Source organism: Homalodisca vitripennis, chromosome 2, assembly GCF_021130785.1.
Source record: "Homalodisca vitripennis isolate AUS2020 chromosome 2, UT_GWSS_2.1, whole genome shotgun sequence".
Taxonomy (NCBI): domain Eukaryota; kingdom Metazoa; phylum Arthropoda; class Insecta; order Hemiptera; family Cicadellidae; genus Homalodisca; species Homalodisca vitripennis.
The window spans coordinates 100,465,750-101,039,431 of record NC_060208.1 but is presented as its reverse complement, the minus strand read 5'-3'; the positions used below and the strand labels follow the sequence as shown (position 1 = coordinate 101,039,431).

Genomic DNA, 573,682 nt, shown 5'->3' with positions numbered 1-573,682 from the left:
AGGTGTTCCCTCATCTGCGTGTTTTCACCATATCCGATTTGAAACATGGCATGTTGCAAAGCAGGTATACATCATCATCTCTGCTGAGTATGTACAGCAGTTTCTTGTTCCAATCAATTCACAAGTGAATAATTTAGACTCAGGACGTCCTACATGAGAAGGAGGAAAGTAACTGTACTCAGAACTGCGATAAATAATTATTAAGTGCCATTACTCAGTTACTTGGAACAGTAGAAAATAACTCTTATTGCTTATCTTAGGAAGAAGTGAAGAATCGTAGCACTTCATACAAGAGTTTTGAATATGGACAGAGCCTGAATATCACATCATCAACTGAGTGGATAGTTTTCCTTGGAATCACAGGCCAGGTTTATGTTCAATTTTACATTTGTATCATCAGCCTTCCAGTAAAAGGTGACATTAGATGCCCAATGCTGAGTCGATTGCAATGTGTCAGAGACATCATCCTACTGTATGTAACGCAATGGCTGCACCTTTATCTAATAGGACTGTTGCACAAGGGCAGTTGTTTAAAGGTTGTAGTTCCTTTATTGGATAGTTTGCATGCTATGAAAAAGCCAAGTTTAGAAACAACAAGTCATTGAGGATAACAAGTCTCAAATATACAATTTGTCCACCAATAACATCCTTTTTTATTTGTGAACTCAAAAATCTGTGTTTACAGTATAACATTTTCTTTTAATAAGGAAATTCATAGGCATGACAAAAAGACTACTAAATGTGGGATTTAAATACAGCAATAAAAAGGAAAAGTCTAAAACTGCTGAACATTGCTGGTCTGAAAATCGCATGACATGGGAAGAACATAACACATTGTAAAGAGCATTTTTAAAATGATGACTTAGCAGATCAACTACTAAATCAACTTTGTGTTGAAGTCAGATCACTTAAAAGTTAATGAAACCTAATCTAATAATCTGGTCAGACATGAGAACCTTGACATAAAAAGGGAAAGGAATAAACTGTCATGGTCACAAGGTATGACCCGTTCAGTTTCTGTGCTTCAATTATGTCATTTTTCGCTTGTGCTTCTGGCTTGGAGCTGGAAATCAACTATATGTTGTGGTTTTACATACAATGATTTTGTTGTTAACGTCAACTTTAGTGTATTCATTACCACGTGTTTGAAATGTTTACTTTATGTATTCTCAGCCTTATTTCATGTTCGACAACTGAAGAAGAGAGCAGATACCAGTTCTCGAAAAGTTATGTTTCTTTTGCTGTACCACATAACGATGGTAAATGTCCATAATCCTATTATCCTTTCAAATCACCATTGAACAATGAACTCCAAATAAGCAAATTACTTTGCTATTGGCTTATCTTCATAAAATAAACTGTAGAAAAGGGATGTACTCTTATTTTAATGCACTATAATTGGTCACAATGCGAGATTCTCAGTGTTCAATTCAATTGCAAAGAATCTGTGAATAGAAGAACTTGTTACTATTGGAACAACATAGACAAGTCTGAGGCAGAGCCAGAGGTTCGTATTTAGGCCGCATTTGTTAAGATGCTTATTTTCCCACGATTGGTGATGCTATTACACATGTTATTACATCATCAACCAATACTACATATTTCAATGTAAATGTCTCTTTTTAGAGTGGAATATTGCCAGCCTCAATTAGCTTAACACATCATAACCCTACTGTACTTATCAACCCCTGTTTTTTTACATTTATTCACACAAGATTATAATCAATCCAGAAATTTCTTTAGATATTCTGCAAATCATGAAGGTAAAAAAAGTTAACTGGTCATACAAATAATTTTAACTGCAAATTTAATTTTCTTGAACAGACAATAAATAATACAATAACATAACTAACAACAGATTTTTGGAAAACAAATTCAGATAATAAAAGGAACATATATAATCTTTTCACCATTTTATGAAATTATACAAAAGAAAAGATAACATGGCAAAACTTAAATATTATATATCTAGTGTATAGTAGATCTATTGTTTACATAAAACTGAGTGCCAAAATTGATAATAACATTTTGTTGTACAAACTAACTTATTATCCAACTCAATGAAGTGGTAGAATGAATGATAAGGTCTTGCAGACTAAGAACCACATATGGAGTAACTCGATTGACAACATGAAAGATAAAGCTTTGTTGATCAAGAATCACGTAAGGAGTAGCTACAATTGACAACATGAAAGATAAAGCTTTGTTGATCAAGAATCACGTAAGGAGTAGCAACAATTAACAACATGAAAGATAAAGCCTTCCAGACCAAGAACTACAAATGCACGGCCCCCACAAGGGTGGGGCTGGGTGAACCTCTGGCCCCAGGTCCCAGGCCTAAATCCAAGCATGAGACACTTTTTTTCATTTATTGAAAAATATAATTAAATTTAAATTACAAATTTGGCCTCTTTCAAATAAAATACCTTTAAGATTAAACTACCCTAGATTCTACTCTAATATAGTTATTTAAAGCTTAAAACAACCCAAATATTAACATAGGTTGGTTTTGGCTAGTAAAAAAACTGTTGTTAGTGGTATTTGTTTACGTGTGTCATGCTTATAAAGGCAAGGCGCAATACTGAGACTGTTACCACCTCCCCTGCAGTCTGCACTCGCATCACTCGTAACTCACCAGACCTGACCGCTACTACTGTGTTGTACCATCTGTTCCTTGTTTTAAAAATAAACGCATCGATTGCTCAAATCACTTTCTTTCTGTACTACCACAACCACTTGTAGGTCCACCTGTCAACTTCATTAGACACAGATTCAGTTATTTTATTTATGGATTTGAAAAATGAGGTACTTAAAGTAAAAACAAACAATCTTGTATCCAAGTATCCTTCAGACTTAGATTCATGATTTATGGAAATCTGAGTACTACTTATGACTTTTTGTACAATTTCAGTAACTGTGTATACGGCTGAAAGGTCTTTTAGTAGATTGGCCAACTACTTAAAATAACCAAGCAGAGAAGTACATCAGGCCAAAGTCAAATAAATCATGTAGCACTTATGTCGATTGAGAATGAGTTGACCAAGACGATTGACTTTTCTGATGAGATTGAACTTTTTAGTCAGAAGAAAAACTTTAAAAAAAAACATTATTCAAGAGTTATTGCAATTTAACATATGTTTAATGACAGATGAACAGCAGTGACCAAATGACCTATTGTAACTGAACAAAATATTTTTTTTAGTTTACGAGTGAGTTATATAAACATAATCAGTTAATATATAAATTAACTGTTAATATAAGTCAGTTAATATAAATTATATAAACAGTTAATAAACACATCATTATCATTTAAATAAAAATTATGTGTTATGATGGAACTTGCTAGATTTACTACCTGCTAGACTTACAAAAACAAATAACAACATATTTTGCATGAAAAATAGATTGTTTAACAAATTGCCACAATCCGCTCACACCGTCACTGTTAATAAATTCAAATACTGCTTGAAAAAATGGTTGAAGGAACAAGTTTTCTACAAGGTTGATGACTATCTAGCTACTGATTATGGTAAATTTAAGGACATCTTTTACTAATCTTGAATTGGAAGCTGAATTCAGATTAGATAATTAAATGTATGTATTTTTATAAATGTTGATGTAATGTATATAGGCTATTCATTGTTGATCATTGTTTTAAATTTTATTAGTTTATTTTTTTTATGTTGTTAACTGTTGTCTAATTATTTATTTGTAAATATATGTCTTTTAGTCTATTAATAATTTACGTTTTTAATGTTAAAGAATTAATATGTAGTTTATATAGTGTTATAACTATTTATAATGTTAAATGTTTGTTTTAGTTTTCACTTAAATATAGTGGTTATATAGTATGTCTCTAAATCTATTAATAATTTATGTTTTTAATGCTAAAACTATTACAGTGTAGTGTATATAGTGTTGTAACTATTTATTATGTTATTCTATATTTATTTTAATTTTCACTGAAATATAGTAGTTACAAACAGAATTCAACAAACAATGATAAAGTAAATTGTGTCATATTACTATTGACGAAATCTATTGCATCACTGTATGTTTAATGATGAATAAAATCTTGAATCTTGTAAAATATTTATCATTATACCCTATATTTTCAGTTTGAATTACATTATAATAATTTTATTAGTAAAAAATACTTATGCAATTATACTTTAACATGCGATTGAAAATAGGGGAGGGGGATGCCGTCACTGATATCTGGGACCAGGGCCCGTAATCGTAATGTGGGGGCCATGCACGTATGGAGTACCTACGATTGACAACATGAAAGATAAAATCTGTCAATCAAGTATACCATATCTGAAGTGATTACTGTTGACTGCATGATAAAAAGCCTCATAGACCAAGAAAAACATCATGGGTAACTGCTGTTGGCAGAAAGCTTTCCAGATCAAGAACCATGACCTATATGATTAAAACTACGAGTTAAAAACATGAATGAATTAGACAAAGCCCATTAGATAAAACATAAGTACATGACTACTAGTTATCTGTCTGAAGATAAAGATTTCTAAAAAATGAAGTCCAGTAAGTAGTTTGAATACTACACCTTTAGTCAACAACATAAACAATAATGATTTTAAGTACCTTTTATTTAATAATATTACATTGTCTAATCAAAAGTTAATAGTATTTTAAATTCTACTTAGGATTAAATATTATACTGTTTATTAAATATAAAAAACAAAGACAAAATTTTACAGTTTTCTAAGTTACACAGGAGAGTGAACTTCTACTAAGATGTTTGAGTTATCAAAGTTTTCGAGACAAACAATCCAAAGAGATCTGCATAACTTATGTTTAAAACTTAATAATGTGGACAGGGATTGCTTAGTAGACTTGTTAAGGCTTACTTTTTGTTTTAGGATATGTATCTTAATCACTGAACTTGTGCAAAATCCTATACCAAAAAAATTTCATTCACACGTTACAGTTCTACAATAATGCTTAATCAGATACAAAATAGACAGTACTTGGATAGTTGGATTCATTATTAAAATATCATTCCATAACCATTTTTTCATAAAGAGTATGGACTTTCACTAGTTCAGACAAAGAAGTACCTGTCCTCAATTTTACAAGATTTCTTACTACCTCAAAATGTCCATTTGCAACAGCGGCAGCTATCAAAGTTTTGCCCTCACTGTTGGTGCAATTGAGAAATACATTGAGCAGATGATAGTTTTCTTTGTCAACTACCTGCATAAAAAGTTTCAAAATTTCAATATATCCCTTGGAGGCAAAGAAGAAGGCCTGTTCTATATTCTCCAGCAGATTATTGACACCTTCTGAGCCAGGTATTGTTTCTACTGAATTGTAACTAGCCCCATTCTCCAGCAGGATCTGACAGCACTTCAGATCTCCTGCTTCCACCGCTATCTGGATAGGTCTCATTCCTTGATCATCAACCGAGTCCACCTCCGTTGTCCAGTTGACCAGAACATGCAGAACGTTGTAAAAGCCACTTCGGGTAGCAAAATGAATCGGAAATCGGACACTGTCGGAATGCCCTTTTATTTCAGCTCCATGTGTCAGAGCACTAAAAACTTGGATATAATTGTTAGTTTCGATCCCTTTGAGAAAATTTAACTGTTGTTTGATAGCTTTCTTTGTCTCCTCAGTGTGCTGAAGAACAGAACTATCTCCTGGCACTATGAGCTCGCTCAACAAATGAATATCGTCATCAGAAACTAAACACCCTAAGCGCCAAAAACACCTTACAACAAATATGTTTCTATAAATGACAGCCAGTTGATAACAGGACAATCCATCCTTGTGTTTTTGAAAATATTCAGATCCATTGTCAGTGAACAGATTGAAGGAATGAAATTTATCTTGAGGTAGTAAAACATGAATATTTGCTCCGTTTTTTATCAGAAGTTTGGTGATGTCTGAACGCTGCAGCTTGATGGCTAGCATGAGAGGATGAAGTTCTCTTGGGAATACCTCATTAATTGGTGTCACTCCTGCGTCAAGCAGCCCCTTGCATGAACTGATGGAGCCCTCCTCAATTGCCTTGTTAAGGGCACTAGTGAACGTTAATGAAGCGGAGCATTTCTTCTCCAATCTGTAACACTATTTTCTGTGAGGATGCATCATAAATTTTATTGTCATCCATTAAAATTTATACATATTTAAGGAACTGACAAATTTTTATACAGAATCACTGTTCATGAAAAGTGATAACTAAAAATATTATCCTCAGTAGATTCCTAATGGTTGTTGCAGCATGATATGGTAAGAACAGATGTGACTTGGCATTAACAGTAAAGACCGACGTTGCACAATGCAACTCAGATGCAGGTTAACAGCACTGACACAATAATTCATACCAAATCAATGCACACACTACTTCACGAATCATGAACAAGTGCAACACAAGCGAATACATAACTTAACGTATGACATATCACAGACAGACAAAAGGACATTATTTGAAATATGAATGATCTTAATATAACTGAACATGTCATATTATTCCATTGAATTTAACCGTTTGTTATTTGATCTGCAGCAATTAACTTTCAGCCTAAACACTGGTCGCTTGACACTAGATTAATGTTTGGTTTACAACTAGTAGTTGTTTTTTTTTTTTTATCAAACTAAACACATAGTTTACCGGTTCTATTATTATTAATATTAATTTTTTTTTTATTTATTTTATTCTTATTATAATAGTGATAGATTATTCCATGGTAAAATAGATAAATATACCATCAATTTGTCAAAAATTGCAAAAGTGCTGAAGGCTTTGCCTACAAATTTTTGTTCATAATTATATATTATTTAAAGTGGAAGCTTGTAAAAAAACCTTTCCTTACAAGTTATCCCAATTGATGTTGTACAAAATAATGTCTAATCTTTTTAGAATGGTTTTCTTATGAAATACATTGTATAAAAGTAATAAAAGTGTAGAAATTACATAAGTTTGTATGTAAAAACAGACACAACAAAAAGCACTCAGACAAAAATTTCTCATTCTTAATTCAGTATGAAACAGTGTCCAGTGTTTATTTTAAACACTTCTTTAAATAAATAAATAAATATTTTATCAAACATTTATATTTTCTTACGTTTTATAAGAAATAAGCAAAAGATTACCATTATTCTATAAACAAGTAAAGCATGCAGTTTTATTTCAAAACCAAATTGATTTAGGGAAAACAGGTTCCAGATAATGAGAATCCAAAGTGTTAAGGAAATAGTTTTAAGCACAAAAAGGTGGTAAAATATTCAATTTATATTTAATTAACCTGAATGACATCAATCCTGTCCACTCCTAATAATATACTCTGAAAAGGCGAAGCAGGGATGGGGAGCATTATCTGACCATTAAAGATTACTAATTGTTTGTTGTGTGGACAATTTACAACAATTGTACGCAATGCTTACAATTGCATTCTGCTTATGGATACAGAATATTTAAATTAAGAAAATTATACCTTATTATTTTATAACACATTGTTTGCACAATTGCCCATCATTTCTTATTATATACTTCAGACATAATTCATGTAGTAAAAGATTATCCTTGCTGCAAAAAGTTTAGGGCTAAAAGTTTTACAATGAGCTAAATGGTTCTGGCAATAAAATTATGAATTTTTCATGGAGCCTGGAAAATTGTTGACACCCAATTGCAAAGATAGGCGTCATAAACTAGTATCCTGTTCTGCTTGTATTATCTATGAATCTATTTTCTTAATTATGAATCTCTTTAACTCTGATGATGTTTTGAAAAAAAGATTGTGGATTAATTATTGTGAATTTGTAGTATCCAAGCATTCATGCTTTATAATAGGTTAACCCAGTGAAGTAAACATCCTTACTGGCACCTTCTACTGACTGAATGCTGAGTCACACATTGGTTATGGGTGTACATTTGACATTGCAATAGTTCTACCTCATATTGTTGAAATGTCTTCATTAGTTCTAAGTAGTTTATTTTCTAAGAGTGGCTAACCTTGTTTTGCTATTTGTAGTAATCTGGTAATGTTTATTTATTACGAGACAAATTGTATACATTGCATCATAAAATGGATTGTGAAAACCAGCATAATTCTGCAATTCTGAAGTTGATAACCTTTTGCCCTGTGAGTGATTGATATTCAAATGGAAGGACTTCTTTTTTTTAGTTGTAGAGTTATAGAAATTATCTTATTTTAAAGATATGATTAATACACATCCAAAAATGCTCTTAACTATAGATATGGCAAAAGACCCTTAACAGGTCTTTCCTAGAAACGTCGATCAACTCATTTGGTGTAGATCAAGTAGCTGTGAAAGTGCGATGGAAACAAAGTTTGTATTTTACCGATAAAAGCATTATTATTATTGTTGCCTAATCCTTTAAAGTATACAGCAATTGAAAGCCTATGAGTTGTTTTTGATGTTTAGATGTCTTTGATTTTCATAAATCCTGTTTCTAGTTACCAATGTATAGGATTTTCCCAGTCTGTGAATTTATTAACTTCTGTGCAATGGAGATTGTTATTTGTAAGCAAATCATTGAATTTTTTGTTCATGAGTTTTCAATCATACTGCGCAAAGTGTGATCATACACAAGTTAATAATAATACTTCAGAATGGGAAATCCTTGTAGATCAAGTGATATTCTAATAGAATCTAATGTGACTAACTTTGATGAGTCTGAAATTGTCGTATGTTGGTTTTCTTTGTTTCTATGTTAATTCTGAAGTAAGAAAATCTTCCTTCCTGCCAAAAAAAGCATATTATCTAAAATTAAGAACTATTAAGCATGAAAAACATTGCCAAACACATCACCAAGTCGGATAATAAGTCAAAGGCAATATGGGAAATTATAAACTCAGAAAAGCTCAAGACTCAAGAAAACGAACAGATGGATAATTGCCTAATGCGCATAGAAATACACAATAAAATCGAAGAAGACCCTTTAAAAATTGCACCTGAATCAATTCTTTTCTAAAATCGCAGAAACGCTAGAAGAAAACCGTTAACAGCTCCAAAACCTAACCTTTCCCTCTGAGCACAGAATACAAAATTTTAACCACCCTCATATGGAATTCACACCAACAAACAAAGAGGAAGTTCTAAAAATCATACAGTCCCTAAAGTCAAAATTATCCTACGGAGTAGATGAAATCCCATCAAAGGCTGTCAAACACTGTGCAAAACAATTAGCAGGAACACTTGTAAGCATAATTAACAAATCGTTTAGCCTTGGTTAATTTCCTTCTGCACTGAAACTTTCAAAAATCTACTCTAAACACAAAAAAGGAGCCACAACGAAACCAGTAAATTTTTTTTGACCGATCACACTTATCTCCACTTTTTCAAAGATAATTGAAAAAATAGCCCTTTCAAGAATGCTTAAGCATCTGGAACAACACAATCTTATAGCCAAGTTGAATTTGTCACTGACCAACTTGAGAATCACAAACATGTCTCAGCAATTCTGTTTGACTATAGTAAGGCTTTCGATTGACCCAGCAGGGATCACTTCTGGCTGGTTTATACCTACCAGTTGAACCCACCACTGGGTACAGCAAAAACCGATGTACCACTTCAATCTGGGCAACCTTATGGATGTCCTGTAGCGGCACATCACTAACCGCAAATGTTGAGATTCTGGGGTTCATGGGCAATTCGATAGGTCTAGTCTACTGTGGGAGATGACTGTTGGAGTTGGTGGGGTTTGTTCCCTAACCTCAGAGGTTCTTGTTAACATCAACTAGGGTGTGCCACCCCCTGCCTACTTTGACTGGAGAGGCTGGTTCAGAGCTGGATTCCTCCCCTTCTTCCGGGGAGACATGACTTTGAGATGTAGTGCCCTAATTCTTCCTCATGGATCTCAATAGGAGGCGGCCCTTACTCCCTAACCTTGCCTATCCTGAATATCCTGTCACTCCGGAAGCAGTGCAAAGGTTCTTACAGGACTAAGTAGAATTTATAAGCTTCTTGTCCTAAGAGAACAAAAAAAAAAAAAAAAAAAAAAACCTATCTTGGACAAAGCACACTGACATCTTAACAAAAAAACTCAGTACTGGAAGGAATATTTGCAGTACATCGGATAAAATGGATAGGTGGCCTAGACGTAGCACAGACAGCCTACTATGCATTGGTTGAATCGCACATAAGGTATGGCCTGACAGCATGGGGTGGGACATCTGAGGCAAATCTCACCAAAGTTCTTGTTCTGCAGAAAAGATGATTAGGGCGCTTGCAAACCTAACCCAAAAGACAGTTGCAGAGAGGCTTAAAAGTCACTTGGAATTTTAACTGTTGTCACTCTTTACATCCATGCAGTAATCATTTACACAGAAGAAGCAGACTTTCCAAGAGGCAGGGATTTTCACTTGTACAGAACCCGAAGAGTTAATGACTATCATCTACCTACTCATCATACGACTCAATAAACCAAGAAACCCTCCTACATGGGATGTAAACTGTTCAACATGCTGCCACCAACACTGAAAGACCTAGAAGGGACAGAACTCAAGATTCTAAAAAACTAAAAAAATGGAGAGACCTGTCTACACCATTAAAGAATACCTGGACATGGTCAAGACTAACACATTGTAAAGCAAGAAACTATTTAGTTATGTATGTTATTAATTTATTTATTTATTTTGTTGACGCCAATACAGATCTTGATGATACATAAATAAAGATGATTGACTATTGACTTTAAACTGTTCTATATCAGCTAGAGTCATAAAAATGTAAAAAATAACATTATATTCATAGAAGTCAATTTTATTATTGGTTATTTCGTTGTTTTGAAAATGGGTAAAGATTTAACACCTTGCGCTTTTCTCTATAAATATAGAAATTGCTACCATTTCTTTTCTGAACCCCATATATATTTTTGTGCTCACAACTAAATTTCCTATACTTTTGCTACTTTGGTTTTTTGAACAACCTTACTGACATTACTTCTATGTAATGTATTTTTTCACAAGTCAAATAATAGATGCAGTATATGCTGTAAAAATATGTTTATATCTGCTTCAAACTTATGTTGTTTTAATCTCTTTCTTAACAAAAAACTAACACTTTATACATACACTAAATACAAGGATTTATATAATTTATAAAGGACTCTACTTATATAATTATATATAATTTACTTATTTACTTATATAATTTGTAAAATCTACAAAAAATGAGTCCATCATCTGACTAGAGCTTATCAGAAATATCTGTAAAAAAGACAGTGTCTAAGTACAAGTTCCGTGACTAGGCAACAGACTAGAAAATCATCTCAAATCAAATTTTGTAAATAAAAACTCATTTTACCAGGTTCATATACAAGATTTGGGCAGGTAGTGTGAAAAGTCACACAAAAATTAGCTGTTTTTTTCGTTTGGAGAAACAATAATATGTTAATTATTTGCTAACGAAAATTACTTTTGTTTTGTTTGTACTGTAGAACCTTGATACATCAAACCTCAAGAGAAATATAAAACTGTGATAAATCCAGAATTTCAATATAATGATGTTGGATGTAGCAAGGATGTTTGGGATAGACTTCAGTATAAAGAGGTCTATAACAACTACAGGAATGATGTAGGCTTGATTATGAATACTTTATAGGGAAATGTATATAAATAAATTATAACAAGTATTGTATATAAATTTAAATTTATTAGTTTTAATGAAACATACAGTAATACAGTGTAAATTCAGAACACAGTAACATACAAACAAATCGAGGTTTGAGTGGTAAACCACCATAAACCAGTGATAAACCACTAGGAACAACAGAAAACGAAGGAGTCTCAGTGTGTTCAAGTCTCAACATGAACATACGGTATTTTACTTCAGTCCGTTGCACTAATAAACTGAAACATGGACAAACAGACAGACAGACACACACACACAGTGAAAATTTGAAATTGATATTAAGGAGAACAGGCATTAAAGCCAAACCTACAACCACTGAGCAGCGATATGACATCATTAATAAGCAACTTGCTGACATTGTGTAGTGCAAGGTTTGCACTTGGGGAGTTAGGGAGAACAGGCATTAAAGCCAAACCTACAACCACTGAGCAGCGAGATGACATCATTAATAAGCAGCTTGCTGACATTGTGTAGTGCAAGGTTTGCACTTGGGGAGTTAAGGAGAACAGGCATTAAAGCCAACCCCAGTGTGGATAAGTTGTGTTAAAGACAATGACATTTAATTTTTGCTTTTTTTATACAACCTAATATGAACCAAGATTATCTGCAACAATGATTGTCTTGTCTTTTAATAAATTGTGCAAGTTTTTGGCTGCTGCCTACCTTGATCTTAGGCCTGGCAAGCAAATAAGAAATGTAACTAATAACACAGATCAGCGATACTATAAAGTATTATTGTAGTTAGAAAATCAGACTTATTAAAAAGAATAAGATCTTTAACCCTAAAACTCTGAAACTGATAGTTGATTTTTCTCTAACTTGCAGGCTGTTTTGGGGAGATTTACAGATTTATTTTTACAAAATGTGTAAAAAATTTGTGTAAAGAAAATAATGTAAACCTATGTATATTTGGATTCATTTTGTTCACAATGAACAAAAGAATACTGTGATGTATAATGAACATCATTAAATATATAACATTTCCTTTACAAGGCTTAAAAATTGGTTGTAAAAAATTGGTGATGAATACCTAAGAAAAGACAATATTTTGAATATATCAAAAATTTCTAGATAGCCAAAATATTCCAAAGATACATTTTGTCATGTAACTTAGCTAATATGATCTGATATTATCTAAATCACTGGGTGAAACAGTTAATGTAAGAAACTTAACCCACCTTACACCATGTTCTTGGCTAGGGGACGATGGCTGTTCGTTTACTGGTCTAGTGGTCACTTTGACTTCTATGTGCTGACCTTTAAACTTTGTCCCATTTAACTCGCTGAGCACGAGTTCTACATCAGGGCAGATGAGACACTGGTAAACAATTTTACTACATGATGATTACAATCACACCAATATACTGAATGTAAATAACTTAAATAATAAGTAGTATTAAAAAGTAAACTGGTAAACATAAAATTATGCGCTATAACTCAAGTCCTAACATCCCAATTTTCCATGTTATTAATATTATTCAATCCCTCATAGGCCTGAATAAAATGAGGCCAATCATATTGTACAAAATTAAACTTGATTGGTCTTAAAAGAAAATAGTTTTAATTTCAAAATAAAGTGTCCTTAGTGAGTAATAACAATTTGTATCATATTTGCTTAGTTTCAAAATACTAATTCAAAAATAAAATATTTGTTGAATATAAAATGTTTGTCTTGCTAAATAAGAGATATAACACAAAAACTAATTATTAAATGGAATACTTCTTGTGAGGAATAAATACTTAAATACTTTTCATGAAAGCCAGCTCTATGATAGTAATTATAAGCAAGTGTTGTCTATCCAAAATTTATTTTAGACATTTTGATGTCAGGTAAACTGTCAAGATAAGATTAAAATGGATAGTTTAACATTAAATATTAATAAAATTTTAAATAGTTAAATTCTACCCCAGGGTTGTAAATTTTTTTTCATTTACGAAGTTTAACCCTCCGACTCCCATTCAACAGATATGCGTTGTTCATTTTTGTTCCTTAAACCCTAATCAACAGATATCCGTTGATTTGGCACACAACCCACCCGCCCACTTAATTTAATTTGTTAAAATACATAACAATCTAGTATCAACTTGATTCATATACCATTGGAAAGGTAAAGAGTTGCCAAACACAAACCTGATTTTTTAATTTTTCTATGACAGCTGTGTATTGTGTAATTTTAGAATGATGTTGCTATTTTCGTTTTTGCAGAAAAAATAGTTTTACTCACTTTTTTGTTTTTTTAAGACGTGTCATAACAAAATATTACTATATATGCATAATGTGTGTGTCTGTGTTTAGTGTAGTATATATAAACTAATGTATACAAAATTTATAACCCTCAGGTTATTATAAAATTTAACAAACCCCAAAACATTATTAGAATAACTGTTTTTATCCCTTTTTTGAAAAATGTTATAACAATTTTGGTTTCTACTAACCATAATAAGTAAAAACAGGTTTTCTCAAAATATTTATTATTAAAGTGTTATATCGTTTATTGTAAAAAAATGATACCAAATATAGTTATGTTACAGTTTATAACAATGTGTAAACATTTGTACAAATTTATGTGTTTTTGATCTCAAAACCTACAACTAAATTCGATACGTTTAGGCTATCTTGGAATTTGAAATTTATACACAACTAGGCATATTCCTCCCCCTTTTACATGAAAAAAATTCCCCCACTCACCATAAAAAATTCAAACCTAGTAGTTATCATCATTGTATTATACTATTTATTGTGAAAAATATGATACCAAATACAGTTAGGTTTGCAGTAAAAAACAATTTTTTACAGATTTTGGAAAGAACTGTGCAAAACTGGGAAAAACAGCTTGGCGTTTAAGGAAAAGGTACTTTTGTGTTAAATGGAGGCCACCTATTTATGTCTTTTAACATTGCTTTGTTATCAAATTTAAAAATTTACATCTTCTTACAATTATTTATCTGCCGCCACTGACTGCCAGAACTGGGAGATATCGGAGAGGAGCGCGTCTGTGGCAGTGTTTCAGTCATTCAAAGTCAATGGCCAGCGCTCCAGGTAAATTATCTTACATTCCTAGATAAGATTACTCAGATAGCTAGTCACTCACAACCTGTCTGTCTTACTCGCTGTGTCGCTTGCTTGTACTCGGCCTAGTTATTTATATTTTAGTGATTTGAGTTGAAAATTATTTTTCTTGCCGCAAAATGTCTGATTTTGTTTCGATTTGGAGCCTTCCAAGAAGTGAAGAGGAAGCAGTGTCGTTTCTGCAAAGTAAAGGATGTTTACCATCGTCAAAAGTTTGTGTGAATGAACATGATATGAAATTGTATTTTACGAATAAAAACCCATTTTGGCAATGCAACACTAGACCGTGCCGGAAAAAAGTTGGACTTCGTGTTGACACATGGTTTTCAAATAGCAGACTTCCATTTGTGACAATTGTTCGGTTCTTGTATTGCTGGTGCGAAGAACTTCAGTTTCTTGGTATGATAGACAATTAAACATGGGTGGGAACGCAACAATGGACTGGAACAATTATATGAGGGAAGTGTGTTCTTTTTCAGTTAAACAGAAAAATGAAGGGAAGATTGGTGTTGATAGATGTACTGTTGAGATAGACGAGAGTATGTTTACAAAATGTAAAAGCAACGCTGGCCGGATATTGCCTCTACAATGGGTATTCGGTTGTTTGTGCCGTGAAACTGGAGGGTGTTTTTGTTGTCAGTTCCGAACAGGAGCACTAAGACATTGTTTGAACAAATACAATTGCACGTCGAACCAGGTTCAACTATTATATCTGATTGCTGGAAAGGTTATGACACAAAGGAACTTGATCACGTGGGATATACCCATTTGAAGGTGAATCACAGATACAATTTTGTGGATCCAGAGACAGGGGCAAACACTAAGCGAGTTGAGAGGATGTGAGGGTCGGCGAAGTCGCAGAATAAAAAAACATCGTGGAACAGCTCGTCACCATCTGAAATCGTACTTGGCGGAGTACATGTGGCGATGAACGGCAGGTAACAATCAGTTCGATGCGCTTCTCTCCGACATTGCCCAGTTCTGGCGGTCACAGGTGCCAGATAAATAACTGTAAGTGGCTATAACTTTTTGTATTTGTTAATAAAGCATTCTACTTTGTGTTTATATTGTAATTTTACTTTCTTCACCAATGTCAAAAGACATAAATCCGTTTAACACAAAAGTACCAAGGATAATACTAAGGGCAGTCGGAGGGTTATTTTAATACAATGTGACTTCCATTAACAGTTTGACATAAAAAAAGAACTCCTGATAAATATTGCATGGTACTGAAAAGATGCTTTGTAACAAAAGTTATGAAGCACCTGCCTACTAATCAATTTTATACATAGTTTTAACTTGGGATAATTGAAACATTGGACATATTTTCCATTGTAAAGGCACTTGAAAAGAGACCAAATACAGTCCTACATGAATCTTATGCAAACACTGTTAGTCCTTTGATCTTATGAACTCAGAAACATACTTAAACCATAAATTCCCCAACCCTTCATTTTAATGTTTGAGGCTCAAAACAAAAATTGTGGAAATATAAGCCAAGTATAATTTATTTACCATACTCTGTATTATTTTCTTGAATCCAATACAATTGTAGACTTTTAAAAATTAAAAATTATTGTTGACTATAACCCAAAAGTTGAGTAATTTTTAAACATGAAATATTTAAAAATATACTGATGTAGAATGCCTCATTAAACTTATTCTCTTCATATATTCCAATATAACCTCAATTTTTAAAAAATTAATAATATTTACATGCTTGTTAAATGTAAAACATTTACAAAATACTTGTGATGTCAAGTTAGAAACAGGTTATGTAGAACACCAAGCTAAGGCTGCCCTGTGAAGCAGACAGGGTTTCCCCTAGACTCATGAATAAGATACTTTATGACCAAGATGCTTATTAGCAAAACCATTTAATATATGAATGTAAATCATAGAACCTGGTTTCTTTGTTCATTTAAACTATTAAATCCATTAACTTTCTTCACTAAACGAGTAGGTGAAAATTTAACTACAGTACAAACATAACATTAAGTATGTGATGATAACTTACCACAAACACATGTTCATAATCAAAAGAACATTTCTTAACCTTCCCATACTTCTGAAATAGTTCTTCAATTTCCCTTATACTTATTTTTGGTGGTACGTTTCTAACAAGAAAATTCGTTGAAGATGGTCCATCTGCATCTTGGCTGACACCCTTGATTGACCTTCTCGAGTTTGTTGCGTTTATCTCTGGTTTGCTGTGAACAGAACAAAGATCACAAATTATGTATAAATATTTTAATAGTGCTACATAAAAATCATGTGTATACTACCCCTAACCTCAGTGACGTAGCTAGGCAGAGTGGCACCCCCCCTCTCACCGCATTGGTTGATTTCATTAGTATCATTACCAAAATAATAATTTTGATCAATATCTACGATACATGTCTAGACTAACGTCTGGTTTGTTATTTGTTAGTACAGGTGAGATCAGTGTGGATTTTCAGTTTCAGTTTCGATGGTAGGTAGGTTGAAACTTATTTCATTAAACTCACTAACAAAACTGAAAGTTTATTTTTTTCCCTACACTTTCATTGTTTTTATTTATAGATACATAAAATTAAAAAATTAAATTATTTTTATTTTCTGACGTTTTTGCTTTTTTTTATCCTGCTCCTTCCTTGCTTTCTGTACTCTGCATCACTAGGTTTTTCAGACATTGCTTAATTATTTTAATTTTTTAGAAACTCGGATCAATAATTTTAACTCGTCTGTTAGGAATAGTACAGTTAAAACTTATCTTTGCTGCAACAATTGTATTATTAAATCACAACTTTCGAGAAGAGCAGCAAACATAACGAGTGACCAATATGTACTGAGAAGGAACTAAGAAGGGAACAATGAATAGAAAGGGGTGGGGAGGGGTGGGAAGTAGTAAAGTTACAACATGAAACAATGCCACACACACACACTGCAGTCTGTGAATAAACTTGATAGGCACCGGTGTGTGGTGCGGTGGTAGTTCGGTAAACAATTTGCCTGTTTTAGTTGTGAAGGCTACCTTATAATTGTTACCTTTTTATTGTTGTAACAAGTAAGATCTTGGATTTTTTTGGGTTTAGTTACATGAAACAGTTTTATAGAACATTATAATGAAAATAGTATTATATATAAAAGAGTAACATAATGAAATCGGACTTCATTTTTACTAATTTTATTAACATTTCCTCATTTTTCATCACTCTGGGTCATGCCCCTTGGCCTGTTGCATGTAATTTACGCCATTGCCTCACCTAATTGACCCATGTTTAATTAATGCTATTGGCCAGAGTAAGGTGTAAGTTTTAGAATGCACTGTATAAAAGACATTTTTGCTATACAACACAATATCTTGTATACTGTTCCAGCTGAGATATTGGACATTGGTCAACATGTCGGGCTAATAAACGAAGGGTCACACTGGACCTTTACTGGAGTACTTACCTCATCTAATAAGACCATTATTAATTGATGCTGTTTGGTAGAAAAAGGTGAAAGTTTTTGAATGTACTGTGTAAAAGGAGTTTTGTACACACACCAAGTATTGCATAACAGTCTTCACTAAGGCTGCATGGAAAATCTCAAACCTATAGCTCATTCTCGAAATGTCCTGAGGTCGATAGACAGACAGACATCATACAGAAAATAAATATTTAAATCTCCCCACAAAAAAGAAATATTGTAAGCCTATTAAAATATAGGCTTCAACGACGCTCAGCCAAATACCATGGTTAGACATCCACCAACATAGAACTTATTGATGACTATACAGAAATGAATTTCATGAAAAATGTAGTCTAAAGATGGAATTTTTCTCAATACATCTTGCCAAATGATATATTCACAAATTTGTTCATTGAGTTAGGTTTCATAACAGTGAATAAATAAAAAAGTTCTGGTGTGGTAGAGAGGGTAGTACAATGCAGAAGTGTTCTAAAATCAGATCTTGTCAATAACTTCTAACATTGACTTTTGGATCCTTCTGAGAAGACAAACTTTCCAATGCAGTAGTTGTGCCTGTTTAAATCCCTCAACATATTTGCCACCTAGCGGCTAACACTGAAAACACACGCTATTAGTGACCAACGAGCAGCGTCAAGCGGAGTGTCGTAGAACCACACATGTTATCACACCTATGCACATGCATGCGTACTTGCTCATAGCTTTTGTAGTAACTGGCCTTGTTACAATAAAAATGTAACCCAAATTTGGAAGGATATAACTTATTATTATTGATGCTATAAATTTTTTATGCAAAAAACAACATACTGGCATGTTATTATTGTATATTATTATACTACATATATTGGAAACTAGGCGTCGGAGACTCATGTTCATAAGGTTAAATTTGTTTGCCTTTATCTAAGCAATATTGTGATATATCTTTGTCGTAAGAGTTTTGGGACATTCTGTATACACAAAACAATGCTACAAATCTTCAGTCAGTGTGGGTAAACTACTTTTCATTATGTGACATTAGATTATCCCATGGTATTAATTGGCGGTAAAAGTTTATTTATATTCCTGGTGTTACTCTAGATGTCTCATTTCAAAGTTACAATTATGCACATTCAAACATTTTTAGATATTGTATGAACAATACAGCAGAGTCATTACGATACATCCTTTTCCAAAACGCAAATAATTAAAAATTGTATATGAATACTGTAACTCTGTTGAAAATTACACAGTACAATATAAATATGGGCTGATAACAGTTGAAAGGCTTAAAGATTTATTTCTGACACTCGTTTATTCATTTTTAGCCTATTTTGACAGAATAATAATACTTAGCTTTAAAAGAATAGTATATTTCATACCTATTTTTCCCCAAAAAGTACATGATTTAAAATAGGATTTTTAAAATATTTCAAGAATTGATAATTACTAAATATAAATAAGGCATGGTAATAGGTTCATTTTCAAAGGAATACAAAATAAGGTTATATAATGCTTTTTCTGCAATAAATCTTATTATTTTGTATTTATGTCCATTCAGGTAATGCTTTGAGTAATGTAATATACCAGACTGAATTAAATATACAAATGTGACTTAATATTGAAATTGTTCTGATTTTATTTTTTATTTTTTTGTAGTTGAATAAAACTCTATAAAATTAACAAATTTAATGTTTAAAATGTGAAGTCATCGTAATTGTATTTATTTGCATTCAATTATGTTTTCTTAATGTATTAATAGTTTAGAACATTTTGACTAATTCCATAAGATTTTCATACCTTAATCTAATTATAATGTAATAAAAATATATATGTTAACACATTGAGTACTGTCTGAAAATTATTAATATTTAAAAATATAGGTAAATCTATTAATTTGGATTAAGTGATTAGTTACTTTCCCTACAATAAACATATTTTATATGTTTATCCAAATCCATAATAGTTCAAATCAATGTACTTAATCCATCAGCAGTCACAGTGTAAAAACTGTGGTATTCTTTGTTTGAAGGTTATTTTTGACGATGGGATTGTGAAGGAAACAGGATCTTTCCGGACATTTGCCATCGTTCAGTGAAACAAGAAATCAGTAACACTACGTTTCAAGATCTGCAACTTCGACTTCCACTGACAAACTCCGAACATCTGCTGGCCTTTCTTACAGGGTCATGAATTTTGCAGGTAGGTAAGGGGTTAGGGGAGGGAGGGGCTGATGGGCGAAGTGATTGTTACGACCTGGCGGTGGGTACCAAGTAAAACTGGGTATATGACTATTCACACCCATCTCGTAGGGATGATATATCTAGAAGGATCTATAATCATGGCTTTCATCCTATTGTTTTTTTTTTTTACCACCTGAATAATGTACACTTCTTACATGTTAAGATCTCATATGGTTGAACACAGCTTGTTAACAAATAAGTTTATTTTACAATTTTCTTGTTGCAATCATAGTTACTCCTAAAGACCAATGTCTTAATAGAGAAATACTTGCTAATGCTCAGTCAAACCTAATGGAGTGACATGCACCTCATCAAATTCAGTGTTGCTATGTGAAAATGAAGCTTTATGCAAAATTTACAGTCAATAAGTCAGTTAGTTTAAAAAAAAATGTTGTATAGACGGACAGACAAAAATTAAATTTTTCCATCCCCACGGTAATAGGCTTCTACTAACACTCAGGCAATAAGTATTTACCATGTACTAGAGCGTAATGTATACCTCATAAGGTATTGAACTTCAAGGATCCATGAGACCGAATCAGCGCTTTTCTCGCATTTGATGTAGTACCAATAAGAAACTTCGTGAGAACTCCTCTAACCCCCCCCCCCCCCGCGACATCCTTGTGTTTAGGTAGATCAACTGACACTAAAATTTAGTGATTTAGAGATGAACAGACACACAATCAAACAGAAAAGAAATTTTTACATTCTGCAGAACAAAAAAAATCATGTGAGCTTACTGAGTGATAGGCTTAATTGATGGTCAGTGAAATTCAATGGTTGGACACACACCATCAGAGAACACATTCTTGTCTATGTACAAATGAGATTTGCAATCTTCAAAGTGGACAGATGAAATCTTTCTCAAGATATCTTGCCAAATGATATATTCACATTTTCATTCAAGTTAGGTTTAATAGCAGTATTTCAATAAAAGTTCCTGTTAGTTAGTGAGGATACTACAACATAAGAGTCTGTGAAAGTCAAATGTTGTCACCAACTTTTGACACTGACTCCAGTTTATGATATTTTTTTTACACTGTGAATATGTCACTTGTTAAAATCTCATATGATTGTGCACATTTCGTTTACATATTTATTCATTCAGCTATTTGCTTTTTCTATCTAGGTAACCTATAAAATCAAAGTGGAAATATTCACTAATACTCGGTAAAATCCCATGAAGTGATTTGGAACTCAGTGTTCTTCATATATAAATAAAGCTTATTGAATAATTTCAAGTCTATAGGTCACAGTTTGTTTATGAGATATTGTGCAGGCAGTATGTTTCTTTGAAGAATGTTACACATAGATTGGTATAGCACTAAAGTAAGAATATGACAAACATATACTTAATTCTGCTTAAAGAGTGTGGAAATGTACTTTTGCCACGTAGATAGCTATTTAAAAAAATACATTTCCATATCCTTTTCCAAAGTAGAACTAACCGACACAAGAAAGATGTACTCACTGTTCCGGACTTGGTCTACTTGGTTTAAATATACGCTGGCCAGCTTTGTGTATAGACTCCTTTCTATCAACCATGTTGGCATTCACATCCTATAAAAACCCATGTTATCACCACAACTGACAAATATTAGTGATTAAATAGGATATATGGCAAGAGTGTAGTAAAAGCATTATAAAATATTCAAGAGGAGTTGGAAATGAAACAAGTATAAAATAAATTCAAGAATTACTTGTGCTATTTGTTCCACATGCTATAGCACATAGTTCCATTAATTTAGGATCAACTAGACTAACCGTAACTTTGGTATAAATATTCCAGAAAAAATAATAAATGAATACAATGTTTAAAATCCTCTTAATAGAATATTTGTAAACATTTATAATTTTAAAGCAATAAGATTATTCTTTGTTTGAAGGTTATTTTTGACGGTGGAAGGATTGTGAAGGAAACAGGATTTTTCTGGACATTTGCCATCGTTCAGTGAAACAAGAAATCAGTAACACTACGTTTCGAGATCTGCAATCTGATCTCTTCTTCAGGTAAAGAACTAACTTAATACAAAATTACAAACTAGGTTACAATAAACAAATCTTACCAAAGCGTTGTGGCACGCCGAGGTCAGGAATCACAATCACCATGTTATTTGTCAATTTCACTAACTCTATAACCATGCACTTAATAAAAAACTATACAAAACACTAATCATTATGACTGAACTACGGAATACAGGTCACAATACATCTTCATTCATCTACTAACCACCTATGACTGGCCAGAGGGCACTAGCCAATGGTAATCTTCACGGCAGACAAAAACAAGATGGCGGAAATAAAAAGGAAGGGGGATAGGAATGGGACCTTTCGTTATTATTGGTTCATGCGAGATGAACTTCTTAAAACCATATTGTGACTCCGCATTGGTTTATTACAAATATCTGATCCGTTTGATACTTTTGGTTTTCTTAAAAAGATATTATTGATGTACTTGTGGTAGCACTTACTTATTTAATTTTAACCCAAGGACTGTTGACTGAAACCCCTGTTGTCTTCAGGTTTCTAAAATTACACTCATTCATAAAAAAAGGAGACATACAAAAATCCAGAAAGCTATCGTCCCATTAAAATTGTACCTATTTTAAGTTAAATTATTGAATCTTGCCTAGTACCACAATGTCAATCATAATTTTTTTTAACTGTCCAGAGTTACTTATCTTTTTAGGAAGTTGAAGTATTGTGTGAATCTGGAGGTTCTTGTCATGATATACTTTGGTCTTTTTCATACTCATTTAAACTACGGTATACACCTATGTAGTAATTCAAGCTCAGCTAAAAGAGTCTTTGTTTGGCAAAAGAAGGTTCTTAGAATAATAAGTGAATTATCCAAGTTAAACTCTTACAGAACAACTTTTCATACAGTGTGTAGTTTGGAACCGAAACTTTGCATGTGGTCTATAGATATGTGTGGCACAAACGAGTGCCACTTGGTTTCTGGCTATGCAGATGTACCGGCTAATTTATTGTTTGGAGTTGGTAGCACTGCTTTCAGTCTTGTCACCTTTCCAGTCAGATGTAGGCTACAAGTCCATGAGTAGAATTGACAGAAGCGACCAGATGATCAGCTATTACTCAACGCCCAGAAAATCTTTACGATGGAAAATAAAGTATTCTTCCATCTTATGGATAGCCTGTACCTGTACCAGAAGCTTTGCTCTGAAGACAGTAAAATTACTTACTTGCTCTTCAGAGACTCAATAATAGAGAGTTATCTCAAAATGCAGCCAATTCCTTGAGCAATTGCTGTGAAACAACCTAAAGAGCAACCCTCAACTGAGCAACCCCTTTTTTCAAGTATCTTCCTTGACACTTGAAAAAAGACTCTGATACCTGCATTGCAGAATGACCAAAAAAGAGGAGAAAATTACCTTCTACGTTCGTAGTGTAAGTAAAGACAGCAAAGAGAAAAAATATGGACTATGAATTCCAAATTGCTTTAGAGAGTGGTATGAACGCTAAATGAAAAAGGACTGAAAAAGGACATAATTTGTGTTTATAACATGTTGTTATATTTTATCAGTAATTTCTTTTATACATTTTTTAATGTTAAAAAAATACTGTTTCACTCTAAAAAGCTGAAAAATCAAGGTTTTAAATTTTCTGAGTGCTGAGGGTACATTTTTTAAAGAAATCGGAAAATGACATGAAAATAAGGATAACTGCTATTGGTGACTTGAAGAAACTGGGACTAGGCATTAGGGAACTTCGTGAGGTGTGAAAGTGTGAAGCATACAAGTGTTAAATCAATGTACTTTTGCTAGCGCTTTGGTGGTTAACCAAAATGGAACATTTACACATTTCATTATATTTTTTTCTAAAAACTAGGAGTGTCAGAAAACATTATAATGAATTTATTGCTTATTTAAATAGCCATACTAAAAACTACAGAATTGTAGTATTGACTGTCAAGCATTCTTATCTATATGAATTCTGATATTCAATGTAACCACAGACTTATCTTGTTGTCTATCTTGGAGCTTATTAATATCCTTTCAGATAACTCAGAATAATCTTACTTTTAATCTGCCATTATTTTGAATGTATAGGCAATGTAAACTTTCTTAAAACTTTAAACAACATACTATAAATAAGTACAAACAATAAAAAGAGTAAAAGCAATATATGTATGTACACTTAATTAGATGTGTTCTTCATTTAGCTATCAAGTATTGTATGTAATTGACTATCTTCAGTTAATAGGAAATCATCAACCTTGTAAAAAAACTTCTTTTAGACAATTACTCAAGCATTTTGTAAATTTAATGACTAACAATATGAGCTGATTGCGGCAGTTTGTTAAATAGTATTTTTTCCCCATAATGTAATACTGTATACAAATTGAAAATAAAAGAAGGCATAGTAGGCACTAATCATCATTACTACTTACATTGAGTTTAAGTTTCCTTAAATAATCCTAGATAGTTTTGTACAAAGAGTTTGTATATTTACATTCCATTTCAGTGTGTTACCTAAGTATATCTCAAGGAGTTTAATAGACTGTTTTTGAAATGGTTTATTTAACAAGAAAATTATTGATTAAAAAAATTGTATTAGTAAATAAATTGTTTGTTTTGAACAATTCCACTGCCTTATTCATTCCTAAACTTTTTCCCCTGACTGCACTAAGATATAGTATCATCTGTGTATAATATTGATTTAAATGGTATACTACTTGGGAAATCATTTATTGTTATGAAAAATATAAAAGAGCCCAAAACAGATCCTTAATGAACACCTGATTTAATTAATTGAAAGTTGAAAATATTATTTTTCTGATAAACCATCTGTTTTCTGTTACAAGTAAGTCATTAAACTGAGTTCTTTGTCTCTCGGGCCATAACACTGAAGTTTTTCAGTAAAATTTTGTGTAAAATACAGTCAAAAGCTTTGGTTAAATCAATCAGTGTAGCACAAGTCATCATTTTGCCTTCAAAGACATTTAAAATAAAACTAACTACACTTTCCACTGCTTTAATTGTATTCAAACCTGTTATGAACCCAAACTGTTTGACACAAAGTGACTTATTATGTACAAAGAAATTATACAGTTAATCTTTTATACAAGCTTCACAAATCTTGCTTATTATAGGGACTAGTGATATAGGCTTGCAACTTGATAGACCTTCAGTGCATCTGGAAAAACTACTACAAATAATGCCCTATTGAACATAAATACTATAGGTTTGATTATTAACTGAAAGATTTCTTTGATTCTTCTATTTGACAACCCATATTAATCCTCACTGTGGTAAAGTTACAATCTTTTTTACCTGCAATTCTGTTATAGTTTGCCAAATAAACAAATTTCTTTGTATGATATTACTTAAACTCATGTATATATTTACATATTGCAACTAAATTAGCAGATCCTTGGTGTTTGATTTTAAATAATGCAAAAGTTGATGTTGCTCAGTCTGTTTCTGAATTTTATGAAATTTACAGCACATGTTATAATGTCTCTTGTGTATTGAAAAAAAAAAAACTGAGCAGTAAGAATAGAAAGCCCAATATGGGTGAGCTTAATTTAATATGATTAATTAATCTTAAAAATATTTGAGGAATAAGAATGACACTATTTTAAAATATTATTACAAGTCATGGTTAGCAAAGCAAGTAAAAAAGACAAATTAAACATGAAAAAGTGAATTATTATTCTAATTTAATTGAACAATGTGAAGGTGACTCACAACAGTACTGGAATGTGGTTAGAAAGATGGTAAGAAAAAAAATTGCTTGGAAAAGATTAAAATTGAAGGTAAAGAAATGGATGTAAAGAGTAATAAATATATATTTATATTTGCAAATGGTTTTAACCCTAGAACTGGCATGCAATCCAGTTGAATTGAAGAGCAACAGCAATGTGTCCTAGGTGAGCTATCTTAGTGCATGAAAGGCATCGGCAGGATGGCTGTGTGGAGTCATGGGTTCAATTCCCGCACCAGACTTCATTGAAGAATTAGTTTAAAATTACGACTTTGCAAGTTCTAGGGCTAATAAATATTATATCTCAGTTAAGATTTAATAAATTTGGTTGAGGATTTGTTTTACAAAGAGCACCATCAATATGTAGTTTTTTTTAGTTATTTGAGATAAAGTTAACTGATGTCATAAATACAATTGATAAAATGAAAAACAAATGAATTTGTGGTATTGATGGAATTAGTATTATAACTGTTGAGAAAAATTTAGATGTGCTTCCACCAATTTTTTGCAGTAGCCTATTTATAAAAGGTCATTTAACTCAGTGCACAATGCTAGAGAAATTTGAGATAGCCACTGTAGTACCAGTGTATAAGACGGAATGATAAGGTACTAGTGTCATATAGGCCAGTGTCATTGATAAGTACCAGTGCCAAGATTCTTGAAACTATAGTCAAAGATAAATTAATGCAATATTTGGATGAGTGGTTGATATTTTCTCCTGATCAAATTGGTTTTCTCCCGGGTAAGGGTACCGACCCATTGATTGAGAAACTTTTCAGCACTATTGTGAATGCTTCAGATGGATATAACTATGCATTATCTGTATGCCTCGATATGAGGAAAGCATTTGATGTTTTGGATATTGATATTCTTGAGAAGAAAATTAAAAAATATGGAATAGGAGGTTCAGCTTTGTCGTCGTTGAAGTCTTATTGTAGGGGCAGAAAACAAACTGTAAAGATAAATGAGGCGTTTAGTGACATGGTTGAACTACAATAAAGGACAACACAGGGAGGTGTCCTAGGGCCAATCATGTTCTGACATTCATAAGTATTCAACTGAATTCAAGAGTATTCACATATGCTGATGACATGCCCTTGTGTGTTCAGCGTACAGTAAGGAATCGCTAAAATGAAAGATTAGCAGTGCACTTGAAAAAATTTCCACATGGTTAATTAACAGATTGTTAATAAACACAATGAAATTAAAATGTTTAGTGTTTTTTGACACTAATCTGCCTAGGAAACAGATGCAAAATAGTTTTCAACATGTTTATTTTTTTAGTATGTCATAGATATAGCTGTAAATATCAATGCAAATGCTCCAATATAGAAGTTGTAGAACATGTGAAATATTAGGGATTTTTCATTGATTACAAGCTATGATTATATTGATTATAAATGGAACCATCATGGTGATTATTTAGGAATGAAACTGAGAAAAATCAATTATGTTCTATATCACATGAGAAGTTCTATTAAGGCCCACTTGATACAGCTTTACAGATCTGGGTTTGAAAGCTTGCTGAGGTATGGCATATTACATTTTGGAAGTATGTATTCAGCAGTAAAAACACTTGTAATTATGTGTCAGAGGCAGGCTCTACATATAATTTTTCAAGTTAAGAGGGGAGATAGATTAACCTATAGTTTACAGAAAATGGGCTGCTTACTATTAAACAAATAACACAAATTATTTTGTCTGACGTATGTGCATAACAGATTTGAACAGTTTCTAATGCTTCTTTAGTAGAGTTACGAGATTTGCACTTGATCTTCCACCTACAAGAATCACCAAGATCTCCAGAACATCAATTGACATTGTGGGCACTAATCTCAACAACCGTATGGTTCATGTTGACGTGATAAACAATGGGATCTCCGATCACACTGCGCAACTAACAAGTATTGATGTCCTGTCCAAAATAACAAAGAACTCCTCATCTTACAGACGTCACTTCCGCACACAGAACCTAACAGCACTTAAGAATCTTCTAGCTAAGCAAGACTGGCTTGAGGTTTACGACACTGAAAGTGCTGATTTAGCATACAACAGCTTCATTAACACGTTACTCATGGCACTGAACACAACTTGTCCCTACAAGCTCACCCGAAGAAAGCAAAACAAACGAGGTATTACTGACCTAGAGTCCGAAGAACTAAGGGAAACATTTATTAGATCCCAAGAAAGGTTTATCATCAGTGGCACTCAAGAAGACAAAATAGATGCTTCCCTGAAGAAAAAGGAGTACGACCTGAAGCTGAAATTGATCAGACAAGAAGCCAGTGAAGACCTTATATCAAATGCCACAGATAAGAGTAAAGCAATATGGAGCATCATTAATAGTGAAAGAGCACCACGCCGAGAGGACAGGAACATGGATTGGGAGTTAGAGATCATGGGGAAAACTACACAGGACATCAATAAAGTAGCAGACCATTTTAATGACTTCTTTGTTAATGTTGCGGATGCCACAATCAGAAATGCTAGGCCTATTGACGGTACAATGTCTGTTGTAAGTACCCCATAACTGATCATAGGCCCAACATAATATTCTTCATTTTTCAGCCGACAAATACTGAAGAGGCAATTAAGACCATTAAAGCACTGAAACCAAAGCTTTCTACAGGGTTCGATGATATCCCGTCTAAGTTGTTAAAGATCTGGAAAGAAGAAGTCTGCTTGCCACTAACAAACATAATAAATAAATCCCTAGCCCAAGGTGTTTTTCCATCAAAATTAAAAACTTCAAAAGTGCACCCTCTTCACAAAAAGGGAAGTAAAAAGGAATTACAAAACTATACGCCAATATCACTTGTCCCGGTGGTATCCAAAATTATCGAGAAAGTCGTGTTATCCAGACTACTAAACCACCTACAGCAAAATTCTCTTGTTCCCAAAAACCAACATGGTTTCATTTCTGGAAGGTTAACAACGACTGCCCTGGTGGATCTGGTTGAGTGCATTATTGACAGTTTGGAAGCTGGAAATACTGTGGCCAATGTATTCCTAGATCTTAGCAAGGCCTTTGACTGCCTCGACCATGGCCTACAGTAGAAAAACTGAGATCACTGGGAATAACAGACACAGCCTTGAACTGGTTTGGAGATTACCTTCACGACCGCAAGCAAATAGTAGAGCTGAAGCAACTCAAAAATGGACAAACAAAAACAGCTAGATCATCTCCCCTGAGAGTAAATAGGGGTGTTCCTCAAGGTTCGGTACTGGGTCCAGTGCTGTTTGTGCTCTATACTGAAGACCTTACTAGATACTTAGAGGCCTTCTGCCTCACTATCATGTATGCTGATGACACCGTCCTGATCACTAACAACAGATCAGTTGAAGCATTGGAGATATCAACCTACATTGCGATGAATATGGCACATGAATATTATATTAATAACGACCTTATACTTAATGAAGACAAAACAAAACAACTGTCAATAGGGCGACATAAGAATGACGTATCTGACCTACCCAACTTACAATCTGTAACATCCATTAAACACCTGGGTTTAATCTTGGATGACCGGCTCTCATGGCGTAGCCAAATCGACTCCTTATGCCAGAAGCTGAGTTCCTCTCTATTTGCTCTGAAAAGAGTCAAAGCAACCTGCACCAGTCCAGCGATTAAAACTGCCTATTTTGCTTTATTCGAGACCCACATCAGGTATGGAATCATTCTTTGGGATGCCTCCTCTGCCAGTAACCTCCAGCGGGTGCTAGTACTCCAGAAGAAGGCAAGTTAGGTGCATGGCCAGTCTTCAATATCGTGAGAGCTGCAGGATTGCTTTTAAGCAATTGGGAATTTTAACTGTGACATCTTTATACATAATGGAAGTCATCCTGTATGCCAGTAGCCTTGGGTTGCCCAGGAATGCCAATGCTCTCATACAACACCAGATTTACGGATGATTTTGCCCTTCCAGCACACAGAATGAGCCTTTTCGCCATGAAACCATCCTACGCTGGTGCAAAGCTATACAACTTACTACCACCTGAAGTCAAGAAGGGGAATCACATTTCCTTAAAGCAGATACTATGTAGCTGGCTCATCTCCGAAACCATCTACAGCCTGGATGAATTTATTGAGAGAGCAAGGAGTGCACATCTCAGATGAACTTTTCCAAAATTTTTATACTTATCTCTTCTAAAGTTTATTTCTGAGTTATGACTGTTTTAAATATTTGACGCTATACTGTTCTTTACGATTATGTAAATAAAGAGATTTGTCTATTATCTATTGTCTTGAATTGCCAAACTTGAATAAGGAACCCAGCAGAATGCAACTTTGTTACATGGGTCCAAAATTGTGCAATGAAATAATTCAAAATTTTGGCAATAACATCATATTTGGAAAGAAACTGAAATTTAAAATTCAAACTATAATTTTGTATTAAGTTAACAAAGATTGCAATGATGTATGTTAGTTATGTATTATAGTTAGTATTTATTCATTTAAAACCTTTCTTTTTTTACTATGGTTGTTATATAAATAATCAATTTATATATAATATATATATATATATATATATATATATATATATAGTCTATTGCCTTCTTGAAACAAAATAGAGCTATTTGTTATTACTATGAAATTATTTGTTATTATACTTAAAATTTGCTACTATCATCCAGTAATTTCATAGTTTACGTTTTTAATATAGTTTTTAAATAGTTATGTTCTATAATAATTATACGTATTTTGTACGTTTTCATAGTTAATTTATAGTTATTATATTTATTCCTTACTTATTTATTGAATTTCATTTTTAGTAGAGATTTGCCAAAAATATTTTTGCTTTCAAACCAAAAGTAAAGTAAAGTAATCTTGGGGAAAGTGATGCATAGTCTTGATGGTGTCATAAGCATGAGAGTTGTTATATGCTTTAGTGTATTCGATTAATTTCTTTGATATTTGTTCCATAAATGATTTTATTGTAAATTATAAAATTTTTCGCATGATAAGTTCACTAAGCACTGTTACTTTTTCTGTTTTGTTTATTATTATTGTTAAGAGATTTAATATTCTATTTATTGTTATTGCTGTTTATTGTTGTATACTCTATTTATATACTGTTTCTCTTTATATTTATGTGTCAAATGTAATGTAGGTTAGGGAGAATGTATTTAAAAATATTGCTTGTTGTATTCGGAGTTGTATGGAAAATAGTATGTAATATGGATGCTACAATATAAAATTAAGGGACTAAAGGATTACACTTTGAAAGTTAGCACACAAAGATTTAAAATAGTACAGTTATAGAATAACTTTAACCCTCCGACTGCCATCCAACAGATATCCAACTTATTCTACCAGACCACCACTTATTCTCATTTGTTATAGTACGTAAACAATCAAGTATCAATGTGATTTATATACCATTGAAAAGATAAGGAAGTTGCCGAACACAGCACTGGTTTTTTATTGTTCTATGAGACAATGGAGTAATTTTAGAATGACGTAGCTGTTTTCGTCTTTGCAAAAAAATTAATTCCATCCACTTTTTGGTTTTTGTGTTTAATAATTTTATAACAAAATATTACTATATCTATATATAAAGGGGTGCTAAAAATTCTTGAAATGATATAATATCTTCTGTACTCCTAAACAAACATAAAACTTTGTACAGTGATATAGAGTATAAAATTAAACTTTTTGAAGAAATCAGTAGTCTTCACCAACTCAGGAGGATGGTCCGTAAGAAAGTGATGGAAAATCTTAAATGTAGGCATAGATCATTGTGCATACCATTTTAAAGGTCTTAATTAGTAGAGCATCATGCCGCAAATTAGACCTCAAAAGGTTACTCCTAAACAAAATGGCGGCGCTCGAAAGTTTCAATACTGATCTTATGTGTAAGTTCAAGAAACCCAACAAACAATGGCTGACTGACTACAGTCCCTAGTGAAGTGTCTCCTAAGAAAGTAGTGTTTTAAGTGGTAATACCCCAACAATTTATTATTACTCTGCACATCAATCTTACCTTGGAACACTTGTAAGTAATTAACATAACATTTCTACCAAGAAACTTCAAACTTACAAAAGAATCACACAAATAACTGACACTGTCAAGCTAGTGGTCAGTAATCACTTCAAGAACTAATACTTTGTTAAAGATATTTCTGCTACTATAAAAGTAATACAAAAGTAAAATCAAACAAGACTTAATACACTGCTCTTTAATTAAATACAACTTTATTATCAACTGGCCACATAAACATTCATAAATGACGTCAGAGGCCATCTCATCAACCAAGACGTCTAAACCTCCAACTCATCATCAACAACTGCAATACAGCTGGCAGTGAGGCTTAATCATTTAAACAGTAGCAATCACACCAGCACTGTGGAAAGAGCAACTCAACACCTGTGCTGACTCTGCAGTGGCACGCATTCCTGCAGAGCCTACCTCAACTCTGTAGTACAGCACTACTACAGCAGTATACACGGCTGGCCGACCATACTGTATGCATTGCTGACAAGACTTAATTGCCTTATTACTGTACCTTATATTGACATTTATTGTAGATTGATATTCATTGTGCAAATTTAAGCAAATATGGCACAGGGCGGAAGCACTTGTTTCACAAAAGGTGATTTTGTGTTTGCCAAACTTAAAGGCTACAACCCCTGGCCAGCAGTAATTGATGAAGTCCTCAATAACAATGATAAAAAGGCTCCATCATATACTGTAACATTTTTTGGGGACAAAACTACTGCCAAAATTAAGGAAAACGACCTCTACTCATACTACGAAAACTTACAACTTTATGGTAAAGAAAAATTAGACAACTTTAAAAATAAACGGCTTAATAATGCTCTAAAAGAGGCAGATACTGCCTACCGAGCTACCTGTCACCAAGCCCTACTAGCTGAAAACATGGACACAGCACAAATCCAAAATGACCAATCCCCTGTGAGAATGTGCAATCTGGAATACATGGAAGCTAAGGTACAGAACCAGGGGAACCCTGATGAAGCCGACCTTGAAACCTCATTGACCTTAGCTGCTGAAATCGGAAATGCCTTACTCCAAGAAAACGACAATCTAAAAAAACAAATCTGTGATCTTAAAAAACAAAATGTCATCCTAGAAACCAACCTAGCCAGCATGGAGGCAAAAACAGAGGCACTGCTGAAGGAAGAAGAAAAATACCTAAACAAAATTGAAAGACTTCATGAGGAACTTGAACAGACCTCTCAGCAGCTTGTAAAAAGTAAACAAACTCAACTTGACCTCCAACAGATCTTTGAGGAGCATGACATCAACCAAAACCAAATGTTTACAAAGCAGTTAAATAAAATAAATGAACTAGAAAAAATAAATGTAACCTTGACAAAAAAATTAAAACATACCCAAGAAATAAACAACCTTTCAAGAAAGCCACTGCCATCTAAAAATTCCGAGACCCAGACATGCAATGAACCCTCATTATCGACCACATCAATCTCACCAACACTTCTTCTAGAACTGGACCGCATAAAAAAGAATCAAAATGATTTTGAACACACTCTTAAAATTATTGTAGAGCAACTGAAATCTAAAATTCCGGAACATGAGCCAAAAACTTTGGATATCAAGACCGGCTACCTAAAAACAAACAAACCAAATATGCACTCAAACAAGGGTCCAAAAAATCACTCAAAAAATCATCAAAAACGGAACTTATTCAGTGTCTCACTGCAAGTAGCAAAGAGTAAGCCAAAGAGTGATGAAACAAAACTCTTGACTGAATGTCAAACAGAACTTGCAGGGATAGTCAACAAAACCCTTCCAGAAAAACTGTCTGAACCTAATTTAACAAGAGAAACCACACATATCATGCCTATAACACTGATTAATATCCCACCCACACTGACACAGACCGGGAAAATCAGCCAGATTCCTCCACAAAAACTTCACACACCTTCACAGACTGGGGGAGTCAGCCAAACCCCAACAGAAAAACTGCCCACACCTTCACAGACTGGGGGAAACACCCAAACCCTGACAGAAAAATTACCCACACCTTTTCAGACTGGGAGAAACAGCCAAACTCCGACAGAAAAACTGCCCACACTTTCACAGACTGGGGGAAACAGCCAAACCCCGACAGAAAAACTGCCCACACCTTTTCTGACTGGGAGAAACAATCAAACTCCGACAGAAAAACCGCCCACACCTTCACAGACCGGGGGAAACAGCCAAACCCCGACAGAAAAACTGCCCAACCATACACAGACAGCGATGCAGCAAAGTGACGATGAAGACATGGAAGTCACTGAAACTAGAGCACCAGCCAACAAGATCATACAGAATATGTCCATAAACAGTAACAGTGGCCGCATCTCCTATCTTATTCAAGAGGATAAGAAGAATTTGGAAAACATCAAAATCTTTTCCTTTCCTCCAGAAGAAACCCCCCTCCTCACCACTCAGTATCAAAATGACAAAGACCTTCCTCAGACATGCAGCCTCCTCTTCTACGACATAGATAGTATAAGCCCCAAAAAGCCCTCTAACTTTCCCCTTCAAATATCGACAGACACATCCCACAGGCTTCTAAACAAGAAACTTTCCTACAACAACTTTGTTACCTCACAGGACAGAAATGGCAACACGCATATCATCATCTGCTACTCAAATTCTCAAAATAATTGGAAGAAAAAGTTTTTTAGATTCCTGGAAGTAGCCAATGACTGCATTAAGTTTCCTGTACTTTTCTCCCTAAAGATAGAAGAAATCCAAAAAACACTACAAATCAACCAAGTAAACATCAGAGAGTTCCTCCATGTAATTCTGCAATACTCCTGCAATGCTTACCTGCACCGGCTCCGTATATATACAGGAGACAAGAAAATGAAAACCATCGTAGATGATATACTTGACAATATAATCGACAAGACCCAAAGGAAAGTTGCAGGAGTATCACCAAACAGGGACACTCCAATCTACAACGCCTGGAGAACCACACGAGGCTCCCTCTCACAACCCAATCTTTTCTCTCCACTTCGAGCAAGTAATATGAACAAAGCAAGCTATATGCAAGGAGCTTTGCAAGAGCAAAAACAGCTATGGAGGGCTAAAGAAAATTTCATATTGCAAGACCTCAGCACAATATATAAGGAATTTGACATAAGCCATATCCAGGATGACAATCACAAACTACAGATCTTCTACAGAACAACCAAAGAAAAGTATGCCATAATTAATCTTAAAACGGGAGAGTTTTTAATAAAACATGACACCCAGAAAAACTACAGTTTTGGTTATGATGGGGCACGACTCATAGAATTGACAAAGGAAAACGGCCAAAAATATGCACCTGCACCAAATAATATCTACATTAATGACAATGTCCTGGTCTCAGACGAAACGCAACTCTTAAATGACCTGAAACTTTACAACAGTGTCAAAAATGTTGATATAACCGCCACACCTGATCTCAAAATACATCTTGTTCAGGGTGTACCAGACTGCGGCAAAACGACATTCATACTTAATAATTATCAATACGGTGACCTCATTTTATTCCCTACCAGAGAATCAGCTCAAGACTTTCAAAGACGCTTTCACAAACTACACCCAGAGGAAGACAAAAGCATTAGCAAAGACACTTTCAGAACACTACACTCATTCTTGATCAATTCCACCCACCACATACAGAAAGGTAACAGCTATAGGAGGGTTATCATTGACGAGGCACTTATGCTGCACGCCGGGGAAATCCTCTTTGCCGCTATCCTTGCAAAAACCCAAGAGATAATGCTTATTGGAGACATCAATCAGATTCCCTACATAAACAGAATAGGAAATTTTGAAGTCAAGTTTCACAAAATTTCTGAAATTGCAGTTATCACAAAAGAATTGAATATAACCTACAGATGCACAAGAAGTGCCACAGCTATCCTATCTGGACACTATCCTCAAGGAATGATGACAACAAGCGGTATTGAAGGTGAAATGAAACAACAACTATTTGACACTCTTGAAAGTCTTCAGCATACCATTGACAAAAGCAAACACACCTGCCTCGTCTTCAAACAATCTGAGAAACGTGAGCTAATTAAACTAGGGTTTAGAACATCAACAATCCACGAATTCCAAGGAAGGCAAGCCGAGGACATAGTCATAGTACGCACATCCACAAAACCTGAAGACATCTACAACTCTACCCCCCACTGCCTTGTGGGTGTAACAAGACACACAAGATCCTTTCTGTATATTTCACCAAACACAGACGATACACTTAGTAACTGGATACGAAAAGCAAACTCTCTCAACTCTCAACAGCTCTTAAATTGCACTATAGACAAGGAAGCTGAAAACTCACCCCCACCTAAGGAAGATAGAGTCCAAAATAATTTTTTAGCCAAAATCAAAATTCCCAAAGAAAAACACAAATTACAGCTGAAGAAAAAACCACTGACGTTCTGGAACTCCCTCTACAAGAAAATAAAAAAAACTCGAAACCCAGAAAAACTAAACCAACCGACAAGGGACTCAAACTCACCCTCGCCCACCAAAACATAAACTGGCTGTCAAAAAAGACTGATCGACTATCACACTTTCTCAGTGACACTCAACCGGATCTTATAATTATCACAGAACATGGCCTCTCACAAGAAAACCTGGAGAACACAAGGCTGGATGGCTACACACTAATAGGTGGCTTTACACGGAAAACTCACATTAAAGGAGGAGTGGCAGGGTATGCAAAAAATGGCATGGAAAAGCATATAAAATTCCTTGGCGCAAGCAACGAAGAGTCTGAGCTAATATGCGAAACTGCTCTTTTTGAAGTAAAGCTAAAGAAAGAGACCATCCGCGTACTAGGAGTGTATAGGCCCCCAAGAGCCAATCTAGAACAAGAAATTGAAATTTTATCAGATCAACTTGAACATGCTCTTCGCACAAAGAAGCCCACTGTCATCATGGGTGACATAAATATTAACAACCTCGACAAACACGCAAATGACTCTGACAACAATAAGCTTGAAGAATTCTTAACCTCCTTTGACCTTACTAGGCTAAACCTACCACCCACTAGAATCACACATGAATCAAAAAGCTCAATAGACTGGATCTGCACAAACGTCGACCCCCAGCTCATTCAAACCTCCATACTATTATCTGGACTCTCAGATCACACGGCTCAAATCGCCACATTTCAGCTACCATCACTAGACAAACCAAAGACAACCATAGAAAGAAAAAGAATAATTAACAAAAACACATTACAGCTCTTTAAAACCAGACTAATGGACCAAAACTGGGATACTGTCTGCCTAACACAAGATGCCAATCAAGCCTATGACATTTTTCATAACACAATACAGACAATAATGAACGAAGTCTGCCCTATTAAAACAACCAGAAACAAGGGACACAAACAAAGAAAATACTGGGATGACGAATGTACCAGACTAAAAAGCCTATATATTGAAGCTCTGGAAAAAGAACTCTGCACAGGCCGACCTGAGGACAAAGCTGAAACTGCAGCAAGGAAAAAAGACTATGACCAAAGGCTTAAAACACTAAAGAAAACACATACATCTGACTACATTACAAATGCCGACAACAAATCCAGAGCTTTATGGCAAGTAATAAACAATGAAAGGAAGGTAAAACCCAACCAGGTGAGCAAATGGAAACTCATTGCAGACGGCAAGACACTACAGGACCCTGCTAAAATAGCAAACTGCCTCAATAGTTACTTTGCAACAGCTGCTGAAAGGATACTCCAGACAAACAACATTAACATAAAATATAGCAGCCAGGAGACACCCCCAATCACTAACTTCAAACTTCAACTCCAGCCTGCAACCCAGACAGATATACAAACAGCCATAGACTCTCTAAAACCTAAAACTTCATCAGGAATTGACGAAATATCAGCCAAACTTGTAAAAACCTGCAAAGAAGAACTCACTATTCCACTAACAGCTGTTATAAACAAGTCTCTTTTACAAGGTGCCTTCCCAGCACAACTAAAAATTTCCAAAGTCTATCCAAAATATAAAAATGGGCCAACCACCGACACAAAAAGTTACAGACCAATATCACTCATCCCCACATTCTCAAAAATTTTTGAAAAAATTGTTCTCAACAGACTTCTTTCTCATCTAGAACAAAATTCACTTCTAACAAACCAGCAACACGGTTTTCTCAAAGGCAGGTCTACTACTACGGCCTTAGTACAACTCACTGAGTACATAATTGACCAACTAGAAGATGGCTGTGCAGTAACTGGCTTGTTCCTGGACTTCAGTAAGGCGTTCGACTGCCTCAATCACAAACAACTCCTCAAAAAACTAGAAGCCCTGGGCATTGAGGGGATGGCGGGAAAATGGTTCCAGAGCTATCTGACTGACAGACAACAACTAGTTGAAATTCAGCATGTAGAGAACAACACTCTTCATAAAATACATTCTGAAATGACTGCCGTGCAAAGAGGAGTGCCACAGGGATCAGTTCTGGGACCGGTCCTGTTCCTCCTCCTCACAAATGATCTCCCAGACTATCTCCAGGAACACTGCCAAATCACAATGTACGCAGACGACACGGTCCTCACACTAAAAAATAAATCGGTAGAAACTCTAAACAGAAACGCCAACACTACTTTCAATAAGACTAAACAGTACTGCACCCACAACGAACTTGCGCTCAACGAAAAAAAAACTGTCCAAATCAATTTCACTACCAAAAATAAAAACACAAACATAACACTTCCTGGGCTAGAAGCACAACAGAATACAAAGTACCTTGGAGTCATTATGGATTCACATCTTACATGGAAGCAGCACATCGACCATCTCTGCAAGAAACTTAGTTGCGGCATTTATGTCATAAGGCGAATAATGCAAATAAGCGACCAGGAAACTGCAAGAACAGCCTACCATGCCTTATTCGAGTCACACCTCAGATATGGCATGGTGGTATGGGGAGGAACTTCCAACAACAACCTCGAAAGAGTACTGATCCAACAAAAAAGAGCTGTAAGATGTCTTGCAGGCCTTAGATACCGAGAAAGCTGCAGAAATGCCTTCAAAGAGCTGAAGATTCTTACAGTAACTGCACTCTACATCCGTGATGCTATTCTCCATGCCATTTCAACAAGCCAAACCAGACATAGAGACATACATCATCACAACACACGAAATGCTGCAAGTTTTACTCTGCCACCACATCACCTAAGTCTGTACGAGAAAAAACCATCCTACAAAGGAGCACTTCTCTACAACCATCTGCCCGAAGATCTCAAAAAAGAACCAGCACAACGCCTCAAGATCCAGCTCACAACATGGCTACAAGACCGACCTTTCTACACTGAAAAAGAATTTTTTGACAACCAGCTCTTCTTTTAACAAACTGACTGTAAAATAAAAAAATTTTTGACGCATGTACTATTCTCAATGAATACGTAAATAAAGATTATTGTCTATTGTCTATTGTCTATTGTCTATTTTATTGTAACCATATCAGATGAAGCTACAAAACTTCACACATGGTTATTCAACACAACACCTAGTTTAAGATGTATTCAGTATCCCGCTATTCTTCTATGGGAACGGTCAACGAGGTCAATAGAACATTTTTTAAGTAACCATATGTTGATATGCACATTATTTTAAAGAGCTAGTCAAGCAAAGAAGTTTGCAGCAAAATACACTTCAAAAGTTTTATCCGTTACAAAACAGTGGCAGTTCGAAGATAGTAAATTCAGTAGAACATTTATGAAGTTGCTTTAATTAGTTTAATTTCAAATTACTAATTTTTAGTGGTTAGTAACAACAGCAATACAAAATCACCTGTCAAGATTGTTATTGGAGGTATTCAAATTGATTCCCCTCGGCTTCTTGTCAATATTCTAGCCAATGATAAAACACTGACAACACATTGTTTATTACATTTATTAGAATACGCACAGCTTCTTCTACAATCCTCCAGAAAAAAAATCTTTTGGAAATTTATAAATTTTTTAATACGAGTGAAGTACATAATAGTTTTAAGCAATGTATTGTTTTTCCTTAAGGGGTTAACAACAAAACAAGTAATAACAAGAAGAGTAACAAGTAAATAATGGTAACAGATCAAGAAAAGTAAAGGATATTTAACTAAGTTGCCTTGTAATCTTTAGAGGAATTTTTTAATATAAAAATAATTAATTAATTTAAAGAAGTACCAAAGAAAAATTGTTACTATTTTTAAAAGATTTATATATTTAAATTCTTATTATTATTTAGTTTTATTGAAGTGACATTATTTGTACCTTGTACATATTATGGAATAAAGTGGTTTGGCTATGAGTATATTAATTAATTAATATGTTAATATTAATTAATTATTAAGAAAAACATTCAACAGTTTTGATTTGTAAATGAACTGCATTTATTGTAAAAGGTTATATATACAAAGCATCTTATCAAAACACTCAAGATTATCTTTGGTTATGATTGATAAAGAAACAACAACAGTTTGAAGATCAACAACTCTAGTATATTGCCCAACAGAAAGGAAATCTGAACTACAATAACCCATCCATACGCTGCAATATTAAAAAAATGTCCCAGCTTTACACTTTCTAACCAGCAGTTCAGATTAATTAAAATCACAAAATACCTTACAAACATTAACAAATAAATTGAATGTTAATTATGCCACTCCTTCTGCAGTATTAATAACTTTAAATTTACTTTAGACATTAGTTACTGTTCTGGATGTATAAATTAGTTACTGTTTTTAACACTTTTACCATATCATCGGTCTGTGAGACCGGAGGGGAATTTCATGTTTCTGAAATTGGCACTACTGGTGTTCGGTTGCCCCCTCCACGCTCAGTAGCTGTCAACCGGTCTCTCCTGAGCCGTTTTTGATTGGTTTTAGTTTGTCTAGGGCGTTTGACCTTGAATCAGTCCAGTTATTTTGTGAGCGCTACGGTCTACTGTACCGGACGATACGGTTACTGTAACTATTCTACCGGTCTGTCATACCGGGTGATACGGTTAAAGTGTGAATAGTTATTACGTGTTTGTATATTTTAGTTTTTATGTTTTATTATAACTGTTATAATCATGAGTGACTCGGAAATTTTAAGAGTGAACGATGGAAGATTTAGCGAGGGACTTTTATAACTCCTACATAACGTTGAAGGGGATGATAGTGACGATGAACCTGTTGACGATTTGGATGAAGATCCAAACTATGTAGTGTCTGATAACGAACTAAATCAAAGTGAAAGTGATGATAGTTTTGCTGTTGATGAACTCCAACTGGAAGATGAAGATGACATCCACTATAGTGTCGAAAATTATTTGGTTCAGGAATCTGAAGATGACTTTTTTTGGGGGAAAGATGATAGCGTATGGTGCAGAAAGAAGCCACCCAAGCAGCGCAGAACACCTCAACATAACATTTTGTGGGGACCATTACCCGGGCCTACTGCAAGAGCAAGAGCCTTAGGTAACAATCCACTCATTACAAGATTTGAATTCATAAAACCTCTGACCTTAAAACTTATTAAGCCTAACATGACAAGATGCCTAGAAATTCAAAATTTGCCAAGAGACGTTAGACGCGTCATCACGGAGTACGTTGGAGAAACAGAAGCTGCAAATCCTAATGAATGTATTACTAGTGGCAAACTGGAAAAACGGAAGACATGTTTCAAGTGCCCAGCCGCTAAGGAAAGAAAAACCAATTACAAATGTATCAAATGAGGATAACCTATTTGTTTGGAGTGCAGCAGAAAGTTGTGCATTTCATGTGTTCAGAATATCTAAAATCTGTGGATACTTTTTTTGTATGTACTTATGCCTTTTTTAAGTTTTAATAGCTTTTGTAAAAATGTACGTGTATTTCTGATACTTGTAAATACAGCTTTATACTATAACAGTATTCTAGAATATTATTTTCCATCCTAAATTCCCCAAATAATTAAGTTTTATAATTTTTTGCAATTATAAAAACTAAAAAAATATTAATTGTAGTTTTGTTATCAACAGGGAATAATTGTAAATATATTTTGTGTTTAAATCTGAACTAAAAAAATAGAATAGCCCAAAACCAGCAAAAAACCTCCCTCAGGTCTGTGAGACCGGTATCATGAGACCGTAATTTCATGATACGGTAAAAGTGTTAACAATGTATAAATTTGTCTTCTTATTTACACATCCTGTAACATTAAAAATGAACATAATGTTAGTTGAATTGCTGAAACAAAGAAAAGGTAACAGAAAATAATGTATTATGAGGCAATGTTTCAATAGCAAACACATTTTGATTTCTATTAATCCTATTTTTAGAAATAGAATAGAATGGGTCATGTGTATTTGCTTTTGGAAATCAAGCCAATACTAGAGGCAGGTGTTCATTGATCATGTGTACTTGTTTGTGGACTCTATTTTTTCAATCCATTTTTATTTGACAAAAGAATAGGAAATGCTACAACCTCGGAGTAATTATACTATACTCACTTTAAAGGGAGAGTGGGTCAATCATTACATGATTTAGTAAAGTTAAAATATGAATAGGTACTTTACATTCTCAAACATGACTTCAACAGAAAATTTCCAGGTGTGGAAAAAAGACTAAATGGTTTAAAAAAAAATAAATAACCAACAATGAAACTGATTCAAGATGTCTCATTGCTTATTACAGAAGGGTGTTCATGGAAATTAATGAATATAACATTAAACCAATCAAATTGATGTTTAAGATATAAACAGCATGTTCTTTAATTGATGTCCTTCTTTGACCACACACTCATCCAGTCTTGCACTGAAGCTGTCAAACAGATTCACTAACATTGCAGGATAAATTTTTGTGACTTCTTGGCTTATGGCCACTATCAATTTCTCAAGTGTGTGGGCTATATTTGTGCAAGCCCTTGCTTTAAGGAACCTGTACAAGAAAAAAATCACAAATGCTAAGTTCTGGGGAGCAAGCTGGCCATGCAATTTCCCCAAAACACGAAATGATTCAGCCATTAAACTTGCCCCTCCAAAATTGCTCATCATCTCATTGACAGTTGTAGCAATTGCTCCATCATGCTGGAACCACATCTTCCTGCATACTAAATGATTTCCCTGGAGTTCAGAGACCAGAAAGTTTTTGTTACACTCCACCACACAGTAACCATGGGACTATGCAGAGGACATCCAAGTTGAAAAAAATGAAATGAAATGAAAAATGTCTTTATTGAATACAACGTAAAACATATTCAATTGGCGAGGTTAGGACTATTAAGTCCTCTCTTACACCTAACCATAAATTAATAAACTCAACTTAATTAATTAATTAAGTTGTTCATGATTTGTAGGAGACTAATAAGGAAAGTTGTTTATTAACATAACTGTCTAGATGAAAATGTACTTCATCAATGATCATTAAAAGATTTTCATCAGACATTAAAAGATCAATCATTTGTTCTGCAAATTCTTTCCACATTGCATAAATCATTAGGCTTTAGCTGTTGGACAATAGCCCATTTTATATGGGTGGAAATGATAAAATCAAAACACAGTATTCGTCTTTTCGAGTGGTCAGACATGCACAAAGCAGCAGCTTGTTTATGGGCCGGCCACCTAGGACTGGCTTCCACAGCTCCTCTTAATCATTCAATATTCTCTGGTATCTGGGCTGACCTTCGATGGCCTTTCAACTTAACATTGAACCAGTAGATCTGAAGTTACTCACAGCAACGCAGAAATCCCCGCTTTTAAAATATGCCTCAACAACAAACCTGCGGTGCTCAGCCTCCTCCATGGCTACTAAAAAAAGTCTGCATGTAGGCTCTAGAACACGCCTATCCACACCAATCACCTGCCACACATTACGATGGCGAAACCATCATTTTACATCATTCATTTTATAGCTCCCTGTAAAAGACTTTTTGTGTAAGAAGATTAAAAAGAAAAAAATCTCTTGGGAAATCCGGTGATATGGCAACTCAAACAGGTAGTAGGTATGTTCTTATATTAAGACTCCCCGGAGGGTTCACTTCTGGCTGGTTTATACCTGCCAGTGGACCCAAACACTGGATGTAGCCAAAAAACGATGTGTCATTTTCAGTGGATGTCTAGATGTCCATGAGTGACAAATTATAACTTATGGTACATGAAATTCTCAACAACGTCTGGATATTGGGAAACAAGTCCTTGTTACATAAATTCAAGACATCAATTGCAATTTAGTATGTTAGAGCGGGTCTTGAAGCTGTTGTGCCACAATTGAAACTCAGCCTTGAGTAGGCCCCCATTTTCAGATACATATTTTTAATAAAATTACACAGTTTTAGAAAATTGAGTTGTGTTTTGTCTTGGAAGTCGCTCCATGCAACTTTTTTTTATTTCCACACATGAAAAGAGGCTTGAAAGGTCAACGATTTGACAGCGTTGAAGAGGTTAAGAAAAAAAACGAAGCTTGAGTTTGCAGCCATTTCTAAAGATGACTACAAAAAATGTTTTGATCAATGGACATACCGTTGGGACAAGTGTATTAGTTGAAATGGAGATTATTTTGAAGGAGATAAGGTCGTATTGTAAAAAATTTGATAATATATAATTTTTATAAAATAATTCCGGTTTTTTTTGGGTACCCCCTCGTACAGTTAAAGCGCTAGCGGCGAATCGTAAACTCAAATTCAACAAATGAGTGTTGTAGCAACTAAGCTTATTTCCCATGGCAACGGCATGTAGGCATGGTGAAAACACAACACACTAAACGGACATCAGCACTAGCAGTCTGTTCTGCTGTTTGCATATGTGAACGCTTACGCTCATTGACTTGAGTAGTACCATAAATTCAGTGTTATAAATTGGTCTAACAAGTAACGATTATTCTATTTTGAAGAAATGGGAAACGTACCCATACTATTTAATTTAGAACCCATTTTGTGCAGTCAATTTCTTAAAAAATATCAATAATTTTGATAGGGCTGACACCAAGCCCTTGGAGAAGTGGGATTAAGCCCCCAAAGTCCACTTTGATTTAAACTACTTAGCAATACTTTGAAGGGCAGTGCTTGTTCAAATTTTTTAGTCAATGGGTTAGTACGGTACATAAACATGTTAGTAAAAACTCAAAATCAAGAAAAACACTAAAATAAGAGAATTTACTCTCAGCAAACTGTATGTTAAATAAAGGTTAAAATTTATTTAATTGAATATTATGAAAACAAAAATGAAGTAAAGAATTTTTTTTTAAATTACCTTTTTTAACTGTGTCCTGGGACCATCTTTATTGGTAGCGATATGAAGTCTAATACGATGTCCACGAACCAGATGACCATTCAAGTTTTTCAAAACAGCTGCTCCAGATTCTTCATCTTTCATATGCAGGAATCCAAAATAATCTTTAATAATAAATTCAATTACTTCCCCATATTTTCTAAACAAGGGTAGCAGATCCTCTTCTCTAGTGTCACTAGATAAATTACCCACATGGATTTTGAAGGTTTTTGTCATTGTTTTTCTGAAAACAAAAAAATTGTATTAGAGTAGATTAACACCTTTACCGTATCATGAAATTACAATCACTTACAGTATCATCCGGTCTCACAGACCTGAGGGAGGTTTTTTGTTGTTTTTGGGCTATTCTTGTTTTTTAGTTCAGGTTTAAACACAAAATATATTTACAATTATTCCCTGTTGATAACAAAACTACAATTAATATTTATTAAATTTTTATAATTGCAAAAAATTATAAAATTTAATAATTTGGGGAATTTAGGATGGAAAATAATATTCTAGAATACTGCTGTAGAATAAAGCTATATTTAAAAGTATCAGAAATACACATACATTTTTACCAAAGCTATTAAAACTTAAAAAAGGCATAAGTACATACAAAAAAAGTATCCACAGATTTTAGATATTCTGAACACATGAAATGCACAACTTTCTGCTGCACTCCAAACAAATAGGTTATCCTCATTTGATACATTTGTAATTGGCTTTTCTTTCCTTAGCAGCTGGGCACTTGGAACATGTCTTCCGTTTTTCCAGTTTGTCACTAGGAACTCATTCATTGATTTGCAGCTTCTGTTTCTCCAACGTACTCCGTGATGACGCGTCTAACGTCTCTTGGCAAATTTTGAATTTCTAGGCGTCTTGTCATGTGAGGCTTTACAAGTTTTAAGGTCAGACGTTTTATGAATTCAAATCTTGTAATGAGTGGATTGTTACCTAAGGCTCTTCCTCTTGCAGTAGGCCCAGGTAATGGTCCCCTCAAAATGTTATGTTGAGGTGTTCTGCGCTGCTTGGGTGGCTCCTTTCTGTACCACACGCTACCATCTTTCCCCCAAAAAAAGTCATCTTCAGATTCCTGAACCAAATAATTTTTGACACTATAGTGGATGTCATCTCTTCATCTTCCAGTTGGGGTTCATCAACAGCAAAACTATCATCACTTTCACTTTGATTTAGTTCGTTATCAGACACTACATAGTTTGGATCTTCTTCCGAATCGTCAACACTATCATCCCCTTCAACGTTATGTAGGAGTTGTAAAAGTGCTCATTAAATCTTCCAACGTTCACTCTTAAAATTTCCGAGTCACTCTTGATTATAACAAGTTATAATAAAACAAAAAAACTAATATATACAAACACGTAATAACTATTCACACTTTAACCGTATCACCCGGTATGACAGACCGGTAGAATAGTTACAGTAACCGTATCGTCCGGTACAGTAGACGGTAGCGCTCACAGAATAACTGCACTGATTCAAGGTTAAACGCCCTAGACAAACTAAAACCAATCAAAAACGGCTCAGGAGAGGCCAGTTGACAGCTACTGAGCGTGGAGGGGTCAACCGAACACCAGTAGTGCCAATTTCAGAAACATGAAATTCCCCTCCGGTCTCACAGACCTGTGATACGGTAAAAGTGTTAATATACCATCAAATTTAAAATGTTTACAGCAAGTTTTCTTTAGAAGTAAAAATCTAAAAAAAAATTTTTATCAGAAAAATCCCCACTCAGCCAAAAATAAACCGAAACTGACTAAAGGAAAACTCTAGACTCTGATTAATCATTGAAAAAATATAGTTTTTTTCACAGATAGGGCTGGTTTCCTATTTAGCTTTAGCCTGACACATGAAGCAAGGATATTACCAAATATAATGACAGCTAGAAACAATACAATACAAACAAGGTAATCAATACCTATAGAAAGTGCTCCAGCGATAGACAAGATATGAACCTGATATAAGATATCTCTCACCTAGGGTGTATGTCTTCAGGCCCTTGAGAGGAGAATGTAATGAAGCCTTCAGAGCACCAGACACCACACCGAAGTAGTAACCAAGTCTTACTATGACATGCAGGGCTATGCATGGATAGACCATTTATATCCCTAGCTACCCATGGAAATCAAACAACTGCCCTCAACACCTGATATTGAGGAGAATAGATAATTAACAGAACCAGTAATATTAACACAGTATTAAAGTGAACTGAGTGTCACTGGAACACTGGAGGTTACGGCATGCTCCCGTAAACCTTACATGAGAACTATGAAAAGTGATGCTGAGAATCGTACTGTGCTGTGGCTACAGCACATTTTCTCCTGCTAGAATAAACTCTGCCGTATAACTTTTAAGTCTTTGGTCAAGCTGTTTCTCTACTGCAGCTTGCTCCTGTTGAGATTAACTGAGCTGATGTGTTTTCCAACTGTTATTTTTAAATCATTGTTATAGCTGGTATTTTGATATTATATCTGTAATATTGTTGGCCATTGAATTATTAAGTGTTAATGTATATTAGATATGGCACAAGATATAGATCATACACTATGGAAAAGAATTTGTATTTAGTAGTCTAAGCTCTTTGTTGTAACCATCTGATCCCAAGAAAACTGGAGAAGAAAGGAGGGAATAAAGCTATATAAATGTGACCAAGTCTGGTACACAGATGGCTCCTTGATGGAGGGGAAATCTGGCTATGGGGTGTGCAGTTCATCTCCAACAAGTAGTTAAATAATAAAAGTGAAGACAGTAAGGAAGTAATTTACAATAATTAAATAGTAATTTAATGATTTCTGCAGTCTTCCTCTAGCAGGTTATTGCAAACTGTGTGCTTAGCTGATTTGATCATGGTTTTCTGAACCTGGATTTGTATGAGCTATAGTTGATTGTTCACCGACAGAAAACCTGCCTTATCACTGTTTGTTAACCAACAGCAAACCTGCCTTATCACTGTTTGTTTAAATTGCATTTGACTCAATTCTGCCAGTGTTACTAACTGTTATCAATTTATCCACATACTATTACCTGACTATTGAAAACAAATAACAAACATTATTTCAAGTGAAACAATTTTGATCAAGCAACAAAATCAGCTGATAAACTGTGTTTCTTGTAATGAACTGTAAAATTGTAAAGGGTGATTTTTTTATTGGTGCGGTTTTTAAAACTAAATGAAAAAATGAAAAACAACCTGCATTGACATAAAAATGCATTTATTTGAACTACAGTGTCATGACATTAACGTTTAAAAATGATTTCTGGCATATGGGCTCCATTTCGTTCACGTAGAAAGCCCAATCGAGAAGTCCAATTTTCGAATACTCTTTCCAGCAGCTGTGGTTGAATTCCGCCAATAACTCGACGAATGTTAGCTTCCAAGTCATTTAAAGTTTGTGGCTTGTCAGCGTATACTTGAGACTTAACATATCCCCACAGAAAGTAGTCTGTTAGCGTGATATCACACGACCGTGGGGGCCAGTTGACACTACCTCTAAATGAGATGATACGTTCACCAAATGTTTCTGCCAAAAGGCCAATTGTGTTGTTTGCCGTGTGGCACGTCGCGCCGTCTTGTTGGAACCAGACATTTTCTAAATCCACTTCAAGTTCGTTTAGCTGAGGAAAGAAAAAGTCCCGTAACATTGCCCTATAGCGTTGACCATTTACCGTAACAGTCTGGCCAGCATTGTCTTTAAAAAAATAAGGGCCAATAACACCACCTGCCCAAATGGCGCACCAAACGGTAAGTTTTTGTGGATGAAGGGGCATACCAACCAATTCTTTTGGGTTTTCATCACTCCAAATCCGACAATTCTGTTTGTTGACAAAGCCGCATAACCAAAAATGAGCTTCATCACTGAAAAGAATCTTGCCTGCGAAAGCTGGGTCACGTGTTATCTTATGTTGAGCCCATTCAACGAAATCAAGACGCTTGTGATAGTCTAATCGTTTCAGTTCTTGCACCAACTGAATCTTGTATGGATATAGGCGTAGATCCTTCCGTAAAATATTCCAAAGAGTTGAGTAGCAGATCGCTAATTGCTGCGCACAGCATCAACAGCCTCTTCGGTCCTTACTGTGCGGCGTCTCTTGTCAACAAGAGTGTGGGTATTACGAAAACGATAACCAAAGCTCGAATACCTGACTCTGATGGACGATTATGAGGTCCGTAAATCGGACGAAGAGCTCGGTAAGTTGCCTGAACTGAACTGCGGTTTTAAAAATAAATTTGCACTATTCGCAAACGCTCTTCTTTTGTAAGTCTGTTCATGGTTACTATAATACAATAATACGCACTAGACAATACAAATATCGAAATGACTTAATATAATAAACAAAGATCAGCTGTTTTATTCAAATTTATTTGTTGTGTTTAATAATGGTGCCAACTTAAAAACCACACCAATAAAAAAATCACCCTTTACCATGACAACTGCAATAATAATTTTTGGGTCTGCCTTGTAAGCTAAGTAGCTTTTTATCAAGTGATTTCACAGTATTAGTAATGGTATTAAAAATTCTGAATTTTATGCCAGAATAAGAATAAGAATAAATTGTGATATACATCTACATAAGATTAGTTACCAAAAGGAAATTTTTAAAATCTTAAATTTCCTTCTATTAGTTGTAACTGAGGTGACTAGAATAACAATTTTAAAACACTGGTTTTCTGTTTGTATTCATCTTTGAAGACATCTCAAATTGGGAATCAGAGCTATATTAATTAACATGGAAAAAGTGCCATCCTTAGAAAACTTAAGTAAGGATATTTTAATGTTAAAATGTCTCTTCTGGCTTAGTCGGAAGGATGATAAAGTTCACATGTGGTTGTCCTCTCAAAATGTCTAACTAAAGATACATCATTAGTTGAGATGTTTTATTTGCACAACACAACTCTCAAGGTTGCCATGTTTCTGCTCGTAGCATTCCGAAACATTGCAAAACAAAAATCGTTATAAGCATAAAAATTTGTTTGTAAAACGTGGACTTCATGTAGTTACAATCAATAAGAAATTATATTTGTAACATATTTACTTAGAATGGTTCATTTTATATATTTCTAAACTTGTTGAACTGCCGCTACCTTGAAACTTTAAGAGTCATCAAAAAATTTGTGAGAATAAACGTAGCAGTTTTTAAAAATTTGTCACTTTTTATTATGTGGATATATACCAAAGATTAAAATATATTGTACAAATGAAAATGGCTGCCATCTTGAAATCTTTTACTGTTTGAGATTAGCTAACGAACTTGTTCAAGTAATGTCTTTGTACCAAAATTAGTTTTAATCGGCAAGAAAATGGGAGAATTATAGTGTTCACCATTATTTTCACAATGTTACTGTATATTTGATTACTCAAAACTTTGTACAATCAATACCTGAAAACTTTAAGAAGTACCAAAATCAACATAAGAACAAACATTGTTATAGTCATTTACAAATACTTTTTGGTTTTGTTCCTATAGTACACGATATCAAAGATATATAGTTCTGAGTTATTTATGAATGAGTTATGTACAGACAGGATGGATTGCTCAGGAGTAATGTTTGGCAATTTGAGCGTCTATCTTATATCACTGCTGCTGACAGTGTATCCATGTTTGTAAACTATTCAATTCTACTAGTTTTACTTTCTATTTGTGTACAGCTTACATTCCACAATCAATTAAAGAAGTTTTATAAATCGGTTTTAGAAGTTCTTCTACATTATTAGCATATCAGTAATTACAATAGACAATAGACAACACTCTTTATTTCATGAACTTTGAGTACAGAAATGTCGTCAAAAGTTTGCAAGAGTTGGAACTTGATGAATACAAACTAGGCTTGCATTACTAGGTAATAAATCCATGTACGAAATTAGTTTTGATCTTGAAAAGTCGGGTCTTCCCTCCACCGAATGTACTCGTCGATTGAGTAAAGGGGTCGAACTAGGAGCCAGTTGATAAGCCGCTGTCTCATATTCTTGATTAGCCCTGGAATTTTCAGCTCATCAGGCAGGTAGTTGGCAAGTTTGGCACCGATGTATGAGGGCTTCTTCTCATAGAGTGCTAGTCTGTGATTGGGAAGAACATAGTCGCTACCGTTCCTTGTGAAGTGGTTATGTAGGTTGTTTCTTCTGGGGAGATCTTGACGTGCAGCATGGAGGATTACCTCAAGAATGTAGAGAGCTACCACTGTAAGGATTTTTAAGTTTATAAAAGCTCCTCGGCAGGACTCCTGAGGACCTAGACCCAGCATGACTCTGATGATTTTCTTCTGGTGTATCAGTACTCTTTGGAGGTTTGTTTTGGAAGAGTTTCCCCATAGTACAAGGCCATATCGAAGATGTGACTCAGAAAGAGCAAAGTATGCTGTTCGGAGTATGCTCTGATCTTCCGTGATCGATTTGAGTCTTTTTATAACGAATACACCAGAACTGAGTTTAGAGCATACCATATCCACATGGAGGCTCCATGACAGGTCTGAGTCAATGGTGAGGCCTAGGTGTTTAGCATATTCAGTTTGGTTTAGTCCAGGTATTTCAGTTACTTGGCGTTTTTTTGTTCCAAAGAAGAGTTGTGTGCTTTTACTCTCATTAACAGCCAAACATTGCTATGGCAGTACTCAAGTGCCATGTTAAATGCTATATATGCTTTAATTTCCAGTTCTTCAGGGTTTTTTGTACTATTTATAAGAACTGTGTCATCTGCATACATAAGCAATGAGCAGTGCCGCTCAAGGAAATTTGGCTTGTCGCTGGTGAAAATTATGTACAGGACAGGGCCCAGGACTGATCCTTGCGGGACACCTCTATCTAGCTTTTGGCTTTCCGATCAAATTGTTTGCATTGTCCCTTTGTGATCTGTATGTCTTATTTCAACCACTTGGGTTCTGCCTTCCAAGTAACTCTTAAACCACCTTGCGGCAACACCGGTCACTCCGATTCCCTCTAATTTCTTTAAAAGCAATTCATGGTTAAGGCAATCAAATGCCTTGCTGTAATCTAGAAGTATGGTTGTCACAGTGTTTACTGCCTCTATATTGTCTATAAGTCCTTCTATTAGGCTGATTAATGCTGTTACTGTTGACCTTCCCGCAGTGAAGCCATGTTGATGAACTGTAAGCATATTAAAGGTTTTGATATGTTGTAGGAGTCTGTTCAGTACTATTTTTTCTATAATTTTAGAGAAAGCTGACAGAAGTGAAATCGGCCGATAGTTTGATGATTGTTTTTTATCACCTTTCTTATGTTTTGGTAGCACTTTAGCGATTTTTAGCTGAGAAGGAAATGTGCCCTGTGAGAGAGACTTGTTGACAATATTTACTAGTGGCTGTGCAAGTTCGTTTTTACATCGCTTTTTTTTGGCGACAGTTCATCTATTCCTGAGGAGGTTTTTGATTTCATTGCCTGGATGACTTGTTTTACCTCTGTTGAAGTGGTTGGGTGAAGTACCAAGCAGGGACAGTTAGTAATCCTGCTCGTCATTGTGTTCTGTCTGGGCTTAGATTGTTGTAGCAGCACTAGTTAGGTAGATATTCAGTTGGTTTGCTATATCCATAGGGTTATCGATTATCTTTCCGTTCACTTCCAGCTCGGACAGTGTGTTATGGTCTTGCTTACTTTTCCTTTCACTATTAATAATTTTCCAGATAGCCTGACTTTTGTTTTCAGCTTCATCGAAGATCTTTGCAGTTGCTTCTTTCCTTCTCCTTTAAAGTAGTTGATCATATTCTTTCTTTTTTCTCACCGCTTGTTGTTTGTCCTCTAGCTTTCCATACAGAATGTATTGCTCTTGTGCTAGGAGGAATTCATTTCTTAATTTTTTAGTGTCAGAGTCCTGAGGTGTGGGTTTCTTTATTTTCTTAGGTCGAGTAATTTTGACAGGACAAGTTTTGTTGATTGTGCTTATAATTATCTTGTGCAGGGTCATGTATGCTTCTTCAGCATTTTCCTTTGAGTAGACTTCTTCCCAGGATTGTTGGCTCAAGAGTTCTTTTAATTCCTGTATGTTTCTCCTGGTAAAGCTCCTTTTTTGTATTGCCATGTTGTCCTTTCCAGGTTTTTGGACATTTATTGTGCACATTTGTCCGGTATGATCAGAGATGAAGGAATTTATTACTTCGGATTCAATTTCAGATGAGGCTAAATTTGTACATATAAAATCTATGGAGGTCTGGCTATGTGGTGTGATCCTGGTTGGAGGGAGATACAGTCTTATGATGTTGTAGATGTACAGGAAAGCTTAAAGTGTTTTGTTACTCGTTGAACTCTCGTCCAAGCAGTTTACATTTATGTCCCCCATTAGGATTACTGTACTCTTCCATGTTGGAATTGTGTCCAGGAAGGTTCCTAGGATTTCTAAGGCATTTTTAAGATTATAATTTGGCCTGTACATTCCAATAATGAAAGTGTCTCTGGGTTTAGTTTGTAGCTTTACTGCCGCTATCTCACAGAGCAGTTCTTCGCTGTATTGGGACGCATTCAAGCTTGTTGAATGATTCCTGAAGTTCTCCCTAACATATACTGCAACCCCCCCTTTAATATGTTGTGTTCTGCTAAAAGAATCTATTAGATTGTATCCATTGAGTCTAACATTACTGATAGAATTTTCTTGGTAGCCATGTTCCGTGATGATAATGATGTCAGGGGTCTCTTGGGCTAGCTGGTCGTTTAGGATATCTATTTTATTGGGGAGGCGGTCTACATTTTGATGGAAAAGCTTTATTTTTTTTTTTTTTTTTGTGTACTTTGCTGGGGATACTGTTTTAAGGTGTACCTTCTCTTTTGCTGGAGTGGTTTTTCACCACAGTTGTATGGAGTTGAGCCAATTTCAAGTATTTTGTGTTGAGTATATGTTTGTTCGCAGGGTGGAGAGAATTCACAAATGTTCTGGTATTGTAATTTTGTTTGAATTTGATTTTTCTGAATGGACTTTCGGCTAAAAAATGTGTTTGATTAGGTATTTTGATATTGGTTGTAGGTTTCGGCTGTGGGCAATTATCCTGTCTATTTATTTGTGTATTGTATACCACGGATACCATTGTGTGTCCGGCCTGGATTGGCGAATCTAGGACCTTGTTTGTCGTCAGCCCTGTTAGCCTTGATCCTTGTGTATCCATAGCGTATTGTGTCTGAAATTCCTTGCATTTTGCCATTTGTAATGCGACACTGAAACAGTTCTTCTTCTTTCCATTAGATGGTGTATTACTCAGTTTAGTTGGTGTATGTTTTCTTACTGTTTTTTGTTTTGGTACTTTGGTTATGCTTTGAATTTCTGAGTTAGGAGGTTCCTTAGATTGGTTATTTTGGATCCGTACCGCCAAGTCTTTAACTGTACATTCCAAACTATCTTGCCTTACTTTCAGCTGTACAAGTTCTATCTGCATGTTTGAGGAGCAATTTATAGGTTGAGAGATGCAGTGAGAGCCTGTTTCAGTTTGAGTTTCATTATTTGTAAACGTAAGCAACTCTAATACTTTAGTATCTTGAGAACTTACTTTCTTTTCAAGCTTATTAATTATATTCTGTAGATGATTTATCATTTTAGCATAATCATCTACCAGTTGTCCTTGTTTCTAGTCGTGCTCTTCAAAAATAATTTTAGTATCTAAACGAAGTTTCTTTTCTTTTCCCAGTTGGACTTGTGTTTCAGATAAATTCTGTAGAAGGTCTTCAATTTTGCTGAGATACTTGTTTTCTTCAATTTTCATTCTATCCAACTGTTCTTCCAAAATTTCTAATTTAGCTTCTAATTCAATATTTTTTCCTCTCAAGAGGTTATTTTCCTCAAGGAGTGCTGCCCCTATTTTTAATTTTTCGTAATTATTTTCTAAGTTATCTAGAAAATTATTTTCATTCAGACTGTTTTCCAATTCTTTTATTGAGGTGTACAGACAATCTGGACTCTTGGAGAAGCTAACTTCAGTGTTTTCGGGGTTAGGTTCTATTATACTTAGTTCAGGTTCTTGAAAAGACGAGTTGGGGGTATTTATTTCTAACTGTGCCAGAGTTCTAGGTTCACATAGCTGTGTATTAGTGCATCTTCTATATATCCAGTTTGTAGAGTCCTTTTTAGATAGATCTTTTAGTTCCTTACTATAAAAGGTATTGTTAATTTTAATAAAAAGCTATTTACTACTACACTTGGTGAACATTGTCTTGCAGACCATGTACCCCTTTTTTTTTAAATGTTTTCCACAAAGCACTTACAGAACAATCAAAACATGTTGCAAGCTAGTAATGGTTTTATATTAGAAGGCACAGTGATGAAAGTCTGGATCAGTTTATTTATTATTTAAAGAAAGAAAATTGGGACATGATAGATGATTTTAAACAAAATAAAATTGACATTAAAACACTTTTTTAATAGTTTTTTTTTTTTAAAAAATTTGTTGACTTATGGCACTATTGCTCACCCTTAGTAAAAAAACCTCAAATAAATCACGGTCTAATAACACTAAACTTGTCAAGTGGTATACACCGGAACTAGCCAAAACAAGAAATGAAATGCTTGCATTATTCACAATTTACAAAAAGTTTGAATTTAAGGGGTCAGAGCAAACTCAGGCAGCTTATAATGTATATATTCAGCATAAAAAAAAGGTATAGGAAATGAATTAACACTAGCAAAAAAAGTTGCAGTTGAGCAGTATATTAGTAAAGCTCCTAACCAATGCAGGGCTGCTTGGAAGGTGATTAGTACATGAACACTCACCTACACACAGTCAAGATGTAAATTTTGGATCCTGAGGAATTCAACCAGTATTTCATAAACTCAATTAAAGAGCTTAGTGAAGGCATTCCCCCCAGTCACCATAGTCCTGATTACTTTTCTGGGAGAACGAATGATTGATCAAAATTCATTTGTTTGGCTAACAGTTACAAGCCGAGGATGTTATAAAGGCTGTGTCAAAATTCTCAAATTCAAAAGCTATGGACTATTATTGGTTGTCGAATTTCATTATTAAAAGTACTAATTGAATTTATAAGTGAACCCCTAGCGATAATTTTAAATAACTGCATGAATGAGGGTTTTTTTTTCACCTTTACTAAAGGTGTCAAAAGTTACTCCAGTGTTTAAGAAAGGTGGCAAAAAATTGTGTACATAACTATCGTCCAATCTCAATTGTCCCTATATTTTCTAAAATTTTTGAATCAATTATGTACAACCAGCTGAATGGCTATTTGAGTTTCATAATTTAATTTCAAATAGTCAATATGGCTTCCGCCAGGGAAGATCTACAACTTCGGCTGTATTAAAACATAATTGATCATACCCTAGAGGCTTTTGAAAAAAAGGATTCCTCTTCATTAGTTTTATGTGACCTCAGTAAAGCATTTGACAGTGTCCTTGTTGATGTTCTTCTTGATAAGCTTGCATTTTACGGTGTTAGTGATTGTGCTTTAAGACTTATTAAGTCATATCTTTCCAATAGATTGCAATATGTATGTGTCAGGAATAAATGCTCTCAAATGAAAACCCGTGGAAACTGGTGTTCCACAGGGTTCTATTCTTGGGCCTTTTTTCTTTATTGTTTTATATTAATGATCTTCCTAAAAACCTCAATACTTCATTCAGTGATTTACGCTGATGATACCACCTTACTTTCTAGTCATCATAATTTAGACTGTTTGGCACAAATTACCCAACAATCTGAGAAAAGGGCTTATGAATGGTTTGCAGCAAATAAGCTAGCATGCAATTTGGATAAAACACAGTGTATTTACTTTAAGCCTCAAACAGGAAATCAATTTGGTATCGGTCAAGCTCCTAGGAATTAATGTAGACTCAAAATTAAACTGGTCAACTCATATAGACACTGTCTGTAACAAAATCTCTAGAGTAAATTACTTACTTTTGGAAACTCAAAAGTTTTGTTAGTCCAGAGTATTTAAGATTGGCATATTTTGGGCTTTTTCAGTCGCACATATTGTATGGTCTACTTGTATGGGGTCATTCTTCACATGTCATTGACATTCTTGTGCTACAGAAAAAGGCTGTTCGTAATATTGGAGGAGCCAACCCACTTGAACACTGCAAACCTCTTTTTGTACAATTTCAAATTCCCACAATAGTAAATCTTTATATTTTTCAAGTTTTATTGTATACAAAATCTAATTTGAATCTTTTTCATACAAGACAGGAGATCCATCAATACAACACTAGGGGAAGGAATAAGATTGATATATTGCCTCACAGACTAGCTAAAACTAAAAGCTCGTTTAAATTAAATTTTATAAATTTTTTTAATAAGCTGGCCTGATGATGCGAGACTTGTTTCCTTTAAAATATTTAAAAAAAAGTTATATGATTGGCTAGTGAAAAATCCTTTTTACAGCATTGAGGAATTCATGAATTGCCATATTAATGTTAGGTTTTAGTTTATAACTAACTATAATTTACTTTTATTTATTGCTACTTTACTTAAAATTTCATGTGAACTTTTTACAACACTTTTGTGTTAATGTAATTTTTAGCTCTAACAATGTATGTAATTTTAAAATGACTTGTCCTATTTCTGTAAAACAGATCAATGGAATAAATGATTCTTATTCTTATTCTTATTCTTACTCGCTATGTTTACAGTCTGCATGGTACATTTTTTGCAAGTCCCATTGCAAAATATTCCCTTATATCTAACACCCACTGTACAAACTCCGCATGGATAACTAGGCATGTTTAATACTTAATTTTATTTCTTAATTTCTCAGGGCAAGTTAAATTTTTTTTTGTCAGGCTCTTCTGAGTTAATAGGCTCCTCTTGTATGTTGAAAATTTTAATTACAGCTTTGTCTGTGTACTTTAACACATAATTAATTCATTAGAGTTGTCCTCTAGCAGTGGTCAAACTGCCAGTGCAAATGGACCGACAGTTTCAATAATTTATGTCCAAGTTCAATAATTTATGTGACAATGGAAATAAAAATATTTACAGATATCCAGGTAGTCCCATATATATAAAAATATGTACATAAATCCAGTTTGTCCTACAAATAAAAATGTAAAAATTTTATTGTCAAATAAATAATATTTATTTTGTCAGTTCAATAAAATAAAAGTCACTAGGTAATATTAGCTCAATTAGATTTATCAAGCAAAAAGATTAGCTTGAAGTCAGATTTGAACCCAGTACCTCCAGGTTGCCAAGCGGAGACTCTTTCCACTAAGCTATTACACTTGATGGTTAAGATAGCTTATCAGTGCTAGATAAGGTCTTCAATTAATAGGCAAACTTGGTTATACCATGTCACAGCAAACAGGCCATATGACTCAGCTTCACTTTCCAACCATACATAACAATCCATTCAAAATTAAAAACTATTAGTCTGGAAGGTTGTTTCTTATTATCCTGTTATTATAGAGCCTGTTACTTTAAAAAGATATTAATTTTGTGGAATACATTTAAACTGTTTGCATAATAAACATGTATATAGGTTATAATATCCATGCAATTTTCTTGATCAAAGCTTAATGTAATACTTAAAAATCAACGGATACCTATTATTCCAGTACTTTCAGAATAGAGAACACTCACTTATCCAACATCCAAACAACACTTTTGAAAAACTTTACATTAAAACTTATTTAAAATAGCTCCTATTAACCAACTTGCCACACAAGCAAACCAGCAGACGACCATTGGATAGCCATTGGATATTATCATTATTGGAGATTTTAATCTCCCATTAATATCTGACTAATTTTAATGTTGGTGTTAAGTATACCAAGATTTTTTACAATATTAAAAACTTAAATGCCATTAGACCTGGTAATCAGTAATATTATAGGTCTGAGTGTTATTCGAGAATCTGAAGTTCTAGTTCCTGCTGATTACCACCATCCAGAATTGCCCGTCTGTCTTGTGTAGTAAAGGGACAGTTGACTAGTGGTTCCTCTTAATGAAGTTACATATAATTTTTCAAGTACTGATTTTAATACATTTTATGTATCAATGGCGGTATGAACTGGAACACAGTATGCTTTATAATAATGTTAATCATGCTGTCAACTTTTTATTTGCTTTTTTATACGTGTTAGGATGAATATGTAAAGAGAAGTACAAAAAGAAAGACTAAATATTCCTGTTGGTATGATATTTAAATAATTAATCAAATTAAAGGGCCATACTTAGAAGATTATACCTATTTTGTAGGTTATAGAAACTATAACACTTGCAAAAATGTTTGAGACTTATTTTCATAAAAATTCTAACAGTACTTTATCTAACAAAATCCATCAACACATAAACAAGCACGACCAGTTTAAAGATACACTTGTACAAGCCAGGAGCAACAAACAACTGATATCTGTTAACTGTCTCCCAGCTTTTTTATGTGTTGACGGATTTTGATAGAAAAAGTACAGTTGGAATTGTTATTAAAATTGCAAAATAGTTGGTATCTTGTAAAAATGTTCTAATCTATGTAAAACAGCTGATGTTTATCAAAAGACAAAAGTTTGTTGCTCCTGGCTTGTGCAAGCGTACCTTTAAAGTGGTTGTGTTTGCTTATGTATTTACACATTTAGTTAAAACAAGTACCCTTGGAATTGTAATAAAATTGCTCAAATGTGTTTCAAAGGTGTATAGTACATTTTTTTATAACTATATGGGATTTTTGTAATTTAACTTTAAATATTTTCAACAGACACCATTTTGTTAACATTAAAGGATATAACACATTTATAATTTTTGTTATTTTCTCTTATTTATATAAACCTATGTGCCAAATTTGGTTTCCTTAGCTTAGTAATAGTTCTAGAGATATTAATTGTTTTATACAAAATGGCAACTAGCAGCAAAACAACACATTTCTCAACCTACATTTATAGATCATTTTTTAGTTAAAATGATGATGACTACTTTGGTCAGTGATGATAAAGTAACTGTTTTACACCAAAATGCCCAAGCCACCACAAATAAAATTGATATTCTGAACATGATGTGCCAAAAAGGTAAACCATAATATGTAATGATAGTTTCCAAACATCACTTCAGATAAGAGAATTAAATATTTCAAACGTAAAAATTACATTTTTTCCAGTTCATATTCTAAGAAAACTAATGGAGGTGGTGTCCAATTTGTAAAAAAACATTACATTTTGAAATGAACTTCATATTGTTTCAAATGAAAACAATTTTAAAGTGACATCTGTTTTAGGGCCCTCCCTATAAATCAACACACTAAAATGAAACATTTAAATGTTCACCTCAGAATTTTATGAAATTTTGTATGAAGGTAGACCTTATATACACTAGAAAAATTTTCAATTTTCCCCAAATATTTTAAACGGTTTCAAAATTAGGGCTATATAAAGTTTTTCAAAATCAACAGAAATACCGGAATCAACGAATATTTTTAAATCACGATAACTTTTCTCCTAGTCGAGCTAGAAAGAGAAGTGTCATTCTACTCAGATCTTGGATTGTGCCAAGGCAAAGATGTCATTAGATTAACTGTGAACACTGATTCAATCATTCGAGATAAGTAACACATCAGTCTTTTGTTGTTGTATTGGTAGGTAACTTAAATCAACTATTTCATACCAAACTTAACTTCATGATGATTAGGGTGAATGAACGAAATGAAGAATAACAGTGGTATCAACATTAATTTAGGTGACATTATTGAACAAGAGGTATGCAATCCCAAATATACATGTTCGTTAATTAGTCATCATGGTCATTAGTTAATTTTAGCCTTCGGCATTTGTTGTCAGGTAAGTATAGAAAGGCGAGAGCCTTGGAATAAGTTATGGTAGTGTAACAAATAATCACAGTTAAGAGATTATGCTCACTGTATCAATGCTAGCAAACCATGGAGGTAAGTTGGAACTGTCAAATGTCAATACTTAAATTTATTTAAAGCAATTTCATAAAAACCAACATACACATGTTGTAAGACAACATACTATACATGGTTTGTTTATCGATAACCTAATTCTGAGAAATTATTGAGTCAACTTCAATTTCTTTAATATTTTGATCCTTAGTGTGTAAAATAATTATTATAGGATGACTAAAAAGAAACAAATTGCTACAGTTACTCCACTTATCGTATAACAAGGGTTGAATGACTATAGTTAATTAGCTAAAAATTCAATACTAATGACAATCAGGCTTAGAAAGTGAGAAACATAAAAATTAGGGTAAGTTTTGGAAAGCCGTTGTTGATGTTAGTGTGCAATGTTTATTGTCTATATACCACACCGCTTCCTATCTTATTCAATCCATCTATAACATATATATATATATATATATATATATATATATATATATATATATATATTATAGACTCCCAATAACACACAGGAATGAGTGAATGTGTCCCACATTCCAGTGATAACGCATGGGGCTGAATTTTCTTATCACTTGACAACATCAACAATGGCTTTACAACACTTAACTTTTATGTTTCTTACTTTCTAAGGACGACCTGATTGTCCTAATAAATATGAAAGAAATTTATGTTAATCCAACAGTTGCTCGGAATGACCGTAAATTCAAGTCTTTCTCAGGTAAAGAATAACTTTTATACAGAACTTGAATGTTTCAGATAATTCGATTTTGTAATTACAGAATTCACCTGTTCAACCATTCCAACTTACTTTAAAATTTGAATGTACAAGAAGAGTTTCACTAATATTTAGACAATAATATGGCTAGTATTACAATTTCACTTTTAAAAAGAGTTTGTTATTAATTTATTTGAAACTGGAAAAGAAGTTCTTGAAAAATTGAAAGAAAATCTAGCCTATTCAGTACTGTTATCCACTGACACTAAATTTTTAAATGTAGTATATTAATAGGCCTAGTCTACAACTGTCATTTGATACATGATTTGATTGTTCAATATTTAATTGATAGGATAACAAAATTTCGTTTAGCATTCATAAGCCTATTATTACCGTACATTGTATATTTACACTTAATTAATTTACTGAAATGTCACTTTTAAGATATACCTCATTTATCAAGATTGCAGAGTACAACTGATAAATTATTTGATCACCCATAGCCTAACAAAACATTTAATGGGTACCATTGAATATATGTTTCTATTTTCTGAAATTAACTGTTTAATAAATAACCTAATTCTTTAGCTGGAATATAGATTAGTTGTAATAAATTATTAGGCTATAATGAAAAGTTTACATTGGGATAGAAATAAAGTAAATTGTTATGTTCATTACACGGACCGACCGTCTCATATCAATGAGTAATCTAATTCTAACGTAACTCTTATCATTCAAACTTTTTATCATCTCCCCTATTTTTATGTGGCTAATTCTCTTATACTGTGGACTACTACTTACAGTAAACTGTGATAGGCTATATCTACCAACTTTCAGAACTATACAGACACACTACCGTATACAACCAGGACGTCTAGAACCAGACCTACTTTTCCTACGACTCAGCGCAACAGCTCAATTCAAGCGGAATGACACTATCCAAGTAACCAATGCTGTTTCCCGCCAACACGTACTCATCAAACGTAAACAAATGCCTTTTGAATTTCACCTTGTATAAATTACAATAGAATGTTCAACCATAATATTTTAGTCTAGAATTTATATTACTTAAAAATATTTCACTAAAAAGAAATTTCGTTCCTATGGACTATTTATTGTGTAGATAAGTACCAATTTATGGCTGGTAGGTTTTGTCGAATAGCACTTCTCTAATCTCGATGACGCGAGTCTACGGTCTACGCTACGACTCACTGATTTATGTGTTCTCCACCACGAGCTCCTCACGCAGCAGCAGAATGGGAAGATCGCAAGTGGTGGAGGGGAAGAGTGGGGATGGAGGGACCCCTCCTGCCAAGTGCCAACTACAGATAGCCCGTGTATTGGAATAGTGGAATGAGCAGTCCGCGCGTTCTCGCTCCGTACTGCTATGAATTTAATTTAGTTCAGTAACCTGGCAAACCTATTAAAATGTATTTTCAAACCTCTTTCAGTTTGTCCCCGTCAAACCCTTCCGTAGTCACTCAAATACTACGGAACAACAACTCTCAAACATTTCATTGTAAGCGTTGATGCAAGCAAACATTTAAACTTTTCAAAATATTCGAGACTTGTGTTCTTAGCATAGTAGTTAAATAATCATCTTCAATAAATTGTATACATTAGTGTAATAGTAATTGTATCATAAATCTGTATATTCGTAGCATTAGAGATCAGTAGGACTAAATTATTTTCATCATATTTATTACATAAATATTTCTGTAATATAAGCGTAACATTTCTTACATAAATATAAGTGTTTAAAATTGTAAACCAAACATATACTCATATATGATCTTAAACTGAATTTGTCAGTTACATTACTATATTATAATTAGGAACATTTTGTATTTATTAATGATGTCATGTGCTATGTTAGGTATTTAAGTCGGGTAGTTGTCATTGATTTTGTCATATGTATTTATATAATTATGTTTTTGGTTGAATATTTACACACAAGTTTCTTTTTTAATCCCCTTAGTTTATTACAGCTATTGCATAACTCTTATTACAGCTTTTGTAGCGTAATTATTAATTTACTTACTACCAATTAAGGACTCCACATTATAATATGTTGCTTTTGCGCTATTAATTTGAATAGCTTTCCAATAAAAAAATATATTTACCGTTGTTTCACGCCTATATGCAAAATATGATGAAATTATGACACTTTATTCGTTGTGTGCCATCTCACAAATTTTCAAGTGTCTTTGGAGTTATAAAGAAAGTTCAATATTAATGTTATTAATTCTATAAACATTAATGTAGTATACGTTCTATATAATTTCTATGTTTTGCAGATATGTTCGGATATAAAACAACACTAATTCGTAATAGAACTGCTTGGCTCTGACTAGTCGACGAATTTTCGGGATTTATCGGTACTGCTCGGCCCTGCCCCCACTCTTTCTCACCGCCACTTGCGATCACCCCATTCTGCTGCTGCGTGAGGAGCTCGTTTCTCCACCCAATGTTCTGATGGCAGAGTGGGTGTGGCATTGCTATCTCAATTTCATTAACGCGACATTTCAACCAGCTAGTGCATCATTTCAAGATAGGAGCATAATTTCAAAATAGGAATCTGATAAGATACGGATATTTCAGTAAATATTGAATTACACACAGTACTTGCTCCATTTGGACTCGAATCCAGATCACTCACTTGCCAGTCAAGCTAGTTACCACTACACTTTAGAGCATTTCATTTTTTACGATTCACTTATTTTATATTTTCTCCGTTTCTATCACATATGTGTTTAAATAACTAAACTAACATGTGATCAGAAAACAAAACACTAATCAAACGACTATAAACATTAATCACACTTGTATAAACACAATGGCAATAGCCTAATTTAATTTAAGTGGAGATGGAATAACGAAAAGTACTGGCTCCACCGGATCTCGAATACAGCTATCGCACTTGCCGGGCGATTATGCTACTACTACACCTCAGAGCCCTTACTTTTTACGATGTAGTTATTTTTTAATTGGCCGTATCTGTCATATATGTGTTTAAATATAAAAAGATGGGTCTTTTTACATGAGGTCTGAATACACTTTTAACTAGTAAGTTTATAAAGAAGGTTTTTGTAAAAGAGCTTTATCATATGATGTCTGAGTGGTTTAAGAGTAAGGGGCCCTATTAGTCCTCTTGTAAATCTTAGTAATACTCATACTGCAAATAAGCCAATATGTGATGTGTTTACTTGTATTGGCAATGCTAATGGGTTGTTGATTGACTCTGTGAATTCAAATAGAAATAGTAACAGTAATAAGGTCATGCACTCCATCCTCTACATAAATCAAGCGGGCCAGAATTAAGTCAATATCTGATGGAAAACATTAGAATTTTACTCTCATAGGAACAAACACTTTGTTAAAAACGACAATATCAAGCAAACTGAGGCTTTTAAAGAATGATTTATTCATTCTAAATCGTCTGTCACTGGGGAATTTGCTCGATATATGCAAGCTACTATGAAGAAATGCAAACAAGTCAAAGAAAACAATTAGGCTAATTGTTTGGTTTTGCCAATCACAACTTAGGGTACCTCATTTTAGAATAATGGCGAATTCTTTAGCGTATAGATACAGGTCGGGGATCTTGCGTCTTTCATTGGCCAAATGTTCCTTGTGTGCAATAATTTTGGGGTTGGTTTTGTTGAGGTGAATCATACAGTTAAGTGGCATCACCTGGGCGGAGACGGGAGACACCTAAAGAGGACATGGATTGCTTGTCTTGGAAATTTAATTCTTTACTCTATTTGTGAGGTCTTTAAGACTTTCTGAGCTGTCTACTGATACAATTCAGACAGGTGCGGTACAGAATGGTGTCAAACCTCATAATTATTCTACTGCTTGTCATTTACCTAATAATACTTCCCCTCTATCTCATTCGGGAAACTTAAAAAGCAGTAGTGAAAATTTGTAGAATAGCCCGTCAACATAATATGTTCACTGAAAACAGGATTTGAAGAGCTTTGTTCAGTTATTGATGACTTTAAATTTGATCTGTTGGGCATTACATAAACTTGGCTAACTCCTTCTGTTTCCTTCAACATCAACGTGGCTGGCTACAATCTATGAAGTAATATAACGACTCAGCTGGGGACTACGCTAAGAGTGTTGGCGTCTAACACAAAGTACCGTACTTCCCCTTTTCTGTAAATGAAGTTAACTCATACTTTTGAGCCAAACGAGCTAGGACAATAGTTACAGATTACAGTTAGTAGAGATATATTATTATAATTACGGTTCTAAAATAATAATTAGCGCGAATACATAAGAATAGAGTTTTATTTTACAATTGTTAAGGGGGTTCGGTATGCCCTATCCTTCCCATGTTAATTTGGCCAATTTTATGTACCTTTTTCTCAGAAACCTTTAAAGCTATCATCATCAATCTTTAGGACACTACTATTTAGACCTTTGTTAACATTTAGAGCGGAACAAAGTTTAAAAAAAAGAAGTTTTTATTTAATTTGTTGTAAATAAAAAATTTATTAATTTTTTGTAAAATAATTTATAATTATAATTTTTTTAATAAAATTTTAAAATAGATTTTTAAAATGTCTTCCGCTCTAAATGTTAACAAAGGTCTAAATAGTAGTGTCCTAAAGTTTGATGATGATAGCTTTAAAGGTTTCTGAGAAAAAGGTACATAAAATTGGCCAAATTAACATGGGAAGGATAGGGCATACCGAACCCCCATTGAAAGGAAGATTATGCAGCTGGTGAATGGTACATCTAACACAGATATTGATTTGGCGTGAACAGTTTGTCTATTGAGATGATGAAATATCACTAGGTTCCTACTGTGTAGATACAATCTCCCTAGTTGTCATTACATAATTTTATTTCATTCATTTAAACAAAACGCAAGCAATGATAATCGGTACTGTAACTCTAGAATGATAAATCGAATTAATTTTGACACCACGCCGAAACTTACACTTAACAGTTGTAAACTAAATAACCGAAAGAAACAGAAAAATCTCGGACTCATCATGAACAAAAATCTCAAATGGACCGACCAAGTTACGATAATGTACAGAAGCCTTTCTGGCATCCACTGTTTGGAACTGTTTGCCTTGTACCTGCAATTCAATTTTAATGTGATGCTCATGAAGACTGATATACAACTGTACTTTGACTAATGTGAAGTCGTAATGAATGACATGATCGTTGAGCAATCGGACAGAATCAAGCGTACTCAGAAATAATGTATTAGATTCATGTTTAACCACAGACGTAAAGAGAATGTTACACAACATTTTCAGTAATTTCCACTCATGAAACTCCAACCACTACGAAAATTCCAAGTACTTTCTATTCTACATTTAATTATCAAAACCAAATATCCTGTTTATCTATCCGATAATTTAAACTTTATGTCTAGAATTAGTGATAGAACGACCTACAAGAAGGAAACCACATTACTATCAATTCCAATTCATCGATCATACATTTTTAATAGGTCCTTTACTCTTGAAGCTTGTCATCTTTAGAGCGCTATCCCCGATTATATTAGATGTATTGACGACCGTGCATGCTTCAGAGCGATGATTAGGGCTTTGCTGTTGGTGGTCCTGTAGAAATGATGGGTGGTATTGCTCGTTTGCTTGTTGCGGTCAGTAGGTGTGTTGTATTTATTACACAGCTAGTAGTAAATTGGCCTAAGTTGTCTTGTAAACCAAAGTTTATACTTTGAAGAACGCTTGGGAATAAAAGCATTATTATTATAATTATGAAATAACCAAACTATCATATGATATCATATATAAATAAATAATATATATATATATATATATTATATATATATATATATATATATATATATATATATATATATATATATACTTTACATATATATACTTTACACACACACACACACACACACACACACACACACACACACACACACACACACACATATATATATAAAGTATGACAAAACTAAAGAACAACTATATCATATACTACGCTACGCGCGCGAGTGTGGGGGGCGTGTTTGATTCAATCTTTATTAAAATGATATATAACATAATATTTAGTACGCTTGTTACATAAAACTAGTGGTTTGGTTGGTAGAACCATAATATTCATACAGTTCACGAGTCATGTGGCTGCTGCAAAGCAGAGCCTTCAGTCAATGGAATTGGCTTTCCTAGAGGTTTTATAACGAATTGCCTGATCCAACGTGTTGCACAGTTTCAATATCAGAGACACCTAGCTTACAACAGAGTTCTTCCAGTATCTAGTTGATACCCAGAAGTCATGCAGTGTAAAACCAGATGATATGGGGCTCATCAAGTGCACAACTGAGTGCACTGTGATGTTTAGACATAATCTCAATTCTTTGGCGCACACCAGTGTTATTGAAGATTATGGTTCTGCACATGTAGTTCAGTGCAATATGTGTACCTCCATGTGGCAGATCCCGAAGCAGAGCCGCAACAACATATTTTACAGGGAGGGGGGCAAATCCTAAAATTTCCGCCCTTTCCACCAATCAACTACGTCAATTTAAAATTTACCGTTATGCTAAAGTAAATAGTAAATTATTTATTACGGAGACAAAATAAATTTGTATAGCAAACATCAAAACATGCTAAAATTTGGACGTACATATTACATCGAACTTTCATTTAGACATACCTTTGATCACTTATTCAAAATTCATTTATCGCAAATATTTTCCACTTTGTTCGAGAGCCAGTATTGTTATTGTTTAGTCTCCCAGTCATACGCCAGAAGCTCGTTTAAATTATAAAATGCATTTGGCGCTAAACAGCGTTTGAAACGGATTTTGAACGCCTTGAGCGTAGAGGCATTTCTTAAATCATTAAGCAACCTGTTAATAAAATGAACCCTTGCCTGTGAAGGCAAGCGTTCATAAACCACCGTTCTCTGTCTCCCAGTTGGGTGGTCGTCTCTGCCTCTAGTCTCGTACGAATAAATGTCTCGGCCGGCCCGTATTCATTAATGCACATTTAGACATACAGTATAACAATGTTTCCAATTTGTAGAGACTAGGCAGAGTTAACAGTTGCAACCTTTTAAAAGTTGGCCTGCACGACTCTCTAAACTTAAATTTTGCAATGATGCGGATCGCTTGTTTCTGTAATATTAACACTCTTGAAAATTGATTATTTGGACCGGCACCCCACAACACCAATCCTAAGTGAGGTGGAGATAAATTAAGCCACAATACACCGTTATCAGAAATTGACTTGGACATTATTTGGCTAGAGACCTCGAACCTAGATGCTCCATGTTTGACATTTATGTTTCACGATGGTTCTTAAATGATTTGAAATTAATTTCAGCGTGCTCTCCACCTGAATATTTGGAGTTACGTTGTAATTTTTTGGTAATCTTCTTTGAAGTGTTTCTCATAAAAAATCGTTTTAAAAGTCGAACGAGCTGTTACATTTCTTAAATTGTTATCTATTTTAAAGGTTTTAATGGCATATTAAAACCTTCTGTATCTTTGCCCAGTTCACCTTTATCTTCTAGATAACTGTCAGTCAATGTCTTTGCTCTGATTTTTAAGTCCAACAATCAATTTCTTTACACGAGAACAGGGACGTAGCCAAACTAAATTCCAAGCGGGGCGCGGTCACGAGCAAAAGGAAGATGAATGGGGCTCCCTTAAGCTGGGCGCAAATTGGAGGAGCAAACCGTCAGAAACGAGTGTCCCTAGTCATATTGACTAAAGCATTTTGGCAGTTTGATCCTCCAGTGTCAGATAACTTGCGACAGAGACACGTTTTGAATAGAGTTCTCAAAATAACTAATTGTCTACAAAAACTGTCAGCGTAAACAAGAAGAGTGCTTATGACAGTTTGGCCACATGTTAGATATGTTTAATCCTGCATGTGGTTAACGTTTCTAGTGATGTCCTATAGCACTAGCTATAACTCTACCACTACCAAAAATTTGTCCTCATGTTAATTTGTCAATAGCTTCTCCTGATATTTTTAAAGGAACGCTTGAAAAAAAACATAAGCAAACATACGATGCACGCAACTAAGGTAAGATTAGATTAATTCACCGGTGTATGAGCAGACATTTTGATTCTTACGGTTGTAAGACATAAAATTTGACCTAGGCATCTGACACTGTTTCTGGTGGCTCACGACATCCAGACTCACGTGGTATCTACCCAGGCACTCCCTCCGATGCAGCTGCCCATTCAAGTACATACATACAATCCTACAAAATAGTAGGATCAAGTTGACTCGCAACACTTGCTTCCATTCCTAATCTTAAAGACAGTCTAGCTTGAACATAAGGACGTGGTACCCCTAACTGCTTTGACAGGAGAGGCTAGTGCTAAGCTAGCATCCCCTTAATTCAAGGTAGCATACCAGATATTGTGCCTGCTATCCCTCCTCGTCGTTCTCGACAGGAGGCGGTCTCTATCTCCAAACGTACCCATCCTGAAAATACTGTCATTTCAGAAGCAAGGTTAAACATTTCAAGAAACATAAAGAATTATATCTAAACTATATTTTCTTAACTTTGCTATTTTACTGTAAATGTTTAAAATAAATTTTTAGTTTGTTGAAACATTAAGATGTTGTTATTTTACAATTCCAATTAATAGCAAAAGGTTTTCGTTATGAATTTAATGACGGAAACACGTTTTCAATTCATGTTACCTTGATAAGATAAAGACACCATGTTGAGCTTCAAAAATTGTTTTGTTGCCTTGTTTTTAATTCTCAGGGTGGTGTTGCCTCGGTATTCTGGTGGTTTTTGCGTTTAAATGAGCAGGCACTCCCGCGGTAAATTAACAAAACGTATTCAACTAAATTTGTGTTAAAAATTAAATCTTTTTAAATTTTGGTTTTTAAAATTACACCCCTAATATAATGACTTTAAGAACTCCATTTAACGACCTCCTGTCCCCTTTAGTTACGGCTGTCACGAAGTGTGCTCGTTGTGTTGCGGAAGTATTTTGAGCGTTTTATTAGTAGTACTCCGTGTTTCGATCTTACTGGATCTTCTAGGTAGGTGTTGATCTCAGATTTCAATGGTTGAATATACGACACGGCTTCCAGACACCAGAAAGCTTGTGGATAGCGTGAAGTCACAAGAAATTGTAACATTGAAGAACATCCGCTACAAGAAACAGAACCATATTTTAAATACACTAATTTTCAAATCGACTTTAAAACACCAATAAAACATGGGAATTCGAAAGCTTTTACTAAAACCGCCAAATGAAATCTGTAATTTGAAACTTTATTGTGTCTTTTTCCAGACGTTTGGCATTATTGTCTGTTTGGCTCTTGCGAGTATTGAATTTTGGGTACCTACGAGTGTTTAGCAAACTTTTTTGGATGAAAAACTATGGTATATATTGGGTGCAAGACAAACTAAATAATTTTACATTTTCATCAACTGAACATGAGTACGTATGTGGAATTAATTACATATGTTTTAGAAAAGTTTGGAAAAGCAAAATTAGGAAACATATTACTGGGCTAAATTTTTTTAAGTGCAGGTGTTCAATGGTATGCTTAGGTATAATAATACGTTTTAGGTTTAGAAATCTAATTACTGATTTTTAACCTCTTCGTATAGCTTGATCATATTAATTAGTATTATTTATTCCAACTGTTAATTCAAATTATTTCCACTTTGTGTAATATATTCCTTTTTTGTCAAAGCCGATACCCTTCCAGTACTTACTATAAAAATGAAGTATAAGTAACTACTTATCATATTATTTTTAATATTTTTTAAATCAATTTAATAGGATGAATTAAAAACACTTTTTACTAAGATGCCGAACGTCAGAAGCACACATGGTCGCAGTCTGTGAGTGAACAGGATTATTGGCAATATCCTCTTTGGCAACTGAACTGACTGAGTTTTGTTAATCTATGGACCGAAAACAGAGGTGGCGCTGTCTACAGAACAAGTAAGACCACATTAATTAATGTCGTATACTCGTATGTCGCAGTTGGGATTGTGTTAGGTGAAGTTTTGTTTATTTTCAATGTGTAAAAATAATGTCAAATCCCACTGGTAGCAGGAGGAATGGAATGATGAAAATTAGATTAACAAGTAAGTTTTATTTATTTCCGTATTCTTTATTACGCTATGTTGATGAACATGTTATCAATGATAACTGTTTACGTTTTCATTCACAAAAGCTGATTCAACATGGCCTCTTGGTAATTTTGTAGTTTAAAGCAATGTACATATTATATTATAGCCGTTCCTTTCGTCAATTTTGTCTATAATAATTTATAATTGATGTATTCAAGGCTGAAATTAGGTAGGCTAATATGAATTGAGAAGCTTTATGGGGATTCACATTAAAAGCTGGTAGTGAAATTAGGCTAGGGTTAATCTCAGTCTGGATCCCTTTTGAATTTTGTAGCCTAGTCATGTATATATTGCATTCTGTATCTTTATTGTAATTTTTTGTAACATCTTTAGTCCACTTATGTACGGTTTGATTTAAAATATGCTGTAAATAAGTTTACTTTAAATTGGAAAAGCTGGTTGACAAAGATACAGTATGTGATGTCATTTATGTTAGCCTCACAAAATAAAGGATAATATTTACTAGCCATGTACCAAAAACTGTGTAAAACCACTTTTAGTAATTTGAAAACATAATATATTTTCTGTTTCAGGCATAATTTGTATGCAGATACAAACCTATTGCGTAAAAATTTATAGGGGCTGAAGTATAAGGGTAGGGTACGATAAGCGGACCCGGATTTTTATATCGAAGAATGTAACCACCGATACCTAATATTCGCATCTCAAATCCTAGACTATCTATTGATATAAAAGTATCTATAGTCCTCAATAACAATCATATGTTTTAAATTAAAATATGAATTTAATATTTACAGTGATCAAACAAATTATTATAACCAAAATTAGGAAAACTGAAGACGAGATATTTGCTCAGTTACAGTTGTTTCTTTCTCACAAATTTCACATAATTGGTTTTTCGGTACGAGTCCAACATGTTGAAGACACGAAAACACGTCTTATCATCTGTCAAAGCAATGTCGTGTAGTTTTCTAAAATTGACTGCCATTTTTAATAATCAGATGTTACTTGTGTAAAATTGAAATATTACGTTACGTGTATTATTTGAAAGTGTTTACAGCTGTTGATATAGATTATTTAAGTTAATTGTTCAAAATAATTAATTAATATTGATTAATTATATTGATGTTTATGATTAAGTAATATCAATTGCCAATTTCAATATAAAAAACCAGGTCCGCTTATCGTACCCTACCCAAGTATAATAAACGGCCATCAACCCAATCGGATGATGATTATAGAATGATATGGAATCCATCAGCGATATTCATGACCATCCAAAGGACTGAAAGCAAAATGTCAGACCTAATAACATAGGCTACTAGATATTTCAAAGAACAATATGGTGTTGCTAGGTTTCAATCTTGGACATTAATGTATAAATATTAATATAATTCACAAATTAAAATATTTTTAATTAACATAATTACAACAAAACAATAATATTTACTTACCTTATTTATTTTAAAGGATAAATGTAACTGCTTGTGAAACAAAGAAGACACGTTCCTCTCTATTCTTGCTGCTATTAGTCAATAACGAAACACATTAGCCTATTTTAATTTTGAATTTATTTTCAAATATAGTTTTGCTTTCAATACATTTTGAAAGATGATGTCGAATTGAATTAAGTTTTAGGCTTTAAAAATCTTAATATAGAGAAGCTTATTTTGTTATATGCAAAAAAATGAATTTTTTTAAAATTATATTTAAAGTACTCTTGAGCCACGTAGTACTATTACTTCATAGGGTAGATATGTTTTTTAGCATTTAAAAAATCCTTGAATGTATAACCACCAATAATCATAATCTCTTGTCTATGTATATATTCTGCAAGATGGTCGGCAATGCACTCATTTCTGAAATCAGTTATTAAAGATTTATTTGTTTATAAAATTATTTTGAGCCAATATTTGCATATTCATTATCATTATTCTTGTCGTTGTCACTAACCTTCTCCTATATAAATCAAATACAACAGCTTTTAATGATGTTTCTAGCCTGAAGAAAGGTGGCAATGATTAATTATAAATATCTATAGGTCAAATTTCGTATTTGATAGTATCAATATTTAAAATCTATAATCATCATCCGATTTTGTTAGTGGCTGCTTATTATACTGTAGCCTTAATAGGCACTAATATGTATGAAGGATAACAAACTAAGGAGAAATTGGTATATGAGGAGGGCATAATAGGTTTGCTAATATTTATGTGGAAAAGCAGAGAATTTGAGCGGGGGGAACAGGTCTATCAACTATGTTTCGAGGTAATTTAAGATCGAGTGCAATGTTATTGTTTCTTTGTTGCTATCTTTTTTCATTTGTGATAAGTTTCTTCCCCTGTGTTTGTTTGATTGTATTTTTTCCTCTGTTATCTTGGTCTTGTTTTGCTATGCTCATCTTGTTATGGAAATATTTTTCCTGTTTGTTTTTGTTACATTCAATAAATACACATTAGAAAGTTTTTAATTAATCATTAAGTTATCGCTTAATTTTTTTAGGTTTAAAACACTATTTTATAGCTTAATAATTTAAAATATGTATAACGTATTTGGGATCAAGTTTTGGTCCGTAGTTTAGTAGCCAGAAATATCGATGATTCGATTGTCATAGTTGCTGTTTATTATACTATATATTTAAATCTGTTTTAATGCTGCTTCATTAGGTACGTGTAAGGATGGGCTAGCCTTCCCAATAGGCACATAAAGGAGAATGATCCACTATATGCTGCATTTTCTGTGTTTCGGCTCTACAGCCGGAGGATTAAACTGAAGTTTGACCCCATTTTTGGAAGACCCACTCCTACCCATATTAGTACAGAATTTAACATAGTCCACTCCCTCCGAAGAGTTGTACACAACCACTCACCATTTCTGTTGGATTGGGAATCATAAACTAGTCTGCCATTAAATTCATCTCAGTACGTTATCCAAAATGTTTGGACTAAAATTCGTTACTTTTTTTGTACTGGCAATCTCAAAGAGTGAATGTCTGGACTTCAGCTGACCTTTGTTGTGTGATCCTGTAGGTAATTTGTGGTTTAACCCTTCAACTGATGACCGACAGCACAGACATTCGTTAATATCGCTTGTGAACTGATAAAGACGGCTCAGTCGTCTGTCAACTCTCCGCTATTATTGCGCAAAAAAAACCGTTATAAAGTTATATAGACGTAACTTGCACAAGTTGAATATTCTGCTCATAAATACCAATTCATTTTATATAGTTTATACTTGTAATATTACTTGTTGTCAGCTGATATCGATCCAAATGCTGCACGGCATACAGCTGACGGACTATGCAGCTGGTGATGCGCTGTACAGCCTCTTGATGTTCTTTGTTACTAGGTTATGTAGGCTAGTTGTTTATGACTGATTGCTATAATGTGTGTAATGGATGATCCTCGTTGGTTCATATTATATACGTGAACTATTGGATGATGAAAATATTAGTTCTGATGATGAACATCACATATCGGCTGATAAAGTGCACGATGATATTTCTTTGTCAGGTTTGTTGTCAGGTAGTCTGGATGATTATAAACCAGAGGAATGTGAGTTGGGTTGTGAAAATTGATAGTGACAGTGAAAACATCATCATTATCTGTTTATCTCTCTTGCCCAAAGAATTTATCAAACACCAATATGGATGCCTACTGCCAAAAAAGTAGTACATACTTTACATTTTTATCAAAAAACATTTTTTGTAAATAAATGTATATATGTTAGAATCTTTTTTCACCTACAAAACTGTGTATATTTTTTACATTTACAGTATCTTACTATCACAAGTCATGCAAATGTTACATGGAGTGAAACTTAAAAAACAAAAAATCTACAATACATTTTTTCAATTTTTGTACAAATTAAAAAATAATACTCTAGTAAGTGCATATACCAGTTATTTTAAATTTTTCTCTGGTTTCTAACAAAAAAAAAAATTATATATAACACTTATTACTTAGCAAAAAGTGGTTTCAACAAGCTATGTGTAACACTTGGAAGTGCACTATATATACTACATAACAACATACAATACTCCTGGTTTTATGCGCTGAGAGTTTTTTTAATCAAGGCTACCAATGAGGTTGTAATCAAATATTTACATCTAGGGGGTAAAACCTTTTTTTCTCGAAAGTACAAAACAACTCCAACGAGGCAAATATCTATTATTTATAACAAGGGAAGTGCAGAACACTATAAATTAACATATAATACTTTTATATATGCAGATTATTTTCTGAAGAAAGTATGAAAATAATAGGCATTTTAAAAACAATCAAAATTTATTATAATAAGGATTATTAACACTGTGATAGTGTGTTATCTGTGGAATAAATTTGATTGTGGACTGCACTATTTAAAAGTGTTATATTACGTTTTATTTGAGTCATCATCGTTAATTGAAAAAGTACATCAATACCAACCACCTCAAAAAAGGAATCTAATTTTGATAATTAAAAAGATACATTACAAAAATTGCTTTCCCACATTTTGTTTAAATACTATTGCAATGCCATTTTACAATAATAATATAAAGCAACATGACAGAATACAACAATACAAAGAAAGTACCACCCTGCACAGAAAGAGAAATTACCATAACAAATAACAAAAATAAACTATAAAACAACAATAGTGTTTTATTGTTTTTCTTCAGTACTAGACAGTGATTACAAGTGCAATTCTGGTATCAGTGAGTGATGAAAGTATGGAAGACATAATTATTAACTGTGCTCAAAAAACCATTTGCTGATTTACTTTTTATGCAAGGATGAAGAATATGATCATCAAGATGAAGGATTTTTTTATTATTTTTCAATTGTACAATATGTTTAATTAGATATAAAGTAATTTTGTCTACAAACAATAAAAAAGTCAATTTGAATTTACTAGGAAACAAGAAGCTTGTGTAAATAAATGCCAAGCAAAATCGTAAAATCCATTGCTGAGTAATATTTGTCTTTATTTTATTTTTGAGCTAATTATTTTAAATATATGCATGAAGATTTCTATTTGTATAAAAAAATCATTGTCATATTTTATGTAAAGGATGTTAAAGTTAGGCATAAAGTAACTACAAAATAATAAAATTTATTTACAAAACCTAAAAAAGTAGAGAAAATATTTTTTTAGATATTAATAATTTCACTATAAATATGGCATTTAGTATATTCCAAAAAGACTTTACTGTAAAGAATGGTAAAAAATAATGCCCTATTTTTTATGGATTTTGTTGTAGAAAACTTTAACTTTGCATTCTTTCCCTATTTAATTGACGCTACCAGTAATGCAGAGGCCTCAATCAATTCTTCTTCAATGGGTTATTAAAATCACTAATATCTAATTTTTTTGTTACTTCAGTTTCTCCTGGACTGTTAATATAATTTTAAAATTAAATGAAATGTAATGAAAAATGCCTTAATTAAACATGTGGAGTTAGGGCTCTGTGCGTGTGTTCGCACATGTGTTTGTTTCAATGTTTTTTCTTCCATACTCATGGATTTAACTCTGAAGTATGTGTACAACACACCCATACAGCGAAATCCGTTTTCACAGTGAAGTCTGATTCCCCAGAGCTCACTCTGATTAGACTGTTTTTTTTCGGGTGTATGAACTTCCGAAGCTAAGCTTAAGTTGCGACTGTCACGCTGTACACATTTTGATCTCACGTTGTCATTGTGCATTATCCCCAGTTAGCCGACTTATCTTTCCTCCCCTCCCCTCCTTATTCACTGATTTGTCACTTTTTTTATCAATATACGACCCCATGACCCACAGAAAAGTAGTTTGATTAAAACTAAAATATTAAGACTTCCTTGTGTTGTGAACGCATTTTTGACAGCCATTCAAATGCTTATTTCACGGTATTATTGAAATTAGATAATCTATTAAAAATTTGGATTAACTATTTATATTGATTTTAACAGGATGACTATAAAATTACATATTATTAATAGGCTTTTAATTATATGCAATTCATATGTTTTAGACGCAAGTATGTTTTTGAGATTTATCCAGAAACATAACAGTTTAATGGATTGAAATAAAGAAGCTACTAAGTTTGGAAAGCAATATCACTGTAAACCTCTTATACATGACACGCTTATGACAACTACAATAAAGTCTTTTGTGGTTTTAACAATATTGTATTACATGTATTATGGCCATAAATACATTTCTTTATGTAAAATATCAGTTGTCACTTGCATGTTATGAAAAAATTAACTTCCTGTTGGTATTTATCCAAAAATACTATAATATACATACCTACATGTAATTTACTATTACTGTTATTTTTGTTAAATTTCAGTATAAGTGTACATAATAGATCAGAAATAAGTCACAGCACGTATCAAGGGCATACAGTAAATTGTTAGGTCTCCTTCAGTATGAGTATCATGAAAAAAGGTCCCCTTTTTCCTCTTTGACATCAAGCTGCTTGTTGAAGTTGCATCCCTCCATGATTGCCTTGCAGGGTGCTCTTGACGTATTCGACTGGTGTCTCACGAATGACATGGCTGTGAATCCTGCCAAAACCAAGTTGATAACGTTTAACAGGAAATTACATTCAGTGGTAGCCGACGACTTTCTTGATGGTAACCGGGTGGAGAGATGCAATACCACCAAGGACCTTGATGTTCTTATCGACTCTTCATTTGAGTTTGTTACCCACATCAGCCACATCTGTGACAGAGCCTCCTGAATGCTTGGATTAATCTCCCATTCTGCAAGACATGGCTTGAAGATCAATGCCTGTGCGATTCTGTACAGGTCACTAGTGCGCTAGTTACTCGAGTATGCCTCTGTAGTTTGGCCACCATATCAGCTCTGTCATATTCACCATCTCCAGTCGGTGCAAAGACGTTTCATCAGGTTCCTGGGATGTCGTGCTGGACATGACTTTTGTGAGGTCCCAGTCGATGCTGTCTGCTGTCTATGGTCTTCTAAGTCTTGAATGTAGGAGGCAGCTGGCTGATTATATCTTTCTATTCAAATTCTAAAATCACCAAATCAACTACCCCTTATTTCTGGATACAATTAACATGTATGTTCCTGCCAGATACACTAGGCATCAGCACCTCTTGGAGCCTGACCATGCTGGGACCAATTACCTTCGCTTTAGTCCCATTCCTCGACTTCATGCTGTTCTGTGATGTCTCATATTTCAATGCGTGACTGTTATAATTTAGCTTTACTATTTATTTTGTCATTATTCATACATATTTATTCTTCGTTATACTTGTTTTATTGTTTATATCGTTTAGATTGTTATTCTTAATAAATATTTATTTGTTTTGTTAATACTTACACATTTTATTTTTTTAATTGCTTGTTTCTTTGCTTGGTTTTTTGTATTGTTAATTGTTACTTTGTCAAATTTTGTGTTTTTATTTTCTTGTTATTTGCTCGCATATTAAGTATTGTAATTATTGCTTGCTTTCTTTCTTTATTATAGGATTGTTAGCCACTCATTAATGTATTAAGTATATATTAATTAACAATATTTATAACTCTTTATACACTATGTTGCCATCTTGTTTTTTTGTAATAATGTAAAATGGCGTATGCCGTTGGTGAATAAATAAGTAAGACATAAAAATATGCTTAACGTATAATTTTGACAGAAAATATAAATAAAAATGGTTACGAAGAATTGTGTTTTCTAATGCAATATGTTCTTTATTATCTATAGTATATTACTGGCAGTATGGAACGTATAATCAAAAAGGTGTATTAGCTTGCTTCATTTCTCTATGCTAGTCAGCTGTGAGCGATCATTTACTGCGCAGTTCCCAAGTTGTTGCACTGTTCTTTGGCTGTGTTACTACAATTGTTGTTATGATACATTTATAGTCCTAGTGTCTTTACAAGTTTAGTGACTTTTCTTAGAAAAATTAAGTGTGCAAGGTTGCCTTGCAATATTCTTTGAGAATCCTCTTTGTTTATCGTGCCAAATACTTTTGAAAAATATCTGGGATTGAAAGTGTTAAGAAATACAGTCTAAAACGCTGTATTATAGAACTGTTCAGTAATTATACTTTTAAGTTCGTAATCTGACAGTAATATTCATATAATATTATTAATGTACTGAAATTAAACAAAATAATAATATTGTCAATTTTTATTTAATAATATATGTTTATTCCATCTCAATAGGTGGTCTAAAAGTTTGTCAAGTAATAAATAATATTTCAATTTTTGTGTAAAAATTAAATATGCCGCACCCACATCACGTGTTATGTAACAGGCTTCCTTGAGGATGTATTTAAAATTTCAAGTCTATTGCTGATTTCATTAGGCTACATGTGTTACTATGTCATGTTAAAATGTCGTATGATTTTCTGTTTGTTTAAAAATTTGTTTATTATGCAATTTACTCGTTGCCACCATGGTTACCCATAAAACCAATGAAAAAAAATGTTTGCTAGTGCTCAACCAAATCCCATGGAGTGACATGAACTATCATTGAACTCGATGTTGCTTAGAACTATAGAAAGCTTCATAGAAAATGTCAAGCTTCAGTTTGTTCTCAAACCAATTTTTGTACCCCATAATTACGACATGAACATTTGAAATCTAATCCTAATAGGAATATGATATAATAAAAGATGTGGAAAAAGTTACTAAACAGAACAATAGTTCAATATGTACCTGCATTTTTTCCAACAGTGCAAATATTGTTGTTATTGTATAGATTATAAATAAGTATGTATTATTGTTCTCCATATGTAAGTTAACAAAATTTATTGTTACAGCTGTGTTACATAGCAGTTTCCAAGTGTTTCCAACTTATTCAAATCAAAATATTCTTCATTCATACTGTACTACATGAATACAATTGAATGGTGTCAAAAACTTACAAACTAAGACATGTATTTATGATCTTAAACTAAATTTAAATAGAGTAAGGTACAATATTCTTATAGTTCATTCAATGGTTTTATTTATTGAATACATTTTTAGATTTTTTTTTTAAAGTTTCTATTATATATTTTTGGGTTTTTTCTTGTAAAAGTTAATTCTAGCATATTGTGTATTGTGTGTGTGTGTTTTTGTTTTTCCAAAAAGAGCCAATCGATGAGAAGGAGTAGCCAATCCATCTCTCTGGTCTTGTGTTGTACTGGTAATAAGTACCATTAAGCATTTGCTCTCCGATTCTTGACCTGACTGATAATATTACTTCATAGACATACAGTTCGAGGACTTTAGCTGAGCGCGTGACCTTCAGTGTGTGGTTATAGGCGGGAGGGGTGGCGGGGTAGCATTATGCGCTGCGTCCCGAAAACATTTCCTGTGACTCATGGGTAAAACCCGCCTTTCAGGAATCTTAATGACCCAAATAACTCATCACATTTGCTAAAATCAGTCTGTTTTGTGACAGTAATAATTGTGGTGGAATTAAATAATAAGAGAATACCAAATAATAGCAATAATAGGACTTATCCTTGTTTTTCAGTTGCTATAGTGTTGTTTAACGTGTTTTTGAAAATAACGTATTTGTCAATACTAATCTGCAAATCTAAATCGTGAGCTTAAAGTCGTTAAAGAGATTGTTGAGCCTTCATCTCAGCGGCTAACACGTAAACGCAACCCGCCATACAGATAGCGTGTATTTGTTGAAGGGTAGTATTAGGGCCCTATGAGCACAGCTAAATTCCTCCAACTGTACAGGGTCTGTATAATAAGTAACCGGACTGACTTCAGGAAATTTTTTATTGGCAAAATATGTACAATTTTTCTTTAGAAATCTTCAAAGTAGTCCCCATTGGAGTCGATAACACGCTGATACCGTATTTTCCAATCCCTGAACGCTCCCTGGAAGTCGGCAACCTCGATGTTGTCTAGAGCCCTCGTCGTAGCACGTTGAACGTTTTCCAGAGTCCCGAACCGCATCCCCTTAAGGTGTCTCTTGATCTTGGGGAACAGAAAGAAGTCCGGTGGTGCCATATCCGGGCTGTAAGGAGGCTGTGGCAACATTGCCCTCGACTGTTTTGCCAACTGTTCGGTGACGAGCAGGCAGGTGTGCGATGGTGCATTGTCGTGATGGAGAATCCACGAATCGGCAATCTCCGGACGGACTCGGTGAACCCGGGCGGTTAGTCGACGGAGCACCTCTCTGTAGTACTGGCCGTTTACAGTTTGACCGGGTGGCACAAACTCTTTGTGAACAATGCCTCTCATGTTAAAGAAAGCAATGAGCATCGACTTCACCTTCGATTTGCTCATGCACGCTTTTTTCGGTCGTGGTGACGCTGGTGTGTGCCACTCCGAACTCTGTCGCTTCGTCTCAGGATTGTATTCAAAAACCCGCGTCTCGTCTCCTGTTATAACGTGGTTGAAAAACTCTGGTTAGGTTTGCAGTCGATCAAGGATTTCCGAAGCGACAGCAACACGACGCTTCTTTTGCTCATCAGTCAGGTGTTTGTGTACCAGCTTCGCGCAGATCTTCCTCATGCCCAGATCGTTCTTAATAATGTTTTGAACGGTCATCTTATCAATTCCGACCTCATCTGCGATAGCCCGAATGCTCAGACGACGATCACTGTTCAACATATCATGCACTTTTTGCACATTTGTGTCCGTGTGACTCGTTGTTGGAGGACCGACGCGCTGTTTGTCATGGACGTCATCCCGGCCCTCCCGGAAATTTTTGTGCCACTGAAACACCTGAGTTCTGGACAGAGCATCCTCACCGTAAGCCTCTTGAATCATTTGAAGAGTTTCCGTGGCCGTTTTCTTGAGTTTGACACAAAATTTAATGCTAAAATGTTGCTCGATCATACTCTCCATTTTCACTCCGACGGGGTAACTGAACATGCACTCCGCTCTCGCTCGATACTAACTCTCCAAGCGCTTGGAGGCAACTGCTGCAGCCCGGATCCCTGTCACTAGACCCCCCACCACCACTACAGCACCAGATACCGGTTAGCAGATGCTTTGACGGAGCGGGGCAGGCTCAGTCCGGTTACTTATTATACAGAGCGTGTATAGTCCATAAACAGTAAGAATCTTAGTTCCGCAGATTTTTCCTTTACTGAGGTTTGTGGCTTTAGGTTCAATATAATTCTTATTGCCTTTTTTTGTACTTTTAGAATTAAATCAAGATTTTTGGAAGTTGTTGCTCCATATAAAGATATGTCAAAACTAATTATGGAATGTATGTAAGAGAAATAAATCATTTTTTTAAAGTTTTATAGTCACATAGATATTTTAATTTTCTCATTGTATATAAACTGGAGGATAATTTTGAAAAAACTTGATCAACATGATTGTCCCAGTTAAGATTTTTGTCCACAATTAATTCCAAAAAACTTACCTTTTCTACTTGGGATATTTTGAACTCACCTATGCTAATTGGTGGCTCATTAATTTTACAGGTTTTTGTTTGGAACATCATACAATTATTTTTTTCTAAATTAAGGAGCAGATTGTTTTCAGTGAAGTAATGAGCAAGATTTATTAGATTACTATTTTTTTTTTATTTCAACGTTATCCCATGAAGGATGCATTAATATTTAGACTTGTGTCATCTTCGTACAAGCATGATTTACTAAAGCAGCATAATTTTGGAAAATCATTTATATAACAAATAAATAAAATTGGACTTAGAATAGAGCCTTGCGGGACCCCCATATTTAATTGTTTTTACTGAAGATCCGTAATCATTCCTGATGTTTTTACCATCAAGGTGTGTTATTTGAACAAATTGTTTTTAATTTTCGATTATATATTATTTATTATATATTAATAACCTGTATTAAACCCAATCATATGCCTTGCCCCTTATGCCTAAATTTTGTAACTTTTTAAGCAGGGATGGGTGAGATATAGAATCAAACACTTTGCTTAGGTCCATAAAAACCCCCATTACTTTCTTTTTTCCATCTAATAAATTGATTACTGACTCAATAAATTCTGTTGCTGCGGTGGTTATTGATTTTCCATTTAAAAAATTATGGTGGCAATCTTGGATCTTTGTTTTTAAGAAATCAACTAATTGGTTACATAAAGCTAAATATTTTTGAATGTGCAACGACAATGGTCTGTTTTTTCTCCCTTTTTAAAGAACAGAAAGACTAGAGATTTTAAGTTTGTTTGGGAATACTCCTGTTATGAAGGATTAGTTTATTAAATATGTTATAGGTTTTACTAACGGAATTTTACGTTTTTTATTAAATTTATTGGTATTTCATCAAAGCCTGAACTTGTTTTGTTTTTTAGACTACTAATTATTTTTAAAGTTTCCTTCTCATGGATTAGCTTACTTCTAAACATTTTACAACTTATGGTAGATGTTACAATTTACATAATTATTGCTATTTGTCCTACTATCATCTACATAAGGTAAAATATTGCCCTCAACAGAATTTATAAAATGATTATGGATCATGAAAAAGTTTATTGTGCAGCTTAATAATTATACTATTCTCTTTTATAGTGTTCTTCCCTACCTCATTATTTATTATTTTCCATTTAGTTTTATTAATATTGGAAGATAACTTAAAAGGGTTTTGGAAAAATGTTCTTTTTTTTCTCGTAAACTTTTTTCTATATAATTTATTCATTTCTTTAACTTTCAGAAACATAGAACTGTTTTGTGTATCTCTAGTTTCTTTACTGAGTTCTATTATTTCTTTTTTATCTGACTTAAGATCCTCAGAGTTCCAAGGCTTTTTATTTTTATAATATCGGTTTAATTGTTTTGGAAAGCACAAATTAAAGTAAAACATTAATATATCATGGAATTTATCATATTTACGATATGGGTATGCCATATATATATATATATATCTTGATAATATGGAAAATTTGCTAATATTTGCATCAGAAAATTTTCTTAAAGACTCAATGTTACTAAAGGTTGTTTGTTTTTATTTTTTTCAGCCAAAGAATTAATACTCAATAATTGGGTATCATGGTTGGAAAGTTGTATGTTTATTCCTATTATATTGATACTCTTTTTGTCAATATTTGTGAATATGTTGTCAATTGTGCTTTCTGATGTTTCTGTAACCCTGGTTGGAAAATTAACGAGGTATCTTAGACCATTAGCTACTAAAAGGTTATTTTTAAATGCACGCTTTGTTCCATCAAGTTGATATTTATATCTCCCAGGAGTGTTATATTTGCAAATTTATTATTACATATCAGTTTCCACCTGAAAAGTTTGAAAATGTTGAAGAACGTTTGAAATGTTTAAAAATACAATTTGTAAATTTGTTGCAAACTTCTCCAGTTACTAACAACATTTTTAAGCTAACCGAATTTCATGTTTCCACTAGTAGTTGGTAAAATACTTAAACTTTCTTTTATCTTTGTTTGAAACTTTGAATATGCACTTTGAATAAGTTGAAAGTCTCTTCCTCCCTTAGACTGTGCGCACAGCATTTCAGCTAATCGACTGGTTTGTACTACTGAAATCTTGTTTAGACATCTTTCTCCATTCTTGTTTGTTGGTTTATGGAGTGTATTACAGTATTAAATACCCATCAATGTATATATATATATATATATATATATATATATATATATATATTACGTATATATATATATACACTATTTATTTTCAAATATATAAGCAAAGAATGTGAACAATATCATAAAAACTTATGTTTACAGTTGTACTTTATGAACTATATGTCATCTAACCGCTCAGATGAGCTATTATCAATAGAAATTCTATTCCTTAGTTTGTGTGTGTGTGTGTTTTTTTAATGTATGTTGGTTTGCCTCAATTTGCATAGTATTTCTCTCTAATCTTCTAGAGGCATGTGTTACATTCACAAGATTTGAGAAATATATTATTTTTAGCGATGTGAAAAGATAAATTTTTAATGGCTGGTCAGCTACCTGAATTAAACCTTACATTAAAATCTTTGCATTAAAAAAAGAAAAACAAGTAACCTAATATAAATGTTGTATCATGTAGGGAGTAAGAACTGTCATTCCAGAGAAACTTTAAAATTAAATATTGAATGATCTTCACGATACCCTTCAGGAAATAATAATAATGAAATCTCTAGCTCGTGAGAGAATGTGTCACAGTCTTGCTCTCTATGCAACACTTTGTGTATCTGCAACCACAGAGAAAAGTTCCTTGTTACTTGGTCACACTGCAAATCACCATCAACATGTGCACCAAACAATATACAACTCAAACTGATTCGGGGGTCTTTGCAATGATTGAAAAGGTAGTAAAATGGTATTATAGGCCTTAGACTTTCTTTTGATATGAATGAGGTTACTAAAAAAAGTGTGGTATCGATTGTACAATTAAATTAAGATTCCGACCGCTGAAACTTATGTTTTGTTGTTTTTTAAATAAAGATATAATTTCTAAAATCTGTTATATAAACACTAACCTGTACATAAAAATACTCAATTGACCATAGTTAAAGAAATTGAACTTATCATTGTTCCTACTCTGAGTTTCTACAATAAGTAATTATCCATATGACATTTTACGAAGTTACTAAATTTTGATTATCCAACTGGCCAACTGCAGTAAATCTTGACCTTTACAAATTATTATAGTTTTTTTTAACTGTGAAGGAAACAGGATTTTTTTAACTACAGTAGAACCTCGGTTAACCGAGGTAATTGGGGACCGAGGGTACTCGGATACGGCGAACCTCGGATAACACGGAACGTAAACCTAAAAATCGTTACCGGGGCTAAAAATAGCTCAAGATATACTAAAACATGAACAAAAGTTATTAACTGAACTGTTGTTTAGTTTATTAGTACAAGAAATGTTATTAGTACGCAATAAAAACGTGAGAGGAAACGGTAACACTCACAATTACTAAACACTGTTTTAATATAACACTCAATTTATTGCACAACTGAATACGTATGATATAGGCTACACAATGTACAGAAGTTTAGTTACAGTACAGTTTTTCCTGTTTACAAATTTAAATCAAAGAAATGAAAATTAATTTACTGTACATTGTACAAAAATAAACAAAGTAAGCTAATCTTTTTTCCCAAAGAAATCAGTTATTGTTTTTTGACTTAGATTAGAGGATCTTAGGCTAGCCGCCCTGTTGCGCCAGCGTCGCAGCCAAACTAAATCGTTTGTTGTTGCGGTTTCTTGTTGTTCAATGTATGCCAGTGCTCCCTCGATCGTTCTTAGACCTTCTGTATGTGATATTTTTCTCAGGTCGCCCCATCAGGTTCATCGCTGTAAAAAAAACTTTTGTTTTACGTAACCGTAACGCAATCAAAAGGCAGCAGTTGGAATTGGTATGAAATTAGTTTTGGATTGATGAATGGGCAACATTTAACTAAAGTGTAACAAATATACTGTAGTTGTGTTAAAAAATTGATGTTGGATTATGTTTTTATGTTAAAATTTTGCATAAATAAAAAATCAAAAACTTACTTGTCATCATCTTCTGGTTGGTTGAGCATCTGGATAATCACGTCATCAGTTAGGGCCTGATCCTCATCTCCATTGATCCATTCACTGATGTCCTCTGCACTGATGGGCTCAGCCACTGGAAGGTGGTTTACAAAGATTCACAAGCTCTTCATTTTCAGGAGGACATGCTCTTGGCTGGTTTTCAGGAGCAGCTGTCTCTTGGCGGCTTGCCTTTTCAATTCCGAAAAAGTTTGCGCCATGACCTTCTTATAGTGTCCTCCCTAACGTTATCCCAAGCTTCTGACACCCAGTAGACAACATCTTTCATTGTGATTAACTTGAGAGCATCAGTGACACCCAGCCCGTCCTCTAGCTTCTCCAGTAGATTTCTAAGCAGCCTCTTTTTGTAGTTTCGCTTAAAAGTTTCTAGAACTCCCTGGTCTAGAGGCTGGATGAGGGCAGTAAACGTTTGGAGGCAAAAAATAAGGCTCTAATGCCATCGCTGACTAGCTCATCAGCATCTGGATGGGACGAAGCGTTGTCAAGAATAAGAAGGGCCTTGCGAGGGAGTTTTTTGTTCTCCAAGAAAGCTTCAACGACTGGAACGTATTCCTCAAAAAACCATTGTTTGAAAATCCGCGAGTCCATCCATGCGTTTTTCTGGTTTGGTGTATGTGCTGGGAAATGTGTCCACATTAGTATTTTTAAAAGCACGTGGCTTTTTTTTATACTTGCCTATTACAACTGGTTTGAGTTTCAAACTTCCTGCAGCATTGGCACATCCTAAAAACTGTAACTCGATCTTTAGATTTCTTATACCCAGGAGCTGATGTTTCCTGCTGACTGGCTAAAGTTTTTTGAGGGCAACATTCTGAAGTTAAGGCCTGTTCTCATCACAGTTGAATATTTGATCGGATGTAAGACCCTCACTCAAAATCAATTTTCTTATTTTTTCTTCAAAAACTGTCACATCAGTTTCATTACCTGAAAGTTTTTCCCCAGATATTATTAAGTTGCCGCACTCCATAACGGTTCTTCCATCGCATTAACCACCCGGAACTAGCGGTAAAAGGTTCATCGCCATCGCCAAAAGATTTATGGAAATCTAGCGCTTTTGCCTGCAAAATAGGCCCACTTATTGGACTTCCCCTTGCTCTCATTTCGAAAACCATAAGAATAAAGCCTCGGAAGTTTTTTCATACTCACACTTTTTAAACGTTTTTCTCTCTGAATTGCAATTGGAATTTAAGCTCTGAGCACCCCATTTTTCTAACTCAGCCCTCTTTCCTCCTCCAATCTCCGACGGTAACCTCACCAACACCCAAGTCTTTAGCGACTGTTCTTATTGACTCACCATTGTCCCAGACGACGAATCGCATTTAGTTTAGTCTCTAAGGACACAACGACACGTTTGCGTTTAGCACACTCATTTACACCTACTGTAACTGCACTTAAACACACAATAAAAAAACAGTGATAGACACTTGACTTGTAAAAGTAAACAAAGGACTGCCACTGAGACGAAATGGCGTCTTCGGGCAGACCGTTGATGCACGAACACATCCGAGCTGAAGCTGTACACCAGGACAGCCCACTAGATGCGCAATAAGCTACGGAGTCGAATCGGGGTGGGTGGGGGAGAGAGCGAGTGGGCTCAAGTGCGTCTCGGGCATTGAAACAGTTCGCATTGGTCCGGCGGCGAGCGGTGTTCGGGTTACAACACCTGCAGCTGCTCTGGCGAGCGGTGTGTCGGGTGACAGTGCCGTATGCATTCGGCAAAGATAAGCGCTAAGCTACGCAAAATATTTGGCCGAGGAAACACAACAGTTGCCAACAATTTACTGTACAGTAGTTTTAACGCATTGCAGGCTAGCGTGCGTATTGCGAATAAAAGGAGCACCCAAACGCTCATTACTGTACGTAGTTTGTGCGTGTTTCTTTTGCTTTTTAAATAAAAAAAATCGTCGCCGAGGACGGCCTCGGTTAACCCGGAGTCTCGGTTAAGCGAGGCTCGGTTAACCGAGGTTCTACTGTATTATGTTTTATAATAGTTAATGAATCTCGTCATTTCATTGATATATGCTATGTTAGGGTGCAATGTAGTCCTACAAATTAAAGCATGAGTTAAAGTAAAATGGTACTGGATCATCAGAATTCCGATGGCTGCTCCCTCACAAACAAGAAAAATCATTGCAAATGTTAACTTTTAGAGTTAAACATCATATTTTTAGCTTAAACCTCTACAGATTTTTAGCTTAAACTTCTGTAGATTTTTAGATGAAACCTTAAAAGTTCAGGTAGCGTGAAAGAGATGTAGTGATCACTTGGAGGATAATTTATTGTTTTATTTTTAAGTAAAGTAATCAATAAATTTTGAGTAAAACTCGGTAGTCAAATGATTTTTTCAATTTAAATACTAACATATTGCTAAATTTAAAAACAAAATTGTTCACAGTCATTTGTAATAGTGTGACCTTCTATAAATTAAATATCAATCATCATTATATTTCCTTTTTATGACTTAAAAAGAAATTGACATGCAGGTGGAATCTGTATCCATAATAAATTGAGCTTAATTAGATATTGACTATAAAATAAAGGCCGAAAGGATACAGCCAGTGAACCAGATTGAGCAGACTACTCAGCAAGTGGGGCAACTCCCTAATTGAGTTATGAGCGCAACAGTCTCAATGACACACACACACACACACAGATAGACCGACAAAGACAGGCACAGAGATAGACAGAGACAGATATACAGAGAGGGTTGGAGAAGGGTGAGAGAGGGAGGATTTTTGGGGAGGGTGAGAGAGAGATGTAGAAAACATTTTTATTATCTGCAGGATCTGTTATCTATGATTTTTCTAATTTATTTGGGTTATGGTGTCCTATGATTCATTACTCTTTTTACGGCACAGACTGTTGAATGCATGTAATACATTTATAACCTGTTATTTGCAATCCAGTATAAAATAAAATACCATTGTTGTAATAGAAATAAAATCATAAGATGCCAAATTTATTTTCTACAAAAAGTTTCATATTATTCAACCCTTTTAGTGCCAAACAAAATTTTCGAAATTTGTACCAGGAATGCCAGGCGTACACATGCATGTTTGTACCAAGATTGCCAGCCACGTTTAGCCAAAATGTACCGTAATTCTTTAAACAATTGTAACTACACTATTTTTTAAGATAAATTCATGGGTTTTTTGTTTGTTTTTAACTTAAATAGTTGTATTTTGTGTCCTGCACTTTATTTGACAAAAAATTGTGTACATTACTTTAAAAAAATTTAATTATTAGTATTTAAAATTTTTTATTTTTTACTTTTTTGAGTTTAACTTGTGATACACAACAGTAAAATGAACATTGAAAAAACATTGACTACATCACTGAATTCCTACTTTTATTCTATTGAAATTTACAAACTTTCAAACTGATAAATTAAAAATTGTGAAAGAACAAAAAGAACATCCAAAAGTGTGCTAACCTGGAAAAACACTCCATTTTGCCTAATCTGTTAAATGTCTTCTTGTTTTCTTGAAGGTCTTAACACAAGAGTCAAAATATTTCACAGATCAATAGGCTAGTAACTCTCTTGAAATAAATAAATATTGTTCTCTAGGGATCACTTAAAATAACAAGTAACTATTTACATAAAAATGTACAAAATAGAAAATTTGAAGAGAACATTCAGCAGAAGTGTAGAGGGTAACTCTTGGTGTGCACTCCTCTCTTACATTTAACACACATATAGGATGATTTTTTTTCCTCCTGATTTAGTGCTTGCTACGCTACACACACAACAGTTTTATTCCTTTTTTTCTCCAATTTTTTCAAAAAATTTTCTGACGTCAGCATTATCACCACCACCACCACGGATGCTTGCCATAGGTCTAGGACTGGTGGCACTTTCCTGCAACTGAAGGCACTGATCACCTAGCTCATCAACAATGGATACCAGAAATTCTAGATGTGATATAGGCTTTGTAGTGTTTTGCTTGTATAATATATAGGCATTCAAAAGCATTCTGGATAAGAGATTGAAGGTAATTTTTTTCCAAAATTTAAAACTTCTCCTATCGTCCAGGTATTGGTATAGCATTTGGTCTGATCCATCAACCCCACCCATATTAGCATTGTAATTATGTATCATTTTTGGTTTGTTAGATATGTAAAATCAGCGACATCATTTGTAGACAACAGCAAAACCTGCTTTTTTTGTGCCTGCTTTTGTCTGTAGCCAAGAATAATCATTTCACTTTTCCTCATGTATTTTGTTTCTCCAATTTTAAATTTTGGTATCATTTGAGCAGGGATACCTTTACGGTTGTGCCTTAGAGTGCCAGTTATAAAGGATTCCTTAGAATATAGATGTGTTGCCAATGTCAGGGAGGTGAAAAAATTGTCCACAAACACGTGGTATCCCTTATTGTACAAATTAGACATACTCATTAGTTTATCCACTACTATAAAGCCTAAACCTTTTTCTTTTACCGTTGTCTTCTCATTGCCTTTGGCTCCTTTGTATACAAAAAAACTTACACAATAATGAGTGGTAGCATCAACCAACATCCATAACTTCACACCCCACTGGTGATGCTTTTTAGGCATGTACTGGAGAAGCTGTGAATGTGTTTTGGTTGCAATCATGCTTTCGTCAATAGATAAATTTTTATCTGGTGTAAAATGTAATTTAGAAATCCGGTTCATGTGATCAATCAGTGGTTCAAACCTAGCACAAGGATCGTAGTTTGGTTGGCCTGATTTGTAGTATCCACCAAGTGAAAAAAGTTCAGTATTGCCTGAAAACGGTTCCTCGTCATCATTCTAGGGAACCAAGGAATCAATTGACTTGGAAGGAATCAGTAGACCAAAAGGAAGCGATAGTGTTTTGTCTTTTGATAGCCATATTTATCAACACCAGAAGGAAAGCTTGCATTTCGTTTACAGTCACAGGTCTCCAAGATTTTAGCCTACTGTGTTCTTTCATTCTATCGCGATTTTTATCAATAAAGTTCCTGGCGTACTTGTTTGTAAACCGAACCATTATTTCAATCAAAGGAATGGTAAAGAAAATTTTGAAATAAGCACTTGGAGGAGAGTTCATTGGAGGACAGTGCTTGACTCCTGGCTGTTCCTGAAAGTGTATGGAATGGTTAGGCCTGTATTCAATATCATTGGTTTCATTCACTTCCACCCAGTCAGGTTCATTCTCAGAGTCTTCTGCAGAGCTACTACTGCTATCCCTATCGTTAAGCCTAGATCTTTGAGGTATCACTCTATGGCCTTGTTGGCTAGGCCTAGCCCTATGACGACGTGATGGTTCACTATCAGATGAATCACTGTTAGATTCATCTGAATTTGTATCAATTACCAAGTTTAGTCGATTCAGTCCTAAACCTTGATTACCTGAGGAAGTTGTCGGTCCAACGGGATCGTAGGTCGGGTCATTATCTGTATCGTCAACAACCAAACTTGAACTCGACACTTTTTCATTTTCTGAAATTTCACTCACGAAACCGTCTGAAAGATATTCACTTTTTACTAATCTAGCGATAGTATTATCACTAACAGGTGAATGAGAACGTTTCATTTTGATGTACTCACGAACAACTAAAGTACAACTGTAAACAACAACGACAATGCTGTCTAATGTTGACAGCTGAGAAACAAAATGCACAGAATAGCCAACTTTAAAATCAAAATATGGCTACCTAGTATGACTTATAAACTGGGTAATGTAATTATCAGAAAGATCGTTCTATTGCGATTCTAAAACATTACAAGTATGTTTATTTTGACTAATTAAAGCAATTTTTATTTTTTTTTTACAAAACGTCCGAAAATACGGACGCCGGCAATCTTTACCTAAACTGCCAACGTCCGAAAATACGGACGCTGGCAAACTACGCACAATAATCCAACGTCCGAAAATTCGGACGTTGGCACTAAAAGAGTTAAACAACATTCACTAAGATATGTCTCTAACCTCACATTTTGTTTACCTGTCATAAGTATGTAAATGTTCACTGGCTGTTAAAAACTAGTCCATCTCATTTAACCCGTTGACTGGTGGGTTTTTTTCTCAGTAAGAGTGACCTAAAAAGTGAGTTATTTTTATTTTCGAGCTTTTTTGTGCTTTTGGTTTACTGCAGATGTGTTATAAAAAACACTCAATTTAACTTGTTTTAAGTTTCTTTTCGTATTTATACAGAAAATACTCTAATTATACACAAATTATTCTCAATTTTACAAAATATGAGAATAAGATAAAATATTCAGTATTTTCTCATAAAAATTCTAAGGTACAAGAAGGTAACAGTACACAAGCCTCTTCAGAAATGTTTGATGTTATGAAAGGCGCGAAAACAGTCTGACACATAAAGCGGAGTGTCGCAATCTCGGCACATTGTGTCCTGGTGCCTCTGCTTGCCGATGCTGGTCTATTTGCACACGTAGCATGCTCTCTTAAGCTTGGCTTTCTTGTCTGTAGCAGGGATGGTGGCGGGGAAATGCCGACTAGTAAGTCTCAGGTGGGCTTCTTAGCAAAAAAATTCATCTGTAAGTCTTTCTCATGCCATTTTAAATGTAATTAGTGTGATATATAATACTGTGGTTTCGTGTGCTGGGAAATTTGGTATTAGGCTATTAATGAATTCGAAATGTTGAGATTTGCACATAGATGGTTCGAAATTTATGTTATATTCCGAAATACAAACAGTACTCAATATACACTACATTATGACATATAATACATATGGTTTATCCACTTTCATTAGTTATAATTTTTGTATGAGGAGATCATAATAATAAGAATTTTCACAGAATAGAAGGTTAAGGTAAAACTATATATAAAAGTAAAAAGAAAATATATGAGAAAAATTATAATAGTAAAACTATATACAAGCAATATAAAACAACATGAAAAAAAACAATACTAAATAAAATAATCATATAAATCATAATACCAAATAAAGATACAAAAAATTAATACTACATAAAATACTTTATTAAGGAGACAAGTTCCTGTTTCATTCCCTCCCAGAAAAAGGGATGATTGGTGTTGTGGTAGTTCTGGCGGGGAGGAATGGCAAATGGGGTAAAGATATAGTTTTGAAAGGGGTATGGGGTGGTGGTATGGGTATGGGTATTCTTCAGGAATTCTTGGAATAATTGGGCAGGCTGGAGAATAGGGAAAACGAGGAAGATTGAAGGCGCTGGAGAACTCGGAAGTGCATTAGAAGTGCGAGGGGCAGGAGACGCAGGATAATTGCGAGGGGCAGGAGAATCAGGATGAGTGCAAGGAGCAGGAGAATCAGGATGAGTGCATGGAGCAGGAGAATCAGGGTGAGTGCATGGAGCAGGAGAATCAGGCTTAGGAGGGACAGGAGATAAAGGAGAATTATTCCTGTTGGAGGAGCGTGTTTGTGCTCCTCCTCTTCTTCTCTTTCTTTGTCTTTGAAGACCTCGATGAGCTGGTCAAAATTTCTCAGCACATAAACCATGTGTATATGTCACATTGTATGTTTAATGTTTACTTTCACACTATATATGTTTCATCCTATAGCCGGTTTGTATTTTGGAGTATAACATAAATTTCGCACCATGCACATGCAAATCTAAGACTTCGAAGCCTAATAACAAAAATCTCAGTGCATAAAACCAGATGTATTATATGTTATAATGTAGTGTATATTGTGTACTTTCATGTGGTATATGTTTGATCCTGGAGTCATTTTGTATGTTTGAGAACAACAGAACTTTATCTGAGCGCCTACCTGCAAACCTTGAAGAATTCAAACTCATTGGTATCCTAGTAAAAAAAATCTCGGCGCATAAAACCAGATGTATTTGATGTTATTTTGTATTGTATATTAGACACTTTTATGCGATATATGTATCGCAATATATGTATATTGCTCGAGCCCTTTTGTATTTTTGAGGAAAGAGTCAAGTTCGGACCGTCTACACGTGCAAACCTGTGAATCTTTGTTACGATTTTCAAATCTGCTACCAAAAATACCCAGCTATAATGTTGTGACTTCTATGGTTTATTTTTGTTCCAGCTGCTGACAGTGTAATTATAAACAATTGATTTTTATTTAGTTATACAATGTTCCATCCTTTAGATTGTTTTTATTTAGCAAACAGATTTTATTTGTAAGTTTATAGGTTAGGTTTCAATGACTGTCGTTCGCCATTTTCTTCTCCCACTTTGGTAAGTGTTGGGAGAACTGGCTATGAAGTATTGTGAGGGAAAACTCCTTGGTGGAGCCCATTGGCAGTTTCACACTGGTGGTCAAGGCCAGTTTCACACTGGCCTGTATTTGTACTTAGACTTAATTTTTATATCTGGATATTTTCTTACTTTGTGCTCAATAGGGGACGCAGAAAAGGTTGAAATTAGAGGTGATGTTACTATCAAGTTTACTTTATCCTTTCAAGACTATAAATGTAACAAATTTATAATAATAGTTAAGTTAATTAAACCTATGGGGTTATATTGGCATAAAACATGTTTATATAGAACAGTTAATTACATTTAACCCTTTATTTTGGTATATTTATAGTGAATAACAGCTGTCCAGCAAACAGTTATACGTATAGGCCTACATACACTTTTTTAATTATTTAAAATTCTTAACACCTATTTATTGTTCCAAGATATAAAAGAAGATACTCTCACTAAAATATTTAATATTTCACCAATATTTCTAAAAAAATCTCGCTCTTGAAAATACATTTAAAAAAAATTGTTGGTGAAATATCCATTCAGACGAAAAATGATCTTTTATAAAAATGGCTTTAGATTCAATGCCATGTTTAGGATAACACCTAAGAAAGCCTTTATTTCCTCTAAGGAAACATTTTTTTAAGTGGATCAGGTAATCTAGGTCTAAGTGGTCAATGATTGTTTATTTTTTCCTCTGCATAACGATTAGTTTCAGCAACAATTTCATTTAGTATATTAACAGTACAAAACATGTGGAAAAATTTTGAAATACTCTCAGGTTTATTTCGATTAAGTTTCTTATATGTTCACTTTCTTCATTACTCGATTCGTCATCGTTCTCTGCAATAACCTGGGAATAAGAAAGAAACTAGTTGCCCAGTAATGACATATTTAGTTGATGAGAACACCAAATGAGGTTAACACATCAACTAATAAACCAAAAACAATAGCAGATGACGATTGTTTTTGTTCAGTTATTAGTATTAGTTCCTAGGATTGCAGTGCTATCGCACCCCCAAGTGAAGACATCGCAATCCTGCAAATGAAAGAAACTTGACGTTATAGTGATGTTGGATGAAGTCCAACATACAAGTAGTAAGGATTAACAGGCTCTTTCAATTAATAACATATTTTTGCTGTAATGCAACTTTACAGAACAACATGGAAATTTTTGCAACTTTAGAGACCAGTGGGGCATAGCCCAGAAGGAATTTTGAAATAACAATAGGCCTATATGTTAACCAGGGATCCTAAGAATGTTTATGTAACATTTTATGATGATTGATTGAATAGCTTACACGTGAAAGGGTAACAAACTCACTTTCCCATTTACAATGTTAGCATTTATAAAATTATTTACAGTAAAATTAATATTTTTTATCTCTCTAAAAAACCGTTCTAATATAATACTTACAGATTAATCCTTTTACATATTTATAATTTCAATAAACATTGAACCACACAAAGTACTTGCTCTGCCGGGACTCAAACCAGAATCTCTCATTTGCTGCGTGATTGTCCTACCACTACACCACAGAACCGAAGGTGTGTGTGCGTGCGGGTGTGTGTGGGTGTGTGTATGTAAAATTAAATACATCCTTATTCTCTTTAATACATTTTTGTGTAGACTATCACACTGTAATCTTGAATGCCCAACTTACATTGACGTTTTTAGATGGATGGGGATTATAGGGTCTTCCTTCACATTTTGTTTACAACAGAATTAGTCCCCATGAAATTTATTACCCACTCACAAGGGCAGTTTGAATTCATGTGTGAAACGCACACTGAGCTGTGGCAATTGACTGACTCATTGCTGTGATTATGTGACGTAGTGTCTACAGGGCCCGATTAACCAGTAGGCTAAGTAGGCTGCAGCCTAGGGCGCGAGACCGGTGACGATTTTAGGGGGGCGCTTCGGAGTTCAAGATGAAGTGCTTTTTATATGTAGTAAATAAAATGGTATGGTCTAAAACTTCACTATACATTTTTGTACATTATTTACACATCCACCTAGACCTTAGATTTACTCCATTTACTTAAAAATAACTATTAAGTAGAAAAAGAATTAATTAATAGCGATTAGTGACAACGCATTAGTAATTATCGTAACGGTAGGGAAACTAAAAGGGAAATTTTGCTTCGCGCGCGAGGGGCACCGCCGGCCGCCGCCCTTCGCCGTTTGCAACACTGACGCTCTCTGACAGATAGAGACAGAGTGTAGCTGCAGCTGCAGTCAGTCGTCTCCTCGTTTGCACTGTTTGTTTTAGGCCTATGGCCTATGAATTATTTGGACTTTCGTTGTGATTAATTGGTGTCATTGCTCGTTATTATAAAACACTGACATTTATTCGTAAGTCGAGTAGAGTCTTTGATACTGAAAATATTAGAAGAAGCAGTGGTTTGCTTGTTTTACATATGTAGGCTACATTATGAGTAAAAAACCAAGTGGTTCCGAATACCGTAAACGGGCTCGGGAGCGTAACGAACGGGAAAGTGCTCTTCTAAATAAAAATTCATAGACTAGACGATTTTTTTCAATAAACCCGAAACTCCCAGTTGTTCTGCTGAGACATTGCCGGGTCGTCACGGGAAACTGAACGAAACGTTGTGAGTGAGGACAGCGGTGTTATAGTGGAAGTGGAAGTGATTCAGCAGCCTGCCAGTGCCACTGCTACCGATGTCTCAGACAACCACAACGGAAATTGCACCTGTACACGTCCCTTCACCACCATCAACCGAGCAAATAGCAGATTTGGGACATCAGTTGCAAGATTTGTGTACCAGCAAATAAAGAGGTAACCGATTCAAAAAAATCTTGATGATCCCGCTTTATGGCTGGTAAATGAGGCATTGCGTGAATACTTTGCAGTGCACAGCATCAATCAAAATGACAGTGGGGATTTTTCCCAATCAAAAGCGGCAGTATTCTGACCAAAACCGTTATTTGAACAAAGCTTGTTTTTTCAAAAAACTTGTAAATGGAGAGATTGTAAAAAAGAACTCATTTAGTTTATTCCAAATCAACTGGCTATGTATACTGTGCTCCTTGTAAGCTCTATGGGGGTGGACGACTGCCTTAGCTACATGCGGCTTTAATGATTGGAAAAAATTCACACAAAATTCAAGAACATGATAATAGTCTAGAGCACAGAGATTGTGTGAACAAATATTTGACCCCGGATGAATGCACCTCAGAGAATTGATGCAAAACTACTTGAGCAGCATCAAGTAGAAGTGAAGTATTGGAGAGATGTATTGTCAAGAGTTGTTGAAGTAGTTAAGTATTTAACTTCTCGAGGGCTTCCGTTTTATGGTGAAAATGAAATTTTGGGGTCAAACCAGTAATGGTAATTTCCTTGGCTGTATCGAGCTTTTGTGCAAGTTTGATCCTTTCATGGCTGACCATGTTGCTCGTTTCGGAAATAAAGGTAAAGGAGTGCCCTCATACTTATCTTCCACGATCGTTAACGAGTTTATTTACTCTGTTAGCTGACAATGTTAAATCCAAAATCGCGTCAGATATCAAGAATTCTAAGTATTTTTCGATTATTGTCGACTCTACTCCAGATGTTTCCAATGTGGATCAATTGACTTTTGTCATTCGTTTTGTAGCACCTGACGGGTCACCTAATGAGCGGTTCATAACGTTTCATCCCAAATTGTGGCCATAAAGGGGAAGATATGGAGAAGGCTGTGATAAAATACTCTTGAAAGTTTGAACTTAAATATCAGTGACTGTAGAGGTCAGAGTTACGACAATGCAAGTAACATGTCTGGGTGTTACAAGGGGCTTCAAAAATCGAATCAAAGAGCAAAATCCTCTTGCTCACTACGTTCCTTGCGCAGCTCATTCGTTACAGCTAGTAGGTTCGACCGCTGCAGAAAGTAAGTAGTAGTTCTGTCGAATATTTTGCCCTGGCACAGCAAATGTACAACTTTTTCCATTCATATACACACAGATGGGAAATTCTCTTTGTCGCAATATGACAAAGAATGTTTGACAGTCAAGGACCCTTTCGAAAACTCGCTGGAGTGCAAGAGCAGATGCCAGTAAAGCCATGCACAAGTCATATAAACAAATAATCGCAGCGTTACAAGACATCACTTCAAAACGAAGAAAATAAAAAAGACGTACGACTTGAAGCCAAAACAACTGATAGAGAAGCTCCAGTCTTTGGAAATGACCCATGATGATTGTTTTTTTTTGGAATAAAGTACTCATGAAGTTTCCATGGACATCAGTGTACGACTTCAATCTGAAGATGGAGACTTAGATCAGACAGCACTTTCGTACGAGCTCCTAGAGTCTTTTCTAAGTTCATTAAGAAATGAGGAACAATTTTCTAACTTTGAAAGTGAGGCAAAGCTTATGTGCAATTCTCAAGAGTACAAACAAGACAATACAAGGAAAAAGAAACCAAAAATCCCTTTTGGAGAAAGCAAAGAGGGGCACACTGAGTTTGATGGGCGGAAATCATTCCTGATAAATTGTTACTACAAAGCAATTGATACACTCCTAGGGCAACTAACAAGGAGGAAAATCAATTTATGTCACACTACGAGACTCCTTCAACTTTTTATGGAATTTGAATAAAAATTGAGAGTTCAATCTTGAAGGAAAAGGCAACAAAGCTAATGAATGAATATTCAACAGACCTAGATGATTTCATTTCCAGATGAGTGTTTGTATCTTCAAAAATTTTTAAAAGATGATAATACATTCTATGAAGAGGAAAATGTACTGTCAGACAGAATGGAGGAAAAGAAGAAAGTCAAACCGACCGGGACTAAAGCCTACAGGCTATTGAAACATGTAAAAACCCTAAAACTTGAATCTCTTTTTCCGAACGTGGAAGTGGCATTGCGGATATTCTTGAGCATGGCGGTGTCTAATTGCAGCGGAGAAAGATCCTTTTCTGCTCTTACTCGAGTCAAGAATTATTTGAGGTCGACTCTACGGCAAGAAAAACTCCAGGCACTCGCTCTCTTATTTATAGAAAGTGACTATGTAACAGCTCGTTCCGTTTGATGACTTGATCGATGTGTTTGCCTCATAAAAAGCACGGAAGAAAGACTTTGTTTAATCAGGGAATATATCGTCATGAGAAAATAAAAAAGTTCTTTTGTTAACAGTAGGCCCTAATAATTTTATAGTTCTAGCTCATTGTTTGTTATTGTGATTAAATGTTCAAGTCACCTTGTTGTATACCAAAGTCTAATGTCATTTCTATGTAACATAATGTACTTGAATAAACCAGAGAAAGTTGATGACCAATTTGACCATGTTCATTGATTTATTATAAATCCTTTTCAGTGATTTACAGTTAAAACGCTAATTAAACTGGCTATACGTAGCTACTAAGCTTTCTTATTTAAAATGGACAACAATAAAATCTCCATTATTATGGCAGCATTTATACTGAAGTAAGAGATAAAATTCACATAATTTTAACAGCCTTAAAATTACAGTATGCATTTTAATTTATTTTGAAAAAAATAAGCCTACAGATTTTTTTGAAAGTAACATTACAAAGTGCTGAACTTTGAATTTTGTGACTATTTAATGATAGTAATCTACAAAAAATGTATAAGAATTAAAAACTCATGTAAGGTTTTTGGCTGTAGCTAGGACACTTTTTTGTATGTCCTACAAAAACCAGTGGTAAATAAGAACCCTTGATTCTCTTTAAAGAATGTTACCTACAAGTCTACAACAATAGACCATATTCCATTTTAAAGATACAAATAAATGCTCAGCAGTAAGCATCCTTTCCCTTTGCAAGTTTGCACTTTCTATAATTTTGCTGTTTTTGTTCGTTTGTTTGTGTGTTTTTAGGAAATGACAGCAAACAGCATAGTTCTTTTTAACCGTTGAATTTGAACATATTACATAGCAGTTTATACATACATGTATCATTAGACCTTTGAACAATAATTAAAGTTTTATAGTTAGTTGCTGAATGTTGTTCTTTTCCTAAAGTTTAATACTCTAAATGGTCTCTCTCTGTAATGGTCTTTAAATTTAAGTAAGTTGAAATTTTATTACAAAAATATAATATGGCCGCTATACAGCAGAACACTTTTTATTATTGAAAATTGACAGAGGGAAGCCGGCCGGAAACCGTTGGGGGGGGGGGGCCGCGAAGTACAAGATAGCCTACGGGCGCCAAAAACCTTAATCGGGCCCTGAGTGTCTCCTATTAAAAATAACAAATAATAAAATGTCATCATCCTATTTACAAAATTTACACCTTTTTGCTTTCTATTTTTATAGACATGATGTACAAAGCAAGCTGAATGGAAAATTTTCATGTCTTTCAAATACATGGTTCTTGCTCTCATTCTTCTTTCTTACTTTTATTCACAATTTTTCTTACTATATGCCCAGTAAGTTTGTTCTCCTTAATATCCTAATGGCAATGTTCCTGGTGGATGCCTTGCTACTTGCCATTCATTAGTCCTACCATTCAATTATGAAAACACAAAAATGTTAGTACCTACTCTACAAAAATACTCATCACTACCAAGATTTTATAGAAAAATATAAAAATAATTATATCTCAAAACATATACTGTTAAATTTTTCTTTTTGTTTTATTTATTTATTTATACCGTACTTTGCCCTTACTTAACTAGCTATTGATATAAATAAATAAACGTTTGATTTACAATATTGCTATTGAGTTTATTTGTCACATACAGGGTTTCTTGGATTATACTGCCATGGGCACATAAAACAAATTATATCCAACATAGGAAAAATTGAGATACATGTTAAATTTGAATTTATACAAAAATAGGTTTAAATTTTGAAAAATTTGGAATCATTAATTGGGTAGATCTTACTTGAGTTCAAATCCAGTTTTACTTTGTATGTTCCATTGACACTTATTCATCTTCCAATCATCCTTGTCGGCTTAATGTAGATTTAATACTGGTAGTAGTAATTTTTGCAGATCTGAGAGTTCTGGTTGTCATCCAATATTCAAGTGTTCATCATCTAGTAAATGTCTTTTCTGTTCTTGGATTCAAAAATTGAGATTCACCAATTTAATACAAATAATAAAAGTATTACTGTATTTAATAACTCAAATGTTTATTAACTTTGATAAGAAATGCTTCTTCTCAGTCTCCTATTCATCCATCATTCAAAAGAATAAATTCCATTATTGTAAAGTCACCAGCTGATCTAAATTCACTTTATAACTCCAGGTGTTGTAAACTTACTTTGCATAACAATCTCCTTGATATTAAGATTTAATATATTCTGTGGTATTTGGTCTAAAGAAATTATTTTTTTTTATCTGATGATTCAATTTTACAATAGTTTATGTATATCTATCTTATATGTATGATAATTTGTTTTATGCTAATTTTAACTCTAAAATAGGTTGCTAGTTTTTCTTAATTTTAAAATCTATTGATTTATATATGTTTATTGTAAGTTATCAAAATTGCATGGGTGTATGATCTTCTTCTTGTATGGATTCCTGTGTGTGTGTGTGTGTGTGTGTGCGTGCGTGCGTGCGTGCGTGCGTGCGTGTGTACTTATGTGGTATAAACTCCTAAGTTATTTATTAATCTTTTGTGAACAAGCATAAAATAATATAAACTATTAACTTTTCAAAACAAAACTGTAACAATACCACGGCTATGATCTAATAGAATAGAATAGAATAATTTATTGGCCACAAGATATTTCACACAAATACATAGGCAGGTCAGTATAATTTATAATTGTACTTCACTAGTTAAAGAAGTCATTGTCAGTCCATTGACTCAATAAAAACTCACTTATTGAATAAAATGCATTATTTAACAAGAAATTATATAATTTTGATTTAAAAGAACAGTCTTTTAATTTTTTTCATTTCAATAGGCAATTTATTCATGAATTTAGATGCAATGTGCAGAGGGTTTTTTTCACTTTTGCTAAGTCTATGTGGAGGTAAATTTATTAAATGGCTATTTCTTGTATTGTACGAGTGGATTTCATTTCTGAGCATAATTCTGTCTTCATTTTTTCTAAGATACAACAAGCATTGCATTATATACAGACAAGGTAGAGTGAGAATCCTGAGCTGTACAAAAATATCCCTACAGTGATCAAGCCTACCAGCTCCAGCAATGATACGGATAGCCTTTTTCTGTAGTATAAATACCTCTTCGGCATGGGAGGCTCCACCCCATACAACAAGACCATAGGTAATATGTGATTGGAAAATACCAAAATAGGCAGTGCGGATCCCGTTCTGGTCCAATTCACCACATAAGCGTTTTAAGGCATAAATGCTTCTGCTAAGTTTAATTTTGAGACCAATTATGTGTTGATGCCAACATAATGTTGGATCAAGGGTTAAGCCCAAAAAAGTTGGATTTTCTGTGTGTTGTTCTGGTTTTTCTTTAAGGCCAAAAAAGTTTGTCACTGTTTTATTTGTATTTAATACCAATTCATTAGCAGTCAACCAATTTTGAATGAGATTTTGATTTGATTTAGCATGTGCCAATGCTAGACTGCTACTAGGTTGTTTATTTATGATTGTAGTGTCATCAGCATAGAGGACGACATCCGCAGGTACACATTCACTTAAATCATTGATCATAATAATGAAAAGTATGGGGCCAAGCACTGACCCTTGCGGGACACCACAATTTACATCTAGGCTGCTTGATTCCTTGTTGTTGCTTACTACATATTGTTTGCGATTTTTCAGGTAACTTTGGAAAATTTTTAAGGCAGAGCCTTCAATTTTATAGTGCTGAAGTTTATTTACTAAAAGCTCGTGAGACACACAGTCAAAGGCCTTGCTGAGGTCACAAAAGGTGACCGCAGCAAGTTCCTTTTCTTCAAAGCAGCCTAGAATTTGTTCCACCAATTTTATTAAGGCATTGGCTGTAGAAAGACCTTTTCTAAAACCAAATTGTGAACTACAGATTAACTTGTTAAACTCCATGTAATGCATAAGCTGTTTGCTGATTATAATTTCTATTACCTTAGATAAGACAGGAACAATTGCAATAGGTCTAAAGTTGTTAAGTTGATCTTTTTTAAATAAAACATGTACCACAGCTATGATCTAATAAAACATATACCACAGCTATGATCTAATAAAACATACACCACAGCTATGATCTAATTTTGTTTGGGGTTTATTGCACCATCGTTTTTGGCAATAAACAGAGTCAGTACATTTTATTGCTTTGTAGGAGAAGTAACACCTTCATTTTTTAATTAACTTATTTTTAATTATGTAGTATAATTTAGATCCTATATTTTACTTTTGTTAAAAATAACATAAGAGTACATAGGTTTATCTGTCCTAGTAAAAGAATGATTGAAGAATGATTAACTGTCATTAAAACAAATTAACTTAGCATCAGTTAATTATTCCCAATCTGAGATTGGTTACTCAGTATCCTTACATGACTGTGATGTAGCAGCAGAGTAGTTCTGTAGACAGTGTTATAGAGAGTCACAAATCGTTGATTGGCTCATAGAAGTGTGGTTGTTTGCTCAGCACCCTTACATGATTGTACTTTGTCAGCAGAGCAGTTCTGTTGACAGTGTTACCGGGCGTGACAAATCAGGGATTGACTCGTTGGAAGTTAAAGTTGGTTGATTTAGCATCATTGGATAATTGTGCTGTCATTAGGGCAGTTCTGTAGACAGTGTTATTGATTATCACAGATCGTTGATTGGCTGTTAGAATATAAGAGCTCGTTTTTCCGCACCCCTTCACAGTTGTGCTGTGTGTTCATTTTTTTCTATACAACATTCCAATGAGTAAATCATTTTGAATGAATATTTGGACTAAACATGGTATGCTCTTTTATTGTAATATAATAACAAAGTAATAAACTACTAAACATATAGATGTTTAGCTATTCTTTAGATCATTTGTTAATTTTTTATATAATAACTCTATATAATTTTGGTTTATTGTGTGGTTTTACAATAAAAACGGTTTTCTGTCCATAATTAATATTCCTAAAAATAGAGTAAACTAATTAATTGAAAGTACACAAGAATGAAAATCTCAACGTTTTAACATATTTTATGTAAAATTCATTTGCATTGGAGTCACATTTGAATTAAACCCAAAAATAAATAATATTTGATCCTCTATTGAAATTTTTTAAAATTCAAATTGATTTTAGTTAGATATACAAAATTATTTAATTTGACTTTAAAAATTGAAATGAATCGTATTGCAGTGAATATTCTGCATCATTTGTATAGATTTTAAAATAAATTATAAGACAAAATTAAAAATTTTGTTAATGTACGTGAGTTTTGGTGATGCTTTGTTATTTGTTACCATATGTCTATGGTCAGACAGTTAGTTGGATTCAATGATGGTTGGTGGGTAAAATAAAACCAACAGACTGGAATAACATTTCAGGAAGTTGGGTAAACAGAGAAGATTATAGTGGCAGAGGCGGGACAAAAAATGGCTGAGAGGTGAATGTAGGACATCTGGCCCCTTGTTACCTGCCCTGGTGTCCTATGAGCCTCTCCTCCCTCTAGGTCTTCTTCAATATCCCGCTCATATTCTTTTTAAATTATTTTAACAATACAAAATAGATTTTAGATTTTTGTTATAAAAGATCTATCTAGTTATTTCTTTCAAATATTATTTATATCTCACAACTTTTTATTCTTTAATTTCATTAATCAAGTTTTCATATTTATATTCTCTTTGCTGTGTACCTATCATCCTTTTATCTCTTTATATCTTGACTGCAGATAATTTATGTTTCTTTTTGCCAATTTTGAAATTGTGTGAATTATGGCTTTTTCGTATGGTCTATTTTGTATATAAACACATACTATTTTCCATGTTGTCACAAAATACCATGTACAGTAAGTAATTAATTACCTCATAGTATATGACATGTCAATTTGTTAAGAAGAGAACCTAAATTAAGAAGTAAATAAATAAAATATATAAATAAGACATATAGAATAAAATGTAAACACAAAACAATAAACTTTAAGCATTAATATGAATAAAATATAACTTGTATAGATAACATATTGTAATAAGATTTAAAAATAAAAAGACAGCAAATATAAACAGGATGAAGAAAGATACACAATTTAAATAATTATTAAAAACTTATTGCTTTTCAGACAAGAATTTATTTACACTGTAGAAACACTTTTCCAGCAAAAAGCCCTTCGCTTTATTCTTACAACTCTCCAAACAGTTCTCTAACTTGACATCATTGGGTAAATTGTAATACAAACAAATTACTCCATACTCAGGCAATTTCTCAAAGGCTCGTGTTTTGTGTAAAGTATAAGTAAGAGTACTACTGTGTCTAGTGGAATAATTATGTATATTTGAGAATGAATTGAAATTTGCTATGTTTTACTTGATCATAATCAGTGTCTGGTTATATATAAATTGATGAAAGTGTAAGCAGTTTTAAGTCTCTAAAACTGGGCTTGTGAGATTTATCATTCTTAAGGCAGTTTATTTTACAGATTTTTTTAAATTATGAAAAGCTTGTTTACTTCAACTGAATCACCTCAGAATTCGATGCCATATGTTAGGTACGAATATACATATGCACAGTAAACTGTTAGCAGTGTTTTTGTATCTTGTATCTACTATTGAAGACAGAAAAGAAATCAGATAATATGCCTTACTAAGCTTATTCAATAACAAAAGAACATGCTGTCTCTAAGTAAGACTCCCATCAATGTGAACTCCTAAACAAGTTATAGTTTTTGTTACATTAAATATTACTAAAGGAAGATGTCAGATTTAGAACTATTGTAGTTTCATATTTCTTAGAACAAATGTTTTCAAGAGTCGCATATTGTCTGAGGTCATTAATTTATGATTCTAACCATCCTGATCCACAATCTCAGATACCATGAAAATGCAATTTTTCAAAGAACATTTTATGTTGGACACACTTGAACGCCTTCGGAAGATCACAAAACACAGCAGCAGTAACTGTAAACAATCAAAAGCACTCTCCACTCTAGGGACCATCTCATTAATAGCTGTAAGTATTCCTCTTTCCTTTCGAAACCCAAATGGCAAAGTATGAAAACATTCATTCTCCTCAAGATTACTAGAGAGTTTGTTGAGAACTATTGATACTGGAGGAAGAATAGCAATTGGACAAACGTTATGAAGTTGGGTTGGATCATCTTTTTTTTAAAATTGGTTTTACATAACTGTATTTAAGAGCACTAGGAAAAATCCCAGTTTTGAGAGGAATAAATTAAATAGCTGGCACATTCCATGAGAAGAAATACAAATATTTCATCCCAGCCTGAAGATTTTGTATGTTTTTGCTGCATTAGTGTCTCAAAAACATGTTGTTCAGTCACAGGTTCAATAGTTGTCAGTAGGTTACTAGACCTATTCTGTTTTTGAAGAAAAAAAAGAAGATTGTATAAAATTATGGGACAGCTTAAGTTTACTGGGTACATCCAAGAAAAATAAGTTAAATGCATCAGCAATTTCACTTTGATTACTGTGTAATTTATTATTTATTTGCATTTCAGTAATAGGAGTTTTTTTAAAAGCCTTATTTCTTGTTTTACAATATTCCAAACAGTCTTACTTTTATTTGGTAAGTTTCTGATTTTTGAACTATTGTAGTTAATTTTTGGGGTACTAAACACATTTTTTATAAACGCTTTTATAATTTTCAACATAAGCTTTAAAAATAGGATCGCTAGAGTTTTTACATTGCATGTGCAGTTCCCTCTTCCTAGCTGCTGACACTCGCAAACCAGCTGTGACTCACCCTTTGTCAACTAATTGCTCAAATTTCTTTTTGGAGGAAAAGTTAAAAGCGTGATCAAAATGATGTTTAAAAATTTGCAAGAATATCGTATTTATCTTTTTGGAATCATTATTATGAATATCAGAGACGGGGTACCAGTCGTCATTTGAAAGATGTGATTTAAATGATATAATATTTTCTTTGGAATAATCCTTTTTTTTTATATAAAGTTATATGTTGTGTTGCATGTTCGGGTTGTTTTATAATTTATAAGAACTAGAAGCAGAGCAGAGTGATAAGAAAAACCTTATCAGTAGTGAATGCATTATATGGATGCGGATCAAAGCTGGTTAGAATGTTGTCAATACAGGTACTAGAATATTTCATTACTCTAGTTGGTTTATTAAAATTTAAAAATAAATGACATGAATTTTGTTTGTTAAACCAATCAGCTTTACAATTTCTTTGTTCAGGCGTATTAAAATTAGAGTCACCTGCAACAAGAAATTTTGCTTTATGATCCTTTTTTCTACAAAATTCCATTAAAATACAAAACCGATTGATAAAGAGCATAATACTATTCTTGTTATTGGAATGTTTATTTAACTAAACTATTTAACTTTTAAATAAACAAAACAATAGTTTTAACTTTAGAAATTAGTTCGACAACCACAGCATTCAAATAATAACTCCAGCATTCAAATAATAACTCTCTACTGAACTTGGATGTATCAGATCTTGGCTTAACTTGTAAATTTTTATGAGCAAGCACACAGACTCCCCCCTTGACACATCTCTAAAAAATCCAGTGATTAAGGTAAAATTTTTTGTAAGTAAAAATTATGACGTTCTGAGTTCCAGTCTTCAGAGAGGTAAATAATATCTGGAATTTGAATTAAATTGTCAAGAAAATCAATAAAATCATCTTCTTTTTTATAATTTATAAGTCCATGAATATTGCAATGGAAAATGTTTATATAACAGGGTTTGTGGATTTAGCCTGCTTGCATTACATGACTGCCTACTATTTCTAAAAAAGTTTCACAAGGGTTTTGCTCTAACACCTCACTGGATGGGATATGACCAGGACTATCGGAGCCGAGAGGCTTGGGCAGGACCGCTGCAAAGTTCAGGCGAGACAATCGAGATGTCGCTATTAAGATGTTTGGGGAAGACCATCTTTGGTTTTAGATTTGCATGAATTTGTGCACATGAATGTTTCTATGTTCAATCTTATTTACAAGGTTTAATTAAAGTTATTAATTAATGTAATTATAATGTATTTTCTAGATTGGTATACAGATATTCCGTTATTTTGTTAATTTTTCATATACAAAGTGAGCTATTTTATTTCAGAAGCAATTGTTCTGGGAATAACTAGTTTTATTACTCTTAAGCAGTATTTTGTTCTGTTTCAGTTCTCTGCGCAAGAAATTTAGCCAGAAAAGACCTATTTCGTAAGTTATTTTAAAACTTTTTATTACTTACATATAAGGCTTTTTTATTTAGCATTGTTGTTGTCAATCAGTTTGATTATGACTCAATCCTAGAACTGGCAAAAACTTGCTGTGATTTTTTGAGAATGGATTTTTCTGAATAAACATATCATGCAGTTGTTATTGTATCAAAACATTTACCTCATTAATCGTAGTTTTCCAGAATTATATATACAGATTGTATAACTGATTTCTTTATATAAAACCCCAAGCAAAATATCTATGAAAACATTCTACCAGGCTTTTGAATTAACAATAAAATAGTAGACAATCCAATAGAAGTTTCAAACTACCTGAATGACTTTTTCTCAACAATAGCTGAAAGGACACTTCAAAATAGTAATAACACAAGAATTAATATGTTACCAGAGTCATCAACAACAAATCATATCTTCCAGCTCAGACCAGTTACACAAGACGAAGTCCAAAGAGCCATTGACTCCCTAAAACCGAAAAACTCAGCCGGAGTTGATGAAATATCAGCCAAAGTGATAAAATCTTGTAAATATGAAATGTTATTACCCTTGGCAGACTTAATAAACAAGTCATTCTCACAAGGAGTTTTCCCAGACAAACTGAAAATTGCAAAAGTTTACCCAAACTACAAAACTGGACCAACCACTGAAAGAAATAGCTACAGGCCAATCTCGTTGATCTCAACATTCTCGAAAATCATTGAAAAGGTAGTACTTAACAAACTCCTACTCTACCTTGAACAACACAACATCCTCAATAAACAGCAACAAGGATTCCTGAAAGGCAGATCTACCACCACAGCCATAATTCAGTTAACAGAACACATTTTAGATCAACTAGAAGAAGGTTGCACTGCTACTAGCCTGTTTCTCGACTTTAGTAAGGCTTTCGACTGCCTGAACCATGATCTCCTACTCTTCAAGCTAAGGAACCTGGGTGTGAAAGGGAGAGCAGAACAATGGTTTGCCAGTTACCTTAGTAAAAGAAAACAACTTGTGGAAATAAATTATATAAAAAACAACACAAAATACAAGGCCCATTCCAGAACTGCTTTTTATAGCATTTATATAATATAATAGTAATATAATAATTAAGGTATGTTTAATTGAAATAAATTATGAATAGAACTGTTGCCATCCCAATTAGTTAACAATGATTTCATTGCCACAGGAGAGCAGTGTTCTAAGAAAAACAATCAACTATTTAAAAATGCATAATTAGAAAATTCATCCATAAGTATAGAAGGTATTCTCTTCAAAAATTGTTTAATTTCTTCTCTGATCCTTGGAGAGTGTATAAGTAATGATTGTAATGGATATTATACAAGTGAGCTAGTTAAGGTAGTTAGAGTTAAAGTATATATAGGTACATTTTTTACATTCTTCAAAACTGTTACAGGATTTATTATTTGTTTTAATTTAATTCATTCATCAAACACAAAACGCAGTTTAAAAAACCAATATTTTTTGTGTCTTTCTTTATTGTTGGTAAATTATGTGTTTTTTAAGGTTTTTTTTTAACAAGTTCTCTTTTTATGCTATTGCTCATTGTCATTCCTTCTCAGTAGTGCTTGGAGAGAATGCAGGCAAAAGTCACAGTGCATCTGTAAGAATGGTTTAACTGCTGTGGGGTATCTGTTGTTTTGGTTTTATCATGAAATTGTGTTGTGAAGCTTGCAATTCTATTGATGGAGAGTATTGGGTTCAAATTTTATAAATACAGTGTTGTATAGTAACATTATTTTGTAATCATATTAGTATGTAAGAACATGTAGCCATGATTGTATGTATTATTTAATGTGTACCAATAACTAGAATAGTGTTAGCGTAAGAAGAGTAGATGTTAGATAAGTAATAGATATACAACATTATCATTAACAAATTGTCACTGCTCACACAGCAATCTATAGATCATTAGCACTTTGGACAATGATATGTACAGAGCGATAATCGCTCTTAATGGGTTGTGTTATTTAAGCCCTGCGAGGCGCAGCAGTAATCATCAGTCTCCGCAGACTGCACAGCGAGGAACCGGTTGCGGTAGTAGGCAGAATAGTTAGATGTTGGAATTGTGAAACATAAGTACCACAAAGTATGGTGTTAATAGTTTATTCTCAGTAGTAATTTTATACAGGTGTTTTCATTTTACATGTTGTGAACAGAGTTGTGCCAAGTGACTATTTTCAATAAACTTATTTTAACCCGATGTACCGAGTCATCTCTTGAGTTCCTACTCTTCAAGGTGAACATTGTTACGGGTTATCTTGCCACTCGGGTAGCCCACTAACCGTCCCCGCAACAACAGTGCAACCTCGTTAAGTTCGACTAGCAGGGACTGTGGCCGATCTGACATTACGAAGATTCAGGTTAAACGGAGAATGTTGAAAAAATTAAGAACACCATGTTTAAACAATAAAATATGTGTTTATTGCAGAAAAACTCTTAAAATACACATCTTGATAGAGTATAATTCAGTATTTAATTTGTCTTAAACAAATTTTTTCATTTGAGTTGCGTCAGCTTTGAATGCTGTTTTTGTGCTGTGCTGTCACGCATCCTTTGCAACATGAGAAGTTCAGCTGGTTTAGTTTCTTCTTGTTGTTCGAAATAAACTATTAACTCGCCCAAACGTGATGCTACCTCTGCAGGGCTTATAATTAATTTGACATTAATTCAATTAAGTCAATTAATTAAATTGACAAGCGGCCAAAGTCATTAAAACTGATTTCTATTTTAACAAGCACTGACCACTAAGTTTATTAATTGACTGCTGTAAAAGTAATAACCTTCATTTGCTGCTTCATATTGGGAACCCAACTAAAGGTGTTTTACCACCTGGCAAAAACCACAAATAATATTTTTAACTAAAGAACCGAATCAAACATAAATAAACTTAGGATAGAAAATAAACTTTTTTATTTCCTATCTGAAGTGACCAGGAAATCTGGAATTGATGAGCCCCCGATTATTAAGTCCCCAACACTACTAATGGAGCTTGCTCAACTGAAATCCCAGCAAATAAAAAATGATGGACATTATTAAAGAGCTGGCTGATAAGCTTCAATATTGTCCTAAACATGACCATTAACAACAAAACGAGACTACACCAATAATTCTGAGAAGAGAAACTCAAGCAAAGGTGAACTACAAAGAAGGTAACCGATCCTCTCTTCCCCATCTCACCTGTGCAAATAAGACACTTCACAGACACAAGCAAAACAAAAATTGAGTGTTTCCCTACAAGTCCGTAAAGCTAAAAGAGAACACCATACAATTCTTGAACCAGTTAAGACAACCATGGGAATCGCCGAATCCCAAAACTTCCAAATTCACAATCTTAATCCCTTGTCCGACATTCCACCATTGCAGTTAAATCAGTCAACATTGTCAAACCTGAGAGCAATGAGACGACCACCCATGAACGCAAGAATAAGAGACAAGAATGAAAATCTTTAATCCTTTTTTATAAAAAATATAAACTATTACAAGGGACTGATGACCCTGAATCCCTCCTCTACTTCACAGGAAACTCCAGTAGCTCCCCTTACACTCCCAGACAACCAACTCATTCAGCCCAACTCTTTTTTAGACCATGTGGACTCAGTAAATCATTGTCTATAACAAGACTCAACAATAGATCAGGAAAGCTAATTTTCTTCCACCAATAGACAATGGACAATATGCTTTATTCATAATCTTTGAGATTAGAATGGTATCATTACATAGGTATACAAAAAATAAAATTTGTATTAATTCAGGTCGGTTGAAAAGGTGTTGATTCATCATTTCTCCTCCAGTCCAGGAATTCCTCAATGGAGTAGTAAGGGCGGTGAAGAAGCCAGGTAATCAGTTTTCTCCTGAGCTGCTGTTGTCTTGTGGTGTTTTTGACCTCTTGTGGTAGGATGTTTAGAAATTTTGTTCCGGCATATGTGGGTTGTTTTTCAAAGAGGGTTAGTCGATGGGTGGGAAGTGTATAATTTTGTGCTGTTCTTGTGTTGTAGGAATGTACATCAGCTCCTCTTATCAGGTTTTGTTGACTGGCATAAATAACTGCTTCTAGGATGTACAGAGCTACTGCAGTCAGTAATTTTTGCTGTTTAAAGGCATCTCTACAGGATTCCTGGGGTCCTAATCCTGATAGTATACGGACTGCTTTTTTCTGTAGCACGAGTACCCTTTGCGTGTTAATTTTGGAGGAGCTTCCCCATACATTTATCCCGTATTTGAGGTGGCTTTGAAACAGAGCAAAATAAGCACATCTTACAACTTCCGCACTGGCAATCTGTTTTAGTCTTCTTAGTACATATAATGCCGAGCTAAGTTTTCCACATAATTGGTCAACCTGGTCGTTCCAGGAGAGAGTTTCATCTATGACTTCTCCAAGGTAATTCACACTATCCACCCTTTCGGCCTCCAGCAGTTCCAGTACTTCATCTTTTCTTCTTCCTAATACCAGTGCTGGGTCTTAGTATTGTTAGTACTAGGTCATTTGCTTGACAATACTCTATTGCCAGATTTATTGCTATATAGAACTCTATTTCCTCTTATCCATACTCCATTAAGTTTGAAATTAAGAGTTGCAAATAAAAAGTGCATATGCTGATGGGGGTGTACCGACCACCAGGTTCAAATCTTGACACTACTTCAAGTATTGTCTGAAACTTTTGACAAAGTACTTACTCCAGGTGCTGACAAACTCATTATGGGAGACATAAACATTGACAATCTAGACGAGACTTCAAGAGAATGGACAGCACTAAATGAATTACTTAAGCTGTGTAACATCCACAGATTAGACCTTCCACCCACCAGAATAACATCAACATCTGTATCCTCGTTAGACATGGTATGCACAAACCTAGACCAAGATAGAACAACAGTTGAAGTAACTAATACAAGATTATCAGATCATACAGGACAATTTTGCACACTGATATGCAAAAACAGCCAGGGGGAAATATGTACACTATGAGAAGACATATTACCCATAACAATCTTTTGAGCTTAAAATGTCTACTGTCTAAGGAAAATTGGGACCCTGTCATTAACTCAACAGGGATGGATGAAGCTTACTCTCACTTTGACACTTCACTCTAATTTGCACTTGACTGGACATGCCCTAAGATAAAAACTCAAGAGAAACAAAAAAAAGGGCAAACTAATCAGCTACAGCAGGGAAACTGCAACTCTTAAAGAAGAATTTTAAAAGCACAAGACAAATACCTTCTAACAGGGAGTGAAATTGACAAAGAGACTGCATCAGCCTTGAAGAAAACATATGACCAAAAACTTAAGCAGTCAAGACAAGAAGCCAACGCAAGATATATATACACCAAGCAGACAATAAATCAAAAGCTATATAGAATACCATAAACAATGAAAGACAAAGAAAAACTGAGCCTGAAACCACTAAATTAGAAATACACCTTGACACAGTATTGCTTACAGATACTGAAAAAATTGGTAATTGTTTCAATAAACACTTCTCAGACATAGCAGAAGAAACACTTAAAGCAAATAATATAAACAGTAACCCAGTATCTACCACTTCGTTAGTCCAATCAGCCCCAAGAGAAAACCTAACAACACTACATCCAACTGCTGATGAGATGAGTAGGGTTTTGAGATCTTTAAGATGCTCAACTTCCTCTGGAACTGATGGGATATCAACTAAGATCCTTCAATATTGTGGAACAGAACTAATAGAGCCCCTGGTAGAAATCACAAATATGTCATTGGAAAAAGGCATCTTCCTCTTCTCCCATCAGTTTCAAAACTCATTGAAAAAATCGTACTTATCAAACTAATGGAGTATATAAAAGACAACAAACTATTGACTGACAAGCAGCACGGTTTCATTGCTGGAAAATCTACCACCACTGCTATTGTTGACTTTTTTGAATATATAATTGACAACTTAGAAATCGGTAACACAATCACTAGTTTATACCTTGACCTTAGTAAGGCATTCGATTGCCTTGGGCATGACCTCATACTAACAAAACTTAAAAATCTAGGTATTCAACAAACAGCACTCAAGTGGTTTGCAAGCTACTTCAGGGGACGAACACAAATAGTTGAACTGAAGGAATAACCTGCAGAATCACAAGATCAGTACAGTCCAAGCCTCTACCAGTAAGAAGAGGAGTTCCACAAGGCTCAGTCCCCTCGGACCAGTTTTGTTCATCTTATTTGTAAATGGTTTTCCTCAACATCTAAGAGAATACTGTAACATGATAATGTATGCAGATGACACTGTGCTGCTTTCAGCCAATAGGAATACTGAACAACTAGAAATTGACACTTATATAGCTTTCAGCATGGCCCAGCAATATACAGTTAAAAATGATCTTGTTTTAAATGAGAACAAAACAAAACAAATGTCACTAGGTAATAAAAAGGCACTCATATCTGACCTACCAGGCCTCCAAACAGTCGAAAAATTTAAACACTTGGGTATTACAATTGATAATATGCACTGGAAAGATCACATAAATAGTCTTTGCCTAAAGCTTAGCTCAGCACTGTTTGCATTAAAGAGAATAAAGGCAACCAGTACTCACGAGGCCACTAGAATTGCATACCAAGCACTATTTGAAAGCCACCTACGCTACGGAATAACTGTTTAGGAAAGTTCTTCTGAAATTAATCTTCATAGAGCTCTTATTTTGCAGAAAAAAGCATTTAGAATAATGGCAAACATTTACAAAGACTGGAAACTACTTACAGTAGCTTCAATTTACATCCTGGAAACCATTCTGTACTCCATAACAAAAGACCCTCTGAAACAAAGCCACCTCCACAACCATTACACCAGGCAAGCAGAAGATTATTCAATACCAGTTCACAGAACAGTCTTATTTAAAAAAAAAAAAACCATCATATGCCAGATTGAAACTGTTCAGCAAACTACTATTACATATGAAAGAATATCTGAAGGACCACAATCCAAGAGCCATGAAGAAGACCCCTCAGAGTTGGCTACAAGACATGGCTTTCTACACGCTGGACGAGTTCTTCTCATGGAATGATGAACCTGACTGACTAAAGAATTTTGTTACCGACACTGTAACATATCTTAATGATATTGTTAATAAAGAATATCGTCTATTGTCTATATCTGCGATATTTTCAGTGTTTTCTCAGAATCCTCCCTGTTATCTACATCTTTATCACAAGTCGCAATACATGTAATTATTGAGATCTACTGATAAACAAACATCCGTGTCACACTCGGCAGTCTGGGCGGATGACAAAAAGCTAAAATATTTAAATTTTCCTGAATTGATTCGGGTTACGTAGACATCCGACATAAAAGGGTCCGATTTAACAAGGTTGCACTGTGTATATAATTTTTCACATTTTCATGGCCATGTGAAACGCCATAAGGTATAAGGAAAACATCTTTAAAAATACAATAAAATTAGGCTCAACTTAACTGTTTATAAAAAAGTAAAAAATTAGTTAAAACTGAAATTATTATAAAGCAAATTTTGTTTGCAATGATATGTCTCATATTCTTCATTTAATTAAAAAAAGTCAAAATTATTAAAATCTGTTGGATAGTTATGTTACAACAGCTATTTTTCTAAAAGCTTGCAAATATGAAAATAAATGCCTAGCACATTTGTAGGGGAAGTTCTTTTTTATAATTGTATTAGGTACTATGATGGACTTTGGAACTTGTTTTAGTCACATTTATTATGTAATAAAGATAGCCCATAGCATTATCAGGTGATTAGGAAGAGTTAAAAAAAATACCTGCAATCTCCTGATGAGCTACAATTTTTGGAACTCACTGTGTTTGATAGGCTCATAATTTTTGGAAATTCATAAAACATTTTAATTTTCAACATTTTACTTTCAGCATTGGAAATGTCAGTTTTTTTAATATCAATGTCAATACAAAACACACAACACAATTTGTGCGAATGAGGCACTCAAGTTTCTCCATGTCATTTTTACAGAGTTAATATTTGTTTTTTCAACTATTAAGTTCTTCAGTTTCAGACTACAACTTGTCATACTCAATCTCAAATTTGTAAATATTGTTGTATAATAATTGAATTGTTTTCTTACTTTCTGTCAATTTAATTTGTAATGGTTCAAATTGCATTGAAAGGCTGTGAACATTCTGCAATAATTCTTCATTATATAGTGGATATGAGGAATTGTTTTCATAAGACAGTTGCCTGTGACCAGACTTTCATTTTTGTTTTAAACTTACAAACTCTTTCACATATACAAACATTTCTTCTCAACATCATGTTTATATTATAACGCATTATTCAAGGAAAGTATTTTTTTATTTAATTCCTTTAATTTAGAATTTTGAGAGTTTATTTATCTTTTATGTAACAACAGTTCAGTGCCATTGTCATCGTTAGTTATTTTAGAAATTAAAATTTCAGGAAGGCTGGTGTTGTGAAGCGATTCATTTTATGAATCTAAATCCTTTATTGCTCTTGTACTGATTTTATAAATCTCTTTTTTTATTTATCTGAACTGAAGTCTCCCATCATTTCAGCTTTAGACTTAAGCTTATTTTCCAAAAAATCCATTTTCTAAAGTATGACATTTAAAAAATTCTTCAATACTATGTAAGAGATTCTATTCAGCTATTTGCAGATTTTTGCTTGTTTTCAGATTCCATCAGAAGTTTATTGTACTTCTTTTTAAATTTAAAAAATGTCTTGTTTCAAGTTATTATTTTCATTAAGCAAAATATTTCCTGCTTCAGCAACTGTATGGATAGAAGTGACCAAATCCTGTTTATTATTTTTAGATAAGTTGAGTTGATTTTAACTCTCAAGCTTTTTTCATTTGTCTGGCATTTTTTATTTTTTGGGGTGTTTGGATAAAACAGACTGATTTGGTGAGACAGATTCTTGTACTTCAGTCAAAGCTTTCTGTAGGTCAGGGTTAGAGGCTCCGTTTTCATAAATCTCATTTTCCAGGTCAAATAGTAGTTTGATTTATGCCGTAACATGATAACTTACTGTAGTTTTTAACTTTTCAGTTGTATCAATGTAGGCAAGTTTAAATTACCTTCTTTTGCCTTGACTGCTATACTCTTGACATGTTCCTCCTCAACTGCAAAAAATATGTTATTGAAGCATCTATTGACTTTGCTTTTACATGTTGTAGAGAGTCCAATTCATTTCCTTTTTGTAAGCCATTTGTAAGTTTTTTTTCTTCATGTCTTTATAATCAAACAAGCCTTTCCTGCACAAAAATTATTTGTTCGTGAATTAAAAATTATTCTTTTGCATACCAGTTCTTATGATAATGTTTTCGTTTTAATAGAGCTTGAAATTGTATGAACTTTTAAACAAAACAAATAGTTTTGGTGGTGATTAATGGTAACAGGGCCACCTTGATTTAGGAAAATCCATATGTTCTAGTAGTTTGATGTATATTAGGCTAAAATTAGCTAACTTTTTGGAAAGTATTTTTATCACATATTTGTTACAATAGCTCTCAGAAAATGCATTTCTGGATTTGTTCAAACAATAAAATATCTTATGTTGATTTCAAGAAAATAACCTGAATTCACTGAAATCAATTTTGGAATACTTTTTAGATGAAAATTAATTTAATATTTTGTATCGATACTTCCATTTGATTACAGGTTTGCCTGACCCATTTGCCAAGATCAGTGTGGATGGTTCGGGACAATGCCACAGCACAGATACTTGTAAGGCTACACTGGATCCAAAATGGAACCAATACTATGACTTGTAAGTTATGATAAAAATACCAGCTTGAGGTTTTTTAACTTACAGAAGAATAACTATCTTGAGTTTGGAAGGTATTCATATTATTGGTGAATTCAAAGGATCAGATTTGTATGTAGAGAATCTACAAATAAGTGTTAATCTCTTCACTGGATGAAAATTTCCTTTTGCATGAACCTGTTGTGGAAACGGCTTAAAGATTGAATGTGCAGTATTAATATTTAGTATTTTTCAACATTTCTTTTAAGAATATAAATATGTTACTTATTATTTAGGTTTTAATAAATTTATGTTACGTATGGCAGGGAAATCCTGCCTCGTTTATACCTATGTTGTTGACAACAGTAAGAGAGAAAAAAAACAAAAAGCAATAATTTAATCTCATCTTCATAAGCTGATTTGTATAACATAGATTGTTATGTTAACAGGTTAATTGTGTTTTATTCCATTGATTTAGGATTTCACAAAATACACTTATATGGCTTTTTAGACAAAACAACTTATTTTGTAAATTTTATTTTAGTTTTTATTTTATTTTATTCAAAAAATATATAATTTATAGTTATTGAGCTTAAAATTGTGTAAAATATGTTTTCTCTTCAAAAATAAAAGTTGGATTACAACTAATTACATAAGGTATAGTATAGGATTAAGACAATGGACAGCCTATAGTAAAAAAAAGATTCAATGAATAGTTTTTTAAAGTACAATTCTTTATAGATCCAATTTGAAACTTGAAATGCTCAATGTAAAAATAATAACATTTGTTTAATATGAAATGGAAATACGAAGAATCCTTTCAAAACAATTCTGTTGTAGGTTATAGTATCTTTAAAGAGCAGTAGAAATGTGCTGTATGAGTTTTGATATCTGAAATGTTTAACTGAAAATGTAATTTAAAATACATTGCAAATTCCTTTAATTCAATTGTTTACTTCTTTCATGGTTGTTACCTAAACCCAATACCTAAATTTGGAAGAACTACTTTAATACATTTCTATTGGTTAAAGTAATTTGCATTAATACAAACTTAGCAATAAAATATGATTGTTTTTAGTTCACAAAGTATGAAACGAGATTTTCCCGATCGATTCACAGGATTATATTGTGAATTAATGAATCACTCAGGCAGGGACAGGAGTGTATACTGTACAAGGCAGCAAGACTACTGAACACTGAGCAGGGGTTGAAGTAAGTGTATCAGTGGAAGGCAGTAGATCTCCAACCTGTACTGCTCTCAGTTGTTTTATTGGCAGCAGCTCTGTGAGTGAGGCCTAGCGACACTGGTGCCAACTCAGTCTGTATCAATTCATTGTGTGTGGTTTTTGGTAATGACAGAGAGTGTAACAATGTTGCAGATACATTGGGAAGGGGGATGGCATAACAATCAGTGTATGGAACCACAAGAAGATACACAAGAAACAAGGAGGAGGATTCCTGGGCTGTGTACGGATCATGTCCAATACCATTCAGAGGCTGAAGGACACAGGGTGTAAGTTGATACTCACATCTGTTACAGCTTTGTTTAGCACCATGTTTAACCTTTTCACAGTGTGATGTCTGCAACGCAGTGTTTTAATGATTATTCGCTTTAAGTTATAGGTAAAATATCTTCAAAGGATTTTTGTTTGTGTCAATAAATTTAACTAAAAACTAAAATTTATTTAGCATATTAGGTCTGTTAGAAAAGTATCTGACCTCTCTCTGCTGGCTGAGTATTACACAACTGACTTCAGATCAGTTAATTTAGATGGAAGTGGACCTTCTCCAGATACGTCAGAAATTCGTTGTGGTCTTAGTGAATTATAATGGTCTTTTTCTTAAGTTGAGTTAGCAGAAACTTATCCATTTTGCTTCATAGATATTATTATTTCTATGATACACTAAGTTTGTAGTGACTAGTTTATGAGTGAATCTCGGATGAGAGATTGGATTAGGTGATTCGAAGATTGAGTTGAAAGTGACTCACGACTTGCAGGCTTTCAATGATCAGCAATTTTTATGAACATTGTACAAGTTTGTTTGGTAATCAACAAAAACTATTGACTTTATGAGAGTTAGAAGATCTTGGTATCTTAAAATCTGCAGTTTGTGAAATAAATATACATGAAGGTTGGAAAATAATTTGAAATTTGATAAGTGTTTGTTTTTATGACAATTGCACACCTAACAGATCGCAGATCATTCTCTACTGAAATGTGATCATTTTGAATAAGTAGCTTAACCACTATTTTATCTGAGTATCACCAATAGACTCGATTTCAAAAGCTGTGTGTATTATAGGGATTATCTCTGTAGCAGAATGGCCAAGTTTCTGCAAACTCTGTGCCCAAGACTTAAGCTATTGTGAAAGCTGTGTTTCAAGACACAAGCATGAAAAAAACATTAATGTGTCAAAAGATTCAAAATTATTCCCTAATAGGCTATACATCACTATTTTTGTTTCAGTATATGAAGACAACTAATTTTACAATATTTTAAAACAAAGGTAAACAAAATCATTAACTAAATGCAAAAGTGAAGAACATTTATCGTTAAATTCACTATTCACTTATTAACTATCAACAAATTAAAATTTAACCCTCTTTGAAAAAAACACCCAATTTTATAGTATCTAAGTTCAATATTTTAACAAATTTTCTATACTTAAAAATGAAAAACAGCTTAGGACCCAAAAATAGAAACTCTTTGCAAAATAGGCATTTTCCGGTCTGGGCATAAATACATTATCTAACATACTATATTAATAATAAACAAAAATAATAATATTAATATACAATTATAATTATGAATGCAAAGTCCAAAAGGAAGTGGAAGTAGTACTTATTACTAATAGTCATCAGCCTCACTTTCCAATTTCATCAATTCTCGTGCTCGCTGAACACTTGTCTCTGGTGAGAATGGTTGCCACTTAATTTTTTTTAACATTCTGCTGCTGCAACTGAGGTAGACGTTCGAGGTGAGAAGGAGGCGATTCATCACATTTTGGATGCAGTCCTTTCACAAAAACTTTCTAGTGAAGGTTTGTCTGTATAAGCGGAAATGTTTGTTGCGTGATTCGGCCGCCTCCTCTGATAATTGGTCGATTGGTAGGAGAGCATGTTCAATAAGATTAAATTTTATGAAGAGAAGGGGTCATAGAGTGCCATTTATATAACTCAACATACAGTTCAGCTGTGGATCAAAGATACACAGAAAACTTTTCTGTGTCAGTAGGGAACCCAATTGCCAGAACTTCTAATATCACTTTCAGCTTCTTGAGGAACTCTATGTTTTTGCCTGTGATTCTTGAAGTAGTTACTGGATTGGCAAAAAACCTTCTTGATGTGTTACCATCATTGGTAGTACCAAATCCATTTTTCGACATGTCCTATAAGCAAGCCCATTTGATCACGAAATGCGTCCTGAATCTTCTTTTTCTTCTCAGCTGACATTTTTTGTGTGGATGTTCAATCTCCATTTTTGAAGGATAGTTTAATGCTATATGGAGGCGTGTTTCTAAAAAACGAATTCGATCGAATGCAAAACAGATAGTCCAAATTTAACTGAGTTTAGATGTATGGAACTTTCTTCAATAGTTTTTAACTCATTAAATTCTTTGCTTGTCTGTTTAGATATGTAATTTCATCATTGATTTTGTCTTAGTAGCAGCACTGCACACTTTGCCATATACCATAGTGAGCACAAAGGTGTGTAATACTTTTACGGGGTTGTTGTTCGTCTCAAATTCCATAGGATTAACGTTTTGAGTTTGGTTTTCAATGTGCTTTATTTCGGATTGAGTCACTTCATTGCTTTCATGCACAAACTGGATTCTTATCGGGTGGCAGAATCGTGAAGATGGAGCCGGTTTCTGCCACTAAACCTTTTGTGTGCCATTCACATTGCTCAGCACTAGATCCTGCCGACAAACAGAAAACTAGAGTTTTGATTACAGAATTTAAAATCTTTCAATTATTTGTTATTAAAACCTCTTTTAATTGAATTGTAATAAAACAAGGGGCGGAAAGTGACGGAAAACTTTTTCTCTTCATAATTCAAGTAAAAGGTTCACAGAATACGCCTTAACTCTATTTAACTGATACTTAAAATGCATTCGAAAAATTAATTTATAAGATTTTTTCTGGCCCAACAACATTTATGACTGTCTGCTACATTTATGAATGAAACAGTTATTCTTATAGTTCAATAATACATTTTATAAACAAAGTACACACCGGTGCCTGAAGAATCCACGGAAGTTTTTGGGTTTGCACTAAACACAACAGTGTAAAATTTCACAGAAAAGAGATGAAAAATAGTGTGCGTTGAGAAAACCATTGTGTAATTAGCACAATAGATGAGTTCCGACTGACTTGGAAGGTGTAGGAGGCACGTTAGCAATGGGGATGAACCGGTTTAATAATTTGACAGATTCTTGAATCAAGAACTGATTAATCACTAAACATTGTATTTTACGTGACGTGGCTCGTGAAATTGTGAATATCGACATCTGTCCGTGAGCTACATCTGACGGTTACCATCACTAGTGTAGTGAGTTTATCTTGGTTAGCTCTACTCCTGTGCCATGGCAAGCCTCCTCCCCCCCCCCCCCCAAAAAACCGTAACAATGCATTGGACAATTAAAATCATACGACCGATCGTTTCTGACTTCGGCACTAAACGAGTGATGCGCTTTAAGCGGCAACACGATAGTAACCGCGATACATATGGGTTTTTTTTACTGAACCCTCTGAGTGCCACATACCTACTCCCTTAATGCCATAGCTTTTTGGAGTTTTTAAAGTTCTCTTTTTAAAAAACGTATAAAATACAATTTTGAAATTAGATTGTTCATGTTATATATCAATGTATTCACAAAACAATAAGGAATAAAAGAAGTATAAAAATATTGTATTTACCCTCTGTCTGTTCAGGTATGTAGCCCTCTGAAGTAAAAAAAGGTTTCAAAATTTTGTCATGACCTAACATCCACTATTCAAAATTTCACTGTGTATACAAAAACATAGTTTCAAAATAGCCATATTATTTCAAATTTAATAAGTTTTACAAATATATTATACACTTTGTTTATATTTAAACTAAAATCAAACTATAAAATTGAAAAAATAACAAGTATATACAGTAAAAGCCCGCTAATCCGGCATCCAATGGTTCGGCACTTTCATTCATCCGGCACCTTCATATTTTAAAAGCACTGTGAAACGTACAGTTCGCAAGAGCGCTCGGAAAGGTTCGTGCTCAGTCGGAAGGGATCGTATGTGACGCAGAAGCTGTGTGTGAGGGGGTTCAGGGCCACTTTCCGAGTGTTCACTGTTACGTGTTTGTCTAGCATCTAGCATCTGCCTCAGTCTCAGTCACTGTCAGTTCGTACTCGAATGCAGTCGTGAGTGTTGTGCTCGTTCATATTGTGTTTTAACTTTCTCAAAGTTGTGCCCTATCTTTTCCAAGCCCGGCTCATCCACCAGCAAAGTTGGAAATAAACGTAAGCATGTCACACTTACCATTCAACAAAAGCTAGAAATGATAAGACGTGTAGAAAAAGGTGAGAGTAGAATGAAGCTAATGGAAGAATTCACCATTGGTTCATCAACAATGTATGACATCAAGAAGAATAAAGAAAAGTTACTTAAATTTAAGTCTCAAACTACAAATGTCAAAGACATGCAGTCTCGACAAACATTAAAAAAAACCTAAACTTGACGACCTTGACAAAATTTTATTCAAATGGTTTAGCGCTAAGCGGTCTGAAGGGAAGCCTGTGACTGGGCCCATGATCATGGAAAAAGCTAAACAGTTCCGTGAGGAATTAAAAATAGATGAGAAAGAATGTGCCTTTTCTGATGGTTGGCTGCACCGATTTAAAAATCGACACGGAATACAGAAGCTTGATGTAGCTGGGGAGCTCCGATCAGCCGACCAAAATGCGGCTGAAGAATATGAAGCTGAATTTGAAAATCTAGTTGAAGACTACGATTTGTCAGCATGCCGGATTTACAACGCTGATGAAACTGGCCTACTTTGGCGTTGTTTGCCTAATTCGACTTTGGCAGCAGGGGATGAGAAATGTGCCAAAGGCTTTAAAAAAAACAAAGACCGTTTGACAATTTTGCTCTGTGGCAATGCCTCAGGGGACCACATGTTGACGCCTTTCGTCATCGGAAAAGCAAAAAAGCCAAGACCTCTGAAAGGCATTACCTACCTACCCGTAATATACGATGCTCAATCCAATGCGTGGATGAACTCTGATTTATTTAGAAATTGGTTTTTCCACCACTTCGTCCCATCTGTAAAAGACAATCTGAAAAACCGTGGCTTACCTGAAGACAGCAAGGTTGTGCTCATCCTAGACAATTGCAGAGCTCACCCTGCAGCGTCTGAGTTGATATCGGGAAACATTTTTACTGCATACCTCCCGGCAAATGTCACGTCCTTGATTCAGCCAATGGATCAAGGAGTGATTCAGAACTTTAAATGTTTTTACAGAGTGTCCTTTCTTCAAGGCCTGATAAACTCAGAGTGTATGGTGGTTGAATTTCAGAAAAAATCTACATAAAAAATGTAATTTTCGGAATCGCCTTGGCATGGAAAAAGGTCAAGCCCACCGCTCTACAGAAATCTTGGCGAAAACTATGGCCAGCTGCCTACCAAGAAGAGGGCATTGCTGTTTCAGTCGACAATGAAGCAATACAATGGACTTGGTGACCCACAGTTCCCAAGACGAAATAAGGAAAGTGCCACAAGAAGAAATCTTGGAGTGGATACACATTGATTGCGACGAGCCAGTTGAAGAAGAAATTACGGATGAACTGCTCATCAAAAGTGTACTTGGAACTCAGTCAGAGCCTCATCCTGTGGAGTCCGAATCAGATGATGAAGAGGGAGCAGATGATGATCCAACACCCGTGCCTACGTGGAGTGAAGCAAGTGCCACTATCGACACGTTTATACGATTTGCCGAACGCAGCAGCTCCTACAATGCTTCAGAGCTTGTAAATTTATATGTTCTGAGAAATGACTTTTTAAAGAAAAAACATGATCCAAAAACCAAACAGACATTAGGTCTTTTTCCAAATAAAATACTGTACACAAAAATTATGTTTACCATAATATTTATTACATAATGTACGCACTAGTTAGCCTACATCTAAGTTAACCTAAGTTTAGAAATGTTTTTCTAGGCATTAAATGTTCATTTTGTGTTCAAACTAATGTTTGTTTAATTTTATTTATCTCCTTAGTAATTCTTTAATTGTTTACACGTAAAGAGTGATTTTTTTTTTAAAAGCCACACTCTGAAACTTAGACGACGATTTTTAGCCCGCTATCATCGCTAAAGTAGAAAAAGTAAAATTAAGCTACTGTACATTATCTCTTTGGGACTGAAAACCTAGCCACTATTTTTAAAGAGTGATAGTATTTGGGCTGGGTTTTCAGCTTTTCTGAGTTAATATCACTTGATTTCACTCCTTTTACTTTAGTGTGATACGATTTTAGCGGCTAAAAACCGAATTTTCCGGCATTTTCATATGACGCTCGGTAATCCGGAATTTTCAATAATCCAGAACTCTTCGATCCCCGAAAGTGCCGAATTAGCGGGCTTTTACTGTACACAAATTTTACTCCGCCTCTTAAATAAAGGCATATTTCATTTCATTTCAAATTTTCCCTGTGTTTACTCGGAGTCACTGCTTTGTGATGCCTTTCTTTTTCTTTCAGGCCTAAGGGGTCTCCAGAAATGTTGTTTATATAGACTTATTCTTACCTGAAATATGTGTCTCATCTTCTTCCATGAAATCAGGATCGATGTCAGAATCGTCAAAAATACTATCAACACCAATAAAACTATCTTCATCTAATACATCACTAATCGCAACCGTCGTTCAAGCTGCGATAAGCCATGATTGCGGCATCGACTGCCGGCTGCAACGAACGTCACGTCAGCGGGACGTAAACAATGCGACCGAAGTCGCTTTGTCATTAAGCTCATTCAATACATCTGACGCTTTCTAGCGGTTAATTGTGTTACTAAAAACCCAAATAACATTGTAGAGTAGGCAAAACCCGTTTAAATACGGACAATGTAATATAATACCAATTGAAATGACAACCACGTAAAACTACGGGATTAGCATTCTTCGGAAGTTTCGCTGTTCCGTAAAATTACGGGATTAGCACTCTAAGTGTTAATCCACAAACACAACAAACACAAGTTGGACACTATAAAAATATTTTTATTTGTAATAAAGATTGTTGCTTGACAGGAAAAGATACACTACATTTGACATTGGTGGTATCCAGATGATTCTTGTTGTCTAACACTAACAACCTGTCTAACACTTGACTGAGCTGTTTGAACATCTGAGCATAGTTCAAGGTCAACCCTATACTATACCCATTATTAATGATGCTATCATTTCATACCATATAGGCTTTTGCTATAACTAACTACACTGCTTACACAAGTTAATAGTGAACTTGTAAGTTCACAATGTTATAATTATTGACTTTTATCTATTAACTTATTTGTGAAAAAAGAAAAATGCCTATTAACATTTCAGATTTGTTAACATAAGATTTGTTAAACCTGAATGCAAGATGGCTGCCGGCGGGAGGAAGGACGATGTATGTGGAGTGTGTGTAAATAAAGTGACTAAAAGAACTGGGGGTGTTTAAATGTAATGGCTTTTGCAATAAATGGTACCATATTAAGTGTACTACATTGTCAAGCGAAGATTTTAAGAAATTTCTTGATCTAAGCGGCAAAGTAATGTGGTACTGCGAACCATGCAAGGTGAAGGTTAATGAGCTCGTGTTGAGTGGTGATTCGTCAACGGAAAATGTACAGGCAGAAAGTGAGAATGGCTGTTTAAATCCGCATTTAAAAACTTATTTTAGACCAGTTGGACATTGTGAGTGAGAATTATTCAAAACTTGAGGAAAAGAATGACTCTTGTTGAAAAGGTTAGCAATCGAAATGTTAACTCTCAACACAAGGTTCAATTTGTGATGAAGCTGGTGAATGTACCGATATGTCGGGGTGGAAGGCATATCCAATGCTGTTTGGCTTTGGACAATAATGTTGGTGTGGACATTGAATCAAACGATAATAGCGATAATTCACTCACTGACAAAGCTGATGTGACTTCGGAAGCAGCTGGATCCCGTAGGCCTAGTGGTGGGGCTATCAGAGTTGTGAAGGACAACGAGTTATTAATAACTCTGAATGGAAGGTGGTTAATCACAAAAAGAAACCAGTGACAGCTAGGTATATGCCTAGTTACAACCAGTATGAAATGCGTAAACCTAGACCTAATGGAGGTTATGTTGAACAAAGGTAAGCCTAGGCTTAGGAACAACTCAACTAATGTGCCTCTGACTAAAGGCAGACCTATGCATGAAAATAGTGTTAGTATTGCGGCACCATACAGCTTTTAGGGATGCTTTAAAGAGGAATGTGAAAAATAAAGTAATTTTTGGGAACTAAAGTGTCAAGTGAAGGCAATATGTTAAAAACTGCACCGAGGCTGTATTGGATTTTTCTATCAGGGGCTTGACGCAACTGAAAGCTCTGACAATATTAAAAGTTACCTTAAGGATCTGAAGGACTCAGATTTATATGTGTGTGAAAAGCTGACTACAAGGTTTAATGGTTATAGCTCATTTAAGATTGGCGTGCCATTTAATTTAAGTGAAGAACTGATGCATCCAAACTTGGTGGCCTGAGGGATGTATAATTGGAAAGTATAAGCCCCACAGGAATAAAACCGAGGCTATGGGAACACCTGGTGATTTTTTAGCACAAAAACACGTATGTAACCAAAGGGTCCTAGGTGCAGATATGAGTAGGCATCAAAGCCTATAGACTTGGACTATAAATCTAAGGACAGTGTAAATATTGTACATTGGAATGTGCAGGGTTTTCTTGGAAAGAGAGATGAAGCTAATTTGTTGGCAATGAAATTTAATACAGACATGTTGTGTGTTTGTGAACATTGGTTGAGCAGCGATGAACTGATGGAGGTGAGTCTTACCAGATTTTAAATTGATCAGCGCATTTTGTAGATCTTCGGGCCAAAGAGGGGGCACTGCAATATTTTTAAGATCCAGATGGCTGGGCGAGGAGGTGACTTTTTTAACAGAACTGTCTAGTCAATATATCTGTGAAGTAGCTGCTGTATTTATAAAGGAGATTAACCTAGTTTGTATCGAAATATATAGAGTACCTGACGGTCAGAACTTTGAAAATTTTATTGAGCACATGTATGAATTGTTGAGTAATTTTATGAATAGTAATAAGAATAAGGCATCAATTATGCTGTGTGGCGATTTTTAAATATTGTTATTTTAGTCAATGACTCTAGGAAAGCTAAGTTTTTAGATTTACTTTTAGGTTTTTAACCTTTGGACAACCATTTCTGATGTAACTAGGCCTAGTACGAATTTTGTGGATGGCGGATCATGTATTGACAACATTGCCACCACTGTACATTTTGACAGAATTGAGAATGCTGCAGTGGAGCCTATGGTTATGTCAGACCATCATGCGATTGTTCTAAAATGCAAATTGTTACCAAGGAAAGATAACGTTACCAGTCATGTAAATAGTAGGCTAACCAATGTAAAATAGTTCTAAGCAAAAAGATTTTAAAATTGTCAGAACAATTGATTATTATCAATTCATTGTATTTTGTCACTCTAATTAGTAAAATTAAATGGTTGCTTCTGTATGAGTTAAATAGCATAGATGATAAATTTGACTATTTTTTAAATAAATTTATGAACATTGTGAATATTGCTTTTCCTATTTAAGTATGTACCCAGCTGTTAGGGATTATTGTAAACTTCCCTCTTGGTATAATACAGACCTCAAAGAACTTAAGGAAAGTTGTTTATATATGTATGCTCAGTATAAGTCTACAGGCATAACCTACTTTAAAGAATGTTATATGAAATTAAAGAAGAAATATAAAAGCGATGTTAGAAGTTGTAAGCTACGTTTTAATTGTGAGGAGGGTGTCATCTGCTAAAAATAAACCTAAAATTATGTGGTCTATTATTAATGAAAATATAAGTAATAGTGATAGGTCTAAAAGTACAGAAGTTGGAAGTAGTCTAACAGCTTGTGATTTCAATAACTTTTTTGTGAATAGTGTAAATGATCTCATTGCTAATGTGCCTTTTTCTAGTCAGTCTTATGTCATACTATTTAAGTAAGTTAAGTTGTAATGTGTCTAACTGTGAATTTAGTATTACTGAAGTAAAGGTTGAACAGATGTATGATGCTATTAATTTGTTAAGTAATAGTTCATGTCTGGATGTGTATGGTTTTAATTCTGAGCTGTTGAAACTTGCTGCACCTTTTATTGCCGAAGCTCTAGCCTATCTCTTGAATCTTTGTATTAATAATGGTACATTTCCAAGGTGCCTTAAGCTGGCAAAGGTTATACCACTGTATAAAAAAGGTTCACGGAAAGAACATAAGAGTTTAGACCTGTCTCGATAATTCCAATTGTTTCAAAAGTGTTTGAGGTAATAATAAATAGGCAAGTAATTCAGTATTTTGAAAGTAACCTATTGTTATCAGATAGTCAGTTTGGTTTTAGGCCTAAGAGAGGAACACTAAATGCTATTGTAAAATTTATGAAGAACTGTATTTATGGTGTAGATGATAAAAAAGTGGTCATAGGCAAGTTCTTCGACATGTCTAAAGCCTTCGACACGGTTAAATCATGAAATTTTGTTAGATAAAACTTAAGTATTATGGTTTTGATGATCTGTCTTTACAATTTTTTAAATCATATCTCAAAGAGAGATATCAAATGGTTGCTTTTAATGGAAGCTCTTCTCAATACAATGCAGTTACAGCAGGGGTTCCACAAGGATCCATTTTGGGACCTGTATTATTTATAATTTATGTAAATGGACTGCCAGCCTCCATAAATAACAATGTGACAAGATCATACATGTTTGCAGACGACCTAGCAATCTTACTGAATGGTAAAAATCTTAATGTAGTAAATGATTCTCTATTAGTCGCTAACTCAATTGTGAATGATTGGTGTGCGGCGAACGTCCTCTGTGTAAAACCATGAGAAAACTCAGGAGATTAATTTTAGTTTGCAACATAAACCTAACCATGATAATGTAAAGTTTCTAGGTGTTCACCTCCAAGAGAATCTGAAATGGAACAGACATATAGAAGTTTTATGTAAAAAATTAGCAAAAGGCATTTTTATGTTGTTAAGATTGAGATTAATTGTAAATATTGAAACATTAACTGCAGTATACTATGCACACATCCAGAGTCATTTGTCCTATGGAGTTATTGTATGGGGGCAATGATCCTAACACCAAAAGACTTTTGATATTGCAGAAGAGAGCTATTAGGATAATGTGTAATGTAAACAATAGAACCCATTGCAAACCTTTGTTTAGGACAATTAGAGGTGTTGACTGTGCCTTCTATATTTGTTCTGGATGTATTACTGTATGTTAAAAATAACTTGCAGACAATAACAGTAAATAGCTCTATACATAATTACTTTACTAGAAATTGTTCTAATCTTAGAGTAAAACTACTGTACCTACCAATGTACCAAAATAGTTTTGTAGAGATAGGTATTAAAATTTATAACATGTTACCAAATCATATTAAATGTCTAGATTTTATTAGGTTTAAGAAATGCTTAAAAAAATATCTTAGTAAAATCTAGCAGCATACAGTTTAGATGAAGTTATAGATCATATTGAAGCTAACATAGTCTAGTTATGAATATTTTACTTTTATAATACAATTTGTTTTGTATGAGATGACGATGCCATGCATACCACATTTGTAACGGCAATAAAAATTCTGATTCTGATTCTGATTCATTTGTTGTTAATGACTTGGTTTTTGGCAAAGTTAAAGGTTTTCCTCACTGGCCTGCGAAGGTTATTGAAATTGATACAGAATCATACAAAACTGTTGTTAAATATAAAGTAAAATTTTTTCCCACTAATGAAGTTGCACACCTCAATAAGGGTGATCTTTGTCATTTCCAAGAATACAAAATGAAGTTTACTCTTGAAGCAGTGACAGATAAACACCAAAAAGACTATAAGCAAGCCTTGATAGACATTGATAAAGCTTGGGAAACCAAACTTAAAAAAACAAATAAAGCTGGAATAGTATATAATATTACTCCTACCACGAAAAATAAAACAAACTCAACTTCCAATCCAATAACACCTGCATCACACAAAAACAGCAAATCCATACCAATAAAAACTATTTCAAAAAACCTTAATACGGGAAATGGTAAAACTGATGCAGCAGTGAATACTCCTTATTTGGACCTAAAGTACCAGATCGATGCCCTGACTGATAAATGTATCTCACTTGAACAATCCCTAATTGAAAAAAACAATCTTTTAGCGCAATTTGATGAACCCCATAGTAGAGTACAATATCCGATAAACAATGAAGATTTTCACACAAAAATTTTGAAAGAAGAGCTGTGCAAATTTAAAGCAGAAAATATAAAGAGCTTCAATATATCATTGAACTTCTTCAACAAGACCTAAAAAACACAGAAATAGAAATAAATAAGCAGAGAGATCTCAATAAAAATGCTTCAATTGTTTTCCGCCCTTAAGGCTAACCAATTGTGAAGCATCACCAACCAGGACAACATTACATTTGACTTTAACTCCTAATATTATTAATTCAGACTTTTTCTCAGAAAACCGCTAGTCAGCTTGCAACCATTGACCCCCAAGATAAGGATGAACCTTTTATTAAACAGAAAAATTTTTCCCATAAGCAAAACAAAAACAAAGTAAATAATCACTCACCTGAGACTTTGCCCAAACATAACAGTAAATCCAACAGACCAAATGTAATCATTCTATCGGACAGCCATGGCCGTGACTTAGGACATCTTATTGAACAAAGAACAACTTACGTTTGTTCGTTTGTGAGGCCAGGGGCTGGCTTTAAGAAAGTAACGGAAGATGTGCAAGAGTTAGGAGAATACCTGGGAGGTGACGACTACATTCTGGTTCTGGCAGGGACCAATAGTGTGGAAAATACAGAAGTAAACAGCCTCGTTAAAGATATGATTAGTCTCATGAATAAAACCCAGCACACTAATATTAGGCACTACTCCTATGAGGCATGATGTTTCTCATCTGGACGTAAAGATATCTACAATTAACTCAGAATTAGAAAGGAATGCAATGAAAAATTCAGGATTAAACCTACTTCCTCTTCATCTGTTGCCTAGACATCTGTTCACGACCCATGGGCTCCATCTAAATAGACGAGGGAAAGCAGAAGTTGCCAGGAACATTGCAAGTATGTTATTTAAAAGAAGCAGCTCAGCTCCCACAGATGAACAAAACACTCTTCCTATAAAGATCATACAGGCAAATATGAAAGAATCGATACACCAATTCAAGAGTGACAAAGAAGTGGGTTTTGCACATCAATATCTGCTGATCTCGAAAGTGAAAGAAACCTGAGTGCGGGTGTTGCAGTGGTTTTCGGGGATGTCTTTGGGAAACCATTATCCTTCAATTGTATCAGAAGCCATCTTGTATCCGGTGCAGCATCTGATGTAGGGCCTACCTCTGATATCGACACCATACACCCAGAGACTCTACCTTCTATGTCTTTCCCTACGGAGACCACAATCCAGGATGTCAGTCCTCAGTAACAGCAATCAGATTTTTTGGACAATTCATGCTAACTCTTGCCTCAAACTTAAAAACTCACCTCCATGTAAATAACTCCTCCTCTCCCTCTAAAATAAAAACTAAAGTTCAAAATAAATCTAAAATATCAATCCTCCACCAAAATATTCAACATTTCAGCTCCCGTAAACTTGCTTTGGAAATAATACTTGAAGAAATTAATCCAGATATTGTTATTCTCTCGGAACATAAATTGCAAGATTTTGAAGTAATAAATGCAACAGTAAACAACTACGCAATAAAGTCATTTTTCTGTCGCAAAACTTTTGGAGGAGGAGGAGTTATGATACTTACTAATAGCAAAAGTAGTACACAATTAAAAAATGTTAATATTCCAAAAATTACAGAATTAATAAGTGAAAAAGAATTTGAGTGTTGTGCAGTAGATGGTAAACTAAGCAATTTGTCAATAATTATAGTTGGATTGTACAGAACTCCTGGCATAATGTATGATAATGTGTTCTTGAATAAGCTTGACATTGCTCTAGGTATGTTACTAAATATGAAAATATAATTCTGGCAGGGGACATAAATATAGATGTTTTAAAGGAGAATTCAGCTCATAATGGATTAAAGAATACTTTAATTCAGCACAACGTACAATATCTTGTTAATTTTCCTACAAGGGTTACCATTGGTTCTGAAAGTGGTATAGATAATATTATTACTAATATTGATAAGTCAACTTTCGGTTTCTGGTCTGGTCACGGAGCTATCTGATCATGATGCTCAGCTGTTAGAAATAGCTTATCCTAATAAAAAAGAAAACCAGTCAATTTCACAACTAAAACGAAAATTTACAAAAGAAAATAATGATTTATTTGTTAAAAAATTAGCTTCAGAAACATGGCTAGATCTGTACAATGCTCCAGTAGAACATAAATATGACACTTTTTACGGCATATTTATGTATTGTTTCAATTTGTGCTTTCCATTAGTAAAATCCAGGGTTGATAACATTAATAAGGCCAATTGGATAAACTATGAACTTAAAAAAGAAAAGGAAGAATTAATTGCATTAAGTCAGACTGTTAGGTTAACTAAAGATAGGGCTACAAAAGAATTACTTAATGAAAGAAAAAAAAAGATATCATTTAAATGCCATTGATGCAAAAAAGGAATTTATAAATAATAAAATCATGAATTCTGATAATGTCTGCAAATCTACTTGGAAAATAATAAATAAAGAAATAAAACCTAAAATAGAAAGAAACAATGACATTAGATTGATTGCAGATGGCCAAATGAGCTCCGATCCATACAAAGTTTGTGAAATATTTAATAGTCACTTCATAAATGTTGTAAATGACAGTATAGTTCAAAATTTCCCTATCTGTGTTAACCATAATAGTAATAATTTAAATACTCAAAATCCACCCAACAATCAGCTTCGTATAAAGCCTTTAAGCGAAATCGAACTTTATCAAGTGATATCATCTTTTAAAAATAAATTCTCTGCGGGGTATGACAATGTCCCTATGCCTATTATAAAAAATGCAAAATATCTATTGATTAAACCATTAATGCATGTTATTAACTCTTCTTTTGTGAGTGGAATATTTCCAAAAAAACTGAAAATTTCTAAAATAAGAACATTTTCTAAGAAAGGTAGTACAACTGATCCTACTAATTATCGTCCATTGTCAATACTGCCAACCTTCTCCAAAATATTTGAGCGTGTAATGCATATTAGGTTAGTGGAATTCTTAGAAACTAATGGGTTGTTTGAGGAGGAGCAGCATGGGTTTAGGTCGGGTAGATCTGTCATCACTGCTGGAATTGAGTTTGTGGAGTCAGTTCTGGATTCTGTGGACTCGGGTAATCGTGCTTTTGGTATATTTATGGACCTCAGTAAAGCATTTGACAGAGTCTGCCATAACACTCTTATTAGAATATTAGAACATTTAGGGATTGTGGGTGTGCCGTTGAACTGGTTTATTTCCTATCTTAAAGAGAGAAAACAATACGTTGAACTTCCTCATATTCAGAATGGGCAACTAACCTCTGTTAAATCAAAAATGAAAATAATTAAATGTGGAGTCCCTCAAGGTTCTATAATTGGCCCCTTATTATTTCTGGGCTATATTAAAGGCTTGCCGAATACTGTATTAAATTGAAATAGTAAAATGTGTTTGTATGCAGATGACTGTAACCTAGTTATATCTCATAAATCTCTAAATGAAATAGAAAATACAGCAAACCAAAATGACATCAATATATAATTATTTTTGTGAAAAAAATTTTTCACTTAATGCAGATAAAACTAAATATATTTCATTTTGTACACACAAAAATAAACTCAGTCCACAGCCAAAAATTGAGGTTCAAAACACACAAATACGTAGAAAGAGTAGATCAAATTAAATTTTTAGGATTGACATTGGATGAATGCTTAACTTGGGATGGTCACATACAGGTAATTCAAAGGAAAATATCTTCTGGTCTTTACGCATTGAAATCAATTTCAAAATATTGTAATCTGGAAACTTTAAAAATGGTTTATTACTCACATATTTCTTTTGGTGTTGCTTTGTATGGAGCAACCAGTAATGCTAATTTGCAAAGTACTGGGTGGCGCAAAAAGGATGGTCGGATTTTAAATAACTATAACTCCATTAGTTTTACAAATTAATTTTATTCAATTACGTAACTAAATGCTCCCAGGCACCCAATTACAAGAAATAACCTCCAAAATTCATGTACGGAAAATAACTTCCGGAAGATGGTGTCCTTCCTCGGTGATGCATTCCACAAGTCTTTCCTTGAAATTTTCCATCACTTTCACTACAGTTTCTTCTTGAATTGCCATAATTTCCGCACTGATTGCCTCCTTCAGATCAATTAAGTTTCGGGGCTTGTTTACGTAGACTTTTGACTTTAGGTATCCCCAAAGAAAAAAATCACAGGCTGAGAGGTCAGGTGATCTAGCAGGCCAGTGGACATCTCCAAAACGCGAGATGATGTGGTGGGGGAACATCCGCATTAAGACACACATGACTGTGTGGGCCGTGGCCCCGTCCTGTTGAAACCAAATTCGATCTCGATTTACACGTAACTCTCGCAGTTTCGGCCCCAAAAAGCTACGTAGCATGTTAACGTAACGTTCCGAGTTCACAGTGACTGTAGCGTTGTTCTCCTGAAAAAAATAAGGACCAACAATCCCCAATTTTGACATTCCACACCAGACTGTTACTTTAGCACTATGAAGAGGCTTTTGGTGCAATTTTCTGGGATTAGTTGCTGCCCAATACCTACAGTTTTGTTTGTTGACATAGCCGTCTAAATGGAAATGGGCTTCATCTGACATTAAAAGCACAACATCATTATTAGAGTACAAAATGTCCAACATTGTTTCACAAAATCGTCTTCGGTGCTCAAAATCACGATCATAGAGCTTTTGCGTGATCATAATTTTGTATGGGTGAAACTGTAACTCACGGCTTAAAATGCGCTGCAACGAACGACGGCTGAGGCCTAAAGTTTGAGCACGACGCCTGGTGGAACAACGCGGACTGTGAAGCACTGACGCTCTAACATTCTCAATGTTCTGTGGAGTAACTGCCGTTGTGGACGCCCAGTAGATTTACCACTCATGACAGACCCTGTTGTCCGGAATGCAGTCACCCAACGTGATATGGATCTGCGATCTGGAATGGGTTCATCACGCGCTACACCAAAACGTTGTCGAAACAATCGTTGCACAGTAATAAAAGATTCATTATTTCTGAAAAACTGTTCCACAGCAAAAACACGATGCTCGACCGTCCACTGCGCCATCTCGTGGCAAACTGGGTGTAATGGCCGACTTGCAGATGGCCGGCAGTGATCCCCCCTCCTCACCTTCCACTGGTACTACGCAGTTCAAATCCGACCATCCTTTTTGCGCCACCCAGTATTTTGCTGTTACAAAAAAAGGCTATGAGGATTATGTTAAATTTACAGAGACAGGAGTCAGTGAAACAAATATTTTCGGATTTAGGTATTTTAAATGTTTATGGGCTTTACATTATGGACACGATATTAGAAGTAAGGAAAGCTAATTACAGCTTACCTAGATTAGGCACCTTCCATAACTATTCAACTAGACACCGTAATCAATTGGCAGCTCCACAGATTAATTTACAGTTCACAAGGAAAAAACCAATATTTGCAGGCATTCGATTTTACAATAATTTACCTAAAGATATCTTAGCAATTGACAATTTTCAAAACTTTAAAAATAAGCTAAAGCAGTATTTGATCAGTAGACCACTTTATTCATTTGATGAGTTTTTTGTTTTTAGTTAGTAGCCTTAAGGACTGAAATGTAAAATACACAAAATAATCTTGTATATAATGATAACCGTTATAACGACCGATTTGTCATGGGCCTAGAATATAAATTTTGTAGATTGAGTAGGCATTATGCACCTTGTATTATCTTATGATACCATAATTATTGTAATGTATGGTATATTGTAAACTGACGCCATTTTATGTTTGTTACATGTTATGTACAAATTATGAATAAAGTGAATTTGTATTGTATTGTATAATGTTTGACGAATTAGTAAGAGGTGCAGTCCAGGTTTTTGAGTACACCAGAATGTCAGTTGGATTTATACAAAGCTTAGTGAGATACCTTTAGGAGAAGAAAGTAGTGGCTTAGTTGCAACAAGTACCATCGAAAAGGGGGCGTTTGTGTCCTGTTGCACAGCAATGACACTGAGCTGAGGGTTGGGCAGCAGGAGAACATTTAATGTTTAGAAATGGCGGCGAATAAGCACCATTGTGTGTACTGCCTTGCTGCTCATGTATGCCATGGCTAGTGTCGGGTGTTTTTAAGTCTCCACCCAATCTAGCGCTCAGCGATGGCAGCTGAGGCCTCGGTTGGTCTATGGACGATTGCTACTCACACACGCTCCGATTGTCATCAAATTACATAGGTTTAAACAAAGGGAGTGATGTTATGTTTTGATATCACGGTCACATCCAAATCTCGACTGAACTGCGTTTACACCGGCAAAAAATTGTAATTGCAGAGTTCTGTGTCCAACTAAACATCACTAGTCTAAACGGGTGCAAGAGCTCTCGCGAGCGCTACCGCAACCAGTGCAGGACAGTTGTTTACAAGAACAGTGTCGGCTGTTAAAATTTCAATTATAAACATTGCTGAGACATCACTCTTGTGTGTGAACAGACTTCGTCTTGACTCCCGGAACAACCAGCGATACAACTGTAGCAAGTACTTGTGAGTTCTCGTGAGTAAAATTGCTTATATTGTTCACATTATACCACAGTTGTTGTGCAAATTCTCTTGCAACTTTACTTGCCAGTGTAAAAAGAAATGTTGCCATTCTACAAACGGCAAACGGCCAGCCGATCGAATCAGCCACGCTCATCAGTTTTCACTGTCAGATCGGCATTGGTTGGACGATGACTGGAAATCCCGTCATTTCTCCGGTCAACTATTTACCAGAACGATACGACGATCTTGACGCACATGTGACGATCGTTCAGGCGATTCGAACTGTTCAAACCAAATAGTCTAACATGCATGAGGATCTTTATGTCTTGTTGTTTCATATTTCTTGGCTGTAATTAACTAACTGAGTTTGCAGTACTGAACCGACCTTGTGTACCGGCGAAATCATTGTCTCGTACCGAAATCTCGTCCACCGCTAGACCCCTGATCCGCAATATTGGGCTGCAGTCTGCCTCATGGTAGGGCTGTGTTAGTATTTATTTGTTATCTTTGTATTTACGAATTGGACATATGTATTTTCTAAACATCACAGAAAGGAAAGTTATTAGGTACAAACAATGTTATGTCGACACAGAGATAAAAACTAAGGAGCTTAAAACAGTCATAGTGATAAGACGTCACTAAATTTCTCGCATATCGCTAGCGACGAAATGCTAGAGCACCGCAGCTTTGTGACATTTCTTACAAATAGTTCTAGTGCAAATATTCTGCTAGTGACGATAAAACGTCATCGTTGCACTTGCCGTAAGCGTTAAATACAGCACTACAGTTGTCTATTTGGTTTGAAAATAGACTAGATAATCGGAAATTTTCGATTGAGAAAACCGGGAAAAAACGGGGAACTTGGAAAGAGGTTTTAAGTGGCCACTCTGATATGTTTTATTTTTTTTAATCAGAAATGATGTACTTATCTACACCTTCATTACAAAGTAGGCTTTTGTAGTAAATAAATATTTTCCCCTGTTAATGCTTTAAAATTATTAAAAAATAAACTACTGTGTATAAAAAATTATTTATATATTTTAAGTTTGATGTATTATAAAAAAATATTAAGTGGTGCATTATAGCTATTTTACACACATCGTCATAAACCCTACCTTTTATAAAAGTGATGTTATGATAGAGTATATGAAAACTATAGTATTTGTAGGTTATTAGAGTAGCTCACACAAAAATAGTTCCAACAATAGTGCGTCTGAATCACCCTCAACGCCCCACTCCCAACACGATTGCCAGTTTTATGTCTATTAAAAACCGTCTGTCTCAACATCTAGTTGCGATGAACAAACATCATCAGCTGTTACTATAAACATATATTAGACAATCTGATTGATTTTTTTTCAGACAAATTAATGCATACAGTATGTTGCTACAGATACATCAGAGCAGGAACAGCAAAAGGTTAGCAGTGATATGGCAACGCAGCCTTAAATAGCAGTGGACCATTTTTGTGTCACAATAGCAGTTATGTTATTAGCTAATTTGCAATTACATAGAGATTTAAAATTTCTCAAGCTACAAAACGTCAGTATTTTTCATGATTGATGAACTTAGTTAGCTTTGAGTTTAATGGCATTTTGGTTAATAATAACACTCATAACTAAAAGTTGACAGACGTCTGTTAGGGCCATTGGATACGCATGTTACTTTTACTGTGGGGCTAAGTAAGGGTAAAGTAGTATATGGTTAAAAAGTAATAAACTTTTGTTAATAGATAATAATACTGTACTATTATAATTAATTGTTAAATTTTATAGCTATCAATTGCTGAGATGAAAATTTTTTAACTCTAAGGCAAATCTACTTTAAGTTTGTTATTGATGATGGATGAATAAGACTACATTGACAGAGGCAATCTGGCTCTGGTGAGCCAATAGATGTTGGCTACAAGAATTACATTTTCATAACAACCTGTCTAGAGAGGACAACATCAAGTTAGTTATGCAAAGAATTCAATGTCAATGAAGAAACAATGATCGTGTTCACAATTCTAACATAAGTTGATATAAGGGGATGAGGTAAGGAACTGTCATTCAAGAACATAGATGAAAAATAAATACCAAGAATGAAATTGAACGGTGTGCAGTCATTCACCAATGTGTGGTTTAAATATTTTATTACAACAATATATCTAATAAATGTCTAAATTTCAGATCAAAGGCTAGACCTGTGTAAAGCTAGTGCCGAGGATCAAGAGGTGGTGCGGGGACAGATTGTGGTGTCACTACTGTCTCGGGATGGTGGAGGTGGAGCGGCAGGACTTAACGCAGTGGTAGACCCCCACGGCGGACTGAGCTGCCCTGCTGACTTGCCTGAAGGTTGGGAAGAGCGACGAACCTCAGCCGGCAGATTGTTCTATGTCAACCATCACACCAAGACCACACAGTGGGTTAGGCCTCAGAGGTACGTGTAGAGTCAAAACATTAGACAAGCAGTAACAAAAATTTATAATATACTCAAACATGTATATATATATATATATATATATATATATATATATATATATATATATATATATATATGAATAACGTTAATTTTTTAACTTATGATCTGTAAAGTTCTTAATAGTCATTATTTCTTCTGGAGGTGATTCCTCAAGACTAACATGATTCCCTTTCATTGTTGGGATGGTTGGATCCTTCGGTGCATTCAGTCTTGATAGAGACCCTCTTACCTAGGTGTCTTCTTGGAGAGTTTGAACGGGTTTTCTTCTATATCCTCATCAATATTATCCTTTATTATCTTGCTGGAAAGAGTGGCTTGGTTGCATACCACATCCTTTTCACAAGTTTCTTCTCCCTGCCTCAGAATCCATGGGGTGGCCTGAAACCAGCAGGAGCAGGATATAACAAAAAAAACTAGTTCCAGGGAGGGATTGTTCGAACTGGTAGGTACCCTCCTGGGTTTGATTTTTTTTTGTTATATCCTGCTCCATTTCTGGTTTTATGTGAAAAAAACCAATAAACCTCGTTGTTTGTGGTAGCGCCCACCTAAGTAAGTACCTTGTGACTTACCAGCTGTTGTCGGATAATACATGAACATGAAGTGATGCCTTCACAACTTCCTGGTAGACCACCCAATATATACCATCGAAGAATTCACAGAAATAAATAAGGAAGATTGGAAGCTCTGACATGACTCCTGACATCTCTTATTTATTACTGACATTACTCTGTAATTTGTTAACATTGTGACACTTTTACTGTTCTTGAAGAATATGTTAATAAAGAAATATGATTATGATAATAGACCCTACCAAACAACTTATTTTTGGTTTCAGGCCTGCACTAAGAGTCCCACGCACTTTCATCCCCTTAGTTGCTTCTTACAACAAGCAGGAATTACTCCAAGCCTGTTTTATAGATCCTCCCATGCCTGGGTTTGGGGAGGGAGGATTTTCACAGCCTAATGAAACCAAAATAGCACTAATTGAATATAAGTAGGAATTTTGCTGCATATTGAGTACATCATTGGCCCATTTTTCCGCAGTAAACATATTAATGTAAACTTTGGAAAATAATCCTGTTAGTGGAAAATCCATAGCTAAACCTTTTTTGATAGAATTATTCATCACTGGATATGAATGAAATTTGATATCATATTTTATTTATCAGTAAAATCACTTGCTTCATAGTTTCTATTGGTGGGTTGGAATTTTCATTCGGATTGTGATTTAAAATTGTTAAGTTTTATTTATGGGGGCATTTGTATAATGGTTGATTATATCAAATTATGGTTATGGTGATGAATCTGTGTTTTAACCAAATACAAAAAAGTAGTAAAACATACTTCTGAATTGAGATTGTTGCCACCTGACGGCTAGGGGTGAGCTCCCTAGTGGCTAACGGCCGGGGCATCCACTGAAAACAGATGTTCTGCTTGCATTACAACTGCAACATATGATATGGCGATTTGAATTGTAATAATCAAAAGTTTTAACTGTTTTAACCAGTCGTTAGGAAACTTTTTGACAATGCTTATTTCACAATCATATGTTGCTCAAGGTGTCACGTATTACATGTTGTAGGCCCCAGATCCTGTTGACACCAACTCCAGAGAGCCCTGGCACTGTTGCCCCGGATGTGGAGAATATCCCACAGAACAACAATAGTCACCTGGCCAATCCCAATCAGAGGTGAGAAGTTTCACCAACAGACTATCCTACTGGAATGCAAACATTTATTTTTTGTGCAGGATTTTATAAAAAAAATAATAAAACAGCAGATCCAAAGCTCCCATTGGCTATACATTAAGGTACTGACTGTATTTTATAAGGGACTTAAAGAACAAACCTAGGGTATTATGGTAAGTTAAAAAAATGTTTAGTTCATTTTGATTTTATCATTTTCTTTTCTATTCTGTGAATGTCAAAACCTAGTTTCTGGTTAAACTGTGCAAGACAGAGAGGAGTTGTAAAAATATACAAAAGAGAGTGGTTTCAAAAATTCTAAAGTGAAAAATAAAAAAAATGCTCAGCTGAAGCTCAACTTAAATTATTAATATAATATTAATGTGGGGATTAATAACTTTATAATAATATTTATGTTAATGTCTTTGTTAAGTTTGTTTCAAAATGGCAATCGTACTAAGTAGATAGCAGTTGTTGATCTGATGACATTTACCATATACTGTTATTATGGTTATCCCATAGTATAGGAGCAAGAAATTTTGTTATATATTTTTCATCATTGATATTTTTATTCCTTATTTTTACATGGATCTCATGGTTAAATTTGTTGTTAGGAAACCAGGTCTGTATCTTAATGCTAAATCTATGCCTAAAATATTTACTCAAAAATATTCTCAAATGTAACCAAGGTTTCGTAATAAAAAAATTATACAATAATTAAAACGTATTTTCTGTACTAAAAAAGTGTTTGTTTTTTTATAAGAGATACCACTTTTTCAATCAGTAATTTAAAAATGCATATTTATTTAGCTATTCATCCAATGTTTATGGAGATAGGTATATTTCTCATCTTCAAATTTATGTAAGAAACATAACTAACTACCTACTGTTCTAGGACGATGACTTATAAAATTTATTTCCTGAAACTCAACAAAATCACAATATTTGTATGTGACATTTTATGCAAACAATTTAATAAATTTAATTTATTCTAAATATATAATAAAAATTATTTATTCAGATCTGAATATATTTCATGTTGTATAAAGATTTGTAAATTTACAAATCTAAAACCTTTACAAGTTGTGTCTTTATCAACCATTATCCAGAGACTAATCCATAGGAACACCACCGATCAAACTTATTACAAGTACATTATTTTTTAACTTAATTTCAATCATTTTTAAAGTATCTTTCTTGTATAAATAATAATTTATAATCCTTATTTAAAACCAAATGCATTTCAAGACTGTTGTTTCTTTCTTGTTTTTCTTACTAATACACATTCCAGGCTGACAGACTTCCTATTGTATTAGGGCTTTGGTTGGTGGGCTTAATGGCTGAAAGTGTGATTATTTTCATCCTTTACAAGATACTGATAGAAATTGCTCAGATGCATTGTAAAATATAATTTGTTAGAGCTATGTTTTGTAAGTATACTTTTCTTATTTCTAATCTATGATGAATTATAAAATAGTGTAAATAGCCAACAGCCAGTATGGCACAGTTTGCTTTACAGTACAAAAATATGATTTGAAGTTGAGTAACACAATACAATATATCAAATTTAATAATGATTACCTAAAGTATAATGTATAGCCTAATTATGTCCAAATAGAGATAAAAATTCAATCTACTCCAACAAAACAAATTACAGTGCAATCTCGCTAATTCTGTAGTATATCGGGATTGGTAGTGTCGGATTACCGAAATTGCCGGATTAATGGATGTATGGGTAAAAACTTACGAAAAACATACAAATTTACATTGAAATTTATTAGAAACCAGTTAAAGTATAGTTTAACAAGTAGAACGCAAAGGTACAATTGTTAATGTCACATGTTTACATTTTTCCAACATCGCACTCAACTATTATAAAATATTGTAATAACACACACGAGCACACACGTCAACGAAACACAAACACAAGCAAACACATCAACGGAACGAAGCTGTATACAGTAGTACTGTAGCCAGAGCGCAAATAGGCAAGCAACTGACGAGTGCCTAGTGGCGGCGCGGCGGGCCGGTGAGTCATCCATGCTTGAACCGAAGGGCATTGACCCGACCCGTCATCGTTCGCACAGTACCGGATCACTGGACGTGCTGTATTAGAGAGCCGGATTATAGATTATAGATTACCGGATTATAGAGACCACTGTATTGTCAATATACCATTTTATGCAAGTCTGGGCAGCAAGCTACCTGGTCATGAGCCTAGGATCTGTATTAATGAGCCCAACCAGTAATGTATAAACAAATTCAGTAACTCTTCAAACCAAATCATTAACCATGTGAAAATGATTGTAAAAATCATCCTTAGAATTCATTCTTAGATCTATTATCGTAAAGAAATTTCTGTTGTACCAGTCTTAGCAACTTATTGTCAACATTCATTTTTCTACATAAATGTAGTGGACAGATAATACATCTCAACAACGGTTGTTTTAGCAATCTACCTCAAAGACAAGATTGCTCAACATCCAGAAGCCCTCATATTGCACAGTACTTATTGAGTGTTTTGGCTTGATTATATTGTGTTCTAATCGTACTTAACAACACATTTTACAAAGAAATTTCTACAATATACTAGAGTGTGTAGAAGGGCCTTTATAAATTTGGAATGTGCTATCAAAAGCCATAGAATAGGAATCTTACTAGGCTGTAGTCTAGTAACTACGAGGGTTGTTCAGAAAGAAAGTTGCTTTAATAAATAATAATGAACTCTTACAGATGTTTTATTATAGACATTTGAAATAATAACCCTTTGAATATTTTAGCACTTATTGTATCTAGGTACAGTATTTTCAATACCTATTGAATAAAATTTTGGCCCCTGTATAGGTAACCATGCTGAAAATGCCTTGAATGATTGTAAACCTTGGATTATCCCTAGCCTTACGATAGATTTGTTTGACAAGGTAATCGGTAACCACAGGTGATACGGCTACTTCACTTTGCATCATGAACCTTATTTCATTCTTTACAAAACAATCTCTTAGTTGCAGTATAGCTCATAATGTCTTCCCTATAAACAGAACACATTTCCACTGGTTGCATTTTCTTTATCAAAAGAAATCTAATAATGTTATGTACTTCACAGCCGTCAGGAGAGCTGATTGTGGCGGCCACTTTGAACACTAGTTTAGAACATTTATAATAGCATTATCGTCACTATGACACTGCTAGATGCACCCTGAAAGTAGCTACACATCGCCACTCAGATCATGCCACTAATATCAACTATTTGGCTATTTCGTGCCTCAGTGATTTACTTTCCGAATGACCCTCGTAAGTACCTAAATACCAAATTGTCTGATAAAATTACGAGACAATTTTTCAACTGCTCAAAATCCAATCAGTTTTAAATAGTACAAAGAGAAACTTGAAAACTTTAGTTACGGTAAACCACTGTTTTTGTATAAAGCAGATTAGAACAAAAAAGTAAAACAGTTAATCTGTGATAATGACATAAAAAAATAGGACTAACACATACCAAAGATGGTTAAAGACACTCATTAATAACAGCTAACTTTTGTTTAATGGTAATAAGATCATTTATCTAAAAAATGGTCAATCCAGTAGCATCATAGCTGAGTGGGTCATTAGTAAACTTCGTAACCTTCTATATTATTTTATTATAAAAAGAGAAAAATTAACATTTTTTGAATAAACTGTAGAAATGTATTAGTAAATAGTGGAAATTAATATAACAAAAGGTGAGATGAATATTCAATTCAATTCAAATTGATAAATATTTGTTTATAACAATTTAAAAAGGTTATATAAATTCTTAGAAATCACTAAATATTAATATTAGTAAAGGAACGAGCTTTCAGATATTGATGATGTGGTAGAGATGCTCGTAGTATGACGATTTGGTCCCTCAGATGGTGAATCATCTGATCAATACTTAACAATGGTTTTTGCCAGATGGGTAATTCTTAATCAGTCAATTAAATTAATTATAAATATATTGAAAGATGTATAATTCTGAGATTAAATGGGTAAGTAAGTAAGGGTACAATCAAGCTGTTGGGAATATATTTGTGCTGGTTGTACCGAACAGTCCCGGACTTAATGCTGGAGCAGGCGTATGTTACATGGTCTATGTTTAGTCACTCTTTATTGTTATAAGCCATTCTAGTTCTGAAACATCCAATAGATATTGTTGCTATGGTCTTTTCTGGTTCTTTTACTAAGAAGATATACATTTCTAATAATCAAATTCAAATCAAATCTGCTTTCTGGCTAAAATGCTGTGGTTTCTCTGTTTCTTATAGTGCTAAAATATACACCCAAGTGTCAAGTAAGATTTTTTCTTCAGTAACCGGGTAAACAATTTATAACATTTATAAAATTGAAAGAAAAAAAGTGTAATTGTTCTATTTTTCATCTATGCATGGACTTGAGTGAGTTATCTGTTGTTATCACATGTGTAGATGACTTGATCAGACAATTAGTGCTGGACTGTGGTTGCAGTTTGATTCCTCTGGGCTGTTCATCTCTGCTGTTCTTATCTGTACTGACCTTAGCTTTCAATCACCTACTCAATCCTTCTGAAGGTTACTACACAACACACCAAACTACATTGTGAGTGAGCGGCACGCACTGCAGGTGTCCTCCACAGTGGAGTGTCATTAATGATACAATTCAGAAAGTGTGTTCCCGTCATGACTTTTATAACTCCCTCCAGTTTAGTAATATGTATACGTTGATTGTCTCTGAGACCACCAAGCGGCAAGATGTGATTTTTTGCTAATAGCTTCTGAAGCCTTGTACCACCCTGCACACTGTCAATGTCAGTGCAGAGTTTCTTCCTAGCTAATCTCTTAGTCGTAAGGATCTTGCTGTTGTAGTGCAAGAGGCTCGTGGTAGGTCTCCCAAATATTCCAAGTTTTTGCTCTCATGTATAGACCCCTGACTTTTCCTCAAAGAGTCCAGTTCAGAGCTCCACTTGACTACTTTGGATCGTCTCCTGTTAATAATAGGACAGCTGAGATCAAATGAATCCACAATTGCAGATGTCAGATTGTTGGCAGATTTGTCCAGCTGCACTGTATTGTGAATCCGTTTCCGGTTACTACCGTCAGATTCTAGTTTTACCCTTAGGTACTTCTTGTATGAAACTCAGTCTGTGTTTCTCAGATTCCTATACTGAACATTTACAAGTTCCAGGTCTCCGATTTTAAAGCAGATGTGAGCATAATCAGAGAGGAGGGCTCGTCAGGCACATGCCATCCGTGTGTCCGATTAACCATATCCCCGTCATCATGGTCAAATATATCACCTCCCTACATGTCTGCGTACGAAACGTAAGAACCATTACCCTCAATTGCAATCACCAGACTGCAGGACATTATATACTTCAGAAGCGACTTGCCTCTGCTGTTTGTGTTGGTGCTGCTCCACGCCTCATTGTATGAATTAGCGTCATAGCCAATCATCAACTCCCAACATGATCTTCCAAGGTAAGCCATCTCTCTGGTGGTTGTGGAATCCACATCATCATAAGGGAGAATGATGATGTAATCAACAGGGTTCGTCCAGCACCAGCCCCAATCAGCCTGACTGTGGAGAGATCCTTGCAACAAAATTCCAGAAGAGGAATGCACTTCATCATGTTGCTCACAACAATACAAGCTCTGGCATTATTAACATGGGCACTAACAGTTTTGACCCCTGCAATGGAGTACTGATATTTTACCCTTGCATATCCAGGATTCCTGTATCAAAGCCACATAAAATTCTTTTGCCAACAAGGGTCTGCAGAACACAGCTGAAGCAGTTTTACTGTGCTGCAGATTGACCTGAAGGACCTTGTTCCCATTATCAGTTACAACATCTCATGTCTGGTCTGCTTGTCCTCTACATCAACACCACTAACTGCTGAATTTTCTTCGATAGTAGTTGACCATGATGAACAGACAGAGACACCCAAACCAAAACTGCTAGATGCAACTGCCTGCTGTAACCTTTCCAGATCAAGATCTGTTGGGTTCTTGATTTCAAGATTTATAAAAGGTCCCACAAGTACCGTGGAAATGAAAGATCTGCCCAGTCAGAGTGCTGTGTGACCAGGTAAGACTATTTACACTTGGGAGGGTGCCCAACCCTTAGTTTGTGAAGCACTGCCCCTGCGCCATGCATCCCTTAGGCACGGGTCGCCTTAGACAATGGGATTGGGGGGCCCTCAGTCATGCAAAAGAAGTGTGTGGTACGATTCCAGACAAACCAGTCGAGACTAGTCATGGCCAACCTGGCACCACTACTTTGCGGTGCCGAGGGCAACCGCTGCATAGAGTGCACAATCTGGACACTAGCCTAGATTCTAGAGTTCCGTCAAAACCAGGGCCACCTCTTGCCATACCCTTAACTAGCATTTATCTGAGCCCAGTCATTGGTTGGATTCGGATCCCCATTGGTCTTATGTGGCAACTGAATGTCACCCCCTGGGGATCCTTTCCCAGTTCATTGGGGATCACCTGAACTAAACTCAGCCCATCCCCTAGACTCCTATGCGAGGTTATGTGTGTCTTTGTTTTTGTTTAGTTGTGAAATTAATTGTAATTGGTGTAAAAAAGCTGTGGGATTCTGTTGTTGCTTTGTTATTAGTCAGTGATTACGAGAGCAATCTAATGCAATTATAGTGCTGGATGTGTGGAAGATATAATTATTTCCTTTGTTCAAAAGAGTTTTCTGATTATCAATTTGTGTGAGAAGAATTTGTGAATAAAGAACTTGAACATCAAGGCAAAGGTTATTTGGATTATTTTCCGATTATACGCTATGTTTAAATAATTGTTAAGTAATTTTTTGTACAGTGAATTTTAAAAAATCTGAATTTCCTAGAAAACTAGAAGTTTAGTAAATGTCTAGCAAAATTATATAAAAACATTACTTGTAAATTTTCCTTTATTTTATTTTTAAGCTTATTATTTGAGATATATGCATAAAAATTTTATTTATGTAAAAAACATTGTTTTATATTATATTACTAGGTAAAGTTAAGTTTTATGAATTTAAAAATTAAAATGAAACATAATGTAGGGATTGGAGGTGAATTATATTTTATTTAACCATCTTATTGATTTAAACCAATTTAACAGGTATTCAACATAGTTTTGGCGATCATAGTCTAGTGGATAAAATTGTTCCTCTGAATATAGTGAAATCTTATGTGGAGTTGTGACTTCTGAATCAAGAGTTTTGTTCAAGAAATCTACAAATTAATCTTCTAATATGTCATATGAAGTGTAACATTTCAGAAACAATGATATATAATTAGTTTTGTTACAATTTATAACCACCTTTTATCGAGTAAGTAGGAAATAAATTTAAACTTCTTTGAACAAATATTTGAAATGTACTAACAATTTAATCCAAATTTGATCAAATCTGTAAATTTTATAAAGTAATTGAAAGGAGTGAATTCAATCAAAGTTATACATAAATTATTATAGAATAACAGCAGTAAATATAGGAATTATTTATGGTTTAATCACTTAATCATGGGTCTCACGCACTTGGTCAGAAGAACCTTTATTTAATTTATTGGTTGGAATAAGTAAAAAATTGGTAAATTTTGAAAAACAATACATTAAGAGTATTACAATATTAAGAATACACTGCCAACATTTTCTCTCAACTGGACAGCAGTAGGATGATTTGAATTATCCAAGTGAATAATGTAGTGGAGATTAGATCGGATTCCAAATACTATCCTGACTTGTAGTAAATTGTGAGGTTTTGTGGATGTTCCCATAAAATGTGTATTCAACTCAAAGTAACATTACAATTCATGTAGTATCAGTTTCAAATAAAAGGGATAAAATAGGATGTGAAATGAAATTAAAATGTTATAAAAAAATCACACTATAAAAAGGGTCTCTGGTTGTTATTGCGTACAATAAGTTCTTGAGATTACACTTAATAGATTGGGATCCAAATTATTTGAGATGTTCTTCCAATATACTCTATACTAAGGGTAATTTTTGTCAGGTGGGTCATTGTAAATCAGTCAATTAAAGTAATTATAAGTTAAATTGTTTGATTCTGAGATTACATGGTTAAGTAGATGATACAAATAATTATGAAATGAGTACATTTACATTATAAATTGTGTATCCTTAAGGGTAGTAGTAGTACACTTTATCAGATATTAATAATTTGGTATTACAAATCAATAGATAAAATAAGTTAATAGAGTAAATAAAATAGTTTGACAATAATTTTAAATATATTTCGTACTAGCATTTACTCACAGCTTCATGTGCAATTTTCAAAATCGAAGGGTGTAACTTCTTAGTGAAAGCATTTATCATGCAGTATAATGGAACCCTATGATATTTCAATGTCCATGGTTAGAGACTCAAAATATAAATACAATTTTGACTGGTTTTTATTTCAGGTTTTGCGTGTGTATGAGCATGCATTTTTGGTTCGAAACAATTACATTTCTGACTGCCCTGACCAAGAAAATATATCTTGTACATGTAAAGGTGTCAGAAACGTCAAACTCCGGCATTTTAAATTTCCTTTTGTTACAAGTTAAAATGTTCTGACAGATTGCTGTTTATCTGTTCATTACAATGGGAATGTCACTGACTGATACATGGAATGTTTAGGCACAACCGTGAGGAGGCTCCCTGTATCAGACATATCCCCGGACAGAGACGAAGCAACCGGCGACAACAAGCTAGAACATCTCAGGGTACCCACCAGCTGACACAGCCACCAGACCTGCCCCATGGCTATGGTCAGTGTTGCCAACCGTAGAAAATACAACTACATTACAATACAATCACACTTACTTCAAATGTCTTAGAAGATCACGATTGTTCAAAACACTGAAATATATTTTCTTAGGATACTTATTTGAACAATTTTGTTTTAAATAAAATTACTGAAATATTCTTAAACACACCATTACTCTTTGAGGACAAGTGGACAACATATCGTCCTACTACGTTCTGTTGAAAAAGGCCACTGAAAGATATATATCGTCCATTTGAAGGTTTTTATTTTTGTTGTAAACCAGTAGATTTGAGGTTGTTCTTTAAATGTACTTCAAAAATATATATCTTCCCAACATAAAAACATATTTTGTTTTCTTGCTGTAAACAGTATAAACTTATAAATTAAATAGAAAAAATTTTGTTTTTATACTTAATTGTTAATGAGAAAAACACAATATTTATCCAATTATTATAACATGTCAATGGACAATTCAGTTAAAATCTTTTTCTACAAATCTAAAAAGTTTTGAATTATTTCTAGATATCTGTAATTGCTCATTTTGAGCACAGTCTTTTCATTTACACCTAATTAATAACAACCTTGATTCTAGTGACAATGAAAAATTTTCACAACCCTCAAAGCTTAAATTTACTTTTACCAGCCTTATCTATCTCAACCCTGTCTCAACTGAACTGTCTTTGTTTAAGTTTCCTGAAGTTTGTTTATTTAACAATTTCTAATTATGCTTACGTTCTTTCTTTACCTTTGTATATATATATATATATATAACCTAATTTTACTAATAAAAAAATATCTAACCTAACTCCTCAAGCTAAATTTTAGTCCGTTTTAACTAACTATTGTGGACACAGAGCTGCGCACGACACAGCAAGGCCAGGTGTACTTCTACCACATACCGACAGGCAGCAGCACCTGGCATGACCCCCGGATCCCAAGAGAATGCACAGCAGAGTTAACAGCTGAGGTGCTGGGACCACTACCGTCTGGCTGGGAGGTGCGGCAGACAGCCAGCGGACGGTTATACTATGTTGACCACAACAACCGCACCACACAGTTCACCGACCCTCGTCTCTCCACCACTATTATCTCCAATATCATCAAGTCAGTATACGCAGCTCACTATATTTGGTTTTCTTACGTAAGTTGGATCAGCTCACTTTTACAAATTACGCCAACAAATTAAAATCTGTAGTAATCCTATTAGAATTGGTACACAGTAACAGTGTTTTTGTTATACCTAGATACTTGTGATTGGTAATGGATGGTTAGTCACAACAAGATTCAAAACAATAATGTTCTTTTGTTCAAAGTTTATTATTGATAACGGTAAATTTGAAGCAATAACAGGATTACAAAACTCTTTTAGCGTTAGTAAATTATATAAAAGTTGTTAATAGGTACTTATAAATAAAAATAGTATTTGACTTTTCAATTTAATTTATTATTATTTTTGTAATATTTTTATCCTATCAAATCATCAGTCGTTAACCCTTTGAGTGCCACAGCGTCGCTAATTTTGACGGTACGAAAAGTGCATAAAGTGCCAGCGTCGCCAATTTTGACGTTTCATATTTCGATAATATTTTATATAGTACAAGATTATTTTGGCCAAATAATCAGACGGCTGTATTCAATAGGATCCAAACTATCAATAAATACGAGTTTTATTTTGTTTCTCTACTATTTTATCTGTGAAACGTATGTTGTTTGGGTACTTATCAAGAAGCCAGTATTTATGGACGAGTTTTCCTTATCGGGGACAAAATAAATTACAGTATTAAAAACAACTGACTTTATTTAACCTATTTTGGAATTTACAAGTTATTACGACAATCAATTAAATCAAAAACTGTAAGAACAACGTTTCATTATTCGAAAATGTCTGGTCATTCGTGTGTCTATTTGGAGACGATTGGAGATAGGAAGTATGACTCATCGAGTATTTTTAGATTCATTATGGAAGAAGGAACGTATAATGAAGTTTATTTTGATCTCTGATAAGGAAAACTCATCCAAAAATAGTGGGCTGTGATAAGTACCTGTACGATGATTCTGTCTTCTAGTCACGCGACGGACGAGTACCGTATTGCGTAACGGCATTTCTTGTTGTTTATGTGCCGATAACCAAGCATTTGAGTAAATACAAAATAAAATATTAACTTATACAGTATTTTACTGTATTTCTTTACAAAAGTAATGTATGATTTGAGTTGTGTTCAAGCGAAAAACGTGAATTTTCAGTGTAAATATTATTAGGGTTATTGTTTAGTAAATGTAAAGTTTTATGTAAATATGTTAGCAAGTATTTGTTTCTAAATTTACTAATCATATTTATTTGTGTTATATTAATGTTTTATTAGATTTATTGGGAAAACTACATCATTACTAAGTAATTTCTAAACTCTGACAAATGAAGTACAGTTTATAAAATGTCGGTACCGGGCAGCATTTTGTTAATACATATAATGCCATGTTTTTAAAATTCTAGAATAAGATATTACACATGGGTTTTATTTAGAATCATATGGCCTTTATCATGGTATAAAGAAAAAAAATCTTAAAAATACCGTATACACACAAATTAGGTCGAAACTTAACTTTTTATACAAAAGTAAAAAACTTTTTTATAAATTCTGAAATTTTTATATTTTTATAAATCAAATTTTATTTGTAACGATATGTATCACATTCTGCATTTAATAAGAAAAAAAACAGCAACAAAATTATAGAAATCTGTTTGGTAGTTATTTTACAACAGCTTTTTTCCCAAAAGCTTACAAATATGCGAAAAACAGCGTGGCACTTTATGCATATGCCTTCGGAAAATACCCGTGGCACTCAAAGGGTTAATAACAAACTTTACACAAAGGAAGTTGTTAGTCACCAAATAAAATAAAATAAGTAACATAAATTAAAAGCAAGTGTTTTTATAGCAGACACTATTTTAATAAACTGTTTATAGATTTGTATGATAGTAATTAATGTATGTTTGCAAAGGGAAACATTTTACTATATCTATATCTATAAGTGCTAATTTAGAAATAAAGCAAACGTATAACAGTTTTGTATTTTACTAAAATATTCACAATATAATTTTATAGGTGACATGTTTAATGTTTACTTGAATTAATAAACAATAATTATTATAAACTTAATTTAAAGTGGTACTGGCCAGATATCTGTGGAGAAAGGTTGTCATGTAATTGCATGCACTAGATATTGGAATCATATGTACTTGCTTAATTACATCACTTGTGATAAAATAAATAATCTGCAATCACTTAATCCTTTACAAACTATTTTTTTCTACCTGCCTGCTGCTCCCTCAGCTCTTATTTATTTTTGTATATTTATAGTGAATAACATCTGTCTAGTAAACAATTAGTTACATGTACATATACACTTATATTACATTTAATATTTAATACACTCAATAGTTTATTTTGATTAGGTTCCTTAAACCCACCTACTAAAGTATAAGGAAAATCAGTTCCATCATAACATTCCTACAGTTGTTAAACCCATCTCCATAACACCATTATTAGTTTAAATAAATAAACCTTTATTGTCACAAATTTTTCACAATATAGCACAGTTATAAACCAGATGACATTGTCAGATATAAGCTGCACTACTCTTGTATGAGTAAATAACATTTCCAAAAAAACAATACAATGAAACAAGTTACTAATTGACATTGTAGGAAAGCAATCATGTCAACTTGTAGACCTACTTAAACACACACTAAAGTGCTACAAATTATTTATTTCTTAAACAAAATCTATACTTTGGATTTGTTGTTTAGCTTGAGTGTACTTATGTGATTAAATTCACATAAATATATTTTTTATTATTTATTAAATTTCTTGAACAAATAAATTTAGAAAATTACAGGTTTGTGCTTTATTATAACTTAATATTCTGATAAAAATTAAAACTTGTTACGTTTAGAGAAGTGATTAAGGTTTAAATTATTACTAAAAAAATTACTACCAGTAGACTTAAAATGATGTACCACTGCCGACAGTTAAACATGCCACCTCAATATAACACCTTATCAGTGTTATAACACCTCACCTAAAGAAAAGTATTCATGTTTCATCTATATAAGCAATGTAAACAAACTTTTAAACAATTAAAATAATTGCTAAAAACATATGATGACAAAACAAAAAATAAGAATGATACTTTAGGGTTAACCATTTTTAATAAATGAAATCATTTGGTTAGGTGTTATATTCTGAGATGATTATTTTAATGATACCTAGCAGAAATTTGGCATAAATAATATGTCAAGCGCTAACTAGTATATCTCAGAAATCAGTTGTGAACGTGCATCATATGACCAGCATGTTTATCTACCTCAATGAGTTGTTTTGTGCAAATTATCAAATATTTTTTATAAAAAAGTTTTTAAGTTGATTTGCAGCAAATAGTTTTAAACGAGTTTTCACTTAGTTACAGGCAGGTTGTTCTCATAATTTATTTTTAATAATATGTTCCAAATTTATTTTAATTTAAATTTTTTTTCAGAAAAAACAACCCTCCTAGTACACAGACCCCTGCAGTGCCTAGTAGTGCCAACCCTACCACACCGTCCAGTGGCGGGGAACCGAGCAGTGCTACCACGACAGCCGTCATCCCAACCACCCCCGCCGCTCCTCCTGAAGGTGAGGCGCTGCCCAAGTATCGACGAGACCTCGTAGCCAAACAGAAGATACTTAGGGCAGAACTTACGGCTTTGCAGCCCCAGAGTGGCCATTGTCGGCTAGAAGTCTCGCGTACAGAAATATTTGAGGTCAGTACAGTGGTTGGTTGTTGTTCCATGTCTCTAAATATGATATATAAGCTGTTTTTTGATTTCTTAAGTTAGAGATTTGAAACTTGGTTAATAGGTTCCTCTTCAAGAAAGAACTTTGTTGATTCTGGGTTAAATAAAACCAGTTTCTTACAAACCATGCTTTTTAGTCTTTGGACGAATATTTAAGACAAATGTATAACTTTTTATAATGGATATTACGGAAGAAATATATAAATTTTAGTGTCTATTCTTAGTTTATTTCTTTTATTTTTTTATTAGGTAATAATGCTATTTAAATATTAATAAAAACACTACTTTTCCAAATTGTTTATTTTTTCGGGCGAGGCCTTTCAAAACCAAAATTTGTGGAATTGCCTGAAGATGAAACCTTTGGTTTTGAAAGGCCTCGCCCGAAAAAATAAACAATTTGGAAAAGTAGTGTTTTTATTAATATTTAAAGAATTTTCCAATTGCTCCAAGAGTCTACAATAATGCTATTGTTTTAAAATTTTATCACATTTAATGTCACTCCTTTGTACAAATTATATAAATTTAAAAATACATAAAAACCTTGTTTTATGAGAAATAAATGTCATATATCTTGTGGATAACTATAATGGCCCAAGACAATCATAGAATAAACAAAATTTTAACAAACTGAGTAGAATCTTATGACATTTTGTCATGTGACGTAGTAAGATGTGATGAAGTTACTTTGTTGGATTCGTTAGTAAGACTTTTGTTGCCTTCTGTCGGGCCCTTAATTTTCTGTTATATAGGTTCATTTATTAATTCTTTAGTAGCCATGGCTAATTGCAATAAGCATGCTTATGGAAACTAATTTATTCGAATTTTGTTTTAAAAGTGTTATTTTGAACTCTGCCGAGCGGTGGGACTTAAAAATATCAGTGTGACGACTTAAAAAAAGTATTTTTAGCCATATAATATTGTACATACTTATTTTTCAGTATTCAGTGTGTTAAAGGAGTTTGCAGAGGTTCAGAGAAATAGCTTTATTTTTAGAACTAAAGCATCTCCACTACTCTTTACTATAATTTGATAGTTCATTACATGATCTTCCAAAATATATGCCTTTAATCTGCAAATGATATGGGCATAATATATTTGTATACTCGCAAAAAAGTATTTTAAACTTAAAATGTGTTGAAAATGTTCAAACCACCCTTCGTAATGATGAAAAATATTTAAATATAATTTTGTGATTGAAAATTTGCATACTGCATGTGACCTTTAGTCCACAAATAGACATGCAGCAGACTTGCAGCAATGCATGAACATAAATTTAGAAAATACTAACTGGAAACATAACATTATTTACAAAAGTAGGATAATTTGTTAATCAGATATTCTACAGGGTGGGCCATGTCACTTGACACTACCAGTCACTCAGTATCAATTTAACTCTAGTTGTAACCTGTCAGCTGTTACAACAAAACAACAGTATTAGGATATTTTTGAGTTATGTTGAAGTTAGCATCTTGCTAGAAGTGGTTTTGGTACATTAAGTTTTCTAAATAATTGAGTTAATCATGAGTAATATGTTCCCAATAAGAGAAGGTGTTTTTATTCTTCAGCATTGGTGTTTACATGATCATAATTACAATGACGTAGCAGAGTCATTTGTGAATCAATTCCCAAAGAGTAGACCATTATCACGACAAGCCATTGATAACCTAAATACATTTTTTTTTTAGAGAGAGAGAGAGGCAGGAATATGCTTTTGCGCACACAGGTGGCCAGCCTGTAGTGTGGGACTCCTACTTACGTAGAATACACACTAAAAACCTCCTCTACTCTTAGGTTTCTAGCCTGGAAACCGCTTATCGCTTTAAACTTTGGGCTAGGCCTAATTTTGGCTTACACCCAGGGGGCTCGCACCTATCCAGCCTGTCGGATCTTGGATCTGTCCCACGTTGCGGTCCAGATCAGTCTTTTTGGCGTGGATTATACCCTGTGCAAAGCTGGATCAGCAGCACCAGTAGTCCTCGCCCTCCAACATCCGGTCACAGACCGTGTCCACCAAAATCATACCGAAAGTTTGAGTCACTTCAAGGTGGGGCCTTTCCCAATGCGGGTAGTGGAAGAAAGTGTTCCGCGTCGTCGGGAACGCCTGAGCAATAAATGCAATCCGGCGAAACGGCCTTGCCCATTCACCATAAATAAAAGGTTTGAAGTGACTGGGTCTATAGCTGATCTTCCACGATCAGGTAGACCTAAATCTGTTACAACATAAGAAAACGTCATGACTGTTGCGCAAAGTTTTGTCCAATCGCCATCAAAATCCACCCGAAGAGTATCTAGTGAACTTGGTATATCTAGACACATATTAGATGAATGTTAAAATCGGTAGAGCTGAAACCATATCAGCCTACTTTACTGCAAGGTTTGAATGAAGATGATTATGGCAGACAAATAGAATTTTGTGAGTGGTACGTGATAAGACAAGAAGCTGACAATATATTTTATAAATCCATTTTGTGGAGTGATGAGGCAACATTCAAACTTAATGGTCGATTGAACAGACATAATTGTGTGTACTGGGATTCTGAAAACCCACATTTAGTCATACAGACTGAATTATGTGCCCCTGGAGTATGTGTGTGGGCTGAAATCTTTGCTGGTGGACTTATTGGACCATTCTTTTTTGAACAAACGGTTAATGCTGTTAATTACCATGATATGTTACATGAGGTCACAGTTGAATTGGAAAACAGTCCTGCATTCGAACAACTACAACCTATTCATGAAAAATTTATTTGGCAGCATGATGGTGCACCTCCTCACTATGGGAACAATGTGAGAGATTTCTTGAATGAGACTTTTGCAGAATAGATAGGAAGACGAAGTACAACTGAATGGCTTGTGCGTTTACCTGATATCACCCCAATGGACTTTTCAATTTGGGGAATTGTAGAAGACAAAGTTTATTCAGAGAAACCAAGGGATCTGCAACAATTAAGAGAACGTATTGAATTTGTATTTGAAAAATTATCTACCAAAGCTATCACTGACACCATATGCGCTTCTGTGTTTAAAAGATGTGACATGTGTATAGAAAATAATGGAGGACACTTTGAACATTTACTTTAGGTATGTCTTTGTTATGTGGTATGAAAATTTAAATTATAAACATTTATATTTAACATATACTTTATAATAAATTAATACTACTTAGTATCGCAATGCATTTTTGTCAAGTGACTTATGGCCCACCCTATATTTATGGGTTTTTATACATAAAGTATGACAAAAATTTATGAGGCGGCAGATCTTCACAGATTTATTGTCGAATCCTACCAAGTGATTCTCAAATCTAAATCTTTGTTGAAGAGTGTGGATTCAATATTCGGCATTTGGCTTCGTCACAGTACTATATTATTCTAGTATAATTGGATTCAACAATGTTTCAACAACAGCGTTTTTTTATTACTGCCCCACAATCTCTTCTAGTAGGATAATTACACCATTCAATTACAAAGTTAAATGCACGCCAGATCTTCGAGTCATCCTGATCCAGATGGCAACTCCCAGTGACTGATGTTCACCATTTTCAATTTCTATATATAAATGGTAGTAGAGGTATAGTTTACACAACAGATTTTAACCATCAAAAAATATTTTAGTTATCTCTTTTCAGCATATTTCCAATTTATTTAAGTAGTTCAAATTTAAAATATTTCAAACTTGTTAAACCAAAAAGTTCAAATGGCAAGGTATAACTTTCATTACACCTATCATTAGCAATACTTTTAGAAAGAGTATTTCTTTGATAATGATAACCTTGAATAAAAATTTGGATTTGCTAAGAGCTTTAGCGAGATAACAGTAAAAATAAAACAGTGAAACCGTACAAATCAGGTAGGACTCAACCTACCTTTACATTCGAAAAATATGGAGGTTTTCGTTAAAACGAAGAAGGTAGATTTCTTAGTTACGTCACTATTCATCATGGATGGGTGCCTCACCCTGTATAGTCACCAATATTATTATTATGTTCTGTTGTGTAAAAGAGTATACCATAGCACAATGTCATTATCTGTTCTTCAAAATTTCTTCTTAAAAAATTTTTAATTTATTACTATAATCTGTAAGAAAACTGAGTTATTTTACCTCTAGTTTTCCTTGTTTGTAAAATGTTTTTAACAGAGTTTACACCATCAGAACAGTGTCAATTTTGAAGAAATTTTAGGGCTGCAAAGATACAGAAGCAAAGCTAACCGTGTGAATCATGTTATCTCAGGAGTCGTACCGACTGATTATGAAGATGCGGCCGAAGGACATGAGGAAGCGGCTTATGGTTAAGTTTCGCGGCGAGGAGGGGCTGGACTATGGCGGAGTAGCAAGAGAGTGGTTATACCTTCTCAGTCATGAGATGCTGAATCCTCAGTATGGACTGTTCCAGTACTCACGAGAAGACAACTACACCCTCCAGATCAACTCCGACAGCAGCGTTAATCCTGTGAGTTTATCAGTCGGCAATTGAGAGTAATTTGAATAGTGTCCTAACATAACAATATTTTTTTCTTAATCTCAGTTGAATAATACAAATACAATTAATGATAATAAATATTTCTCTTTCTTTAAGTTTTACGCTTAAATTTTGATTTAATATCATCTTAAAACTTCAAGATGTGTTTGAAATATTACTTTGAGTACTGTCGGCAGCAAAAATAAGATATTCTCTTTAATACATAAATACCTGAATTTAACTTATGTTTTTAATATGCAGATTCCAACTTAAGTTTATATGTATGTAGGATGTGCCGTAACTCTCTGGACAAAGGTATACCACGATACTACTCAGGTCAAGACAAATATATTTCACCATATGAACATGAGCCTCTGATACTTAGTTTCCCATCTGTCTGTATGTATTTTTTTTAGAAAAAAATATCTTAAAAACAAATAAGTTTAAATTAAATTATCTCTAGTATTTTCAAAATGGTGGCTATTAAAACTTTTCAACTTTGAATATCCTTAAAGTCTAGCAGTTTTTCTCAAGAATTACAAGTATAACAACAGCTTTTAGAGGATAATATCAAAAACTTAATGACGCCAACATTATTTAAATCGAATTATAAATAACTGATTTAGAGATCATCGGTTGTTTGAAATAAGCTTTAGAAAATACTTCAATCAATGTAACAAATTCATTAGATTTATTTTAACATTTCGTTTAATACAAATAAATGTGAAAGGACCATTCAGTGTAACTCTATTTTATTGTATGTTTCTATTTTGGTGACTTATCCATAGTCTGTTTTGGAATACTCCAAAATAAAACAAAAATATAAAAATACTCAATTGATGTGTGATGTGTATGCAGTAACTGAGATTGATTATAGGAACACCTCTCGTACTTCCATTTCGCTGGCCGGATCATCGGAATTGCAGTGTTCCATGGGCACTACATCGATGGAGGTTTCACTACACCGTTCTACAAGATGCTGCTGAACAAACCTATCACGCTGGAGGACATCGAGGGTGTTGATCCTGAACTACACCGTAGTTTAACATGGATGCTGTGAGTAGAAATAATAATGTTGAAAGTTTTATTTTATCCGCTATTCTGATTTTAATGAGTTTCATTGTTTTGTAATGATTACACTTAGTTAAATGCCTGCTTCTTCTAGTTTGGCACTTTTTACAGTATAAAACCCTATCCTATACTCCTGGTTAAGAAAGAGCATAAGTAACTTTCTGAATTTGCTTTATTTTCAGGAGCTTTTGAACCTTTTAAATCACAAATATTATGCTGAATTAAATTTAAATCAGATCTGTAATAATATACCATCCTTAAAAATTTCCAGATACCTTGTTTTCTGCAATTTTAAACATTTCCGTACAAATGGGTCTTTAAGATTTTGCTATTTTAGGAGACACTTAAACTTATTATCACTTAAATGGTAATTGCAAGTTTGGTTTAATGATAGTACAATTTTTCAAGAGCTGTATATTGTATTTCATTAATCATTTGTTCCGTCATGTAGAAGATTTTATGCCAATAAGTCATGTGTTTTTGGATTTTTCACAGAAATTATTTTATTGTTGTGTAGATTATATCACATGATTATGCGTAACAAAATGAATGTCTAATCTATAACAAAATTGCACGTGCTACTTGAAATTCCTTGTCTCACATGTTTTGTGTAAGACATTCCTTAATTTTGTGCTTGATTAAAAACTAGTTGGCAGTAGTACATATTCTCCTTTTGTTTGAGATATGATGTTGAGTTGAAATATGTAATTTTAAGTTTTTGTCAGGCATTTTAAATTTTAAATAAACTATTTTTTTATATTAAAAAATGTATTTGTTACATTCCATTGTTAATTAAATTTAATATTTGCCCATGTGGGTTTTGGAGGAATTTTTATGAAATGTGTAATGACTCATTTCATACTGGGTGTATGAAATTTCACATTCATTTCAATACTTAATTTAATTTAGAAATGTATTAGCAATAATAATTAAATAATTAAGGAATAATTATTTATAAATTGTCTCAAATTTTAATACAAACAATAATAAATACAAAATTAAATATATCAAAATTAATCAAAATTTACCTTATTACATAGAAAACTCAAAAGTTATAAAGTAAACTAAAGTCAGTGATACAGTGTGCAGGGATGATTGTTGAGTGAAGAGAGCAGAGGTTTAAAAAGTGAAGAGGAGAGAAGGATATAGAAGAAGTGAAGCAAGATTATTATTATTTAAATAAAGAAACTGGTTACATTTATTCAGCAGTATTTGGTTCAAAAGAAAGGTTAATTTATTAAATTCATATTATCACTGAAGTACAGAGAAGCAGAAGACAGATATTGGGTGAGAAAATTCCTTTTAAATTTAACAGTGATCCATTGGAAGAACATAAAACCCAGGAACATTCGATTTGGCTAACAATTCAAAATTAATATAATTAAAATTTAACAAAATTATTTTTCAAATTACAATATCTTTTATTAAAAACAATACCTAATATTTCTATTTCATTAAGCCAGCACGACCACCCTACCCTAAAATTTAAGAACTGTATTTAAAAACATTACCATCATTGTATCCTCCATCTTGTTTCAAAATTCAAACCTGTATGTCAATTAATTTATCATCATTAAAGTTCACATTTGTATCATACTGAGTTATTTATTATTTCTAGCTATAATCATCAGAATACAAATTAAGTTAGTGTATAGTAGTAGTATATTACAAATGGATTTACTTAATATTTTGGCTAATGTTTTGTTTTTGTTTTTTTCTTTTAATATATAAAATCCAGGCAACTATTCTTTGACAATAAATTATTTTTCATCTAAATATTAATAAATTGTACCGCTAAAGAGAAAGAATAGTATCTGTTATTCCTAACCTTATTAGACTTGTTGGTTTTTTTGTGAACAATTAGAAATGCTTGTTCCAGAGAAAATGATCTGACTGGTGTGATAGACACAACGTTTGCTGTGGAGGTCAACAGTTTTGGGGTGCTCAAGGTCCATGAGCTCAAGACGGGAGGCAAAGATATCATCGTTACTGAGGAGAACAAGAAGGAATATGTCAAGTAAGTAGATGTAGAATCTGTATTTGAATTTGTAAATTTCAAATTAATAGACTGGGATCTCCTGTGAGTCTTACTCCTGCGTTATTGTGTTGAGTCAATGGGGAATGAAATACAATACAACATTAGGTGTCTTATGCTCTTCAACTCCTACCTTACTAAAGAAAATTGCCAGATATATGTTTTTTGGTAGCTCTGCTTCAACCTGATACTGGCCTATGATTTTAGTTTTTGTTGATACATCACATCTCCTAGTCGTGGGAAACACCATCCTGTTCATTCTGTAAAATTCAGAACCACATTGGAATATTAAGCTGGTTTATAATCAATCTGATTCCTGGGTTCTCAATTTTGATCAGCGAATTCTTGCTCACTGTCACTTTGGTAGTGCCACTAACAATGCCAATGGAGAATGGATCTCTCAGCTTAACAATGCTTTCCGGAAATCTCTTTTCATGTGGGTTTTGAAGGAATATGAAGAGATAGCATATCAGCAGGAACGATTGTCTTAGTATTATAGATTGCTTTAGTTCATATCTCATGGTGGGTCTTGTTACAAGGATTCACTGTTTTGAGGACTTCTTATCAAGACAATTGGAATGATTCAAATGTGCACACAGAGTATTTAGACCTATAGAAATAACTTATTATTGATTTTTCCATTAGTTGTATAACTTTGGTGAGCCATTAGTGTAAATTCAAATAGTTTGAAACTAAAACAAACATACAAAGACCTTGAAATTTGAACCATTTGCACAATTATTTCTTTTCAGATAAGTTGGCCACCACCTGAGTGATTCCATACAAAATGAAACTGTGTCTTCTGGTTAATTTGTCTACTATCCAATTCTCTCCTATTGTCAGAATGAAATTTTTGGTCTTAAAATTTGTGAAGGTTGATAAGAGTTGCCGGAGAAATGTTTTTATGGTGTTTCTTTTCCAAGAGACTGACTAAACCAAGTCTTGAGAACAAATAGTGCTTGTAGAAGTGTTGGAATAATCATTTTCATTCATAGCTAAAGGCGGTACACTGTTCTAGGCTCTACGTGAACTACCGGTTCATGCGGGGTATTGAACAGCAGTTCCTCGCACTGCAGAAGGGTTTCACAGAGATAGTTCCAGCACAGCTGATGAGGCCTTTCGACGAGCGAGAGTTAGAGCTGATCATCGGTGGACTTGGCAGTATAGACATCCAGGACTGGAAGGCTAACACAAGGTTAAAGGTAGGCATTCACACAATGTTTGTTGGGTGGTATGTCATTATCCAGTATTTTTGGACGGTGATTAATTTCAGTTGTAGGCATTTGAATATTGTCTTATTTGGATAAGACTGTTATGTACTCGTGTCTGTCTAAAGTTGTGTAAGCCAGATTGTGCCATAGAATCTAATAAAAACTGTCAGTATAGCAGAGGTTAAGAAATCTCCAAAGATTATATTTCAGGGTCCCCACCTGACTGTGAAAAAACCTCAAACAAGCTGTGAATTTAATCTACTAGTATTTTTGCATGGCAAGAAAAGTGCATTTAATAATGATTTGGTTATTTTACTTAGGTGAGCATTTCAAAATTACACATACAAATTACAAATTTCACGTGATAAAATATTATTGTGTTTGCTATTAAAAAAATATTACTGAAATATAAACTTATTGTGTTATTCTAGCTTAAAATATAAATAAGTAAATTAATAATAAATCCATCTATTCTTTTTTGATTGGCTAAAAGAGTAAATTAATTTCTCCTACATTCAATCCGATTCATAATCTGATTTAAATAGTATCTACTAAAAATTTGTAATAATAAATGTTATTGATATTAAAATACTTACTTGGGACATAAGAAAGAAAAATAAATGTATAACCTACATGCATAATCAGTCATCATCAACTATCAGTCCTACCTTTATGTATTTTATAATTATTTGTTGTTTTAACATTCACCCTTACAAATTTTTAGTACAATTTTAATGGGATTATGATTCTACTTGACTGCAGGAGTAATTAATTTAGTATTTTTAGTTTTAAAACCATCAATTTTTTTGTTTAACAGTTTTCTACATTCTAGTGTTGTGTAATCAGTTATGATATTTTGTACTTAAATAAAAATAATATAAAAATTAATATTTATTTTAGCGGACAACTAATAAACTTAACAATATTTATTGCTAAGAAACATTACTAATTGTTTGCCCAAGGTGGTTGGATTTTTCATAATTGTTTCTATAAACAGTTCTACTTTAAACACACCGGCATTTATATTACATCTGCCACTGTCAGCTGCGATCCTTTAGTGGTAAGCGGTGGTTTGCGATTGTCGAACCTGCATGTAGCGATCAGCCAGCTCACGCTTGCTCGTGTAAACCACTCCATAATGTGATTCAATACAATACTTAGGCAGGTGTCACAAAACGCCGAACTCAGTTTTTCGCTCTCTACCAACTGCTCGCCTGTTGTACTTATGGACTTGCTAAGAATGGGTGAGCATCGGTGCTTTCACACGGAGTGGCCAATTTCAGTTTAGCGCACTCAGTGATTATGGCATTGCCGGTTCTCGTGTCGTAACTCAGTTCTAATGATATTAACCCTCTCCCGCTCGCAAGGCATGAATCGGCACGGCCACCGCATAGCCACTGCAGCTTAAACGGCACAGATCGGCACGCACTGCTTTATCTACTAGAGCCGATAAGTGCTGCTCTCGAGTAGCAATATGTTGTACTACTACGGGTTGTTTGCTATCAGGAGACCATTCACTTTACTTTTAAAGTAGATTTATTCCATTATTTTGCTATTTGTATTAGTTGTGCGGAAACAATGGCGGGTTGTAGTCGAACACTTCGTGACAGTGAAATCGATCTCATTATTAGTAGTGATTGCGACGATTCAAGTGAGTGTAGTGATCTACCAGAGCCTTGAGTTGGTGGCATTGAGAATGTACAGTAGTTCGGAGTGATCACAGTGGCAGTGATGGCAAGCCAGACAATGACCTTCACCAAGTAACTGCGCAACAAACAATCCCGCGCCACCGGCACCCAGCTGTCCGTGTGCCCCCTCCCTGGTCTCGTATAGTCAACTTCATTGAACCAATATATAGTAAAATAATTAATATATATAATTATAGTTAATTACAATGACAGAACATGTGTAAGTTGAGCGCAGCGTATTTTTACCGAGCGCGACCGGCAGAGTGAATTAATTGAGGTTAGAAGCACCGTGAGCGCCTGGAAACAATGCGAGCGGGAGAGGGTTAACATTGATTTACTTTTTTGTATGTGTTTTCAATGGCTTATAATAGAAGTAGAGTGTAATCCTTTGTTTTGGAATCAGGAAACAAGTTGGTATTCCACATTTTTCATTGAATGATTTTTCAGAAATTTTGTTATAATTTTATTAAATTCTGGTATCTTCCCTAAGCTCTGAGTGCAGTAGCATTAGGTAAAATAGACTTGATCAAAACCTGGTACTTAACATGAAATAAACTTTAAACTGGTTTGCCACTCTTCAGTCTCTTCTGCATCGTCTTAAATCAAGACAGTGAAGTATTATATACAAATATTCTTTATTGATGCTATTTTACCAAGAGGCTACTGCTGTATGAGGTGGGGAAGTGAAATTTAAATTGTAGTAGGACGCAGAAACTTACGTTTCAAAGGGTCCCGCAATGTCCCTGCCACAGCCAACAGCTTTTACCTGCGTTCTGTCAGCATTTTGTGGCCTACGTGAAACCACCTTCCAGAAAATTTCACCAGGACCAATCACGTGAGTTGCCGTGATTAGGCATGTGCAATTCTCGCTCATGTGAACCGCTTCTACTGGCCAATTAATAGTAAGAGCTCTGATGTGATACAAGCGGCAAATGTTAACCCTTTTATGCTCATTATTTAACAAGCCATACCGTTGGACGCATACCACCCCTTTTTCCCTGAGAGAAAGAGACGATTGTCCCCGCACTTAGTCCTAAAAGGCCTTTGCGCCTCCTTAAATTATATTTTTATCCTCAGAATCTGTGACTTTCACAGAAGCCGATCAGATTCCGAAGCCGAAGAGCTCCTGTTCTCTGATGTCCTTGGGGCTGAGAAGATATGCCCCTAGCAATCTTTTCAGAATTTTAGATATGTCAGGACAGTAGCCAAATATGCTCCATTGATTCCTCCTCTTCTCCACAGAGTCTGCATTCATCATATATCACCCCTTGCTGATTGTGTTGTAGCCAAATCAAATTCCTATTATTTAGATTCATCTATCCATTTTTGCACAAATTATCAACATCGTTAAGGAAGGAGATAAGGAGGATATCAACATTGGATAAGGAGATAAGGAAAAGTTTTAAATAGTTTTATCATCTTGCCATGTTGGAGAAATGAAAGGCACCTATATTCAAGCTAACTTGAGATGTGAGAACTGACAACAAACGCCAAAGTCCGAGGCCTAGGCCCCTGCATGCGCTCATTGTGTGATGTGGTGCTAGTTTCTGAAATCGACCATGTGAAAAACACCATCTTTTACTATTTTTTATTCATAATGTTCATAAAAACTAACAACCATGATTTTACTATTTTTTACCGTAAAAACCATGAAAGAGCTATGAATTTAATGATAAAGATTGAGTGTGAACCTTGTATTTCCATTATGAAATGAAGAAGAAGGAAAGTTGTAAATGTTAAAGGTAATTCAAAACATCTTTGTTCTTATTTTAATATCCCGTTTCAAATTGATGGATTTCAAGTTTTAAAAAATATGATCAACCCCATACATGACAAATGAGATATCTTTAAGGAGTTTTTAATTTGTAGCTTGAAAGGTTTCAAAATGGTATTTAAGAATTTAGATTTACAATGTAACTGATTTAGTGACAGTAAAATTGTATTTCAGAATGAGTAGTGTGTAGCGAGTTCAATCTGTGGTACTCAATTTAAAACAAGTCAAGAACAGAAAACTCATAAGGAAGCTGAGTAGGTGGTAACGCCATTAGTGCTAGAAATGTATATACTTATTACCACCTTAAACTGAAAGGGATATTTTTATAAAATACTATTAAATCTGTGCAAATTTTATCTCAAGGAAATTGCACTTTAGCTGTTGTTGTCTGTTGGTAGCACTGCTCAGCTGAGACACCTGTTGTTCAGTGGTTTTGGCAGATTGTAGAGAACTACAGTGAAGAGATGAGGGCAAGACTGCTGCAGTTTGTCACTGGCAGCAGTAGAGTACCTCTTCAAGGCTTCAAGGCTTTGCAAGGTAAACAAATCTCAGTGATTCTAAGCTATTAATAGTTGTTTGTAATTTTAAGTGAATAAATTCTCTGTGTGTGCATGTGTAAATTGATATGATATTACCTATTTTATTCCAAACTTTTGCCGCATAAATGTAATAAAGTTATATTATAAATGACCTTTATAAACCACAATTTTGGTTGAGGCTCAGTCTTGAAAAATTAAAAGAACAACAAAATTAAAATTATCAAAAGGTTTATAGATTTGCCTAAACATTTTAATGTATAGTAGACTCCTTCTTGTTCGGCCACCTCAGGACCGGATCCCGGCCGATCTATCTGAAGTTAGCAAAAATACGACTGCTTCAACTGCTAAAACGTACTTTCAATCGTCATACATTTAGTATATACTTGTGAAACATGTGCAAATAGTATTTTTAGAGTTTTATTTAGCAATAAACTATACTAGGCCTAGACTAAGTGGTAACTTACAACTTACCACTGGAAATTTGAGTTATAAAATTATTGCACGTATTTGAAATTCATAAAGTTTTTATTTATTATACACAAAATAACGAAAATAAAAACTCACAAGACTACAAATTTATGGTATGTACATAGATTATAAAAGTAAATATTTCTACTGTAAACAGGATTTAAAGGAAATCAGTAATTTTGTTGCACATTTTTTCTTCAATGGTTTCTTCCTTGCTTATTTATGTAATTTCCTCAAAAACATGATATCGACTGCTGTAGAAGTCGCCTGTTGCACTTCAAGAAAATGAATGCCGTTCCTGTTTCCAGCATGAAAGCCAACCATCACTAGCCACAAATTTTCCTTCCCCTTGGAAGTTTATTGTGTGGGATAACAGCATTTTCTTGTAAAATGTGGAACACTCATTGGTGTTCCTCTTCTACGTTTGCAAAAACCAACTCATTGTTCGGTTTCTTTAAAGTACAAGATGCAAGACAAAATCTGCATACAAAAAGTGTCAATTGATATTCTGTTTCAACGTAATCATTTGCTGTGCTTTTACTGACTCCATGTTCCCTACAAATACTTTGAACTGATTCACCTGTCTATACACTCTAGTGTTTTCAGCCATTGTTATACTGTCACAAAAGTATGGTTATGTTTAGCCACTCATAACAAAAATGAATCCAAAAGAGCAGCATACACACAACAACACAATACACACACAAACGCTCTCTCAAGAAAAAAATATTACTGGTTGTGTACTATACAACTCCACTCAATCAAACACAGAAGGCAACTAGGAATTAGCTTTGCCATTGCTAGATAAACTTGAGACGACCTGTTGCCAGTCGCGGTATCGGCTGGAGAAATAATATGTACTGTAACAACCATTTGAAAAATCAATAATTGGTGTAAAAAAAAACAAAATAGCCATAAAACAACAAACATAATTTTCCATTAAATGCCAAAAATGTGAATAAAATAAAATTTAAATTAGTATTGTTCTTAATAGGCATAATAATGTTCAAAGTCTGTATCAGTGAGTAGCCGATCAAAGTTTCAATATTAGTAACGTATTCTGCTCATCCTCCTGAACAAAAATATATATGGTTGTAGGGTGTGGAATCACAAATGACTTTGTTTCTTAATAATAAAAATGTAAATGTAAATTTGTGGTCATATTTGTGTACTGTGCTTCTTATTACCTATAATTTTCTATGTTGTCTGCTCTCAATAGCTTATCTGAGTATTCTGTGGTCATAACATTTTTAACTCTCCAATAGGAGTCAATATGTTTACTTAAATGGTTCTATTTCTGAAACTCGCCCTGTTAATTATGGAGTTCCACAAGGCTCCATTTTAGGTCCAACTCTATTTATTGCATATATAAATGACTTGCCTTCTAATCTGGGCGAGAGCGGTGTAAGCACTTATTTATTTGCTGATGACCTGGGGCTTACAGTCAGCTCTAAATCAGACGTTGAATGTAAAAGTATCGTTGGTTCTAAGACTTCGATTATAAACGATTGGTGTGCAGCTAACAAGTTATGTGTTAATAACAAAAAAATCCAGGATTTACAAATAACACTAGCTCATAGGCCCAATGAAAATGATTTCAGTCTCAAGTTTCTTGGAGTACACATCCAGTCTAATCTTAAATGGCAAACTCACATTGATTATGCTGCTTCAAAGATTGCTCGGGGCATTTTCTTAATTAGATCTCTAAAGGGTGTTATTTCCTCAGACCTTCAGCTGCAGATATACTATGCTTATGTCCACAGTTGTCTAACCTATGGGATTGTTTTGTGGGGTTACTCACAAGCTGCAAGCAAGCTATTTATTCTACAAAAAAGAGCTGTAAGGCTGCTATGTAATGTAGGAAAACCGCGAACACTGTAAACCTCTTTTTATAAAACTTAATATTTTAACACTGCCTTCTATTTATATATTATATGTGCTCCTGTATGTAAAAGATAATTTTAACTACCTCTCTAACCATAGTAATATCCATAGTTACTATACACGTAATAGAAATAACCTAGTATTAACAAAATGTAATTTTTCAAGCACCCAATCCAGTTTTAAGTATCAAGGAATTAAGCTGTACAATGCATTGCCTTTAGTTATAAAAGACTTAAGTAGAACTAATTTTAAGAACTGTGTAAAAAAAATTGTTACTCAAATCTTGCCTGTACAGTGTCAATGATTTTTATACTGTATTAAGAGAAAATTTAGAATAGACTATTTTAGCCTAATATTTGACGTTGTTATATGTATGTACATTACATCTTGACAATAAATGATTTGATTTGATTTGATTTGATTAGTGAAGTACCATCAACAGTCTCATGCAGTCATCTTCACTGTCTCTTCAATAACACACACTCACACTGTCTCATATTACTTACACGGCGCATTTACTCTAATACAGTTAATTAGTTTTTAAATTTATTTATGTGTTTGATTGCGGATTACATGAGCAGTTAAAATATTAAGAAATAATTTATTCCTTTTTAATGGGCTATCGTATTTTTTCAGAGTTAGGGTATAATTTCATTGTGTAATTTAAGTATTATTGATGTATTTTGAAGTTACCATGTGCTATGTAAGTACAAAGTTTGTACATATGAAGTATGGTTATGTTAGTTTTGTAATTTATTAAACTTGTGTTTGTTTTTACACTATTTATTGGCATGTTAAAAGTTTGATTCAGTTTGTATGCATTATTCCAAATGTATTTTTATCCACACCAGAAACGAGATTCGCATTATTAACTTATTGCTATCGTCCTACTGAACAAAACAATATAAGGTTGAGATCAGACCAAGTAGAGTTTGAGTATACTGATAGGAACTATCTCGAGGGATGTTTTTCGTATGTCACTATCAGCATGGAGCAGCACCAAAGGCTCACGCTGATGGCTGGAGGCAATGTGTCAGGCTGATATGAACTTAGGTCTAAATTAACAAAAATGTCTTTATTTGGGTAAAATTCTCTGATTTCAGCATTATTGTTATTTTTGTTTCCTAAGATTTGGATGGCTGATGTCGGCAGCAACAAATAGAATGTTGACTTAACGATCATAACAAAACCATGTGATGCCTGTAGAATAATAAAATATTTCTCTGTCCGAGAAAGGTAGTTCCACTTTTAATGTTCTATAAATTTTTTATATGTCATTTCCCCCCCATTGAAACCTCATATTGTTTTATTCCAGAGGACAATAACAATTGGTTAGTAATGTGAAACCCGTATTTTTCCACTCCGACCGTTCCACCAAGCATATAAAATATATCAATTATGAATTGAATTAATCTATGGAAATAATGTACAAAGTGTTTAAAAAAATAAAATAAAGATAAAAATTTGTGTTTTTAATAATGCAAATTGAAAGTAGGCTACTATAATCAAAGTCAAAGTCAAAGTCAAAGTGTTTATTGTCAATTAACAATTAACATTGCATGACAATGGTCAATAATTTACAATAATAATAAAAACAAAAGATAAAATAACTAAACATCTTATTTGTACATTAGATAATCTCTTACAGAGTAAAACTCTCCATCAATCAAAAAACACTTAAGTCTTTTTCTAAATTTGCTAACAACAGTTTTTCTGCTTTTTATTTCCAGTGGAGACTATTAAATAATTTGATTGCTGAAAAATATAACTGGTTTTCAAAAATGAGGTACGGTGTTTTGGTACAGGTATACAGATGGAGTTTCCTTAAGTTGTAATGAGTAGGAAAATCAGAGGTAAAAATGTGCATATTTTTCTTAAAGAAGGTTAAGGTTTCAAGTATGTATAGGCTTGGGAATGTAAGAATTTTGTTTGAAACGGAAAAAACCCCTGCATGATTGACTTCTTGCCAGCCCTAATACAATCCTTAGAGATTTCTTCTGCAAACGAAAGATGTATAGGGTCTTTGTGTTTTCAGAGCCCCATATTGGAAGTCCATAAGCAAGATGTGGGTAAATGCACCCATAATAGCCAGCCAGAAGAATTTCAGTACTAGAAAAACTGGAGAGTCTACGTAATAAAAATATGCCGCTGCATAATTTTCCCACCACCTTGTCCATGTGAAGGTGAAAGTTTCAGGCTTGAGTCCAAAATCACACCCAAGAAGTTTGTAAATTGTGACGAGTTAATAACGGAATCGCCTAAAATAATGGATGAACTTCCACTATCACCATTCATGGGTGCTCTAATATTAAAATCCAGGAATGTCGTCTTTGCAGTGTTCACAAGTAAGGTGATTTTCTTCCATCCATTGAAGAAGACAGCTGCCTTGTACAAAAATATCATATTCCAGTTTTCCCTATTTTTATGTGACATATTGAAAGATGTGTTCGTCAGCAAAATAAGCACAGATTTCCTCCGCCCACACTAGATGAGATGTCATTAACAAATAATAGGAATAAGACTGGGCCAAGGACAGAGCCTTGGGTACCCCTGACTTCACTGTTTTTCACAGAGGATACTCGATGACTCAAGCAACCAGAGTGGGTCAACAAAGGGAATTTCAACTACCTGGCTACGCCCCATCAAATATGAAGACACCCCAGTCAAATGCGGCACCCCTAATTCCAAGGTTTTGTAGTTTTGCATAACAAGAGCCCATGATTGACAACATCGAACGCTTTTCGGAGATCCAAGGAAAACACCAAACGAATGCTGACGTTCATCCCAAGGCAATAGAAACATGATTGATGAAATCAAAAACGGCATCAAGTGTCGAGAAGCCACGTCTGAAGCCAAATTGCTTTTTTCAAAAATGACATTATTATGCGATAAAAACGACAATAAACGAACAAGATACAGTTTTTTCCAAGACTTTTGAAAACGTTGATAGGATAGATATGGGCCTATAGTTTTCGATGTCATATGGGCTTCCCTTTTTTCAGTAGTGGTTTAACTATTGCTTGCTTTAGAATACATGGAAATTACACCACTTTCGAAGGTAGCATTCGCAATGTGGGCCAAAGGCCAAGCCAGCCTGCTCAGCAACATCCTTCAGAAGGCTAGAAAGACATCCCATCAGCTCCTGAGGTGTGGCCGGGCTTTAAGGATTTTACCACTGCGATTACTTCCCGAACATCTGTTGGCCACAGGAAAAGTGAAGGTACAACTGTCCGCATCGCATGACACACTCGTTGTGGGTCGTCAACATTCCAAGAAACCGCCTCCAAGACGTTCGCGCCATCTGGGTGAAGAAAAGAATTAAACTGACATGAGATAACAGTCGGATCGACCACTAAGGAACCACTTTCATTCTTTAATGGAGTAACAGGTAAAATCCTTGGACTTTTTGTTGGGGCTGAATGTCCTTAATGATGTTCCAAACGGCCCTGTTTTTGTTCTTTGGCCTTTGTGATGTGTTTATAAAACCAACCCACCTTAGCAGAGCGAACTCTAGTCCGAAAACTGTTTTCTTAAGATCACGGTAAGATTTTCGCAAGGGATGTCCAGAACCAAGGTGTTTCGTCAGAGAATACATAGTGATCACCTTCTCTTGGAGCTGAAGCAAATCTTTATTGAACACCACCTTCGTAAAAGATTTTGGTTTTCTGGTATTTTACCTTCTTTATAGGAGCAATTAAATTAAAATAATATGAAAAAGTAGATAGGAAAAAGTGAGAACTTGGAGTTCACATCTTGAGCACTAAGAACATTAGCCCACATTTCATTTGCCAACAAGTGTCTTAAAACATGGATGCTGTATCTGAAATTTGACGTTTGAGTTTGAACTTAAGGAGTATTTATCATAGGAGACACATTAACCTTGAGATCACCAACCTGAGCATGGTGGTCCGATACTGCCGTTATGACAACTTGAGTGACCAGCTCACTTGGATTGATGATGTTCGTAAAGATGTTGTCAATTAGTGACGTAGACCCATTAAAACTCCCTGGTATAAAACGATTTTACTGTATCTCTAAGCCCAAAAGAAGTAATGAGATGAGACAGTTGTCTGGCAGTTTCATTTCAGTTTCAATGTTGTGTAGGGTATAATAAAACAACGGTATTGTTATCAATTAAAAGACCACAATAAATTATTTTTTTATTATGAACTTTGTATTCATTTTCATAGCCAAATGTAGCAAATTCATCTATTTATTTTTGGTGAAAAATAATTTACTCAAAATAAATTACAGGATCGACAGGAGCGGTGGGTCCTCGTCTATTCACCATTCATGTGATTGATGCACCACAGGAAAACCTTCCCAAGGCACACACCTGCTTCAACCGCATAGACTTGCCTGCATACGATGGATATCAGCGCCTCCTAGAGAAATTGACGCAGGCTGTTGAGGAAACGTGCGGCTTTGCTGTTGAGTGAATAACCCACGCCTTTGTTGATATTGTTAGAGTTGTTTATACTTGTTGATATTATTTTATAGCATATTTATATTGGGGTCTGTTGTTGAGGTTTGGCGGATTGCCGATAAAATCTCTCTGTGATATCTGACTCGGTTTTTTAGTGTAAGTGCCTTATTTGTGGACCTTTCCTATCATTCTTTCAAGTTATTTATGTCACTTGAAAAGGTACCGGCTGTTGTTAATTTATTATTTTTTATGTGTATCATTTTTTGTTTATTTTTTCTTATAATAAAACCCTTATTTGTAATCAAAGAAGTTGGATAGTCATAATTGGAAGTGATGTGTCATCTGATTATTGTGCGAAACAGTTTTAATGATTTAATGACCAAACAATACAATACCTCACACCTATTAATTGTTGATATTTATATTTAGATTTTCTTATTGAATAATTTTATTCTTGGACCAATAAACATTTGAATTTTTTTAATAATGAGTTTTAAAAAGCGGAAAAACGTCACACCTCAAAACAGATCATGTTGTTAGAAAGAAAGTTATCTGTAAATTATAGTTTGCCCGCTTTATGTTGTTACGATAGAGTATTTTTATAACGGGAATTCGTGTTTAAATAAATTAGTTTTTAAGTAGAACCTACTTTTATCAAATCACTAATATGTGGACGTTACTATTTGTATTTTGCTCGTCTAAGCAAATGTCAGGGATGGTTCTATATATTTTACTTAAAAACTTAGAAAAAATTATAATCTTATTGCTGCTTCAGTGATTCCTATCTATGCCTAGTGTTCGAAATATTGTGTTATAAAAGGTAACCGACAATAATTTCATGTTTATATTATTGTAACCTTTAGCTTTATTTATTATATCAATCTTAAGTTTATTTTATACATTACAACACTTGTTTTTACTAATTAAATTATTTTCTAATTAATCAGTCCAATTAATGTACACAACCAAAACACACATACATTAAATTAAATGTTGGATGTATTACCATTTAGCTTTAATTAATTTGATCATAAGTTTTAAATAATTTACTAACTCGCAATTTAATGTTAATTATTAGGATTTTCTCTGCTTATTTTGTTTTTGTTCTTTAGTAAAGCATTAAATTGTTTTAGCTTCAGCTAATTTAATACATTTTTGCATTGAACCTCCAACCACTATAACAATACTCGCTAGACCATATAAACTCAAGACAAGTAAGTAATTTATAATACTCCTGTAGAAACTTAAGCACTACTTATGTATATACTCACATGCACTGTATATAGCTGTGTACATAGATTTAATGTTTAGTCTAAGTTGTGTGTTGCAAAATATTCTTTCCTGTAGTCAAAAGGTAGCTGTGGACTTAGTTTACTAGTTATTGCTTCAATTCAAATTTTGTTAATATGTTGGACCTAAACAGTATGAAGTTTTGTCTGAAAATATGATCTGGTATGTTCTGTGTTCTTACAAAAATTAATATATGTTGCAGCTGTAATGTTTTAACAATATGGTTGTAGGTTTTTTTCTAAATTTTTTGGCAACGTATACAAAGTTCCTATAACTATATTACAAAACTTACAAATATGGTTCCTTTCATTAAAATACATAAGAAAACTACTCTATAATTGTAGATCTTACTTCATTTGATTTAACAAGTTAAAGTATAAACAATTGCTGAAGTTCTAATCAGTTGGAGAAGACATTATTTTAATATTATTAATGGCTATATGTTTTATATGGTGTATTACGTTCAAATACATAAAAATATCATTTAAAAATATTTTATATACTTTATAGTCTGTATCGAGTAGATTGCAAAAGCTAGGTTTAACCTGAGAGTTTTGCAACATAGGAAAATCAGTCTTATCATTACAAAATTAGAAAGTGTTCCTCTTGTCCTTGGCATGGAAATGAACACAATGAGGTGTTGTGTACCCACTGGGCACTTTGTCAACCAAAAATCGTTTCCTTACCCTTTGGGAAATTATTAAGAAAGCCACCTCATCCCTAATTATCTGTAAGAGGGTTGCAGGTAAAACATGGGGCTTGGGCCAATAAGTTACGACAAAATGTCAGGTGTAATATAGTGCAGAAAGTGTAAATATGAGCGTGTATAGACCTTACAGGAGCAGTAACATTTTGGCTGACAGCAGCCATTAAGATCATGTCTTTACCAGCAATCTTGAAAGGAGCTGCAGGGGTATATTACCACACTGACTAAAGTGGTTTGCATGCTTTGTGGGCTGGAAAACAGATACAGTGCTCACATACCAATCTTTGCCTCAGTGGGAGCCTAACAATGGACAGGGGATTTAGTGTATGTTTTCCTCATTCTTTTGGGCATAACTTATTCAGATAAGCATATTAATTTGATTTACTTGTTGTGTTTTGTGTTTACTGTTTTATTCAGTGTATTGTGACTTTGTATATATTTCTTTAGTCCAATGGAGGTGGGCCAATGAACTCATTATAAATGTGTTTTGTGATGATGAAGACTCGGAATCGAGTTCTGATAGTTGAGATGATGCCATCAAGGTGAAACTCAATGGTTTGACAATTACCTTAGTAATAGAAAACGACTAGTAGAGATGACATATAAAGACAACCAAATAGTAAAGAAAGCAAAATCAGGTGTTTACCTATCAGTGGAGGAGTGCTAGGGATCGGTCCTTGACTCTGTCCTCTGCATTCTCCTGACAAACCATTTTCCAAACTACCTAGAGAAGCAGTGTTGTTTGCTGACAATACTGCATTGATTGTTGCAAATAAAAATCTAGAACAACTGGAAGAGCAACATAAAAACAGCCATGATAGCATACTATTCCCTTTTTTAATTACTCCTGGGATATGGGCTGAGAGTCTGGGAACAGGCTAGAGTCATACTCCTTCAAAGAATATTAATAATACAATAAAGAAGCTATCAGTGAGAAACCTGAAGACATCAGTGACACAGTGGCTGCTGGACAGATCCTTTTACACCCTCCACAAATTTATAATTTTAGGGACTTCAACAAAAAGATAGAAGAAATAATATACTATTTAATAGTTTACTAAAGTCTTAACTAACTGTTTTTTATTGTATTTTTTACACAATACTGTACGCTATGTATATGTCAATAAAGATAATTTGATTGATACCAGCTAATAATAAACTTGACTTGTTTATCGTATTGTTGGATGTGTTTTTTTGGAAAGATTAATATCAAAGATGAACAAATACACCCTAGAATTATTTTGTGGCCAAAGTACTACCCTTAAATCTCATACCTCAAAATACAAAGATGTGGTGTTAGTTGAATTGATAACGTTCATAGGCTTACTCTTACGTCTGGTTTAATACTAATTCTAAACAGGCTGGACTACTGAACACACCATTTATTCAATCAATCTATCTACCCAGACATGTTCCTTGGAAGATGTTCATATTTTTATAGAACAGAAACACTTGATGAATACAATGAGACTAATATATTACCATGAGCGTGAATTGACAAGAAAGTGATGCTGTAGTCTGGCCGTTAACAGTACCATTATTACATAAAAGGAAAGTACCACAAATGTGAAGTAAATATATATTCTCTCAATGAACTTGAAGGACTTATGCTAGTTTTTATATATACACAAGAGAAAATTATTCGTGCGAGGGGAAAAGACATGTGAAAATAGTCCTGATACTTATAATGAAGTTAAAGTTCCATTAAAGTTGTAGGCTTTATCAAACCTTAACTTCATGCCCACTTTCTAGTAGAGGTTGAAATAGAGCTAGCCTCCCCTTCTTCCAAGATGGTATGGCTGAGATACAGCACATTATCTTCCTCTGTAGCTGTACAGTAGACTCCCGTAAGTTCGGGCCACCTCGGGACCAGGACCCTAGGCCGAACTTAAAAGCGGCCCGAACTAAACCGATGCCTATTTAAAAAATGCCCATTTATTGTTTGCAAGGGTAATTTTTCAATAAAAGTTATGAAATAACCGTAAAATTAACCTTTCCAAACATTACCAAACACAGAATTAACTACTAAAACTAATTTTAAATTTGTACTTACCAATAAAACACGGTAATACTGCATATGTTGGGAATCAATGCGTGTAGGAATCAAACACTTGCACATAGAATACAACACAGAGTAACGCTTTATTTACAAAAACCACAGACCTAATGAAATAAAATAAAATAATACAGTACTGCACTGTACATTGGTGGTTTAGCTTCTTAACACTTAAAATAATCTGTCACTTTTTTATGAATTTTTGTTTCTAATGATTTTTTATGTGCAAACTCACGCCACTTCTTTCTTAATAAAAATTACATCGACTGCAGTGTTGCTTCTTTTTGCTGTTCGATGTAAGTAGCTGCCAGTTGCAAAAGCTGCTTTTTTCCTTCAGCGTGGCTCATTTTATTTTCTTCGTCTTCCTCTTCAATCTCAGCACCATCTGCGTCGTTATTCATCTCGTTGTCCTGGCGAATGACACACTCGACGATTTCGTCATCATTCAGAACCCTCGTTTGTCTAGCTCCTTTTCCATGTTGATCCCACTCCAAAACATCTTCTTCAACAATGGGGACCACAGTTTCGGTAGTTGCCTGAAGGTCGTGCAATAGAGCTGCATTTGTCATCAGGTTCGCCATCAAGAATGTTGTTTGCTCATCTGCTGTTGTGTTGTTTTGATCTACGCTATCTTCTATATTTGGCCAAAAGTTTTTTTCCAAGACTTTACAAACGTGGATGGTGGTATTTCGTCGTTATGCCTTGGCCGACATGTACACAACATCCTTCATGTTAACTGACTTCAACACTTTGGTAAGGTCTAAGCTGTCATCAGTCTCCAGTTTGGAAAGAACTTCCGAAAGTAGCTTACGACGATACTTTCCTCTTGAAGCACTCAATGACCCCCTGGTCCATCGGCTGTTGAAGACTGGTTACATTGGGTGGTAGGAACAGCAGTTTAATTTCTTTTTTTCATCGTCACACTGAAGATGTTCATCATGAGTAGGCGCGTTGTCAAGAAGTAGAAGTGCTTTGGCGGGGAGTTTTCGATTTTGCCAAATGTTTTTCACTTTGGGAACAAATTCGCATACAAACCATTCTCTGAACAAGTACGTGTCCATCCACGCTGATTTCTTGTGACCGATAATACACTGGGAGAGCGTCCATGTTTATGTTCTTAAACGCTCTCGGTTTTGCTGCTTTGCCAATGACAAATAGGGGTAACTTGTGAGTCCCCGAAGCATTTGAACACAAGGCGACTGTTATCCTGTCTTTGCTGGTTTTTTAAAACCCTGGAGCAGACGTTTCTTGCGGGGTGGCAAATGTTTTTCTAGGCAGAAGTTTAAAATTTAACCCAGTTTCGTCAATGTTGTATATTTGCTCTGGGCAAAAGTTTTTCATCATCGATAATTTTTAAAAAATCTTGCAGAAAAGTCGGTGGCCGCTGTTGGGTTTGCTGATAAACTTCTCACCACAAACTCCAATAAAATGTACGCCCGTGTCTCTTTTTTCCAACGAGAGAGCCATCCATCACTAGCCACGAACGCCTCTTCTGGTTGAAGCTTTGAGTGTAAGATCATGGCCTTTTTCTTTTAATATTGGTCCACTTAATGGCGTTTCCCTCGTCTTCGTTCTTGAACGAACCACAACCATAGAGCATCTTCCACCAATTCGTGTTTGGCCTTCCTTAGTGTGCAACGCTTTTCTAGAACTTTTTCGGTATCAATTTGTGTACAAAAGCCTTCAATACCTTTTTTTCTGTTGCGTCGCCAGTCGTTGACTGTACTTTTGCCCACGTTTAAAATCCTTGCAAATACTTTGCACGGATTCTCCTTTGTCTAATCTCTCCAGAGCTTGTAGTCTCTGTTCCATTGACTTGTACTTACGTTTACGCATTTCACTCATTTTAAAAACAGATTAAAACACGATGCAAAACAGTTTTTGTTCAAACACACACGCACACACACAAAAAAACTATGAAAACAACAGTACTGTACATACACAAAAGAAATCACAGAAACCCACGAGTAAATAAACAACAGTACAAAACGCAAACTAAAAGAAAATAACTGACTTTGTAGGTCTACTGTAAAAATGACGAGCACCACCCAGTATGAATGTTCGAGACGAACTGATGAGCTGTTTGACAGAGCAGTAAACTAACCAAAGAATACAACGGCACTGTTAGTAGAGACGTGCTGCCCGCTTTCTGGCTGGCGCCAAGTGCGTGTGACTCATGCTCAGCCGACCGGCCGGACTAAGCGGCGGCCGAACTAACCGAGGCCGAACTTACGGGAGTCTACTGTACCATGAAATCTTGGCAGGAGACGGCTCAAATTCCCTACATGTACCTATCCTTATCATCCTGTCACTCTGAAGCCATGCGGAAGTCCTTTTACGTTTAAGTGCAGTAGAGTTTCTTGTAATGGAAAACACAAAATCCATTCCTATTGGGAAAGAAATTACTGACCAAGTAATTATACTAAGTGTATCTATATATATAAAAATGAAACTGTTCGTGTGTAACAGCATCACTCACAAACGGCTGGACGGATTCGCCTAATTTTTTTTTTAATTTGTTCGTCTTGATCTGTAGAAGGTTATAGGATACTTTTTATCCCTTTCCCGATTCAGGATTCCGCCCCACTGGTTTTTTACTAAAACTCCTATTAAAATGAAACAGATTTTTACAATGTTTACAGTATTATTCTTTAAATCTTTGTTCCTTTTACAATTATTATTATTCCAGTCGTGTAGTAACTGTCATATTATCCTCATTGCTTTACATCTCTCTAATTTAAATCTTTTCAACTGTTGCAATGTCCACTAAGTCCACTGCTACCATAGTCGTAGGAAAGGTGTGATACTGTAGAACTTCCCCCACCTCCACCCCTCCTCAGAGCTTGCCTTATGGTTCACCCCTATGCTTCTAACACAAAACAGCACAAATCCTAACACCGTTGTGCCTTTTTGTTGAAGTGCCTGTGCGTAAATAAATGGTTCACTGTTTCTCATATGACTGGATAGTTCTTTTTATACTTCTATATAGCTGTTCAATTCATGTTTAAATGTATTATTTATATTGTTTTGTTGTATTAACAAGTATTGTGTTGACAAGGTAACTTATAACATTAATTGATGCTCGAATAAGGTGCTGATATTTAATGACAATATATTTATTTCTTTTGTTTAGAAAGAATGTTTTAAAACCTCTTGTAGCTAAATTATTATTAATTAGCCCTTCAAGAGAATCAATTAATAACTTCACAAATACTTATATAGAGATTAATGTATGAGAGATATTTTTCAACCTCCTATGAGATATAAAAAGACAGAAGTACTTAACAAAATAGTTTTATTATTAAAAGTTGATTAGTTTTGGTTTATTGTCTAACATAATCATCAAAATGAAAAATTCATAATTTTGCGGCACCAATTTTCCAATGCTCTCTCTAAAGAGGTGTTCTGCCAGTGGAGTAAGGTACGTCATGACAGCCTCCAGAAGTTCTTTATTGGTAGCAAAGCATTAATTTACTCATTCTTCATTCTTGAAGAAGTTTATGATCATTGGATTTAGGTCTACTAAACTCTGGACAGACCTCTTCTCTTGTCCTTCTTTGTCATGTACTCTCAGATCACTCTGATATAAGAAACGGGTCTGATATAAGAAAATGTATCATACTAGCACATCATACTTTATATTGTAATAGTCATGTTTCAGTATCCGTAGCTCAGTTATGAGAGGACATTAGTAGTTGGTGGCACAGGTGGTAGTGTGGTGGAGCTGGAAATGTCCTAATGTACAAAAGTTGGCCTCAACAACTTCTTGTTTATTTGGAAGCATGATTGGAGGTATAAAAACAGCTCTTGTATTGAGTGAATAATATTGAGATGATTATTTAAACTTCAAATTAGGGTTTCTTGTTTTATTGTAATGAATTTACAGCAATATAATTATACAATTTTTTCAATGTCTAATTTTAAATTTGCAATTAAATGCAAGTGGCACTATTAAGTAATGTTTTTCTCCTTTCCATTTTGATTTGGTTTTCTTCATTCTAACAATTCTTTTTATTGACATAGACTTTGTAAAACATATCATTAACTGTGTAAGAAAACCCATCTATTAGTTTTTAACCATGCTTTTAAATTAGTCAAGGTGCCTATAAATAAACATTGGGTACTATACTTATAAATCTTACATGTAATGATGTTACTAATGGAAAACATTAGTATTCTATTTTTGTTACTCTATATATCTTTACTTTTACAGTATAATAGCCTGTTAAGATTTTCTTTGAAGACTATTAACATTAATCATGTACATCATCACAGTTATTCTCTAGCTAAAATTTATAAGTGAGTGCTATGTATATTTATTTGTCTTCCACAACAGAATTTAATATTTAAGTGTACACCACTGCCAACTGTCACTTTTTGTATCGCACTTAAAAATATTAATATTTGATAATTAATTATGTGTATTTTAATTTTGACTTCTGGTTTATTATTACTAGTTCATGAATTTGTAATATTTATGTTTTACTCTGGTCACCAAGCACAATGCACTGTTACAAGCACCTGGATTTGTGTTAATTGTTTTGTTTTATTGTCATTCCCAAAATTGCTTTTACATTGTAGTTTTAAAATAGTTGTAGTCGTTTATTAACAATCCACAGTAAATTATTACTGTAACAATGATATTTTGTATTTTTAGAACCCCTAATGGATGATAATTATGTATAAGCCTTAGTGATATGTACGTAATGAAGAGGTAATAAATTATTATTGGATATTTTGTACATTTTTTGGAGTTTATTAAAAATTACAACTAGTTAGAAACTTTTTTGACCTTTTTATTAACCCTCAAAGTGGCAGTTGAAAACTTGTGTAGTGGTAGGTCTATAGGCACCACTAGATGGGGTTGTGTAGATGGGGTTTTGGAGTTGTAATCCCTTTCTCCTCCTTTGATACAAATGCTATTGAAAGTGTACTCAGTTGAACGTCTCATACTTCAGTTTTGTTTTTTATATGTTTTAATGTTATAAACGCTGACAAACGGTACAACACGAGATACATGCTTAGTAATTTTTCATAATGACGAGTCCATTTACAACCTGCAGGGGTAGATGAACACAATACAGGAAACCACATATATATATATATATATATATATATATATTTTTTACAGAAACATGTGTGAATCTAATAGTGTAAAACATCTTAAAATGGATTATTTGATTGTTTATAACTATTTGAAAAACCCATTTTGAAATGGGAATGTGGACCTGGCAAAGAATGGTGTGCTAGAACATTTAGACTTCTAAAATAGCTAAGTTTCAAAATGGTATCTAGTTTCAGGACATTTATATATATATATATATATATATATATATATATATATATATATATATATATATATATAATTAAATTAGGCTATTGCCATTTATACTAAGGTAATGAATGTTAAATTCCTTTTACAGGTATTTGGCCTTATGGTCATGTGTTAGTTTAGTTATATAACGCATATGTGACAGAAACGGTCAGTGGAAAATAATTGAATCTTAAGAGAGCTCTGATGTACTGGTATCATGTTTGCTCAGCAAGTAAGATATCCGGGTTCGAGTCCCCACGGAGCAAGTACTTTTTGTGATTCACTCTATTGAAATTTCATATGTATACATAAAAAAAATATGGTTTTAACTTGCAAACAGTGTGCTAAGAACTCATTTTGTTACCATACATGTAACATTTTTCAATAGGTAAAAACTTTAAGATTTCCTAATTTGTACTGAAATAGAAAAGAAAACTCTTAAATTACTAAATAATAACTACACAGTTACAAAGTAGGAATATGTCACATACCAAGCTTCGCTGAGATTGCAAAGTATCAAGTTTCATTGTCAAGTCATTCTGTGTGCAGACAGACAGAAAATAATACAGAAAAGAAATTTTTACATCCCCTTGGGAGACAAAAGAGAAATTGTGCCAACCTACTAAGTTATACACTCTGTTTAGATTCAATTAATTGTGATAGCTCAAATATGAATCCAACTATAACAGAATTCCTAATTTTACCATGAAATTGCATTTACTCTTCAATTGTGATTCACTATAACTATACATTGTGAAACACTAGTTATTATTTAATATTCTAATTTCACAAAACATTCACGTTAACACAGAAAACAAATTAGTATAAAATTAATTAAACTGTTTTTTGTCTATGGACAGCTGAGTTAAGTGGCTGATTTCACAATGTGCACAGCTGATTTAGTATATAGAAAAATATAAAGTGATAGTCTGCCAATTAATTGTAAACACAAAACAGAGTGAATTAAAGATGTATAATACTACATATAATGTTCAAATAACTGCTATTAAATACACTGCAACCAACAAATGTCCGATCAGTTTGACTGTTTGCTTGTGATAAATTATGTCATCATGTTATTTAAATAAGGATTTTTTTATAAAATGAACAAAGTTTTACAGGCATTCTCATACTAACAAACTCGCCTTCGGCTCGCTGGGGGCTACGCCCCCAGGCCCCCAAAGTAAACGCTTGCAAATTCGGGGATAAGCGGAATTCGGTGACTGGTTAAGTCCGGACATTAAGTAAATGACATGGGATTTAAAAATTGACCTTTTTCATAGATTTTTTTTCCGGATTCGTAAAAACTTTTGACTTTGAGGGCATTTTGCGGTTAAACCGTTAGAGATACGACAAAAAGTGACTGGACCTTTCTTGTTGGAAATTTAATTTTGTCTTTCGATTGTGCCCTCAGATCTGATCTACGACCTATGGTTTAGCCAGAAATGAGCTCGGGAGAAAAGTCTGCACGGGTCAGCTATCTTGAATTGTTTAGTATAAACATAATAAAAACCGACCTCAAGGCAGTATTTTAAGTCGAACAGGGGGTTTAATATCACCAGGAGACTATCTAGTCAAGGCGAGAAATTCCCTGGGTGGGTGATTAATGTTAAGGAGGTTAAGACAAGAGGGGGTTTAATTTCGTCAGGATATTGTCTGGTCATATGAACAAATTCCCAGGGGGGGGTTAACGTTACCGGGGGATAAGTCTCCAGGGGGTTATCTGGTCATACCAGGATCTTCCCAGGGGGGGGGGGTTAAGAGATTTGGTGACTGGTAAAATTCGGACATGAGGTCATGGCAGGAAATTCCCTGGGGGGGTTTAATGTTACCAGGGGGGGTTAACACATCAGGGGGTTGAATGTACAGGAGGTTATCAGGTCATACCAGGAAATCCCCGGGGGGGGGGGGGGGTTAATATTACCGGGGGTTAATGACACACTTGGGCCTTTTTTAGAGGGTATTGTGTCTGTGAACATAATAAATATTCCTCTGTCCCTATCTACTATTGACGCTTAGCTAACGCTCAGCCAACTCCCGAAGTCACTGAACCTTTTCTGTAGATCACGTGATTTCCTAAATCCCGTTTAAAATTTGTTTTGAGTTAACGACCAACCGTTTAGCCGCTATCAAGCCCGGAATGTAAATTTTTAGGCGAAAATGTCCAATATTTTCACTTAATCGCGTTTTGCGGTCAAACTAAGGGAAATATAGTAAAAAGTCACTGGACCTTTTTTGTAGGTCATCTTATTTCCTAAATAAAACGTTAGTCTTATTTTGACCTCCGACCAATGGTTTCGCCGCTATCGACCCCAAAAACAAAAGTTTCGCGTAAAAGTTACAACAAAATTGTACATAATCACGTTTTTCGGCCAAACCAATCGAGATAGGGCAAAAGATTACTGGACCTTTTCTGTAGATCGCGCAATTTGCTAATTTGATGGGTCAATCAGATTTGAGCTACGACCAACGGTTCGGCCGCTATCGGGCTTGAAACATTATTTTTATCGAAAAAATCTCTGGAATTTCAAATGTTCGAGCGTTTTGTCGCTTAACCATGGAAGATAGAGCAAAAAGTCATTAGACCTTTTTTGTAGTTCACTTCATTCCTGACCATGAATTTTCCGTCAGATCCGAGCTAGCTCCAACGGTTCGCCCGCTATCGGGCTTACAAAAAATGCCTGCAGGGGTGAAGAATGCGCGATTTTTTGGGAATTTTTTTTGAGGGGTTGAAAATGAAAAATTCTCACTTTTCGGGATTTTCCTGGTGGTTACACGTGGAAAGCTATCTGTGTACCAAATTTCAAGTCTCTAACTCATCTGGAAGTAGGTTAGAATTAGTATACGTGAGTGAGTGAGTCAGTCAGTTACACATGCGGTTGTATATATATTAGATATACAGGGTGTATATTATGTCTGGAAACACCCAAATATATCCTTTAATAATTTAAATATAAATTTGAAACCTCTTACAATCGTGATAGAGATTGGGCATCTACTTTTTGGAACAATGTTTTGTTATGTCACACCAACGGGGGACGTCCTGCCGAGGGTATCGTGAATATTCTTAATGGAAGCCTATACCTTGTGATACATAATTTTAAAGGTAATAGCTTACTGAATTGAATGCCACAAACCGCATCTCAAAGGAATTATTCTATCAGAAAATAGAGCATTTTTAGTATTGAAAATTTACTGATGTTCAACAATGTAATTTTAACATGGTTCTTGCCACAAAATGTGTTACACTAATTTTTTAGCATTTTTTTAAATGTTCAATTAAATAAAACAAAAATTTCATTTTAAGCTGGTTCTATTAGCACAAATTTGCCAGTTTTTATTACAGTACAATTATGGAAATACTTATGTTATTGATTTCTTATTACAAATAAAAAATAATGTATGCTGTTAGAAAAGTCTTACAACAAACGTTTTACCTGCATTTGGTGTCAAAGCAATTGTTCGAACTGTGTTCCTTCTACGGTTTGACAATGAGCCAATCTTGTGTAAAATGATTCGACAGAGTTGCCTAACATTTCTTCAGTTATCAAAGCAATCTCCTCTATAATCCTGTTTCTTAGGTCTTCCAAATTATGAGGCTTTCTTCTATAAACATTGGATTTTAAATGACCCCATAGGAAATAATCGATTGGTGACAAATCCGGAGATCTTGGAGGCCATTCGATTTCTCCTCTTCGGCCAATCCATTTATGAGGAAACCTTAAATCCAAATACTCTCTTACCTGTCTCCCATAATGGGGTGGAGCACCATCCTGCTGAAACCATACATTATCAAAGTATTCTCCTGATGCAATTTGAATAGCTGGGATTATTTCATTTTGGAGCATATTGTAGTAAAGTTCGGCATTTAAATTTCCATTGATGAAAAAGGGTCCAACAATTTTGTTACCTAAAATTCCACACCATACGTTCAGTTTTTGTGGTTGCTGTGAATGGGACTCAGTAATCCAATGTGGGTTTTCACTAGCCCAGTAACGGCAATTGTGCCTGTTAACATTGCCATTTAGGAAAAAAGTTGCCTCATCAGAAAATAGTATGTTGGTCAGAAAATCTCTATTGTCATCACATTTGCGCATCACAAGTTCACAAAACTCAACTCTTCTGTCGTAATCATCCTCACTTAACTGTTGGACTAAATGAACTTTAAATGGTTTGTATTTATTAATTTTCAAAATCTTACTCACAGACATAGGGTGCATATCATGTTGCTGTGCAGCTTTTCTGAGCGATGTATGTGGGTCTTCAATAAATGTTTGCAAAACATCTAGTGCATGTTCTTCATCTGTTGCAGATTGTATCCTACCCGACTTTGGCCGATTACGTACACTCCCTGTCATTTCAAAACGCTCAATAGTTTTTGATATTGTTGAAACACTTATGGGATTCCTTTCTGGGAAAGTGTCATTAAACAAATTACAAACTTCCCGATAAGATCTTTGACGATCGCCATATCCTCGCATCATCAACAGAGTAATTCGTTCTCTTTCAGACAATTCCATTAAAATGCCAAATAAAAACTGAACTACTGTAATTAGATAACTTGTTGACAGCAATGCTTCAGAGACACTGATTAACTCGACAGGAATGATATGACCTTTGTCCATTTGTAATTCCCAAGGTTAGACCTGTCTAGTGAAAGCTCCATGCTCAACAAACTGAAACCTGTAGACCAGATGATTAATAACACAATAATGTTTCTCATAGGCTAGTGACCTTTGTCTCTTTAAACCTTCCTGCTGACTGGAAAACACCAAGTACAGATTCATAAGTAATCAGAGAAAGTGACTCATAAGTTTTATTCATTGTAATAAAAACTGGTAAATTTGTACTAATGAAACCAGCTTAAAAATAAATTGTTTATTTTATTTTAATTGAACATTTAAAAAATGCTAAAAAATTAGTGTAACACATTTTGTGGCAAGAACCATGTTAAAATTACATTGTTGAACATCAGTAAATTTTCAATACTAAAAATGCTCTATTTTCTGATAGAATAATTCCTTTGAGATGCGGTTTGTGGCATTCAATTCAGTAAGCTATTACCTTTAAAATTATGTATCACAAGGTATAGGCTTCCATTAAGAATATTCACGATACCCTCGGCAGGACGTCCCCCGTTGGTGTGACATAACAAAACATTGTTCCAAAAAGTAGATGCCCAATCTCTATCACGATTGTAAGAGGTTTCAAATTTATATTTAAATTATTAAAGGATATATTTGGGTGTTTCCAGACATAATATACACCCTGTATGTAAAAAGAATGGTGTCTAATTTTCAAATAATTAGAGAAAATATTATATTAATATATGAACTGTAATTAAAAAGAAGCATCCAAATAGAATGATTTTAAACCATTTTCTGAATATAGCTCTACTGAGTAACTTACTAATCTACAACTTCTCTATATAAACTGTAGCATGCTTTCAGAAATTGTGTTGAGATTCGTAGATGTAATCAGATATTTTGAGTTTAGACAGTCATCACAAGATCAACAGCTTACATGGTTCTGGAGTGGCAAGAAAGACATTGCATTTGGACTCTTTTCAGCATCTCTTCCACAGCAATTGCAAATTAATTTTGTGTATGTTAAAGAGAATTTCATTGTCATATTTCATTACCATGAAATTACATTTTTGATAAACAACACAATATGTTTACAAAGTGAAATTTAGAGCTCTAAACTGTCCCAAGATTACCAGAAGAGTGATGTTTAACACTTTTTTTACCACTCTCACAATTCTTTTGGAGGATTATAACCGGAGGACCAGCAGAACTCAAAAGTAATTTTTTTAGGTAGACAATTGTAAAAGAATTCAATTATTTCAAACGTTTATGAATTTGAAATATTTAAAGTTAAAGAAATAATTACATGTAAAAAATTAGTTTTAAGATGAAGCAAATTAGTATTTTGTATGGCATGGTTAAGATGCAAAAAGCCCAAAATTCTGATCCCTTAAGCTCTTTCTATACAATATTTTGTTAAATAATGATAGAGAGTAGTAAGAAAAAATTTTGATAAATTCAGTACACAGTTCTCACTTTCTCAGTCAGTGAGAGGAGAAAGCAACAGTCTTAAAACGTGAAAGTGGGATCAGTGCCACAAACTAACTTCTCTGTGAACTTTGGAACACACGTCCTGTAAAGTCTTTTCATGTGTTCACAAACAATCTGACTGTAGAGAGTAGACAAAAAAATTATTTCCTCAAACTTTTCTCTAAATATTATAATAATTATTTACTGTCATATAATTTAATTAAAACCCTTTGGGGGGCAATATTTTTTCATTAATTTTTTTACTGTACCAAAAATATTATCTCATATAAAGGGATACAGGAAAAAGATCACTGCTAAAGTAGCGATTATGAAACAAATTCATAATGTTGGTAATATTTATCATATATGTCAATATTTTTTATTTTAATGTAAACAAGTAAAAGATTTATACCAATATAATTTGAACACTTTTAGGATGAAAACAAAATGTAATTTAACTGTGGGAAACAGTTAATTACAGTTAAACAGTTTGTTCACATTTTTATTTTGTTAGGTTCTAAAATAAAAAAAATATGTAACAATGTTTTACTGTCATACTAGGAAACTAGAAAATTAATTAAGCAATTACATTACAGGTAAGGTAGTTTCAAGTAATTTTTGTATGCAAAGAAGTCAAATAAGTTAATATATTATGACAAAATTTTTAATGTTTATTTACACACACAACAGTATAATGGTATATAAGTAGAATTTTATTAAAGTGATGTCCACGATATCAGACAACCATCTGTCGTCTGTCAGTAGCCATCTTGACAGACGAATATAAACATGCAATGCAAGAGACCAGCTGTTGCTTTGTAAACAAGATGATGTAATACAGCATGCACATTCTAGTAGAGAATAATGTTACATGCCAGATTACAATGTAAAATTAGCAATTGGCTAATACGCTAAAATGAAAAACATAAATTTTGTAAAATTACTTGATTCTCATTCTTCAGGACTTTTTGTGTTCCATACAACTAGGTTCCACACTCAAAAGCGTCAAATATAAGTAGTTTTTTACCGTCACTACATTGGGCTAAGGGGAAATTTTTCACAAAAACCATTGAGTCTGACAAATCGACCTGGCAGTCCTCAAGAGAAAAACGCTAAGACTGTTTGATCAGTCGTTAGTCATCAAAGGGTTAACAATGTCAACATTACAGCACTTACTTGTCATCTCAAACAACATCACATTATTCTATTTTTTTAAAAGCTTTAATACTAATACCATCAATAATTCAAATTGAAATAACAATACAGAAAAGTAAAAAAATAATAGAGTTCTTTTAACAGTGTTCCTCAGTGCAGTACTAATTTATAATGGAGCAGTTTACCACAAGTGTATCGGGTAAGTAACTGGTGTGCGCTAATGTGCACATCGGCAGTGAAAGGGTTAAAATCATCGTTGTCTGTCTGAGACTTAAAATTTGCTTCCTTTAGATTTTGGGGTCAAAACTAAAGGTAAAATAAATTTTTACATTGGTCTTATGGGTAATCATGGTGGCAGCAATAAATAGCAGAATAAAGAAATTGGGAAACAAACTGAGTATACTATGACATTTTTCAGTAAGTTACCAACCACATATGACTAAGTTACTTTGTTAGATTGTTTTGTAAAACTTTTGTTATGTTCTATCGGGTCCCTCTGTTGTATCTTAGGGATCTGACAGGGCCTTTTTAAATTTGTGTAGTCCATCTGTGTGATAACTCATGATAGAGTTCTTAGAGGCATTAAACTTAACATGTTTCACTTGCCTCAAGGAAGAATATAGATTTTGGGTAAAAGGGTAGTCCATTTGTCTATGAATCGTGTAACAAGATGTAAATCTATAATTCTTATTCAGTTTTCATAAACTATGTTTTAAGTTTTACCTATGGCCTTAGACTTGTTACTATTTTTATGTCACTTTAATGCTTTATTTTGCAATATTTTTATAGTTCAAAATTTTAATTCCTTTTTTTGTAATTTCAAAAATGTTGGAATAACTTGTGGAAAAATAAAGTAATTTATTCATTTTCTAACCCTCCAAGTTAAGAGTAGAAAAACTATTTTTATAAGCTATTTTTATTGTATTGTACTGATTTAAAAAAATCTAAATAAATTAATTGTGACTAGGGATATAAAACATATGTTTTCATTCCGCATAAAGTAGAGAATTTGTTTATACAATAACACAGGTACATACTCTGACCTCTTGTTTACAAGTCCAAAAATTTGAGAATTTTCAATATTTAAGTCATGGAAAAAATATGTAGATTTACGCCATGCTTCTTTATTCTGAATCATTAACAACAGTTTTCTTTTCCTAATAATTTCTATAGGCCTGTAGAAGTGTTTAAGGCATACACTAGTCAGTTGCCGGCCAAGCAACATGGGAATAAAGTTCAAAACTGAGTTATAATTAGGAACACATCTCAAATCCATAAATGTTTTACTTCAGAAACTTATATTTTATTGTCTCAATGCTAATGAATTGTTAAAGTGCAATTATCTGTTAGGCTACAGCCACATGTCTGTTTTTACTCAGATTTGTGATGTGCTACATGAAGTGCTTTTTTCCAGCAGCTAATTATGGTAGTGAGTGCGTTTTAAAATTCGTACACAAAAGATAGATGCGGATCTATTGTTGCTGCTTGTTTACACGTGTAGCTAATTACGTTTTCCAGCAGCTAATTATGATAGTAAGTGTGTTTTAAAATTCACAGTGATATATGCAGATCTATTGTTGCTGCTTGTTTTTATGTACATTCCCAGGCTATGTGTGTAAAAAACACACATTTACTATTGTCAAGTTAAAACTTTTGCTGTTCATACTGCTCGCTGGTGTGTTGTTATTGAGCTGACATTGATTTGATTGATATAGATTACCTAGATTGTGAGTGGGTTATTTTGGAGATAGAGAACCCATGTTTGTGTAGCATAAAACGAATATTTTAAAAACTGAGACTAGAGAATGAATGCTTGAATGATCTTCACTAGGGACGTCATCGCAGAAGAGTGGGAAGAGATGGAAATGTAATCAAAAACTTATTTATTTTAACAGTAATCTTTTTTTCAAGAACAACTAAAGAAATTTGTTCATTTTAATATGATTTTCTTTTAGAATGTATAAGTCAACTAAAAATACTTTTTAAACTGAAGAGGTTGGACAACGCATTGTTAAAATAAAACTGTTCGTTTTGTAATTTAAACGTTTATAAATCATTATAACTCTGTTTAGTTTTCAAGTACTCAATTTACATTGATTAGTGTATTAGAATCAGTTTCAATCTTCTGAATTAATTAATTCTAAATCTGTTATAATTATCGATGTGTATGTGTTAACAAATGTAGTACTATTGGTTTGATACCCTCCCATTTTAAGCTCAACAAAAACCAGTGTGAATGATGATATCTCGGGGAAAATTCCTCTAACGATTTCAGAAAAACCAGGTACTGTGACTTATACAATGCAAACTGGAATATTTGGTTAAAAGGTTGTCATTTATAATGCTAAATTTAATGTTCGTTCAGAATTTCTTTTCTTAATTTAACGCACTGATAAGCATATCCGACAAATGTGTAGTTGTATAATTATTGTGAACATAAACCTGTGTAATCCACTGCTTACTTCATTAATATTTTAGAATTTTTAATCAAGTTGATATGGTTAAGCTTAAGGGGTTTCCAGGAGAGTACAACTATTCATAAAAGTATATTTATGAGATTAATGATGTTAAACACCTAGACCTGTAATAATAGATATTATCTGAAAAGAAGAAATCAAACTAATTTCCTCCACAAAGCCGAATTCTTGAGAAACCACTTTCTATAAGCTACTTCTGCCTTCCTCACAATAAACATCCATTACGTACATATGATATCATATCCTTTGATTTTGCAAAACATTATTTAAGAAAGTGGTGACAACAGTTGTAGTTCCATAACGGTAAACAACTCATAATCAACACTGACCTTCTCGCCTCTTTAGTACTGTTAACATACAACTGTGAGAAGCAACAACCATTCACCAGATCTCTCATCCTGGTCCATATTGATTCTTTGTGGATGTAGATAAACGTTGCACACAAAATAGATAGAGTTTACTATAAGACTATTTTGAATGTAAATTATAAATCATGGGCAGTTACCCACCACTTCGCATGCAACTTCATTTTGAAAAATAGGGACACCATGAGCATATTCTTTTTAAATGGCATTCCAAACAATTCTGAGATAAGTGATAGTGATGGATAGATATTCATATATCTTTATCCATTTAAGTTTAATGATAGTGCCCTAAAGTCAGAGAGTGAAGCTGTTTTTTATTAGTATCTCTGAAATTTCTCTTCAATATTTCATGATATTTTATTGAGTAGTTAAAACAATTTAACTAACAGTTGAACTACTTTAGGCTAGTGTAGAGAAATACTAAGTCTAAAGGGAGACTAAAAGTCCAAGCTTTTCAGTTAACACAATGTATGATGTAATAAAAGAAGGCATTTTACTTTATTTTATTAAAATTCCATTAAAAGCAATCCCAGACAAAGAAAAGCTTCTGTATCTATCATGCCATTTGTAAAATGTAATTGACTGTGACTGACGAATAACAACAAACAATTATTATCTGTGATTAAACCAAAAAGGGAGTTTTCAAGATCAATGTGACATAGTCTGGAGGTATTTTTAAAATGGGAATCTATATGTTAACGAGTGACCTTAGAATGTCCATGTAAAATCTCAGTACAATCAATCCAGTTTTTACGTGATTAAGTCACGAACATTTTTATATAATAGTGTAGATTATTGTTATTATTAAGGCTGTGACCACATGAGTTCTCACATTTGCAGCTTGAAATCTCATAGTGAACACCATCTCATGGTGCTTAAAATCAGCACTCATTGCATTGATAACAAATATATATTATAGTGAAAAAAGTTTAAATGAAAATCTAAGTACCGTATGGGCATTGTTGATATTTACAGTCACTATTGTTTACAGCAAAGGAAATACTGGATCCACTCAATTATACAGAGAAGTCATGAAGGAGGATTTATGCTTCTACTCAACAACCTCTAGAATTAGCCAGTAAGGTTTTACGAGTACTACTGAATGTCCGTATCTACCTACGAAAAACTGTTTTGATCCCTTCCCATTTCAATCTCCTCCAAAACTAGCATTGCTGATGATTTATTTCTTTCTTAGAAAATATTACCAAATTGATTTCAAGAAAAACCACGTTATGTGCTTATACAGTACAAATTGGCTGTCATTTCCTAAACTACAACAGCCTCCACACCAATCTCTGTATCTACCAATCTCATTTATCTGAGAGGTGTTGGTCTCACTAACAGTGTTAAGCTGAAGTAAGCAGTGTAAATCTATCATTCCTATATAAACTGTTTTTGAGTAATTTAAATTGAAAATGTATGTAAAGTGAATAAATAATATTAAAGCTGTTTGTAAAAATATGCTCTTTTCAGAGTTTATTAATTTTCTATGATAACAAGGTAAGGGAGTTTATGATACTTAAAGGCAGTACACTTTTCTGCAGTTTTACTGTAAAGTAAGAGAAATAAATTTGTGTATTGGATTTACTGGAATTTTAGACTAAATGTAGATATTTTTGCTCGGGTTTATTTTTTCACAGCGCTTTAATGGCTTGAAAATCCCAGTCATTTTTAAAGGCAAATATTATGTGTAATATTGATCTTTATGGTTTCCTTGTAAGTGATATACAAAAAAGTTGTATGGTTTTATTTTACAATCTATATTAATACACTTACTAGTGTTTTTCAATTACTAATTAAGTAATTAAAAAACACTATTGTGAATATGTTTATCTTTCAATGTCTTTATTGGTACTTTACGTTTGAAATAGTTACAATTTAGTAACACCAATCCTTATCATGTACATAAGACAACTTATGCTAAAACAATATTTACAAATCACAATAATATACAAATAAAAACAATGCTAAATAGTACTTACGTGGTATTTTTAAAGCATTAAAAATATATAATTTGTCACTTAACATTCTGTGTAGATTATAGTAAGCCCTGTCTAAGAACACTGTGTTAACAAATTTTGTGTAAGATACATTTTTAACAGGTTTAGGAATAGTTTAATACTACATAGTTTGGACTTCTTTGTAACAATGCTAAGTTATGAGTAGGATATTTGAAAATATGAGAATGTTTATGACACACAGTTTAGTGAAAATACTGTGTAGGTGCTGTTGAGCATCATTATAAACCCTAATACTAAATCTAGTAAAATATATGTTGTATTACTGATAGTTGCTATTTTGGATTAGTGATGAATATGTTTATTATGAATGATAGGTGCATTTGGAGTGTTTCGCTGGGGGTTTCTTAAAAAATAATAAAAATTATTAATTTTATTGAAAATACAACATATTATATACCAAAATATTCATAAAGACATAAAGAACGATTTTGCAATAAATAAAACTACTTACCTTTGTACATATCCCTTAAATCTTGCTTAAAAATTAAAAAAAACTGTTTTTTGAAAAAAAAAAATTTTTACTACAAAAACCACATAGTATAAAACTTACTAGACAAAAATTCGAAGATAGCCAATTTTTTCTAAATTTCATGAAAATAAATAATATATACAGTTTTCGTACAATATTTTACTTGAAAAACCTGTTATCATGGAAATATATACAGTATGTACATGGAAGAAACCCTTCCATTCACTCTTAGGCACAACTACTATCATGCTTTCTCTTCCTCCCTTGATACTTTGGTCTCCAAAAATGATCCATTTTATGGAAACACTCTCTATGAACACCAGAATTGCATCCTGGACACTAAAATCGTGATCTTCCCCTTTTTTTGTGTGGCCACATAGAATACATAGCCGCTCTTGTCTTCCTGGTAAGCGTTGGAGGGAATGGCCTGCACCAGGATTTGAATTATAATCATCGGGAAAATTGTCTGCACTGATATCACTGTCACTCACATCACTCATTTGTTCTTTTAAAACATTTCTAATATCTTGTGAATGTAAATCATCCGCCATTTCGAACGTATTACGATCGGAATAAACGAAATAACACCGATAAAACACGCCGACACAACTCATAGGTTAGCGGCGCGGCGGTTAGCGGCCGCGAGTAAAACACAACGTCGTAACAAATACCAGCTATTTGTTAATTCTTTTAACAATTCATCTGGAGACAGATCTAGAGGAAAGAGGAGACGTTTCTGTACACAATACAGTAAATAACGGCCGAATTTAACCGAAGATAGCCGGGCAGCGATGACGAATTCGAAGGCATGTTTGAACGTCGACGCATCGACCTCTATCATTCATATTAAACAAATGAACGTCGCTAGAGCGGCTTCTATCACTAAGAGGGTTAATACTACATAGTTTGGACTTCTTTGTAACAATGCTAAGTTATGAGTAGGATATTTGAAAATATGAGAATGTTTATGACACACAGTTTAGAGAAAATACTGTGTAGGTGCTGTTGAGCATCATTATAAACCCTAATACTAAATCTAGTAAAATATATGTTGTATTACTGATAGCTGCTATTTTGGATTTACAAATTACTATGAGCTAAGCAAAATTTATTGAAGGCAATATAAGACAACATTATGGACAGCGGCCATGTAGTGGTACATCACCATCAACTACAACCAACACACTTGAACAAGAACCAGCAGTCATCAGCTCACATCCAGGCCATTGTTCCACTCCAACCATTGATGATAGAAATAGCATTGCACTTCGTAAGTATACATTGTAATTGTGAAATTTTCAGTTTTAATACAGATCTTGTTGCATGTTTCAAACCTTACCCCCATTGCAATGAGGTAAATTAATCAGAATTTTGCAACAGTATGATTTATAAAATAACTCTCCCAGGTGATATTTACTATTAAATTACCTTTTATATAACAATTAAAACTGCTGTCACAACATCAACAAAGAATGAACTGTGGAAATTATACATTATTAAAAAGTTTGTGACTAAAAATATTTATAATTTATATGATATCATATAAATTATTCACACTTATGATTTTAGAAAATAACACAATAACCCAAAAAGTCTTAAACTTTGAACAGTATTTTTGATCATACAAGTCAAAATTTGTTTAAATGATGTTTTAGTATAACAGTTGAATAAAAACATGTGTACAATTTGTTATTCAATGAATATTTTAAACTGTATGTTACTGAAAAGAAATATTCATTTAAGTTAAGCTACCTTACAATCCACAGGGACTTTGTCCAGTCTGAGTTTGTATATTCTTGTGGCCAAACAATGATTATGTGCATTTTACTCATATGAAAGAAGCAATAAATTTGTAATGCTATTAACATTTTTTTCTAATGGTATTGTCAGATTATTTACTAAATAAATTACTGCAGTGTCTTTATATTAGCTTGACAATCATTTCAAAATATTTTATTGCCTAAGAAATTAATGCTTCCCTATAACTGAAAAAATCCAATGTCTCTTGTAAACAAAATTCCTCTTATGCAAGAAAAGTTGTACTAACATTTACAAACCTTCCTTTTTTAATACTTGAATGCAGCTGAATTAAACCCAGAAATGTTTCACGTTACTTTGAAAAATTGGAAAACAATTTATTTTCTTTTTTTTAGCATAAAAAAGTTATCAATGCCTGACAGTAATTTAGTTCTTAATGATATAATAAGATTTAAAATATCAAAGAGCCTCACAAGAACAATTATTAAAATATGGCAATATAAACTAAGAATAATATTTAACAGTAATACATTTTTTTTTTATTAAATGCTTGGTAAGTAAAGTCTAGTCTATATTACTATTTTTTAACAGCATTAATTTGTAAAAAAAGAGTTTCTGCTAAGTGATGAGGGTTAAATTTTATCTATTTAGACCTTTGAATAGGGAAAATGTTTTCAATCATGCTTGTTTATCACAATACAAATACGGTTCAAGTACATGAATCACGAAATAAGCAAGCGGCTGCTAATAATAATTGTAGTTTGTTACAAGATTGTGTAAGTCGATGAACTATAATGAGAATTTCACAGAATTTTTTTAGGTTATCGGCGCTGCTGGGGGCTTGATAACCCTTCGTAGGGGGCCTCCAGGTCACAATGCCCTATCCCTCTCCTCATCACAGTATTTAACATTCGCTTCAAATTACTTCGGTCATTTAGTTCATTTCAAGCCTCGACTTACTTTGATTTCCTCCACCAGGATGTCTCTTACAGATCTGGTAAGACTTTAACTCTCTTTTGACTAACCAACAAAACTTTTATTGTGTCAAATGCCATACAACAATATAAAGTAATAATAACTTAGAGAAACTTTTGTCTTCAGTCCATTTACTGTACCATCAAGCAGAATGTTCTTTAATAGTGCACTTTTTAATGAATTAGTTTGAAATTCTTATTACATAATCCTGTAATTAATTAATATTAAATGTATGGAGTGATTTAATCAGTAAGCCTAATATGATTTTACAATTTTAATATTAAAATTATATATTATATCATTATATTAAAATTATATAGTATTAATTGCATAACTTCATAACCATATAATTTCAATGTTACAAAAGGTTATAAGTGAAATAATGTGTTATTTTATTAATGTGTAAAGTCGAATTATCTTTAATAATGTCTGTTTATATCCAATGTAAATCTGAGTTAGAAAGTTTATTCAATATTATCCATACACAAATTGGCTTTAATATTCATTCAATAAAAATCTATGTTTATTAATTACATTTATAAATATGTACCAAACTATATGAAAGTAAATATCAATAAAATTCATAAAAGTTAAAATTATTAATTATTGAGACACAATTCAAGAAATTCTTCAAAATGTAGATGGCATTTCCTACTAATAAACGGGGTAGTTTTTCTGTGAAGTCGCACTGACAGAAGTCACCAGCACATCTTGTGTGATTTTCATGATTGTCACCTTTCATACGCAAACACCAATTAAGGTTAATGAATGTTGCCTCATCAATGTAGAGATGTTACTTCTAGTATTCCTGATACTGAATGCAGGCACCTCTAAAGTTTTCCTCCCAACTACTCTTGCCATCCATGTTGGCAAGCCTTACAAAACAATGATTTAGATAAGTTAGTATTGTGAAACTGCCAACACTTTATAACATAAAATATTATAAAGCCTTCTACAAATTACAGTTAGGATCAACTTTTATGTTTCATCAAGTGTTTTTGGAAATATAATGCATTTTACTTCTAGAGTACTCAAACTGTATTCATAAATTAATATAAAAACAAATAAGCAAAGTTTGTTGTTGATAAAATATATTTTAAAACACGTAATGTTATATCAATGTTTTATTGATGTTTCATGTAAAAAAGTGTGGGTTTTGAGCTTATTTGAGTTTCAGACTCCTTTAACAATTTCTAGAGCACGCCATTGTTTTTCACAGCACTTATTGAAATGCATGTCCAATTATCACATGCTTATACAAACAACATCATTTGGCGTCGGTTACAGAACGTTCTAGACTCAATTAACGTAAGAGAAACCTCACCCGACTTTGGCTAATGTAATTAACAGCTGTTGACAATATCAGGTGCGAGCTCCGCGACTGTTTTGCATTTGTGCCTTCGTGCTCAGCAGTTTATCGATGGTTAAGCGGCAAAATTTGCAATTTCTCTTGCAAAGGTTGGATCCAACAGAAGAAAGAACGGTTTTCATAGATTACGATGGAATTCACACCTTTTATGGTAAATATATATGATTGAAAAGTGTCTTTTTACCTTTGTAGTCATTGAACATTCAGTGAGTTATTGTAAACATTTTAATTCATGATTGTTGAGAAATAGTTATCATAATATAGTACAGGTGTTCCATATTATGCTTGAGAATATAACATCTATGATTAAAATGTTTATTGTATACACCTTATTTTTCTACAGTTTAAAGTTTTTTTTTAGATACAAATGACACCTGAAATACATATTAGAAACATTATATCATTTTATTTAGATAAAAGTAGGTTGCAAAACATTTCTAATATATCTATACGCAGAAATAAGAACAAGATAAACATACAAAAATTATTTTATTTATGTTTCTTGTAATTTCATCAGTTTATATGAAAACCATAAAGGTTTATTCCAAAGTGTTATATGAATATTTTATATACAGCACATTTTTAGAATGTTTACCATATTTCAGCTATAAGTAAAGAGATACTCATGGGACACAGATCTGTTTTAATAAAAACCTATTGAAATTGACTTATAACTTAATAATACAGGCTCTGTCTGGAATATCAACAACACTGTTGATTAAGACAACTTTTAGTCTTGAATGGACAATTTTTTGTGTGTTTGTGACATCAATGTGTCTTTGACTTATATTTCTGATACTATCATAACAAAGATAACCTCAATTTAACATGTTAAGAAGCAGGTTGACAAAAACAAGAACACGTGTTAAGGAGGTGTAGTCACGCTTCAGTGAAGTGATACAAGTCACTAATAAACAAGATTATCAATGTTTGCAATTGTTCCATCTGACATTCTGTTTTCTCATGACGTTAGTGCAAATTCTCTCCTGTAAAAGTAATATTGCAAGTTGCACAATTTTGATTACGGTATATTTATACAAATATATATTCACATTTGTTGCGTAAAGTTAATTTCCTAATGGTTTTGTTAGAATGATTCTTCTACTTTAGTTTGTCCCCAAGAAAATATTTAATGGACAGTTTGAGTAAGGAAATATATATTCATATACACCACGTGCATTTTAGGCTGAGTGTTTAGCGAAGCCTCTCCCACCAGTTGATGGCGAAATACACATGCTGTCTGTCTGTATACATGATAACTGTCGAAAGAGTTTATTCACTTTGGTAGGTTGAAGTTTATTTTGTGAAACTCCACCAGAACTCCCTCTATATTGAAATTCAAGGTGGTAAACATTAGTCTGTTGGAAGTCTCTCTCTGGATCAGGATGTTGTCTGTTGTGGCGCGAACACGGAGCCTTCCATACTGACCTGAAGTTTGGCATAGACTTAACCTAGTTTAGTTATGATATAACCCATTATTTATGATTAATTTTTAAACAAAGTTACTTAGTTGTATATTATGTTATCCTTGTGGACATTTACTAAAATAAATCGAACATCAACGTTTACCATAAAATATTCATCAGTCAATCTGATCCCTAGGATGAAAATGGCACTTTAATTGTGAAACAGTTCTGAAATTTTGTTATGTAGTCTGTGTTTTGAGAAAATCATTCAATATTTAAAACAGCAAATTATGAAAATAATAATAAAAATGTGTAACATAACATTTACAAGGCACAGTATTTAATAAATATTAAACATGAAACCAAACCGATCAGACAAACTAATAGGTAAAAAGTACTATTTTGCCTATCATCTCAGTTCTGTGACTGTAGTGAGAACTCAGCATTGGAAAACCGATTACCTAACCAACTGATGAGATTAACCTAAACTTCTTCCCATCATCTCATAGGCACCTTGATCGAGGATGACATCTTTTCAAAAAAGCTCACAATAACCTAATTACGTCTCATCTTCCAAAATCTTCAAGTAGCTGGATTATAGCATGTTTCTACGAATTTGTTGGAGTTTCTCTTTCATAGCGGTTAGATGCAGCTTGGATGCAGTCACGTGTTGGCTAATGTGAGGTGAAGAGGTCACTAGGCTCAGTCTCTGCAGGGGGTCAGCCTTATCAGTCTCCTACTAGTTGACTTTCAGGGTCACTCTAAGATTGACTGTTGGTCTTAACTTGATGTTCATAGTTTATGATTAGTATTTACACATATACTAATTATTCCTCAAAATATTTGATACATGGAAGAACATTAGAGTTTCTGAATCAGTTAAAACCTCATTACTGTGTATTCTGAAGATTAAACCTTTCACTGCCAAGGGGGAGACTATTAAAAGTCTCTCCCTGTAGCTTCTTACGTTTGGCAGTACAAGAGTCAAAATGTAGTTTTCATATATACAAATCAAAATAAGTAACTTAACATTCTTTAACGCTTAATGACACTTATATCCCCTAAAATACCAACAAAACACAAACCACCCTGGAAGGATTACCACAGATAAAAAAGAAAATAACAAATTAACCAAGATATGCAACTTTGTAATATTTTTTTATTAGTTTGACTGTTGTAATGAATAAAGAGTTAGAACTAATTTGAGTCCTCTTCTTTTCCTAAAGTAGATTCTGTATTTATAGAAGCATTTTTACAGGAGTATAAAAAGTTGGATTAGTTTGAGGGTTAGGTGGGTTCATTGTCCATGATCAGACCTCTTGAGTTTTCATCTGCTACATGATAGGTACTAGCTTGAGGGATTTGTTTTCATTCCTCACCTTCAGTGTAGGGTGCTGATGCAACACACACTAATGGCGTATGTCATCCCAGTATAAACTATTCTCAGTTAGCTTGAGTAATGAAACTCCTCATTCTTTTGGGCATTTACTGTTATTGCTATTTTACATATGACATGTGGCTGATTCAATAACATTAAGAAAAAGTTTATTTCTTGGACTGATAATGGAATTTAATCCGGAAGCAGCCTTCTTAATTTATCCTTAGAATACTCTTTTGAGAGATTTTATATGGATCTATACATATCCTGAACAAGAAAACGTTAACCATAATTTTTTTAAAGTGGGAAGATAAACTTTGAAGTGAGCATGTTAAATCTTTAATATTATCAATATATACACATGTATGTATTGTTACATAGATTTAAAATATTTTAGATTTTTAAAAAATATTTATTTAAAGTAACAATTTCCACTATTAATAATGAAAACTGTTAAATTTTAAATTGTATCACTGTATAGCATGAGTACGTTAATGACAACCTATTAAGTGAAACTTTAAATTTCTGGGAATCTTTGTATCTGCTATTGAAATTTATTTATATGTCTAATGTACATGTTACAGTAGGTAAAAAAATGCATACTATCTGAAGGGCCTCTTTAAGAGGCTCTGTAAGACCTTGAATCTGATATCGCAAGCTTGAAGCCACATTATATAAACATGCTCCCCACGATCCAATGTGGGTTATATCAACTTTCTAGCAATAAATAAAATTAAAACCATTTAATTCTTGTATAGTAACATTCATATTTTTAGATGTGATATGTAATGTTTTTATCTTTGTGCTCCAGAGAAGGTACAAATAGTGTGTTTTGAATACACAATTAAATCTGTGAATTGTTAAATTATACTAAAAGTGTGTCACTTTAATATTATAGCTACTGGCCTTTCATCCATTTTTTAACCCTAGGTTTGATTTAGGTTGTATATATTACAACTTATTTATGTTTCTATTAACTGTTAAGGTCTTAATTTAAGACACACTTTTTGGATTGTGTCTACATTGACTATGACAATGCTAACATTGAGAAGTGATTTTGTTATTATAAAGTTGAATGACATCAAGGAAGGTCAGTACCATTTCTCAGGTCGTAAGGAGGAATATGTGCAGTTTGCATCAGAAAAATAGAACTAATACTGGTTGCAATTTTGGAATCCATTCAGTTTGCTACTATAAATTGTCTACTCAGGTGGGGAGGAGAAGAAAAACCTCAGACAGATCTTCAAACTAAGGAAATGTAGTAGGACATTAGTTTTTATATAACATTTTTCCCTTTAGATTTTAAGCGTACTTCATGTAGTTTATCCAAAAGAAATTGAATATGTTTAAAGTTTGTTAGCCTCATTTTAAATTAATTATAAATTTATTTTATAAATGTACAAACAGAGAATAGAAATCTATAGTAGAAACATGGTCATTTGAGAGGATACTTTCTTTAGTGGACCTTCTTAGACAATCTCCCAATGATTGTTTTAGTATTATTGTGTATTTGAAAAAACTTAACTAAACAAATATTCCCTACTTGTGTATTATCATGTTATTTAAGTATTAGAAAAAGGCATGGAAGGCAAAAGTATTTATCATTAAAGTTTAATTATAACCTTGTTTATTCTTAGTAAACCAACAAATATCGTCAATGTTGTCTAGGCTTATCAGTTTCTAGTTTTGCCTTTGACTTTAAATCAACATTCTCTTGAACCTTTTGTCCTACAACTATTTAATGAAGGGAAGGCCATTAATATAGTATTACTAATGAGATATATTAAAAATATCAACTCATAATCACAAACACTCTTCTTGTCATCAGTGGAATATGTGGCAAATTTAAAAAAATGTTCTACATTTAAACAAGTAAACTTATATTGCAGTGACAAAAACATTATGTAACTCAAAATAGCATTAATTGTATTTTACTTTTTTATATTATTCATATTAAATTAGTTTAGATTTCAAAATTTACATATATATATGGAAATGCAATCATTTTTTAATACGTATATAGACTACTTGAATACAATAATCCAGAAGTGGTAAACCCCTGAGATATGAACTCTTCCTCTCGCCATGTTTTCCACTGCCAATATTATCTCTACGTCACTTATCTTATCCTCTTTGCTCAAGTATAAGTTATAAATCATACGATTATAGAAAACAGTTCATAATAACGATTTGAATTTGCACCCAGTTACAATCTTGGTGTTGTGCTTTTTATATCATGGGTTTTTTCATCCCACTATTCTCCAATCTACATTCTGATTTAGATAACAATTTAGTAAGTAAATTAATTTTTAGTTTAATTCCTTACATCCATATTTAAATTTTAGTTTTGATTGTCACATATTCTTGGAATATATATTATTCTTGCTGATGTTAATTTAAATACAGTAATCTTTTAATTTCATACAGAGCTCTTTAAAAAGCCATTTTGCCTTTATGACTTCAGTTTGAACAGTTTCATAGGTCAGTTTTGAGTAATTGCGTCTGATCAATGTATCAAGAAATAATGTTTTCCTTGATCAACCTGAAAGTGAACAGTTGAAGCATAGTTCATAATCCTAATAGATCTAAATTGTTGTGGCCATTTCTTAAATTTATAATTTTTGAATTATCTCTGCTGATTCCAAATCCATATTTAAACTTACTATATCTGTAATAGATTGTTCATGTTTTATTCTTGTTGGAGATTGATTGTTATTAAATGTAAGTAAAGTATAATTTAAAAACACAATACATTCAGCATGGAAGATATGGAATAAATTAAATGTCTAAAATAAAATCGAAAAGATCTTCATTAAAAGATAAAAGTATAAGGTAAGAAAATATATGGACGTGTGTGTGTGTGTGTGTGTGTGTGTGTGTGTGTGTGTGTGTGTGTGTGCGTTGGAATGGATAAAGGCCACCACTGAAAATAGAAATTACAAATTTAAAAGCAAACAATTTCTGGAAGAAAATAATTAGTAACATTGTTAATAATGAAATAAACATGATTACTATTATTTTATTGTATATATTTCTATTATTTTTGTTTATATTTATATCCTGACTAGCGGACCCGGCGCGCTTCGCTGCGCATTTCAATAAGTTTCCCGCGGCTTCGCACGCAATTTCCCGTTGAAAACAGTACACTATATTCACTTATTCATTTTCTATCACATTCTAAACATTGCTGAGATAATTGATAGTCGTTCCTTCGTGAGCTTCTTGGGCGCATTATGAAGGTATGTACCACATTCCTGATACTTCTGTCAAAAAAAAAACAACTAAGGTTGATTTTATAACATTCTTTATATTTGTAGCCAACGTAAGATAGTAATTATGATATCTGCATTGCTCTTCTGATCAAGCATGAGCATGGTTTATATTAAATAAATATTGCAGTTAAAGGTGAATGTTTACGTCAAATTTGAATTGTATTATCTGGATAGTAAAGTCTATGTTTAACAGTGATTGCAGAAACAGTTTAAACAAAATTTGTCGTTTCTCTTAAGCTTACTCTATGCTTTAAAACTATAAGTGTAGTAATTAAATTATATATAAATATATTTTTTGTCGCATTATATATGTTTACAAAGAACAGCTGATTAAAAATTTGAAAAGACTCTTTCACTTAATAACATATGTTTGCTGCAATGCATTTCTTACGGGTATTTCTGTAACCAGTGGGGCGGAATCCTGAATCGGGGAAAGGGATAAAAAGTATCCTATAACCTTCTACAGATCAAGACGAACAAATTAAAAAAAAAATAGGCGAATCCGTCCAGCCGTTTGTGAGTGATGCTGTTACACACGAACAGTTTCATTTTTATATAATAGACTAGCGGACCCGGCGCGCTTCGCTGCGCATTTCAATAAGTTTCCCGCGGCTTCGCACGCAATTTCCCGTTGAAAACAGTACACTATATTCACTTATTCATTTTCTATCACATTCTAAACATTGCTGAGATAATTGATAGTCGTTCCTTCGTGAGCTTCTTGGGCGCATTATGAAGGTATGTACCACATTCCTGATACTTCTGTCAAAAAAAAAACAACTAAGGTTGATTTTATAACATTCTTTATATTTGTAGCCAACGTAAGATAGTAATTATGATATCTGCATTGCTCTTCTGATCAAGCATGAGCATGGTTTTATATTAAATAAATATTGCAGTTAAAGGTGAATTTTTACGTCAAATTTGAATTGTATTATCTGGATAGTAAAGTCTATGTTTAACAGTGATTGCAGAAACAGTTTAAACAAAATTTGTCGTTTCTCTTAAGCTTACTCTATGCTTTAAAACTATAAGTGTAGTAATTAAATTATATATAAATATATTTTTTTGTCGCATTATATATGTTTACAAAGAAACAGCTGATTAAAAATTTGAAAAGACTCTTTCACTTAATAACATATGTTTGCTGCAATGCATTTCTTACGGGTATTTCTGTAACCAGTGGGGCGGAATCCTGAATCGGGAAAGGGATAAAAAGTATCCTATAACCTTCTACAGATCAAGACGAACAAATTAAAAAAAAAATAGGCGAATCCGTCCAGCCGTTTGTGAGTGATGCTGTTACACACGAACAGTTTCATTTTTATATAATAGACTAGCGGACCCGGCGCGCTTCGCTGCGCATTTCAATAAGTTTCCCGCGGCTTCGCACGCAATTTCCCGTTGAAAACAGTACACTATATTCACTTATTCATTTTCTATCACATTCTAAACATTGCTGAGATAATTGATAGTCGTTCCTTCGTGAGCTTCTTGGGCGCATTATGAAGGTATGTACCACATTCCTGATACTTCTGTCAAAAAAAAAAACAACTAAGGTTGATTTTATAACATTCTTTATATTTGTAGCCAACGTAAGATAGTAATTATGATATCTGCATTGCTCTTCTGATCAAGCATGAGCATGGTTTATATTAAATAAATATTGCAGTTAAAGGTGAATTTTTACGTCAAATTTGAATTGTATTATCTGGATAGTAAAGTCTATGTTTAACAGTGATTGCAGAAACAGTTTAAACAAAATTTGTCGTTTCTCTTAAGCTTACTCTATGCTTTAAAACTATAAGTGTAGTAATTAAATTATATATAAATATATTTTTTGTCGCATTATATATGTTTACAAAGAACAGCTGATTAAAAATTTGAAAAGACTCTTTCACTTAATAACATATGTTTGCTGCAATGCATTTCTTACGGGTATTTCTGTAACCAGTGGGGCGGAATTCTGAATCGGGAAAGGGATAAAAAGTATCCTATAACCTTCTACAGATCAAGACGAACAAATTAAAAAAAAAAATTAGGCGAATCCGTCCAGCCGTTTGTGAGTGATGCTGTTACACACGAACAGTTTCATTTTTATATAATAGATGTACATACATTTATATGTTATTGTGACAAACAAATTTTGGTCATAAGGTTATAATGAAAAACTCATGTTTTGATCAGAAACAAACATTGATTCAAGTGAATCCCTAATTAATTTACATTTATAAAAAAATATAAATAGTTGTAATCTATCAAAGAAAAAAAGAACATTCATGTTTCTATATTATTAACTGTTGCTAGTCAAACAATTTACAAAACAATTCACAATTTTAACACTTTTAATATTACATAGAAAAACTTAATTGTATTTGTTTAATTGCTCTTTTTTTTGTTTTCTTTGGAAAAGTTTCAATAAAATACTGTTCTTAAAAAACCTCTAACTTAATTTAGAAAATTGCACCAACTTTCTTAGAATATAAAACCAGGTTTATTACAAATTCAATCAAATAACACACTAATTTGACTACCAAAAGAAAAGTGCATGCAAAGAATATATTAATTGAAAATAAATTAAATATATTCATGTTTAATGTGTTTTCTTGATAACTGGTCATGGGTAACTTTATCATGTTATTTTAAATATTAATTTTCACTCATTAACTTTAAGACAAAACTTGTGTAAACATGACTGCCCATTCATCATGCATTTACTTACAAGTTTCATAGGTGCACAATTTTCCAACTTTTCTATATGCTAATAATTAATAGCAACTCAGATTTGGCTTCTTCAGGAATTCCCGTGATCCATGACGAAAATCAAATCCTTTGGTATAGCTGTGGCTACAGGCTTTTATTAGTAAATATTCATTAATTATTAGTAAAATAATCAGATTTTATTTTTTGTGAAGCCTTTCGCTTTCAAGGAAAGCATTATCAGACTAACATAACATAGTGCATAACAACATTAAAATCTTGCAAAACAATATGGATTTGCGTCAATGAACAGAGGATTATTTGGCACGTCACAAGTGGGTTGTGATGTCATGTGCTGTGTGATTGATAGTAAACACTTCAAAAATGGCTGATGAAGATTGCATAACTATTAAATTGCACCAGATATGATGGATTGTAAAATTATTCATAGGATTTTGATGAAAATTATTTAAAACATTAAAAACAGCTGCCTCAAAACCCCTTCCTTTTTTGATCTTGCCTTTTGATGGTATTGCAGATTTTAAATAAGGAGTTTTGTACTAATTTTATTACTGTTGTATTTGCTGAGTTTCAAAATTACCCCCCCCCCCCCCAATTCTATAAATGGAAAGAAGAGGGATGCTTTCCTAAGACACACCTAATAAATAATGCATCACATTAAATATAAAAACAAAACAAACAATATTAAGGAAACCAATTTTCAGTCACTCAGCCCTGGAAAAGAAAAACTTCTAAGTTACAAACTAAAGATAAAATGTTAAAAAATATATAAAATGTATTCAATAAAATTCACAGCTATACATGTAAACACATTTTTAAAGTGTTTAAACCAATTGAGTCACACTCTCTTCAGCTCCCTACATCTTTCAGTTTCCATGATGAAAATTATGAACAAAAAATAAACGAAGCACGCTAGTAATCAAGTCCCTGTCTCACTGCCCTCTGCAGGAATGAGGTAGCTTAGCTGTAGAAATTTGTTTTCTTGAAAGAGGATATTTCAGAGGATGTTTCCTCTACACGCTTGTCCAAACATGTGCTTGCCAGTGATGATAAATGTAAAAGGCATAGTCATGTCGCCACTAGTTTATATGCACATCTACGAATTTTGTATTTTCAGGCACGCTGGTCTAAGCATGTGCTTCCAATGTGAATGCAGCCTAAGGATCAGTTGACCTTAGAAAGTAACAAAACTACACAAGGCTGATCATTTACTCATCATATATTCACAATTGACTTGAGTGAGATTTTCATCCTAAGATTTGTCAGCTACAAAGTAAGCACCTGCTGTACTGATAAAACCAATTATCTTCACCATTACCTCTTTAAGAAATTTAGACATCTTTCTAAAAACCTGTCTTGAATGTTTCGTAGAGCTTGTACTGTCATTTTGATATAACGTACTAAATGATTAAACTCTTAGTAAATGTTGAGTTTTGGTATTAAGTTTTTTTTCTTTATTATACTCTTTTAGGTTACTATAAATATTTTATAATTTGCATCCTTGATCATTTCAATATTATGCAGGGCATATTTACCAAGCCGTTCTGTAAGTCCCGATTTCTGTAAGTGTTGTTAATTTAGAAATCACACTTAATAGACAATTTTATAATAAGGATTGACTGTATAATTACATCAAAGCCTTCAAAAGATATTTGTGATAACTAATTGAGGAGTGGACACTGCACATAGCATAGAGTTGAGTAGTCCAAAAGCCCTGATAGATAAATCAGCTGTAGTTTATTAGATATTGCTAGAATATTGATTTATTTTATACAGTACTGTTCTATTTATCTGGCCAAAACCTTATAAATTGAGGTATTACTCTAACCGTGAAACCATGTTTGATATCAATATCGCTTCATGTAATTAAAACATATATGTATTGACTTGTAGTGATAAATTCTTGAGTTGTTTACACTGTATGCTGCTTGTGATGTCATAAGTGGTGCAAGAGATAATTCTAGACCTGGCTGATCAATAACATCTCATGACCACTACTTTCTAACAGTGATGTAATAACATTCTTTCATTTTAGAATAATAATAAAGTTAACTAAATATGATTGTAACTCATAGAGTTATATTTACATGCTTTAAAATAATTGTATGTTTTCTAAAAGTTTTATTACCAAATATAATCATAACAGTAAATTAAATAAGCCTGGTCTATGAGTTTTTGTATTGGTAGGTTATTTTTCTTTCTTATTCAATAATACACAGAGACATTTATGTCTGAAAAAATATATAAAATAATATACTCGTACAGTACAATTTTGTTATGCCATTATAAAATAATTAAAAGTACACATTTAATAAGGATAGTAACACCTCCATACAAGATTTTTTAATCCCGTAGTTAAGCAAAACAAAACAAGAATCCTGTTCGAAAACAGCTGTTTGTTATTTCACAGCTGAGCCAAACAAAACAACACTGGCACACATACGCAAACAGTATTACAAAATCCTATTCACTTCACCCTCAACATAACCTTCAGAGCTGCAACGTAAACAAAGTGTATACAAGACCAGAGTTTGAGAAGTTTGGTCATTGCTCGTTGAATGTTGGTTAATGTTTGTTATCTCGTTCTTTCCGTTTAGTTACTTCGTACTTGAGTGTTTTGTGTATTACTTCAGATGCCGATAAACAGCATAGAAGAAGTGAATGTTATTTTCATTTTATGAGTTAGCCTATTGGAGTTTGTGTTATCGGTTTGAAGATATACAAGATGAGCTGCTAATTGGCACAAACATCGATCGCGTGATTGTCCAATTAAGTTCTTACCAAATACATACGTCACATTTCTTCATAGGGGGCAATTTTATCAGTAATGGAAAAACGTAGAATGAAAGCACAAATAAGTTATCATTTGCCCGTGTTGAACCGTGACCTGTGATAAATTAAGGTCGAGACTGTTGAGAGATAAATGTGAAGAAAGTTATTATTGAACTCAGTACCACTGGAACAAGTTTATAGTACTGTACTTGGTTGAAACTAGGCATTTGAGTTTTAAGTTAATTTTGCAACTTTATTCTTCAAGAAGTGCTGTGCTAACTTTATAGACCATCGTAGTGACTGAATTAACTTCAGTGATATCCTACACTTGGGGAATTAGTTTGTATAAATCAGACAATTTAATTTTTTGAGGCAACAGATAATATGATTGTAATGCCCTTGGTACATTCATCATTAGTAATGTGTTTTAATGTTGCCATGAGCAAGAATATAATTTATTTTAACAGAATTAACCCAATTTACTACTCTGATTACTCTGACACAAATGTTTCTGTTATTACAAAGAACTGAATTTTAATTCTGTTAAGTTGAAATAGTTTTATTATAATTAATCGAGTAAGTTAGACTATAACTTTATTAAAACATTTTGCCTTATCAGTAATGGCAAACGTGGAAGCAAAAAGTAAGCCTACTTTGAAAGTAATGGCCGAAGATGTTGTCACTGATATAAAGGAATATGTTGGAAATGTAAGTTATCAAATTGGGTTTTACAAAACAGTTCAGTCTCTAATATTGGAATCATAATACAAACTGAATATTTGATTGTAAGAGAAGCTGACAATTTTATTATTGTTTCTTAGGTATAGTAAGCTATTTTATTATAAGGCAAGTATTCTAAATTTGATTTAATTCTTTGCAGTCCCCGGTCCTTAAGGCTTTTCTGGCTGGCTCCATATCCGGAACATGCTCCACTGTACTTTTTCAACCTTTAGACCTGGTGAAAACACGTTTACAGTCTTCAAGCCAAGTAGCGACAATGTCATCTCGGTAAGAATACAATTGAATTAACAATGAATTATCAACCATTTGTGCAGATCTATTTAAAAAAACTGAAGCCCTTTAGACTACTAAACAAGTCATAATGTACATACATCATTTTATCCAGAATACATGTGCACTTAACTTCATGTAAGCCTAATAAGGATTTGACATAGCCTGTATTCAGGGCATTCAAAAGAGTAAATAGCCTAATTGGTGAAAAAAATCAGTTGATCACTTTCCTGGGCACAAGTTCACATATAAAATTTGATTTGATAAAAAGGGTAGGGTACGATAAGCGGACCCGGTTTTTTTATATCGAAATTGGCAAACGATATTACTTAATCATAACCATCGATATAATCAATCGATACTGATTAATTATTTTAATGATTAATTAAATAATCTGTATCAATAGCTGTAAACACTCTCAAATAATACTCTTAATGTAATATTTCAATTTTATATAAGTAACATTTGATTATTAAAAATTACAGTCAATTTTAGAAAACTACACGACATTGCTTTTAAAGATGATAAGACACGTTTTTCATGACTTCAACATGTTGGACTCGTGCGGATAAACCCATTATGTGAAATTTGTGGGAAAGAAACAACTGTAACTGTGAGAGGAGCAAATATGGCCGTCTTCAGTTTTCCTAATTTTGGTTATAATAATTTGTTTGATCACTGTAAATATTAGATTCATATTTTAATTTAAAACATATGATTGTTATTGAGAACTATAGATACTTTATATTGATTGATAGTCTAGGATTTAAGATGCGAATATTAGGTATCGATGATTACATTCTTCGATATAGAAAACCGGGTCCGCTTATCTTACCCTACCCGATAAAAATTAAACTGTAAAAAATCGTATTATGGTGAAGCTCTACTTTTATATGTAGGTAAAATAAATTAATTTGTTTCAGATTGCATAAAATAACTAAACTATATTTAAGATGTTTGAGCAGCTTAGTACTTACGATTACTTTAGCCAATCTGAAATGGTATTTCTGCAGGTACTGATGCCGTCAAAGTACATTCATTAATAATTAAAAGTCATAGTTTGTTTGATTTGAACTAAAATAATACACAAATTTTAATTACATTCATAACACCAAATTTAGAATGTTCAAAAAAGTCTTCTCAAGATTTTTAAGTACCAACAAGTTTTTAAATACGTCATGATTGTTCTTATTTTTCAAGGCTACAGTATAATAAGAGGCCACCACCACAATAGAATCATATTTGTGTTGAATCATGTTGTGTATCTATCAAATGTAACAAACAAAACAGTTTAACTTTTAGTTACTTTTTACTGTTTTTAAGGATATACTATGATTCTATTGTGGTGGTAGCCTCTTATTATACTGCAGCCCTTTTGAATGTGATTTTCACCTTTAATTGTAGTTTTCATCTCGTCAATACAAACTGGACAATTCGGATTTAAAGGAACAAGATCATTTCTTGTAACCATTTAAAACATTGCTCAGTGTCTATAAAATTATTTTGAGCCAATATCTGCATATTCATCGCCATTGTGCTTATCGTTATGACTAGCCTTCTCCTACATAAACGAAATACAACAGGTGGTAATGACGTCGTTACTCTAAATATAGAAAGCTGGCAATGATTATTTATGAATATCTATAGGTCAAATGTCGTATTTGTATTTACATTTCAAACAAATATTTTATTGATAAAAATAGTGAGAAATCCCAGAAAGTAAGATTTTGTCAGCCAAAATAACAATTGAGCTAATTGAGTACATTGTTGCAGTCCTGGATTGGCTGGAACCATTGGCATGATGGATATTCTCTCAGGAATCGTCCAGAGAGAACATATGTTTGCCCTGTGGAAGGGAATGACTCCAGTAAGTATACTTATTACTTACTCACTAGTAAAACAAGTGATTTAAAATAAGTTTATAGATAATGTTTGAATGAATTTAGTACATCCTACCTAAGTTATGATTCTGAAAAAAGGTGTTTATCTGTATGTTAAAATTCCAGTCTAACTCGTTATCACAATTTTAAGTGAACTTGTTTTTGCAGAGCCTAACACGATGTGTGCCAGGAGTTGGTCTATACTTTGCTTCCATGCACTGGATGAAGACAACATTCACCGATGGGCGACCTACCCCTGCTCAGGCCATGACTATTGGAGTGGCAGCTCGATCCCTTAGTGGTATCTGCCTCATACCTATTACCGTTGTCAAGACTCGTGTTGAGGTAGGAGTTTAGTACTCGAAACTCATGAAAACTAAGAAACCTTTGTATTAAATTATAGTAGGTATTTTGTGTTTATAGTAAATTTTAATATGCAATGCAATTGGTATAGCTATTTTTATTTTAAAAATAGTTTTACAAAAATGATTTAGACTCATTTATATTAAATTTTTTGTAAAATTTTAATAACATATTTTTAATACAGAGTGGAGAGTATGCCTATCGTGGGGTCAGTGATGCTCTGAAGATGATCTATCGTAATGAGGGTCTAAGGGGTCTCAGCTGTGGTCTGGTGCCGACACTATTCAGAGATGCACCATTTTCTGGTCTTTACCTCGTCTTCTACAGCCAAATCAAACAGGCTCTTCCTAAAGGTAGGTCTGAAGTACTTAGGTCTAACCTGTTATTTAAAATTTACATATTTGGATGTTAGAGCAACTTTGAAAAATATGTAATAAACAACTTAACCCTTTGCACTCAAGAGTAAAATTTTTGGTCACTACCAAAAACTCGGGGCTCTATTGAACAAGTACTGGCAAAAACCTCAGAGCCCTTTTCATCAATTTTGTAAAAAAATTGTAACTTTTTTATTTTAGCAGATAGAGTTATAATTTTGGTTTTGTTTTATTTCTCATAAAATTCTATCTTGTAAAAAAATATATATTTGTAATTACCTTATTTTTAATACCTTTTTTCACTTATAAAAAAAAAAGTTTTCAAACATTTATACAAAAGTTAAATTTTAGCTGTTATGACTGAAAAAATTGCATTGACATTATATAAACTATTATTATTTCTAGGTTCCTTACATAATTGTAAACATGTACATACAATTTCATAAACTTACCTCTATAAACAAAAATGTTGTAGGCAGTTTTGTAATTTCCGACAATTTCCCCAAATAGTGAGTTATTTGTCAAATGATTGAATATTTACTTTTTTATGCCAGTAATACCTCCCTTACTTTCACTTTTGGCATCATCAGATGATTCAGAATCTGATATGTTACTGACAAAACTATCACTCAGATCGTCAACATAACCCACACCACTTTCAATAATATTTCTAAACAGTGTATTTTTGCTAACAGGCGAAGCCCGGCGAGTAGGTCGTTCTTCATCAGATGATTGGTCACTCATTTTTGACACATAGTAGTAGTTACAAACCAATAATTTCAATATTTAGCTTGAAAACATTTTGGAAATAACCTTATTGACTGAAATAACTTCTCAGACTAAACAAAGCAATGAAGAGATCAGCTGTTGAAGTTGGGTTCAAATCAGCTGACGAAAAAAGGTGAAGTTGACAAACCTCTACAACACAATGTAAAACCTGCAAAATCACCGCCATAGAGTATAAAGGTTTACTACGTTTTTACATCCAACAACTATCCAGCTTGCGTATATCGCAAATTTACCGCATTTGGATAATTTATAAAGCCAGTATAAAGGATTTACCAAACATCCGAGGTTTTGGTCTAAACAGCAAACGTCCGAAATGTCGGACGTCCGAGGTTTTGGCCAAAACAACGATGTTCGATATTTCGGACGTCGGAGTGCAAAGGGTTAAGAACTAGGTTTAATTTGTAATTGGTGTAATCAACTGTTTTGGGGTCTGTCACAGAACTAATGGTGGGAGATCTTGCTGCTCCAACTCATTTTACATGTGGACTACTTGCTGGCGTATTGGCATCCCTGGTGACTCAACCAGCTGACGTCATCAAGACCAAAATGCAACTTTACCCTGGACGATACCGGAGCATCCTTCACGTCATGGTGTTTCTTCACCAGGTAGATGTTAATGATTAATATGGTTTTTTTGTATTTGTGCTTTTTAATCACCACTAAGAACTTATTTGCTTACACATAGAACATATCCAATCCTAAACATACAATAATAAGATTTTCTCAGCTTAGTGTGATAAATTCAACTTTATATTGCGTCCAGTCTTGACTATTAAACATTTAGATTGGGCTCTCAACAATTTATTTTATGTTTTACAGAAATATGGTGTAAAAGGTTACTTTAAGGGCCTCATGCCACGCATGCTCCGCCGCACCCTAATTGCTGCCATGGCCTGGACAATATATGAACAAGTAAGGATTTTTTTTACAAAAATATAAATGCTCTATTTTAAATTAAAATATTAAGTCTATACAAAAACAAACTACCATATCTTTTTAAAAATGCATAGCAATTATAAAGTTAAAAAAACTATGTATATTTCAGCTTACCCAGTCGATTGGACTCAAATAATGGCTGTGAAATGGCGATGTTTGACTTGAATGTTGAGCTGAGCTGTAGAGAACCTCTTTACAGTTGAGAGTCTACGATTGTTCGGCACTCTTCAGATCTGTGATCAGCGTCTTAGCTAGCTACGGGCCTACCCTCGGGTCCGTTAGATTTGCTGCAACCCTTCTTTGTTTTAGGCTAAGTCAGTTTTAAGCTTTTCGTGCGTGCTCGAGTTGATTGAAATTATATTAAGTTCTTTCCTAGCAAGTGTTTGTTTAGAATGTGTCCCGTTATTGGACTTAACGTAAATTGAGTAATACAACTTCAAATTTTTGGAAATTTATTTGAATAACACAGTTAAATAGTCGGTACTAAGTTGAAGATCTGTATGTTCTTAATTATAAATCTGTTGGTTTAACCTAACCTAGGATTTTTAAATCTTATCAATTTTAAATAACCGTAACTAAAAATAGTTTGCAATAGGTTTTTCATTTCACACCACATTAAAACATTGATAAGACAATTAATTACTACTTTAAGCAAAATATTAAGATGTTTGGAAAATGTTGTCTTTTATTGTTAAGATCTATCGTTTCTTGCTGTTTTGTCTATTAAAATTTGTTATATATTTATAAGACCGTGATTATTTTATAAGTGCACAAAACCTCGTAAACTAGTTTGACAGAGAAGGGCCTAGACCTTGATGAAGAAGTGAGGGGAAACTCAAAGTAAGCAGGCTTCAATTTTCAACCACCAAGCTATACATATATGCCTGTTTCAAAAAAGTATTTATTAGATTTTGTTGAAAATACTCAATTCACCCTGGTCATTCAGTCTTCACATTTCAGTTCATATATAATTAACTAATTAAATATAACCAACTGGAAAAAATTAACATTTTCTGTAAAATTACACATATGGTACCTATTCTTTGAAACTAAACATGTGCACTTAACTTTCTGTGTTTAATGATTGTTGAAATAAGGTAACTTTAGTTGACCTATATGTATGAATCAATTACGCTTTAACTAGAGCAAATAGTATTTTCATATGGTTTGAATAGAGCAGATTAGATTTAGTCTAAGATGTTTCTTAGAGAAATATTTTAAGCTCTACAGGGTGTTATTCAATTTTAATGTATTATTTTTCACGTATAACTATTTATTTAACTTTTAAATACATTCACCAAGAGTTGAGCCTTTTTACAATGTTTAATTTAATCAGCAAATGTTTTTGTATAAAAACAGTATTATTTTCTAAACTGCAAAATTTGTTATCTATATCTACAAACAAATGAATTCTTGATGTAACAATTTAACCCTTGTACTGGCCATGGACTAGGATAATGTCTTAGTGTTGATTCTTTTTACCTTCTGTAATCCTGTAAATATACAAATTCAAATATTAACCCCAATAAATATGATGTATGTGTGTTCCTAATATATTATCTATCAAAGACAGGAACTTATATAAAGAAATGTTGCTGGTCAATTTTAATAAAACATTATTAAAAGTTAATCAGGAGTAGGTACTACTGACTTCCATGTTGATACAGTATTTCAGCTTCAATACAGGTAAAACTAAAAGCATTCAACTTGTGTTTTATATCAATCAAAATAAAGTTTCAATATATAGCATATTTTTACTTTACATTTTCATATATTTTAAAATTTCTTATATATATAAATGCCATATTTTTACCATCTTGATTCATGCAAAAATTACATAATAACTATTTATTGTTGTCTCTGTGTCAGACACTTCTTTTATGTTAAAATTTTTTATTATGCGCTGAAAATAAATAAGTATATTTTTGAGTATAAATAATGTGCCTCAAAGCATTAAGAAGAAAAATTGTGTAAATGAGCTGAAAGAGGCTTACAAGCACAGGAAAAAGTATATGACCAGTTCAGGGGTTAAAACAATAAAATTGTCTGGACATTGTACTCTATTTAAAAATATTTATAACTTACTGTCACTCAGTTCTTTTACCCACCAAAAGGTTAAATAGTTTAATTAAGCTTTATTGAATCTAAATTTAAATTTAAATGCAGTTTGTTTTGTTTTTCTTAAAAGTTTTTAAACTTATACATTTCTAAGTTGTAAAAATCTTTATAAAATTATTTTTGTTAGTAATCATTATGTTTGTGAGTTAAGAAGTATTAAGCTGTGGTTTATTGAAAATAAAGATTTTCTAATTTTGTATACTTCCATTTTTATTTCTGTATGCCCTTTGTTTAGTATTAGTTGGTGGTTAATATAACACTATGTATTTGATGTGCTACTGAAAATGTGAATGCAGTAAACAGATGACCTGTCAAATGCAATGAAACAATTTATAACATAAGGAACCAAAACATTATAGGCACAACAAAAGAATTTAATAAAATGATGTGATTGCTTAATCCTTTATAGTAGAGTGCAGCTAATCTCAACAGACTAAATTTTTTATTTAACTTAAATTGCCACAAACTTTTGTACAAGAAAAGTTGAATCAGTAAATGTTGTTATATCGTTGTAGACAACATAATATTTTGTGTTTGCACATGTTGGAAATAATTATCATTATTTTAACTCAAAATTTATTTCAGGTACAAATTCAGTTGGGGAGAAACGTAAATCTCAGTCAGAAGTTTTATGAATTCTTTACTCTGTATTTGGAGAGAGGAGAAGCCGAGTAATGGGCAAGAAATTAGGATTTTTGTTGTTTCTATGCATTTCTCAAATATGTATCAGATCAAAAGATATTAAATTGTGTTTCATTGTCCCTTTCAAAAACTACAAAACTGAAGCACTAAATTGACTTTTTATATTGAACCAAACCTATAGTGCCAATATTACATTTTCAAAATCACATGTTTTTGTGTCAACTTTATGTATTACATGGAGCCAAGATTTGTGATCTACCAGTATTAATGGAGTAAAATACTGGATGATAAATGTATATGGAAAAACACATTTTGGAAGTTTGCAATGTCAGAAATGAAGTGTTAAAGATTAGGACATTTAGAAGTGTTTCATTTTATAAATATGACTATTACAGTTAGATCGTCAGTCAGTAATAGTCATCCCATGCAAAATATTATTATCTTACATCAGAAAATGATAATAGTGATAAATTATTATTTTATTATCAGCCCTGTAAGGCTAAGGTGTATTAGTGAACCCTCTCCCTTTTCCTCAGTATACTTAAAAACTTGCTGAATGTTAGTCAGCAATAGTAATTCTCCCGGCAAAGTATCATTATCAGAGTGTAGTGATAAATCATTATTTTATTATCTCTGAAAGGCTAAGATTTATTCGTTTGTGTATCTCTCCTGTATTCCAGTGTACTTAAAAACAAAAATTCAGTATAATTTTTCTTTGAGCCCTTAGAAACTGATTTATTTTCTTATTAAATGTATTAAACTGACTAAACTGATATCACTTATGGGCAACCCAATGGATATCCTTGTGCAGCATTCACTGTGAAAATACTGGATTAAGATGATAACTTGGTCTATAGTTTCAGTCAAGTGCAAAGGATAACAGCTGCAGCTATGCTTTCACTTTGCAAGCATAAGCTGAGGACAAACGCCTGCCTGCTTCACAGACTGCCCGTTCTTGCTTCCACTCACATGGTATAAGACACATGGTAATCTGTCTGCCGTAGCTGGGCTATTATAAGATGATCAAATTGTATCCAAAGTTCTAAGAAAGAGCTTTGTTACTAACATGAATTCATGTCTGAATAATGCAATATTGTTATTTTGTTTAGTTCTAATATTGGGCACATTTTTTAAAAGGATAAATTGATGTGAAGGGATTGAATTTTGTCAAATACTAGTCCCATTTATAAACCTAAAATTATTGATTTTCTTAGAAGCTGCCTAAATGAACAACTATGGTACAAATCCTATCAATGCAAGCCTAGGTTGCGGTGCAATGTTGCCAACTGTGACGGAAGAATAATTAGTGATGGGATAATCAATTGAGCAATCATTACTACTTATCTTTACTTCTCGTCTATCTTCCTGAATCTTTTACCTACCGGAACGAAGTGAGACATCATTGCGTCATCTCATACTGAGATCAGCTTATATAATTGGCAACGGCCCAAGTTGAGGGGGAGAGTGGGGTGTTGGAACTGCCCATATGGCAAGGCTTGCAGTGATGTATCTCACATTACAGTTTGCTTCAATCATGTTAGAGAGAGGTTTTATAACAGTCTTTAAATTTATTAGATAGTAACTTTGTTTTACAGCACTGACCAAGCACTACATACTTAATATTTGCTAAAATGTACAGTTAAAAGTATATTTTTACTAAAACTTATAATTTTCTTATCTGAATATTTCCTTACTATGTGCAGAAAAGGTTGAAATAAGAAGTGTTATTGCTATCTAACTTACTCTGTGCTTTCAAGACTATAAATATAAACAAAATTGAAAATAGTGGTAAAATGAATTAAAACACATGATTGTGCTATCATAAAAAAATGTTTATACAGAACAGTTACATGTTCTTTCAATTAATATTTTTTGTTGTAATGCAATTTTAGAGACCAAGATGGGGTTTTTTTGCAATGCAAGAGACCAATGGGGCATAGCCCAAAGGAATTTTTGAAATAAAAATAGGTGTATATGTTAACCAGGGACCCTGAGAAAATATAAAATGTCTATGTAAAATTTTAAGTACAGTCGGTCCAGTAGTTGTTACGTTATTGAGACCTTGCAGATAGACATCATTAGATTTTCATATAATAGTATAGAACTTCTGTGAATTTTTCTTGCTTTACTCCTAATCGAGCTAGAGAGATGGGAGTGGTGTAATTTTACTTGCTTTATGTTTTAAATGCTCCTTGAATTTAAAGGGATAAAAGCGTATATTTTTGCTCAAAGTATCCTAAATAAAGTTATACAGCTGGAGTATCTGAGTCATGACGTAAATGTAGATATAATTGCTATAAGTGAACATTGGTTGTCAGCAAAAAACTTAAAATATTTTCAGATAAAAAATTACGTTGTAGCCTCAATTTATTGTAGAATTAGTTTGACACGGGGAGGTTCTTGTCTTCTTGTAAAAAATCATATACAATTTATTGAACGTAATGATATTTGTAAATTTAGTGAAGACTTTGTTTTTGAATGTTCCTCTATAGAGTTAATTTCAACTAATTCTAATAAATTAAATATTTTAACTGTTAGTTGTTACAGAACACCAGACTCCGATATTCATATATTCATTTCCAAGTTGCAATTGTTATTTGAATTAGCTTTGAAAGAGAAAAAGTACTTAGTTGTCTTAGGTGATTTTAACATTAATTTATTAAACCATAACTTAGAGTCTTTAGCTTTTAAGAATATTTTAAAATGTTATAATTTTAGATATTTTATAAATGAACCTACTAGAGTTACCAAAAATGTTGAATCTTGTTTAGATAATATTGTTAGTAACATACCTCAGAATCTGCTATCAAGTCTTAACCTTCACTCTGGCTTTTCAGATCATAATTTTTCTCAAATTTTGAAAATAAATGTCAATAATTTATTACTAAAAAATGAAAATTGTAAAATAATTACACATAGGATATTTTCTGAGCAGGGTCATAGAATGTTTCATGACTTTCTGCAAAAGGAGGACTGGTTTGATGTGATTTCTGGTGAATCGGTTGATGCAAATTTCTCAAAATTTGTTGATAAGCTGATATTATATTATGAATTAGCATTCCCATTAAAAACAATAACAAAACTTAAGTCAAGTCCATATTCCTGGGTAACTGATGTGGTTAGGGCAAGTGCTGTCCTGTCAAGGGAGCTGTTTGCCAGAGCCAAGTCAATAAACACAGAAAATAGCTGGAAAGAATATAAAACTTACCTTAAACATCATAAGAAAATAGTCCTTTATGCAAAAAGAGAACCCCTAGTAAATAAAATACAATCCTCTAAAAATATTCCAAGAACAACCTGGAATATCATTAATTCAGAGACTAAATCATTCGCTTCTGTAAAAAACATTAATCTAATTGTTAATGGACAAGATATTACTGAGCCAATGGATGTTGCAATAGCATTTAACAGGCACTTCACAAGTGTACCTCATATTATCTCAAACCAACTTGACTTGCTGAATTCAAGGCATTACGATCCACAAAATTTTTTACCAAATCCATTTGTTAATGGTTCATTTTATCTCTATCCTGTTTGTGAAAAAGAGATAATTGAAGTTATAAGTAAATTTAAATCAAGTAAGTCACCAGGCCTGGATGGAATACCTCCAAGGATATTGAAGGAACACATCCACATCCTGTCAAAACCTCTTTGCTCTTTGGTGAATAGCTCCCTGACTCACGGAGTCTTCCCTGAATGTCTCAAGGTAGCCAGAGTAACTCCAATATATAAAAACAATAATTCAAATCTTGCAGAAAATTACAGACCTATTTCAGTTCTTTCAAAATTATTAGAAACTATTGTAAAATTACGGCTTGAAAATTTTTTAAAATCATTCTCAATAATAAATAAAAATCAATTTGGTTTTCAATCTAATTTGTCAACTTCAGATGCTATCATAAGTTTAACTGATTATGTGCTAACTGCCTTGGACCAGGGACAGTCGACCTGTGGCCTGTTCTGTGACCTCCAGAAGGCTTTTGATTGTGTAGACCATGAAATTTTGTTAAATAAATTGGAGTATTATGGCATCAGAGGAGTTGCTCTCAATTGGTTTAGTAGCTTTCTGAGGGATCGCAGCCAGGTAGTAGAGATAGTTCAAAACAGTGCTGGTTCTGTCCATAAATATCTATCTCCTGCCCGCTATTTGGAGGCAGGCGTACCCCAAGGGTCAGTTTTAGGTCCAATACTATTTTTAATTTTTATAAACGACTTACCCAAGCAGTTCAATTTATGTGACAAATTAATTCTCTTTGCTGATGACACCACTAGTTTGATTAAATCTGACAATAAAACTGAACTATCTCAAAAATTATATGATAACATTAGTTTGATTTTTAACTGGCTTAAAGCTAACAAACTATCCTTAAATATTTCCAAAACATCCATACTTAATTTTCACTTTATTAGAAACTTTAGAGAACAACTTGAAATAACTTTTTACCAAAGTAAACTTACTTCTACAAAAAATTGTAAATTTCTTGGTGTTACTTTAGATGACAATCTTAGATGGGAAAATCACATCAGTCAGTTAAATGGGAAACTAAATTCAGCATGTTATGCTATTCGTAAAATTAGAGACTTGACTGACTTAAGAACAGCAAAAACTATTTATTTTGGCTATTTCGAATCTGTGTTGAGATATGGAATTGTTTCCTGGGGAAGTTCACCATTTATTGAACAGGTTTTCAAAACTCAAAAGAGAGCAATCCGAATTCTAGGAAATTTGAAATTTAATCAATCATGTAGAGGACATTTTTTTAATCTTCAAATTTTAACAGTAAGAAGTATTTACATAATGGAAGTTTTAACTCAAACATATAAAAGAATACAGTCCAATCCCTTTATCTCCCATCATAACTACACAACACGTAATTGTTATTCTCTACCTGTTCCTATACACAGAACAACCCATTTTAAAACATCTTTCTCTTACAATAGTCAGCATTTTTTTAACAAATTACCTTTAGCATGGAGAGAGATTCCTACATTAAAGGCTTTCAAAAAAACTATTAAAGAATACATGCTTCAAACTGAAATTTATACTTTTGACGATTTTCGTCCGAATTCACCAGAAAATAATTAAGATGTGAAAAATCATACCACCTAGTATTAGCTATATGTTACTTGTGTTGTAGTTAGTATTTTTTTTTTTTTTTTTAATTGTTATTTAGTATTTAGTGTTATTATTTCTTGACGAGCCTTATAACATTGTAATGTTCTATTGGGCTAATAAATCATTTCATTTCATAAATCATTTCATTTCACTTCATTTTTGTGTTTCCTTAATAGTTACTGATTGGCTTATACGGTTATTCATAAATTTCTCAGCCTCAACATACTCATCTTGAGTGGAGAAGATAAAATAAATGTACAACACAACATATCTTGTAAAAAAGTATTTCAAATAAGTAAATCAAATTAAAAATTTTAATTTTCTCAAATAGCACATTTTTGAAAATATTCCTATAAATAGTTTATATTTTTGGTAAATGGATTTCAAAATTTTTAAGTAGGAGGCTAATGGGTTGATAGTTAAATAATAATTTAAGAAGTAGTGTTTAGAAGTTTTTTAAAAACGTCATACTTTGTATCCTTACCTTACTTAATTTCATTATAATGGTGCTTTAAATCGTAATTATAATTTGAATACTTGATAGGGTCACCCCTAGACAGCTATTTAGTTATTTACAAAATAGTTGTTTTTATTTCATAATCCACTTTATTCGAAAATGTAAGGATACATTCATAAATAATAATTAGAAGACTGATCTAGATTTGATGATTCTTCAAGTCAGTTCCAATAAAGATTTGTGATAACTCAAAGTGGATGTAACGCACAATGTAAAAATAAGAAAAACTAGTATTAACTGATGCTATAATAAGCAAGATTTTGGTGTTGAGACACAATGAAGATACTTGAAACAATAAGCCTACAATGTCAATGTGAACAAAGTTTTAACCCCTTTTCCACGTTCTGAATGGGTAGTTTGAAAATTTATCTCGAATTAATTTTATCTTCTCCACTCTAGATGAGTATGTTGAGGCCGAGAAATTTATGAACAACCATTTAAGCCAATCAGTAACTATTAAGGAAACAGAAATATCACACTTTTATCCTTATAAATTCAAGTATATTGAAGATGTATATAAAATTATTATCAGGACAAACAACAGAGGAAACAGTGAACATCCAAAAATGCCTTCCTGTAGGAGTGGTGAGATGAACTTCTTCTCTCCAACACATACGCTAGCCACCACTTTCGGTCATATGCAGGAATTATATATCCATTTCTGCCATTTTTAGTTTTTCAGGACGGAGGTGTCTCAAACTATTAAGCAAGATAGGACTGTAAGTTATATGGTGAAATTTGTTTTCACTTGTATTATACCTTGGTAAAGTTTTAGTCATTAATTACAGAACACCTGTATGTGTAATATATTATTTTCAGGAAAATGTGGAGATAATTATAGTATAAAAACATTATGCATAAACCATGAGATAAAAAAGATTTTTTAGTGGTGGAACTGCTCCTGGGAAAATGTTATAATGGTATCTAGGTCCTCTTGAAGAATAATTATAATATATTGCAAAAACCACAAATAGTACACGAAGATAAATTTGTTACTATGGTTACAATTATTTACAAAAATATAATTCTTACATTATATACCAAAATTTAGAGAATTATATGCACAACAAAACAATAAATTAATTAATAAGCTATACAAAGTTTTGTCTGAAAAGTGGTAGGACTTGCCTAAATTTGTTACTATGGATACGATTATTTAAAAAAATAACAAAATAAATGTAATTTTGATATTCAATAATATTTCCAAAATAAACCAAAATTCAGCATATTATAGCCTAAATAAAAGCTAAAAACCAACATTATAAACCACACCCATATATCATTAATTTTCAAAACGGCTAGATAAAGACAATCATTTTGGCAAGATTTATGTCACTGTAACATAACTGTTGCCAATAAAGCAAAACAAATTTCACCACCGAAATAAGCAATTCTTTGAAATGGTATATAAATAGTGGTGGTATTGTTGATTTATACACTAAGATTTAAACACATGCGTTTCAGATCAACGTTATAATGTCGATTGCCACTTGTAAAACGATTTAGATCATCATTATAATGTTGATTGGTAGTTCGAGGGTGACGTATTGTTATAAACAAAATTTGACATCTTTCACTTTTGCAATGGTCAGTTTCTCAACTTTATTATTGACAATAGATAATTTTAAAGGATTATAAACAGACATTTGTTTTCTTTACTTCTTACAATCACATATATTGTTCAACACCAACTTTGTGTTTGTTGTTTAACACTTAATGGAAAATGTTCACATAGTATAATCTGTTCTACACCAACTCATTATTTCTTGAACAATTCTCACACAAACTTCATTTAATGGAGTAGGTTTCAAAAAAATAGCATAAATCTATTTAAGCACATAATTTATTTCACGAATGTAAAATACAACTCAAATGTCACATTATATATTTACACAGCTTAGCTTTAGTCTTAATAAAATACTGGATCCAATATTTAAATAATTAAAAATACTTCAATCACTACAACTTACAATAAGTGCTCAAATAAACAGATTTGAAATAAACGTATGTAAAAATAATAAAAAAATATACTTGTATCAGTTTCACAGCAACTTCATAAATTATTTTGCTTGAGACTTTATTGTTTCATGCATAGGTCTAAGAGGTAATTTGTTATGTAGTTTTTAATTACAGTTTTCAGGAAGTAATGTGAAATTATACTGTACGAGAAAAAGTATGGGGATACACCTACTTATTTCACATGACAACCCCATCAAACTCGCTTAGTTCACTAACACCTTTACTGCAGCTTTATATTGAGCATATTTGATTTTAATGAACGCTTAACCTTATGTTGTAGGTATTATAACTAGGCAGACAATAACTGTCTAGCTATAATACATATAGTTAACCACTTTACTGCAGCTCTATCAGTGTGATCTTCAGTACTCTCAACCTGATTCTGTGCAGTAAGGTGTGTGCCACCATCTACATGTTAATGTTTTTTATATTTCTACAAAATGTGTAAAAAATCAATCCTTAAGCTTCATGATATTGGAAAATTGATCAGTGAAAATTTAAATCATCGAGCTGAGCCATTTATTGTAAAGATAGGATCTAATATTAAGCAAGGTAATTCAGCAACCAAAGTTGAATCAAACATTACTAATGAATTGAGTTAAGTTGTGTGTAAACAAAATATTATTTTTTAATTTATATTAAAATAACATACTTTCTGTAAAAGAATTCCTATGGTTATATAATAAAGTTTTTTTTCATATTATTGTTAATTTAATTTTGTTTTCATTTCCCAAAAATAGCAGAGAAGAAAAATACATCCAGTGCAGTTATCAAAATTTATGTAATGTGACTTCTTAACTCTAAAAATTATCCTTAAACACTTGAGAAAGAGTTTAATTTGTAAATTTTTTTACATAACTGACTTGACACCAACATTATTTAAGAGAATTTTTGGGCAAATCAAAAAACCACACACCACACCACAAAACCAGCTGAATCAAAAAGTAGTTTTCAAAAATATATCCAGTTATAGGGAATGTTAACCATAATTAAAAAACTGACTTGAGGAAGTGCAGGTGTAATTGGTGAATTAATTTACAGTGTTTCCAGGTAATAAAGTCGTCAGTTCCATCTTGCCAATGGCAGTCACTCGGGTATGGCCACTTGTAACAGACTCGTTTTTAGCTATGGAGACATTGTTGTGGCATTGGAGAACACTTTTAAATACATTTTAATATTATGTTTTTCTAACAAAAATGTTTCTTGAAATAAAGAAAATACTTTCTAAAAAACCATTATTTTCATTACTAACCGCCCATTAGATACATATTTAATGAATTAAAAAAAACCCTAGGTTTGATGTATACAGTATAATTTTAAATAGTTCTAAATATCCTTTTCTTTTTCAATCTGTGAAGGTAGGTATGCATGACAAGCTTTGCTGAGGTTAAATGCAAAATGTCAAGCGTGTATAGCACATTTCATTAGCCTATGTATGCAGGAAAGTAACCAATAGGTGTCCGCGGGGCTCTGGCCTCAATTGTGCCATAAGTAGCACACTCTTTAAACTTGGTTGGTGCAAACTCTGCTAGCTTGTCAGTAGAGGCACAGACCTACTTTGGCACTCTTAATTACCTGTAAGATTTCTTTGCTTCCTCCACCATTAGATGGGAGGTTTTATCGAAACATGTTCCTCTATCTCTCAAACTACAGAGTAATACCAGATGGTCGATAAAGAGGGAAGCTGTGACTGTTGTGTATAAGCACTCAAGAAAAAATTGTAGATGCCCTGAATGAACTAAAACCTAGTACACTAACAACACATGAAACGAAAACAGAAGCAAACTCTCTCCTAAAAAATGTTAGTATGTTTGAATTTGTTGTTCTCTCCTGTTTTGAGTACAATTAGGCCGCATTACAATCATCAATAAGCTTCTACAAAAGGAGGACATCACTGTCGATAGATCGACATGAGACATTAGTTGATTGATCACAGAATTTGAATTACGATCAAATTATTCGACTGATGCAGTGAAAGATGCCAAAGACATTTCAACAAAGATCAACATAGATCCACACTTAAAAGAAGTACACAAGCGGAAAATGAAGTAAACGAACTTTCAGAGGAAAAGAAATTTGAACTGTTTATTATTCAAATAATAGATAGGATTCTGTCTGAACTGCGACTAAGGTATGAAGCCATAAAATATGAATGGGTTACTTGGTTTCTTGAATGGAGCTAGATTTGAAAAAATGTCCAAAAAGGAATTAGAGAACCGCACAAATGAGATGACTGTCACTTTCAAGAATGATTTAGATAAGAGTAAGTTGGAAATAGAAGTGGATAGTTTCAAGCAACACGCATTGTATTTAGGCCCTAACACAAAAACGTCTATTCCATTCGAACTTTTAATTTATATTAACCAGAGCTTAAAGAATTTTTCTTACAATACTTATGTCAGTTGCATAAAATGAAAGAAGTTTTAGTAACGTGAAGATAATAAAAAACTATATCAGAAACTTGACAGGACAACGATTAAAAAACTTGGCCATCATATCAATAGAGAATAAAATAGCTTCAACACTATGTTTTGATGATATTGTTAGAAAATTTGCAGCAAAAAAGCCAAAGATTTTATTTTGAACTTTGTTTAGGCCTTTCAGTTTGTAGAACAATTGATTTCAACATTTCTTAATTGTGAAAATTAATAGTGGTAATTTGATATCTTACATAAGTACTTATTTACCATACCTTCTTCCTTTTAGACTAAGAGTTAATAAACTATGGAAAAATTAAATAATATTTATATTTTTTTGTTCATTGGTATAGGGCCTAGGTGAGGGGGGGGGCAAATTAAATTCTTGTCCCAAGTGAAATACAGCCTAATTACGTCCCTGTATGTATGATACTATGTCAGATGTTAAAATGCCATATGATTGTACTCGGTTTGTATCTAAATTTATTTATTCTGAGATTTTCTCGTTGCCATTATGGTTGCCCACAGTAAAACCAATTTAAAATGCTTGGTAACACTCAGCTAAATCACATGGAGCGAGTTGCACCATCATCGAATTTATTGCTTGGATAGAAATTAAACTGCATGTAAATTTCAAATCTATAGATCAGTTCGTTCTTGAGATAAGGGGTACAGACAGAAATGAAACATTTCCTGCCCCTTTGCTAATACTCAGCCAAAAACAACATTTAACAGAACACATTTTCTGTAAAACAGAACATTCTAAACGATTTATTTTAATTAAATAATTTAAGTTATAAAAATTGCATAAACCACATAGGCATAAATTAAAAAAGATTTTACTTATAATTTCATATAAAAAGAAAATTAAAATAATGGAGAAACAATTATATCATTAGTTGGTTAGTACTTGCAAGAAGCCAGTTAATGTAAAATGCTTAATAAATTTTAGTATGTAAAGGGAGAAGGTTAGGGTCAAAATTTGGCATTATAAAGGATTTGACGTCCTTAAAATCGTGATGTTCCCTGTCCATCCATGTGATAACTCTTGATAGAAAGGTCTTACTTATCAGAGAAGTTTTTTCAAGTTTCAAGAAGTGTTCTTTATGACATTTTTATTGAACAAACTATCACGAAACATGTTTTGCTATATGACACTGTCTGCCCACACGCGGCAAAACAAACTCCAGAACTCATCACAGTATTTACTGTGAACAATATGATAACCCCCCAAACAGCCCCAATTTAGTGCCCAGTGACCAATGTTGGCTTTGATATATAAATAAAATTGTTCAAAAAATGTACTCGATTTTTGTATGTATCAAAATGGTACTTACTTAAAAATTACGGCTCGTAGTTTCCATGAATGTACAAAATAGCCCCTCTCTTGTATACTGTAAATTTTTTCTTTAAGTATTTAATCACTAAATAAATTGTATATTTCGATTTTGCAATCAGAATTGAACTCAAAATAAAATTCTAAAATTTTTTTAATGGCATTATGTAACTAACCATGATGCCAAAAAAAATCACAGAATGAAAAAAATTGTAAAGAAACTAAGTACAATCATATTGTTGCCCAGATACAAAGTGATGTCATTTCAGTAATTTAAAAACTCATATTTTTTCCAAATCTTGATTTAAAACCATCAGAAAGAAGGTTAACTCTATGGTGTAATTTATAAAAATATAAATTAATAGTACCCATTACTACAACTGTTGCTAAAAAAATGTATGAGGAAGTTTAATTTTTGTTTATTTTCCTAGAAGTTGAGTTTTTACATTTATGCCACTTCATATTTGGGCTTTGACATTTTATAATGTGACATAAACAAATGTGATGAAGTTACTTTATTAGATTCATTGGCAAGACCTTTGTTATGCTTTTCGGGCTGATTGATAATCTGATACATCAGTTTATTTATTGACAATTAAAAATTAGAATGAATATGATTTTTTATTTTCAAATAATTATGTACATCAATTAATTGTAATGTGGACAGTTCCCAAAATTTCAATTAAAAAGTTGTCTTTCAAATCAGCTATGTACCGGTTCATACAAATAATCTACTAGTATGTCTAAAACCCATACAATGTTTATTGTTAAAAATTGATTTTCAGTAACAAGTCACAATGAATATTTTGGTAAGCATTTATTAATGTTGACAGCTGTCTATCTTACAGTTGTCTTTAAAACCACTTGTCTTTTTCAAATGTTAAAAACAAAAACACTAAACGCATCTAATACATCAACTACTATATTTCTACGCTCTGGCTTGCAGATTTGTACATTTGAATATATTTACAGTAGTGATACCACAATATATTGTTGACCTATGACAATAAACAAATGACAACCTTACATAACAGTTGGTTGAAGTATACTAATTCAAACCAATACAAACACACAGAAAATTAATTTGATTTAACTTGCCACTGACACTAAGGAAAACTTGTAACATATCTTCGTTACGTTTTAGCTTCTTAAATGTAATACAGAGAAAAATTATCTGTGGGAGAATTTTTATACACAGCTTGTTTCTAATTATTATGTACTGTAAATTACATTACTACTGTACATGTTAATTAAATTATGACTTCAAATGATATTGAGATTCAAACGAGTTTGTATATAACAAATATTTCTGGTCAATTTTTCACCAGACACATGATGTTATGACAAGTCATCAATATGACGATACTTCAATTGTGAATATAAAACAACTTCTCATAAGACTACACCAATTTTTTATTGCAGAGATTTATCTAAATCTCCAAACATGCCTCAAGATCTGTTGTAAAATTTATATTAATAACATTTTAACTATTTTCAATTCAATGGCTAATAGTCTAATAAGCATTTTGAATAATTTCAGTAAATCTCTAAAATGGCTTTAGCAAATAAGCAACAATATAGTAACAGACAGGCTTGTATAATCGCCTCTGTTACATAGCAGTCTTCATTTTCTAAACCTGACTATACAGAATTATGAAGCTTGATCCTGAGTTCCAATGACACCACTCCACCATAAAGGAAGGTTCCCAGTTTCCAGACCTGGTGCAGTGAGACTGGGGTTCCTCCTTATGTTTGTAACCAATCTCAGGAATTCGTAGATATTTTACCATAGGTGAGTGAATCAAGCTACTTTTTGGAGGTAAGTTTCTTAGCCAAGCATAAAGAGATGGAATTGGATGCAGAGATTGGAATCGTTTTGCCTGGATCGGAAAGTATTACTAATGCTTATACAATCTTGCGGATTTGTTTAGAAACAAATTTTGCTTATAGTAATTTATATTATTTCTCCACATCATAGAAATAATGGTTTTCGGTTGTACGTCTCAAGTTGCTTTCAAGACTCACTCAAGTAAACAATTCTAGTCAACATACTTTATAATTTTGCTTATTGTACATTTTAAAAACTTTTCTTATTTTCTATTTTATTAAATCAAATATAACAAAATTTAGAAAAATCACTAAATCTGCAATCTGACCTCTTCCTCAGGTGAATAACTAATTTAACACATAGCTACTATCTAGGTTAAAATAAACAAATCATACCACAGCTGCTTGAAATCCAGTCAAACTCACAATTACACAGCATACAGACACAGGTGAAAGTGGAATACTAACAAAAAAATCTGTCAGCACTTTTTTGGCATTGCAACATATCATCTAAAACAATAGGACAGGAAGGCGATGGTCAGGAGGGAGAAGGGTAAATAATAGACTGAGTTCCTAATAGACTGTGAGATTGCAGATTTTGTAACATTTAACAATGGCTAATATCCAAAATCCTATTATCCTTTCAAACTTTCCATCGTCAATAACAAACCCGAAACAAAGAAGTAATTTGATTGTCGTTAGCTGGAAAAGTTTCACTTAAAAAATGTTTAATGGGTATAATACTAGCATAGCAAAACATATATAGGTAAGTTGTACAACTAACTTTGCATTTTGAATAAAAGCATGATCCATTTTCATTTATCATCAGGTGAAAAGTAGCCATTTCTAAAAGAAATTATTTTAGCATCTAAAGGAAGAAAATCAATTGAAATATCGTTTTATACATCATTCATAACCTGGTGAAAAATACATTGAAGCAAATGCTAATAATTAATCTAATATATTGTATTTGAATACAATAAGTGATTAATGTGTATTTTTATAATTAACATAGGTACTGAGAAAGCTTTCTAAATATTTGGCTTATCTTACATAAAGGTGAACAGAATACTGTGGAAATAATAACTTACTATTGCCAATATTCATATAAAAACTAAAAACTCCAATAGATTTATAATGTATAGGGTCAACGGGTTTTTATTATTATCGACATATTCTAGTTTTTATTTCGAGTATCTAATTAACTACTAACATCCAAACATCATTATTATGTTAATAAATAAATAGCAATTTAATAATGTCATGGAAAATATTTACCTTAGAAGTAAACTCATTAAAAAAAAAAGAACTATACAGTATATACGCTAAAAGTTACGTCCCTGCTAACAATGCGGTCATCATTTATATCTAAAATAAACGGCTTTAAAAACTTAAGAGCTACAACAAAATTACATTAAAAGTACGACACAACACGATACTTAAATAAAATTCTGATCACAAAATAAATACTGTACTTCCAAAAAGAAATACTTCCCTTAAATTCTAAAAATTTAAATTAACTATACTGATTCAAGGATTATCAATTAATCATAAAAAATTCACAAACTCAAAAGGAGCTAAACCTTTTTCTTGAAACTAAGATGTCTATTAAAGCTATACAACTTTTCTGTGCACATGTTCACAAAGATATCCTGGTTACAGTCTGGTTGATACATAAAAGTAGGTTTTTAATGGTTCCAGTACACTCATGCAGACACCTGAATGATACACAGAGTTGAGCGAGCACAACAGAGTGGGCTACACCACTTTCTATAAGGGTTCAAAAAGTAAATTAAAATATGAATGTTGATTTGGTGCCAGTATACATGATGATCTTAAAGACTTTTATCGCTCACAAAGTTTTCATAAAACTGAGTTTACGGCGAAGCTCCTGTTCCCACAGACCATATGCAGGTCAGTTTTGTTTAAACCATTGGCATGCTACCCTTTAAAGAATTTTAGCATTATAAAAACTTTCTTTAGCTATGCTAGTAAATTTCTTTAACTTTTTATAGTTTGGTTGGTTTTACTAACAAATTGCATTAGCATGAGTCCTAAATATAATGTAGTTATGATACTTCACCAAATTACACTTTAATGTTTTTAATTTATTGGCTGAGCATTAGCGAAGCTTAAGGGGTTGGAAAAATTTCATTTCTGTCCGTCTGTCTATCTTTTTGTCTGTCCTTATGACATCTTGAAAATAAATTGATTTATAGACATGACATTTTGCATGTAGCTTGATTTATAAACACAACACTGAATTCAATCATTCCATGACTTTTGGCTGAGCTAGTAAATATTTTTAAATTGGTCTTATTGGTTACCACAATGGCAATAAGGAAATAGCATATAAATAAATTTGTAAACAAACTGAGTATAATCATATAAGATATTATCATTTAACATTTTTAGTCTTAAGAGTAAAAAGAAAAAAATAATAAGAGTGAAAAATCATTGTTAAGGTTGGTGACATTAGATTTCAGCACACTCTTTATGTTGTAATACCCTCCCTAGTTCACCAGAACTTTTATTATTTGAACACTGCTAAGAATGTATTATGTACCAAGATATCTCAAGAAAGATATAATCTTTACACTTTAATTTTTCTATGAAACATGGACAAGAATAAGTTTTATTATGGTCCAACCATAGAATTTGGCTGAGCCTATCGCTGCTTAGGCTGACACAATCTCTTTTGTCTGGCTGGGGATGTAAAATTTCTTTTTTATAATGACATCTGTCTATCTGTCCACAGGACATCTCGAGAATGAAATGAAGGAAAATTATTTGAAATTAACATGCAACCTCAGCGAAGCCTGTTACACGACATGTGACGCCCCTTGTTAATAGAAAAAATACGTACGGGTTAGAAATTGTCCTAATACAGCTAGATATAATCTAAAAAAATTGAGCTATCAATGTACATCTGCACCATACGTATTAAAATATTTTGTATAGTTTTTTGTTAGTAGTATATTTCTCACCCTCCCTTTAAATGGGGAAAACTTTTAAATTTCAATTTCCAACCCTTATCTTGTGATATGTTGTTTGAAACATCTACACAATAGAAATCACAATGACATATTACATCACCTTGAAACATACAACATGAGCGTTGAATTTTTATGGTAGGCTATACAAACATCTAATTAAGTCCAAGTTTCATAGCCTTCCCCAAAGTTACACACGTTTCATCAAAAATACTGAATATAGGTCAGTAGATGGAATTTAACAATCAACAAAACTACAGGGGTTTGCACTTACTACTACATCCTTACGTAGTGAATGTGTGTAACAATACTAGCTACAATATAGAATGTTAACTATCTGGCTAGGCCTATCTTGTATTATATAGTGGCCTAGTTCTATTATTCAGTGTCACATCACATATTACTATTATACTCTTTAGTAGAAAATGTGTTATATATATATATATATATATATATATATATATATATATATATATATATATATAATGTGAACACTGTGACAAAGCATTGTTTGTATATAACACGTTCACTACTGAAGGTTCAAACATTAACATTGGATACTAGATACTGAGCCACTCGGTAGCCGCAGTATTAAATACCGTGTTAAATACAAACACTAGAGAACCATGCAGAGCTATGATTATGTTATTTTTATTCTTGTTCGGTGGCGATCCAGTCATTTTTTATACAAGATGAAAAGAAGCATCCCAAGTGAACTTAGCCCACTCTAGTGCTTATCTGTCTTGAGTGTATTGGCACCATAAAGCTTTTGTTCTTACAAAATATTCATATTTTGATAAATCAGTTTCATAGATCTGTAGCGTTAATACTTTTTTATCCAACATTTCTGAAAGGCGCAATACACCAAATTTATTATATAACAAAATATCTAGCAATTCACTTTATCACATGTAACTATGAAAACAAAAATAAAACTAATTAACAATCGTTATGCAAACTAATAGTAAATTAATTAATAATATAATAAAGTAAAATAAAATATATCTTATAAAAATTTTACACAAACACACACTAGATAGCCTGCTCTGTGGTGTTTGGCTAATAATACAAAATGTAAAACTTATCAGTCAAATCTAGAATGTTATCATGCCCAATTTATCACTGTATAGCCCTGATGATGTAGTGAACAAAATGCTGTCCAAGTATACAATATTATATGACTAAAAATAACATTTAGTGTAGATCAATCAACTGTTTCAGAATGTCCTACAGATTTAGTTTAGCCATGAATTTCTGCTTGATGATGGACCTTAAATGTTTTCTACACTATGAAAACTATCCCAACAAGTGTTTCTTCAAAAGTAAAGTTTTCAATATTTTATATGTCAAATGAACCACATTTCCACATACTGTATAATAAATACATAACAAGAGTAGATGAATGAGACATGATAACTTCCATTATTTTACAAATAAATTAATATTTTGATAAAACTGAGATACTGATGAGATTATTCTTTTGTACAATTAAGTATTGTTAACAATCAAACAGTGTCATTTTGTGTTTTTGTTTACATTTTATAATGACATACAATAAATTAAATTTTGAGTTGGAATAAACCGGAATTGTTGTCTTTCTTCCACTTGTGTTGGCAAAGCCTGTACTAAAGTGCCATAATTGTTATGTATTAAAAATAACATAGCCTAAAACTAAATGGCATTTATACGTAACTATAGTAAAATACATTTTTGTGGCATCTTCATGCAATCCAGTAAAATACCTATAATGAATATCAATGAAGTATAATTTTGTACTAATTACTTTATTTGTTCTTAGACATCAATTGAAATAGATAAACAATTAAAATTGATAAATCTCAGACTGGACATAAATTGCTTAATTCAAATAAAATATGGAAATTCATATACAACTGATAACAGTTCAAACTTACAACTGAAACAATTAATACTGAAACTACTAACTTATGTTAGTATAAATAATATTTCCTATGATTATAGTGATGTAATGGTCATTTTGTTCACTTAGGGCCGAGCTGGGGCTTTATGTATAAATTCACTACATAATATATTTATACTACTTTTCAATCACAAGACCTATGGGCTAACATAGCTGCTATAAACATATACACCAAGCAACATACAGAGCTATCTTATACACAAAGTACACTGAACCAGTTACGATACAAAGCGATTGTGATGATTACGTAACAGCCGCCATTAGTGGATTTGGTTGCTGGAGATGTACCTCATGAGGTAGCAGCGGTAGACTGGCTTGAGTAGCTACATTCACCGTGTGGACCGGGTGGGGCCTCGGAGGGGGCAAATGCGGCACAACCGGCACATGGGTCATCTCAGTCAGTTCATTTTTCATTATTTCCTTCAGCATAAAAGGGTTCTTGTCATCAAAATCCTGCGCCGAGGGGGTCTGAATGACGTGCGCCGTCATGTCTGACGTTTCACCTTTCATGATCTGCTTCAACATGAAGCTGCTCTTGTTGTCGAAAGTTTTGTCAAACTGCTGTGAGTTGTATTGCTTGGTATTGGTATGGCTGCGTCTGTGCGATACGAGATGCCCCTTGCACATAAAATCTTTTGGGCAGAGATCGCATTGGAATGGTCGCTCATGGGGGAGCCCCTTCTGGTGTGAGCGTTGGTGAAACAATAAGTTACCTTTCAGTGGGAAGGACTTGCCACATTCTGAACAGATGTAAGGTCGGTCCCGTGGGTGGGTGTGCATGTGCTCTACAAGATTCTCTTTGGTGGCGAAAGGCGCACTGCAGATGATGCAGTTGAACTCTGCCCCGGACGCGTGTTGGCGGACATGCCGCTTCAGGTGCTCCTTACGTGTGAAAGTTCGATTGCAATACTCACAATTGTGTGGCGACTCCCCCGTGTGGATGCGGACATGATTGGTCAAATGCTCTTTCCGTGTAAAGCTCTTGGTGCAGAACGGACAGCGGTGCGGCGACTCCCCTGTGTGTTGACGGATATGATTAGTCAGGTGTTCTTTTCTCGTGAAACTCTTGTTACAGAACGTACACTTATGTGGCGACTCACCGGTGTGCCGTCGGACGTGGTTGACCAGATGGTCCTTCCGTGTGAAGGCTTTCGGGCAGAACTGGCACGAGAATGGGGTTTCCCCGGTGTGCTGACGCTCGTGGTAAACCATGTGGTCTTTCCGCGTGAAGCTCTTGGAACAGAAGTTACACTGATGTGGGGACTCGCCCGTGTGCTGCCTCGTGTGGTTCATGAGGTGCTCGCGCCGCGTGAAGGTCTTGGGGCAGTAGTCACAGCGGTGCGGAGAGTCGCCAGTATGCCACATGACATGGTTCTTGTAATGGTCCTTGCGTGAGAAGTACTTGCCACAAGTCTCACAACGGAATGGCGTCTCCTCCAATGGCTGTGGCTGTTGTTGCATAGACTCCAACCCGACGTTGTTTCTGACCCTTCAACAGACGAATGAACACCTGGACATAGAAAAAAGATAAATTTGCAAATCTACTTTTCAAATCAACACCAAACAACACTACTACTTCAAACAATAAAATCTACAACTAGCTACCAACAGAAACATTACAATTAAACAATACCTAACAAATAAAAAATATTAATCTTCTTAATATATGTATGTTTGACTTTATTATGCTTATAATCAATTCGAGTCCCAAATGCCCAACCATGTAAAAGTGAAGAATTTAACTTTCTTTTACTTGTTGTTTAAAATTTTTCTTGTAAACATACATTTCTCATTTCTGTACTAATTAGTTAAGAATTTCCAAAGGTTTTTAGAGTGTATTTCGTACACAACACTAACTTTTTTGTGACTGACAGCAAAATTCTCTATTTAGACCTGACATTTTTTCTTACACGATTATAAATTTTATGAATAAATTTTGATTAACTCAAACCTTTTCCCTGATACTTGGAAGGGTAAAGGACTAAATTAAGGACATAGCAGGGCCTTCATAGAAATGTCATAGAAAATCGTTCTAAGAACGAACCCTATAAATTTGGGGGTTAAAAAGTCAAAGTGCATTCATCTCTCTGTCTGTCATCTTTATTCTTGCTTAAGGGTTTAATTTTGCACCACGACAATACATCTCGCACTGCTAGAAAAACTTCAGTCTTTGGTAGAAAATGCATAAAAATTATGGAGCACCTCCCTTATTCTCCTGATCTCACTATATGCGAATTCTGGTTATTCTTCAATCTGCAGAAACATTCATGTGGAGGTTGTTTTTCTTCAGAAGCCGAAATTGATGATGAGATTCATAATATTTTAACTAAATTTCTAAAAACTGAATGCTTTCAACAGGTGGAAAATCCTACTCTTAAAGTCCATTAAAGGTAAAGGGTATATTTGATAATTGCCTAAGGTTTGGAAAGTATATGAAAAAACAACTCTCCATATATCTAAAAACATTCACAGCGACTTGTATCAATTAAAAACAACAGTTTGGTTAATTTACAATATTTTACTTCTATTTTTTCATGCCTACGAATCAAAACTTAGGCTCTTACTAGATAAGTGAAACATCAGGGGAAAGATCGAGCAAATTTTCCTAGACAATTAATTTTAAAAGTTTGGTCAAAAATATCCTTTTTTGCTAATAACGTACATAGTAGTAGTACATAGTACATAACTGCTTTGAAAGGAAAACCCAAATTTATTAGAAATTTTACTTGTTACAAAAAGACCTTTAGTATATCCCAAATATATCACATGTATTGATATACACATTATAATAGTGTGAATTCTACAAAAAAATAACTACAAAAACATTAAACAACATTAGTCTAGAGTTTACCTTAAGATGTATCACTTGACCATGCAGTCATTGTGTAGTCTGGGAATTTTAGGACTTACTTAATTATCTGAGTATTTCTATAATCAATCAAAGTTTTGATACTTTATATGATTCAGATCCACTTACCTTATAAATTTAGTGTAGAAAAAATATTGTAAATCTACAATGACAGAACTATTGATGTAAAGACAGTAGAACCCCTGATATCTGACCTGACCGGATCATGTTCAGTATAGCTAAAGTTACATAACTTGAGAATAAAAATCTCCTTTTCCAATAAATAAACTCACTATTTGATGAAAAAATTCATACAGTAGCTAATTGAGGAATGTCCATAAAGTCTGGAAATGCTTGACATTATTGCCTGATACTGGAAACAAGTGACGGTTTGATATTCTGAGGATTTCATTATGCCAAGGTTAAATAAGAAGGGTTCTAATGTGAAACAAAAATCAGGGAGGCCAATCAAAACCTCTTTTCAAATTCCCAGTTTTATTTTCAGTTCTCTAGTCTATTTGCAAGCCAAATAAACAACTGTAATACTGTATTTAACCCTTATGCCGAGTGCAATGGTTACAGTTAATCGTAACCAGCTGTATTTGCAAAAAATGTGGTGCTCTACCAAATTTTGTCACTAGTGAAATGCGAGAAATTCTGTGACAATTTATCGCTATCACCTATTTTAAGTTCCTTAATTTTTATCTCTGTGTCTTTCAATGTGTTCAAATTCTAATTCAAATTCAAAAATTCCTTTATTCTTTTTATACATAATGTACATGAATTGCGTCAATTACCTTTACTACAATATAAAACATAAGACTCAGGTTAGAGTATTCATACTTTATATTTAATACAGTATAATAATACATATAATATTTTAAATATTTATGTCCATAGTGTTAATATGTTTTGTAATGGTAGGCAAATACAAACAAAATTACTTTCAAGTCACAGTGTAAAAAATTCTTCAAGAGAGTAGAATGAATGATCTGTACAAAATTGTTTCAACATTTTCTTAAAATTATTAAAAGAATTCTCATTCTTAATACAGCCTGGAAGGTCATTTATAAATTTTATTCCTATGTATGTCGGACACTGTTTATATTTTTCTTTATTATGTTTCTTTACTACAAAAGTTTCTCTATTTCTTGTATTATAATTATGATAATCTTGTTGCCTTGGTATAGACTCTGCATTTGTCTTGACATGTAATATAGTTTTATAAATATATAAACTATATACTGTCATTATTCTTAGGTTAATAAAGTGGTCTTTACAACTATCATTATTTTTAAGGTGTAGAATATGTCTTATTGCCACTTTTTGTAAATGTAATATTTTGTTTAAGTTATTTGCACTGGTTCCACCATAAATTTCAATGCCATATGAAATGTGTGGATGTATCAAGGCATAGTAAACAGATTTCAGTGCATTTATTTCTAGGAAGAAGGATAACCGCCTGATTGCAAATATTCCAGAACTCATTTTATGACAAATTTTTTCTACTTGTTTTGTCCAACTTAATGTATTACTTAGAGCCAGACCCAAGAATTTTGTATCTTTTACAAATTTATTTCCAATTGTATTTATCTCATTTGATTGTTTACATTTAAATTTCATTAGAATTGTTTTATCAGAATTTAGTAATAAATTTCTATCATTCAAGTAACATTTTAGTTGTGACATTGAATATTCTGTTGTATTTATTACACTTTGTAAATCTTTTCCAGAAACTGACATACTTATATCATCTGCAAACAAACATAAATGATTTTTATTTGATAAATTTGTTAAAATCTGTGGCATACCTCCCAAGTAGCATAAGAACAAAAATGGGCCCAATACTGAACCTTGCAGTACAGAATATTGTATTTTTTCTATTCTTGAATTAATATTTCTTATTTCATTATTACCTAGATATTTAATACTAACATACTGCTGTCACCCTTCCAGATATGACTGATGCCAGCTTAATTCTTTATCCTCAATACCATATGATTCTAATTTTTCTAGCAAGGTTTTATGGCAGACACTATCAAATGCCTTTGTCAGATCCAGAAAGGCTCCAACAGTATGATTCCCTTCATCCAAATTTTCTAGCACATTCTCAATATAATCAATTAATGCTGTTACCGTTGATCTATTTTTTCTATAGCCATGCTGCTCCAAATCCAGCAATTTACCCTTCTCAAAATAGTCTACTAATTGAATCATCATAGTCTTTTCAAATATTTTTGATAAAGCAGGTTGTATTGCCAATGGTCTATAATTTAGAGGATTTTTGCTGTCTCCTTTTTTTAACACAGGAACAACTTTTGATATTTTTAATTGAGTTAGGAAGTTTCCTGTTATTATAGAAACATTCACCACATGTAAAAGAGGATTTAAAAGTGCATGTTTTGCCTCTTTAATAATCTTTATAGGTATGTCATCATACCCTGCCGACCATTTTGGCTTCATAGAATCAATTATTTTAATTAGTTGATCACAGTCAATAGTGTTGCATTTAAATTTACTTTTATAATTTGAATTTCGATTAATAGAAATTGACTTTTTGTTTAAATTTGGAGCAACATGCTTTTTTACCATTTCGACAAAACTTATGTTTAATAAATCAGCTACACAAACAGGGTCACAGATTATTTTACCACCATCGTTGACGTAACATCATGTGTACCTAATAACTTTCCTTTCTGTAATAATTGGAAAACACATTTATCTAATTCAGAAAGAAAAAAAATAACAAATTAATACCAACAAAGCGCTACCATGAGACGGACTGCAGTCTAGGGGTCAGAGGTTTGCGGGGGACGAACTTTAGGTACGTGACAATCATTTCGCTGATACACAGGTCAGTCCATCTAATACTTTCATCTGAACTCTACTTATAATTTATTTATCCTTTGAGGGAGCAAACCTAAGAATACCACACTAATTCAAAGTAATTAACCACACTACTTCAAAGTAATTAACAGAGATTCAGGAAAATGAATATATTTTAAATTACAGGTCATAACCTCTATCTTCTCCATTAAAAAATAGAAATGGTTATAAAATGAGCATCCTAATCCAGAGTATATTCCATATACGTAAAAATGAATGTAGTGATATATTTACATTTATAGAGAATCTATTTAAGTACAACACAAAGTACAACATCCAGATAAAACAAAAATTAGCGAACTCATGTTTTCCGCTGAGCAGCTAACGTCCGAGCTAAGAACTAGCAGACACAACGGCCTTGACAAATGTAGGCATAGAAAATCGAACATCAATTTAAATATTATTTATAAATCATGGTACTTTGTTACTAAACAGTTTTTATACATAAAGAATTGCAAAAACACGTTTTACCAATCAGTAATTTGCATACTACCCATCGTTTTTGTACACAAATAGATGGAGCAGACTCTCGACGATGCGTCAAATTAAATATAAAAATATTAATTTTTAAATTACATTAGTTTGTAAACTTTGTTATACATTTTGTCTACATTTTTCAAACAGATAGCCCAAAAAGTATTAGCAATCGGTAATTTGCCTAATGCCGATCAGCAGTCGTCTGCAAATAGTTATTTTGGATTCGAGATTCACCTTCCCCACATCAGTAGGGTATTGTGAAATCGTGATTTTTCAAGCATATTTAAGCACTTCTGTTAAGCGGTATCAGAAACAAACCAATCCCTAGTACAAATTCTGCGTGTGTTTCCATAGAATAGACCGTTAAAATGACATGTCACCTTGATAGGGGTTGCAATTTGAAATTTAAAAGTACCCCTCTTTGAAAAGGAGGGGTGACATTTTTGTTTAACTCGAAAAATTCCAAAAAAGTAATTTAATAAGTCTGGTGAAGGTTGTACATTGATATCTCAATCCATTTGGAATATATCCAGGTGAATCAGGACTAAATATACATCATTAGACGAAGGGGTTATTTGCCCTTAACTTTTGCTAGGATCATCATAGACATGTTTTGTTCATGACATTGTGTTTCTTTTAAATTTACCTTTCAAATAATATGTCACAAGATAGGGGTTGCAATTAGAAAATTTCAATTGACTCCCCCTTTGGAAAAGGGAGAAATATTTTTATCCTTCATAAAGTTCCAACAAATATTTTAATATGTATGGTGAAGATTTTACATTGATATCTTAATCCATTTGTAATATATCAGGACTTAATTTACACCTTGTGTATCCCTCTGACAGATAATACATGCAATAAGGGAGCGGCATGCCATTTTTGTTAGTTTGGACAAGGGTGGTGAATTTCCCCAGGAGGACCTGATAGGTTGTTTTCGGCGGTTTGTGGAACTGCTGAAATCGTAGGCCCCATCATGGTGTACTTCCAGGGTGCGCAAAAGACCATTGAGGCTTAATTACATGACAATAGGCTGCCCCATGTACGAAGAAGAATACATGAAGAATGCATCAGAAAGTTTATCTGATATGGAAGTTACCGAAGTGAGGTTAATTCACGATCTGCAGAATAAGTATATAGACACCAGTACAGAACAGTACTTTCTAACATTGCACCCTGAATACAAGCACAAATGTTATCAATTACTGGCTCTTAAATATTTTGTGTTTTTGCAACAAACAAAGCAAGAATAGAATCACTCCATCAAGACAACACAACTATAACGTAAATAAACGCACGAAAGGCTGTGGTTTGTCACAACGTTTTCTAAGATTATAGTCATGGACTACAAAACAACATGGTATAAGACTCCTTATAAACGTTGAAATACTTGGTTTGAAAAGTTCGAACCGTCCAACCGATCGCCATGTATGCGGGAAAGACATTCAGATAAGTAGTTGATCAGAAAACTGATACAATTTCTAGCCATCATCCAACCAATCTTGCTCTGATGACAAAAACTGACATGCGTGGTTGTCTGCAGTCTGTAAACTGGCGACAACATAACCTGTGTTTACACACGGCTGTTACATCTCGGTAATGTTTATAATTGAAAATAAAAATCATTAGTTGAGGTACTATGATAATCATGGTTTATACACTTTGGTTGTTTTTAAGTTTCATAAAATTAAAAAACTCTTGAATTATATATCTACAAAAACTTTTAATTTTTTAAAAGATACAAATGTACACAAAGATTCTAAATTTATTAGCCTTAATAAAAGAGTTGGATTTTTTTAATGGTTTATATATTTTACTTAATACTTGATTTTACTTGAGGTTTTAAAGTAACACTTGTCTTATTTCCAAAAATTATATTGTTTATAATATCTATGATAAAATTTTAAAAAATTGCATAATATACAATAAAATTCACTTTTAAATACACAATTAAAAGCACAATAAGAAAGTGCTAGATAGTAATAGAATTTGATATACAGATGCAGAAATATTATTTTATTTATATCATCACAATAACTATATATATATATATATATAATTTCTATTGAAATTTGTAAAAGATAATTTGCAGGTAGTCCTTTTGTGGGAAATAATTTTCTATACATTTCTATTTTTAGAATCAGTTGAGTGGTTTGATCAGAATCTTTTTTTTTTATCATTTCCAAGGTTAAATTACTTCTACATATGTACCAGTGCTGCCACATGCACTGTGCATCCTGGCATTCCTCGATTCTTGCAACGCACTACAAATGCAATCTTCACTGGTATGTATTAAGCATCAACGGCATCTCCACAAACCCTATAAAATATTGCAATCTAAAGGCCAAAATAAATCAGAAATATTCCATTTACATAACAAAATATTATATAAGAAGAATGATTGATCAACTTTAAAGAGCTAGAATAAGTAATGTTGTAAGTTCTATTTTTTTATATTTGGTCTAGGGAATCAACATATACTACTGTGTATGTTATTGTGCGGGGAAGTACAGGCCCAGGTAATTTAAGGGATATTTCCATATGGAATGTGAATACACAAGAACGATGGTTACAACTAATAAAGCCATATTCAATGGAAACACAATGAAACAAAGAAAACAGCTCTATGACGTTTGTAGCAAAAGTTATAGGCAAATAACGTAAAAAATAATAACTGTAAAGACAATGCCAATATCTTGCGCATATCAACAAAATGCGTAAATGATAAATTTCAGTAAGACTTTGAGGTACCCAGCTTACCTCCTTATGTAGTAACTAGTTTTTGTATGCATAGTTTTTGTAAGAGGTGTCTATTACAGACACTTTTTCTAGGTGTCATTACAATGTAAAGGGTAATTGTTAGTAAATGTTACCTGACTCCTACATAGATAAGGATCAATTACTTAACCAATCAAATGTAATGGTTATGTTCTATTAAAAATATTAAACATCTTTCACTATATTTATTGTCACATGAGGTGCTCAGAACAAATGGGTTCTTTATCAAATTTTCAAGAATGTTGGGAAATCGTGAATTATTTACACAATATTTTTTTTAACTTAAAACTGTAACCATACATATATTAAGGTTGAGTATTTTAAACCTTCAAAAAACTTCATAGTAATTAATAATATATATATGTTAAACTGGGGGGAAAAAATTGGAGATAGTACAGTTTGTTCCTGGAACATGGACAAGGCACGTTTCAGAAACTGAGGAAACCATTTTTGTATGGATAAGATACTTTTTGTTTCTAAATGAATTAAATCTAAATCTGAAATAGAATGCACACTATGTACGTGCATACAGGTTATGTTTATTATACTAATGAATCTTGTAAATACTAGTCATTGAATTATTAATTATTCATAGACACCTGTTTAGCAGTTACTACTATAAAACCAAGATTCAGGTTTACCAAAATATTAACAGAATGTGAGGAATAATAAGACTTTTGAATCTAATAAACTTTTAAACTTTGTATATTGTTTGTGAATTTCCTTTAAATCTCAGTCATTTAAAGAGCCGAAGGTTAAATACTGTCATAAATCTGAGTAAAAGTGTCATGGACATGGTTATGCAAGCACTGTTTAGTGACAAAGAACACAGCTGGGCACCATGCACAGCCTGGCGAGTTGATAGGACAACAAACTGACACTAAATTCAAACTGAGCGAGAAATAAGATTTGGCCACATATGTGACCTCCTAATCGCAAAGGGTTAAAGCAGAAGGAAAAGACGCGAGATTAGTAACACACTAATAATAAGAATTTTGATCTGCATACACAACACCAAAAATGTTTTGACAAGAGACACTTTGGAATTGGAGTGGTCTATGACCTCTGCAAGCAAGTTAGAATTAAGCACAAAACGGACATTTAGGAACTAAAATCACGTTTTCAATAGAGAAATATGCTAGGAAACATTGAGAATAAAAATCTCAATTTTTTTTAAAGTGACTGGATTCACTCTTTCCGTTACTAGATGAAAACAGTTGATGCTATTAAATCAACCCACTGGAACTTTTCAACTGGTTTTTCATCCTATTGAGCAAAAACAACTGGATGAGAAACTCGACCGAGATGGGAAACTCATCAATTGAATAATTAACACCAAATTTTCATTAAATTTTAATAAATAAACTTATCTCCCTTATGGTAACTATAAATTAAATTAAATATATTGGTAACAACAGTTATTTTCTCAATAACTGTTAATAATAATAATTATAATGTAGTAAAGGATATTTACATTCTGTGGCATAGTTAATCTAGGTATATTATTTATACAAAGCCCGTAATATTATAAAACACTACCAAATTTCTTAAATTTAATGAAAACAAATGGTGAAAAATATAAATTTATTGAATGTATAAAATATAAACTAATTTCAACAAAACACTGATAAGTTAGATTGAATTTGACTCAATTCACTCACTTGCGCACTGAATGAAAACAGTTGACAGATTAAATCAACTTCAATCAGAAACAGCTCAACTGGTTCGAGTTATTTGGGCATAACAACTAAATGAAAAATTCAACCGATACAAAAACCTCTAACCAACTGGATTGGTTTTTTCCAACAAATAAAGGAATTAGTTGTTCCCAACACTATTAAGTCCCTTAAGTGCTGTAGGCATATATCTATATCTGCGGCCAAGAATTATGTTAAATGACGATAACGTATATATATACTCCTTGTGTTTTCCCAGTTGTATCATCTTATTTGATGTATGAGAAAATTCTAACATCTTAGTTTATTGATTTCGTACCATATAGAAATTAGTGGGTCAGGGTGGGGGTGAATTAGGAAGACACTGCTCTGCCATCTTCATGTCACGTAGTCGTTCATTCTGTTACTGAACTGTAAACAAGCGTGTCATTGACCTTTGAATTTAATATCTGCTGTTTTCATATTGTAGATGTTTCTGTGTATTATCATTTTCATTATAATATAATATTATTGACCAGTTAGTGTTAGTAAACTTTTCCTCTTACACTCTCCCCAAAAACATCTTGCAAGTATAGCATTACATAACTTAAGGATAAGTCGTATAATTAGGCAACCAAATGTCTTTATCATAAGTAAAAAAAAAAATATCTGATTTTAAAATTAGATAGTATTTGGGTATATTTGAGGCCAAAAGTCCCAGCTAGAGCAGAGAACAGGTCTAAAATAAACCAGCACTTAAGGAGTTAATAAGAGGCCTTGCTTATTACAAAGTTTAGAACTGCTTGCAATTTTCTTTATAAGATACACAATGGCATTGCAGGCAAATTAACACTTCATTGGGTACTTTAGTATTATCCATAGGCAACAATTTTTAGAACAGTTTTCTTACCAGATACCTAAAAAACGACAGAAATAAAAAATGTTATTTGACTTATTCTGAATATTATGTCATTATGATGATTGGTTTTAATTTTATGCCTCCAAAAATGAAGCAATGTTGGCAATAGAAGCCACACTGTGTCTATCTACTATTTCTTATTAGGCCATATAAGTAGGTAAATACAAACAGGCGGCATTACAAGAAGGATTAGATTAGGTTATCATAAATATGTTATTGTAATACCAAGTTAAGGATAACCTTTACAAGAGCTTTCATGATCTGAGCTCGAATTTAGGTGCTATCTTAAGGGATGTTTTCCCTTTTTCGCCAGAAGTGTGGGGTGGTGTCAAACACCTAAGCCCACACTAATAGCCAGAGAATTTCCAATCGGTAACTGGAAATGCCTGTGGCCATCAGCCAAGGCTATGGTGGCGCCGGTATGTATTTACCTACTTTTATAGCCTAGTAACAAATAGTAGATAGGAACAGAGTGGCCTTCTCACCACAGAGCAATTTTCATAGTAAGTCAAATAAAGCCTGTTCTTTCTAATATTACAGTCTTTTTAATTCCCTGGTAAGAAAAACATCTTCCGACAATAGTGGCCTCCAGATAATACCAAAGTACTCTTCATTGTGACATTTGTCAATTAAGGCCGTTAGGGATAAACACCACTGAAAAAGTATATTATGGTCTAATATAATTCAACCCAAGTATTGGTAACCATCGCTGTAGCAACGGTCTAACACTCAACAACTCTCTAGCATCGCCATGAAATAGCTATTTTATATAGAAACTATAATTTTTTTTACAAAACTGTTGGTAGCACTCAATAGCGGATAAATCAATCTATCGATTAATATGAAGTTCAGTACCGTTACGTCTTTCATGCAAGTCAGAGAGAAGAAGAATTTTAATTTAAAAATGTTTAATTTTTATTTTCATCATTACTTTGTTATATATTGTTAGGTTGTTTGTGTACGATTTTTGATGCAAGTAGTCTATGATAATTTATTTTTTAAATAGAGTTTATAACAATTAGAGGTTGGTGTTTACAATACAGAGTGTGCTTAGTAGATCAATGTTTAATTTTACAAAATTAAAAGAAAATTTGAACATTGCTTCTAACTTTGAAAATATAAAGTTGACGTGTAAGAAAATTTAAGATTTCTGGATATATAAATATGATGCATATTGCTAAATAATTTTGTTCTGTATATGATTGTTATTGACGTAATATTTATATTTAATACTGTTTCACACATGAAAAATACTATTGTTACAATATAACGTGTTACCAGAGTAATGTCAATATTCACGAACATTCTCTGTTGTTACAAGTTTTGTCAATAGAACAATTGGTAAATATTAAGATCAGCGACTACCGCTCCAATCGCCATAATTTTTTTCATATTAACACAGGTTAACGTAATTTCACCGAAAAAAATAGTCCCGATTATCGGTAACATATAAAAACCAGTTTTTCGGCAGTACAATGTTGGCAATACAAAACACATAAATAACAAGATTTTCGACTATCAAACTAAAAACAATGGCCGACCATGGTCGTTTTGATGAGTTTACAGTAGTCACGTGACAAACAGAAAAGTTTCCGAATGGCCGGGCGGATCACGTGACCTATAGGATGGCTTCGATTGACCGCCAGACGTAAACAAACAAACCCACATGGAGAAGGAATAATTAGTGAAGTTATTGACATGGCGTGCGATGGTTCTTGTCACACGCTAAAAAGACCCTAGCTTGCCTATTCAAAACTCAGATCACGCAATGCTTGCCCGCTGATTGACTCTTTTAGAAAAAAAATTAACTCGAGCTTGCAAAGTCCAAGCCCAGATCACGCAATGACTGCTTACACCTATTCTGCTTATTCCTATTTATTAAATAGGAATCAATGTATATATTTCCTGAAACTAGAGAAATGAACGAATGATTTATATAGGTCTACTTTGGAAATTTGATCTATCACTTCGTACATGTGTTCTCCCCCCCCTGAAACAAAAAACACATATATATATATATATATATATATATATATATATATATATATATATATATGTATATATAGGCCTATGTAAATATTTAAAAAATGTTTACTTATAAAAATATGTACAATAGTTTATTGTAAAAATAACTATTATTTAAAAAATTATATGGTATCAATTTACAATAACGTGACCATGGAAAGGTATGTTCATTTTTTTCCCTGAAAACTACAATTTTTCCTGAAAACAATAGTGAAGAAAAAATTCGTCGGCAACGAAAATCAAAGGAGTTACGATTTTTTGAAATCCTCTGAAAACTCTGTTTTTGACAGTACCTCTGGCTGAAATGATGCTGACTAGTACGTTAATCCTGTCAACGATGCCTGCCCGCTGCGCAGTGCTGTGCACTGCTTGCTCTTTTAGAAAAAAAAAACTTACTCGAGCTTGCAAAAGTCGAATCCCAGATCACGTGATGCCCCTGCTCCTTAACCCTCCAAGTGTTGTTCGACAAAATTTTGTCGGTTATTTTCCATCCTTAACGCAATAATGCCCGAAAGGCATCAATATAATACAATAATATACTTTCCCCCCAGTTTATATGCACCTGTGATAATAATACTTGGCTATAAATGCCCAACTCCAGGAAAAAAGTCCATTTTCCATGGTCACGCTATTGTAAATAAATACCAATTATATATGAAAGTGTATAATAAAAAAACTGGACTTCTTGTATTTTTTTATATCCTCGCAAAACCTGGAAAAGCATTCTGTCAACCAAAGCAGTTTAATTTACCAATTCTTGAGTTAATGTTAAATTTCATAAGATATTGACATTTAAATAATTTCTTTTTAAAAATCAGTTTAATCTGAAGACCTAATGATAGTTATAAACCTAGCCTATGGTGTCACTGACAAACTAAGATTCAAATAGCCTATGCTAATTGCATATTGAAAATTAATCACAGAAGGTTTTGAATTTATTATACCCAATTAATTAATTAAGTGTTGGAGTACCTATATGGAAGAAAATCACAACCAACCTAATATGTTTAAGACTTTTAACTTCTTAAAATTATTTAGGCTATTTTAAATAACTATGGAATCTAAAATTAGTAATCTAAGAGAAACACTTGATATTAAAGAATACAAAGAATATTGAATACGGAGTGAACGTACGAAATCTACATTATGAGAAATTATGCTTAGGTAATGGCTTTTAGCATAGTTATGATATAGCATACTGTTTGATTAAAAAATTTTGTATAAACACTCAAGAAATGTCTTCCTTCTAAAGAAAATAAAACCGGTTTTAGATACTCACATGTACTGGAATTCGTGCATTTTCGAATAACTTTATTCTACAGTTTAAATTACAAATGCTAAAACTATTTACAGTAGTAATTTCATTTCATACAAGGCAAAATTAATAACACAAAAATGTCAACCCCTTGTCACTTGTAAAAAGACGCGATCAATTGCAATCCGCCATTACTTTTTACAATCTGCTTGATGTAAACATAGAGAGTTATAACATTTACGAGGAAAGAACATGGACAATTCCTACAAAATAAATATACATAATAATACATCATTTTTTATAACATTTATATAACAATCAGTATCAATACAAAATAAAGGACAACATACAAAACTACTTTTATTATAATGTCTCTTTTGCCGATTTATTGTTTTATAGCACAAATCTAAACAGAGAAGAAAAATGTACTTTTAATTATTTCATTTTTCTATTACTTTACATAATTTATAACGATACTTATCATTTTATCCTTAGAGATTGCCAAATTCCAAAAACAAGCATTGCTAGTAAGTATTAATGTTATCTGTATAGGATGTTACATTAATACTACAGGTAAAAAATACTTGTAGTATTAACAACAATACTTAACCAGGGATACTAGGCGTATTTTAAATAACACATTTATAAAAGTACAAGATTTGTAGTTTACATAACTTTCCAAAATTTTTATTGGGTATTAAATTTTTACAACTACACTAAATGTGACATCCATTGCACCATTGTGCTTGTGCTCTTCCCACTTTGCTCTGAAACGACGCTCACATATGAGTTAACATCTAATGTTATTTGAGGGGCAGAAAATGGAACATACTAGTCTTTTGTTATTAATGACGGATGTGTTGAATAACTGTACTCTTCATGAAGATAATTTTCGACCATTTGACGAAGAAATTTGCTCAATATAATAAACTGAAGATGGTATTGCTTCCAAATTGAAAAAGCTATAGATAAGTTCGTTCTAATTGCCTTTTTAAGAGATTCTTCTACTGTAAATAATTACACGTTATAATGTATGAAAGTAGCAAACATTTGTAATAACATGTTTTAAAATATATTATCATCAAAACAAGGTTTTAAGATTTTAAGAAATGGTTATTTAACAAACATACTAAGTAATTAAGGTTCAGTAACATTTTATCTTCAAAAATATTTTCAACCCATACAAAGATGTTGATAGTGAATAAAGTCTTTCTGGAATACTGTTTAAATATCTCAAGGTTATCTCTAGTATTACGCATACAAAACGTTGTTCAGATCCTTAAACCTTAAATTTATATTCATTAGATATCCTGTTTCATAAAACGGCATTTGATATTACTCTGCGAATAGTTATAAATAATGATATTTTGGCCTTGTCTTCAACCACTGTACGCCGCCTGCCCGTAGTGGACTGATAGGTCACTAGAGTAATAGCCCTGTTTCACTTAAAATTAAATGTTTTATTTGAGCTAACGGCCAGTGGATTAATAGAACCTCTATAATTTACGAAACTGTGGCCCAACGAACAGTGGTGTAATTGTACCCGTATTTTAAAAGCTTACTTGTCACAGAAATGGGGTTTTTAGCCCAACGAACCGTATAAGCTATTAGAATGTCAATTTTAAAACGTTGGTTGGAACACGAACCTTGAGTGTACATTTTATTTTTAAATTGTAGATAAGGTGTGATGAGCCAACGGACTGTTTAGGATATGGTTTGCTTTATTAAACAAATCTGTCCGATTACGTGGTAATGATGGTCAAATATGTGACTGGATAAAATCTCTACTCATGAATAAGATGATTACCACCACTCTTATGAGTGCAAGCAGCAGTGCAAGGACTACGAGAGGCTGTCCCCAGGATGGGATCCTTTCTTCCCTATTAAGGAACCTAATTATGGACGACCTACATTGAACAGCAATAGTGTATTCGCATAGGGTCATGCAGATGAAATTGTGATTCTTGTGACTGGCAAGCTCAACACAACAGTCACAGAACCGTCCAATGCTACTCTCAACATGTAGGAAACTAGTGTGATAGGATGGGGCTTAGTGTCAACCCCACTAAGACTGCCGTGGCTGTCTGAACTATAAGGCGTTAGTTTGTTGGACATTTTGTCCATTCTTATTGAGAGGCTCTTCCATCAAGTTAAAGTCTAAGGTAGAGAGCCTGGGCGTTACCCTTGATAGGATCCTGAACTGAAGACCCCATCTGGAAAGAGTTGTCACTACAGAGAAATTGTCTTTAATTCAATGCAGACGTGCAATATGTAGGTCTTAATGACGTAATCCGAAGCTTTTGTAATGGCTTTATGCCTCTGTGATTAGACCTGCAACCAAGTTTGGGACTGTCATCTGGTGCCCAAAAACGGATGGAAGAATGGCGGTAGATAGTCTGGCTAGCATCTAAAGGATGGCTTGTTTTACTATCTCTGGGGCCTTTTAAAGTGCGCTAAGCGCTGCTCTAGACTGTTTCAACCTCGCTCCCCTGGAAATTGTCAATCGAGCTATGGCCAAGAGGAGTGTTTACTCCCTGTAGCAGACGGGTCTTTGGTCAGCCTAGGGTTGCAATAGGGCACTACAAAAACAACATCCTAATTCAGGAAAATGCTCTGCACATGATATCGGATCAGATGCCACAAAGATTTTCCTTCAACAAACCCTTCAGGATTGTCATAACTTCTAGGGAGGCTTGGTTGGAGGAAAAGAAACATCTTCCACCAGCGGATCTTGAATGGTTTACAAATGGCTCTAAAACAAAAAACGGCACAGGCGCTGGAATTTTGGGGGTGAGACCATGTAAGGAGCTGTCCGTCCCTATGGGGCCTTACCCCACAACCTTTCTAGCATAAGTCACAGCCATGATGGAATGTTCTCATGAAAATCTTCATATGCAGTATATGAGTAAGACGATTAGCATTTTCACATATCGCTGGGCAGTATTAAAGGCGTTGAACTCTCGTGTGTTGAACTTCAAACTTGTCTTGGATTGTTATCCAGTCGTTTCTTCCCTTGGCAGAATGAACAGTATGACGGTTTGTTGAGTGCGTCGTTATAAGGGGATCTCTCAGAACGAAAGAGCTGACGCTCTGAGCGACTTGGACTTAGTGTCTAACATTATGGTACCTCATCCTTTTTGTAGTATGTCTAGGCGTGACTCCTTTAAGGTTGTCTAGGCGTGGGTTCACGCTGAACATGAGGGAAGGTGGAGACTGCATCCGGGTCTAAGAATGAGCACAATGGTACTACAGTCGCCTTTTCCCAGGGTGGTGTTATGACCTTAAGTTGATCGGTGTTTTCTCGTGTTATGGGTCTGATTATGGGACATGGCCACACGAGGAATCAATTTCATAGAGTAAGCATTCTCCGGGAGGATCCACTTTGTAGAATGTGTGACGAGCAAGAGGAAAAACCTGCTAAACACATACAGTTCACAGTTCAACAATTTTTGTTTGTACAATATACTACAATAAATTCATATTGTCATACAGGAATGTGTGATGTGCTGAACACCTGCTTTTGGCTGTTCTGCAATAGCAAGGGAGCGATACTTCATCTTTGGCAATAGGTCGCCCCTTACAAGAAGAAGTTTATAGCTGAAGGAACGTTATGTATTTTTCTAAATAGTTCAGTTCTTTAGAAAAACACTTTTTAATAACACCTTTCTGAAGTGTTCGTATACATTTTCAGACATGACTGTAAGTATATACCTATTTGTTAAATATTTTGAAATAGTTTGTGTGTTTCTACAGTCATTAGCATTAATGAACCGTAGAGTTTTTATCATAATTTATAACAAGAATAATATATAAGTGTAGGCCTAATATCGATTAAAATATCTCAGATATACCCAGGCCCGTGTTATCAGATGCACGGGCTATATTGTTCTTATTGTCATACACAGAGCGGCAAGATTTGAGAGGCGGCAAAATGTTACATTTTGTTTTTTATATTCCTAATAAAATATGTGTAGAGCATAAAAATAATTATAATACGTTAAGGTTACCATTATTAATCATTAGGTATACCACTTTAAGGTTCTTTTAATTAGGGCCGGGCACCATAAAATACATAGGTTAGTTTATACCAACAGCATTGCTCTAGGTGGAATACATCACCGCCCGTCGAACTGCTTACCGCTCTACTACTCTCGGATCAAAAAGTATAGAAAACCGAGTTTGAGCATACTACCAGTTTGAACCACGAACTAACTAGTAAAACTACAACTAAATCATTCAAATTTAGCTTATTCATTTCTACGTCTAGACATATTAAAAATAATTTACAAACAATAACTTGTATTTTTAGTTCTATAGCAACTACAAAGGGTGCAGGTTTTAGGCAATTTTCAACCTAACTTTAAGTATAAAAATTTGTATCTCGGAAATATGTGATCTGATTGTTTTAAAAATAATTATTACAAGTGTAATATTTCTTAGTATGTGATTTTAAATTATTTTGTAATCACTAACTTGATCAGGAGGTTTAAAAAATCTGTATTGGTCACGTTATGGAGTTCTTGAAGTCATTATCCTCGGCGAGTAATTTTGTGAACCTCTATTCAAAACTCTAAGTTTTAACTTAGGTTTCATTAAACAGTTTTTGTTGAAACACGCAAACCATCAGACTGCCAAGGGCTAGTGTTGCAACGATCATGCGCGGCTCACCTGCGCTCAGGATTGCAAGAAGAAGCAGACATACATAGTGCTTTAATATATTTGACCATTTCTCTTAAGGACTTTGGTCCAGCAAAGCAGGTTTAAAAATTGATTGCTTTCTAAGAAGCCTTTTTCAAATATTTTACATAAATTGTAATATTTTAATTGTATGTATGTGCAGCAGTGCTTTGCTTTCAAAGAGACAAAAAAACATTCTAAGTTTTAATTAAGTAGTTGACTATTTTGCCCATGTACAAGGTACAAGAGATTCGTACTTAAGTAAACCATAGGTTATTTTGAAATTAAAAGAGAAGCTTTTGAAATCTAACAAGTTTTTAACTTTCAACGTAAATATTGTTATGGTTGTAATAATCCTTGATTATGAGTCCTTATCAGGAGGTATCATTTTCAAGGATATAATCGAATGGAAATAAATATGTCAAATACAAATGTCTTGGTGTTTTTTTTTTCCTTTTAGTTATGCAAATTTTATAACTGGCTTTAACTGTTGAGTATTGAAGAAATATAATTTATAGAAAACCACACAGTAAAAATATGTTAGATGCATGTTAAATAATAGGTTTGTTCCTTGTTCATGAGGTATGAATTAATGCATATATTATTGTACGGGGTTGACTGGTTGATGGGGGGAGAGAACGAGTAGAAGGTTTGGGGTAAAGGGAAGGTGGTGAACAACTGATTGCACAGGAGCGCACAATTACTAAATACGGGCATGGATATACCAATTTATTTAATGCTTGTTTGTTTGTTAAGATATAAAATTATTGTAATGCTGACTGTAATTGTTTATAGGCTAACCTAAAAATTGTAATTGCGTATTTCTATAAAAATCGACATTATAACAAATATACATACTGTGTATGGCTATGCGATTGTATTATAGTTATTGGAGTATAATATTACTAGAATATTAATTTTTAATGAATATCAAAATTTTAATGTTTTTAAAAACAATTTAAAAATATTATTTAATTCCTTATATCAGTAGTTTCTTTGTATAGTTAGTCATAAAACTACCTACTTATGCAAATATATGACTAAAATAAGAGCTTAATAGATAAACTTATCAACATAATTGTTTATATCAGCTTAAAGAAATGCATCTATTCTGTTTATGAGCCCAAGATATAAAACGTTGGAGTTCACTTAGTTGCCATAAACCTAACATGAAACATAAGTTTTTACATAATTATAATACCTAATATTGCGAACATCTGCACATCAAAGCAAGTAGAGTAAAATTAGTTCTTGGTAGGGTCAATCTCGTAATAGATCACATTAAATTGGCGCCAAAGATAGGAAGAGAAGTACATCCCGTTTCCGGTGAGCTAGGGAAGGTACAGTTCGAGGACTTTAGCTGTGCGCGTGACCTTCAGTGTGTGGTTATAGGCGGGAGGGGTGGCGGGGTAGCATTATGCGCTGCGTCCCGAAAACATTTCCTGTGACTCATGGGTAAAACCCTCCTTTCAGGAATCGTATTGGCCCAAATAACTCATCACACTCGCTACAATTAGTCTGTTTTGTGACAGTGCTGATTGTGGTGGAATTAAATAATAAGAGAATACCAAATAATAGCAATAATAGGACTTATCCTTGTTTTTCAGTTGCTATAGTGTTGTTTAATGTGTTTTTGAAAATATGTATTTGTTAATACTAATCTGCAAATCTAAATCGTGAGCTTAAAGTCGTTAAAGAGACTGTTGCGCCTTCATCTCAGCGGCTAGCACGTAAACGCAACCCGCCACACAGATAGCGTGTATTTGTTGAAAGGGTAGTATTAGGGCCCTATGAGCACAGCTAAATTCCTCCAACTGTACTACAGTGCAAGAGTGAGCTGAAATCAAATTTTGTCACCGACGTTTAACATTGAGTTTACGCTCTTTAATTTTATTTTTTGTTAATTTATGACAATACTAGATAATTTCGATATAATGTTTATTAGCACAAGTTTTATAAACTATAAGTGGATTAATATTTAAAACCTAAAATATTTTCCCTATAATAATTGAACTCCGTTGAACAATCTCCTACAACTACTCATTAGGACATAAATAAGCCTTCAGGCACAGACTCTAGTCTAACAGGTTTGTCATAACTGTCTTATACAGAATATTATTCAAGAGATAGTAGATCCTTGTATTCGGTGTTTTCACAAAACAATTCAGAATTAATATTACGGTATTATATAGTATTACTTTATTCCAAAGTATCAGGTAAACCGGAAATTATTTCAATATTGCAAAGAGATTTGTTTAAAACGTATATATATATATATATATATATATATATATATATATATATATATATATATATATATATATATATATATATACTCACTGTGTTGAATAGAAGAAAACAAAAGAACCATTTTTTCACTTCTATATTTCGGGGGATTTAATACCCCCGTCTTCAGGAAGTTTTAAATAAAGATTAATAGAAAACTATAACAGTAAACAAGAATATTAAGAAAACATAAATGTAAACACAGTGCATAACATTTGATAAAGTCCAGCTGACGTGAAAGTTTTGTAATTTAATCTTGTTGGAACAGTTGATTTTTATAAACGATGGAATACAACTTGTAAATTATGACAAATGTTGAGTCTATTAAAATTATTTAAAACGTTATCTTAAATTTAGACTAAATGAATGTTTTGTCTTCAACATGATTTGATGAGCTTGCTCCATGTGCTTTAATTTTATCCTGTTGTAGTTTTCATCAGGGCATGGTGGTAGTTGGTGTATTCCTTTTAATTTAAAACACTCCTCAATTTTGTCTTGTTTATGTTCTAGACAATGTCTTGCCAATGGTTTATCTTCATCTTTATGGAAAATGTCAAACCTATGCCATGTCATACGGATTCTTAAATAATTCGATGTTTGGCCAATATATTGTTTGGAACAAAACTTACAATTAATTTACTATATTACATTTTTGGAATTATAGTCAATGTTGCCAATTATCTACTACCAACATCTACTATGTAGTGATTATTGAGATAACATAAAAAGACACTGCCCTCTAGGCTCGGTAGTGAAATGTGAAAATAAAATTGTTTGGGGTCAAAATGGCCCCACCAGGGCATTTAAGGGTTGATATTGGTTCCTAAATAAATACAAAAATAATTAAGGTCATTTCATAATGTTGAGTGGATTTTATTATTGTCAAAGTTTACTTAATTTAAGATGTGTTTAATAGTTTTCTGTAATATAATTTATAATAGCCGCCTCCGTCGTTTGCGGTTAGATAGCGCATTACCACAATATTTCAAGCAAAACAAGTTTTAGCGTAGGATGCATTATCTTCTCATAGAATGATACATTTAATTGTCCAAAGCTGAAACAAAAAATTTTAGTTTCAATTTTGAATTTTTCCTTGCACCCTACAGACTCACAATGTGGCCTTGCCGCAATGTTGGCAGACTCCATGCTGGAAGAGGTCTATTCAACAAAATTTCTTAGAATACACCTGGATTAAGGGTTGACATGGAATATTCACATCAATGCTGTCTGTGCCAAGCTATCCTCAGGCATTTATGTTTTGAGATAGTTAGCTAAATACTGCCCAATTTAGGTGGTGATTACGGCGTATTATGGCCTCATTTACCCACACTTCTCTTATGGAGCAGTGCTTTGGGGAGCGCGTGCAAAAACAGATTTCATGAGGATATTCCGGCTTCAGAAAAAAGCTGTTCGAATAATCGCCAATTTAAAACCCCGAGAGTCGTGCAACAACGCTTTCAAACCCTGCAACTTATGACACTCCCAAGTTTATGAATGTTGGAAACCATGTTTTGTATGTCTAAATGCGCCTTAAGATTCATAGGTACAAGACTAGGGGCAGAGAAGACTAGCGAACTGGAAGACACAAGATGGTAGTTCTTGAACACTTGACCTCACAAGCGGGTGTTCACTTCATTAACAGATTCTATCATCTGCCAGATTCTATTAAAATGCCCCGACGCTTAAAGATTAAAGTAAAAACTCGCATAAAACGCTGATTGATGATTTCGGCGAGTTTCTGGCATATAACTTGGAGACCGGCCATTTGGCTGACTAACATCGGAGCTGGGACTGGGATTGGAAATTTGGCGAGTGGTTGAATAGAATACATTTATAAAATAATTATATTATATTCTATCACTCTAATAAATGTCAATTAATAATAGACAATTATTCTAATTATACTTAATGTACTTTTGTTTATATATATATATATATATATATATAATATATACATATATATATGTGTGTTAATGTTAATATATATATATATATATATATATATATATATATATATATATATATATAAATGCTTGGCAACCACTACCCTGCTGGCACAGTTCAACGGGCCCGCGGGCCGAACTGATGCACGTTACACACGAGTTGTGTCTACACACGGTCGCAGTCACGAGATGACGGGCCGATAAATAAATAAATAAAAATCCGGCATAGCCGAGATTTGCTCTCTAAAGAGCGGCAGTGAGGGTGGCACTGCTTCAGGGAGTGCTTGGCAACCACTACCCTGCTGGCACAGTTCAAGAGGCCCGCGGGCCGAACTGATGCACACATCACACACGAGTTGTCTAAAAGACGCGCGCCCGGATATATATATATATATATATATATATATATATATATATATATATATATATATATTATATATATACACACACACACACACACACACACACACACACACACACACACACACACACACACACACACACATATATATATATATATATATATATATATTAACAAAAGTATAAGTACTTTTGTTAAAGTATATTATATATATATATATATATATATATATATATATATATATATGCATAATATGTAATATGTACAGTGATGTTCATATAGATCATCAAGTGCACTTCAAATCTATGCACATGTATATGTATGTATGTTTGATGTTAAGTTTTCTTCGTTGATCGCTGGATATGTTGGTTAATCTGGTGCCACGATGGTCGACTGACACACCGGCGTAACTAAAGCAAAAACATTGAATTTGTATTGTGATAAGGAAGAAAGATGGATACAGGCACTGGGGATCACGGTAATAATTCCGTAAGTATGTCTTAATAAAATGAACAATACCGGTAAATTCAATGTGCTGCACAATAATTTTATCTAAAACAATCCATCTGCGGTGTTGTTTACATTATTCGTAGGAAATATTAAATAAGCCTAGAATCATTACCAATGATAGGTTAGTTTTAATTGCTAACTTATAAAATATTGTATATATCAGTAATAAAATCCTAATGTAGGAAATTGTGTATAATAATTGATCCATGTTATTATAAAGTACTTGCAAGACCTATTATTTGGTTAGGTTTATGCTTATATAACAAAATGACTGGTCAATATTCAAGTGATAGCACAAATAAGAGCTCACATGAAATATCTAAATAAGCTGAAATTTAATTTGCATAGTTATATGGCCAAGCATTTTAGTATAGAGTTTTGTAAATATCACCTGAGTTTTGTATATAAACTATCTACACCATTAAACATAGACTTTTACATCCACACAAGGTTATAGTAGTATTATGTTGTGTCCATCTAGACACTGCACTGCTGAGTACTCAAAATCATAACATTTAATACTATAGCTATAATAGTATTGACCACATTCACTACGGTACCAAAAGTGTAATAATTGTGATGTGTACCCACATTTAACGCTGTGCCACTCTGCAGTTAAGTATAAGTTGCAGTTAAATGTAAGTGTACTCTACTGTAAGCTATTGAATATTTTAACCCAAAAAGTGTGGTAATAGCATATGATATGTTCTTAGAACTAGCTAAAAGTTGTGTGGTAGGAGTATAAGATTAAACTTTATTCTGGGCCACGGATTACAACAAGTGGACCAGATTTTTACATTGATTAGTATTATTATCAATGTTTAATGTGTCAAGTAACAACTATTTATGCTCGTCTACCATTAACAGCAAATTAAATTGAAAATAAAAGATATGAAAATAAAAGTATTTAATGTACAATTAACAAAGATTCTAAACACATTTAACTTAATAGGACTAGGCCTATATCAATGAAACCAATACAGGGTAAATGTAAAATTAACAGCTGGTGTTGCAAAAGATGAGCATTGTGTTATTAATCTATTGCCATTGCCTTCCTTAACATAACAATGGATGTTAGCAAGGGGATAAAACATTAAATGTGGATCTACTTTTCTCACACGGAATATAATATTTCTTTGTTCTATATCTGTATTGGTTGTCAGGTGGTCTTGTGATCGTGAGCCCACCCCTTGCTGCTGACATCAGCTGTTACGCCATCTTTGGATACGTATAAGAACAATAATGCTGAAATAAGGGGAATGTGACTGAAATAAAAACAGTTTTTGTTAATTTAGACTTTCTAAGAATCAAAGATCATATCGGCCTGACATAATTGCCTCCGTCCATCAGCGTGGGCTACATACGAAAAACATCCCTTGAGGTAGTACAGTCACTAAGATATCAAATTCTAGATAGGCTGATTACAAATTTAATGCCTTTGGCTATTTTTGCTATCTAGGAATCACAACTTGATAAAGCAAACAAATATTCTAATTTCACCTAACCATAACTTCCTAGGCCTACTATCTAAATAAGAAAAGTAGATCCACAGCTAATATTCTAAAATTCAGTATTTGTCATTTTCATCCCCTAAAACCTTATATTGTTTTGTTCAGGAGGATGATTGCAATAGGTTAATAACGTGAATCTTGGTTATCAGTGTGGCTCGAAGTAAATTTGAAAATAATGGAAACAAATTTAACCAAACGAATAAATAGTGCCCAAAATAAACATGCAACTTTAATAAAATAGCAAAACTAATGTAGCCATACTTATTTGTACTTCTAGAAAGTCTTACAGTTTACTTACAAACCACCTGGTACAGACCGTAGCACCGTGCTTGGCGCGTAGGGAGGGAAGCGAGCGAGAGACTCAGACTTCTTCCCCTACATTTCCCCTCCCGTGCCGTCGCGGTAAGACGTATGTACAGTCCACTCTGTTCTTTGCCCGTTACAAACTCCTTATAGTCAAGCTTACACATGAATTCTGACAACTGCGATAATTTAATATAATTTGACGTATACTGTTGTTTACTCCACATACTATTATATACAGGGTTCTACAGCCATCATTCTAGAAATAGTTTCAATTACATAAAAGGGTTTTTTTAGCCTACCGGTTTTCATTAGCAAACCCTTGTAATAATTTAAAGTTTTAACCATGTATTTTACAGCACATTCTTACTAATTAAATGCGATATTTAAAAACAATAAAACATCAAACAAAAACTTATAAAAGTGTAAATTAAGCGTTTAACTTAATCGCTCACATTTACAGTTATTTATGTTATACAATAATAAAATAATACCATGTAATTTAATCGCCCAGCTCTTCGATTCCAGACAGATTTCCGTCTGCGGCATTGCTGTCCTCAGATTCCAGGAAGTCGTCTTCTTCACTTGAATCCTCACCAGGATTGATAACGAAAGATTCGATAACATTTTCAATTGGTCCTTGATTCCCTATAAATTCTAATTCCTTTTGCTTTACATGTTCACATATTTTTTTTCCATGTATCAACCATTATAGACTCAAACTTATCATTTACCAATTTTATGACTTCATCCATTTTAAAACGTACATTGTGAGCCCCAACCCAATTTTTTACTTTAACCCAGATAAATTCGATGGCATTTAGTTCTGGATGATAAGGAGGTAGTCTAAGGACTACATGTCCTTTTTCACCTAAAAGCTCATCAATAACATATCTTTTGAAGGCTGGTTTGTTAGCTTTTATAATCTCATAAAGTTCTACCTTTAACATAGTGTGTGAATATGGAATATTATTTTCAAGTAACCATGCTTGCATATCACATTTCCTTGAATTTGAATTAGGACTTTTATCAATTTCCACGTTGTGATAGGAAGCGTTGTCACTTATTAGAACGCTCCTAGGCGGTAAGTTTGGAATTAATTTTTCTGTCAACCATTTTTTATAATTTTCATGATTCATATTATCATGGTAGTCTCCTTTTTTGTGATGAGGTAAAAATTATCCACAATACGCCTGACAACACCCAAATTAGTTGTCTAACCCTGTCACTCTTTTAGGTAAGATTCTATTTTTATTTGGCGTTTCGAAAAATGTGCCAGATACTTCTACTTTTTTCCTCTCGCTTTTAATTCTTGTCACTGTCCTTTCTGAAACTCCAGTGGCAGCACTTACTCTTGCATTAACTTTCTTAACGTCAATCAAAAACTGGTCAGCATCGGCTTCGGCTTTCATAAATTTTGCTACATTAGATACTATTTCTCGAGTTTGGCTCTTTTTAACCTTATTCACTAATTTTGAACTAAATAGTTCGTTGCCTTGATCAGCCATCACTAATTGCTAAAATAATACAACGTACTGTCGCATATAAACAAAACAATCACAAATTGTCAGACACTACTAAACAGAACGACGCAGCAGAAGACAGACTGAACGAAACGAATGCGACCTGTGACTGTACTGCACCACGTGGCCGGGCGAAGAGGGGGATAGGCTTCTCTGCGCATGCGTCAGCCGCACGCCATTCACCAAACGGCTATCTATACCTTTTGATCACTTAAAAATAACTTTTAAAAATTAAAAAATAACACGATGATTACACGACGAACTCATACTCTCATTCTTAAAAACCACAACAACCAATTACACAGGAATAAATTAATTCTCTAATATTTTAACTGCTCACGTAATCCACACTCAAACATATAATTTTGGCATTAAAAACTAATTGACGGTATATTACATGGTACATCAATGGACACCATAGTTATACATGAGGCAGTAAAAGTTACTGCACGAGACAGTTGTTGGTGCAGTATTACTGTTCTGTCCACTGAACACAATAAGCTATGGATCACAGATAATGTTGAAAATCATAGATAACAAAAGCACACTATACAAATATAAACACAAAATGACATTTCTGTTTCAATTATTATAAAACAGTTATTTGTAAAGTATATATAGTTGATCATGAACAAAATATGTTTATAACATTAAAATTTTGATTGGTAACTCTGGTCATTACCTTCACTGATACCCAAAACAGGAATTAGAACTTGTTGGAAAGTCTTTTAGATGCTCTCTCTCTCTATCGCTTTATGTAGCAATACTCAATCACTTTTATAAAGTGCACGTACTAATAATAATGCTTATTAAGTTATAATTTGTAATTATATGCTGAAATAAAACCAGACATTCTGTACAATTCTCCAGAAATGTAGAAAGATATACTGTTTATTTCAGTGTGAAAATTGTGGTGGTTTATTAATAGTGGTTTAATTGTAACGAGAACCTTTGAATTTGTAACCCTTAAAATTTGCTCATTGTTGAATGGTTTTGGAGCATATAAAACATTGTCTTTAACTATAGAATATAATATTCTAATTATTTATTCTTGAAAAAAGATAAAAAATATTTGCTTGAAAGGAAAGATGTATAGCATGAACCAGACCACCTGGGCCACTCATTGTTGTGGCATAACATCAAAAGATAGCAACCCCATTTCAACTGTATCTCCCATACTTTGTGGCCAAAGAATTCAATAAATTTATTTTAAACCTCCCAAAAAATCTGTAAGTGGTATTTTTTGGGTGGTGGGGGTTTGTTCTTAGGAAATGTTAATATGAGGCATGTGGTACCTCATTTATAGGTCTCTTGACACATATATTTTTTTTATTCAGTTTATCTTGCTGTAAATGTACAGGGTGTTTAAAAAAAGTTAAGAATTTTCCCACTGTTGGGGCCTGCACTAATCAATTTCTCCTGGTCAAAAAACTCAGGAGGACACAAAAGATAAAAATTCTTAGGGGCTATTTCTAAAATTGATCAGACATACATGCAATGGATATTTTTGACAGTTCAAAAATCTTTGTTTGTACAATATACTACAAGAAATTCTTACTGTCATATAGGATGTGCTGAACATCTGCTCTTTGGCTGTTCTGCAATAGCAAGGGAGCATTACATCATCTTTGGTAGTCTGGATAAGGGTGGTGAATTTTCCCAGGAGGACCTGATCGGTTGTTTTTGGTGGTTTGTAGAACTGCTGAAACCATAGACTGGTCGATCTCATGGTGTGCTTCTGGAGCGCACAAAAGGCCCTTGAGACTTTAGTGCATGGCAATAGGCCAGCCCATAGAAGAAGAAGAAAGCGATTCATGTGGACACAGTAGTAGTAACAACGCAACGATTCGATCTTTTATAATTTTGCCGCTCCTACAATTTTGCCCCCTGGCACAAACAACCCCCCCCTGCCGCGGTTAGCTGTGGCTCTGAGAATAAGCTTTAGTTCTGTAGTTTTAATCATTGATTATGTACCAGTTGTATATTACATTGTGGTAACCGATAACGTATTGTACAATATATATTTGTCTATTGTCTATTTTCTGTTATATCTTAAATAGTTAACATTATTAAGATTGATCCTAAGCTATAAATTGTAAACTGAAATATTTTTTTTTAACGAAAGGGTTAATGTTACTATTATAGATGGGTTTCAAAATATTCAGTATTAAAATATTGTATGGATTTGGTTTTAATTTGAATTTTATGATTTGGTTTCCAGCAGAAAAGTGTGGTGGGTGAAATTGAGTTCCAAGTGTCCCAAGTGATTGGACGGCTAGAGGAGGCTGTAGAGGGCAGAACTACAGTAGCGCCCCCCCAAGCCCTCCCAGGTACCTTGCCTACACGCACCGATGAAGACATCTTCACCCAGCTGGAGGTATGATGTGCTGTCCAGGGATTGATACAAGGTTTATTGGCTATTTTAAACATATTTTTTAGCAATGTGTCTTCTAAATAAATATTTGGTACCCTAAATAATTACTCTTTGTTTAGTTGTAAACAATGAGTGAAGTTAAGTATTTTGTGTACTCAAATATCAAATTTTATAAATCAAACTAACCATGAATGTAATGAAAAATTATTGTTATCTATAGAATGTTACTAGTACTTAGAGCACATTGCTATAGTAATGTTAGCAAGAAATAAATAAATGAATGCTATGTATCTCTACATATGGAGTCATCTGTATTTTATTATATTTATTAATTAAAAATTTTTTTAAAGGATAAAGAACAAAATTGAAACTGTGTATGCATTAAGTTACATTCTAGTTCATTCATTTTATGCATGCATATATACACATCTTTCACATGCACACTCACTTATAAACTCTTATTACATATTTAGTCCTTGAACATCGTTGTTTTAGTGTTTACATTGACCCCTACTGTAGACTTTTTTGAATAATGCTAGCATAAAAACACAGAAGTTCAGTAAAGCCTCAATATATTAGCTGATTATAATAAGATCTTCATGTTTTCACTAATATACTCATGAAACTCGTAAATCTACAATATTTTTATTGTATAATTATTTTGGTATATTGTACATTTAAAAGCTATTATTACTGCGAGACATCATAGAACCATAGTCCAATACGATTCCTAATTATTGAAAAAAGTTTTTGTTCTAGTTCTTTTAGTCCTAGTTTGAGTTTAAAATGAAATTAATGAGCAATGGTTTTTCAAGGTATAAACCTATAGTAGTACAAAACCTATAATTATAATTATTAACAAGAGATAATATAGAACAAAAGGCTGTGTGGTCCTTATCAATAAGTCAGATCAGTACACAGGTCTGCATCCATTTGTGTTATATTCTAAAAATTAAAACTGTCACGTAACCAGTCGTTCCATTTGCATACTTAGTAACTATTTGGGGCACAACTTTTCAGTTGTTCATGCATTTCTACATCATATGATAAAGTTTTTAAAAGAAACAATATCTAAGGTATAAGAAATTAATATAAAAATAAGAATTTTTTAAACCTCTGCTACCATAAAATAAGTTTTGGATTTGAAGCTGAGGGCATTTTTTTTTTCCTCCTTCCATGGCAAAAATTCATGCGATGGAGTTATTAACGAGAAATTAATAAAGCACCTTTACAATGATCTACTTCAAACCAAATTCCTACGGTTGATATGACCATATTTTGCAAAGGGAATTATTAAAGTAAATTATTTCCTCGTTAAGAAAGAATAGATAATAATACACATTCCAACACTTCAAATCAGATTTGATAATGATCTACCAATAAAAGGTACAAGGAGGTTTCATAAATCATGTAGCATTATAGAAAACTTAATTAGGTGCTATTACATCAGAAACAGCGATTTATGAAGATCATAGGATCAGTAAAATTTCCTAATTTAGAGTAAGAATAAATTATGTATGCGTTTATGATGAACAGTGGTGGCTTGCAGACATTGAAAAAGCAAGTTTGGAATTTAATGATATATTTGTGAAGTTTTATCAACCAGCTAGACCACGAACATATTTAAAAAAATCAACCAACGATAGTTTGGATCCCACTAGGGAACGTACTGAGAAAACTTCCATTGCTTGAACTTACTACAACTACTGGAAGATCATATTCTATTTCATAAAAGCTATTCGAAGAAAGTGTGCTTCTAAATAATCATATAAGTTAAAATAAGGTGAGGTATGTCAACGTAACACATGTGTGGTTTTTAATATTTAATTGAATAAAAAAATATATTTTTTGTGATTTTTGCTTATTTTGAGACCTTACACACATGTATTAACACGTTCGCTGCTAAAAATCCCTATATAGAGTTCCCTATATGCTGAAATGTTTTAAATAAGGTGAGGTATGTCAACGTAACACATGTGTGGTTTTTAATATTTAATTGAATAAAAAAATATATTTTTTGTGATTTTTGCTTATTTTGAGACCTTACACACATGTATTAACACGTTCGCTGCTAAAAATCCCTATATAGAGTTCCCTATATGCTGAAATGTTTTAAATATATTTTTACTTACTTTTGGATGAAATATGATAGAAATATATGAAAATTACTCATAAATCACAAAAGTTATCACTCTCTACCATTTTAGGAATGCGGTAACTATGGTTACCACTAGCTCCTGAGGACAGTCTTCCTTGCCAGCTGGAAACTAGTTACCACTCGCACTAGGGAACGCCCTTTTATGGCAGTGGGAATATTCCAAATAAATACTTGTAGCTAAGTAAATTGTATTTTATTTTTTTTAGACACATATAAACAATATTTATATGTAAATTTGAAAACCAAAATGAATGAAAAAGTTTATAAAAATATGAAAAAGTTTATATAAATCTCCGCTAACTCACTCAAATTCAGTTATTATTTACAAATATGTGGTGAGTAATTATAACAAAATATATTTAAATGTTTACTTGAAATGATACAAAAAATATTGTAGTACATAAGTTTATAAAAATGTATTCCAATCCAGTTGTGAGCGCTCCTTTGGCGTGGGTTGTCTCGTAATCAGGACCCTCAACTTCCGAGTCCGTCTGGTACTCCACATCCCATCGTCATCCTCATCGTTTGAACTCAATACTGGGCTCTGTTGTACGCTTTGAACTTGGTTATTGTACACCACTTGGTCCCGGGGGAAGATGCATTGTGTTGCACAACCACTTACTACTATAAAAACTTGAAAAATCGTTAAAAATAATGAAAAAGTATAATGTGAAAACGAAGTGCATAAAAATGCGGAAAAAGTACCTCCCGAGGAGCGAGAAATACATCGTTGTGATAGCTCGAGTGCTGGCCGCACACTGACCTCATTTCAGAACAAAGGCTCTGTGATAACCACAGTTACCCCCCGCTCCTAGCGCAGCGTAGCAGCGGTAACCAGAGTTACCGCTCGCGGCAAACATGTTAATAAATCATTTTAAACAATATTCCATCTTAACTTTACATACTTCCCAATAACACCTTCATTTGAGTAATTTGCATTATGATATTGGCAAAAATGTATTTTTCTTTACTTTTGAAAATTCATAATTTTGCTCTGAGTCAAATATCAAAGTTGAAATTCCTACACTACTTTAGTATCATATATGCTGTACAAAAATCAGATTTTATACCATATCCCACCAGAGTCATAGGGCTTCAAACTTTAACCCTTTGAACGCCGATATAAATTTAGTATTTTTTCAGATTACCCTCATTTAACCCTTTAAGCGTCATGAAAAATTAGACCTGATCTTTGATAAAGTTACATTTTTTAAAAATTTCCAATGTGTAAAGTTAAATTTATTTTCGTTTCTGTATGTCAAAATATAGTTATTTAACGGTAAATAAAATTTGTTTATCCCTTTTTGGATTTCCTAGGCTAATTTTTAACTTTTGAGAATAACGTAAAATAGCAGTGTAGTTGTCACTTATATTTTTATTATTTATTCAGTAAGTATGGGAATGAAACACAGTTTTATAGATAAACATATACTATATTACAAACTAATAAAATTAGAAAAATACAAAAGTATACAAAGAGTGTTTATTTGGTGGCGGGGTGTCACAAATAACATTCCGCGAGTCTCCCGCAAGCCACTGTTATCGCGTGGACTTTGAACCTTCTTATCGCTCGGCAAACTGTAGGACAGCGTTGCGGGGCTTGAATTATATTTCTTGCTTTCTGATAACATCCTTATGACCGTAGTAAAATATTAAAAAGTTTGGGGTTGACCAAGTAAATGCTCAGAATTACCAAATCTTCAAATTCCGAATCGTCTGGATTCGCCATTCACACGAATAATGGTAAAAAACATTAAATAAATACTGGAAACTGCTGTATATAATATGAATAATTTACTTTAAAAAGAATAGGACACGATAGAAAATTAGTGATAACCGAAATACATATGCATGTACCGGACGCTTCTCACTAACTGGCTAGATGCCTTGACGGGAGCTCCCGTCAATGACTTTGTGAAAGGCGCGGAGCCACGCCCGCTAGACAGTGTTTGGCCAATTAGAAGCAACTGCCACTCCCATTGTAACAGAATTCGAGGCAGGGCAACCCGTCTGTATGTCGCATGACTACTAGAACCATCTAGCAGCAAAATATTCAACTAACATAGCAGTAAGAAAATAAAGAAAGCAAAAACGCGGATCCACGGCAATAACGTTTTGAGCTTGTAGTGGCCCTCCGCGGATCCGTGTCAATTACGCTGGAAAGGTTAATGTGAAAAAATAAAAATGAAAATTCCTTAAAGCTATTTTTTTAATTCATTCCTAATGACTAATAGTCACACACAAAAATAAATTTTACAATAATGTAATACTTGCATTAAAATAATCACATTTTTTCATAATAATGGAATATTTCAAATTCAGGTTACAGAGTAATCAAATACATGTGATGAAAAATATGAAAACTACTGTATGTACAAGGATAAGAAAACAAATAAAGTGTAATATGCTGATCTTGATTAGTTTTATAAGTTCTGATAATAATAGATTTAGGCAGTTGTACGGTAAACTTCAAAACAAAAATCGGGATGAAGCCATGGGGTCTCGAGACATGACTTGCAGCCATAATTACACTACAGAAAAGAAACAATAAAAACTTTATTATAACACCTAAAACATGGTAACAATAACTTTTTACAACTGTTTGTATAAAGAATGACTACCCAAGAACACTTCCCAAAGGCAAAATGTGTGCTCCACTGACAGTCGGTAATGGCAGATAGTATCGTCATCGGCGTTCAGACGGGAGTGGAAGAACAGCTGCCAGCAAGAAAACAATTTATTGTTTACCTACTGCGGCCAGCTGACAGCTACAACTGGATTATTTGGTCAAGCAAGTGCATTACTTAGTATCGTGGCCTATGTATTGAACTTATAAACTTCAAAAACAGTAATAAAATATATTTTTATCGATCGGCGGATTTTTTTGTCTTTGGCGTTATAAGACCAAAAAACATCGCGGATTATTCCGTCTACGGCGTACTAAGGGTTAAAACATTTTTAAAATATGTGATTAAGAAAATTTATAAACAAATTAAGGCATTGTGTTTTAAGGTAGAAACTCTATTTTATGTTAGTAGCTATGCCATCTAACTGAAAAAAAGTTTGAACAATGATAAATCACCCCTTCTTTGTTTTTTAAGCTTCCGGAAAGGTAGATTTCCTAATTTTTAACACCAAACTTTTGAAGTAATTTTGGGTACAAAACTATGCATTTAGAGCTATAAAGAAGATAACAAATATTGTAGAAGAGATCTTTCTGAAAAGAATGGGATTGGTTTCACGGCTCTAGCATAATCTAATCCAGAGATAATCAATTTAATGCTAATGTCTGTAAAGCCAAGAATTGCCGAATTCTTGTAAAAAAATAAATGGCTGCCACACATACGGTGAAAGATAAAATTCTTTAAAAACTACTTTTGTATCTCTTATGAGTATGATAAAAACATATAAAAATGAAAATGTTTTTAAATGGTCTAGCAACCATCATTAGATCACTTCATATGGATTGACCCAATACCTATTAATAAAGGCAAATTTAGTGTTGTTCACTCTCAGGAAATAAAACAATTTTCATAACCAATCATCAACAGTTGCTATTTGTAATGGTATTCAAATTATTATGTTTTATTCGTACAAGTGAATTACAGTTGATTAAATTTGTTTAATTAATTTAATTAACCTTTTCATAAAAGGTATTAAAACAAATCTTAATATATACAGAGTATAGTAGTTTTATTCTACCTCCACAGAATGCATAAAATCACGTTTTTAGAGGTTATGTTTTTTTTTTTATTTAAATCAAGGAATTGTGCACTCAAAAGAACTTCTTTTTCAGCCTCGGAACGAGGTAATTTCCTATGTAAGAACTCGTTCCTCAAATGTCTCAGTATTAAAATCAAGTTATCACTCATGAACTTAAGATGCATCATCCTATCTCTCCTTTGATTACCTTTACTGTAGAGGTCTTTCAATATTTTTTCAATTTTTGACTCTACACTAATAAGATTACAGGCAAACTGTACTCTCACTGTATTCTCTGGAGGAGGAATAGCAGAATCCAAATTAATAGTATCGAAGAAAACTTGTTTCACACGCTGATCTTCAGCTTCTGCAATCAGAGGATCCACACGTGGCACTTCTTGTACAACTCCTCGATCTGCTGTAATTGTGATTTTCACTTCCCTATTCTTTTTAGCACTGCCTACACCGGCTAACAGCCAATCCATAAAATGATCATCATCTCTAAAATATCCTCGCTGGTTATCTGCCATGACCAAATTTAATGTTTTTACAGACAATACTCCTGTGTCATCCAACAATTGAATATTAGTTTAATGAGTTTTAATTTCTCCAAAAACAGTACTCATTTTTAAGTAGAAATCTCTAATTTCTCGAGTTTGGTTTTTCTTGTAATAGCTATACTCTTTCCTTCTTTTTCTGATATTAAACTTATCCAGCTCATTTCCTTTACTCTTTCCTCCAATTCTAACTAACTTAGAAGTAACAGGCAAAAGACCTGCTAAAAATTGGTCTTTTACCAATTAAGCGTTTGTAAAGCAGGCTACCAAAATGAGACAGTTAGTCCTATACCAGATACTGACATTGTTTCTGTATACAGAATATATCCAGATACAAATATTGTTTCCGTAAGATTCCATGCGCCAACCTCACCATCACGTTTCAGTACTTGAAAGTTTTTATGAGTACACACTTCCTATTGGTCTTATGTGTACCCTGATCATCCTCTATTTGGATTTGCATGCATTACATCTGTCCACTTCAGTTCAAAACCATTTCAAAAGAATCCACTTCTTTTGAGGAAGGTTTGTACCACCCAATCTAGTCATTGGAGCAGATATCAGAAACTTGATCTGTCCTTTAAAAAAAATTCCAGAAGAGACCCCAGTTAGCATTTGATGAAAATCCCTCTGTATCAACTGGGAAGCTATAGAGATTGTTTTTCAGGACTGTAGTCAAGTGTTGACCTAAGGCAGGTTCTGCAAGGACAGGTCAAGAGTGGAAGTGATTAGGTTTGACTGAATTTTCCTTAATACAATATGAGATAGAAGGGTGTTTTAAAAAAATATAGGTGTGTTTGTGTCATATTTTAGCTCTTTCCAATCGTTTATTAGGTGAGATTTGACATTGTCAAATCATCGTTCTGATCTGATACCAGGCCAAGTCGGACAGCGAGAAATGCATACTGTGTCTTTTCTTACATCCAGTGTAAAGTAGTTTGTTATTCTTCTATACTAGAATGCATGTGAGGTTACTTTTCCTTGCAAATGCCAGTATTTTAGCCGTACAACTTTATGATTGCTGTCGTGTGACATTGTATTTTACCTTATGAGGACAACATCTGCCACTTCAACTGAATCATCTACCAAAATGGCATATCTTTTATCAGGTGAGATCCGACTTTCTCCAAATCATCGTTCCAATCCGATGCCAGGCCAAGTCGGACAGCAAGAAATGCACACTGTATCTTATCTTACATCCAATGTAAATTAGTTTGTTATTCTTCTACTAGAATGCATGTGAGCTTACTTTTCCTTGCAAATGCCAGTATTATACTTGCCTTGCAAGTGCCTTACAACATTATGATTCTTCTTCTTCTATGGGGCAGCCTACTGCCATGCACTTAAGTCTCAAGGGCCTTTTGCGTACCCCAGAAGCACACCAAGGCCTACCAGTCTATAATTTCAGCAGTTCCACAAACCGCTGAAAACAACCTATCAGGTCCTCCTGGGGAAATTCACCACCCTTGCTATTGAAGGGCAATCAAAGAGCAAGTGTTCGGCAGTTTCATTCTGCTCTTCACACATTCTACAGAGCTGATCCTCCACATTGTGTGACATTGTATTTCATCCTTTGAGAACATCTGCCGCTTCAACTGAATCAGTTACCAAAATGGCTTCAGGTTCTCTTATGGCATCAAACGATAGCATCTCCTGTGTAAATATGTAATATAATGTAAATATAGGTCAACAATTTAAAAAATTAGCTTAGTAGTTGAAAGTCAAAAGAAGCAGTATGTCAATAAGTACATATTTCTTAACATGGTACAGACATTTAAATTAGATCGGAGAAAATTAATATGGTATTTCAATGGATTGGAAAGGGTTAAATGTAAAATCTCTATTCAGCAACTTCTTTTTGTAAACAGATGTAAAATAAATAAGAACAAGCAAAGCTAACCAACTGCCAGTTTTGAAGAATGTTACACAACAATGAATATTCAAATTTTAGCTTGTAACAACCATGTGTAGCCGTATGGACGCAGTATTTACATAGTTATGTGGTACTCTCACTTTAAAATCTGGGATATTAAGGGTTAAAGTAGCTAATATATCAATTGTTTTCAGATGAAGGGCTAGTAGAATATATTCTTAAAAGTACTCATGAGTTTGACTTAAAACAAGAGCAATATATTGTATAGTAATAATTCTAGATGTAAAAATCAGCTTATTTACTCTATATATAGACTTATTTGCTCTACACAGGCATTGTTGGTCGAGGTCACACAGGAAGAGGGAGGTGGAGATCTACCCGAGTTGAATGCAGCAGCCAGCCTTGCACTCGTTTGCCACTCTGTCTCTGTGTTTGCCTCAGGACTCGAGCGCAGCCATTTGCAGCAACTGACATCAAGGATAACAGCAGATACCAATAAGTGGCTTTCTCAGCTGTTCAGGTATAACAATAATATTCTTTGTGTAAAGGTAAAAAAAAATCAAAAAGCGTTTAACAATTTTCAAGACATGTACAAGAAATTTCAAATAACAAATTATGTTTTCATAAACATAAGTAAAAATAAAATACAAATATCTTTTTAATATAACTGAAGAAACAGTCTATCAAGGCAGGAAACAGTGGTTTACACTATAAATATGTACATTACCAAATATTGAATTTCATGGAAATTTTTCCAATAAATTGTTTTACTTTGACTGGCAAAAAGCTTGGTTCAATAAGCTTATAAAACTTTTGAAGGTATTTTTCATTAGATAAAACCAAGTAGGAGTAATGTGAGAATATAGTATCGGCTAAGTATACAAGTGTAATAACGTTTTTGCAGTTTGGTTGCAAAATTTTACATCCCATTTCTTAGTGACCTCCTATAAGGTGAGACGAACATACCTACAGGTATAAGTTACAGGTTCATTCGTTCTGTAGTTTCTGAGATTTCATGGTAAAAATAATTTTAATCAAGGTTTTCAATGACTGCATACAACCAAATTATTTTGAGTATATCTATAGAACTCTTATGGGGGACAGGTAATTTTAATGTTTTAACAAATCTGAATTTCATAAAGTTTGTCATTAAAAGTCATCAAGATTATTCACAGATTTGTGGGATTAGTCTGTAAAATTATCAAACCTGTTTCCTAGCGAACATTTCAGAGATAAGAAAACATATGTACAAAGTTCCGATAAATCCATTTTGTAATTTTAGAGATTCTGATGAGTCAGTCAGTGGTATTTGGCTTTTGTGTGTGGGTGTATCTGTACGTGCGTGTATATACTTGCAAATAGGTCAAAGTTATAGAAACACAGAAAAATTAATGTTCATGTTTTTAATTTTCATGTTCCCAAAACCCTTCATCATAAAACCACTGATTAACAAGAGAAATAACAGACTCAAATCAATAAATATTAAAACCAAAAAATAATTTTAACAAATAAATACCATAAACAACAAGTTTTCCATTCAGCTGTATGTATATTTGTAAATATTTATATAGAACTAAAATTTTATTTAAAAGAAGGAAAAGAGAATCGTCTTAGGTTGAACCAGTCTGGTTGCCTTGATTTTAAAATTAATTCATGTACAATTTCAACCTTACTTAAATTAATCAGATTAGTACTTTGGTTGGGATTTTGATCTAAATTGTAAATTGCTTTTAAGTTGAGGCAATTTTATAGTTATTTTGATTGTATTAAATTGCTTGAGCAGATCATGGTCTCTCATAATTTTGATTAACTTCAAGCCTATGATTGGTCTTTCTTACTCTTAATGGAGTGATGGTTTTGACAATATAATCTTTGGGACAGAATTTACAGATTAGGTGATAAATGACAGTTTTTGTGGTGAAATCAGTGTTATCTTTAATAGAATATTCTTTTTTTGTTGTATTACTTTTGAAAGATTTAGAATTTATTAATATCTTACAAATGCTGCATCGTAGGTTGTTATACACTAGTTTTGTCTCAAGAAATACAAACTTTTGCAACCTAATTGTGTAAATGTTATTATACTTAGCCGATAGAATATTCTCACAAAACTCCTAAAATACCTTCTAAAATTTAAAAAGAGTTTTGTTTTTGCTAACTAAAACAAAAATTTACTGGAAAATCTTATATATATAAAAATCTTGAGTCACGATGTATGTTGCCAATAAACTCCAAAACGACTGAACCAATTTCAATCAAATTTCACATGTATCCGTAATTTAGTCTAACTTAGAAGATAGGATAGTTATTATCTGAATTATTCGCTTATGTCGTGAATATAAACAAATAAAATGAAGAAAAGTTTTCAAAGCGCCTGCACATTATAACCTGCAATTACGAGATAGATACGTATATTAAACAGTGAAACACTATTTGAAGGCGCTAAGTTATGATGTATAATTGTCTAAACTAAATTTTTGGTTGAACTTAAAGGTTGAGTGGTAGACCACTTTGTAATAAAATACATTATGCATGTACAATACATTTTTGACATATTTTCTTGATCGTGACATCAAGGTAAAATCTACATCGGGGTTGGAAATATAATTTACTTCAACCAGAAATGCTCATACGCGGGCAAAACTTACGAAAAGCGTGCGAAGCCGCGGGAAACAGCTAGTATTCTATAAAATTTAATATTTGGTAACATATTTCTAATGTAAACAACTGTTTCCTTCCTTGACAGCCTGTTTCTTCATCTACATTAAAAATGCAAAATATTTGAATTATTATTTATATTATTATGAATATATTTACAAATATACTGGATGTTCCAAATGTTATATACACTGAAGGGATCTAGGAAACTATAAGAAATACAGCAAAGATTAAATGGACAAAGTTGTGCGTAATAACAAAAACAACAATTGATGTGGTTAAGTTGCATTGTTTTCTTGCTGTGCCTTAAAAACTGTTTTTGGTCAAAATTTTCACAGCTGTCTTAGTAGTACCTTTAACCCATTGCGGATCGTATTGTTTTGGCGCGCGGGCACGAATTAATTTATGGTCAGCGGCTGCACGAACAGCAATGGTGCGCCACATTATATCGCTTGCTATTGTATACTAGAAAATTCAGCTGTGAAGGTATTCGTTCAGATGGAACATGGGCCTGCTGGGGTATCCGTGATGTAGGAACGATAACACACGAGCAAGGTTCCGGGGTGGCAGGGATGATGTCTGAATCATAGTCTAAATAAAGCGGCTTGGGCGAAGCGATTACAACATCCGAGCCATTGTTTAGACTAAACCCGCCAACATGTACGTCTGCGTTGTTTAGTTCTGTGTCACTAACCTCAAAAGTATTATAATAACTACTGAGGAAAACACCCAATCAGAAGCGCTAAAAAGCAGAGAGTAAACTCATATGAATGATTTTTCAACTTCGACATACAACTGCGATCTGTAGGATATTTATAAAACTTTTGAAAACGCTAAACTTAGACCGTTGTTAAACACTCTTAGTTGACAAATGAAGATGATCGCCCGATCTATCTGACATTAATAGAACTATTTGGAGGGAAACTTCAAAGCAGACCGCTTTTGCGACCTGAGCTCGTCATCGTGCCGTTAGGCCCGGCCGCTGCGTGACGAGCCCAGCTCGTCAGTGATCCGCAATGGGTTAATGGAACGTTTTGTGTGAGATCTTCATGAAATTTCTTCCAGTTTTTAAATACTGTATTATAGTGAAAAAATTTACAACACCAGTGAGCAGTAGATGTAGGATTTTGTCATTTTTGTAATGATTTCAATGACCCATTTTTTACTTATTCAAAACAATGTAGATTTGTACTGATTTCAAAATTACCATTAATGTTATACTTTCCTCATGGGTTTCATCAAATAATTCATAAAAACTGAAGGGAATTTTAATTCTACTATTTGGATGGTTAACCGGACTGATTGCACCTAGTGTTGAAATCAGCTGTTTAGTGAAACATAGAAATTATCTAATATAATACTAGCAGTTGCACACGGCTTCGCACACAATTTCCCGTTGAAAAACAGTACACTATATTCACTTATTCTTTTTCTATCACATTCCAAACATTGCTGAGATAATTGATTGTCTTTCCTTTGTGAGCCTCTTGGGCGCATTATGAAGGTATGTACCATATTTCCTGCCTCTATCTTTCGTGGTTTTTGCTAGGTGTTGATAAGTTATTCAGAACAATTAAGGTTGTAAAGAATCAAATTCGGTCTGTTAAAATTAATTTTCTGTCTAAGATATTTCCAGTATTATTGAGGAGTGTGCCTTCAAGAAAATATATCAACGAAAACCAATTTCGATCATAAAGTGTCTTTTTCGGCTTACCTTCGATCTAACCAAATTCGATTACCTTATATGCAAACATTCACGGATTTATACAATGAGGTTGTTTTCATAATAGCGTTTAATAGTATTTTCATTATATTAGATGGTTTATTGATCATTGGTGCAATCTAAATTTAAAATTAGGCAATGGCGACTTCTATGGAACCTGCATTACACTACTGATCAAGCACTTTACAATAACAATTTTCTAAATTTTAAATGTAAACAAATGTTTCTGACCCTTTGATGAACTTCAGCTGAAAGTGTTATACCCTGCCTCTATTTTTCTTGGTTTTTGCTAGGTGTTGATAAGTTATTCAGAACAATTAAGGTTATGAAGAACCAAATTCAGTCTATTAAAATTAATTTTCTGTCTAAGATATTTCCAGTATTATTGTGGAGTTTGCCTTGTGCTCAGATCAAGAAAATGTATCAACTAAAACCAATTTCGATCATAAATCGTCTTCTTTCGGCTGTTTTCATTTTCCTTCTATCTAACCAAGTTCGATTACCTTATATGCAAACATTCACGGCTTTGTACAGTGAGGTGGTTTTCATAACAGCGTTTAATAGTATTAAACGCATTAGATGGTTTATTGGTCATTGGTGCAATCTAAATTTAAAATTAGGCAATTACTTTTTCTATGAAATCTGCATTACACTATTGATCAAGCACTTTACAATAACAATTTTCTAAATTTTAAATGTAAATTTTAAATTTCAAATGTTTCTGTCCCTTTGATGAACTTCAGCTGAAAGAATTAACAGCTGTTAAGTATCAGTTTGCTTTGTATTATGTGTCGTATCGCAGTCTGTCGGATCCAATATAAAACACTTCAACATCAACAACAGTTTATAATTAAAAAATTAATTAAATAAACTATTTAAATTGGACCAAATTGTGAATCTGAACCATTCTCTAATCTCCTTCAACACACACACAAAATTTCGTCAAAATTGGTCCAGTCGTTTAGGAGGAGTTCAGTCACATACACACGAACACAAGAAATATATATGTAAAGATAAAGTCAGATATCCAAATCAAAAAAAAATATATTGTTTCTTGATCCACTTTATTTGATTAGGTTGGGTGACTGTGGTGTATGTTACCATGAGGATCAGTTGGAAGGTATCGTGCGTGTTACACGCAGTCTGCTTCATGCCAAGTACACCCATTACATGCAAGAGGGCTATGAGGTCCTCAAAAGCAAGCCTCCAGTGATCTACAGTAACATCGCTTCTCCTCTCGGCATTGTCCAGCACATCTGTCGTCAGGTTGGTATCCTACCTTTTCTACCATTTCTATTTTCTTTTAAAAATTATACTTTTCATACTTATTTCATTAAATAACATAATCTACAAGTAGTTAATTGTTGCCACAACACAAGATATGAAAAAATTGTAATATCCCATTTATTAAATTTCTATGCTAGAAAAAGATATATATTTATAAAAAATGTAATTTTAAAAACATTTATATGATTTCACCCCTTACCAAAATGTTTGCTTTGTTTGGTATACAGGTTTGAAGAATTCATCCCATTAATATTTTAAATTGTATTCTTATGTCATCTTACTTAGGCAAAGACTTTTTAAATTAGGCCTACTTTGTTATTTTGTATATTTGTATATGACAGGTCAGAATATGTTCGAAAATGGTAGAACAAAACATAAGAACATTTTGGTGTTTTACATCAAACCTGAAATTTCCTACAAATTAAAAAATAAAATAAAGAAACCAGCATTTACTTAATCTGCATAAATTCTCTTCTAAAATAATGTCACACCAACCCATTTACTGAAATTTACCAACCCTCTGAAAAAATTTAAAAAGGCATTTATTTTACATCCAACAAAAACAATTTGGATATAAAGAACTTTTTTACACTTCCATTTACATATTTTGAGTTATGCCCATTTTAACTTTTTCAAGATTTATATTTTTTGGAGTGCCAGCAAATTCTAGTATAGCAAATATCTTCATGTGATGTATCACTTAAAAGGACAAATTAAGATTTGTTGAAGCTTCCTATAAAATGCTGATAACAAAAGGTAGAAAACCTCATACAATTGGTTAATCACTCATAGATTCATATGCTTACTTGTAATGATCTACAAATTAAAAAGTTTTTTCAGTATATTTATCTGACTGTTTTGAAATTATCAACAATCTGAACTTGAAGCTACAAGATAATAAAAACATTCTGAAGACTTAAAATGGAGTTAAGAGTATTAGATCTTTGGAAACACCACTTTCAGAGTACAGAGCAAAATTTTACATGATTGAACCACTTTCTTGGTGACACAAAAAATCTACCACTGCAGTTAATCAACTAATTTAAAAGTCTTGTTTCGCGGCATTTAGTAACAATTAAAAAGATTACAGAGTATTTTCCAGATGTTAGTTCAGAGGTGTTGCCAAGAGATCAGAAACGTTGACAAGAGATCTATTTAAAACCGATTATATATTTCCTGACCACATTTAGGAACAGTCAGTCAACATAAAATGTGATTCTAAAACAAAGTCGGAATTCCTAAACCGGGTATTGACGTCTTTTTATTGATTATCTTCCTGTTAATCCGCAAATTACTTTGGAAGCTGCAAAGTTGTTAATTTTATTTTTCATCCTTATACCTCCATGAATCTGGATTTTCAACATAGGGTTATGTAAAGACAAAATATCAAGAAAGCACAGTTTCAACCAGATATTAACAAAATTGTAAAAGACAAAAAATATCAAACTTCTCATAAAGTTACAAAGTGACCTATTGCAGATTTCATAAAAAATATTTAGCAGCCAATATTATAATTATCGTTAATAAGTGTAGGCTAAGACTGTATGTTAAAAAAAATATTTTAGGGAATATTAAATGTTTTGTAAAAAGTTATAAAATACTTAATTTTGAAACTTACAAACCTAACCTATATTCTAACCTCACTTTGGTTACAAACAAATTTTACTATCTGTGTTGAACACATATACTGATAATGGTAGAGGGAATGTGTGACTAATTGTCAGTGTACTTAGGGTACCAAGGTCTGAAAGGTTGAGTACATCTGCTGTGTACAATAAAATTATAAATTATATTTTACATTGCGTATAACATAAATGTTCCTTTGATATTCATCTTGTTCACGTGAATTTAAAGTTAAGAATAATTCACGTTACATAATATTAAGATTATTTTAAAATACAATTTTTTTACTGTTATTTTTTAAATATTTTTGGGTAAAACAAGACACATGAAAATGCAACTCTTTGTGAAGAAACTTGTGATTATAAAAATTGCGATGTATAACGTTATATCATTAAACTGAGAGTCTCTCAATGAACATATGTGGGTGTGATACAGTTGGGTCTGCCTTTGCACTGTGTACGAGCTGTGCCTTCCACAACACTGTTTGCTGGACATAAGATGGATGTTGCAGCTTTGGAGCGTCTCGTGGAAGAGGACAAATCAGCTGGAAGACTTCCACTCATAGTGTTAGCTGATGCAGGTAAAAATATGTCTTCTCATAAATATAAAATCAATTCAAGACCTGAATTGTTCATTTTTGTTATTAAAAATAAAATGTAGAATAAGTAAAACATATTTTGGAAAAGAATTGTATATAGAGTGTGTTCAGTTTAGATTGTTTCCACTGCTTGTTTTGAAATAATAAGTAATATTTATTCCAGGAGTTTATTTGTACGTATGTACAATCTTTTTTATTTTAGAGTAAATAGTTTTAATGCCTATATACAGCAGCTTGTATATAGAAGAAAATGTAATATAAGTGTAATGAATAGCACAATAAATGTAACAATACTAGAAAGCCTAAATGGGCAATCTGCCTGTGTGTAGGCCCAGTTGCATTTAGCCACCAACATAAAATTTAAATTATACACTGGATATGTTAGATATAGTGTAAGAATAAAGTAAAACAGATAAAGGGATATAATATGTATATTGCTTCTTGAATTTTACTGTGTAAGTAATTGTTTTTATTCAAGTGGTGGTAAAATAAATTAAATAAAAATCGTAAAGTTTTACTAAACTAAATAATCCATTTATGGAGGAGTGGGATGAGAGAGACTGTGTGTGCGCGTGTGGGTGCGTTCAGTTAGTAACAGTGACAAAATGATGGTCAAGGGTCAGGTCCCCTGTACCCTGCAGTGATAATGATTTCCGCTTCTGATACGCCTATTTGCTATAGCCTCTCACTAATACAGTTTTTTTGACAAGGATCCTTCATTGACAAGGATCATGCGTTAAAGAAATGATAAGTGTGAAAGAATCTAGAAACATTTTTGAATACTATATTTGATATGTAATAAGAATTAGTTGTAGAGAAAGATCTATATAGTTGGAAAGTGGTTATTTCTGTGTCTTGGGCATATCGGGTATGATATGAATGGGAAATTTTGGAGTTTACCTGACAAGACTAAATGTGGTTTGCTGTAACCATGATCTGTGGCTCCATCTGAGGATGGCACTAACTTGATTTTATAGTAACCAAACTTGTTAAATGTTTTAGGAATGCCCATTGCAGAACATGTGGACAACCTGACAAAACTACATGTGGTTTGCTGTAACCTTGATCTGTGGCTCCATCTGAGGATGGCACTAACTTGATCTTATAGTGACCAGACTTTTGAATGTTGCAGGAATGCCAATCGCTGGACATGTAGATAACCTGACAAGACTACAGGAGGTTTGTCGTAATCATGATCTGTGGCTCCACCTGAGAGGCCACTCGCTCGCTGCACTCGCTCTTACAGTGCCGTCCAACTCAGTGAGTCTGGTGGTCTGTACAATGTACTTTTTAAGCATGGTGTGGATTTCACCTTTTCATGAGTATCATGAGCTATTTTTTCCCAAACTATGTAGTACATGTTGCACCAAAACCGCATCTTCTTCTGATGGAGTAGTTTGTGACTGCAAGCTTAATTGCCTGAGTTCCTTGTTCCATGTAATAAAGTTTTATTTTTGCCTCAGAAATCTTACTTCCTTAGCTTTAAAGATATAATGCCAAAGTTGTTAAAAATATAAATAACAAACCATTTTTGGATATCAATCGTAATAATGTTATAAATGCAAATGTTTTTATTAGAGCTTGATTGTGGATCCAGTCGAAGTTATCGCTGATTGATGAACATTGGAAAGTAGGTCTAATCTTATTAGTTGTAGATAAGGGAACGGGTTTGCCCTTCGCTCCCAACTTCAGATGCAGTGGCGACCAAAATATAAAATCGTTTTTATAAAATAATAAAACTCTTCGGCAAGTTCACCCACAACTTTTACACTCAATCGAAGTGGAAAGAAATGCTTTAAAAACTGTGTAGAAAAAAGCATGTGAAATTAGAGATAAAAGTAAGAGCCGATGAAACACGTGTTCACATGTAAAGAGTCATAACCTCTCCATTCCAAGTGTGTGTGTATCCATTCCATGCTCTGTTGCTTCATTTTGGGCATAATATGTGAAACCCATGTTTTGTTTTTAGTTACCATCTGACTCAAGCCATCACTTTCTTCGTGATGATGAGTCAAGAACTTTATCACACACTCAAATCTTTCGTTTTTGTAGTCCTCTGTTAAGGAGTTTCGAGACCCAATGGGAGCACAGTTTCCTAAACTTTAGGTGATCAGAAACAATGTTGTAAAGCACTGATCCCGTCCTGGGTATGACGTTAAACTGCCTCTTCCCACCTAACCATTTCCTAATTCCTACCAAATCCCCTTCCAGGGTCTTTTAAGTACCCGTCCTCTGACCGTTCCAGTACATGGCTCGCTGGGAGTGCTTAAGCCGGCACTAGATGCCCTATCTGGTGTCGGTGAGAGCTGATGTGAGCTTGTCTCTGCCGAGGCGTAAGTCATGTACTGGTTCAGAAGCCAGCCACTTCGGTCCTTGGTCAGGAAGTGTTCAGTAGGCAGGGGTGTCGGAGCCCCTGTTGCCACGTGCGAGTCCAAGTTGTGCGCGTATTCCCGACTTGGTAATCGATGGAAACCGGGCCTCAGGGAACTGAGGTAGGGTAGTCCCCCAAGCTACGGTTTGTGGGACACCCGAGGGCATGCCCGCTCCCGGTGAATCGGCCCGCACTATTAAACACGATGCGCTGGTGAACTTATCTATGGATATTGAAACCACCCCACCCTTAGGGCAAGAATTCGGAGGAAGAGACAACGATCCAGAGAAAAAGCGACAGTTGTCAGATTCTGAAAATGAATCGTATATAAAACAAAGGAAAGTGGAAGAAAAAGTAAGAGCTGAAAATATGAGCATTCCAACTCCACTATACCTAATCGTGAGTCATAAGGATGAGGGCAAAACTCTAACTAAGGTTAGTCCTTTCCTTATTAACAAAGCGTTTGTTTCCTCAGGCGGTCAACCTAAAGCTGTGAGCAAATTAAGGAATGGAACTATCTTGGTGGAGGCTGCGAACCACATCCAAGCCAAAAAATTCCTTCAGATGACGAGTTTTTTCGATCAGGTGAAAGTCGTCGTTCAACCGCACTCCTCACTGAACACCTCTAAGGGGATCGTCTTCTGCCGTGACCTGATGGAGTGTAGTGAGGAGGAAATCAAGGACGAGCTGCAGTGTGAAATGGTGACCGATGTGGTCAGGATGCTTCGGACGGAGAATGGGAAAAAGGTTCCTACTCCCGGTTTAATTCTGACCTTTGCTTTTCCCCAACCCCCTAAAACTATTAAGGCTGGATACTTATCCTTGACGGTACGGCCTTACTTCAAAAATCCGCAGCGGTGTTTCCGTTGTCAGAGATTTGGGCACTCTAGTAAGACGTGTTCGGGACCCGAGACATGTTCCCGTTGCGGCGATGAAGGCCACCAAGAAGACGGATGCAAGAACGACGTCAGATGCGTGAACTGCAAGGGTAAACACGCGGCGACCTCTAAGGAATGCAGAGTTTACCTAGAGGAAAAGGAAGTTTTGAAGATAGTTACTCTAGACAAACTTTCCTTTAACGAAGCCCGTAAAGAGTATAGGAGAAGAATCGCTCCAACCCCTAAAAAGGGAGTCTCGTACTCCGAAGCTGCTTCAGCCCCAGCCCAATCCGCACAGTGCCCGTCATGTACTGCTTTTTTTTTTTTTTTTTTTTTTCCCCTGGGGCGGCCTACTGCCATGCACTTAAGCCTCAAGGGCCTTTTGCGCACCCCGGAAACACCATGAGGACTACCAGTCTACAACTTCAGCAGTTCAACAAACCGCCGAAAACAACCTATCAAGTCCTCCTGGGAAAACTCGCCACCCCTGTTCAAACTACCAAAGATGGCATACCGCTCTCTTGCTATTGCTGGGCAATCAAAGAGCAGGTGCTCAGCAGTCTCCTCCTGCTCATTACACCTTCCACAGAGCGGATCCTCCTGAAGGATGCCAACTCTGTGTAGGTGCTTCTTCAGGTGACCATGCCCCGTAATGAGACCAATGACCTTAGAAGACATTGATCTGTTTAATGAGAGAAGGTCCGAGGCCACCTTGGGGGAAGGTGACTGTAATACCATTCTACTCACTCTCAAACCCGGATGCAACCTCCACCTTCTCCCATGCTCCGCGCGAATCCATTTCGAGACAACCCTAGAGGATTCACACCTTGGAACACCGCAGAATGGTTGAGGGCCCGTCATAATTGTTGCTGAGCCCTGGTTGGCCAGGGCATCAGCTCTTTCGTTCCCAAGAATCCCCTCATGACCAGGAACCCAACAGACGGTTACATTGTTGATTCTGGCAAGGGAGGAAACGGTCTGATAGCAATCCCAAACCAGTTTGGATTTGATTGCAGAGGAATCCAGCGCCTTCAGTGCTGCCTGACTGTCTGTGAAAATGTTAATCGTCTTGCCCCTATATCGCAGACGAAGATTCTCACGAGCACACTCCATAATGGCTGCGACCTCCGCTTGAAAGACTGTCGGATACGGACCCATAGGAACCACCAGCTCCCTACATGGTCTCACTCCCAGAATTCCAGCGCCCGTGCCGCTTTTTGTTTTAGAGCCGTCTGTGTACCATTCGAGCTCCGCTGGTGGAAGAGGTTGCTTTCCCTCTGACCAATCATCCCTTGAGGGCAAAATAATCCTAAAGGGTTTGTCAAAGGAAAACTTTTGTGGCATCTGATCAGAGATCATGTGCAAGACATCCTCCTGTATCAGAGTGACAATTCTGCAGTGCCCACCTCTGCAGCCCGACCAGAATCCCGTCTGCTGAAGACAGTAGGCACTCTTCCTGGCCATAGCTCGAATGACAATGTCCAGGGGGGCGAGATTAAGACAACAGTCCAGAGCCGCGCCTGGCGCACTAGGAAAGGCCCCTGTGATAGCAAGGCTGGCCATCCTTTGGATACCTGCCAGACGTGCTACCACAGTCTTGGTCTCCGTTTTTGGCCACCATACGACAGCTCCGTACATTAGTGCAGGTCTGACAACGGAAACATAGAGCCAGTACAAGAGCCTCGGCTTCAGTCCCCAGGGCCCACCTATCACACGTCTGCATTGCGTTAGAGACCACTTACCCCTGGCAATGACCCTTTCTAGATGAGGTCCCCAGTTTAGAACCCTATCTAGGATCACGCCCAGGTACTTGACCTCAGGCTTCAGCTCAACGGGTGAGCCTTTAAATAGAAAGGGACCAATGCCCTCCATCTGTCGCCTCCTGGTAAAGGCAACCACGGCAGCCTTGGTGGGGTTGACGGTGAGGCCAACCTTATCACACCAGTTTCCAACCATGTTCAGAGCAGCATTGGTCAGTTCCGTGATTGTTGTGTTGAACTTGCCACTCACAAGAATCACAATATCATCTGCGTACCCTTGTGCAAAGACGCCGCTGCTATTCAAAGAATTCAGCAGGTCGTCCACAACCAGGTTCCACAGAAGAGGGGAGAGGACGCCGCCCTGCGGACAGCCCCTCATAGCCTTCGCACTAACACTTGCTCCCATGAGGGTTGAAACAACAACCCTGTCTGTGAGCAAGGCCCCTATCCAGTCACACACCTGACCATCAACGCCACGTCCCGAGACCGCATTGATAATCGCCTGAGTGGCTGTATTATCAAAGGCACCTTCAATGTCTAAAAAGACTCCTATAGCTACCTCTTTTTCCGCTAGCGTCTTCTCAATCCTGCATACCAATTGATGCAGGGCCGAGTCGCAAGATTTTCCTGGAGTGTAGGCATGCTGGTTAGGATGCAAAGGTCGCTCCAGAAGAGCTCCCTCCCATACAAACCTGGCAACCATCTTCTCCATGGTTTTGAGAAGGAAGGAGGACAGGCATATCGGCCTGAAAGACTTCGGCCGATCCATGCCCGCCCTCCCCTGCTTCGGTATAAACACCACTCTAGACACTCTCCAGGGTAGTGGGATGTACCTGAGAGCCACGGAGGCTCTGAACAGTCTGCACAGCTGTGGAAGGAGAATGTCCAGTCCCCGCTGCAAGCAAACAGGTCTCACCCCGTCGCCCCCAGGAGCCTTATAGGGACTGAATGAGTTAATAGCCCACTCAATCCTGCTGAAGGTAACAATGCGGTGCGCCAGACTCCACTGCGAGTGGGTGGCGCGACCCGCATGTCTCCCCTCACTTTCGGGTGGTTGTTCACCCTCATAAACAATACAGTCCGGGAAGTGTGTTCCCATCATAACTTTTAGAACTCCTTCCGGCTCAGTAATGTAGACACCTTGATCGTCCTTGAGACTACCAAGCGGCGAGATGGGATTCTTTGCCAACAGCTTTTGCAGCCTTGCACTGCCCTGCACACTGTCAATATCGGTGCAGAGCTTCTTCCAGGCTAACCTCTTAGCCGTACGAACCTTGCGGTTGTACAATGCAAGAGCCTCATGGTAGGTGTCCCAAGTGCCCCAAGTTTTGGCTCTCCTGAATAGAGCCCTGACCCTCTTCCTCAAAGAGGCCAGTTCAGAGCTCCACCAGGCTACCTTTGATCTATTTTTATTAATAATCGGGCAGCTGAGATCGAAGGAGCCGACAATCGCAGAAGTTAGACCGTCAGCAGATTCGTCAAGCTGCGCCGCGCTGTGAATCCGTTTCCCATTAGTGGAATCAGAATCCAGCCGTGCCCTGAGGTTTTCCTTGTATGATACCCAGTTTGTGTTCCTCGGATTCCTATACTGAACTTTTTCCAGCATCTGTTCACCGATCTTAAAACAGATGTGAGCATGATCAGAGAGGGAAGGCTCGTCAGACACATGCCAGCCATGTATCCGACCAGCCATACCCTCCGACATCATGGTCACATCTAGCACCTCCCTTCTTGTCCTCGTGCGAAACGTGGGCACATTTCCAACATTTGCAATCATTAGACTACGGGACATTATGTATTCTAGAAGTAACTTACCTCTGTTATTGGTGTTGGTGCTGCCCCACGCCTCGTTGTGCGAGTTGGCGTCGCATCCCACCACCAGTTCCGCTCCACTCCTCCCAACATGGTCCACCAAGGCAGCCAGTTCCCTGGAGGGCGTGGACTCCGCATCATCATACGGTAGATATGATGATGCAACTAGCAGGGCTCGTCCAGTGCCAGCCACCATCAGCCTGACTGTGGCGAGATCCCTGCAACAAAATTCCAGAACAGGAATGCTGTCCACCTTGTTGCTTACAACAATACATGTCCTGGCATTTTCAACCTGGGCACTAACTATTTTCACCCCTGTCATTGAAAGCCCTGATATTTTTCCCTTGCTGATCCAAGGTTCCTGTATCAGAGCCACGTGGAAATCTTCCGACAGGAAGCGTCTGCAGAATACAGCCGAGGCAGCCTTATTGTGCTGCAGGTTGATCTGAAGAACCTTGATCCCCATGATCAACCGCCCCACCCCGCGCCCTCAGCTGGACCTGCTCCACACCAATGAACACCCTCCAGCCCCTCCCCTTAAGAGTGGTTGAAGACTGCTCATCCATTAAAATTACGAGAGTTCTGGAATCTCCCGTGTGGACATCTCCAACAACCCTCCAGTCCGACACAGAGATCCCAGCATTCTGTTTGTCAATGGCTTTGAGAATGGTCGCAGAGTCCTTCTCGGCCATGGGACCATCAACCCTTAGGAAGACCTTGGTAGATCTTATGAGGTCTTTGTAGTCCCCACAGATCACCCCTATTCCCCCAGGGCCACCGATCCCCAGCCCCGGAGCCAGACCCCGCAGCCAGTCCCTGGTCTCGTCACTGCCACAGAGCATGACTAGAGCCCCCCTTTCCGGGAAACACTTTTTGAACTGCAGACACACACCCTCTGCTGAGAGTACCTCGTCGAGAATGCGCCTCCGAAGTTCCATAGCCTCCTCCTCTGAGAGGCGCCTCTCAGGAAAATTCGCAGGGACCAAGACTAGCTTATGTCCCGTCAGAACCTCCCTGAATGTTTCTCCTAACCCCTCCTCCGTTGAGGGATTGGTACTTGTCGCTTGCGCTACTTGCCCAGGAGGTGCGATCGGGCGCCTCCTCGGCAGGGGTTTTTTTCCGCCGAAGAACCGCCCGAGCGCCCTCTCTTCCCAATAGGAGTAGAGACCGCACCTGCAGTTGCCTCCGGTGCTGCCTCCCTCTGTTTCCTCAACTTTTTTCTTTCGTTGGCCGACATCTTGCCCGTTTGCCTCCTCCATTGACTGTCCGGAAGCCAGGTGCCGTCGGCCTTTTTCTGCTCCATCGCCCAACGCTTGCGCAGTTTAAAGGGGAGCTTAAGGTTGTAGTCCATTACACATGCTCCAGTGTCTGTGTCCATGGACTCAACCCTTCCGCTAGCATCATCGAGTACTACATCATCGTCGATGGTGGTAGCGCTAGAAGAACAGGCAGATACATCCAAGGCCTGGGTGCCGGATGCAACTGCCCGTTGCAGTTCTTCCAGATCTAAATCTGTTGGTGTTTTTTTGTTTTTATTAAAAGGTCCCACGAGTACCGAGGAAATAACGGTCCACCCAGCCAGAGCCCATGACCAGGTAAGGCTATTTACGCTTGGGGGGGCGCCCAACCCCCAAGGGCTCCGTATACGACGCACAACCCCTGCGCCATGCATCCCTTAGGCACGGGTCGCTTCACACCGTGGGATTGGGGTGCCCTCAGTCAAAAACAAGTTTTTGTGTGTGGTGCGATTCCAGGCGGACCCGGACTGGCACCACTACTGCGCGGCGCCGAGGGCCGTCACCGCGCAGAGTGCACACTCGAGACACTACCCTAGATCCTGGGGTTTTGTTGACAGCAGGGCCACCTCAAGCAGGACGCTGAATAGCGTTTATCCGAGCCCAACCATTGGTTAGATGGTTGGATTCGGATCCCCCTTCGGTCTTGAGCGACACCTTGCGGTGCCGCCCCTGGAGAGGTACTTTCCCAGTTCATTTGGGATTGACCCGAACTAAGGTCAGCCCGTCTCCTAGACCCCTGTACTGCTTTAGAGGGTATGGTACTCAATTTAACAGAGCAGGTTGCCGCTTTGGTTAAACAGCTTGCAGCCGGTACCGGACAACATTCGTTGGCATCCACCAATAAGCCTTCCCAAGCAGTCCACACGCCCCATATTAAGTCCAACACACAGACTCAAGCTCGCCCAACGGTTAATTCTACTTTCAGAGATAAGGTGCAACAAAATACGAAACCAACCTTATCTTTGGAAGAGAGGAAAAAACTCGCCGACAAACTAAAAAAGAACATAGAAACAAAATCAGAAAATAGATCCAAATTCCTAGTAAAAAAGACTAACTCATCCTCGTCCAGATCCTCACAATTATCACTTGATGATGATTTGGTTGAGGACCCTTTGGAGATGCAGACAGAGTTCCAAACTGTTCACGGTAACTTCCGTCCTGTATCTAAACAAAGAAAAAAAATTACGATGAACTAGCACAAAATAAAATATATAATATAATATAAAATGCTGTTACAATGGAATATTAATGGTTTGAGAAGCCACTTTGAAGACTTCAAATTACTTATAAAGACAAGAAAACCTAAAGTTATTTGCCTACAAGAGACAAAATTGTCTCCTCATACCCGATTATCGTTGTTAATATTTAAAAATTTTATTATTTAATTTTATGTATCATTATCATGACAGCTGCCAAATTAGTTCCTTGACAGCTTTCTTGGTGGAAGTAAAACTTGTTAAGTTTTTACAGTTTATTTAATTAATGTTATGTACCTTGTCCTTATTTATGTTATCTTTTAGTCCTTATATAGGTTAAGACCTCTTGTAATGACTCATTTCATACACCCATCTCACATTCATTTCAATACTTAGGCCTAATTTAATTTAGAAATTTATTAATAATAATAATTAAGGAATAATTATTTATAAATTGTCTCAAATTTAACTACAAACAATAATAAATACGAAATCAAAATTAATCAAAATTCACCTTATTACATACGAGGGCTGTTTTTTTTTCAAGTTCCGTTTGTTTCTCCAAATAACCAGCGTAGTGGCGCTGCGTGTTGTGCAATTGCGCCGCTCCCCCACTACAACCAACGCCGTTGCCGGCTCCAATCCATCAGTCGTAGCCGAGCTACGGGCGAGTAAAGATGGTCGCTACGATCAATTCTCCCGCCAGTTGTGAGTTGCGAAGTGTGATTCGTTTCCTTCAAGCTGAAGGATGTAGTGCTGCTGAAATCCATCGCAGAATGAGTGTTGTGTATGGTGAACACTGTATGAGTGATAGCGCGATAAGAAAATGGTGTAGGCTATTTGCTGAAGGTCGAACAGACGTCCATGACGAAGGCGGTCAAGGACGCAAGTCGGTCGCTACTGCAAGTTTGGTTGAACGAGTTGACCAAGCGATCCGGGAGAAACGGAGGTTTACAATTGATGAACTTTCTACCGAATTTCCAGCCATTTCAAGGTCTTCCTTGTACAAGATTGTGACCACCGAGCTAGGGTACCGAAAATTGTGTGCCCGTTGGGTACCCAAAATGTTGAGTGAGGATCACAAAACGAAGCGAATGGCGTCAGCCCTAACTTTTCTGACGCGATATGACAACGAGAAAGACAGTTTTTTAAAGTCTATTGTTACTGGGGATGAAACTTGGGTCCTGTATGAAAATCCAGAAACCAAGGAACAATCAAAGCAATGGATGCACACTCACTCCCCTAGCAAGCCCAAAAAATTCAAGCAGACTTTGACCAAAAGGAAAACAATGGCTACAGTGTTTTGGGACCAAAAAGGTGTGCTTCTGGTTGAGTTCATGCAACAGGGAACAACGATAACAAAGGAATCATACTGTGAGACTCTACATCGCCTCCGGAGAGCAATACAAAACAAACGGAGAGGAATGCTGTCATCCGGCGTGGTCCTGATCCACGATAATGCACGACCGCATAGTGCCAATGTCACAAAACAACTTCTGCAAAAGTTCAAATGGGAAGTTTTCGACCATCCGCCGTATAGTCCTGACTTGGCGCCCAGTGACTATCACCTCTTTCGAGAAATGAAGGCGTGGTTAGGTGGACGACGCTTCGCTGACAACGAAGAGCTTCAAGCAACTGTAAGGGTCTACCTGAGCTCACTGGCGGCAGACTTCTTCGAGGAGGGTATAGGAAAGCTTGTCTCTCGCTACGACAAGTGCCTCAACATTTTTGGTGACTACGTAGAAAAATAAGTAAGAAATTACGAATCTTTTGGTAATAAAATCATCTTTTTATCTCAATGTGTTTATTATTTATGGCCTATCGGAACTTGAAAAAAAAACAGCCCTCGTATAAAATTCAAAAGTTATAAAAGTGAACTAAAGTCAGTGATACAGTGTGCAGGGATGATTGTTGAAGAGTGAAGAGAGCAGATATTTAAAAGGTGAAGAGGAGAGAGGGATCTGAAAGAAGTGAAGCAAGATTATTATTATAAAGAAACTGGTTACATTTATTCAGCAGTATTTGAAAGGTTACTTTATTAAATTCTTATTATCACTGAAGTACAAAGAAGCAGAAGACAGACATTGGGTGAGAAATTCCTTTTAAGTTTACTAGTGATTCATTGGAAGAACATAAAACCCAGGAACATTCGATTTGGCTAATAATTCAAAATTAATATAATTAAAATTTAACAACAATTATTTTTCAAAATTACAATATCTTTATAAAAAAAAAGTACCCAATATTTCTATTTCATTAAGCCAGCACGACCACCCTGCCCTAAAAATTAAGAATTGTATTTAAAAATTTACCATTATTGTATCCTCCATCTTGTTTCAAAATTCAAACTTGTATGTCAATTAATTTATCATCATTAAAGTTCACATTTATATCATACTGAGTTATTTGTTATTTCTAGCTATAATCATCAGAATACAAATTAAGTTTAACCATTTATTTAAAGTGTATAATAGTAATAGTAGTATATTACACTCTATACAGTCTTTCCCTTGTTATATTTACTGTTATCTAGTTTTAAGTATAAATTATTTACTCACCTACTTGTCGTAATTCCTATTTTGTTATATACAATGTAATCTTTATGTACCTAATTGACACTACCAAATACGAGTAGGTGTCAATTCTTTCTGGAGGGCAATGATAACCTCAGCGTTTTTTGCCCCTTATAAAAAAAAAAAAAAAAAAAAAGCACTGATCTCGACATATCAGGAAATTCGTTTGAGATATCTGTTATTGTGAAGTGCCTGTTCTAACGAATCCTCGCTTCAACCAAATCATCTGTAACCAAAGAAGGGTGACCGGAGCAGTCCTCATCATGGATGTTGTCACGACCATCTTTGAATAGTCATACCCACTTACTCACTTTGCTTTCACTCACAACAGTATCATCGAACATTTAGCAAATCTATTGATGAATTTTTAAAGCAGGCAGGTTCCTTGCTGACTAAAACCGTATCACTGAACGAACCTCACACGGGGCAGGCGAGTTGATAGTCTTAACTTTTTGAAAACACGTAACAGAACCGTACAGGTTAGCTACAGAGCTGAAACTGAGCACAGTTGTTCCTGAGACATGCCGGTACATGACACACGCTCTCTTTGTGGTAAGCGTGTGAACTAGTAGTGACTATAACAAAACTGACCTTACTTAAAAACACGCCTATAATTGAACTAAATATAAATAATGCTTCATGCAAAATTCCGTCCTATAGTCAGTTTTTGAGATATTGTGTGTACAGACAGATTGACAGAAATAAAATTTTTCCAACCTTCTGAGTGATAGGCTTTGTTAATGCTCAGCCAATAAAATACACAAAATTATTAACTTACCATAAATATAAATTTCTGGGATAAGAACAGTTCATTTTGATGAGGTTTAATATTATTTATGATCATAATGAAGACTTATACACCCTTTAAGGATGTGGATTTCAGCTCTTTGAGTACCACATGGGGTTAAAAATTTCAAATGTCACATTTATTTATCTGAGAAATCCTACAAATAGCATTTCCAAATGGCCATCACCAATATATTATATGACAACAATATAATGGCAATGGCCTAGCTCGCATTTCAACAGTTTACTGTGTTATGAAGTCTTATTTATACCAATTATTTTTGTTCAGTATTTTTGATTTGTCAGCTGCAGATTTTTTAATATTACAGAAGTTGTTTAAATACTTTGTATTATATGAATATTCCATAGAATGAGTGTGGATGATCTGTTTAGCTTTGTTACGATGGAAACTAGACTAATCCTTAGAAAGTTTAATATGGTAGTTTTAATGTCTCAATTATTTTGATTATATTTTATGTTCACCATTTCATATTTTATATTTTGGAACTGGTCACGGAAACATTGTTGTCATCGTTCATTTAATTGTTTTATGCCTAGGACTTCTATCTAGGAGAATTATATGAAATATTTCATAATTTTTCAAATACCACATTATAGAGAATTTAATAATCTACACAGTGATGTATATATGTAACCTTTTTGTTCAAATAGAGCTTTTTTTAAATAAAAACATGAAAGTGGAGCAGCAATGGGAATCAATTCAACTCAATAGCCCCAGAAACACATCACAGCAATTCAACCTGGAGAGAATTAATGAACAGTTCATAATTTTCTATATTGGTAAGAGCAATAGAACTGAGTTATATTGGTATTTATACCTGAGATTAGTTTGATAAGTATCTTGGTTCATCTACATTGGGGTCCCGGTTATTCTGAAGTCTTATTTGTTGTTTAACCCTTTGAGTGCCACGGGTATTTTCCGAAGGCATATGCATAAAGTGCCATGCTGTTTTTTCGCATATTTGTAAGCTTTTGGGAAAAAAGCTGTTGTAAATTAACTACCAAACAGATTTCCATCATTTTGTTGTTGTTTTTTTTTTTCCTTATAAATGCAGAATAATAAAATGCAGTTACAAATAAAATTTTATTTATAAAAATATAAAAATTTCAGTATTTATAAACAAAGTTTTTTACTTTTGTATAACACGTTAAGTTTCGACCTAATTTTAGTGTATACAGTATTTTTAAGATTTTTTTTCTTTATACCATGATAAAGGCCATATAATTCTAAATAAAACCCATGTGTTCTTATTCTAGAATTTTTAAAACATGGCATTATATGTACTAACAAAATGCTGCCCGGTACCGACATTTTATAAACTGTACTTCATTTGTCAGAGTTTAGAAATTACTTAGTAATGATGTAGTTTTCTCAATAAATCTAATAAGACATCAATACAACACAAATAAATATGATAAGTAAATGTAGAAATAAATACTTGCTAACATATTTACATAAAAGTTTACATTTACTAAATAATAACCCTAATAAAATTTACACTGAAAATTCACGTTTTTCGCTGGGACACAACTCATTACAACTACATTACTTTTGTAAAGAAATACATTAAAATACTGTATAAGTTACTATTTTATTTTGTATTTACTCAAATGCTTGGTTATCGGCACATAAACAACAAGAAAGGCCGTTACGCAACGCGGTACTCGTCCGCTACGTCGCGTGACTGGAAGACAGAATTAACGCACAGGTACTTCGGTATTATCACAGCCCACTATTTTTGGACGAGTTTTCCTTATCAGAGATCAAAATAAACTTCATTATAATACTTTCCTTCTTCCATAATGAATCGAAAAATACTCGATGAGTCATACTTCCTATCTCCAAATCGTCTCCAAATAGACACATGAATGACCTGACATTTTCGAATAATAAAACGTTGTTCTTATAGTTTTTTATTTCATTCATTGTCGTAATAACTTGTAAATTCCAAAATAGGTTAAATAAAGTCAGTTGTTTTTAATACTGTAATTTATTTTGTCCCCGATAAGGAAAACTCGTCCAAAAATAGTAGCTTCTTGATAAGTACCCAAACAACATAAGTTTCACAGATAAAATAGTACAGAAACAACATAAAACTCGTATTTATTGATAGTTTGGAACCTATTTAATACAGCTGTCTGGTTATTTGGCCAAAATAATCTTGTACTATATAAAATATTATCGAAATACGAAACGTCAAAATTGGCGACGCTGGCACTTTATGCACTTTTCGTACTGTCAAAATTAGCGACGCTGTGGCACTCAAAGGGTTAAGTAGAAGTGGCTTGAGTAACAGTGAAAAATGGATATAAATGGAATTCGTGGTGTAGGTAAATGTTTTTAGAGATTTTACCAATAGTAGTCCTTTCTTTGAAACTGTTTAAAACGATGGGTAAGTAAATATAAGCATAGTAGGACAAGCATTGAAGATGAACCATGTCTTGGAGCTTTCAAATTAGCAGTGATACCCAAAGTGATAGACAAAGTCCATAACTGTTGGCAGTATGTGTTGCGATTTACTTATTTTTCATTAGTGAACTTTTAGAAGCGAATTGTAGTTCTAATCACATCTGATAGGTGTCAGAAGCGTGTTGTATGAGTGATATATAGTGGTACTGGACGGGCCCTGAAAGCTGCCAAACCTTTGGATTAGTAGATATAACCCCTAACAATTTCTTTATCTTTTAGGTTAAGTTTGGTTTTATTTATGTATTTATTTGTAGTTTACTGGGCAAGAGTTGATTTCAAAAGCAATTGTAAGTTGATATGCTGGATAAATAAAAGACATTTTTATTTCTTTAGTATCCCACCTTCACTGCTGTCAGTTAAGCTGTTTCATAGCTACCAGTACCATGTTTCTTGGATTACTTTTATATTTTCTTGAATAATAGCTTTATATTTTTATTTAAGTATTATTCTTATAAAGTAGTATCAGCTAAGCTCAATAAAATGTTTCTAACTAACTTGAATGTATATTTTTACTGTAGGAGTATTTATGTAATCAGTATTAATTTTTGTACCCTATATTTTGTAACGTGTTATTAGGTGTCTGATAGTTTATGTTGTATGTTGCAGCCTCCAAGGATCTCTGACAGTGCAACTCTACCTGTGTCTACATGGCTGGGTGTCCCTGGCCTACCATCTGTTGTATCCTTACACACAATATGTTGTAGCCAGTTTGTGTTTCAAGAGAGAGGTGGGAACGTGTGAAAGAGATAATGCAAAAATTGTAAACAAACCAAGGAAATTCAGATTGTGAAATTAATTTCTAGGATGGAGAATGTATACTTGATGACAACATGGAACTGTGGAAGAGTGTGACTACGTGGTTGAAGACTCAGGCGGCAGAATTTTATAATGCTGCAATTTCAAAAATAGTTCATCCCTATAAGTGCCTTAATTTGTATGTTGACTATGTTGAAAAATAGTAGTTTAGTGTCACTTTCAAATGTATATAATACGATTTTTTTAATGTATTTTGTTTATATCAAAACGTAATTTACTTTCTGGATAGCCTTCGTAATTACTAACTTAGATTATGCAGCCCCAATTCAGTTTTTTCTAGCCTTCTTTTGCTTTTGAATTGTTGTTTCAACATAACTGGGCCTTGTGTACTATTTTTAAAGAGTATATTCCTGACTGTGGCCAGACCTTGTACAACCCAGCTGGAATCACAGGAGCTTCCCTTCTCTTGGATCATCCAGGTAGAAGACTACATGCATTGCCTCTTTGGGCAGTCTTACAGGTTGGTGGTGGTAACTGATTCATTTACTTCTTTTTTTGAATATACAAATAAACATAAGGTTTTCATGATAAATGAGAGCAAAACACTAGGTTGTAACATGAGAGTTTTGATAGAATAAGAAAAGCTGCCTTACCTTTTTAAAGGTGCCAGTAAATCAAAGAGCACATTCTCTGCGTGTTTTTAATGATTACAGAATGATAAGATCATACATATATACTCTTCAGGATTAAATTTTTTTGTATCTCCATACTAAAGTATTTGCAATACTGATAAGCAACCCATACTATCCTATCAACAGTGCGTGAAATCTATAAAAAATAGATATTACTTAAAGAATAGATCTCAATATGTAGTAGTAGAAAAAGATATATCTCTGTGTAAACCAATAACCTGTGGAGTCCCACAGGGCTCTGTTTTGGGTCCTTTGCTGTTTTTAATTGCAGTGAATGATTTGAGTGTAAATGTACCTGCAAATATTGTTTTATATGCTGATGATACCACTATAGTAACTGCAAATAAAGATTATAACAAACTCTTAGAAGACTACAAATTGAATATTAATCTTGTAGAGAACTGGCTCACTGCCAACAACTTGATTCTAAATAATGATAAGACAACTACTGTAATATTTAGCCTCAGAGAAGATCCTAATGAGACACAAAAAGATATATTTCCAAAATTTTTAGGTTTGACTTTTGATCCTAATTTAAATTGGTATCAGCAAATTGTAGGGGTTAAAAGTAAACTAAGTAAAAGTGTTTTTGCAATTAAACGTTTATGTGGTGAACTTGAGGAGAAAGCTCTTATACAATCTTATTTCGGACTTTTTCACTGTCACTTAAATTATGGTTTGATTGTTTGGGGCTCTTCTCCTTACGCAAATGAAGTATTCATCATCCAAAAAAAAAGTTGTCAGAATATTGGCAGGAGTCAATAAATATCATAGTTGCAGAGAACTTTTTAAACGTTTTAGAATTTTGACATTATTTTCTTTATATATACAACAATGCCTACTTTACCTCCGAGCTAATTTAGAAAAAGTAAACCTAAGGAAAAATGTTCACAATTATGAAACAAGAAGTCGTAACAATATCAACTTACCTCAAACTAGACTAGCTAAAACCAACAAAAGCCCAATGATGATGGCTATTAGACTATACAATAAGTTACCATTAGATATAAGGATGCTAAGTGATATGGAATTTAAAGCTAAACTAAATTATTTTCTATGTAAAAGATCATTCTATTCAGTGGAAGAGTACATCTCAACAGTGTGGACAAAACAAGACTTTTAGAATATTCATTGTATTACAAAAGTTGTAACATTGTATTGACGTGCCAATGTATTTGTGTGGAATATTTTATGGCAGAATAAAATTCTTATTCTTTTGTTATAAATTAAGAATTAATTAACTGATCATTTCTAATTGAAAAGTAACGAACTGATTAATTAGAACTACCGAGTCACAGATTAATTAAAAGTACACTGACATGCAGTCCCTATGTTCTCAGCATTTCATGTCATGTGTTGAAAGCTTTTTTGGTCAAGTACCTAATCCCTCACATTAGGTTGATATTATTATACTATTGACATTTTTAATGTAATCTGTAAAACATTAAAGAATGCTGTTTCTATTATCAAAGTATCACCTAATGGAGTCCCACACTAAGTTTTAGGGTGAACATAAGAATAGACTTTATTATGCTATTAAAATATCTTTGTAATAAGGAGATTTTCTTTTGTTTACTTTGTGTATAAGCTTTACGTGCTTTGTTAGGATTTATCTAAAACCTAACACAACAAGATGGTTATAGGATTGTTTCGTCAATGTTGTATTGATATTCGAGTGTATCAAAGATATAGACTCAATATTGAAACAACTTAAGATATTGACTGACAGAATCGTAACCTCGTTTTTATATATATTTCAGAAAATGGGCCAAGGTGGAATCCAAGACCGGATTAGGGAAGCGTTTGAGTCTAGTGAACAGCTGTGGAGGCGGCTTATCAAATATCCCTGCCTACGAATGCTGGTAAGTAACTTTCCCATAAAAAAGAAGAAAAAATTGAAAGGATTTTAAAAGAATTAGTTAAAAGTTATTTTGAAATAAATATGTTTAACGAAAGTAATAGGCTACTTTGTACAAGGAGAAGAAGAATTAGAGATTCATGAAATATCAATTAAATTTATTTTGTGTAGTTGCATAACATTCTGCATGAGACAAATCATTATATGTTTGTTTTAATGCAGAGAAACCGAAGTTGTGTCTGTGGTTGTCGTTGGTACAACATTTACAGCTCATAATTGTTAGCATATTCCAGTTTTCAGTTTTTGTAATAAATTTAAGTAAAACCACCTAACACTGTCAGGGTTTGGTCATTGGTCACAATACTGAGGAAAGTGTCTTGTATCTTCTACAGGACATAGTAAATCTTAGTGGAAAGGTTAAGGTCACTCCAAACTGGACACCATTTTTGTATCAGATGAATAATTTTAATGTAAAAAATCTAGTCAAAAAGTGGCTAAAAATAACAGGTACAGTTGGATTGTTTTAGTGCTCCACTTAATAGGTTAATTGTGTTTTTTAACTGTGAACTTCCTGGCACATAGCCCTTCTCTCTATATATATATATAAACTGTGTATACTTTATTGAACATTTCCTAAAAATTTCAATTAATTATTTTGAATTATCTTTGAAATAGATACTACTGAAAAGGATGCACAAAGTCAATATTTTAGTTATTTGTTGAACCTAAATAGAACTTTTGTCCTATTTTAAAGTCGGTTCTGAGTATCAGGTACTTATATATTATGGCAAAAAGTACCTGACAAAATGTAATGAAATTAAAATGTTTAATTTTTTATGAAACCAACCAATCCAACATTTATTTATCACATATTTTAGAAACTTACTGAAAATGACATATGATTAACTTTCACGGTATAATCAGTTTGTTTACAAGTATTTATTTATTCTCTGTTTTTCTTGTTGGCATAATGGTTACTAATGCTAATGCCAATATAAAATTGTTATTACTTTGACCTTTAATTTAGACTTTTTGACCCCTAAATTAACAAGAGTTCTTCCTTACACCAAGAGACATGGCGACATGATTTTAAGAACCTTTCGGGTACTTAATAAATAGAGAATAAGTCTTAGTGGGTATAAAAGCCCATACAAGAAGTTCAAAGATGATCAACCTTCTGTCATTAAAATTACTCTATTCTTTGTTTAAAGTTTATTATTGATGATGATTTGGACATTATCTCAGACATTTGTTATCATTATATGTTATGAAAAAGAAGAATACGTTCGAGAATTGGAATTTATCCTACTCTTCAGTTATTAACAAATCTTAAGATATAACCGGTAAGGTTACATAGACAAAAAATTTAAAATTAATGAAACAACAACAAACAATGTTGTTGCATAGAACAAAACCAAGTGCTCTAAAAAACACATGTTGTTGTACACACCAGGAAGTGTGAGAAATTAATATCGGTACTTTCTGTGACATCGTGGCAAGTCCTCTTAAACAAAGAGTACAGGGATGCTACTGTGTGGATATGGAGGGGTAAAGGGCAGATGCTTCGGACTTGGTAGTAATGTGGGTAGTAAGAGATAGGAATGTCCTTAAGACAACAGCTTATTGTAGGAAAACACACATTTGTCTTGTACACCATTTTCTTTGAAGGATGAACTGTATAACATAATAAAGTTTACTTTGCTTGTATAATTGTAGACTTGTGATGCTCTGAAGTAAAAACGATATTTCTAAACTTTTATTTTAGGATACACACAAAAAATACTAAGCATAATTTATATTAAAATCCAAGGCATACGAAATATCCAGTTTTGTGTTAGGGAGACAATGTAGACTTCTTTAAATTTACGTACAGGAATAAAATACCAAAAGTCATGCAATAGTGAGATGGTGTAAGGGACAGGTAAAAACGGTGTCCTATATGAGCCATGTCTACTACCTAAACATCATACCTACTACCGTATAATAAAACTTGAATATCACTATAAGGCAGATCATAGCATAATAGCCCAGGAGCACAGAGCAAATATCCATTGTATAAGGACACAACCTAGTTTTTCATTAAATGAATGGAGGAATTTCCTTGAAAAAGATATTGATTGTCAGTCTCTCATTTCATATGTCATTTAGACAACAAACATAACAAATGAGTAAAATACTGGATAATAATAATAATAATATAAATAATAAATAATGTAAATATATTAATTGATAGTATAATCCAATAATTTTTATTGTCATGTTTTGGTAATTACATAACTTAAGTTATCCCTTTTCTATTCAGTGTGCACTTGCAGTTTTAAATTTAGTTTCATTCTATGATTTAAAAGTAGTGTTTGTTAGAAACTTTATAAAACTGTAGTCATGTTGTGGATATGTAACATTTGTTAATGTCTCAAGAATAATTATTTCTAAAGCATGATTTTTCCTCCAGTACACAATTTGGCAAAAAACATTATTATTTTTTGTTGTTAATTAAACATGATAATTTGTCACAACCACATGTAGCATGTTTATGTTCTTTCACAAGCTATGTGTGATGTATATCCGTTAACTGTGGTTTTGTTTTTCTAGAGCCAACAACCAGGAGGGGAAGGGGGAGTTATAACTGTGGCAGATGTCATAGCCAAACCTGTCAATACAAATGTAAGTCAATTTGTTGTGGCATTAAATTGTTCTTTAATGAGTTCAAAGGAAAATGAATATCAATTAGTTAAATATTTCTAAATGTATGTAAGGATAAAGAAGACACCCTTGAAGTTATAAGGTAATGTTAGTAGTGCATTTATGATTTTTACTGTGTATATTTCAAATTCTGATAGGCTTTTTTGCAATAAACGAAATGTTATTAATACCCCACACCATTACCCTAGTACAAAATACCATATAACAATGTACTATGAATGAAATCATAATAGCATTGCTTCAGATAAAAACTAGGTATAACATCTTTTAAATGTCTAAGCAAATATATGATCTTTGATAATTTGTTACAAGCGACCTCAATATGGGTCTCTCATGAAAGCCTAGATTCAAAATGTATAACAAGAAGCTTTATACTGTCAGCTTTGTTAATAATATGAAACTTTGTTTCACAATCTATTATTAAATGTGTAAAAGTCATACATTGAGTCATACAGAGGTCATACTCTGTTAAGTACCTCTGTAAAATTTATTCGCTGCCAACCACTCGCTCTTTATGTTCATGTGCCCACACAAGTTATAATAAATGTATTATAAATTTTAATTTTTGTCTAGATTTCTTATTCCAGATTTAACTCCTTAGTTTCATACAAATGATCATTCCAAAAGAGGTTATTAACTCGACTAAGTCTTAATAAAAAAAAAAAACAGAAAATATGAATTGATGTAAATGACTTTCTCATTTTTATTTGATTGCATCCATGACAAGTTTGGCCTTTGCTCATGCCGAGATACTTCGTTCTGTTTCAAAAATCAATATAAAAGTATAATTACTAAAGTTGATTATTTATTCATTAACTTATTTACCGTACTTTTTACAACACAATCAGTTGTGTCTATCGAGATAAATACTTATACCTGCCTCATCGATTTGTATGTTTGCTCTTCAAACGGTTAATCATTTCTGCACTGCACCATATCATTGATTACACCACACCACACTGCATTAAGATTGTTAGTCTTTTGTGTCCATTCTTTTCATACTACCATTGTTCACACAGTGTATATAAATCCTATTATGAAATGAAAAATTCTTTATTTATACAGGCAAAGTTAGGGCCGAAGGCGCTTTCTTACACTTAACCTGCGACAACGTCAAATTTAACACATTAAATAATTATTACCTTAAGAATAAAACAAAAAATAATAATGGTAATAAAATAAAGAAATAATTACATTTAAACGATGTGGTGAAATTAATATAATATTTTAACGTGTTATAATTATAATTAATAAATTAACTACTTCTGTTATTCTTAAAACATATCAAATAAAATTATACTTTTAATGTACAAATTAATTAAAATATCTATTGCTAATGAATCCTAACTTTTATCACACACAATCTCACATTCATCCTTCTGCCAGTGTCACGCCCACAGCATCTCAGACCGGAACTGCCTCGGCTAACCGCTCAAAATACATATCTTTCAGTTTCGTCACAAACCGAGAATGGCTATCGATGGAAGTAATTGTTTGGGGAAGGGCATTCCACAACCTACAAGCCATTACATGGAATGACTTATCAAACACTGCAGTCCTATGGCTTCGGCAAACAAGGTACTACGGAGTGGGGGCGCCCAAACCTCTGCCTTCCGAGGTTTCCCCCACAACTGAGGTTGGACTCGTAGTGGCAGTGGTTCTAACACCGTGAGGAGCCTCGTCACCTCCTCACGGCACGCCTGGTGGGAGCGACATCTCACAAGCCCCTGTGAGCTGGTAGGGGGGCGCCGGAGCGCAAACTGCCGGACCTTCATGTCATTGCAGTGACATGTGGGATGCAAAAGTTGCACTTCCCGCCGTTTCACACGCTGCCGATCGTCAGTAGGCTAGAAGTCAGGCGGTTGGGAAGTGGGGCGCCTTTGGCACTCAGAATAGGCGGAAGCCTCTCGAGACAGTCCCCTGCACCGGCATCCGGTGACAACCGTATGTGCTGAAGCATTCTCAAAATGTATGAGCCAGAGCGAGTGCTTCTTACACCTACATGAGACAGATTTAAAATATTCAGAAAAATATCTTGGAAAACCACATTTCAATATTGAATGAACTAGTTTTAGGATTTGGATCTTTTAATTTTAGAATATTTGACTGAATATAGTATGGTGTGATGTGCTGCTCCCGTCTCACATCGTAAACGTAACATATACAATAGTTTTGAGTTCTTTGCAGCTTCTCACTAAGTACTATGGTCATATCATTGATCATGGAGTTACAGTAATTGAAATGTGGAAGTATAAGTGATTTAGTCAAGAGCAGTTTGATATGTTGTGGTAAAAATCGTTGTAACAGTTTGAGTGAATGAATATATGCGAAAACCTGTTTACAAATCTCAGTAACAGCATCAGTCCAAGTCAAAGTTGAGTTTATAGTCAAACCAAGATCCTTCACCTTGTCCTTCACCAGTACGGCAGAGTGTTACCATTTACAGTTAATGTTTCAATAGTATTGAAGTTTATTGAGTTTTGTAAACGAGAGTGACAATGGTTTCATTTTTGTATGGTTTAGTCTCAGGCCATGATTTTTGGACCACACAACGATATTGTTAATGTCTCTATTGATTTTGGTGATGCATTCATTAATGGAATCAATTTTAAAGTGTGAATAGATTTGTAGGTCTTCGGCATACATGTGATATGAGCTATGTTTAAGTACAGAATGAATGTCGTTCACGTACTGTACAAATAATAAAGGACCAAGAATCGATCCCTGTGGCACCCCACAAGTAACAATTTCCCAGTCCGAAGTCATGTCATCCACTTTCACAATCTGCCGTCTCCCTGACAGATAAGATCCCAGCCAAGTTAATACATGATTAGAAAACCCTATTAGCCTTAATTTAGCTAGCAATACTTCATGGTTTACGCTGTCGAAAGCTTTTGAAATATCGAAAAGAGTAGGAATTGTGCCCTGTCTGTGATACATAGCAAGCCTAATGTCATCCGTCACTTTTAAAAGTGCAGTTTCTGTACTGTGGTTAGTCCGAAAACCAGATTGATAGTCACTAAATATGTTGTTATAAGATAGATATTCAGTGAGTTGGCAGTGCATAATTCTCTCTAGGCCTTTAGATAATGCAGGAAGAATATTTATCGGCCTATAATCTGAACATGATGCTGGTGCTGAAATCTTATTAAGAGGACGGACAAAAGCAGACTTCCATTGTGATGGGAAAATACCACTCCTAAGATACGTGTTGAAAATAAATGTGAGTATTGGAAGGACAGCAAATAGAATATTCTTTATGAGGCGTATTGGGATGTCATCGTACCCAACAGCATTACTGCGAATACGGCGTATAGCTTTCAACACGTCACTTTGTATCACAGGTTTAAAAGTAACTTAGGATAACCACAACTACGATGAGGTAGATTTTGAAGATGTTTTAAGTAGTCCTCCACTTTGTCCTGACAAACTTTGACTACAAGATGTAAAAAGTTGGTTCAACTCATTTAGAGGTATAAGAACTGGCTGTGAAATATGTTGTTTTCCTATTTCAATGCTTTTAACCTTACGCCATAAGTCGCTTGACGACTGTTTTCTGTTCTCAAAAAAACCTCGAGTATATCTCAGCCTGGAATTACACAGAAGTTGTTTAACCCTGTTTCTAATTAAACGGTATTGATCCATAAGTATCTGGTCATTAGAGCGCCTCGCTCTTCGATAAGCTATCATGATGGGCCATCAGGCTAAGAATATCCTTTCTCATCCATGGCACTGGTTGCCTCTTATTTATTCGTTTTGTCACATAAGGAGCATTTTTTATCATAAACAGATTAAATTTGTTTATTAAAACCATCCACCATGTCATCAACAGAGTCAAGATTCTCTAGGTTATGCCATGGGATCAATAAAATATTGGACATAAATTCAGCCTCATTCATGTTTTTAAAGTTCCTATACCTGATAAACCTAGCTTTAATCTTAGGTATATTTACTGAATAAACACAATAGATTAGGTCATGCTTTGATATGGCAGGGACTGGAAGCTGCCCATGAAGGACGATATCTTGTGGTTCTGAAACCACCATGAGGTCAAGAAGTGTGTCAGACTCTGCAGTGTGATGAGTTGGCTCCAGTGGCAGTATTGTCAGATTACATAAATCAAACATGGAAGTCAGCTGTCTGTAGTTATAGTCTTGATTATTTTTCATCGAATCAGTGTTGAAATCGCCCATGATCAATATACGACTATATCTGTGCATGTGGTGCAAGAGAGCATTTTCAAAATCTGTCATATGTCCATTATTGTAAAGTAGAATCTATACCCATCCCTAGTTTTTCAACTTGTAAACTGTTCATTAATAATGATGTTATTAACAAATGTTGTCCATTTTCTATTTGTTATGTTTATTTCAGCTTTTATTTGAGGTTGTTGCCAGCGCAGTTGTTTTCCAGTTTGTGCCTGAAGGCTGCCAGGACAGGGTGGCACCTTATTATGACAAATTAAATTCTTGGGTGAGTCATTTGTTGAGTAATTATGTTTGAATATATCATCTAACTCCTATACAATAAGTTTTGTAAATACTTACGCATAGTAGTAAATAAAAGATAGACGTTGAAGATTCATATATCATGTCTGAGTTGAAGAAACATTTAAACCATTTTGTAACTTCTGTGACAGTAAATGTAAAGATAAAAATGGCAATTGACAGGAGCTTGATTGTGTTTCAAATGATATAAAGTATTGGTCCATGGGCTTGGCAGCAGACACACAAATGTTATACAAACTGTATAATGACATTGCTTACATGAGTTATATATGAAATATATTAGGGACATTTTTTAAACACGACTGTTTTTGTAAACAAAATTATGAACAATTTTTAACATTTGTTTTTAGATCTCACTACTTATTTCAATTTCCTACATTGTTGGATTGTTTATCTAAGCATTTTTTGAGCTTTTTATGTTTCAAATGCTGAAAAGGAAGTCTTAGTGCATGTCAGAAGTAGCAAGATTGCTGGGGATTAAAAAAAAATTGTTTCAATGAATAACAAAGAAATAGCGTAACAAATAAATTAATAACAATTATAAAAATAGTCACTTCATTTCGTTAAACATTCACTCATGATTAAGCTCCTTTTAGACTACAAAATCTGACAGCCTAACTCTTTGATAAAAACTTCTCTATTTTATAAAACGGATATTCAATAAAAAGTTTTTTAACACATTCGCAGCGGTTGATGACAATTGTTGTCATCAATACTGGCGCGCCATGCGGATTACAACAATATCAGACATCTGCTTGCTTGGTCGTCATTGCTCAGTGTGATCCTAGCAGTTGCCGTGGAACGTTGTGCCTGTTTTATATGTTGTTTATTCACAATTCGTTTGTGGTTCACTCGCTGTGCTGTATTGTTTATTGTGTGTAGTGTATGGTGTAAGGTGACTGTGAATGTGTGTTTATTATTGTATTTAGGTAATATGGAGGACGACAATGAACTAGTGGAAGACTTTATGAGTGAACAGGACAATTCCGATTCAAGTTCAGAGTTCTGCTGATGTGAGTTCAGTCCATGTTTATGGACTGTTTTCAATTTTTTACAAAAATTTTGTTTCACTATTTGTGCAAATGACAATGTTTTCTGCGAGAGACAGTGCTATTCGGGAGTAATAGACTCAGTGTCCTGCGGTACTATACATAAGACACTGAAAAATATACAATAAATACAAAACAAATATTCCTAAGTCTATAAATATTTGCTAACAATGGGCTAGTCTGTGTGATCCAGTTATTACTCTTGTTGCTTTTTTTTTTGTGGTATTAATATTTCTTGTGACTTAGGAGGTAACCAGTTTTCAACAAGTATTTGTTTCCTTTTTGCATCCTCTAATACTTGACTACCATTTTTCTGCCCGTTCATTCATTACCTTTGATGTCAAAAAAGTAAGGGCTCCAAAACGGAACCCTGCAGAAATGAAGAGCTTTGAAATTATAAGCTTGTGTGATACAGTCACAGGCCTTGTATACAGTCACAGATACAGTCACAGAACTGCTGCAAGGTTTTTTTTCTAAAAAAAAAATCTAAAATTCTTTCGACTAGTTGCATAAGTGCATGTGTGTTAGATAAACCTTGCCAAATTGATGAGCACATATGGGGTTATTGACTTCAAAATGTAACATTAATTGTTTACCTATAACTATCTCTAGTCTTAGAAAAACTAGGAACTATAGCAATAGGCCTACAATTATTAAGTTTTATCCTTTTTACCTTTCTTAAAAATGGTAGCAACTTTAATTATTTTTAAACAGTCTGGTAAAATTTCTTGAGTTAAACACAAATTTATCAATAATGTCAAAGGAGTTGAAATAAAATTTTTTTTGTTAAAACATTGGACAGTTCATAATGAATTGAAGTTATTTAGAATGTAGTGTTTATATTACTAGCCAAGCCTTATAACAGTGTAATGTTGTATTGGGCTAATAAATAATTTCAATTTATTTCAAAAATTATTTTATTAATTAGTAAAAAATTATTGAAAATTGTCTTTGTAACAAATTTGTATTGTCGTACTATACAATAGACACCTGATGATGATGATGTACATGTGGGATGTTGCAGCTTGGTCAGATATTGCAGAGAGACGCTCCGCAGGTCCCTGTGGAGCTGTGTGAGCTGGAACACTCTGGAGTGGTGTTGCGTTACTGTCCCCCTTGAGGCTGTCTCCATCCCCACACCGGCCGACACGGACACCTTTGTCAATTGTTTGGACCAACAGTTGGTGAGTGGACATGAACAGAGTTTGAAATGTACAGCTATTCTTTCACTGAGCAGAGGCAGATAGTGTTTGACAATACTGTAATCGTGTGAAACGTGTTACATGAATAATCTCTTCATATTGCTTTTGGCTGTAAGTACACCAATTAAACTCATAGAACATAATGTCATTTCTGAAACAAAATATGATATTTTGTCTTTGGTTCTTTTATACTATACATGGAGAAGAATCTAAAATACAGAGGTAGGATAGAATTTTTAGTAGGTTGTCACAAAGTAAGAGGCCAGTATAAATAGTACAGACTTGTGATTAGTGTAGGTTCAAACAAAGAAATTCCACTTGCACAGTGAAAAAATAAAATAAAATTGCGAAGATAGGATCTGATGAGAGCCCAATCTGATAATATGAGCTACAGGTATTAACTGGGATATTCTTATAATTAATTGAATCATAACCGATCAATGTTGGTAATCTAGGATGAATTTGATTTTGAAATACTCGGCACCACTGTTTTAATTTTTTTTTTTTTTCAAACATGAACGAGTAGATTCTTTTAAGTAATTGTTTATTTAGGCTATTATCATCGAATTCACAGAATAAGGATTTTGCTATTGTACTGTCTGAAAGAAATTATAGTAACTCACCGCATCCCCAGAACTGTTTACCAGGCTGTAAGAAGAGATCAAATGCAGATTGCACAGATATTCTCAACAAAATGAAGGAAGAGCTACTATTGGTATCTTGGTAGACGGTCCACGATTAATTAGTATCTCAGCTTCACCCATGGGACTCGGGTTTGAATCCTTGAACAGTATTTTTACTTGCTGACATACAATCATCTGACTCTAATGTGATAATAAACAGTTCTGCGTGAGCTTTGGATCATCCATAAAAATAAATACTAGTATCCTAAATGTAATTTTGGGCTTTATATACAACAAAAATTCCTGCTCTGGTGGATAAGAAAAGAAAAATTCCTAAATGCCACTCAATCTAAATTAAATAGAAACTACCAGTAGAGTAGTGTTTTACATAGTTTCTTTTAGCAGATAACTTTGTTATATTTTGTTTTATGTGTGTGTTTTAAATATCTTTATCCTAATAAAACAGCGAACAGTGTATATTAATAACTCTTGCAATATTGGATCCAGATTGCGCATTATATGGAAATTACATTAATTTTAAAAACTAAAAATTCATTGAATTCCCAGGGAAAAATAATTTATTCAGCTACATGTAACGTAAATAAAGGCTACAGATTATTCTTTACTGTCATAGTGATTGATATTATGTATTACTGATTGGTGGCTATTCCAACGCTCACAGGAAATTCTATCAGCGACGGTAAGTCACAAGGAGACGTTCCAGCAACTGGTAACTGCGTCATGCCGGCTATGCCTGGTGGAGATGCCTGGCTGGGCCGGACTGGGAGGTGTCCGTTACATCCCTCAGGGCTGGGAGAGTCTACTGCTGACTGACCAGGCTAAGGAGGAACTGAACCGACTGAACATCCAGATGGTGGACAGGCTGCGAGCTACAGATGCTGCTTTCTCCCTTGGTCAGTCATAAATCAGTGATGACCAATTTCATAGGTTTCGTAAAATCCATATTAAATCTAACATTTATACTGATCTAGAAGCCGAGAGCCAATTTGCATTTATTGGCACACAACCTAGTATTTTGTAACATCGATAGAATATTCCCCTCAAGAAAGAATGTTATGTGCAGAAGTTTTGGTAGGAGTAAAAATGAGAGGATATGAAAGTGTTAAAAATATCAAATTAAAAGTTTTTCTAAAATCATTTTTAGCTTAACACCCGTAAAATTAACCATTAGACATGTAAATAGCATTTTTACCATTTTCAGCCAACCGTAGGAAGACTTAACTATTTGCCTGAAAATGGGACCTACAAAAAAATATTGGATGGAAAAAAGAGAGAATCGGTTGAATTTTATTGAATTTCATCCACCATCCTAGCTTTTTATTGGTACTAGTCCTAATTATCAATACATGTTGAGTAGTAAAATAAAAGCTTATGGTGGTAAAAATGGTTATAGCCTTTCCCATCCATCTACAAAGGCTTCTAAGGGTACGTACAAACTGGAGCCAGAATTATCGCATACTAGCATCCAATTTGGGCATCAAACTCTTTAAAAAGTTACCATTAGTTGTTAGAGACTTTTATTGTAAACATTTTAAAACATCTATGTCTAAGTGGTTAAAACAAAAGGCTTTTTATTCTATCGAAGAAGAAATATATTCCTGTACTGTAAGTGATTGTATTTTCATGTAATCTGTGCATTGTTCTCTGTGGTTTCTTATGTGTTACATAATATGTTTTTAGGCATATTTGATCAAACTATTACTTTTTCAATAAATTTTTTATATGAGATGACAGTAATATATTCTTGATTCGAGCTGGTTACCCCACATACTTGCTGGTAGCTTAAATTGCTGTGGTATGGACACATAAGCACTTTCATTTGCTTGTTTATATTCAATATGAAAGGAAGTAGTGATGAAGAGAAATTTGTTTATGTCCTGTGTGTAGTATTCACTGCAACAATCACTGAAAACAAACTAGTGGGAAATAGTAAATGGTGAATGTCATCACCAAGAAAATTGTTGCTAACATAGAAAAGGACAGGGACCTTTTTTTATTGGTTTATTCTAGGTGAACTTCTGGACTGAACTTGTAAATAAATAAAATGATTAATTTTTTCTTTAGAGTCACTCTGCACATGCATTTAGTTAATATTTCAGGAATAATATATATTTTATATATATATATTTTTTTTATATATATATATATATATATATATATATATATATATGATATTCTGTTCAGTGTAACTGACACCCATGTTTTTACGGTGTGACAGGTGAGGGGACGGACGGACTGGCGTGTGTCAGGTTTGGGATGGTGACGGCCGACACGGATGTGGCAGAGTTGCTTGGACTAGTGGAGAGTGTAGGGAAGCAGGAAGAAGACAGCTGGAAGTTCATAGACACCATGGCTGAGGTTGTCAAGAAAGGTGGGATTATCAGTAAACAATTAGGTTAATAGTAGACTATCAGAATCAATATAAAAAATATTTTTCTTTTCTGAAATTGTATGGTCTACAACATAGAGAAGGTCTCAAAATATAATAAGTATGGAGGAAATATCTAAAGGAAGAAAAATATTGTGTTTTTTTTTTTAGGTTTATATGTAAAAATGTTTGTTGCATATCTTAAGAAATGGTTTTTTTCCAAGAAATAAGATAAAAGTTGATAAAACGACACAATATACTGTCAGAAAATGTTTCAAATTAAGTAAATTTATTATAATAAAAACTAATATTGTATAATAATAATTGTCTATGTTTAACAGATAATTTATTTACTAGTTTATTCAGTGTTCAATAAATAAAAAATAATGTAAGAAACAATGTTTGTAACCTAGGCTTAGGTATAACGATTTTTATATCACACATTAAGCATACAGACCTGTGATGTCACAATAATATATTTTTCAATAAATGATTCACAAATACAAGTTTAGAATACACAATGAGTATGGCCGGTGCATCACTATGGCGGCAATGGTCCTTTCGAAAGTATGAAATGAGAAATGTCTTTATTGAACACAAAGAAAAACAAATTCAATTGGCTAGGTTAGGACTATTACGTCCTCTCTTACACCTAACTATAAATTCATAAGTGATACTTTTAGTGTAAAACAGAGCCACAGTATAGTCTGCATTACTGTTTTACATTCAAAAATTATAGTCTATATTTATATAAAATAATAAAATGAAAAGAAGGTTCTTCATGAAATTAAAAATATATAAATAAAATAAAAATTGGAAGGAAATTAACAAACATTCACCCAACACCATTCATACAAAGCCATCGTCCCTACCCTATGCCAAGGAATCGTTAACCCGACGAGGCCCAAAACAGATAGTCCTTAATCATTTTTATGATTTTGTGTAATTTATGAAGTTTGTTCACAAAATAAACTCTTATAATATATTCACTTATTCCTTGAAGAAATATATACAATTTTATGGCAAATTTCACGAGGAAAAGTTTCATGTTGTTTGATACTCACATAACTCTAATAACAATACGAGAAACAACAAAATACTAGTGACTATTGAAAGTAGTTGTCTAACATTAAAGAAATGTTGCAAACATTGGTTACGTTGAAGGTCTTTCTTCGCAACATACAGCAATGAACAGATGATTGAAGCCGATGATCTTATTGAGAAAGAAATTCTGAACACAGTGATGTAGCCAAAACTCATTCCTAAACAAAATTTTCCATGGCAGAAGGGTAGTGACAAAATTCTGTTTTTACGCATTCTCTCAAAGTGTTATATATATTTCATATATGTATATTTATGAACATATTGTATATAAATGTCTTCACTTACTCTACCAATTTTGTGATATATAAAAAGAAAATTATGTTTCTTAGCTCAGGATATGTATATATATCGTTAAAGTTACTTATATTTTTCGTGCTCTGTAAAGCAAAATACAACTAAATTATACAGAACATGTTTTAACCCGTCCTTTATATCAAAGGTGTGCCAAAAATTCCAAGCTATTTTAAACAAAATGGAAGGATTCTGTAAAAAAACTCATAACTCAGCTATTTTTTAAGATATCAAGTTAATACTTTTTTGTTTTACTTCTTAATAAAATAATGTGGTTTACAGAAATATACAAATACAAGTGTAATATCTTGAAAATTATATTTTTTAAATACATTTACGAAAATAAAAAAAAGGTTTAAATTTCAAGTTTGAGGATGGAAACCATACAGCCAAAACATATTTGACACAAACATACACATTAGGTAAGTTAAATTAAGTCCCTAATCTAAGAAAACATAAACTATATGCTTACCTTATTTATAAGAGTAACATTGATTTTTGTAAAGACATGTCATTTATTCTTTTTGCCATTTGTGGCCAAGTCAACGTAATATGAGCTTTTAAATTCACAGTACTTAAAATAAACATAGAACCAAAGTTATTTCTGACAAAATAATAAGAACTGGCCGTAGCCTAAATTTAAAAAAGGTTTAAAACAATATTTACATCACTACAAAATGTTTTAGCACTTGTGGTCACCGATACAATTGGGGTGAATTCTTTTTTTTGGCAATGTACACAAAAATACTTTGTTTTTTTTACCATGCTACACACATAACAATTCCTTTCCATTGTTGCTGGTAGGTGTTTTTCCTACATTACACCGTTTTAACCTGAAACCATGAAAACGGAATATTCACAACCGCGTGAAATACAGCTGTCTGCAACAAGCATGAGCAGTGAGTCGAGCTGAACTGCAATTGCTCAGTCACATACTGACAAAATACAAAATCAAAGCTTTACAAACTAATATATTTCGATGCAATACATCTTTGTGCACAAGTTTGTGGAATTTATACTGATTGATGTTGGGGTTAAAAGGGCGAAAGAACTGTAACAAATATTCCTATGTAGATACTACATACATTTTGGTATATCTTTTACAATCCTTTGGTACTGTAATATCAAAATAAACAATTTTAACTTTAGAAAATTAGGAAAATTAGTTAAACTAATCTCTTTGTCAATTAATTTTAACTGTAATATAGTTTTCATTACTATTATAGTGAATGTTTACTATATTCCTGATAATGTCTCTGTACTCTTGTGTATTTAATACCAATAAAGCTTCTTGATTATTTAAATCACAGTTTCAAGAAAATGAATTAGTTTATTTTTGTTTACACCATTGTTTTTGCAGGTATTGAGACGGCTACACTCGGTTTACAAAAAGAGAATGAGGAGAAGCTGTGGCAGGACGGGATACTGCGGCAGGTCCCTGTGTTCGGATCTCTCGTAAACTGGTGGTCTCCCAACAATAAGGAGGGGGCTGGTATAAAGGGGCGGAGTCTGGACCTAACTGCAGGTGTCGTAGCTTCTACAGAGAATATCTACAAGTACCATATGCAGGTTTGTGACACTCTGATGTAGGTAATAAGGCAGAACACATTGATATAACATCGTTTTCAACTTGATAATGAAGCTAGAAATTCTTGTTTTCAACTATATTTCGCAGTTCACACTTTTTATTTGGTTTGTCCAGTATTTATCCAGAAGTTATCCAATCTCGGTTTAACAAGTTTGTAAAGGATAAATGATGCTTCAAACAGAGTGTGACAAGTGTAGTAAATTCAGTTATTAGTTTCCGAGTTCTTACTGTTATTGATTTGTCATTTTCAGGGAGTGACAACACTGGGAAACAAAGGACCTCCAGAACCACTGGTGCAGACTCCTGTGGCAGGACATTCCAGGACACCTTCTGTCTCGTCACAACAAAGTAACGCAAACACAACTCACTAAATTACCTGTACACAACAACGAAGAAATCACATTTTTGTAAATTTTCAAAAATAACAGATTTAAACCTTTTAATATTTTGATTCACAGATGGTATGATGATCTCATGAGAATTAGAGGAAATTACTCTTTTAGTGCAGTATTACAGATATCGACAAATTTTAGTGTGCATGAATAGTGAGGGGTTTCCCATTCAAAGAATTTAAATGATGGTGCAAATTTATAGGAGTTGAATATACATTTAGTTTAGAAGCGAATGTGTAGTTGATGTTTTTAAACATTAGAGGAAATCTGTTAGAAAATTGAAGAGTTTGTACATGTTGTAATATTAATTATTGTTTATATTGTCCACTTTCAACTTCAATGATTGGATTTAAGAAAACTTGCTTGTGATAGATGAGAGTAGAATTATAAACACTTTCTGCTGTGTAAATAATGAATTTTTGCAGCATCATAGCAATAGATGAGTAAATTTTTTAATTTAAATGTAAAAGCGTGTATTGCTACACAGTTGCTTTAATAATCCTTTTCAAAATATTGTGATAGATTATGGGAATGTATAGATTTATTTATTTTTCATTGTGGGCTTATTTTGATATTTATTGATGTTTATTTTGATATAATTTTTATTAATGTTAACAATAATTACTAAGCACAAATATTAATGAATAGCAATGATATATTGTAATCAATTTGATATTTTTATTTGTTTTGTTTGTATGGTTATATTGAGGTGCGTATTGAACTCTATAATTGCAAATAAGAAGATCTAAGCTATTGCTTAATATAATTAACACCAAGGATTATCATTGGAGCACATTTAGATATCAAGTAATTAATTTACAATATTAACATACACGTTATACATGCTATGTATGTTTGTAAATATTTTTAGTTTGTATACCAAAGATGCCTGTAATTTATTAGACTTAAATTATTTACTAATAAAATAAAATTTATTACAAACTGTGTATTAGTTCTGTTTACTCCTTTTAAAATTCATTAACTGTACACACATGAAATATCAGGGTGGGGTTTTTCAACCACCAGAGAGATTATTAAATAATATGTGTGAATAATAAAATAATGTTAGCACTGAAAGTTAGGTGTTACATTCATGGTGCTATCATAGTGAAGGCTTTTCATACTTGTCAAACCAATACTTCCTGATCAAATATTCACCATTGAGTTGAATGACTTCATGTTATCTTGTGGCTTGACCTAACTGTGTTCAGCAGTAAGTATCAAATGATTTACAATTTCTCAGGGAAGATTTAGATTAGTTCATTAGTTCAGAAAAAAAGGGTTTGTGATAGAAAAGTTACTTTTAAAAAAATATTTTTTAATTATAGTTTCAACATTCAAATATTATAATAACGAATAGTTATTAGAAACAATTTTGCTTTTTTCTTTTTTTAAACAAATAGTTTTGTTTCACAGTTAGTTTTAAACAGAAACTTGAACAAAATATAATTCTATAGTTTCCAATTGATAGTTAGAACTGAGTAATTTCAGTATTGCATAAAACATAGTTACTAACTTGAACAAGTAAAGATCCTATGTTCTTACTAAGAGCAGACTATATTGGTAGCCATTTTAATTTTAGTTCTATAAGAACATTGTTAAAATTTATCACTTTTAAGCCCTTGTATTCAGTCATAGTTATAGAAAATTTCTATTTCGACCTGGTTCTGGGATTGCTGTTATAAATCTAAATATCAGGGGAAACAAACTTCGCTCGGTATTATTTTTCTGGTAAATTGTGTTTTGGGATTCATTTTTTGATATACTTGTCCACAAACGATAAAACTATAAATGCCATGGCTATTTATTGTTCTGTCATCTTCTGCATTAAAGGATGCTAGAGCAAAAGATGCATTTGTTTCTTACTTTTTTATGATACTCTTTCGAATAATGGGTAAAGGTTTAAAAAAAGACATACACACATTTGAAAATTGTGGTTGCTCCATTAAAATTCGTTCATCCAAACAATAGTCACCAAAAGAATTTCTATTAATACAATTAGAAACCTGTTCCTCAGGGAAATGCAATGCACTGCAATGGATACACAAAATTTCAAATTGTCCTAAGGTAAATAATTTTTAAGTTTTAAAGCCCTAGAACGTCATTGTTTTAATCAGTGTATTCTCGTTGTTCGTTATTTTCAGTAGCTACACTGCTGCAAATCTTGCAGACATCACTCTCGTTGCTTGTCATTTTCAGTAGCTACACACTGTGATGCACACTGCCACAAATCTTGTAGACGTCGAACATCTGCATCATGAGACCTTTCTGCTTGTATAATGTTAGTTACAGTTGCAGGCATTTGACTTTAGCAGTACATGTAGGACGAAGTATATGAAATAGATTTAATTTTAAAAGGAGTGAAATTATTTATCAAATTATATTACAATCAAAATTTCCTTTCGGTTTGAACCTTCGTTAATTTATACAAAAATTTATATTTTTATTCTTTGGCATTTCTTATGAAACATCAGTTATGAGGATTGGCTTACTACTAATGGGTGATTCAAAAAGAGCGCCGGTTTTGAAAAGACCATTGTAATGGGGTGTTGCTAAAAAAATTCTCACGACATTTCAGACAGTACAATGACTGGGAATAGGTAAGAAGATTTTAAATCCATAAATGGATCAAGTAATCTTCCAACAAGATGGTGCTCCTCCTCATTTCGCAAATCCTGTCAAGCGTTTACTAAATGACAACCTTCATGGATGTTGGATTAGTTGTAAAATTGATTTTTTAGATTGGTCACCCCGATACCCAGATTTAACTGTGTGTGATTTCCTTTTATGGGGTTACTTAAAGGAACAGTTAGAATAATGTTAGACTGTAATTGTAGGTTTTTTAATAGGCTATGTTCTAGTTTTCTGATTAAAATGTTGTATTTCTCTAGAATATGACAATAAATAATTTGACAAAATCAAAAATACTTACTGTTTTCAAAGTATAATTTTTCAAAATTCCACAATTTTGTTACAACAATTGTAGAGAGCTGAGATTTACTAGCATTAGTACATTAGTTTGTAGACAAATAATTGTTGTGTAAGAAATTACATTATTGGCTGCTGATATCAAACGGCTTAGCCGATTTAAATTTTTTGTACCAAAATACAGCATTTGTTATGAGCTTTGAGGTGTCACAAGGTATTAGTTGCCATTTCAAAAATTTGGCTTTAGGTACAGGAGGAGCATGGGGGTGAGCTCCTCCCCCTATTTTGAAAATATTTTTTTTGTTTTCCCAATTAGTACTATACAGGGTGTACATAAAGTCCTGCACGGGTATAATATTTTCTGAATGATAACAGATAAATAAACAAGATTTGGTACATCAATACTACACCTAAATATCTACTTTTTGAAGGAACTATGAGTTTTCTGTAATATCATGGGGACGTCCCGCAAGGAGTCAGAAGGAAATCTTAAATAGGAGCATAGGTCAATATGGACATCATTTTAAAGGGCTTGTCTAGCAGAGTTTAATGCCGCAAACCGCACTCAAAAAGATTGATCCAGTACAAAATGGTGGCTGTTCAAAGATTTTACTTGGTTACATTTTATTAGTAGCCATAACCCCAGTAAAGCAAAACTGCAACCAAACAAATACTGCAGCTAACCACTACATTATGCTGGTCAGTTGTACCGAAGTGAATTATGACATTAGTTATCCTCAAGGGTTACAAATTTGGTCCTAATATATTGATAACGGGGAAAACCTGATAACAGTAACAATTAGAAATCTCTTATCTTTGGGTCGCAGTTAGGACTTTCCTATTAGCCAGTCTATTCATAGTAGGCTATTCTAGTTTTCTTGTTTTAGTAGTGCTGTCCATCCATTTTATCAGTAAAGTAAAGTAAAGAATGTCTTATTTTACCAGGCGAAGTTAGGGCTAAGAAGCCCTCTCTAACACTTAACCTGGGGACCAACGGCTTAAAGGTGACTTCCGAACCACCACCAATGGCCGGGCAGGCGGGCCGCTTGCAAGGACAGGATCGCTCAGCGGTCACCTGTCCAAGCAGCAGCCACGCTCGGCGTTGGTACAGCTTTAGTACAAAAGAGTTTGTCGTATTGCTTGTAGTTCTTCAACTACACTATGTCGCTTGACGAACGTGAACGTATAACACTTCTTATGATGGTTGGTTGGGGAAATAACAGACGATCACACGAAGAAGCATGCCATTTATTTAATAACTACTTTCACGAGAGGCAGCCAATTTCTAGAACAACTGTAGGGAGAACTGTTCAACACTTTATGAAAACAGGAAGTGTTTCCGATCGTTATAGGTCGCTGAGATTTCTAATTGTTACTGTTATCAGGTTTTCCCCGTTATCAATATATTAGGACCAAATTTGTAACCCTTGAGGATAACTAATGTCATAATTCACTTCTGTACAACTGACCAGCATAATGTAGTAGTTAGCTGCAGTATTTGTTTGGTTGCAGTTTTGCTTTACTGGGGTTATGACTACTAATAAAATGTAACCAAGTAAAATCTTTGAACAGCCACCATTTTGTACTGGATCAATCTTTTTGAGTGCGGTTTGCGGCATTAAACTCTGCTAGACAAGCCCTTTAAAATGATGTCCATATTGACCTATGCTCCTATTTAAGATTTCCTTCTGACTCCTTGCGGGACGTCCCCATGATATTACAGAAAACTGATAGTTCCTTCAAAAAGTAGATTTTTAGGTGTAGTATTGATGTACCAAATCTTATTTATTTATGTGGTATCGTTCAGAAAATATTATACCCGTGCAGGACTTTATGTACACCCTGTATATTCCCGTATACAGAATTTTGATACTTGGGCTATAAGTCTTTTAATATGAGTTTGTTTTCAAATGGACATCCTATATGTATATATAACAAATAACCTGGTTGTTTTAATCTAGTTTGTAATTATGTATTAGGTTAGTTATTTACCTGAAGAAAAGATCAGATTGCAGATCTCGAAACATAGTGTTACTGATTGTTTGTTTCACTAAAAAATGGCAAATGTCCTGAAAAATCCTATACAAATTTAATTGTAATATATATATATATATATATATATATATATATATATATATATATATATATATATATCTTCTATCTATTTAATCTTTACTCTTTGTGGCAGTGATGCAATATTCCATATGCCATGCTTATATAACAATGGTTGTAATTATTTAAGTGCTCAGGCAAATTTAGATTGTAATTTTTGAAGGGCTGAAAAGTGCTCTTTAAAGAGGGTTTTTTAAACGTTTTATCCATTTGACCTCTGTTAAAATCTTCAATCAGTGCAGTTCACAAAGACAAAATTAACATCAATTGAGTACAACATAAATCCCAAATATATGTTGACCAAATGTTTAAAAACTAAGGATAGTCATGGCATACAGAACAAGCAGCAACAAATTATGGAAGAGAATTATACCGACAATTAATAACTCAGATATTAATTTATTCCATTTCAGATGTTTACAACACTTAATTGTAATATAAATACAAAATACACACTCATAGAGAAATACAAAAAAACTATACAACAAAATTAAAAATGCATTTGAATGTTTATGAACACTTTGATTGTTAATAATGTAATTTTACACAACACTCCTGAAAATACGGATTTATGTAATCATGTAATTTTACGGAATTAATACCTTAAATTTTACCATATTGCAGTAAATCGCTAATTTTATGGGTTTTGCTTATTTCGTGAAATCCATTGTGTTGGTAGTAACACAACTCTTCATTACAATGTCCATGTTGTATTTACATTACCTTGCTTGTTGTGTTATCTAAAACTTCAGTTTCAAAGTGAGTATCACACACAAAATTTTCTATTTACAATAAATAATGCCATTATACTGTTTTGTATGTAGACATTTTAAAAATATTGTAACAGTTTGTTGTATTGGTTTGTTTTCGTTATAAATAAAAACTAAGTTTTTAAAGTTATGTTAAATTGCCTGATTATAATTTTAAAAAGGAATATTAATTTGTACGGGAGTATAAAAAAGTAGACAGTGTTTTCAGTAATGTATCTTTTTTTATAACTAGTTTCTGAGATATGAATTTTCAAAAAAACACTCAAAATTACAACAATCCTTTTATATCCACATAAGATTATTTTACTCTAAGTATATTATTTATTTGATTTACTGTACAGGATTCGTACACTAAATAAAAATATCTTTAAAACGAAGCATCAACCCTATTCGATGACAAAAAGTTTTTGAGATTTTACATTGCTGCTCTCAGAGCAAAATGTTTGAAATTCTAAAAAGTATAGACAATTCTATTATTTACACTGTGACATTAGGAAGAGTCAGAAGTAAAGAAAACACGTGTTTTGATCAAATAAATAATAATTTTTATTCTAGACAAGTTATACAGATTTGTGAGTAAGAAAACATGATACAAAAGTTCGGTTCTTAGAGCCGAGGTATTGGGGTGGAAGGGGGAAGGTGATAGTAGTCAAGGCAGCATGGTGCATTGCACATCTTTGGTGTGGCCTAGTGCCTACAGGCTGGAATGGTTTAAAGAGGTAGTATGGTTACATAATATAATAACACAAAACGTTTGTGTACACCAAGGCTTAATGAACAAAACCCCAAGCTTGAGTTAAACATATCTTACTAACACATTTCAGTCTAACTGTAGCTGGTATTATTGTCTGCAATAATGTAAGAACAACTGATCTCATTTTATCTTATAAATAAAATAAACGGAAAAAGTTCAAGGTTTTCAGAAATAAATATTTTTAAAGGTACATGTATAAATATATAATATATAAAATACAGGACTATAAACATATATGAACGCTAGGAACTGTTAATAGAATATACAAATGAACGATAACTAACTTGTGTTATGCTGCTAAGGGTTCACAAGGATAACAAATAATAGAACTAATTTAATATAGCTGTAGGCACTTAAAACATAAAATATAAAAATCCATAAAACATAAAGTATGTTTAATTGTAAAATTATTAACAGAAAAAACAATTAATTGATAATTTGAGATGAATACTGGGAAAAAATATGATATAGTTTGATAATATGTACAAATATTTCCTTAAAATAAAATACAAATGCAAAACTATAAATGACTAGCATCATCATCACTTTTAATATGTCTAAAACACTTATTTATGAAACACCAAGGCAGACAATTGTTGTTATTTTGTAAATTAAAGTAATAAACTAAATACTTGTAGCACTGTGTTGCATATAAACAAGTGAAGTAAAATGCAAATTCAGCCTTTAGTAACATTTTTATAAATATTTTATAGTTTACCAATAAAAGCATTATGGAAATAATTAATAAATTTGAGGTATTTAATTTACAATTATTTTACACAAAAATTAAACCATTCACTTAAGTAATTTCCCATCATATATATTAATTAGAATTTTACAATTCATCATACTAATTTTATAATATTTAATAAAAATTTATACATTTTTCTTTTTAACTCATAGGTAATGTTCCACACAAATTTCAGAACATATGCCAGATTAGACACAATAAACATATGTATGGATTCATCCAGCACTACCTCTCTGTCATGTTGAGATGTCGAGACAATTTCGGAAAATAAATTTTGAATTTAAAAAATTGTATTTATTGTATGTACTTGCCAAAAATTACCCTCAGAAATTATATATTTTTATATATAGTCAAAGGGTATATTTTATTCATACAAGAACAGTGACTTTAATTTATTCTGTAACTGATAAGCTATGGACCAACCACGCAGATGGTAGTTTAATAATTAAAAACTAAGTTTTGTAATCAAACTATATATTAAACACTTAAAAATTACACTAGAAAATTTAATAAGAATTTATAACAGTAAAAACTTTAAATTTCTGGTTGTAAATAGTTGTACTGAGAAACAATTTTAGGAAGTCAATGTTGTTATGAATTTTAAAGCCAATTAGAAGATATCATAGCTTAAACGTATTGCAACTTCAACTCAGTTAAATCAATAAGGTGAAATAAATTCAATCAGATATTTTGCTATTCAAAAATTACAAATAGTAATGAAAACCATTTAATAAATCCTAAATACGTTTTTAAATATATTATTCATCCATCCCAACAAGTAAAACTGAAAATTTCCAGCAACAAATGAATACATACTTTAGAATGCCATTCAATAAAAAAAATGCACATACAATTTATAATAGGCCTAAGGTAGTATTCAATACAAAAGTGAAAAAGTCTACGCTACATCTATTTGCAGTATATCTTTGCTCAATTATAAATGCATATAACTACTATTATGTACACTATTTTTGCAGCCTTCTTTGGTATGTCTAAAAATACACAATTATTTACACAATTACATTATATGCTACATTTACGTACAAAACAACATGTAAGAGAGAGACATTAAAAAAAAACATTACAACCCCAAATATTTTGTACAACAGTGCAACATTGTTAATTTATGTAATATTATGTTAAACTGAAATGATAGGAAATAAATTTTAAAGTGTGTTGAGATGTTTTTTTAATTGTTAATTTACAAAATTAACACTCATAATACAAAAACCTCATTACGATTCTTTTATTAGTATATTGATTTAATATTCAATACCAGTAAAAAAAAACAAAAAAACAAACACCAGAGTAAATTCTAAGCTAGAATATACACAAAATAAAATTAGACTATGAAATACAGTCAGAGCCAACAAATCTTTCGAGGACAGATTTGACATAAAATGTGCAAGACTTTTAATGCTGATGAAATCACAATTAGATTTATCGGAATTACCTTAGGGACTATTAATGTTATTTTAGAAAGCCTAATTCAATAAACATCGTAAAAACTGTGATACTTTTTTATGAAAACAAACTCTTGACAACTCTCAATTGTGGCCTAGATTGCATGAATTTGGCAAGTGTTTACAGAGCCCTAACAGTTTCAGCAACCTTCAAAAATTAAGACTTCATTTACATCATTAGTGACAACAAAGAAAATCATAAGTAATAACAGCAGTAAGCTAGGTCGAAGGTGGATAAAAGCTATTATTAATAAACTCAAGGTAAATGATACAGAAGCAGCTAATAATTTTTGGGTAATACCTTGAGATTGTTGTTAATTGAATTGTTCTAGGTTTTCATTTTGTTTTACCGATAGAGTTTTTTAGTGAATTCGCAAATAAAGTGGTTTTTGTCTACTGGAGGTGACAGGCAAACAATGTATGACTGACTGTATTTGAAAAACTAATGAACAACTTAGGAAAAATATATTAAATACTACTTTTATAATTTGCTAATAATATCATGATTGGTATCACTTATACTGTGTTTGTTACTACTCCATTTTCTAGGTAAGTTTTATATAAAAAACAGTAAGTAAGAAACAAACAAAATCGCTAATTACAGATTTACACACGTAGGTTACTTAGGCTACACAATCAAACTCACTGAGTCCACAACAAAATGCTCAGATACACCGGAGACAAACTGTTTTAAATCACTTTGAGGTTACGAGATCCAACAAGGCTACGAGAAACGAATAAGTCTTTATTGTCCGAGCTATGCCGCCAGTCCATTCTAGGTTACTGGTCGACATAGTAGGCGTGGTATCATGGGTCGAACGTATCCGCGCACAAGTTGAAGATGATGGCAAAGATAGTGCATGCTGCGTAAACGCCGAGTGCCACCCACCAAATCAGCTGTTCGTGCAGTTTCTGCTCAAAGTTCTTTAATACCAAGAGGCCGATTGTGAGACCAGCCAGGGCACCGGTGAGATGCGCCACATAACTGACGGGTGGACCCAGCGTCTCCGCCGCGTAGCGGTCGTACACAGCAAACCCTACGTCAGCACTTGCTGTAACAGTAAAAGTTGCATTAAAAGCATGTAGGTTAAATTATACTAGGTTTTTAAAACTATGAGTTTTATTTATTTTTTACTGTTTGGGAAGACTATCTTTCTGATCACGTTGACTGCATGTTAAAGTGTGGATCAAGTTGTTGCGTAGTAGGCTTGTCCAATGTAGGTTAAGTTTGAGTATGATCAGTCAGATCAGATTAATATTTATTTTGGTTTTACAATCCTGTGGTTTACTAACAGCATCGCTAATACAAATATTTCCTGCTAACTTGTTGGCAATTCAATTTTGTTGCAAACAGTTGTTGGTAGCTGTATCCATACTTCACTAATTGCGTTTTCGGTACAGTAGAAACTAACACCAGATAAGATCCTAGGGTGTTTATTAAGATCCTTTCACAAGCCTGAGGCCCATGAGGTTGGACATACATACATAGTGATGTTTAAAAGTGGATCAACCTATAACTCTTAATAAAAAAATTGCGTATTCATCTCTCCTTTCAACAACCAAGTTATACATACAACTGTGATTACTTAATTTTTGTATATCACTTTTTCTTAGAGTAAATATTGTTCTAAAATGTATACATATTATTTAAATGTACATTTTAAAAGAGGCTATATCGGAATTTTTCTGCAGTATACAGTTTTTATTTAATGACTATGGAAATGTTTTGTAAATTAGATGATTAGCAACTTTTATGGTCATATTTGAATTGTACAGAATGTTGTGAGTAAAATTATGTACAATAGTGTTTTTTTCATACTGTATCTACGGAAATTTACAAGGATAATCCTGCAAATCTTGTTTTATAGTGAAGCTCTCGAGACTAATCAGGCTAAAAAGAATAGTAGGATTCAGTTACTAATGTACACTCCAAACGTACAGTAGTAGTCAATCAGTCCCTTAGTAATCCTGTATGGCCAGAGTTGGAATCACCCATACAGCAAACAAAAAGTCGTTCAGGATAGGAAAAGACCAAACTTGGCATCAGTTTTAACTGGGTACCGTACATCAGTTTCTAAATGTGAGTTTTTGTATTTTGATGTTTGTAATTTTCTAAGCAAGCATATAATAACAAATAGAGATATCTGTCTGTGCGCTTTTAATAATTTAAAGATTGTATTAGGAGTGTGTCGAAGCAGGTAACATAGACATTTCCTGGGAACACCTTCCATTACTTAAAATGTTTAATTTCACCTCAGGGAATTAATTGTATGTACTTTAGTAAAAAGAAAACCTTTAAGGAATGAAGAATCCTCAAGAGTCTCATAGGGCTTTATCCAATTTCTAACCTATATACTGCAGTACAATGTTGATATAATGACAACTAGATTTTAGTTTCCATGAGATAAGTTCTCAACAGTTAGCAATTAATCCAACTAATAGAGCCAAAATCCCCAGGATAATTTTATGAACTGTTACAAATTACAGGAGTCGTTCAATACTATTATAAATACACTCATTTAAATACAACAATACTGAATAATATATTTTACCCTTAAGTACTGCTGTACAATTTGAACTATGCAAGCTCTGGTTACAAATGTGAGATTTAAAAGTCTCATCTAACTTTACTGTTGCAGGTGTAAAGGTTACATACTGTCTGGGTGTTTTGAGTGCCAGAGCTCTATTCTTGGCCCTGTCACCAAGCCACTGTCAGTCTTCTGTCTGTTTCTAAATGTAGGATAACAAAACTGTCTACACAATTGGGTTTAGCTTTCTATCGTCTGAAAGGCTTTGTCTTAGAAAGATATATTTGTTTATAATTTGATAATACTGTTAGATTTTGAAAAATACATAACTTTTTATTACTCACAACCATTTAAATCATACTTGTATGTTTTTCTTCCAGAGAAACTATCAATGTTCCCCAGTTTACTAATTTTAAATAGTTTCTATACCATAAACATAATTAAGTTTGCAACCTTTTCTTGCAAACATCAAAAGGTTGATGGTAATGCCTAGAAAATATTAAAAACTCACCAACAACAAAGATGCCCACCAGTCGAACGGTTCCAAACTCCATGTTGCTGTAGTTCTGAAACAAAAATTTTAACAGGTCAGTAAATGACGTATTGGGCCTAATTCCCAAACATAGATACTACTAGCTGTTGCCCGTAGCTTCACAAAATCATTTTGGTACCTATGCTATATAGTATCCCATTTTTCAAACAAATTCCAGTACCTTGGTATTACTAACAAATTGAAAGGAACCTTTTATTCTTTACTTTCACCATCAGGGGTGACAATTTAAGCAGATTCTGAACAATATCAATTTACAGTGGACTAATAATTATAAAACTTAAGCACTAAATAGTTGTTTCAACCCAATTCACAATATTAATTTTTGAATAAGATTACAGTTGTATTATGGTACCAGTACAAGTGATGTACTGCAGCTTTTAAAGTATTCAGATGTTTTATTAAATCACTTAACATTTTAAGGACCACCATTCACTTTTTACTGAAATTTATAAGACTAATGAGACAGAGGCCTGAGTCCAAAACACAAAAAAAGAACAAACATTTCATATTGAGTGAGGAGGAATATTATAGATTTTGTCTTTCCATAAATAAAGGACGAGAATAATTTTAGATTTGAATTGTACTGTGTGAAGGCTACTTAGTTGCTGCTGTGAAGGTACTGTAAGTAAGAAAATTCTTGTATAGGTCTGGTGGGTTTTTCTAATCTTATTGCATTCTTTGCAAATTGTTCAAATTTCTTGATACCTCTCAGTTACTAAAAAAACTTCATTTAGTCTATTTTCTTGAATAAAAATACCACTGGTATTAATGGCAACTAATTGAAATATAAAGGAGTTTACATGTCCAGCAGATACTAACCAGTAGGACGTTTGCCAGGTGAGCGGCTAGAAGGGCGTAAACTCCTCCTGACGCTCCAACAAGGTACACGTCTGTGTCGAATACTGAGGTACCCAGGGAACCTGCACATACAAACATGGTCAGACAGAGTGGCACACCTTCAATTAGAAACATCACTTACTTTTTTTACTAAAAGTAGAAGTCAATAAAAGTATAAAATGTCAAGTTTCAGTGCTTAAATAACAAAGCAAGAATGTACAGATATTTTAAATCATACCAAAATACTAATATATTTAATTAAAAACATTTAAATGGTGTTTAATAAAATATCAGTTTAAATGGAATCAGTTTTTTTTTTTAATACAAATGTTGACATCTATTATTTTATAAATTAGTAATTTCAAAAATGTATCTCACCAGCTAGTACACCAGCCATGTATACAGTGCCTATCCTCAGTGAACCATGGACCATTTCTAAGGGCAGGCCCACCAACAGTTGCACCAGCAAATTGAACAGCAAGTGTAGCCAACTGTAGAACACAAAATATTACCATGTTAAAACAAGTAATGAAAAGTCCTTAGCAAGGGACTAAGAAATATTAATTAAAATGTATTCCTCATATAAAAGTTTAATTGACACAACATTTCAGAGACTTATGTTAAAACATTTGCTATTTAACATTATTTGGAATAAAGTATAATATAGCCTTGAATGAAAATTAAAACAGTCTTTTTTGTTTAAAATCATACATGTAATTAAACATTTTTAAAGCAGCAAAAATGGTTTAGAGACTGAGATAGGAGAGGCCCACCAAGAGCAGTCACTTACCCGGCGTGAAGGACCATGTAGAAGAAGAACCTCCATAGCTCGAGCCGCTTGTCGGGCCGATAGATGAAGACACTGTCGATTGGCACAGGACCGGAAGGGTTGATTTCGCCGTTCGATATTGTGTAATATGAGAAGAAACCAAGCTGTAAGCAACAAACACAGTTATTAAGAAACATTTCGATCAAACAACACAGCTGAAACTTAGCTACTTGCCTCATGTTATGTGTGTGGTATGGTGAGTTTGTGGTGACGAATTTGTAAGCAGTTCTGATTAACAAATTAGCAATGACTTTACTTAATTATTGAAACAAATAATATATTAATTACAAACAATGCCATCAGAATATTTATTATTAGGAGGAAGGGTGATGGGCTTATATTTATATATTTTTGAAAATACATACTAGGTAGTTAAAAAATGTTTATAATCTCTATGTATATAAATAAATCCAGTCCTTAGAACCCAAGTATGTTTATACACCATCTGATAATTGTTAAAAGATAAATATTTTACTATTTCAGTTAAAACTTCTAACTTATATATATTTAATATAATTGTGTTTTCTTATGCTTAGTTTAGAAAGCTATGGTCGGTTAATTTACAAAGCTATGATCGTTTTTTTATTACACCTTTGCTCAAATATTTGCTTGTTTACGTCTTGCCCATGTCATTAGTCTTCTTCTCAATATTATTAATTTAAACCTATTTCAGTGTATCTTATTTATTATACTTTTGGAAAGAGTTAATGCTACTAGTTTTTGATTATTGTAATCCATAAAAACCTAATTTAATATATTACAAATACAATTGTTTTTAATCGCAGTTTTGTGCATGAAACACAAATAATTGGTATATTCTATGTTAAGAGTCTAGTCCAGGGGTGCCCAACCTTTTTTACCCAAGGGCCACATTGTAAAGCCTTTATGGCCAGCGGGCCAACATCCCAGGGGATTTGGAACCCCAAACAACTGAGTTGGGTAGGGGTTTACGTCACCGCACCGCGCGTTGTGCCAAGGCCGCACTATACGTGTATAGGTTGGGACACACATAACCGCACCGCGCCCGACACGTGAGTCGGCCGATTGTTGGCCGTCACACGGTGAAACAATTGCTGCGCAGTATTTTAACCTGCAAGTTCAAGACACGTCCGCACCGACACCAGACCGTCGTGGCCGCACCGTGGCCGCACCGTCACCGATAGTTCAGGTTTGAAATTTTGACGGGCACGGTGCGGTCTGAGAGATCTCTTTTGAGCGGCATCAGCCATGGATGTGGAGAAACTTATTGAAGAAATAAGGAAGTTTCCTGTAGTTTATGAACCAGTCGAATGACAAATATCGGAATACAGAATACAAGGAGAAAAAGTGTGGAAGAAAATTGCTGACAATTTGGAGCTTGGAGAGGGGTAATTATAAATTTAAAAAGAGTTGGTCACATTTGCGTTCTTCTTTGTAAAAATATTTCAGCAAACGTTTTATTTAATTGAATTATTTAGTATACTAACCCTACATCGTGCGCTGACATTTTTGTACGTTTTTATTATTTTAACTGCAATATACTTAAAATTAAAATAATTAATTTACAATATAGTTTTCAAGTACGGAAAATAAACTTGTACTCTAGTACTGCTATACAATTGTACTCTTTGTCTCCGCAATAAAATACTTGACTATTGACTATATTATATATTTTACTAATATTTAACTATGTTTTACCCATTATTATAAAACTATCTGCAACATGGCAAACTATGGCCTCACACTAAACGTTCTTGTGTTAAAGTAATACAAAATATACTGTTTGTAGTGTATTTTATTGAAATTCAAAATCAAATTTATTGATAAAAGTATTGGAAATATTTTTTAGAGTAAAACTGGTCATATTTTCTTATTGTGCTAATAAAATACATCAGTTGGTATTTTATATTGTTCTAATAATAAGTAATTATAAAACTATGTTGTATATTAAGTAATTTTAAAATAACTAAATTAGAATTATGTAATGTATTGGATTTATTTGGTAAAAATTTATCCCGGGTATTTCGCATGGGGCAAATTTACAATGTTTCTTTCTATGAAATTTTGTACGTTTTATTATTTTAACTGCATTAAAGGTCAAATAAAAATAATTTATTTACAAAAAAGTTTCTTAGTACGAAAATAGTAGCGAGTATACATTTTAATTCGCCGCTTTTCATTAACACCGTTGGATTATACAGTTAGAGTTGGGATAAAAACTTGAAATTTCACAATTTTGTAGTCAATACTATGGCAATGACGATGTAGTAGATAAATATTTTAAAAGTTTATTACAAGTGCTATAAAATAAATTATTAATTTAATTAAAACCAAATTGAGCTTTGGCGATGAACATGAAATAATGAGTCGGCTGCTACTTTTTTTATTTATTGGTCAGGCGAGTTTCGTCTGCGAGAAAGTTTGAGATAATAAACCAAATTTTAACCGTAGTATTTTTTTATAAATTTTTGGAGTAAAACAGTTTGTCGAGAAAACGAGGTATAAAGCAGATACAAATTTCATGCGGCGCAAACACGTGCCCGCTGCTTCGCCTCCATACGCTGCAATAGGTTAAATGTTTAAATGCTCAACCTCTTTTATACTCAAATCTATAAAACATTAGTAACTTATTATGGGAATATATCTAAATTTGATTAAATCAACTAATCGTTGTAGTGGGTTTCAAAAACAAGAAGTACATAATAAAATGAAATTATGATATGTATTTAAAGCAATAGCCTCTCTAAATTAAACCTTTTACAATACGGAATAACTTGGAATGTCTAACTTAAATAGTAAGTTAACTTTTTATGTAATGTTACAGTTTTACAATGTTACTGTTTATTTGGTGTTACAGTATATCAATGAATGATTTCTAACATTCTATACAGGTTAACAGTATAGTTTTTACAGTATCTTTATGTATTTAGTTTATATTCCTTACTTACAAGGAAATAAAATGTACACCCATTCCATCGAAGTATATTTTAGTTGATCATTCTTAAAAAAACTTCCAATAATACACATTATATAATCCACCACGTATATATATATATATATATATATTATATATATATATATATATAAATATGAGTTATTACTTGTATGATATCTTTTTATTTGTGAAAAATAACTGAAGAACAAGACTGACAGAATATGAAGTCTACTACCCAAGGAATATCACAGCTTTCGTTAAATGATTACGAACTCTCTGTTTATGTAATTTTTCGTTATACAATTTCGAAAAATGGTGAGCCTGACTTTAAAATATTTTTTTAAATTCATAAATTGCACAAATATTATCCGTCACTCCGAAATACAAAAGACATACGCTCTATTTACAAGCAGTGAGATCGTTACGCTCGGACAGCGTACGGACAAGTGTGGCCTCGCTGTAACCGAGCCGAGCCCGCACCGACACTCGGCCGACTCACGTGTCGGGCGCGGTGCGGTTATGTGTGTCCCAACCTTATAGTGTATAGTGCGGCCTTGGTTGTGCCGTGCTTTACGCGCGCTCTATTCGCCAGCCGGCAGCCACCACCGTAGTCAGTGAAATCTGTCTGCAACTACTTTACTTCTTTCAACACTCATACTCCACCAAATGAATACGGCTCGTTCTACGTGAAATCGGCTGGACTGCTTGGTTCTCAAAATTTGTATTTATTTAATATTTCAAATGCTTGTAAACAAATTTGGTTGTTTTGGCAACAAGGCGGGCCACATAAAACTGGACTCGCGGGCCGGATTCGGCCCGCGGGCCGTAGGTTGGGCAGCCCTGGTCTAGTCTGTTAACACTTTTTAAAATAGAAAAGCATTGAAAAGGTTATAGCCAACAAATCCAAGAGTTCCGACTAATCCTTGCTTGAGATCTGCAAAACAATTCTGAAATTCAAAATTCTCCAGGCTTCCAACACCGTTTGTAACATGATTCTGCTATTTAATAATGTCAGAATCGATGTACATGCGCTCTTGAATTATAAATAAAATGTCAACGGCCGTGCATGCACTGGTAGCCTACTACAATCATAGACAACATCAAGATTACTCAACAACAAAACAAACGACAATTGTGACTTAGGCTATCTGCGGGAAAAGGATGGTTACTGCGATTAGCCTTCCCGCAACGGTTACAACCTTGTGATCGACAAAAAGATAGAGCTAATTTCAAAGCGTGTAAACCAAAGAGACGGGTCAGTGATACTTTAGATAATCGAGTACAAGGTTCAATTATATTAGAAAAAAACTATATAAGAAATCCCATCCTGCTAATCAGTACAGATACTGCCTAGAAACAAAGGGCTCCATGGCGGTGCAATTAGAAGTGGAATGATAAAGAAAGGAACACGCACAACACCATCAGATATTCTGAGCAGAAACTGGAATTCCAACCGGAAATGGATGAAGGTAGACGAATGGCTTCCGGCACGCGCTTCTACCGCCACTGCCATCCCGATTCAATGCCACCGAACAGCTGACCGAACCGTAGCAACGGCTACAAAGTATTTTTTGGCAGTCATTGCAAACTCTTTTCTTGCTTATGGTAAATAAGGTTTGCTTCTACTATGTCGTCATAGTCTTTCTTTCGTTTTCTCTTGACTTTCTTTATTCCAGATGAGGAAAATCAGAATTCTCTTGGTATTTTCATTCAAACTGTTTGCATTTTTGGAAGTGATTTTGAACTATCTATAATAATTGTACTGGATACCCAGAATTAACATGGTCAATTCAATGTAGTTACGTTATAAAAGAAATTCATTTGTGAAAAAACTATTTTTGGTAAAGGACATTACTTATCATAAGAGCAGACAGAGAAAAAGTCTAATATACCGGTAATTAAGAGCCTAATGGCACAAGTGTAAGAAATCAAATAACTCCAATAACGTAAACTTTATTTATATGCAAATATCGCTAAGGGTTTTCTTTGCTCCTGTATTCTTTATAGCAAATCGTTATCTTACTTTAGGGTTACCGTATTGTTTATATTTAGAAAAACTTTCATGGGATTTAGCTCTAACTTGTGAAAGGAAGAAACAACAAAATTTCCAATCCAAAAGAATGTAATTTCTTTCTCTCATAGAGCGAATTCCAACCCTACGAAGGATTGCATTTGACATTATTATGAAGAGCTACGTTTTTAGAGTTTAATTTGTAGTAGGCCTACGTTGTGACGAAAAATGTACATTTATTTTATTTTAAATAAAACAGAGGAGTTAATAACCATATTCAGTAAGACGAGGGTAATTTAAAATCGATCATATAGCCTATGATGTAAGGTGGCATCGATATTTCATTACATAACATGGCGTCGCCGTATAGACGGGATGGTGAAGGGGGGAGTCGGCCTTGGTTCACTCTAGCACCTTCGTGATGTCGCAGACGCACTCAATACATTCCGGTAAAACGGTTAGAAGGCTCACGTTTGCAGGCGCTTTGCCAAACTTTATAATACGATTTTCGCGTCTGACACTACTTCAGGTCTCGCACTTACTAATAGGTAAATTATTACTGTGGTAAATGAAATTAAAAACGCGCTCCTGACTGTAATAAAACATGTATAGTTTTTAAAATAACCTTTTTCGCAGATGAATAATGCATACAATTAACGACATTAGAGAATAGGAGTATTTCAATTGCCACATACACCCACCAACTATCGTAAACTACATATGTTAAATAATATAGTGTTATTATCACGCGTGAAAGTAATTTATTAGAACAATCCTGACAGAAAGATAACGACGAAACAGTATTATATCTGCACAGATCCAATATGTTTGAAGCCAGCCCCACTGCAGGTGTTCGGGCCGTAACGAAAACGAATAAAACGTAAGGCACTGCCGCCAAACGAAATATATTGAATATAAAATAGGCGCCGCGCCGCCACCGCTGTGCCACATGTGACCACCCCTCGCAATAATTCATGGCGTTTCCCCAATTGCGGAAGGCCTGCTACCATTTATCAAGGGGGTTCCGTGTACCGGCAGACTAGGGTGAGTGAGGGGGAGGGGGAAGCACGCTCCAAATTTACATCCGGACGGATCGAAAGACAGACGAACGGACTTGGAAATTGACAATATTACTTCTGGGTGAGAAGGCCCACTCTCTTGACAAATTAGAAGGGTCTGTTTTTTACCATCCTTCCACCAACATTGTTGCATCCTGAACACACTATAGGCTCGCTTTCTGACAAATTGACTTTTAGGGGGTTTTAATGGGTGGATTAGATTTGAATTTGTTATTTCTAATACCACCTTTAGTCTGTAATGTAACAGTATTTCGTTTTCGACATTTTGCTCTCTACTAGATCTCTTGCATGGTTTCAATAGAGTTAAATTGATACAATCTACAATAGAATATTTTATTAATTTTTAGAGATGGTCATAAGAACACATTTAGTTGGCAAAAAACTACAAACAAACAAAAACTTGGGGAAATTTAAATTTCTTTGTGTCGTTCGATAATACACTTTTCATATATTTGGAATATTAAATAGAGCTTTAAGGCGTGAACCCTTAAATTTTGGGCTTTACAAAAACAAAGACGAGAATAAATAGAAAGCTGTCTCAGAAAGGGAGCACCGGATCTGGACACTTCTGTGGTTTATGTTTAGATTGCACGCTCTCTCGATTATGAGAAAACGCACGCAGTGATGCCGCAACTGGGACACCCACAGTAGCCTATACCGCGGACTGTTAGTTAAACGCAATGTCGTCTTTGTCAAATCTTTCTGCATCGCATCTCCGTACTTAACAGGCAACTGACAGAATTGTGGTTGCAACATGTGTTTATAAATGTCAACGAAGGAACAAAAATCATATAAAAGCACGGCATTATTGGTTCATTTCCCTAGAAAATGCATGCACCTGTGAATAAAGGTGTATTACTACAGATATACGATTATGGACACTTATAATGTGGATGACTTAAATCTGAGAAAAGTTGTAACTTTAGATCTCTATAGTTTATTTTATAATCCCGAAATAATTTGTAACTGTATTGTACATTTCTAAACTTATGTTAACACCCTTAGTAATTATGAACAAATTAAAGACAGTTGATGTGTATTGTGATTGCGATAACTTCATATTCTATCAGTGGTTAAGAGGATAATAAAACAATAATATTGAAAGAAAGCCTGAAAAACACAAGACTTCTTTAGAAAAAACAGAATGGAGGGTGAGGAAATCGACATAGAAAATCATGTGGCTAGTAAAGTGCTATGATAAAATGTAATATATGCAGAGGCAAAAATGACCTTAATTGATAATTTCGACTATTACAGTATATATCAAATAAACATCTTTGACAAATTTGATATCTATAAATAGTACTGTACGTAACAACACTGTCACTCCACATAACCTCAAAAACTGGACAACACCGTCGTTATAACTTAATCAACTTATTTACAACACATTAATAAAGTCACCCTACACGATCACATGTCGAGACATATGAAAGAATTGCATTTAAATAATCTATATTTTGATCACTTTATGAGTGATGACGTAATGACTACAGGCCGATATTCATATCTGTCTGACATAACCTCAATCATGGCGCGCATCAGGTGACGAGCCCGCGTAGCGTCGTGTGTCAGTCAGCTGATGTGAGCAGTGATTAGCGATTAGGTTAGCGCTGTCCGCCGTAGCTAGCTCGTCGGTGCGTCTGATGACGAAGTTGTAGTGGAGGGAGGAGAGAAGGAGGTTTTTTGTTGGTCCGCGACAAAAACAACATCAACAATAGCGGTGGCCACACACAGGCTCGTGGCCGGTGAGCGAGGCAAATCGGCTGGAAAACAACTCAATCATACGGCGGTAAAACGGGCGGGCCGCCGGGCGTGGAGTGGGCGACTGGCCCGTTTCAAGGGATTTCGAACCACAGTGACCACCGACGCAATAAACATTTCAATTTCACGAGCCCACAGCAGGGAATTGCCTTACAAAAGCCAGGAGGTAGAACTAATAAACAAACTACAGAACTGATCCAAATTTGTATGTTCATACATATATAAAACCGATCTTATCCAACCATGTGCATCCCTTAATCATACAAATCGTCCCAAATACAAGCTTGTATTTTGTCCAATGAAAAATTACTATGTTAACTAAAAACAAAAATTTTAAAGTTTATGTTTTAATGTCTTTGTCAGTAGACCCACCCTGCGTCAGTAATATCTTTCAAGGACGTTTCTGTTAACCCAATTGTGTACGAATAAGAAATGGATATACATACGACCGCCCTAAACTTTATCCATCGATTTTCTGCGCTTTCATAAGATAGGGGATACGGCCGATGAAATTAAAATGGTCACGAATAAGCTATAAGGCGGCTTCTCAATTTTATATTGAATTCTGACGCTTCTAGTTTGTCAAAGACAACTGTTAAACGCAAAAAGAGGAACAGTTTACTCTGTTTGTGCAAATAAAAGAAACAAAATTTGAATTGAGCGAATCAATAGGGGGGAAATGCAACTAAAAGGAAATAAACAGAAACTGTCTAAACTCGATCTCGCAATACTCTGCTCTGCAGTATCATTAGGTAAAGTAGACGGGGACGCCAGGCAATGGCTACCATCTGGCGCTCATAAAGGGGCCGTTTCCCTAAATGTGCGCGAGTCGCCCATATATCACTTTTGCGCGCACAGACGCGCACGCGTGCACACTTCCTCCTGGCTAATTGGCTCTCTTCCAGTTTCCGGCCTGCTTTTTAATTTTCTCGCCAATCTCGGCTCAGTTTAACGGAGCGTGCCAGTCGCCACACCAAAGGCGATTCCAATGACTTTTTCTCACTGACTAATATACTCCAGAACCGTTAATAGGTTTTATTCCTCTAGTGCTTTTCTTGTGCATTGGAATGTTGTTTTTCTGTTACCCGTCGTTCTCTTCTTCTTATCCGTTCTCCTTTTTGTGACGAAAAATAAACAAATAATTAATATGAAATATTCAAACTGAAAAATGCCCAAATTTAGGCCATGAATACAGGTATTACATGACGTCTGAAAGCAATCGTTACCCAACGGTATTTAGGTGGACAGTTTATTATCATAGTTGATTCTTTAAAGTGGTCAGTACTTATATGGTTCCAAATCCACATTAATCCACGGTATTAATATCTAGCTGATGACGGATGTACGGTCCAGAGAGTACTCAATTTAAATCCATTAATCGATTTCCCTTTCGAAAGCAGATTTAGAATTTTCAGTAGGGAAGAACATGGACGCGTAATATCTGCATTGCGTCATACGTGATTTATTACCTAATAAAGGACGACCGTCCCATAATCCCACAGGAGGGGAAGACAAAGTCCTATCCCTGCACGACGCGACGTGATGTTGCGAGACTCCACTGCCGCGAATTTAACCCCAGTTCATCTGGCGTCGGTAGAATACCATTCTTTTTATAAATATTGATTTTCACTATAAAATAGCATATTTAAACCTGTATAACTTCGAAAATTTATAGAAAAACGTTTACAAAATTAAAAATATGAATGAGAGAAAATGGATTAAAAAATAGAACAATAAAAAAAATAATAGTGCTTCTCCAATAACTGTTAAATTGCAGAGCGTATTCAATAATTACAAAAACAATCGATAAGATGTATTTATATGTAACAAAACTATGTAACAACTATTAGATACATGTGAAATGACAACAGACATTAATATGCCATTGTTTCTTATGCGAAACAACAGAGATATTCTATAACCATTTCTAACATGACATGAGATATTCTAACATGACATTTCTATAACCAGCATCTGCCCTCTTCTTCAGTTTGCATCACCTCTCTCTTTGATGTGTCTATCGGCATGTGTTATTGTTGTATCATTAACTTACGTTTGTTTTTATGTTACACCTCAAGAAGGGGACAAAAGGGCAGGATCGTGTTGCACCAAATGTCGATGATAAATGTTCGTAGCCGTATTAAATAGTCCATCGTCAACGAACTTCAAACGACTATTGAATTGATTCAACATTACGTAAAGGGAATAAAATTTCACTCATCTTAGTTTGATATTCTACTATTTGTAATAATAGCTAATGCTATTATTTGTGGTGAGCCATTAATTAGCTCGTACGAATACAATTAATGTGCAGGAAGCTAAGTACACAGTTTTAGACATTTGAAGAAATTTCAATCCGGAACTGGTCTAATTTTTCCTAGAATTCATCAGATTGAATATGTTTTTATTTTGCTTTAATACAAATGTAATAATTTTTACAATAAAATAAAACTTTCCATTCATTCAAATCGTATTTTCAAAACGAAATATAAAACTTACTTTGAAATTTGTCATTAAGAAATATTTTAACTGTCAATGATCACTTACCTCTACTACGGTAACGAAGAGGATGAAGAACGGGGGAGGGTAACAAGTGTAGTTATCGGCGTAGTACTTCCGGTCCCGCTCCTCCGTCAGGAACTCATCCGCTATGATCTGCACCATCCTGTTACAACACCGAATTGTGTTAGCACTTCCGTCACGAGGTTCTTTCCAAAACATACTCACCTAACTGTGACATTGCTCAGATGTTGTTGACTTTGTTATAAATTACGGTTATCTTACATCATCTATCTGTCGAAGTATAAAAATATACTTGACTTACAACACGAGCGTAACCACAGACAAGGTAGAAGTACGCCACAACACGTGTCGTAGCAAACTTCGCTGAAGTAGCAAATTGGCTCAAAATGACTCATCATAGAGTAGGGCGCGTATACATTAGAAGCAGCTTGTGCAAGCTTGCCTGTAGGATTTTAAGGGAAGCGTTGAAAACAAGTGGCGACTTGTCGGTGTTGGTTACAATACACGCTTGCACAAACCTGTCTACTCCCGATCAGGAAATAAATAAGTTTGTTTTTACCGGTAAGCTCGCCACTGTTCAGTTGGATTTGGAACGGTAACGTTGCACCATACACGTTGTTTGTTGTTTGCAATTAATTTTTTTTTAGTTGGATGAAATTTGTTTTAAGTTTTTATGGATGTTGAACCACTTATTTGTGCAGTGAGAGCAAGAAGGGCTCTAGGCTATGGGATGCATCTTCACAGCAACAGAGACCGATCGATGAAACTGTGGAATGAAATCTCACTCGAACTGGGAATTGAATGTAAGTACAATATTCATGTCTAAGTAAAATTAGTTAGTAACTTGTAACAAGCTAACTAATTCTCTCTGATACTTCTTTTACTAATATGTATTATAAAATCAATGAGCCAATTAAGGTAAGTTGCCATCTGTTGTCTTTCTTTAGGGAATGTGTATCGTTTGACAATGTTTTAACACTTTATTAACTGTCGCCCGGCAATCATCATATTCATATCGCTGTTTGAGCTTTTCAGTTCAGTTGTGGTTGGTTTAAGTTGTTCCATTTGTGTTCAACTTAGTAATAAATAGGCAAAATATTTTTATCGGAGTATTAAACTTCATTTTGGCTTTGTAATTGTAATATTAAGTGTTATCTTTATTTATATATAAGTGTATTTTTGGATTTACTATTATAATTATTTTTATGACAACATAAACAAATGCTAATAGGCTACTTAAGTATACATTAGTATGAGTATATATTAGTATATTAGGGCAAATTCAAACCACCGGTATCTTACACACAGTAAAAGCCTATACAATCTTCCACAATGTGTTCAATGTGTTCCAAGAAGTAAGAGAGATTTCAAAATCCTGGCTGTCATACTTGTCGGAAAAAACCATATCTTCTAGCAAAAACCTTACTTGCAACAAAAACCATATCTTTTTGCTAATATGTATTTCTAAATTAAATGAGTGAAATTCACAACAGTAGTACTAAATTTCGATTTGTTACGAGAATGATATTTTTCTCAATGGATATATATGCTTTGTTGATTTCGATAAAAATCAACGCAATTAATGTTATAACAAACATGGCTTATTTCACAAAGTGGCATACTTCTGTACACTGATGTCAGCTGTTTTTAAACTCGATAGATATTAGGTAACTTTACTGTAAGGCAAAATAATACCAATTTTACTGGGGCGGCCATACCTTTTCAATTTTTCACAATGCTGCCGATTGTACTTATTTGTTCACGACAAAACGAGCAAAGTCGCTAAAGCTGATACTTCACGCTTTCAACATATCGATAGATCAACGGCTACTATTTTGTAAGAACACCAAACCAGTGATATATACAGCCTAATTTAACTATTTTATTATTAGACAGTGTGGGTGAACGACTCCTTAAATTTTGTTTTATCCCCCTCCGCCGAAAGCGCAACTCAGACTAAATCGGAGGTTCTTGAATCCGCATCAACTAATCCATTGCGAGCCTTCTAAATATAGCTCTCTACAGGGAGGAAAACGAAAATACGGACACGCCTCTCTAAATAGCCGACAACAACAAATAAATACTCTCCTCCCGCTACGGCTACAACCAAACACATTGGATTTTGTTGGATGTTTTTGTTTGCAATGAGTCAGCCTATTCCACTTCCTGGAAAGTAATACTTGCCAATACGCTCGATGTAGCATTTTGATAATCTTTCTAAAAAATATAGCCTAGGGTTCTCGAATATAAGTATACCCCTTCATGAACTAAATGCAATATCCTGTAAGTTACACAATTATTGTCTATAAGAGAATTTAGAAAAAAAGCTAAAAATATGTTAATATTATTACACTTAATTGTAAAAGTCCACTCAATACACCATTCACTCTGAAAAAGATCAGGTTGCTAATTCATATATTTTACTCCATGTCTTACCCCCCGCCTCCTCCTTATAAGTACACCCCTGCTTGATCCTTACCTACGGAACAGCGGCGGCTCCTCCAGTAGGACGTGGAAGTCGTTTTCGCTGCTCACTTCGCGGTCGCGGTGGTGCACTGCGCACTTAAAGCTCCGGCTTCTTTTGCCGCTCATCTGCAACAAAATATTGGAAATGTCCATCAATAATACAATAAATTTATGAAACAACTCGAATCTAGGATTTCAGAAAAAATTGTATCACTTGCTCCTTCAAGTCAACGGATTTGACCGTGATTCCCAAACTAGAAATTAATAAGTAATGAGAGTTTGGAATGTTCCTTTATAACCTCAAAACTATTCAAACACTTAAGCTATGAATATAATTTACCTTTACAGGATAAAAAATTATGAACTCGAGTAACAAGAGAAACAATAATAGTTCTTGGTAACTGAAAGAATAAAATTTACCTAACTGCACAAAACTTTAGTACTGATCGATATTATCCTTTCTAGCTTCATAAGCGTGCTTGGAAATGATCCAAGTTCAGAACGAAAAACGAAAACGGGCATTTTTTATATTTTACTTAACAATAAAAAGAATCTACTTTAATGTAGGGCTTTAAAGAATGATTTATTGACGAATATGTGATAACCATCAAAGATGAAATGTAATTTGCTAAATTTCCGAGCCAAAACCTTGATCAAATTGTAAGCTTAGCTTGAGGCTTACTTTCACGTGGTCGCTCCGGAGTTATAGAGTTTGTGTTTTTAGGGAATAAGACAGTAGCGGAACAATGGACGACAAAGGTGTGACAAGAGTCGATGGCTCAAACATCGGACAAATGACGTGAATCTGTATCACGCATCAGAAACGTGGTTACATAGGTTAGGATTCATGTAAATCAGGGTTAACGAAAGCATTAAAAAAATACAGATTGCACTAACCTTCTAATCAATTGCTCTGAAACAAATCAATTAAATGTATTGGTAAATTTGTTTTTTTACCAAGTACAGATCAAAAGATCCTCTTCAGATTCTCTTGCGGATACATCTTACTTGTACCAGCATACCTCGATGACACGACAAATCTTCCGACTCCTTGGCATGTGTTTTATTTCCATAAACACACAATATGTGTCTGGTGACACGTCACATTTTATCATTCGAGACTCCATTCAAAAGCTGTTCACTTTCTAAGAAGCCGCACTAAATTCTGGACACGCGTGGAACGAAGAGTGGGTTGTGCGCTGCGCATGCGCGGGCATCCGTTTAGTATTTACCTCGTCGGTGGAATAAAACAAGCGCGGCGCATGTATCCCAACCAGGTCGCGCTCTCCGCTCGCCCAGCTATGCGCGCTTTGACGGACCGCGAGGATTTTGGGGGTCCTCCAAGGCACCGACTTGGGACCGCTATTGTTTCTTTCGCGCATTTCTTGTGTTTTAATAGGGTCGTCGGGCCGTGATTCGGGTACTCATCGTGACTTCCTTTTCTGTCCGTTTATCGTTTAAAGCGTGGTTGACTTTAGACAAACCAAAGAATTAGTTTTTACCACTAATATCTAATATATATGTTAGCTGTTTAACTTAACGCGATGCATTTATTGAATTAGTTTTAATGAATTACACCAAATTCATAGGATATATATTTAATTTTTTTCCTCCAGAAAAGATTTAACTAACTAGATTCTTTTTTCGCGTGTACCTTGGATATTGTAGGCGAATATTTAACAAAATTGTGTTTTTTTATCTAGAGGATTAAATTCGAAATATACATCAAATGTACATGGGCGATGGCACTCCCGACGCCGACTTCAGTCCTTCAAGAGGCAGGCGGCTCCTCTGCGCACGGTTCGTTAGGTCGCTTCATCAAGTAAAAATGAGAAAGCTGCAAGTGGCGGAAAGTCCAGGGTCTGATGAACATCGGGAGCGACGACCGTCGGTCGGTTCTGGTTGCGCGATAACACAGACTCTGGGTGGGTACTTACTTGTCTCACAAAGTAGGAAAAGGAGAACATTTCCTTTTCTTTGCTCTATTATATATATATATATATATATATATATATATATATATATATATATATATATATATATATATATATAATATTTAGTCTCTTGATGAGACAAAAATTATCATTTAGCAATGTCAATGAGAAAGAGCATAAAGTAAAGTAAACAACTCCCTATGCTGTCGAGCCAGGATATAAAGTAATAGATTCTTAAAGTGCCACGTTCATGAGATTCAACATCTCCTTTTGTTATTGAGGTGACCAAGTACCGTGGAATAATTAAATTACATAATGAGGTAACATATCTGTACAATCCATAATCAACCAACTAACAAGACTAGAAATTTTAAAGTTTAGACTTACCAGCTTTTTACTTTATTGCATATTCGTTGATTTTAGTAAACGAACAGAGGAAGTACAAGCTACCGCTAGTATAAGAAAGCCCTGATTTTCGCATAAAATATTATTTAAACTCATTTATAATTTCGTAGAAAATGTTTGTAAAAGTAACGAATACTCCATCGCACCTATTGTAGATTTGGGCTTTTGATAAAATAAATCTTTCACTAAATATGTACATACTAAATAAAAGAACTAAAGCTATAGAGTTATAACAGTGTCTACAAACAAAATAATAGTTCTTTAGCAAGCAGCTGCAGAGATCTCATCTTTTAGGGCCGCCCTCGTTACATTGGACTTTGCGAACCGAGATGGTTCCAGATTAGGTTCTTTTGTAGTATTTATAATTTTCGTTTGGTTTTAATCATCTAACTTTTATGATTATTGTTCATATTTGGGACATATTACTATACAACTAAACATTTTTCATTAGCAAAGTATTTAGGAGAAGTTTTTATGACAAAGAGAATTCTTTGCTGGTAACTCCAAACTTTTATGAGCCATTCTTATAAGCAGACAACCTGGGGTTTCTTGAAACATATAGAGAAATTTTTTTCTAAGGCTTTAGCCGCGCTTATTTTGGTGGAGGTCGAGTAACCATAGACGTAACCTAACAACATTATATCCTTATTACGGTCTTGAACCAACGTATTTGTTATGTAATACAAGATTTACAATAAACTGATTTTCGCAAGGGCTCCATCTTGGAACCATTACTCCTTCAAAAATCATTATCGATAATAAAATAAATTGTATTACTGCGGCAAACAATTTTCGTGTAGAGCACTTTAATCGCATAATATTAAGATGAACAGAAGAACAATCTATCCGCGGAAACAAGAAATATGCTACAAAGGGATGAAGCTAGGACTTTGACAAAATGCCACAATCCATCAACGTGGAAGTCGGGGAACCGGTGATTACAGTTTACGTTTACGGTTATGAGGCCATGGGCTCTCCAGGGCGGCCAGTTTAATATTTCTGTTGCCGCGGCAACCAATTACAAACACAGCCCAATCAGGAGCTCACTCACAGGTCACAGAGCAGCTGCAGAGATCTCATCTTTTAGGGCCGTCCTCGTTACATTGGACTTTGCGAACCGAGATGGTTCCAGATTAGGTTCTTTTGTAGTATTTATAATTTTCGTTTGGTTTTAATCATCTAACTTTTATGATTATTGTTCATATTTGGGACATATTACTATACAACTAAACATTTTTCATTAGCAAAGTATTTAGGAGAAGTTTTTATGACAAAGAGAATTCTTTGGTGGTAACTCCAAGAGTACGACATTAACATTTTCCATCAAGGCATCATTTGAAAGTTTCGTTGATTGCGATAAGATGAGTTCTGACCACATTTTATTAGATGCTTGTCACGTGTCGGCTATGGCAATCAGTCATACAGAGAATATAAAAATTTGCACTGGTTCTAGTCAGCGCCCTGGGGACAGTTAAGAAAACTCTTGACTTAACCTCTTTAAAAATTCAATAGACCTTGTAGATATTTACTCTGTACATGTTCCACCCTTTTATGGTCTTAAATTTCATTAAATTGCAATAGCGTTTGGAGATAAAATATGCATTAAAATAATGCATATATTTTAAGTACCCATTAGCAGTTATTTATGATTTAAATTTTTAAGAAATTAAAGCTCTTTGTTCCCGACCCCAGACGCTGCTTGTCCCATGGCGTGAGAGCGAAGTGCACGTCGCCCCAGAATAGCGCAGATGAAAGGGATGTGTTTGGACCGGACCCAGGGCGGAAAGGTGTCCAGACGGGCCAACAGACGAATGGCCGTGCTATTTTCACACGTCGCTGGGGGGATTGGACGACCTCCAAGGCGTCCTTGGCTTTGCCGTGACCTTGGATACCGGAATGTTATAAAATAAAATTCATCAAATATATGTGCACTTAACGGATCCACGTAAGCCATACGCTATCTTTTGATAATTTCACATTCCGGAACAGTTAAGTTGCATTTAAAAAACAGTACAGTATCGAGTGGAAAGTATTTTTTTATAAGTAAGTTTTCATCACGATTATTACTTGGCCCAAAATAGTCTGCCCTAAAAGTTAGTATAACTATGTTATTGTACAAATCAATACTGTTCAAATCATCCAATATTAAATGACGAAGTACAGTAAATCTCTGTTATCTTCATCACCTATATCAGGTGCGCCAACGAGTTGTGATTCTTGTGCATCACGGGTGTTTATTAAAATGCGGTAACGTTAATTAATTACAGACAGGACACCATAAAACAATTTCTTAATCAAGTGGCACATAAATCAGCAATCTAAGAAACCGCTAACCGACAAATTATTTACCCACGCTCATCCTGAAAGAAAACTGGTATTATTACAACGAATAATTGCCAAAGAGGTTATGTTGCCGGACGGCGGACAACCGAGTAGTTTTCATGCCAAGGCCTTCATTATCGTCGTCATCTACCTAACCGAGCCGTCTAATTACATCGTGGCAGTGGACGTCGATGCAGACGACCGAGCGATCGTCGTCATACCAGCCACTGCCTCTGATATCACGTCAACTGTGGTCTATAAAATTGGCGGCACGCTCACTTTAGTATTTAGAGGTTATGTTTTCTGCCGCGCCGGCCAGTTAGCTGATCCGCATGACTCCGCCGGAAACGGCATATTAGTAGTGGCGCCTCAGACCGGAAGTGACCACGACATCCTCCTTAGCTACAATAGAATAATGACGCGTCTTATCGTATCTTGTACTGAAATTTCTTCTGATAAATAAACTACTACAAGAATTGTTCTTTTGCGAAAGAGTTTGTTTACGTTGAAGTTTACATATGCATGCTAACAGTAATAAATGTAGTTGCTTTGTTGTTGACTAACGTAACCGTAGCATATATTAAAATAAGTTTGGGACAGGTTAAAAATAAATTTTCCTTTATTTTCAACGTAAATTTCGTGATTTTAAAGAATTAAGAGGATATGGTAAAACAAAAACAAATTGGGGACAAACAAATTGAGATTGCCGATAGCCGAGCGGTCTAAGATGTCGGACTTAGGTTCTGAGTTAGCGGGTTCAAATCCTGTATGTGACCTTAGAACTTTCTTCAGTACCATTGACCACTGTATCAACTTACTCCCTTATTCTGTTTGATAAGATTCTCGCATATGCCCTGTGGCCCATGAGGACGGACAGATAAAGATTTAAAGAGGTTCGGTCTCTTCATAATAAAAAGTGTATGTGTAAAGATATTGTGTTCACTTCCGGCTTCTCAACAGCGTTGGTAATAATAATTAAGTGCCTTTGATATGAAATAAATTCCCATCACATAGTTCGATCAAGTGCGCTATACTACACAGGAAGTTGAAAAAATTGATGAACCGTGAGCACGAATGTAGCGGAAGTTGAAGTGCATGACGGGATACAGATGTTCGTTCCCATCGACGCGTGTGAGAAATTGTAGATGAGTACGTTCTCGACATTCAACACGCTACGGTGCAATACGTTTCAAACACGAATTCTACAAAATATTAATTTAAAAAATTCATCTCAATTGATGAGTTTGAAAAAACTATTGCGTGCATATAATAACCCTCGGTTAATTTCGTACGTACGTTTAATATGATAATAGTCGCTTAAAATCAACCATCAGTAACTTAATTGTTTCTAACAAGCATTTCAGTGCAATTTTCACCCGAACCGATGTTACCTCATTTTCTATACACATTTGCATACATTATTGCCGCTCATCATGTTTTAAATTGGGCTATAAAGTGTTGCCGTTTCGTGTGATGGTTTAATTAATAGGTTTTTGAGGCCCTTAGCAGACATGAGGCCGTCTACAACCACAAGAAACGCGCTCCACATTAAAATTAGCAATTACTTTAATAATTAACACTATTAGTTAATTCTATTAACAACCAAATTTCATTAAAGTTTATAGGTTGATATGTGATAGCTCCAATTGAATAATTTATTTTAAATACATTCACCAAGAGAGAACATAAAATATAGTTACAATATACATGAGCAGCAACTACTGGATGTTCTTTCTATAATAAACTTCTAAATTCTCATTAAATGAATCACCCAGGGCGTCTTACAATTACATTATTCGAAACACATACAGTATTATTCATATCTCATGAGCTTTTGGAAGTTAAAAGTTGTGTTTTACTAGTATTAATAACAACACTCAAAGAGTTTTGAAAATGAATGTATTTATTCTTTCGGGAGGTATGAATAGGATTCCAACAACTATTTAGCTATACTTAATCATTTTGGGTTTCATTAAATATTAAAAAAAATATTTGTTAACTCATTAAACATTAAAAAATATATTTTTAATCTGTACGCCATATCACCTGCCGCGTACTAACAGGCTTCGCTGAGTTAGTATGCAAAATTTCAAGTCTATAGCTTATTTAATTCTTTACAAATCCTGTCTAAAAACAAACGATAAATCAGGAAAGAAATTACATTCTTTCGATAAACAAAGAGAATACAACCAAATCTTTCTGGAGATACATCTTAGTGGTAGTTAGGCTACATGTGTTACTGTCACATCTACGATGGTATTCAGTTGGTTTACAAATTTATTTACTCAACGTTGGTCTTACTTAAATCCCATTGAGTGATAGGCACTATCATCGAACTGAAAGTTGCTTATATAGAAATGAGGCCTTATTGTAAAAATTGTAAATCTATGGGTCGGTTCGTTCTCGAAATATTGTGAGGACAGACATACTGTACATAAAAGAAATTTGTTCAGCTCCTCGAGTATAGTGAGCTTCGCTAACGCTCAGCAAATCGGTGCTTTTTGACAGGCTTAGGCTAGGGACACACAGTCCCGGTTACCGGGATGCCGACCACCGGGTTGCCGGTAAACGGTTTGTTGTGCGCTGGCCACACAGTCCCGGCGATAAACACCAAATTGTCTCTCAGTTAACTTTTGAGTGTTGTTCGGAACGAATCATGCTATCCAAAGTGAAGTTAGTTTGTTGTTTAGAGGCTCTAAATGAATTACCAAAACAACGAAATAGGGTACATTGGGTTCATCCATTCAATGTAGATGCTAAAGCTGAAAAATGTTCCATAACGCTGGAATACCGTGGACACATTCTATAAATTTGTCTGTATCAAACATTATCGCAACTTTACACTACCCTCGACAGTAAAACACGATACACAAACCAGCAGCACACCACAACAGCTACACCACACACACACAGACTTGACTGGAATCGGGACCCGGCGGCCGGCACTGTGTGAGCACGCACGACAGATATCAAGTGTTTTGTATTGCCAACCCGATTTTCACCGGCTGCAGGGCTCCCGGTCGCCGGTAGCATGCTTGCCGGTCTGGACCGGCACGCTTTGTGCCGCACAGCACCGGCATTGTGTGTGCGCTCTTCAACAAACTACATGTTCTCATCAATCCCGGCCGGGATGCTGATCACCGGCATCCCGGTAACCGGGACTGTGTGTCCCTAGCCTTAGCACGTATAGCAACGATTTCGCAGAATGGTGTAATCTAGCCTGTGCCCTCCCCTCCTCAAGGCAAACTGTAACAGACATGTGTAGACCTGTACGTTGGCCGCAGCACGGCATCATCGAGGCGTGAATCTGTCAGTGGTGGTGGGGGAGTAGTGGTCCGAGGGAGGGAGTTTTAAACGGTCACCGATGCGATAAGCCGAGCCGGCCACACTCGGCGGCGGCGGTGGCGCGCAGTCGGTACAGATGATTGAAGTTGTGAACACCGCGCACTCCATAAACAGCTCATTTCCCGAAAATAAATTACATTTAACGGGATAACACACTCCTGCCAATAGCTTGTGGATTCTGGCTCCTGATTTGTCGTGAAAATCTGTAGTTTCTTTTTTGGGTTAGCTTCAAGTAGAGCTTTAAAAATTTGAAAAGACTGAATCAGTGAAATATTATTGAAGAAATAAAAAAAAAAACTGGTGTCTTGATTGTTTTTCTTCTACGAAATATTACCATTTAACTGGATTTAAATTAAAATCCTTCACTTTATCGGAGTAGAGGGACAACTAAAAATATTATTATTAGACTTGAAAAGGTAAAATGTTCAAACTGAACTCATATTTTCGAAATTTAACTATATGAAAAACTATTTTTATACTCGAGAAATGCGAGATACTGAATATGTAAACCACATTCAGTACGACCACTAGCTCCAGGACACTCGTTAACTACTGGGTAACGTACCCCAACACTCTAAAAACAATAAACTCTACAAAACCCATTCTCGTTTACAGGTGATCGTAAGAAAGTTGTCAAGCCCGGTGGAGGAGCCAACGAAAATTACCTATCCTGCATGCCCTGATAATGTTTATAGATAACACAATAGTTAGATAAGACGGTTACATTAAAGAAGAAGGAAATGAGTTACGGTTGAATAGGCCAGACTGTTTACTGTATTACAGAGTGCATATTACACTAAAATGGTGCATTGGCGTGTATTAAGTAATTAAGGAAGGAAGCTTGCTTGCTTAACTATTTGACATAACGTGCTTGTACATTATTTAAACCTTGTAAGAACATATCACGACATAGTGGTCTGCGTGTATATCGTGCTTAAGCCACCCGTCTTCTTGTATAGATCTACTCTTCATAAATGTTCCATGAGTGACAGCAAAGTTTGCAAGAAAAGAAACACAATCATAATACATCAAAACATAAGCCTCGTGGTTCCATAATTTTAAATATACAACTAAGGGTTATTTACCGATTTCTGAATAACCATTAGAGGGTTTCAATCCTCTGCTAAATTTGTAACAGACAGTTTTCACAGTCGACATCAATTATAAATATATATGAAGAGCTTTATAACTGTATAAAGGCATTGGGAACTCATACAACCTGTATCTTAATTAATGAGATGATTACGGATTAGTAAAGACAAGGCAGAAAGAAGGGAGGAAATGTAAGACTATATAAGGTGTCACGGAAAAACACTCAGTGGATTGTGAATATATTCGTTCAACAACGTTTATTGTAAATTGTACAATATTGAATAAATTGAAAAAGTAAAAGACATAAACAATGTTGGATTTTATGACGGGCTACGAACTGAAACGAATAAAATATTGTACTTGGTAATCCAACTGATATACTGTGGATAACCACCCGTACAGTGATATGAGTGACGAGGTACAAACATTTGCGTGTGGAAAGCAAAAGAATATAGACAGACAGTCGGACAGTCTCGGCGTACTGCCAGGAGACGTCGCGACGCTGCGGGGGGAGGGGGGTGAGAGGAGGGGTGACGAAGGGAGTGGTTGATCGGGGAAGAAATAAGTCGACTTTCTACGATACTGTAGATGGCTATCCACTTTTACTGGAATTTGATAATCTGTTTACAAGAACTCCCGACAGAGAAAGATAATACATATAGGCGAACTTTATATAACCACAAATTGATAAGTATATTTTCAGTCAATGACGTAATACATTCATATAAGTCTTCTGCTGTCGAGTTTCAGCTTGCGTGTTAAATACGAGTAAATGTCTCGTAAGGTACAAGCATGGCAACACCAAAGTAGAGAAAACTAACTTTATGGGACTGAACAACGTGCTTAACCAGTCCTGATTTATTTTAGGCAAAATTACCGAGAATTTTCGAAAATGTCGAATGAATGCGACAGGTCGGCAGACTCTTTGTTCACTAATTGGTCTGGAAGACGAGACGAGCGAAGCGAAACTAACGGGCTTTTGACTTGTTGGTTTTAGGTTGAATAAGGTTAGCTTATTGAAGGGTCTGCCACTGTCAAGGACAGAAACAAGATGGTGCTATTTTTGTGCTTGGGTTCTACCTGTGACAAAAATTCAAAGAATGTCAAGGTAATCGGAGAAAACTTGATGACACATAACCATTCTTTTGCAACCTCTTCACTTACGACCTACATCGAGAAAACACGTTTAAGAACCTGTCTTATTAGATGTAATATTTTACTACTGCAAAAAGTTCCTGTTTGTTTAACATAGCTCTCAAGACCATGACACAATATGCAACTGCAGAAGTATTTCTGTACAATAAATTAAAACTATCTAGACCTACTTTATAACTTCAGAAGTCGACCTTCCAAAACATTCCAGACAGGAAATGGTTGGTTTTCTCAATTACATTCCAAAGATGTCCGACAAACGATTATACTCGTATAAAGCTGATTACGTTGCACCAGTCCCTTCAGCTCTACAGCCATTTATTTCTAGAGACACAGTTGAGTCCTTTTTCTCTTGTATCATTACATGATAACTGATTATGTTTGTGATAATGCAACGATATTAGTAGACTATTGGTTTCATTCACGCGTTTATTGAGCGTAAATAAATAAATGTCTTTTAATGCTTATCACAAAAACATATTTTCCCGGATACTGTTGTTCTCTAGGATCATGAATTTATGCTACAATCAAAACTATGAAACTAATTACGAAACCTTTATGTGTGCCAGTCTCGGAATATTAAGAGTAGCGGCCCTACTGTTATAAATTATATTATTTTTGTTTCTGCACAACTCCATACAGTAAATGAAAGCCTTTTAAAATAATTTGAGCTATTTTATGAATATTTCTTTAAATGCCTATTTCCCACTACTTTTTAGATTTGTCTACTTATTTGAAAATATTTCGACATTGTAAAAATTAAGACACCTAGAATTGAATGTTAGAAACACGCGAACACTTAGAACGTGAATTTTATTCAATTATAATTATGAGCCCTTGTTATCAATCGATTTCCAAATTGATACTTGAGGTAGATCGCTTCCTTAAGGGATCGGCTCGTTCCTGTTCAGTGCGGCGTCCTTGCAGGAAGGAGCGAGCGAATCCTTGACGTTCGTTTCTCCCGTGTCTTGCGCAGATTACCTGTGTGTGACGGACGGCCTGAGTCGGCCTTGGACAGAAATAGTCTGCTAATAACAATTTTTTCCAATTGGAGGGGAAGCGGCGTAATGACTTTATCACTAGGCACGTCTGCGTCTTTCGCGCACTACGATAGGCGCATGCGTGTGGCCCAAGTTGACTCACCGCTCACCGGCCAGTGGCGTCTGCGCAGACGCGAGGCTCCGGTCCTCCCACGCGCCGGCGCGGCGTTCCTCCGTCCTCATCCACATAACCTCAAAAAACAATGCCTCTTCTCTAAATGCACCACATTTACATATTACTCCGTTCCCTTTTAAGGAGACCGGCTCAATTATAAGTCGCCCGACCGTGGGAAAGTCCTCCAGCTCGTTTTTCATTTACGGTTCTCCTTTTGGCTTCCCCGGGGCCCGCGGTGTGTGAGAGGAGGTGGTGGTCCTTCGGAATCTGTTTGTCTTCTCAGCGTCCATATGTTGACTTGTTCCGTTAACGCCCATCTGTTCCGTCCTAACAAAAGTAACCTGTCCGAAATGTTTTGACGGGAATTACAGTATCTTGTTTCTTGCTATGAGAATAGGAACGTCACGATTACGGGTCAATGTACGTAAAAAAGTGTTTTAATTGTCAACCCACAACGGCTTTGCAACGTTTCATTCGAAATACACAAAAATGTCCACTAACATTATTTAAGAATTACTTTGGGCCTTCCCTGCCAATAACTCTACTTAGGATGTAAACGAGAATGACTGGCACTACAAAGTTATGTCTCATTTTATAGATAGTTACATATTGCGGTAGAAAAAAAAACTTAGAACACAGAAAATACCAAGATATAAAACCAAGAACCATTAGCTAGCCGGTTGTAAGTCTTTTGCAGTTAAAAGAAAGAGTTTTTGATCGGGAAAATAAGTTTACTTTTAAAATATCATTGAGCCAAGATTTTGGACATAAATTTAGGAGCCTAAGAGTAAGTAAAAAGTCAAGGTCAAAAAACTGACGTCTGAGGCACTCCATACGAACTGTAAGGTGGTGGTGAACTGAGCTTCTATGGCAAAGTAATACATAATTAGAGTACAGTTGACTTGTGTAGGCCGGTACCCACGGCACAGACGGGAGGCACAATGGCAGATACCCAAACGCCTCTGTCTCCTGTGGGCGAACTACATAGTCGACCGACCAGAGCACAGCATTCCTTCCATCGCCCAGGATTTATATCCTGATCGCCATTTATATCACGGCCATTAAATAATGTGAGGTTTTGGTATTTGAAATTTATAATTAGATATTATTTTTCAACCGCAAGGCTTGCCTGCAGCGAGGAAAGTATAAAACTAAAGGAACAGCTGTTGTAAAAGAACACTTCCGAAAACATACAAGTTCAAAATCTAATCAAAAGCTGTCACATTTCTTATAAGTGCCATTTTACATCTACAATTTATTCCCCTGTCTTCAAAGTCTTCCATCGTGAATGATGCATAAAAGCCAATAACAGTCAAAACATATGGGTTTCACTTGTTTTAAGTGTTACGCAAGATTAGATCGTATAAGACGATAAAAGAACCATTTGATTTAATTTATTTCTCTCGTTAGGGCAGTTCAATTAACTATGCGCGTGTAGAAATCTGTTGCCATAAACCAAATAGTACCAACCACTATCAACAACGTACTGATAACAGAAGATAAGCACGCATAACCATCCGTCAAGTGCTTCCTGGATTATTCTCTTCAATATACAGATTTGTCTATGGGACCATTCTTAGTCGGTCCTAAATGTACAATAGTTACTCACACTATCGGATACAGAGTTTGCGAGATGTAAAATTTTATATAATATACTATTTATACGCATCTAACGACTTTTGAGAATCTTTATTGTGTCCTTACATGAATTCCATTCGTAGTTACATCAGTGGGCTCTGAAATACAGCTCTCAATGCCAAACTACAAAACTCCACTCGTTCTTCCGTTGGCCTGGACACTTGCAAGGCCATCGAATATTTATCTATCGATTTTCATTGTACGTAACGGGGCACAGGAAACGCGCTTCCAACACAACCTAGACTAACACCATCCTTACATTAAATCAGAATTTAATTTATATTCTAACTTTATATGGGTTAATTAAAAACTACGAAATCTTACAAATTGCTTCAATCCGAAGCATGGTGAAGTATCCAAAGGCAATTGCAGGAGATAAGGGTTAATTAAAAACTACGAAATCTTACAAATTGCTTCAATCCGAAGCACGGTGAAGTATCCAAAGGCAATTGCAGGAGATAAGACAATGTTAGTGATGTGTTCTTTGTTTTGGACGTTTTGGCTTGATGTCATTTCGCGTTATCGCACTCGACTTTGACTAAAAATGTCTAACAATTTGGGACCGGTTTTGTAACATCGGACGTCAGTGTCCAATTTCTTTTGAGAAACTAGGGCGATTTCATTTTGATCCAACAACCGGTGGAAAATAACTTCTTATGGTATCGCTCACAACCAATTATTATTGTTTTCTAAGACTAAACTCATGGACAGAAAGAATACATTTTTATCTAAAGAAAGACGAACTTAACAGATCTCATGATTCATCATGATAAACTATCGAGTCTAATAATTAGTTATGTTTGATCGACCGAACCAGAACCATAACAGCGTCACATTCCAGACCCTGTTCCCAAGGGGATGAGTCTAAATAAGCCATCAATAAAGAAACCAGGAGGACGAGGCTTGGGCCGCCTCCGAACATCTTCCTCAAACATTACAATGTGGAATAAATTAGAAGTAGAGAGCAAAGCGGAGTGGAGGAGAAGGGGGGCAGGACAACGCCTAACGACATTTGTATAATTAAATGTCGGAGCTAGGTGGCGGAGGCCTGGAGGTGGGAGGTCGGTGGGAAGCGAGACAATGTGGTTCCACAGGGTCCTTGCTCTGGGGCGCGCCTGGGGATCGAGCGACTGGTAGTAGCTTCGTTTTTTCGTTGAGTTCTGCAAGGTATATACATAATTGGTTGCATTACATAGCAACGCCTACTTGCATCATTATTTTGTTTTGTGTGAATTGGTTTCGGTTTCAAGAAACATAGAGTGTGTGGTGACACCAAGATGTAACTGTCGTACCGCACTTCTCCATTTTCTGGTACATTTCTTTTTGTTATTTCATTTGGTTTTCGTAATAGGTTTGTACAGTTTCTACTTCCGTGTCAATACAAGTTTTCCACGATTTTTTCCTTAATTGTATTTTTGTTAGCTGCAATAGTTATATTTATATACCGGATGAACCACGATGTTCATGATTCAGATGTAACGTAATTGCAGAAATAACAAATAATTATGAAACAATTAAAACAAAAGTACTAAATTTGTACAGTAGTAAACAGTGTAGTGCTCAATGGGGGTTCACTTTGCAGCACATCATTTGATGAAAAGTATCCACAAATTAGTGATCTTATCATACGGCGTTTATTTATAGGGGCCTCTTTGAAGCATGAGAGGGTCATGGATAAGGTGCAATACAGTAGACCTTAACGCAATCTTTTTTGGAGCACTGGAATAGATATGCTTAAATATATTAACGTGAGGCTAAACATTCCTGTAGCCAAGCCACTCCACCGGATCAAGCCTGAACCAATAAAGATTAGAGGACAACAGAAGGCGCACAGAAAAAATAGTAAAAAAGAAATTAGAAGCGCGCGGGGATGACCACGGAACGCCATCAAATTTAAGAGCCATCAGGCCCGAAGTGAGCCGAGGTTAAGGCTTTTAATTAAGACGTTGTCACCGGCCAGACGAGGGAGGAATGCTGGGCCACACAGGTGAACCCGTATCTAACGTCATCGAGGTAACAGCTACTATTCGATATTGAGTTAACACATTCATGTATTCTTTATTCCTAAAATCATAACAGGAATTGACATGATTTGGCGAAAGTTTTACTGTTCTTTTATAGTAACTTACAGGTAGCTTTCAGAGAAGATTGTTTAAATTTAGTGCGTGTACACTTTAAAGAACTTGTCACGATCTGAAGTATGAACATTGAATTCAATAGTTTTTTTTTACAGATTTACAAAGACGAACAATCTACCAAATTGACATAGAACGATTGCAGATGGAAGCAGTATGTCGTCCCCAATCAAAATATCTTCTGCAGGGAATGTATGTCAGCGTTGTCTAGGATATGTCAGCCCCCTTAGAACCATCAAAAACCGGCCAATGAAAAAACCACTTTGTCCTGAGCTCGAATGACGTCAGAAGTATTGAGAGAACTTAGTCAGTCATACCAATACACCAAGTCCTTAATAATTATTTGGCCATATAAACTGTACGTCAAAGAAGTTTCATTTTAACTTGATTAATAATTATTGATCCTTTAAGAGTAACAAAACTATTAAGTTACACTAGTTTTTTTCTGTAAAGTGACAAAAATACAAGCTACTATCGTTCAATATATGCCACATTCATCTCATATTGAGTCACCTACGATCTGGCGCCCAAAAGGAATGCAGAAACAGGGAGTGTAGTGTAAATGGAACAGCACATATTTTACAAAGTATAGACGCGAATAAGGTTACGGGAGAAACAACTAATCGAGAAGGCACTGGCAGTGTTTACCCTTCCAGCTGTTGAGCCGCGAGCCGCTACCGCCACAGCCGCCAACCTAACCTAACCTGACCTAATTGCCAACATGCATTATTATTATAACCAGGCTCGGAAGTGGCTGCGTTCCTGGCATTCCAGTTTCGGCACTGTTATTACCCGTGGAGCGGCTCGAGTTTAAATTACTGCTCCCTGTCGGAACGCGTTTAATTGTTTTCGAATACCAGCTGTTATTTATTGCGCCGGGCGATCGTTCGGGCATCGGGCTCCCCTTTGACCGAGCTGCGAGCTGGGCTTCCTAGATTGGTTTCACTTTCACCAGAGATTGAATAATTGCGTCTTTAGGTGTGCTTCCGTCCATTAGGAGAGAACAGTACAGGGGCGTAGCTAACAGGGGGTGAAAGAGGTCATGCCTCTCCAAAGTTCTTTTTATACTAAACTTAGTCGAAGGGCAGCCAAGGGCAGCCAAGTGTGCGCTGAGTGTGTTTAGACTATAAGCTTGTGCTCTGTCTCTCGCACTTCTTAAATATTAATATTAATAGTCCCTTACGTGTTATTTAAAGAGTAACAATATAGTTTGAATACACACTCGAAATGTTATCAATTAGTTGATAAATAGATTAATTAGAATAAGATGATAGTTACAGTTTCATTTGGTGTATTTAACTACTTCAAATCCTATTTTAACTGAAATAGTCAAGTTAGGTACAGTAATAGGTAAATTAATCTCAACATTACCTTCTTGAGTTTGAAAGGGCGGCTATCTTGGTTGGTCTAAGCTGCTCTGCTCTAAGTTATTAAAAACTTGCCCCGAGCATTTTTCGGTAAATAACTGCGTTCGGTTATGATATGACAAAACATATGTAATGACGAAAGTCTAACTCCATAATAATTATTTATTAGAATTGAAAGTAACAGCAAAAAGATAGTTATAGATACGACATAGCTAACTCGTCATATAGTTACTGCAGCGAAATTATTTGTATTGTAATTATTTTAATATATTTAGATGTAAATGCCACTCATATTTGAAGGAGCTTATCTCAGAGTTATAGTACAAATCGTTCTCGCATTTACAACAATCTGAGCAAGCCTTTGATTCGGAATGTCGCTTAAAACATATAGCATTGATTGTTTGGTCTAAGAAGCTTCAATAATCATAAATACTTGGTCAGAGCTAGATTGTTTGGGCCAGCCTAGATTGAAATAAACCTCACGTATTTCAAATTCTGACCATCGCATCGGCTCCAATGATTGGACGAAAACCACTGTCCTCTAATCTATTTATTTCAGCAATAATCAATTAGTAACTTATTAATTAAATCAATATTTTAAATTTAAGTGTATGTACTGAATAGTATATAATGTAACGTTTACGAAAGCGGTTAATGTTTAATATACAAATAGCAAATTTAAATTAATTAAATATGCTTCTATTAAAATATTTAATTCTGTATCTCATTACGTAAATCATCTAGAGGACTGTTTCGAGTTCAGATATTACTCTTGTGCACCCATTCTTTTTCAGAATTTTGTTTCCAATCCATAAACTTCTATTGGCGTTGAGTCTGACTTGCACTGCGGAGTTCCCATCACTCCCGGTGCGCGACGACTGCGCTTGCGCGGCTAAACCATGTGTCGTGGCGCATGCGCAGAAGTAGTTATAATCAGCTGTCTTTGTTCCCACAGTTACCGGCCATCCACCTCGGACTGGTCAGCTGATTGGGCTATGACAAGACACAGCGTTTGTGGAATAAAATTGTAGGTTAGCAGTCCTTTTTCCAAATGTGAATCGCTCTTCCCTTGAGGGGATCCTCATTTTTGTTTGTTTGCGATTTCTTCTGGTTTGGTTGCGATTTTTACACAAATTCTGACTGATATTTAGAGTAGTAATCTTTCCTTGGATGAGGGCAAAGTGTTAATGAAATGTATCATCATGTTAAAATCTTTTAATCAGACATATTTAAAAATAGGAATTTAATGAAGGGGATTTAATTTTGATTGAAAATGTGAAGCCTTTTTAAACTTTTCAGATGAAATCGGGTTTGCATCATCGTATTTCACAAGTACAGCAATTTTAAAATAAAACTTAAACAAGTGTTGGATTTTTTAAATAAGTTTTTATAGTCTAATTCATCGCGATTCCATTAATTAACTAGTTACTCCTTTTCTCCTGACGAGTAGGAAATCCGGTTTCCGTCCATCAAAATATAGGCTACCTTGTCCTCGCGCTCTCTGACGTATGAACGATGACGTCGTCGCCTCCCCCTCTCCAATAAAAGTGACGTACGTATACGCGGATCTCCTTCCTTCTGTCTGCCCCGAGGTCCGTAGGTCGTATACCGCGCTCTGCCGCGCCAGTGTGTATATATAGCGTGTATGACTCGCTCGCTGCCAATGAGTCAGGTCTGGGGCACCTCCGCTTGCGCAACCACCGGGAAGTCTGTCTCAACGTGTTCCCCGGTATCATATCCGCCCGGTTGCTTCACGGATTTCAAGACGTAACACAAGTATTGATTTGATATAACACAAATCCAAATTAATCCCTTTTTTAGATAATTAGTTCAATGCTATACCTATTATTTTGAACGAAAATAACTCCCAATTTTCGCAACCTGTGAACTGATATCTTCGTCTCTATGTTAAGTGATCCAGGCCATCTTAAGTGGAAGCATTGAAAGCTGAGTTTTTACAGCCTACCAATATAAAGCAATGGTGGAAAAATCTACGTCCGTACTTCAAAAAAACTAGATGACTTCCTTGGCTGTCATAACATTTATACTAAAGCTGGCGGGTGCCGTAGTTTAATGTAATCCGACAAAAGAAAAATAACTGTTAAAGTTTATCTACGGTAATCAGTGATTCGATATTATATTAACTTTACAGTAACTAGCTAAATAAGCTCGTCGCTTTACGCTCCGTTTACGCCACGACATGGCGTAGCACGTCTACTAACACTGCTAACTGTGGCAGAGTCTAATTAGTTAAATTAATTGATACCCGGCCGTCTGAGGCGGAGGTACTATTGGCGCTGTGAGGTTGGCTATACATTGTTGTACCGTTGCCATAGAGACGGACATAACCAACACGCCATCAGGCACATTAATTACAGCTACCTTCGTGTGTTACCGACGCGACGGATCGATGTGGTTCTGTATACAAGGCAGTTACGTGATCGTTAGTAAAGTGTTACAATAAAATTTCTAAAAAATCAATATTTGTAAAAATGTTAATGTACTAATTTCTTCTCAATGGTGACATTACCTTAAAATATCTAGGTAAAAAGTACGTGATTAGATCAATCCGGCCTGAATTATATTTATTTTGCACATCATAGATAACTAATTAACTACTGTATTCCAAATGTTTTCTAAAGTGGAAGTAGACCAATGGTTAAGTGTAGGATTACTATTGCGATTATTATTTTACTGTAAATATGAAACGTTTGATAAACTTTATGAATGTTTTCAATACAATTTTAACAAAATATTAATATTTCCCTCCCAATTAATAATAAAATAATATGTATGAATGGATTACATTTATTGCCAAAATTTTAACAGATTTAAGAATAAGATTGTTTAAACAGAACGTAATTTTGGTAAAACATCTCTAAAATATTGGACTAATAGAAATAATAACTACTGTACCTAAAATGATTTTAAAGTCTCCCCAAATCGTCCCTTACCAACAATAAAGACTTCCGACCTCTCCAGCTATTTATGTATAACAGTGAATAATCAATTATTTGTTAACACTACAATTAAAAAGGTAAAAACTAATCAAGCGTTTTTGCTCAGATCACTCACTGTAGGGCAAATTTAACGAATAACATTTCAAAACTATGTACGTAGGTATAAACGTCTTAAACTGCTACCCATTGTATTGTGCCATTGTAAAATTATAATCTAAAATCAAATTATAATTTATCATAATAAATACAAGATGTATACAGAATTACTAGAGGTTAGAAAGTGTTTTATACACATACAAACATTCATATTTTTCGTTCTGTATTCAATACACATTTTATGCCGTACACATCCCGAATAAGAAGTTACAAGTTGTTTTAGAGCTTTGTTTCAACTTGTTTTGGTACTTTTGGCAATACCAATTGTACCTATATACTCGTACAAGAACGTAACCATGAAACAAAGTGGGGGGGGGGGTGTCAAGTCGACTGATATTTTCCCGTCACTACAGAAAATATCACGATCGGATTTCTTATTTTCCGCCCACTGGCAGAAAGTAAGAAGAGTGCAATAAACCGCACATTCCCCATTTGTCCCTAAACGTTCTTGGCCCGTTTCAATGTGAAAAACGATATCTCAGCACCATATGTCAGCAATACTGAATTATGTAAATAATAATAATAACCGTTTACTAAAAAATAAATTGAAAAAAAGAAAATTTGGGGTATCCGGACCCCTTGACTCCCCTCTCCCCTCCCCTCCCGCGATGGCTCCGTCTTTGATCTCAGCAATTTTCAGACATGTTGTGAACCGGAATAGGTAATAATATTATCTTTCTGTCTCAATAGTTATTTTTCCAAAGATTTTATCAAACTTTGAGGATGACCACAAAAACCACAAAAACAAGTATCGGGTTCCATTAAATTGTTAAATAACAATTAAAAACCATTTTGAGGGTTGCATTACAACTTGCTTACCAGTTTAAAAATGTGTGTATATTTTATGATAGTAATTAATAATAGTTTATAATATCACCGTTACAGTAACTTCTGAGATGGTTAACGACGCGACGTGACGCGAAACCCGGACATGTACGTCAAACCGCGGTATTTGGACCGCGTGTAGTAGTAATGTTGACTCAACATTCGCTTCTTACTACTAACATGCATCATAGGATGATGTCGAATTTAGAGGTTAATTTGAATATGGTTTTATCCATTATTTGGTTGGTTAAATCCTGTATGTCTGACCGTTTATGGGGTTCAATTACCTCTCGAACCTAGAAGAGGACCTTTATTTACACGAGATAATAGAAATAAATATGTGAGTCACTTATAACGTTTATGAAGTAGATAGCGAGGATGACATACTTAGTGGTAACAATCATATTTTGGTATTTGTTATATTGACAAAGCAAATCACACAATTGTACATGCCTTGTTTACATCATTTTGTGTAAACTTAGTTGAGTTTTGTGTTGAATAAAGCCGATGTCTGTTTAATCAATCATCCTCGTTTATTACCAATATTCAAGCAACCCCTTAACAATATTACAACCTTAAATTGACGTCCTTTAGTAAACATGATTAAAACAGGAGAATACGATCTATCCCCTCCTCTTATTAGACAGAAAATGATAGGTCTTTGGTTTATAGGCTATATTTCCAGATAAAATGTGTGTGTAAACCACAGTTAAGTACACGTTACAAGTCTAATATAACTTACTGTTAACGAAATAATAATACGGTACTAAAACTAGGTAAAAAATAACTATGAGTTTAACCCTTATATATCTTTGAAATTTACTTAACAGGTGCAGAAGAATTATTGTGCCAGCTTTGAGGGCATTGGAATATAACTTAACGAGACCTAGTAGTTGATTACTACTGTAGTTTAGTCTTATGACATTTTTTCAGTAGCCGTTTTAGCACAAATTTGGAAATTGAAATATGTACGTTTCTAAATAGTACGTTATCAAATGCTAAAATGTATTAATTTGCTTATGGATATACATTTTTAAAACAATGTAGCTCCAGAAGTTACTTGAACAAAGTGTTAAAAGTCTAATTTGACAAAACATTACTATTGATTATTAGATGTTAAGTGAGTTCTCGGTATGAGAGTTGATGATTTGTAGAGCCTAATCTATTATCTAAAGAGACAAGAAAAAACAAGCACGTAGCATGGCAACGTACTAGGTTATGATAGTACGCTAGTTTATTTTCAACACTGCGCCCAAAAAATTGTATGTATTGAATTTCAGAAGTCCTGGACATTTTAAAAATTCATTATTTAATTTAATATTTTAAAAGCGCCACGGTAAAATTCCCTCCATAACAACACTGTATAGGAAGTATTTTACTAGTTTGGTATTGAACATGACTTAACTGAAACATTGTTTATAGATACAATAATTGTATTCGACAAGTACTTATCTCTAAAAAGATGTTTTAGCACAAAATCACCTAAATAAGAAAAGTACTTTAATGAAACCAATAGTTTACCACTAATATATGTAAATTAGGAAATATATTGTAAAATAACACTATTATACCATAAAATTTATTTATTTATTCATAATTAAATCAGTGTTTATGAGTTATCCATACAGAGGCCCACTAATAGTGTCACACTTGTGGTGATGATAAGAAATGCCCTTCATGAAATAGGCTAAGGAGCCAATTAACTGATATAGTCTCTTGAATAATAGTGAATACATTTAAAACAAACGAAACACATAAAACAAAAGTTTTATAACTCTATGTGACTATTTACAAATTTGTATCACATTACATAAAAGTGTTTAAAAAACCAGAAGAGGAATTTGAAAGCTAGTTTCCCTGTCATGCTTTATAAGTCTACAAGATCACAGCCCAAATGTCAAGAATATTTTAAAGCTCGATTTTTCTATGTAAGTAGGTTTCATTAAAACAAATTCTCACATCTCAACATCTTTTCAGCACCTTCTTTTAAATTGTATTTTTAATAATCCTGTGTTTACAATAATTTCACTCCTAAGATAAAATATGGTAGATAAAACCAAGAAATGTCAATAACAAAACTTTTTCAGTATGTCATGATACTTATTGGACCTCTTCTTCTCTAATTTAGTATTTACTTACAAGATGTAATTTGACATATACGACTGTAGCAATAAAATATATGTATAAAGATTGCCTGGTAAAACTTTGTAATCCTTATAAAATATAAAAAACTGTTGCACTTATTATCCATTACTAAGAATTTCAAATAAGACAAAAACCATCTTCTGCGCTATTGTTGCTTCTAGCTGGTCACTTTTAAACTACCTTAGTACGAGAGGTTTTATCAATACAAACACAGGTTGAATATGTAACCTCTTGCAATGATAGTGAATGAATAAAGAGTGAATACAGTTGCTTAATGCATGTGTCCACACAAACAAAACTTAAAAGTTCGAATTTATATTGAATTAAGGCAGTCGAAATTCAAGTTGTAAACGAATTAGGTAGACAAGTAAAAATAAATATGACACAAGCGTAACGCACATGACTTTACTACTTACACATTTTGACAGACGAATAATCCAACGAACACTGAGGTATTCGCTCCGATTGTGAAGCACTCGTTTGATGATAGGAACACGCTCAATGTCTGTAAATGGCAACACTCGGCACAGAGGAAAATAGATATTAAGCGCGGGCAGTTCAGCGAATGGAACACGTGTTTTGAACACGACTGCAACGACTCGGCCGGCAACGTCTGCTCACGACGACTTCAAGTAGCCGACTGAAAGACTTCTGCTGCGGCTGTCGCCGTGTGTTCGACGCGCACGAGCCGCCGAGGGTGGGGGATGGAGGGGGAACAGCTGACAAGAGGGCGTGAGGGGTAACCCAATATCTTCGCTGTTTACCAACTGTTTCTTCTTATTCTTACATTATTGAATCTGTCGCCGATGCACTCCCGGGCACATTTGTTCTGACAAAGTTTATTAAAACGTCAAAACCGTCAGAACAGCTCTCGCGCCACGCCGCGCTGCCGACCTAGATGTAATCAAATGTTAATCGCAGGAATCCGACACTTAAGAGATTACGGTCCTTCAAGAGGGATTTGTTTTTCGTTTTTTTATAGAATCGTCGGCGGTTCTTTTCAGAATAGCAGAAGCCAGGCTAGTCTTACTTAACCTATCACTCAATAAAAACTCAACTTTCGGCTTGAGGAACGTTTAAACGCGTATATTGAGTTTTAATGCATATCATTTAGCTCAAAAACACATTATGTGAAAATACAAATGTGAGTGGTTCACTGTGGCCATATCACCACTCGTTACTTGACTTCAACATTTCCCTTCGAGCATCCTGCGTCTCTCAACTCGTCCCCTTCCCTCTCCTTTCCTTCTCTCGTCCAAATTCCATGATTTCAAATAATTTTGCATATAAAATTCAGTGTCCTGAAAAAAACGTACACAGACATAAGCGGAACATCTCAGGAAACGGAGCACCCGGAAAGGAGGAGGTCCTTCACAATATTTAAATTTAATACAATACATTTATAAATAGAGATTGGAAAACTCACTCCTAAGAAAGTTATGATTGCATTTTTGTTTTGGATTAAAAGTGTGTAACACCTGCATTGTAAATTCCATTACTCTACCTGAACCAGTTATTGCAGAACATAAAACTCAGCTATAATAAAATGTTCAAAATATTTTAAAATGTAGCCTAAACTGTTCAAGTACCCATGATATCGTACCAAAAAGACAACGCTGTTATTATATTAGTCTGGGATCTTGCATCATATTCCAGAAGCGTATCTAAAAAATCTACTCTACCCTAAAACTATACCAACGATAGCTCATTAGATAATGCGATTTCGGTTTATTACAACAAAGTGTAACGGAATAGTTTAAAACCTGTTAAATTGCCTGTTTTATATTCTTAGGGTCTTTAAATGAGAGATAATATTTCATCACTATTCACCTTGATTTTTTAACTCTAGTACGTGAATATTTTACTCATGTTTGTATATAGTTAGGAAGGAAACCAGTTGAGACCATAATTCAGGCCATTGTCTGAATTATATCTATATTAAATAGCTTAACCAAACACTGGGTTATAATGCCAGAGATAAAAATCTTGTTATAACAAAAAATTAGATCGGTTTGAATTAGGTTTTGAAAATTTTCATCGATTATAATATCTAAAATAAGGGTTTAAAAATGTAATTCTACTTAAATTATACTGTAACACTAATGTAGAAGAGGAAAACCTAAAAGAAATTCACTGCATTGTTAGATAATAGTTATACAATTTAGAATTTTGCAATTACGAGTACATTTTAAGCGTTATGGAACATAAAAATTTGTTTCATAGACTTATTTTAAAATCAAATCATCTCATTTGTAAAGAAGGTTACATTTAGGCGAATGGATTACAAAATTTTATGTTTGGAATATACAGGATATACATATACTCGTAAAAGTTTAAGAAAGATGGATGAAGAAAAAGTAATCATGGCAGAGCTAATGCCACAACTCAATGGAGTGTTCTAATGGTTTTACTTTTATACAACACTACCACCAATAAGTAAACACAAAAACAACTTACCAGAATGGTGAGTAATTCGTGGAGTGTTTGAATTTTAAAATATTTATTTTATTTTAAGTGTTTAACAAAAGTCGTGTAATGGAACTTTTTTATTTTGGTTATTTGTTTTAGAAAGTAAAATGTTCCGATTGCTAATATTGTATAGTTCTTAAGAAAATCAGATACTGTTCGTATTTTGACAATGTAAGCCTATTACAGAAAGGATGTCGCGTCTCATGGTTTTTTTTTATAAAAACGACATAGCGAGATCGTTTATGTGTCATCAGTGAAGGGCCTTCTGTCAGCCTTCCTACACAATTGAGATATCCGCAAATGTCTCTGTGATCCTGGCTCGTCTCAGGTATCAGGTACGTTATCCTCCTTGGAGGTCCCGTATGTCCGGTAATGTCACTTGTCCATTTATGTCACTGTCCGCATTTCTCACTTATCCATCAATTTCAAGAAATATTGACAGCTTATATTTATTATTATTAAACCTATAAATCTGTTTATCTGAAAAAAAAAACGAACTACGATATAATACTGGTTTTGAATAATTATGAAACACAGTAAGTACAAAATACAATATTCAAACTATTACAACAGATACAATTAGTAGGTCCATTGCACTATTAGAGTTTTCAAATAGAGTTCAAAATTATTTTAGAATAAATTGTTTACGTTAGCGACCCCAGCTCTGGGATTACAAGGGGTAGTCTGAAACATTTGTCTGCCCCAAGTACAATTCCACCCTCGGAAAATGTTGCCGCGTACCATAATGTAATAGGGCCCTTCTTCCTCCACCCGGCCGCGGCGTAGGGAAGGGCGTAAACAAATTGTGCTGCTCCGCCTGTTTTATAGGCCATTTATTCTGGTAAAGAGTTAGGAAGGATGGAACAAAGGGCCGTCGAAAATAAACCTATCCCAGACTGAGGGGGTTTAAGAATTTATTCTAGGATTGATTTGAGTGAAGTATTTAACCTCATATTTTGTCCTATTCTATCGTTCTCGTGTATATACTACAACCATGGACGCATCAAAAACATTATTTCGTGTAGATGCACAAATGAAAAATATAGCATTTGAAGTGCATTATTACTGCAATTATTTCTCAAAAATAAAATAGCCTCAGAACGTTATGTAATTTGTTTTAAATTGTTTATATGACTTCTCAACTTTAATTCTCTATCCAATATAACTCCTAAGTATTTAATACTTACCACAGGCCATACTTCAGCACTTGCAGTGGTACAGCAGTTTCCACTGCTTATGCATTCAATACACCTATAAATAATTTTATTTTGAAATTTAGCTTCTCCTCTTTAACAAAAATTTACAAACTTCGTTTTAACAGAACTAAAGCGGCTTATAGACGGGGAAAGTAGAGACAGCAAGTTACTGGCGGCCAGTTACTGCCTCTTCAACTTACCGCTTACTTCCCCTGTCTAAAGGGGTCCTTTCCACTCCAGCGGTAAGTAATTACTTGCGGCCAGTAAAAACAAACCTGTTTGTTTTTACTGGCCACTCCACGGCAAGTAGCGGGTCACGTGGGCGATCACGTGACCACTGGCGGCCAGTACTTTCCTGTCAAAACAAGCACTTCCCCATACTTACCGCCAGTAGAGCAGTGGCAAGTAAAGGAACGGATCGCATTGTCATATGTTGTTGTGGTGTAGTACGTTGTGAAAATGTCAGGAAATTGCGTTGCAGAGAAGAAGAAAAGTGCAATTAAGTGGAATAGTGATGAAATTTCAAAGTTTTTGGAGGTTTTTTCAGAGCTAGGAGCTGCTATGGAACTGTCGTCATCGTGAATACGTTGACAAACTAAAAGCGTGAATCTGCTATGCATAGGTAATGACCGACATTCAGAAACAAGGTATACAAGTACCGGATATTTGTTTATTGCGGAACAAAATTAAAGTGATAAAAACAACGTACAGACAAGAACGTGTCAAAGTTGAGGAATCTAAATCAAGTGGTAAAGGTACGGATGACCTGTATGTACCAAGACTTACCTGGTACACTCTTGCTGACTCGTTTTTGAGAGTTGTGGCTTTAAACACGCCCTCAAAATCAAACCTGGCGAAGCAGGTAAGTTCAATTATTTTTTATTATATGAACCTATTATTTACAAGCATAGTCGTAGCGTATCAGAAGGGGGCCCATTAGGGAAATTTGAATACCCTCAATGGAAACAAAAATTATATACATTATTTTTTAACTGTATAACAGTTAATATTTGTTTTTAGATTTCATACTAAGAAGATTTAAGTTTAATAATTATTAATAATATTGTAATGTTGAGTCCCCTCCAACGTTGCGTTTTTGGTTATCAAGGAAAACTACAAAAATGTACAATGTAATGAAAAGGATGATAGGATGTTTGACATTTGCCATCGTTATATATTACAATAAAAAATAACACTACGTTTTCGAGGATTGAAATCTATCCTCTTCTTCAGGTGATTAGAACTAAATTACATTAAGCTACGACTTTTTGGCAACGGGTTGCCACTAGAAATAAGAGTATAAAATACTCGTGCTTGCTCTCGTGTCCGTGGTTTGTGCGCGTAACGTGCGTGTAGTGTACACAAGCAGTCTTCTGGTATGTATGACTTATTTTATACTTTTACACTTCTATTGGAAATCCGTTGCCAAATGTTGTAGCTTAATTTAATTTAGTTATACCTGAAGAAGATGATAGATGTCAATCCTCAAAACGTACTTTTATTTTTATTGTAACAAATAACGATGGCAAATGTCCGAAAATCCTATCATCCTTTCAAAGCTTCCATCGTCAATAACAACTTCAAACAAAGTACAAGGTAATAATATATTTTATTAATTTATTACAAATGCACAACGGTACATATTTTAATGAAACACTAAGAAATCAATATGTTTACAAGAAACTCAATGATTGTCTTCTTTTCAACTATTTCAAATCCAATCGATTGTTTTTGCCAGGACGGAACCAGGACCTATGAAGTAGGTAGCAAGCTTGTCTCTTTTATCAGACGCACTCTTAGAGGAAGGGTTGTTGAGCGGTCAACGGTCAAGGACGGCAAAGAAGTGGGGGTTGACCGCCACCTTCCAGGGTGAATGACCCCTGTTTCTGTCAACGCTTTCCTTTTTTCCAAATAAGTTGTGGACGATGTAAGTGCGGAACCAATTGTGAAGTATGCATGTGCACTGAACAATCAAGTCTACTGTTGGAAGGTTGAGATCGATGGATTTCTCAAATATTCTGAACCGTGATGATGCCAAAATACAGAACGCGTTTTCAACAACCCTACGAGCCCGTGATAAGCGGTAATTGAATAAACGCTCTTCTAGTGTCAAGTTCCTTTTAGAGTAGGGTTTCATCACATTTATGCTGAGTGGAAAGGCATCATCTGCTACTATTACATAGTCATTCGGCCAATTAAGCTGATTTGAATCCATAGCTCTCTTTAGTGAAGATAGTCGGTAGACGCTGCTATCGTTTGCTCTGCCGTTTGATCCAACATCGATGTACAAAAAACGGTAATCTGCATCTACTAATGCCAGCAAAAATTATGCTGTAACCTCCTTTGTAGTTGAAGAACTCAGAGCTAGATCCAGGTGGTCTTTTTATCGCGACATGCTTCCCATCGAGGGCTCCACAGCATGATGGAAAATTCCATTTTACATTGAAGCTTCTTTGTATGTTTTCCCATTCACGTGTAGTGCTTGGTACCTAAAAACAACATTTGTATTAGATAGTGTACATAAATAACATTGACACTAATAGTGATAGCCTTTTATGTTGCAGGCTGATTGTGATAACACTACGGACCAGGACTTCATAGAGGAAACATTAGTGGAGGTGGAAGAGACTGATAACACTCAAATCGAGAGCCAGCTGGATGAAAATACAGATCAGTCTGTTGAAAAAACAACTTTTGTTCCTCCACATAATATTAAAAAACGACGAGTCAGTAAGTTGGCCAAAGTCGAGCAATCAATTGCAAAACTACAAAAGATAGCAGAAAACCGACCAAAAAGTACAGCTTCTGCAAGTAAAAAGCAAGATGAGTATGATGCGTTTTGCTCAACACATGGCTACCCAGTTGAGGACCCTCCCGCTCAGAAGCTTTATTATCCTGCAAGAACAATTTCAAAGCCTAATAACTAAAGAAAGGCTCAAGACCATGAACCCACCCCCATCACCAATCATGTCGACAGGTAGCAGCTACGATGACAATGATGACAGCGAACTGCAACCTTACTCTCAGAGTATTTTTCAAGATCATGGCACGTTTTATACAGAATTAAACTAAAACTGTACTACATTCTTTCAATTTTTTTTCATTCTATTCACATTTTTTGTACGTTACAAATCAAACTTTGAATACATATAATTGAAATATATATTTCGTACAACATTCCGTTCTTTTAATTTCACCTAACAAACTAGTGTATGATACATTTTTAAATAAAACTTTTACATTGCAAAGTGAGTTCTACTTTTAATAAACCTTAAAGTTTGTAGGTATAAGTTACGTAGCGAAGTAGGCCTACGTAGGCTTAAGTTTGTGTCAAATTTGTATATTTTAAATTGAAAATTGTATGTTTTTTCTAAACATTAAGTAATTTAAAGAATGCGTTGGATCTGCTTACCTCCATAAAGCTCTTCAAGCAGGTCACAATGGCTTTCATAACATCAGGTAAAAAAAAAAATCGAAATTGGTAGGTGCTGGTATGCGAAATAGCAATGATAGCGACTGCAAACTGTCACCTGTAGCCAGAAAATGCAGAGTTGTTTCAAGCTTTTGTCTGGGGGTCAATGCTTTACGCATTGGAGTACTTTGCTTACGAATTATGGGTTCTACCATATGTAGCAGCTCCTCAAACTTTTCGACACTCATACGTAAATGTCTTTTAAAAATCCAGAGGATCTTCCATTGCGAGTTCGCGAAAAAGAGTTGCAGATGCACCAAATTCATGTCTCCTGTCGACCCACTTCTTCACCCAAACTCTTTTCCTATTCAAAACAGATCGCAATTCTTCACTTAAAAGTACAACACATTCTTGAATTGCTTCATTAAAAGCTTCGCAATATTCTTCATCACAATCCGACATGATTTCACAATAGACTGGCCTACTGGCCGACAGTACAACCGATATACTTGCTGCCAATAACTTTTCCCTGTGTAAATGGAAATTGGTGGAAAAGTGACGTATTGTCAAGTACTGGCCGCCAGTAACTTGCTGTTTCTACTTTCCCCGTCTATAAGCCGCTTAAGTAATATATGGGTTTTTTAAATCATTACAGTGATTTCAAATCTGAATTCATTTGAAATTCTATGTCCATTGATGGCCTACATAACGCACTGCTTTTATTTGAGCATGAAACTTACAAACCATTTAAATACAACACCTCTCATAACAGAATCGTACAACATTTCCAGAAGTATATTGTGTTACACTGAATCAAAAGCCTTTGTTATATCTAAAAATAATGCACTAACTTGGTTCCCATTCGCATACATTTGATGTCATATCCATAAACTCCAACAACGCGATCTCCGTATTCACTCCTTTTCTGAAGATTTTTACTAAATAACTTAACTTTTTATAGGAAATCCACATCTTTTCATTACTTTTTCATACATTTTGACGAAGAAAGACAATAAGAGATAGGCCTATAATTGGTACATGGAAACACTGAATTATTTTTATCTATAGGAATTAGCCCAACTTCCTTTAGCTTTTCAGGGAAAACTCCTGTTTCCAAACTCAAGTTAATAATGTACACTAGGATATGAATAATTTTTTGTAATGGGTTGATAGGTTTTTAATAATAAGACAGTTAATACCATCAATTCCAAGAGATATCCCATTTTTTAGTGAACGCACAACACTAAATTTCACTTTTCATTACTGGTACAACATACATTAATTGTAGCACTGTCCTTCCAATAAAGTATTCCTTGTAATTTAATGTAGATAAATAACTTGCTGTATTTATAATAATATTACATTTTTTTGTCACGTACATAAAAAATGTATTAAATTCATTGGCAACTATATAAGGTTCAGTTTACTTTTTATTATCAGTTTCTAACGAGATCATAGGACTCCTAGTAGATTTTTGGTGTGTTACTTTCTTAACTATTTTCTATATTTCCTTTGGTTTACCTGTATACAATTGAATATAAAGTCAATTGTGTATATTTTGCGTGTCAGGAAAAATTAATGCATTACAAAAAGATGTAATGGGTTCTTAAAGAAAAAGTCTTGTTGGACAATAACTTTATGTAGTAAATAAACAAATTAGTGTGTTTGTTTGATTATTACACATGACGATACGTAAATTAATAATGTTATATAATAATATTCATGGCCACTAGGTTGAAACAGTATTTGAAGTACCTTTCCTTCCATATACAAATTCATGGAAGAGAAGTTTGCGTCTCTTAAAATCCCCTCCAATCATTGCTAACATTAGTCTGTAAAGTCAGTCAATTGGCATGCTATAAACCTGTGAAAACCAGAGGTCGGTGAGTGAAAGTTCCAGCAGCCTTCACCAATAGTCACCATTCATGGGTGTGAACCTGCTGTGAATGTCGACGAGGCTGATTCATACGGCATGGCAGAGCCACATCACAACGCGGCCCACCTGATCAATGGGAGGATTTCCGGTCCAGCCGGCACCGGCACTTCCGGCGCGGCATTGTCAGCATACGCGTAGGTCATAGCGTGTTCCCGCCAGTTTGGGTAATTGGCGTGAGCGCGATAGCAAAAACCATTTAATATTGATAGTACATATGTAAGCGAAAAACATTGATGGCTCATGCTGGTGCAATGCGATTGGGAAATATCCTTTCTTCGATATATCGAATATCTGAACCACAACAAGCTGGGGAAGAACTAACATTTCTTCTTCATTCTACCTCAATTTCCCATTAATTTCAAACTCTTCTAGTTACACGAAGGATTTCCACAATTATCTCTGATTGAGGTACGCGAAGAATTGTCACAGTCAGTTCTGATTAATATACACGAAGGATTTCCACAATAAGCTCTGATTGAGGTACGAGAATTACCACAATAAGCTCGTATTGAGGTACGCAAATAACTACTACAATAAGTTCTGATTGAGGTACGAGAACTACCACAATAAGCTCTGACTGAGGTACGAGAACTACCACAATCAGTTGTGATTTAGGTACACGAAGGATTACCACAATCAGCTCTTATTAAGGTACGCGAAGGATTATCAACATCAGATCTCGTTGAGGTACGCGAAGAATTATCAACATCAGCTTTCTTTGAGGTACGCGAAGGATTATCAACATCAGCTCTCAATGAGGTACGCGAAGGATTATCAACATCAGCTCTCATTGAACTACGTGGAGGTTTTTCACAATCACCTCTGATTCAAGTACATGCAGGTATTGTCATCAATGTCCCATGTGTAATCAATACCTGCTGTATAACCTTATAAGCAGTAAACATTATGTATTTTCCTCACACTTTTAAAACATGGAAATGCTAAAATACCTAATTTTGAGGGGAAAAGTAAAAAATCCGAACTGAATAGATAGCATCGCATTCTTTGCAACGTTTGTAGAGAGATAGCACAATTGTGTACTTCTAATTGAAGTAAACAAAGTAAATACGGTAGTACTTACCGCCTTCTGGCGCGACCTTGAATTTCATAGGTATCTATCGCATACAATATGTAGCAAGAACATCACACAGTCAAAGCATATACCACCTTTAAAATGCATATTTTAGCTACTGTACTAAGCGTAGAAAACTGAAGATTTTTATATTATTAATATTAATGAATGCAAATTTGTATGTCATCACACAATGGAACTTGAAGATGGTCGTAGTTCAAAATTATTGTTCTCTTCTCTCAGCTGTGCCGGAACCGGAAGGGTATTTTTATGACGGAAACTATAAAAGCAACTACACCGCTGCCATCCCAATCACTATTAAACTTTATTGTCCCCAAATAGCGGCGAAGACAACTGACGCAAGTAAAATTGTAGGGTGTTTTTAGAACAAAATCCCGCCCTATAATTGAGACTATCTGCTGGCCGGTCTTTGATTGTTGTGTGAAAAGACCGCCAAAACTGGTCGTCTATCCTTCTGCTGTCCAAACATGCAAGGCCACCCAGCACGGCCTACTCTTAGATACGGACTAATCAATGAATCTATTCTGATTGTGAAACCGAACTAAATTGTTCAACTTCATACATCCATTATATATGGCGCTAAACACTCCCTAAAGTTCATTGAAGGTGATTTGAAAGAATAACAGGATATCAGGAATTTGCCTTCGTTATTATAAAAGAAAAAAAGACGTTAATTCAACAACTATTATCTGTTCTTTTATTCATTTAAGTTACTTATCAAGTCAATAGATCAATAAATTTAAAAATTAACAACAGAAATATGTCAGTACCTGAAATTCAACACCGAAAACAGACGAAACACCACATCACAAGACAGAACTTGTACACCAATTCTAGAAGTTTTGGGCTTCTGTTTTTCTAATACTTTGGAATTATAAATTGTTGTAATCTTGATATCGTTTTAATATAAGTTTCTGACAAAATCTTCCATAAAATAAAAAGCCAGCTCTGTTAAGTATACAAAATTTAAAACATGATCTACTGTTTTCAGTGTGTATGCTCCTTTGCCTTATTCACAGTGCGCCTAATTCACTGTTCTCTAGTGCAGACCTACGGTATATAGAGTAATACAATTGCAAAACCGATTCAATAGAATAGCCGTTCATGTTTATGCTTAAAGTAAAAAGTCACTGATTCTGTGTGATAGACCCACATCACTATATTTAGTCATAAGAGTATTTTCATGTATTTATTGTAAACGACGTGTTACAATGCAAACTAAACGTCTCGATCCTCGTATGTTGTTCACACCGTTGTGTAGCAACTCATGATATCGCAATAAAAAATAAGTCAACCATTCTAGTTTACTCAAAATTTCAATGACATTTTAAAATTATGTTTGATGTTTACAATTTTAATGTATATGAACTGTGGACGGAAAAGTAATTCAGTTTTGTCAGTTTATACCAATATCAACTACAGCACTGATGAATTCAGATTGTTGCGACGTGGTATGGGCTTCGGAAATTGATTTTATTTTTCCTTGAGCGACGGAAAGTATCTAATGTACACCCAGTTCATTGATCAGCTGATCAGAATTTGGCCAGCATAATAGTCATTAATTATTGGTGTTGTTTACTTTTGATTTTGTTTAAATCATTCTGTTTAAATAAATATGTTGAGTTATTTCCCTTTATTTCTTACTTTGTTGTGTTTTTTTAAGTTAAATTATGATGACAGGTGTGGGATCAATTAAAAACTTGCCGAAGAAGCAGTGTTTTAGCCAAACATGATATCTGAAATTGAAGGTGTGGTAAGAAGTTGTGACGCCTGTGCTAAGTTTGCTGCCAATCAACAATCAATAGAAATGTGATCTCATGAGCTGTCTTTACTCACTCTTTTGAAAGAATTAGCATGGATGTGGAGATCAAGATGTACTCGTATGACATACTTCGTTGCTTTCTGATAACAATTGAGCACTACTTGCATTTCTTAGGTAGACGAATTGAACGATATCGTACCAAAAACAACCCTTCTAGCATGCAAAAGGAACTTCAGCCGCTATTTGATCCCTGTGTCAGTGCTCACAGACAACCCAACCAACTTTTCAGCGCGGGGGTTCGAACAATTTGCTCAAGATTGGGAATTTGAACATATTACAAGCAGTCCTCACTACCCGCAGAGCAACGGAAAGGCTGAGGTGTAAGACTGGCAAAGAACACGATAAAGAAGGCAATAGAAGAAAGATTCAACTTGTACAAGATGTTACTGCTGCAAAGAAACACATCCAACAAGAGCAACTTTAGTTTAGCACAAAGATTGGTGTGTCGCTGGTTAAGATGGCAATTGTCAAACATCAGAGCAAATCAAGAAATTGTGGATCCAGCAGATGTTCAAGAAAGTTTGGTCAAGAACAGGATCCGAACTTCGTCAAAAATATGGTTCAAAGAAGAAATACCTATAGCTGTTGGTGAAGAGGTTCGGTACAAGAAAAAGCTTGAAGATGACTCGTGGAAAAGAGGTAAAGTGGTCAATAGTCGAGGAAATAATTTATATGAAGATGAGGGCGGTGGAAATGGAGCTGTGTATGTCACGAATGAGAGATTCATGAAACCCCGTATTCCAGAACCAGCTATGGCAACTGAAGCCAGATTATATGGCAGTGAGTTAGTAACACAGACTGATGAATCAAGTGGACAATCAATCCTCTTCTGGCCAAGTTTATAATCTTAGAGATTACAAATGGAGTCAATTATACAATTTGTTGTTATTTGAAACGACATTCTAAGTAAGAAAATATGAAAGGTAGTGGTTATATTGTTCTCTGCATGTATTCCTCTAGTGTGTAGAATAAGATAAGTATTCTTTGTAGATTTGTTGCTAATGTCCCCCCCCATACAGCTATTCCATACCTCAGATGAGTATTTCAATTTCAAATAGTGAGAAATATGCTATTTTTGCTGTTTCTGTGCCGCTAATAGATTTGATTCGCTTAGTTACATATAGGCTTGTGTTATGTTTGTAGGTAAGATGGTCAAGTTGTGGGGTCCAGGTAATTTCGTCGTCTAGTATTATACCTAAGAATGAGGCTTGTGTTTCCATTTCTATGTCGAGGATCACTGGAACATCAGCTGCTCTTCTCCCAAATGCCAACTGGCTGGTTTTTGAGAGATTGATTACAAGATCGTTTCCGGAGCAATATTCATATGATGTGTTAAGGGCAATATAGGAGCTCACTGCGAGCCTATCCGTTGTCTCACGTAGCAGGAGGGTGGTATCGTCTGCATAAATGAGAGGAGTACAAAGACCTCTTAGGTGCTGTGGCATGTCATTTATAAATAAAATAAATAAGGCTGGTCCTAACACAGACCCTTGCGGCACACCTCGTTGTAATGATAGGGGAAAGGACTTAACACCTCTTGTGATTCCTTTGGTTGCGTGTTTGAGTTCTACCAATTGTTTTCTGTGTTCTAGATAGCTTTTGAACCAAATATCTGCAATTTTTATATCTGCAATTCAAAACATGAACCACAGAGGTATTGCGTTTCTTGGGCATGGTTACATATCTTTCCAGGTAAAGTAATGTAGTCTTATTTTACCAGACGAAGTTAGGGCTAAGTAGCCCTCTCTAACACTTAACCTGGGGCCAACGGCTTAAACATGACTTTTTAACCACCACCAATGGCTGGGAAGGCGGGCTGCTTGCAAGGACAGGATCGCTCAGCGATCACCCATCCAAGCAGCAGCCACGCTCGACGTTGCTTTATCCGGTTATCCTGCGAAAACCGTTGTACCCGCTACACTACGCTATGGTACATTTGGAATTTGTCTACTTTGAGTGAACCGTTGAGGAAGCTGACTCATCAAAATGAAACTTGTTTGGAGAAGCCTGCATTCCGTAAGTTTTCATAATATCAAGCATCATATATCAACAGCAGTCAAACAGATTATTCGTTTTTGTTCTCGGTTGTACACTTCTTCAAGATGAGGGATCAGTCCTCAAATGCATCAAAAATTTAACAAGCACACAAAGAAATTATGCCCCGATTGAGAAAGAGATGCTTGCAATCGTGTTTGCGCGCAATGGGTTTGGTTAATATCTTTGTGGTACATCCGGAATAATTACAGAAACCGATCACAGTCCATTGGTCAGTAATTTTAATGAACCGCTGATGAAATATCTAAAAAGACTTCAGAACATGATCAGGACTCTCCAGAGATACAGCATCATTGTAAAGTAAAAGCAAGGAAAGAACATGTATCTGACCTATACTTTATTTCGAGGACTAGATAGTGTAGAAAATCAAGAAAAACAGTTCAATGTCTACAAAATTAACCGTTACTTGAATCAGTTTCAAGAACTTGCAACATGAATGTTTAATAACCATATCAAAACAGTAAAACTGAGTGACGCATCCATCAAGATCATAAAATGGTCAATAGTTGAGGAAATCATTCATATGAAGTGGAAAATGGCGAAAATGGAGATGTGTATGTCAGGAATGAGAGATTCATGAAACCCCGTGTTCCAGAACCAGCTATGTCAACTGAAGCCAAATTATATGACAGTACCGTATATCACAGATTGCTGCATCAAGTGGACTCTTAGTCCTCTTCTGGCCAATTCTCTTCGCTTGTACAGAAGATTCTCTTCGCCAAGACATCAGATTAGAAAGACCCCGGAGAACATTTACTCTGCCCAGACGATTATACTGGTCAGCTGATCAGAGTTGGCTAGCTTAATATTCATTCATTATTTGCTTTTTACTGTTAGAAAATAATTCTGTTGAAATAATTATATTGACTTATTTTATTTTCCTTTATTTCTTACTTTATTTTGTTGTGTTTTTTGAAGTTAAGTTAGTATCATATCGCTAGAAATGCATGGCTTTCAAAACGTTTTTACCCAAAGTTACGGAAAAACTTACAAGACATTTGTATCATGGAATTGATTATAATTCCAAATCAATCTGTACAACTTAAAAAGTGTGGCACTACCATAATGGAGTTTCCTTTTTTGTATGGCAAGTCAGAGGGTAAATCACATGAATCTGAATACGTTACAGCTAACAAGGTTTACATTAGTTACTCGTACAACATAGGAAGAGCGTACATAGAGATGTGCGCGAGGTTAGAGAACAGACCTTACTCACACATTCCGTACCACAGGACAACCGTGCCACCTAGGAGATTAGGAGGCGCTGTTGCCTAGGAGGCGTGGGTGTTCTTTCTTTGGAGCCCGGTAACCTGCGAGGATATCCTCGCTATCACGATCACTCAATCTCACTTCAGCACGAGGGTTTGGTGGCTTTGCATTGCCCTTAGACATTAGAATGTAGTTACTACAGCAGTGTTCCCTGTTACATCGACTTAGTTCATTGAATACAATGTTGTCTGTCCGGTTTATTTGGCCACATCCAATAGTTTACACACAAGTTAACATATCTCGCAACAGTGCGTGAGGACCGTTACAGCTCCAGCCTCGCGGGTTCCCAGCAGAATCTCTTCATTAGCAATTAACAACCATTAACGGTGAATGTGGGGCTGCCGTTACACCTGGAGCCCTCACACCCACATTGAGCAACCCGGAAACGGCGGCATTGTTGTGCGAGTGAACCGGAAGTGACGACAGAGAGGCGGAAACGGCCGGAGAGAAAAACGTCCTTGAGATACAATCAGGGTTTCCCGACGTAGAAGTAGTGATTACCCGGGAATTCTGTAATTACGCGTTTATCTAGTAAAGTAATCGGCCATAAACAGAATTACTCTGAGGCCACATTCCGTATTGTTTGTATAACAGAAACAGAGTAATGAAAATTGAATTTCATTAAAATGTGGAAGTAAAGAAGTGGAGGTGGGAATCAGTGCCGTGTCCAGGACCCCCCCTCCCGCCCTTCACGCGGTGCTCGGGGAATGGAGGCTCCGAACTTCAAATTCTTTAACAAATTTTTGTTTCACAAAACGTTAACAACAAAACTTTTGATTCATGGTAACTTTACTTGGTTACATATACCAGCTTAGACCGAGAAAAGAGGCCGTAAAACAATTTTGAACGATTCGGCAGCGGACTCGTATCGTGAGACATTATCGTAATTCAGATATATTCGATACCTTTAATTATTCCCTCAGAACAAATTTTATATTTATCATACACGTTTTAATACGAATTCAATATAAACTATAGAAATAAAATTGGAATTCAAACAATAATTAATTGGTACACTGTGCCTCTCTGATATCGGTTTGTATGGGTTTAGTTTTTAGGAATTTTATTTACAGCTGGAACCTGATTCAGAGGTATTCCCAGAAAGGACCACCTCTCGTATTAAGGGAAAGGAAATATGCTAGATATGATATTCATTACAGCATAGTATCTCTCTGATATCATATAGGGATATTACATACTTTCACGCTGGTCGTAAAGGACCACCTCTCGTATTAAGGGAAAGGAAATATGCTAGATATGATATTCATTACAGCATAGTATCTCTCTGATATCATATAGGGATATTACATACTTTCACGCTGGTCGTAAATGACAAGAAGAACATGATTACTGTTCACTGCCTGTAGTACACACTGTTGAAAGACATTGCACTTAAGGGAAAAAACTTTCGTATTGTTATGGGGGTTAGGTCCTGTGTCCCAAACTCGAATTCTGTAAACAACTTATTGGTTATGGTAAACTGGACTCAAGAGGCTATCACCAGAGGAAAATATTCCTGATAAATAAATAAAATATCTGGCAGATACCTTGATCGAACAGTGAAAAAGTGTTTTATTACAACTCTTAAAAAATCAATTCTAGGCAAAGGATTCGAGAAAGTACATTTTTAAAGTTTAATGTTTTATAAGCCGGAAAATATATAAAACTATTTATTATTGTTGCGTAAGGATTTACAAATTTTACGATTTAATGATTTATGATTTCGCATTACATATTTATAAGCTTTAGCGAAATACTGTTCTCAAACCCAATGTTCTTAACAGCAACAAAAAATTAATGGTTCGACCTCGCTATAAGGGAAGGGAAAATTAAAACCAATTTGAAGCTTGGTCGTAAAAGAAATTAGCGGATAATCGAACTCAATCGATCCACCATTCCAATAAATAGCTTCACTAAACACGTAGCTCCTAGCGATAATTCAGGTAGGCTAATAAAGATTTGCAAGACAGAAAGACGACCTGGCGACTCAAACCTACGTTCGGTCCCCAATTAGGCCAATATAGTAGCGGCTGATGCGAGGGGCGAGTTTTTGTGGGGTGGATAATGATAAGGTGCACGGCGAGCATCTGCCCGCCAGCACGCGGCAGGTGGTAGGTGACTCGCCGGTAGGACCTAGGCACAGAGCACGCGTGCCACCACCCCTGGGCCGAGCCGAGCAGGGCGCAGGCGCTATCCGGCCCGATATAGATCAGGGACGCCATAAAGTGAGAAAAGTATTGGTCTCACTCCGAAGCCCTGTGGATAGTGTCCCACACACTATCACTATCGCTTTCAAGACAATTTACTGTAATAAAACACAACTATTATCGTACAAATCATCGTAAACAATAAAACTTCCATACATACTAAACTAAAAACTTAGTAAATTATATTTGAGCTAGTTCTCGAAATAATGAATATGTAACAATTAAACAGAATTATCATTAGTTTTCTAACCAATCTATTCACAACAAAACATAATTTAAATAGCGAACATTCTTTATGGATAATAGTAAGTAATATTTGATTGAAGATACATCAATACAATACACACAAAAACCTAACAGATCCACCATTAAAGTTAGTTTTGCTTAGATTCCCAGGTGACTTCGATGCAGAATAATTTTTTTTCTGGACTTAATTTGAAACAAAGAAACGTAAGGCATTTAAGTACACTTTTTTTCTTTTTTTTCTTTTCTTTTAAGCCTCAGCTTCAGCTATGTAGGCTTCGATGTACACTAGTTTATTTTCAAAGTACACACACTGTTTCATGTCTATACATTATTGGCCCTCCCCGGGATTTGAACCCGTGATCTCTTAGTTAGAGAGTCGAGACCATTAGTCTATGGAGGAGGACTTAACATTTTTAATAGGGCGAATGGAGGAGAGGACACTTGGGAAATGAATAAGAATAAGAAGACAGCAGCTGTATTGGTGTCTGGCGGTAGGTCGGCGAGGGCACGGAAGTAAGCCTAACCTCAATCTGAGGCAGCTGTCTCTGCTGGCAGGTGTCCGATCACCTGTTGCCTCCTCCCTCTAAACCAATCAGGGACCTGATCGGCAAAATCTTATCTCATTTGATAAATCTTATTTTCTTATGATACTACAGTGATATTGACTCCGGATTCAATCTTATTTTTTACAACGCGATCGATGCATTTTTCTGTGTTTCGGCATTGCCATTTCAAATTCAAACTTCAATTTTATTTTCAACTACCGAGTTATCAGTGGAGGTCTACCACATTTCTGATAGCATATAATTTTGCAATGTATAACATGCAATTAAAATTTAATCCACAAACAATTTTCTACTCTTTGAATTTATCCAATTTGTGTTAGTGATTTCCCGTTCTTCCTATTATGCTTTATTTTCGATGGAGGTTACCTCAATTGTAGCTTTTCTTGGCAGCGTGTTATTACAATAATGGCAGCAATTTGTGGAGGCCTTCACCCCTATTAGTGTTTGAACGGTGGGCAGGTTGAGAAAACGGAATTAATTTGATCGTTTAGAATCACCCCTATCATACTGGTTCTTGGTCCTTTCCTAAAAAAAGTGTATCGTATATTGATTACAAGAGATATGAACATTGGTATTAAATCTAGCAATAAAATATAAAGATCAATGTATCGATTAAAGTATTTTATCTTTACATATATTTCTTTGTATTGTATATTTGTATATTAGACCCATCAGTTTAAAATTATATGTCCTGATATTGGTCAGAGAACATCAAATATCAGTGGACACGTGTTCGCATTATTTTGCAAAAAATAACAAGTAAACAAGTAAGAAATTGTACTATAGATATTTAACAAACAATTTCCCATAAAACACTTTGCTGAGTTATTTTAAAGAAGATATATGAAAGGAAATTGTTATAAATATCGGCTTATTCCTCTACTGACACATGAAAATATACACGTATTAAATCAAAAACAGATAACAATTTCAAAGCGCTCCCATCATGGTCGGACCTAGCCGCAATTAAAACCTAGAAAAACAGTAGTGGAGCGCTCCTGATAATTGAACCCCATCAACATTTCATTACCCGGGTCCGATCGCCGATAATAAGGGCGGCCCGGGGCCCGGTGGAAGCGGTAGCCCGAGGCGGTGCGCGCGGGGCTATATTATCACCAAGGAATGCGAAGGCCGACCGACAATTTATATGGAAATACGGCGGCTAGAGAGTGTGCTATTAAATGACCAGTGACTTCACCGACAATTAACACACTCTCATCTCGAACTGGGCTTGCTCGTATCAGGTTGTGAACATCAAATGGCGTATCTCAGGGTTGCGTTTTGGGACTAATCTCTTGATTTCCTCATTTTGCATAGGAAAACAAAAATAAATACATGTTTGGATTTATATAAAGTTATAAGCAAGTTTTGGCGTATCTTAAGAGTTTTAATATATGACTATCATATAAATATTGTTTAGTATGAAAAATAATAGAACCCAAAAAATCATTTTTATTAGGCTGGAGTTAGCTTACAAAGTTTGATGAACTCATGTTTGTTTCGTAAGGGTTACATATATTGTTATATACTTATACTTATTAAGTAATAAAGGGCAGTAATAAAGGAAATATAATTTAATGTGAAATTATATTAGATCATGAAAAGTATTCCAAAGACAAGAAATTTTGTTGAAAAACTGTGAAATATTACAAATTTGATTTTAAAATTATACCGCGTGAATTTGAATTTTTCGTTTTTTGTTTTACAGTTTACTCTAATTCAAAATATCCTTGTCAAACTATAATTTACAAGGTTGTATAAATAATTATTTCTTGAGTACAGTGTTGTATACATGAAAAATATAAAAGAATCCCTTAAATGAAAAGTAATATTTTTTCACTAATAAAACAGTAGAACAAATTATCATCCTGCTCAAATAAAGATGCAAAATGCATTTTATAGAAAATTAAATCAGTTTCACAAGCCTAAATATCACCAAAAGACTCAACTGAACAGGAATGTAAATTACGCGTAGATTATGAAATGTCATTGTTCTACAAACGCACCTCTACTCAATGTTTCCTCCCTGTTGACTGATGGCAGCAACAATCCACCCACCCGAGGAATGTACCAAGTCATAATCCTTTGTCAGGACAGGCACACGTTGATGTTATTGTCACAAGTGTCATTGTTGTCACGCGGCCGGCATTGCACAACACTTCATACAGCCTTACTTTACACTTTACTGAGTGACTCTCACGAGAACTCTGAGTTCAATGGCCATAACATTTCGTGAATACATGATTTCCGTAATTAAATACCTACAATCTATTACCTATGGGTGACAAATTTCTCACAAAAATCTGAACATTAGGCCTTTCACAATTTTCTTTTGCAACTAAAACGAATTAATATTTTGAATAGTACTCGCAATAGTATTTTACTGTTAGTAACCTGCAAATATTTACTATACATTTTCCCCTTTAAAGTGTATTTACTTTCATTAGTACATACAGAGATGCTTGTATACATTACCTTTATACCTGGTCGGTAAAAATATACAGGGTGTCCCGTAACTCTCTGGACCTTTGTTCAAAATAAGCATCGGAGACCCATGTTCATATTGTGAAATATGACTGTCTTGACCTGAGCAATAACATGGTATACCTTTGTCCAGAGAGTTACGGGACACTGTTAATTAAATAGCTTCCGACCGTAATATTACGAACAATACTGTAATCCTAGTTCTTGCACGATCTTGTTGAAAAGTTCCTAAGACTTTAAAAATACGACTACGAATTTATGTATCACAAGCATCAGGTAAAATTATAATTTGTATAGTAAAAAATACAAATAATATATGTATATAATTATTTACATTTATATATACATATATAAATATTTAAATTAAGATTTAACAAACCTAGAAATTTAACTGGAAGCGGTTAAGCGTAGGATTTATTTCCAAAATTGACAGTAAAGATGAGACAACGTATTGAATAGCATAGCATAGTTTTATAAATAATTAGTTGAACATTCGCGTTAGCAATAAATTTATTGTTGTAAAATATGAAATACAAGAGGTCTCAAAACAATATCTTAGTATATTCCAGACTCTTTTTAAACCACCTTCTGGTTAATGAGACCGTTGGTACAGTTTGTAGTATTTCTGAACAGGCCGGGACGGGGCAGGTCCGGCGGCCGGCGCTGCGGCGCGTGGCGGCTCGTGCCTCTCTTCACGCGTGTCCGTCACGGTAAGGGCGCGGCGCCACGCCATGCTACCTTGACACTACCGTGTGTTGTAGTAACACCAAAACTGGATTGAGATCAAGCATTCCTACATCACCCAGTCAAATATTCAGGTTTGAACTTATCTCCAATATCAATTTTATTCATATTTGATGGAATTTAAAGTATGCTTAGCTCAAGCGTTCCTCAGTGCGTGCAGTGAAATACTCACCTCAGTGGCGGACCCAAGTGGGAGGGCTTTGGGGGCTTAACCCCTTCCCCCTTAACGACCTAGGTTAGCCCTACTCGAGTCAATGAGCGTAAGCGTTGCCCTATGCATACAGCAGAACAGCCTGCCAATGCTGAAGTCTGTGTAGTGAGTTGTGTTTTCGGGATAGAAAACCTACAATTTTGTACTCTACAAAATTTTGCGTAGGCTACCATTATTAATTTTTGAGTTATTTTTAAGAAAAGGCAATTTTTTGCTAAATTAAGAAAATTATTTTCTTATTCAAGCTCAATTTCTTTCAAAAACAAGTACTTTAAGCTGGTAAAACACTCAAAACGTATTATAGGAACATAAATAAAGTGAATTGTAAGTGGAAAAGATTTTTTCATATGGGGTGGAAGAAAGGGTGAGATTATCACTATTGTGTTCCAACGAAAATATACGAATCGACATTAAGCTCTTAATAACTTACTTAGTTTTGATACTAGAAACTTTTAACTAAAAAAATAAGACAAAAATAAAGGCTTTTTTAAAGGAATTTAAAAAAGGTTCTACAAGTTTCCCTCGAAAAATGCTTTGGTTTTTGGTTATTTACGTGCAAAACTTTATATTTTGGCATTTGATAATACTAATCAACTTTCAACAAGCAATAATTCCGTTTGTATTGGATCTGCATATTCCTTAATTAAATATACAATTGTTTTCGATTTTTTATAAGGTAAATTTTGCTATCTTCAGATTTTTCGATTAAAAAATTATTTGTCCACTTATTCACGAAAAACCTTTTGTCTGAAAACCGACAATTCACTCGCGAATAAGTCGAAAAGTATTGACTTTCAGAAAAAACTTCTTAGAACAAGAGTTGCTTAGAATTAGTAAATATATCGATTTTCAATGAAAAATTGCTCACTCCCGAGAAGGGGTGGCATCCACACCCAGGGATAAAGCAGCCGCCCGCAGGATAGGCTTAAAATAGAGGAGAAGTAGAACCTAAATAAAATTTTTTACGAAAATCGGTGCTGAGTGTAATAAATACACAGCAAATGGTGATTGGCTCGACTATATATGTGCATTGCGCTTCTAATAGCTTTACATGGCGTTATCAAATGCGTCTTAAGTTCCGTCAACCAGAAACTGCTTCGGAATAGTGGAGAAATTGAATAAACTGAGTGTTGCTAATAATTCGAATTCCTGGCAAATTTTAAATTTTCAAGTTTAAATTTAGTAAACATTCTCATAACAATGTTCCTCTTTAGAGCATCTTAAATTTTTTGTAATGTCTGAAGACAATCTCATTTTCTATACTTTTCTTAATTTTGGATATTTTTTGTCATCTTTCCAAAATGTAATGTCAATCATTTAAACGGTCTTGACTTAATGATTGAAAATTGTGTACTACTATAACCTAACAAAATTTGAAAATTGGGTTTGAATTGTGCACCTGATGAGACTATGGGATCAATGTCATCTAGATTACATTTCTTTGCAGTCTAGGTGTCTCTGATGTCGAAAACGTAGACAGTTTGTCTTGAACGTCTTCGTCGCCGACTGTTTTGGATCTCTTCAGATGGATGTTGATTTCACATTCCAGGAGTCCACAGCGTTAGACTTCAGACGCTGCACGAAAGTGGAAGGTGAAATGGAACTGAACTCAACATTCGTATTGAATCAACCCGTCCTACCACTGCTGTACGTTATGTGTAGCCAACAAAATTCTTCTAATATTAAAAACATAATGTTAAAGCTATATTAACGACTGTGTATTGATTTCAAAATCGATGTTGAGTGTTACTTGATAAAAATAAAACAATATTTAGGGAAAAGTGATTGGAGATCAAGCATTTCAAATAAATAGGAAAATCAAGAGGTAATGGAAGTATAGAAGCTTCATACTATAACGATGTATACCATAGAATTATGATCGTATGGATAAGCTACTTTAAACTGTTATTCTTCAGTATTAATATTTTCTATTTTTTTTACCGCATAAATACACCTACAGGAAATACATGCACAAGAATCCAAGATACTCTAAAATGAGTTTTGCACAACAATTGAAATGTAAATGCTTTTACATGTAAACAAAGGTATTGGTAAATGAGTATACACTTTTAGAACTTTATGTTTATTTCCTACCAGAAAATCGTCGTCGCAGCAAAGAAATGGTCAGGTAGCTTAATTAGTAACTCCAGCTCAATCTTGCAAAGTAAACGTTTACCACGTTTATAGTGTGCATGGTGTTCTGTTCTAATAATATAACTGTTAGCTTTATTTACAAGTATTTTACATAATGACTAATTTATCTTACTAGATCAATAATAGAATTGTCTATTTCGATTGATTTATCTGGAATATGAGTGTGAATCGGGAATACTTTCAAAAGTTACAATATTTACATTTAGATTAATCAATACGAATATATGTATAGCAGCGATTTTTATAATATCTATTCAATACGATATTATGACAAAACAGCAGGAACATACTATACCTGGTAATATAAAATTTTATTTTATTTTCTAGCAACACAATAGATGTTTTTTATGTTATATTTCAAATGTTTATAATTTAATGTGTTAAAATTAATTTTTGTTCATTCATGTAAAACTAATATTCGAATATTTCTAGAATTTATCTTCGAACTCAGAAAAAATGTGCTTAAGGCCTGCCCAGTAACCTGGAGTAAATTCTCAACCCTCTGTACTTCTCTACCATCTGAAAGGTAACAGTCACGTCTGCCATGTTTACATACGTCTGTTAACAATTACAAATTTATTTCTAAATATTATTTATGTTCACGATATTATTATTGAATTTTATAATGTTGCAATGAACCAGTCGATATATTCGCATCACTTGTATGAAGTATGAAGCACGTTTAAGAAAGTCTATCCAGTAAAGATTTAGCTGGACGAAATTGAAATGTTTATTGTTGACAGCTAACATTGTTAAGATCTGATTGATGCCCGTCTGTCTGTCTGTCTGTCTGATAAACTGTTGAGGGCTGTCTATAAACTGTCTAGTATAGTGTCTGGAAAGCCATGACATACTGTTGATAACTTACTTATCACTCTCAATCCCATATATCGCACCGTCCTATCTTCTTTTGTTGCAGACGGTTTGTAAAGTTGATTCACCCATAGCGCTCGCTGGCTTGACCTCACGTCGCCTAACGCTGGTGGAGGGGGGGGGGAATTACAATCAAATTAGGCCTAAGTGCTAAATAACTAATTATTTTCAGAATGGAGATGGATTTGGTCCAAACACTCCATTGTTGTTTCTGCCACACAAAATAATAAAATAGGTAAATATGAAGCCTGTGTAACGTTTGAGTAAAGATAAATAACTACTTTGTATTCTATTGTCTGGCAACACATCCGGGTAAGGAATGACAAACTGTAATCTACATAGTATTTGTAAAACTTATGACGAATTATATCACTCAAATGTGAGGATTGTCAGACAGAGAGCTACACAATTGGCTCACTTTGGATTGCTACTTTGTATTCGTAAAACTTTTGCAAAATTGGGCCACTTCTCATTGATAAAGATAGCTACTTTGTATTCGTAAAACTTCTGCAAAATTGGGCCACTTCTCATTGATAAAGATAGCTATTTTGTATTTCGAGGCATTGGGCCGTGCGAACACTACAGGTTACTCGACAGAGATGCCAAACTGGGCCAATGATATGTCTAGATTATTAGACGGATAGAGGAAATGGTAGACCATGATATCAAACAGATATGTTCAAACTAATACACATTGATTTCGTATGACTTCCGACAAAGTGGGCAACAATAAAACGGGCCCTGTAAGTCAGTAGGTGGTAGTGGCCCCTTATTAACTGCGCAAATGAAAACCGTATGTGAACAACTCGACTTCCTACTTAATCATGGAGATTTCCAAATTCCTGTCAAGAACTTGGTAGTCCAGGACTAAGCACTGCTCTATATTGACTACATACTCTCTTACAAACTCGTAACAAAGCGGTGTGTGAAAGTTCATTTCGTAATAGAAGTGTACTATTTTTAAATAATTTACGCATGGAATAAATACAGTTATCAGATGAAATTATAAAATATTTATTGTTCTAAAATATGGCTATTTGGTGGAATTCTCGAGAAATCCTTACAGAGTTGACTTCTACACGGTTTCATAATGGTCGGATAATATAAATTAGTATGAAGAAAATAAATCAACAAAATAGACGGTAACAACTTATCGTTATGATTGAAGTATCGCAATTATTTCCACTTTACATTTTGTTTTAATCTAAAAAAACTTGTGTCCTCTCGAGTAGCGAATATGTCTTGTTTGATACGTTGCGGTGAGCACTGAAGTATATTTGCCATATCTTTGCCTTTACTTGGGGAATCGAGGAGAAATTAATCTTCTTATATTTCGTCAAGAAAGGGGGGCAACAAAACCTTTTCTGTTTTTGTCTACTGAATGTTTGAAAACTCAAACAAAACATCGAAAATGTGATGAAATGGATTATACAACTGTGTTTTCTACTTATTATGTTCCATCTGATTTCATGTAGCAATTGTTATTATCTACTGCACAACAGTAAAACATCCTGAACAATTATACGTCTACTTTCGCTACTCCTATAGAACTTGTTGTTGAGTGTGGGAAACCTTTAAATCTTGCACAGATTCCTGTACTGAAACGCCAAAGACATTAAAACGAAGCTGGCACTAGAGTTAGAGGCACCAGCGGATATAAAACAAGGAAAGAGGTTTATGAACTAATAACTTTTACGATTTTAAATTATAACTACTCTGCTATACAAGTATTATATGAAAACACGCGAGTGCTTGCCGCTGAGTCGACTGCGACTATCGATTTTTCGCAATCCTGGAGAGATTTTCGTTCTGGTTTTAGAGTTAGAAAGTAAGCACTGCAAATACAGCTTTCCCTGGATTATTTATATTTTTGAGGTTTAAAAAACAAAATTCATGACATGAGGATGGACATCGAGCTTGTATATAGTTAACATACACTGGTACAACTGCGAAAGCTTATCACTTACTCTAAGAGTGTAGTGGGTTTAGTCACACCGGCTCCCTTAACTGAATATCCCGCTGCAACGAGTGGTGGGTTTACCAATGCGCTCATTAGGTTCAAGTCTACAGGGTTGAGGAACTCAAACTAATCATAAGTTCAGACTAGTTTCAACGCAAATGCAGAAATTCTATCTGTATGAATTTGACGTTGGTAATAAGCGGTTATCGTAAAAAGGCAAGAAAATGTCACTGAATTATTCCACTAACAATGACATATAGGTTACTATGTTGTGCACTAATAACTCCTAGGTCCCGAGAAAGTGAAATCCGCCAATGGCTTGCGTCACTCCCGGAATACACGTCAGGGAGAGACCGGTGTATCTGACTGAACTCGTGGTTTGATTGACTCTGCCCACTACAGACCTGGAGTTGCCAGGGTCGCCACAGCTCGGATGTCCGCCCGGGCCATTCAGCGGGCGACAATGGGCCTCTGCAGGACCCGAGCTGCGCCGGAAGCCCGACAATACGTGGCCAGGTGTATCCGGCGGCACGCGCGCTTCCGGTATCCGGTATCACATCCATTCACTCCTACAGGAGCGCGTTCAGGGTGGGCCGCGCCGCGCCGACTTGAATAAGTCCTGGAGGAAGGGAAAAGAAGGGGACCGGTGATTTGAGAGGGCGCTCGTGACAAAACTGGAATTCGTTAAGTTTCAATCTGCATCGACAGCGTCCCTCGTCTCTATTCGAAAGCTTGCATTTTTCAAATTTTAATTGTCATTTGATAAGAAAAATAGAATCATATTTTCCATTTGAGAAGGCCATAGCATTTATTCTATTATACCCTTCTTGTGAATTTCGAATTCAATCAGGATATCCTAACAGAAAACAGTACAATGTAACCTTATAATACTTCATGCTAAATAAAATTTTAATGGGTTTTCATGGATTAAATTTAATTAATACAGATAAAATTAATAATACGAGTAAGTTGTACTAAATCAGTCTAACATTTTCTAAATTTTCGTATGTACAATGATTTATATGATTTTCGTTCTGCCTTCAGACGGATGATAGAATGTTAAGCAAATGTCGTAGTCAGTGCCTTTCCTGCCCTTCGGTGAGTTTCTCTAAAGCTAAACAAATATAACTTCTATGTCTATAAAGATTTATACAATTGCTAGATACTCTTACCTTATGATGGTTCAAAATTTTCAATTTTATTTTGTTCCAAAGAGTAGAAAATTGACTTATTTACAAAATATGTGATTTACGAACAAAACTATGGTTTTTTTTGTCTACTAAGTTTAGATGTAATTAATTTTATATGAATTATCGGTGGAAACTATCAACATACAAAGTTTAAAATATTTTTTGTAAACGTACTGTTCAGAACGACTTAAAATACTGATATTAGTTCTTGTAAAACACTTTTTTATTTTTTGACGTTTTTTAAGTTATGTACGCCGTATATACAACATTACAACTTTCTAAGAAAAAAATCAACGTTCGTTTGAATTACCACTAAAAACATATTTTTAACACAAAATAACACGCTTGTTTCTGAAACGAAATAAAAGTTTACTAAAAAAAACTTTCACACTTTATTTATAAAAAAATAAATGCCTGTATACAGAATTACTAGGTTTACGGATTCAACATTCGAATTATTTTCTATAGTTAAAATATATGGTATTTGCTGCATTCTTATATTTTTCAGCCTTCGAATAGTATTGGTATATTTGTTATTATAAATATTGTAAGCTGGTTTCCAGCCTATATCTCCCGTCCTCATGAGCCACTGGCATGTGTGGGAATCTCATTATAAAGAATGAGGGGCAGAAGAGTCGGTGCAATATAAGGTCGAGAATACTGATAAAATGTGTTGTGGTCACAAACGGATTTAGAGCTACGATGTCTCCAACGCAGGCCCGAGTCCGCGGCTTTAGACCGGCTCTTCTTAAAATTTAATTAATTTATTGTGTCTCTGATCATGAATGTAATTACATTGTATTTATCTAATAATAATTTAATTTTTGTTTTATTGACACCATGAATTGCATGCAACAAATTAATCAAGAATTAACAAATGTTCTTCAGCAGCGAGGCATGATGTCTTACTATCGCAGACCTGTGATCCTAGGCTAGGAGATGTTTGTTAATTGTTTGATGTACATTACCGGAAAGAGACGTCTCCCGCCGGAAGTGACGTCAATGTTACATCACATGCCGGAAGCTGGGATAGCCTCGGACAACAGCTACACCCGCGGCCGATGACGACAGAAGAGCGGTTTCGAAACGTTGCGTTGTATTGCTTCGCTTTAGTGGTATAAATCATGCGTAAGTGTAATATAGCTGTAACATTTTTATAGAAAATAACATGACATTATCAGATACATAATATTTCAAATACATTTTTGACAAGAAGGGAGTCAACCTGTAAAGAAGATGTAAAATATTGTATTATTATTATTATTAAAATTTAATAATAACACCGACATTGTAAACATAACCAATTTTATAAAAGACGAGATTTAAAGTTCTGAAGTAGGCACTCTTTAACCGAAGTAGGCTTCTTGGTCCTACGTATGTATATATTTTTTCTTCGTCAGGACAAGACAAACTCTACTATAGTACTGGAAATATCTTAGACCTGAAATAAGTGATAAAGGATAGAAATAGACGCTTTTTGACCGAAGTAGGTTTTCGCAAGACTGGTATAACGCAAAACTTTAATAACGATTATTATGGAATGTTGCATGACCTTAATAAGGATTTCCCCCTTAAACCGAAAGTACAAACAAAAAATAAAAATATTACTTAAAGTAATAAATTGAACTGCAATAAATAAAATAAAAATTACCACTACAATAATAGTTTGTAGATACAAATCTATTTATAACTGCAATAGAATTAAAAATCTAGGAACGTTATGTGCCGCACATAAACATATTTAATTTGAACAGTAGAAACACTCTTATTGTAATTAATTATAATATTGGATGATGCAATGTGAATAAACATAAACAACACTGAACAAATTGTTTGAGTTTTTAAACAATTTTATGTAGAAAGTGTGTGAGTGTGTAGAAACACGAAAGATATGAACAAAATAAAATAATAAAAAACCAAAATAATATATAACTAAATAAATATATAACTAAACTATGTAAATAATACAAAACTGTTTATATATATATATATATATATATATATATATATATATATATATATATATATGAAAGGTACTTTTTAATGCCTCTATACATAAAACCTGAACGATTATTAGTTAAGTCAGCGAACAAACAAAACATAATATATAAATAGTCTACCACAGATAAATATGTAAATTTATAGTAGATATATATACATAGTAAATAAACATAGCGACGCCAGGTTTGGAGAACGATTACTTGATCTTTGGGAATCGGATTAGTGTGACAGACACCTGAAGTGTTTTGGCTAACACTAACACAGCAAACAATGATATGAGTATTGAAATTGAAAGCTGTAACAAAACGCTCCTATTAGTTTATTGTCAAGGCCTCAATAGAGGTTGAGAAGCTATTTAAACCGATAGGCACGTGATACCACAGTGCTGATTACATGGCTTCAGCACTTTGATGACAAAGTTACATACCTAATAATAAACGGACATGTAGGGTGTTCCTGAATCTATCTAAAACTTGTCGTGAGCGTCTTGTGAATGTGAAAATATTTTTTTCACACACATGATTCAATAGTATTTTCTTTCAAAGCCATAAAAGTCGTCCTCAACAATCGATATATAGCTCAGAGTATCTGCACCCCACTTGTCAAGACTTTTAGTTTTATGGTCATTTTTTACCGTTTTTGATATTACAAACTTAAAAGTAGAGTATTCGTACATTCCTTTATGAACTTTATAGTCATGTTTTTTTTTTCAAAACTCAATTCCAACACAAAAAATCAAATACTCTTAAATAAGATTCACATATTGGAATGTCTTAATTCTAATTTGTACCTATGTAACAAAAATGTATCTTTTACATAACATAATTTGGTAACAGAAATAAACATTCATAGACACTATCTTTGAGTGACCCTACGTAAGTGGAGGTTGTTGCGCACTTACGTCATTACAAGAAAAGGTCCTTAGTGTAATTTCACACTTAAAGTAAGCTCCCGAGATTTTTTACACAAGTTTAGAAACACCCTGTATTCAACTTCTGTACAGATACCTACTCCTTTCCAGGTACTCAGTATTTAGTTTACGCCTTCCAAAAGTTGCATAAAATACAAGTAAATAATATCCTCTGTTTTAATTAGCAGGATTAAAGGTGTATAAGTATTCCGGTTCACACCGTGTTGGAAACATTGCTAACACAATACACCCTTGAGGTATCTGGACCTCTAAGTGGAGAGTCATCTTCAAACAACCATTACATACATATCTGCGGGAGAGTGAGGATGATTGTATCACTGAACAATCAGACCAATGATCAATAAGACTGGTAGGAGTAGTAATACATATCTGCGGGAGAGTGAGGATGATTGTATCACTGAACAATCTGACCAATGAGCGATCAGACTGGTAGGAGTAGTAATACATATCTGCGGGAGAGTGAGGATGATTGTATCACTGAACAATCTGACCAATGATCAATCAGACTGGTAGGAGTAGTAATACATATCTGCGGGAGAGTGAGGATGATTGTATCACTGAACAATCTGACCAATGATCAATCAGACTGGTAGGAGTAGTAATACATATCTGCGGGAGAGTGAGGATGATTGTATCACTGAACAATCTGACCAATGATCAATAAGACTGGTAGGAGTAGTAATACATATCTGCGGGAGAGTGAGGATGATTGTATCACTGAACAATCTGACCAATGATCAATAAGACTGGTAGGAGTAGTAATACATATCTGCGGGAGAGTGAGGATGATTGTATCACTGAACAATCTGACCAATGATCAATAAGACTGGTAGGAGTAGTAATACATATCTGCGGGAGAGTGAGGATGATTGTATCACTGAACAATCTGACCAATGATCAATAAGACTGGTAGGAGTAGTAATACATATCTGCGGGAGAGTGAGGATGATTGTATCACTGAACAATCTGACCAATGAGCGATCAGACTGGTAGGAGTAGTAATACATATCTGCGGGAGAGTGAGGATGATTGTATCACTGAACAATCTGACCAATGATCAATCAGACTGGTAGGAGTAGTAATACATATCTGCGGGAGAGTGAGGATGATTGTATCACTGAACAATCTGACCAATGATCAATCAGACTGGTAGGAGTAGTAATACATATCTGCGGGAGAGTGAGGATGATTGTATCACTGAACAATCTGACCAATGATCAATCAGACTGGTAGGAGTAGTAATACATATCTGCGGGAGAGTGAGGATGATTGTATCACTGAACAATCTGACCAATGAGCGATCAGACTGGTAGGAGTAGTAATACATATCTGCGGGAGAGTGAGGATGATTGTATCACTGAACAATCTGACCAATGATCAATCAGACTGGTAGGAGTAGTAATACATATCTGCGGGAGAGTGAGGATGATTGTATCACTGAACAATCTGACCATTGATCAATCAGACTGGTAGGAGTAGTAATAAATATCTGCGGGAGAGTGAGGATGATTGTATCAGTGAACAATCAGACCATTGAGCGATCAGTATGGCCTCTTTATGACAGGCTGGCGGGTATTTGAGGCTCTGAGACTGTCTTATTTATTTTAGGAGCTCTTAAAGCTATTTTCCTTTTTCATTGTTCCTCACTAGTCTTATATTATCTTTGTGTAATCATATGATATTTTTGTAAATATTTTTATTTTGTAGAATTCTATTGAATATTTGGTTTAGTAACTATGCTTTGTTATAATCAACTATTAGTTAGTTAATAATTTTCAATTGTTACTAACTTTTAATTGTTAATTTTATATGAACACATTAGGCATTCGAAACAACAATTCTGGGAAATCAGCCATAGCTTGAAAGTCTATGTATGGTGATGAGACTTATGATTTAGTATATTTCTCAAGTATTTGCTAAGAAAAAAATGATGATGGCTTAATACTTTGGATCACTCTGTAACCACGTAGGAATAAAAAATTAAGAAACCTTTAACATGTTCAGGATTATCATCTATAAATCCGGAAACATACTTCACAAATTCCAAAATATCCTACATGCTCTCAGAAATGTCTTAACTATTCCCGGAAATACACATTGTAAATTTAGAAATGCCGGAAATCTAATTAAAACATTTTAAATAAAAAAAAAAACATTTGAAATTCCGGAAGCATACTATGCGGATCCAGTAAAAATCTTATTATAAATCCTGGAATATGTACAATCCTTGAATATATTATAAATTCTTGAATATATTATAAATCCTTGAATATATTACAAATCCTGAATTATATTATAATCCCTGGAATATATTAGAAGTCCTGGAATATATTGTAAATCCTGGAATATATTATAAATCCTGGAATATATTATAAATCCTGGAATATATTATAAATCCAAAATGGTCTTCACAAATTTTCAAGAAAATCTCCAAATTCAGAAATTTCTTTTAATATCTTAAAACTGCTTTGCGAATTAAAAACACACATTTCAAAACAAGGAACGTTTTAGCAACCCTAAAAATAAATAAGATTATTAAAAATACTCTGGAATCGAATTGGAAAAATCCAAGGAGGTGAGGGTTATCCAAGCATCACCATACTAACGACACATGTCATTCACGGATAACAATAACCGGTTTATTTCTATCGCTCTCCCCCCTCGGGATGACAAGGAGGACGTTGTTCCTGGGGCGGAAGGAAGTGCCAGATGGGTTAACCGGGAGAGGCGGAAGGTCAGGGATCAGGGAGGTCGAAGCTGTTTGCTAATTACCCTAGAGAAGTTTGATGGGGAGAGTTTTGAAAACCCCAACACTCTCCAAGTTGAGTGACAACACATGTCAACACGGCAGTTGGTGTGGTGGGGGGAGGGGGGAGAACCTGAGGTGCACTTCATTCTGATTCCTCTTCAGAAACTCTCGCGGCATTTTCTTTAAAGTCGCCTGAGTCACTGTGTCGATTATGAATTCAAGTGGGCAAGTAATTTTGTATGGTTGTGTGCTAAATTTACTTTATATAATGAGTTTAGATTTTTGCCAAACTTTCAACAGTTGCAACTCTTTTATTTGATGTCTTGTTTGGCAGCTTGTCGGTCTGATTAAGCCGAACCGAATATTTACCACAGTAGAATACTTGGTGAAAGGAAAATTAGTGCACTTCCTTGATTCTTCCTAAACAAAAGACGTTAAATTTTGAACGGGGGTATCTTTTTTCAAGTTTTTACTCATCCCAGAACTGACTCATTTTTAGTAAGTTTTTATCTTGAAAATACCGACTACTGTTTATACGAAATACTTTTATACAGTTATACTACTTTTAAAAAATAGCTACTTTAAGGGCGTCCGACCCAAAAATATTTTATTTTATTCGATTTTCAGTTTTTGGTTGATTATTATTATTCTCTGAAATCTCCTCTTTAAAATAATATACAATACTTAATAAACAAAAAAATTTTTATATTTGAAAAAAAAAAATTGTAAACACATATCACTCAGTGTTTAGACGAGATTTTGAGCCTCTTGTAGCAATATGTTTCATACATACTGATTATTCATAGAAATGATACACTTTCGTTCTGTTGTAGTTTTGTGTTGGTAACACCGAATGACAGACAAAAAACAGCAGACAGCCAAGTTTGTTTACTTTCTTTATTTATTAAAAGGTCCATATAATACAGGGCGTTTGATAAATCAATACCCATCTTTTATTTTAAATATAAGAATATATTTGTATGGTATAAATTTTGCCAGACATGAAAAGGAAGATTCATTTATAAGATCTCTTCCCAATAAACCATTGAAGTATAGTTCAACATGTACTTTAGTGTTGGAAACATTTTCCAACCGCGGTCAGACATCTGCCACTGAGGTTTCCAGCATCTGTGGTAGAATGTTTGTTAACACTTCCCGTATTCTGTTTTCGATGTTTTCATAAGGTCCACCTCTGTCTATCCATTTTTTAAACGCCTGTTCAGCCATCTTGTGACATAGCCGTGGTTAGTGTTTAGAGCTGACAAAAAATTGGGGACTGACTTATCAAACACCTTGTAGGTGGGCTGCTATTAATCTGGATTTAGCCCAAATCTCAGAGTCATAGAATTATATATGGTCTCATTTTAAGAAACGTCTACTTATTTAAACAAAAACCAAGAGTTTTGTTTTGGTTGATTTTGTTTTTCTAAAAATTCAAGATAGAATTTCACGAGTTAAATTAACCTCGTGATATTAAAGAATCAGATTAAAGAAAACTCGCACATGTATGTATACGATTTAAGAATTTTTTAAGAATTTCTTCTAAACCTAGAATTTGCGTAACAATTTATATTTTTATAGGTAATATTGATATACCAAGTCTTATGCTTTACAAGAAATGGTTAAAAAATATATTAAACTGATCCGGGACTTTTCAGGTACACTGTATATTACTATTTCATTATAGACGATAAACTTTTATTTTTAAAATCCTGGTTGGAAGAGGCATCTCGATTTCAGTCCTGCAAGAGCAACGCTTAACGATAATAATCTAGAGTTTTGGGAGATCCTAAACTAAAATGTTATATCACATTTTACGAAATAGCTAAGGCATCTGTATGTGTGTAAGTCTTACAAAACTGTTTAATCTGGGGGTAGTAAAGATTATTGTCTGTGGATTTTCATATATAACATTTTCTACAATAACCCGTTTATTAATAAGTAGTAAATCTGGAAGTGTTTATCTTGATCCAGTTGATATACTGTGCGCAACAGACGCCTTCAAGGCAGATGACGCAATCCTACTACAGGCGAAAGCGTTACGTCACATGAGTTGGCTGGCGCCTTTACTTGTTTACTAACAATCTTTGGTAATTATTTAATAAGAACTATAATTGCTTTTTTAATGTCAGTGAGTTGAGGAACAGTACTTCGCCTCTAGTAGGCGTGGGACTTTTTTACAGAAATATAAACGGATCGTAATGTTGCTTCATAAAACCACATAATTACAATAAATGTTTACTTATTTAGCTTTCTGCAACAAACGTTATTATTCAAAAAAGGGTACATATAAAATAACAAACGGAAATTGTGACATGCTTTAAGTAAAATTATTGAAAAATCTTAGAGCATTGGAAAGAAGTTTCAATTATTATCTCTAGTAAATGAGTACTACATTGTGAACTGCCTGATGATGGAATCATTGATTCCGAAAGACCTTAAGCAATAAAACAGTAATATTGGAAAATATCGTATAATTTACGAGTGATAACTAAATGGTTAGTTATTGAGTAAATGATATAGGAGTAGGCCTACATGAGACATAACTTAGAATAATAAAATAACTATAGCATAGTTAGTTATATAATTATGGAAAATAATTGTTGTATTAGAATTTATTGCCTTCATACAAAAATGTATGAAGCCATGTCCCGAAGTACAATAATAATTTTGGTTGTGCTATCATGTTCAACCATTACTGTTTTAAAAATCTCACTAACAATTTGATATTGCAAGAAGTTTTAAATCAACGAATCCTGAAAATAAAAGTACCTCATGGTCGTAAATGACGATAAAGAATTCCAAACATTAATTTTTAACACTTTATTGCTAATTTTACTAATAGTTTTGTTATAATACAACTAGCTGACACGCTTCTCTGTAGCTTGATTGTTATACTATTAATATTAAGTATAAACTAAGCATTATTATGTATTGTTTTCCAACAGGTATTAAGCAGGTATAGAAAATAAAATAAAAATAAAAGATAAGTTATTGAATAAAGGTTTGAGTAGGACTGGCTGATAGGAAATTAAGTAGTTTTAAAAACATTACATAGGGTAAACATTTTACATAATTAAGAATAGTTAATACTCGAAAAGTGAACAAATAAAATAACAATGTCAGGATATGAGCGTGACATTACGGATTCAAAATTTGATCCTTCCTGTGGGGGGGACGTCCAAAGGTCGTTTCGTCCCGATGGTGGCGGGGGGGAGTAGTAGAAAGGATAGCTAGCACAGCCACATTCAAATATCTAATTCGCATGCAGAACGCCGGCAGAAACGCATGTCATGGAACTCTTTGTCGATTTTCAGGGGTTCAAAGACTCAATAACATGTTTGTGGAGAGGAAACGTGCCATTGCCTCTGTTGACGGCACTGCATTACAAAACTGAACAGTGAAGTCTCCGCGTCCTCATCTCAGTTTGGAGTTGAAAATCAAGAGACAGTACTTAGACGACTAACCATTACCACGGTAAACGTTAGGACGGTGGCATCGTAGGTCTCCACTTACAGTTTAAATTTATTTTGTAAAATGCTGTGGGCCTGGAGTGTTTAAACTGTAGTGTCTTTAAACTGCCTGGCCAAGTACCCGTCTTTAAAATTTATTGTGACATCTAACGTTTATTGTGTTTAGCGCTTTACACAATGTTTTGAGTTTAGTTAAATATCATAACCAATAAGGAAGGGATAGCCTAAGACGGAAGGACATTACCTCGGTCCTGCTCTCACACGGTGTTGTGGTCAAGTTCCAACCAGCGAGGGCTCCGGTACCGACCCGGTGAAGATCTTCACAATGGACATACCGTAGTTAATTATAAACTACGCCGCAACATCTGGGACCCTCCAAAGTACACGAGCATCAGCGGTCTCCGCCCTGGGGTTCCCTACAGGATCGTTCACTTTTCAAAAACACAATCACGTTACCTTCATAGCCGAGACATCTTTATAGAGACTGAGTAAACTATATTGCCAGCCTGAGTTGTGTGCCTGAGATTTTCTGGCAAGGAACAGATCTCTCCATAATTTAATGAATTGCCTAAGTTATATTCATCCACATTAAAAGTAGTCCCGCTATTGGTATTGTGTTTTGGAATATGAGAAAAACTTAAGCTCTGTCTTCAGCTTCCTCTACTATACTCTGTATCACAACTACGTATCTGTGGTTTCTATGATTTTAGTTTATCCTAGTTTCTAGATAAGGAGGTCTGGATTGATGTTATCTTTTGAATTTCTTCAAACACCAGATTCAAATTCCTCATATTCAAAAACACAATACCAATAGCGGGACTACTTTTAAAGTGGATGAATATAACTTAGGCAATTCATTAAATTATGGAGAGATCTGTTCCTTGCCAGAACATCTCAGGCACACAACTCAGCCTGGCAATATAGTTTACTCAGTGATCGCGGGGTCCTAGAGTGACTAGCCTTGGTTACGGGTAGGAAGAATGAGTGCATTGGTGTGAAATTATGGTTATTCTCTTCTCGTTTTTACTTTAATTTATTCCACAACTGTTATTAAATTATGTTGTTTTTCTATGTTTATTGGTAATTTATAACAAGTAAGCAAGAGTAATATATTGTATAATAAGCTAAGAATAGTTTGTTTTAGTTTAAATAACCATGCATGATGTTATTATTTCTACATATTTATGTATCAAAGCAGTCATAATACTAAGTAGTTTTAGTGTTGGAAAGTTAATTTTTATTTATTTATACTTTCTGAGTTAAATAGTGTTTTTCATTTATATAATTTTCTATTTATATTTAGAAACGCAGGTCAAGTATAAAAAAGGAGCTAATGCTCCTGACTTCACATCTAAAAATACAGAGTTTATTAATTCATTTATTTGCCTATCACTTGGTACGGTATCGGAGTATTCGGGATTATCGTCTCGGAAACACAGTCGGGTACATTTACAGTAAATTTTCTTTTTTAAATGGAGATCGGTTTTGGGGTCTAGGATCCATGCCGGCGAATATAAAGAAATATGTCCTGGTAAAGTATATTACGAGAGTGGTTGCTATGGGCATTGAAATCTACCTAAAAAGGAGTGGCTTAGATAAATCCATTAACTCTACACAATCAATTTATTGGTACAAGAATTCTAACAATCACTCAAGACTTTCGTCGTAAGATCAGGCTATTTTCTCTGGACGACCAAGAGGCGGCAGGGTCCAAGGGTAAAGAGATAGTCGAGTGATATCCCGAGTCAATATTGGCTCATCGATTTCGGCCCTCTGGCACCCGACCTGTGGCCCTTGGCGGCGGTGAAAGGGCGCCACCGCGGGTGTCCAAGGGCCGAGAGCACGTACGGCCGCCCTCGCCAATCGTGACTGCACATACACCGCCGTGATTGGGAAGGTAGGGCGGACAAACACCGGTCCCCAGTTTCCCACACCTCACCGTCGTAAAGGTTCGTTTCGGCGCGATTTATTGGAAGAAAAAAGGAAACTAAAGTGTCAAAACTCATTGGGCAGGGAGGCATTATTCCGTCACGTACTCATCCGTAGTTCTGAATGAATCCGGGTCATGGATTGTGCCGCGCCTACTCTATTGTTGGCGCATTGTTGGGAGTTTTAGACATTTGCTGCACCGGGACAGCCGTATGCGAATTGTTTTTTCTGCCAGTCCCAAACTATAATATTTACAATATCGGCACGGCCGCATACACGATCTCCACCAACATCCTACGATCGGTTTGTTTCTTGTGACAAAGGTACATGTTCATTCCGCACATGTTCATTGTTTTTTTGAAACATTCATGTTTTGGAATCGGGTTGTTCCAAAATGGACATTTCCAATATAAGCGTGAGTATACAATTGTTTCGAGTTCAGTTAGTGTTATCAAATGTTTGGAAAATGGCATTACTGGGAAATTGGTTCTACATTTTTTTAATCGCAAATTAATAAAATTATGGAGGATCCCTGCAGACCGACTCTGGCTCGAAGTCTGGAAGAACTCTCAGCGTTTATTATTGCACAGACAAATAGATAACTTTTATATTTTAAAATATCACAAACATTTGAAAAAATGAAAGTTGGAGGTATTTATTGCATGCCTAGGTTTGCGACTCGATTGTAAATGTTTCAGAAATAAATATATATTTAAAAAATAACACTTCACTTTTTCTCCCTATGCTGATATTGAACTTTGTATATGTATAAAGTAACAAAAAATATGTGAAATATGAACAAGGATTTTAAGTAGAGTACACTACACCAGGTGTAGATCAACAAGATTCGCTGGAGGTTTATGCAAAATATCAGGTGTATAAGGTCATTTCCTTCTCGAGATTTCCTGAGGACGGACAGACAATCAGACAGAAAAAATGTTTACAGTCCCCAGTCACACGGCAAAGAAAACCTGCAAGTCTACAGAGGTATACTTAAATGAAGGTTATCAAATCCCATGGATAGTCTAAAGTCTAAAAAGGGTCTTGCCCATCATCAAACACTACGTTGCCAAAATAGAAATGACGTCACATGCTAAATTTCAAGTCAGTAGCTCAATTCGGTAGATATCCAACGATAAACAGACATACAGAAGAGGCATTTTTACGGACACTTTAGTGACAGCTAAGCAAAAACATTTCAAATTTATAGCTCAATTCATTTTTTAGATATCACCCTAAGTTGTAGGCTTTGTTAACGTTCAACCAAAGCCCATGGAAGGACGTGCACAATCATCAAATCCTAGCTTGTCTTTATATAAAGAAACTGATACAACGGAGTATCGAAGGGCGCGAGACGACGTAGCAGAAATCTTACAAACCAATCCTCCAAATATATAAGTTATTAAAATATAATATATATGTACTTTTAATATTATATATATATATATATATATATATATATACTTTATAATATGTATACTTTTAATATGTATGTACTTTTACATTCTACGATTGTCTCGATTTCTACGCTCAGCCAAGTCTTATTGAGCGACAAGCACCATCATGTTCCTCATATAGTAATGAGGCTACATGTTAAATTTCCAGTCCATGTAAGCTCATCCTCGACATTTCGTGGGAACGGACAGATAGACAATTCTTTTTCACCCCCTCGAGGCTTTGATTACATTCAGTGAATAACATCACCGAAGACGCATTTGCTACGGTAACTCAGATTGAAAACGTCCAATAGTGCCAACAAAATGCAATGTTTCGGCAGAACCAGGCAAAAAGTACTACAATCTAAATGACCACCATGTTTACAAGCGACACGGTGTACTACAGAAGTATACACGTAAGGGGCTCTCGCGGATTAACACCATAAGAACACCAGTTTAGTCTGGTAGCGCCGACTGATGAATAGTATCGATACTATCGAAAATATGAGTCGGATGAATTAAACTGGGTCGGTCATGATTATGACTACCAGTACCAGTGCTTTTATACCTTTTCTTCCCTATTTGTATCCTTACTCGCCATGTATTTCATGTATATTGCTGGTAGTGTAAGGAAAGGATAGCGGCAATATTACCGGTGGACGCTAAATTACCGGTATTGAATAGTAATATTAAAATTAAATATCATTTACGTCAGGTGGAAATGTTTTCAATTATACATTTCGCAAAAAAAAATGGACTCAGAGGTTATTGATAACAGTGTGATTCTTTTAAAGTATCATTCTCATAAAGGTGAGCACGAGCCTCCCATGAGAACAGTACAATGGACACACCGCCTCCGTACAGATTACATACAGACCGGACAATATGCCTTTCATTGGTCCAAATCGGCTTATCAGAGGCAGGTGGTGCAACTGTACCGGCAGCACGGGAGCGGCGCGGCGCTGCGGGCTACTTACACGAGTCTCTGCAGGGATCGTTGTTGGGAGCGTTTCTCTTCCTCTCTCAGTCTGGAAACTGTGGATCGATCTGGATGTTCTGACACAGCGAGTGTCGTGTAGACATTGATAATTATGAGATATGGACCAGCATTGTCAAAAGTATTTAATCAGAATAATAACTGTATGGTTTATACACAGTTTTTCTAAAATAGTGTTGAACTGTTGTAGAAATAAATAATGAAATTGTTAAATAGCTGTACAGGAAAATAAAATTTATTATATGCACCATTCTCTGATTTGTATACATGTGATTATGTATTTGTTCTGTATTAAAACAAATGTATAATAGCGTCATTTTCCATAAATTTTATGAATAGTAAAACACTCTCTTAGCTAATAGTACTAAAACCGGAGTTTCCCACGTAATTTTCGGCTGAATAAGTCCCTTTTGGCATATCCGTTTTAAATTACTTAACAAATGCTCCTCAAATAAATTTTGGTCACAGGACGATTCTCCAATCTCATCCATTTTAGAATAATTTGAAACTTTAAATTTAAAGGTAAGTGTTTTGGAGCCCTTAAAGTTGGAGAGTGAAACAGTTTTTACAAACACACACAGACAAGAAGTTTTCGGACCGTCACAATATACTAATACTATTTGCGATTGGTGTAAGTTACTAAATGGAACAGTGAGCCTATTTCGCTCTTTCCTAATCCTGATACGGTAGGATACAAATATGCTTTTAAATATCTGTTCACTATATCAACCTAATTCCTTGGTTTAATCGAGCAATTATATCATCGTAACCTTCTTCAAAGTAAAAATGCCTCTCTGCCCCTTCGGTGGATTTCTGCCATAAAGAAATTACACTGTATCTGGTCCATTGCTTTTTGATTTCACTTACAATCATGACCACAGACTCAGAGCGCTAGCTTGTTTCCTGAATTGTACTCACGGAGTTAATAGTTGAGCCATGTTAGTTTCCAGTCCCTCTGATGTTAACCCTTCGCCTTTTCTAAATATACTTTCCTACATTTTCAAAGGAAGCAGATTTCGAATACCTTATACGCACACATTCACAGTGTTGTTTCGTAAATTGAATTTTATAACTATATTTCGAATTCTTCACTTTTTACTGCTGCTATACACTGTATAGTAACAGTTATATAGTGTTATTGTCATTGCTATTTGTATGACACAACAACAGCTAATATTTATTCATGTAAATCAATTTTGCGATACTGCGTGGAATTTTGCGTTCTGTGGCTTTTAAACCTTTTCCTTATTAAATACATTACTGCAAAATAAAGTTATATATGTGTATAATTTATTCTCATAGTTAAGCAATGTAGATGCTGAATTTTGTCTAAATCTGTCCACTATGTTTTGTTTGTTTGAAAGTCAAACATCCAAATATCTTCACTAAACTTTCGCTAATATAATATTACTAGGATAAAGGTAAGAATTAAACCCACGAGGAAGAAAGATTCGTGGTATAACTTTGCCACTTTTTTCAACTTTTCAGCACACGAGATAAAGAGGCTTTATTCAACTAAATAGTCGGTTTTCGTATTTTACTTTGCTGATTTTACTTTGCTTATTTATATGTCTGACGATTGTTTTTGTGTCAATTACAGGTAACAGTCTATGATCTGGAGAAAGTTATCATTTCATATTTTTAACCCTCTCGATATCCTTTTAATTTGACCTCATTCCACAAAAATTAACAAGGCTGACGAACGATTTATTTCTTAGGGGGAATTCCTCTATCACGGGGAGGTAGGTTGTGTGCTTATACAACTTAACATTCACTGTCACTCCTTGACTCCACTTCTGGTACCAAATAGTCACAGATCTAGGGAGCCGTGGACTGTGACTGTTAGCTTGGCTGTTTGCCGACGGTTGCACGGTCCAGAGGTCCTCCACTGGGAACCAGTGACCCTTGACCCCGATTTGCGACGGTCTTGTTTCTTTGTCCACAGCCTCCAACAGACCATCCACACACAGGAGGAGGAACGCCATTGTTTGAAACAAGGAAGCGCTGGTGGAGAATAATAGACAAAGTACAGCAGAATCTCATGACCCTTTTAGAGCTTTAGAGCATTATACTATTCTTGAATACTATAAAAGCAAACGTGATGTTTGACTCGTATAGTCTATACTATGCTCTAACTCTAGCCGAAAATGGTGCATCACTGCAGAGAGGAAATCTTAACGTAGATATACTCAGCACATTACTAAACTATCTAGAATAAATTTACGTGGATGAATAAATAAACTTAACAAGGTCAAGTTTAAAAAACCAATATTCGGTGTCCAGGGGGTTTAAAAGGAATTCGAATGGAGAGAGATGTCATTGCGAAAAAACTGACAGAGTGAAAACGCTATGTTTTATATATTTGGAGAAACGGTGATGGAAAAACGAACCTAATAACTAATAATTCAATCTGTTGAGTGAAACCATACATGGAGTGGACCAACGCAGAAGAATCTTTCCCTTTAATTCAGTACCTACTGACAAAAACTGACAATCAGACACATTGCATTTTGAGTATGGAATTTCATACCTTGTTATTAAAAAATGGAAAGGATCGATTCGTATGGTGATTAAAATAATATATTCGTTCTGTATAATCGTACGTTTACCACAGTTACAGTGTTCTGAGACAAGAATTGTATGTGGTATATTTGATAAATGTTGGTCTGAAAGAATATCGGTTCGAGAAATTCAACTTTATAAAACAACGACATTTCTTTCGATAAAGGTCAATTTATTTCCGATATTGTTGCCAAAGTTATATATTGAATTAAGGTTGTGATATGCGTGAAACTTTCGTCACAAAATATAAAGAAATCGATGTTATGATCCGATATATTTTATAGGCAACTCATTCCTGACACTAACTACTTTGAAATTGGTTTATTAAAAGTTATATGACATACGTGTCTCGCAGATCTGAAACGAAAAGAAAAGAGTGAAGAATCGATTCCATAAAAATTAGTTTATTTATTTTTAATATTTTTGACCTTTCCATCACGCATTGGCTTGGACAATATACCGAAACTTTGACGGAATCGACTTTTGATAATGAAACGATTAGTCTTCCGATAAGTCGATTCTTTCAACAGAATGGTTCTGATGAGCACGAGTTTATATAGTAATGCTTTGTACCACCAATCTATTTCACAGCTTACGTTCATTGTTCTATGACACATAAACTAAACGACTCATAAATCATAAATTCTTTGGAAGTGAGTCGAATTATGTTAAGAATTGTTCCGAACTCCGCCGAAGAGAGTCGGTGCGGTGAGGAGACCGCCAGGTTATGTGATAATTACAGCTGTGGTCCAAGGGGCGCCATGGTCCGCAGAGTGTGACGGTTCCACGGACTGACTGGACCGTCCTCTGGAGGTCTGCTGGCGTGCTGACTGAACTCTAGTTTTAATACGAATCAAAGTAATAATGATAGTCAAGCGTACGATGTTGTGCTGCAAGGCCGACTGTCTACAATTCCCTTTGATAACTGCACTGTTTATTAATGTAGTAACAATTCAACTGATTGTAATTTTGGTAAAAATTAGTTAAAAACGGTGATTGTTTTTTAGTGATAACCACTTGTGCTCAAACGGTGGTGGTGGAGTTGGAGGAATATGTTCTCCTAATCTGCCTGAATGTATAGCCTGTAGGAGTTTGATAAGTCACGATGAAATCTAAATTAAATGTTTTTAATTAGCCAATAACTTTTTATCGTTGTCCTGCTTTCATAAACGCCGAAGGTTTTTAAGCACAAAACGGTATTATTTCGGTTGTTAAATTCTGGATAAAAGTGTTGGATTGTTTGTTATATTACAGCTTGCGCTATGCGCAAGGTATTGTGGCATGTGGAGCATTTTATACTGAGTGGATACGCTAGTGCCGACGAACCTACCTGGTAGACAGGGACAGACACCAAGCCCTAGTTCATGTACCCGGTGTAGCCCATTTCCCATGCTACAATATGCTTTGTCTTCTACTTCGGATTTCCCTCGCCCTCCAAACGAGGAGAAAATCTCAAATTAAGAACAGTTCGGAAGTGTCTCTCTCTTTCCTCCGTCAGACTGAAGCTACTGCACACAATATTGTTAATTTTGGTCTTTTCGAATTTTGTTTATACAGAACTGTTATTTCTCTCAAGGAGGCATACCGTCAACAAACCGAAAAAATACATATTTGCTGCGCACACTAATTCGAAAAGCGTAAAATTAGTGATAAATTTTCATAGATTTAAAATGTACGTCGTACTGGTGATAGAACGAGCAAATAAAATGTTGCATTATATTTTTCTGAAAAATGTACATTAACACATTAAAATAAATCATGATAGGTATAATACATTTATACAATTTAAAAATATAATAAATTACATAATAATGACATAATTAGAATTTCCTAATGGTAACAGAGGTATTTTAACACAATTTTTAGTGTGATTGTATATAAAATTACAAATATAAAAGAAATTGGTTAAAACTATCTATGAGTACATTAAATGTAATATTCTGTAAATTGACGATTACCGTACGTTGAAATTAAATTGAATTTTGAAATAAAAAAATCAAGGATATTATTTAATAACCACTAATAGTAACCTATTTAATTTTATTACAATAAATTTAAGTGCTAAAGCTTAACACAGTTGTAACACAGTATTTTAAGGCCTTTTGAGAATTTAAGAATGCATAAGAGTAAACAAACAAGGTAATGAAAATATCAAAGACAAAGTTACACAACGAATTTTTGAAAATCACATTCTCTTATAAACTTACTTCTTATTTTATAGAATAGCCTACAAGGAATTACATAATTATTAACGCTATTAAATTGTGATTACGGCCGAGAACAACCCATCAAAGTTTACAACATTTTCAACTTAGATTATAATATAATAGTTTGACATGCTCTTTTGCGTAACAATAAATATTTAACATTGAGTGATTAATGATTTAATCATTAAAACTATATACTGATACACACTTACCCAAGTTATCGAAGATGAAAATAGAGGAGGAACTGGAAACGCTTACCTGAAAGAAATGGAAATATTTTCAAGAAATGAATTAATAATAAACAAAGAATCATTGTTAGAACCAATAAAATTATAATCAATTAAAGTTAATGAAAATGAGAACATCAAAAGATATATCTTAGTATTAAAAAATAATTTTTAATTCAAAAGAGCTCTTTATTTAAAACATAAAAAATTAAGAAGAACATTCTAATTAATAACCAATTTTAATTTAAAACAGAGAAACAATGTAAAATGCTTTAATCAAAACTAGTTTTATAAATTAAGAAATACCGGAAATTCGTATTTTATTTGTGGTAATATATCAGTTGTGGTGTTAAGCCAGTTGGGTTACAAAACATATTCGTTCGTTCACTCGGGACCACTTTATAAAATCGGTGTTGGCGGGGATCTATAATTTATTTGTCCTCCGCTCATTCATTTAAAAAATAAGAGACTGGATGGAATCTAATGAGTTTTTTTATTAAGTTGACCTTAAAGCTGACAGTTCAGACATAACTAAAGAAAATGCTTTATTATACAGTGTACTTCAGTAACTTTTCATTTGGGTTATTATATGTCATTTAACAAAAAAAGTTATCGGAAACTCCACAACACGCAATTTTGTCTTTACAGACCCGTAAGTGTAAATAACAAGTAAGTTCTTAAAAAAAATTAAAACTTTTCTTTTAAATAATTATGATCTCCGTCGTAAACGCAGTTTTAACCAGAGACAACCTCACTACACTCCTTACACTTGGTAATAATAGTTCTAGTCAGCTTGTTTAAACTATATCACACTGTTGCAACTGCCCTAATGAGTTAATGACAATTACCACGTTATATAGCATAGATACACAAGATGCCTTGCGACCATTTGTTCAAACTTTATCTCGTAGTTCAGCAGGTAAAAACTAACAAATATATGATAACATGTGTCCTATCCTTAGTCCTTCTTTGTATTGTGATATGCATTTCATCTCATGGACGGCTCAAGATAAATGCATGAGACTCGGCAGAACCCTTTATCGTACACAATCATCCAAAATATTTACGTTCAGCAGGAATCCGTTTCAAAATGGCGGTGCTTTTAAAATGGCCAAAATCAGTTTTGTAAATTTACAAGTTAATACCCTTCCGGCTCAGTCGAGAGAAAGCTAAAGGCATATCACATGCGACTGTCATCTCGTAATTTCAAACTGAAGATGCGTTATCAGTTTAGATATTTGATTCACACAACACTGATGGCACATTAATATAATCGTAACATGTGAGACCAATGCTGTATTAGGTTCTATCATACACTTAAGGATAACAGAGAAAACAAATTTGTCTAGTAGTTGTCTTCCCTGGAATGTAGTTTCCTCTTTACTAAACATGATTTACAAGCCTCTTAGGGAGGTTTGGTAACAGGTAGTTCAATTATTTCTATTACAACACTCTAAACCCAACAAAACCTCAATTAGTCTAAGCAGTTTGGCATTTGTTACTTTGTATTTTCTTGAAAAGTTCAAGTACAAAAAATTCACACTTTAAAATGCATTAAAAAAATAAAATTTCATCAAAATCATCATCGTTTGATTACCTGCTAAAAATTTGCATTGCTACAACAGTCCGAATACCACGAGGGTTCACTTTATTACTTGTAAACAACACAGCAGTTCTGAATGTTTGTTGCCTAACTTATCCAGTGGCAGGTGTGTGATAATGGTGGAGGGGAGATAAAGGGAGGACAGTTAGCTGAAAATGGCGTAGGAGATAGTTCCGCCAGTGATAACAGTACCCTCATGGCTTGGGCTTATCACCGGGGTCAACACACGTGTTCTGCGCTTCAGTGCCGTACCAAGGACTTTAGTTTGGGGGCACCAACCCAACAATTTGTTTTTCCAGGCGATGCGGTGAGAGATTGACCTCTCCTTTCAAATGCCCAGGAAAATTCTGAGAAATTGTTAAATGCATTTTACAAACAGAGGTATTTTCTACCATATCACATTCCGCGTTATTTAGTAGAGAACTCGCTTGTGAATATATTCATATTTACTATGTTGCAATGGATAAAATAAAATAATTGGCTTATTTAATATTTCCCAGTTTTATACAAGTGATGGTCATCTTTCAGAACCACCCTCGGAATTTGAATCCAACTGAAATAAAAATTTCTAAACTTAATAATATACTATACAAGTTAAAAATCAAATCAAAATTTATGCTTGGTTTTATATCTACATACTGCTTTGATAATTGTGTAGCCTATTTATAATGAAAAGAAAGTGAGTTCAGATCAAATAATGAAATTTACTTTTATCTAAAACATAACATTTCTAGTATTACTTCAGAGTACATACAAGATAAAAGTCGATAGCGAATAATACATGACTAGACATAACATAACAAATATAAATGTGTGAACTTTATTAATATTTTTACCCTCAGAGCCAATATTGTTGTAAATACACTAGAGAAGGAAGGTTAAAATTACAAACACTGTACATAAAAGACAAACAAACAGTAAATAACAATGCAAACATTCTGAACAATGGACCATTGGTAAAAATGAAGAAAAGAACGTAAAATGGACTTACATTATATTTAAGAATAGTGTGAAAATTTTATAGATTTTACTTATTTTTATCAAATTAAAACTTAACAGTAGCTAAATAAAATCTGCTGAATAAATGTTCACCTGATAATGTTACAATAACAAAAATACATAAATGTAAATATTTATTTTACTAGTAAAGAATTTCAAATTTTGTTATGTTTATTTGCACATATCATAATTTTAACTCGTAATTTACATACAAACAAAAGGACAAAACTAAATATATTTTAGGTAATCAATCTAGAAGAATGTTGTTCGAAATATGTATTGTTGTTTTCTGTATTACCATAGAAATATTGAATGATTATCCAACCAGTGACACTATCTATCAAACAGTTCATTTCTATTTAAAGTATACATTAATGCTATATTGCTAAGTTAAATTGTACTTTTTGAATATGCACAAGTGCTTATTTAATAATCGTAAACAGGCAGGCCAGGCAGCTTTAACTCTAGATTGTAGAGCCTAATCGCAAATTGTGTCTGACATATTGTATATATTTAACTCGAAATAAATTACTTGCCGTGATTTATGTAGTACGAGAGTCGATCACGGCAAATAACTACCGATATAAAAGTTTGTTATCACAGTTAGTCTCTATTCTAGCCTAATCAATCCCTTGATTCCTCGTGCTGAAGACCAGATGTTAAACAGGATTATAGGTAGAGTAAAAATTCAAATTCTTTCTTCCCGTAACGTTTAGCTTATATTCTGTCTTGAGTTTTATTCATCACAGAATAGCCTTCAAGTTAACGGAGAATAAGCTTTCAGTCAGGAAAGCAAGAAGAAAAGCGGGATATTAGAATTTGAAATTACTACTTCCGTCAGATCTCTTTCTATCTACAACTGCCATTATAAAGGCAACCAAGACAGCATTATTTTCGGTCATAAATGTGTACTTGTTGCTTTTTCCAAAGTCCCAATGCGTCAAATGACAGTCTAAAACCCCTGTGGTGCAGGGCAGGGAACATTCCTGACGTACAGGGGGTCCCTAGAGCTTTGGACGTGCCGTGCTACAGGGGTGGCAGATTAGGGCATCACAGCACAGGTGAGGGTGGCGGTGAAAGGAGACGGCAGCCTTTGCGGACTTCTGTCGTCAACTGGAGTTGGGCCGACAGGACAAAACATGTCAACCCTGGGAGCCATAGAGGGGGTCATTGTTGTACTACAGGGGTAGATGCGGAACAAAACCGAAAACTGAACTCGTCGCCTCCGACTAACACAGGGCAATTAAACGTTTTAGAACGGAAATAACAGCGGGCCCAACAACGAACCTTGTGGGGTCTCGCTTAGAAATCTTGGGATAATTGGGATCACTTAGAAGAAGAACCAAAAACGAAATCGGATTACTTAGCGGCAGTACTTTTGAGAAGTAAAATAATCCTTCCGGATAGTTATCTAACATCTGTTGAAGAAGCTGCACACTTTCTTGAATAACCACTTGACACCCAAAAGGTTAATGACTAAATTATATGTTAAAAACCACGAAAAGAGGTAGTAAACAATAAAATAAGCCATTTGATTTCAACAGTTCGTAAGACAACCCATAATTAAAATATTTAAATACATTTTTATAGTAGAGAGTGGAACCTAACTCTCTAAAATCTCAAAATGCCCATAACGTATTTGCATTGAAACATAAACTGTACTTCTACTAAAAGATATTCTTAGCAATAACAATACTTCAATGACGAATTATTCAACCTAAGTATCCAATTTCAATCTCCAGTGGCGGCTGTAAAGAAACTATTTTAGTTGTTTTTCGTGCTATACGATAACGTTAAGTTTCTAAGATTCTATTCAAACGAACTGAGGCGTTCACAGAAACTGTGCATTTGATCCGCAAACTCGGCAGCTGGAATCCCATAATTGGCTCTTAACAATAGGCTTCAAAAGGCTATTCTATTGCAAAAGCGCCGCCCCTCATGGTCATCGTTTGAACGAATTAAATTGTCTCCGCCGAATCCGAATTGTGAGCTTCACGGGTCATTTAGTCATTTGAAAAGCGGACTTTCTTGTATGAAGAATTTAGAGAGTAAAAGAGTATAAGGGCTGAGCTGCTCAAAGGTGGCCACTGGAAACGAAATTCCGCCGCTTGTTTGCCCCCAAGGCGCCCCGCTGCTTTCGTCTCTAACGGGGGTGGATCCGGAATGACCAAAATACAATCACAATGACACGCTCGTTTAAGGAGGACGGCCTATCGTTTAAGAGGAGACTCCATTTAGGGAACGTCCAGGGAAGGCATTACGAGAGAGCCCAAACAGCTTTTTGTTCTGACTGTACCAACAATCCCGATTTCCAGGATTTCTCGATCACCTCAAATATGAGTTATTCTTTTTTTAAATATAACTTGCGTTGTGGTACTATTTACATATTTACTCTCTCCTAAAGACAATGACAAACTTTCAGCTCTAGTAACACAAACGTATACGCCATGTATAACTCCATCCATATAAATAAATTATTTTGACATATCCCTAGTATAATTACAATATTGATGTCATTCCCATAATTATAAATTTGGAGCCTAGCTGTCTAAAAGTGATTTTCTGCATTACTATTTATGGTTCAATTTGTAATAACTATTATCATTTGGGGACCGCCCACCTTTTGACCAGCGTCTCTATCTTGGAACTCGCTTTACTAATCAGACTCTACCAGTCTAATATCTCTGATCTGAGCTACTCATAAATACTAATGCAGACCCCTGCTGTCAAACTTACCTTTCTATAAAAACTTCTAGTTCATATGTCAATACATTTGTCCATTCTAGTAATAAACTTAAAATCAATGTGGAATACATAATTGAGAGTAAGTTATACGTAACGGCACACTCTAAATAATGGAACTAATGAACGTGGTGGTAAATCTTGTGACAATCATAGTGGAATAAAGATATATTTTAATTATACTACAAACATGAATAAAATATTTGTTAGGGTCATTAATAAAAAGAAGCTGTTACCATAGGTTAAAGTTTAATTTTTATTTTCTCGATTTTATTTTACTTTATTTCATCATATTTCACGTGTGGTTTCTCTAACATAAGGCATTATATTTCGTGCAACGCGTATTATTTTCAGGATGTGTCCATTTTCCAATGCGATCACCGGATTTATTTTATCCGACAATCCACGAATTACAGCACGTGTGAGAAGGACGCCCGGGGGTTCGCCCAGGTCACGGGGTCGGGGGCGGATGCAGGTGAGGGCCGCGGGGGCAGATGCCCCGCACGACAGCTGTGTGATGGGGGGCAGAAGCCGGTGGCGCGGCGATTTGCAAATATTTGTGGCAACAATAACGACAGGACCAGCCGGACCATAGCTATTGGGATAACATCAGCTGTTCTGATGAGAAACAGCTGATAGAAAGCTAATCTAGGAGACCCAAAGCTCTTGAAACATGAGTAGGTCTGTTTACAACTATTTATCACTGTTTAATATACTGTGGAAATTTCGCTATCTGTTAATAAATGAAACCAAAATTAAACATCAATACAATTTTACAAAATTTTTATAAAACTTGTTTCGTGTATCAGATTATTTACACTATAAACGAAAACAAACCACGTAATCGACAAATTATCTCCCCAAGGTTGTGTAGTCTAATCCTTCAAAAATCTTATACAATAACGCTGCCAAGTCTGTACTCTAAACGACCGTATTCTATGATTTTGGATAAGAGGGCTAGTGCTATTGCGATATTGGGATGTTCATGATCAAAGGCCATAGAAAACCGCTTGGTATTGGAAGGACCATTAAAGCTATTGGAAGACAGATTCGTAAGCTGCCTCTATACAAAATAAATTAAGTGTAAGCTGATAATGATTAAATAATAAAAAAGTTCTGAGCATCGGAGCAAGAGATTCCTAGTTCGACTTTTGAATTCTTTCAGCAAACATTCAGAAAACAGAGGATAGTATGGTAATAGGGGAGTAAAGAGCAGATAAATAGATGGGCTTAATACTCTAAACCGACATGAAAGCCGAAGAGGGCATCAAGACCACCTACAGTGGTAGTCTAAAACGTGAACTTGGGAATAAGACAAGATAGTTTCTACATAATTTCAAATCCAGATATATCTCTATTTTTAGAAAAGATAAAAAAAACAGCCGACAAACGACTCACAATATAAAGCAACGGTCAAATAAACAGTATTGCAGTCAATGCTCTCCGAATGATTGAGATTATTCCACGGTCATTAACTGAAACCTGAGTACCTTCCACGCCTAACGTGATTAGCCTAATTATATATTGAAATCGATAATGCACGATAACATATTGAACGTTAAACACGTTGTCAGAGCATTGATATTCCTGTTAATAGGGTATTCCAAAACGCCTTATAAAGAATGTCCGTATTGCTGTCTTCCCTAATATGACAGTATCCAAGTATTACAAATTTTAATCCTTACAGTCCTTAACACGTTGATTGCGACGGAATTCATGGTATGCAAGCTCGTTACAGTACACAAGATCACTTAGTATAGACCAGTAGTGAACGTGTTATAGCTAGGAAATTGTACAATAGTTACAATCCTTAACACGTTGATTGCAATGGACTTCATGGTATGCAAGCTCGTTACAGTACACAAGATCACTTAGTATAGACCAGTAGTGAACGTGTTATAGCTAGGCAATTGTACAATAGTTACAATCCTTAACACGTTGATTGCGACGGAATTCATGGTATGCAAGCTCGTTACAGTACACAAGATCACTTAGTATAGACCAGTAGTGAACGTGTTATAGCTAGGCAATTGTACAATAGTTACAATCCTTAACACGTTGATTGCAATGGACTTCATGGTATGCAAGCTCGTTACAGTACACAAGATCACTTAGTATGGACCAGCAGTGAACGTATATATATATATATATATATATATATATATATATATAAAACAAGAGAACAGTATAAATAAATATCTAAGGTAAACTTTGATTTAAATAAGTTATTACGCAATTAGATACAAAAAATACAGAACATCTTATATCAGGAGTAACCATTAATTTGCACTACGTTTTTAGGTTTTAGCGATTATGTTAGTACTCGTGTACCTTAGAAAATGTTCTAAAACATAAGATGGTAATGATTCGAATTCAATCCCTTTCAAGGAATCGGCATAAACTATGCTAGATGAAAGTTTGCTGGACTGTGTTTTTGTACTAATGTACCACTTCCAGCTCTAAATGTTCTAAATATAAACAAACGAACACGAAAATAGTGCTAATGTTAATGTACTTGTAATTGTACGTTTTTAACAAATATTAAGCATTAGATATTAAAGACAAAGTTATTATTTAACTTTTACTATAAATTTTAAAGACACTTATAAGACATATCTTAATTGTTTTTTTGATGGAAGTAGACTTCTCTGATCTGTGATATATATTTTCTTGACCGGGAAATAAGGACAATAAACAATGGACCAAAAATATCTAGAACTGAGTAAATAGCAATGACCATAAATATAAAATGTTTGACATATTTCCTTGACGTTGGCAAGTAGGCAAACTTAATATTGGAGTCGGAAATATAATTCACTCGATCCATAAGCGATCATATAGGTACCTAAACCTTAGAAATTGTGTGGGTCACCTGAATCATGAAACCACCGCACTTAACGGTGTTCTGGTAGAAACGTATTGGCAAAACCCGTACAATAATATTAACTGTAAATTGATGATGATACTAGGCTATTGATATGCTAAAAGTTACCGTTTGCAAGAAAATTCTCGTATGTATTACTTGGAGTATCTAACAGGAGAGAATCTGTCCTTGTACTCAGTACTTCGGTGACCCTGAGTATGTTGTCCGAGTATTGTGCACAGTGACGGAATTCTTTCTGCGTTCTATTGAATTTCCTGCAAGTGTCTGCGTATGAAAAAAAATCTTTTTTCCGTCAGCATATGTTCCATGAGGATTGCGAATATGGGTATTTTTGGTGAACATAGTTTGGTGTGTCATATTGCATTTAATAAATCTCTATATTTTTTCCGGTTAGCACGATTCAGTTCTTGATTTAGAGAAAGCACCAGGCATACAAAATGCCAAGATACGAAAAATCGGCCACAGCGAACACGGTTACAAAATCAAACATGCAATAGGATTTGATAGTAAGAAGTAGAAAGAAGAACTTGTAAAGGTTCCATATTTCCAAGTATAATAACGGATCACTGTTTTGTTTTGTTGGTTTTAGATCGGTTTAGTTAAAGCCAACCACGTTACAGCTATGTATCAACCGATTCATATGTATCAACAAACATGTTTTATTGGCGGTCTCGGTTTAACACGTCCTGTTGACTAAAGATGGCTTTCCACAATGATTTAAAAATATTCTCAGAATTTAAGTGTTTTAACGAAGCTTCGATGCAGTGTGAACCAGAAAACTGAGATGTGATGACACCGGTCTTGTAAGCCTAAGAACAAACATTATTCACGCACGCGATATTTTTCCTACTGAACAGTTGAGACGTCCTTTGTAATTGGCATATCGAACATTGCTAAGATATCTTTTGGTCATCGGAAGATATTATAATCTCCATTTTAGAATAATTGAATATTCAAGTTTCGGGTGCAAGCAGCGTTTCGGGTCTTCGAAATTAGATTTTATGACGAAAAATCATGTAACGAATTCCAACTTTTGTCACTTTAATATAAGTTTAACACACGTATGCATGTTCCAAATGTGTCTACTTACTTATTTGTTTTTATAAGTTATTCATTTTACATTGAACAAGACTTAATGTCGAAATAATGTCTACAATATAATAACTGTTTAACAAGGGAGTTAGTTTCTTTTTTAATACTAATTACTAAATACACTTTTGTAGATTAACATTGTAACTTTGGACAAAAATCAAGAAATTTTTGTAATAACATATATAGATTATGTATATTTATTCTCAACAATTACATACACATCTCGTGTTAATACACGAGTTTCTTAATACGGATTTTATCAATTGGTCCACTGTTCCTCGCCTTATTTCCAATAGTTTGAAATTTTAAAATCAAACAACCTTTAGTGGAGTGTAGGAATAGTTTAATGATGTGGAACAGGATTTTAAGGACATTCCTTGAGTAAAACTCGTCTATTTCCAATTTCAGTGGTGAGTGCTTCCTAGACCTCATGAACCACATACAGGTAATGGTGGGTAACATTGAAACACTACATCGGCCAAGGGTTACTATATTGCAAGGACTAGCAGCGCAGTTCATCGGTAAGAGGGGTTTATGCCTTCAGACACAGAGAGTATTTATATGTCGTAGAATTAGACGTGTTTGGTACAGTTAACCCGACCAAGGAAGGACCAGAAGGTGGGAACAACTCGCGCGGAATGTGTGACTAAATGCCTCGAAGGGCAGTTCTGATTGGTAGATAATTCGGACAACGCTATCCACTCAGCCCTCGGGTGTAGGTGCCCTTGAAGGCGAGGTGTCAACCCTAGTGTGGGAACCGGGACTGAGTCAACCCTCCGGTATTCTGGACAAGGAAGACAAGGAACAACGGAATTCCAGAGGAGATCACTTTTTCACATCCATTTCAGCCCCTGCGATGTATTTATTGATCCTATAAAAATAAACAAACCCTTTCATAGCTGGATATATTTGCAATAAGCATTTAGATACTTGCCCTCATTTTCATTATATTTGCTATGTATACATAAAATATATAACGCCTTGTAGCTTATTTAATTCAAAGAATGAAATAATATCCCCAAATTATTATTCACTTACAACTTGTAATTATTATTACACATGAACCTAATTCACTTACTCAATTAAATTTCAATGCGAAGTTTATATTTTGTGACTAGGACGGAATTAGTGTATAAGAAAAGGCGATAATCCACTGTAGTCCCTTCACTCTTAAATATTTATTCTAAATATTATAATTTGCTAACACAATACTGAATCGGAATACTCAGTTCATATTAATTAGTAATTTTTTCAAAACTGACTTTTAAACCGGACACTGAATTTTCTAATTGTTCTACGATAAAGTACACATACCTAGTTTAAGACGTGCATTTCCTTAAATTAGTTCAATACATACCCAAATACTCTCCGTGGCTAAAAATAACACACATATTCTTAAGGTTAAAGCTCACAATGTAACATTTAAGATTGTTACACTTTTAAAATTGTAAGACCAAAGTTCAAAAGAAAAAGATGTGCATAAATGAATTATTTCAGTGACATGATCCGAACAACGTTTTTGCAGATGTTAAAATGTTCTGATATAATTAAAACAAACACATACAAACATATAATGGTAATTCTGGTATTCCCAATGCCTTTTCAAATTATTTAAAATCCCTTTTGCCTGTCCTGCACCGGCAACTCCGGGTAAGGCCCAACATTGGAATTCACGGAGTCCGATGTCTATTCAGCAATTTGACAATGAACCGTGTGTACTTCTAGGCCCGGTAGTTTCCGCCTTGCCTCTTTAAAGGCTGCTCTGGTCTGTTCATGCTTATTTTCGTAACATTATTTTCAACTTAACTCTGAAGTATAAGTTATTCCCTGATCAAAAAATAATAAGTGTAACACATCAAAGACTGGTTAATATAATTTAATTAGCTTTCGCCGGCGTATTGGTCGTATTTATAGCCATGAAAAAAATCTTGAATAATAATTTGTAAAAACTATTAGCCACATGATTATAAAAATAGAACTTTGCGAACAAACGTAATCAATGTGTTTCGGTCATTTTAAAAACCGCGCCATTGTGCAGTTTTTGTAGGGCAACGCTCAACATTTATTTACGTCAGGTTTACCTAAATAATTGTTCTTGCAATTTCTACTCCTCTATCAAAAATTCCAGTTTTATTCGCGTGTCCTGACGATTTAGAGATTTGGTAGAGACTCTCACGAAACAAGACGCAAGTGTTTTGCAGGAGAATTTGGATTCCATGAAGAAATAGAGTATACAAATTAATAACTCATTCAACATTAATACATGTACAGCTATTACTTTTAAAATTAAAATTCCATTATGTGACATCCTTACTAGGGCCTTAGAGGTAAAGTATTTAGTAGTTTTATCACACAATATGGCCAAATTAGTGAACTCATACAGATATTTTGATTTTAATGTTTTCAATCAATTAATTTTTTAAATGCTATATTTCGCTCATATTGAGTCAGTTTTGAAATAGGCATTCGTATGGAACTTAATTCCGTTTGACTATAATAAAGGGTGTAAAACATATAAACAATCTTGAGATTTTGATACTAGACACAAACTGGTCTTCTTACTCGCAATAAGATCAACTCATTCAGTCAATTCATTTATATAAAAGTCTAGATTTTCGAGTATTTAAATTTAATGTTCCAACTGTTTTCTATATCATTCGGTCGTATTCAGCTTGGGTTCAGCTATTCATTCTATCATACTCTGATAGAAACTCACCATCGGGCAGAGTATACAGTTTAGTCTGAGTTATAGCAAAAGAAGTTTCGTAGACAAATAGCCTTACGTGTTTTAACTATCGCTTTTGATTCCAACGACCTTATAAGTTCACAAAGTATATTTTTATAAATAAAACCATAATGACACTTTCACTTGTGCTATACCAAAAAGATCACAAAGAATCGATCTTCTAATATAGTTGTGAGCTGAACTTTATAAAGTATAGTATTTTATTAACGATAATAGCGTATAATCAACTTGCTACGGTTCTATATGTTCTATATTGCACAGTTGTTTAACTCATTAAGTTGTCACTTATATCTGTTTTTTTTTTTTTTTTTTTTTTTTATTTGATATTTATATATCTTTAATTGTTGTTCATCATTCATCATTGTTTATTTTTATTTCAGGCTTATTTAATTTAATTTGTTTCTAGTAATGTTGAATAAGCTTGCAATGTCTAAAGCTTATACATTTCTAAAAAGCTATATTTTCATTTATTTATTGAGATCAATTGATGAAACCTTGTGTAGTTGTTAATTTTAACTTTAGTTTCGTATCTAGTTATCATATAAGGGCTTTTTTGTATATATCTTTCATAATAGTCAACATATTTTTCGAAAGATTTTAATTTATTGGGTATTACTGAACAAATAAATAGGTATTAAAAAAATGTATTATAATTCTTCAATATCAAAAATCTTGACAATTGGTCGAAAATTAAGTAAAAATATAAATGTTTGCAAAGATTTATTATATTGGCATAATAATGAGTTATTTACTATTATACTACTTACAGTAAATTAGCAAATCCATTAGAGTTCACTATTGGGATTTTAGGTAGATGTTTTTAAACGATGTTTGTCATTGAAAGGGACACATACATAATTATACATGCCAGTAATACGTATTAGATAATATAACAAAACTTATCGTGTAGGCAATTTCAGTTTATTAAATCAATATTATTCACTTTGGCTAGAGTTCGTTGTAATTTATACTTTGCATAATGAAATAAGACTGTACTATATTATAATGTTAATGCACTAATGTTTTAGCTACGAAACTGACTCTCTTCAGTTTATATATATATAAACATATATGAAGGTTTTTTGAGGTTTATTCGACGTGCAGCATGTTAATACAATTCAATTTAATACATATTCACTGAAGCAAGATATTTTGTAAGAAGTTAACTTTTGAAGTCTTCAAATATTCGTAAATTAAAACGGAGTAGCCTACTAATTCCTAATTGAAAACACTGGTGGTCCTCGGTCCACAAGGATAGTATTTAGGACCACAGTTATTTCTTAATTTCAAAACCATTTCGACTGATGCAACCAACAGCGGCAATTCCAACAATTATTATCCGGACAATGACCATTATTATAGTGATAATTTGTAGTAGATTGGCAATACTGTTCCGCCACAAGTGGTCGTAGTCAGTGCAGCCAACGTTAGGAACGTGGAGTAGAAGGTTACAAGCGCGATCACGACAGGTGGACTCTGCGGTGGGTCTCTGTCTACTACCGCTGTGCTGGCCTCGGACCAGCCACCCAAATCAAACCGACTTTTTGTCATCGTACCAACACCTAGTTATCGGCTTTAACCGCCGTAGCGGGGCCCACCACATGCGATTTTCGTACATTTCTACCGTTCATCAGAGACGTACCAAGCAGGGGAATATGAGGGATAAACTTTTCTTTAATTATTTTCGTTTCACATTAACAGTATTGTCAGCGAAATTCAAATAAATCATATAAAATTGTAACAATGGGTCAACACACATGAGTGCTCACATATTTTGTAATATTTCTAATTTCATGTATTCTTAATAATATACACTAAAACCTTTACCCTTTGGAATTATCCCCCTTATGTCAATACCTGGATTCGCCCCCGTCGCCCCTACCATTTGATAGCGCTTGACCGTGAACCTCGTGAGTGTAGCGTGGCTAACTGATGCTATTCTGTTGTTACGCTTGCCTCATTAATGTTCTTATTAACTTTTTGAGAATCGAAATAATTTATAATTGTTGTTGTTGTTAAAATACGTTTATTACAGAGTCCTCGTAATCAGTGGAGTTCTCCAGGATTTGTGTGTTAGGGAGAAGGCATAGTGGAATCTGGCATCTTGTATTTCACGGTGGGGTGGAGGGGATGTTACCTGCAGTGATCAAGCGGATAACAAGGAGCAGAAAATTCTAGTAAATGAATAGCTTTCCTTCTACATATTTTATGATATTCATAACTGACGTCTTTATGATATAAATAAAATGAACTGTTACCAAATAATTTGTTTCTAAAATAAGGTTTAATAAAATGTAAATAATAAATAAAATATGAAATTATGGCTATTGAAAGAATTGTGTACGAGTTGCTAAAGCCAATGTCTCAGGGGGTTTCGTGTCTTGGGTTTAGATGGTTTGTACAATCTCAAATTATCATCTTTGTTTTTATATCCGCTTTAAAACAGAAAATTTATAAATAGGCCTACGCAATATGTGAATGTTGCGTTTAGCTCCAGTTCACCTTCCTTTAAGAGGAGCAGCGTTTCAAGATGGTGCAGTGTCTGAAGTCCGACGCTGTCACAGGCTTGACCCTTGAATCTGGAGTTATGTTCGTCTGAAAAAATCCAAAAAAGTTGGCGACGAAGAAGCTCAAAATAAACTCTCGACATCAGAGACTCCTAGACTTCCAAGTATAATGCAATCTACATGAAGAAGTAATATCATTGTCTCATGAGTGCATTATGATGACTTAGAACGTTAGAACAACTCGGTTACTCCACCCTGCTTAGATATCATGTTTAAAACGCGTTTCTAGTGAATTCGGCTGCTACTAAAAATAAACGTTCCAGATATTCTATAGTTTAGTTTAACTTGGCATCAAGTTTTTCTACATTTGTGCACAAGCTCATAAATTAGTACCATGTTTGTTTCAGTCTAATCGATGTTTTATTAAGATTATCAAATGAGTTAATTTTAATATGCCTCTACCGTATATACAGATTAATTAACAGAATCAAATAGAATGCTATCGGTTGTCGATTCAAAACAGTTTTGGTCATATGTAACGTTATGTGTACAGAGTAGACAGTGACGCCTCCTCAACGCGCCTGTAATGTTGTTAGTCCCTTGGGCGGCCTTCCGACAGCTCAATCACTCTCGCTGAGTTATGTGCCTGATAACACTAAATACAGAACCATTGTCGGCTCCTCTCTCGTCTCCCGTCTCCAGCCCAATCCCGGGACTATCAATTATCCCGCCGCTCGAAGGTCGCAGTTTCTACCATACCATAACGGCCTTTTCAGTTTACGGTTTACTTATTCACGGCACTGGCAAATCACTTTTATACTTTTTCGACTTCAGTAATTCAGTCAGTATTTGGGCTTTTGTCAATTCGTAATTTACTTGAAATATTTTGAGACAGTGTATTGTTTTAATTGACGTTTTTACTTTATCGCCAACTGGAAAATGATAAGTGGTGATAAGTGGAAAATGGTATAATTTCCTTTCGTGACGTTACTAAAATTTTATTCACAACTGAAACTTGACTTGGCGTTTTTATATGTACTGAAAAATCGCTAGTGGCAATAGGGGTGAAGCCAAATACAAAGAAAGATGATTGATAGCTATCAACTTAATCTAGACCTTAAATCAACTTTAGGAGAGAAAGAAAATGCGTCCTTAAAAAAATCCTAAACGTTGTTTTTGGAAGTACTCTGTACACCAGATGTAAAAATATGTTTAAAAAGTTACTCTTTCAAATAAGAATAATCAGTTAATTGTCATTCTGCGTGATGTTTCTATAGTCGCAAGAATAAAGTTACACACAATTAGGTGAGCAGACAGATAGCTGATGTAGGGTTATTCAATTTGGGCTAATTCAATTTAAGGTTCTATATTTGAGGCCAGTACAACATTAGAGGAAGTTCATGGAGACATTCCTGACCAAACCATTTTGAGTACGGTACAAGACATCCTAAGTGGCTGTAGAGGGAAACCGAGTCAGCCAAACCACCAATGTCAATTTTCGGTCCGGAAATGAGAACATGGTTTCACAGTTCAAACAGTCCCGACACTCCGACCGCAAAGTCGTTAGGTGCGTCGTATCTAGTTCACAACATGTACGCGCGCGAGTGTGTGTGTGTGTGTGTGTGCGTGCGCGCCGCCCTGTCATCAATGTGCCGCTTCCACACAACCGCTTATTGAGACCCGTGTGATCATGGATCCTTGTTATGCCATCACATTAGTCTATCCCCGGATTCAGAACACCCACGCGGCTGTTCGATCAGAAAATGTTTAAAAAAGTTCGACTGAAATGCGGGCCGGGCCGTTCAAAATCAGAACGTCCAATAATTAAAATATTTCAGAATCTGAATCCCGTGAAATTGAGACATCTGTTTAATTGGGACATCTAACTCTGGATATAATACTTCCAGAACGTTATGTAGCAATCCCTTGCTGATTTTACTGTCAAGGGTAAGTTTCCTTTAAGAAAAAGGTCTAAAAAATTCAATTAGAACTCGTCTAACATTACAAAGCGAGAATAAATAGCCTATTTAAATAAAAACCTTATTATTTAAATAAATAAAAAAAAATCATGAATTTTTCTCTAGATATAAAACGTTTTAAAGTCTTTAAATATCTTAAATTTCAGTCCAAAGAAAATGTCTTTAGGTAGTTCACGTTATTACTTCAAGTGAGATTCTATTTGTATACATTACCTACATCACAATACGAAAAGGAACAGTTTGAAATATTTTTCAACCCCTGGACAGGTATAATTTTTCTACACGACAGATAGTTTTTAATTCTTTATGTGGCTGAACTTATATTATTGAAATCAGTAAAAAGATTTAATAGTAATAAACAAACACAAAATGATGTTTTAAAGATGAAATTCCTGATTATTAATTCACATCAAAGAGAACTAAGTTAGTTTGACAAGTTGTTTTTAATGTAAAGAATACTGGAGCGGCATGGATGAGCGGCAAGTGAAGCAGGCCGGAGCGTTGTTACAAATGGGGAGGAGTGAGGAAGAAATTCAGAAATGCGCTTTATTATTTCACTAATGTAAATTATTTCAGATTGCTAAAATTATATGCAATTAAATAATTATTGTTCATTTGTCAAATAATTACAAATTTGATATATTTTGAATATTTTATGCAAACAACTAACAATTTGTTGAATATGTACTTCGATGTGTTATCATTTTGTTCTGTTCTTCATCAAAAATTATAAAATACACTCATTCTTTTATCAACCACCCATACATTAAATAAAGACAATAGATTTACCACTTTATTTATCATTCAACTGGTTTGTTATGGTAATTCAGAAAATTACCACAACTATAGTTATAAAAGTAGCTTTTACAGATTTTTCTATAACTTAATTGACAGCTGTAAGTAAGAAATAAATTCACTGTAACAGACTGGGTTGAATTTGATAAAATATTTTACCAATTACCATGAAAAAAGAAGAGCAAACATCATCATACCAATATACTCCTGTAAACGAGTACAAATTTCAGAATTGTGTTACAACTCTAACTTAATAATTTGGCAAGAAAAAGCAGTCTTAATGAATTACGGAAAATTAAAACAGAGCGCTAGTCTGGACATGGGCTTAATGCCAATAAGGTGTTGTCTACTTCTGTAAAGGCTAATATGAAAATGTTTATTTTTTTCTTTGACCAGTGGTGGATGCATATAATTATAAATAGTTAAAATCTTTTATTATTAAGACTCATTAATGAACATATATTGCTAGTTTATTAAAAATTTGTTAAAATAACGTTTCCTACCTGATTTAATACGTCGAATTTATGTTTATAAGGGTTGTAAATAAAGTTAAAGGAACAGAGACAAAATGTTATCCTCCTTGCTTAAACAAATTATAAAAAAACTATAATTAGATATTATTATGAACAAATAGGGAAAATATGGCTCAAGAGAAGTTATGACAATGTTAACCTCCAAAACATGTAAGTCCCCAAAAGCTCTTTCTCACCGCCCCTGTGGTTTATTATCCGTTGGAGTGTAATTGCACAACACTCGGGGTAAGTTGACTTCCCCTAGACCCACTTCCGGCAAGTGTTTGGCCACTTCCGGTCCTGCAATCAGCCAACAATGAACTGTGTGGTGTGTCGGCATGCAAACAAGAGGGGAACTAAAACCGACCCCTGTGGCATTCCTCTAGCCTCGGCCAGTATGGCATTGTATGGTCCTTAGTTTGATTTCCTTTGGTGAGGCAATGACCAGATTACCTAACGAGAATGGAAGATTGTCGGAATTTCTTGAATTAACAACTATTTTAGACCCGAATTTCTTACGTCTATTTGATTTTCAATCAATCAGACGGTGTGATAGTGTGTTTACAGTTAACGTAATATATCCACTCATCAACTCGGATTCCATCCGTAGATTTACGGCACAAGTCTAGAACCTTTCAAAGTTTTGGGAAAGATCTTTACTAGAATGAATTACAATTACTAAAAGAACGAACCGAAAGTTTTATTGTCCGCAATTTATGCTTTGTTTGTCCCAATATATTCAAATAGATTTTTCAGTAAACGAATGTTCTGGCAATGATACACCTTTACTAACATTAATCTCATTAGCTTTATATGCGTTTTTGTAACTTATCCCCAATGAAAACAAATTCTCTGAGTTATGTGTGTTAAATCTGCATTGCTTATTTCCAACCAACCCTAAGGGCGGAGCAATGACTAAAACATTTTTTTATTTGGGTGGTTGAGCGAAAACATATAAGATGTTTACAATTTGGTTAAGCGATGGACGGTCCCAGCTTTGGACCGTGGTAGTAGTTTTTAGTCATAATTTTTACTCATAGGGTTTTCAGTAAAAACTACCTTTCTTGTTTTATAAACACAATAATTAAAACGTCATAATAATTTTTATAAATTTAATTATTATTCGAATAATATTATGGACAATAGTTTATGAATTCGTATTTGGAGAATGAAATATTTCTGAGATTTCCCGAAGGACACCGCCACCTTTGTCTATAAGAGTATGGAAGGTAGACACAGTTCATATATTAGTTCATAGTTTGCTGTCACATAGTGGACAGGGGGAGATACTGAACACGAGGCGGGACAAATATGTTATGTGGTATAAGGCGCGTTTGTGTTTTTTCTATTACTTTACCCTGTTTCAGGAAGTTTAGCTCCACATTCTACAAAAACCCTATATTAACACCGTGCAATGTATGGAAAAATGAGGCCGAACAACTCCCCTCTTTAGACCAAATTCTATGGACCAACCAAAACTAGCATATTGTTACAGAATAAGTTCTGCATAATAGCGCCATTATAAATAATACAAACTGTCTTAATTTTATAATAGTAACTATATTTAACACATTCTTTTAAAATGTTAAAAAAGTTGTTATCTAACAAAGCCCTAACTAAAGATTTTGCTTTGTTTTAGACCAGATCCAAGTAACATTCGACTGTAACAATGGCCATTCTTGGATTAATAAAGGCTCCTTATGTTCTTTGACCTTTTTCCAAATAGATGAATAATTAGCCTACAATTTTCCTAACAGCATTAAGGTGAATGTGTATATTTCCGTATTGGCCGCCACTAGAACCAACCGTACAACGAAGTGGTTTCTTCGCACAAACAAGTATTCATTCGCAGGAGGATACATACGGATGAAAAATTATTTCGACGGACTAAACAACTCAAAAACATTTTTACCACTAATATTCCTAGTAGAATGTGGTCTTTCATTTTTATATTGTACTAGCGGGCCCGGCGCGCTTTGCTGCGCATTTCAATAATTTTTTGCAAAAGTTGCCCGCGGCTTCGCAAGCAATTTCCCGTTGAAAACAGTACACTATATTCACTTATTCTTTTTCTATCACATTCTAAACATTGCTGAGATAATTGATAGTCGTTCCATCGTGAGCCTCTTGGGCGTATTATGAAGTATGTACCATATTCCTGCCTCTATCTAGCTGTTACCCACGGCTTCGCACGCAAATCTTAAGAACCGAAGTCCTTATATTACTTAGTAAATTTTTTTTTTTACTATAATAAATTTTAGATTAAATTAGTTATATCTCCGATGCCACGATTGAGCTTGCTTTGTTGTCTCGATCGAGAGAATATGTACACACGGAGTTTTGAGAACCATACATCTGTCAAAAAAAAACAACTAAGGTTGATTTTATAACATTCTTTATATTTGTAGCCAACGTAAGATAGTAATTATGATATCTGCATTACTCTTCTGATCAAGCATGAGCATGGTTTATATTAAATAAATATTGCAGTTAAAGGTGAATTTTTACGTCAAATTTGAATTGTATTATCTGGATAGTAAAGTCTATGTTTAACAGTGATTGCAAAAACAGTTTAAACAAAATTTGTCGTTTCTCTTAAGCTTACTCTATGCTTTAAAACTATAAGTGTAATATATGTTTACAAAGAACAGCTGATTAAAAAATTTGAAAAGACGTTAACATATGTTTGCTGCAATGCATTTCTTATGGGTATTTCTGTAACCAGTGGGGCGGAATCCTGAATCGTGAAAGGGATGGACATAGCTTATAAACCTTCTCCGTGGAAAAATACATATACGTACAAATTTTCATCATGATCGGTCCAATAGTTCACGATTCCATAAAGGACAAACATACAAACATTCATTTTTATATATATAGACTAGCGGGCCCGGCGCGCTTTGCTGCGCATTTCAATAATTTTTTGCAAAAGTTGCCCGCGGCTTCGCACGCAATTTCCCGTTGAAAACAGTACACTATATTCACTTATTCTTTTTTCTATCACATTCTAAACATTGCTGAGATAATTGATAGTCGTTCCATCGTGAGCCTCTTGGGCGTATTATGAAGGTATGTACCATATTCCTGCCTCTATCTAGCTGTTACCCACGGCTTCGCACGCAAATCTTAAGATCCGAAGTCCTTATATTACTTAGTAAATTTTTTTTTTACTATAATAAATTTTAGATTAAATTAGTTATATCTCCGATGCCACGATTGAGCTTGCTTTGTTGTCTCGATCGAGAGAATATGTACACACGGAGTTTTGAGAACCATACTTCTGTCAAAAAAAAAACAACTAAGGTTGATTTTATAACATTCTTTATATTTGTAGCCAACGTAAGATAGTAATTATGATATCTGCATTACTCTTCTGATCAAGCATGAGCATGGTTTATATTAAATAAATATTGCAGTTAAAGGTGAATTTTTACGTCAAATTTGAATTGTATTATCTGGATAGTAAAGTCTATGTTTAACAGTGATTGCAAAAACAGTTTAAACAAAATTTGTCGTTTCTCTTAAGCTTACTCTATGCTTTAAAACTATAAGTGTAATATATGTTTACAAAGAACAGCTGATTAAAAATTTGAAAAGACGTTAACATATGTTTGCTGCAATGCATTTCTTATGGGTATTTTCTGTAACCAGTGGGGCGGAATCCTGAATCGGGAAAGGGATGGACATAGCTTATAAACCTTCTCCGTGGAAAAATACATATACGTACAAATTTTCATCATGATCGGTCCAATAGTTCACGATTCCATAAAGGACAAACATACAAACATTCATTTTTATATATATAGATTGTCAAGTTTATATTAAACAGTTTTAGACATACTTTACCCAGAGTGTATTTCTAGGCAACTTGTGTTTACGTATCAGGCTGATGGTTAAACATATAGACAATAGATACAGATTTGAGCAAACTGCCATTTTAACGGAGGTTTTAATAAAATTAAACTGTTTGCAAACACCAGACTGGCGACTGGTCCAGTTGGTCCGCTCAAGAGCAACATTTAGATTTTGTCCCCGTCTAAAAGAGGTGATGAAGAAACGCGGTGAATCCAGTAATAAACGTTGTCAAAATAAAATTTGTAATATAATTAACATGCAAGAAGAGGAAAAACATCGATATAATAGACTATATCTAGCTTAGTTGAACTCTATTCTGATAATTTTGCAGGAATCTGGTAAGAAAAGAACGGTAGCAACAAGCGACTCAGTAGTTTTAAAGCCATATGCAGCGCGGTTATATTATATTACACTAGTCAACACATAATAAACCTCGCGCAAAACAAATGTGCATATGTAAAAACTAATATAATAAGAGAACATAATTTTCGTTGTATTACGTATGTCTTAAAGAGTACATAAATTCGAATTCTCACAAATTATGTAATAAATATATAAAATATATTAATTTCAGGTCGTTTACTAGCGCATCTTTTCTCCCTCGCAATCTTCATTTAGAAATTCCATCTATTTAAAGCATTTGAACTTTGCACTATCAGATAATGTATTTATTGAGCAGTGCTAAAGATTAAACCTTATCTTTAATTTTGGAGACTTGCTCTTCTAAAACTGATCCGTTATCTCTATGGAAGAATGTCAGGTATGCTCAGAACTACACTGCATCCCCCCTAGAAGAGAAAGCCTAGCTTTCATAGCACCTTAGCAACATAGCACCTTATAGGAATTAACAAAACATTGAGTTTGTTGAGAAAAATGTTTCGGCCATCTAATAACATGGAATGCAACATGTCACTGAAGAATAAAGGATTGCACTATTATTGATATTTCCCCTGAAAATATAAACAATGTAAGTGATGAACACGGAGAACGTATTGCTATAATCCAGAAGTGTCATCAAACGAAACTGGGTCCTTTGATGCTTTCATCAAATAGCAATCGCAAACAATGAAAAACTCATTTAAAATAAATATATTGCTTTCCAATGAAAGTGAGACCAGACAAAAGTGTCTTTACTCTCTGTGGATTATATTTAAAATACGTAATCTGAAATGGTTTTATTATTGAGGAAAACTTATGATAGCTTAGTGTTATTAGCCGATAAAAGAGTCAATATTTATATTTGACAATACATCGATAGTCCTGATTTTTAATTTTTAGTCAAAACATTGTTTAATCGACACAATAACACCGGTTCATCTCAATTAATATAAAGGCGTTAAATGTTTTATATAGATGCACAGAATCATCAACAACTTATGGACTAGCATTTTCGTCGAACGGATTGAGAAAGTTCATAAAGAGATACTGCTCAATAATAATTCATTATAACAGAACTTTAGCCTTGTTTGCGGTACGGACGAATGTTATAGTTCGGGATAGTTTGGTATTAGGAATATCGTCAACAAATTAACTTCATACGGCATTTCAGCGAATGAGATATTCATATTGGAACTATGATTAGTTCACTGTAAGAAAACTAAACAGTGTTTCAATATAATTTGTCCGAAATATCGTTACTCCGAATATTCGTCTGAAATATTTTTAATTTGTTATTTTGTTTGTTTGAAAATGGAGGGGGATTTGGTAACTGCAACTTTGCAAATAAAAACACGTAACATAATATATTATACAGGGAATTTCTATTCTGATGGCTATAAAATAAATGAATTCCAAATGGCCAATGAATTTTAAAGCATGTCTCAGAGTGCGAAAAGTGCGAAACTCCGGCAGAAAATTCAATTCTGAGACACCGAAGTTGGAGCTAAAAATAGTTATTTGACTTCCATCACAGACTTAATGGATTAACAAATATTTTGGTAACGTAATAACATAAAGATAATGCAGGACTGAAGACAGAGGTTACACAATACATTGGAGCTAACTTTGGTCATGTCGGTTCATACATTTTTTAACTTTAAATACTTTTAGAACTAATCGTTTATAATTATCTAATTATGTTTTATACATAGTTATAAATAACGCAAGAAAGATGCTGCTAGTTTTATGAGTGGGGCTAAGGAAAGGGTGAACAAAACAGATTTCTTACAAATAGCAGATTCACTCTGGCGATATACACTACTGTAAGCTTGAGTATCTTAAAGTAGTATATAAGGGCAGGTCCGGGGGAATGACAGAGATCCGAACTATCCTCGGCCCTAACTGGACACCCGATTTAGGCACACTTGTTATTACGGCTGTGTTATTTTTGGGTAGATTATTATATTGATTATGAAGCAGCAAGTTTCACAATATATTGTTATAAAAGAGGATTCGCACGGATGACTGCAGGGAACAATAATTACGGGCGCAGAACTGACGTGATGGGGCGGCTGACAAAAACACCTGTCAGAGAAACTCAGCTGCTGGTCCTGCTGTCATGGTCGTAACACTGTCAGCTGGTGTGTACCCACGAACCCACGGGACACGGACCGGTGGACAGGACCACGGCCAACTGTCGCTGTGGCGTACCGCAGGATACCGTTCTGGAACCATCCATATTTCTTTTTTATTCTTTTATTTTTCTTTTGAATTGAAGAATAATTTTTCACAAAACGCGACTGATGTTTTAACAAAAACGATACTATTTAACATTAACACGACAACATTATAAATGTCCAGTCAATTTGGACTTGTACTGTAAAGTAAAGTATCATAAGGGGGACTTCAATATAAGTGACTGTCTGGTGTGTTATAAAATATAAACAGTTGACACACACACGCACGCACGCACGCACGCACACACACACACACACACACACACACACACACACACACACACACACACACACACACACACACACACACACACACACACACACACACACACACACACACACACACACACACACACACACACATATATATATATATATATATATAATAAAAACAGTTGAAAAAACGGAGTTTTTACGAACAAAAAGGTTTTTGATTTTGATATGCATACTTGTAGTGTAATATTAATTTATTTTACATTAGTTTATAGTTTCCTCGGAGAGCGTTTTAAAGATCTTCAACACTTTAGGAGCTTAGGAGTTACTTAGACTGAGTAGATAATAAGAAGGAAACTTTGATAAGTACGAACAAACAGCAGGGAAGATCAATGAGCGGAGCATTAACCGTTCGAAATAAGAGTAGCCATTTCAGCAGTTTTATTTGATTGAATGGTAAAAATGCTTATTGGACCTTTAGTCCCTACACAATATAAAAGCCAACACTACTTATAAACAAATAACTTTTTTAATTATATCACAAATTTTATAGGCCGGGAAATGGGAGCCACTTCGTGTAAAAAAATAGTTTAACGTTTCATTTTTTGGTTTGACAAATTAACCTAAAAATAAAGCATATAACCCCATAAATAGACTGGAAATGTGGACTACCATGTCACATTCATCTCGTTCACTTGCGAAGATATCATATAATCTGGTAATGTGTGATAATGTTTTAAGAATATCTTCACATTATAACAAATTTCATTAAAAATATTACACACGACAGTAGAAAATTATTATTTATATATATTCGGATATTATTATTAGTTCATTTTAAATTACGATTATTCCTCTCTCTCTCCGAAAATAATTTTTAAGTAAAATACTATACTCCACTAGATAAAACAAATATATTACGGAGCACCAAGAGAGGATCACTACTTATATCATCTACCCTACCTACTGGTAAGCTAAAACTAATCCACGCCAGTAATTCGAACTCGGTTGCCGTCACAGACAATTGACTGTGGAACTCTAGGAAGCCCTCGGTGATCATGAAGCCCTACATACAGCGAGTACAACCCTCGGACAGCTGCCCTTGCAGTACCTAAACCTGTCTGTCAATGATTTCCTTCTCTTGTCTGATTTAGAAACCTTCAAGGTTAGGCTAGAATAGGATAGAACTTCATTAAAAAATAATGTGGATTGCTACTTGATATTTCGTTTTGTCCTTTTTGTTTCGTTTATTTTCAAGTTAGAAATTGATTTTTTAATGTTTTTTCGAATTTGGAGGGAAAATCTTTACATGGCGATTCCTATTTTCTAGTGACCCATGAAATGAACAAAACAAAAACAAAATATAATGCAGTTTATACTGTTCCTATACGAAACTACACCCGGTTGCAATTTGGAGTTTCATATTTTGGTTCCAATAAAATAAAACCTCTACCTTCAAACAACTGCTTGGATTTGAATTACATGTTACCGAGCATGACTAGTAGTATGCTATTAGATCATGAGTTAAAATATTTATAAATGTTTGTACAGTCAGCGTTACTTGTTTCTTTAATCCTAAATATAGAATATTTTAAATTTAAATTTATGCGCTATTTGTATTGGGACAAACTCAAACATTTTAGTTAACGTTTTCATTATTGTTTTGGATGATATTCTGTAAAATAAAGATCATGGCGAGTTTATTATTTCCATACTTGAAGGCGTACCAATCTCTACCATCTTGGGTAAAATACGAATTATTATAAAATTAATATCAAATTGTAAAGTGAAAATGCAATACAATCATAGCCATATGCTGTTGTATTATTAAACATGTATTTCTCAATTGAAAAAGAATGTTAGGTTTTGATGGTCTGGATTGTATCCCTACAGTTATATCAATATTCGATTATTAATTGTGTTAATAAACATGATACAAGAATACAAAGTATTCAAAATATTATTTAGTTTAAGACACCTAACTGTTGAATGTATGTTAAAATACTAGTTGTAATATATAAATAAGCATAAAATTTGAAATAAGTAAATTAATAACAATAAGTTGTTGTTCATGGATAGCGCCGTTTTTATTGAAAAGTCAATTCAATACTCAACTGTACTGCGGCAATTGCAGATACATATTTGCAGGCATTCACGATGCTAACTAAACTAATTTCAACATAATGGTATTGAATCAGACAATGCCTTATTTACTTCTAATATTTTTATTCTATGTTCAACATAAAATATTATTCCTTATAAATATTATTTATAAAAGATATGTAATACAGCAATAATTCAGAGACAGACGTTTGGATGAATAATTAAATAGTGAAAATCATCAAATAGCTGGAATTTGTCACGGGTTTCAAGTTTATGAAATATTGTCCGGAACTGATGGACACTATTTGATGATTTAATTAATTAGGTATCTTGTAAACAAACATGACCCAACCTATCTTACTCAAGCAATTTAAATTTTTCCAAGGCGAGGGCGATCAATTAAACCACTCTCCAAATTATAAAAATATATTTTTGAAATTATTATTGATTACATCGCTACTTTCAGGTAAGTAAAAAAAAAAAAAATTTAGTACACAGTATAAAACCATTAAAAAAATAGTAAAATGCATGGTAAAATGGATAAAGGTTTACTAACGGGGTTTTGTTTGGAAATTTACCTGTTTTATAAAGTATAATAATGTTTGTCACTCAATTATTCAATTTCGTACTTTTCTGAAGGTATGTCCTATTCGCTGGATCAAATTACGGGAGATAAGTGTTTCGCAGGTCTACAAAATAAATATTCACCCACCACACTCTCGATATGTGAAGTGGGTGTGAGTGTTATTACGTCGTATTATTTTTTAATTTTTAATTAACAGACAACTGTAAATTCGTTCTTTAAAATAAACACACTCAATGTGTGAAGTGCAAGATTAGCTCGTATTATTTTTTAAATGTTTAAGAAACAGGCAACTGTAAATTCTTTCTTTAAAATAAACCCAACCATTTTGTAGACTTTAATTTTTGGCTAATAAAAATATATCTAAAATTAAAATTTCAGTTCATTGTAATAAACTATAAATAAAGCAGCTTGTGACATAATACCACAGCAAAGCAAACGTCAAAGTCAATTAATTATAGTTTCTTTAAGACACGATTTCTCCCTATAACGACAAAATAACTTCTCAAGTAAATCTGCAGTTAGATAAGATTCAATATATGACTTACAGTACAAGAAGTAATTTTTCAGGGATTGATTCTGGTTTTGTGGAGGAGTATCCCATACCATTCCCATGACCCTAGTTTACATGTCTTAAAAAATTCCTGCGACCGCGTGTCCATTATTTAGTTATGGGTCTGAAATAGCAACATAATTTAAATAAGATAACAGGAGTATCCTCATTCGTACTGTAACGTACTGAGCCTGGTACATTCGCCTAATTTCTCCATATCTCGCTATCTCGCATACCATTCGCAACATATTATAACTTGCTAACAATAAATTATTTAAATACGATTATTATTATTAATATAACATAACCCCAAACCAACATATCGGTGTTAGTTGTCGTGGGACGGGGTGAGAAGTTGAAGGATCGACAGACGACAATGTTGAGAGAGAGAGTGGAAGGGGGTTGGCGCCGAGAACAGTCTCGAGACATCCCCTTCGCCACAACACCCTGATATTATTAATACAGCCAGACAATAACAAGTTTAAGATAAAGCACAAATCCTCAACTCAGACGTAAGCTATTGTACAACCGATTTAGTTTTAGTTACGGTTGCCCGCCACCCAACTTGGTGGAGTCTGCAACTTCTTATTGACAAACAATCCAATATTCATTTTGGGCATTCACATGGACATCCCTCAGGAATTATTAATTACTAAAAAGGATTAAAACCTTAATTTTTACCAGTATAACATTCTGGATGGGGCATTTTACTAATAGCATCCCCTTCTTCGGAGGTTTCATGAATTGTGTAAAACTGAATTTGGATCTTAAATACTTTACACTTGCAAAACTTGGAACGATAAGATATCCAGTTTTTTGTAATCTTTCCGACGAAAGGAGAGTTGCCACAAGAGAATGAAATGGTGAATTTTCAGTTGGAGAGGAGGGAGAACATCCCAAACCCCTTCCCATTCAATAATAACTCCTACAAATGTTGAATACACCAAAATTTGGGTCCCTTTGAATCAGAAAATCACCAAGTTCTTTTGCCTGTCTTGAATTAGAAGAGCGAGAACCTTTTCATCACTCTATATAAAGAATGTATTCGGAGGTGTACAATATTTCCCGGTTCTTTATTTCGGTTGGTGTGGAGAGGGAAAAATCCCATGCCTCCTTATTGTAATGCCAATAGTCGTTGTCATACGGAGTCGGGAAAAATCAGGAAAGAGAAACTCCATAGAGGCGCGACGCGACGCCCCGTGTTCCCACAGGCAGCACAATTAACGCGGGAGAGAAGAGAAGAAGTGGCGACAAAAAGAGATGAGGCGCGGCGGAACGACAGGCCTGAGAGGACCGAATTACCGCGACACGACTCGGTATGAATGGGAGATGGATGAATGAGTGAGTGATTATTGTAGTAGCGTTCCCAGCGACCCGGGCGGGCGTGACGTCATCACTGACAGTCGTGAGACCTGCAGAGCCCGCGACTGGGGTGGTGAGACGAGGGGGTTGAGAGGCCGGGCTTTAGTCACTCATTAGATTTAGATATTTGGTGAACCGTGTCTATTTTTATCGTAACACTTTAAATAGCGCTGCCAGATTATTTAATTATCAAGCAAAGACTTTCAAAATTCTTTTTTTTTTTTTTTGAAGTGAAAACTTCTTTAGGCGCGTTGAGCGTTTTAGTAGAGGGTAAAATCCTCGGTTCGCGTCACCGACATGCTAATGATACTAACCTGCATGAAAAAGTCAGTCTCGCTGTGTTTTTTAACCGTAGACTTGGCCGCGGACTACTAACCTGCATGAAAAAGTCAGTCTCGCTGTGTTAAAACTGTCCCGGCGGAGTATGAAAACTGCGAGAATCAGTGACCTTTACGGCTTCCTCTAGCGATTTAAAAGTGAAGCCAATGTCGTACAATTCTGTAAGATGCGTCAAATTAAAGCTCTTAATATTGGCAATCTATTGGTTACATTTTTAAATATTAAAAAAATTTCGAAATAATTTTGATTATTGTTTACATTTTACATAGCGTTTACAATGACAAGAAAAAAGTAGTAAGCGAGGATTTTTTTTATTTTTTGGTCAGACAAAATTTGTCAGCGAGAAAGTTGTGTGAAAATACTGTAGATGAATATTTTTTTGTAATTTATCATTTTTTTATTGGAAGTTTAGTTTAGCCTGTAGTAGCGTATGAAGTGATGAGTGAACGTTTCTGCCGGAACTGTAGTTGGCGCATTGGCTCACTGATACCGTATTAACTCAATAAATTAGTTTATTGTGCAATAAAAATACCTTTACGAAAGAACCAAGTTAATTTAACTAATTTATTAGTTTTAAAAATATTGTGGGTTTAATTGTTATTGCAATTATATACTTTATCCGTAGCAATAACTGTATTATTTACAACGGTGTTCAACTCACTGTTGTTCACTCGGTGTTTACTCACTTGTATTCTATGTTTAACTAACTATTAATATTGAGCAATTACAAACATATTTTTATACAGATAAATGAATAATGAAAACAACGAATATATTTTTAATATTTGTACGAATATTTGTATTTAAAATTTAGCATTATTCATTTTACTTATGTTTTTAATATTTAACCTCTTCATCATGAAATGAGTATTATTACGGTATAAGATTTATCTTACTAGCGTGGTAAAAATAGATTTCTAGTTATTTGATAATATTTTTTCGTGGATTTTAAAATTGGAAAATTAAAAAACGCGTCACATTTACAATTACAGATGTACTGCTACTATAACGTATTGTTAATTACTCTCAACTTAATAGTTCCGTTTTCACTTCTATCGGTAGTCCCACGACTGCTACTGTTTTTTTTTTTTTCAAAAAATCACAATATTAGAAAATGCGAACTATTTTTTATTATATATCACTAGGATGAATATAAATTATTTCTTGTTTCTACCAATGGAATTTTGTTAATTATATTATGTTTTATATCACTGCGTGTAATGAAATTTTAAATAAATAACTAATAATAATTACACATTTTAGAAATCTTTTTACAGTATCAACTTGCTTAACTGACGCCAAAATATTAAAAAAAAAATCAAAATACGCATTAAAAAGGTAGTTTTGTTAGTAACCCGCATACAAATGTTATGGTCTTACTTCACCCTGTTGGCTATGGCAGGGTTGTGTGCAATTTCACCCAGCCAGTGAGAAGCACAACACATGTCACGTTTAATCTCTTATATGGAGTTTAAATAAGTTTTAAGTTAAACAAAGAGGTTGGACTTAACAAAACATGTAATGTTATGCCATGTGGAAATATTAATTCAATGTTATCTTTGATTGCAGACAGAGATCATCTTTATGGTCTTTTTTATTGGTTTTTTTGGAGCAGAGATCACTTTAGCGACGTATTCAGGGAGACCTCAGTAGGGTCACATCATCGCAAAAATAATCTAATGTTTTGGCAAATATCAGTTAATATTTAATTTTTTTTTAACTTTATTAAAGTAAAAAAAAAAAAAAAAAAAAAAATAGTTTATACAGTTTAAAACTAAAATATAAACTAATAGACTGATTTGAGAATGATATATTTGCATAGCTTAATGTCATGCAACCCAGGTACATGACGAATACTCCTCAAATATTGTAAGTGGATCAGGGACGGCCGAATTATTATACTTGTACGGTAGAATGGTAGTGCTTAGAATAACCGAAATGTAAGGTAGTAGATTATCATCTAGGATTATTATTTTGCAAATAATTTAAATCTCTTGAAATGTAATTAGTTAAATTTAAATCTATTTTAAATCCAGAGCTCTATGTTATGTTTGTTATTAGGCGTTAGGAACTAGACTGGGGCTATTCTTAGTGGGCCGTAACTCATAGCAGTCCATAAAAGAATGAAAACTAAACATGGCCTTTGATTTACACGAGACATACCTAACATCCATACGAGATCTGTGTGCAGTGAAGCTAGATCTGTGCGCCGATTTGTAAGTACTGTAGTGCTACCATGCGAGCCATCCTTTGCTTGTAGTTTTAATCTATTTGAATCCTCCAGTAATTACCTCATTTTGATGGAATACATTTGTATCCATATTAATACAAGATATCTTGATTTCTTCTGCCCCACGTGGTTCCAAACTTCCAATGCTAATTATATGTAACTCGTACAAGACATGAAGTGGAATGCAGGGTACTGGTTTATATACATATTTATTGTTATTGTTTTGTTGTAAACAGTGAGTAATATATATTTAGTAATTACTTCTAAAATTTAGTATTATGTAGATTAACCCTTTGAGTGCCACGCGAAGTGGCGGAGGTCATGCAGCCAGTGCCAGTCATTTGTGACAGGCCATTCCCCCTCAGTGCCAAGCACTATTTTTATGTTACTGCAGTATTTTACTAAAAAATTAACATCTTCCTTAAATATTAACATAATGGGACACTTTTTGCTTTATTATTTAGGGCAAGATACGGGCTACAAATTGGTATATATACATTTTGACCATAAATAAAAAAATATATTTATATATGTGTAAGCAAAAATAAAAAAACAAAAAAAAACACATTTTTTTGGTTTAAGATACAAAAAGTGCTGACAGTGCTTTTACTCATTTCGGCAAACTATACCTTATTCAATAATGAAATTGAACTGAAGTAATAAAAGTAGGAAACTTTTAAAACATTAATTAAAATGTCAACACAGCCACAATAGACAGCTAGCAAATTAAAACAACTGAACGTAAACAAAACGACTGCAGCGTGACAACAGGCGGTTCGCGCCACAGGCTTCTAGATATCAGCTACATAAAAATATTGTATACTATATATACAAACTATCACTACGTGAATTATGTCGTACATTTCTTGGGATTTAGTTTGATACGTTTTACGATATTATACGTCAATATTTAGCAACAGGATGACCAATATTGGAAAGGCCGATCTAGTCGGCCCTTGGCAATTTTCGTCAATACCATTGGGCCGATTACGTCGGCCCTTGGCACTATGCGGAAACGTTGCTAGGCCGATTAAATCGGCCCTTGGCACTCAAAGGGTTAAGGAATGTACCTAATGGATGTACAGTCAACAATAAACCAATAGACTGTTTTATGTTGTATGTTCGTTTTAACAATATATATGTCTGTTCCCACAAATCAGTGTTGTATGTTATATTTAGATTCCAATCATATCGAACAATATTTCTATAGAAACAATCACGTGGCAGTGCACATCAAGGTTTCATGACGTCATCAAATGCTTCTTTATATACGTAAACCGGAAAAAATAGACTGTTACATATATAACACATGGTATTTACAGGTTATGTTACTGTAGCATGTAGCCTAGATGGAAACAGACGACAAACAAGCGAGATGGGACTTGTACATTTTACCAAAATCGGTTGAAAATGTTTTCTTAAATCTTGTAATTCGTTCAAACAATTTAATATTTAATATGATTTATTATATGATACATAAACATTATATTGAATTGCTTTTATTTTAGAAATAATAAATTACTGAGGCTCCGTAAGTACAACACTTGTCAGTGGTAACCTGTATAACTATAATTTAATATGGTTAAACAACATAATTGCATTCAATTGTCTTTCAAGTCATCCATGTAGTACACTATAAATTATTAGTGGTGAACACTGGTATATCATATTCGTACAGGTTTTAAGTTACAAATTAGGAGTTAATAAAAAACAATGAGCCTACCATTACTATATTTGTAAATATTATACACAATTTTCGTTACTCTATCATCTCGTATTTAAACATTTCTGCTAACAAAGTTTTAAGATAAACCTGAAACAAATTGGAACGCAATAAATCAGACAATTTATTGACGTGGTCAGTGATACTAATCAAAAGGTCGGCCAACTAAATGGCTCATTAGTTTGATCAGTTATTTACCCATTTCTATCCATTTATGTAATAATCGGTAAAATTGTTGGGTTGTGGGAAGAAGTAGACAAACATAATGTCCAAACAAGTGTTGACGAAAGATTAAATTCCATTGTAGTATCGTTGGGAAACAACGAACAGATATGTCGAGTAATAGTCTATATTTTGATATGAATACTAAATGAAAGCCGACGCACGTACAAAAACAAAAGTCAGTCCTGCTTTATTTTGTGTATTTAACCATTTTTCAAAGTTATGGACCTTTTTTTCGGAACACTCTGAATATAATAAATATACTAAGTAAAAATTGAAATAACGTCTGACATATCAAATGGAAGGTTATGCCTCTCATATTTTTCACACCACTGGATTTTTCATATAATATCCGCCGGCTTTCGTGTTTTCTTCAGCTTGGAGACGTCAGATTGTGAGAATCCATATTTGATACGATATTATCCCCAGTCTCCAGCGATCGACGGCTTTCTCCTTCCAGTCATTGTATTTGAACTTTAAATAAATAGACAGTTATATATATATATATATATATATATATATATATATATATATATATATATATATATATATATATATATATATATATACCAATCCTTTTTCATCTGGAATCAATAAAAATCGTTTATACGCTACAGATATTAATATATGTAAAGGACAATATTTCCAAAAACACTGAAGAGAAATATGGTACCGTAAGTAAAATAGAAGATTTCATGAAGGGAGTGGTTAATTAAAAAATAAGATAAAACTACAGATATAAAACTATAAAAAATACATTCCGCGTTAATAGACCGAACTATGCTTTTGACTGTCTTCATTCTGAACAGTGACCACAATGTGACAAATGTTACTTGTGCGCAACCTAGCGGCAAAAGACTGAACAGCAGAGTTGTAGTCACGTCGGACATGTGCAGCGCCCTAGCGGGCAAGGAAGTAACCACACGAACACATTACTGCAAAAAGTACGATATACGTTACGGACCATTGAAAGTGAACACAAAAATGTAATATTTTGGGAGATTGGATGTATATTTTATCTTGTGTATCTTTTATCTTTTATGTTGTATATTTATTTATCTTTTCCATTATAACACGTGAAAGATCGCGTGGGCACAATTTCTGGGCAAAATTTGATCACGTTTAATTTTTGAGTTGTTTGTGATTCTCCTTAAATGGAAAATATTTTTTTTAAATCCTATAATTAGATTTAATAGCTTTTCCTCAGAATATTAATTTAAGTAATCTGCATATTAAACTCAACGATATATATATATATATATCTGTACCTGGGAGGTAAAGGGGCACTATGAATGTGATGTAGATGTGGTGTGGCTGTGGGATTGATGGAGTGTTCCCCATTTTTTTTCAAAACCGGGATATCAGCACCAAGTTGTTCTAATTGTATGTTATATATTTTCTTTTTGGGGTAGAAAGCACTAAGTCCAATGTTTATATTAATAATAAGGGAGATAGCCAGTGGAAAATGGCATTATGTCACTGAGTAGTTGAGAGGTAAAAAGCACCAAACTAGTTATAGTATAATGCTCTATACCTATTATTAAAATGTAAATCCATAGAGGAAAAAGGCACCATTAGGACATAGTGGCTGTTTTACTTTTAAAAAAACTTTTAGAAAAGACCTGGTATTAGTTACACATGTGTTTTTTACATGGTGCCACTGAGAATGTTTACTGAACATAACCTCAAATTCCATGATTTGCATTATTTTAATTAAAAAATGTAATGAGATATACCTTGAGGTTCTGTAAATCGAATAACATCCCTGAGAAAAAAATATTTGCTAAAAACTGGGTGTATCGTGACGTGTTTAACAAAAAGGTTCAATCTTTCCTTCAACCCACCTGAAGTTGATACATGCCGATTCCTACCCAGCTAAAACTTAAAGGTAATTTGAGTCAGTTAGAAAGAGAGACAATACAAGCCGAGTACAAGAATCACATAGATTGAAATCAAAGAATAGCGTTACGATTTGAAAGCCGCAGACTCACAAATTGCCCAAGGAGGATCCTTCTTATAAAGTTTTGACTGGTGATTTACAGAAAGTGTTTTACCCGACACCCATTTAATTACAAGTGGGCTGAGCTTCTACAAAAGAAAACTGTAGACTCTTGACTTCTACTATACATGATGCCTGTGACTCAACAGTTTTTTCGCTCACTGCTTGATGTGGGACGAAACAAAAGGAGCAAGAAGAGGGAATGAAATTGACGCTTCAGCTATCTTGAAGTGGGCTTACAATGTGAATTCCTTGTTTCAGGGTGCTGTTCAAGATATCACTTTATGGACTGACAACTGTTATGGTCAAAACAAAAACAAATCTATGATTATGTGTTTCTTATGGATATTGAAAAAAAAAAAAAATATACACAAATAAAAACCATTAATCAAAAGTTTTTTGCTCGAAGGACTTACGCATATGGAGGCTGATACTGGTTCACACGCTCTCATAGAGAGAAAAAGAAAGAAAGCTAACAGTATGAGCATATTGACAACCTTGGGACTGGCAAACAATTAGTGCGGCAAACTTCTTCAAAATACTCTGTATTTAACATGGAATTAGAGGATTTTAAAAACTTTGAGTCACTTGCTAAAAGGCAAAGATTCTCCGTTGTGTCCAGGAAGTATGATATGACAAAAACACTGTGTTCTCCATGTCAAATTTTCTACACATTACAAGCCAGACAAGAAAAAACATGGGTCATTCTCTTCTTCAAAACTTCATTTGAACGGAGATTTTTCAAAAATGAGTTATGTGCGGATCCCGTAGAGGACAAGAACTAGCGTTCCCGGAAGCTCTTTTATTAGTACCACACAACAGAGACTACCAATAAATGTAGCAAAATAAAATGATCTGATAGCACTACTGCCATTACTCCCATCTGTGTGCCATGACCACCTTCTCAAAAACCTGCGAAGAAGCAACAAACGCCTCCATGTACCCAGTTAAGATGTACGGCCCGAAGAAGACTCTGATTTAGTTAGGCACTATTTATTGGGAAATACAGTGTTTATTTAATTTTGAGTTGCTATGGTAACCAGTTAAGTACTATGAAGTATTAAAAACTGGAAAAAAAATTCACAGAATTAAAACTCTATGTCCTTTTTAATTTCTAATAACCCGCTATTTTCTCAGAGGTAAAAAGCACCAATCCAACAAGTTTTTAATAAAATATTTTAAAATAGGTAAATAGACCGTTTTTTTGTTTTAAAACAGTTAGTCTAGTTTAAGTAGACGATAAGTTAGAAATATCAAGTATAAAAAAATCAATTTAGTAATGAATATAAATTATAAAGGTATTACATTTTATATATTGAAGAAACACATTTTTTCAAACTTTTCTCCTGAAAAGTTACAGTTTTGTGACATAGTGCCCTTTACCTCCCAGGTAACAGATATATATATTTACATTAAATTGTATAAATGGCAATAGCCTCCATTTAATTTCAATAAACATTGAATCGCAAAAAGTACTGTATATACAGAGTGAATTTTAGGTCCTGGCACACCTGGATATTAAATTTAAACGGCCCGAGATATCTATGTGAAACCTTGACCCTACCTATTATAACATATTTTTTTTTTTTATTTTTCAAGTTGTTGAAAATTTTGCTCCTGCCCCTTTTCTAAAGGGTGTAAAGGGGGCAACTAAACATTTTCAAAATACAAACCACCCTATCATGGTGAAACCCCCTCATTTTAAAGGGAGTAAAAAAAGAAATCCGCAATATGCAAACTAGAAGTCTCTACGTTTATTTTAACAGATTTTCATGACAAATTACTGATTCTTGAACACCAATATATTTCTGTCTTTGGACAAAGAAGTTTTCCACTTACTTACATGGTTTCGCAGACGCAAGCGAACTTGATTTTTTATCTACTTCTGTCAGGAGATATGAAAGAAAAATGTTAAAATAAGTTAGATTTTAAGATTGGAGAAATCTAGGGTGTGGCCTTAAAATGTAATCATATATTTAAAGTCACACAATAAAGAGGGTTCCTTTAGCTGTATAGTCTTCTGCTCCGAATAACGGAAAAAAAAACGGATTTTTCTGTTTATTCAATGTGTGTGTCTATAATAGGTATAACAATAACTTTCAAATAAGTTAACTGACAGGTTAAAATGTATGTGAAACTCACCTCTACCGCCTCTATACCGAGTTTGGTAAGCATCAGTCCATTGGGAGTCATGGTCTGCTATGGGGTGAACTCGAAGCCTCCCTCGCTAACCCGAACTTTGGCACGCGATTGTTTAATCTCGTTCATTATTTAAAGTATTTGAATAAGCTGTCTTTGCTTGTTTATTTAAATAACTTTAAAGATGTGCGCTGTATAAAATCTGGAACTCAAAGTAGCCTTGGTATTGAGTGTGAGATTGTTAGACTTTGAAGGAAGTAACTTTACACTTACAAGCTCATGGCCCTTCACCAATAACTTTATTTATTAATATGCCTTTAAAACTCTGTTGTATATTAATTGATAATATAATATTGATATTGGAAATTGTAACCTGTTTATGTTTTAATACGAAGCGGATATATTGTATTAAATCTATAGTTCAACTTCTGAAACCTATTTATTAATACCAAATGTACTATAATCAACAAAATTGTTTATATTTTAATTCGAAGCGGATATATTGCATTAAATCTATAGTTCAACTTCTGAAACCTATTTATTAATACCAAATGTACTATAATCAACAAAATTGTTTATATTTTAATTCGAAGCGGATATATTGCATTAAATCTATAGTTCAACTTCTGAAACCTATTTATTAATACCAAATGTACTATAATCAACAAAATTGTTTATATTTTAATTCGAAGCGGATATATTGTATTAAATCTATAGTTCAACTTCTGAAACCTATTTATTAATACCAAATCTACTATAATCAACAGTAATTTGAATACTTCTAGTTTTATGTTATCCAAAGGTTTGAACAAACCTGTTGTCAGACCACAGAGATATACATTACAAGATATCAATACATCTTAATTTTAAAATCTCTTACCAACATGAGTCCCTGTCAAAGTACAAGAAAAATCCAACGACAATTAAATTATTTTAATTAGATACATTGTTAACTTGTATAAAAATATTGGTTTGTGTTCAAAGTTCGGTTTATAATGAAAAATACGAAAGAAAAAACGTTGTGTTTTATTCACTACAATGTGTTTTTATATCCCTCGCGCAATGGTTGTCAGGTCAGCTGAGCACGAGAGGCAGTGATTACAAAAAACAACTGTACCGAATTCATTGAGGTACATCTGGGCGAACTTGAGCTTCTCGTCCTCCTCCAACTTGGCCGCGTAGTCGTACAAGAACGTGGCCGTCAGCGAGAGCGAGATGACCCAGAAGGTACACAGGCCGTTGGTTAATATTAGGGAGAAAGTTGAAGAGGTCATGACACCCTCGATGGACTTTAACACCAGGATGAACATGAAGGGAAAGGTATAGAAGGATACAAACTTCAGTCCATCCGGCTTCTTCATCAGTATGGATACAATTACCATGACGGCATAGACAGTAACGAAGAAGCAAAGTCCTGTCATGGAATAACTAGCAGTAATTACGTCTGTCTTTGAAGAATACATAACGATTTCATATTCCGCAGAGGTATGTAGTTCTAGATTTATGAAATATCTGGAGAAAAGTCTTTTAGCCTCAAAACTGGTGCCATTTACTCCAATAATGGCAGTCAATGAGTTCCTCCATAGTTGAAACTCCCTTGCAGTGAAGACCAAGAAAGCCATGGGTTGATTTTCTTCTGCACTCGTGTTAGTCAAGAAGATCATGGGTGAACTGCGTTCTTCAGTCATGTTGTTCAAGAATGTCATGGTAGAATTTCCGTTTGCAGTTTTGTTCTCAGTGGATGCAATGGCCGAGTTGTTTTGCATACTGACAAGACCGTCTTCCAACCGAACTGACAATAAACACAACCTGAATATATTTACACACGAAAGCATGGTAGCTACTAAGGCAACCGATTGATAGAAGGAACCGAAGTCAGTTTTAGATCCACGGATCATGAATCTAGAAAACATAGTAACTTGTACCTCCCAATGTTCCAACTCGTAAATTTTCTTGTTTACGAAATCAATAACAACGATCATATGTTAATTATTGAAAGCTCTACTGATGTTTTAACACCTGATTAACTCATTTTCTGCTGGTTACAGTTTTCGCAGAAGCTACTTGATTTAATATCCAGTCGAATGGTAATATCGATAATTAAACAGTACTGTGTCTGGTTGTCTTAATTAAAATTAATCTTAGGGAAGTTTTAATAGTTTGATAATATGATTATAAAATAAGTGAACAGTTTAATACTTCTGTACACAGTGCTTTTTGTTATTTCCTAATTATTTAGGCCAAGGCTTTAGAATTATTTAACTATGTAATTTACCGGCTAAACGATGATACGTACAGATTCAGTGTAGCTTCACTTTTCAAAATTGGCAACGAAAGCAGTGTAATTTCGAATGATGACTGAAAGATGGTCTGCCAGTTTAATATATAAATCCTAGCTTAATTTCCTTTTAAAGAAAATAGGTTCCCGATGTACGAATATTATGTAAGATTCGTCCCAATTCATACGATGGTTTTTGGACCAACAATGATATAAAATTTCTAACTTTTCTGTTAGTCCCTTTTTCGTGTTTTATTTGTGTTATTTTATCCCTACGCTTAATGGTCTTCTTTCGCCTATGTATTCCCTATTGATACTACATCAAAAAACTATAAACACAGTTTTGGGAATCCTGTGTATAATTTTTTTTGTCTTTACGAGATTTTGTCTTAAGAGTATTGTATGATTTAAACGCGGTTGTAATGTACTTTATACGTATTCTTTTGATTTCATCCGATAATTCAGGCACATAACGGATTGACATGAACGCATTTGATCTCCATTCTGATTTAATACTCAGGAATGATTCTTCTGTTTTGTTTGCACTTGCTTATTACTGATTGAGTATATACATTGCGTCGGAGTTTAAATATTTTATAGACCATCACCCTATTACGCTCCCCCCTCTCTCTCTTAAAAAATATAAATAATATAAAATAAAATAAATAAATAAAAGTTCTAGAAATCAGTGTTCCTCACCTGCCCTACTGCACAAAAGCCCCCCTGACAGCTAAGAGCACTTTCTGTCCTGCAGCCATTGGGATTATTTCCCAGAAACTGACCTAAAAAGGGTTAACAGCCCCGTCGACGTGCCTAGAGAGGAATTCTCTGTTTTTTATAATGTTAACTTTATGTCAGCAGTTCCATAGTTCAACAAAACTCTGCAGTTCCACTACAAGAGTCTATTTTGCTTATAACACAATCTTGAACTCTTACACAATTTGATATATTGTTCACGATTTTTTCCTCGCCAGAATAGAAAATAGAGAAACTTAAATAAACGTTCCACAGACAAACGAACGTGTGGAAACTGGGCGGACTAAGAAAATTAAAGTCGGGGTAGGAGCGCGCTGACACGATGCTACTTGTAAATTAAAATAATCTTACGCCAAGGGTCTTGGGTCCCGCATTATTTATTATAATTAATGCGTAACTGTGTCTGCCTCGCCCTAATAAGGCACACTCATCCATCTCTCTTTACTTCAACCTATGTTATTACCCTTTGTTCGTACTAAACATTTTAAATTTACAAAATGTAGATTTCCTAGTCTCAGATTTTATTACTCAAAGTAACCATTATAGAAAATTAATTTTCAGCAGCGATTTTATTTGAAAAATATTGTTTAATCTAAAAAAAAGTAACGATTACAATATTGATTTTAGTGAACAACGCTGTGGTAAGACGTTATATTTTAAAATAATTTTGATCTATGAGTAGAATATTGTAAAAACGCAAACAAAGAGTATACGTATAATGTATCTATGCCATACGATACCTAGGAATAGTTTAAACTGTTAACGAATCAAAATAAAGTTATCTTGACCAGTGCTCCGTTCACAGTGGTTTCCAACTTATGATTTGTAAGATGAAGAAGAAGGAAAACTCCTTGGCTTGGTCATGAAGTAAACACTTTTGGTGTACGGTGTAGTTCTGTTGAGAACAGACTAAATACAGTACGAGTCCAGTAGAGTTGAGCTGCTTTTGCTATACAGTTGAACAGACACATCGAATGAAGTATCATTTTTTTTTTTTTTAAGTTTTTTTTAGTTTTTTTCTGTCTCAATCGATAAGTGGAGAACGAATTAAAAGTCAGGTTTTTGTTAAGTTATCTTCTGTCATATGTAGAGAGGGCAATCATCGACTTGTCAAGGACGATGAAATGGTGGAAAGGAAGACAAGGTTTACTACCGCTTCAATTCATTAGAGAGACGATGATTTAGTTGTATTTTTTATTCGATTTAGAAATTTCCTTATTAAGGTAAAAGCAGACTGTCCTCCACACTAAAAAACCAGATTGATGTAAGGACTTACCACATTGACGAAGTCCTGGAAGGTAATAGCCGTGGTTCTGCGATCCTGAGCACGTTCCGCTAGGATGTCCCTCTTGTTAGGGGTCACCTCCTCCACAAACTCTGGCGTCTTCAGGACTTCCACAAAGTCATCCCATGGGATTTCGCCGAAAACCTTCAGGATCGTACTGGAACAAATTGTTTTATTAGAGTCTACAATTTTAGGGTTCGGTGCCTCTTTCCTCTAACCCAAAAATTAAATTAGCTATTCCCCATAAGCTTTTCCTAGATCCGTCTACTCCCTACATAACAAACATATTGATATACATGTTCTCATTACCAATTTCCCCTTCTTCAACATACGACAAATTAAATATTTCTCTCTAAAATATGCCTCTTCAAATTTTAAATGCATTTACATTTATTTATTTTTTGTGTGAAGTGAATACTTTTTAAATATTCAAACAGTAAATTACAAATAAAGTTTTTCTGAATAACCAATACACATAAAATCTAAAATGCTTAGATGCGTATAATTGGTATCTTCAATGTGATACATGTGTCTGAATTAAGTAAAAATGAAGGCTTCGTTTTTTGAGGTTTAATATTGTTATTATGGAGCTAAAATAAAGATAATCGAACATAAAAATGGCTCTTATCATATCCAGTCTTAAGATTTCCATCAGTACAGGGTGATCAACAAAGTTCACTCCCTGTTCATTTTTAATAACAGATGATAAAAAGAGGAATCTGGCCAATAATTCTGGTTAATAGGACCACATAGAAGCAAATATATACAGAGTGTTGGACATTAGTTAGAAAGCCGTATTAACGGATGCACGGTTTTTGAGATTTTGGTTCCCGCCACGATTTTTCCCGCGCGGCACAGACCCCCTCAACTCACTCAGACACCTTCCCAACAGTTTCACCTCCTACTGCTATACCATCCGTACACGAGCTGCGTATCTCGTCTGAATGTGAAAGGTTCATTTACGTTTTTAGTAAAGTTTGTGTGTTGTAGATTTATACACATTTTTATATTAACTTATTTTAATCAATAGAAACCTAAATCATAAAATAGCCAAGGATATAATCACAATATTACAGAGCTGTATCAACTGATTACAGCATCGAAAATTAAAACAGTAAATTGTTGTGGCTCACAAACAATGCTGTCACATAAAGGCACTTGATATTATTTAGCACTTGCGAAAAGCAGATTATATCTCTTAAACTTTGCATCGATGAAATTTTAATCAAATTGTCTAAGTAAAACGTAATTACTGAACGATTTTTATCATATGTTGTTTTAAGATATTTATGTTATAAGTTTTTAAAAAGCCATCATTTTGAAAATATAGCTTTTAAAGAATTGTTACTGTTTGTAATTAGACCTTCAGGTTAAAAGCTATGTGTCAAATTTTAAGTTATTATGACAAGCAGGTTTTAAATGAAAACTGGTAAAGTGAATAATACAAAATGACGAATATTCGAGTAATTATTCAGTTTTCTAAAGTTTTAATGTGATATTTTGGTTTGTTCTTTTTGTTCTGTAAATAACACTTGAAAAGGTTGATAGAGTTCTGGGACACTCTGTATAAGGAAGGTTAAATTTTAAAAAAGGTGCTGCAAATGCACCTAACAGTTTCTTTACCAACGTTACTGACAATGTATTGAAAAATATGAAAGTCCAAAATAGCAGCCCGATATATATCACTCAATTTAATCCAAAATGTTCAGACATGTTTTTCTGGTATGTAGATAAATAGATCGCTTGTCAAGCTATAAAGGTAATTAAAAACTTGTCCGTTAACTTAATCTGGCGTTTAAGTCATTGTATAATATAATCGTGTTGTGACAATGTAGTTAATGCCATTGTTAACATTTTCAATACATGTACAGACTCATCTGACAAATGTAAAAACACAAACATTAAGGAAATGTTTAGAGAAAATACTAATCCAAATACATTTTGTACTAATTAAGGGCACGAAGAAAGTCTTTGATCTTGGAAATAACAAAACCATATTAGACAAACTGGACATTTGTGGCATTCGTGGTTCTCCACGTATATCAATATAAATGATTTGCCGTCCTTTATAAAAGAAATTACCAGTATACTGTGTGCAGATGATACAACGATTTTTCTATCTCATAGAAACGCAGTCTTTGAAAATACCAATAAACTTTAGAGTGGTTTTGTGAAAATTAATTAATCCTAATTTTAAATAACATCAAAGCATAATATTTTACTGCAACCCCATTTCTTATGCTACTATTAAGTAGCCGCATATCGTTTGCCAGTTGCCGTTGGACAAAAACTACATTTTACCCATTATTTAGCACAAATAGAATTAAATTGTTAGATTCAATACTAGAGCTAACTTTAAAGTGGAAATGACATGTAAATTACCGCATTACTATACCCAATTCGGCTAGTTTTGTTTATAAACAGCTCAGCCCTATAGCTAATCTGTGTTTTTAGTTTATAACTCTTATTTTTATTGTTACTTAGTAACGCTATTATTTATCGGCTTATGGTACCAGTGTACTTAGGTTCATAACAAGAATAACAAGAATTCCTATTCTGTTGTTAAATATTTTAACGTACAGCCAAACTAAGAAGGAACGTTCGCACTTACGTTTTAGAACTGGGCTTAAGTAATTTTTATAATTTAGAACACTTCATACTAAAAATGCATGTGTAAAATTCTGCTTAGGAACATAATTAAATTAAATTTTATTTAATTTATAACTATATAGAATTTGTAATTTTAATATTCTATAATAAATTTAATATTTAGCGTATCTCATGTAATAATGGTGGGTATGCATAGTGGGTCTGCTTGAAATAACCATACCTTAGTGTAAAAGTTTTGTTTTTTGATATTGTGTATAAGCCAAGGTTAAAAATATCACTAATCCTGATTTGGATTTGAAAATCTGCTAATGGTGGATGAATAAACATATGGTTATTAATAACTTTTTAGATATTATAGAACAAAATTTGTATTCAAGACATATATAAGTATAAGTTAGACATACAGAAAAATAAATCTTTGATAAAAGTTTTAATTTTTACAGGCAATTTCAGGATAAATGATAAAAAATATAAATTTTAGCACATCAAGTTATAAAGCATGGTTTTCATAGTTTAATTGGGCGTTAATAATTCTGAATGGATGTTTTCCCTATGTTACTACTAAAAGTTCAACACAGGACATTCCTCACCTCTAATTTAACCTTACCTTTCGTCTGAAAAAAATAAAAAGAATTTAAATTTCATTTCATTTACCCTTAAAAGGTAGAAGTTTTAATTACCTTGTATACAATTGAGCTAACGTATATTTTAAGCAATATATTTTTTATATTAAGTGGCAGTCACTAAAAGTATTGTTAACGTACAACATTTATTTACATGCCATTACTAATAAAATAGGCCATATCCAAGCAGTGTTTCCTGTAAACGCCTGGCGTCCGACTGATGTAGGCAATATTACAACAGCGTTTCTGTGGCGTACCGTCAGTTTTGAAGGAACACTGCAGTTCCGTTACTTGTACTGAAAAGTGCAGCTCTTTCTTTGAAGTAAAGTAATTAAAATAAATAAACAAAAAATAATTAAATGCATAGCATAGCTTATAATTAAATTATTTAACTGTTTAAAAGTCCACATAAGAAATGGGTAATTGATGCACATACAATAAACAACCATGCTCACAAGTTCTTTTTAATTTAAATATATTTTCATATCCATTATAATTTATTATTGACCATATTTAATACAACTAAATAAAGTTATGACCTTGCATGAATTCAGAAACAATTATTTTAGTTTGTTAATCCGTTTGAAAATGTGATTTTGAATCAGTTTAATTATTTTCGGTTTTTAAATTTAAATTTAAGTTTATTATTTTATGATACAAACCTTTTATTATTAAAATAATATATTCATTAGGCTAATAGTCTTTTAAAAAAAATTACAGTAAGATAGGAAATAAAATTAATTTTAAGAATTACAAATTAACTTTAGAAAGCTTCTTTGTGGCAGATTTAAAATATAGAATATGTTTCAAGAGAGCAACACTAGATGTTACAATGAGTATAACTCGTCTCTTGTGCCCATGGAACCATACAACTGAACAACAATTATCTAGCCAATGATAAACATAAATTGATTTTCAGGTAGTACAGTATTCTGGTATCCCCTCGTTTTAAAAGGCGTGAATCCAAAAGTATGAAATCATTCACACAATTATGTACACCATCCAGTTCTGTCCTAGTTTCTCCCATATCTGCTAGCTTCTAGGTCTTCTTCGCGTAGTAGGTTTAAAAAGAATTACAAACTTTGTATTTTATAGACAGACAAGAAACCGAGTTTATAAATACGTAAAATACACAAAACGTTTGTATCAATTCGTTATATAAACACGCAACTAAAACATTTCATAGTTCACAACATTACATAGCTTTAATTTAAATAACATCTCATAAGGTGTTATGTTGAGTAATACAAATGTACAGTATTAATCTAATTTTCTCAACCTTTGTTGGTATAGATAATTGAAAAGTGTTATGTATAAGTTCATTGACAATTGAGATGTACGAAATCTTTGCACTTTCATTCATGAAATAAAGATACGTATGTCTATGTCAAAAAATGTAATTAATATTAAACATTAATTAAACAACATTAAACAAAAATCTCTAAGGTTTCTCATGAACAAAAGGCTAAGGATATGTAATGTAAATATAGCTTGCCTTTAGCCTGTCACAATTTTTGAAGGCTTAGCAGAAATCTGTGTCTGTATTGCGTTAAGATACTAACAAAAACAAATCGACGTACAAAAACATCTACAAGTGCGGACACATCCAACAGTACAGTGTTGTTCTGTGGTGTTGTGTACTTATATTACTCGTTAACATCTATTAATGAGATCACACAAAATCGATATTTACACATACCAGATATTTGTGTTCCAGATGATATGAAAGAATTGAATTTGAATGCATGTAATTTCTAGACTAACTCAAGGACGGCTTAGAGACTGTTCAAGAGAAATGTTAAAACAAAAATAATGATTTTCGAGAATAATATGTATTGGCAATTTCACACTTGGTTTCTGCACTTGGTATATGTCAGAATATAAATACTTCATTAATAACCAATCAAGTACAGAATGGTGTCGATGATGAATGTGCAGCTAAGTTCGCCATCAACAAGAGTATAGTTCAGCTAAGGCCTTGGTGGCTGATAAGCCCCTCAAGACACTATACTGACTCATCTGAATTGGGAGTTTCTTTTTCAACGTTAACCTTATTAGCATTTTCCGGCAGCAGACTGAAAAAATTCGCTCCAGTACAGCGTAAAGAGACAGGAGTTTTGTGGGTGTGGGCAGGTTAGGGTTTTAACTTTGTTCTACCATGGTAGGTGTTCACGCAAATACCACCTAGAGTATAAGGTTTAAAGCATTAAGGCTTTAAAAAGCACAATCAGCCGGTTGAGACGGACGCTCCAATATCTGTGTTATGGCCCCTGCAGATTTGATTTTTATAAACTGCTGGCAACATTAATTAATGATTATTTTTTAACCGGATTATTTCCTGACATTTTAAAATAAACTGAAATCAGAACTTTATTAAGAAAATGGAATAACAAATATGGCAAATTATCGTATGTTAGAAAGAATTATCGCCAGTTTGGTCAAAAACTTTGAAAAGCTATTTTTCTTACAAGACTAAACGAATTTTTGAGTAAGAATAATATTTCAGTTAAATGGCAGTTTGGATTCCAAGCAAAATCTTAAATAATCCACAGTGTTTGTACATTAATTTAATCTATGTTACGGTCACTTGGCAGAGGTGATCAAGTTACATCTTTGCTATGTGATCACTCAAAGGCATGAGACTGTGTTAGCCCTGAATTACCTTTATTGAAGTTACAGTTTTATGAAGTAAGGGATAAGGTTAAATACTGGATATGCCTCTACAAAAATTGCAGAAAGCAGCGGGTCATTTACCCTGATGGAGATATCTCAGTCCGATTGTAAAGGGAAATAGTAATTCCATGGTAAGGAGTTCCACAGGGCCTTGACGAGAGCATCATCCTTCGCTTTTCTGACGACACCACACTGACAGTTAAAAACTCAAAATTAGAAGACCTCAAAAATATATTGACTAACTTCACACGAAGCAAACTTTTGGTTTTCTTCAAATGGGCTCAAATTAAACTAGGGAAAAACAACCAAGTTATTAATTTTTTACACAATCACGCCCTGAGGAAAATTTCAATAAAAGATATATTATTGGTGTTTTAGTATGGTTTTTGGGTGTCATAGTGGATAGCAATATTGTTTGGAAGTTTCATATTTTAATAACTGGGATGATTTTAATAAGTTTGAAATAAAATATGTTTGTTTTGTATGTTATATTACCTCATCAATAAAAACTTAGACAGGTCTAGTCTTATCAAATAATGAGTGATTACTGTTATAATTATTGAGTGATAAGAATTGGGAGGATTGTCGTTTTCATATTTAAAACAATACAGAATTCTTTACGCCAAAAACAAAATATTTTAAAGTTGCCCACAGATTTTGAACATTTCTCCAATATTTCAATAAAATCAATCATTCTTGTATATCAGTTAGTTCATAAATATAACTAAATGTTAATAAAAAAATACTTTTTGAAATTGTTTATTTTTTGGACGACGCCTTTCGAAACCAAAGGTTTCATCATCAGGCGACTCCACAAAAGTTTTTATCAATAAATCATTGAATTATTGTTTTGACGTGACAACGTCTTTAATTAGGTTGCGGCTCGGAGTCACTCATGAAAAAGTGTAACGCCCGGTAACGTTACGATGCCCGTCCAGTGGGTCCGCCGCACGGGATCCGCACGGGATAAAGCAGATAACTGTGGGTCCGCCGCACGGGATAAAGCAGATAACTATGTTTATTCGTGAAAATGTGGAGTGCTTAGATTCGTCATTTACAACAACTACAACAATAAAGGTAAATAATTGTACACTGATATTTCATTATCGTAAACTATGATTGATTGATTAATTGTTAGATTGACACAAAAGTTGAGAAACTGAGTTTATAGGTTATGTCATACTATTGACAAATGTTGATAGTGTTAAGTAAATTATTTGTTTAAATCACTCTGCAATCAATCGTAATTTAGTCTATTGAGAAGAAGCAGCGCGTATTGCTAGTCAAACATTTAAAATAACAAATTATAACCTCTAACCTGTCATAACAGTGCCGACCAAACAAACGAACTAAACCGACCAATCACCACGCGCGGAGTTAAAATTTAACTGTGTTTAGCAAGAATTTCAAATTCCAATTTTAGTAAATGTTTTATTCAACTTTACCATTTACAATAACAAATTTTAATTAATTTCAAATTATGTACAATGTTTTAGTAAACAAAATATATTTCTATAGTTAAAATTTGTGCAATTCTTATTTTCATTCAATTCCTTGTTCCTATTGTGCAATTTAATAATATTCATATCAATAAATATTCTACCGAGAAAAAGACGTTGTCACGTAAAATCTTCGCCCGTAAAACCGACTTTACAGGCAACCATAATTTTTTTTTTATTAACATTTAGTAATATTTAAACATTTTCCAATTACTTTAAGAGTCTTCAGTTAGTTCATAATTAAGTTTTTTTAAATCTAAAAATGAATATAAACGAAATATTTGTGTTAATTTTTTACAAATTTATTTGCTATATTACGAGGTCCAAAGGGAAAGAATTTAATATAAAAGTATAGAATTTTGTACTTATCCTAACTACCAATATAAAACTACTCTACCGCTACATAATCCACCAAACATATTACGGCTACGCCTTCAAAACTTGTAATATGCTACGGGAGAGCTGTGCTCGTATTGCCTATCTCAGCCAGGCGTTCATACCGAACCCTGTTCGGAGATGATTAGAGAATTTAGTCCTCCGGCGACCTCAGTCGGTGAAACGTTAATTGGAATTACTGAAGCCTCTGGTGCTTCTGAATTAATTTTATTTACCTCTCCCTTCCTCTGCTAGTCCACTTCCTGAAATCTTACTATCGACCCGCTTCTCCATTTTGTAATTGGAAAATCATTTGGCTGAGCGTTAGCGAAGTTTATCACGCGTGGGGCTGGGAAAATTAATTTAATTTCATTGTTTCCGTATGTCCGCACGACATCTCGAAAAATAACTGAACTAAAGACTTGAAATTGTGCACGAAGCTTCATTTCTATATCAGAAACACTGAGTTAGATGATGGTACATGTCACTCCATGATATTTTAAAATGTATTTTGTCCTGTGGGTAACCATGACGGAAACGAGAAAATCGCAGAATAACCATGTTTTTAAACAAACTCAGTAGGTACACCTATAAGAGGTTTTGTTATGTGACATATTAACACACGTAGCCTAATTATACAAACACAAATATCATTTTATAGAAACATAGTGTGTAGATTTTTATTATTTTAGCACTGATATGAAACCTAATTTAATGAACAAAACTGTGAATGTAACATGTGGCAAGATATCTCGAGAAATATTTTATCTACACACTTTAAATTTTGTAAAACACTTACGTAGACAAGAATTAATTCTATGACGGTGCATGGTCCAACTATGGAATTTAACTGAGCGTCGTTAAGACTACCTCTTAGTAGGCTGATTACTCTTTTGTTTGCCGGGGGATTAGACAATTTATTTTCTGTACGATTGTCAGTGGTTCACCTGTCTATAGCTATAGATTTGAAATTTTGCATTAAACCGCAGTGAAGCCTGTTTCGCGTCACCTTGTATAATTAAGTAGTCCAATTAGTATATTATTATTTATGATAAATATTAATACCGAACTATGCTAGCATGTACAAATTTATGGTATTTTTAATACGTTAAAAATTAAAAGTACACATTGAGAATATTTAAACAATCGCCTGTATTGATGTCTTAAGACAGATTAATGCAGTACTGTATCTAGTTATGTCAGCCTCAGAACCTGTTTCATACTTACAGTATAGTATATGTGATACAATATGACTTTACTTATAACATAATATTATGGTAAGAATTTTAATACACCAGATGTATTACAGACTTTAAAAAATGAGCAATTGATGTAGTCATACTTCTATAACTTTAACACTTTCAATTCCATATTTTGGGTAGTTTGTAACTTCTCTTCCGGTCCTTTCAAGCTTCATAATTTGAATTATTATTGATTCCTTGAACTTATAATTATCTAAGTTCAGTATTTAATATACTGGTGGCGAGAGAAAAGAAGAGACCTGGCCCGTGCCGGCGCACAGCTGTGTACTCGTGTGTTGCCGCGCGGTAATTTCAGGCGCTTCGCCCCACAGCCAACCCTGCGAATCGTTTATCCTAGCAATGGAGTTATTTGTTTTCAGTAATGTGGCATTCCTGGAGAGTGTGACTCATCTTAAATGTTAAATTTTATATACATAAAAGCACTAAATTTACATTATACATATATGAACATTAGTAATTGTTATCTTAACAATAAAAAAATCTTTTTTCTAATTTCAGCAATTCATTCCTTTAATTATTGTTTGTTTACAACCACTGTAGAGCCTAATTATTAGAATTTATTACCAACATAAATTTTGCTCAATTTTAATTGATCAAAACAGTAAGTTAAATTATCTTACAAAACAAAACAATTAGGCCGCAAATCAATCAAAACAGTGAAACAATAATGGAATTACGAAACAAGGCGGCAACATACTAGTAGTAGCGCCTGCAATTTTAAGATAGGCCAGAATCCAGGTCTCTTCTTTTCTCTCGCCATCAGTATATTTGTGGTATTAGTCTTCGCATTAAAAATAACGTTAGGCCGTCAAATGGAATGGCGGTTGGAGGCAGGAAGGGAGGGGTAAACAAAATTAATTCAGGAGCACCGGTGGCTTTGGTAATCCCAATTAACGTATCTCCGACTGGGGTCGCCCGCAGAATTAAATAAACCCAGGGTGCTGGCGCTCAGTTTAGTGTCCAGAAAAAATGTGAAGTCATCACAGAACGGAATGATTCGTGTCCCAGCCGAAAAGCGCTGAAATGACTGAGCAGATTCCCAAGCATACTCCGTATATGGTACGAAGGAATGGTATATGTACGTTTTGATGAACTGTGCAACCGAGACAAATGGAATAATCTCTTTATTTTGTGTATAATAGGTCAAAGTACAGTAAAATTACATCGAAAATGTTACAAATCCGGGCAAACGTTACAATCAGTTAGATAAAGACAGTCGTTATGTATTCCTTTGAATCGATTAATTTTATCCCATTTTAATATTTAAAAATCAGTTTTCTGAAGAATTATTTAGCTTTTAATCACAGTAAATATAAAAATAATAAATTATATATTTATGGATATCACAGAAATATGAATAGTTTAACTAAACTTTCAAAAACCACCAGATGTTAAAAAGTTTTGTAAATAAATCTTCTAAAACTCTAATCAGATTTGGTTAACAATACGAGTACATAAATTATAATGAGTAAGGTAATATTCACAGAATAGTTTATTGACAGTACAAACAGTTAAATTTGGCGAGGAGGGGGCCTGACGGGATGGATGTGGTGATCGGGAAGAGTTTTAATTTAGAACAGATCATATTTCTACTCGTATGAGCTATCGTCGGAAACTTTTGCTTGGATAAATTAAAGCTCTTTCAATGAAGCGTTTAATATCAATCATTATTCGTGCGTGATGAGGGAGAGAGAAACTGCGGCAGAAATAAATAATAAAAATTCAGAACCACAGCATGCGAAGTATCGTGTTCCGCACTAACAAGTTATTGTGGCTTAAAAACCTGAGGATATGGTTGTGTTAATTGAGGAGGGAGGTGGGGGTGTTGGCTGGCTGTAATTTTGTAAAATTCATATGTAGACTTGTGTGGTATTTCATGGAAAAATACTCTTGCATAAGCTTTACCATCATTTGGGGGTAGCGAGTTGGATGTTGCGTTGAGGTGAAATTGAGAATTCCAGAATCACGGAGTATTGGAGCAATCACAGTGGAGTATTGTTGCTAACATCTTAATAGCCACTGTATTTTGCTTCTTTGTTACAACACAAACTGGTTACGAGTGTGGAATCTTCGTCCTGACAAGAAGACCAAAAAATTGTATCTATCATACTATCATTTTTGATCATTACTATAGGCAACTAACTCACAAAATAAAACAATGTAGGAATACGCCACACCACGTGTAGCGTAACAGGCACCGATGAGGTTGCATGCAAAATTTGAAGTCTATATCTCATATTATTCTCGAGATGTTCTGCGGACATGCAGCCAGACAATAATACAGAAAATAATATGTACATCCCCCGGCACACAAAAGAGAAATTATGTTAACTTACTGATTGATAGGCTGCAAAGATACTAAGCCAAATCTCACGGTTGCACCAACGTACAAGTCATTTTCGTAAGTATTTTTTTCATACAAAATTAAAAGTTTACCGATGAAATATTTCCCTAGATGTGTTGCCATATTAACATTTTTGTTCAATAACTTAGGTTTCATAAAAGTAATAATATAATAACAGCTCCGGTGAGCTAGAGAGGGCACTACAACGCAAGAGTGTTCTGAAATAAAATTTTGTCATCTATTTTTAACATTGAATTTCCACTATATTATTTTCTTTCTATTCTTTACATATGTTGTTAAAATCTCATATGATTGTACTCAGTTTATTTATAAATTATTTAGTCTGCTATTTTCTAGTTGCCATTATAGTTACCCATAAGAACTACTGTCAAATATTCACTAATAGTCAGCCAAATCCTATGCACCATCGTCGAACTCAGTGTTATGCAATATTCCAATTGTATAGATAAGTTTGTTTTCGAGATATCGTGCGACAGCCAGAGAGAAATTACATTTTCCAGATCCTCGAGTGGTAGGCTTCACTAGCTCTCCATATCACAAAATTGAAATAGCGATTAGGTCATGCGGAAAGGAATTATTTCGCTTGAAACCTTTTAGTTTACCCTTTAAGGGTAAACGCGCACTAGCACGGCCAAGACCAAGACCACGACCAAGACCAAGACCAGTACTGGTCTGGAACAGCACGGCCACAACCTCGACCAAGACCAAGACAGTTTTGTAATGTACTAAACAGACAACAGTCAGTCTGAAAATGGATGTCGAGGAAATAGCAGTGGCCGTGTATGTGTACCGTAAATATGTAAAAGGTAAAAAAAAAGAAAAAAAAACACTGTTGTACAGACATCGCCACCGAATAGCAATGTTATTTATTCCCATTTTTCCTTCTTCATTATTCTATTGGCATAAATAACCTTTACCTCCTGTATCAAACGTTCTGTATCAAACACTGATTCTGTTGCCATTTTACAATACTGTCTACTAAACTTGTTCATAAATCATAAACAAGTCTATCGCACACACAACCTCTCTCAACTATTCCTGGTCGCAAACTGGTCGTAAGCAGTGCGCGTTGTTCTATAACAGCTCATGGAAGTCTGGCCGCAACGTCAAGCTGGTCTCGCGCTTGGTCTGTGCGGCCAGAGCGTACAGCTGTGGTCGTGCGTCTGTCTTGCGTCTGTCGTGTCTTGGTCTGACTAGTGCGCGTTGCTCCACATCATTTCAGGTTGTCCTGGCTGCAAGTTCTTGGTCGTGGTCTTGGTCTTGGTCTTGGCCGTGCTAGTGCGCGTTTACCCTTAAAGTTATTTAAAGTTTTTATTTGTTGTTATATATACATTTGACAAATAAGATACAGTATGGAGAAATTTGAGTTTAAACTTAAAATTCCGGTTGTATAAGGAGGGTTTGTAGGTAGAACTTTGTACTTCGAAAGCCTTTATACAAATTAAAAAAAATTGTATACTTAGATTAAAAACTTCATTAAATTATTGAACTGCACGTTATTTACAAAGCTTAAAATATAGCCAGCATAGTAAAATGATACTGAAATAAGTCACACGAATTATTTCAATATTTAATGGAAGGTAAATTGTATTAAACTACCCCAGCATTACTACCTCAAATTTTGTTCTTTTTGCAGTGGGATTATAATAGAATAGATTTAATCAGAAATTCTTTGTTAGATAACATATAATCAAATTAAATTAAAATAACTTACATTTTATCATGACGATATTTGTCGCTTCGCGAAGTGGTTTCTTTAATTACATTACATTTAAACTTTCGATTTAAATATATATATATATATATATATATATATATATATATATATATATATATATATAATTTAAAAACTACCTACATAAAAATATAACTAGTTAGTTTATATTAACAATGCAATTATTTCTTTAATAATAAACGTTGAATTATTGCATTGCATTAAGGCTGTATTGTTGAGATCTAATTAGTTGATCCAATAGGATTTTCTTGTAAACGCAGGTCGTTTGGTTTAGATACAGGTCCATGATAGTAAAACAACATAAAAATTAGTAACAAAGGCTGTTATGCCTTTCTGAAATACTAATACTAATACTTAATTAAAATACTAAATATGTGTAAAATATGCTCCAAAATGTCGTGGGTAACCGTGTCCAAGTTACAATTTCTATTCTGGTACTTTGTGGCACAACAATTAGATTTGTAATGATAATGGCCTGATGATGTGTGCTGTTTGCTCACTCTTAAGACTGTGTAGTTTTGGTAGCTAAAAACATCATCAATTATAGTCCAAAGTAAAATATTGAGTTTTTAAACAGAGTACATCTAACTTTGTCTAGCATAAGATCTGTTTTTGTCTAGTGTGATATCTGTGATCAGGAACTGAAAATCTAAGATATATAAATTGTATATAAACAATGTATTGTTACATTGTTCAATACAGTATAGTTAAGTATGTAGAACATACGTAGCATTATTTAATTTTTATTTTCTAGCACGAGTTTTGTGGAATTATGCGAATTTTTTTGGCAAACAAACACAAATAAACTGTAAGCAAATAAAAATCACATCCCTCCACATTTTTAAAATATATAATTTTTAAATTAGCTTCGATACTTGATTAATAATTGTAATTTTAAACAGGTGTTCCAGTTTTAGATGTAATGCTTTTGTTGTTATATTAAATTTCAGGATTTGTACGTGTTTCTTGTACTGTACATCCTAATTTTAAATTTTTATTTGTTGTTCAATGTTTTTGTAATTTTGACAACCTCGACAATTAATTTCTATAATTCCAAATTGTACTTCACAGAGTTTTCTTATAAAAGGGTTTTAAATTTGAATTAAGAATGGAATGTGTAATATTTCAGGACAAAAATTATTAATTTATTTTATTTAAAATCACTTTGGAAATGTTATAACACATTTATGAAAATCTGTATGACGGCTGAAGTGAACCGGAGTAGAGCCCTGTTTGGTAAACCCCGTAGTGGTGGTCTGAAACCACTAGGATCTCACGTAGGTCGTAGACCCACTTGTAGAAACGATCCTATCGTGCTCAAACCGTGCCGCGACCGGAAGCCGGAAGTGAATCCTCACAGGACTACTATCGCTGATGGTTGCCGACTGTCCGGGCACGTCGGTTTGAGGAAGGACATCCGTTACGGCAAGTCCTGCGGGCGGCTTCTGTTGAGTCACTGACATCGATATTTCCTGTGGAGTCAGGGCCGGAATAAATGTTGGGGGGGGGGGAGGCAATCGGGACTTTTTAAACAGACGCCTCCTGAAAATTCGAAAAGGAAGAATGTTGGGAGGACCCAGGGCTCTCTACTCCCTCAAACATTTTTCTGGCGTTAATTAGTAAATACCCCACCCGAAAAGCCCTTGTCTGCATATGCGTGTCGATGTTTGCGCGTTTTCCCGCATATTATATGGAAGATGCTCTGACGTAGAGTGGAGAGATTTGGTACCAAAGTTGATCAGTTGAAGTTTGCTTAGTAAGGTATAAATAATTAGGAATTTTCACTCCATTCCTTACACCGGAAGTAGACGTTTTTGATCGAAGCAGGGTGCTCGCATCTGTCTATGTATATTTCCTTTGTCAGGGCGCCATAAATGTATACTCCTAATCGCGTAAAAGTGGATATGATTTGCAGAAGTCACGAGGTGCGGATTGCTTAGTTAACTATTACAGGAGGACATAGCGTACTTCCAGCAACTTATATGGAATATTTCTCAGTTTGGGGCCCCGACATAGCTCGGCACTGTGAGGAGTCATTTCACGCTGAGCGACCGCTAGACAGGCAGTGCAATAGACAAATGGGAGACATTTCCCGCCGCTGTCACATTCGTCACTGACCACAAGGGAACGCCCCTCAAGTCCTTTCTTGCGTTCACCTTCCATACAGAAATACTGACATTTCGCTGGTTTTGAACCTAGGCTTTACACTTTACCAGAATGACCTAAGCCTTCTGATTTAAAGTAACATTATAATATCCGGCTTCGCGTCAGCTCAAGAACGGCTGGACCAATTCTTTTTGTAAAACATTCGTTGAAATCCCGAGGAAGGTTTATATGAAGAGAAAGATCTGCAATGTCGCCTGGAAAATTTTAGAATTTTGCAAAAATGGTAATATTTATATTTCAAAATTCACATTTAACTGGCAACAGCTTTTAACATTTTTAGCTGAAGTTTACCAAAGAGACCGAAACTGCAACGTTTGTTCACACTTAAATTTCAGAACAGTGCTTGATCCGTAGTGTAATGAAGAAAGTATATACAAAGTTAATATCTAAATTTTATTATACCACTTGATTGCGAACTAAGCTAGAATGTTTTTACATAAGGTGCTCGAAACATATTGGCTTCTATGACATTTTTGTATGGAATTTTTACAGAGGATTAAAGAGAAATAGATAAATTACCACTATACTGTACAAGACATATCATTGCCAGCTTTGGTTGTGGCAAATATGTTCTGTAATGGACTTAAGCCTGAGATTAGTCTTGAGATATTGCTTAAACTTTGCACGATTAAAAAATAGTTTCTTGCAACAAAACTATTAGTACAATCATGAATTGTGATCTCTTCATATTATTGAAGCCAAACGGCCAGGTATGCAAGTATGTGTCTCTCACCATGATATGCTTCAACGAGCCATTCTTTCCCAGACCACAGGCCGAAAAACAATAAATCTTCTATAACGTAAAACCTTACATATAAGCAATTAGTTAAAATGTTGCATGAAGTTAATAATGATTTTCTTATTATAACGGAATTATATGCTTTTTGATAGTAAGCGGCTTCTCAGCCTTATGTATGTCATGCATATTTCTTCGTCTGGGACAAACTCAACTATGGCGCTGAAATTATGTTAGACCCTAAGATGATAACAAGATTCGGAAGTAGGCGCTTCTTGGCCGAAGTTTGTTCTCGAGAGCTATATTTGTACGTATACATTTTCTGCACAACTGTGGCACCGTAAGAGAATTGAAACGGGTGGAAGTAGACAATTTTTAATCGAAATAGGCATGCGTATGTATGTACTACGTATGTACTGGTATGTATCTTTTCTTCATCGGGACAACAGGGCAGACCCTAATATGGCACTGGAATTATATCATAACGGAAATCGACGCCTTTTTACCGGGATACATTTCCGAGACCTAGATATTTTCTTGATTGATAATACAGCTTCAAATGTGACAACATAAGAGAATTTAAACGGTCGTAAATAGACACCTCTTAACCGAAATAAGCTTCTCAGTTCTATAAGTTTACATATATTTTCTTTATCGGGATTATAACACAAACTCAACTATGACACTTACAATATCTTAGTCCGCTATAATACAACGGCTGGAAGAAAACTATATTAATTTAAGTAGGTTTCCAAAACCTATGTGTTTGCATTTTCTTGATTGAGGCAAACTCAGATGTGGCGTTGGAGATATTACTAATTCCAACTAATTCCAACAATAAATGCACATACACGCGCATAACTTGATACAAGAATGAGTCCAATAAACTCTGATCATCTTAACTATGAACATAGAAATACCAGGTTTGAAAAATGTCATAGGGTTCCAACAAATAACATTACAAATGCTTTCACAAAGTATTTCGATTTTGGAATTTACGTGTGAAGCCGCGGATAAAGCTAGTAACTAATAAAAATACCAAATAATGTACAAAAGTGTTTGGATGCGTATTAATTGTATCTTAAATGAAACTCCCAACGTAACAATGTGTATTAACCTTTACACTCTAAACGTACGTTGAACATATTTTGAAGACTAATATTGAAAATAGAGAACACTGGTTCGCTATCATAGGTTTAGGTTACTATCGGTAGCCCTAATATTAGGTAGTGTTATTTAAGTACCTAATAAGTCAAATATCATTTAAAGTATAACAAAATGTTGTAACAATATTGTTGATAAATGCAATTATCCCCTTATTAATCTCTACTAATATTGTTTCACTTAAGGAAAGAATTCCATTGACCACAAGGAGGTACTACCATTATCGAGCTAGAGACACATGTCACAGTCTACAAATTACATATTACAATAGCTGGCTGACAATTCGTTTTTTTATTTTTATTAAGTGTACCACAATAAGCTTCTACTTTTTAAATGCGCATTTAATTTATTGTAGCACATACAAATACGTATGTGAAATTAAAATTTTTTATAGATACATATTTTAGGTTTCTTTATTAAATTTACCTTTGATAACATTTTCTGAAAGATTTAATGAAACCATTTTTGGGCTATCTACGTAAACATTTGCGAAAACTCTTTATGTACAGCAGCAAGTCCAAAAGAACTTATTGAATTTTACAAGTAGATTTTGACTTTTAGTAGGATAAAGTCAGGACATTAAAAATACATGAAATATATTTGTATGCCGAACACACTTACATTACGTATTATAAGTTGCCCTGAATATAAATCATTAAAAGATGCTCAAAGCATATTGTGAGTCCATTATCCCAATTAGTCAATCATTCTTTTCAACAAGGAGTTTTTCCCTCGCTCCTTAAAATCGCGAAAGTAACTCCAATTTTAAAAAAAGATGATCCCAGCTTAACCAATAATTATAGGCCTGTCTCAATTTTGCCCGCATTGAGCAAAATTTTTGAAAAACTCTTTTTAACTAGAATGCTTCAGTTTCTAAACAACCATAACCTGCCTTTCTGAACACCAATTTGGTTTCAGGAAGGGGAAATCGACTACAGACGCCGTTGTGAGTCTTGTCGAAATGGTTGTAGAGGGGTTAGAAAGTCGAGACTCTACATTAAGTGTGTTTTCTCGACTTATCTAAGGCATTTTGACTGTGTTGACCACTCGAAATTGCTTGACAAACCTTGAATCTCATGGCATCAGAGGCGTGCCGCTCCAATGGGTATTAGCTCATTTTTTAGGCCACAGAAACACAAATCGTCCAAATCTCAAACAAATTCTCTGAACCGATTCAGCTGAGCCTATGGTGTCCCCTCTCAGGGATCAATACTCAGTCCGTATTCTTTATCCTCATCTATGTCAATGACATGGAGTCCATCACTACTGCATGGAACACTTGTTGCAGTACGCTGATGACACGACACTTTTGTTTCACCAAACAACAAATCAAAAACAACTATTCTGGAAACAGCAAATTTTTCTTGGACACCAACAATTGTGTCCAACACTTTAACAGCCTCAACCTCAAAGCAAAATTCTTCAAAATCAAATTTCTTGCGACTTTCGCGTTTTTTGCGATCAGGAAGCTCCAATGACGAGCCAGCCGTTTTATTGGATGACTTTTTCCTGGAGGAAGTCGACTGTTCAAAATTCCTCGGAATATTCCTGGATCGGGGATTGACTTTGGAAATTATCCACATTGATCATGTTTGCTCACAAATCTGGCCCTCGGGCATCTATGTATTGAGGTCTTTAGCCACAAATACTGACTGCCCCAGTCAGGTACTGATGACCGGCTTTTTATGGCTTGATCTACCCCAACCTCACCTACGGTTTTGGTGCTGTGGGGAGCCAGCGCAAACTATCATTTTTTCAGGGCATTCAAATTGCAGAAGCAAGCGATTCGCATAATCGCACAGCTAAGGTTCAGAGAAACATGCAAGGAAGCTTTTAAAAAAAACTGCAACTGTTGACTCTGTCTGCCAGTGTCTCTACATCATAAGAGACAATCTTTTTTTGTATGTCTAAATGTGCCATGACACGTGGCCGAGACATACATTCGTATGGGACAAGAGGCAGAGATACCTACGAACTGGAAGTCACAGGACGGGGGTTTACGAACACTTGCCTTCGCAGGCAGGAGTTCCGTTTTCTCAACAAGTTGCCAACCTTACTTATGTAAATACGTATGTGAAATTAAATTTTTTTATAGATACATATTTTAGGTTTCTTTATTAAATTTACCTTTGATAACATTTTCTGAAAAGATTTAATGAAACCATTTTTGGGGCTATCTACGTAAACATTTGCGAAAACTCTTATGAAACTCTTTATGTACAGCAGCAAGTCCAAAAAGAAAACTTTATTGAATTTTACAAGTAGATTTTTAGACTTTTAGTAGGATAAAGTATAGGACATTAAAAATACATGAAATATATTTGGTATGCCCGAACACTACTTAACATTACGTGATTATAAGTTGACCTCTGAATTTAAAAAACATTAAAAGATGCTCAAAAGCATATTGTGAGTCCATTATCCCAATTAGTCAATCATTCTTTTCAACGAATGGAGTTTTTCCCTCGCTCCTTAAAAATCGCGAAAGAAGTAACTCCAATTTTAAAAAAAAGATGATCCACAGCTTAACCAATAAATTATAGGCCTGTCTCAATTTTGCCCGCAATTGAGCAAAATTTTTGAAAAACTCTTTTTAACTAGAATGCTTTCAGTTTCCCTAAAACAACCATAACCTGCTTTCTGATACACCAATTTGGTTTCAGGAAGGGGAAATCGACTACAGGACGCCGTTGTGAGTCTTGTCGAAATGGTTGGTGTAGAGGGGTTTTAGAAAGTCGAGACTCTACATTAAGTGTGTGTTTCTCGACTTATCTAAAAGGCATGTTGACTGTGTTGACCACTCGAATTGCTTGACAAACTTGAATCTCATGGCATCAGAGGCGTGCCGCCTCCAATGGATTAGCCTTCATTTTTAGGCCACTGAACACAAATCGTCCTAAATCCTCAAACAATATTCTCTGACCGATTCAGCTGAGGCTATGGTGTCCCTCAGGGATCAATTACTCGCAGTCGATTCTTTATTCCCTCCTCATCTATGTCAATGACATGGAGTCATCACTACTGCATGGAACACTTGTGCAGTACGCTGATGACACGACACTTTGTTTCACCAACAAATCAAAAACTATTCTGGAACAGCAAATTTTTCTTGACACCAACAATTGTGTCCAAACCCTTTAGACAGGGGTGGGGGGGGGGGGGGGGCGGCCCTCAACCTCAAAGCAAAATTCTTCAAAATCAAATTTCTTGACTTTCGCGTTGCGGATCAGGAAACTCCAATGACGAGCCAGCCGTTTATTGGATGACTCTTTTCCTGGAGGAAGTCGACTGTTCAAAAATTCTCCTCGGAATATTCCTGGATCGGGGATTGACTTGGAATTATCACATTGATCATGTTTGCTCAAAACTGGCCTCGGGCATCTAATAGTAATTGAGGTCTTTAGCCAAATACTGCCCCAGTCAGGTACTGATGACGGCTTATTATGGCTTGATCTACCCCCACCTCACCGTACGGTTTGGTGCTGTGGGGAGCCAGCGCAAACTAGTCATTTTTTTTCATCAGGGCATTCAATTGCAGACAGCAAGCGATTCGCCATAATCGCACAGCTAAGGTTCAGAGAAACATGCAAGGAAGCTTTTAAAAAACTGCAACTGTTGACTCTGCCGTGTTCTCTACATCCTAGAGACAATCTTTTTTTGTATGTCATAAATGTGCCATGACACCGTGGCCGAGACATACATTAGTATGGGACAAGAGGCAGAGATACCTACCGAACTGGAAGTCACAGGCGGGGGGTATACGAACACTTGCCTTCGCAGGCAGAGTTTCGTTTTTTCTCAACAAGTTTCGCCAACCTTACTTATGTAAATTACGTATGTGAAATTAAAATTTTTTATAGATACATATCTGTAGGTTTCTTTATTAAATTTACCTTTTGATAACATTTTCTGAAATGATTTAATGAAACCATTTTTGGGCTATCTACGTAAACATTTGCGAGAAAACTCTTTATGTACAGCAGCAAGTCCAAAATGAACTTATTGAATTCTTTACAAGTAGATTTTGACTTTTAGTAGGATTAAAGTTAGGACATTAAAAATACATGAAATGATAATTTTGCTATATTTGTATGGCCGAACACACTTACATTACGTATTATAAGTTGCCCTGAATATAAATCATTAAAGATGCTCAAAGCATAGTAGTGAGTCCCATTAGCCCAATTAGTCAATCATTCTTTTTCAACAAGGAGTTTTTACCCTCGCTCCTTAAAAATCGCGAAAGTAACTCCAATTTTAAAAAAAGATGATCCCAGCTTTAAACCAAATAATTATAGGCCTGTTCTCAATTTTGGGGGGGGGGCCCGCGCATTGAGCAAAATTTTTGAAAAACTCTTTTTAACTAGAATGCGCTTCACAGTTTCTAAACAACCATATACCTGCTTATCTGAAACACCAATTATGGTTTCCAGGAAGGGGGGAAATCGACTACAGACGCACGTTGTGAGTCTTGTCGAAATGGTTGTAGAGGGCGTTTAGAAAGTCGAGACTCTCCTACATTAAGTGTGTTTCTCGACTTATGCTAATCTAAGGCATTTGACTGTGTTGACCACTCGAAATTGACTTGACAAACTTGAATCTCATGGCATCAGAGGCGTGCCGCTCCAATGGATTAAGCTCATTTTAGGCCACAGAACACAAAATCGTCCAAATCTCAAACAAATTCTCTGAACCGATTCAGCTGAGCTATGGTGTCCCTCAGGGTATCAATACTCAGTCCGATTCTTTTCCCTCATCTATGTCAATGACATGGAGTCATTCACTACTGCATGGAACACTTGTGCAGTACGCTGATGACACGACACTTGTTTCACCAACAAATCAAAAACTATTCTGGAACAGCAAATTTTTCTTCTGACACCAAACAATTGTTGTCCAACACTTTAACAGCCTCAACCTACAAAGCAAATTTCTTCAAAATCAAATTTCTTGGACTTTTCGCGTTGCGATCAGGGAAACTCCAATGACGAGCCAGCCGTTTTATTGGATGACTTTTTTCCTGGAGGAAGTAGTCGATCTGTTCAAAATTTCCTTCGGAAAAAATATTCCTGGATCGGGGATTGACTTGGAATTATCACATTGATCATGTTTGCTCAAAACTGGCCTGCCTTCGGGCATCCTTTGTTATTGAGGTCTTTAGCCAAATACTGCCCCAGTCAGATACTGATGACGGCTTATTATGGCTTGATCTACCCCCACCTCACCTACAGGTTTGGTGCTGTGGGGAGCCAGCGCAAAACATATCATTTTTTCAGGGGCATTCAAATTGCAGAAGCAAGCGATTCGCATAATCGCACAGCTAAGGTTCAGAGAAACATGCAAGGAAGCTTTTAAAAAACTGCAACTGTTGACTCTGCCGTGTCTCTACATCCTAGAGACAATCTTTTTTTGTATGTCTAAATGTGCCATGACACGTGGCCGAGACATACATTCGTATGGGACAAGAGGCAGAGATACCTACCGAACTGGAAGTCACAGGACGGGGGTTTACGAACACTTGCCTTCGCAGGCAGGAGTTCGTTTTCTCAACAAGTTGCCAAATTCAATCAAAAACGCCCCAAACGCCCAAGGCATTAAAAGCTCGTTTAAAACGCTTTTTAGCGTCTCAAGCATTTTATAGTGCTGACGAGTTTATGGCATTCGACTGGGTGACCGCACAATTGGAACACTGACAACCAGCGTTGGAAAATGGGAAAATTGGCAAGAGTGAATGTGGGGCGACTGAATTTCTGTATGTTTGACTGGTCTCAATGTGGAGTGATTGGTCCAAATTATAGAAAAATGACTATTGCTATACATTTTTGTAATGTTCTGGCAAAATAAAAATGATTTGATTTGATTTGAAATTGGGCAACCTGTCACCTGTTGAAGGTGACAGGTTGTAACCTGAATAGATTTACCTTTAAAGGTAAAACATATTAGAATATTTTAAATACTGGAACAACATACAATAAAGCAACACCACAACAAAGGGCTACTTACTTTATCAAACAGCTGCCGCCATTTCTGAAACAAAAAACGATAAAAATAATTGTAAATAACGTTTATTTCACCAACGCTACATCTACGTTTAATATATTGATAGTCTCAACTTTGTATATTCATTGCGACTGAATTAATTAAACTAATCATTACGGCAAATACACAAAATATGAATAAAAACAGAAACAAAAAGTAAGTAGATGTTGGGGACAGAAAAAGAGGACACAGAAGTACGACTCTAAGAAGCACGCACCTCATTATAAAATAAAGCACTGAGGAAAAGTGTACATTAATTAATTTGGAAGTATGGAAATAACGCAACAACGAAACAACCCTTCTTTAGAACAGGCAGAATTTGCGTATGACTTCATCTTGCACTCGTTACTAACAGGATCGTACACGTCGCTCTTTTACATTAGTTATCTTGAGTAGTCATGGTTGTTTCAATTTGTTACACGTTAGAAGATACATAATTTATTTAACAATTGATTTTATTTTGTATTGTTAGAATATTAGACCATTTACTTATTCCATTATTTTATTTCACAAGACAAGAGTTTTGATAGTTTAAATATGGTTTGTAACTAGTGTTTATGTGTTACCGTTGTTTAAAGTGCTATTCTTCAAATTATTTCCTCAATCCCACGTGTCGTATACGTGCAACAACGTATAAATTTCATTTTGTTCATTTTCTCTGCTCTTTTTCTGAGATATAATTAAATGTTTATTTATATAAATGTTAAATTCCTACCAATGCGACGTTTAAAAAACTGGCTTTTGCTCTATTCTTCAGGACTTAGAGGACTTTATACTAACAAAATAAAAACTATGTCACTGAATAAGACGGTAGATACTAGATCTCAAAATGTCGTGGTTTACATTAACGCGATATAAGCTCTCCAATAATCGTTTTATCAGTTTATTTTTGATTGATAGAATATACTGTGAAAGAAATATTTAAAAACTTTAAACCGGTGTGTATTTTATAGCCATTACGTCACTACGGTTAATGTAGATGAGAAAGGGTGTTTATCTCTTCACCCTCCCCTATTCAACCACTTAAAAGGAACACTCCACGGTAAACTATTGATTGTCCGCTGTCCGTGGATTGCCTAGCGAGATTGGTCTAGTGCCTGGGTCAACTCCGCACTCCCTTGCAATTCATTTACACTGTTCACAACAGTTGTAACTTTTGTGGGTATTATGAATAATAAAGAATATGATTACCAACAATCATGAGAAAATTATGTACACATAATTATTTATAGAAATATATATCTCTGAGTATTTTATTTTATAAATATAACTTATTCTTTTTGTTAAGTTGGTATATGAAAAATTGTACAGTTTCTTTTATTATTTTGAAAAGGCAGACGTTACAATAGATTTTTGTATACGAATGCCTTAAATACCTCTAGTTTCACGAAAATGATCATGAATGAAGTATTGCTGTAATGTTTAATACAATGCGAAGATATCTGGCAGAAGGAATCGTGTTAATAAACAACGGAGTAGAACCATCAGCAATGCTGACATATTTGATGTAATTGCCAGCCAATGCATAATTCAACAATGCGCATCATTGGTGTCAAACATATATCATCATTGTTTATGGTGCTAATGCATTATTTACCATCCGATTGGTGTATGATGATGCATATCCCTTCATGGATTTGAGTTAGCGTAGAGAAGCCTAACTTTCCGCATCTATGAACTAAGTGTGCTATAGATTTGAAATTTCGCATTCAGCTTCTTGTTGCATTGGTTTCCAATCAGAATTTTATTACTGGAACAAATCCGTCCATGGGATTTGGGTTATTGTAGAGAAGCACAAGATATCTCTTGTACTAAGTGTGCTATAGATTTGAAATTTCGCATTCAGCTTCTTGTTGCATTGGTTTCCAATCAGAATTTTATTACTGGAACAAATCCGTCCATGGGATTTGGGTTATTGTAGAGAAGCACAAGATATCTCTTGTACTAAGTGTGCTATAGATTTGAAATTTCGCATTCAGCTTCTTGTTGCATTGGTTTCCAATCAGAATTTTATTACTGGAACAAATCCGTCCATGGGATTTGGGTTATTGTAGAGAAGCACAAGATATCTCTTGTACTAAGTGTGCTATAGATTTGAAATTTCGCATTCAGCTTCTTGTTGCATTGGTTTCCAATCAGAATTTTATTACTGGAACAAATCCGTCCATGGGATTTGGGTTATTGTAGAGAAGCACAAGATATCTCTTGTACTAAGTGTGCTATAGATTTGAAATTTCGCATTCAGCTTCTTGTTGCATTGGTTTCCAATCAGAATTTTATTACTGGAACAAATCCGTCCATGGGATTTGGGTTATTGTAGAGAAGCACAAGATATCTCTTGTACTAAGTGTGCTATATATTTGAAATTTCGCATTCAGCTTCTTGTTGCATTGGTTTCCAATCAGAATTTTATTACTGGAACAAATCCGTCCATGGGATTTGGGTTACTGTAGAGAAGCACAAGATATCTCTTGTACTAAGTGTGCTATATATTTGAAATGTAGCATTCAGTTTCCTTTCTGTATTAGTTTTCATTATGAATTTTTATTATGGAACAAATCCGTCCATGGGATCTGGATGAAAGTTAGCGGAACTTGGAATTTTAGGTAAAATTACTTTAAAAAATCGAGTTAGATGATGTTGCATCTCTCTCTTTTTTTGATATAGGCAAACCCAAGTTCAAGGATGGCGAATGCATCTTTATGGGATTTGGCTAAACGAAAGCGAAGTCATTACTCAAGGGGATATCTCGAGATTCAATTGAGCTATAGGTTTGAAAGTTTTATAGAACGAAACAATTTTTTATTGGCAAAACCTATGTCCCTTCAGTGGATGCCGTCAAGGACACGGTCATTGGCGTAATCAACGGTGAGGTTCGGCGAGCTAGCATTCGACCTGGGGCATGATTATAACTTAGTACCCTTTAGTACTGTTTGGTGGTCAAGGGTTTAATGCAGTTGAAACTCATAGAAATCGTGTTTAAACATCTAATTGCTCTCGAAAGGAGAAATTTGTCACAAATGTGTATTAAGTCCTCGACTTTCTAGCGGTACCCGAAATACCTTAAACAAGAAGTAGATTATAAGGGCCGGAAATAGTGGTTTGTGACTGATGTGGAATTTTAGACCAAATTAATATGTATTTTCTTTAACGGAGCGACAATACAAACTCTACAACAATATCGAAAGTAGATTCCAATGACCGGAAGTAGTCACTTATAGACCGAAATAGACTTTTTAGACCTATGAGCGTATATATATTTTTTTTTTGTTCTTAATCGGGATCTCAACGTTAACGCAACCTACCCCAAAACGGACCCCCTTAGACAGAAGGTAAATTCTATTAATGTCCGGAAGTAATCGCTTTTCTACTAGAGTAGACTTTTCAGACAAACGTATTATATATTTTCTTGATCAGAGCTACAATGCAAATGCTACTATGGGACCGGAAGTAGGTTAAAATGACCGGAAGTATATGCTGTTTGACTGAAGAAGACTTTTCAAGCCTGTATGTGACGAAGAAAATTCTTCGTCTGGACAATAATGGAGACGCTCCTAAGGCACCGAACATGCCTTAAACTGGAAATACATTAAACTGGCCGGAAGAAGACGCCTTTTGACTGAAGTACACTTTTCAGACAAACACATATATTTTATTGATCGGAATAAGAATGCTAGCGTTAATAAGCCGCCGGGAACTTAGACAGAGAGAAGAGTACAAGGGCAGGAAGTAGACACTTTTTGACTAAAGTAAGATTCTGAGTCCACGTTTGCATATACTTTTTGGATTGTGGAATCAAGGAAAACGCTATTGTGACAAGTGTGTAGTATAATTGATCCAAACCTGAAATGTTTCTTCACATACTAAACCTGAAATAAGAGACATACAGTGACAATGTAGTACAGCTTTTTATTTTCTTAGCAAAGAACACTGAAATAATACGTACTATAAACATCCTACTTCCAATTCAAAATTATTATAGAGCTGTATGTAATCTGCAATTTTTTAGGCTCTGGCCTCTATATATTAATATTATTGTTATTATTAATATATATTATTAATAATAACAATATATTAAATTATTGTTATTCTAAAATCGATCATGAGGTTGTAATATCTTTCAGTTATAATCAATCTTTTTCAGGAACGTTTATTATTCTATCATAAAGGACACGCCTATGAAATACATTTTAAATATACAGTTTTTTGGTTAAACAACATGGCGATTAGTTTTTGGTTGAAGTAATTCTTTAATTTACAGTTAATCTACAGCCCTTTCTCCTCTGAAGGCGCCAATCGAACAACTGTTTTTTTATCACTCCACAGGCAATTAAAGTAGTAATTTGAAATGTTAAACATAGAAACACTATTGCAGATTAATACTCGTATGATTGTTTATATAAACTATCGTCATAAATATAAAATCGGTAACGACCGTCCGCGCTCTAATTGGACGGAGTGGAGGAGGGAATAATACTGTATTTATGATGACTACAATGCTACAACAAAACTGTAACTATCACAACTGATTGTTGATTTCGGTGCAAAATCAATTCCCCTTAACCACCGGTCCATTTGTACTTTTTAAATTATATAAAGATAAATTTCGAGGAGCCCAGTTCCAAGCCTGGCTCATGTATTGGTGTCTACGATTCAAAAACTGAAATACGTTACGTAAGTTCGTTAGTAAGAAAGGTAACAGATTGATAACAAGATAAGATAAGGGCTGGCTAACAGCCACTCATTTCCCTTCTCCTGATGATTAAGTTACTGACCACCGGAAGTGCTCCCACACGATAGGAAGTCACTTCCGGTACCATCAGCACTCTACCCCAACAGTAACCCTTTCATCGCTAAAAATACGCTGGGTATTTATTAAACTCTGACCATTTCATACACTTTCATCTCGTGGGCTGTCATGATTCGTTTCTTCTAACTATTTCTATTTGAGATGTTTATTTTTATTCATCTTTAAGCGAGAGCTCCTTCCAACCACGTGAGTCACATCGCGTTCTGAACCCTGTACTAAATTAATATAAGTATTAATGAAACTGTAATGTACGCATTATTACAATGATTAGCTGTATTTAAGTAGACAAATCAAAGAGTACCAGGCATATGAAAGAAAGACTAATAATTATTAATGAATTAATTACAATTATAATAAATATTTATGGTTTGACCTAAGAGAAACATTCTTGGTTTAAGAAAATAAAAGGATATTCAACAAGATATTTAAAAACAATTTCTTTTATATTTTTTCAAGACTAAATATAAATTTCTTTGGACTCAATAATTTAGAAATTTACATGCTCACAGTGGATCCTTGTGTGTATTTGTACTTATGTGGATGTTAATTGTATTTTATTTAATAAGAAAACGTCTAACAACATTTTAATATAACAGGAAGTTTCAAAAGAGAATAAAACAGAGCTGCGTGACACAAAATAAAGACGGCAAATAAATGACACAAAATGTTAAATACTAGAATGAAATAGTAATTAAATATACGAGATAATAAATAAAGAAACACAACATCAAAAAGAATCACAACATTAAAAACAAACACTTAAGAATAAACATAATACCAAGAAGCAACTATGACAATAATCATAGAAGCAACATGAAGGAAACCAATTATATAGTTATAGTATATCAATGAAAATATTACAACTTGATAACTATTGTTGGCTTCATCCTTAAACAAACTAAAAGCAACAAATATAAATTAGTTTCTACCTTTGAAATAAATCAAACCTACCATAATATCATATCATTAATAATAAACGAGAATGTTTCTCCTGCGTATGTTAAGTAATTTGTAATTATGCTTATAGGCTACACCTAGTTCTTACGTCATTGAGCAGCTGTCTCCTTATTTCCGACTCGTCCACGTCCGAGCTGTCGGGACTGTCTTGGGCCTGAGGACGCTGTACCGGGGGCGGCAGCGGGGGCAGTGTCGTGGGGCGGGTAGGGCGGAGCCCCGCCATGGCCAGCAGCCGAGCACACACTCCCTTCGTCCACAACCGCATCTTCTACATCGTCCCCCACATCTGGAAAGAGGAAATCACATTTCAGTATAGTGACTCAGTTACAGACAAACCATAGATACGTAAGAATACTTTTATGACGTATTCTATGCTATAATAAGTAAATTTATTTTCATATTTTAATCAATTAATCGAAAACCGTGTCCTATGGATGGACACAGCGGTACTACAAACCTAGACCACTGCTACTCCGGTGATCTGGTGGCGAGACATCGTGCAAACATGTATTTTTTAATGCATTATTGAATTTTGATTATTGTAAATGACGGTGGAGTTGTGAACATTAGCCATCGTTGGCCAACAGACACGCTTGTTTCTATCACCAGTATAATCCATTGTGGCTGTTTAATACATAAATATATTACCATTTTAAACAGAAGTTAACTGCACACTTCTTCAAAGTTTCGTATGTGAGTAAAATTAAAAACACTGGCTAATCCACAAAAGGTTTTAAAAACTGCTAGAATTGTATCTCGGCCGATTAATGGTGCACTGGCAGCAAAGACATGACTTGTAGGTACTGTAATTAAAAATTGCTTATTTTTCTTTACAACTAAAATGCCTCCATATCCGTAGGTATGTATTATTGAAGTACTGAAGTAATGAGCAGGCAATATTTTTAGAATAATAAAAAATAAAAAAATGAAGAAATAAATAAATGTTTCTTATCATTTGGTATCAACCATGAAAAGCAACTTAATAAAACTTGTATACTTGTACACTTCATCGTTAGCTTGCAGTGTAGGATGGATTGCGTAAAAGTGGCAAAAATGTTAAGTATAATAAAATAAATTAACAATAGCGACAGAATAATATATAGAATTGTTTACAACTAATACAATAATGGCGGTGGCTACACAAGGCCACTAAAGCGTCCTTCAAAATACTCCTTCAGTGAGTGAAAGGTACTGTATATTAACCAAGTGTTTACTTTGTACTTGCATTTAGTATCATTCAGGCCTTTCACTGTACCAGGCAACTTGTTGAAATTGCCATAGTCGGCACAGGGAAGTAGTCTTTCTTCTTGCTCAGTATGCATCGTGGAATGTTGACTTCGTTACCTGGTTACAGGTTGTGGGTTTGTTGCTCAGCGCTTGTACAAAAGGAATCTAGATTTGTTCTCACATGATGCAAGCTAACAAAGATATCTGGCCGTAAACTGTACGGATCTTCGACCGTTTGAAAATAGACCTGCAGTGGTCCAGACTACCAGCCGAAGAAACTATCCTGACAGCATTCCTCTGGAGACGCAGGACATCGTCACACCCCGTATATAGGTAATAGATAAGGTGCATATGGGAGAGTCCATGGTAAACAGTAACAAGGTGGTCCTCAAACAACAGCGGTCTGAGTCTTCCTAACAAGCAGACGCAGGACATCGTCACACCACGTATATAGGTAATAGATAAGGTGCCTATGGGAGAGTCCATGGTAAACAGTAACAAGGTGGTCCTCAAACAATAGCGGTCTGAGTCTTCCTAACAAGCAGACGCAGGACATCGTCACACCCCATATATAGGTAATAGATAAGGTGCATATGGGAGAGTCCATGGTAAACAGTAACAAGGTGGTCCTCAAACAACAGCGGTCTGAGTCTTCCTAACAAGCAGACGCAGGACATCGTCACACCCCGTATATAGGTAATAGATAAGGTGCCTATGGGAGAGTCCATGGTAAACAGTAACAAGGTGGTCCTCAAACAACAGCGGTCTGAGTCTTCCTAACAAGCAGACGCAGGACATCGTCACACCCCGTATATAGGTAATAGATAAGGTGCCTATGGGAGAGTCCATGGTAAACAGTAACAAGGTGGTCCTCAAACAACAGCGGTCTGAGTCTTCCTAACAAGCAGACGCAGGACATCGTCACACCCCGTATATAGGTAATAGATAAGGTGCCTATGGGAGAGTCCATGGTAAACAGTAACAAGGTGGTCCTCAAACAACAGCGGTCTGAGTCTTCCTAACAAGCAGACGCAGGACATCGTCACACCCCGTATATAGGTAATAGATAAGGTGCCTATGGGAGAGTCCATGGTAAACAGTAACAAGGTGGTCCTCAAACAACAGCGGTCTGAGTCTTCCTAACAAGCAGACGCAGGACATCGTCACACCCCGTATATAGGTAATAGATAAGGTGCCTATGGGAGAGTCCATGGTAAACAGTAACAAGGTGGTCCTCAAACAACAGCGGTCTGAGTCTTCCTAACAAGCAGACGCAGGACATCGTCACACCCCGTATATAGGTAATAGATAAGGTGCCTATGGGAGAGTCCATGGTAAACAGTAACAAGGTGGTCCTCAAACAACAGCGGTCTGAGTCTTCCTAACAAGCAGACGCAGCCGTAACGGGTAATAGATAAGGTGCCTATGGGAGAGTCCATGGTAAACAGTAACAAGGTGGTCCTCAAACAACAGCGGTCTGAGTCTTCCTAACAAGCAGACGCAGGTCATCGTTACACCCCGTATATAGGTAATAGATAAGGTGCCTATGGGAGAGTCCATGGTAAACAGTAACAAGGTGGTCCTCAAACAACAGCGGTCTGAGTCTTCCTAACAAGCAGACGCAGGACATCGTCACACCCCGTATATAGGTAATAGATAAGGTGCCTATGGGAGAGTCCATGGTAAACAGTAACAAGGTGGTCCTCAAACAACAGCGGTCTGAGTCTTCCTAACAAGCAGACGCAGGACATCGTCACACCCCGTATATAGGTAATAGATAAGGTGCCTATGGGAGAGTCCATGGTAAACAGTAACAAAGTGGTCCTCAAACAACAGCGGTCTGAGTCTTCCTAACAAGCAGACGCAGGACATCGTCACACCCCGTATATAGGTAATAGATAAGGTGCCTATGGGAGAGTCCATGGTAAACAGTAACAAGGTGGTCCTCAAACAACAGCGGTCTGAGTCTTCCTAACAAGCAGACGCAGGACATCGTCACACCCCGTATATAGGTAATAGATAAGGTGCCTATGGGAGAGTCCATGGTAAACAGTAACAAGGTGGTCCTCAAACAAAGCGGTCTGAGTCTTCCTAACAAGCAGACGCAGGACTTAATAAGTGTTTCATAACGTATTACCATAACGTAGTACCTTATAAAAATAGTATTTTATTTAACTTATAAAATACACATCCCAAATGAATAAATTCAAAATTTCTGCGAGGAGTATCTTTATCAGACTGCTCTCACTTAAGACAATAAAACCCTAATAAATTTAACACTACTGCAGCGGTACAAATTTAGAAGAAAGTAATGTGGGAGGGACATGAAACAAACAAGAAATATAATTTATTTGAAAATAACTGACACAAGTGAAAAAATGGCGCTTTGTACTGGCGGAGTTATAAATTAGAGTGATTCGAATAAAATATTTCAGGACGATTCGAGGCTAGAATGTCACCTGATATCCCCCTCCATGTTCACATAAAGCCTATTGCGAACTTGCCCAGGTAAACGAACCATGATTGACCCCCGGCAGCACACGGATAGTGATCCTCCCACCCGGTATATTGTTTTCATTTATACTCGTGAACCTCGTTGAACCTATACGTATTTAGGTACTGCAGCGTGTGGAAATAGAATTAGAACTGGAGAAAACATATTACAAGTGACGGCCAAATAAAGAACCTGACGTAGAACTGCAATCATTTTTATAAGTTTAATCAGAATAAGGAAATTTCCAATAACATTGGTTCCAACATTCACCATGGGTATAAGGAAGAAAACGAGAATGTTACCTGGTTTCCACCAGAAACCTCTAAATCTCATCAAAAGGTGCTCGAGGCGCGCTTGATGGTTGAGTGGACGGGGGGGGGGGAGGTTGATGCCGCTCAAAATCGAGTTACCACCTTTCCACATACTGCTCATAATAACATTTATGTTATGAAATCACCTGCAAATACCCGCATTTCGTATTAAATTTGGTTGCGCATCAACGAGATTTGCCTTTCTTAAATTACAACAGCGAATATGGTCCAGGTAAGTCGTGACTACCAAACAGCGCATTCTGGAATTTGAGATGTTTTGATATAATTTTATGACAATATTTATACTCAAATTCGCTTCTGAAGGATTCTGTAGTACATTAAATTAAGAGATCCATATCTTCGTTTGGGATTTAATCCTCATGAATTCTGTAATAAATTTGTCTTTTGTTTGACTGAGTAACGGTCTCACACAACGTTTAATAACATTAATAATAAGTAACGAATGATTAGAGATCTCTACAGTATCAGAAAGGTTGCAGTATACATTAATGTATAAAAGAGTCTTAAAATACCAGTAACATACATTACATTTATTAAAGATATTATGAATCTTATTTAAAAATTGTGTGATAGGTTATAGCATTTACCATTCGCAAGAAAGAATTTAAAGGACACGAATTTGCAAGGGATGAGGGTAGTTCTTAATGAAATCAGGTTAAGGGATGGAATATTCGGTCAGGTTAAGTGTTGTAATAACTTTTGGAATAGCTTAGACCTGTATGTAGGAAGTATTCAACTGCTTTGAATGCTTTGTGTTATAATACTGGGTAAAATAAGGAAATAGAATTTTATGATTGAAACCTAAATCAAAATGGATTTAACAATGAAACGTACAAGTTATGGATTAGATAATGCCGGAAATATCTGCTACAACTTTGATCCTCAACGCCCTTTTCTGAAAATACAAATATATTCACCAAAGAGAATTTCAAAACAGTAGTCAGCCATAAACTGAGTGCATAACTATAATTGGGAAAATATGTCAAAAATTGACAGTTTTATTTCATTACTTTTAATCATTTGTAAAAATGTCGGAAACAGTAGAGTGATCTAGCCAGCTGTTACTTTAAAACTTCACAACAAGGCAGATTCAACTATGATATATAAATAACCAGAATATAAAAATAAAATTAATAATACACCTAGTTAAATACACCAACCGAATTTGAGAACGCTTATTGATCAACATTTAATTTGAGTTTATTGATATGAACCATTAATAGGATTGGTCCATTTGTACAAAGAGACCGCGAGTTCGTGGCGAATCACAACCATTAGATGAACCCTTTCATCCCCTCGTTCCTGGAATGTGGGCATCTGTTTATTATTTTCAAATCCAACAATAATGGGGATATAGAAATATAAATTGTTCTAAGGCAATACAGAAAAACAAAGTTTTAAAAGATCTACAATAACATTCGAACAAATAGTTTTCCAATTATTTTAAGGCGTAATGAACGGTATTTTGGGTCAACCAGGTGGAAACCAGTGGCTCAAAGTGTTACGCTTAAGAAAATTTATATTACGCGCCAGTACCAAGGACGTAAAACTTCACGAAGGAGAATAGAAGTTTAGTTATTAATAATATACTAAAATTTATAAAACTATATATGTCATTGTTGCCTTTGATTTTTTAATTTGGCATGATCCAAATTTGCAATATTTGGTATGTTAATTTCGTCGTCTCAAATGCTTGAGACGACGAATGGTAATGCTACCAGGTTCAGCTTTGATTGCGGTAAAGTAAGTAATTGAAAGTAAGTATTTAAAATGAACAACACCAATTACAAATACACTGTCTATTAGTAATAATATATTCATAAATAGTAAATTGAGAAAGATTGCGGGTTTTCCATATATGATTGCACATAAACAACTACTGATAAAGAATGAGTGCCGTCCCCAGATAGAACCTCAAATTATCAGACCAGAGTCCTGGGTTCGAATCTTAGATTGTACACGCTAATTTAGGATAACTAAGTCATCTTAGCCTGAGTTAATGTGATAGACGGTCCTAGGCTAGATCGTTCAATACATAAAACTTAAAAAAAACAATGCGTTGTTGAAGATTAGAGAAAGTTCCTTAAAAGTGTACAAAAATTTGGCATTTTAGGTGCGACTAAAACATAGATTTGAATTCTTTGTTTAAAGGTTTTGTAATAACGATGGAGGGTTTGAAAGGATAATACAGATTTGCAAATTAGCAATCGTTATATGTTACAAAAAGTATAACACTATAACATGTTATATATTTTATAACTTACAACGATGGCAAATGTCCGACACCCTATTATATTTTGTTTTTTTTTGTTTTTTTTTTTAGAAAAACCCATGTTTCCTTCATTAACATATAACACACATTCAGTAATTTTCTCGAGCGGAAGCGTGAGATCTATTTCAATGTCAATGTTATCTGGATTATCATTTAAAGGAGTAATAATAAAAAAACAATCAAAACATTTAATTGCAATTTGACTTCTTAACTGTGATTTTAAGGGAGTCATAAAATTTAAATTACTTGACGGCAGATGGGGAGGATCCTCTAGAGAGTAGTAAAGTCACCCCAAGCTCCCAAATGTATGACAGACAGATGTGGGGTGAATAGTTTAGCTGCAGGCATAGTTCCAAGAGGTTATTATGGTGTTGTCTGGAGCACGTTACATCGACACCGGACATTACATTTAATATAATAACAATCAGCCTTAACAGCGTGCATAATACATAAGTTATAAAAATAGTGCATGATAAAATATTAATTTTACCACAATCTTATTAATTTCACACAAAAAATATTCCTTAGAAAATGTTTCCTTGTATGCTATCAATATACTTTTTTGCATTTAAAAATTTATTTACAACATTTTTAATATGTAGTGACAAATCTGCCAAAATGATAAATTAAAAATATCATAAGCAGACACTAAATGCTTTGGTTAATGTTTCAAAATTTATTTATTTGAAGCCTTTGGTGTTCAAAAATTAAGTATTTTGGGGAAATACACATTTTAATGTCTTAACAAACGTACAGTTAAGTGTAGTATCAAATAAAAGTTTTTATAAGTTCGTGTGAATCCTTGGATTTGATCAAGTTCAATTTTGTGGTAACAGGCGTATACATAGAGAAAATATGTAAAATAATAAAAAAGTATTGGTATCCTGATACGCATTTTAAGTGGGACATGAAATTAAAAGTATTTTTAAGGGTTTTCAAAACAAGTCTAGCTTCTCAAAAGCCCACTTCCACTGGCGAAAAAGCAAACATTAGATTTAAAATTTGGAAAACATTACGTTATTGTTAAACTAAAGTGATATTATTAGTGTATTCAAATACATTTTTTACATTCTAAATAACTAATATGACATCACTGAGACTAAATGTACGTATGTTCCGATGTCGAATATCGGGAAGAAGTGTACTGGAGTTGGACTACAATGAGGAAACACTTTGCTGCCACAGCCTCACCTGCTGGATGCCGAGAGCAGCGACCCCGAGTTTGTCTAAACTCAGGGGTGAAAAATGTGTTTTTAGTCCTATATTGGAATGATCAAGCAACACTAATAAGTTTTGATGAATTATATCTAATAGCAAATAATGTAGCCTTAGAAAAGGTGACGCCATTCAGCTTAACAAAGCTATATAGATAGTAACACTATCGTTTTAAATATACTTACAAAGCAGCTATTGGTCGACAACATTGGGGAAATTACGTAATATGTGTAACTTATTGTTACTTTTATAAACTTGGAAACATGGTTCATCAATAAGTTTTTATTACCAGACCATATTGAGTTTAGCTGAGAAACAACATCTTACAACTAAGGACGCTTTTTAAGCCATAGTTTTCTTTTAAGGCACCGTAGACTATTGAAACCTAGCAGAGTGCATAAACAATCATTATTGATGAATTTATAATAAATAAATTATACTTACTATCTAGACAATGTATACTGTTCTTAAAAAACTAACTTTTTATTTAAATATAATGGTGATACAAATGTTGAAAACAATTCTTGCCTAGAGTTTTTTGAGACTTTATTGGTGCAAAGTGTCGTAAGAAACTTTAAGTAAAAAGGCATATTCTGTTTGATTTAAGAGTGTGGCTATATCATTAAAGGAGAACCAATAACCGAACAGTTTAACGCTTTGGAGTTTGGTTATAATTTAGAGATATCACACGTTCAAAACCTGTCTGTGATCGGGGAAATTATAAGTAACATCCACCATCCGCTGTACAGACCCTCCCTTTTGTCTTATAAAAACTACGCAAGAGGCTGGCCTTATAAAAACTACACATGTGGAAGGCCACAGTAATACTGACTCGATATAAAACGTATTTTTTCTTTTAAAGAGCCAAGGGGCAATATCTATAATATTGGTAGTGAAAGTGTTTAATCTGAAGCCGCAGGGTTTTAATAGTTTTATCGATGGCTTATGTTGTAGTTTATCATATATGTTGGGAAAACTAGAAAGATCATGGATTCGTTACGAACACCATTTCATTTTATAATATGAAAGTGTAAATATTTACTGCTTTTAACTGCCTCAAAAATAATTGTATTCGGTTTGAAAATAATAAAATTGAAAAGAGATTGTGCAGAAAAGTACTGAAGCACAGAATAAGTGCACTTCATATTCTTACCGCTAAATAATTAACAAATTTATTTGTCCTAACTTTGTTATGGTCACGAGATATTTCCAATTTCAAATAATATCTCGGGCCTTTCTTACACGCCGGAACCGACGACGCCTCTCGGTAGCTCGGTGTGGGGATGTTGGCCTGGAAGCAGCAGCAGGAGTCCCCCCGACGGAGGGGGTTGCTATGGTTACCATGACGCCGCAATTTCCACCCCACCCCACCACCCCTGACATCATCGCTTCCCGATAGTAGCACGCGGCGGGCTGCACTGTCGCCTCACGAGCTATGACACCCTTGGACGGCTTTGACAGGTCACCCTGCCTGCATTCGTAAGGAATCGTGGAGTAAGAAGATCCTTCCTGGAGTTATCCTCGTGGGTACAGTGTTACTGCCATCATGTAACACGAGAGCCGGCATTTACAGTTAAACAGTTGGTTCAAAACATTTTCACACGTCATGTCATCAGAAAATAGAAAGTGGCATATAGCATGACAAGGACAGGACATGAGAGCGTAAAGGAAAGAAGAACGCTGTCTCACAAATGTTGAACCCTCGCACAAATCTATACTCGCACACGTGGGATATGTGGAGAAACTAAACACGTGCTGGCCCTCTATAGGTCGTTCAAGAGTATTTTTTTATATTTTTAATCGATTTATAATACTTTGCCAAAAGTGGTTTTCCCGTAAAAGTGTCACATTTGCAGAGTTTTCTCACATTCACACATTTTATATTCTATTGAAAATGCACAAACGTTTTGAGTTTTTATCTGCAATAATGAACATAATGACTTTCAGTTAATATTTTACTTGAACTAAAGGTTTTTTTGCTAAACGTCTAACATGTAGATTTTTTATCTGGAAAATTTCATCCGAACTTAACAATACTTTTACGAAACTAAAAGTACGACTATTGTTTTCACTTTTAAGCTAAAACTTCAAATATATTTAATTCAATATTAAATCCTCAGTGACCTTACCGAAGAGAGTTTGTTCATAATTTTGTGTTTTTTTTACACTTTTTATAGGTCAGTTTAAAAAAAATCATGTGATGTGTCCTCCTGATGTTTGAAACTAACTTTAAATCATAAAAAATTGCAGTTCGTCTATCTGAAAGATTGAACTTGTTGCATAATTTTAAATTAGTAGGTTGGTAAAAGTTCACTTCGTTACATTTTATGAATTTGTATGGCATATTTAAAAGCTCTCTGCTTAAAAAAAAAAGAAAAAGAAAAAAACATCAGCGGTTTTATATTAGTTAATTATGGTAGATTAAGTGTTTACGTATACTTAAAGATCCATTCACTTCACAACAAAGTAAATAATTTTATACGTTTCAGGGATATTTAAAGTGTCGAATTTTTGAATAGTTTTAAGTGCAACTTTCAAAAGTGAAAATTTCACTCAAGTGAAACCCATTTGAATATTTTAATTCATATCTACGCATTTTTAAAATCCACATACAAATTTACCAACAATTTAAAGTCTTTTTAACATCATAGTAACACATTGACACCCAGTAGATTCGTAGATTGACTATACAGCACGGCTCAAGGCTGCACATGTTGGGAGCAATAATATTAAAACTTTCGTCTCAGTAAGATCAATAAAAGTCTTAGTAAACACAAAATAGCGAGATAAAATATCTACCTCGGTATTCTTTTAAGATCGTAAATAAAAACAGGAAATTTTAATACTTCTAGGCCAACAAGGTCTAAGTTTTAGTGCACCTTTTGGGGATGCTCCGAAGGAATGTTTATCCTCCTTCATGATGCATAATAGACACAGAACAAATAAAGAAATTTACAAAAAATACTGTCTTTGTCCTTACTTGTTTACTTGACATACAGATAAAAAATAGGTTAAATTACTACATGTTGATTTATGCAACACTTTAAAGAAACAAATATTTCAATTTTTCTTAATTATGAAAATTTCCATGCTCTGATTTGATCACAACAGTTTTATGGATACCAACTAAAAGTATTTACATGAACAGTGAAAATTTCTTGGATTTAGAATAACTAGGAATTGCTACAATCTCTTACATCACTAGTAAGTGAGTAGCGTATCACGCTGATCATCGCGTATCACCATAGATACCGCGTATAATATAACCCTGGATACTGCGTATCATGTTACTCTGGAGACGGTGTATCAAGTCATCCTGGACATCGCGTATTGTCACCTTGGACAACGCGTATCATGTCACCCTGGACACCGTATATCATGTCACCCTGGACTCTATATATCGTATCATCCTGGACACCGCATATCATGTAACCTTGGACAACGCGTATCATGTCACCCTGGACACCGTATATCATGTCACCCTGGACTCCGTATATCGTATCATTCTGCTGGACACCGCATATCATGTAACCTTGGACAACGCATATCATGTCACTCTGGAGACGGTGTATCAAGTCATCTTGGACATCGCGTATCATGTCACCCTGGACACCGTATATCATGTCACCCTGGACATCACGTATCATGTCATTATGGAGACGGTGTATCAAGTCATCCTGTACATCGCGTATTATGTCACCCTGGACACCGTATATCATGTCACCCTGGACACCGTATATCATGTCAACCTGGACACCGCATATCATGTAACCTTGGACATAGCGTATCATGTCACTCTGGAGACGGTGTATCAAGTCATCTTGGACATCGCGTATCATGTCACTCTGGACACCGTATATCATGTCACCCTGGACATCACGTATCGTGTCATTCTGGAGACGGTGTATCAAGTCATCCTGGACATCGCGTATCATGTCACCCTGGACACCGTATACTCGTATCATGCCACCCTGGACACCGCATATAATGTAACCTTGGACATAGCGTATCATGTCACTCTGGAGACGGTGTATCAAGTCATCTTGGACATCGCGTATCATGTCACCCTGGACATCACGTATCATGTCATTCTGGAGACGGTGTATCAAGTCATCCTGGACATCGCGTATCATGTCACCCTGGACATCGTATATCATGCCACCCCTGGACACCGTATATCATGTCACCCTGGACTCCGTATATCGTATCATCCTGGACACCGCATATCATGTAACCTTGGACAACGCGTATCATGTCACCCTGGACACCTTATATCATGTCACCCTGGACACCGTATATCATGTCACCCTGGACATCATGTCACCGTGGACACCGTATATCGTATCACCCTGGACACCGCATATCATGTAACCTTGGACATAGCGTATCATGTCACTCTGGAGACGGTGTATCAAGTCATCCTGGACATCGCGTATCATGTCACCCTGGACACCGTATATCATGTCACCCTGGACACCGTATATCGTATTACCCTGGACACCGCATATCATGTAACCTTGGACATCGCGTATCATGTCACTCTGGAGACGGTGTATCAAGTCATCCTGGTCATCGCGTATCATGTCACCCTGGACTCCGTATATCGTATCATCCTGGACACCGCATATCATGTAACCTTGGACAACGCGTATCATGTCACCCTGGACACCGTATATCATGTCACCCTGGACTCCGTATATCGTATCATCCTGGACACCGCATATCATGTAACCTTGGACAACGCGTATCATGTCACTCTGGAGACGGTGTATCAAGTCATCTTGGACATCGCGTATCATGTCACCCTGGACACCGTATATCATGTCACCCTGGACATCACGTATCATGTCATTATGGAGACGGTGTATCAAGTCATCCTGTACATCGCGTATTATGTCACCCTGGACACCGTATATCATGTCACCCTGGACACCGTATATCATGTCAACCTGGACACCGCATATCATGTAACCTTGGACATAGCGTATCATGTCACTCTGGAGACGGTGTATCAAGTCATCTTGGACATCGCGTATCATGTCACTCTGGACACCGTATATCATGTCACCCTGGACATCACGTATCGTGTCATTCTGGAGACGGTGTATCAAGTCATCCTGGACATCGCGTATCATGTCACCCTGGACACCGTATACTCGTATCATGTCACCCTGGACACCGCATATCATGTAACCTTGGACATAGCGTATCATGTCACTCTGGAGACGGTGTATCAAGTCATCTTGGACATCGCGTATCATGTCACCCTGGACATCACGTATCATGTCATTCTGGAGACGGTGTATCAAGTCATCCTGGACATCGCGTATCATGTCACCCTGGACACCGTATATCATGCCACCCTGGACACCGTATATCATGCCACCCTGGACACCGTATATCGTATCACCCTGGACACCGCATATCATGTAACCTTGGACATCGCGTATCATGTCACCCTGGACACCTTATATCATGTCACCCTGGACACCGTATATCATGTCACCCTGGACACCGTATATCATGTCACCCTGGACACCGTATATCATGTCACCCTGGACACCGCATATCATGTAACCTTGGACATCGCGTATCATGTCACCCTGGACACCTTATATCATGTCACCCTGGACACCGTATATCATGTCACCCTGGACACCGTATATCATGTCACCCTGGACACCGTAAATCATGTCACCCTGGACACCGTATATCGTATCACCCTGGACACCGCATATCATGTAACCTTGGACATCGCGTATCATGTCAGTCTGGAGACGGTGTATCAAGTCATCCTGGTCATCGCGTATCATGTCACCCTGGACACCGTATATCATGCACCCTGGACTCCGTATATCGTATCATTCCTGGACACCGCAAATCATGTAACCTTGGACAACGCGTATCATGTCACTCTGGAGACGGTGTATCAAGTCATCTTGGACATCGCGTATTATGTCACCCTGGACACCGTATATCATGTCACCCTGGACATCACGTATCATGTCATTATGGAGACGATGTATCAAGTCATCCTGGACATCGCGTATTATGTCACCCTGGACACCGTATATCATGTCACCCTGGACACCGTATATCATGTCAACCTGGACACCGCATATCATGTAACCTTGGACATAGCGTATCATGTCACTCTGGAGACGGTGTATCAAGTCATCTTGGACATCGCGTATCATGTCACCCTGGACACCGTATACTCGTATCATGTCACCCTGGACACCGCATATAATGTAACCTTGGACATAGCGTATCATGTCACTCTGGAGACGGTGTATCAAGTCATCTTGGACATCGCGTATCATGTCACCCTGGACAACGCATATCATGTAACCTTGGACATAGCGTATCATGTCACTCTGGAGACGGTGTATCAAGTCATCTTGGACATCGCGTATCATGTCACCCTGGACATCACGTATCATGTCATTCTGGAGACGGTGTATCAAGTCATCCTGGACATCGCGTATCATGTCACCCTGGACACCGTATATCATGCCACCCTGGACACCGTATTTCATGTCACCCTGGACATCGCGTATCATGTCACCCTGGACACCGTATATCATGTCACTCTGGACACCGTATATCATGTCACCCTGGACTCTGTATATCGTATCACTCTGGACACCGCATATCATGTAACCTTGGACATAACGTATCATGTCATTCTGGAGACGGTGTATCAAGTCATCCTGGACATCGCGTATCATGTCACCCTGGACACCGTATATCATGTCAACCCTGGACACCGTATATCGTATCACTCTGGACACCGCATATCATGTAACCTTGGACATCGCGTATCATGTCACTCTGGAGACGGTGTATCAAGTCATCCTGGTCATCGCGTATCATGTCACCCTGGACACCGTATATCGTATCACCCTGGACACCGCATATCATGTAACCTTGGACATCGCGTATCATGTCACCCTGGACACCGCATATAATGTAACCTTGGATATCGCGTATCATGTCACTCTGGAGGCGGTGTATCATGTCATCTTGGACACTGCGTATCGTATCACCATGGATACCTTGGATCGAATTCCGTAACAAAAACAACATAAAGGAAATAAGTAAAATAATTAGGACCGGAGCGTTGGATCAATCGTAAAAACAATCTCCAAAAGGTAAGCGCCCCTTTAATTTCCTTTACCCCAATTAGAGAGAGTGCAAGTCTAAGGTAACACAGGAGAACCCTCAATTACCACCCGGTAATGATGATACAGATTGGTGGAGTAGGCTTATCGTTCGCACGGAGCTGGGAAAGGTGTCAAATTTTAAATTATAAAGTTTGTCAATTCACTGGGTAATGAAATATACATTTTTGCAATGTAGATAATATTATAACATCTTTCCAATTTAATAAATTCCGATTCATTCGTAGTTCGAATTCACGTTAATCGAAAACATTCCGTAACTGAATTGATAGTCTTAACGTGAATCTAGTGGAGTGTTTCTTTTCCTTAAACAAATTTTAATTTACTTTCCACCCAAATTCAAGGGTTACTTAATTTTGAGGATTTGGTTGGTACGGAAGGCAAGTAAACGTGTTGCAATCACTTTTATGGGTTATTTACCCTTCTTTTAAGATACTTCTCCTGCAGACAGGTACATAATAAAAGTATATCTCATAGAGGATTTATAAACATTTAAGGTAGAGGTATCGTGGAGTTTTGTAATCAGACATAAAAACTAACAAATATAAGCGTCAATTATTTTTACAGCATATACATGGTTTTTCAAACCACTATAAATTTCCTAAGGTTGAACCGTTTGGCATAGAGAGATGCAATAAACTGTAATCTTAATAAATCTCATACAGCGAACGTCAAAAAATTATTATAGTCACATTTATAATACGTGGTCACATGGTAGAATTTAAAAATTTCAAATGGCAAAATAGGTCATGTTGCACATCATTTTAAAGGACTTTGAACTCTGAACTATTTTTGAAAGTATCATAAAAATTGTCCAAATTTTTAAACATTTTTAGGAATTTTTGCGTTGTATCTTTTTTATTAGGTACTTTTGTATTTAAATTAGCGAGTGATAACTTTTTATGTTGCACAAATGACAAGATAATCTTTCGATCGGTATGTCGTGTCACTGTATTTACACATTTTTCTTACAGGACATAATTTACAAATTTGAAATACTTTAATATTTTAAATGAGAGTATAGGGTATGTGTCACATAAAATATGACGCATATGACACATACACATAATTTAATTAAAAAAGAAACTTATTTTAAATTTAATATTTATTGTTATCTCCTTTAGTTGGGTATTTACACGAAATCCTTTACAGGTTTTTAAATGTCATTGTAAAACCCCTAAAACAGTTGGTAAACAATGATTACGATAACATATACTTTTTAGTACATGCAATAGTTTTATTGAGGGGTTTCGTTTCGGTAAAGGCATATCCTTCCAGGATTATTTTACTATACCGTTTTGTAAATTTTTCTCAGAAACCCATGGTTTAATCAACCTCTTATATCATTTAGAGCGTAAAACATTTCTTTTCGTTTTAAATTTTTTTACTTATGTATATTTTAAGCGTTTTTCACAATGTCTCCCGCTTAAAATGTACGTGTTGGCTTATAATCACACCTGCTTGGCCTTTACAGCTTTCTCTGTCCCTCATTCTGACCACTCCATCTGAGATCCGAATCTATCATAATACCAAGAATTGAAATAGAATTCGAAATAGGTACCAAGTAGGTATTCAAGGGTTGACCAGGGCGCCGTCCTTAATGGAGTCATTAAGGGTTGTATTGCGTTGATCAGGACGTAAAGTTACTTTGACTATAGGATTCAGTTCTGCATTGGGATAAATTATACCTAAGGAGGATTTGCAAGAGGTTTAATCCGACCAGAAGAGCAGGTTCACTTAAGTGTCACTACATGATAGAGAGTGAAAGTACAAGAAGGTTAAATCACCAGGGAATACTATAGTGAAAGTCATAACTGTAACCAATAATTTAGGATTTCCAGGTGATCAAGCGGGAGCGATGAAGTTGGCAGTTCTTACACTGAACAGGGAGGTAAATTCACCAGAGAGTTGGTAATAACGAAATACATGTTCAGTAGGGGATATTTTCACAACATCTCTGCCTGTAACAAACAATGTTCTGTATGCAGCAAAAAGCCTGTTGCTACAACCCAAGCTCGATCTGAACCACGTGGGCCGCCAGAGTTGTACAAATTGATTAGACAGATGGGGTAGTTGGGGTGGGGTGGGTTTTCCCTGACTCACCCTTTACCTGTCTACTGCATGTCTGTACCAACTGTTTTATTGTATCTTAGTAAAAAACATTTTTAATTTCATTTTATCGGAGTTGTTATACTTTACAAATGTATCTTCTATTGGATTATTTGTATTGTTAAACTGTTTTTACGGTCCGATTTTAAAATATTTTGCAATTAAAATATTGGAAAGAGTCAACAACGTTTTGATAGACTTTTTCCCTCTTGTTTTAGCTCAGAAGTACTATAAATTAACGATTTTAGGACCTAATATTTCAAAAAGTTACCGAGGGAGGGCCCCTGGATCCTCTACCGATCTGGAGGATTTTGCAAATCCTCGACTCTTCGGTGTTCCGGACACTCCGCAGAGAAGATTTCTAGGTGCGCCTCTGACTCTGACTTAACAGCAAAGGCGGCGAGGAAAATTAATCGACTCCGTGCAATGGAGTTGCATAATTAGCAGCCCTCTCTGGTAGGGCAGAGTATACACAGCATCAGCCACTTTCCCACCCAAACCGCGTGAGAAAAATAAATCCATTTCCCCGACAAGGTTATAAATCTACTCTGAATCAAATACATACAAATCATGCATGTACATTTCATGGAGTTTTAGTTATTAACTCAAACAATAAATTTATATAATGCTTTAGGTAAGATAAATTTACAATAGTTACTTCCATCCTAGCTGAAAATCAAACGAAACCTTACGTCGGGTCGTAGGTGACGGGGACCTGAAAAATAGAAGACAGTAGCTGAGAGATTATAGTACACGATTTTAAATTAAATTTATTAAGTTTTTCTTATTTTTAATGTAAGGTCAAATTTTTCAATAAACTGAAGATGAGACAATCGGGGGAAAGGTGAATACTCTATTCTGTTTCATAGTAAACGATTAGTTATAAAAACGTTTATTTAAGCTTGAATATTTAATATTTTCTAATCTTGGTGCACTTAATATTTTTATAACGTCTATTCATTATCTAATTCTTATATCACCAAATAATTTAGCAATGTTTTATTCATTTTATACATACTCATCAATGCAGGAAAACACTTATTCATTCAACAACTTTACTATCCAGCTTCCGTAACAACGCTGCTGTGGCGACTGTAGCAATAGTCACTGCAATAAAAACATACCTTTAGAACCGTACATTAAATTATTCGATTAGTAGCATTCTTCTTTTAAAGGAAGCATATTTAGAAATATTATTGAAATCTATAGAAATAAAATCATACAGGAGAAAAATACATGCAAACAGGAGAAATGCCATGTGAACTTTATTAAGCAGATAGATAAGGACATTGAATGGAAGACATTGGTGTTTTAGTACAATTCCTGGGTAATAAAAACCCCTCAACTGTATAAAATAAGGTAGATCCCCCTCCCCATCTTTGTTATGCGTTGATGGGTTTGGGACCCCCAAAACTCATATCCAGGATATGCCTCGCCTAAGTTTAACACCCTTTCTAATCTTCGAGTTCATTAGCAGATGAGGGCGTTAAATAAAATTAGAACCGCCTAGCAATTCTTAACGGAGCCCCCGCTATATCTAGGACAGGTGGAGGCGGGGCAGCGCCCCTTCATGAATGGCGTCCTTTCAGAGAAGGAGGCTGAGATAATTTTATACCACCCACAGTTTGGAAGGAACATCTGGTATTAGACTATTCAAACTATTTCAGACAGAGGAGAGAACAGCTAGTGGGCTGTAATTGTAAGAATCCACACAACTCATACACAATATGTACATACATTCTTCACCATTGAAATATCTTTAAAAGTATATTAATTAATTAATTAATAATATATAATAATATAATATAATTAATAATATTGTAGTAGTCAAAAATATATCTATTTATTCAGACTGAGGCGGATGGACTACTGACTTACAGTTTTGTATTCAGAATGTAGAATTCTTGATGCAGACTTGTAGTTTTGTATTCAGAATGTAGAATTCTTGATGCAGACTTGTAGTTTTGTATTCAGAATGTAGAATTCTTGATGCAGACTTGTAGTTTTGTATTCAGAATGTAGAATTCTTGATGCAGACTTGTAGTTTTGTATTCAGAATGTAGAATTCTTGATGCAGACTTGTAGTTTTGTATTCAGAATGTAGAATTCTTGATGCAGACTTGTAGTTTTGTATTCAGAATGTAGAATTCTTGATGCAGACTTGTAGTTTTGTATTCAGAATGTACAATTCTTGATGCAGACTTGTAGTTTTGTATTCAGAATGTACAATTCTTGATGCAGACTTGTAGTTTTGTATTCAGAATGTACAATTCTTGATGCAGACTTGTAGTTTTGTATTCAGAATGTAGAATTCTTGATGCAGACTTGTAGTTTTGTATTCAGAATGTATTCTTGATGCAGACTTGTAGTTTTGTATTCAGAATGTAGAATTCTTGATGCAGACTTGTAGTTTTGTATTCAGAATGTAGAATTCTTGATGCAGACTTGTAGTTTTGTATTCAGAATGTAGAATTCTTGATGCAGACTTGTAGTTTTGTATTCAGAATGTAGAATTCTTGATGCAGACTTGTAGTTTTGTATTCAGAATGTAGAATTCTTGATGCAGACTTGTAGTTTTGTATTCAGAATGTAGAATTCTTGATGCAGACTTGTAGTTTTGTATTCAGAATGTAGACTTGTAGTTTTGTATCTGTAGAATTCTTGATGCAGACTTGTAGTATTTGTATTCTTGATGATTGTAGAATACAGAGTGCAGACTTGTAGTTTTGTATTCAGAATGTAGAATTCTTGATGCAGACTTGTAGTTTTGTATTCAGAATGTAGAATTCTTGATGCAGACTTGTAGTTTTGTATTCAGAATGTAGAATTCTTGATGCAGACTTGTAGTTTTGTATTCAGAATGTAGAATTCTTGATGCAGACTTGTAGTTTTGTATTCTCAGAATGTAGAATTCTTGATGCAGACTTGTAGTTTTGTATTCAGAATGTAGAATTCTTGATGCAGACTTGTAGTTTTGTATTCAGAATGTAGAATTCTTGATGCAGACTTGTAGTTTTGTATTCAGAATGTAGAATTCTTGATGCAGACTTGTAGTTTTGTATTCAGAATGTAGAATTCTTGATGCAGACTTGATTGTAGTTTTGTATTCAGAATGTAGAATTCTTGATGCAGACTTGTAGTTTTGATGTGGACTGTAGTAAGTTTCATGCATATTATTGTGGTTTTAATATAGACTGTATTGTGTTTAATGCAGACCGAATTAGTGTTAAGAAAATGTTGTTAACTGTCGCAACATGTTATAAAAAAATAATTATACAAATAATTTGTTTGTTATTTTACCATTTACTTCTGTATAAGATACTCTGTACTCTGTATAAAACTCTACAAAGATTTTGTAACATTCCCAATTTGTTTGTTATGTGTTAAAAACTATTTTATAAATTTCTCATTAATAAGATCTCTTGCATTTATACAAATTCATTGTATTTATAAAGATTATATTCAACCACAGTTCTTTACATAATTCTGTATTATTTGTATTTTCTTCTGTCTCAAATTAATTTTAAAGTGGCTAAAACAGTATTTTGGCCATATATCTTAAGTTTTTTTTATACTAAATCAATGTAGTATACTAAATTAAAGTAATAAATACGACGTAAACAGTGCTAATAAGTTCTAAAACACTTTTTTAGGAAAAAAACCAAACTTCATTTAGCTCATAAACAACTTCCCAAATAGTAAACTGTGTCCTTTAATTTTAATTAAAGGACACAGTTTACTATTTGGAACACTTACGTTCCAATTAACGCCATGTAGCTGACTAAGCGAAACTTCTCTAACCAAGAAAGTATGCGAGATTTCCTTGCATATTTGATAGGTCATTGGGAGGAGGAGAGCGTTTTGGAGGATACTGTACTCATATTCGAGGGGTAAAAATGTTTTATGGTGACTGCTTTTTCCCTCTTATCAGTTATCAATAATTGTAAAATACTTCCACGACAAATGGAGTTCCAAGGCATGTAACCGTAAAAAATTCACAATGACTTACCTTGAAGACATAGACATAACCATCCAAGTGTCCAAAATAAATGTCCCATCAAGATCAATTTCTGTTTCCTTTTACCACTGTGCAGACTTGGATATGATTGAAATGAATGAACACAATAAGTCCTTTAAAAATCATCTGTACTTGGACTTTGGATGATTCCGACATTCTGTCCTGTACGATGATTTCGTAAATACCAGATTTTTTATTCATTTATCTTAATCACAAACTTAGAGAGATGTGCGATCCTCATAAACATTACATACATGCTCTGTAACCATTATCTTCACATATACTTGGATTTTCGATGATGATCTCGTTGCTATTAATTAAGAATATTCAATAAACTTGGACAAATAAATGATAATCTGGGAAAAAATACATGTTCTTCGCTTTTTTTTATCCTCACGTAGTGTTGGATTTTGGACGACGATCCCGTAGTTATTACCAAGCTTATCTTTTTATCTTAATCAAAAACTTGCACATTGCACTATGATCCGATAGAAAACCTGGTTCCTAGCTTTGTAAAGATAACGATAAAAATTTTAATTTTAGACTTTATGTTAATCAGTTACACTCCAAATCCTGCATAATTTTATCTTAATGCACACCTGGTCTATGGTCCTACCACAATTCAAGTCGTGTGACCTATTATCTACATAGGCCTACTCAGAATTTGAGTGGGAAATGTACCGAATGTACTTTTTGATAGAGGGTTTATAGAACAAAAGCGTTTACCTCGACACTCCAAGCACTTACGCTCTTAAATTACTCACAATTGGTCTGTCTTAGTCATGAAGGAGGGGTAGAGGGGCCAAGATCATATCTCCCCTTCAACCCCCTCTTCCCCCTCACCAAAACAGCCCCTGGTAGTATTTTATCCCTTCGAGATGTCCCGGGGTGCCGGTTTGCTGGCAAAGGCTACTTTCAAAACACCAATTAACACCGCTGTCAAATTACATTACGTCCGCTTCCCACAGTGAACGCCTTTAGCACTTTGTCATTAGCTGCTGTTATTGAATACGCACTGTATTTATTTGTATAACAATTAATTGTATAAAAATACTAAATAACGTTTTATTTTGTCTTGGACTGGAAACACGATAGCATATTGAACTTTAGTATTCAAATTAAATTGCGTCATCAAAGAATATTAGAAAGGATATCCCACTCAAATTGTACAAAGGAATGAATGAAATTCACGAAAGTTATGGAGTGAAGTTTTCATGTTTTTCACGGTTTCAATTCTCCACTACCCATACTATTATAAACAATCTAATTGTGTCAGTCTATGTTTTCGTGTGTGTGTGTGTGTGTGTGTGTGTGTGTGTGTGTGTGTGTGTGTGTGTGTGTGTGTGTGTGTGTGTGTGTGTGTGTGTGTGTGTGTGTTATTCAATAACGTAAAACTTATTGGACCGATTATACATGGCCGATTTATATTGAAATTTTACATGGCCATTTTAGAGTTAACACATAGCCCTATCCCGGTTTAAAATATCGGCTTTTCAGACCTTCGTACGTGTGTATATTTTTGATCGGATCATCAACCCAAAATCAACTTTAGTTTCAAAATAACATATGCGTTATTCATTACGTTATAATTTCACGGTACTCATATATATATATATGTTTTTCTCTCCGCCTCGAGGGCCCTAACCCACTGCTATTTACACTTAAATCACACTTGAGGACCGAAACGGTCAACATGTTGCTAATTCGGTTCTGTCAACAACGCGGTGCTTCTCCACTTCTAGTAGATCCGGATTGAGTTGGAATATGTTTATTAATTTTTAAAGAAAACTTTGGTAACATCCGTTTAAAGGTATTTCCTCTTTGCATCATTTAGTTAGACCAAATACCAAACTCGCCTGCCTATACTAGCAACATACTGCAAGTACTAGGATTTACCATCTCACTAATTCTCCACGAAGTGTCTAATGTCTAATCTTTAGCGAAAATTCTTACGGGACACTGGTTTGACGTACATATAACCTTGTAATCTATACACGTAAAACAAAGTCGGGTAAGTTACACCATTTATAACTCAAGAATTTGCTGAACCGATTATAACGATCTCTGATTTTTATATTCGACATCGCCCTGAATAGCAGAATAACTAATAACATGTTGTAAAGGTTCACGGAGAACTCAGGTAAATGAAAAAAGAACAAAAATATACAAAGAACAAATGAAAACACCTGTAAAATGTTAGTTCAGTCCTTGTTAATGTCTTAAAGCCATACCAGGGCTTTGCCAACCATATGTTTAATTTTTTTTTTTTTGACAATTTTATTTACAATCTGTTCTGACATTCTTAGAACAATAAGTAAATTAGATAAAATAATTAATTAACACGAGTTAGACTCTATCCAGCGATAAACACAAATAAACAAGAAAGTTTGAAATTAGAACCTAAGAGGTAAGTCCAGGATTGAGTGTCTCTTCAGACGTGTAACTGTCGCACTATTATCCAACAGGTTCATCGCAAGATAGTTCGGATGAGAATAAAGCTTGTCTTGGTACTTCTTGCTGTAGCGAGTTATTTCCTCTTTTACTGTGGGAATTTTGGTGTCTTGATGTATTAATTGATTAGTTATATACCACGGAGCTTCCAGGATGTTCCGAAGGACTTTAGACTGAAAACGTTGGAGAATTTCGATGTTGGAGTTACTGGCTGTACCCCAAAGCTGTATACCATAAGTCCAAATAGGTTTCAAAATCACCTTGTATACTAACAACTTATTTCTTAATGATAATTTCGACCTCTTGTTTAAAATCCAGGATTTTTTTTGAATTTTGAGTTTAAAAATAATCTTTTGTGCCAGATATGAGAACGCCAAGTTATTCTTCGGTCTAGATGCATACCCAGATATTTCACTTCTTCAGATTGGGGGAGGAGGACATTATTAAGAGAGACAGGTGGGCAGTTAGCAGGCCTTGTTGTGAAAGTTACATGAGTGGACTTGGTTTCATTAACCTTCACCCTCCATCTCACAAGCCACTCCGACAAGTCATCCAGCTCAGATTGTAGTCGTTGGGATGCAGTTCCTGGGACTTCATGAGAGGCTAGTATAGCGGTATCATCAGCAAAGGTGGCCATGGTGACATCGGCTCGTACAGGTATGTCAGATGTGAAGAGGGTGTAGAAGATGGGACCCAATACACTGCCTTGTGGAACGCCCGCCTCAATTTTGTGGAGGTCGGAGTATTCGTCTTGAAATTTGACTCGAAAAAACCTGTTTGACAAATAGGACTTGATGACATTAAAGAAAGAATGAGGAACTAGTAGTTTTAATTTATAGAGGAGACCCTCATGCCAAACTTTATCAAAAGCCTAACTGATATCAAGAAAAACAGCCGAGCAGTATCTTTTTGCTTCCAGATCTTCCTTCAATACATTGACCACACGATGAATCTGCTCAATGGTAGAGTGCTTCTGGCGGAAACCAAACTGATGGTTGGGGATAAGGTTGCCGCTATCAATAACTTGCTGAAATCGTTTTAGAAAAAGCTTCTCAAAAACTTTTGAAGTCACAGGCAATAGACTTATGGGCCTATAAGAACTAACCTGATGTGGAGGCTTCCCAGGTTTAGCTACCATGACAATTTCCGATAATTTCCACTGTGTTGGAAAATGCTCAATTCTCAATATTGCGTTGAAGACAAAAGTCAAAAACATAATAGCTTTCCTCGGCAGTTCTTTTAAAATCCTTCCTGTAATGAGGTCATACCCAGGAGCTTTGTACGGCTTCAATTGTTTCACAATTATTTCAGTTACTTCAGAGGGAGTAAAGGGCTGAACAGGAAGTGATAGTTGGGTAGGTGATTCTAATAAGTATTCAATTTCTGGGTCAGGAGCTTGAGCTGAGTCACTGGGCTTGAACACATCGCGTAAGTGCGTAGCGAATACTTCAGCTTTCTCCTTGTTGTTCTTGGCCCAGCCACCACCTGGCAAGATAATCGGAGGAATCGGCACTCTTGGACTAGTCATGTGTTTAGTAGTTTTCCACGTTGAATATTTCGTGTCTTCTGTAGGAGTTAGACTTGCAGTAAAAACCTGAAACCTTTCATTATTGAAGTTAGATAACAAACGTTTAAAATCCCGCGCCGCTCTATAGAAGTTGTTTTTATCACGAGGATTCCTGGAATTTTGCCAAATCCTACGAAGTCTTCTTTTTTGAGCAATCTTTTTCTTGATGCTAAGAGGGTAGTTCAGGCCATTAGTGATTCCATTTCGTTGATGCGGCGTTGATTGCCAAGCACACTTCTGTACTGTCCTGTTAAACAATTCAACAGCTTCATCTATTTCGCCATTTGTCTTCAAGGAAATGTGTAAATGCAAGTTTTCATCAAGAAGAGATCGAAATTGGTCCCAGTCAGTATATTTAGAACTTAACCGCAGTGGACCCTCTGTAGTAATGGCAGATGAACTTAAAGTGAAGATCAATGGAGAATGGTCTGAGGATAAATCAAGACAAGATTCTACACGTGTGTACGTTTGGGAAATACCTTTAGTCACGAAGAAATCAAGCAAATCAGGAATTTTTAAGGGATCAGTAGGCCAATAAGTCGGTTCTCCCGTAGAAAAATATTGATAGTTATTGTCGTTGATAGTCTTAAGGAGATTACGGCCTCTGGGATTGCACAGCCGAGAGCCCCACATGTTTCGCATTAAAGTCACCCCCCGCAATAAATCTACAACCCAAGGTATTGAAGAAGTCGCTGTATTGCTGGTATGAAACGTTATGACGAGGAGGAGTATACACTGAGAAGATACCGTGAGTGGACCTGACCAGTCTTCAATCACAACACTGGAAGCTTGAATATACAATTATAATTATAAGCAGGTATGACATGGTGTTTTATACTATTTTTAACTAATACCGCACTACCACCATGAGCAGTATTATCTGGATGATTACAGTGATACAGAGAGTAAAAAGGAATTTTGAAATGTGTCATATCTGTGAAGTGAGTTTCGGAGATAAGCATAATATGAACTTTATGAAGACCAAGAAATATTTTAACCTCTTGAGTATGGTTACTCAAGCCATTGGCGTTCCAAAGTGCTATTCTATAAAAATTGTTCATTTTATCTTCGAAATGACGGAAGACAATAGGTTCATTAAAGTGCCTATCTGTTCAGCCTGTTGTATCATTATTTTTTCAAATTTGCTGAAAAAGTCGTTAAGTGTTTTACTTAAAGCGTTTTGAGTACTGTTATCTTCAGACATCGAGTTGGATGCCACCTGTGCATTTGATCGTCCCGGCAGGATTCGAGCAGTGGATGGACTGGGAGGTCTTACCACTTCTTGGGCTCCCCGAGGTGATTAATCATGAGTTTTACTTTCAGGTACTTTGGGTCTGATCGGGGGAAACGATTTTTTTTAAGTTCGCGGTACACAGAACAACCTTTGTAGTTCGCCGGGTGGTTCCCCTCACATAGAGCGCAGGTAGGTGGGGTATCACTGGATTTCAAACATGCCCGTGTGTCATGGTTCTGGCCACATTTAACGCACCTGTAAGGGTGCCAGCAATACGTTTTGGTGTGTCCATAACTTTGACATCGCTTACACTGAACGATCTCGGATTTCCTGAGCGGTGAACCACTCAAGGTAATTTTTGCATTGAGGAGGTACTCGATATTAAATATATCTTTGTTACACGGATTTGGTTCCAGATCAACAAAGAACATTGAAAGAGGTGCTTTGGTTTTATGCTGTCTCATATTCATTACGTTGCGAACCTGGAACCCACAGGATTCAATAGCAATCTTAATGTCCGCAACATCAGTGGAAAAGTGCATATTTTTTAAAACCACGCGATATGCTTTCTCTTGTTTGATTTGGTAGATATGAAAGTTGACCTGCAACTCTTTTAGTTTGTGCACCAGCTTCCGATAACCGTCAATAGTTGTTGTATTAATTTTGAATTTGTTTTGGCTGAGGCATTTAAATGTGTAGTTGTCATTTGGGATAACAGTTTCAATAGCGGTTATCATGCTCTTAACGTTTACAACGTTGGGTACGAAGATCGGAGGTGGTTTATCCTCGCCAACATGAGACGGCGGCGTCGATGTGGTGCTCTCATCCATCGTATTTGACCCTCCAATAGCATCGAAACGATTATTTGTAGTTAATGAGAAGCTACTTGGGTTTGAACACAATTTCTTCGATATGTCGGGACCGTTCGAAACCAATTTCCTAGGTCTTTTGAATGAACCAGTCACTGTTTGCCAGTGGATGCCGTCATTACTTTCTTTCTCCTCAGAGTTTCGGGAGTTTGGAATACCTGTAGATATTACTGCTGTCTGATTATAACCGTGATCATGTAGAACATGAGCACTATCATCAGTGAAAGCATTTTTACAAGTGGAACCTGTTTGCATCATAATAATCTACAAAAAGGTAAACAATCAAAACATAAACACAGACAAGACAAGGTTATGTAACAGGAAGAACAAAAAAAAATTACATTACGAACAATAAACTACATCAAAACTATTATCAAAATAAACGAAATCAATTAATAACAGTCCTTATTATCAGTTTGTGAACTATTTCACGAGAAAAAAGCAAGTTTATAACAAATTTCACAGAACCAAATACAATACATGTTCACCAAATAACAAAGTCAGCTGATTCTAAATAATTTAACATAATATTTAGTTTGTTTACATGTATAGTCTTGAAAGCTTAATATTAAGAACACTTCTTATTTTTAAACCTTTTCTGCAGCTGCTGTTGAGCATGGAGTAAGAATATATCTAGATATGCAAAACTAAAAGTTTTTGTAAAAATATACTTTAAACTCTACATTTCAGCAAATATTAAGTAATGGGTGCTTGGTCAGTAATGTAATGCAAATATCAAAGACAAAGTTACTATCTAACTTTCCCTATTAATTTAAAGACCATATGTTATAAATCCAATCTTAGTTGTCTTTTGACAGAAGTAGGCTTTTCAGACCTGTGTATATATACATTTGTTGGGTCGGGGAAACAAGCCAAAATAAACTATGGCAAAAAAACATACTAAGAAAATGGCTCTAAATATATACTTTTTGACATATTTTCTTGATTGTGGCAACAAGGCAAATTCAACATTGACGGCACGAATATAATACACGCGAACCAGAAATGTTCAAACACCTGCAAAGGCTACGAAATTGTATATGAAGCCGCTGGTAAACGGTAGCAAATTATATATGATGAGTGAAATTAGTGAATAAGATGGGACCCATAGTTGTTCACAATTCAAGGAATATCGCAGGGAAATAGTAACAAAAGGAATAATATATGAGTAGTTTTATATTAATATATTTGAAGGCCGAAAATAGAGAATTCCAGTCTTCCAGACTTCTAGTCATCTGCTAAAATTTAGTTTTGAAAGCTAACGACCACGCAAAAGTTGATAGCCTGTTTTTCCAATCTCAGCTGGAGTTGGGATTGTCGACCTGGTAGGGTGGTCTAAACGTTGCTGCGTGACAGAGCTATCGTTGTCTCACATCGTTAGGAAACTCATCCATCAAACAAACTCAGTGGTTCAGCCAACAACTAGACAGGGTTGTTTGATACCGAACGGCCCGTATGGCTCCAGTTGTCATGGCAACCACAATGTACAGCCACGCCCGGACAGCCGCGTGTCGTGTTACAGAATTACAATGATGAGTTCATATACTGTGGCTCGTAGTCGATTAATCATACTCAGTATCTGCCCAATCTCTCGATAGTGTATTCCAAAGGTGTAAATAAGATATTTTCTTCTCGTTAAAATGTGTCCCGAAATACTTTACGTCGAAGTTATTCTGGACCACAAAGTTGGTCTTCAAAAGAATTTTTATTACTAAGACACAACTTTTAATTGAAGCATTAGAAATTATGTATGTTGGATTGGTTCTGTATTTAAAGAAATATATAAGCTCCTTGAAACAGTAGTTTCCCTTTTGAGGTATTCATGAGTGCAAGAATATTCAGGAAGGGGTCGGAAAACCTCCTGCCAAGGTCACATGTTAAATACCACGAGGAGAGATTGTGTGCACCATTTCGGTTATGTCACATTAGAACAAGGAAGTTTCTCTGTTCAAGGTTCTACAAAACAAAGTGGACAAGGCACGACGAGAGTCCTACCCACACCAACATCCGTCTTCCATAGTAAACTAGACTTATCGATCAACCCATTATCCCAATATCAATACAGTTAGTGATGTGCCGCTCCTGGGCGTCCATTGGGTTGCCCATAAATGACATATACGAGTAATTTTGCTGAAACTAGTGCAGTTTTACTTATGTATGAGTTCAGTACCTTTATGTATGAGTAACACCAGCCAGAAGTAAAACCCTGATGTATTGTATTTTTGTAAAGTACGACATTTTTCACTGTATAGAGAGCAAACAAAATAGATAATTTGTTTTTTAACTATTTTTTTTTACAAAATACGGTTTGAAAGGAGATTGAGATTGAACATTTTTAATTCCTCCTCAGCGATGGATAGGTACAGGATTTGTAGTGAAATCCGTATGTTACCGCTTCGATTTACTGTTATAATAAAGGGGTTTACTAACAAAATTTTATATATTGAATAACTAAATTTATAAAATACTATTTTTTAACAAAAAATAAAATAAATATACTTATATCATATTTGTTATTACAAATATTACATTAACAATTACATTCTACTATTTCAAGACTTCTACTCCCGAAGTTATTCTCCATAAAGACGTTAACATATTATTTATACCACACGTGCAAACCGGTTTTGTAAGTCTCTATTTTTGGGAACATTTAAAACAGGTAGCACAATTATTTTAGTCGCAATAAGAAACACATTTAAGTATAAACAATTAAATTTCAAGTATATGCTACTCAGGTAGGAAGTATTTTGACCCCTCAAAAGGTTACATGGTTCTAAAAAGAACGTATACAGGTTTCAATAACTATATCTCTGTTGGTTTTGGGTGTGGCGTTTACTATTGCGGTTTTTAAAAGGAATTTATAACATACTTACAATTTTCTTTTAACGAACATAATTTAGAAGTAAAGAAGATACTTGTTCCTTACATTCAATAATATTTCCTGAACTTTTCTTGAAAGGTATAATTGTGCGAATTACAACACAAGTGTGTTTTATGCGTAATCAATAAAATGTTGATCAATTAAGTAAATCCACTATGTTCATCAAACCTAGGTCAAATAATGACTGTTTCACTTTCATGAAATTCATCAGGTTTTTCACCAAGCCTGATCAAATTTTTTAAAAGAACAAAAATAATGATTATGTATAATTAAAATTAATTTAAAAAGCTTTCTTTCGAATTAGGTTTATAATCTAATGCTAAGTACAAAAAAATTGGTTGGAATAAAAATATTGCTAATGTGAAAATAATTTATTAAGGTTTTATCTGGAAATATGGAAAGTTTGGTCAAAAATCAGTTAAAATATTTTTAAATGTTTAGAGTTTACTTTACTTGCTAACTGAAGTTTGAAAAAGAACATATTAACAGTTTTAATTTATGTGTAACCTTAGCATGAGAGAGTTCTACTAACATATAGATTCTGAATAGTATTCTAAAACTATTATATAGTTTAGTTTAATTCACACACAAGCAGATGTTCGTTTTACGTAAGATGCGTTAATCGATATTAGTCTAGTGTTTTAAGAATTTATTCGGATGAATTCAAGTTAGAATCAGTTGTTTAATTACAAACAACTTTTTGACTTCAGTGTCTCGAGTGATGGAGAGTGGAAGCGAGTAACTCAGGTTTCAGTGGCAGGAAGGGATAGTTTCCATTACAACTTTTCGGCGCCCTGTAGCCTACTTCAAACTTTCCCTATAACCGAGATGTTGTGCTGTTAATTTTGCAACAGTGAATTGTTTGTTAATTATTGTTATAAACAAGTTTATTATAGCCTTATCTTGCAGCTTAAAATTATTTTTTTAAATTTTTCCGTTGATAATCTTTAAAATATCACATTTTTATACCTATTTAAAAATCATATTTTAAACCACAGTTATTTGACGGCAAATTAGTATAGAATAGCAACTAAAACCCATTTGATGCAATTTAATTTACTTCAATAGCTTAGAAACTGAACAGAATATTCATTTCCACAATAATGTAAAAGAATCAATATCATAGAACATTACATTTCTTAATGGAAATTTATATATGTATATATAGATTCGTTTTAAGGGTGCAAATTTTATCTTTATATATATTTCTTGTGTTCGTGTGTATGTGACTGAACTCCTCCTAAACGACTGGACCGATTTTGATGACATTGTGTGTGTGTGTTGTTAGATTAATGATTTGGCCCGATTTTAATAGTTTATTTAATTATTTTTTTAATTTTGTTGTTGATGTTGGAGTGTTTTATATTGGATCCGACAGACTGCGCTACGACACGTAATACAAAGTGAACTGATACTTAACAGCTGTTAATACTTTCAGTGTGGATCAATTTTCAGTTCATCAAAGAAGCAGAAACATTTGTTTACATTTAAAATTTAGAACGTTGTTATTGCTTGTTATTGTTATTTGTGAAGTGCTTGATCAGTAGTGTAATGCAGACTGCATAGAAGACGCCATTGCCTAATTTTAAATTTAAATTGCACCAATGATCTATAAACTATCTAATGCAATGAAAATCTACTATTAAACGCTATTATGAAAACAACCTCAGTGTACAATCCGAATTTGGTTCTTTATAACCTAATTAGTTTATCGAGATTCATCCATATAAATGAATTGTTCTGAATAACTTATCAACACCTAGCAAAAACCACGAAAGTTAGAGGCAGGAAATATGGTACATACCTTCATAATGCGCCCAAGAGGCTCACGAAGGAACGACTATCAATTATCTCAGGATTGTTTAGAATGTGATAGAAAAAGAATACGTGAAAATAGTGTACTGTTTCTTAACGGCAAATTGCGTGTGAAGCCGCGGGCAACTGCTAGTATATATATATATATATATATATATATATAATACTTTGTATATATATATCTGTGTATATACTTTGTGTATATATATCTCACACACCCGGCAAGTGAGAGATCCGGGTTCGACTCCCGGCGGAGCAAGTACTTTTTGTGATTCAATGTTTATTGAAATTAAATAAGGCTATTGCCATTTATACAATTTAATGTAAATAAAAGTCGTTTGACAGGTATTTGGTCTTCCGATCATATGTTTAGTTTGTTTATTTTAAACGCATATGTGACAGATACGGCCAAATACAAAATAATTGAATCGGAAAAAGTGAGCGCTCTGTGGTGTAATGGTAGCACATTCACCCGGCAAGTGAGAGATCCGGGTTCGACTCCCGGCGGAGCAAGTACTTTTTGTGATTCAATGTTTATTGAAATTATATATACACACACACACATATATATATATATATATATATATATATATATATATATATATAAAATACACGTATCCTTGAGCATCTTATGCTCATAAGTAGATGAGACATAGGCCGCGAACCATGCAACTGTACAGAAACTGGCCAGTGATTAAATATTTATTTTCTTAAGATATTCCCTCTGTATTATGGGCGCAGTCCCAGAAATTGGATAAACAATTTTGAGCAAATTTTGTTACAGTAATCACGGCTTCTTGTAGTCACATTTAGATGGTGATGTACGCTTTTTTATTCTCTTATTCATTGATCGTTCTTCAACAACAAATTCTAATCTTTTCGATGGAAATATTTAGAAAGCCGCAAATTTTACTAGTAATACGAAAAATGTACTATTAGAATGATTTAAATCTTTTATGTTATTTTTATACCGAGCAATATTGTAGTAACAAGAACAAAAAATTACAAACTAAATACAAAAGTGAATCTGGTCGATAGTTTCACCCACCAGGTAAAAAGCTTCCTTTTCTGGACCACTGCCGCAGGTAAACGATATGCGAATTATTGATGTACTCTCTTTAGCCAAAGTGTGCTTAAGAGACCTTTGCAAGCCGTGGTTATATGTCAGAGTGCTCAATACACAGTGAATTTTGAAAGCTATTCCCCATTCTGATTCAAAGAATATAAAAATCCCATTATTAGTTAGTCAGTTTTTTGCGTTTTTTATTTATTGCTATAAACTGTTCCTGACAAAAGTACTTAAAACATGGAAGTCATTAAAACCTATCAATGATATAAATACAATTTAAAAAACTATATAGGTATATGACTTTTAGGCTATGTTTTGCAGATTCAAGATTCTAGATTTATATAAATTACACTATCCGTAGAGTAAAGTTCAAATTTAAGAATAATCCAGAACTCTTAAGAATAAATAAACTTGAAAAGTATTTCATAGAATACACACACATACACTCAAAATAAAAATGGTATATTCCTCAATCACACTGCAACTCGAAGACAACGGATTTAGTAAAGCTGGACGACAAAGTAACGAGGACAATATAGTTCAAATATAACCAAATTTACTTGAAGTTTACTGATTTGGAAAAACAAACAAATGAATTTTGGTGTTTTATATAAATAGTAGTTACCTTTAATATTATTACTATTAGAACAACCAAATTTTTTTATATATTCTTTTACAAACGAGTAAAGGTATTATTTAAATATTTACAGCTAGAAAACATCAAGTCTTAAAGAACAAATACGAATAGGAAGTTTACCTAACAAGAATGCAGAATATAAAAATACAACAAACAAATACAGTTCTAACAAGTTGAAATCATTATTAAAGATTATTGTTATATCATTAATCAATATTATAAAATTTATTGAATTTGACTTATATTTGGAGAACCTGGAGGGGTAGGGGTTGTAAATGCCGCGTAGCTTCCTGAAATCACACCATCTTTTTGTTAACTAGAAGTGGACGACCTTTTACTGTAAAAATGTCGTATAGTAAGAGATTAAAATTGAATTCGTTAAATTTAAATTATAGTAAATATAAGTCAACTTAAATAATTGCTTTGCCATGTGTTAATACATCTATTAGTCGTCAATTGTTTATTTTGAATCAATCAATGGATCCGTACAATATCATATTCATGATTTTGTCTAACATAGTCTGAAACACTATAATTGAATTAACATTTATTTTCCCTAATCCCTTTATAAAACTTCTGTAAAAACAGTTCTAATAATTTTTCGTAACAATATTGTCTACCAAAAATCCATGCAATTACTACTATAGTGCGTGGTACGAGTATGTGTTAAAAACAAGAAGACCTCAACAAGCGAAAGTACTTATACTCTACATTAAAACTATAAATAACAATAACGATAATAAGTATAACAGAATAGCGGACGATGGTTCATCATTATACATTAACAAGAACCTGAAACACAACGTGTCGTGAAATCGTATATGCCTCCTTTTTCTCGTGCAAACATAAAAAGGACTTGGGTAAAGCTCAATTAGATACTCAGCAATAAGAAACATTGTGGTTTTTCAATACCTTTTCTTGATTTTCAATTTCTAATAAATGAACTCTTTTAACATCTTGTTCTACGTCATATTTCCCAAAAATATAATAAACTCATGATAGCAGATTTCATTTCAAGAAATGCTGCGTTTCAGTTTATAACATAACACGCAGCATTATTGTTATCAATCGTCATCATTGTTACTGTGATTTCCTTTCAGAAAGTTAACAACACTCTGAACATTAATATCATAATCCACCGTACAGTCTCAAATATTCGCAGATGAATGTGGAACACGGAACAAAAACGAGATGATTCAAAGGGAACGGAAATATGAAATGCGAAATATTAAGTAGGACATACTGCCCCTCCTCCTCCCCCGCCGCATCCTTTGCGAGGAAATTGCGGGGCTACCAACCTTAGCGAACAATGTTAAGAAATACGAAACCATAAACACAATACGACGGTCGTCTGCGTCTGCCTCATTCACGAGAGTGAGCCTTCTGAAAGGATTTCTTCACATTATAGCTGCACACTGTGATTTATCCTTCTTCGCGTACGTTACTCATTATAACATACTCGTATACAGGGTGTCCAGATATACAGTAGGTACTCGTAACTCGACAGGGCGAACTTTACTAGACAATTGATTATATCACAATAAACATGAAATGTATAGTTTACACAACGTAATAGTCTTATCTTCTTATTTCTATTGAAATTAAAAGTTACCTTATAAATATCACGGCTAAATTGGTTGGCTAGCTTTGTGCTCCATTTCATTCCAATATGGCAACCATCCATTTTTTAAAATGATTTGTATCTGGACCGGTTTTAAAAATATTGACTACGAGAATTTTCAATTATCATGGATTTGAGAAAAAATGCTGAAAAAGTTCAAACTTGATAGCCAAAATAATGTTATTAATATTTCGGCTAAATCATTGACAAGCTTGGTACGCCAATGCCACTTCGTCTCAATATCTCTTGTAACACTAAAAATTTCATAGCTCAATTATTTATCGGCCTATACAGACTTTTTTTGAAATCCTGCATAACCTATCTAAAATAATCGCTATTAATATTTACGTTATTTAATATTCTACCTACTTCTTCCGAATGAACCGAAAGGGCTGTTTTATAGTGTTATCAAGTTTTGAGAATCATAATGTGAAGATGATTGCACCAAGTACGTTTGAGCCAATAAACAATCAAAACATTCTGACAGAAATTGTTATTCCAAACTCAGAGTTTGTAAACACATTAAAACACTTCACAACCTTCCACTCCTTTATTGAACTCTCCATTATTACTTTTTGGCTGAGCTTAAGGAAGCCGATCAATCGTGGGGCAGAAACATTTAATTTGTCTGTCCGTCTGCACGATATCTCGAAAACGAACATAAACGTATTGAAACTGTACATAAAGCTTTATTTATATATGAAGAACACAGAGTTCGATGATGGTGCATGACACTCAGTGGAATCTAGCTAAGCGTCAAAGACTATTTTTACATTGGTCAACTATGATATCAATGAGAAAATAACAGAATAAATACATTTGGAACCAAACTCAACACCCCCATAAGAGATTCAAATATGTAACATATTAATACAGGTAGCCTAACTATCCCTACACATGTTATTTTTAGTGACTTGGTGTGTAGACTTTTATTATAAAAAAAATTATATGAAAACTAGTCAAGTTAAAGTATTATATGGCATGATACGTCGAAAAAGATTTCATATGTATGCTTTAAATTTGTGTATGAAACTTCATTTTTGTTTAGAATGAGTTATATGGTGCGTCATTATAAAATAATGAAATTGGATGAATTAGAAATGTTGCATGCAATCTCAGCGAAGCCTGTTACGACACGCGGTGTGGCCTACTTCTACCTCGTATTTCTTTAAACACATTTTATCAACTCGAGTAATGTACAGTAGGTATGCTTGACTGAGTACAGATGGAAAAGGATTTCACGCATTTTCTTCCTGCTGCATCAATTATTCATACTGTCCCTCGCACCTTTCCTGGAGAATTCTTCGTGTCTGAGCGTTGTTTGTCACATTGTTATCCTAACCCTTTTAGAGCCGAAGTCTGCTAGCTTGTTAGAAATACTTTGGCCTGTTGTCGACGAACAGCTTCAAGCTTGGTCTACTTGAAGCTCGTATTCAAGTGGACCATGATCTTAATTTGATATCACGGTTACATACAACAAATAATACATTAACTACTCGAATAACGAAAACCGACTTTTCAAATTTACTCAAATGGATTCCTTCATACGAACATGATTCCAGATTTCAGAGTCAAGTCTGCACATCATCAGATTTCAGATGCTGCACGCAAGAGGAAGGTGAACTGGACATAAACTCAACATTCGCATTGAATCAGTCCTTCCCACCATAGCTGCGTTATGTGTATAAGAGAAAGGTGGTATCAGTTTATGTCGCCCCATTTTATTGTTCATTATTTAATCTGATTATATAACATCAGCTCTTAAGCTTATCAAATAAATTTTAAATTACTTTGTCTGTTTCTATCTTACGGATTTGTACTCTAGACACTTCACATTAAATTATGGAATAGACGTAATTTGTTAAAGATATATTTTTAAATGTTTGAAAATGAGATCTTGTATAATATCCACTTCGCCGCTCGCCGTAGTCTAAAACAAACACGTGAGAGATTAATGATCCAGACTCGACAAATTGACTTGCGCTGGAGTTACAAATGTTTGCATACACCTCAGACTCGATTCTGGTGTCGGTAGTTATTGTAATTTCAAATGCTAAACAATAAGTTATTAATATTTGTAAAGTGGAAGATAAATTGAATTTTGAAATATTAATTGAAATAATAAATAAAATGAAACTTAATTTTAGGAACGAAGTTAGGACTACTAAGACCTCTCCCATTTAACCGCATTTCTTTTTATTGTTTTTAGTTGTAAAGTAACAAAAATAATTATGAAAATTGATGGTGTTACTTTCCTGTAGTTGAAGTAAACTCAAATGATAGGTAAACAGGTTTTAATAATTATAACAATATTGCACGCCAGTGTCTGCAGTGCAACTGTCTCTTATAGGCCTGGGGACTATGACATAAGCTGTTTTCACTCTCGAAGTAAGACGTTCACTTTACTAAAATTACAGCACTGTGACTTTTTTGAGCTGGTAATTTTTCAAAAAAAATTACAAACGACAAGTCAGGTAGCTAATAGGTCAAATATATTTATTGAAACTGGTTCAATATCTTAAATAAACTCCAAATAGCGTTTGCAGCATCTTAAGAAGGACACTTTTACACTTATACCCTGAAAACAATGATAAATAAAATCATTTTTAATTCAATGAAACATAATTTATTTTTGTTTTAAAATGATATTATTTGAAAAAGTAAAAATGGATTACAATACTTTCTGGGTATATTTATACACTAGACAATGATGAAAATATTGGTTAGGGCTAAAAAGCCATAGGAAGTAAAAGTTTGAACAAAATTAAAACTTAGGGGATTTGTGAACAACATCCGAATGCCATATTTTGGTCAAATGTAAAATTATCTGTGTAAAATTTTACAGTAAAATTTCATAAATATGTACACATAAATGTCTTTAAATGTGGACATTTTCGTAAATAAAACTTCTTATCTTTGGTGGGGAAGTTTCGAAACAAATATTTTTCCTCTGGAAACCAAAATTACGGCATTCTCTCCTATATTATTTGTGTATCAATCATATAAGGAACTACATTATAAACAAAGCTGCCAAGTCCGGAGTGACGAAAGTGACCAAGTAGTGACAGGGGTCACCGGCCCTTGCACAACTCGGTTAAAGGGTAAGTGTAATCAATGGAAGGGTGGACCTTATGTACTGTAGTCGGTGCTCGGAAGCGACAAAAGCCGCCCTTTGGTGCATCAATTTCCTCGCTTGATCCAAACAAGTCCATTCCCAAAGATCGGACGGAATATGTCTGTTGCGTGGTGTAAGCGTATCAGTTGTCACTAAATAGATTTATTACTTGTAAAAATCTCTTTCTTGTACCACCTTGAAACTGAAAATCAACATTAAAACTTAACAATTTGCACTACACACATCTAAAGTTCAACTTGTTCACAGTTTTAGGTATCTTGCTAATAATTTATTTTAAGTGAAAATGTTTGCAAACTTTGACAAAAGAACGCTTTGCTCAAATCAAATCAATTGTTTATTGCCAGGACATTATCACATGTATAGCATTAGTCAAGACTAAATATATAAAATTTAAAGCTTTCATTTCGCTTCAAACCACATTCAAACATACAAATCTTCAGCCACTCCACATTCATCCAGCCAATATTCCCATTTCCAGCGCCGGTAGTCAGTTTGCTAATTGTGCGGTCATCCAGTCGAATGCCAGAAACTCGTCAGCACTATAAAATGCTTGCGACACTAAAAAGCGTCTTAAACGAGTTTTTAACACTTTAGGCGTTGGGGCATTTCTTATCTGATCTGACAACTTGTTGATGAACCGAACACCTGCCTGGGAGGGCAAGTGTTCGTAAATCCCCGTCCTGTGTCTTCCAGTTCGGTAGGGTCTCATACTCGTGTATGTCACGGCCCCGGGTTAATGCACATTTGGACAAACAAAATGAGCTTGTCTCAAGAATGTAGAGACAAGGCAGTGTCAACAGTTGCAACGTTTTGAAGGCTTCTTTGCACGATTCTCGGAATTTCATTTTTGCGATTATGCGAATCGCTTGCTTCTGAATTTTGAATGCTCGGAAGAAATGGTTGTTTGCGCTGCTCCCCATAACACCAGACCGTAAGTGAGATGGGGGTAGATGACGCCATAATACGCCGTCATCAGTACCTGAGTAGGGCAGTACTTGGCTAAAGACCTCAAAACGTAAATGCCTGAGGACAGTCTGGAACGACTTCATCCAGCACTGTGTCTTCCAATAGTACGGCTGCACCGTCATTGAGATTTCCCACCGACGTTTGACTTTGAAGAATTTGCTTTGAGGTTGAGGCTATTGAAGTGCTGGACACAACTGTTGACGTCGAGAAAACTTTGTTGTTTGCTGAGAGGTATATCTAAAAGTAAACAACTGTGAAAAAATGTCCAATTCATATTAATTAATTTCTCAAATTACAACTAATCAAACGTTTTAATAACGAAATGTGTCAATTGATTCGAAATACTACAAAACGAAACACCCAAATTTAAATGTTTGTTATGCTGAGAGCAGTACACGTCACGCCGCGTACTGATAAACTCGTATCAATTACGTACGCTCTCTAAATACGTAAAAGCAGATCATTTAAGTCTCTCAGTTGTAAATAAATACAAAATACTGGTTGGAAAAACAATTTTTCCTAGTAATATATTTTTTCGGCAAAGTACAATAAAATATAGATGCCTTTAATATTTGCGTAACTAAGACAAACATCCACCAAGAAAGTAATTACATCGGTCTGTTCCAGTCTGAGGAACGCTATGCTAGGAGAGTGAGCGCAAAAAAGATTACATCTATCTGTTCCAGCCTGAGAAATGCTAAGGAGAGTGAGCGCCAAAAAAGATTACATCTATCTCTTCCAGCCTGAGGAATGCTTAGGGGAGTGAGCGCCAAAAAAGATTACATCTATCTGTTCCAGCCTGAGCAATGCTTAGGAATGAGCGCCAAAAAGATTACATCTGTCTGTTCTAGTCTGAGGAATGCCAAGGAAGATAATGCTAGGCACCTCCTGCAGGAATAAAACTCATGGTGAGGAAGGACAGCCATTACATTTTAACATTATTCTGCACAAAACGTTAATGTTAATTTTTAGAACCAAATAGACGAATTAAAGAGATTCTTAATAAATGTAGTTAATAACCAATGAAATTCAGATATATAAAAAATAGATATTAAATTTTAAGAACATAAATATTTAATTCAATTTTTCTTTCATAAAATACATAGCATCAAAGTAGTCTATCTAACCCTTAAAACTAACTTCAAAGATGTATTCTAAAGTTACAAGATCTTAAACACTCTACCGGTAGTACGAAATTGCACTGTATTACAAGTAGAATTAAATATTTAATGTTATTTAGTAAATACGAATAAAGACGTTGTTCTTGCTCTACAAATTAAATGTGCTTGGTTAAGAATTTTACATATCCCTTAGCTGAGATTGTATCGCCAAGGCAGGACAAAAAACTATTGAAATTACCGGTCTAAGAAACTACGCGAAGATAAAATATTTTCCACTTAAGGCAATAATTAATTTTAAAATTCTCTTTGGAAATGTAAGATATATTTTTTTTCAAATAAAGAACACTGTACCGATTAAAACTAAGATTAGAACTGCACCATTTGTCGGCATAGTATTGCTCCTGTTAAACAATTATTGTTAAGCAATGCATTTATTTGATAAAACTATGCAGGACATAGCTCAGAATCGATGGATTTTTGGAATTATATACAATACAAGAAGTTATATTTTGACTGCTAGGAAACCACCTACATGTGTATTCTTACATTTAAATAAACTGTGTATGGTATTTAATGTCTTTAGTTATAATAGTGCCACGAAGTCATAAACTGATACATATTTACTATGAAGTCGTTTCTTGTTGATGAAATTGTAATTAAAATATTAATACAACACTCTAGATAAGAATATGAGTTTAATTAAATTTGTGAACCGATTTCTTTTTTGAAGTAAAATAATAATATTTTTAACAAAGTTATTTAACTTAAATTTTAAGAATAATATATTATTTCCTAGTGCTGAAGTTGTCAATTATTTCTCGTAATTGACAGTCATGAATTTACGATATAAGATTTGTTACTTTGGAAGTAAATAAAAGTGAATCTGTAGTGTCAATGAAAGAGGTGACGCAGCTTTGGCCTGCTTTCCAGGGTAAACGGCGGGGCTCGCATTATTTATGTACTGTCTTTAGGCAAAACAGCGCTTGAGAGAGGCCTTGCAACACGTCCCATAGTAGCCCTAATGGCCACTTTGTAGTTTAGAAAAGGAGTACAATGAAATCCGAGATGAGATTTCAACAGAAATCTTCAAAGCTTCAAATTTCTAGGAAAAATTTGGTGTCATTGGTCATTTGAGATGTCATCGATAGCCAGTTACACATAACTAATACCATAGTAATAAATAGTATTTTCTTCTCTATTGGAAGAATTAGTTGGATTTTGCGACAGGTAAAACATTAGTAATTATATTTCTCATAATATCTCGAAAACAATTCCAGATACAAAAAACATTCTTTATAAAAATGTTTTACAATAAATAATTCTTATGCATTAATAAAATAATATGAATTCCAAAATAATTTTTTTTTATTTCTATCTAGATTCATAAATACCGGAGTTGTGAATAAACAAAATTAAAGGTGGAATTGAAAGGTGGTCATTGTGCAACGAAATTGACCACTTGATTCAGCAATTTCCCAGATTTTTTGTGATAAACACTTCTTATGGGATTTACATATAATAAATATTTCGAATCCAGTTCAACAAAAAAATGAGTAATCTTTAGGAATAACGAAACCTAGTTAGTTACATATAACAGCAGGAATTAAAATGACTAATAAACATTTTAAATGCACTAATTAGTTCTGGAAAAAAGAAAACTTCACCTTTGACAATATGCATTTGATTTATTTTAATTTGTATACCTATACATTTTATTTATGCTGCTATTTTTTGGCATCGAAAAGTGTTTTGAAAGTTGTGTTATATTAGTTTATAATATTTTGTAGCAATACAGCTCTGTTTTAGTTTTAAAACCTTGGGTATGTGTGAAATATTTTCCCTTTTTCACTTTGTTTCTTATCTTTATCACTTATACAAGAACAAGATTTGTATAATCTTACTTTATTTTATTGTGTTTTGATTCAAGTACACTTTCCATTTGTCTGTATTTTAAAAATCATATATTTTTAGTAAAATTTTCTTGAAAATCAAAACTATGATATCAATCTTTGGGTCTATCGATTTAAAATCATATATTTACATTAAAAGGTTTGGTCTATTAATTTAAAACAATTTGTTTTATTTAAATTTGTAATAGTATTTAAACTGATGTTCGGTACTCAATAAAAGTTTCAGATAGCTGATAAACAGGATTTGGTAAGACAGGAAAAAGTATATTAAAAAAAGAATTAAGTTCTAGGGTTCTTTAATTACTTAAAATAAAATCAAAATTGATAATTGTCGATTTAGAGTAATGCCAAGACATATCTGCAAGAGTAACATTTTCAGTTACCACGGAGGTTTCAATGAGCAATTGTCCATAAGTGAGTGAGTCAACTCAAGTGATGAGTGAGTCATTATACTGTCACATTTCGTCACTAAGACGACACCACGTTACCCAGCTATGACTTGGTTACTGGACTTGTGTACATTTAGCACCTTCTGTGTCCGGACTCTGGCAAGTGACGGTCCGGCACTAGAAACTGTTAGCAGAAGGAAATGGAGCTTTAATACTGCTTCCGGCCGAGAATAACGTGAACCCCGCTGAATAATATCGGCCACCTTCACGTCTACGCGGTGCTGCTCAACTCGGTTATACCAATGTTCACAAGAGTAAGTCGAAGACATGTTTTACTAAACAGGACAATGAGGGTGACAATGACAACCTTTTACCAAACGAATTATAGGAGTGACACTAGTAAATTAATATTAATTAGCCTTTTCAGAGTAATGTTATAGTATCGAACGAACATAAAATACTTTCACCGCATATATTTCGGACCAACGAATTAAGCTTATTAACCTAAACTGAACAATAACCTTGAACACACACACACACACACACACACACACACACACACACACACACACACACACACACACACACACACAAACACATTAATGAATATCCCCATTAATGTTTACTTCCCTAATTACTGGAGATTTCCATTCAGATTCCGAATTTACTGTGGTGGCTAATGAAACTGCCAGCCGTACTGTAAACCTATATAAAGAAGGTGAAGATTGAAGAACACAAGGAACTTTTTTCCTCATACATAAAACATTAATGAGGAATGAATTTACCTAAAAATACCATATTAGCCTTAAGCCAAGACATTCATTAATATAAAAAAATAAAATCTACATTACCAGAAGTACATGCGAGTAGAACTACTCTAGTTCCTATTTAGAAAATAATTTCCGATCGAAGTAATTGTATAATTTGTTGATTAAAACACTCAATTTAGTATTCACGCTGCTATGACGTCAATAAATATCCGGCTTATCCATTTAAAAATTTTAAGCAAAATTAATAGTTTGCTTGTTATTCTGCAAACATACATGAACACATTAACCTGTATCCTTTAGAGGATATTTTTAAAGAAAACTTTGTTTTAATTTAATTTAAAACTAACATATAAACTCAAAAATATAAAATCCATAAGAGCAATAAATTTACATAACATTTCCTGAGAACAAGCTAAGATAACGTAAGCGGCAGCCAAGTTTTTAAATATCAAATTTTAATTCCAACCAAAGGTTTTATCATTTACATACCAAAATATTGTAAATTTTCTTTAAAATAGTTTAATTCCTAGTCACAACAATTCCGCAGTTGTGAGGAGCAGTGGCTTTTTCAAACCTAACATCTCATCAGTAAAGTTCTCGAGTTCAACTTCTGATAAGGGAAGGGATTGTTAGAAAGAAGACCAAATCCTAGGAACACTTTGATTGGATGATTTAAAATTATAGTAATGCGTATTCCCTCCCTCATACATCTATCCTTATATACTACGAGTATGTAGTAATAACCAAATATATACAATACATTGATTATCACCCTACTTAGATAACCTTTATGAGTTTCGCAGGGAAACCCCCTAAATAATCTAATCAAAATTTCTCGTTTAAACTAGACAATTGACAAAAAAAGTGGAATGGATAAACGTGTAAAAACTCATACAATATACATTAATCGGGAAATACACTGCATTGGAAATGGTCTTATTTTAGTCTCCAATCATTGTTAACGTGGTTATCGTTGCTCCCTATGCAGGTAGTTAATAATAAATGAATTACTTAGAATTACTTTTTATCTATACAAAATTCAGATGCCCCAGTTTTTTCATAATAGTCCAATTAACCATGCAAATATACCAATCCTAAATCAGTACAATAGTTTTAAAAATTAGTTTGAAACTTTAAAGCTGGATATTTACGAAATGTGAATGAATATTAAGTTATAGCATAAGTATATATACGAATAGCGTGTGGTCCTCCCAGAATACGCTACTTTTGAGGGACAACCTTCTCGAACAGATAAACTTTCATAATAATAATATAAAACATCATAATAATATAGAAATTGTTATGACATCATCAATGGTGTTACTTTAATAGGCATACAACACCTATAGTTATTTATTAACTATTCACGCAAAACTGTTATAAACGTAAATGAAAACCTGTTACAATGAAACTTCCCGGCATGCTCAACGTAAACTCACCATACAGTAAAGTGCATTTAGCACCATATGGCGTTCAACAAGCGCCATGGATTGTTTCGAATTGTTCAGTTGTTCGACTGCTTCAGGGAGTTTATTGATTAGTCTGACACCGACTTGCTTTGAAAATGTTCGGAAGCCGACAGTCGAGTACGACTACTTCAGGGAGTTTATTGATTAGTCTGTCATCGACTTGGTCTGCACGTTTTCTGAAGCCGACAGCCGAGTTATACTACTTCATGGAGTTTGACATCGACTTGGTCTTGCAAATGTTCGAAAGCCGTGAGTCGAGTTCGACTACTTCATGGAGTTTGACTAATTTGGCATCGGCTTGGTCTTGCAAATGTTTGAAAGCCGTGAGTCGAGTTCGGCTACTTCATGGAGTTTGATTAGTTGTTTGAGTCGAGTTCGACTTGACATCGACTTGGTCTTGCAAATGTTTGAAAGCCGTGAGTCGAGTTCGACTACTTCATGGAGTTTGATTAGTTTGACATCGGCTTGGTCTTGCAAATGTTTGAAAGCCGTGAGTCGAGTTCGACTACTTCATGGAGTTTGATTAGTTTGACATCGACTTGGTCTTGCAAATGTTCAGAAGCCGTGAGTCGATGGCTTTTAATCTCTTTTTTGTCCCCCCCACTCTTCCGTAAGTGTAAAATGTTCGCACGTTAAATGCCAAGTTCACTGAAATCAATATGAAATCAATTATTCGGCCAATCTTCTTTGTGATCTTTACACTTAGTTAAATAGTGCTTTGCACAGCCAGGATATACCTATAGTAATTTAATACATCCTTTTGTATATCTCGTAGTATTCGTAGATCTCGAAGGTGTTTCTTTTGGATTTAAGTTCATTAGAAGCTTGTCTTCAAATTTTGCAATAGTTCTGTGTTGCTGTCTTCAATCTATCACCCTACTGTCATAAAGAAAAGATGACAAATTTCCTATATAATTTTTCAAATAAAAATATCCTCACGTTTATATCTAATATATATACAACCGCATGTGTAACTGACTGACTGACTCACTCACTCACGTATACTAATTCTAACCTACTTCCAGATGAGTTAGAGACTTGAAATTTGGTACACAGATAGCTTTCCACGTGTAACCACCAGGAAAATCCCGAAAAGTGAGAATTTTTCATTTTCAACCCCTCAAAAAAATTCCCAAAAAATCGCGCATTCTTCACCCCTGCAGGCATTTTTTGTAAGCCCGATAGCGGGCGAACCGTTGGAGCTAGCTCGGATCTGACGGAAAATTCATGGTCAGGAATGAAGTGAACTACAAAAAAGGTCTAATGACTTTTTGCTCTATCTTCCATGGTTAAGCGACAAAACGCTCGAACATTTGAAATTCCAGAGATTTTTTCGATAAAAATAATGTTTCAAGCCCGATAGCGGCCGAACCGTTGGTCGTAGCTCAAATCTGATTGACCCATCAAATTAGCAAATTGCGCGATCTACAGAAAAGGTCCAGTAATCTTTTGCCCTATCTCGATTGGTTTGGCCGAAAAAACGTGATTATGTACAATTTTGTTGTAACTTTTACGCGAAACTTTTGTTTTTGGGGTCGATAGCGGCGAAACCATTGGTCGGAGGTCAAAATAAGACTAACGTTTTATTTAGGAAATAAGATGACCTACAAAAAAGGTCCAGTGACTTTTTACTATATTTCCCTTAGTTTGACCGCAAAACGCGATTAAGTGAAAATATTGGACATTTTCGCCTAAAAATTTACATTCCGGGCTTGATAGCGGCTAAACGGTTGGTCGTAACTCAAAACAAATTTTAAACGGGATTTAGGAAATCACGTGATCTACAGAAAAGGTTCAGTGACTTCGGGAGTTGGCTGAGCGTTAGCTAAGCGTCAATAGTAGATAGGGACAGAGGAATATTTATTATGTTCACAGACACAATACCCTCTAAAAAAGGCCCAAGTGTGTGTCATTAACCCCCGGTAATATTAACCCCCCCCCGGGGATTTCCTGGTATGACCTGATAACCTCCTGTACATTCAACCCCCTGATGTGTTAACCCCCCTGGTAACATTAAACCCCCCCAGGGAATTTCCTGCCATGACCTCATGTCCGAATTTTACCAGTCACCAAATCTCTTAACCCCCCCCCCTGGGAAGATCCTGGTATGACCAGATAACCCCCTGGAGACTTATCCCCCGGTAACGTTAACCCCCCCTGGGAATTTGTTCATATGACCAGACAATATCCTGACGAAATTAAACCCCCTCTTGTCTTAACCTCCTTAACATTAATCACCCACCCAGGGAATTTCTCGCCTTGACTAGATAGTCTCCTGGTGATATTAAACCCCCTGTTCGACTTAAAATACTGCCTTGAGGTCGGTTTTTTATTATGTTTATACTAAACAATTCAAGATAGCTGACCCGTGCAGACTTTTCTCCCGAGCTCATTTCTGGCTAAACCATAGGTCGTAGATCAGATCTGAGGGCACAATCGAAAGACAAAATTAAATTTCCAACAAGAAAGGTCCAGTCACTTTTTGTCGTATCTCTAACGGTTTAACCGCAAAATGCCCTCAAAGTCAAAAGTTTTTACGAATCCGGAAAAAAATCTATGCAAAAGGTCAATTTTTAAATCCCTTGTCATTTACTTAATGTCCGGACTTAACCAGTCACCGAATTCCGCTTATCCCCGAATTTGCAAGCGTTTACTTTGGGGGCCTGGGGGCGTAGCCCCCAGCGAGCCGAAGGCGAGTCTTTATACATATACAAGGGCCTTTTGTCTACATAACCACCTGCATTAAATTATAAAGTTGACATGGGAGTAACTGAATGGGAGTTTTAACTATATCAATGGGAACTTCTTTACTAAGTCGCGTATTACGGCATTAATAACATTTACCATAATGTCACCATAGTGAGTGACACTTGACACAGTACAATCTGCGTGTGACTATATTAGTGGTGGGTGGACCGAGGTCCATTCATGAGGAGCACGTGTGGGCGGGACCTCGCCGGCACTGTAGAGCCTGACCCGCGGTCCTGACTAACGGGACTCGGCAGTCGGCATACCGCGGCGAATGCCGCAGAGGATTCGAGTCCACAGGATAGCGTATCTTCTTGGATGCTGCTGTCCTATCTCTTCCTCTCCTCAGTAGGGTAAACCGGCCACCGAGCTGCAGAGAGAGAGAGAGAGTGGCAGTCATTCGGAGGTAGTTCTCCCAAATACAAACGATGTCATTAAACTCTGATTTGCTCCTACCTTCTGTTGAGATCCTTGAAAAGCGAGATCCTCTTTGACGGAGTTCAGAGGCTTTGGTAGTAATCACAGGGTGTGCGGGTGTATTCACGAGTTAGGATAGGATCAACCTGTAGTTCTTCTAAGGGCTTCGTCCTTAACGGTACCATGTGATCACATAGTGTTCGCAGGATTCCGGTATTGGGTTGGATTGGTGGTGATAGTGGGTGCCCTCCACAAGCATGAAGAGGAGACTTGTCGGCGTAATGCCCCTCCTCCCTCTTCAGTTCACAGAACCTTTGTTTTTACTCCTATCAAGGGGGACGTATCATCTAATGATGTATGGTAGGGACTATGGATGCTATGATAGTACATCGTTGTTCTTCGTAGGCGCTAGTCCTTCAGAACTGACCGGGACGTAGACCGATGCAATTGGGTCTGCTTACACAATAAGAATGCCACAAAGCCTACACTAAGAGAATATGTGTTACTGAAAACTGAAGACGGTATACTTATAGACGGAGAGCTCGGTTGACTTGTACGTAACACTTTTCGTGTGTTGCGTTGAACTCACGGTGTGTTGCTTGTGATTTTAAATTTCAATTATCACTATTTCTATATTACTATCAAAGAAATATAGTAAACATGGTTTTCAACTTATAGAGGAGCCCATATACCTCCGGCTACGAGTGCTGTGAACGTAAAGGACAAACGTAAGGAAGAAAAGTTTTTATTTGCCCAGCTAACAAACACTCGGTGTAATAACCATCTGGCTTGTGATTTGATAGACATCATTCTACTGAATCCCCTGACTTTGCCAAAGCAGCACTTTGCCCACCACAGCTGGGCGTGGAAAATTTCATGATATAGAAAAATTTAGAATATATAGAAAATATAGAAAATTTCATAAATCTCAGCTCGCTGGCAGAGAAGTACGCGGGCAGTGAGCGATTGGTCCGATGCTCTCTCTGTCCACCAATCCAACTTTCCTTTTCCAATAGCATATTCTCATCTTGCTCAAGACGGTGTTAAGATCTGGAATTTTGTATCAGTTGGTACTGAATTATCTATGTCATGGTTGAGTTAATACTTACTTTAAAAACTTGTTTATCAAGTAATGCTGTCGTATATCTTAATCCTTCAAAATCTACCGACAATTTTTAAAAATAACTCTGTATAGTACAAGGATTATGACCATTACTGATATTGCTGAGAGGGACTTAAAAATCTCAGAAACTGCTCAGGGAATCGTAAAAAACAATTTCGAGAACGTTGAGAAGACATTGCTTCACCTTCGTCAGTCCGCGTGTGACAAGTATGAGCTCTTGGCTCCGAGTATGTGCAGTGAAATGGCTTAGATTTATTCTCACAAGTCTGGACTTGATGCAGTTGGTCAGGCGTCACTTTACAATGATTTTAACTCACTTTGGGTGACAGTTCATTGCTACATTTTACACCAGAAGATGAGGGTATATTCCAACCCTCGAAAAGTATTGTTATATATTTTTGTAACATATAACGATGGAAAATGTCCACAATCCTATTTTACTTGCAAACCTTTCATCGTCATAACAAACTTAGAACACATTAAATGTTTATTCAACAACCTACCTGAGCAGTTGAGGGAGGTACAACCGTACCATTCTTCGTAGTATTCTTGTAAATATATATGCAGAAATATAGGGAATATGTTGTTAGTTATCACAAAATAATAAGAAACTTATTAAAACAACTGATATTATTTATGCAATAAGTAATATTCTAAGGCATTTGATTTTATGCGGCTGAAATTTAAATTTCGTTATTAGCAGACATTAACCTCATTTTCAAAAAGAGTGAAACAGATTATAAAGTATGTGATTGACCAAATAAATTGTGAATATTATTTGTGTTTGCCTAGTTAATTTTTATGTATGTCTTTATAGGCACTTTCCAGTATTTTAATCATGTATATATCCGTACATATCGAGTCAGAGTAAATATAAAATGTAAATATAAGTCAATTGTGTTTGTATCTCAGATGCAAAAACAACATCAGATTTGTTACGGAGAAAAGTAAAACTTGGTTGACTCAGTCAATTTGAATACCACTCAAGTTTTTATTGTTGTGTTTTTCACGTATGGAAGTTTGAAAGAGATCAACAACTCTACCCAGAATCAAGATTTTACTAACCGGGAATGCTCTGACACTTTCCTCTCAGCATGAAGCGGTCTGCAAATAGCATTTCGAGGCAACGAGTGTGTTTTGTCGAATATTACTATGGCGAACTATTCAGATATGATATAGAGTGGTAATAAAGCAACAGTCAAGCTACAAAGGACAGTGGCGTAATGACCCACATTTAACATTTAGCACAAGATAGCGCATCACCAATAGGCTAACTGACAAATAGTGTGTTAGATAATACAGTCGACGACCACGATTAGGTCTGTAAGGCAGCGTTTACTCTGGTAAGAAGTACTAAAAACGTTGTATCCAACAGTAAAATTGCGGAACTTTGGTAATACATGGAGGCAAATACTTTTGGAAGGGGTTATCCTGCCGGAGACCTAAAAAACATTATGAGACAGAAAAAATTTTATTTGACTTACTGTGAAAATTATATATCATTATAACGATCGGTTCTTGTTTTCTAACTATAGCAAGACAAACTCTTCCAAAAATAAAGGCTTTTGGATAGATCAAAGCACAAAAATTGCAAGTGCAATTGGTCTCGGACAGTAAAACTGTATAGTGTAAACAAATACGTACTGCAAGCGGTGTGGTGACTACTGTCGGATAGTTGTTGGAGAGCAGTGACGAACAGTAAAACTGTATAATGTAAACAAATACGTACTGCGGGCGGTGTGGCGACTACTGTCGGATAGTTGTTGGAGAGCAGTGACGGACAGTAAAACTGTATAGTGTAAACAAATACGTACTGCGGGCGGTGTGGCGACTACTGTCGGATAGTTGTTGGAGAGCAGTGACGGACAGTAAAACTGTATAGTGCAAACAAATACGTACTGCGAGCGGTGTGGCGACTACTGTCGGATAGTTGTTGGAGAGCAGTGACGGACAGTAAAACTGTATAGTGTAAACAAATACGTACTGCGAGCGGTGTGGCGACTACTGTCGGATAGTTGTTGGAGAGCAGTGACGGACAGTAAAACTGTATAGTGTAAACAAATACGTACTGCGGGCGGTGTGGCGACTACTGTCGGATAGTTGTTGGAGAGCAGTGACGGACAGTAAAACTGTATAGTGCAAACAAATACGTACTGCGAGCGGTGTGGCGACTACTGTCGGATAGTTGTTGGAGAGCAGTGACGGACAGTAAAACTGTATAGTGTAAACAAATACGTACTGCGAGCGGTGTGGCGACTACTGTCGGATAGTTGTTGGAGAGCAGTGACGGACAGTAAAACTGTATAGTGCAAACAAATACGTACTGCGAGCGGTGTGGCGACTACTGTCGGATAGTTGTTGGAGAGCAGTGACGGACAGTAAAACTGTATAGTGCAAACAAATACGTACTGCGAGCGGTGTGGCGACTACTGTCGGATAGTTGTTGGAGAGCAGTGACGGACAGTAAAACTGTATAGTGTAAACAAATACGTACTGCGAGCGGTGTGGCGACTACTGTCGGATAGTTGTTGGAGAGCAGTGACGGACAGTAAAACTGTATAGTGCAAACAAATACGTACTGCGAGCGGTGTCGCGACTAGTGTCGGATAGTTGTTGGAGAGCAGTGACGGACAGTAAAACTGAATAGTGTAATCAAATACATACTGCGAGCGGTGTCGCGACTAGTGTCGGATAGTTGTTGGAGAACAGTGTCGGACAGTAAAACTGAATAGTGTAAACAAATACGTACTGTGAGCGGTGTGGCGACTATTGTCGGATAGTTGTTGGAGAACAGTGTCGGACAGTAAAACTGAATAGTGTAAACAAATACGTACTGCGAGCGGTGTCGCGACTAGTGTCGGATAGTTGTTGGAGAGCAGTGTCGGACAGTAAAACTGTATAGTGTAAACAAATGCGTACTGCGAGCGGTGTGGCGACTACTGTCGGATAGTTATTGGAGAGCAGTGTCGGACAGTAAAACTGTATAGTGTAAACAAATGCGTCCTGCGAGCGGTGTCGCGACTAGTGTCGGATAGTTGTTGGAGAACAGTGTCGGACAGTAAAACTGAATAGTGTAAACAAATACGTACTGTGAGCGGTGTCGCGACTAGTGTCGGATAGTTGTTGGAGAGCAGTGTCGGACAGTAAAACTGTATAGTGTAAACAAATGCGTACTGCGAGCGGTGTGGCGACTACTGTCGGATAGTTATTGGAGAGCAGTGTCGGACAGTAAAACTGTATAGTGTAAACAAATGCGTCCTGCGAGCGGTGTGGCGACTATTGTCGGATAGTTGTTGGAGAGCAGTGACGGACAGTAAAACTGTATAGTGCAAACAAATACGTAATGCGAGCCGTGTGGCGACTAGTGTCGGATAGTTATTGGAGAACAGTGACAGACAGTAAAACTGTATAGTGCAAACAAATACGTACTGCGAGCGGTGTCGTGACTACTGTCGGATAGTTGTTGGAGAGCAGTGACGGACAGTAAAACTGTATAGTGTAAACAAATACGTACTGCGAGCGGTGTGGCGACTACTGTCGGATAGTTGTTGGAGAACAGTGTCGGACAGTAAAACTGAATAGTGTAAACAAATACGTACTGTGAGCGGTGTCGCGAGTAGTGTCGGATAGTTGTTGGAGATCAGTGTCGGACAGTAAAACTGTATAGTGTATTCAAATACATATTGCGAGCGGTGTCGCGACTAGTGTCGGATAGTTGGTGGAGAACAGTGTCGGACAGTAAAACTGAATAGTGTAATCAAATACATACTGCAAGCGGTGTCGCGACTAGTGTCGGATAGTTGTTGGAGAACAGTGTCGGGCAGTAAAACTGCATAGTGCAAACAAATACGTACTGCGAGCGGTGTGGCGACTACTGTCGGATAGTTGTTGGAGAGCAGTGACGGACAGTAAAACTGAATAGTGTAATCAAATACGTACTGCGAGCGGTGTCGCGACTAGTGTTGGATAGTTGTTAGAGAGCAGTGTTGGCTATTATAATTTCCATTCTAAATACTGCCGAGATATTACTATCGTGTGTAAACGATTTTGCATAGTTTCCCATAACAACCAGCGATGCTGCTGTCGCAATTACTCGTGATTAATATTGCTTATCGATGTTCATACTATACGACAGCAGTTAAGTAAGTTGTCTTGCAAACTTCTCAGTGTAAACGCAACTTAACTGCGGCCGGCTTCATTTATACATAAATGGTTTGTAGAATGGATAGTATTTGGTTTATAATATAAATTATGGAAATTTTTGTAATTACTAAAATAATAAAACGATGCAACGGAGCATCGAAGGAACAACCTAACGAAAGGCTTAGCAATCAATCCAAAAAATCAGCTTCATGTGATACTTAATTTAACTTTATGACCCTAAAATTAATAGAGTTCTTCTCTTGAACCAAAACTAAGCGGGGGATATAGATATGTACTTAGTTTAACGTCTCTTGGACCTTTCTGACGGTAGGAACTGATATAAAACGATATGATTTTAAGAAGGTCCAGTCGGAGCTTAATACAGTTTGCATATATTATTATTAAGTAACAGTGATTTGGAAGAGCATATATTCAGGCCGCTGTTCCTGTTTATTCCTTTGACGTACGGAACAACCATTCCACACAAATAGAACAGTTGATTCAGTGTGGTAAGGCTCGACTCAAATGCCGATGACTTGTTTCTATGATCGGACCTAACAGCTGTTTTGACTAACAGCGTGGTATTGGACCGAACCCAACCCACGTACGCAATAAGTTCTGCATTTAGCCGCCCTCGTGCCCTGAAACAGTCCAGTATTGTGAAATATCTTTTGGTTGTAATGGACAATATGCGAAGAAATTACTATTAATTTTGTACCAAAAGCCAAAGGTATTATATTGTCGATGTACAGAGTGCACCATATGAGTAGCTAATATTTCAGAAATTGGTTCAGGGCAAAAATGGAATATTCGAAAATGCTTTGTATTCCTTATATCTGTCCGTGTATGTTTTATATACAAATATTTTAAATTTAAACTCTTTTTAATTCATAGCACTAAGTAAAATAACAATGTACTTAATTCACAATTAAATGACACGGAGGATAATAGTGCCAACTATCATTTTTGGCCGAACTGGACTGCCAATGCCATCTTTGAGATTATTTCATTAACTACAAACAGCGCTAATTAGTTTTCAATAGGTTCCAATAGAGTGTGCGCTATCAGTTGCATTGTCTTCCCCCAACTGTTTTCATCGTCTGTTTTGAGAAAAATAGTGTCAAGTAACAGCATAACATGGAGCGAAACAGGCGCTGTGACAAAAAACTTGAATGTTCTCTTGATTTGATTCATCTATACAAATGGACGTCACAGACAGCGATCCAGAATTGCTGCCGGAAGGGAAACCATTTTTTACAGTCTGAGGAAGGGGTGCTTGACATTATATTAGCGCTAACCTATGAGGTAATGGATTTGAGGTTAACATTATACCTTCTGCATGATGACCAAATGACGTTAACATGAATACTACAATGGTCTCATACCAGAGAATGATTGTGAGGGAGAAGAAGAAGAAGACATTGAAAATCAGTGAAATATTGCTTCTGTGTTTGTATTTTGCTGTTAAAAAGTTTCAAGTCAATAGCTTTACTAAGATGTTTGTTTTAATTAGTATGTTTGCTGTTTAAACATTTTAGTACGGAATTTTTACATGTATTTTCATTTTTATCTTGTTCCTACAATATAAGAACTTTAAAATTGAAAAGTACTTTTTTAGTAAAATGAAGTTCCAAACATAAATTTTGTGTTTGGAGACATACAAGTGTATTAAAAAATATACTGTTGCACTTTAATTTTAATTTCATTAGAGTGTTACAACAAATAAATGCCTATTCTAAACATCTGTAGACTACAATTGGTAATTATTTGAAAAATGAGGGTTATTACTTTTATTAAATTGTAAATATTGAATATTTATATTCTTTAAATATCATGGTTGGCACTATTTGCACCGAGCCCTTCAATTCCATATAGTTACGATTTTAACTTTCAAAACGAAATTTCAATGAAAGTGCTTTTTATAATACAATACATTAATTAAATTTGTTCAATGTAATATAGAAAAAAATATACCAAATGTTTTTCCAATTCAACATGCAAAATAAACTGATTCAAATGAGTAACATTTTGATAGTTTATAAGTTCTTAGGATAGATTTGAATCAAATATGAATTGAAAGTATTGGACTTTACATACAGATAAGCTTTTTTCCGCCTTAATATGAACGTTAAATAATAATAATAAATTTTAATTCTGCAGCCTGGCTGTAGCCATTCCTATTAGACTTGAATTCAGCCATTTTAAAACACAATCGAAGTCCATATGTCATATGTTAGAACTCAAGAAAGTGTTAATTCATCTAGGACACAAGTACACATAGTTTAATAGTTTTAAATTACTCGTAGTTCTCTTCTTGTGGATGACGTCATCTCGATGTAAAGTATCAATCTCCTCAAGGTGACGGATTTATTGAAATATACAGAAGACAATTATAACTTAACTATCCGGTTGGTTGTAGTATAAAGCAGCGATAGCTCGGCAGTCCGGACACAGAAGACAGTTACGTGATGTAATGGCTATTTAACACGGGATGGCGCAGCGCCAATAGGCTAGTTAACGGACAACTGGTGTGATAGATCGTGCCCACGGCCGTGTTCAGTCTCTGTAACTGCGGAGCTCGCGTGTGGTCTGGGTGTACAGAGGTACGTGTCAGGAACCTATCAGCAGGGACTCTACATCGTCTGATAGAAACATAATTGTTGCAGGAAACAGAACATGTATATAACAGTATAGTAAATGTGATACTGTTATATACATGTTCTGTTTCCTGCAACAATTATGTATACCAGACGATGTGCAGTCCCTGCTGATAGGTTCCTGACACGTACCTCTGTGTCAGCTTAGGACTCACTTACATAGGATTATTCGTTACTTGAGATCTAGATCGTGCTCGGCCGTGTTCAGTTTCTGTAACTGAGGAGCTCGCGTGTGGTCTGGGTGTACAGAGGTACGTGTCAGGAACCTATCAGCAGGGACTGCACATCGTCTGGTATAAACATAATTGTTGCAGGAAACAGAACATGTATATAACAGTATAGTAAGTGTGATAGATCGTGCCCTCGGCCGTGTTCAGTTTCTGTAACTGAGGAGCTCGCGTGTGGTCTGGGTGTACAGAGGTACGTGTCAGGAACCTATCAGCAGGGACTCTACATCGTCTGATAGAAACATAATTGTTGCAGGAAACAGAACATGTATATAACAGTATAGTAAGTGTGATAGATCGTGCCCTCGGCCGTGTTCAGTTTCTGTAACTGAGGAGCTCGCGTGTGGTCTGGGTGTACAGAGGTACGTGTCAGGAACCTATCAGCAGGGACTGCACATCGTCTGGTATATAAACATAATTGTTGCAGGAAACAGAACATGTATATAACAGTATAGTAAGTGTAATAGATCGTTGCCCTCGGCCGTTGTTCAGTTTCTGTAACTGAGGAGCTCGCGTGTGGTCTGGGTTGTACAGGAGGTACGTGTCAGGAACCTACCAGCAGGAACTGTACATCGTCTGATAGAAGCATAATTGTTGCAGGAAATAGAACATGTATATAACAGTATAGTAAGTGTGATAGATCGTGCCCTCGGCCGTGTTCAGTTTCTGTAACTGCGGAGCTCGCGTGTGGTCTGGGTGTACATAGGTACGTGTCAGGAACCTATCAGCAGGGACTCTAAATCGTCTGATAGAAACATAATTGTTGCAGGAAACAGAACATGTATATAACAGTTATAGTAAGTGTGATACTGTTATATACATGTTCTGTTTCCTGCAACAATTATGTTTTTATACCAGACGATGTGCAGTCCCTTGCTGACAGGTTCCTGACACGTACCCTCTGTGTCAGTTTAGGACTCACTTACATAGGATTATTCGTTACTTGAGATCTAGATCGTGCCCTCGGCCGTGTTTTCAGTTTCTGTAACTAGGAGCTCGCGTGTGGTCTGGGTGTACAGAGGTACGTGTCAGGAACCTATCAGCAGGGACTGCACATCGTCTGGTATAAACATAATTGTTGCAGGAAACAGAACATGTATATAACAGTATAGTAAGTGTGATAGATCGTGCCCTCGGCCGTGTTCAGTTTCTGTAACTAGGAGCTCGCGTGTGGTCTGGGTGTACAGAGGTACGTGTCAGGAACCTATCAGCAGGGACTCTACATCGTTCTGATAGAAACATAATTGTTGCAGGAAACAGAACATGTATATATAATAGTATAGTAAGTGTGATAGATCGTGCCCTCGGCCGTGTTCAGTTTCTGTAACTGAGGAGCTCGCGTGTGGTCTGGGTGTACAGAGGTACGTGTCAGGAACCTATCAGCAGGGACTGCACATCGTCTGGTATAAACATAATTTGTTGCAGGAAACAGAACATGTATATAACAGTATAGTTAAGTGTGATAGATCGTGCCTCGGCCGTGTTCAGTTTCTGTAACTGAGGAGCTCGCGTGTGGTCTGGGTGTACAGAGGTACGTGTCAGGAACCTATCAGCAGGAACTGTACATCGTCTGATAGAAAACATAATTGTTGCAGGAAACAGAACATGTATATAAACAGTATAGTAAGTGTGATACTGTTATATACATGTTCTGTTTCCTGCAACAATTATGTTTATACCAGACGATGTGCAGTCCCTGCTGATAGGTTCCTGACACGTACCTCTGTGTCAGTTTAGGACTCACTTACATAGGATTATTCGTTACTTGAGATCTAGATCGTGCCCTCGGCCGTGTTCAGTTTCTGTAACTAGGAGCTCGCGTGTGGTCTGGTGTACAGAGGTACGTGTCAGGAACCTATCAGCAGGGACTGCACATCGTCTGGTATAAACATAATTGTTGCAGGAAACAGAACATGTATATAACAGTATAGTAAGTGTGATAGATCGTGCCCTCGGCCGTGTTCAGTTTCTGTAACTAGGAGCTCGCGTGTGGTCTGGGTGTACAGAGGTACGTGTCAGGAACCTATCAGCAGGGACTCTACATCGTCTGATAGAAACATAATTGTTGCAGGAAACAGAACATGTATATATAATAGTATAGTAAGTGTGATAGATCGTGCCCTCGGCCGTGTTCAGTTTCTGTAACTGAGGAGCTCGCGTGTGGTCTGGGTGTACAGAGGTACGTGTCAGGAACCTATCAGCAGGGACTGCACATCGTTCTGGTATAAACATAATTGTTGCAGGAAACAGAACATGTATATAACAGTATAGTAAGTGTGATAGATCGTGCCCTCGGCCGTGTTCAGTTTCTGTAAACTGAGGAGCTCGCGTGTGGTCTGGGTTGTACAGAGGTACGTGTCAGGAACCTATCAGCAGGAACTGTACATCGTCTGATAGAAACATAATTGTTGCAGGAAACAGAACATGTATATAACAGTATAGTAAGTGTGATAGATCGTGCCCACGGCCGTGTTCAGTCTCTGTAACTGAGGAGCTCGCGTGTGGTCTGGGTGTACAGAGGTACGTGTCAGGAACCTATAAGCAGGGACTGTACATCGTCTGATAGAAACATAATTGTTGCAGGAAACAGAACATGTATATAACAGTATAGTAAGTGTCATAAAATATTAAACAATAATTATTTAAAAATATGAAACAATTTGCCTTCTAGAATTCGCACCTTGTATTAAGCACATATTTTTATCAAGAACGACATCTTGGTTTTAAGGACATAAGCGCTCGAGGAGCTGGCATTCATTCATAGACCTAGACTTGTTAGTGTGAACGTACCTCGCAGGCAGTTCCGGTTCCGGGAGCGATTATAACGGTGTCGGCGATCCGCAGGAAACGGAAGCCAGAAACAATAGGGAGTTGCGGTGGAGGGGACAAGGCAATGAGGGTTGCCCTGCTGACTGAGTCTTCTCTTCTCACCCACTTCTCATCTCGCAATACCTGGAATAGTGACGGAATCACCGTGGTGTGAAGTCACAGTGCTGTACCATGATTTATGTTGGGGGGAGGGGGCAAGGCAAAGACAGTTACCCTGTTTACTGAGCCTTGTCTTCTCACCCACTTCTCATCTCGCAATACCTGGAATAGTGACGGAATCACCGTGGTGTGGTCACAGTGCCGTACCATGATTTATGTTGGGGGGGGGGGGGGTTGAAACAAGGCAATGAGGGTTACCCTGTTGACTAGTCGTCTCTTCTCACACACTTCCAATTTTGCAACACCTGGAATAGTGACGGAATTACCGTGGTGTGAAGACGCAGTGGCGTAAAATGATTTATGTTAGAGGGGGGAGCAAGGCAATGACAGTTACCCTGTTGACTGAGTCTCTGTTCTCAGTTATCCATTTCTCATCGCGCAATACCTGGAATAGAGATGGAATCACCGTGGTGTGAAGTCGCAGATGCGTACCATGGTTTATGTTAGGGGGGGGCAAGGCAATGAGGGTTACCCTGTTGACTGTGTCTTCTCTTCTCACCCATTTCTTATATTGCAATACCTGGAATAGTGTCGGAATCACCGTGGGGTGAAGCCGCAGATGCGTACCATGATTTGTGTTGGGGGGGGGGGGGAGTGAAGAGGGCAGGGCAATGAGAGTTGCCCTGCTGATTGAGTCTTCTCTTCTCACCCACTTCTCATCTCGCAATACCTGGAATAGTGTCGGAATCACCGTGGGGTGAAGCCGCAGATGCTTACCATGATTTGTGTTGGGAGGGAAGGGGAGAGAGAAGAGGGCAGGGCAAAGAGAGTTGCCCTGCTGATTGAGTCTTCTCTTCTCACCCACTTCTCATGTCGAAATACCTGGAATAGTGACGGAATCATAGTGGTGTGAAGTCGCAATGACGTACCATGATTTGCGTTGAAGAGGAGGATGAGAGACGAAACCCAATTTTCATGTTTGAGGGAAGGAAGCTCGATCTCTTATACCTTACTTACTGTACAGGGTAGTTATGTAAAACTCGAAACAAAACATCAACAATTAGTGAAACTGCGTAGATTAGACAAAACAACGTGTGCTGCCGTCTTTCACACCTCGTTTGTTTATGTCATTAATCATCTGAGTTTATACTTGAAAATTCATGACTCAAAAATATTTTAAGTTACAACATCGTATTTTGTAAGTATCTAATTAAGAGAGACAAAAATCTATAATTATATTTACGTATTTTTATTGTATTTATAAACGTTTATTCTAACATTAAATTAAATGAGGAGAAACTTTTAAAGAGAGAGTTTCCTTGTTCTTCCTAATAGACAATATAAATTTTGTGATTAGCAAATTTACTTCCTCAATTCTAATAAAAACAATCCATTATAGATGACGACAATATCTAAGCGACTCTGTCTGGTTCCTCTGGTCAATCATCATGTCAAAATACAACTCATTGAAGTAAATTTACCTAGGTTTTGTATTTCAACAGAATTTAGTTAGTACTAATTTTATGTCTAATAGTTTGTATGTTACTTTACTTGTATTCATACTAAACATAAATGTTTCTGAAAGGACGATAAAGTATTAAATAAATAACAACTGATGTAAAAAATAGATTAACATTAAGTAGTATTTGACATTACTCTACTTCAGTACGTTAGTGCGGTCTCTCAGAACCGATTGTATCTAAGTGAGTTGTTTCATTCTGTCTTAGGACTGTGTGGTAGTAGAAAACATTTTATAAAATATACGGTTTATTTGCTTAAAAGAAAATGTGTTAATACATAATTTTATTAAGTATAATAGTTATTAATTGGTGAATGTTGATTAGGTATTTTTTTGTTGACGGTTTGGGGTTCCAGTGACAATCCCCGGAATGTCACAATGAGCAATGAATACAAACCTTATAAGAAGCGCAAAGCCAATGTTAAAAAGTCTGCCAATTTTTATTTGAATTTGGCAAGCTTAGCGCGTCCACCGCTAGGCAGCGTGAAGGGCGCTCGTGGCGTGGCGAGCTAGAGTGAGACAGAAGACAGAGCGGGAGCGAATGAGAAGACAGCGCGCGGCCAGTTAGACAGAGAGAGAGAACAAGCTAGAGCGAAAGGGAAAGAGGGGGAAACAAGCGCTCCTAGCGGCGGACGCGCTAAGCTCGTATTGGCGGGAAACCAACTTGGCAGACTATTCTCCATAAGCTTTGCGCTTCTTATAAGGTTTGTATTCATTGCAATGAGACGGCACAGAGGCGTGACGTAAGCGTGCTCGTGTAACACGCCAGCAGTACGCCTCACGCCAAGGTGAAACAAACAATACCAATTACAAGTAATTAGAAGTGTCGGAACAGCAATGGCTCAATACAGCTGTTTTATTTTATTCGGTTTGAGATAACCAAATATTTGGTATTTGAGCAAGCATGTTGTGTAAAGAGTGTAATAACAAATATTTTGAATCAGATCTTATAATAGCGATTTCTCGTTTTCAGACGCTTTTTCGTACAATAAAACGGCAGTGACTACAGAAACCTTTTACAAAGACATCGAGAGCATTCTCAGAATAAGTACTGATCAATGAAACACTCGTATCTTTATTTTTAAATGATCTACAATAATACTATTAGAACTTCTTTTAAACCAGTCGAGTAATAGGTTTGCTTAAATATAACTCTAATATTTCGACTATTGTGATTCACGAAAATATATTACTTTTCTTATAAGTCGTTCCAAACAGTTTTCAATTGGGAAACCACACAATAACAAGCTAGCAACCTGTGATCACTTGTACTTGCGTTTAAATATTAATTAACTAAATAATTTGGGTAATACACGAACTCATGGATTCGAATTTGAGGAAGGTGAGTCGGATGGTGTGAAACAATTCGTATACTTATAAATGCGAATGGGGCAGAACCCTGCAACGGGGACGATAACTCTCTGACGCAGCTGTACTAAACATTTCATGGTATGTATTTCAGTAGGTTCTAAATTTTAAACCGTGTCATGATACTGCATCGAAGACCTTAACTGTTCTATGTTGTAACTAGAACTTACAGAAAATCTCATGGTCTTCTACTTAATTTGCCTTTATATCAATTGTTTTATTCTTATAAATTCATATCGTACAGTTTGAGCAACAGTATATAATTTTCCATGGCTACATTTCCTAACATAACCGTACTGCTAAAATGTTATAACATTTTTCTAGTGAGAAGTAAGATGGAATGAATATATTAAACGAAAAATAATGTACAGTGGAGTCCCGCTAATCCGAACACGTGTAATCCGAACGTCGGTTAATCCGAACAGGTCCAGGAGGAATTATTTATAACGATAATGAACAGTTATAGGAACTAATAACTTAAAAAATGAAAATGGGTGCATCATTTCGTACATAAACAAAGAAAACTTTAATTAAATAGACATACAGTATTTTATTAAGACAAATTGTGTACGGTACAGTGCATAAATAATGAAGTTAAATACAGTACCAAATTGAAACTTATAGGTTAAGCATGAGTTATATTACTGTATTAAGAAGTGAAATCAAACAAAAATTGGACGTACAGTACTGATATTATTATTGAGTATAATATTAATTGTTAAAAGACATAAATTCAGTTATTGTCGTCTGTCGCATTGAAGAGAGTTTATTGGATGACTCACATTGCTTAACAATAGAACTCTCACACTAAATACGGTAAATGTGCTTAGTATTCGCAAACACGTTTATTTGTCAAGAAATACAATGCAACAGTCATAAAACATGTTTTAATAAACAATGTTGATAATTCTATAACAAAATAGTCCCATTCTCAACTTTAAACCCGTATTTTTCTGTAATTCTGGCTAATCCGAACAATCACATAATCCGAATAGGGCTCGGTCCCAATTAGGTCGGATTAACGGGACTCTACTGTATATGTATTAGTCAATTTACAGAAACTCTGTTTAAATGTAACTACACCATAACATTTGGTTTCTCAGTCAATTACAGTTAAAAAAACTTTTGTCGTAATGGAGGTTAAATATTATGTGCATTTTCTTTATATATCGGTTGTGAAACTTAATATGTAATAATATTTTTAAAGTCACCACTTTGAACTACTTTATTATACGAAAGTTATACGTATATACATGTATGTATATATACATACACTCACATGAAAAGATAGTCAAAATTAAGCAAACCAGACAATATCTTATAAAACATCATTTTCAGTTTCTATGTGAAGTAAAATTAAAAAAAAAAACAAAAAAAAAAACAATGGTCAATACATTTTTGTACGTGCTAAAATAGGCGAACACGTCTACGAGCAATGGCTTCAGATCAACCCACTAATTAATAGCGACTGAGTAATAACAATAAATTACTCTGGCTCGTTGTACTCCACTGAAATGCCAACGCAGCCGGTTAATAATTTAAGGTAGTAATAAATTAAAAGGTCCTCGTCAATCCAACATTGGTTGCATAGAAGGCTATATGAAAGATGGTGGATTCAGGAGTCAAGGGCCAATTACGCATCGCTTGTAGATGAAGAACAATTTTTTTATTTGATTTTCAAAACTAACTTATCATTATAAACCTCGTGGAAGTCACACAATTTTATTTACATTAATAGTTTAGATAACCTGAATAGGTTTCTTTAAGTCTGGTAGAATAAAATAACGTTTATATTTCAAATAGAAAAAGTAATCATATGATGATCCTTAGTTATTTATATATTTACTAGCAGTTACTCGCGGCTTTCCACGCAATTTCGTAGGTTTTTCACCTGTGTGATCAATTCTGGTTTGAGTGGATTATATTTCCGACGCAAATGTTGAGTTTACCTTCTTGCCACGAATCAAGAATATATATATATATATATATATATATATATATATATATATATATATATCCCATATAAGGCTTACAATGTATTTATATTCATTTCCTATCATCTAGGTTTCTAAGATTTTTAATTACAGTTTAACTTTGAATAGGAATACAAAATTTACTACAGGGCTATCGTTCAAATTTCTTGCACTAAACATTAATTAAACACAGAAGGATGTTATATAAATACAGAGTTTTAGGGATATGAATATTTAAATAATTTCAGTTATTTTATATATTGGCCTACCTTGACTTAAGACATATGCCCACAATACACATTTAAAACATTTTTGTAAACTGTAATATCGTTGAATAACAATATCCTGCAGAAAAGTACTTTCGCCATCGAATCACATATGCAAATCGTAAAGCGAAAGTTAACGTAAATTTTAGATTAATATATTGTTATTACTATACAGTTCAACTTTCTTTCGGGAAAATCTAATTTTAAAAATGTATTGGCAATTCATAATTTGATAAATTGTTCATACTGCAGGTTTGCTATTTTAATAAATATAGGAACAGTTGTTAGTACAAACAATTGGAAAAATTCCCAAAACATGTTATGTTTCTATTACAAATTTAATTTGCAAACAAATTTAGCTCACATGTTTTATTTTATTTAATTTGAGTGAACATTTTGCTACTCTTATACTCATACTATTTGGATACAAGCTAAGTAAGTATATATCTGTAGGCGAATACATTAATTTGTTTACTTTTTGATTTATAGGCCAAGCACCACTATTTAAGGTAATGAAATATATTGGTTTTGTATAGTTAACTATTACAATTAATTTATACATTTATAAATGCGATATATTAGATATGAACTAAATGGTTGATTTAATTCTTGGCAATAATAATAAAATATCAATTACAGTTAACATGTAAGTCTACTCGTAGATACAGTAGACTTAACACAATAATACACGTATACCGTTTCTTGTCTAAACCAAGACAAGAACAAGAGGGAGCATTTTAAAACAAACTTACATTAGATTTACATGTTTCATTAGTATAATACTGTATTACTCAGATAGTAATATATTGCCGTTTGGGATTCTTAAAAAAAAACCACTTCATTTGATAGCTTATATAGCTTGATAGCTTCATTTGATAGGTTTAAGTATACTGTTGTCAATACTTACCACCTCTGCGGTTCGCTGTGCGAATGTAGTAGAAGCATCACTAGAATAAGTACAGGTAGAAAAAATAATGCATGGCCAGGTCAGTTTTGGAAAGTAGGATCGGTAGTCCACGGGTGCCGGAGTGGACTGTATGTCCTAACCTGCAGAAACGTGACACTAGCCACCCTCGTCAAAACTAGTCGTAGACCTACAGTCCTACAATCGTCCCGGAGACCATTAGAATGTTCATTTAAACTTTTAGTACAATCAGTTGAATAGTTCAAAAATAAACAGAAAAGCAAAATCAGAAAGCGAAATAAACAAACAAGGCACTTTCGCATTTATAATATTATTACGATTAATTAAACAAGACAACTAAGGTTTATGGAATTATATTGAAGGGTTAATCGTTATATTGTATCTATATTTCATTGTCCTATAACTTACATTGATTGTTTTAGACAATCTAGTATGATAATTTATAATACAGGGTGGTTATAAATTATTGTACACATTTTAAGATTGAATAAATAAATAACCAATCAACTTAAAAACATGGGAATTGTTTTATTAAATTGTAAATTTAAAACAGTTTTATATACTGACTGAAAATTAATAATTGTACACATTACAATAATTATAAAAAGTAGTTATAAAAAGAAAGTAAAAATGTCACTTAAACTGTGGGTGTAAGGTATGATTCTTCTTAATGACTTGTGTTGTGACATAGTCAGCTGGTCAACAATGGATCTTTCCACACCAGCTGTTAATTACAGTTGACTAAACAAACACTAAACTAACCTCAGAATCAAAATGGCTAGTGTGCAAGAAAAAGCAAGGTGTGTTCTTTGGTTTCATGAAAGCAGATCTGTAATAACTGTTCAAAGAAGGTTTCGTTTAGAGTATGGCCGCAATCCTCCGAGTAACAATTCTATAAAACGCTGGTATAGGCAGTTTGAACAGACGGGAAGTGTCCAACATGGAAAAGGTGCTGGTAGACCTCCAGTTTCTGAAGCTATTGCTGATCAAGTAAGAGAATTGTTTACGAGGAGCCCTGGTAAGTCTACTCGGCGTGCAAGTTTGGAATTAGGATTACCTCGATCAACAGTCTTAAAAATTTTACACAAACACCTTAAGCTCCATCCATACAAAATTCAGTTATTACATGAACTAAAACCTAACGATAAACCTCGACGCTACGATTTTGCTGTTAGATTACTTGACCTCGAAGAACAAACAATAAACATTGGAGAAAGCAATTTCTTGAAAAAAGTATTTTTTTCTGATGAAGCAACCTTTCATGTTTCTGGTAAGGTGAATAGACACAATTGTAGGATTTGGGGTACTGAAAATCCTCATAATGCTCGAGAACAAGAAAGAGACAGCCCTAAAATAAACGTTTGGTGTGCATTGGCTATAGATGAAGTGATAGGACCCTTTTTCTTCGCAGAACCGACAGTCACTAAAGAGGTATACCTCGACATGCTTGAACTTTTTGCAATACCGCAAATTGAGCATAGACAACCAAATGTTTACTGGCGGCAAGATGGTGCCCCTCCACACTGGGGTAAGTTAGTACGTGACTACCTAAATGACATGTTTCCTGGTCTTTGGATTGGACGGGATGGTCCAATTCCTTGGCCTCCACGTTCCCCAGACATTACACCCTTAGACTTTTTTTTTTGTGGGGCTATGTCAAGTACAGAGTCTTCGCCAAAAAAGTTCAAGATATTGAGGAACTCAAGAATAGAGTTCGAGAGGTTATTGGAAGCATAACTCCAGCAATGCTCAGAAACACATGGTGTGAGGTTGAATTTAGACTACAAACTTTGCGTGCAAACCTCGGAGAGCACGTGGAATTAGTTTAGTTTCCTTGTAAAAGTATGAGTAACAGTAATCTTTTTGTCCTTCATTGGTAATAAAACTGTTTTAAATTTGCTATTTAATAAAACAATTTCCATGTTTTTAAGTTGATTGGTTATTTATTTATTCAATCTTAAAATGTGTACAATAATTTATAACCACCCTGTATTATAAATTCAAAAGTGCCTGGTTGTGTGTTATGCTTTTACGAATAAATTATCCAACTAATTGTTCTGAAATTTTACATGGACATTCCTAGGGTCCCTAGGTTGAACATAGACCTATTATTATTTCGTATATCCTTCTGGGCTACGCCCCACTGGTCTTTAAAGCAGCAAACATTCTATATTGCTCTATAAAGTTGTGTAATGTGAATTCAAAGAGTCAGTGAAATGTATTCAACTGTTATGTGTAAACATTGTGTTATGACAGCACGACCATATGTTTATTTATGTTGACCAATATTTGTTTACATTTATAGAATGAAAGCACAAAAAGTAACAGCACTTCTTATTTCAACATCGTGGCAATAAGGCACACCAATTTATTTATTCTGTCACAAAGCAATACACGAGACACTGAATGGAATCAATTTTTCACTGATGAGGTATACAATACTGATTAGGTATATAAATACATATTAATTCCTAGAATAGACCGAGTAAATAGTATGATATAGTGAAAATAAATTGAAAAGCGAAAACTTTACTTTATCATGTATTATCTTTATATATGAACGGCAAAAGACATGTAAGTATTGAAATGTGTTAGTATTATTTATTTCGGTTTGATTTTTAATTTTCAATAACAATATCTATATCCGTATAATTTAGAAAACAATACTGCTTTGAATCTACCAGCATTACTAAATTATACACAGGTCTATTCATAACGTTTCTTGGGGCTACATAGCAAACACCAATTTTGCGTTGGAAATATAATTGTTATGAACTAGAAGTGCCAAAACCTGATATAAGAATTACTCACAATTTTGTTAACCTCTGGTTCTCTCAATCATGAACACTGAAAAATGGGTAATTCCATTTCAAAAATATAAACCGTATCCTAATACATCATAAATACTTTAACTAAGAAAGCTTTGATCTTTGAATTCCTCTAAATTGGTATAAAACTGTTTAAGTGTTACTGAAATCGTGAAAATTATTCAAACCAATACACGGAATGTTGCATAGAAATTGCTGGCAAAGCCGCGGGTATGCGCTATATTTTTGATAAATATTATTTTATATAGAAAATTAATATATTTAATCTATGGTAGTTGCAGAATATCTCGTACTCTTAAAAACAATATATCCGATATAACTTCAGTTATTATGTCATAGTCTGAAAATACGTAGATATTACATTTTTGTAAACAATCAGGAAGATAACATAAACACTTCACAATAGTTTGAAGAATTGTATTGACACTTTAGGCTACTTTTTTTGTGTTCGGTGGGCCTATCTCTTACGGGCTCTACCAAAACTTTTTGAGTTATTTCCCCTTTCTGCCTCAGTTTGTTCTTGATATATTTATTTCCAGTATAATCCTTTTCTATTCTTCGAAATCTGTTGTGGTTTTTAAAAAGTGATCTAATTAGAATAATATCGAATTTAATTACTATACATACAAATGTTTCAAGTAATACAGGGGAAAATATTAGTCATATTTGTTTATTTGTGTTAATCTTTTCGATAATTTGAATTAAGCTTAAACCATTTTAAGCATGCTTATGTGTATAAAACACATACATACAATTTCTTTATTCTTAGAAATATACTACATACTGATATTTGTTTAAAGTTTGTTATTAAAGGTGGAAGGTTTGGAAATATAATAGGATTTTGGACATTTTCCATTGATATATGTTACAAAATGTATAGCACAACGTTTCAAGGATTTAAATCTATCCTCCTAGTCAGGTGAAATAATTGTCAGTCAATTATTTAAGAAAGAATTATAATTTTCTTTCCTTTGTAATGGAAAGTATTTTCCTTTGTATTTTCACCTGATGAAGAGGATAGATATCAATCCTCTTTTCGTCATACATTTTGTAACATATAATGATGGCAAATGTCTGAAATCATATTATCTTTCTTCGGATTAGGTTGATACAAATCTACAAATCCTAACCATACTGAACTACAATAGTTCCTGTTGGTAGGTTAGTCTATTTCGAATACTGCTATTCTTACGATATTTTGTAATGATTATGTGATTATTCAAAAATAATAAATTAAAATATGTATACTGAAAGTTGACCACTACACAACAAAGATAAACTGATTCGACATAATAATGTTTAATAATTTAATTTTTAATGGAACAAAGTTACTTGTAATGCTCACTTCATTTTAATACACTATTTTTCGTGAAAACGTAGTATATTTGTTAAATTATTCTGTTTTTCAAAAAGTTACTTTAGGTTATAATTAACTATTTTTATTTGTGTTAAATATAATTAAGGAAGGTCCCAGTAAACAAATCATGATAGTCTTTTTAAAAAACTTAGCCTAATAAATATAAATATGTTATTTTGTCACTGCACATATATTTCAATATTTTAAATATAAAGCAATTAAACGCAATTTTACTGGAAAATATAATTGAGTTTTAATCAAGAGAAAAATGTCCAATATAGTTTTGGATTCTGCCTAAGATGAGCAAAAACTGTTTTGAAATCCTTTGAATCAAGACCCAATCTTACAAGTATGTGGTCTGTCCGGCCCTTCTATCCCTCGCAATGTTGAGTTTACCTTCTTGCCACGAATCAAGAATATATATATATATATATATATATCCCATATAAGGCTTACAATCTATTTATATTCATTTCCTATCATCTAGGTTTCTAAGATTTTTAATTACAGTTTAACTTTGAATAGGAAAATATAATTGAGTTTTAATCAAGAGAAAAATGTCCAATATAGTTTTGGATTCTGCCTAAGATGAGCAAAAACTGTTTTGAAATCCTTTGAATCAAGACCCAATCTTACAAGTATGTGGTCTGTCCGGCCCTTCTATCCCTCGGAAGTTGATCTGTTTTCTCTCCTCTAATGGGGAATTAAATAACAACACTCGCCTACAAATAAACCCGTTAACTAAACTGACTGGAGAGCTGCATGCCGCAGGCCTCAAGAGCCACTTCAGTCTCTTTGCAGCTCTCCACTCTCGAGTGATGGGAGTGCGTCTTGATATAGCAAGGTACTCCGCAGTGCTCATGGCTGGGTTCACTGTTTTTTCTTTTTTCTACTATCCCTTATTACTTGGTCAGATTACTGGCGACAAGGACAGAAACAATAAGAAAAAAATTGATAAGGATGGAATTACAGGAGGGATCTGGTATACAAAAAGTGGCCTATGAATACTTTAATTGACCACATTGGAAATCCAAAATGGAAACGCGTATGGAAATCTAACTGTGCAACCGCCACAGCCTCGTAGTTTACATGATCTAATTCGTTCAGATTACTGAATGAGTTCGAGATTACTAAGCTAAATTCATTTTTCCAATACACTTTCTACTGATTTATGGAGGTGAATTGATCTCTAGGGCCAATAGGAGATACATCTTGTTTTTATGTCGAAATAAACGTAATAATACATCGTTTCCATCATCGGTCGTCCGAAAAGTACGGAGTGATTTATAAGCCCTTTGGATCGCCACGCTATTTAATCATTATACGCTTGCGTGACGAGGGTGGTATCAAGCCCAAGCCAAGCGAAGCGAGCGCGACCGTGACTGAAATGACCGGGTCAGCAGTAGCAGTTACGACGATGGTTACGACACGGTTTCCGGCAGTTACGACAATCAGCCGTAACTGCTCTCTGAGAGAGCGCCGACGCGTGACGCTGACTCTCTGTTGATTTTGTGCCTTTGGGAATAGAGGGTGCTGTGGAGTACGGTGATGAAATCATTTCCAGAGTAAACCTCGAAACTTATAACTGACTAACTTGCTATATAATTTCTCGGGCGAAAAAACTTCTCTGATTTATATAAGTCTTATTTATCATACACTCGTATTATAAACATGACAATGGAGTATTGTCAAGCTATAGTATTGTCGGACCTAGTATTAAACAACACAAAGTCTCAGCAACTAATATTAGAACAAAGAAAATACAAAGTAATGGAACTACCAAGGTGGAACGGGTACACAGTGTAAAATACCTTGAAGTATTCTGTCGTAGACGAAACACTCTTCTGGAATGACCAGATTGACCGACTATGTGGAAAACTGAGCTCCCCCTTAAACGTGTAAAGAAGACTAAAGCACATTTCTAGCCCAGAAGTGGCATGATGTGTACACTTCGCTCTCTTTGACATCCACCAAAATATGGTATAACGTATCTGGCAGGTCTCCAAATTCAATACTCAAAGGGTACCTTAAAGGGGGCAACAGAAAAAGAGTACTATGGTGTCCTAAGGTCACTGTTTTTCTAAGAGTTTTGTTACCGGAGACCTCTAAAAAGTAGGTTTAGATTAGGTTATCATAAATATGTTGCTAGTAGTACTGACGTTCAAGAATTTTGAACGCTCACGTGATCTGATCTTGAATTTGTGTACTCCCTCGAGGGGTGTTTTTCTTTTTTCGCCAGAAGTGCGGGGTGGCGCCGATGTCAGATTGGCAAAAAAGCTAAAAAGAAGACATCTCTCCTATAAGAAATTGTACTTATATTAGATGAGTTTATTCTGCAGAGCCATGAAACCACAGTATTGTTTTCAATTATTGTTCTTAAAAGGGAATGGTTTTGAAACACCATATGACAACTCATGATCTTCTTTTATTTTGGCGCGTTTCTATTTTACCCATATAGCTAGCTAGTATATGAGCAATTATCGTAATAATACAGATAATCAATATTGAAATTTCGGTGAAAATGTGTATTTTTGAGGTACCTAATTTGGAAAATGGGTTCATAAAATGCTGTGCATTTGTGTATGAACATACAGTTCTTCCGCCTGTGGTCACTAATATACCATATAAGTCTAATTTTGATTACATCTGGAATGTGGGTATAATTTTTAATACCCACAGATCAACTTGTAAAACTTAAATTTCTGTATGTTTTTAATTGAAACTAGATAATTTAACAACAACAAAAAATAAGAAAATGAATATAATGGCTATAACGACCTTTTACAATTTCTTGTTGCTTGGGTAATAGAGAAGATGACAAAAAACGTATTTGCATAGTAATTAATTTTTTTTCTATTTTCTGAAATCAATACTTTCCTTGTGATCAGATATGGATTATTTGCTTTGAAGAGTTATACGTGGCATGTAGGTCTAACTCTTCATTAATACCTTGACTATTAAAAACATTCCTTTTTAGTTGATTATTTAAATCCTCTAAAGCCCAACGATAATAATGTTATAACGTAAATAATTTGATAAAACCCTATACTTTTAATATCTTGAATACTTTTTTGGTTAATGATTAATTAATGGTGAATAACTGTTGCCAGTTATGTGGTGAAATTTTTAAAATTTAAAGTTTATTCTCTCTGAAAACCGATATTTTTATTAGACTTCCTGACTTAATTCTGCACATTAATTCTATACCACTTTTATTATAATTAAAGGACAAACAACAGAGTCAGTTTAGACAAAATCCGATCCAAACTGTACAAAGGCTCAAAGAACTCCATTACAAAGCTTCTCGTTCCTCGTCATTTAAACAACTCCACACTTCGGTGCCTTCATTACAAGTCTTATAAACTCCGGGAATCCCTCAGAAGACAGCCCATACGGGGCAGGTGTTTCACACTAAATAGGGCCCATCAGTTAGACGCCGGGTAAACAGTAAACAACGACGGTAAACAATAGCTGCCGTGTTTACCTCCGATGTTTGTTTACTCACTTTACAGTACCGCGCACTGCCTTGCCTTTCTTTCCGGAACTGTTCCGAATAGAAGTTTCACTTCCTTCAAAACCCCTACTTTTCTTTCTGTATTTTCTCATATCGCTCAAGTTTGGTACTCGGGACACGGCCGTACTATTTATTATGACAACTGTGTGTATTGGTATGATACTACAATTTAGGTTTCTTACAACATACGATACAAACCCACATCAAAGGCAAAGAGTGGTTCGACTAAATGTGAGTAATGTCCACAAACAATGAACTTAAGAGGAAATCTAAAAATATTTCTGATCCAAGACACATAGCAATAACTCAAAGTAAAGAAGTTTTTAGTGTACCCTTACAAATTATGTAAGCGCACCAGATTTGGCACCTCATAAAAATTGCCAGAAATACGACAGTAATCCAGTCGACAGTAAATATCGACGAAATTCGTGTCATTGATTTAGCACAATAGTATGTTAGTTTCAAATTGTATAATTTTTATAAATCTTATAAAACGAAAAGTCATTATATAAAACTAATTAAGCACCATAATTAAATGTTTAACGCAACTTATTTTATTCTAATTAAATTTTCATTATAATATTTTAAAACTCGAACAATTCCATGCAGATTTTTGAGCGCAGTGAGTGAACGACGCAACCAATACTGAATTTATTTGTTGTTCTTGTTATTTCATTTAACAACTTATTTCATCTACTCTTTGCTGTACCTTTTAGGTTTTCTAAAATCCTTTCAGTGTGCATACAATTTGAAACAAGCTGCCTATTGGATAACCGAATTATAATTACCAAATCTTCAATCACACACCTAAAATGGAAGCAATTTTCTTCATTTTGAGCACATTTTACGAAGAAATAAAACTACTTCGCTTTTTCTTTTAAGTGGAATACGTACTTGGTATCTGGTTCTTGAAATAAGTGTTTATTAGCAGCTGTTAATAAATACGTACCCGGCTGTCAAATGGAATACTACTGGGCACTAACAAATCCCATTTTCAATAGAAATGTAAAGTTTTTATATTTTAAAGGTATACATTTCAAGTATGGAAAGTAAACGAGGAAATGATAGAAAGGAATGGCTCGGTTGAGTGATGCTATAGAATAGACATTGAAGATGATCTTATTAAATCGTCACAGACTTCGACAATACAATAATCCCGTAATCATCCAAGTGTTGCATATTTTTTTCATCTCGAAGTCTTTAATTATGATAACGTAAATATCCAGTCTTATTTTTCACCATTTTATAATCATCCTTTCCTTATAATAGTTAAGTCCTGAACCCACAATCTAGCCAAGACTTATATATTTGGATAACTAGCCTAAATTTATGTAAGTCTGGCCCCATATATATTCATCAAAACGTGAAAAAAAAAGGAATCGATCTGCTGGAAGTGACATGAAATATAAGCTCTTATGCACTGCTAAGTGAACACAATAATACTTTTATTACTTTCTCACATCTATTTAATTCGTGGCTTTAATTGTGTGTTCTGTAACAGAAGATAAGAACGTTTTTACTACTAGTAATTGTAATTATCGGTTTTGAGACTTGTCTTCGCAGAGCTATGGCCGTACCACAGAGGTTTCATCCGCAGTGGCCATCTATGTTGTGGATCATCTGGGAAAAATTCAAAACTCAGTTTTTTTTTTTAAAAAAAAAGCTTGTGCTTACAGTTTTTATTAATGTATTCAGATAATATAGGGTTCCAAATCGTGTTAATGTAGTGTATCCAAATGACAAAAAGTGTACGCTAACGTATCAGTCATTAGTTAGTCATCAGAGTAATGAATTTATGAATTTAAAATGTTTAATAATGTACGTATATTACAACAGATATTTCAAGTTGACAGCCATGTATAAAATTTAACTTTACTCCTACTCACCCAAAAATGATTTTTTATTTGCCACTTTTTATACAGGAATTTGGGTGGTGTTTCCTTGAACAATGTACTTCTAAGGATACAGTCAGTAACATAAGTAGGGATAAATGGCAGTTTTGAAAACACCAATAGTAACAGCAGTTCCGTTCTTCAGATTAAAATTTAATATTTTATCAACTGTAGATGAAACTAATCATATGATAAATACATTGGAGAATGCACAAAACAGTTCAAACAGAAGAACATTAACGACATCAAAACAAGTAGAAATAAATATAACACTAAAGAACAAGATACCCCAACAAATCTGTAAGTTTTGCTATTTTGGAAATACAATTAATACCAATATCAATTCAAGAGTTCATATCAATTTTAGGAGGAGCTATTGTAGCAAAACAAGTATAGCTAGCTAGAGATGTATTATTGTTTAACACACTGACTGCGGTGGACGCACCTTACTGTACTCGTATCGTGGCTGTCCTAAAGACTAGTGTTGCAGGGAAGGTATTAATAAATACAAGCCAATAACAAATAGGTAGTCATATCTACGTTGTAACACTAAAAAGTAAAATACCATTTTTGAGAATGTTTTTTATCAATTTTTAATTTATTATAATTAATAAATAAACTTTTTATTTAAATCTTTCTTGAGTTATTTTATACCTCTACTGATGTTAAAACGAAGCATGGCTTGGAATAAATACAATTGTTTGATTTGGAACAATTTCGAGATATTTAAATAGTTGAAAGATGACTATCATCTAAGTTTTTCGGATCGTAGCGGACGTAAAACGTTGCTAACACAACCAAATTCCAACCACCTAATCACTATACAAGATTAGACAAAGAGCGGATGGTTCATATACTCCAGATAGAGAGGGAAGCTAGCAGCAGCTAACATTTGGATGCGGCGGCGTCGAAACTGCTAAGAGAGGTAAAGAAATAATAAATTTACTTTTTTATTGAAACTACGGGTGAATGGAATTTATCAAACATATCATTAGACACAATAGCTTCATTAATAAGATCTGTCAAGGTAGAATCCAAAAACAAGATCAAGGGGGCATGTCTAAACCTTATTAATGTAGACGTATGGAGAGATGAAGACCTTGGTAATGGACAGAGATCAGTGGCTACTCCGACAAGGCTCGACCTTCAGAGATTTATGATTGATGATTGATAATTATTGATAATGACTCGTCACAACGCTCCCGAAATGTTTCAAAACTTGAATTATGTTAGTAATTTTTTGACGTTGTGTGAAATGGAAAACTTAGGTGATAAAAATAATGAATTTTATTCTATAAAGTAATACATTAAAGGGACAAACTATACCCTAGGAATAAATAAGAAACCATGTTTACAAGTAATGTTGTCGGATGAAGCAAAAACAAAGCAGCAGTAAACCTAATTCAATTGTGGTCTAGAAATAGAACAAAACAACCTTAGCTGATTTATTACTAGCTTCTTTTTCTTTGTAGTGCAGTTTATCCATACATTTTAGTTGAATAAACATTATTAAACCGAAGTATTAACTTTTAATTAAATTTAGCTAGTGTAATATTAGTATTTTTTAGTTCATAAAATATGTATTATACTTTAATTTGTTCATTTAAAGCATCAGTTGATGTACCATTTTGATATGTCATTTATTTTCGACTTATGGCATGTTTTAATTTAAGTTTTTTTAACCGGAATGGTAAGTTATTAATTACTTTAGACTTTAATACTCTAGATACAATTAGCATTGTCCAAAAACAATTGATTGCCTTTGAGGGAATAAAAGATCTTTGTTGCAGATATCCTTATTTATTCTATTTTTTTCGTAAGTTACTTTACTACCTCTAGGTATGGAATTACCTATAGAATTAGTAAATTGTTCTAAACTATTAATAAATAAAGAAAAAAAAATAATTGAATGCAAATAAATAGAACTACGATGACTTCACATTTTAAACGTTAATTTTGTAAATTTTATAAAGTAGCCAAATTAAAAAAAACTATTTCTATTACATATTTATGTAGATTGTAAATATTAGATATTACATTATACGTATTTATTATTTCACTATACACCTTGACCAGAATACATAAACCCCAAAAAATCATATACTAATCTTGTCTAATTATACCAAATTATTATAAGATATATTAAGATATATGTTAGACATATTATATAATACATGTTAAATATTACATATAGGATTAAGCATATTCAGTTGTACAAATCATATTATACATTTCACACTGGAGTATACGTTATTCCAATACCCACCGTGTTATCCACCAGGCTGCCGCATGTCCTTTGATAACTCAAGAAATGTTCTTAATAGTTTGGAATAAACTATTCTCCTGAGTACAAAGTGGCGGTGGCTGTTACACCCAGTCTCACATTTCATCCAATCCGTAACTCAGATCCTTGAACATATTCTCGGTTTCTCATGAGAGCTTCATTGGCGCAGTTTTCAGATGAATGCCTGGTAAGCTCATGGAGGCAACTGTAGCATTTGAACTAGTTATGGCACGCACTAATGTCATATCCTGTGAAAAATTCGAAAGTTATTTTCAGTGACATAGTTGAATCGGTGTAAGTGACCCCCAAGATGAAGAAAAAACATTCAAACACAAGCCTACTTTGTCGAAACCCCGTCTTCTTCCAGCCCTACTGATCCATTTCCGGTCTCCAGTACCATAAGTTAAGTTTGCTTCAACAAAATATACTCTTACATACATACGTAGTTCTAAGAATCCTATTTCTTCCAAACAACAACTAAAGTCTTAAATCCGGATTAGGCAGTCCGGATCAGGATTCACAATCAAAGCGCAGAGTCACCGACTTACGGCTAGCGAACATTTTGTTGGTATCAGATTAATCAATGGCCTTCCTGAGAGTCCCAAACAATTTATCAATTTAGTAATTTAAAGCTCATTTAATGTATCATTTAGTTCCAAACGCCTTCTATTCTATTAATGAGCCGTTTGGAATTTGAAACATTAAAAATTAATATTTGGATCTGGTACCACATATGAATGAATGTGCGACTTTCTCAAGTGAACATTCGCAAGTGCGTAACTAAATAACATTGGAGGGAAATGTGCTATAGTGTGTTATCTATTGCTTATGATGATTGCAATTCAATTGTGTATATTTTTACTGTGCGATATATCTATTATTATTATTTTGCCGATGTCATATTCATCTAATAATCTTTACAGTCGCCAGGAATCTTATGTGACAGTAAAATACTTACAGGGACCCCATATCTTGTATTTGCCCAATAATTATAAAACACGTTCCAACTTTGTTCCGCGATACTTAGACGAATAGCTCGTATATATAGGAAAAGCTGGAGAAACAAATGCATTCCGCCTGTGCAGTCGGTGTTTGTGTGCACGGCCGCCGTTCTTGTAAATTGCTATGAATAAGGCGAGTTTACAATATTCTTCTTATTAAAGCTAATACATCAATATTATTTTTATAATTCTATATTTTTGACAAAAAAATCAGTTTTTGGAAATAACTCAGTTTTAATTAATTTTTCCAACTTATTAATTTATTGGCCTGGTTACATACACTACTTGAAATAAAAAAGACGATAAATGAAAAGGTTAAATCATTTAGTTCATGTTGTATCTACACACCGCGCCGGCTGCACTTTCTGTATTTTAATATTGTGTTTTAAATTTAATACATTAATAACTTTTAGAGAGTATGTTTTTACTGATTTATGTTTGTTTGTTCAGTGTTTGGCATGTGTCTAGACGTCGAAACCGCTAGCATGTACTGTACTATAATTAATATCCTTGGCCGAATATTAGGTTAGTTAGCATTTTTTTTTCAAATTCCATCTATAGTATCTTCATACATACTATCCTCTTTTAATTAATTCTGATTTCTTATGAACATCGAGTTTAAAAAGTGGCCGCCTCATGTGCTAATCAATTTACTTATAATACAATAACGAGTAAGTAAATTAAAATGTGGTCACATCATGGAGCTATTTATTTATTTAGACGTTGTAATGAAGAATCACTCACAGTAGAGTGATCAGGCTAGAAGTCGTCCCGGCCAATCAAGGATAGGAAAGTCCATTGTAGGGGAACTCCGCCAGGGTTCCATTCGCCTGTACGGTATCGATTGCCTCCAGTCTTTGTCAACTCGGTCGACTTCACAATGGCTCAAACTGTTCCCTTCATAATTAATTGCTAGTCAATTAAGACTAATTGGATTACTCCGTTAGGTGTTTCTGTTCTACACACTCACATCAGAGAACATCAGAGAAGGAATACTCAAATTTATCCCTACATTTGAGCTACAGGAGTATAGTTTATCGGTAGCGTATTAATTTTTGAGGAGTGTATTTAAGGATACATAAATAAAACGGCTGTATGTCATGAGTTTTCAGAGTTTTTCAAACCTGTGTGGACCATACAGGTTTTGGCTCAAGTTTTAGTGATAATTTCTTAGATATTTATCCATGCAATTCTAAGGTCTTTGCGCTTAACGTGGAGTTTACCTGTTTAGTAATTTAAGTAGATTCCGAACCATTGAAGTTTTTGATGTAATTGTCACGCTGTGTTCAATGACCTCTTAGCAATAATTTGTTTAAACTTTGTTATTATGGACGATGGAAGGTTAAAAAGGAAAATACAATTTCGGACAGTTGCCATCATTATATGTTTCAAAATGTACAACACACCGTTTCAAGGATTAAAATCTATCCTCTTTGTCAGGTGGGAAGACAATTAGTACATAAAAATAAAACGTGCAGCAATGGACCGCCACCCAATTAAGAGGATAGATTCAATTTACATTATTCATTCTGTAACATATTATAACGATGGCAAATGTCCGAAATCTCATTATCCTCATAACAAACGTTGTATTTTTGGATTTCCTCACGCAACAATTACCAATTTTTTCCCAAAATTGTGTCAATCAGATGCTTAAATGCCAATATGTATTGTTTTATACTTCGGACATTAAAAATACCGCATCAAATGTTAAGTAAATGTGTGACATTCCAACATTTAAACGGAGAGTGAATAAGAAGTTAATCGAGACTGGAGATACAGTACAACTGGCCTCTCAGCTTCGATATCAACTGAAACTAAATCCACCAGTTGAAATACAACTCCTCCTACAGTCCTGTTAAGCCAATCAAGGATGAAACCAGACTAAACCACAGGAAGCGATTTAAATGAAACCGGAGAAGTCTACTTTAAACGCCGGGTTGTCCGATTTAGTAGTGTTAGCTTATCTGCTCCCACGAATTTTCGTTTCAGAATGTTTGGAAAACAAGGACCAAAACTTCTAGAAACAGGTAAGCTGATTTTATAACCCAGACACTGAAGAGGAACAAAACAGTTTCTTCATTATGTACTCATTAACTACTTAATAAAGTGCATGAAGCTACATCATTATCTACTGTGTAGCGATTTAAATTATTTACTAACAATATACTAAAAAAACAAGTAATAACAAGTATTTTAACTAATAACTTTTTCAAACATCAATGACACTTAGTTCCGAAAATGTAAGTAAAATGTAAAAATGTAAGATTTTGGTTCTACCGCAATTAAATTCCTAAGCTTTATTATACATAAACAAGTTATCTCAATCAACCTTACAAAGAACAATGCCAGAAAACATTTGATTCAGTTTTATTTCTACCGATTTGTATTATATTCGTAAACATGTTTGTAACGAAAAGAAATTAAGTTATTGTCGAATAGTTAATTAAATTTAAGAGTTCAAATTCACCACTCCCAAATGTCGCGATAGATTATAAATGAATATTTGGATATCTTCAAAAATGTTAAACTAAAAATATCCCTAATTTAGCACCTTTAAATTAAGCAAACACGATCTCTGCTTGATTGCGGTACACCACGACTGTGTGTCACAAGCTCCTGGATACCGTACAATAAGTGAGACAAGGATGGGCACATAGGCGAGGATCTCTCCCTTCCTATGATAGCCACCAGGTTGTGAATGACATATCTCATCATTCGTTTAACGGTAAGGCTATGTCATTTATGAATGAAATTTTCTACGATCGAACCTCCTAATATTGCGCAAAACATTTTACAAATTGCATAGAGCAGGAAAATTGAAGGCAGACCCTGCAAAAAAGCTGCTTGTACAGTCTTTTTGAATATACTGGATACATTTTGGGCCATAATTTATGGAAAATAATAAAACTTTTTAACCATTAACGTGAATTTTTAAATGCTTCCTTTCGGAACTAAATGACCTCACAGTCTACAAATAACTCTTTTGTTTCGGCGACCTAATTACCGAACAATGTACCAATGTACGTGGTGGGGCAATGTTATTTGCTAAATCTTGCTATAAACAGTACTTCACTTTTCATCGACAATAGTTCTGTGATTTTATGTTGTCCTTGTTGTTAACTTCTTGCTATGTCTCTTGTTAACTTACGATAAAGTAAAAAAAAAACAAATTTAGTGAAAGTAAAAGACAAAAATGTAGCAGGCTATGTTGATTTGTTTTGTTACAGCACAACGCACTGTTGTAATCAAATTTATTTGTCGGCACTATTTACCGTATCAGAACTACCTTTAATGTAAATTATTCTACATTTACTTTAAAACTAAAATATCCCAAATTTAGCACCTTCAAGTTAAGCAAACACGATCTCTGTAAATTGTGCTTTTGCATATCAGAAACTAATACGCCTTCAAAAGCATACTTGGTAAAGGATTGAAAATTTTCATCTACATTAACAATATTCAGATGACCAAATAAAATGGTAAAACTCTAAATTATTCTGAGATTGTTAGTTATGTTATGTTATAATTACGCCTTCATTTTCGATATCACTAGTCCCTCATTGCTGCTTGATAGTCAAAACTTAAATTTTCCTAATATATTCTGTAAACCGATGTCGGCGGTATTTTTTTCGATAATTTTCACGTGTCAACAACAGGTCGACAACCTTTGTTGTTGTGCTTCAATTAAGTAATTATTTAAATTTTCAATTAATTAATGCGGTATTAAATTTGCAAATTAACCGAAATTAAATACAACTGGGGACAACGGACTCGCTTGTAACGAAAACTGCTTATCAATCGTTTAATGTACAAATAAGTAATAATGTTTCGTTAGAGTAAACGTTTTTATGAGAATGGTGAAAAACTGACAAAAAGTTAAAGAAGGCGCAAGTTTTTTATTGTTAAGCAATGCAAACTTGTTCATTGTTATATTAAAAGCATAGAAAAAGTTTATAGACAATTGTGGAAATACTAAAACATAAAGTAAGGCACACGGTAAGTTAGGAGTCGCACCTCGTAACCAAGGCAACAGTCAACATTATTGTCTACTTCTACAAACAACAATAGTTAGTACGATCTCAAAACATAATTAATTTATTACCTATTCACTAACGCTGGGTTAAAATGTAGGAAGCATGACTTTTTTGAAATAAATGAACTCACTCACCATGTAAACACATCGACGCATCTATTATCCTTCAAATCATAATCCTATGGGATAGAATAAAATTAAAATTTCGACCACGAAACAGCACAACACATTTTCCGAACAGTATAAGCGCGCGACATGACGACGAACGACACAACCACAAACGTCAATTAGACTTCGCGTAAACGACGAACTTTGTTTGAAAACACCTGACTAAAGAGCGTCATATGACCCATCAGCTGATCAAGGCGAGCGCCGCCACGCGACTGAGGCGCGAACTACCGCAGTTGAACGAGATAGGAGACTCGCGCATGCGCAGAAGACGTGTTGTAATCTTGTTAATCTATACCGCGGTCCGTGTCCGATGCTTTGGTTTGGTTGCGTTGCGACAGCGCGCACGTGTGCTTTCCCGACCCTCCTCAACTTACACGTGTCAGCGTTCACATCAGGTTCTGACTCGTTGGCAAACAATGGTACAATAGATCTATAGCGATAGTTCTTTTAGACAAAGATTACTGCAGATCCTTATAGGGAAAAATAGAAATTGATACTACATGTGTTTGAATATCAAATATAACACATTGCAACAACTTTTATTTTAATTCAGTTAAACGTGGCCTTGTAAGATATAGTTGAAAAAGTCCCATAAAATTATAAAAACACAAAAGTCAAAAGATTTACCCACAAAGTCAACGCATTTCCCCAAAAAAACTTACTAATATTATAATTGCGAAAGTTTGAATGTTTGGATATTTGGATGTTTCGAGGTTTGTCCTCGAATCACGCTGAAACTGCTATACGGATTGTGCTGAAATTTGGAACAGGTATAGCTTTTGGTCTGAATTAACATTTAGAGTGCTCTTTACCACCCATAACACATTCATTTCACCAAATAAAGTTGAATTCAAATTTAAAAATTAGTTTGTTTACATTCGAATGTTATGCTAAGATAATTATAATAATATTATAATCCATAATCCAAAGTTAACTGACCCTAAACAGCTGTTGGCACTTTCAGCTGAAGTTCATCAGTGGTAAAAATATCTCAGACCTGAAATATATGACAAAGACTGGAAATATACGCTTTTTGACCGAAAGTAAGTTTCTGAGACCTATGTGATCCGAGATTTGTGTTTTCTTGATTGGGATGACAAGGCAGATTCAGCTGTGACATTATGTATATAATTAATTAGAACCAGAAATGCTCCTACACGTGCTAAACATACTACTATATAATAATTCAGTTAAACTCTGATACTATTTACCATGAACTTAAATAATATCTATCTGATGAATGCCTACTTACGTTTTAAATTTTTTATAGGACTCCCATCATAATTGCTTTTACTAAGTAATATAAGGATTTCGGTACTAAACATTGCGTGCGAAGCCGCAGGTAACAGCTAGTTTGATAATAAATCGTTCCTTTTCAATATCCAAAAAAGTGCCCTAGCAAAGGGAGAGAGGATAAGAGGGTATCTGTATGCATTTCCTAGCTAAATCTAAACATTCCTCAGGGTTTTGAGAAAGTAAAAAGCTGTGATTACCACTGTCTCCAAATGCAAATATATTTCTATTATTCATATTTAAAATGGTATTAAATTGTATACAAATATGACGCTGGAGCTACTGACTGAAAATAATCCATTATCCAACAATAGCAATAAAATCACAATTTCGTAATGGCCTTGTTGAAGTTAAAGCAAACACTTGGATACCATTCTTGCTGGAATATAGGATTTCCAATCAACATTATTTTAGTTTTATGCCTATGAAAGAAAATTAAAAGTTTAGGTATGTATACATAAACAAATGTTATATAAAGACAAGGAGAAGCATTGGCCGAACATCCTGCTGAGCATAAAATTGAAGACTGCTATGATCTTAACAGGATTAATAAGGTTTTCCCTTTTCCTGAAGAAGATTAAAATAGGTTATAATTTAAAAATCTTGAACAATCTTATCAGTTACTTCTAAAATTTAAATACCCAAATGGTTAAAATTTAAGATAAAAGTAACTTTTCCAAATTTCCTTTTGTGCCATTAATGATATAACAGCTGGGTCTTAGTTGCGTATTTAAATTTGTGGTTATTTTCTTCTTATTTGTTTGTATTCACTTTTTGAGTCACAAATTGGCTTGACATGTTCAATGAGAGTGGTAGAGAACTAAGCTGAGCCAGGGGGAAACGACTTACCAGGATCCCTGTCTTATCTCTTCCTCTTAAGTGTAGCCTTGACGTCTCCTCTTAAACTGACAGTACAAGGGCTGGGGCACAAGTGATACAAGAAAATTATCTGACTTTGGCTTTATATACAGATAAAAAAACTAGTAGTTTATTTGGTAAATATATATGGTTAAATGGAAATGAACCATTCATTTAATAAAATAAATATTTCTTTAAAATAATAATAATAAACATAATAAAATAAATTTTAAGTCTAATGCATAATGAACTAATCATAGTTTTATTGTCTGTAGCGTACAGAGATATAAACTGAATAAAGGTTGTTTCTTACAGTCATTATCGGATAGAGGTACCAAGCTTATTATCAAACCTGTTTGTCACACAGTAACCATTACCATACTTTGTCATCTTGTATTTCTAACATACTTCCCTAAACCTATCATCCTAAATCTATCATCAGTTAAAAAATTCCCTTATACAATCATATAAATGTGTCTCAGTCTCTTTTTTGGTCCTCAATTTTGTATTTCATAATCCAAGATTCAGTTAGTAATCTTTTCCTCCTTGTCCTTCAGGGATTTTACCATTTCCAAAGTCTTTCATCCTATTCCTTTCCACCTCTTGTATGAATTCTTCTTTCAATTTGCCTTTTAAGTTACTTGGTTTTTTACTATCTTTAACAATCTTATTTTATTTCTGAGAAAATACAATTTATTTCTTAGGTTGTACTCTGTTCTTTGTTTTTGATACACTGAACATGTTATCCAACCTTATCTCCTTCACTGGTTTAACACTAAACCAATTGGGTTTTCTGGCAACTAAATATTGCACCCCACTGCTTGGATTTTTAGGCAATAGCAATACTGTGCATATTTGATGAAAATGTAATTTCAAATTATCTGTAGTTGTTTATATTGACAGTTTATGGATATCAAATAATTACTTTATTGATAATAAGCTCAAAAATGTTAAAATATTTTTGCTAAATACAGTATACAATTTTAAGGTAAAAATTATCAATACGGTAAATAAAACATACACAAATAAAAATACTCGTAAACAACAAGAAGCATCTCTGAGGCCCATACTAGAATCATGGCATTCTCTATATACTGGCTGGCTCTTCCTAGAGCAATATATACTTAAATATTAAATTAATTTTACTACCATAAAAACAACGAAATCAATGAAAATGTATTAATTACTAACAATTACTCGCAGCTTCACGTGACATTCCCTACTGAAAGCAGGGAACTCATGGGCATATTCTTTTTAAATGACATTCTAAACTCATCTGGGTTGAAAGGACCACTGAAAAAGATTCCAATCTTCTGATCTATTTTATATTTAAGATAAAAAAAAGCGGTGTTTTGGGGCTCTCAGAGAGTGAACAGTTGAGTGAAATGACTTGAATTTCTCTCTATAATAAACTATTATATAAATTCTCTTTCGTAATAAACTATTTTAGGCCAGCGTTGAGCAATCCTTAACTTGAAGTTCTTAGCTTTTAAGTTAACACATTCATGATATAATATATAATGGGGCTCTATGTCATTTTGAACT

General features: G+C 34.4%; 6 protein-coding genes and 1 long non-coding RNA gene across 15 annotated transcripts; 4 read left to right on the top strand and 3 right to left on the bottom strand.

Moving 5' to 3' along the window:
- Positions 1–3,730: 3,730 nt before the first annotated feature.
- LOC124354452 (ankyrin-1-like) lies at positions 3,731–63,081 on the bottom strand. Of its 2 annotated transcripts, none has more exons than XM_046804908.1 (6): positions 62,957–63,081; positions 45,290–45,551; positions 21,839–21,927; positions 16,713–16,905; positions 12,804–12,943; positions 3,731–6,088 (listed from the first exon to the last, which is right to left on the bottom strand). In XM_046804908.1, exons 2-6 carry the CDS (start codon positions 45,542–45,544, stop codon positions 5,023–5,025), a joined length of 1,743 nt encoding a protein of 580 aa, XP_046660864.1. In that variant the 5' UTR covers positions 45,545–45,551; positions 62,957–63,081; the 3' UTR covers positions 3,731–5,022. The 2 variants fall into 2 exon arrangements, with proteins under 2 accessions (XP_046660864.1, XP_046660863.1); XM_046804907.1 differs by lacking the exon at positions 62,957–63,081 and adding an exon at positions 62,627–62,755.
- An 8,675-nt stretch (positions 63,082–71,756) lies between these two features.
- On the top strand, positions 71,757–177,881 carry LOC124354451 (E3 ubiquitin-protein ligase SMURF2). Of its 2 annotated transcripts, none has more exons than XM_046804906.1 (15): positions 71,757–71,905; positions 109,695–109,733; positions 119,379–119,487; positions 120,843–120,976; positions 141,622–141,871; positions 143,496–143,603; positions 152,225–152,355; positions 153,209–153,458; positions 156,891–157,155; positions 161,420–161,638; positions 162,525–162,703; positions 164,598–164,735; positions 165,772–165,955; positions 169,825–169,963; positions 176,572–177,881. In XM_046804906.1, exons 1-15 carry the CDS (start codon positions 71,851–71,853, stop codon positions 176,754–176,756), a joined length of 2,385 nt encoding a protein of 794 aa, XP_046660862.1. In that variant the 5' UTR covers positions 71,757–71,850; the 3' UTR covers positions 176,757–177,881. The 2 variants fall into 2 exon arrangements, with proteins under 2 accessions (XP_046660862.1, XP_046660861.1); XM_046804905.1 differs by having other exon boundaries at positions 71,759–71,905; positions 109,677–109,733.
- Positions 177,882–201,292: 23,411 nt separating this feature from the next.
- On the top strand, positions 201,293–221,973 carry LOC124354450 (mitochondrial glycine transporter-like). Of its 4 annotated transcripts, none has more exons than XM_046804904.1 (8): positions 201,293–201,407; positions 215,184–215,311; positions 217,088–217,181; positions 217,363–217,539; positions 217,742–217,910; positions 219,160–219,326; positions 219,540–219,632; positions 219,766–221,973. In XM_046804904.1, exons 1-8 carry the CDS (start codon positions 201,390–201,392, stop codon positions 219,790–219,792), a joined length of 873 nt encoding a protein of 290 aa, XP_046660860.1. In that variant the 5' UTR covers positions 201,293–201,389; the 3' UTR covers positions 219,793–221,973. The 4 variants fall into 4 exon arrangements, with proteins under 4 accessions (XP_046660860.1, XP_046660859.1, XP_046660858.1 ...); XM_046804903.1 differs by lacking the exon at positions 201,293–201,407 and adding an exon at positions 202,789–202,905; XM_046804902.1 differs by lacking the exon at positions 201,293–201,407 and adding an exon at positions 207,685–207,831.
- Positions 221,974–240,406: 18,433 nt separating this feature from the next.
- On the bottom strand, positions 240,407–255,608 carry LOC124354449 (zinc finger protein OZF-like). Of its 3 annotated transcripts, XM_046804900.1 has the most exons (3): positions 255,448–255,608; positions 241,681–242,069; positions 240,407–241,596 (listed from the first exon to the last, which is right to left on the bottom strand). In XM_046804900.1, exons 1-3 carry the CDS (start codon positions 255,465–255,467, stop codon positions 240,824–240,826), a joined length of 1,182 nt encoding a protein of 393 aa, XP_046660856.1. In that variant the 5' UTR covers positions 255,468–255,608; the 3' UTR covers positions 240,407–240,823. The 3 variants fall into 3 exon arrangements, with proteins under 3 accessions (XP_046660856.1, XP_046660854.1, XP_046660853.1); XM_046804898.1 differs by having other exon boundaries at positions 240,407–242,090; XM_046804897.1 differs by having other exon boundaries at positions 240,407–242,069.
- A 9,469-nt stretch (positions 255,609–265,077) lies between these two features.
- LOC124354448 (pyridoxal-dependent decarboxylase domain-containing protein 1) lies at positions 265,078–322,355 on the top strand. The gene is given in 17 exon segments (XM_046804896.1): positions 265,078–265,179; positions 270,759–270,914; positions 279,534–279,721; positions 284,659–284,848; positions 286,928–287,072; positions 288,223–288,350; positions 302,862–302,933; positions 303,436–303,531; positions 305,464–305,565; positions 308,154–308,225; positions 312,639–312,737; positions 314,846–314,932; positions 314,934–315,005; positions 316,329–316,560; positions 317,886–318,038; positions 320,791–320,999; positions 321,270–322,355. Coding segments are annotated over 17 exon segments (2,157 nt in total). The 5' UTR covers positions 265,078–265,143; the 3' UTR covers positions 321,390–322,355.
- Positions 322,356–327,742: 5,387 nt separating this feature from the next.
- Positions 327,743–488,066, bottom strand: LOC124354445 (protein rhomboid). Of its 2 annotated transcripts, XM_046804894.1 has the most exons (10): positions 487,939–488,066; positions 482,048–482,071; positions 458,828–458,993; positions 347,706–347,818; positions 345,251–345,368; positions 334,897–335,039; positions 334,485–334,597; positions 334,089–334,189; positions 333,228–333,282; positions 327,743–331,240 (listed from the first exon to the last, which is right to left on the bottom strand). In XM_046804894.1, the coding sequence occupies exons 1-10, from the start codon at positions 487,941–487,943 to the stop codon at positions 330,996–330,998; spliced, it is 1,083 nt and encodes a 360-aa protein (XP_046660850.1). In that variant the 5' UTR covers positions 487,944–488,066; the 3' UTR covers positions 327,743–330,995. The 2 variants fall into 2 exon arrangements, with proteins under 2 accessions (XP_046660850.1, XP_046660851.1); XM_046804895.1 differs by lacking the exons at positions 458,828–458,993; positions 482,048–482,071; positions 487,939–488,066 and adding an exon at positions 370,740–370,983.
- Positions 345,774–488,025, top strand: LOC124354447. Its single transcript, XR_006921683.1, has 3 exons — positions 345,774–346,029; positions 394,620–394,713; positions 487,921–488,025. It is a non-coding gene; the product is annotated as an uncharacterized LOC124354447 (long non-coding RNA).
- Positions 488,067–573,682: the final 85,616 nt, after the last annotated feature.

Bases quoted from the DNA above. Each gene is read 5' to 3' on its own strand.
- LOC124354451 (XM_046804905.1), top strand. From the start codon at position 71,851: ATGTCAAATCCCACTGGTAGCAGGAGGAATGGAATGATGAAAATTAGA. The intron at 71,906-109,676 runs GTAAGTTTTATT...ACTCTTAAGCAG, and splicing joins GATGAAAATTAGATTAACAA to TATTTTGTTCTGTTTCAGTT. The intron at 141,872-143,495 runs GTACGTGTAGAG...TACATGTTGTAG, and splicing joins CAGTGGGTTAGGCCTCAGAG to GCCCCAGATCCTGTTGACAC.
- LOC124354445 (XM_046804894.1), bottom strand. The intron at 345,369-347,705 runs GTAAGGATCAAG...GTGTTGTAACAG, and splicing joins GAGCCGCCGCTGTTCCGTAG to GATGGTGCAGATCATAGCGG. The intron at 333,283-334,088 runs GTTAGTATCTGC...TTTTTGTTTCAG, and splicing joins ACCTGGCAAACGTCCTACTG to AACTACAGCAACATGGAGTT.
- LOC124354452 (XM_046804908.1), bottom strand. From the start codon at position 45,544: ATGACAAAAACCTTCAAAATCCATGTGGGTAATTTATCTAGTGACACT. The intron at 12,944-16,712 runs GTAAGTTATCAT...ATTGTTTACCAG, and splicing joins ATTATGAACATGTGTTTGTG to TGTCTCATCTGCCCTGATGT. The intron at 6,089-12,803 runs GTGGGTTAAGTT...ATAGTGTTACAG, and splicing joins AGCCAAGAACATGGTGTAAG to ATTGGAGAAGAAATGCTCCG.
- LOC124354450 (XM_046804901.1), top strand. From the start codon at position 214,925: ATGGCAAACGTGGAAGCAAAAAGTAAGCCTACTTTGAAAGTAATGGCC. The intron at 217,911-219,159 runs GTAGGTCTGAAG...GGTCTGTCACAG, and splicing joins CAAACAGGCTCTTCCTAAAG to AACTAATGGTGGGAGATCTT. The intron at 219,327-219,539 runs GTAGATGTTAAT...TATGTTTTACAG, and splicing joins TCATGGTGTTTCTTCACCAG to AAATATGGTGTAAAAGGTTA.
- LOC124354449 (XM_046804897.1), bottom strand. From the start codon at position 255,467: ATGCACGAATTCCAGTACAT. The intron at 242,070-255,447 runs GTGAGTATCTAA...CGTCTGTTGAAG, and splicing joins ATGCACGAATTCCAGTACAT to GGTCAGAAACAACGTCGGGT.